The following is a 468,255-nucleotide window of genomic DNA, read 5'->3' as shown; positions in this document are numbered from 1 at the left end:
TTAGGTTTAATATTTAGATTTAACATTTAACATTTAGGTGCCACATTTAATATTTAGATTTAACTATTTAATATATTTCAAAGTTAACAAATATTGCTGTAAATGTGGTAAAAGGTGACGTTAAAAAATTCACAACACTTTATTAAACATTGTTTGAAGCTAAATGTGGCAAAATGTTGATGTTATATTCAGCATGAGCCACTTTACAAATGGCACCCCATAGGAGGGTACCTAGTGCATCATATTTTGACGTTCAGGACCACTGACAAAGTGGTGTTATTTGACAAGTTGGGATGAGAACGCATTGGTATACATTGAACTAATATGACACTGCAGCAGCACCTCCCCTGCATTTCTCTCTTTTGCTTTTTTGCTATAAAATAATAAAGGCAAGGTTTCTTAAAAATGACGAAAGATAAATGGATCTCCGATGCAATGACTTCATTATCCCAAAGGCAAAATCAAAATCTGTCTCCTGACACATGCATTGATATGTAGTGGTAACAGCCAAAGGTGTAAATTCAATCATGTTGCAATATGCTTTATGAGCTTCTCCCTGATTATGTATCCCCCTTTACCAGTGCAGAGAGCAGAGGGAGGTCTCCTTAATACGAGAGTTTAGGCTTTAATTTAACTAAAGTGGTCAGATTTATGCATTTTGAATAATTAACATCAGTTTGCATTACCTCTGCTCGGAATTCCTCACGCATGCACTCACACACTTTTTTAACCTGCTGACGCACATTCAAGCTGGTGCACACAGAGTCACACATATACACATAAGCATGATAGCAGACTAATGTAGAGCTAATGCTAATTTTAAAAGTGCTGTATCATCCTTTGATAAATGTTTCTTTTACAAAAGCACAAAAAATAGAGTATTTCATATAAAGCAAATGATAAAGGGAAAATGAGAAAGTTGAGTTGTTTGATAATGCATGATTGAAAGGGGAAGGATATTAATGTACAATAGAGTTTGGAAATATGCTTCAAACAGTTCGTGTATTAATATCCCTCTACAGTTACAGAAAGGCTACTCTGCTCTTTCAACAAAGATGGTTTCAGGACTTACACAGACACACACATACTTCCTTTTATCCCCTAGCTACACAATCTGGCCAAACACCCCCCCTGTCATTATCAAGAATTTGTCCTCTCCGGATCAAATGGCCTCACACTGCTACACCATAACAAACACACACACCCTTTATTTCCAGTGTCCTGAAAACATTCATGACCCCAGCCACTCACCCCAGAGTACCCACTTATCTTCCATATTACCCGGAGTCACCCCTCAAGTCCCTCTGCCTAAGGCCATGTAGCCCCCTCCTTTGTCCCAGATCCCTCTCAGCAGGATGCAGCATTCTCCCTAACAACCATGGGGTCCATTTGGGCTTGCTCCAGTTACCACCAAAAATCTGTGATGCAAACACTTCCTGGACACAGACGCAAATACACTTGAACGTACTTGTTTTATACAGACATTCACACATGCATGCAGGTACATTGGCATAGAGACAAATATACTGTTTGCCCTGGTCGACCTGCCTGCCACATGACCAGTAAGTAGCACTGTGCCTATATTGTCCTGTTGGTATTTTCACTAAACTAAAAGGCCTGCTAATGCTTTCTGCTCTGTCTACCATTTATTTAATGCTCCAAGGCACAGGGACACTGCGTAAAGAAATGCCCCCCCTAGTACAATGCAGTACACACACAGTCACACACATGCACAGAAATTGTGCAGTAAGACATGCAATCATATATGTCTCCTCATTCAGGCATACTGACCTAAACACTAAAAAATGAGTAATCATTCAACACACACAAGCATTTCAAGCTGTAAAGAGGCACAGTGGTGTGACCTCAGAGAAAGCCATGGCTATGTCCCGTTATTTGTGCATGGCCACACACACACAATAATGAGAAATAAACACATAGAGGAGTCCCCCCTTGGGCAAAACATACGGCAAAATGAAAAAAAAAAGTTCAAAGACTTCCTGTATTTATGTCCCCTTTTTCCTCAGCCTCTCTATTTGTCATCTGTTAAATTCTGCTCTTCATGTCATTTCTATCGATCTGCCATCATAGGTGAAAGTGTCAGAAATGAAAGCTGCATAGGGGCAATGGCAGTGCAAGCACACACAGCATTCAGCTGTCTAATTCAAAGCGATAAATGCGCTTTTGTGTTAGGAATGTCACAAAGGGATAGGCGTCTGCGTGTGAGCACACACTCACACTCACACTCACACACACACACACACACACACACACACACACACACACACACACACACTCACACACACACACACACAGTAGGCTGCTGCAGCTTTCCAAGGTTGTGATGGCTGCTATACAGAGCAGAGACCCTCTTGGTGGTGCTGTCCAAGGTCCTGACCAGCTGATGTAGCACAGGAGCTGTCCAGAGTTCTGAAATATGCGTTGGCTTCTTCATGCTGTGTAGAGGAAAGCAGCAGGCTTGTTTCAGTCTAAAATTAGCACTACTAATGAATTGAAGGCACTCTGTAAAACAGTGTTTGTGGCTTTTTAATAGCCAGAATTTTACAAATTCCCATATTTTCCCCAATGCATTTTTATCATCTATACCTTACTGTGCACAGGAAGTTTAGCTGCTATATCAGTTGTTTAAAATGTAGTTTTTGCCACTGCAAGAAGCAAAGTTAAAGTATATATAGTGTATATATATATATATGAAGGGCAAGAAGATGCTGTACAGCTGGGTCAGGGACAGAATTTCCATGGTGCAGCCTGAGTCATGACGCTGGTGGCAGACCCACCGTTTAATGTGATTTCTCCGACTTCTCCGTACTTAGCAATGTGGGACACAGTTCAAACGAAGAGCTCAGACAGAATATATCGGGGGTGCTGTGAGTGTGTGTATATGTGTGTGTGAGACTGTGTGTATGAGAGAGTGCAGGCTGGCTGATGAAGTTTGTGTGCACGGAGGCGGTGTGTTTATACGCGCCTGTGCGCGCGAGTGTGCACACGCTCACACTAAGTTGGGCGTAACGATGGATTCAAAGGGAGCCTTTGAAGTATTTTGATGTTCCCTGGCTGCTCTCTTGCCAGTTTCCTAAATAGGTCAGAGACTCTGCTCCCTGCCTTCTGCACTGTGCTAGCTGTGCTGCAGCCTGCTAGAAAGAGTCAGAAAGGGCAAGCAAAGGAAAACAATCTGCTTAACTTTACATCGCCTTATTTCAACTAAAAGTTTAGCGCTCTTAGATTTTGTTGTTTGATAGAGTTTTTGGTTTGTGCCAACATTTGTTTTGATGCTCGACAGGTGACCGGCAGGGGTACGTAATGATTTAGTTAGAGAAAGAGTGTGGAAAGACAGGCAGAAAGTAAGACAGATGGACAGAGCAGAGTGAACCAGAGCCACACAGAAAGAGACAGAGTGAGTAAGAGTAAAAGACAGACAGACGGATTGAGATAGAATGAGGTGGTGATGGGAGGGAAGGCACAGACAGAGCAGGAGAGACATAGAATGAGAGAGAGGTATGTGAGCACTGGTGTGGTCCTGCAGGCCATCTGTCCATGGTGCTGTGTGAGTTCTGGCTGCGTGCTGCTGGTTCCATGTAGGCCAGTCATTTGCATCTTCCAGCCTGCTGATTAATTTGGTATCTGGAGGAAGCCTTTTCTCAGACACATCAACTCAGTCATGCCCATTTTTGGTGCATGTGTGTGTTCCTATGTGTGTATAAGCACGTGCATTCACGCCTGCATGTGTGGCTCTTAATTTTGTATTTGGAGGAGGTCTTGTTCCAGCCTCTACAGGTGCCAGGGTGAGTCCAGTGCAGCCAGACTCAGACTTGTATGCCAACGCTACGTAACAGCAAAAAAATATCAGGGTGGTCTAAACTTAGAATAACAGAGCTGTCCGTTTGTCCTCTTTTTCTCTCCCATGCACAATTGGCATACATGAGGACACACACATGCAAGCACCTTCTACTCACCATTCCCTGGGACCCTGTTAGCACCTCCTCTCCTCCTCCTTGCAATGGGAGGAATAAATCAGAGTGAGTGAAGTGCTTGTTTTAGTTGCCAGTGGTGGCATGTCCAAACCTTCCGGGGGGGTGGCATGATTTATTGTCGAGTGGCACAAAGCGAACAAATTCTGCCATGGGAACAGGACAGACACCCCCACAGAATGCGATTTGCCTTCTGTTGGGCTGGACCGTGTTAGCAAATAAGGCAGAACCCATCCCCTCCCCGCTCCAACACACACTTTTCTCTCGGCTGAAATACTACTGGGGACAAGCCAGGGGAGATCAGAGCGGGAGGCTAGTGTACGAGGGAGGGAAGTATTTCTGTGTTACGAAAAGCCAGATCCCTGTTTCCCTCTGCTCCACCCTGCTCATCGGTGGCCCACAGCCCTAAAAAAAGAGCCCCCGAGTGGAACTTCTCTCTGATCCTCCCCCCTCTCCTTCATTGGTGCCCCCAGCAGGAGGTCTGGACTCAACCAGAAACCCTCGGCCTCCCTCTGGGCCTCTGTGATCCCCTCCATGTCCCCGCCGTGGATAAAAGTCGTCTTACATCCTCACAGATGTTAGGCCAATTTTCCAACACTCAAGGCCCCACACAGATGCACAGGTTTGTGTCACAGTCAAAGGCACCATCGCCCACACATACACACCCATAGACACATGCAGATACGCATACACAGAACGTATGTGTGTCACTGCTGCATATCAAAGTCTTTATGCATCCCCACAGACTCCTAACTTATCATTACAAAGACCCACTCTCACATGCACCCACATGCACTCTGCCTCTCTTTCACACACACACACACACACACACACACACATACTTGATGCACTTTTTTTTTAGCATACACTGTTCTCTGATAATACCTTTTTTTTGTTATGCACCAAGTTTCTGCAAAATAACCATGAGATTAAATGGAACCAACTCAAAACCAGACAGATGCCCTATCATATTTGAAGTATCGCCACCTGCTGTGTTTTGAAAAATGAGCGGCTATATTTGAAGCATGAGCGTCGGGTCTGCTTTTCTCCGCTGTTTATCTTAGTTGACTTCCCATGGGGGATTGTAATGCCTGTGTCAGTGGACACACTAATAGAGATGTGTGAGGTTAAGACTATTGTATACATCAACGCCAGGGATCTGTGCTCCACTATTATAGGCCTGTCACCTTCCTCTGGGGATTATACAGGTTTTAAATGGAAGAACGGCTTCTTACAATACAATGTTGAGGGGTTTTAATCTAGACAAACAACACCTTCATATGAGGTATTATGGCAGACTGTCATCCGCGGATCTCGCTTCTCGTAGAACAGGATGTAGGGGCGTTCACTGAAGGCCTGCCACAGACCACATGAAGAGGATTAGTCAGAGTCAATCTACCTGGAAAATGTTAATGTGCTAAACCAGATGAAACTGTCTGAGCCTGAAATAAGAATTATGTATCGGCAGGGTTTAGAAGGTTACTTTTAAAATGTCATCTGTATCAGAATAGAGATTCCCTACTGCAGATCGCATTGGTAATAGCACATTTTAGACTTTTAAAGTGATGCTCCAATCCCTACTATATACCAGCTATAAGTCTTAGTCATGCTTGCGGCATGGCTCTAGGGGTGGTGATGTCGGTCGGTCGGTTGGTGCGCCACTTTGATCAAGACTGAAATTAACCACTGGATGGATTGCTGTGAAGGTTACCCATTGTGCCCAGAGGATAAATCTTAAAGACTTTAATGATTCACTGACTTTTCATCCAGGCAGCCAACGTTTTAGCGTATCCAGTGAAAGATCTCCATGTCTACTAGATGGATAGGCACACAATTTGGTACAGATGTTCATGATTCCCAGAGGATGTATCCTAATGACCAGTGTTGGGGGTAACTGTATTAGTACATTTGTCTGTCTAAATTCAGTATTACATGCAGTTACTAATAAAACAACTAAAACAATAGCATTAAAAAATCATCATACTTGTTGACAATAGCAAGAGACTCTTCAGCCTGGGCAGTCTTGTGCTGATTCCAAGGTCAAACTCGTTGTCTGAACAATGATTTGAGAGGTTTGCCCTCAAGAGAGGGGAGTTCGGTGAATGAGTGAGTTTGTTTAAGTTTGGTCCATTAAATGCAGTTCATATGCCATTAAAAAGAAGTGGGGTTTTTTTTAAGTCTAGGAAGGTCTGTTATTTTATTGCGGCCTACTGATATATTATTTTTAGGCAATTTATATTTGTACTCGGCGGTGTTAGGATTGCCAACCTCTTAAACATACTAATTTAGTTATATGAGGCAGTTATAGCCTACTGCCAGTGCTGTCTTGATTCTACTGAGCCTTGTTTTGTGTTAATATATGTGCATATGTATTGTTAACTGGCAAAGAGCTACGTGACAATGTATTTAAAGCAATGTTGCAAAGTAACACAAAATTAATGTAATGAATTATTTTCTATAGGTAGTAATGATGTAACATAATTCATTACTTTTTAGAAAGTAATTCGTAATACATACTTTTTAAAGTAACAAGCTCAATATTGCCAAGGAATGTCTTGACTGCAGTTGAATGGATGTACTGACTTTAGCGCCATCATCAGGTCAAAATTTGTTGTTGATTTATGATCAAGTACCTGCAGAACTAATGGCATTCCCACTGGCCTCAGCTCTACTTTATATTTAGTGCAAATTAGCAAATGTTAGCATGCTAACACACAAAGCTAAGATAGCAAACATGGTAAACATCATGCACAATGACAGTGTTAACATTCAACATGTTAGGAATGTACAACACAAAGCTTTAAGCATTGCTGTAGATTCTTAAGCTGTTTTCTCATATGAATGCAAGACAATGTCCGGAGTTTACCTTTCACACATGTAGCTCTCACCTACCTGAGTAGAGCATTCAGGCAGAATAAGGCATAACGCAGATTACACCATGGTCCTGTAGTTGGCTCATAATTTGATCATAAACAATAGAATCTCTTGCTGTTCCTTAAATGACCCTTCTTTCTCACCATTGGATGTTTGTTTTCTTTCAGTTTGGCGCAAGCCCCATGATAGAAACGTCGAAACAGGCCCACTTGCGTGGTGTAAATTCTCTGGGCACTTTGCTGCTCTATTCACACATGGGCTCAATCGGACATTTCTTGGACTTTGTACCAGGAAGCCGGCAGGATAGAGTCCATTTTATGTGCAATCCAATGATTCAGACATTTGCTTTCTCAGATACAGCTCCTCAGGATAATATCTAGATAATTTCAGGTTTGCAGTGCATGTGTGAAAGGGCCTTTAGTCATAGTTGTTGTGCCAAAACCTCCAGCAGTTCTACCAGGACATGTAATAGAACATCAGTTCCCATAGGCAAAAACAGTAGACCTTGGTTTTATTTCTTCCAGAAAAATCCAAAATAAATTGCTCTTTGTTTGGAATATGTGTAATTTAATGACATTAAATTGGGTGTGTCCCTTTTAGAGAACCTGGGAGCACAGAAAAGACATGAAGAGTAGGTGTAAAATACCATTTGACTTTATTTCACTGATAAAAAAAAACAAAAAAAACATCATCACTCCTGGCCTAGAACTTAGACCTATTTTTGTCATATTAGAAATGAACTGAAAATAAACCATTGACTTATTCAGTCAGTTGCATTAGAATCTTCAGCCATTTCAGAGTTTATTTGGATCAGACATTAACCTCCTTGATACAAAAAAAAACTTCCTTGGATTTGAAGTTTTCACTCTTGGCCCAGAGCCATTTCTGACAACTTGAGTGGCTGTACGGAGCTGAAGTACAGTTTCCTTTAACCCTGAGGAAAGGTGATTGTATTTGTTTGCCTCTGTGTCTCTGTGTGTGTATGCCTTGAACTCGTGTGTGTGCCTTTGCAAGTTTGTGTGGCAGACGCATGCTTTTTTGTCAGTTTCTGAAATAGCTTTCTGACCTTTCCGCAAAGTTTTTCTCCTCTTTTGTGCTGTCAGCCATATCCTCCTCCTCTCCTAAATGGATGGCTGTTACTTCTGCTCTCCTCCTAACAGTAGCACATGGCTGATGTTATGCATTAATAATGTTTAATAATGATTACAATCTCAATCTAACCATCCTGCCCCCCTACCTTCATTTCCCCCCCTGTGTGTGTCTGTCTTTTTGCGTCTGAATTTATTCATGGAGTGAAATAGCAAATTAACCAAATTCCAAATGGCTATGGCAAAGGCCTCAGAGCAGAGTAACAAGTTGAGGGAGAAAACACACCAAACACAGCAGTCTTCATTTACATTTTCATTTAATTTTCCTTTGGCCTGTAGCGCTGTGTACAGAATCAATCTTTCTAACTCCATTTCCAATATATTACTGAGAGACAGCAGGAAGAAAAGGGAAGTATTGATTGGAGTGTTCATTGTGTCTTCTTACAGATTGCACACTTCATAAGAACAGCGATGAAATTGCTGTTTGTTTCCTTTTTCGGTGTCTTTATTTTATCTGAAAGAGTAATGATGGTTGTTTGATGTGGCTGAGGTGTGACAGTCAATACGCATCCATCTCTCCCTCTGCGCAACACATCTTGTCTTGTTTTGTCTTGACCCAATAACCACAGATTCTTAAGAGAGGCACCACTCTTGTGTTGTGATAAAGTCAAGTACTTTACTCCAAGGAGAAATTAACAAAAAATCTGTTGCCTGTCCTAGCATGTTTTTTTATAGTAAGCCTCAAAACCATCCAAGGATTATGTTAGAGTAAATAACATTTTAATTACATTTTTATTTTTAATACAGTACTGTAATACCAGGGCTGTGCTGAGCATGTGTACTGCTCCTTATCATCAGCCACTGCTAACTCTCTGCCTGAGACATGTAGCTTTAGTTTTTGTCTTTGGCATTATCATGTATGTAAAGCCATCATGTGCATATTTGCGACTTCCTGATTTTTTTTTTACAGGATTCTCATTTAAGAACAGGCATGTTCAAAGTCTGGCCCAGGGGCCAAATGTGGCCTGCGGACCAATTTTAAATGGCCCGTGGCTTGTCTTTCAAAATATACTGTATGTCACCCCAGAATAATGTTTATATAGCAAACTAGCTTTACATGTTTTTCATTCATGTCACGATGGCAGGACTATCACACAATTTGTAGACAAACACCAAGTAGGAACTTCGCAGGCGGAACTAATGTTATTAATAACAGACGGTAAACAAGCAAATGAACGGTTACCTAGCAACAGACATTTCCAGCTAGGTAGTAGCCATGACCATGGCAAAGAGGCATAAAGTCAACAGCAAGGGCTCTAGCTTTCAGGAGCAGTAGAAAGTTGAATACTTTTTCACTGGAAGATGAAACAGTTGCATTTGTCTCATTTTTTTGCTTTATTTTTCCCAATAAAACTTATGATGAAGGAGAAGCTGCCCCTCAGGTATTTTCACATTTTCCAGCCCGGCCCCCGTTCAAACAAGTTTGGACACCACTGTTTTCGAACAAACCAGCTGGAAGTCAGCTGGAGGTGGAGTTTCCAACCAACTCCTGAATTGTTGGCATCAATTTTTGATAGCTAACTACAGCTGATGAAAATTGGCACTATCAGTCATAGTTTCAATCAGTAAAAGAGGTCTGCTTTTGTTTACCTCCTTGCCCTTCCCAAATGACTCTTTGTATATCAGTTACTCACCCTGTGTTGCGTTGAATTTGTGGGGGAAAAAAGCTGCTTTTCTCACATATCATTGGTGAACAAAGACTACAAAAAATTCTTGATGATTGAGGTCATAGGCGACCGCATTTGCCAACAGCAAAACTATATCAAAACATCGTCTGAATACAAATCTCACACAACTTATGAAGTATAATCCTAGTTTCATTTAACCAGTCTTATGCTTAGTACTTCCCAAACACACAGCCTTTTCCCACAGAGAACAGGATAGCTCTTTTCAAAGCCAGACTCCATTGACAGAACAATAATTTTATCTTACTGAACATGGGAGTTGCTGATCTACTGCTGCCCCCATTGGTTAGTTTGTTTGGGTTATTGTGTGACTTTGGAATTTTTAAGGGTTGGTTAGTATTCACTAAAGTCACACATTAATAGAAACAAACTAACTGGTCGGGGCAATGATAGACCAGCAGCTCCCATTTTCAGCAAGGTAAAAATAATGTTTTCGTCAGTGAAGTTTGGCTTTGAAGAGAGCATAGATAATTTGAACTTTCCGTAAATTTCCCATCAGAAAGGGCTGTCTGTTTGTACTGAGCATATGGCTGGAGATATGAGACTTGGATTATACTGCATGAGTTTTGTGAGAGTCTGTAAACATATGCTTTGATATAGTTTAGCTGTTTTTAAATGTGGACCGCTTTTACTTTAGTTCATTAAAAAGAAAATTCCGTTTTTAGATTCTTTGTTCACCAGAAGCATGCAAAAAAACAAAATGTTCTTCACAAATTCCACGTTAACACAGGGTGAATAACTAATATACACATGGTGATTTGGGAGGTGGAGTACTCATCTCAGGCACTAGTGGACATGTTCTGGTTGCTAAAACTGAAGATGTGTTACTACCTGGGTTAAGGTTATAGAGGCAGAAAAGGAGGTCACATATGATAACAGATTAAATGCAATAACCAAAATACAAGCGTGAAGGAGGTGCACATATCAGTTTTTTTGTTTGATGTTTTTTGAAATAAAATCATGGTGAATGTTGCATGTTGTGGCAAGAATAAATTCATAGAGGATGTAGACTCAAGAGACTGTTGAGGAGGAAGTAGAAAGACTTTTACTGCCATGGAAAGACAGCTCCTTTTGAGCTCCAGCACTACAGTATATCCTACAGGTTTGAGCATTAACTTTGCCTTCTAGCAAACCTGCAAGGCAAACACAGCAAAGCACGCGCTCAAATGTAGTCAGTGGGGGTCATCAAAGAAACTCGTTAAAGAAGAAAATGTAATAGCACTGAAATAGGAGGATATACTGTATATGAAATATTTACTGTTGCATTAAATAATTTAAACGACTTGCCCTACTTTTGTTTATGTAACTAATAATTTATAAAAAGTTTTGACTCAAAGTCTGATATTAAAATAAAAAATCTATTTTCCAGCTGTCGAGTTAATTTGTCTTCAGCCATCACTGGCAGCGATGTAATTTACCGCTCCCTGTGTTTAAGGTCGAAAAGCTGTTAACTGAAATCCTGACACTCATTCACACCTTTAGCTGGGAGCGGTAGGCAAATCTGCCTCAGGACAAGTCCTCCATATACTTGGAGTATCTATCGAGATTCCAATGATTTTCGGTGAGGAGCACAGACTCCTAATGGAGGTGTATATTAGGCAGCCAGCTGTCTGTTAGTGCAGCTCTGTGATTGATGGGAGGAGACATGCACCATTTACTGGCCAAGCTGGAACTAGAGGGAATCTCCATCTTCTCTTTCAAAGCAGTCACAAGACGCCTCACAGAGAAAATTGGTCTATTTCCATGGGGGGAAGAGCCGCTAAATTCAACGCCACTCACACAGACATACAAACAAGCACACAGTGTGCTTGTTTACACATGCGTACAAATATACCTGTGCACACGTGGACAGTAAATAAGAACACACAAAGGGTCACACAAACACTTAAGTACACTGCACTTGCAATACAGTTTGCAGTCACTAGTTGTAGGATTCATACATGGCTGCAGGTACACTCACACATACAGGAATATGAGCACAAACACCTTTTTGTTATTCCATCTGTCTCAGTTTGCAGCTCCTCAAATAAATGTGTTGGAGATGCCTGTCAGTCAAAAGTTGCTAAAAATCCACCCACATTATCATTCTGACTTGAATTTTTATGGTTTCTTTCTACACAAAGTCAGTTTAAAGTCAGGATCATGTTTTGCCATTTCACATTGACATGACTGATGTCTAAGTCATACCAATATATGTGCACTGTGTGCACTTACCCTTGTGTTACCCCTGGACATTTTTGTCCATTTCCAAAATTCAAAAATTTCCTCACAGACAAATGAAAGGTCACAGGGGGATGATTTTTTGCATGGGGGTGTCATTCTGGATGAAATTTCAAAATCTCAACTTTCACCACAAACATCCATTATTTGACCCTGTAATGCATTTTTACCCTATCCATGACCCTTCAAGTGGACAAAAATGTCAATTTTCTAGAAAGTGTCCAACAAAAGGTCACAGGGGGGTGATTTTTGTCCTGGGGGGGGGGATTTTGGCTTAAATTTGAAAATCCTAACTTTCAGCATGAAAATCCATTATTTGACCCTGTAATGCATTCTTATCCCATTCATGATAAATGGATGGGATAGCAACAATAACAAATGGCTAAATGACAGGTGGACATTTTTGTCCACTTGAAGCGTAAGGGTAAACATGCATTACAGGTTCAAATAATGGATTTTCATGAAACATGCATTACAGGTTCAAATAATGGATTTTCATGCTGAATGTTGGGATTTTCAAATTTAACCCAAAATTACCCCCCCTTGCCAAAAATCACCCCCCCTGTGACCATTTGTTGGACACTACCAAAGTTTCTAGAAAATGGACATTTTTGTCCACTTGAAGGGTCATGGATGTAACTTTTTTGAAGGGTAACACAAAGAGACAGTTCACCCCCAAATCAAAAATACATATTTTTCCTCCTAGCTGTGATGCTATTTATCAATCTAGATTGTTTTGGTGAGAGTTGCCAAGTGTTGGAGATATCTGTCTTCTCTCCAATATAATGAAACTAGGTGGCGCTCATCTTGAGTTGCTGAAAGTGCAGAATAAATACATTTCAGTCAGAAACACTTTAGTCACAGAAAACTTTATTTCCATTTGCAGTATTATATTTGGTGGTATGACTCCTTTCTGGGGCCTCTCTGCCTTTTCTTGGGCCTACACAGAAAGACTCCTCCACGCACCTATGTGGAAAGCGAGAGAGCACACCTCTCTGCCCTTCCATGTGCAAACGCGGAAAACCTGAGGCAGAGAGCACACCTCCCTGTCCTTCCATGCGCCTACATGGAAAGCCTAAGGTAGGGAGAGCAGCAGCAAAGACCATCTGGGAGCAGAACAGAGCCAGCATTAATGGCAAACAGAAATTACATTGATAAGTCAGACACAGCTTGAAAAGGAGGAGCTGGGGTGGAGGAGTGTTGCAAAGCGGCTTGCAGAGGAAGCAGCAACAGTAGGCAGGCCAGAGCAGTTAAACAGGGCACCCCGAATGAGATTCTCCAATTGGTTGCATAGAAAGGAATCATGTGATCTATCAGCTGACTCCCCTCCATCAATCAGCTGCTCCATCACTTGATTGGCTGTTTGAGATCAGCTGATGTAACTGGGATGTGAGCTGAGCTTGACATTGTGTCCCGCCTGAACTAACGCTATGTTCAGTTTGAAAAACTCAACAGTAATGTCTCTTTTCAGAAAAAATGACCCAGTTACTCAAGATAATCCACAGACCTCGTTGCGAGCAGTTTCATGTAGGAACTACTTTCTCTCTACGGAACTTAAACCGCCAACCGTGTCACCACACAGAAGGAAACATGCATCTACTGCTGGCGCACCTAGCACCTCTGAGTTAGCCAACATTACAGCTCAGCCAAAGTGGACCCCATTAATGTTTACATCTCCTGCTATCACAAGCACAAGCCTCTTGTCCATGAGTAGATGCACAGTTCCTTCTGAAAAATGATACGGTCAGCGGGTGTAATTCTGTAGAAAGAAAATTCAGTTCAATTGAGTTTGGTTCAATTCAATTTTATTGTCATTCTCTTTACACAGCATATTACAGTGAGCAAAATGTCATTACTTACGAATCAAGGTGCAGTAAAGAACACATAGCAAACAAGACATTCAGCTACTCACATACAGTAACTGGCGGTGTGGCAGTTAATTGAATCACCATCTTGTATATGTCTGCTGTTCTATGTTCAACCAGAGTAAGTTTGTCTCTGTGACTGACATACAGCATTCTGTCATCCACCCATTCATCAAGCTCTTGTGAAAACAATGGGCTGTTTGGAGCCAGCCCTGCCAGCCCTGCCAGTCCAGGGGGACATGGGAGCCAAAGACAGATGCCGTCTCATCTCTGCTAATTTGATTTCTGGTGTGTGCCTGTTGCTACGACATGGACTGCACATTAATTGAGATCATGCAAATAAGACGGGGCTTAATTTACTTAATTATAGATTTTTTTTTCCTTACAGTATTTTTTCCATCCCTCTCTCTGTTTCCCAGTTCAGTCAGATGAATGTGTCATCTTTACTTTCCATTAATAAGCATTCCCTTTGAGTATGTTTTTAGTCATTGCAGAAAGTGTTTGATATTGGTTTTTATTTTGCTGTAGTTGCTACATGAAACTGACTGGGGAAAAAGGCTTTTGGCATGTTTCCCATTTCCATAGCTTTTCCCTGTTTGTAAGGAGCACAGATAAAATAAGAAGAGTGGATGTTAACAGAGAGAGCTACAGTAATTTACCTTTGATAGACATCGTTTACTATCACTGGCTCTCTTGGCTGGACGTTTAACGTGACAGAACAGTATAACATAAGAGCAGAGACAGTGTTTCCCCACAGCCATTTATATAAACGACATATCTGTCCACTTGCGCTGTCATACTGAATATGTTATTAGATTAATTGCTTCAAACTCACCTGCTTCCTGACCTTGTAAAATGAATACCTTGCCACCTCATCATAATGGGCTTTTACAAAGGATGTATAAGTTGTTAAAAATGTGTTGTTGTTTTTTTACTTGCTAATGACTTAATTAATGGTATAAATACAAATTTTGGGTTGCTATGGTATGAGATAGTGAGGCCTTATCCTCTGCTTATTTAGCTGGTCAATGGTTTTCCGCCTACTTTCAAGAAGGCTGCAGGGCATCCTGGCTGATCTCTTATTGTAAAGTTGAAACCAACACTTTACAACAAGACTGCAATTCTGCAGCTATAAATCCAGATTACTTGCTAAAAAGTTATGTTGGATGAGGACACAGTAAATGTGAGAGTAAAACCTGGCAGCCCAAAAGGTCATTTCATTTATGCATCATAACCAGTCTCTGTGTGCTCAGTTTATGGGCTTGTCTGGTACATGTTAGCCAGGCTCAGGGGCTCCTGGTCATGGATGGATTAATAATTGGGCCTACAGGGCAGCAAGGCCTAAAGTGTCAGGTCCCCTCTGGCTGTCACCTGCAAAATGTCAAATTAACAGAAAGAGACTCAAAATGACCACAAAATACATAAAACAACTACAAAGAGACACAAAATGACTATAAAAAATGCAAATCAGCTGCAAAGAGACACACAAGACTATGACAAGGGACGAAACAACAACAAAGAAACAAAAAATGCCTAAAAAGAGATTCACAAATGACTGAAAATAGACACAAAAACACCACAAAGAAATGCAAAGCAACTTCCACGAGACTCAAAACAACCACAATGAGACAGTAAACAACTACAAAAAGATTTAAAACAACCACAGTGAGACAGTAAACAACTACAAAGAGATTCAATACAACCCCAATGAGACAGTAAACAACTACAAAGAGATTTGATTTAAAACAACCACAATGAGACAGTAAACAACTACAGAGACTCAAAACAACCACAATGAGACAGTAAAGTTGGTGCCCTTAAACAACTACAAAGAGAGGTAAAACCACTACAAAAGGGGCAAAACAACCAAAAACAAAACTACAAAGAGACACAATATTACTACAAGGAGACACAAAACCACAGAGGGATGATTGATGACTACACAGAGACACAAAACAATAAAAAAAGGGGCTAAACAACTATGAAGTCTGTGCTTCTTGTGTCTTTGTAGGAAAGTCAGGGCCTTCTGCATGTCTATGCCCAGGGGCCCATTGTCTCATAATCCACCAATGCTCTTGGTGACTCCAGATCAGCTGGTTTTGTTCAGCGTGCCAATGAACCAATACCTACCAGACTGCCAAAATGAGACAGTCATCTAGTTGCAAATAGTTGACACCTGTCCTTGCAATCTTTAAACCATCATTAATCAACTTTGATTTCTTTAAGCTAAGTTCTATAAAATAAGACAATACAGGCAGCATATGCCCCTGGAGTTAGTGCTGTTGTTTTGAAATCTCACCCAAACAGAGTGAGAATAGTGTTTTACCCCGTTTGTTACAGTATATGCCAGGAAATGGTAATACTGCTGACAAAAGTGTCAAAATAAATTATACATTTCTCCAGGAAATACATATCATACCTGAATACATTATCACAAAGCAATCCGGCTATGAGTCAGTGTGTATTTTTATGCTGATGTACAGATTTAGGAGCCGCACAGTATCTGTGTCGAAGAGGCACCTGTGGATGACTGCTATCTATTCCAAACATAATAACATGAAATAGCAGAGGCTGAACTCTGATCCAGGGGTAAGTTGAGGAATATCAAAAGCAATATCTCACAGATGGCCACAGCTTCCACTCAGAAACATCTGTTTATGGGTCCCCCCCTACTCTTGCATAGTCACTTGAGCGTACCTCAACAAGACCTCACTATCTCAGGCAAACATCAGCTCCTCTCAAGGGGTTCAAAGACGCTGCCTCTGTGTGTCACACACATCTGTACTTTTATTGGAAAATGACAGCAGGCTAAGTTGTCTGCAGCTGGTGGTACAGTAAGTAATATCGGCCACATCAACAATATTGTCATACATTAATGATTTTTACTCAAAAGCAGGTTAGCCATTGTCACTTGGCAGCAATTACGCAGCCTGTCATCTGGCCAAGTATGTAGAATAAACACATCATTTCCCTCCTATAGAGCCAGTGTGTGGCGGCTGCCCCCTCCCTCTGCCTCTTCCATTTCTTTCCCCTCGAGTGCATCTGATAAAATTAATTGAAAAGAAAAGCAAGTAGCATCCTAAGGCAGTGTTATTGTTATTATTATAATTAGCAATCGTGGCATGGCCCACTGTCTCTGTGGCCTGTTAGCTCACGGGCTAAAGCCTCTAATGAGGTAGCAGTCATGTGGTGTCAGCTCCACTGTGAAAGAGCAGTGTAGTCGACGAAGCGGAATGGGCTCATCATATCTGCGTGGGTCCACGTGTGTGTGTGTGTGAGAGTGTGTGTGCGTATATGCTTTTGTGTGCATGCACGGAAATTGGCATATCATGGGCAAAGCTCAAAAGGGGCTCCTGACAGCATTCAGATGCGGTCAAGAAGTAGGACACCACGGACCAAGAGCATATTAGTGAGTTAATGCACCAACTGGGTTCTTAGCACTGTTACCACGTTCCTCCATACGCTGTTTATGGCATTGTATGCATTACTTCACCATGACACTTATAAACAAAGAAAAAACATAACAGTGGAGTTATTTTTACAGTTAGCAACAATTACTGTGTGCACCCACATGTAAAAAAAAGAACTGTGTAGTTACTGGAAGCAAAGATAATTGTCGAGATCATCACATCATTACATCATCAGGGTGTAAAAATCCAAACACAAATAAGCTCTAAACATCCAGTAAGTTGCTGAGGATTTATATCATTCAGCTTATTTTATGTTTTAGGCATTGGAACAGGAAATGTGTTAGCACTGTCTTGATACAATCTAGGAAAAGCAGCATCCTAGTTAGTGCTCCAATCCCTCTGCACATCCTTTTCAAAATGTACATCACATATTTTCCCACAACTCATTAAAACAAAGAAACGTTCTAGTTGTTTGTTTGCCTGTTTGTTCTTGCGTTGCATCATAGAAATAAGCGCTCGAGCTGTTTGCACTGAGAACAGAAAAGTCTTTTACTTTTACTGCAATTTTCGGACTCTTTTCACAGTTTCTATAGTAGCTGTGCCGTGGATCTGAACCGTGGACCTCATGTTATCACACTGCGATGCATTTACATTACCAACTGCTCTGCACAGTGTGTGTCCTAACAACATATTTACTCGTAAAATACAGAGCTATAATGGTGGCGGAATAACTACTGTTATGTCTTGCTAATTAAGTGTTAAATGTGCAATCTGTTCATGTAAACATAAAAGTATTCCCACAGTCAAAAATCTAAACAACGGACTGCAACTTGCTATCACTTCCATATGGATTGATGGGTCTTTTTTATCACATGGGCCAACACTATACAACAACTTAATCTAAGCTGTTAATGTTTGCTGATGCATTTACACTCAAGGCTGATTTACATCAGTAACGGTGGGAGACAAAGTTGGAAAATAGGCCTGTATCTGAGGTTCTGATAACTTGATATACAAAATGCTGTTTTCTTTTCTTTTTTTTTTATCATACAGTATGGGCACTCCCTAGAAACTTGGATGAGTGTCGTTTTGCAGGACATCGCAGTGCACATTTCAGCCACTCTGTGATCGTCTTAGCCCATGCTCTAAAGGCAGGTTCATGAGTTTTCCACTTTATATGATAACCTGTATTTGTAAGAAGACAGAACAAAAGTCCTGGATTATTCTGGAAGTTGGACTGGCAGAGTATGGACTAGTTTTGTTTCTAAAGCTTGGGAAATTAGGCAAACAAGACTGAATAATACACGTACAATATGAGATCAGTTTATCTGATGCATACCAATACAGAAACTATACTGTTGCTGTTATCCTACAACTTATGTATTTGGTCTCTGACCTGTGTTCATGGAAACTGGTAGGCTGTCAGCAAGCCCATCTGGGCTGAGCATCTACTGATGCAAGATACTGCAATGCATTGATATCAGAATACAGACAACCACGTTAGGATTTTTTTAATACATAATTTAGTCCATGTTTAGCTGTACATATATTTTTTTAATTTATCTGCAGTCAAGTAAAGTCAATTGAAAGGTACGAGGTCTTCTGTAGATTTAATCTTGGGATTAAGGCAAAGATTAGGTGAATAAACAATTCTTTCAGTACAGTTTTGTTTACTTATCCAAAAGTGCAGAGATGACCCAATGCATGTCGATGGGACCGTGCATCAGGCGCACAGCACTCTGTGTGATGCAGGGTGTGAGGCATCGCCTCTGGCTGAAATAACAAGCTTTTAGTGAGCCCTGCAAATTTAATTTTCATTGTTTACAAATTTACAATCCATAGTTCATAGGGATTTAATGTTTCTAGGTTTCACCATGTCTCTTTCTTTCCATCTAATGCTAACATCTATATTGAAATACATACATTTTCAGTGATGTCAACATATAACATACATTTTATAGATACAAATGTGAATTAAAGGAACCAAAGTAAAAAGCTGAGATGGTAGGTACTGCTACACTGCTAAGCTAGTCACCTTTAGCAGGAGTCAAGCTACTTTATTTTTCTTTCATCAAGGCTGGATTAAGCCACTGTCTCATTTAGTTACGTGGACTGAAAAGCTAAATTACCAACTTCATGAAAATAGATATTCTTCAATCAACAGCCGGGGAAATATCAGTAAATAAATTTAGCTTTAACTCAAGCTAGCTGTGGCTATCTCACCAGCTGGCACTGACTTATTTTAGCTTTCTTGTTTTAGCTGTCTAGTAGGTTGTTAATCTGTGAGACGGTGAAAAAAGGTTTGACGGAAGCTTCTAGGGCTTACCAACACATTCTCACTCCAACCTCGTCACATATCGACATTTGGTCATGTCTAGATACGACGTGAAAGGGACCCGTTGGTTGTTGATGTTCTGGGTCACTGGGTCAAGTTCTACTTGTTACATAAATCGTCTTCTTTCAAAATACACTTCCGTTTTCAAAGGATATTTACAGTTTATATGCAGTCTCTTTCAAAATAAACATACTATGTAAGTACAACATCGCAATTTGCCAGTTTTTTTTCCCTTCAACAACAAACACACATGGTTAGGTTTAGGAGAAAAGAACAGGGTGTGGCTTTATAATCTTACAGGACGTGAACAATGGTCTCCCAGGTGAAAGTTGATGTTTGTTGGACCCATCCACCTTCTGGCCTGCCCAGCTCCGACTTTTGCCGCCTTAACTTTTCATTTTTGTCCCACCACATTTCCCTAAGATGCCCACGGCTGCTGTTAAACTGTAACAGCGACCGGCCGCATTTCGCGCCAGCATTAAAGGAAGGCTTTTTTCGTCAGCAATTCACTGCCCAAGCACGGGATTTTGACGACTTCAAAGAGAGACTGGGATGGGCTCGACAGATAACCAAACCAGAGGCCAGTTCTTGCAGTTTGTCTGGTTTTAAGCTCTGCTGTGTAGTTAATGCAAAGTTTAAAGGCTCTTTTCTTTGAAATTTACATTTCTATGGCATAAAAAATGTGTTATTTTAACCAAATGTAAAGTTAATGTGTTTTGGCTTTGGAATGCAGCGTAGCTCAAATGTATTTGGTCTGAATATTACAAATGACTATATTAGCCTTATTTTTTGGTTGAGTGGTGTTGGGGTAAAGATTAAGCTCTGACTGTGGACTGCATGAAAAATTAGAATAATGTTAAATCACTTTTGGTGACAAAAAATACTAAAGTAAATGACCATGTAATTGCCTGAGAAGAAATAAAAAGAATATATCACAAACTTCTTGTAAAAAGAATTCTCAAATGATGTATTATGCTGAGCCATATCTCATAACTAGCCATAAAAATCAGGGGAAAAAAGAGAAAGTTTGAATTTCGTGTGTGACTGGTCCTCCCAGCTGAGATCACAAGCTGAGGTAAAGCAGGAGGCAGTCTGTTTCGGCTCGTGTTGAGACTGAGCGCTAAGATTCATGGGAGCATGCAGCTGTCAGGGGCCTTGATTGGTGGAGGGCTTTATCAGTCACACCACCAAAACGGAGCCCGTGTGGAGGGTTTCGTATGAAGGCTGCTGCCATACCGAAGTGTTTAGTTCCTCTGAGCCATCAGCTGGGAAATTGCTGAGTAAAAATAAGAGTGTGTGTGTTTGTGTGCACACACACACATGCTGTGTAGTAGGGGGGGAGACTCAATTAAAAACCAGCTGTGCCCTATTCCTCTGTAAGCCCTCCAGCGTTCCTCACCCCCCTCCACTCACGTCTTACCCCTGTCCCCTCCCTCTCCACTACCCCCTGCCACAAACCCCCCGCTGCTCTGTAAGCTGTCTGTAAGCTTCTAGACATGCCGATGGATCTAATGCTTCCCCCGAAAACACACACGTGAACGCGCACGCACACGTACACATATCGCCTACCTCTCACATATACTGTAAATGCTCATTTGCCCCCCGCTGCTTGATGTAATTTCGGCAGACTTGCGTGCCAAGCCAAACCAGCTCGCCTTCCACTTCCACCACTCTCTCCTACTCCCCGATGTACCTGTTACTGCCTCACATCAGCCAGCTCCCACTACAGCGGGGGCACTTACAGCTCCGAGGGAGAGATGAGAGAAACGAGGAATGAGGGGAGCAGGAATACAAAGTCAATGCTTTATTTACTAAAGAGACAAACATGCAGACAGACAGAGAAAAAGCGAGTGAAAGAAACGCCTGAAAGCCGCCTGTTAATATGGTTTTAAATAACCAGCTTCGTTTTTTTAGGAAGCAAAGGTTAGTGTGAGCACAAATTGGCTAAAGATACTGTCTGCCTGGTTCTCTGAATGCTACTGCTGCTTTTTGCTCATCTTGGTTGACTGAAAGCAGCCTAATATTAGGTTTTCTTTTGCTCTTTTTATACTATTTTGAATAGCTATAATTCATGTATTATATTGGTGCAATAGTGAAAAAGGTAGTGTTAATATAGCTTAATAAGGGTGTATCCAGGGGGCAGCTGTAGTGCTTAGGCAGCTAATCAGTGGTAATTCTATAAGTTCAGGTCCTTTAATTAGCTAATTTGCATTTTGAGAATTAATGGAATTGATTATATAATCAACAGCACAATGCATCTTCTTCCTCAGTGTTAGCAAGGCACACATATACACCCACAACACCTACAGATACACTCTGGAGGGAGGGTTAACCTCCGGATATGATATGGTGATAGATGTATGGGCGAGAGAACTCATTGCACAAGGTTAACCCGAGCCCCTGACACTGTGCAGCCTGTAATGGTGGAGATAAGGCCGGGAACGCAATTCTCAACCCGAGTGCTGCGAGGCTCCAGGACCCCTGAGCATTGGCTATAAGCATTAGGCTTTGATAGGTTATAATGGCTTGTGCTAATATTGGCTCGTGATAGAGAAAGGTCAGCTAACTCATCTACACGTATACCATCTGACAACTCGCCTCAGGATGATTTTTTCCTCATTTGAGCAAGTCTTGAGCAACACATTCATCCAAGGGGTCAGATTTTATGATGATCCATCACTTTTTAACATGGCAGTTTCTAATTATGGCACAAGGCAAAGGGACAGGATGGAAAGGCCGGGTATATAAGAAATGGAACCTAGCTGCCAACTAATTGGCAAAAGATTGTCAAAGTTTGATTTAAAGGAAGACAAACAATTTGATTGACAAGTAGAAGAAAAACGTGGATTTCCAGATGCCACTGGAGGCCCTTTATGTGCCCTAATGTGTTAAAAGAGAGGGTGGAGGATTGCCATCACTGATCCTACATTATGGCAGGAGGAGGAACACGGGCAGCCTGTAGGCAGAAGCTGGCGGCTGTCTACTCGGAGGTCGATTTTAAACCGATGAGCAATGTGCTGGTCAGCCACCCGTAGCTGCAGCTTCTGGGCGATCTAATCTGGGTTTGTTCACTGGCCAGTCTCCACATCTATGCTCGTGGGCTAAGTGTTGGCCTGTTATAGGACATATTAGGGCTAATCTCTAGGTGTGTGCCCATATGCAAGGACTTAAGTGCAGACGGATGGAAAGGACAGATTTAATTCTGCTGACATCATTACCCCCAAATCCCCACTAACACCCTGGGAAATGTCAACACTGTATATTTTTATTATTGTTATTCTCGTAGAGGAACACTTTATATGAGTGGGGAAACTAATGACTGCAAGCAATGATACATTTTTTGACAACAAGCTTATGTTGTCCCTTAAAGCAGCTATGCTCAGCTCATTATCTTAAAGAAAACAAAACTCAACAATGGACAGTGTAGGGGGAACTTTAAAGCTCCGGACAAGCTGCACCTGCATGATTAAGAATGGGGAACCGTGGGCCCAAGTCAAAGCTGTTTTTTTAGGTTATCACTGGGGGACTTAAAAATGGTTCAGTACGCCATCCTCCCCTCATCTGCATTTTTCATCTCGTACTGCACCTGTGTTACCCACAAGAGATCCGATGATTCCCTCCTCTTCCCCTTCACCCTTCGCTCTGGGTTTAACTGTGCCATCTGCGGATTCCAATCACGTCGAGGTTTCCTCCCATAATCCGACTCCCTTATTCGTCTTAATCAATATATCCGTGGTGGACATTAAAGAGTTAATAAATAAATAAATAAATAAAGCCAGAAGTGGGAGTTTTATGTCCCCTGCCAATCCCCAGTTATGCATAAAAATGCCTCTGAAATGAAATCTTTATCAAAAGAGCCACAAGGTTCTCCTTACAAGGTGTTTTCAAATAAGCGGGCGTTATTATCATACCTCCATTGGGAAATATGCATTTACAGCTTGGAGAATGAGAGGCAGTAGGGTAACTGTTAACAATGTTTTCCCTAGTTATGGTGCATAATTGCATGCTTCTGTTATTGCACCTTTCTATTGCTGCTAATACAGAGAAAGCCCATTAGGCAGTGTGCTAATGTGAACAGTAGCCTGCAGTGCAGTGGGTGCACTGTTTAAAAAGAGATGCATGAGGACCACTGTAATGAGCGCCAGGCCGCAGAAGGAGGGTACTAACACCCAAAGCAGGCACGTTCAAGCTCTGGAAAATACAGCCAGAGTCAAGTTTGCCGGTTCGGCTGTAAATATATGTGGCAACGCTGCTGTGGCCCATTTGGCATAATGGAAGTGACCTTTTATTCCTTTAATACAGTACATGTAAATGATCATAGAATAATATTCAGTGGTGTATCACAGCATGATGAAATAGCAGGCAATATATCTTTATAGAATAATGATACAATGCTCTTTTTTTGCATTTGAATCTGCAGTGATTTCCAGTTAAGCATGACCTATAATAGCATATATTCCAGTTTTGAATTCTAATTGTTTAATTGCAGCTGATCCCCGCATGTCATCCCCTCGGGATGCAGCTGCAGCCAGTCCACAGTGGATTACCCTCCACATGCACTGATAATGACCATTGACTTGGCTTTGGCCGTGAACGCGCGCTCCGCGAGCCTCGGTCATTCCTCTATACTGTGTGTGGATGGTCGCTCCCTGGATGCTGCCGCGCGCAGCCTTAACCGATCGGCCGTCGCTCACGTTCAGAGCATGCCCGCCTGCCTGCCCGCCGCTTCTCAGGTCTGACGAGAGAATCAACTGAAGACGTGCAGTTTGCGCACAGCTGCCTTCGTCCGGTTTGGAGTCCGTGTCTTCTTTTTTCCCAGTCAGCACTGCTCCCTATAACGACCATCACCGCGAAATGGATTGCACCGTTTGATCCCACCGGTTTGGTGAAGATGTTGTACTGGAGGCTTATAGCCTTTCCTCTCCATCAGCTCACCCCCCGTGCTCTCATCTCGCGCTGTGTGCAGTAGCTGCTTGTCAGGACAGACAGGGCAAAGAAAAGTATGCAATAAACAAGTGTCAAGTAGCTCCGGGCTGTTCGATTGGAGGGAAGGAAAAAAGTTCAAGTTGAAGAAGGAGGATTATGCAGTGAGTGCCGCGCATAGCTGGACAGAAAAAAGGTGGGTGATATTTCAAATATATTCATATGGAAACGATGCTTACGCGCTCCTGTTGTTTACACAGCAGCCTGTGCGACCACAAACGCCACATATGTGTGTGTGTGTGTGTGTGTGTGTGTGCACCATCAGTTGTTGTGGCAAGTAGGACGGGGAGGGCAGCGCGGAGCGGTGACATTGAGGTGCCTTTTATCGGAATAACATTTGTGGTCCTCGAGTGAGCGTGCACTTGACATGGCATTGGTCACACTGACACAGGGCTCCCTTCGCGTGTCCGCAGTGCCATTTGTGTGTGTCATAATGTCCATCTGCCTTGTTAATAGTTCCCTGGGCAGGGATGACCTTACATGGATCGCTATGGAGTTTGTGGTGTGTGAGGTTTGCACACATCTGCGCGGCATGCCAACACATTATGATATCTGTGGGAAAAAAACACACGTGTCCTGGCTGTGCAGAGCTTTCTTGCTTTATAGGGTCAAGATGGCATGTCATGAGCCGTCGTGATGAGGGGCAGCAGCTCGGCTAACCTTTTAGATCCCGTCCGACGTGTTTATGGCTACCGCAGCGCAGCATCCTCATCTCATCTCTCGCCGTACATGCGTAATAAAGTGAGTTTGCCCTTCAAAAAAAAAAAAAAAAAAAAGCTTTTTCGTCATCATGACAAAGATGGAGTTACTGGTGGGCTTTAATTGGCTGCTTGACCTGTCATTACCGCACAACCTCCTCTCCTCGGGACGGCCACAGCTCTGCGTCGCATCCAGCGCGGCCGCGGCTGTTGCCCGCGCGCTCCTGCCTCTCCACATTTCACGAGTTAATCTGCTCAAACGCACCAATTTCTACACTGCAATTTATATTTTCTGCCGTCTTTGTATTCATGAATATTTCACCAACTTGCTCACATGCTGCCATGTATTGGATTAGAAATAATGCACGGTATTGTGCTTTGCTGGAGGACTAAATCAAAGGTCCAGGCAGTGTAGGTGCGCGCGTGTCGTCCTGAATTCTAATAATCTTTCCTCTGCTGCCATGCTCTGTGTTTTTTAGTGACACAGAGAGGCTGAAAGCCACAGCCCAGCTGGCTTCCCTCGAGCTGCAGAGAGGACCATAACACTACAGGAAGTCATTCACTCAGGAAGGAATATTCATCGGGCACGAGTGTGACTCTTAGTTAAGGGTTTGGCGCCATATGCTTGCAATAAGTTTCAGGGCGCATTGGAAAAACTTTTGGAGTCGGTTGTGTATCAAGTAAGGTGTCAAGGGAGAAGGCCCACACACCAGCTGTAGATCCCACAGCCTGGCAGTCGTCAGCACCTTATGACATGAAAACACACAGAGACACACAGATGCCATGCAGATCTTGATGATGAGACACCCTGCTGAGATTCACACTTCAATCTAACTGGTACAGTTTCTCTCTGTGGCCCTTCTATCTCCTCCTCCACCTTTAGCTCTCTTCAAGCCTGCCTGCGTCTGTGTGATCTCTCGCGCTCTTTGATCTCTCTCCCACTTTCCATCCCTCCGTCTTGAGCTCTTGACAGGGGCACATAAATCAAAAAAAAAAAAAAAGAAAGCAAAGCCCGCAGTTTGGCGTGCAATCATTACTGACACACATTTAAATACATGCATATGGAAGCAAGTGCACACAGCGTACTTTAGCCATGACTGTTTTATTCACGCGGACCGACTCCACCGTCAGTCTTTAACCTGCCAAGCATAATTATGACCACCAGTGTGTTTGTGTGTGTGCATATGTGTAGCGAGCAACGGTCTTAAGTGCTAATAGGAGCTCACACTGGACAGCAGCAGGCCGTGTCAACCACAATCTTCAGACAAGCCCTCAGGGTGTCCCATTTGGCATAGCAACACACACACACACACTTACAAACAGGCCTGAGAGGTTTAGACTTGACTCAAGGGTCTGAGCACTATACGGATTCTCTGAGTCCATGTCCTTGTTGGACCTTCGCAACTATTCAATAAGATTAACTCTGTGCTGTTACCATGGAAATGTTGCGTAGATTGACTTTTAGACACGCACACTTTTTATGTGCATTATGGATATTTCGTTAATTCACATGTGAATATGATGAGAGAGTGAAGCTCTGCCTTAATCCATCTCCTTCCTCTTTCTCTCTGCCTCTATGTGGGTTATACATACATTTTACTGCAACACCTGTGAGGCCTGGAAAGAGCAGCATCAATCTTCATTAGACTGAAATGAGGCTGGCCCTGTTGAATAAATGACCATCATTGAGTGTGTGTGTTTGTTTGTGTGCATACGTGTGCTTGTGTTGAACCCAGCAGCCCGCTCTGACCCAGCTGACAGATGACTGCAGTGATTTCCAGGGTTCAGCAGATTAGGGGATTAAAGACTGAAGGCTTCACACAATAACCCTAATGCATACGCACACGCATACGGACACACACACACACACACACACACGCACGCGCATCAAATAAACACATGCCGCCAGGGCTGCGGGGCTGTTCAGAGGTCAGTGGTACCCTGTGTTGTCCTGCATTGTGCAGATAGGACCGTCCACATTCACACATGCAAACAGATGGAAAACAGCATTAGAAAGCCTCAAGGGTCCAATTTTACTAATGCCATTTTCACACTACAGGCGTGACCCATATTGGTACTGAGCACCCAGTTAATACATTTTGTCCTTCCCAACCAATTCAGAACCCACTCAGTGTTAGATAATGAACCAGCATAGTGGGCTGAATGTTTGTGACTAGGCCGCTGCAATTTTGTCACCGATTTAGAGCCAAAAGTCCCTTTCAACCACAAAATGGGCACCATTGTGGTCATTGTTTCAAATTCTGTCAATGATAACTACATTGCAGCATGTTATCTGATGTCATAACAAAAAAGCTGCTTATATATCTCTCAGGTATAATTACCTGAGAGGCTGTAAAGTGCCTGTTATTTTTTTGGGCTTTTTACTATTTAGTGTGTTGACTGGTTTTTGGAAACACCTACTTGCTGCACGGTGTTAACATTATTTCTTTTACCTGGGCAATTTAACAAGGTGTGAAACACTCAGCGCTGTTGCCACTGACAGTGCAACCATAGCAACATTGGCCAGTTTTAAAACACCTTAAATCCATCAAATTTAGTCTTGGGGGCTAAGTTTAGATTTTTTATTTTTCCATGAAGATGCTAGTTAGGATAAAGCAGGCAATTATCCCCAGCAGATTTATACACCTGCAGCTTAAAATCTCCATTGTTTTTTTGTTTTTAAGCCATTTTCACACGCAGGTCTTAAATGATGCAGGGCTAAATAGAGTCGAAGGCGTGATTGTTATTTTATCAGGTAAAATCATTTTTGAAATATAGCAAAAGACTGCTGTTGTAGGGTACATTAATATCTTATCACTTCGGACAGAACAGGATAGGTGGTAATGGAAGCAGAAACAACCTCTTGTCACTACTGATTAACTAAGAACACTGACCTTTACAGAGAGGAGAGGTGGGTGAAAATGATGGTCTTTGTGACCGAATACGGAGAGGGGGTGCCATTGTTTATACTGTTGCTGTAATTGTCAGTGCGTGCTGGTAAATAGAAAATAGCAGCTTAGCTCTATTATAGGCTGCTGTGTCTATCCTACTACCCCTCTCATCCGTTTCACAAGCTCATGGCTTTTTTGAGCCAGGAACACAATCAACACAGTGTCATAAATCCAGATCCAGAAAAGAAAACTGCTGCAGGAATGGTTTCATTCCTATTATGCTGCCCTGGTTTGGACTCCTGTGGAGCAGCTTTTGGGTGGCGTGACATACACCAGTGTCAGAAGGGCTTTGATGAGAGAGGACCATCTCAGCCCCCCCCCCCCCCCCCCCCCCCCTCCCTCCATCTACTGTGTCTAACCAATTGTGCACTTCATACTGTCCCTCTCCACATTTTCGTGCTCAGGCTGTCTAGTCATCAGTTTGATCCATTCATGCTCCATTGTCCTCTCTGTTTCAACATTTCAACTTTTAACATTAATTGTACTCCTCCGGGGAGCTTGCCCAGACATATGGAATAGCATGCTGTGGTTTTCTGAGAGGCTGAAATTACAAAGACTTGCTGATGAAGGAGCAAATTACATTAATTGCAGTAATTGATTAATTGGTGGGTAGATGGTAGAAAACCACAGAGTGTAAGAAAAAACCAAAATGGTTGATGACATTTCCCATTGTTTCCTGAAGAATTGTGGCTTGGGTTTTGATAAAAAAAGAATTCAGTAAGTTTTTGTGGAAATGTGACATATCACTTCCTCTGCTTTTTAAATGGAAATGGGTTTGTGTAATCCTTTTTTTTAAATGATTGCATCAGTCGACTCACCCTATCAAATCAAACCGACGCAATAAGAGTCATAATTTACTGTATCATATAGGGATGTCAGTGGTTAACTGTTAACTGGTTAACCATCAAGAATATGTTTGACCAGTAACACATGTCGGCCTATAGATTAATTTTAATACTCTTCTGTTCGGCGTTCACCACTAGTAATGCCATCCCGACCCAACAGCATTGCTGTGGAAACACTGGGCCCACCCTCTGGTCTCCCCTCAGGTCGCCCCTGGTGAGTAAGCAGCCCAACTTTAAGTCGCAAACACCCTTTCTATGTTATCACTGTTAGCTCTGTCAAAACCATTAGCCGTGTCAGCATGGCTCTCAGTGCTATCATAGTTAGAAATACTAAAGGGGTTTTGCGTCACAAAATCAAGCCACTTACTCACCGGAGGGTGGGCATCATGTTTTTGCAGCAATGCTGTCCCATCACCAGAGCGCCATTACCAATGGTAACCATGAATAAGTGGTGCTGCTAGTGAGATAGCTCCCACCCAATGGGTGGTGCACAGTGCGAAGTGACCAATGCTAACGTTAGCTTACCAGTAGAGACCCAAGTGAGGGCAGTGGGCACTATGTTTCGAGCCACCTGTCTGTCAGCAAAGCAACACATAACATTACAACACCATCTCTTAATGGATAACAATTAGCGCCTTGAAATGCGGTGTGAAACCTCACTGAGTCAGTGGAGTGCTGGACTCAAAGAGGGTTCCCACAGATCCTTAAAACGTCTTTAAAGGTATTGAATCCATCATTCTAAAGTTACAGCCTTAATTGGCATTAAAATGTCTCAAACCAATCTTTCAAAGTCTTAAAAATGCTAAGACATGGAAAGTAGGATTTTTGTGAATAGTTTTTTTCTGATTTTGAATTGTAAAAGCTCAAAATAATGGGCAACTTTGAAAAAAAAATTTTTTTACCAAATGCCTCTTACATTAAAATCACCTAAAAGTAATTTTTTTATGTTGCAAAATATATTTGGACAAAATTCTTCATAACTTTAAGTAGGCGATGTCGGTTCATGTCTATTTTTTTCCAGTTTTGACTACTGTAAAATTGGTCTTATACTGTATTTCATTCTGAGAGGCATTAAAAAAGTCTTAAAAAGTCTTATATCCCTCGTCTGCAGCTAGGAACCCTGTAACAGAAAATGCCTCTTGTATTTTACACCTTTTTTCTCTTAAAAATGAACCACAGTTAAAGGCGCTGTATGTAAGAATGTGGCCAAAACGGTTACTGCACTCAAATTCAAAATACTGCCGCGAGTCGTGTCCGCCCCCCCTCCCCTACAGATTCGAGGTCGCTGGACAGCAGCACGCTGGAGACTGATTTGTTTGCCCACGGGCGGCTGCCGTGGCAGGGTCGTGTCGCCGCGTCCGTGATCGTCGGCTTTCCAGCGGACCGTTCGAGCAAGTCTGGCTTCTTTGCTGCTAATGCTGCTGCCGGGATACAGCNTCAGTATGTTATATGAACATTATTCCTTAGTCTCTGTGACATATTAGGAGGATTTTACGACTATTTGCTTTAGATTTCTTACATATAGCTCCTTTAATGGGTGTCAGGATATGGAAAGTAAAATTAATCAAAAATGACATCTCTAGTATCATATCTTATCACAATTATAACATATCAAGATATAAAAGTCAAATTAAATTTTTGCCAAACAGTTTAGAAAGATGGCTACATCTCTGAAATCTTGTGTTTTTGAATGAGAAGAGAAAGAGTGAAGAGGAGTAGATGTGGTTACTTTGTGGCAGCCGGTTGGTTACGCATGATTTAATCAAGGTAAACACAGTGGATCATAGCATGTAATGCACTGCCGCTAAAATAGAGCCCTGGATATCTCTTTATTGAAACAACAATTCTCAAAATTGCCGCCAAGACACATATTAGACGTAGAATTAGCCAGTGAGACTCTAACTTAATGTGAAAACAATTTTGAATACATAATAGTCTGGCATTTCTTTGGAGCCAGCATTTAGCAGACATTACTGGTGTCTTTATACATTCCTGTGTTGGCTCCAGCCTTCAGTCATTACATTAGAGTATTGTTGACTGCAATTTTTCTCAGACTAACATGGAATCTGAGGCTCATTCTTTCCATCTGTCCATTATGTACTCTTTGTGACCTCAGTGACCTATCGTTCTTTTTCAAGGGGCTGAAGCTCAAGAGACACTGCTCAGTGCAGTGTGATGTGTGTGTTCGCATGTGTGTGGTGTGTGACACCCGGCATTCGCTGTGCTTTAGAGAAAGTGACGCTTGTAGAGAGCAGCCTTCATCTTGGATTACCATGCTCATGGATCCTGTGGGTTTTTTGTGTTGGAAGAGATGGCAGAGTGGGATGATATTTACTACATCTGTCTGACAGCTGACCGACTGGTTTTAACTCATCCTCGTCACATGCTCATGGCGCTTTGTTGTGAGCCTCCTAGTCACATTTAAGTTGAGTAAAAATAAAGTCTCTAATACTTCTGCCTACTTGCACATTGGACCATGACTAGTACCAAGTCTTTTAGACTTATCGACCATATTGTATAAGGCTGTCAAACCTTTCCTGGTTTCAGCTTCTCAAAGGAGCAGATTTAACAATTATCTATCTATCTATCTAGACAATCTATCTATCTATCTATCTATCTAGACAATCTAAAGACAACAGATTAAACTTTTTTCATACAATTCACAATTTTCTGACAAGTTTGAATCAAGAAAATAGACAATAATGAAAAATATCGGTATAGCCTAATGAGTGACATGTTTGCCAGTTAGCTGGTTATCATCTGTCAGTTGATATGGCATCTGCTGGAGGGCTGACTGGGTAAGGCCTGATCCCACTGTAAATCCCATTGCTCCCCCTGAAGATGCAAAAGCAAACAAAAAGCCTGTTGAGCCTTTCCAGACCACAGTGAATCAAACTGAATATCTGGGCTGACATTGCAGAGCTAGCTTGTATAAAAAGTTCCCACAAAGAGCCTTCATCTGTTGGCCCTGCAGTGCAGAGTTTTCCTTTTAAACTATTTCCCATCAGTGTGGAGAGGCAAGTCTCCCGTACAAATTACAAATTCTCCTGCCTCCTCTTTCTGTCTCTGTTTTTGAGAAATGCAGTGAAAAGTGGACTTGTCCTCTGCTGCCCTTAAGAGGAAGGTGTGGCCGGTTGAGTCATGCTCAAAGAAACTGCCTAGTCATTGCTTCGGCCTATAAACCGAGTCAAGCCCTGACCCCTTCAGACAGGACGTGTAGTTTAGGAATGCTCTGATGATGCTTGAGGATAATTTGTGCTGGTGAACCTGCATAATATCCTTGGCTTTTTGCATCTCTGAGTACACTTCAGCTGAGGTTGTATTAGGGTCTGCTGTAACCCCGAGTCGAGGACATATCAGCTAAGGGGGACATAGACACGCAAGCACACACACTAGCAATACAACTTGTGGTTTCTCCATTTACTGTACTCTAACTCCCCTACCCATGATTTGTGGGATCATTCAATTCCAAGCCTTTCACAGCCAATGGAATGACCACAAACTCTCTGCGGCAGCCAATGAATTCAGGAAATTTAGTGTACGTTCCACCCCTCTATTGCTTATCCCCACTCTCTTTCTTTCTGTCTCTCGTTCTAAGCAGACATGCCTAGTTACAGTCTAAAATGGCCTTGTGAAGGAGGACGGGAGTTAAGATGGCATCCCCAGAGACTTTTCAGAGAAGTAATTTAATAAACTGTGATATTTTCCCACTCCACAAGGGAAAGGGAATAGGCTCAGAAAAGTAATGAAACCCAGCTGTTGAATTTTTAATATTACAAAATCAATTTCATGTACTTGAACATAACCAAGGAAGGCTCTTTTCTTCTACCTGGGTTGCAAAATGCACACTGTAGCGTTGACTTCCGGCTAGCTTCCTGTTCCCACTGCAATCAGAGTTGTGGAGGGGGGGTCTGAAGGTTTGAGGAAAACAACTGCTCAACAGCTTCTCTTGGCTCCCACCTGTCCTTGCACATTTGATTAGCAGCTGGAAAATAGGTTGTCCTTAACATAGCCACTGCTTAGAAAGCGGAATAGTAGCTACTTCACAAGAATAGATGCATGCACTTATTCATTAATAGCATTCTGTTCGGACAAAAAGTACAGTGATAAATTTAGATTCAATGCACACTTCAAAATGTGCTCTCACGGCTCTCTCCAGCTGTTTTGGCATATTCAGATCATATATACATATATATATATATATATATATATATATATATATATGGATTCCTATTATCAGTTAGGTTCATACTGGATGATTGTGTCACGTGGTTTACGTTCATTACGTCATTAATGTAGCAGGTTGGAATGTGAGTGTGAGTGTGGTGGTGCTGGATGGACATGAAGCTCACCTAACTTTACACAGTTTGCATCCTTAACAGATAAAGCTTTTAGTTGATTAATCAATTAGTTGTCAAATTATATTAATTACCAACTAATTTGACAATCAATTAATCAGTCTGAGAATTTTTTAAGAAAAAAAAAGTCAAGATTCTCTCGTTACAGCCTCTTAAATGTGAATATGTACTGGTTTCTTTACTTCTCCATCATAGTAAACTGAACATCTTTGGGGTGGGACAAAACAAGAAATTAAACGTTAGTTGCAGCCCTAGCAAAAGCCTTGGGATCTTACCATCCTGCAGTTGCCACGTGCTAAAATTGTAGAAATGAATAATTTCAAAAATGTTTACACTGAAGGTAAAAAATGTTATTTAATGTTAGCCAGGGCTTTGCAAAATAATCCGGTACAATATTAATGTTCTGTCTGGTAATGTGGTTGGATTTTACAGTATTCTCAGATTCAGTTCACATGCCAGGAGTACAACTTCTAGAGCTGACATTATATTTTATGCTAAAATCTTATGAGAGAATTATATAGTTTTGGTTTCCTCTTTATTTACAGAACTACTCCCATTTTTTTTTAATTCTTGTGATCGTCAGGCTTCCGTACATTTGACTGATAATTCAATCAGACTCTGGTATTTGATAATTAGCTCTGTTTCCTACCTTTCACACTTCTGTCAAGGCTGTTGGCTGTTTGTTTACTGCAGATATGCAATGACACTCCTTTTACCCTGACTCCACTGCTACGTGTGGCAGGGAGAGCGAGAGAGAGAGAGAGGGGTCAGGTGATGATTTATGACCGCGATGCTGCATTCCAGCACAGGATGATTAATCTCTTCTGGGAACACTTCACGAGTACAAGTTTAACCTACCTCGGCCTTGCACACGCATGCACGCACACACGCCAGTGCGCACGCAGAAACACAAACACGCGTGCGTAAGCGCTCGCACGCTCTGCATGCCTGACAAGCAGGACATAAATGCAGGGGGCAGAGTGCATGTGGTGCTTTTGTATGCAATTCATGTGCAACTACCCCCCACACCCCCAACACACACATTTGCACCACCCAACCCCGTCGTACACCCATCCTCTCTTTTCGTCTCTGCCTCCCTTGTTCATTCTCTCTTCTTTCTCTCTCCTCACTGACCTCAGTGGTGCAATGTCTCACATTCACCCCTCTCCTCTTTCGCCTTGTCCATTCATCACAAACAGTCACAGATGCTCACACTCACACACAGAGGAAGAGGGTGAGAAAGGGAGGGAGAGGAGGAGTGAGAGAGCCTCTGTATAAGGCCATTTGGCTCCAGTACCAGTGAGCATAAGGCTATAGGATTAGTGCTGCTAGGTGCTAAAAGCTTCAATGTCTTAATAAGCACAGAGAAAGGCAGAGACTGGCCGTATCAGTGGGATACAGCTGTGTGTCTCTGTGTGTGCGCATAAGTGCATATTCAGGTGCTCTGCGCAGGTACAAATACTCTTTGGCAGTCCTGAGCCGGCACATTGAGAGGATAAGTGTAAATACCACAGGCTGCATCTGAAGCTCTATTACTTGAGCACACTTCAACGAATCGTTGCACAGTCATACTCATTGAAACACAGAGGGTGGTTGAACACATCTTTATTGTAATGAAGTCATTTATTGTAATGGAGAGCATTTACAGTCAACTGTAGCTTAGATTCCTACGCTTTTGTCATTACGGCTTCTCTGTCTGTTTATCAAGCCCGCGCTCTCTCTTTTTCTATCTCTCTAGTGACCAGCTTTTAGTCTGTGAACACACTGACCTTTTCTCTCATGGGAGTGGGTTTTTTTTTAAAGGAATTTGCACTGACTTTTTTAGGAAGATATTGTGGTTGTGCAATTAAAGGTTTTTAGTGAGGGCTCATGTCTTTTGGGAAATAAAGTATGATTTATCAGTGAGGGGAAAAAAGAGAAATGTAGTAACCACTTAATGACAACGTGCTTGATAACATACAATTAAGACCAATTATAATGCATTTAAAAGACGGTGAGTAAGTTAAGTTGTTGTGAAATATATCCGTGAGTCAATCAACTCAATTTGAGGGACGTGCTTATTATAAGCTGTGCTACTGCAAAGCGTATAATAAACACATTAAAACACCTACATCTCTAGAATGTATAATGTTTATATGCAGCCTTATGTAGGCTGACTCTGCTGTGATGAAAGATCTTGCCCTATAGTCTCTTGCATTGTAAATACCCATTAAGACAAATGTGTGTATATTTTTATACTATAAAGTTTGGATTTGTGAGCTGCCAGTGGTTGACTTGGCGACACTTGTGCTTAGTGGTGGAAACACTCCTTGAGCCACCACTTTGTCAGCAGTACAAAGAAGAGCAACTGGTCTGTTTACAATGCAGCAAAACAAACACATTTTAATAAGTCAGTCAGTCAAAAATAATGGCCACTGCAATCTGATTTTAGCGCATGATGCAAGTAGTTCCCTGAACAACAGCAGGGCACAGCAGAGGGAGTTGGTTACCTTCACCTGCAACTCTTAAACTAAATATTACTCCCAGCAGGTCCCCCACCAACTGTATCACCGCATAGAAGGAAGCATGTATCTACTCATGGACAAGAGGCCTGTGCTCGTGACAGCGTGAGATATAAACATTAATAGCATCCTCGTCAGCTGAGCTCTGACGTTAGCTAGCTCAGTTGTGCTAGGTGAGCTAGCAGAGGTTGGTTGTAGTTCAATAGAAAGAAAATAGTTCTTACATGAAGCTGCTCACAACAAGGTCTGTGGATTATCTGGAGCAACTGGGTCATGATTCTCTGAAAAGAGACATTGCTGTTGAGGTTTTTGAGTGTATTTTTTTATTTTTTTTTGGCACTTTGAGCACCACAAGCTGAGTGCCATCTAGTTCCATTATACTGGAGAGAAGGCAGACATCTCTTGGCCAATATCTCCAGCACTCTAACACCAAACTTGTGCCAAAAGAATCTAGATCAATAGTCTAAATAGCACTACAGGTAAGAGGAAAAATATGTATTTTTTACTTTGGGGTGAACCTTCCCTTTAATACAGCTCTAATAAGGTTGTGGGAGAGTGCACAGTAAACATGCTGATTTTACTGAGATTAGTTTAAAAATAGCAATACTGGTTTACATACATTGTTTCCCATAAATCCCTTGTGCATGTGAAGGCAATTTGAATCAAATGCGGAAATGGCGGACCCCACCATTAACAATGAAAACAACTATATATAGAGGTAACTACAGAATTGAAATACATTAAATTATTGCTCAAATAATGCCATAGATAAATAGTATGAAAAAGGGGTTGCATTTTTTGTTTGTTTTTTATTATTCAAGGACCTTATTCACAATTAATCCCTGATGCTAAATCACATGAAGTCATTAGCGCACTAAAAGCCAAACATAACATTTACATTCACATGAAGTAACAGAGGAAACTCCTACTCCATACATCTATCCCTGCTGTTGCTAACTGCAATTAAATGGGCAGCAGCTTGGACTAGATTGTAACCTATTTCATTAACTAATGGTTATCCTTATCATAGCCTGGCATTTAAACATACATTTAATCATCCTTTCTGTAATGGCACCAATAGTACTGACAACGTCGTGCCTTGGCTATAAACATGCTCTTCCTACTGGGGACTTTTGCTTTTGCCCTGCTCAATACATGTGTGAGATGACTTTCTGGTTAGATAGACCAAACTGCATAATTAGCCTGTAATATGTATTTTCTCACATAGCTCATGGCACAGTGAAAACAGCGGCGGATGAATACCGATTCACAAAAGAAAGCAAATCATATCTAACTTAAACATACACCCACAAAAGCTTGTGCGCACGTATAGCTCCATTTCTTTGGGTCTTAATCCTTTATCTAGCAGCAGCTCAATTCACAACATAGGCATTGTCCATCATAAAATGTGAGGATTGGGCGAGAGCAAAAGAGTACTGTATGACGCAGAGAGAATGGGAGACGGAGTAATGTAATCCTTTGTGAAAGTGCTATCATATCACCCAACCCCACTCAATCTCCTCACCAGCTACAGACTAGATGAATGTCCTGGATGATTCTAATCTCATCACACACATGTAGACACACTCGCACAAGCGCACACAGAGAATGACTTGTCTCCTCCATTCATATTTGATCTTTACAAAGAGATGGTGAATGGTAATAACGTGAGTGGATGTTGTGATGTGATTGCGCTTGAACATGCCCTCTGAGGCTTGTGTGCGCCAACACTTCTTTTTACAACTATGCCATGTGTGTGAATGTGTAGTAGTTATATTTATAACGTGTGGTCAGGAGGACATCGGTACTTAAGGTTAAATCCTTAGCTTTTAATTTGCAACCGGGTGTCGTCTCGCCTTAAGATTTTCTATTTGTTTGTGCAAGTGTCGAGTCCTGATAGGCACCCGGTGTGAAGTGACGTCAGGGATAATAAGGGCATGTCACGTCACTGTGTGTGTGTGTGTGTGTGGATCTAGCCAGAGTGGTCTAGACACCAGACGTCTTCGAGTCCACTCCACTGTCTTCTTCTTTACACTGCTATCACTCCACATTGATTTAAGAATATGTCTGTAATTGAGGAGGGAGGTCTGATAAGGACTGAGGATGGGTTCTGGGAACGATGTGTTTGATTCATACTGTGAAGTTATCTGGGCCTTTCAAGTTTGAATTGTTCCTTTTTGAAGCATGCCGTATTTGATGTTCACATTGAGAGATTTACCTCTGCTTGATTAAAGGGTTTATTCCTATTTTTTCATAGCTACATCAGACACCATGCTGATTTAATTAATGTGTGTTTACGGTGACTGAACTGATCGAGGATCCTTGGACACAGACTAGATTAAAATATACTGATTTACCTGTGTACTCATTTTAAATTGATGCAGGAGGTCACATGTCCCGCTGTGTTTTAAATATCAAAAGTCACACACAGAATGCTATTATTTAGCAATTCATTTAAGTGAAACAGTTTTGTAAATATACCAATATTTTGCTTGGTCAAAAAGTGACTGATTAGGCAATCTGACACAGCAGTCGGAATAATTAACTTGTAACAGTATCAATAGATTGTTATTTGACTTGAGAGTCAGCTATGTTGCAGCCAAATTAGGTGTTTAATAAACAATTATTAGTCCTGCTGCTACCTACGAGAACTGAAAGCTTTTCTTTTCCTCAAGTAATTTAGAGTCTGGAGAAGTGGAAACTGGCTGATGTGACAATCTCTAATGAAATAAAATCCTCCATGTTTTTTGTAAACACATTTGAATGCATGAAGTCACATGTGACGGTTAACTAAATTTAAAGTCTTTGCGGCAATAAACAGCAAAATTGATTAAACCACAAATGATTGGTTTCAAACTTGCCTTTGCATGGTTTTCAACCCAACAGTGTTTCAAAAATTCAGTTCCATGCGTTTATACCAGTGTAACCACCTCTGAACCTTATCATGTTTAACTTGTTTTGACTACAGGTTTGCTGAATTTAGGCAAAAACAACTCATGTATTTTTACAATGGAGTGTACATGGAATGTAAAATTGTTAAAATTGTTATTGGTCATTGTGCATCTTTTCAGCAAAACAAACCCCCACTTTAATATCAAACATGCTCGAATGTGTTAGAATGTCAAAATGAGAAAAAGACTGACTGGGCATTAGCGCCCCCAAAGGGGCGGGGGGGGGCATCACCTGATACACCGCTGCTGTACCAGCTACCAGCAAATAAGCCATGCTAGCTTGACGGGGAGGGGGCTAAATAACAACACAGTAGTAGACGTCATACTGTTACTCACGGCAACAACAAGAAGAATGGCTGAAAGCAAAATATTACCAACTCTGCTGCGGTTCTAAAAAGAAGAGCAGCTTCAGTAGTGTGGAATAAACTGTGGCGTCGTTAGGCCTGGGCGTCCTGAATGGTTTATGAACAGTGCGGACTTCTCAGACCCTTTTAGCAAGTTACCGCTCAGAGGGAACTCATTCAGCGGCTCCTCCGACAGCAGCACAGCGTCTCTACCTATCCTCTCTTGCAGTGTGTGCGCGAGAGTAGTTAACCTATGTGACCTTTCACCTCAAGACATCTCAATAAAAATGGGTTCTATGGGTACCCATGTGCCTCCCCTGAACTTCCTTCATTCAGTCATTATCTGCAACCACTTATCCTGGTGCAGGGTCATGGGGCGCTTGAGCTTATCTCAGCTGACATTGAGCAAGAGGTGGGGTTCATCCTGGACAGATTGCCAGACTATCACAGGCTGACACTTAGAGCCAGACAACCATTCACACTGATATTCACACCTTCAGGGAATTAGAGTCACCAATTAACCTAGCTTGCATGTTTTGGACTGTGTGAGGAAGCCATAGAACTTCACACTATCCCGCAAATTCAAACCTGGAACCCTCTTGCTAACCACTGCACCACTGTGCCGCCCTATCCCCTAAATTTAAGAGGGATTATTTGCAGTAAATGTTGTGTTCCTTACAATAAATGTACTCCTTCTAATTGAGGCTGTATATTTGTCTTTCTAAGCAAAAGGACAATCAGGCTATTCGAAGAACAATGAATCACCTAACACATACAGATATATGGCACATTAACGCAGGATTGTTGTGGAACTCACTGCACACATCAGATAATTAGTAACATTAACTGTGAAATGAGACACCAAATTATATCAGTATGCAATTGCTTAACTCACATATTGACATAGGTTTCAAGTAGCCTATACTTAAACAGCATAATAGAGGGCCTAACATTCAGTTATTGCCTTTGGTGTTGGTGTGCCACCCCAGGATTTTCAGTGGCCCCATCTGCCTACCACTATGAAAAAATTCTGCGCTGTTGTATCTTTCATATGCTTTGCCAGCAGAGCACAACTCTGTGATTAGATTCTAAATTTGAAAATTTCCTGAAAATTGAAATCACTTCAAATTTCATCTGGCGTAAGGTCAGCATAAGATATGTGAAAAGGCTTAAGTGCAATTTTGGTATTGAAATTAGGACCTTGCCTCTAACTACCCAGAGTAAGTCTTAGAGCAAACATGCGCACCCCGTGCTATTTTTCTGGATTTAGTTTCATGGATTTTCATGGATTTAGTTTATAAAGGCACGCTGACATAATCAGTTAAACTGCCTTCGTGTTTATTATGTGTGCCAGTATTTCATTTTCCTCAACATGGATTTTATAACCCGAAAAAGAGCTAAATCCAGTGAGAGTTTGAATCAGACTGGGGAATCCAATGATTGAGCATGAATGGTGGGATCCTGTGGAGTCACTGGACAAAGGAGATCATGCAGTCCATCAAAGAGTTCAAGGACGTTGTTTGTCTGTCGCTGAAATTATTGAAAGTGGCACGACAGAGGGCATTAATATTTGTATTGCTGCCCACTAATTGTGTTTGCTTGTGATGAACAACAATTCCTAAATACGTGTCAAATTTGTACCAATATGATACTGCCTTTCACAGTGCGCACACATTCTGATATGATCTCTATAGCACACCCAGGTGCTGTCAGTTAAATGATGTCAAAAGCCGTTAACTTCAACCTCACTCACCACTTGATTCCTTGATCAGGTCTGACAAAATGTTTTATTTCCTGTCATGTACAAATCTGTGAAGTTTTGAGGGTAAAGCTATGGAATCCGCTATAGTAATATACTTATCTGTCCATTTTCATTGTTATGAACAACATTACATTTGTCTCCTGAGTTTTCATTATTGAATCTGCCTCTATACTGCCATGACCAGATGCTTCAATATTTTTGGTGCAATAGCAGCCTGCTGAAAATAGTCTATTTGAGCCATATATGGGAATGGAATATAAAATTAAACAAAACATATGAACATAGAGAATAAGGTGCTGTCAGTGTTGTTTCTGATGACTTTAACTCTGGCTTATGACCTGAGTTGTATCTGTAAATTCCATCTCTAATAAAAACACGCACAATAAAATATGAATACTAAACAATAACCATAAAAATGAAGACGGAATCAGCAAAAAAAAATAATTTGACTGCATTCAAGACGTGTTTTTGTTCCACAGCGAGGATTACGGTGGGGCTTTTAAACTGTTAGATTCCCGCTGCTTTTTAATATCTTGTGTGATCTATTTGTGTCCTAAGCTGCTAATAGCTAGAGGGAATCAGGGGAACACAGCAGGGGTGGTGCTCGCATAATGGATTGGTTATTTTATGTTTCTCCCCCAAAAAAGAGATAGGATTGGGAATTTGTCTTTCCCTCCTTTCCTTTTTGTCTCCGTTTCGCTCGCAAACGGAGGCTTGTTTGGAGTAGCAGCACTATAAAAGCTCAGCCTGGCAGTTATTTAGAGGCATGTGTTGTGCTGGTGTTACCCAGCTGGAGCTAAGAAACAACATAAAATATATGGTAAGGACTGAAATCCAGTGTGGGATGGAATTTCAGGACCCAGCGCTCACCATTGGCAAGAGGATATCACACCGGGTGAGCTGAACTTGAGGGACGCTAGCCCAGTGGGCGAGAGTGATTTTTGAGAGCAGTGAAACCGCACTCTCCATTTCACAGTCATAGCACTGGCGCGGCTGTGATAACAATGTGCCCTAAACCCGACTTATGTTCTTATTTACTCGGTGTGCCCCACAGTTGCCTGACGATTATTCTCAGGAAAAGTAATTGCTAACAACGTACGTGCACATATTCCCCTTTCCCTATCCCCTCTTCTCTGGCTCGTCTTCCGGTGCAGCAAAGCAGAGCTGCGGCTGATATGCATAATCACACGTTTAGAGACGAGTGAGAGAGAGCTATTTTCAAAAGCCTCTCCCTGACAACTCAGAACAATTTTGGAAGTTTTCAGGACAATCAGCCTGCTAATTCTGCATTAATTAGTGATAAACTATGAAAAGCCCAAACAAGTTAATGGCTGTTTTCAGGAGGGGTGCAAAATGGGTTTTCCTCATGCAGTTCCACATGACAAGAGAAGGAAAAGAGTAACTGTGCTGTGCAATTACAGCGTTCTTGATCATCTATAGGGACCATATAATTCCCCATAACAAATACTGAAAGCTGTAATGTTGGGCGATGTTGCATAAATGTTTTAGAATCGCGGGTGCTTGTTATGGGCTAGATCAAGCCTCAGTGGACCAATTTACCCAGGCCTTATAATGGCATCTCTAATGCTCCAGTCTACATGAAAATAAACAAGTCTGTAAAAAGGAATATTAAATGCACTGTATTATTGCTTATTCCCAAAGAAACAAATTGATCTTTTTATGACATTCAATCTATAAAGCAAGGCGGTAGCTGTTTTACGGCAGTTACCATAGACAAACTAGCGAGCTGGCTTTTATTACCTAACATTTCAAGATTGCGGATGGAATTTTTAAACTGATCCGATTGGCTACACCTGCTCTGAATGTGAGTGAGTGCAGGTAGAGATTTATCTGCATGTGTGTGTTTGTGTGTGATCTCTGCCGTAGCTGTGAAGTGTGGCTGATTCCCTGGCCCAGCAGGTTAAGGAGGGCTTTGGCGCAGTGCCGCTGACCCATCTGGACTGTTTGCCTGGGTTTCAGCCTCATACCCAGACTACCGTTGGAGGCTTGTCTCCTCTGTCTTGACTCAATTCAGACCTTCGGCATTACAGCTGTCATCAACTTTTAATGGTCGTTGACCCATTACACCTCTTAAGATTTTGTGTGACTCAATCTGTGTGCGTCTGTAACCCTGCGGCACATGTGAGTCTCACCTCGGTCATATCAACACAAAAACAGAGATATAAAGAGCACAGGCGGATAACTCAAGTTATTTTTCCATATTTTTCTATACTACTATAACGCTGATCCTTTTTCAATCAGTTGCTGGTGACTTTAGCTCCCGTCCAAATATCATATCTGCTCTGTTTTTTTATCCCAGAGCTCAAGCTTGATGTGACCTCCTACAAACACTATGAGAGCCGAAGAGGATCAGCGCTCAGATCCACTCAGATTACCACCTTCTCTCTCTCTCTCTCTGTCTCTCTCTGTCTCTCCTGTCCACCTTGCGACAAATGGCTACTCCATCCAGGAGTTGCATTTGGACAAGGACAAATAGTACAACAGACACACACACAGATAGACAGACAGCGCTGCAGGGCTGGGTAACATTTGAGGGGCAGGATAATGTCAGCTGACCAAGGTGGCTCCCAGTCATCCCTAGCTGCCAACTTCAGTAACATCAGCTCCCCTCCACAGTAATGGGACAAAGGCCGCCTGCTTTTTTCTGCAGCTTTTAATGGGGCAGCTCGTCTGTGTGTGTGTGTGTGTGTGTGTGTGTGTGTGAGTGAATCAGACAGACACAGAGAGAGAAGAGGAGGAGCATAGTGGGCATCAATGGGACTTTGTGTCTTTTTTGTGACTTGAAGGGAAACACCAGCACGTAGGAGGACAGTAAGGGCTTTAAAGATGACAGCAACCCAGGGCTGTCCTGGTTTTAGGGATGGGCAACAAACTGCACTATGTACACTCACACACACACACACACACACACACATATATATACACACCTTAAGGCTAGCAGCTCAAGGCTACATTACATGCTACCAGCATAACACCCAAATCTCTAACCAAACTGTTTGTGATTGAGTTGCCTTGTGGGTAATGTAGGCACCGGGTGTTGATGACAAAGCATAATGCATGAAATAGAAAAGAATATCTCTCTTTCTGCTTCTAACTTACTTCTTCTAAACTGTTCATCAGTACTCGAACAGCAGAAGTGCAATGCTACGTCAGTGCAGTGCTCTTTTAATTTTAAAATGTCTTCATATAATATTCAGACCCTAAAAAAAAGGCCAATAACTGCGTAAGCTGCAAACGGAATATCTATTTAAAGTCCCCATGAAATGATCTCTTGTTATATGCCATATGTCTCAAAAAATCAGTATCAGAGTATTTTTAATTAAAATCCCTCTCCTTTCTCTTTCTGTACAACCAGGTAAAACACTTTCAAATGTTTGATGACTCATCCAGCGCTCAGGGAAGTTTAGAAAAGTTCATCCAATCAAAAGAGAATTTAGCCGACTAGCTGGCCACCCCAGTCATAAAGAACCACACTTCACAGTTTGTGGGTTTTTATAGCTAACAGAGCCATATGGAGGGAGATAGGAAGATGATGGTGGTCTAATTCATTCATCTCTCCCTCATCGTTCTCCTGATGGTGAGGGAGGTGTGGGTGGAGCCAACAGCCCACTGTAGCTCCATATATATCACACTAAACTCTAAGCCCACCCACTTGTTAGCAGTCCAATCGATTTTAAAGGATGTGATTTAAATCCCTTTTGTTAGTGTACACAACTAAATTTTCCATTTTACTGGGAAATTCATCACAGAACAGAAGCTGAAGACACTTTGACTCCTGTTTGACTGGGACTTTAAATAAATAAATATAGATAAATCTAGGAGATCTAGGTGTATTGTGTTGAAATGTTTAATGTGGGAGCTATCTAGTGTCAGCTATGCTCAGCATTAAAAATGACTAATTATCAACAATAGCTGTCTAACTATCTCAGTTCTGATACCAGAATAACAGCATATTGTGTTTTTAGCTTACTCAACCAACCCCACTTTACCTGTTTTGGGTATGGGGCTATCCATTTCTAAAAGTCCTCTTCATAATTGGTTAGAAACAGCCACCTTTTATTAAATTATCAGCCCATTGAAAGGCCATTATCGGTTGTTATCGCTACTATTATAATGCTTCAGACGGGCAAACTGCACCTACCAGAAGGCCATATTCAACACATCCTCACACACTTCAAACATGTTGTTAATGTTGTGAAACCGTGGCAGTTTGTTTTTAGGTTTAGACACCAAAATTACTTGGGTGTAGGAAAGATCATGGTTGAGGTTAAATTAAGTATGCTTGTTATGTAACCAAAGTATGTCACGTAAGTCTTGTAAATTCAGTACATTATAGTTAACTTATGTGTGTAACTTAAAATAAGTCAACACTCACTTTTGGTTTCACGTGTGACACAAACAGCAGTTTTCTGTGCAAAAGTCCTTTGTTTTTTTTACCTAGTCATCCACCCCAATTTTCTCACTATGCATACTCTTTTCGCTCTTTATACTACATCACCTGACGTCCTCCTTTGCTCTAGTCATAATTACTCAGTCACAAGAGGTCACTGCAGAATGGTGAACATAAATTCAGCAGGCAGAGTAAAGCCATATTACCTCAAATCTATCCTCCCAATGACAACTGATAACAGCCATTTAATGGGCTGATAATATTCAAAGCGAGTGAAACAGCCTAATCACCATGTTTTGATTGATTTATTAGTGTGTTGCCAAGCAGTAGTGTCTTGACTGTTCATGTGTTTTATATACATCTTGTTCTTGATGTCGTTCCTACAGTGTGCTTCTGTTACTGGGTCTCAGGCGAAAAGCTGCAAATATGTTTGTCTCTTTTTTCTCTTTCCTACCCTCCAGGTATTCCAGCTGCAGACCTCTCTCCTTTAACATCATACCCCCGCCATCCCACACACAAATGCATATATACATTCACACTTATCTCAAAACAGCACGCTTTAACTGACCAAAAATACACCGCGATTTGTGTCGCAACCCAAACAGTTAAGCAGTATGTGGGAATTGGACATTTCGGTTGAACTGTGACGCCAAGACGTTGCATTTGAAAATACCTGTGAAAGACGCATGTGCAGATGCACACACACTAAAATTCGCACTGCGTTCAACTGGCTATTGTTACTTAACTCCCAGTCATCCTCCCACACACACACACACATACACATACACACAGAGCAGGGCAGCCAGCCTCTTGACACCGTTCCATTTAGCCCACACTCCTGCCGGAGGATTCAGCTAATAACTCACATAGCCTGAATACAGCCATAGCGTGAAACAATTACTTTCAAGAAGAAACACAGGAATCAGGGGAAATGAGAGAAAGCGTAACCTTGAGAGAGGATAACATTTTTTAACATCAGCCAAAACCCCTGCGCTGAGAGCGATGTAGGGGAAAAAAAATAAATCATCAGAGTTTGTTAATGAGTCTCTCAACTGAACTGAAGTTGCATTACAGCACACACTCATTACTATTCACGGCCTTTCTCTCGCTCTCTGCAGGCCGGAGGAACAAGCTGGAAAAGAAAACAGAAAAAAAACACTCCCAGTGTGTCAGAAATCGAACTACTCTCCCAATAGAGCTAAATTACCTGAAGTGACTGGGGACATTTAAGAAACTCACACAGCCCGTCTTTATTTCCCATCAAACACGTAATTTGCTTATAGTGGTTATACACCATAACAAGACAGTGGCTATTGATCGAAAATTAGCACTACAGCAAAGAGCGGGCTGCCGCTTAAATGATATTAGACTGATAGAACAGATGTTTGGCGTTGGATGATGGGGAAACAGAAAAGAGATTACATCATACATTGGTGGGGTTCTATGTAGGTTTCTGTACTGTCCACTATTTTTCTTCTGCTTTCCAAAGATTTTCCAACTGGTAAAGGGGATTCTCCAAAGTCATTGACTACTTTGACGTGCACAAAATTTTCCTGTTTTTGCCCTTATTCTGACAATATTGCTACAGATGGCTAATGAAAATTAATATTTCACAAAATTTTCTTATCTACATGCAGCCGTGCATACTCTGATTAATGTGGCCCAACATTCAAAATACTTAGAATTTAAATGGCTGTTGTATGTGCCAGAGTTTTTGCCACCGGTGGCAGACTTGTTGGACTGTGTAAACACATCCTCCCTCTGCCATTCATTCAACCACCCTCTTGAAGAGGTTGACTTTATGATACTTACAAATATCCAAAAACCTGCTGATATCCAAGTCTTTCTTAATGTTTAAGGGAGGTCTGTTTTAGGCGTGCATCTCTGTTGGCGAGTTGGTTTGTGTGCAACGTATCCCTAGCAACGCACAGAGCTGACTTTAAACAGACAAGAGGTTGCGTGTTGGAAACTGCGATAAAAACCCTGACTGAATGAACTGTATACATGTCCAAAGAATGCTATTAAAACCCAAATAATATTGGCATATCCCACATCTTAATCAGAAAGAGCTTCATTCGAAAAAAGGCCTGATTTGGAATATCCGAGCGGATTTACATGACCTGTGTTGAATTAGGAATATTGTAAAATTCGGAATAATAGTGAAATACTAGTGTGCATGTAAACATACCCATGAATTTGATCTGAAATGTTCTGTCTATAGAAGGTCTGCAATTGACAATAAAACAGACAGTCATCCTTTGTTCCCAGTGTATGATGGGATATAAGTCCTGATCTCTTGTGACTTTCCAAAATGGGTAAATGGGGTATTTACGGACTAATATATTTGTTTTCTGTCATGTGTGGTTTCTATTCCTTTTAGATAACAAAGATGAAGACATTGTGACTTCACATAGATGTGTTTGTGCAATTAGCTTTATATTTAATCAGAAAAAACATCTAAAATATCAATATCACACCCTTAGAACCCAAGGATTTTTCTTTCCAGAATAAAAATTTCATGCCAGTATAGTAGTTCATATAGAGAGTCCACATTGCATTGCAGCTACAGTACAATGGGAATAAAGGCTGTAAAGATTTATTTCTCTTGACTGAAAATTGGCTTTCTTGCTCATATAAGGCTAATGTTATCAATACTGCTATTGGCGTTAGCTTTCTCTGGCTTCACATATAATCCAGTTGCATATAATCAACAGGCACATTTTCTGGAGTATGTCGAAAGGCTCCCTGGGAAATATAGGAAATCATTAACTGGTGTAGAAGAGATTGAGGATATATGAGAGGATACAACAGAAAGACAGATTTCCACATTTAATCACAAAATAGCTTGTTGAATGCTGAACATCACAGGTTGATGAGAGTAGCTGAGGATAACATTCATGCCTTTTTTAATTTAGTCTTTTTTAGTGATTCTGTCTGTTTCAGTTACTCATTCTGTTTACTGCTGCGCTTCCCCCACTTAGCGGTATTGCAGTATTCAATTCAGCTTGCCCTGCTACCCCAATTAAAGCTGTTGCTTTTGTCTCATGACATTGCTATGCATGGTTTTATAAATGTAAATGCAATATGTGTGGTTCACAATGTAACAGAGTACAAACAAAGTTCATGTCTAATACTATGTCTATTAAAAGACACATGTATTCATGGTTGCTCTGTTTTTAATAACTCCATAATAGAGTACAAAGAATAAATTCAACAAACTGTCGTTAAGTGTTACTACTGAAAGACCTGTTAATCAGTCGGGGAATAACACCAACTTAAATGATGTATTATGAACGTTGGTGGTGGGCCCATTCCTTTGCTCGCATTTGAATCACAGATAGTGCTTTTAGTACTAGTGAGTGAGTCAGTTTAAATGTCTTGTGATTCTCCAGTGTGGGAGGCATTAGCAAATATTTGTTCCCCAAAAATTATGACACATTCACAGAAAGATACACATGGGGAAAAAGTGTTTGTGTTCTCATCAGTATAATGAAACTTAAAGAGCCTGGAAAGTTGTGGTATTTCTCTACAACATTAAATATGAATGACATAATAAGCAACAATCAAAGTTTAATTTGGTGTAGAACTAGAGATCATCATGTGATGGGATCACACCAGCCAAGATACAGTGTTCCGCGACTTTTCCGGCCCTTCTGTACTTCCTGCGCCACCACTTCTGGCACCCTTGCTTGGACCACACCCATCTTCCAACTCAGCCTGTATTTTGATCTCAACCACACACCTGAAAAATTTGGGACTGCATCCTGCACGATTGTGATGCTCTCATGGTGACAAAATCTGTTCACGGACAGACATATAAACATCTGGCAAAGGCTTTAAAACCACTTCTGTAGTAGTTCCGGCTATAGTCTGTGTCTCCAGAACCACATTTTTCCATGATAACACACTCAGATTCAAGCTAAAAACAACCTCAACCCAGCTGTCGTGACTGGTAAAAACCATATTGTTAGGTATTTTTATATTCATTAATAGTCCAACAGCTAACCTCAGCTATTCTGCTTCTGCAACTGTCATCAGATTCAGGTGACAATATTGTTACATTCTGACTGACGCATGGAAATACGTGTCACCACATTTGTCCAGTTGAGCCCGGCCCACTTGAAACCAAAGAGAGGAGCTAATACAAAACCAAAAATGCAGAAAATGCTTAATTAAAAGAAGCCAAACCGTTCCAACTGGCAGAAATGTTGTGCTCATGTGGGACCGCATTACTGATAGCAAAAAATCTGATTGAGGAAATAGGTTTTCGGGGCCTTTAACATAATGGAAATGGAACAAAAGTCCTTGTAACAGTAGATCTTAGGCGTCTGATTTGTGAGAGATATTATCTGAAGATTAGTTTCATTTCAGATTTTTAATAAGGCGGTGGATAGAACTAAAGATGTTAGAGGTGGTACAGAAATACCAAGGTAATCATGTCAGAGGCTTTGTGTGGAAGTGACATTTCATTCAGTGACTCAGAAATTTAAGGGCATTGATTCGTAGGCAAAATCTACCTCTCAGCTCAGCTGCGTGGCTGTGACGGTGTTATGTGTAAAGACTACTTTATGTGTGTGTGAGTGTGAGTGTGTGTGTATGTATGTATGTATGTGTCTTGGGGGCGAGTTTCCTCTGCGGTCGACTGTGGTTGAGTGGAGAGAGCTCATTTGAGAAGACGCGATTTGAGGAGCGATCAGGGAATTCCTCCAACATCATGCTCCTATAAATCATCTCTTTAATCAGCCTGAAACTCCCTCTCAGCGCACAGCTGACAAACACACATACACAGGCACACAACGTTACAATGCAAAAAAAAAAAAAAAGAAAAAAAAGAGGAGCCTGCTGCAGGCTGACAGAGCGTGACGGCGTCACATAGCGGGGTAAACGAAGAGCCTACCAAAGATAAAGGTAGAGCGACTGAATGAAGGGAATGTAAGGGAGACAGAGTAGAAGAGACATGGTTCACTCAGGTTGGCAGAGTCGGTGCTGAGCCGAGCAGTGCCAGGCTGGTAATTGGATCGGAGAGTCTTTGGGGAGGAAGATAGACACTGGGGGGGGAGAGGAGGGGGAGATGAGGAGACTAGATTGCTAAAATCCCTGTCTCCTGAGCCTATCAGCCAAGAGCAGCTATCTATGGACTATATTACACACTTATTTAGTTGATAGAATTCAACATAGAGGCTAAACAAGACCCAAACCTAATCATCATCCAAGCACTAACCTAGATCCTCTTGCCGCTTTTCAATTTAAATATATAAGGTCTTTGCTGTAAGGCGTTTTAATCTGATATACATAGAAATGAAATGTCTGTACACTATTGCGGAATCTATATTAATAACATCACTCTCACTGATGTTCAGCCTGAATGAGAGAGACAGAGGGAGACAGAAAGAGATAGAGTTGTCCGATAGTTGTATTACAGTAATACCTTGGTTTAATGGATGTCTGGTTTGGAATAAGGCTGTGCTCAGTCCAATTGAGATTGTGTTGCGTTGGAAGGATGAGGTGCGCCCCCTCATAAATCCTCTCCTAGATGAGATTGGGGTTCAGAACGAGGGAATGAGCGGACAGTAAGAAAGACAGAATGATGCACACAAATCCAGCTGAGGATTTTGCTGTTGTGGCTGTGTGTGTTGTGTGTGTTTTGTGTGTGTGTGGGGATGGTGAATCCCACATATGGGCTCCGTTAATCCTCCAGTCAGGCCTGGTGTTGTCTATGTGACACACACACTTACCCACACATACACAGAGGAAGAGCTAATGTTTCTCAGACGCAGCTCTTTGGAGGACGATGTTATTTGTTCTCTCTCGCTTGTCCCTCTAGCTGTATTACTCACACTTTTTTTGGCAAACACACACACACACGGTGCAGTACAGTGGCACTCTGTGGCCCTATTTTCTGGATGTAGATGGACAGAAAGAATGCAAGGGAGAGAATGGGAGGAGGGTAGCCATAGGGAGGAGGAAACAGCTGGAGGTGGGAAAAGGTCAGTCAGCCAGTGGTTCTGCTATAAATTAAAAAAGCTGCTGCTAGATTCTTAGAATCAGCTGGAATAAACAAGGGAGACATCATGAGGAAAGGATTAAATGTGGTAAGGATAGGAGACTAAGCAGAAGGGAGACAAGAGAGCAGAGAGGAGATGACAGGGAAGAGAGCAGTGTGGAAAAGAGAAGCTCCGAAATGCTGCAGGAGGTGAAGGCAGTCATCTTGAGCAGAGGCTGATGATTTTATTGGGTTCTTCGGGGGCCTGCGGGAGAGGGGAAGGGTCAGGTTGCCCATGTGTAAACAGCAGATGTGAAAAGCCGCCTGCACACGCCACCACCCCAGGCTCCAGCTAGCTGCACAGTCAAGGACTCGTCATGTGTTGCCGCTCCCGAAACCCTCTCCCATCTGCTGTTGCTTTAGCCCCATAAGCTGCAGTCCTGTAAAGACATTGACAGTGACAGCCACCCGGAGCCTTTAGGATTCAGGTGCGATTAAAACAAGTGTTGCTTCCATTAGGTTTTACACACTAGTCAGCAGTACGGCGAGCAGGCCCGAGCACGCTCCCGCTCATTAGTACTGTGGACTCTGCACTGGCAGGATCTTAATTGTTTTTCTCTTTAACTGAACAACTTCATCAATAATCATTAAAAGGTGCTCAAGCAGGTGGGGCACTTCTTAACTTCGTCACAGGCAACACATACACACACACACACACAGCTGGTACAAGCCATGCATGAGTCATACAAGGCTTGCTTTTGAATATTCTTTAATTTTCTGTGAAATTAGACTCAATTAGGCTGCTAATTTTATTAAAGAAGTGTTACACTGCTGGAAAGATGGTCTTTTCATAAAACGGGGCTGTCTATGCAGCAAAAGGATGCAAATTCTTTTGAAACTGGTGCTGCGTTCTGTGGCATTTGCGTTTGCTTAGGAGGCTGAAAACCTTCAACAACCAGAATGCGGTGAATCGCACCGGACCAATTGACACTCTTGCTAGTAGATAACGTACTGCGAGCTTGGCCGTTTTGACACAGGAAACAATTTGGCAGCGAGCTGGTAACAAACAATCTCAAATTTTAGTTAAACAGAAAGCTAAAATATGTTTCCGTAAAGGTTTTAGGCGAGAAATAGGCAACACAGTGACAGAATATGGTTCATATTTGATCAGCTAGTTTTACAATATGGCGCCCACTTCCTGTTCACAAATACTTGTGTTATGGCCGAACAGTTCCATAAAATACAATGCAGTAGCAGAATCTTGGTTTATATTTGATCAGCACCAGCTAGTTTTATTGTTTGATCTGAGTTTGGTCTCAGTTTGAGAGACAGGAGGCGGGTCTCTCTCTTGATCCGCTTCCATGCTTTTTATGTCTGTGCTGGTTGGGCATACGAAATTTTGGAAGTACAATCTGTAGTTTGAACAACATCCGGCTGGCACTGGGTGTCAATGTATCCGCAGAAAGACATTGGAGTCTTACATCAGATAGTATTGGTTGGAATGAAACTTGGGTTGACGATATTTTAAATGTCTAACGACGTTAGAATTTCACGCTGTGTGGTCATTACCATTATGAGGTTAGCATGAGACATTTGGAAGACGTTGAACTTTGGTTACTTGGCAAAACAACTGAAAAATTAACAAAATATCAACTTCAGCTGTTGTTGGTATCCTACATCAAATTTTTGGTTGGCATTAGAAAAGGTTGTCCTGTCACTGACTGATGTCACAATCTAAATTCAACCAAACATCAAAACTAATCGACGTTGGTGGCCAGCTGGGTAGAGCCAGCGAATATCTGCCGGATGACGCATTTCTCGATGATTCAAAGCCAGTTGAAAATCGGCAAAGTATCCCTTTGAGCGTTTTTCAAGTGTTTTAGAGACGTCTGATGCTAATCCTGCTTAGAAATTACACAGTACTGGTGTTAAATAAGACCCAGTGTAGCTCATTACTCAGCAGCTATATTGAAAGAGAATGATTCAAATAGAGGAGGCTGGAAGAGAAAAGAACAAATTAAAGGCTTTTTAGACAAAACAGAGGATGAAATGTCCTCACATTGTGGATGCGGAGGTTATTGTGCCACAGGATTGACCACGTTCAGTCATCTCGCTGTGCTTAAAAGACGATTTGGCTTTGTCAGCTGCATTGCCTGTGTGGTGCAGATATGTCTGTGCGTGTGCGTGTGCGTGTGCGTGTGCGTGTGCGTGTGCGTGTGTGTGTGTGTGTGGTACATTCTCTTGCTTACTGTCAGTGACATTTCAGCTGTACATTTGGGAGCATGCTGAGTTCTGTAAAGGTTGTCATAGCAATGTCTCCAGCACTGTCCCCCCACCCTTCCCTCAGTCTCCCTCTGTCTCTCTCTCTTTCCATCTCTTCCTTCCTTTATCTTTCTTTCCATCTCGTTCTGTCAATCATTTTGTTTGTATCTCTTTTTCCTCCCTTTCTGCCGGTGTTTTCGCTCTGTGTTAGTCGCTCCGTCTGAGGCTTTCTGTATCTCATAACGTATCATTATTAAATACACCCACACTGCTCTTCTCATCAACCTATAATGCAGACTCATTACATGTGACCTCTCACGGTAAACACGCAGCGCTGCCTCTCCATTCCTTGCGTGTATATGTACATATCCAGCTTCTTTTACTTTAACACTCACATTCTTCTAATCCTTTTTGCTTCTCTCCTACTTGTGTCATTTATTCCAACGTATTTGCAAACTTTTTCACTGCACGTCTGTCTGCCAGTCCTTCTGAGTCGTACTCTCTCTACCCCCAGCCAGCCTTCTGTTTCTCTTTGTTAGGGGTGATCTAGCTTTTGCTCCCTTCTCCGTGTCACCCCACCCTCCCCGGTCTGTCATCTGTTGCTGATAGTTGTGCCGTATTAGAGGAAGCGGGGCCCCGGGGCAGCCTATTTGTATGGGCCGTGTGCTCTCAGAGCCTTCGGAGCTGACAGAAAAGCTTTACGGCAAAACACATTGTGTGTTCAGTTCCACGCTTACACACAAATCACTCTTGTTCATTTACTTTTCCTGTCCTGGGGAGATGTCGCCGCGCTGGGGGAAAGTTTGCCTGCCTCCAAGGCCCGAGTTCCCTGTGTGTGCATGTGTGTGTATGTGTGTTTGTGTACTAAAGCCAGCAAGTGAGCATGTTAAGAATAGCTGTGGGGAATGAATGCTTTTGGTCCCTGTAGGCATGCGTGAGTTGCAAACAGAGAGGAGAGCAGAGCTGATTCAGTAAGTAAACTGAGTGAGAACTTCAATGGTAAACATAGAAATTAGAGAAATATAACGTGTTAGCAAACAGAAAATTAATGTGAAAAAACAAGATATTATTAGTACCCTATTTGTACCCAGTGTTAATTTGTACTATATGAAAGAAATCACTTTAATAAAAAAGCAGCAGGGGCGAAATAACCTGGGATTCGAGGATAATTCAGTGACACATTTAATTATTAGATTCTTGGCGAATTTTGCATAATTATACATGGAGTTATTTTTTGCAATCTCATGTCATCATGTCATCTTTTCATGAAAAATTAATTTTCCACAGACCGGTCTGGTATTCTGTAATTGTGAAAAAAAAGACAAAGAAGTTGGCATTTCCAACACCCCACCCCCAACTCCCCGCCAATCAGACTTCCCCTGCCTCTTTGGCATTTGTGTTATGGTGTGTGAGTGACAGTGGATAGATGTGGATCTAGGGTAGTAATTAAATCAAGGTCTGCTGCTGTTAAACATGGGGCGTCCAGGGGTGACAATGCTTATTGACAAAAATCTACGCAAATGTCAACTGCCCCTTTCCATTCCAATTTCATGTAATTTGCCAATGTTGTCAAGCTATTCAGCCCATCTGGGGCTGGGAAAGTCAGGAAGGGAAAAACTGAGAAACACAGGCATTTTGGCAGAGATAAAGAAAGAAGTGAGCACACCTTGCTTCTTTCAGAAAGATCTGATGTCTCTTTTCCTGTCTGCCATCACTCCTTCCCAGTGGCAATCTCCGTTCTCTCCTTCTCCCTCTTTTTTGGAGAGAGGGGAAGAGAGAGAGAGAGAGAGAAATAACCACAGGAGGCTTGCAAGGCCTGGAGACAGATAACACATCAAAATGTTCAGTGATTTTTGTATCTTTGTGATTACAGATTTGAATGACCAAAGCTAGGTAGAGGTGTATGCGGAGATTAAGAACCAACATAAGTTGGCAACATCCCCAGCAACACATGACAAGAGGGGATGCAGCAATAACAACGCCGTCTACTGATCAAAGTCGAGTGCTGAGGCAACACTTCTGTTGCTCCCAAAGTTGCCCTGTGAGACTTGCAAAGAGTTCATGGGGAGTTGTGTTTGCTTAATATCCCCTGAAACACACATGAACATTCAGGACACAGGCATGTTGGCACGTACGCTTGCAGGCACTCAAACAAGCACACACAGCACATTTACACACACACACACACACAGGTACAATACACACACACAAACGCAGCCACAGTCACGCATGTATATTTGCACAAAAAAAGCAAATTGGTTCTTAGCTATGCAGGGTAAAATTAACATTTAATTTGCTATGAAATCAGCTTTTAACACCATTCAACGTGAACAGTACATCAGTGGCAGCAGGGTTAAAACTGTGTTTTTATGCTCCTAACTCTGAGCCATCGTGATTAAATGAGTAGAGGAAAGCAGAGGGGAAGAGGAGCTGGAGAGAAGAAAATAGAGAAAAGAGCACTTATTGGTGTGATCCTTATGAGTTGGTCTTAATTAGCATAATGAGGAAAAGAAAGGATTAAAAGAGAACAGAGTACATACTGCCAGTTGCCATGGAAATGAAAAATGAGTTGAAGAGATAGCAGTCAAAGTTGGGCTACAGGTTGTCATTCAGTCGTACAGTATATTAGGTTTAAGAAAGAGGAGTGGGGAGAGTGCAAACAATAATAATTAAAAACTGAAAAAAGATACTTTTAAGCTCACAAAATTTAGTAACCACCTGCGCAAGGCTAAATTGCTCATGGCAGCTCACATAATGGCAAATTTATAACAGTATAATACACATAAAAATAGGGAAATAAACTCAAGACCCTGGAGCTCTGGTGGTATTCAAGTGAGCGCCAAAACAAGGGCATCTCATTTTCATCTAATCTCAGCAGGTAGGATGATGATGATAAAATACATCTAAGAAATGTTACTGATAATCAGTAGCCAGGGGTCCTTACTCAAAGTCGGACTACAAAACATCAAACGTAATGAGACAGAGAGCTTGGCAGCTGGTTCAACATATCTATTATCATTTTAATAGAACCAAATAATCTTAAGAAACTTGAACTGTTTTTCTTACTTATTTCAAATACAGGAGCTTAGTGTTGTCATTATATTGTCTGATTCAGTAATGATATCATGTTGCTCTCCAACTATGCCAATAAAACAAATTTGAACTTCAAAGATTTAAACAAGACAAACGGTGTTGCTTATCAGAAATGAACATGGCCAACAATCTGCAAAAACAGCTCAGTCATTAACATACAGTTTAGCAACATGAAGCTAACGAATCACTGACTTAGTGGTTCCCGATGATTTTGCTTGATACTAGCAGTGTCTATCTGCAAGCTCCCAACACAGGTCAATGTCTTTGAGGTTTGAGCAGGAGAATATTTTGCATTTTTGTGTTGCTTATCTTCATTGTCGTTGTTTATTCGGCCCTCCAGGGTCAAAATTAAAGCCCCCTTTCCACCAAGCAGTACAGTATGGTTCAGATCAGTACGCTTTTTTTTCTGTTTCCACTGTGAAAAGTTGTGGATGGTACCAATGGAACTGTTCCGTATTGTCCTCATTTTTGGTTACTCCTCTGTTCGGGTACAGCACAAAGATCTTTTTCTAAAAGGTGGAGCTGTGAACACTGCAGTCTGTTGATTGGTCAGTAGCAGAAGGTCACTCTGCTCAGGGCCAAGTTGTGGCTGGTTTTGAGGCTCATGTAACCACTGTTTATACTATGGAGGGGAGCGTGCCTATGTTCCCACAGCTCTATGTTCCCACAGCCCTATGTTCCCACATTTCCTTTTTCATAAATTTGTATCAGATTTTATCCCCCTTTCTCCCAACTTGGTAACCAATTACACCCAACCTATTATCCAGTAGCCCTGGACTACAGATGGAATGTAGCTTTTAGCTAAATCTGGTGCGACCATCTCTTTGTTTATTGCAAACATTTAAAGTAAGTGCACATTGTCCTTTTAAATAAACAAACTAAACTAAGTAGCACAGAGGCCTTGCATTGACTAGCTTCCGGTCAGATCAGTCGAATGAAGCACAGCAACTGGACGCCACCATAGTTTGCAGTGCATCAATACCTCTGGGAAGCCGGGTTGGCATAGAGAAGGGTTGCTCCTGGGATGCTTGGAGTCACTTTCCAGCCCTCTGGAGGCGTCATAGGCTCATGGAGGAAACGTTAAGGAAGGAGGATGCCTATTTGAAACATAGGGCTGTGGGAACATAGGGCTGACCCCCCCATGGAGAGTTTTATTAGTAGACTGTAACTATAAAATGAAAGGATGTTTTGCTGCCTCTTGCAGCAGCTGGAGTTGGAGAAGAAAAGTAACTTAATTCACTGGGCGGACTGCCAGCGACTTTAAAGGTGGAACGTTTACTTGTAACGTTACTAAATGCATGAGTTGACAACGTGAATCCATCAGGATCCATTCTTAAATTTCACTGTGACAACTTTGACCATTACTTCAGTTTTTATTGTCTCTCTTGGATGACGTACACTTTTAGTAATGAGTGGATCTTCAGAGACCGAAGATGCTTTGAGTTAAATGCTAACAACAGTCTACTAACGTGCTGACAGTAACAATGATGAGATTCTCGTGTTTAGCAGGTATGATGTTTGTCATCTTCACAAGAGCATGTGGTTGCTAATTAGCACTAAACACAGCGTATAACTGAGCCTGTGATGCCATTTGTTGTCCTGCCCCACTGATCATCTTGAGACACCGTGGATTCATCTTGTGTCTCCCTGTGGGGTCTCAACTCCCAGGTTGAAAACAACTGCTTAACACCACTAAAAGGCATGGTTTGTTGTCCAGCTGCATCTGAGCCAGTGCTGCACAAGAAGTCAGTACTTTGTGTATGTCGCCATCAAAAATGCTACAGTGCATGTTTACCAAAGAGTCAAAGTAAACTCTGTGCCTTTTAAAACTAGACTAACTTTTCATCTCTCTGTTTTTGCCGCAAGTCAGAATACGCACAGTGAGAATCAAAGGCACCAAACAAGCAATGATCAATCACAATGCATGCTGGTCAGTCCCATTAAATACTGCCAAATGCCACGTGGGATGAGAGAAACTTTGCATCTCTTCCAAAGAAAATGGAAAAAAAATGAAAAAGGTAACTAGAGAAAAGACACCCACTCATATCACACAGAAGTCAAAGACTGGAAAAAAATGGGGGTTGAATGAAAATGAGCTGTTTGTCACAAAGAACTGTTGCATTACAAAAGAGCCTGTCCTTGGAAGAAAGAGACAAAGTCGTATGGCAGGTTCTCTTTCCAAGCGCCTGTATGTTGCCAGAACTATTGAAGAGCAGGGATGAATGAGAGGCACAATGAGTGAAAGTTATCTCATCTCCTTTCTCTCACAGTATGTAAACTCTCGGTAAACCGGAGGCTCGGCACAGATGCTGGTATAAATGGTGTTTTTTTCTGTTCCGTCTGCCCTTGTTGCTTTATCTCGGGCTTCCTCACTGCTACCGTTTATCATTCCATTACCAAAAAAGTGAGGTATGGAGAGGGGAGGTTTATGAAAAAGGTGAGATACAGAGGAGGGAAGTCAGGGTTTATTAGGATAGAGCACATGCACCCGGCGACTGGCGGATGAGATTGTGCGCCTGATTTGAGACTCCATGTGTGCAGCTAAATATGCATTCCCACACTTGGATTTACTTGCACAAGTTTGTTAGAGGTGCAACTTGTTTGCAGGCCCCAACATGAACCTTCGGCAACTTCTAATGTTTTGAACTCGGAGCCACACAAGCGCGGAGACACACACTCACTGCTGCGGCCACTCATTTGCATGACAAAGGCTTGGTTAATTATTTAAGGAGCCTTATTTGATCAATACAGGAGAGCTGTATCCGACTGCAGGGACAATCTGAGCCACTGGATTTCTATGGGCCTTCATTATTCATGAGAACCACAGAGAGGGACCAGGCGAGAGGGAGGAAGGGAGAAAAGAGAGGGAGCAAGAGATAGGGAGCAACAACAAAGGCAGCAGGGTCTTGTTTCATGTGTATTAAAAGTTTTCCCTTTTTGGTGCTGATGAATATTTTACAGGGTTTGAAACTTAGATGGGACCTCTCTATCTGTAGAGGTGAGAGCGGAGGGGAAGGGTTAGGTGGCGACACTGCTGCTGTGGCAACTGCGGTTTGTCTCGGGGTGAGGGGGTCACAGGCCTGTGTGTGCGTGTGACGTCTCACCTTATGTGCTACATTTGAACACGCTTCTTTGATTATTATTCCTTGTAGTCGCTTTCCTGTGACACGTGCCATACTAAAAACATGTGTCGAGTGTTATGCTTGTCATTAGCATGCATGGGCGAACCCCTGTGCATGCATTCATGCAGAGTTTGTGCCTGTGCGGTGCTTGTTTGCATGCATGTGTTATGGATTAGTCACAGGTACATGTCTGCACTCCAGCACAGCCAGGGGGCGCTTATCTAAAAATAGTAATAATCCCAGAGGAGTGTGTGTTCTGTCTTCCATCCTCTCTCCCCCTCTGGCCACGCCTGGAGGGGTTGGAGGTGCAGGGCTGCTGGGCGGAGGCTGTGAACGCTTCAAGAATTTGTCTCACCTACATGTTTGCACACTCATAAGCATGCAGGACCACGATGTGCTGCCACACCATGCTGTTGCTGATTATAGAGCTACACCTTTGTCGATAAAACCATATTGGTATCTATACGAAAAGATACTCATACAAACTGTACAGAATACTGAGGTAAACATCATCCCACTACAAAAACACATAATTGTTCCCTGGTTGAAAATCCATCCACTTTTATTGACTTCTTCTCCACTGCAACACGCAGCTCATTTGGTTCTTGCTTCATCAGGGAATTTTTTATGCGGCCCTGATGCGGCTCAGCCTTTTGAAGAGTAGGCGAGTTATGTCTCTGTATAGTGTAAAGAAAGCAGAAAGAGAACAGTGAAGCCAGGGGCCCCACAAGCAACTTCTGCTGGAAACTACTGAAGATTTAAGTGAACTAAAAGTAGCCCAAGTTTTCGTTTCTATCTTTTTTTTCCCATCCTTTTTTTGTTGGAGGCAGCAACCTTCATTTCACTGAGACAGCTTTTTGCATTTATTAGAGAAGGAAAAAAAACGCATAAATACACTGATGGAAAACTTTTTAGCAGAGGTCAATGCCAGGTAAGGGTGCTTCTACGGGTCATTTTCGGTATGGAGCGCCAGATGGTGGTCGTCAGGTGAGATGCATTGTGGGACTGGGAGGGATGCTTAGGGCGTACCTGTGAGATTTTAAAAAGAGGGGTTATTTTGGGAGAGACACATCTTTTGCTCACCTTTATGACTTCATGCATCTGCGCGGAATGTTATGTGCATGTCAGGTCTGTGTGTGTGTGTGTTTGTGTGTGTGTGTGCACATATGTGGGTGTGTGCTTACATGCACATTTGACCAAACATTCATAATTGGGCCCAGTAGCTCTTTAGACTTTGGCTCGGCGCTGTCGTCATGCCAACCGACCACTTTACTTTTGTGCCGTTCCCATTTTGTGTCGAGATGGCAACTGCATGCAGATGCCTCACACAACACGGCAGAATGCACCAATCATTAGTCCACAGGCTGCATCCTTACCTTGTGTCCTTTTAGGGCTGGTTCTTTTGTGTCCTTTGGTAAACGCTGTTTCTTTGTTACAGTAGCCTGGCACCCGTCTACCGAACCCTGATAATTGTGTCGGTGGCACGTGTTGTGCTTCACGTGTGTATGTGTCTGTGTGGCACCTTTTTTAAGTGTGTGCATGGTACAAGTATGTCAGTGTGCTAGTCTCATTAAGGGATTATTGCCGTTCCTGGACACCTCTCCAAGCGTCTGATTTGACTGAGACAAGCTGATCCCTCCAATCACAGCACCTGCTGTGGTGTCATCTGGAGAGCAGGAATAACCATAGATCAGCCCTGGAATGAAAAAAAAAGAAGGAAGAAGGAAAAAAGGAGAAGAAGATGATAGGAAGGAGGAAAGAGGCAACTGAGATTGAGTTGGGGAAGCAGTTGGCTTATGAATTATATATAAAAACTATTAGACATAAAGAGAATGACAGAGGAAAGGCTGGGATGAGGAGAACTTCTTCAGTCACACTCGATGCGTCAAAGAGATATTTTCTCTCTTGAAACCGACCGTTAGGCAGCCCATTTCTGAGTCAGACCCTCTCTGTTCTTAAATAACTTCTTCCTTGTCTGCCTGTCTCCCTCCGACTCTCTCCTTCTGACTACACTCGTGCCAATTAAACAAACCACCAAAGAATTATATAATTTGATCAAAGCATTATATTTAAATGAATTCACAAGTAGTGTATACGTGTTGGTTCTTAGAGCCAGCATATGAGCACCTAATTGGATAAAACTGCTTTTCTTAATCAAATCAGCATGTCACACTTAATCGAACATTGTATACCGTTTCACTGTAGATCACAATAATACATTAAAATATCACCCCAAATTTTTAATTAGAGCGATACAATCAGGCCTTTGAAAGTTCAGTGCCGATGTATGTTATTCTCTTTATAGCTGAGAATCTTTTTTATACATGAAATTAATGCATCTGATCTGTCTGATGCAATCGACAATTACTTGGAGCTATTACACTAGCGTTCATCCAATGAACAGATTTTCAGTGGGCTTAAGCAGGCGGGCCAGCGCCCAATCAGGATCCGAGCTCGACTTGAGGCTGATCAGGTTACTCCAGCTGAAGTGTTGCGTTCTGAGTGCGGCTCAATCAGTCCCATTAATGGATTAACAGGCAGCATGTAAATGTTGCTCCGGTGGCTCGGTCCCTCTCTCGTGCTCTCGTAATTGTTAACTATGAAGTTCACATCAAAACTAATAGCCGGTCTGATGCCATTACCCCCACGCTTTTGTTGCCATTGGCAACCGATAGAGTCCCCTGCTCTGTGTAGAGAGTCTGTCGCCGTGTTTGAATGTGGAGCGAGAGAAGAGATAGACACAGACTCAGCAAAAGAGCGAGAGTAAAAGAGCATAATAAAGAGGGGAATCAAAAGAGATATACTGGATTCTGATCATTCAGGGGGAAGAAAAGGACACACGTTTGGTCTTGACAGATGTAAATGTCAGCTGGATAGTTGGGTCTGAATGGTAGTGAATGGAGAATACCTATGCCTATGTGTTTCCCTTTTTTCTTCCAATGTGTGTGTGTGCGTCTAACAGAGGCTGCGGGGGCTGAGACACACAGCAGAGCCACAGCAGACATGAGCAGCCCTGAGGAAAGCCTCGTCCTTCACTGGCCAATTTTTTTTTTTTTTTAACACTACACCATATGTGTCTTCCTCTGCTATGCATTTTACCTGAACTTGTTTGCTCATTCCTGTGAGCACGCAGTTTTTTTTTTTTCCTTTTCAGGAAGGTGAAGTAAAGGAGAGTAGGCTCTTGATGCAACTCATCACCGAGCTCACTGCTACTGTCTCCTGCCTTGTCTGCTCAAAGAGCTCTGGCACCCCGCTGGGAAAGATGAGAGGCTTGATTACAGTCAAATTAGCAAATGAGCAGGTTAATTACAGAACCAAATTCCTGTATAAGAACTGTCATTTCTCTGAGAGATGCTCCCGCTCCCTGCTCAAAGAGCCTAAAGAAAAGGGGGAGAAGGAGGGGCGGAGGAGGAGAAAAGGCAGAGGACGAATGCCTTTTTCCTCCTTTTCTTTTTCAAGAAAAACTCCCTGCTTTCTGCCCCTTTTAGCTCAGAAGCTTGCCGTTTGAGGTTAAGGGGAAATGGTTGCATCAATGAGCTATTATTTTTTTCAGAGGACACTTTTTCCCCTTGCATTTTCTCTCCCTCTCTCTCTTTCTCTCTCCCCCTTCCCCTCACTCAGGAGACTGCATCAAACCCCTCACTCCAGCTTTCTACCCACTCTCCCGCTCACTGGCTTTCATCCTTCACTTCACAGGAGCCTTTGGGAGGCTTCAGATTTTTTATTTGCTACAACCACGTAGAAAAGGAATTTCTGAGACATCGCCTAAAGTTTGCAAGGACGTTCCATTTCACACACAGAGAGAATGTGGAGTGAGCTCGCTGGAGAAAAGGTAAAAGTAATTAGGGAGAAAAGGTAGTTGGTTTTTTTCCGCCGACCTTGGTTAGCGCGGGCCACTGTTGTTCAGTTTGCTGATGTCACAAGCCAGTGATAAGTGTTTAGGAGCTACGTGACGCAGCACGCTGAACGCACTGCTTTGGTTTGGCCAGTGGTTTATGTGGAGTTTTATGACTGCAGGGATGGTGTGTGTGTGTGTGTGTGTGTGTGTGTGTGTGTGTGTGTGTGTGTGTGTGTGTGTGTGTGTGAGTGAGAGAGTGAGAGAGTGAGAGAGAGAGAGAGAGAGATGGATGGATTTTGTGGGCAGATGTGTATGAAGTCTGGAGCAAATGGAGTGAGAAGCTGAGCAGCTGGCAGAGGACAAGGAGTAGGCTAGTGAAGAGGATAGGAGATTCACACACACACACACACACACACCAGCAACAATGATTCAGGCTAGTGGCACACATACACACACGTAGTGACATGACTCACACCAGTTCACTTACCAGACGCCGTCATTTGTGTGTCATCTCTGAGACAACCTACTGCAACACCGCTAACTTAATTTCTCCTGCGTTGTCACCGGGGTGTCATCGTCTGTCATCAGTTCAGTAAATTAGAGTTTCACTCCGGCAAGTGTTCCCAGGGAATTTGTCTCGGATGTAGTCATATCTCTTAATGGAACTGAAGTTGTGAGAGTTGGCAGTTGGCTCTTTATGGATTTTATGGGTGCTGTTGTAGCCAGAGGGATACACAGAGATGTGTCGGAGGTCTGCACGGATACACTCAGAGATGTGTGGGGGGGGGGGGGGGGGGGCAGCTTGAAGAGGGCTGTTCAGTGACCAAGAGCAGTGGGAAGGCATCTATATTTTATCTGCCATTCATATTTGAGTGAGGGAGAAGATGGGAGAAACTGAACATGCTCTTTGTGTATCTTTCAGCGGACGGCGTTCTGTTCAGACACACATCAGCGCAGGTTATCCTTTTTAAATTACAGCATCAGCAACACACGCCCTTTGCTCTTTCTTCCCCCATTTCCCTACATCCATGGTTCTCTCCTCCTCTCCGTTTTCCTCCTCCCACTTAGACAACTCTATTGGATTTTTAGTCCATTCCAAATGAATTGAGCTGCGGCGCTCATGTCGAAACGAGCCCAGTCGATTGCCTAAATGTAACTATGCATAGTTATCGGGACTGCAGCGCAAGCCATTTGCGGGAAGCCTAAACATTATAAACAAATAAAGCAGCCGTATTGCCTCCAGGCCCTTGGTTAGGAATGCGCTGCAGTGTCTGGTGAATGGGCAGCCAGCGTGAAATCCAATATAGGCCTGTGTGTGGAGGAGGAGGGAGAGCACTCCACTCCAATCTTCATCAATATAGCACTATACAAGACTGGTGCGGCTGCTGCCACCAAAATACAACCACTATTATTTTGACCACTCCATGCCACATCTGATACAACAACTACCACTACTACTACTGCTGCTGTTTCTTAAAGGAATTGGACTGTTCTGCAAGGGTTCTGTGGTTACACGAGTCCCCTACGGAGCTGTAATCAATCTCTACAGCTAATCAGAGCAAGGAACTCATGGTGGTTCTTAAAAGTGTCTTCAGATCTCAGGTGGATCTTAAAACTGTCCTCTGATACTGTTGATTTCAAACATTTCATCCACTCCTACAGGGTTATATTTTATAGCATCGTTTTGGCCTTGCTTTAGTGGCAGCCTACAGAACATTTTTCATAAACAGGGCTCTCTAAAGTGCCAGTGTAGGCGTAGGACAAAAAAGGCAACTTTACCCACTGCCTTTGCATATTTTAACGTCTATTGCAATCACAATGGCCGCCACAAAATCGGTGAATGCAAGTGTGGTTTCACTGGAAGAGGAAGCTTTTATTAACAGCTCAAAATTATGATGTTGGACGCTGCAGTCAAGCCATTCTGACAAAACAAAAAAAGAATCACCTCCCGGCATGATTTCACATGGCCCTGAGCGGGCTGTGTTTTCTCCTATCTCCCCCAACAATTCTGTTCTCGACCATGTTTATCTCTTATCACTGTGTCCTAATGGTTTAGTGTGGTACAGGAGCTGTGAGGGATAAATCACCGAGGGTCTGGGTGCTGTGAGACATGCACACCTAGAGGACTCCTTTCTCCTTCTCTGATTTGCTGAAAACATCTCCCGGTTACCATGGAAACCCCTTTATCACCGGCAGTTATTGTGACATTGACCCAGAGCAAGACCAGGGCTAAGTGTGATGACCTCACACCATTTGTTGCAGGGTGCCTTTCAATGACCTGCCTGGTGTGCTTCAGTTGCTGGAGGATATATGTGCTCCATGAGACCGCACACTGAGGCACACACACACACACACATCTCTAGGCTTGTTGCATTTGCATGCTTCACTCAAGCACTCTGTGTGTGTGACTTTGTCTTTGTGAGTGCAGTTGGGTGTGTGTTTAAAGCATGCACACAGATCAGGCACAATGTTAAAGGGTAACATGTGCCTTTACTGGTGTATGACCTTGGGGTAGCCTCAGATTGCCAGACATTAACCCAGCCACAGGCCTTATCCTCGACAACCTCTCAAATAACCACAACCCTGTCTCATCACTGCAAACAGAATCCATCTTGACAAGTCATTTATTCTTATTTCCAATTTTACCGACTTACTTTTCATAACACAAAGTGAAACAAATCTGCCAATTGGATGTGATAGCTCATTTGTTTCTGTCATGCCAAAGTGGGACATTTCTCGAATTAAGACGCAGTTGTAAAGGATCACCCGCCGCAACACTTGTTGCATGAGAGATTGTGTAATACATCTAAATATATCTCACCCCACAGGGGAGATTGCTGGTGTCCTTATTTTTGGTGACAGTTTTTTTTTTTTTTCCTTTTTGGAAGACTGGATATGAAATTAGAGATAATTATTTTGGCATGAATAGTTTTTAAAGTCTTCATAATTGGTTTTCAGGAAATGCATTTTCACGCATGTTATTTTGCAACCTTATGACTCACTCTACCCCAAAGATAGCGCATGGAAACCTATGTAAAGCCTCTTGCTGGTAGCTCCGTGTGTCACATTCTAACCCAGTGTGTAACTCCAACTGCTGCATTAATCCATTTCTCTCTATTGGGCAGCCATTATGGATATGGCTGGTTTATGAAGTATTTTTATGAGATGGCTTTGGCTTTTTGTCCAGCTCTACAGCAAAGTGGCCCCCGCAAAAGCCTAGCTGTCGTTCTCTCGTCTCCCCCTCTTACCCCTCATTTCTTTTCTTCTGTGTGCCTTCCCAGCCACATCCTCTCTAATGAAGCTAAATCTAGCATGCTAAATGGGACCAGTCAGCTATGTCATTGGTGCTGGAGCGGCCATAGCTGTCTTCTATTGGCCCCCGAAGGCACAAACACCACTCCAAGACGACGAGTCGATGGCATTAGAAGCGTTCACAGTACAGCGGGCACAGACAATGTAGACCCAAGCAGGCAAGCACTTATCTTGTGGTAGCTCTGAAATATGGGTACCATGCATGCATCCAAAGACAGAGGCGCCCACGTGTGGGCTGGAGAGAACAGATAAAGTAACAGAGTCAAAATGTGTATGTGAAAGTGCAACTGTAGCCGCAGTCGAGATTGGTACTGTACCAGAGATCAAGAGTAGAGAGACGCGCTCTGCAGGATACCAGCCTGTCAATTGCGCCGCTCTCAGCTTCAAAGTTCTCAGCTTCAGGATTTCATATAGAATCTAATGGCTTTGGAGTGTGAGTGCACACAGTAACACAAGTGGGAAAGCGCCGTAATACAGGACCCTACATGACAATCCAAAAAGCGCACACACACACATACGCGCACACGGTGTGTCAAATCTCCTACTGAAGTCCGATATATCCCTCACAAACCCATTAAAGGTGCTTCATACAACAGCCTCTCACAGGATACTGAGAGAGGGAAGTGAGAGCAGCACAGACTGAGAGAGAAACACAGAGAGTGGGAGAGCCAGGTATTTGTTAGGTGCTCAAAGTTAAAAACACATTCTGGCAGGTAAAAGTGTACGTTTTATACCCAGGTGTATTTTCTATGTTATCTCAGATATTAAAACATACAGTGATAACGCTTTTTTGCTTATTAAGTTGTAATGTACAAATTGGAGGGTGGATGAAATATTATGAAGAGTGCCTCTGTACCCTTTTGTAGAGGATTACAGTATAAAAATGTTCTATCACTACTAAGCTCATCTTCTCTAGCTGAAAAATGAAGTAGTGCCCTGACTGCCTTGTACAGCAGCAGCCAGCCCACATGTTCGAGGGTATGCTATACTAAATGTGAGCTTGCTTAAATATGGTTTGAAGCACAGGTATCGATGTAATTGTGAAATGATAGTGAATGCAGATATACCAGAATCATTGATAGTGATACAAAACTATCAAAGTTAACACATAAATAGGTTCACAATCGTTGATTGCTAATGAAATGCAGTGCATCAGTCACTTTATCAAACTTGCATGCTTTGCAATGCTGGAGCCGAGTTAGCGAAATGCAGTAACAGGGCATGAATGTTAGCAAAGGAGAGAGAGAGAAGGAGAGAAGGTGCTCGGTGTATTATAGGAGGTCCCCCGGCAGACTAGGCCTATGTCAGCCTAACTAGGGGCTGGTCCAAGGCAAGCCTTAGCCAGCCCTAACTATAAGCTTTATAGTTAGGGCTAACTATAAAGGGGCTAACACATAGAGACAGACAACCATTCACACTCACATTCACACCTACAGCCAGTTTAGAGTCACCAGTTAACCTGCATGTCTTTGGACTGTGGGAGGAAGCCGGAGTACCCAAGAAAGCCCATGCTGACACGGAGAGAACATGCAAACTCCACTCCGATACACTGGAATAACTTTGGTCATCCCCCAACTTTTCATCTGGCGCCAACATCAGGTCAAAAACTCAATTCATTCATTCATTATGCATAACCGCTTATCCTGTTAAGGGTCCCTGAGGGGGGTGGAGCCTATCCCAGCTTCAATTAGGGCAAGAGGCCGGGTACACCTTGAGCAGGTCGCCAGACTAAAAATTCAGTTCGTCTAGTCTCGCTCACCAGACCTTTCTCAAGAAAAGAAAGGTCTGGCTGCGCCAACTCTCACTTTGAGATTGGAGAAAAAAACGCCCGGCTGCTTGTACTTCTTTCAACCAATCACAATCGCTCTGGGCGGTGCCACAGCAACGGTGCGCTTGCAAAAATATTGCCGGGGGGAAACAGGTTTTGGTGTAACACGCCCACAAATATCACCTACAGGACGCGAACCATGGCAGAAAAATGGCTATATCCCCGCAAGATCAAACACCGCAAAAGTTAGTAAAGGACGTGTTGAAAACGGTTGAAAACTGCTACACAACCGGAGGTGGTAGGGCGGGACTTAAGCGGGTGGCTCGTTCCGCCCAATGAGAGGCTGATCTCTGCAGCAAACTTCCGCCCACTCAGACTACAATTCGTCCAATTTGATAAAAATGTATGATTTACAAAAAAAATAAATGCCAAAGTAAGACAATAAACTTGCATGTATTAGCTTTTAAACATCAGCATGACAACATGAGTGCATTGTGAGCATGTTAGCTTGCTAATATTAGCATTTAGCTCAAAGCATGGGTCTAGTCTCTTTTTGATGTCTTGTTGCTTGTGCCATTAATGTTTGTTACTTGCATGTTCTTGCCTTCCTGCTAAACAGGATTTTTTTCTTCATATCCAAAGCTCATACACGCAGACACAAAAGCACTTCATCCCGGAGACATCCCTTTTTACTACATGTTGCCATGGTGTTTAAATACCTAGGTTTATCCTTTTACTACACAAACTTTTAAGTGCTTTGGGCCTGCTATTTTTATACTTTGCTCACACATAAATCCCATGCAGGCTTCATGGTTAAATGCTATCTTTAAGGTCGGGCTCTGTATCTTTGAAAAAAAAAAAGAAGAAGCCACAAATAGAGGACACGTTTAGTTATTCAGTCAGCTTATATGTTTCAGGCCTGCTTACTTAAAATCCACTCAGCTTTCAATCAGCTTAACATGTCATCATGTGCAAGTTTACACTCTCCATCTCTGGAGGTCGTCGCTCCACATGGAGGAATAAAAGCATCCTGCACTAGTTCTGGCAAAGTAACGGAATGACTCACTGCAGCTTGTTTTTGATCTACATGTATCTACCTGGGTTGATGTGAGACGCCCGTGCATGGCTGGCAATCTGGTCTCCTCCCCGCTTTCCCCCTATTTGACATTTCAGCCTGCGGAAATGACTCTTCTCTGGCATTTATTCACTGCTCCAGGCTTGCACAGCCCTATAGCTGCTGTCATTTACACTTTTTAATGTGTGTGTTAGTGCTACTCTTTTCTGTTTAGTTAAACAACAGCTGACTTTCCTTTAAAGAGACAGAATGGTAGTGAAAACTGCTACAGTGTCCCACAGCATTTTACCCCTGCATGGAGTTATGGCGTGCACATGCACAGACAGGCGCACACAGGCGATGCATGTTGTACAGTAAAAGCCAGCCAAAGCCCTCAGTGTGTCACCTCTGTCATAGTGTTAATTAGACAGTGTCACCGTCTGTCCCCAGTGACATTTATTGCACATTTGAATATTTTACCCAGACAGATGGTAAGAATGTCAAGGCGTGACACTGAGTTATTAAGCCCTAGCCCTCTCCCTCGGCGACAGAATGCAGGGCTTGTCAGCACTCGATTGTTTTAATAACTCACTGGCAGTACCGCGGCAAAGTTTGCCCTGACTCTATGTGCTGCAGCTAGTTCCTAGGGCATAGGTGAAAGAGCCCACACACTCTCACGCGCACATCGTAGCACACGCACACACCAGCATGAGGAAGAGCAGGAATTCCCTCACTGAATAAAAGAACAGGTAGTATGGCTCTGTGACCCCTCTCCTGACATTATCCATCTGTATACTGCCATGCGTTTCTATATCGCACATGACCTTCACCTGCGCTAACACTCTTGTCAGATGCGCAGCTCTGCATGGATGTACTCCGCAACCTTAGAATATGATACCACGCTGTCACACTATCGTCGTGTTCTTCTCGCTCCCCTCTCACATACAATGAGTTCATTCACTGCATTTTGAACATCTAGCTTTCTTATATTGTTGCAGACAAAGTGAAGAGAAAATACTTCTCCTTTTGAATAAAATATCATCTTCATGTACACTATTTTCCCCAGTAAAGGTGTGTCATGATGCTAGCTTTCAAACCCCGGTATCTGGTAGGATTTCACCTTGACAAGCTGCTGAGAAGCTCGACTCGACATTTGTATTCCATTAAAAGAAAAATGATCGAAGTTGACTTGAGCTATGCTACAAATTTGTTGAGGTCACCAAACTGCATGAACTCAACTACAATCATAAAATAGGCGTACGCTGCTTCTCCTCAATCGTCGAAATAACACGGGTGAATCAAAGAGATTTCAGAGGATGTGTTTGGCCTCGTGGGCATGCTGCATACTCGTAGCAATAAGGGCAGGGAAACCTGCTTAAATTAAGTTCTGCTGGCAGGTGTTTGGTTGGATCCTTATCAGCTGATGATCAAACAATGGCAGATTGTGGAGCAGAAGCTGTGGCAACGATCCCTGCTGCAGAAGATTTATACTAACGTGCACTAGAATGAGATAAATATCTGTGTGGCCATTTTTAAGTGTCTATCAGGCTATAAGTAGATGTCACACAGGCTACAACGTGCAAAAGTGCCGGCAAATATGATTCAACATGTTTCCATCAATTTTAAAAAGCCCACACTGGCACTGTTTTTACTTGTTCTACATTTTTTGTATCAGACAAAAAAGAGAGCACAAAGCTTTCTCGTGAAGTGACAACCCAGTAAACCTAGTAAGTGTGTGAAAGGAGCCAGAAAATAAACTGAGCCCACTTGTCAACATTATTGCATGCTACATTTGCTAAACAGACTCACTGTTACTTAAAGATTGCAGTGTAAAATTAGCATTAACAACTGAGCGAAGGCAATCTTGGCGATGATTTTTTTTTCTTGCATTATTCATTTTCCTTATTGAGAAGAAGCAGAATGAAATTGTGATTCAAATTGTGTGAAGAACACAGAGGGAGAAAGTGAAAAGAAGTTTCTAGTATGCCCCTCACAGCTGTGGCATCTGTCTAAAATGAGCCCAGGGTGTTGTGGAGAGACTCAACTGAGCTGTAAATTTGGAGCATATTCTCATGTTGTTACGGAGTGGATGTGAATGCCCTTTAATGCAGATAAATACTGGGCAAATATTGATTTGTTTGTGCTTTATTTTGTGTTTATACTGTAGCAGGCCTGTAGCCCCAAAAGTGGACTCCTGGCATCCCTTGCTACTGCGTAAAAAAAACTCCATTCCTCTGTTGTTTTTTTACAACAGTGTGAGTTTATAATATAAGCCAGAATTGTTTAGTTATTCTAGCTATATCCTCCCCGCTGTCGCCATGTCTCATTCCCACAGCTCATTCTCATCTTGTCCGTCATTTCTCCCTTGAGTTTTTGAGCTATGTGTAATTACCCAGTTTGTTTGCACCTTGGCTCTAACTGCCTCGTCTTGTCACAGCCAGCTCGCGTTCACAGGAAGCATGTGTGCGCATGCGATGGGTCTGCATGCACCCAGTCGGTCTTTAGCAAATATGGGTGTGACGGCTAAGAACATGCAACAGTGCTAGTGTGTTTCTGTGCACATGTGTGCGTCACCCCGAGCCCACTCTGGCAGACATGGAGAGACAGAGAGAGGGACCTTGTCGTCTCTAATCCCTTTGTTTTGAGTCAGATTAGAGCTTTGCGAGGCGTTTGCGAGGCCTGCAGAATGTGGATTTAAGGATTAGTCTAATAAACAGAGGCTCTGTGGCACTCTGCAGCCCAGTGTGGAGATTACACAGGCACCGAGAGCAAGGAAGAGAGAGGGGTGGATTGCCCCCCCCCCCTCCCCACACACACACACACACTCTTCCCTTCATTTCCATCCTGACAAATGACGGGATGAGAGGAGAAGAAATGTAGAGGGGGAAAGGGAAGGTGGGTGAGGTCTCTCTTCACAGTTCCTGATCAGTGTGGCAACTTTCATCTCATTCCCTGCAGGGACCACAACTCTGAGTCACATATGCAGACCTTGGGATATGAAACTTTTATCCGGCACTCTTGTACGACCTCAACAATACTTCATAATTACTGCATTCAGGCTGGCTGATCACAGGGGACGTCCCCTCGTTCTCATTCATGCTCAGCAAAGAATGCACAGAACAAGTATTCAGTATTAACTCAGAAGAGGAAAACTATTAATCCACTAAGAAAAAAAATCACATCTGCTCAACAGTTCCAGCACATTCAGTAATACCGTCTGCTAAATATGTTGGTCGTTTCTGTCCTATTTCAGCACGGTATGAAAATCAACTTGCAGAGGCTTGAAATCTGATAGAACTAGGTTCAATTACAGAGAATATATCTTGTTTTATTTTTGTAAGTGACCTTATTGTTGTGTGGCGGTGCGGATGAAAGGTGGCCTAATTTGTAAAGTCTACCACTGACTTATTGTGTGCTCGCTTGCTAATGAGGGGCTCCAAAATCGGAGATACGAGCACTTGCTGCACGACATCGCAGGGTTCCAAGCCGTGGGACATTTAAATGCAGAAGACGCACAATAATCACACACTGACATCATGAAAATTATAATGTGAATTGGACAGCAGCGGGCAACTTTACTTGTGTATTCTTGTGGCGACGGGTTATTATGAAAGCCGAACGTACAAAAATGGCCTCAGTGCATCAATATCATGGCAATGTCAATGACAGAGAAACATGGCAACGGATACTCATGCAAATACAAATAGTGACACAGCAAGTGAATACCACGACCGATCACACTTAATAAGCAAGTGATTTTTTCCTATTTGGCTAAAAGAGGTGTTTGAGGTAATGAGGCGAGGTGTGTGGGAGAGAGAGTGATGAAATGTTTCCTGTCCTGCACGCCCCTCAGCTGTTGGCTCACAGATCATCTTGGATCCAAAACGGACCGCAGTTTCCAGTTGAACCTGAGCCATGCAAGCAGCCCCAGCCATCCCTTTTGCCTTGTGTGTGTGTGTGTGTGTGTATGTGTGCGTTTAATTTTTTGTGTGTCTTTGCGTGCGTGCACTTTCAATGCCACCCGAGATCGAAGACATGATTAATGACTCTGCGTGGTGAGGAGCCTCTCAGTCAGGGCCCGGTCCAAAGCTCATACAAGGCAGGCTTGTGTGTGTGTGTGTGTGTGTGTGTGTGTGTTAGAAAAAGAATGATAGAGGTCATGGTGTGTTTATAAATGTGGATACATACAGGAATATTTATATATGCCAATACGTGTGAGTACAACACACATACACACTTCGATCTCCACACAGGAAGTAATCAGGATGCTGAGCCACTCCCTTGACAGTTTTCTCTACACACACATCTTTACAGCTGAAATGTGTTATCCATACAGTGAAATTGTACATAATGGGATATTTGTCCAAAAAGCTATTAATGACTATACAGTGTTAAAAGTAATTACATAGATTCAGTATGCACAGCAAGAGAAGATTTTACTGGTGAAAAGAACTAATTAATCGTAAGGATAATAAGGATTTACACTCAAAGATATGATGTCAAATATAAGCTGCTCTTAAGGGAAATCTAAACATGTAATTGGATGCTTTGATGAACTGTACGTATAATATTTGGACCTTGAGTAGGACGCTCTTCCTGAAATCAAGATACAAGCAGGGTGGGGTTTTTTTGGGGGGGGGGGGGGGGGTGCGGCGTGTAATTGAGCACAAGTTTCATACGACGATTTGTTTTTCCTCTTTATTCTCACGCAACCTCTCTGTACTCGGCTCTCTCCCCGTCTCCTCTTTTTGTTTCTCTCAGTCACTCCGAGTCTTCCTCCCTTTGTCTTTGTGAACAAACTGTGTAAACAACTTAATTTGAGCAGCAGCACAAAAACAGCAGAAAATTGAGAGCAAAATGCTTTATAGCCACAATTTTGTCTTTTGTGATAACGTGGCCTTGTGTTTTCAATAGGCCGTCTTTTGCTATTCAAATTCCCTTTCAAATTTAAAAAAAAAAAAAAGAAAAGAGAGAGAGAGAGAGGAAAGAAAAAGACACCAAATGAAGAACTTCGTCTCCTGTTGACAGAGTGTTGGAAAGAGTGGATGAATTTTCTGATGGAAAGGCTCCATGCTGTGTTTTATCAGGCTTTTAGCCACCAGTCTCGTTGGCTGATTGTTGCTTTTGGTTTGGTTACAATTGAATTAAATGAGCCAGATAATGACTGCTTTACAGGCTCTTCTAATCCAACCATAAGATAAGATCAGATAGAAATGGCTGTATCTATATCTATGTGCTAAATGTAGTTGTGTTCACATTCATCAAGTTCCCAAGGAGTCGCATGTTGCACATATGGGTTTAGATTTATACAGTGAGTCATGCTATGAACATAGATAAAACAATCAATTAGTCGAATGAAAGAAAGATACTTGGCAACTATTTTTTTATTGATTAGTCCTTTGTGTATTGTGTTTTTTTCTTTTTTTTTTCCTCAGCTAAAACAGTTCCAGCTTCTCGATTTTGAAGATTCACTGCTTTTCTTTGTCTTACTTGATCAAAAGCTGAAAGTTTTTGGGGTTTGGACTGCCAGTCGGGCAAAACAAGACATTTGAAGATGTCAGCTTTAAGAAACAGGACATACATATTTTGGTTTGGAGGTCCTCCACCAGAAAATGTTGAGCATCAGACACTTAAAGTCTTGCATTATGCTGATTTATTTGCACCAAATTGTGTCTTTTCTGCATCAAATTATGGTGTAAAGTCTTTAACTGTGTCAAAATAAAAGCCTTCTGCTACTATCATGGGGTGACAAATACTCCTATCCCCTGCTGCTCCCCCCTGAAATCTCTACCTATGTTTAATTAAATGTTTTATGATGTTTTATTATTTATTAAAGGATTATTTGAGTAGATAACCTGCAGATTATTGAGTAATGATTGTTAGTTCCTGAGGAAAAATAAGCAAGAAACTGTGCAAGCTCTGATGTATAGTTTTGTCCAGAGTGTAAGAATATACTATGTATGTTAATAAATGTCAATAAATGTCAGGATAGTTTGTAGCTTATACAGAGTAAACATGCCCTTGTTGAGCCTCCTCCTAGTTAGCTGCAGTAGGAGTCATCTGGACAGGAAGCCTCCCACAGTGTGATGGCCCTAAACTGCATCTATACCAGCACTCACACACCGCCTCCGTGCTTATTTGTTTGATAAATGAGATGGCTGGATGGAATCTTTGCAGCTAATTGTCTTTGGGTAGCCAGCCAATGTACATGTAACCATTACAAATGCAGTGAAATAATACGCGCAGCCGAGCCGGGTCGATTGCGATCAGCATGTTCCCAGAGCTGCCTGTCTCTGCAGTGCTTTCTTCGGGCACATTTGAGGCATGATGCAACAAAACACATAATACCTGAGGCAATTTCAAGCCATAAATGCACTAATGCACCTACTGCTGAAACATTGCTGACCCACTGCTGGCCCTTTTTTTCACAGAGGGGCCTGTTGGTTTGACAATGTGTTTTCTACTTTCAAGTTTTTTTTTGTTAAATTGAGGACTGAATTAGGCACCTCAAATAGAATTTGACAAGCATTTTTTAGGCAAAAAGCAGCATACAATTTTCTGTATAAAACTTGTTGTGACAGAGTGTGTCAAATATGTTTTGTTTTTGACAGGTTAAGAAAACAAGATGCTCATTTTCCATGTGTAAGAAACACTCTTGAAGCATGTGGTAACACATTAGATGAGTTTTAAAAAAAAACAGTTTCTTAAAATAGCTGCATCTGTATTTAAAAAACCATGTTAACACAGTTCATATTGCTGCCTTCTTTTCTTTGATATTGGGACTCTATTCTTTCAGAGGTTGACCGGGTTCAGTGGGAATCCATCTTGTTTGATGCTCACTAATCCATTGATGTCATTAGCTTCTTATTAACTGGGTTTGATTTCTAGTTACAGTGGATTTACATTGTGTCATTTTCCATATTTTTCCTCCGGAGCTCTTATTTGCAGAGAAAAGGCCATTATCTGTACCAAACTTCACCTCTGTAATTTCGAAAATGAATTCTCCACCCTCCCTGTCGTCTTCCAATTACATTTCTCATTCTGGCTGGATTTCATGGTCACTTCACGGTCGCACACATGTCTCTTTTCTCCTTCGTCTAACCACCCTTTGTCGACTGTCAAAGGGGCACAGCGACTTGCAGGCTCATGAGGGTGTTTGCAAAGTTTTGCCTGTCTGAGTGTTTGTATATGAATATGCATGTATCTGTGTGCCTGATCTCGTGATTTCATGGTATGAGACCAGTCAGAACTCCATTAAGCCATTTTACTTCTGATAAATGAGATAATCTGTCTCAGTGTGATAATCAGGGGGGGTTAGACTGCTGTCACTGGAGTAATTAACAAAAAAAAGTTTGCTGTGAGTGTGTATGACGGTGTGTGCTTCGGCAACCTTGAGGAAAATACCCGCGTGGGTGGAATGTGATTGATATGCGTTCCAGATCTTGTGATTGACCCCCTCGGCTTTCTCCACTTTCTCCATCTATCTCTCATTCTGTGTCCTTTCTCCTGCTACTCAACTAAAACTTCACCTATAAACTATTTTTCAAGTCCTTTTACTGTGGTGCCACGCACACACCTGGTTATTGTGAATCATTTTACTACACATGAGGGACATTATATTGACACTTTTATTCCTAAATCTGTAACCCCGCCCATATAGTCTGTCTCGCAAAGTTCGGCACTGCTTTAAAGCAATAGTTTTTGGGAATTTGCTTTTTCCCTTTCACTAGGGTTAGATGAGAAGATCGATACCACTCTCCCGTCTGTGCATTAAATGCAGAGCTGGGGCCGGGAGGCAATTAGCCTAGCTTAGCATAAAGACTAGAGGGTTTCAGGGTTAAGCACTGTAACTATTTTTTAGCAAATAGAGAGCCAGAGTCCTGACATCACCTTCAAGCTCGTTGTTGTTCCACTGGCTTCTGTACCACAGTGCAACCTCTCATTTAGCATTTCTTTTTTGTCTTCCTGAAAAGTTTTCCTGGGGTTTAGCAAACTTGGAATCCATCCTCTGTTGGTCTGACTATGATAAACCTCTCGGGACACCGACCAATATTTCAGGGCTTCCGGTGAAGCCAGCAGATATTGGGGCCAAGACTTCCTTTGCCGTTCGCTGTTCATTTCAGATAATCTTCATAAACAGGTCAGAAAGTCAGAAAAAGCTAATAAAAAGACTAATTGTCGTTACAGGATAGACAGTGGGTCCAAGATTGCATTTCTACTAGTGCGTTCCACTTCTTTTGCTCTCTACATGGACTTTTCACTTGCAGCTCAAACGCGATTGGTCAATACTGCTCACACTACAAACTGACCAGAAACCAGAATGCTTCCGATGCCAAAATCTTGTACCGTTGCCTAAAGATACTGCATACATATATAGATATCTGTTTACTAGGATTAGGGCAGGGATACTCAATTTGCTTTGCCTGGGGGCCACTTTTGCAAAATGACAGGAGGCCAGGGGCCAGTCAATAAACAAACATTAATATTTGACTTATAAATAATTAGCCTGGAACTCTGTTGGAGGGTCTGGGAGATCCTCCCCTGGTACTTTTTTTTAACAAGCTCTATTTTTTATGTTTTTTATGCACTCTGGCACCTTATTTACATTCAAAGTGTAAAAAAAAAATCCAGTGTGAATTCATTTGCTTTCAGTGTGAACTAGAAAATGTCCTGTGGGCTACTCGGCACCCTATCGTGGGCCAGATTTGGCCTGCTGGCTATAAGGTGATTATCGTTGAATAAGGGATTACTATCTGCATTCGAAGGTGAATGACCGTCTACTACAGCAGTTGCCATTTGAAGTTATTAGTTATTAGAAACAATCATGACCTTTACAAATTGTCTGTCAGAATAGTTATATTGTTAGCATTTACTTTTAGGCTGTCAGCTCAGCTGTGAACTCGGTTTGTCCCTTCATTGCTCTCCTTATGAGAAATTGTGTTTGTTGAAGGTCACTAAAAACAGACATCAAATAAACAACTATATTTCACTGCTTTGAAAATGTATAATCCTTAACTAAGTGAGGTGGGGCCCACAGCATACTTTTAAGTAAGTAAGTAATCTCGATAGCTTAATAGCCAGACATTTTCACGTCTTGGATTTTTGTAACATAGATGCTGTCGGTCAGTCAGTGCTACAGGTGGAGACACTGCACTTAAGTAGGCGTATGAATAAAGTGTTGTTTGTAAAGAAAAAGTTACAGCACTTACCTTCCCTGGAAACCAATTTTTAAAAAAATGTATATATATATTTTTTAGTTTGCACAGGGATTAATCAAACAAGATGTAATATATTAATTTGGGATTTTTTTAAGGTCTCAGTAGACTCTTTTTCTTTTATCTTTGAAAGGAGCAACACAAATCAGTTGATTTGACTGTTATCAAGCCATTAAATGGCCATTGTCAGTGGCGATTATGGATATGGGTTCTCAACCTACTGATGAGCTGAGAAGGCCATTATCAAGCTGTGAAATGGAAATTTCTGCTGCAAAGGACTGTCCTGAGACTTTCTTCCATGTACATGAAAGTAGGTAGCTGTGAGAGAGTTGATTAATCAACCACAGGGCTTTCACTTACGAGATCAGGATCAAGTCCCATGTGAAACCAATATTTACACACAACCATGATCTTTTTCTAAACCTAACCGCATTGTTTTGGTGCCTACACCTAAGTGAAGCAAAATTGAAACCTAACAAACAGGTAACGCCTATTAAAAGGGCTGATAATGGCATTCTGAACCTACCAGTAGGTGTAGCAGGCCCCTGCTGACCCATATCTATGAGGCTTCTGACCACAGATAACCCGATCAGGTTGGCAGCCTAGCTGTTTCCCCGTGCTTTGGGTCTTTATGCTAAGATAAAGTGATAGCCTCCTCCACTCTCTGTTTAATAAAGAGTGGTATCAAACTTCTCATCTAACTTTTACAAGAAAAGGAATAAGAGTATTTCCCCAAAACTGTGAACTATTCCTTAACATAATCATCACCATAACTTCTATCATATGCACTCAGCAGACGTACAGTGCAGACACTCAGTCGCGCACACTGACAAAGACCCATCATTTGCATAATGCCAGTCAGAATGTCCCCAAATTTCCCGAGCCAGTAGCCCTCTCCATTTCCTCGCCCTCCATTCAAGGTACAAACACATTAAGGTTGAACTCCTAATAGCCTGTGTGATGGATGCCGGAGCATAATGAGCTCTTTATGAGACTTAATACCTACTGTTAATCAATGGACATAGCAGGGCACTTTTCAATACTACCTTCTAAGCATTTTAAAATGAGCCCTCGTTGAATAGATTGACTCACATTTTGGTTCCTTCGCTCTCTTTTTTCTCCCGTCTCATTCTTCCTCCGTCCCAGCATGCAATTAGTTACATCACATATTCTGAATCAAATGATGCCTATTCTTTAGAAACGCCCGCTCTGGTATCAATACGTATAGTCCAGATAGGAGAGATATTTTGATGAAAATGCAATGCTACGGTGTAATGCAGTGGGTGGACCAGACTTCCCTCGGCCCGAAGCAATAGAAACATAGATGACCTATTTATTACCATAAATATCCCATACAAGCAGCTGCTGGAAGCGTTCCTGTCAATTACTGCTGGTTGTTGTATTGTTGTACTTTGATCTTTAGCTGCTAATGTAATGCATTGCTCAAGGCCGCTGCACTAGTATCATGCTGTATTAGCATCATAATCATGTATAATCTGCATCCACAAGTATAAGATTTGAAAGGATTAAATGTGGGCTCATTGTGATGCTATAGCAATGGACAGATGAGGTGCAAGCACAGTGAGGGTGATGTCTTCATGCACATGTTTAGTTGTGTTACAAGTAGTGTTACAAGCTGAGTCAGTGCTGGCTAACACTGTTATCTCAGCGCATGTACCTCCATACTGTATATGTGCATTTGAGTGTGTTTTGTTTCTGGGTGTTTGTGATGTTGTGTGTGTATGTGTGTGTGTATCTGCGTCTGGCTGTGTTTGATTATCCCTTACAGCCTCTAAGGGAGCGGGATTCATTCTCACTCTGATAATGAGGGAGAGACTAGCAATGCCCTCAAGTCATTTCTCCTCTTCTTCTATCCTTCCTGTTGCATCCGGCTGCTTTTCTTTCTTCCTCACCCTTTACCTTTTTTCCAGCCAAGATAATCTGCGCCTCTCTTCCCATCAATCTGTCCATCTTTCCAGTGTCTCCATTCTCTGCTTTTTTTGCCATCATTGTCTCCCCTCCTTGTGTCGCTGACATCGGTTTAAGATGACTGGACCATGTTTGAGTCACTCTCTCTTTTTATGTCATAGATTTAAATGCTGGCTGACCATTTTACATCAGCCCCGGTCGATGGCTGACTATCTCTGTGGACTCCGGCGCTGGCAGCTCTGTTTCTCCCCACAATAGCCTTACTTATCCCGCATCAATACTCCAATGTGTTGTATATTTGCCTGGTTGCTCAAATGTCCATTCGCAGCGCTCCCTCTTACCTAACTTTCCCTGTAGATTCTCCGGGGAGTGCAAAGCAAGAGTGAGTCACAGCAGTGCATCCATTAATTTTATACCAACCTTTCGCTTTCTTTTCCACTCTCTCCATCTTTCCCTCTCTCTGTCTCTGTTTTCCAGGTGACTGAAGTGGAGATTGACATTACGGAGGCCCGCTAGGAGGCCCCTCCATCTTCCCCCCCACCACCTTCTCCTCTTCCTCCTCCTCCTGTTCCTTCACATCCATCTCTTCTCCCTGCATCCCTACCTGTCCTCCCCAACCTCAGCATGGATCTGAAGGACCGTAGACACCGCTCCCTGACCAGGGGTCGCTGCCCCAAAGACCCTCAGTACAACACCTCCTCCCTGGATGCCGATGAGTGCCGTGTGCCTACCCAGAAGTCCTACAGCTCCAGCGAGACGCTCAAGGCCTTCGACCACGAGCAGAGGCTGCACTATGGGGGCTGTGTGACTGACCTGGTTCACCACGAGGCTGATGAGTACTCCAGGCAAGGTGAGTTTGTGGAGCAAAGCATTCCCTTCAAATACCTTATTTCACTGTAGTTTTGGGGCTTGATCCATACGGTGCTGGACTCGAGACACAACACGGACAATCAAGTCAGTTTCATGACTTTAAAGGAGTAGTATAACATTTTGGGAAATACCTTTATTTCTCTTCTTTCTTTCTTGTTAAGAGTGAGATTAGAATATTGATACCACTCTCGTGTCTGCATGCCAACTATGTCAGTACAGCCAGCAACAAGTTAGCTTAGCTTAGCATTAAAAAGCTATTCTTGTTCTTGCCAAGAATAGCTAGAATACAAGAAAACCCAATGTTTTAAAATAAAGTTGTGGTTTTTGGGGGTACTTTGTGCAGAATTCGTGTTTTTATACTTTCTGTATTCTGTATTAAACAAACGCAACATAATACGTTGATTAAAGAGCAAAAGAGGTGCTCATATGTGCATTGTTTTGTAATCTTTGGACTGAGCCAGGCTAGTTGCTTCCCCTTGCTTCCTGTTTTTGTGCTAAGCTAGCAGCTATCATTAGCTTACCTTACTGACATGAGAGTGGTATCAGTCTTTCCATCCCACTCTGAGCAAGACAGCTAATAAACACATTTACCAAAAAGTTTATTTGCTCAAAACGTCATATTGTTATTATTACGCATAGAAGACATGCATTTGCAGGCTTCACCAAAAGTGGAGTTATGAGACATCATACGGCTCCAGGGTATTAAATCTCCCTCCAGATACAGCACACAATATAGGATGCTAAATGCAGCTAAATAGCAAAACTACAAACCCAAGCATATAGCAGTGTCCTTTGCCAGTTTACCAATTATCTCTGTTATCTCCAGTAGGCGAGTCATTTTCCTGTCCAGCACGTATGGTTGAGCCAAGTGTAGCTAAACAATTTTAGAGCCCTTCCAGTCCTGTGGAGTGATTCTTGCACGAGCACTTAAACATCACATTCAACAGTCTCATGGTTGCGCATGTAAAGGTATACAAGCTGTACACTACTTTTAGCCACTTTGTGTTTCTTGTGAGGCCTCTGTGGCAAGCTGTTAATGTAATCACGGCGGTGTAAATGCTGCACTTTGCAGCACAGGACCAAAACAGACCTTTAGCACTGGGAAGCCTGTCATAATGAACTTCTGTATCCCCTGGTGAGCAAGTTAGCCGATAGGCCGATAGGTCATCTCTAAAGGGGTGGGCCTGCTCTCATAGGCATGTCTTTAAACTATGTGTGTGTGCGTCTGTGCATACGTGTGTTTGTGTGCACGTGTGTATATTGCACAGGGACATGAAACAGGCAGTATTGATCCCTGGCTAGTGAAAGGAGTCAGACTCAATGGGATTGATCTGTGCTAAGCTCTGTTTTCTCTGCATGGACACAGACAGGAGAGGAAGAGAGCCCAGGGCAATACGACACATTAATGCCGAAGAGATAAGGATAACAGTAAAAATAAACACATGTATATGTCAGAGGGTATTATATATATCAATATAGCTTGAAAGGTAAGACTTCTGTTAAGGTTTTATGACTGACTGTGCATCGATAATAAGTAAATGAAATTGATCAGTCTGACAGAAGAAAATGTTGAATACATTTTCCCAAAAAGAAGAAGGAAGAAATGCAACAGAAGAGAGTATTTCATACTGCGAAGTCAAAGGTAACCATAGAAGACGGAGGATTGATTGGCGGGACGCACGAAAGACTGGAAGTCAGTGGTGTGTGCCGTCCGGACACACTCCACTGCTGCACCGAGCTGACCTCACACCAGGCAATAGCTGGTCGATACCACAGTCCTCTCAGCCTATCAGCTCCCTCGAAAATCCCAGAGCCACAGATGCATCGTGGGAAGTGTGGCCACAGGAGACCAACAGTGTTGCAGCACCATATGGACTGTGACACCGCGGGAGGAGGAGGAGGAGGAGGAGGAGGAGGGAGAAAGAAAAGGAGTTAGAGTGAGAACGACGGAGGGAGAGAAGCAGCAGATGAATAGAGTTTTCTTCATCTTTCACCCAGATATTTTTGTAACTAGTACTCGAGAGAGAGTGAGGGATTGCAACAATGTGTTCTTCTTTTGAACAGCTTGTAGTTTACAGGCAAGATGGTGAGGGGAGACAGAAACTTTCTTTTCTTCAACAGTAACTCCAAAAAATTGGACATAGGGGAGACCGAGTTCTGATAATGTCCTTGTTGTTTTATTGAATATCCAACAAATTGTTTGAAGGGGAGGTTTGATATCTGAACTGACCTGCGATATTAGTAATTCATGTGCGGATGGGGCCACACCAGAAAATATGATTAACTTTGATTAAATTATAATGATGTTGTTTCTTTGGTTGGGTGAGCCATCGTGGCGTTTCTGCTTCTCGTCGAGAAGTTTTGAGGTCATCTGGAGCTATTCTCAGAATGTAATTTTTGCTTTAGTGGTTACGTGCAGCTCAAACAATTTACAGGTCTGTGATGTGTTAATGCACATTGACTCTCCCTCACGGCTGTCATTAGATTCATGTGAGAGACAAAGAGGAGTGAGTCATGCACAGGTGGGATTGGGGCACCCAGTGAGCATGTGTACTCACACAGGCACATAAACTCACACCAACTGTTGCTGAGTTTAATATTGAGTAGCTTATTGACTCGCCTACAGAAAAGTTCATACGCCAGTGACATTTATCTTTATGATTTTCACTGTTTTTGTTGCCAAGGCTTCATTATCTCGCACATGCAAACACATCTTAGGCACAAATACAGGCGCAATGCACAGTTTTGCAAGTCAGTGTTTTTGGGCTGGTTTGGTAATTCCAAAAGATGATTTACATTGAGTTATGCAGCGCAAATTATTAGGAGTATACCAGATGTCCTCACAATGTGTCCTGAGTCAATTCAACAATTTTAGGATGTGAGTCTTGGACAACACTCTAACATGAACACTTTCCTTCAGTAATCCAAAAAGTCTATAGGAACATTATATTTCCCTTTTTCAAACGTGTCTTAAAGAAATTATTGTTTTTCTCACTATATTTCTGAATATGCACAGTAGTTCTGCTGCAGCGTACTGTAGTTGTACTCCCAAAGATATCATTGCCTTCTAAAATAACTTACTTACTGCACATCATTATGCACGAAAAGCTTCAGTGGAATTTCAGTGTTTCCTGAAGCGTAAATTCAACTTAAAAAGGAACATCATCTCCCTTTGGAACCACATTTGGAGTGTGTTTGGAGTCTTTTTGGGATGCGGTATATTTGTGTTTTGCTAGTCTTTGCCTACCGGGCCAGAAATATATTCTGTGGACTTACCTTTCAGTCCATTAGGAAATGGTCTTTAGCTTTAAAAGGAAGTGAGGCAGAGCTGATGTTAATGACCCCTTATTTAGGTCTGCCTCAAGTCTACATGCTGATAATGTAGTCCTCCTACATCCAACCTTTTCCACCCTTTCCAACAGTTTTGACTTTGAGGGCCAAATTGTATCCATGGTTTGCCTTTGCATGTCCAGTTTCAGGAAAATAGAGTTAAATCCTTTTATGTCTTCTGTGCTTTATTTTCTTAATGAGACAAGAGACAGACCTAGCACTACAAAATTTTACCTCAGATTTATGTACAGTTGAGGGTTAAAGTTCTCAAGTTGGTCAACTGAGTTAAATGTGTCCAACAACCCTGAATCACCATCCATAACTCAGATCTTTTCAGAGATTCAAATAATTCTGGTGGTGTGCCCACTAGGGATAGGCAAACGATCAAAATTCATTATTCGATCATCAAAAAAATTAACGATCAATTATCGATTAATTGATAAGCGAGTATTTCAAAAGAGAGAAAACAAAAGGGTGCAGACTGTCGGCGCAAGAGAGCGCAGCTGCCCCAGTTTTGAGCTTCATAGGTCTGGCATAGGTCCGGCGGGGGGTCTCGAAGGCACGGCGGCTCGGCGACTATCGAGCAAAATTATTTGTGATCGATCAAAATCCTTAACAATCAATCATCGATAATCGCAAATTGATGCCCATCCCTAGTTCCCAACTGACCGCGATTTCCCTCATTTACAGTAACAACTGACCAATCACAGCTCAGAAGGCGGGGTTAAGGAAGGGGGCATCATCTTCCCATATATATCCACATTGAGTCAAAAAAAATAAAAAATGGTGGCAAATTTAGATGACATTGACACAGTTTTCAATTGTCACATGTAATGTGACAAACCTTAAAATCCGCCTCCAGACACATTACTAATACTAATCACTTGTTTAACACAATTTCCCACATAATGGTTAAAAAGGGGCTGGTAGCACATCTACTCTTTCTCCCTCTCTGAGAAATATACTTGTGATAAGTTTTGCTTTCTGTTTTCTCCAGCACTGCTCATGTTTGGTTTATAAAAGAGCAGTGCACATCAATATGGCTAGTCTTAGCATTAAAAGAAATATCGGAGAGATTCAGCCATACATGTTAAAGCCTCAGTCAGACCCAGACTCAGATGAGGAATCTGAGAGATATCCCCCCTCTTAGTAAAAGACAGATACAAGACAATATAGTCGAGGTCAGAGATTTTAGGGGACATAAACATAAAAGCATACTCACAAAGAGACTTTAAGCAAACTGGCCCTAGCAACCACTACCGGAGCTTCTGCGCCAACTGAAAATGAAGTCGGCAAAATGAACACATAGCTTACTACTGATTGGTCAGGGAAAACAAAGCAAACTGACCTCTACCTCGCAACATGTAATTGGCTAATATTAATATAATTTTAAGCTGACTGAATCAAGTGAAATTTAATCGCAATTTGGTCTAATGATACACTGTAAAATATAAAACCCTTATTTGAAATTATCCAACTGCAGGCTTTATTTCACATTTCTGAACATAACACGCACATTTCGAGCAAATCCTTTATCTTTTCAGTTTATTCTCAGTGTTTGAACACTAGCTGTCCCAAACGGCTCCTTGCAGATTTTGATAAAGCGGGCTTGCTTGTGTATTCCAACAGACCCCCCACTTTCATTGGATCTCAACTGCACTGTTTCCCCATTACACACTTATTACCTAGTCTGCTTGGATAAGCACAGCCAAATAACACATTCTTTCCTCACCATAACATGCAGCAGCCTGGAAAGCTCATTACAAGTGTTCACTATTTAACACCACAAAGCAACATATTTGAAAAACATCAGTGATCCCAAATAATGGCACAAGCCTTGTTCACATACAAACAGAAATATCAGAGGAAGATTTGCCTGCATGTTTTGCTTCATTTTACATCTGAAAGTCTCAGATTCATGTCTTTTTTTTTCAGCGGGTTCATTTGGGCTGAATATGTATCACTGCTAAACAGATAACCCTGTGACTCAAATACACATTGGTGTACTCTAATATGCCACTCTGAGAACACTGCACCTGTCTTTATCAGTCTCTCTTTGTTTGTCTAGTCTTTCACTCTGATCTCTCAACCCATACTGTGCATCTCCTTGCCTTTCTCCTAGTCCTTCTCTGCAGCTCCTATTCAGCACATCCCAGGGGTGTGTCGTCCCTGCAGGTCCACCTCTAGACAGCAGGCATTTTCACAGCCACTGCAGTCTCTAGAAGCTTTGGCCTTTGCTTTTAGAAGGATCTAAATGAGCCCCTCTACATTCTCCTCTGCTGCTTTCCCCCCAGGGATGGATACCACACAGAGAATCCACCACCCACCTGCCTGCCTTACTGCCTGGACAACACTCAACATCATCTACTGTCCCTACTCATTCTGTCTCTCACTCTATCTTTAAGGATCTGTCTTCCCATCTGTCACTTTTTTCCCTACTTTCTTTTATGTTCTCTTTTACTCTTCTGTCACACCTTTCATACCTGTTTTCTATGTCCTATTCTTTTTTCCCCCACCCTTGCTGTTCCTGTATTGTCACGTTAGTGATCACATCACACATTTGTTATGTTGAGTTCCTCTCTGTGGCCCTGAGAATGAGCCCACTGTGTGCGCCTTTGTGTTTGCTTCTACACAGGGCTTTGCCTTCTATCCGCGCTGTATAGGCTTGGCCTCTTATCTTCACAGATGCACTGAAATGTGCACGCACTGTATGTGCTAGTACGATCAGAATGAGCTCATTCAAACTCATGAAAGCCGGTGGCATGCATACAGTGTAATGGCAATGTGAACCTCATTCTGCATTCCCTTTTTTTCCATTGACTTTGATGTGACAAATGACGACAGTAGCCAATGATTGCTTTGTCCAAAAACTCTGCCAAACTCTGCCACTTGCATCCTGGCATGACTGCCTCCACTGCCTCTATTCAAGACCGAATGGCAAGGAAAATGCACTATGGACTGGTCGGGAGGATGCTGTATGGTAGAGAGGCAGCCTTTGCTTCCTCTTTCCTCTCCATTCTTTAAGAAGAGCAGACTTCTAAGTATCTGCAGGAACAGCAGCAGTGGCCTCTCCAGCAAGATTCAGGGACTGACCCAAACCCTCCAGAGAGAGCAGCTTCCTATGCGACATGTTTGCAGAATGGCTGGATGAGAGGAACCTGCATGACAAGGATATAAGTGTGATTTATCAAACCCTTGACCACTTCAAATCACTTCTTAGCAATAAGTGTGTTTGCAGTCTGCAAATTTGCAGACTTAATTCCTTAAGGTCAAATGTGTGCTGGTACACAGGTGGTACAGGAGTAAAGTTCTCTCCCACAACTGCAGAGATCCGGGGTTTGATTCCTGTTTGTGGACCCTCTGGACGGCTTCCAATGAGCACAACTGTCTGTGTTCTCCGGTGGGAAGCCAGTGAGGGTGTTTGTCCTTGTCGCTTCACTAGCCACTTCCTCTGCTTAGTCAGGGCTCCTGCACAGTGGTGAGTGGTTGAATTAGGGGGATATTGTGTACCTACCACGTGTGAGGCCTCCCAATGAAGCTCATTGCTTGCAGCGGCTGGTGACACCGTGTGTCACAGGAGTAGCACGACTGTTTGCAGCTCTCCATGGACAGTGACAAGATCTGCTAGTGCACAGGGGTTTGGACATTATTAGGAGCAAAGATCAGCAAAACTCTACATAAATAAGATAAAATAAAATACAGAATGTGTTTGCAGGCTTCTCTTTGTGTGTGTATGCATGCACACATGCTTGTGTGTCCATTCAGTCCATTGGGTTACAGTCAACCTGGACTGCTGATGATCAAAGAGAGAACAAAGCAGCTGCATGCTATTAAAAATAAATGGTGAGATTAAATGCAATCCCTCTCCTCTTCCTTCGATCCCTCTTTATCTTTGTCTTCTCCCTGGCATTCTGCGCCTCTGCCAGCTGCTGACACTCAAAAGCATCCCGTAGCTGCAGCAACAGAGCAGAGGAGTCGCTGAAGAATGTCCTGGGGCCGACTCCACTCTGCTCCTCCAATCCTCAACGCACTCCCACTCACCCCATGCCCGTATTCTTTTATAGACAGGAAACTGCTCTTGTGGGTTTGTATGTGCGGCCCCTGCACATGCAAGAAGGTCTTTAACTCTCAGTAACATCTGGTCCAGCATTTGGCACTCGTAGACACACACACTCAGGCTAGTGTACATGTCAAAAGGGCCCAGTTTATAGACTTGCATTAGCTCTTTTGCCTGCTTCACGGATGAGTCTGTAAAAACAGTATGTGCTTGTGAACGAGCAAGAGTGATTAATAGTTGTTTTGGGATTAAATAGTGGCACTAAGTACAGGTCTGTCAGAACCTTATGAACCCTTGGGATTCACTCCATAACATTATTCACACAAACCAGAGAACACCTCAGCTTAGTTTGTCAAATCCTGTCTGTCCTATGAAAGGGAAAGTGCTAGCTATTAGCACTGACGCTGGCACAGGTGCATGCACACACACATGCAAACACTGGGTAACAAATGAGACAAATAATAGGAAGAGGCCGGGGAAATGCATGCTGAAGGTGCCAGCTATTTAGCACCGATGCTGGCTCTCATTTGCACATGTGCGTGCCCCACACACACACACAGACGCACACAAATATTGGGTAACAAACAAGACAATTAATTGACAGAGTCCAGGGAAACGCGTGCTGACATCTACAATTTCCTTAGAATAAAAATAATTTATCAGACAATATTGTGTGGGTTTTGTGAGAGTTGAGTTAATCTATGTTTACTATGTAATGACCCTCTTTGACTCTGCTTGGCAGCTTTTGATAAATGAGGCAGATTGTAAATGTCAGTGTTATCAAGTGCTTTTTTTTTTTTTTTTCCTCTCTTTCTCAGCCGAGTCACTTGCTTCCTAGGCTGTAATTAAACACGTTCCCCAGCCACATAATTTAAACGTGTGCGTACGTGTTTGTGTGAGCGGATGTATGACACATTTCTTACACACGTGTATGTTTTCATGCTGGTTCTGTCCTTGCTTTAGTGACAGGAAACGATACCAATGCAAATGATTTGCTTTCCAACTGATGTTGCTGCATGTGTAAATAAACCTCAATCACTATAGGATTACCATGCAGATGAAGACACATGGCGAACGCTGCTATAGATTCAGGGCAAAATGGTAAACATGAGAAGAATTCCATAAATATGTAAGTGAAAATAGACGATGTAAGATAACATTGTAGAGAAATAACAAAGAAAACCACAGTGAGTGACTTTGATATAATGTATCATGCCTACACCTAGCCCTGGTTGTGACCTCAGCACTCTGAGTATTTTATTTCGTGATTTAACCACAAACATGTTTTAACAAAACATGATTTCACATTTCTACAGACTGCGAAGCACCACTTTGCTCTTCTTCTTCACTGTGCCAGCAAAGAGGAATCAGACAGTCCCTGCAGGATCTTGCGGCAAGAAAAACTTGAATTTGCAGCCAATTTTGTCAGAAATTGCGATAAAAATTGTGGGACATTTGAAAAATTGCGAGCCCCCGCAAATATTGTGGACTTTCGTTGAATTTGAGTTAATTATTGCGATCACAAGATCGCGATTTTCTGGAGGGACTGATTAGATAGCTCGTCAGGTACATTTTAATCTTAAGCCTCTTTCTCACTGCACAAAAAATGCACCAACACCTGCTAAAATCTGGCTTTTGTATGTAATCAGAAAGGTTAAATAAGCATTCATACCCGGGGTCAACTGACTCTGTAGTAGTCACAGATATTTTCCGGCTCCCGCTCCAATCGACAGTGGTAAAAAGGCAACACCCAGGTGAACGCTCTAGTAGCACTCAAACATTGTTCCAAAATAGTCTGAACCGAGTTTGAAAGAGAGACTGAATAAGTAAGATATATACTTTTGAAAAAGTAGCCACTGTACCATTTCTACTGGCCTCCATGCTGCTTTCTGCTGTTTACTAACCTGTTTTCAGGCATGCCTGTGATACTGAATGTGACACACTAGTAAAAAGAGTACAGTGGGGTATGCTTATCTGCTGCAGAGCCCTGTCCACAAATCTAGTCTTCCAGCAATGGGAAAGGACTCTATAGCCTATCTTTAGCAGGTTTTTCCTGTCTTTAAAAAAAAAAAACTGTGCACACACTTATTGTAGTGGAAATGGGGCATTTGTTTCACCTCAGTCAACAGTCATTATGGACAGACCCCTTGTGGAAATCCTCTAAAATGTATGTGTGCTGAGGTTACAATTATGCTTATTTTATAAGTACTTACTCACATAAAGATTAAAAAGAAAATCCTGCTTTTTTACAAATATTTTTGGCATTAATGTTTTATTTGATAGGGATAGAGAGACAGAAAGAGAAGGGGAAATGAGGGAGATGACATGCAACAAATGGCCCGGGCTGGACTTGAACCTAGGCCACTGTGGTAAGGGCTCAGCCTTAAAGGTTCATGATTTTCAATTCAATTCAATTCAATTCAATTCAATTCAATTCAATTCAATTCAACTCTATTCTTTTCTGTTCAGTTGTCACATGAAATCATATGAAAACAATTTCAATGAAATTATCCTTTTGGATCCTTGTGGCCTGAAGTTAGAAGCTCTTCCTGAATGTCTCAGTGCTGGCCTGGTGTAAGGATGGATTTATTGGCAGAAATGGAGTATTATATCTTTAACTTTGTTGTCATTAGTGTATAATAATCTTATACTAAGAATCCTTGTGTTTTTGTTAGCTCAGATTGAGCCAAATACCGGCTCTTTCGTGTTTTTAAGTTACCTGAAGGCCACCTTATTTAGCCATAAGCAAGGAGTGAGCCAGGGGGTGTTCAGGGTTTTTTTGGGTTGCATCTGCAACCTCACAGCTAGATGCCGCCAAATCCTTAACACTGCTCCTTAAATTATATGCGCCCTACCCGCACCCCAAGTCCTGATTTCTTTAAAAACTTAGAATTTCTAAACCCACTTTCCTAGTGAAGATAAAGTAGCATGAAGCAAAATTGCTGTTGCCGTGGTAACCTGCCGTTTCATATACCTTGCACACTGAGTTAGATTGGTGGGTAGAGTGTTGACCAGAATCTTGGTGTGTCCTGTGCAACCTGCCTGCCACTTAGCGAGTATCATCCGTGTCCATGCTTTCAAGCCCCTTTTTGAACATGTGTTATGTAGCACAGCATAGCTTTTAAAAAAAAAATCTGTGTAAACTGTTGCAATCTATGTGTTGCTTTAGGCCCAGGTATATTGTTGTCCCCAGGTCAGATCCATGGGTGCAGCAGCGTGGAACATCACTTGTAAGAGCGTCCTTTGTGATACAACTATAGGAGTCACCACAGTTGAATATTTTCTTGTCCCAAAGCAGGCTTTTAATCGGCTAAAAAAAAAAAGCAACGAGAGAGATTAACATGAAAAAGGAGCACATAGGAAAACGTACAAAAAGAGAAACAATGTGTGCGTAAATGCCTTTGACGTCATGTTTTGATAACCTCTTAACATACATACAGAAAAAGAGAACTCTTTGTAAATCCCAGAATAAACCTCTGATGTCCCATTCCCCTTGGTGTTAAAGAGCATAATAGGAATATATATCCAGAACATTCAATATTAACTCATTACTTACTAAAACATATACGTATTCATTTGTGAAATGCATCAGTATATATGGATAAATATTTCAAAAGATTCATACATAGTGCAGCATTTCGCAGTCCCTATTGATCTTACCTCATTATATAGGGTCTACTGCATGGTTATTCTAGCCCATTGGCACTAGTACAGTGTTTGCATCTATCATAAGGTGGGGTCTCTACCTCTCAGCAGTGAACATTAACTGCTCTCTCATCCTCCTGTCACAATCTCCACACTAATTACGGATCATCAAAGATTCCCCTTTTGAAGTGTGTCTTGTTTAGTACATGCCATCTTAAGTTTCCAGCATTCCTGAGAAGCCTCTGATTTCAAAATGGATCCCATAGTTGGTTTAAGTGGAATATTCCAGCGTTATAAGCAACGGTGAGACATGTCTTCCCAGACCGGTCAACTTTGGCCTCCTATTCATGGATGAGAGGTGTTTCACTGCTTAGCGCTACACCTCTCAGTGACAAGACCTCCTCCAGAGTGCATGGTGTTGTGTCATGTCCTGTCATGTCCTGTCCAACCCAGACTGCTGTCCTCTGGGCAGGAGTAGAACTAGCCCAGGGATGGATGACATTTGTCACACCTATTTTGGGCTCCTCATTAGGAGGTGCAAGGGCCCCTGTGGCTCAGGCGGGAGCCAAAAGAACGGATGTCATCTGGGAGGTGTGGGAAGTGTTTGACCATGACTCTCCTCTTTGGGCATATCTGTTAGGTTGTTACTGCGCTGCTAATGGTGGCGTTAATGACATACCACATGCAAGGGGATTTGTGTGTGTGTTTGCACGTGTGTGGAATGGATTTTTGATAATCAACACCGAGCCCTACGAGGCTGACTGTCAGTGTGCCCTGTCATCCTGTCAAGCCATGTCAGTCACACAGGGAAGGTAATGTTGTAACATATCTCTGCTGCTGCCACTCACTCAATGTGAACAGCGAGGAGCACTTTGGGAGACAACAAAACTTAAAAAGACATAACAGCACCGTTTAATGAAACACTAAATAAATTAACATCCACATTCAAATTTGATCACACAATTCCTTCGTTGTTTCCCCGTGCAACATGACTTTTTTTTTCATTTCAAACATACCTCACCTTGATTCCTGACATGCCCATTGAGATGAACGAATGTGCCAGTGTTTGAAGTGATGGTATGTGTGCTAAGGCTTTGTTTACTTATTAAAGCAAAATGCACATGTTTAGTTTCCAGATGTCAAGATAAAACATTTTAATCTTGACAGCATCATCCGCTACAAACTACTTGTTTTTAATCCGGCCAAATAAGACTCAAAGAATAATCTCCTTTTTTGAGGGATGAGGCAGTTTATCTGATGGTCATGAGAGTGATGACTGAGATAAGATGTTTAGCCAAAGAGAAAAGAAAGTCTTCTACAGTAATACTCTAAAACCCTTTAACACTCCGTAAAAGGGGTTACAGGTTGATTCGAGAGCAGATCTGGCTTTCACAAAATAAACACAAAATAATCTTCTTATCGTTATTATTACTACGCTTATCATGTTGTTGTTGTTTTCTAAATAGCTGAGGGGCTCAATCAATTTTTGACCATGGGAATTACAGGCATTGGTATCATCAAAAACACTGAGGATTCTGCAAAAGTATGCTCAATGAAAACCCTTTTTTAAACAGCAAATTCCAAAATATTTAAAATACTTTTTCTCGCCAGCGTCTGCACATGACAAATACATTGGTGTTGAAGTCATCGCATAGGATTTAAAGAGCATTAATGTAGCTGCAAGCCACTACTTGGTATGTAAAGGTATAGAGGAGTAATGGCGACCTGAGCAGAGAATGAAGTCGCTTTCTGTGTGTTGTTATCTGAGCTTCTCTGTTTTTTGTTGTGGGAGCAGGCTTGGTTTTGTGTGCATGTTCATGCATATGAGTCTATGTGTGTGCATGTGTTCCACTGGCTAGCTAAGCACGGCCATTCTGCACTGTGCTCATACAGCGGTGACTGCTGCTAACACTGTCCCGACCCTCAGGGGAAGAGTGGCTTTGTCGCAGAAGTGTAACGCCCACCCTTACGCCCCCCCGCGGTTAACAATGTTACCTCTAATTGCACTATTGTCGTTTTTAACGCTGTTTATAGTTATTACCGTTTGCTGCAAGCTGTCGAGAGCCATGTGCAGACAACCTCACTCCAGACTCTAAATTATAGATATGATCTGAATGTCACGTACAGCTCCTTTAAGTTTAGAGAAATATCCGGTTGTATCAAATAACTATGGTTAAGCTTAGGAAGGTAAAGCAAAGTTAAAGCTACAGCCACTTCCGAGCAGCGAGACAAGCTGTAAAAAGCAACACTGACATATTATCACCTTATTAAGTTGTTGAGATGAATGTGTTAGCAAACAATTTATCCAGCAAACACGGATCTACATGAGCATTCATTTGGAGTCATGTTCTCGCCACCTTTAGCTATGTTTAGGTCTCTACTAGCTCCTGAGTGAAATATGTGGCTGCTAAGTGCTCCACTATATTCATCAGCCAGTCCCTAATTTTGTCTTTGTGGTGTTCGGCGCTGGTCGGCGAGTGTACAGCAGGTTTATTACAGCTTTTCACTGAAAACAGCTGCCTGCTGTGTCATGAAATTTGGTTGATGAGAGCAGTAAGAGTGGACCAAAATGGTAAAGTTGCAGCCGTTAAAGAAAAAAAAATGTCTGAAAGACAATAAAAGCTCCATAGCACAGAGGGGAACTGCATGGTTGGGTGATAAGAAGAAAATAAAAAACTCATCATCAATTGTAGTCCAATGATATGACGCCTCCACACCAGTCTTTTCTGCCTCACACGTTATCTCCTGCACTAAACATTAGCACTGGATGTAAATTGTGAGCTGCAGAATTTTCCGATACGAACATCGGCATACTGGCAGGTATTTTCATGTGCAATTGAAAAAAATCCTACTGTATAGATGTGAAATTATAATTTTGTATGTAAGAAGAAAAAGAAAAGTCACACCAAAAAAAGGTGATCTCATTATCAACATTTGTAGGTTTGGTTCATTAACATCTTCACTTCTGACGTGTGTGCACCCGTGCAACAGCCGCTTTATTTTACACACTACTTCACCTCATCACCATGGCAACCCTGATTTGTGAAGATGTTTATTAGCATTCTCCACTGCTGCACTGTTTGTGTGTGTGTGTGTGTGTGTGTGTGTGTGTGTGTGTGTGTGTTATAATTACAGCTGCACAACAATCCCCAAAAACCTCCAGTTTCACTCTTGCAGAAAGTGACCTTGAACCTTGACCTTAACACAACATGTATTCAAGCCAAAGCCAAGCGACTCTTTGTTGCTCTCCGTCTCTCTCTGCTTTGGTGCTTTCATGATTTCCACGATGTCGGCTTATCATTCAGGTATACGCTGTACTCCTCCGTCTGTCTGTCTGCGCTCTGTCTCCGTCTCCGTCTCTCTCTCTCCGCCTCTCTCCCCCTGCAGAAACTATTTACCATGACTGAGGATTTCATCATCCTTCATACCTCATCTTATGATCCCCTTTTTCGTCATCGGCTCCTCTGACTCTCTCTATTTCACTCCCTGTTTTTTCCCCCTCATCAACTTAAGAGGAAGTCTTCACACAGCAGCAGCCTGTGTGAACTATACTGTGGATCATTTTTCATCGCTTTGACACCGAATGAATTCAGTGACCACTGTCTTTCAAAAATTCATGAATTCATGAATTTTCTCAGTCAAAACTGCAGCAATTGTCTCCGAGCTGTATCCGCAGCCCATTTTTGCATATGTTTACAAACTCATTTTCTATTTTTTAATTTCATTACTATCTACACAAAGAGGGGAACACTTTGAAGGACGTGATTTACATGAACATCGGCAGAGATAGACAAGTGTCTGATAGAGGATGAATAGTGTCCCTGAGAGTGAGAGGAGGACGTGTGTGTGGTGTGTATGTGTGTGTGTGTGTGTGTGTGTGTGTGTGTGTGTGTGTGTGTGTGTGTGTGGTGGGAGACAAGATGACAGAGAGGAAGACCATCTGTACTGTGGTCTCCGATGAGCTTCGAGCTTGCTATTATTCGTCTTTATCGGCATCGTCAGTGGATGTCCTGAACACGTGGTATGTAATTTAGTTTTTGTATTTCAGCAAGATAAGATAAGACTTTATTGTTCCTCAAGGGGAAATTCACATGTCACAGCAGCACCGAAGTAAGGAGAAAACAAATAAAGAACTATTTAAATCAAATACATAAAAAAAACAAAATAATTAAATCAAAAAGAGGTACAAATTCAAAGTATTTTGGTAGATTTATGGCATTTTGGAAATGAGATTCTGCTCAGTTTTGCCTGTGTGTGAAGACAGCTGTGCAAAGGGTTTTGAAATAGTGAGGGCGACACAGAGTAATGTGTCTAACTAATTTTAAAAAAGGGTACTATTCCCCATCATGTCTTCAGTTTTACAATCCAGCACTCCTCTGCTGTCCTTTATTTTTTAATAGCGCACTGAGCAGCTCAAGGATTTTTTTAAAATGCATTTTGTCTTGTGCTGAGCGACTCGGAGGAGAGACAGCGTGACAGATTATGGGAGACACAGGAGAGCAACTTCAGTTGGGATTTGATCCCAGGAGAGCAGAAACATGCAACCCCTGAAAGTTAGGTCCTAACTACTATATTGTCTCTACTTTGTCATTTCCCTGACACACTCCTGTCTTTCTCTTCCTCCTGTCTGTGGAAACATTTCTTCACTTAGACTCTCTGTTATTAGGAAGGAATATATATGTATATTTTATTGCTTCATAATTCACAGAAAAGAAAACACAAAAGAGAAATTCATTTTTTCAGGGATACTAAAGTGCAGCGCAGATGAATTTTGAATTGGATGCAAATGAAAATGGAAAAACATTAAGAAATGACACATTTTGGCTGCTATTAGCCCCAAATTTTAGCATGTTCTTAGCTGTGTCAAAGAAAATAAGGCTTTTACTGTTATTAACAGTAATTTCAGCCATTCCAGGGGATTGCTGGCGAACCTGCCGTGCACAGTTGCATTTGCTTCCTGATTTTGATGCATCCTCGACCCAGGAGCAAATCAGTTCACTAGTTCAGCACTTCAGGGCAAATCAGAAATTGTTCGGAACTGCCGCTCGCTCAAAAGCTCAAAATGGCATGTCCAAGGGTGGCTTGCTGTGTAAGCTATTGGCTCTGGAAAAAGCAACATAATTGCAGGCATTGAAGCCCACACGTTCTGCCTGTTTTATATCCTATACAGAATTACACGGTGGGGTGAGGGAAAGTCAACCAGCATAATGCAGAGTCCTGCTGCCTATACTTTGCCTGTCAAACTGCTAACAAGCACAAATGATTTTTTAATGATAGGCCCCTCTATCCCACAAAGCTGTCTACTCACAAACACTCATACGCATACACACACACACACGCACCGCAACATTGCACACATTCGCTCCCACACACATTCATAATGAGTTTTATCAAGGGAAGTACATGTGGTTTAATGGATCACTGCAAATGCCATTCCCACTCACACTATTGTATTTGAGTTCCAACAAGATGCTTCTTTTTCCCCTGTGTCACTTTTTTTTTTCTTTTTTTTTTTTTTGAGACAACGTGTGGTGCATGAATTCTCTAAATGATGATGTATGTCAGATGCAGGGAACTTAAGTCCCTGCTGAGCTAAGAAACGAGTTGAACTGCAGATTTAAATATATAATGCTTCAAACAAACGATGGGTCTTTGTAATTCCGTGTCAATATCTAAGAGTCAGTGTGTGGCCTCTGGTTTGTTCTGTAGAAAATAAAGTCCTCTGTGCTTGCACCTCCTCTGCATCACCAGATGAGAATGTCCTCCCAAAAGGAACAACATTCAGGTCATTTTATTTCAGCAAGTCCCCAAAAATGACATATGTTTACATTCACGTGGCAAAGCCCTCTAGCAGTCATAGTAATCATGATGGGGGCGAAGGAGGAAGTCAGGTGACATTGATATAGGGCAGTGAAAGAAGGGGTGAACAATATTTCTTCCTGTTTCTTCCATATAGTCAACACATGTTTCTTTTAACATGAACAGTTCCCATTCCTGAACACAGATTTAATGCCTCCATACTGGGGATAGCAGTGGCCAGAGGCATTATGTTTTTGGGTTGTCCATCCATCTGTGCTTTCCATTCTCGTGAACAAGCCTCAAGAGTGCCTCGAGGGAATGTCTTCAGATTTGGTTTAAAAGTCCGCTTGGACTCAAGGATGAACTGAAAAGAATTTGCTGGTCAAAGGTCAAGGTGACTGTGACCTCACCAAACATGTTTTTGGCCATAACTCAATAATTTGTGAGCTAACCAATTTCACACAAATGTCTAACAGCGTAAGAGCGATGACATAATGACATTTAATATCCACAAGGTCAAAGATCAACTTCAATGTGACATCATGATATTCCACAAAAACACTACTGGACATTATTTAACGTCAGAACTTGTAAAAAGAACAAGTGGGAGGACATTTGATTAGATACTGAACTGATGACACTAATCTGGTGGGTGTTCACCTTGAAACTGTGCTGATTGTATGGATCATCTGTTCTGCTGGGCGGAAAATGTGTGAATCATCCATGTTGAAGCATTGTTTATTGTCATGGTTACATAGGAGTCTAGACAGACTTGGACTGATTTGCCGAGCCATACAACTGCAAGGCGGTAATTCCATTTTTTTCTAGGATGGCGAAGGCTTGACCCGCTCTACTCGGCCTTATTCTGCCTCTGATTGGCTTACCCTGATATTTTTACCCTAACCCTAGCCAACCTCAGTCCCCATGCCTAAACTTAACCGATCCAGCCAACGAAGGCAATGAGTATCAGCCTTTCAGAGGGAGTGTATAGGGCAGGTCATGCCTTCACCATCCTAGGAAAAAGAATTAGCTTCCTGAACCTGAAGTGTTTATTATAATAATCATGATGACAAGCTCCCCTAACCTTAGAGAACTTAAACTAAGGTGTTTCCCTAAACCCAACCAAGCCTTAACAATAGCATTGACATTACAGAATGTATATATTTTCAAAATGGATTTAAAAGGTGTTAGAAGGTAGAGACAAATCATTTTGTCCTGCTGTTATGGGGGTCTGATTAGAAAACGCTTATATGTGTCGCTCCAGAGGGCACAGATAGAAGACATATGTTGCCAGACTGGTCTTATTCAAATGAATACGGTGGCTGGGTTTTTCCACGCAGGAGTAAAGTCGGTTTAATGCAGCTTTAAGTAACTTGTTAGTTCTACTTCCTTTCAATTTAGCATTATTTCACTTAATACAGCCCCATTTCATTTGAGTCCCATCTTGTACATCTCATATTCTGTCTCCATACAGGCTTGAAAACAGGCTTGCATTCTGTAATGTAGACTGTATTACTGTTTACCCCCGTACCAGTGTTAGCCAACACAGTGCCCACGAATGCCTGGTCGCCTACAGGGAGCCAATGAATCACCCACAGGGCACGTTCTAAAAACAACTTCTGTCAAGTCAGCCATAACTTGCATCACCATGGTCAAACCGGCCAACGCTACAACTGTAATGCACCCATACACTTACATATATGGTAAATGCATTCACACGGCCCAGATTGGGCTCACCGGGAGAGCTAGCGACAGACTTGGCGAAGTTAGTGGAAGGATACATGTGTGACTACATACAGTTTTCAAATAAGTTGTTAACAAAGGGTTAATACACAATACATATAAGAAATAAGATTAATTGTATTATAAGTAAGGTATGTAGATAATACAAAGAGATAACAAGGCCTATTCTCTTTCCTCTCTATTCTTTTTCTCCCATCCTTTACACATTTCATACTGTTTTACTGCCTTTGTTTCCGTTCTTTCTGCTCTGCCCTTCACTGTAGTAATGTAAATACTTCAGGGAAGCATTCTAGATCATGCCGCTTTCTCTCTATCGCAGTGTAATGTCTACCCACACATACATACACACTGCTAATCCATTTTTTATATCTGCAAGGTCAAGCTGTGTATGTTTTCTTGTTATTTCTGTTACACTCAAAATAGCCCGACTTTAATGTAATTTAATTCAGCACACTGACTGAGGTCTTTCTTGTTCATTTTGTTTTCACATGTGCTGAAACTCTGTTCTGCGCTCCGACATGTGTTTCTTTCCTGTTTTGTTTCCCTCCCTTTCTCACACTCTGTCCTTCGCTATATTAATGAAAAGCAATCAGGGAAGCATTCTACATCACGCTGCTTCCACCCCTATAGCACAGTCTAATTCAGATGTGCAGCACAGTTGTGTTGAATGCACAGATGAACTGACAAACATACATGTCAGCATGTACACAATGATTATACACAGATGTGCGCAGTCCAAGGCAGCTGCGGAAGCTGCGGAAGCTGCTTAAGGCTATACACATTAATGCGCATTATAAGCTCAAGAATGGCAGCCGCATTCTATCAAGAGAAAGGCATTGATCAGATTAGAATGCAGCGCCACATTCGCCCTCACATCTGTCTTAGTATCATGTAACAAACATGCGATTGGTTTTCTATTTGTGGAATAACTGAGATAGATTTTCATGTCTGCTTCAACCCGTCGCACCAATCCATCTTTCTTTGAGTACATGTAGATTGCTACGGCATCGGGCTGCGTCGACCGCTGATGGTGATAAGGAGTGATTGGATTTTGCATATGTAATCACTGGTTATGGCATGTTAATTGTACAGAGTGGTGGCCTGTGGGATGTAACATTAGATATGTGTGGCAAGCACACACACACACACACACACACACACACACACACACACACACACATGCACGCAAACACACTTTGATGTTGTGTAACTGCCTCCACGTAGTGTTTGTTTAGACTAGAAGATGTGTTGTGTGTGGCCCAATTATTGTCATTGTAGTTGGATGGGGTGATTTGCATAAGGCATATTCTAAACTGTGATTGTGGAGTAGAGTCTTTTCTAGCGAGCAGTTCAGTTTCGGGATGATTTGCTCACTGATGTTAAAGAACGCATGTGCTCTACTCTCTCAGGCCTCCTGGAGTTCTCGCCCGTCCTCCTACGATACTTCATCTCAGGTATGAGTTCATTACTAGAGTTAGATCCTGTGCATATACAGTAGTGCTGTAGTGTGAAACATTCTAAAAGTCCTTAGTGTCACGTATAGTAATGGAGGTTCCTTTTGTCAACCTTTATGATAAGTGGGAGGAAAGGACAAAGAAGCACAGAAGACAAGGATTGGTAATATTCCCTGTTGCTTGGGTGCCTTTGTAGCTAGCTGGATGCTTGGCAAGCTGTAGCCTGGAAGCTGAATCCACCTGTGGAGTTATTCGCTCGCCTCGTGCTCTCCAGTCCAGTCCATCTGTTTGTCTGAGTAGAAGTATAGTGCCTGTCACCACTTCCCCCGGCTGAGTTTCCTTTTAGGCCCTCCCTCTCCTCATTACTTTCAGCACAACTCTCGAGTTTCGGCGAGCCTGTGAAGAGGAGCCATGAAGATCCAGCAGACGATTTTCATCTGTTTAATTCCTCTCTCTCTGATTGCGTCCGTACGCCTGATGAGTCACAGTTAACCCAGTCACACAGCTGTGTGATTCCCAGCGCATTGATTCATACAGCGTGCCGCCACAATGCCGTCCGCTCTTCACTCGCCTCTTCCTTTCCCCCTCCCTCACAAACTGCTAATGAAGTGAATCACAACTGTTTTTCCCCCGATCCCTTTACCCCAACAGCTGATGGTGAGCGATTGCATCCACAATACTCTTTTAATTAGTATAGAGAATAAATTGGTTGAGCATGCCTTTTTCCTTAATTGCTTTTTCCTCAGCTTGGATTTAATTGGGCTGCAGCACTGTTTATTGATCTCCTTTGATGTGCTTTAATTTGGATAATTTTATATATTTATTTTGGAAGTGACGAGTCGGTTTGTCTTGAGGGGGAGAGTGTTAGGCAGCGGGGCCGGTACTGCAGCAGACTGCAGTATATTCAGTGAGCCTGGGGTCCAGCGTGTGATGGCAACTAGGTGGGGAGATGATCAAACCCAGAAGGCAGCAAAGCAGCTCCACTACAGTCTGAGAGGCCTCAAGTGAACAGCTCTTTGATCTCACATCAACACCTCATGAATGCCAATGCGGAGCAGTAAAGCGAGGGAGGCAGGCCTTCTAAGCCAGCTTTAACAGGCCTGCAGGCCAGTACATATTCCTTCCAGCAGCTAGTTTGTAGTTTGTGCCTGATTCATGCTGCGTCATCTCTCCCCCTCCTGCCTGCCACAACAAAGACCAATTTTCAGCCTCCGCCTCCGTAGTTTCATAATTAGTGTGCTTCTCTGCGTGTGATTGTGGGTTTGTTTGCTAGATGTGCGTGTGTGTTTCTTGTTGGAGCATTTGATTGTGTGAATGTCTCCATTTATTGCTTTTACTTATATCACTCCCCTACAGTCTACCAACGTAACTCCGCTTTGTCTCTCGCAGGGGGTAACTTCACCCTGGCCGAGCTGGGAGTATGCGAGCCAACTCCCCCTCCGCACCCTGCTGCCGTTCCCTACTGTCCCGACCTGGGCCTCCTCCAGAGGGGGTACTCCCTCAGTGCTGGCTCTGATGCTGACTCGGACCCCGAGGGGCCGCTGTCTCCAGAGCGGGCCATTCAGCTGTGGGCCGGACGAGGGAGGGTAAAGTCTCGGCGCAGCTCAGGAGTGTCCAGTCGCGAGAATTCGGCCCTCACCCTCACCGACTCGGAGAATGACAACAAGTCTGACGATGAGTCAGGTAGGACTCTTGAAAGTGTAGTTGAGATGTATATATTAAAATACAGGCCCACTGATTTGAGGAAAAGTGGGGAAGAGTGTGAGGAAGTGATAACAAATCAGATAGGACCGATGCAGTCAATGTTTAAAGAGATCGTAAGTGAGAATGTATATCTTACAAGTTTGTCGATATTGTTGAAATCTTCAGACAACCTCTCAAACAGACAGCCATTGTATGAATTGGGAGTGAGTCAGATTTATTGATTGAGTCTGTTTCTGATCTGAAGAACAGTGTTGGACCCCCCCCACCCCCACCCCAAGAGACTCATCCTTATTTTCATCAATAGCACTTAGCCAAAGCCCTCTAACTCTTTCCTCCCATACCACTTATCTGCTGACATCTCACAACTGGTCTGTCAGTCCGAATCTTTAGGATTTTTTAGAGCTGGAGCATTTGAATTCCTGTGATCCAACGCTAAGATGGAGTCAGAAAGAAGATGTCTTTGAAATTCCACGCAAGTGCGAGAGTGCAGTGTTCCCAGAGGGAATCTCCATCCTCTGGCAACTTTGTTTATTGCCAACTTCCCATTTCCTTGTTAATCCTGACGCCGTCGTAAAACCTGCACCGGAGCTCCGCCGAGGTGTCAATGGAGGTTAATGAAAAGTGGATGGAAGGAAAAGCAACAGTCTAATTAATTGAATTCTCGGCAGAAACACGTATCAGCTGTGGATCAACCTCTGTTGGACTGCGGGCCTCCGAATCAGAAACAACTTCTGTCGACTGATCAAACTACTCAACACCTATTAAACACATCAAGAAACACCTTCCCTGAGACGCGCCTCTCATCCCACCACCCGATAATTGCTTTGTGGTTAATTACCAAGCTAATCTCACTGCCGCAGATATCAGCCGCAGACGCCGCTCTCGCTCTCTCTGTCTCAGGGCCAGGAGAACGCCATTGAGCGCTCTGTCGCCGGCATTTCCGGGCCTTGTAAAATTAGCTTCTTAATCCTGCACTATATTGTGATAATCATTTGCCTGCAGTATGATGTCACTGAGTGTTGATTGTTGAGAAGATGAAAAGTTGTTCCTTTTTTTTCAGTTTCCAAAAAGAAACTTAGCCAAAGAGTGGCATTCATGCGTATTTTTGTGCTCCTACAGGGTCTAAACATCCACTTGTCCCTCATTCATATTGATGATTATGCAGAACAACTCTCGAAATCAAAGTCAATTCAATTAAATGCAAGACTTCAAAAGTTCGCCTTCTATATTGAAGCATTTGGGGGAAACCACCGGCTCGCAACTTTAGGCTCGTCTCATGGTTTCACAGACCAGAGATTTAGATCAGGCGTCTGCATTGCTGTCTCTGCCAGCATGAAGAGATCAGAGGCAGCGCGGCAGCCTGATAAAAGGACCAGGTGTGTGCGTGTGTCTGATCAAGTCAATTCGTTAGTTATTTAGTCGCTCTGAATGAGGAAATCTCACCCCTTCGCTCCTCCAAACAGAACATCTGATACCGAAGGCACGTCACACCTCAAAGCACCCGGAGGAAAGATTTCACTCCCACCAGACCTAACCAGCGTGTGTGCCCCGAGCACTGCGGCTGCTGGATTTGCAACTGTGTGTGTATGTGTATGTTACTGAGTGTGTCATTGTATTTCTATATGCTATTCTGTGTGAGCGTGTGTATGAGCCCAAACCCTGCATGTGCGTGCGAAAAGTGTGAAACAGGAGCAACGGGAGTGTCAAAACAGCAGGAAGAGGATCTGAGGGTCTAATAATAGAGATTGACAGAGGCAGACAGAGAAACAACATCATAAACACATGCTAACAAATCAAAAAGACTGTGACGTGCTAAAACACCAAACAGCACCCTGCACCACTCTCATCTCGCCGCGTCTCTAACAAGCTTCAGAAGTCTCACCTCCACTTGCTTCTCCTCCTCCTCTTCATCTCCCTCCTCTCCCGCCTTTTCGTCTTTATCTTTCAAGCTTCTTCTTCTGTCTTCTCTCCGCTCACGCTGCGCCTCTCACCATCTCTCGTTATGCTCCTGTCAGAACAGCTTTCCAGCGTGACTGACAGGTGTCAGTTTAAGGGTCTAGGGTTCCCCTTCAGGGCAGGAGCGTACATGTGGATGAATGTGCGCGTGTGCCCTATTGCAGATTTCACTACCAAAATAGAAAGACTGGAGAAATGGTGACAGATATCACAAACCTCAGGGAAAGCACTATTTGTCTGTGTGTGTACGTGTGTACGTGTGTGTGTGTGTGTGTGTGTGTGTGTGTGTGTGTGTGTGTGTGTGCGCGCGCGCGCCAGTTTTTGTGTCAGCAGGGCAACTGGCTGCAGAGTAATTGCCAGATAAATTCACAACTCATTTGTTTTAACTTCATTACTAAATTTTTGTTAAGCATAATAATTAATGACTACAAATGAGCACCAAAAATAAGTAACAAATTAGGAAGACTTTCTTCCCATTTTCCAAGTTGCCTAACTACATGTACTATTTTTAACTGTTTTATTCTGGAGGAGATGAAAAGTCTGAAAAAAAATACAAACAACCTGAGTCGATAACAAATTAAAGAGTGTGATCCTTTGGATAGATAGCAGTTGTCAGTCACGGTGTCTGGTGCCTTTGCTAGTCTCAACACAATTAGCACCACATATACACCAAATGTAAACAACTCTGAAAACTGAACTGGTTTACAGAGAAGAACTCCTGCATGGAGATACATATGGATCTGTACTACTGTATGCATATGTGTGACTGTGTGTATGTAAGTGTGTGTGCATGCACTGGACATAGGGAGAGAAATATAGAACATATTCTAAATACAGTAAGTATATTAAAATATTGACTGACATTTAAACAAGCAAAGTGCTCAAACATAGTGTTCAAATGTTGGCCATTGTCCCTCTGAGGGACATTATACATTTCCTACTGGATTAGGGGGAAAAAATTATATAATACTTTTTCAATATCAGTTTTTAGATATAGCGATAAAACTGACCATTTTTTGTTTTGTTTTATTTTCGTCAATTTTAGAATTAACACACAGCTCAAATCAAGCAATCTGATTGGTTGTTAGCCGTGTTATAATAGCCACATACGACCAGGCCCCTTGCCAGAGAGACTCCAGGGTAGCCACTGCTACTGAAGTTAAGCAGAATTTAGAGGAAAAGACACCACGTCGTCGACGTATAACGCACATTGATGAAATGTTAAAACGTTTTTTAATTCAATGTATGGGCTACACATTTTTACAGTTGTACAATGCCAAAATCACTTTAGGCCTACAACAATGACAAATGAAAATCTGAATGTTAAAAAAACAAACAACCGTTAATCATTGCCATATAATTTAACATCAAAGCCACAGGGAGCTAATGGAGAAGGTCTAAAGAGCCATTTGCAGCTCTGGAGCCACAGGTTGCCTTCCCCTTGCCTAGTTCTGCCTAAGAACAATGCTTCATGAACATGTTAATAAAAGGGTTTAAATTGAATTGTGTCTAAAACTGTCACATTGCCATTGTAAATTGTTTTAGCAAAGCAGTAGCTCACTCTAGGCTGTGACATGTGTGACACTTCGTGTTAGGCCCAACAACACTTGTGATACTTGTGATACAGTCACAGCTTACCTCAGGCTGTTGTGACATATTGCTTAATTAGAGTATAGTGATACCTCGATAATTCACCATCTTCTTCAATGAACGGAGTTGGTGCTATTGCCATGGGTTTAACTGTCATCACATGACACAATGTTAGAACTTTGGTCATGCTATTTTGATGGTTTCACTAGCAAGCTACTTTGAATCCTTAGTATGGATGAGAGAGTCTTGTAAATGAATGATGATACAATATGATAATATATTATAATCACAACAAGCCTGTTTACACCACATTTTGTTCACACGTGTCTATGATGCATCTCCAGCTTTAATTACTTGTAAAATAGTTAACTTATAGACTGTTAGCAAACTGTCACCAAAACAACTACCACGTCCCGTGTTGATTCTGCCTTGTCAGATGACGCATTAGGACGCATTAGCATTTACACTACAAAGATATGTGATCAAATGCATCCCAGACCGCCTCAACAAGTGGCTTGAGTGATCGAAACACAATGCATCTTGGTGGTCATTTACACTTGTATTTAGTGCTGTCTGCTTCATATCAGATCACTCGAAATGCACATTAGTTCCAACAGGCTCAATATAAATCCACTTAAAGCTGAAAGTGGATCATCCAACGTTAATATGCACACAGACATTCATGCAAACACACAAATTGACTTTGAAAGACTGTAAAGACTTAAAACAAAACACTCACAGGGCAACAAAAATATAGTAGCACCTGATTAGTTTGCATGCAAGTTACTGATTCAGAAATGTGTTTGACCTGTGTAGGAGTCCCCCCTGCAGACCTCTGGCAACTGTTAAATCAGTTTCTAAACTCAAACTCTCAGTGATTATTTTTTCATTTGTTTGTTTTTTTCATTTACTGCTAAATTCCAATTACCGACAAGTATGTAAAGCCTGTTAAATTAGTTTCCTAAATGCAACTCAGGGATTTCAAAGTTTCCCTACATCCAGCTTTATTGTCAAGTATTGAATAAAGACACTTGGCTTTTATTGCCCCTTCCAGACACTATTAAAATAAAGAGACTAGAACGTTGACTTGGCAGAGCCAATACAAGTTTCGTTTGCACAAGCAACACAGTGAGACAAACAAATATGGGCATAGAGAGCGGCACTGGGAGATTTCATTTTGGCAAAGTGGAGGAAGAGATTTACTGTCGCACTGTGCACTGCCTCGTAAAACGTCCGTCTGGAAACACAGGCAGGAGAATAGGAGTGCTTGTAAATTCCCCACAGCAGTGCCTGATGACTGCATCCAAACTGCATTGATCAGGAGGGAGAATGATTAAAACATGCATTAGATGAAATAAGATCAGGCTTTGACATTGATTTAAACCTGAGGCCTGGGGCAGACTTTATGGCCACAATCCATAGTCCAGTGTTCTACACATGCTGGTGTGTGTGGGTGTGTGTGGGTCCATATGCCTCTGTGTTTCCCTCTCATTAAAGAGCAGCCTGTTAAGGAAACAGGCAGGATCTAATTCAACTTCAACATTGTTTTCCGTCAGTAAATCTTGGCTTCCCTCATACGGCTGACTTCATAAACACAGACACGGCACCGGCCACTCACTTCACAGCAAAGGCCCCGCCCAATCACACATGCATGCTGATTAGCTGCTTTCAGGCTATCTCCCTCTCCTCCTTCCTTCTCTGGCTCAATCTCTCCATCTGGTCGGCTGGATAATAAATCATAGGGTAGTATTGTGACGTATGTGACAGGATGTATTAATCTCATAATTAGAGAATGAAAAGGTGGCGCTAAATTTAGTCTGGCCTTTCTGCCTAACCCTGCCCCCCGTCTGGGCATGCTCAATTGCTTGGTTTCCCTCGCTGGCTCCTTCGTTATTGGAGGGGGGGTTTTTTTAGCCTTGGAAGCTGGTCTGTGTTATGTTGCTTAAACTTTATGTTAATTCTCTTTTTTTCCTGAAAAGCAGAAAAACTTTCCCCTTAAAACATCTGCAGTCAAAAGTTTTCATTTTTTTTGGTAGCTAGAGCTATAATTATGCTTTATAAAAGCCGCGTTGGGCAAAGTGATTCCTGATTAACTAATCAAATCTGCTAGCACAGGTGGCAGAGTGCCTGCACCCGCGCTGTCCTCTTTATTCTTTTTTTAATGTACCACACGAATCCCACCATAAATCAAACCAAATCAACCACGTTGAAGTCAGCTGATGTGTTGTTACTTCAGAGAATATTTCCAAGTGGAGCGCTCAAAGGATTGTCTTGCAATCAAGGTAAATTAAGATAATGTTTAATCATGATCATTTTGAATTTTGAATAAAAACGTGCTCTATACTTTTGGAATACATATTATAATTTTATGTCACGCGGTGATTGTGAGAGCCTTTTCTTTCCACCGCAGCCGCTCTCAGCACCAGTAGCTCGGTCCATGCAGCTCCTGTCTATCAAATACAAGCAACACTTATAGAGTTGGACTGCTGGGGTCCCCCAAGACCACTGCTGTCCCCTCAGGGTCTCTGTGAGTGTGTGTGAGTACAAAACTGAAAGTGAGAGCTTGTGTGTGCGTGTGTGTTAGCAGGGTTGGGGGCATTAGCCTCTGATTGAGTTTTCAGAGAGCAACGTGGGGTGCGAAAGGCTCGACAATGGTCTAACAGAATTAGTAGCTTGTGATGAATGGTGTGTGAGAGCAGCACTGACAGCTCGCTTTCACAAACACACGCCGCTGTGAGTGCGCGTGCGTGCGTGTGCATGCGTGCACGTACGCCTCCATACTTCACCCACTGGTTCAAGGACTTTTTGTCCATGCAGCGATAGCTAAGCATGCCGGAATGAGCAAAGTAGCGATGGACACACACGCTTAAACGCACACATGCAGCGTGTATCTGTAAGTGTCTGTCTTTGGGTTAAGCCTAGGGTTTGAAAAATGCCCCGAAGTCAAGATCAATAAAGATTGGTCTATTCAACATACCGGACGCAGCGCATATACATGTTCACACACTCGATGAATCAAACCATAAACATTCACAACCCTCATTGTGTGTCTCTGACTCAATGAAGACATTGTTGGACCAGATATTGTAGTGAAGACACACACAGAGACAGACACACACTGGAAAGCAGGTGCGCACACACACACACACACACACGCGCGCGCGTGCAGATAGATGCACAAGAGCAGTGTTTAATAAAAGCCCTGGGATATTGATCACAGTAGATGGATGCTAACTCACATTAAAGGGAGGGAGCCTGGAGTGATAGAGAGAAGAGAAGAAGAAGAGGAAAACATAAATGATGAATAAATGGAAAGCGAGAGATGAGGGAGGGATTTTCACATAAAGCCGAACAATGATGGCAATGAAAGAAATCTGTTGTTGTGTGCTCTCGGTGTAAGCAGGCAGCGCATCTGCAGTAAGGGCCCACCCATGCTAACACTATTATTATCAGGTAAAAGAGAGTCACAGGAGCGGTGGAATATCATTGGCGTCGGATTTGTAACTTGCTGACGACTATGCTGCCGCCCCTAATAGGGAATTTAGTTAGCTGTAATGGCCTCGCATGCCATCTTCAGACCTGCCAGGGAAAGAGAGGGGAAAAAGAGAGAGAGAGAGGGAGAGAAGGAGCACTGAGAGCAAATTGAGAATTCTCCAGCCAATTATGAGTGATCATATTTTCCTCTGCATGCAGCTGAAACTACTTTTGTAGTTTAATGGTCAGCGCTTTGCTTCCTAATGAAGGCTGGAGGTATCAGATTGAGAGTAAGAATGAGGGGAAAATAGGTGGATGATGGGAGGGCGGGAGGCTGCATTCACTCTATTTTTGTTTGTTTTGTTTTTAACCATATCTCACATCCACTTTGTATAAGTTTTGCTTTTCTTTGTGCTTTTCTTGTCCAGTTTTGTTTTTTTTCCTTCTTGATTTGTCATAACCCCTTTTTTCCTTTTCTCCTGCTTTTTCTTTCTTTTCTCAATTCCCTCTCCTCCAGCTTACCTAGATGATGAGGAGGATGAGGATCCATTTGGGGACTATGTAATCAGTAAGTCACGTCTGACTGTAGCCTCTCGTAGATTGCTCAGCCCACCTTAGGCCCGTCTGCTTGTGTGTGATTGTGTTTGATGTGCTTTTGTGCCCTTTGTTGTATTTGTCTGTGCGTAATTTACTGTTTTGTCTATAAGTTGATGGGTTTTTTTTATGATAGAGGCTGTTGCACACAATGTAATATCTTCTAACTGGGCTCCAGCTGAGAGCACAACATTATCCCTGAGTCAGTTCAGAGGCTAGCTCTTTTAGAAAGTGTGATTGCACATATTACTGTAATTGTTGTAATGAAACAGTATATTTTCTTCAGTCCATTGTCAAAAGTTGTCAGGATGCTGGCATAAGGTGGGGGGAAGACAGTAAAATAATTACTTTCCGTACAGTACTCTTGTGTTTCACCTGATACAAGCCAGCCGTTGTTCTTTTTCACATGCCTCATCTACATTTACGAGCTCCTTTCATTATGATCTCCTGTTCATTAGCACACGTCCAACTGGTTAATCTCTTTGCACTTGATCAGAGAAAATTTCCCAGAGGGTGTGTTTTTTTTTTTGTTTTTTTTTCCTTTCTCCCTCTCCTCCACTACCGGAACCTCAGCCGTATTTACTCATGTCTCGGAGATTGTTTGTCTCTATGAGCGTGAATTAGTGTTAATGTTTGTGTTATTGGGCTGTGGAGTTTTCATCTGTTTTCATTAGTAGAATGAGAGTGGTAGGAGTGAGAGAGAGTAGAGTGTGTAGTGGAGAAGAGGGAAAATAAACTTGTGTTTGCTTGGGGGTGAAGGTTATTTTTTTCATGCCATATTGGTCACATTATGAACATGGTAGATGCAATGCTTAAGGTCACAACCTTGAAGTGAAAAGAAACGTACGAAAGTAATACATTCTTGCAGCAAAGAGCTGGGGAGATAAAGCAGCACCGGTTCTCTGCTTTGGATTGTGTAAAGGTTAATCTTTTCAAAATACCTTTGAGTAGAATGAGGTGAATTCAGGTCTTACAGTATAATATATATATACATATACACTGAATGAGAATGTACAACAGGTTTTATTGCCACACAGGATGAGGATATGGTACTAGTTGTGAGAAATATGAGTGTGGGGGTTCGCAGGGAGGAATGGAGACGGCTGTGATGACAACAAGGGGAAGCGTAGAGAGCAGTCGTAGCAGGCAGACAGGTGAATGCTGATCCCGAGGCACAGGAGCACATGGGTTTCTAACAAGAAAACACAAGGAAGCAAAACACTAGGCATAAACTGAGTTGACGTGTCGCTATCACAGAGGTTGAACAACAACCTGGCGATGAGCGGTTGGAGAGGGGAGTAGATATACTGCATGTGGATGAACTGATTAGAGGCAGGTGCGCTTGATGAGCTGATAGCAGACAGGTGAGTGTGGCGAGCAGAGCCGGGAGTCAGCAGAATGAAGGAGGGAGACCACGACCACGCCCACGCACACCAATTAAACAAAACACACACAGAGAAAGTAGATAAACAGGGGAGCAGAGAACCAAAAAAATGTTATGTTTTGGGTTAAAACAGGTTTGTTACAAAACGTGATGAGACGTGACACGAATGCGTCATGTTAGTAAGGTCGGTTTCTGATTTTAGCAGTCCGATTCAGTCCTATCTGTTGTACAAACTTAAATGGGTTTGATTTAAAGCGAACCGACTTAACTGGCATTTGTCATTGTGACGCGTTTTAACAAATTAAAAAGCAATACAAAATCCAACTTATGACTTATGACAAACCACATGACAATGCAATTAAGATATTATTATGTTAACAACATGTAAATTGAGTAACAGAGCCACTGGTGTTTGACAGGATGTAAGCTGAGCACCAGCAACATGAAGGAAATCAAAGTTTAGTAGAGGTAGGAGGGGGAAAGTGGAGCACATTTTGTTTGTTTACTAGAGTTTATGTGTTTGGGTGAAGATCTAAAACTGAGCTAATATGGCGACATTTTGGATTTGATGCCAATGAAAGGGGTGTCCTAATTGAGCAAAGGCGATGCAGAGCTGTCCTTTATAGCTGAAATTTGCCGGATGCCCTGTTTCTATTTATTCCTGATGCTCGATTGCCTCATTTCACTATAAAAACAAGCAGCTGGATGGAGGGAGATCGCCAGGAAGCTGAAGGGTCCTAGTATTAGATAAAAGACAATCACGAATAACAAGCTAGGCAACTTGCTGTTGGCTATATTTTGAGTCATTTCCAATAAAAAGCACAACATAAAATGTGTTGCTTTCTGTTTTAAAAGTACAATCACAGAAAGATAGCCAGCACTTACCCATCTTGTAAGTGGTTACATCTCCAGTCTGATCTCGAGCGCACAACCGATGTTTATGTGATTTGTTAACATGACATTAACAGAAGTGCATACGTAATGGATTAGCTGAAAGCCTGGTGCATCTCATAAAGACACGCCTTTGGCGCGTTGACAAAGTGGCAATATTTGACGCCCTGGGAATGAGACCGGACTGAGAACACAGAGAAGGCGAAACACAAGGGAAAATACATAAGCTACAGTCTGTAACAAGAAACTGCTCCATTCGTCCTGACCTACACATGAGAAGCATATGAATAATGGAACTTCGTGACACTGCCACTTTTGAGTGAAATTGCTATTAATATGAACTCTGTCTTTGCTCCTCTGGTTAAATTAGAATACTTGTATGAGGCAAAGTTATCACAGCTGATATTTACTGTTATCACAGCTGATATTTACTGATGTTAATTTCCCTCTCTGCCTTATTTTATTACTTTCTGTCTGTGGAAACGAGTCAGAAATACTGTATACTATTTGCTGTCTCCTTGGTTTCAGTTGAGTAAATATTCATAATTTCCTTGGAAACGAAAGTCTGGAAATATATTTTATTTGCCATGAAGCATATATATATATATAAGGTATACAATAACAGAGGGATAACATCACAACACGTATGTTCTGATGCATGTCCTTCAATATAAAGTCGCTTTAGTGAAAGCTTTTAGATCAAAGGTGTACGCTTGATTCAGAAAAAAAGTATTTCTAAGCTGTGTCACAGATAACCAAACTGACAGTTCATCACTGATAGTGAAACAGAAGATACAGTACTATCAATAGCCAAAGCCTGACAACTGTACAAATCAAAAACTCTCATTCGCCTCCTGTACCAACACTGCTGCAATTATTAAAGCAGTATTTCATTTTTGGGTACATTTGAACTTTTTAGCTCTTCAGCAGCATTCAATTTCCAACAAGCGCTACCCTGGCTGACACCACAGGCTTTCTAAATTCATTTCTACATTTTATTCTCACATTGAAATAAGGAAAGTTCTTGCAAAAAAGAAAGGTCCAGTATACACAATGAAATATTATTGGCATGTGTTTTTCTTGTTTAAATAATCTGAAGTTACGAACTAACCTTAATCATATTTCTCAAACATGACAACATTTATCAAAGATGCAACAATTACTGAGCTATCAACCAGGTCATACGTCCAAATAGAAGTCCAAGTCACATGTCACCTGTCCAAAGATGATTTACAGCCCACCGGTGACTGTAGAGGACATCAGGCTGCACCATCATTAATCTTCTCATCTGGCAGATAGGCAATAGAGTTGGTGCTTGGTATACAATAGGTGCAAAGAACAGTAATTACTGGTACATCAATGGACCATTGACTACTCATACGCTGGTTCCACCATCAAAAATATAAATGTTTTTGACTATGTGAATCCTATCCCACAGCTCTGTTACTTATGCATTTGCTTTGGGTTTGTCTGGGCAGGGTTTTTATTTGTTAGACTCATTAAGGGGTCTTCAAAATTTTCTCTAAAATCCTTCTAACTTCAAATGTTGTAGTTAAAGAGATAGTAACCTTGATTTAGCCACACTGGCTGGAATGGTGGCAAGGTTTGTCTGTTGGTTGGTTCACCACAATGACTGTGTGTAAACAGCACTTCTCTACTACCTCCCACTGGATAAAAATGCAGGTACAATATCCTGGATACTGGCGCTCCTATCTTGCACTGATGACATTATATGAAGCTAGAGTCTGCGCAATAGTGCTCTTTGTGGTATCAGGTTCCTGCCCATATAGCCGTCTGACCAATCGGGAGCAGTTCCATTGATTGCAAGCACACTGATTGGCTCCCACAGCTGTCAATCATGACATTGAACCTTTTCATAGCATCGTGTAACTAGTTGTAACGAAACTTACCAGAAAGACAAACACTTGCGTGATAAGAACTACCTAAAATGACAGAAACCATTTTTGGGCAATATGTATTTAATGTCTATCCATCCATCCATCCATCCATCCATCCATCCATCCACCATTTTCAACTGCTTATCCGAAGCAGGCTGAGCAAAGCATTTCAGACGTCCCTCTCAAGAGTATTGCTTTCCAGCTCCTCCTGGGGGACCCCGAGGCGTTCCCAGACCAGATGAGATATATAATCCCTCCAGCATGTTCTGGGTCTGCCCCGGGTCCTCCTACCACGGGGACCTGCCCATGCCATGGATGCCGTTATGTGACGTTGATTTTTTTAGTTTGGCCCATCCACTAACATGAAGGGGGTGGGGTTTGTGACATGTACTGCAGCCATCCGCGAGGGTCGATCGAGATGTTTTGGCTTTACTTTTGGGGAGCTGTCATGTCATCCAACTTTATTTCACAGTCTATGGTTCATCATTTTGTCCAGACTGAAATATGTCAACGGCTAGTGAATGATTTGCGCTGACCTTTGGAACAGATATCCACGGTGCCCAGACAGTGACTTCAGTGATCCTCCGACCTTTCCTCCAGTGCCGCTATCACTCTATGGAAGTTTTGTGAAATGAAAAACAGTTACTGAAGTGATCACAGTGAGAGTTTTGTTCTCCTCAGGATGATTTTTTAAAAACATCAATGATCCCTTAACTTTACCTTCCTGACATTCCCAACAGAACCAGCTCTATTTTCTGCCTAGTCCTAAATACCAGATGTTAGCATGCTAAACTAAGATGGTGGCCATGGTAACAATTACCCGCTGAGCATCTGAACTGTTATTGTGAGCATGTTAGCATGCTGATCTTAGCAATTTGCCCCAAGCACTGTGCCTACATACAACACTTGCAGACTCTTAGTCTTATCTAAACATGAAGTGGTAACATATACATTCCGATACAAACTAGATGCAAGAATATTTTCTCAGTCTTCAGGTCCTTTGGTTTTAACTATTCCAGAAAGCCAGCAGCTTTTCAGACATGGAATGGACAGCAACAAAACATCTTAAACCACCACAAAGCTTTACTTTCTGTTGTTCTATATTGCTTTCTTGAATAGTTTCATAATACCTATAGCTCTGAGAGGAGAATCAATCAGCAGCGATACAGAATAGATGTTGAAGAACTGATGAATAGCACCATTTGTTAAAGTGTTGTCAGAATAATTAAGTTTTATGAATGTAAAGAGCAGTGTGTGGGTATGTTTGTTTTCCAACACATTAGCTACTATCTGATATTCCAAAAATATAATCAAGTATACATGACAGAGGGCTCCTTGAGCTGTAAAAGACAACCTTACTGATCTTAACAAATATCGTCTGGAGAGGAGGATCTTGGTTTTTTAATGCTTTATGGCTTTTGTTTACAATTCTTGCATTTATTGTAATGAGCTTGTATGAAGTGTTTAATTGTGTGTAAAGGCAGGGAGCAGAGAATTATACTGTAAGTGTGAGTCGATTAAATATATTCACATTAATTAATCAGTGAGTGTTAACCTCGTCACCCCTGCAGATTCTTTACTCGTTACTAACTCGAACGGTCCTGTCCAAAAAAGTTTCCAATTCATTCTATGAAGCAGCCATAAATCATGGCATCTTGGATTTGAATATTTCACTGACTTTGTGTGCCAAAATGAACTGCTGGGATGAGCAGATATCAAATACTATGGCATCAAACAGTGCAGAAAAAAAGTGATATGTCCAACTTTTAAACAATTTAATGGTAAATTTAAGGAGAAATATCTAGTTTAAGGGGTTAATGTAAGGTCGAAATGCATCGCAGCAAACATTTCCACTGGAGATTTATTGGATCTGCCAGATCGCCCGTGGTGGAAAGATGCTGAGGTATGTGAAGACATAAAGTTCGCAATCCATGTTTTGCATGACAACAAAGCACAGTACGACAGGGGTAACAGTCCAGGGACTGCTGACTGATCACAAACTGAATTTATTGTTTGGAAGTTAGCAGTCATAGTGTCTCGAAGTAAAATCCTGCAGGACAAGTAGTTGATAAAAAAAAAGTACGAGCAGTAGAGGGCAATTTTTATGAGAGTGAATCAGAGTGAATAGCGGAGAGAAGCTGTGGGAGACCAGATATCATTCAGAGGTTGTTTTGTGTAATTTTTAGAAGGAACGGCTCCAGCAGCTGTCACTTTATTGTTCCAGCATACAAATAAAAAAAGAAATGAGAATCAGTATCATCATTAACAGAATGGAATCAACAGTGAAGTTAATAAACCTTCATGGTCCTGTTTTTTTACATATTTTAAAAATAGAACCCTTTCAGCAAACGTTCATCCAAAAAAAAACCCAGCTACCCTTTGCTGCCCTGTTAGCTCTTCCACTGTCTCTACATCAACATGTAGCAGCTGTGCCTGGCATTCGGCGCTTCCTCCTCCAGCAGAGTGATTATGACAGGCTGATTGGTGTTTTGTTTTCTTGGGGATGAGAAGATCAATGCGGGGCTGATAGCGTGGGCTGGGCCCGGGAGCGGAGAGGAAGGATAAGAGAGAATGGGGATGAGGCCTTGTCGCTTTCGAGTAGGAAAAACGGGGATCAAGAGATTTTAGGGGAGGAGAGGATGGGGTTAAAAGGCAGATGATAGAAAGAGGATGGAGCTGGGAATTTGGGGGGAGATTTTAGCGGATTGCAGGAGAGGATGGAGAGTGACGGACAAAGAAAGAGGGGAGCTAAGGAGGAGGAGCGATTGAGAGGAAGATCCAGATTTAACAGTACAGTAGAAGAGATGGCTGAGGATTAACATTCTGTGACTGTCTGCGAGCGCTGGGATAATCTGTGGTGTCCTGCAGAGCGCTGTGGGGAGCCCACCACTGCCATGGGGGTTAAGGCCTACTGCCACGCCTGTCACTGTACACTGTATGTGTATGAGTGTGTGCATGCGCGTGTGCGCTCATGTGTGACTCAGTCTAGGTGTGGCAGGTGGAGTGAGGTGCTGATTCTAGCCCCCCCCCACTACGCAGCGCTCTAAGCAGCTTGATGGATATGCCCCACAGGTGACGAGAGGCGGGGCGTGGCATAGGCATTTTTCTTCAGTGTCACAATGGCTCTTAGTCCAGAGCAAGTTTATCTCTCACTCTTCACTTTCCCTCCATGATTTAAAAGCTGGAAAAAAAAAATCTGCAATCCAGCATAATAAATGCACACGTTCCCCTTCTGTACACAGCAAGGAGGAGTCAGTGGATAGCCCCTTATACAGAGTTTTAATCCATATCGATTTGTGCTTCATGCTGTGTCATCGAATGGAGCGCAGCGCCACGGGGCACTGCACAGCACAGCGAGGCATGGCGTGGCGTTACCTTGCAAGTCTCTGCTGGCCAGTGTTTGTTTATGTGTAAAACAAAAAGAGAGATACAGTACCAGAAACAAAGATACAGTTTAATAGGAAAGTGCACAGTTTTCACTAAGAGCCAGGTCTGAATAAGCACATGTAGCACACGTGCACCCACCTTTAAAATGCCATTGTTAGGTTGTGATTAAAAGGGTACTTCTGCATACACTCTTAAAGTAGCAGTCTCTCTCTTGCCTCTCATGAGCCTGAAGCTTGGGTTAAGCATTAAGTAGCTAATGTATATAATTAGCTCTGATTGGATAGGTATTTTCTCCCTTTTACACTATAGTGAAGCACAACAAAGTAGTCATTAAGTGTTACTGCACTGTACTGTGTTTCTTCTCCAAGTTCTGGTAACTTGTGAAAATTAAAGGGATAAATCGGAGGGAGAAAGAAAATGTAATCACTGTTAGGCATGAAAGGATTTGAAATTTTCATGTCATAATTCTCCTGGCCAAAAATAATTATGATTCCCGATATTATCCTGATAATCATTAAAGAATGCCTAAAACTCTTAAAATGGCACTGAAATATATTGGCAGATCTTCTTGTAGGCGACAGAGGCAGCGGCAAAAAAATTTATTCCACATTTTAAAAAGAATGAACATAAGGGAAACGATGGAGTGAATTGGAGTGATGTGTATGTGGAGTGGATTAGAGTAAGAGAAAATGAAAAGGTAAGGGGAAGCTTGCCTAGGGCGACAAATGTGCCAGGTCCGGCACTGCTGGAATCACTTTACCTTACAATTTTGAGTGCGTCACATACAGGACTCACAACTTTTTTAGTGAATATCCTTTTTAGTGAAAAACAAACAAGCAGCCAGGCTATTTAATGTTTTGAAAGGCATCATATCTTTTAGTTGCAGAGTCTCTTTCACTGTTGGTTCCCCAGCAGTCTCTCTGGGTGCTGCTACAATTATCCTGATAATGAAAAATCACCTTGATCAACTTATTCAGAACATTTATTGCGATGCGTGATAACATCATATATCGTCCCATCCCTAATCACTTCATATCATTTCTTCATTTTCAATTTCCCACCAGCACTGATCTATCAAACCTCCCAAGCTGTCACTGTCTGGTTTTCATGCACAGTGTGTAAGAGATATAGACCACCTCATGTTATGTTTTAATTGCATTGCAACTGTGTGCATTCATGAGCCTAACCCCTTTACTCAGTCACTATAGATACCAAGTAAAAGACACAGACCCTGATTAAAACCACACTGTTCAGCAGAAAAAAAAGCGGCAGCACGGATGTCAATATTTCTGTTAAAACCGTTTCTTCTCCACTCAATACTCACTTTAATAGGTTGGCTTTGTTTTGCGGCGAGTCAAATGGGAGGAAAGAGAATAGATGAATAAATCTATATTAGAGTCTCTAACCTCTGATTGTGCAAGGCCTCTTGTTTTGCCACTTAATACTCGGAGCTGGCTAATCATCAGACAAGTATCTGACTTTATCTTCCATATCCATAACCGAGCATGGAGACAGCCTGGCATCTCAGCTGGTCCCAAATCTCCCTTTCTGAACCCTTTCCACGGCTAAGCCAAGTATCAGTAGTACAGGCAGTGGAGCTCAAGCCCAGGGAACAAAGAAGTACCACTTACTTTGGATGTTTATCAGCTGTTTTGGTGGTGCCATTTTCCTGCTGTCTTGACTTTGCAAATTGTTGCATGAGGAGTGTTTTAGTCTGTCCTCACTTATCTTTCTCTCTCCAGGTTGTTGCACTGAATGCATAGTCCACTTTATGCAATGGCGTACCTGTCCCACCTGTTACAATCAATAGTACACCCCGGTCACTTTTACACCTAATCAATGGGTCAGCCTAGACCACCCCGGCCTCTGTCCCCAGTGGTCCCTTTGCAAAGTCATAACTATCTATTTTAGAGCAGACAGCAGCAAGTCACTGTAATCAATAACAATGCATACAGTCCTAAGCTGATCTTTGAGATCAGTTGCAGGGCCACTTGAGGCATTTCAATAGATATGTACGAACCGTATACTGACAAATTGGTGGCCGCGAGGCAAAAATGCACCATTACTGTCTGTTGAAACATTAGACTCTGCCGTGCCCTTGTGCACAGAGTGTAAACAATCACATAAATAGCAGCCAGTTTCAAGTAAAAGTAACCTGAAGACCAGAGTTGCTTTAAAATATTAAAAACAGTGTCTTTCTATCTATTTCAGCAACACTTTGCAGGATTAACACACCACTAAAGAGCTGGTGATGATTGAACTCCTATACTGGGGATTCAGAAAGGCTGCCTAAATCCTGTTAAGATCTTTCCTGCTACAAGATTTCCACACTGACAGTACTCCTTTCAGCGATATTATATAAAATACTTAAGGATATAATGCAAAATGTAAGGCCAGGTTTGGGCCAAGACTCTCTCTTACTTGGTAGAATATACCTGACAGGGAAGTGCTTCTCCAGTGCTAGATTCAGGACTGCACGTCCAATATGACTGCTGTTTAACAGGGTTTTACTAAGATGGGGTTTTTGCCATAATTTTCAACTTATTTTACAGTCTGGACTCACCCTTAGATCGTCAAAATACGCTGCTTGGACAGTGTCCCTGGCATCACAATAATGATGCAGGGGCACGGTTTAGCGTCTGTGTGAGACACACTGGCTTTCCACGGACTCCCCTGTAAACCCACTGTCATTATTAGACGCTTAGAGCAACAGATGTAGTTTAAAGGGCATGGAAGTCCACTAAGCATAAGTGGAGGTGGATTGGTCAAACAAACATTGGACTTTAACCCAGGAGAGCAATGTCGAGAACAATAAATAACGTCTGTTGCTGCATTTATGCCACTGACATCCGGTGTTTTTTAGTGACATGCCTCTGCTTCCAGTCAGCTTTATGGCACTCAAAGACAGGCGTTTCTCAACGTCATGCTGCTGCCATTCGAGCTGTGTTTTTTAGCACTCAAATCCAGGTAATTTTTGGCATCTGCAATCTTTTCCTTATCATAACTAAGTAGTTTTGTTTCAAAAACCTAACAGCCAACCCCCTCTGCATCAAGATACATCACAATACCCTGCCCTCGGGGTCATTTCAGTAACGCCCAGAGCTTTTGGCCAAGTGGCAAAATATGACGAGTAGGACCACTATCTTTAAAGGTAAACTATGCGGGAATTGTCAGTTACTGTTTGTAAAGACACCATTAAAACTTGGCCCGTCCTTCCTACACTGTTTGTACATATAGCCGCTGTCCTATTGTAGGAATGTTACATTTGTTGTAATGGAAAAGTTGATACTACAGCAAGCTAACTAAGCTAACCGCCAACGTAGAAAACAGGCCAAGTCCATGTGGCTCTTTATCTACCTCTTCTCCTTGAATGCTCACCAACAAAAGTAAAAGTGAAAGCCAAGCCAGATTCACTCTCATTTTGGAGCAAGCTTTGTCTGCTTGGCATTTTGCCTCATTGTATTTGCGTTTTTTTTTAGCACTTTGTCCACAATTCTTGTACATTCCTCTTGGAGGCATGCTGCCATTACCTGGTCGCTATCTTTTTATAAAGTCCCTACCTTATGTGACTGCTGTTGTTGGCTGGGGACTACACTCACATAAATGTCTTGGATGGAGACGTGGATCATAAGTGGTGATTAAGAGGGATTACTTTTGTCTATACTTTTTTTTTTTTTTTTTTTTCAGGAAAATCCTGCACAGTATACCTTTAAATGTTACTTTAGCCAAGGGAACAAATGAATAAAATGCTCATTAACAATAACCTTGTGGTCCAGCTCATCACTTACAGTCAAGGTGGGAAAAGCCTTTATATCCTCATCTAATATGGCTGCTAGTCAACAGGGTTTGACCGAGTTACGGCTTTGCCATTACTTTTTAACTGATATTAATTATCTTTAAATGTAACTGTATTCGATCCAACAAATTAATAATTGCCAATTAACATTACAATCACATTGCTCAGCACAGCAGCTATTGTCAAGGTGGGAAAAGCTTTTATATCCTCATGTACTTTTACAACGTGCTGCTCTAGAAACAAATCACATATTTTATGAGCTGGACATTGAACATATCATTCTAATCACACCGGTCAGTTTTGATGATATTGACACTTTGAGTCACTCTGCCACAGTCATCAAGTAACTTTTCACTGCACACCTCAGCAATGGACTGAATCAGAACGATCCACCCAGATCGATATTAGTATGCTCCAGTCTCCTCTGGGCGTAATTAATGCAACCCAGCCCTCTGAACCTATTAAAAATGAATTGACCAATCGCAGATCAGTAGACTGCTATGGCCTTTGTGTTTCTATCCAAAGACAGAGGAGACATGACATTGCTAAGTATGACAATGAGGATAAAAACACACTGTGAAATTCTCACGGCGTGTCTTTATCTTTTCAGTGTAATCCAATTTTCAGTCTCAAGTCCTTTTTGTTTCTTGTCACAAGTCTACATATTGATTTTGCTTACTTTTGATGCTAGGCCTCCTCTCTTTCTTCCTCCATCTCTCAAGCCTTTCGGGGGCGAACAGCATTGTGAATTTCCTCATCAATGAAGCCAACCTGAGGTGCTCAGATCACTCCAGCAGCACTTATTTGTCTGCTGCCACAGGACATTTACAGCGCCTGGCTACTGTTTGCTTTTTAACCATATTCTATTCTTTTTTTCTCCTCCAAAATAACTCCCTCCCCCTCGGTCTTCAACTATTCATTCTCACAGTGCGTGTGTGTTCTTGTGAGCCATGAGGAGGCAGAAAAGCTATATCTGGCCCTATCAGAGTGGAAAATGTCAAGAAGCGTTGCAAAAGAAAGATCTCTGTGTCTTTGCTCCGTAGGTTCACCTGATCTTTCAGCCTTTTACGCTGCCAATATCTCAGTATGTTTTTTTTTTGTTTTTTGTTTTATTGTGCGTGCACATGCTAGTAGCTCAATCACTGTTTTTTTGTTTTGTTTGTTCGTGCCTAAGTTTGCGTAGGCATGCATGTCTGCGAGTTTGAGTCAAAGACAAGTGTTTGACTTTTTGAACACATTTCATTTCTGCCTTTATTCTCCATTCTCTCTTTCATTGCTTTTGTTCCCCCGTCTTTTAGTTCTTCACACATCTGCTGGATCTGTTCACTGTTTTTTCCACCTAACTAAAATTCATCATGAAAGCATCCCATGGCCCTCTGAGGCCAAATATAGAAGGCAGCGTCTTTTATCTGTTTTTGTTTTGTTTTCAGTTCATTTTCTCTTTTCCGTTTTTTTATTATTTTTCTCATATATATATATTCTGTGATTATTTCACTTGGACAAAGTTGCAGTTATAGATTAAATTAGATTAAAACAGGAGTAGCGTGTCTGTAACATCAGTCATGCTGGCACAAGCTTTTGAAGTACTCTGGCACACACAGTGTTGCACACAATCTATACACACATATAAATTCTCACACACACACACACACACACACACACACAGATGTCCACATACATACGCACAGAACCACACATACATCAGTTAACAATTAGCCATAAGAGTGCTTGACTCTGTATGTTAAGGACCCATCCAAAGATTGGTGGTGTGGGATGAGAGGTATGAAAAGTGAGAGATTACTCACCCTTTCCAATACGCCCACGCACACACACACACACTCTCACACACACACTCACCTCTTTCCCTCGTCTCTCGCCCTGTCTCTGTCATGTGATTAAAAACAAAATCCTATTTTGCGTTCTAAGGCCCACACATTTACACTGTGACACAGTGAGGTGCACATTATGAGTCTAACTAGCTCTGTAGCAGTGTCACATAGCCAAGTCCCTGCCTAATCAGGCCACTTACACACACACAAACACACATGCACGCACTTTGCAGAGGCCATGTGTTGGGATGGTGATAGAGGGTTGGCAGTTGGCAGACAGACAGCAGACGCTGTTCTTCGACATCAAACGTCTCAGAGCAGAATCTCACTTTCATGCCTACTCTCTCTCTCCCTCTCTCTCTCCCTGTCACACACATACACACATACCGTCACGCACGCACACACAAACACAACAACGCACATTTCCTCTGATCTTGCTGCCAGAACTCAAAGACTTGGAAGGGCCAACACACACATACACGAGCAAGCACATACACACAGACATATACCCGAGCTGTAAAAAGTGAATTAAATTGCGTCAGCCATTGTTTAAAGCTACTCTGTGAGACATAAGTACAAGTTTCATGTGTGGCTTGAAAATGATTCAAACTAGTTTTTCACCCTTAAGACTGAATCTTCCCAGGCATCACGATCTTATCTGTCATGATGCTACAGACAGACACACACACACACACAAGCACAAATAGGCTAACATGCGGTAAGCATACATTGCGTAAGTAAAACATACATGACAGGACATTAAATCAAAGGGCTAACAGATAGCTTCTTTGCATATGACATCACACATCAGTGCGCTGTCTAGACGGAGGATGGGTCCCTGGAGTCAAAGACTACTAACAATGCACAAATGCTTATGATTTGCTCACTTTATGGCTTTTTCAATCTATAAAATTGGGGAAAAATAAAGGCCACGTTAAGTTCCGAAAATAGTAGGACATAAAGGAGAAGAGCGGAAAAAAATTGCAGAGAGGCAGTAGCAGATGTGGATAAAAAACGTCCATCTTCTGTCTGGGGGAGTGGAATTGACTTATTTCAAACGTAAATGACAAAGCGTTTTGTAAAACATGCCTCAAGTTGGATGCTGTTAAAGCTGTCAATGTTTTTAGCCACAACCCAGATTTCGAACAGCATTTCACCAGACCTCTTAGAATGGTTGACCTAGCAGGTAGAAAATAATAGCTAAAGTTAGCATACGTTACCTAGTAACATTAGCCTAACAGCGGCACATTCATGTACAGGGTTAAAATATAAAAGACAGTTTCATTAAAGCATATTTACTTACCCGCCCCAAAACAAGATGGCATTCAGTTGTGGACCCAACCACGCACAATATAGCGATAGTCCAGTCATATCAGTAAATTTTCTGGTTTTTTTTCCTGTGTGTTTGTCTCCCTTTGTAATCGTTCTATGCCCCCTCTCTAAATTTGGAAAAACTTTTTTGCTAATCCATGAACACAGTGCAATTGTAATACTTAGTGTGATATGTTTTTTGCTGCTGAGTTTGTTGACTTTTGCAGGGGTTGAGAATTGATTAACTGATCTGTTTGTGATCAGATCGACAGATTAAATCAGAGGAGCCGCTGCTCCAGACATGAGTGAAAGCAAACTTTAAGATGCAGTGCTGAACCGCAGGGTGTGCGATTTCCACAAGAGCGCAGCCGGTTTCATCTAAAGTAGGTTGAAAAAACAACAGACAACACCAAAATGAGAGCCCTGTTTTTCTAAGAAATAGAGTGTTCTATTTCTATATGAATGAATGAACATTTACTACAGTCACTTCTATTTTCACTGTGTCTGGCCTTCAGCGGCTCCATCTGTGCCCAGAGTACACTCTGCACTCTACACAGTGTGGTGCTCTGAATAACGAAACAGTATATATATTCCAACAGCACTCCTGAACAGTCAAGCTCCAAAAACAGGAAATCAATATGTGATGGCAATTATTGATATTATGTCACAAATAAATGAATATTTGGGAAACCCTGAAAAACCTGAATAAATATGTAGGGCAACATAACCAATTCAGATGCATCTCAACAGGGCACCAGGGGTCACTGGGTGATTTAATAAATATTGAAGTGATATATTAAAAATGCTGTGGCCTTCACTCTCTAGATCTCAACCCAAGTCAAGTGTCCATTATCCAAATCCCAAGTGAGGAAACATCTTTTGTAAGGATAGAGTTCATCCTTCCAGTAGAAATCCAGAGACTTTAAGAAATTGTGTCAAACACTGAAGCTTCTCTGTTGGTTTATGGAAGCCAGAAACAAAGGGTGCGTACAAAGGGTGCGTTCACACCCAACCTGTTCGGTACAGTGAAAACAAACTCTGGTGTATTTGCCCGTTTGGTGCGGTTCTTTTGGGCTGGCACGAAAGCTGTTAGTCGAGCTCAAACCAAACAAACCCGACAAACTAGACAAGCCAACCAAAATGATCTGAAAAAGTTGGCTTTGGCACGAATCTAATTGGACTCTTTTCATCTGTGATGTGAAAGCAAAGCAAAGCAACCAAAGGATTGTTTGACTTTAGAATAAAAGTTAAACTATTATTAAATCCATTAGCTGATCATGTGAGGGAATCAATTTGAATAGGCAATCTATATAATTATCCCCTTGAAATATTACAGAGCATCTTGTTGCCATCCTGTCCCCACGTGTCTATCATTAGTCACGACATGAGGTACGTTGCAGTCTTGACTAATAATCTTCATAATCAGTTATTTCTTCATGTTCTCTTTGTGACACCAGTGGAGATAAATATACACACAAAGTGCAGTTAATATCTATGACCGGACTTTGATTTCCTCTCATTGCTCCATATAGTTATGATGCATGATGCAGGGTGACAGTCTCCAAAACTGTCCAATCAATGAGTTACCTGTCTGTCCTTATGACCATGCTAACAGGATCATTGCTGCTGTAAAGAGCAACAATGTTATTCAGAAGTGAGACAGCAAACTGAGACACTTCCTGTTGTTTTTTTCTTTAATTAATGTGGCTATTTCAATGAAGATCGACTAGTTTAGAAATGTAAAGTTTTCTTGGTTAATCAAATTAGACTTTGGTATCGACTCCATTAGGGAGAAAACAGCAGAAAAGAATTGAGAGTGATGTAAACGTCTTTATTAAACATCGGCTTGCCTCTGGCTGAATAATGTAAAGGTCTCTCTTATCGGTGATGGATGAATGGTAACAGACAGTGATAGAGAGTGGACTCAGACAACAGACAAGATGGAGAGATATCACATAGATATGATTGATAAGATGAAAAGTGATTCATCGACTCATCTTGACCCTGCGAGTGCTGCAAATCGAGCCATGGGGTGGCAAGCCGGCGAAGGTGAAATTGACTCCTCGCGTCTTTAGAAAGTTTAGAGGAGGACTTGATTTTCTCGTGAAGTAAATCTGAGCCAGAGAAAGTGAGCAAACCTGCGCACAATGCATTTCTGTTTATTGAGCGTCATGGCATCCGTGTCATCGCATGGGAGTGAGCTTTAGCCACTTGTACACACACACATACACACATACAGTACTTCCGCGTGTGCATCATGTGTGCGCAACCACCCACAGATCCACTTTATACACACAACTGCCTTCACCTTGACAGTAGGCTGACTTGAGATGCAGTATTGATTCAAAGAGCAGCTGCACTTTGTGCGTGTGTGTGTGTCTATGTGTGGGTCGAGGATCGGGCCATATTTATTCGATGCTGTTTGCGTGCTTGTTTTCACGCACGTGTTGTGTTTGTAACCGGCCTCTCCTCTGGAGAAAGTTGGTCGGCCCCTCTGCCCTTCAAAGTCATTTGGAATTCATCTGCAAGCCTGACCCTGACAGCTGTTTGTTTTTCCTCTCCGGAGAGAGGAAGAGGAATGGAGGGATGGCGAAGGGGGAGGAGGGTGGGCGGTTAATGAGTGAGAAAGTGATAGATATCGGAGGGGACAGAAGAAGAATGGAAGTGGGAACTTGGGTGGAAAAACTTGGGCGAAACACTGGAGGACTGTTTCTATTCCCGCCTTAGTGGTCTCAGTGCTGTTTGGCTTGTTGAGCATTTGAGACACACAGGACAATAAGTGGTGCTCTGAACGACTTCCATTAGTATCCCTCATAGACCACTAGCTTGAATGTGTTGAATCTGTGCAGCGGCATGAATGCAAAGCAGGGCGAGACAGCTCAGATAAGAGGACACAAGGCTCTGTGAGCAATCCCCGGGTGTAAATATAGGTTTTTGATAAAAAAAAAAAAAAAAGTCAAAGTTTACAGTATAAGTGTGTCATCTGGGATCAGCGCAGTAAAAAAAAAAAAAAAAATTAAAGCCTCTACAGCGGAGTGTGGTGAAGAGGAAAACCCAGTGGGATGGAGAGGTTTTGTCTTTTGTCTGTGCTGGGTGTAGGTGTAAGCGGATGAGTAAATGGACACAGAGGAGGAAGGAGGGAGGAAGGATGCTGGGAGATGATGCCTGGCAAACGGCGGAGAACAACAGCTCCGAGAGGAGAAGAGGAAGAGCAGGGGAGTCGTAGGTGAAAGGAGAGTGGGAGGAGCGGATGAGAGGGGAGAGGAGACTCGTGATTGGATAAATGGGCAGAGAGGAGAGGTGTCAAGGGAGAGGTGCTATCCTATTTTTACACCTCTCCTTCTGGGAGCTCCTATTCTCTCTATCTATCCATCATAATGACAGAAACCCCCCAAACTCACCTGTTTTCCCCTTTTCCCTCCCCCTCTCCTACTTTTCTCTCTCTGCACATTCTACTCTCCTCTTCGAGATTTCTTCTTTCTATTAGGAAATTTCAAGGGTGTAAATGAATTAATTGACTGTAGATTCTGCAGGCCTCTCACACTGAAATTGCTTATTGACTAACAACTATTTTAAGCATGCACAATTCACTCAGACAGTGAGCTCACACACACACACGGGCACACTCAACATTTAACATGGCTCCCTCCATCCAAGGCTGATTCCTCCTCTTACAAGTTCTGTGGTCTTCCTTTGCCTTTGTCACAAGCAATTAATTTGGCCATAGCTTGTGCATATTGATCTGTGTGGCATAGGCATTGTAATCTATTCAGTCTGGTAAAGAGGCAGCATTCATGCCCAGTAAAGAGCCAGCAAAGGACAACACGTTTTCTTGCTGGAAATCAATCCCTCGTTCCCTGGGAAATACATGCATGCTTTCTTACAGGATCTTAGCCAACGACTGTGTGTGCATAATTTTCCTTTTTGTCCTCAAAAATAAAGCGAAATTATTGACTATTATGTTTGTTTATGAATGGACACAAAAACTTTTCCTTGAGCCCAGAATTAGAGAATGTATGTGTGTGCTTTGGTGTCACACACAAGCTTTTCTATTTGTTTGTACTGTGCTGTTTACTTACCCATGACAGGTTTGTTGCAGCCCCGCTTGTGTGTATGCTCTTTGTTGGAGTCTGATTAAATTCCCCATAGAGGGATTCATCATCTTTAGCAGGCAGAAAAGAGAAAATTACAAGCCCATCAATCCTCGTGTTTGATCTGGCTCTCCCTCTTCTCCCTCTGTGTCTTTTGCCTTCTCTATTCTATGTATCCAGGCTTTTATTTACCCGCTTCTCCTCGGGCCCACCATGTCTGTGATGTTGGGAGGTCATTTGTCTCTATGTTAGAGCTGTCCTGTCCCCTGCTTTTCTTATCCGGCTCCTCCGAACCTCTCGGCATCCTCATCATCATCCAGATATGTGAACATGCTGAGATTTGGTCGGCCGGTGTCTCTTTTATTCATGTTTCTTGTATTTCTTTTCTCTTTTTATTAGGGGCATTCATGTGTGGCTCAGTTGGTTATTTTGTCAATACCATTCAGTGTTTAGCATCTAGAAAAAAAAGTGCCATGTTGAGCCCACGAGTAAAGTTATACGCTTTCACCTCCAGGAAACCAGAAAGGTGCTATTCATCAGAAAAGCCAACATTTTGTAACAATCATTAGAGCTGCGAAATTAATGTTGTGTCACACACAACTGCTCGACTGTGGTCAGGAGTTCAAGGCACTTTGTTTTTGAGCCAACTACTCCCAAGTTGTGGCAGTTCTACCCGTTTGCCAATCAAAATGACAAAGGCAGGATTTATACTCAGTCCAGTCCCCATGAATCTCAGCCACTCACTTGCTGGAGTTAATTATCTGTTACGTGATTGCGCATAGATGATTTCAATTAGCAACAATAAGGATGTCATTGGGTGTGTTCCCATTCACCTGCATACACATTTTTGATTTGTGCCTAAAAAAACCTCAGAGGGAACACCAAAACTTTGAAAGAATCTTGATATATTGCAAAATAGTTCTTACGCTAGGGGGAGTTGGAAATGTTGGTGCATCGATAAAAGATAAATGTGACTTAGTGCAATGAATACAGATCAATCCATCCGTCTATTTTCTGTAACCACTTATCCTCTTAGGGGTCATGGGGACGCTAAACTCAATCCCAGCTGATTTTGGGAGGGCGAGAGGCGGGGTACACCCTGGACAGATCGCCAGAATAGCCGGACATACACAGACGGACAACAACATGCTCACATTCACACCCACGAGCAATTTAGAGTCACCAGTTAACTCAACCTGCCTGTCTTTGGACTGTGGGAGGAAGCTGGAGAACCCAGAGAACATGCAAGCGCCATGCAGCCAGCCAGTGGGTTTGAAACCTTCCATCTGTGAGATGACAGTGCTAACCACGTCTCCACCATGCTGCCCAATGGAAACAAATTCATTGTATAAATAATGACACACACAGGACTGTTCCCAGAGCTCTAAGAGCTCATAGCTGTTATATTAATTGTTTAAAACTCTCTATTTCCATTGTTCAGTGTTCTCTCTGTTAGTATACATCCATTGTTTTCCTTTGTATAAGGTTTGACAGGCGCTCTTTATTATGTCATCTTGTTGTGCCCTCTTCTGCTGTGGCACCTTACTGGAAAATTAGGACCACCTACTACTTATCTCCATGAACCTACTCCCAATATTTGCATAACAATGGTGGATGGAAATGCACATATATTTTACATTTTCTTTTGCCAATTTGTTGAGCATTTGGTTAGAATTTGGATGGGAACCAAACTAGTGTGTGTACTCTTGTTGCTGGGATTTGGTTTTGAGTTTGTTTACAATGCTCCATGCTGATTACTGAGATTTAGAAACCATATCATGTTATTATGGCAAATGTTAGATATCAGTAGGGCTGTAAAGATCCATCAATCTGGATTAATATATATATTCGATGTTCAACGATCCTATATCATCTGTGCAAAGTGAAAACATCGATCTACATCGTCATGCTTTTATTTTGAAGGTCTGTGTCACCGTCAAACAGCGGCAGGCAGATGGCATTCAGCTGAGAGAAAGAGGATAACGGTATTCAATCGGGAATAATTAAATTATTTTGTATTTCAGAGAACATACAGGTCAACAGACAGAGCACATGGAGTGTGTAAACAATGCCGTTACAAGATAAAACATGACATAACGTAACCCGCCTGGACGGGCATCTCACTCTGCTAACTTCTCACTACAGCAATATTAGCATTAGCATTAGCATTAGCATTGTTTCAACGATGTTCGGCTGAAAAACCGTGCATGCAGGCTGAAATTCAACCAAGCTGTTCTGTCAGGGAAGGAGTGACTAACACCAACGGTGAGTAAGAAAATTATAACCTTACATGTAATTTGTTAAGCTATGAGAAGCGGACTAAAGTTCGCTAGCCGCTAGGCTAAATTATAGAATGTTAACTTCCTTAAGCTAGCAGTGGTGACAGCAAAAATCAGTTGTCTTGTCTCTGAACCTTGGCAGTTATTACTGAGCTGAATATTATTATTCTTTTGTTGAACAATGTTGTTGTTAGTCCATGTTTTATGGCTGTTGGGAGAACTTGGGGCTTGAAGACAGATAGCTGTGAAGTTTTAGGAGAAGATGATGGTTTGGGTTAAAATGAAAAGATTTCCTCCACAAAGGTCTTCCTGGCAGAAAGCCCTGAAGGTTAACTTATTCAGTGGACTGTTTTATGTGTGTGTGAGTCAGTTTAAAGTATATTTTACGGCGCTTGAGCGGTAATAATTACTTACATTAGTTATGTTGCAGAAAAGAAAGGTGTGGCAGCTTCTTCTGTAACAGACTGTGTTATATGGGCAGGTAGTATCGTCTCATAACGATCACAGGCCCATGAATCGCATCGAATTGAAATCATATTGTGACAGACTTTGTAATATTAGCAAGTATCATATCATTGTCTAAAGAATCGACATAATATCGTATATTGTAATTTACACCCCTTGATTTCAGTGGTGGCAAGCAACTAGGTACATTTGCTCAAGTGCTGTACTTAAGTACAATTTTGAGCTACTTTACTTTAGTATTTACATTTAATGCTACTTCATACTTGTACTTCATTACATTTTCGGGGCACATATTGTATTTTCACTCCACTACATTCATTTGACAGCTTTAGTCACTAATTACTCTGCAGATACGACAACTAATAAATTATGATATATTAGTATAGGTTAAGGTACCCAGCATTATAAAGCAATTAAGATTAGCTCCACATTTACCAGCTGCAACATCACAGTAATGAACTCATTAATGCATCAGTAATTGTAATTCAGTATTATAATACATATTTTGTGAAATGAGCCACTCTGGACAATGAGTACTTTTATATTTGGTACTTACAGAATATTTTGAGGCCAATACTTTTGTACTTACATATGTAAGGTTTTGAATTCAGGACTTAACTGCAGTAAAAGGTCTGACTACTTCTTCCACTACTGTTGGACTTCATAACCTTTGTGTTTTGTTGAGATTGTCTTTACTTCCCCATCGTTTTGGATACCACACTGCTGTGTATGTGAAATATATAGGCTACAACTTATTTAAATGACCAGTAAGCATTGTTTTTACACCAAGGAAGGACATATTTTTAAATTATATGTTCTAAGATTTGCCAAAAAGTCATTCCTTAGGGAGGTCGGACTCCCCATTAGACCAAACTGTCATAAAACTCCAATAAAATAAATCCCAAGAGTCCATTGAAACTTGCTGTGCAAAAAGTACCGTCAGCAATATAGAGCATTATGAAAATCCATTATGTTTAACCATGCTGTAAAACTGAAGTATTGGAGACACCAAACAGAACTTCTCAAAATCATATTTATAAGCAAATCCAATAAAATTCTGAAAAGCTCATGAAGTTTTAAGCTGCTAAAATTATGTTTAGTAAATGTATTGACCTTGAGGAGAGGGCCCAGAGCCTCAAGGAGCCCAAACAGAATTAGACATTCATCTACATAGCAATCAAAGGAATCTATTTATTTTAGTCGCCATGATGAATTCCTTTTAAACCAAGCAGTTGGTCTATCTTGGTTGTTTGACAATTATTTCTTAAGCCATCTTCAACACATAACAGTTATTTATTTATCCTAGTTAAGTCAAAACAGCCATATTCAATTACTTGTTTATTTTTAATATTAGCTCAAATATATTTCAAGATTTGATTTTTTATGTTTATTTATAGCTCTGGTAACCAAACAGCTATTATTCGTGGGTCAGTAAACCTGTCAGTCAATCGATGGGCTGCTTTGTGTGTGCACATGTGTGTGTGACCTACTCTTGACAATGTGCTTTTGTCAAAAAAGGACATTTGAGTAATCTCGGAGATGTAAAAGGTCAAGACGTGAGGTTCCCCGCTGAGGAGAACACTGTGGAACCAGGACGGCTCTTACGCACTTACACACTGCAAGGCGATAACCTTCTCTCACTTGTCTTGTATTTCACCAAATCCCTTCTTTTGGCATCTCATGAAACACAACCCATCTGTGTGTGTGTCTGGGCTGTTTGCTCAAGTCAAACAGTCAAAAATGAGCGTGGAGATGAAGACAATTTAGTTGTGCTTGGATGTGTGTCCATGGTGCGGGGTTCAGAAAGCTTATTTGAATTTGTGAGCTCCACGAAAAATTAGAGAAAGCACTCAACCTCCATACATCCCAGAAATCCAGCCTCAATCCCCTTTTTTGCTTTTTAAATCAGGTTTTAAAAACACCCTCCACTGCTTGGAACGTGTACCAATATGAAGCGTACTCTTTAACATATCAGTACAAACACTATCTTTTCAAACACCAGTGTTGTTTTTTGCCATACTGAGCAAAGGATTTCTCTCTCTTGTTGTCACATCAGCTACAGTATAATGCATGTGTGCCTAGCTTTGTTTTCCATTGTAGTTAAATTCAACAGTGTGAAAAGCCTCCAAAGTCACTTTTGGGAAGAAAAACATCTGCTAAATGGTCACATCTCGCTCTCAGAACCATAGCTGAACCAGCCTTTACCTGGTGTGTGCCTCAGCGTGTGCTTTGTGTGCCTGCGCCTCCGTGTGTGTGTGTGTGCGCGTTTGGCAGTGCAGAAACCCTGGCTAACCCCCTCTGTGCTTTCCCAATGTCCCGTCTCTGAAGAGCTATGACCATTAAGCAGCTGTTCACTTCTAAAGCCACAAAAAAAAATAAAAAAAATGAGGGAGCTGCGAGAATGCAAATGAGTCTCGGTATGCGCCAAAACTTCTCCGGAGGGACACACTGTTAGGTCAGAGAGACACAGGAGCACATACAGTACAGTGCATGTGCTGGCACTCACAGTTGCACATATACACACACACGTGCAGCTGGGTTAGACTCCCTATTATGTAGTGCAAGGATTCTCCTGAGTATCAAATGATCTTCCTGTAACTACATTTCTCTTGGAATTGGAAAGCAGAGGCTTTAGAGTCCAATACATCTGATTAAACAGACTCCAGGTACAGACTTCTACTGTAACTACCTGTCTCAAGCAACACTTTCCTATTTGTGTTACAGTTTGATGTAGTGCCTCTCTTTTACACTGTAATTGTTTGGTACACAGTCTATTAGGATGTGAGTGTTATTACAAAGAAGGAGAGTATCACGCTGTGCACCAAAACAAGGACATTGTTCTGAGGACACTTCAAATTTGCTCATAAAGTAGCTCCTTTGTGTAGCTGTCCGTGGTGCTGAAACCAGTCTTGAAGGTGAGGCGAGGACAGAGAGTTGGGGTGGTGAGAGGGGGGTGCTCTGTGGTTTTTTTTTTTTTTGTTTTTTTTTTGTGTCACGAACAGCGAGCAAAGCACACTCTCTGTTGATCTCCACGGGGTGTCACGAACAGCGAGCAAAGCACACTCTCTGTTGATCTCCACGGGCTTGAGTGAGTCGTCCGCTGGATGACTATAAAAATGTAGACAAACGACTGAGAATTTCCACAAAAAAAACCAACAACAAAGGGACTTGTAGCTTTTGTTAAAAGCACGTTTTCAGCTCTGTTGTAGTGATGTGCAGTCCTCCGATGCTTTCCTCTTTTTCCCCGAGATGTGATTAGTGTATAGCGCAGTCAGCCTCTGGGTAATGAGAATATATGGTGAAAGGTATAAAGCATTTGATGTTATTTTTTTCTGCGCCTTAGTTTTATTTATACTCAGACTTCCAGAAGGCCGACACAAGTCATTCTTTGCCCTGTGGATAAAAAGAAATATGGGTTTTTTTTTTTTGTATTCGTGCTTATGGAAGTTGGCCTCTTTGTGTTCAGGTGTGTGCATGCGTACTCCTTGTGCTCCCACCCTAATAAGAGCTTAACCTTATTAATCACATTAGTGTGCTGGGGGTGGCTCTGGCGACACTCAAACATGCTTGCGCCGACACACAGACACACACTCAGACATGCGCACACAGGCAGAGGCATGTCAATCTGTCATTAGTTAATAGCTCATTAGCACAAGGTGATTAATTACTCTGGCAGGGTGTGGGTGTGGGCAAGGATGGGGGGGTTGCAGGAGGAAGGAAAAGGACCATAGAGACTAGAAGGCTTTTCACTGAGGGAAGGGAGCGCGAGATGGGGAGGGGGAGAGAAAATGGCAACCTCTCCTAGCTTTCCATAGAGCGGTTTTACCGTTATCGATTGCGAATGTTGAAGGCTACTGCAAGGGGCCACTCATGCATGCGTGTGCGCATGTGTGTGCGTATGTCTTCTCCTGGCAGTGTTTTGCTGGGCTGTGTTTTTTCTCCGTGTCTCACGGGGATCAGCTGTAAAGGTTAACTAGTCTTTTCTTAAGCTTTCAGCCTCATGACAAATGACCATGTTCAACCCATGGGGGCACCTTATAGCACACCTTCTCTCTCCATCTATTCCCCTCCCTCTCCCTCCCTCTCCCATTCACCAGCTCTACCTTGGTGTTTCACTTCAGGAGGCAGGTAGAAGGAGGAGAAACACGGGGAGGTAGGTGGATGGGAACAGGCGAGAGTATGAGGGGAAAAAAGAACAAAAACTGTCACTGAGGGAAGAAAGGAACACCGAAAATTTGAAGAAATATAAAATAACATGCCAGGAGCGTATGAATCGACAGCTGGCAATTCAAACTGCCTTGTCTGAGTTTGAGAAACCCAACATTAACCTAAGAGTGTAATAGCAAGATAAAAAAGAGATGGAGAGTAAATCTGCATAATAGGCCTAATAGGCGGAGGGTTTAACTTCATCTCATACTGTTAAGTGATACTTGTTCACCTTAGTCTCTGTGACCTTTCCATATGCTCGCTTTTATGTTCCTTTACCATGTCCTTCCCTTTCTTCTTCTTCTTCATATCTTTTCCATACAACCACACGCCCTCCATACTGAAGTACGGCAGGCTGAGTGGCCTCTCCAGAGAATCACGTGGAGTGGAAGCTTCTGTGTAGCCCACATGTACACCGAATATATATACGGTTATACAGATGTGCCAGGTATAATGATGCTGAATGGCATTGATAAATAACCTGCATGAGAAAATGTATCACTTTGCTTTCACATGCGTGTGCGTGCGTACATGTGTATATGCGCGGATGCTCATGTGAGTGTGTGTACGTGCGCATGATGGAGTATTACAAGGTGTTGTCAAGAAAGCAATTTGTTTCTGTCTCAGATGGGGTTTTTTTTTTTTTTATCATGACAAATCGACATGAACCTCATCTAGAAATTCCAGCGTCTCCTCCTGCGCTCCCGCTGATTCTACCTACGCTGCACTCTCAACTTTAATATGATGAAGTCATAGCCGCAAAGCAACCCCCCGCGGTTTTGATCTGCGCATACATATGCGTGAGCAATACCAGTGTGCGTGCTCGCATATGTGTGTGCGTGGCGGGGTGCCACGGACGCACTGTGTGCATCTGAGACTCGTTGAGGATGATAGATGGCGTCTGAGAATGTCACATGAAGAGGTAGAAAATGAGGCTGACAGCGGTCCTCTGGAGTGGTGGCTCAGGGGTTGGCCTTTACCGCTCATCTCCTCCTCCCTCTTCTCAACAGTACACACTGCACTACACACACCTGCTTTGTGTCAGCCGTAGCCTTTCCTCTGCACAGCAGCTCTGTGAGTGTGTGTATTGTTCTCTCTCGCTCTTAGATCACTGTCTGCTTTTATTTGTATGCCATCATTCTCCTAGTAACCTTGATCATCCACACTTGTTTCACAACGAGCAAGAACGGAAAAAAAATCTTACAATTAACCAGCTTGAATATATTCTTAGTTATGTTGAATTATGTCTAAACGCACGCTAAATGATGAACAGCTTTAGGGATGCGAGGCTGTCTGAATGCATAACGTCTAACGAGTGGCTTAATTGATGTGTCAAATGTATACTGAATGTTGATTTATGTGTTCAGTAATGTAGGATTATGTTGATGAGCTGCAGATGACCTCAGCCCCTGTTGGCTGATATGTGACAAAGATGTCTGCCCTCTGCTGGGCACTGCGAGGGCCTTCACTCACCTGGTAACCTGACACCTGAGCTGGTGGCAGTAGTCTCTGAGGGGATAGAGAGAGAGAGAGAGGGAGAGAGAGGAAGACAACTTTATATTACAGCAGCTTAATTTCGCTAGCTTGATAGCTCCAGTTTATCCTTGTCGTTATGTCAGAGGACAAAATAATTTATCATTTATCTGGAATGGAAGATGATTTATCCTTTGCTTTATGGCATTTGATGTTTTGTTCCAGGGCAGAGTTTTGTCAAAGAGGCTGCTCCTGTGGCTGCCATCCTCCTGCATTGTTTGACATTGTTCTTTTCCTGTTTAGGGACATTATGTGAGCGTAAGCGCGCCCATGTGAGATCTGACATATTACTGGCTTCATCGCTGCAGTGTCCTCTGCCCTTCCTCCCTCCCTCCCCCTCCTCCCCGTCTCTGCTTCGCCGCCCTGTCTTTTCTCCTTTTACCCTCAACCCCGTCGTCCCTCTCCTTCCCACCTTGCCTCATCCCTTCCTCTCCTCTCCTCTCTCTCGCCACCCACTCCCTCACGCCTCCTATATCTCATTTTATCCCTTCTCCTCTCCCTTTCCCCTTCGCCTTTGATGTGCATGCTTTGTCACATTCCCATGATTCTGTCACTCTTTCACTCTCCAGCGCTTGTGGGCTCCGTCGCGTTCTCCCGCCCTCATTGCAACCTCCTCCTCCTCCTCCTCCTTCTCCTTCTGTCTACCACTACGCTCTCCCTCTTTCACTGTCTCACCCCTACCCCTTTTCCTCTTTCCCTTTGGCTCATTCGTTAGCTCCCGCCGTCATCCTTCCTCCCCCTCCATCTCGGTGGTGCGGCGCTGCTGGGAGAGAGAAAGCAAGAGAGAGAGGAGAGAGAGAGAGAGAGAGAGAGAGGAGAAGAGAGAGAGAAAGCGCGTGTGTGTGTGTGTGTGTGTTGAGTCTGCTCTCAGTCTCAGCTGTGGGCAGATGGAGGATGGAGCCGCAGCCACATCTCTCCTTCTCTTCTGCTCTGCCTGCCACAGGCTGAAAGGCACTCTCTTTTTCACTCTCAATGTCTCCTCATCCATCCGTTCCCCCATGCCTGAGCCGGCCTTGATCTGTGACGGATTGCGCAGAAAGAAGGACTGAGGACTAGAAACAGGAGGGAGACAAAAAGACCTGCAGTCTCAAGGAAAAAAAGGGGGGAAAGCAGTGCAGGGCATTGCGCTCATTGTTTTTTTTCTTCCCCCCACTGGTGTTTTGGTGTGTGGCGTTCGTCTCTGCAGTGCAACAGCTACACGTGTGCAAGTGTGTCGATCCACACTGCGCGAGTTTGTGTGTGTGTGTGTGTGTTTGTCTCTCGGGCTCCTGCTCTATCCCTCTCTCTCCCTCGCTCTCCTCCTGCACGGTGCTCCGGCACTCAGCTAGCGGATTGTGCTTCACAGAGCTCACTGCAAACAGACGGGAGAGGGGAAGGGAAGAACAAGGGAAACAAGGGTGAAGAAGAGAAAGAGCGAGGGAGAGGCGACAGGCAGTGAGGACTTTGACGAAAGGGAGGAAACAGGGCACAAAAAAAATTGAGAATCAAGAAAAGAGGACTCTTAAGGGAGCGGAGAGGAGTGGAGTGTGGAGGAGAGGAGATAAGGGTAGAGGGTTAATCAGAAACAGAGACAAGTACGGAGCGATGCATCACTCGGGCAACACAGGAAGAACCAAGACCCTCTCTCACGAGACAGGTAAGACCCTCGGATACTTCTTTGTCACGAGTCAGATGGCGTTGTGCTATGTCCTCCCCAGACACCAGTGTAAGGACAATGGAGCGTCGCTGTAACTTGGCTATAGCCAATCCTCTGCTGTGGATGGATACACGCTCTAACAGAAAAAACATCTTGAATTATTTCTCTGTTTCTTCCAACATATATATCTTGGATTTTCAATGCCTTGCTGTTATGTAGGTTATATACACATATGGTGGAGCGTGTGTGTGCGAGAATGTGTGTACATGTTGGAGGCGGTGGTGGTGATCAAACGGCATACATCTGAATAGAACTTGGCTTTGATGTGCGCTTGAAGTTATGATTGGCATCTGTGAATGCCAGTATGTGCTGTTCGATTCTGCATGTCCTCGTGTGTGATTTTTTTTTTTTTTTTTTTTTTGGTCATTGATTTGAAGTTGGTGCGTACGTAAGTGTGCCCTTGTGTGTCGCCCCCCCCTCCTGAGCTTTCTGTTGAGCACGTTTCAGTTGATGGTAATTACAGTGATTGACAGGTAGCTGATAGGCAAGAAATGGACGGGACACGGGATGCCCCTGTTCCACTTCAATCCATAATTTATTCATGCGTGTGGTCCTCAATATTTACAAGGTTATTTCGAGGTATTTGCCTTTCTAATTCAATGCTGATTAATTGATTGAATATTTAGATGTGATTTGATTTCAGAATCAGAATGGTCTGATTTGTTGTGAACTTCCATGTGTGAACGTGCAGGTTATTTGAGAACAGCGGGGGTGGTATTGTGCGCGGTTGTGTTTGACAGAACCGTTTGACCTCAGAGAAAAGGTTAGGTGTGTCTACAGTACGTCTCTGCGTCTAAAACTGTGTGTGTGTGTGCTCGTGTTTGTGTGTGTGTCATATAATAGTTGTTTGATTGCTTTGTGGGTGTGAGGGGATTGCTAGCACTCGTCAAGCTAATCAAACAGTTCCCACAGACAATCACAACATGGCACACACCCCTCTCAGCAGCTCTGACACATCTGCCTCCTATCCGAACAAACAGTATGAATTTACAAGCTAGACAGGCGTAATACGGTGGTGTTTTTTTGCTAAAATATAAAGGCAACATTGTCTAAGGAAATACAGGCCTTTCACAAGCTCACACACACAAACTGCCTGAACCGCCCACACGCATACACACACACACACACACACACACACACAAAGACACCCACGAATACACACGCACACATCTGTTACACGGATCCGGCCCAGCGGTGGATAAATGTGCCTTTCTGATTGCTGCCACAGACAGGACGTGATTGGCATGGCAGACCAGGGAATTAGCCATGGTTTCCATGGTGACTAATTAGGAGGGTCCTGACTGGTGGGTTTATGAAGACAGATGACAGATCTGTGGTTCACTTCCTGCTTTACAGAGCGGGTGGTCCCATTGGCTAGCGGGACCCCCTGCCATCTGAGACAGACAGACCCTCTGCAGGCCACCTCACACGTGTTCAGCTGTCACCAAACATGCAAATATGGGATGAAATTAAATGTTATCCTGAGCCAGCAGACACTTTTTGAATCCTAGGATTCGTTCGCATGCTGTGCTCAGAAACATCAGTGTGTGTTTTAGGGAACGTTTGTGCGCGTCCCGCTGAACACACACATTTACCGTAACTTGTACTTTAGCTTAAGCGGACTGGTCGATTGATAGAAGTCTAGTATTTCCATATCGTAGTAGCCACCGCTTCAGACAGTAAACACCACATGTGCTCTGCTGTAGGCTAAAAACACTCCAGACGTATGCATATTTAGAGACTCATTCAGAAGACACCCCTTTTTATGTGACAATAAACAAGTCAGACGTGCACACACTCACGCTGATTATCTAGCTATAGGGCATGTGAGAGAGAAATAGGTGTGATTGGGTCCATCTGTGGCGGAGAAAGGGAGAGAGTGAGGGAGAGAGACACAGAGAGAGCTCCATCTGTGGACACCTGCCCTTCCTCCAGGCTACCGTCCCTTTTTCTCTGAACTGCCAACAAGATCTGTGGTTGCACAGGTGCGCATGTGTCTGTGTGTTTTCACAAATCCGGGGATGGTCTGTGCGGATATTTGGAAATGTCTGGATCTTATTGTGAGGAATTTCACGCTGATGATTGGAGGCCCTGTTTGGTTTTAGCATTAGGCTAAGATCTGGTACCTTCAGTTTTTTCCACTGCAAACTCCAGAGCAAAGATGTAATTAATAACATCAAAGATGGCTGCATTCCATTAAGGTGTTACAGATTTGGGAGTTTGGTAATGTGCATGGTTCTTTGCTGGGACATTGTTAATGTCATTAGCTGCACTTGTGCTTTCCCTGCTATGACTAATTAATGTACGGCATGAAAATGGTCAATTATGTCGTATGTTCTGTGGCTCTAAAAGCGTCACGCTCAACGGTGCATAAATGGGATTTTTTTCCCCATTCTTTTCTCTTTTTTTTACTTACAACTAAAAACATACTACTACTACCAAGGGATACTCACTGTTCCATTAATAATTGATGCTCCTAGACACAAGCAAACCAGCCTATTGGACACCTTAGAAACACACTGCCAGAAACATGGGTGATATCAGGTAGAAGTGGGTGAGCCCTCCTTTTCTTTTCATTCAACTATCTGTCCTTTCTCTCTCTCTCTCTCTCCCTCTCAGTCAGTCACCAGCTCCACCTAATGGCCTCTACAGGTACTGAGGCACACACTCACATTGACACAGACTGACACACACACGCACGCTTTGATTAAAATGGCTGGAGCGCGATTCCATTTCACCATGACGAGCGTAGTAGTTAGAGAGCCACTGAGATAATGACCATGATTTTTTTTTTCTTTGGTCGGACACTATTTATTGGAATATGACCCCCTCCACGAGGGGAGCAAGGCGGAGAGGAGGAGAGGACACAAAAGGAGAGGTGATTGGAAGAGGCACAGAGTGGGAGAGAGAAAAAATAGCAAAGCGATTGAAGAAGACGTGCGTGTCACGGCTAAACAAATAAGCATGTGTGGGAACAGATGGTAATAAAGTTCTCTGTTACAAGACTAGTGGCTCGTACGCACACACGCACGCACAGACCCACACATGCACAGCTTGATTATGCGGAGTATTGGGCCGTGAGTCATTAAGACTTTGCCTCAGTGAAGCTGACTCGAAAGTGAGCAACGACAGTCATCTACAAAGGCCGGTCACTAGCAGTCATCTCTCTTTCTCCCTTCCCTCTCTTTACTCCGTCCATCTGTCTCTGTCTGCTTCGCTCCCTCTCCCTCTTTGTTTCCACCTATTTTGGCCTCTTTACCGACTCCTCTATTCTGCGCACCCACGGCTTTTCTCCTTCTTTCTTTGCATCACTTTCTCCATTCCTCTCTCTGTCCCCCCCCCCCCCGCTTTAGGAAAATGAGTTTTCTCTGCTTTCAGTTTTCCATCGGTGCTCTTTAAGCCAAAATGTGTGTGTATATAGGTATGTGTGCGTGTCGATGTGTGAGGGCGATGTGTCCTCAATCACAGTGAAAGCATTTGTTTCCCTCTGCCAGTGGAGATAGATTATGTATTTCACTTCTTTTCCTCGCATTGGGTTTTTTTTTTTTTTCTCCCTCCATCACACGTTTTGTCCTCCCCACTCAAGGTCAGTTGGAAGATTGCTTTCAGCCCCCTGTGTCCTCCCCGACGCACCATGCTTTATTGTGTGTATGGCCGTCATGGTTGTGTTTGTGTGTGTGTCACTCTGATGGAAAAGCAGTCAGCCGGCAGTCAATCTCAGTTTTCGAGTCCATTTTGAAGAAAAAGGAAATGGCAAAGGAAAGGAAATCGTTAAGATTAACACGGCCGATATTAAAACGTTCGGATCTGAGACTGTTTTTTTATTGAGCTGACTTTAAAAGTAAAATGTTTCAAAAAGGTTTCCTCGCAAATTTTATGGATGCATTTTCCTATGTAAATATTTAATGCATTTATTGATTTCTAGAGTGTGTGTGTGTGTGTGTGTGTGTGTGTGTGTGTGCGTGTGTGTGTTTGTGTGTGTGTGTGTGTGTGTGTGTCTTTTATGGAGTGTGTGGCTGGTTTTTGTATGGACGGTTGGAGGTATTAATTTTCACAGTGGTGATTTGGGTGAGTAAAGGGCTGGCAAGCTAACTGGTGTTCTCAGCATGCTTTTGAGTGTGTGTGTGTGTGTGTGTGTGTGTCTGATCAGTGAGCTGGCTGGTTTTATGCTTCACTACCCTGGCTGCTCATCCATGTGTACCATCTGCATGTGGTGCTGCCATGTGTGTCACCTATACCCCAACACATCCCACTCCTCTCATATCTCTAACAATCCCTCCATCCACACCTGACGCTGTCGAGTCATTGTCCTCTTATCTGTGGCTTTTTCTGCTTCCATTTTAAAAGCCAATTTATAAAAAGAAAAAGAAAACAAAAGCTGACATCACAGTTAATGTAAATCCTTTCACTTATTTTACGCTGCATATTAATAAGGAAGACGAATATTTTTACATAGTTATTCATCATCTTCATTCACCTTTTAATTTTCCTCTAAGCAAGAAAGCATCGTATCCTCAATCAAAGCAACTGTGTCGAATGCAGTGTTATCCCATTTGTTAGCTATGCAACGCTAACGCTCTAAGTGATCGATCCGTGCCAGAGCTAACTATGTGACAGATGAAAGTGTCACAATTACAGTCATGCTGAAGTGACAAATTGATCCCAGCGTTTCTGCTGGAAAGGGGTTTTTGTCTTAGAGGTGCCATTGTTCATCTACACAGCCTCATTATACCCTCTGGGGTAGTGGCAACAGCGCTGACTCAATGACTCATCACACCGTTGTTTGTAAACTCGAAACCCGACTAACCATTCTCTATTCCATTCTTCATCTTATCTAATGTCCCCCATTTCTCTGCTATCTCTGCCTCTCTGCTGCTGCTACTACCACCCGTCCACGTTTCCTCCTCAGCACCTCCCTTCATCTTTAATATCCTTCTCCCCAAAGCACTGACTCCAGCTTCCTGAACTCTTCACCCCTTCTTTTGTTCTCTCTTCTGCATCTCTTTCTCCCCTCTCCCGAACACTCTCCTCAGGTCTGTGTTATTAACATAAAAAAGGAGGAGAGACTATACCTTTCCTCCAGCCCAGACTGTGAGTCAGTCCGCCCCGCCAGCCACAGGCTGCCTCCCTGGCTGTCACGTCGCGACAGATGTGAAACCAATTTTAAGGGACGGGGTGAGGACAATGGCTCACGCGTTCGAGAGTCGCATCCGGCAGTTTCAAAGAGCGGTGCTTCTGCCTAAGACAGTCAGGTAGTTTGCCGCGCCGCGTCTGAAGCAAAAATGGGTCAAATATAGGATTCTTTCACAAGCACAGAAAGGGAGGTGTTTTTGCTAAGCATCTGTGGAAATGAGGCTACTCTCGTCAGTGAAGGAGCTGCCCCTGTGCATTTCTGTCACTGCCTTTATTGTGTCAGGGTATACCTTATTGCAGTGATTCCCAGCCAGGGATACATGTACCCCCTGGGGTTACTTCTGCAGTCGCCACGTGATACATGAATAGATATTGGTGTAGCTATTAATTTGACAAAAGGAAAAGATATGTTTTAAAATGAAATGTCCAAGCGATTGAGTCAGCTGTAACACTGGAGCACAAGCTTGTTTGTTGCAGTTGAAAAGGCATGAGAACTAGTTAGCAAGCATGCAGAAAGAGCTCAACAGTTATAAAAGTGATGAATAAACCGTTAAAACAGTTGCCTTAAAGTAATAGATAAATGGTTGTTATAGATACATGTATCAGGTAAATAGTTGAAAACCTTTGCTTGAGGTATTAAGTTGGATGTGAGCAAAAAAAAAAGGGCCAAAATGTGCCAAGAAATCACAGAATGCCCCTAAAAACCACAATCAAGGGGCAAAACTTGGCCCCAAGTTTTCTAAAATATATACATTTATTTACCAGTTTAGGCCCGTACCCTAGTAAGTTATTTTATTTATATTAAATTCATATGATTTCCATTTGCGTCTCTAACACACACACAAACAGCACTGTTGTTCATACTTGTACACACATGCTGCTGTTACAATACCTGGCAGAGACCAGGCATCCTGCATCTGCATTGAAGTACAAAAAAAAAACTCCAACTGTTACTGAAGAAAGCAATCCAAATCCCGGGCCATCACCAACAACATGCCCAGTAAATAAGACGGCAAAAAGAACTGTTGCTTCTCCCATTGAAAAAACAGGAAATAGATTCACTTGGTGTCTTCTGAAAAGCATGCATGGCTCCCGTACCAAAACATAGCCTTGGGCAGTTTAAAGCGAATCACTATCTTATTAATGGAAGTGAAAAAGTAAAAAAATAAACAAACAGGCAAGCATCATAGATTTGCCTATAGTAAGTAACATTAACACCAATGCAAGAGACTTTAAAATGTCTTTGGTCTGGCGCCTTAGCTCAGTTGTTCCCAGCTGGTGGGTTGCGGGGTGGAAAAGTGGCTTTTTTCTTAAAAGTGCAGTGAATTTCCAGCACAGAGCTTTTATTCTGAAGTGCCGTTTCCTGTTGTAGAGTCAGTGAATAATGGACAGCTACTTAACAGAGACAGCAAACTAGCTTGACGACATGGTCAAACGCAAGTATGACCCTGAATATATTCAATTGTGGGGACCTTGAACTAATGACTAAGGAGAAATCTGGAAGCCATGACTATACTAGTTGGGAACCACTGCCTGAGCTAACAGTATCAGGAAGTTTGCTGTAAATATTTGCTTAATGCTAAATTGGCGCAATCGTGTTGGCGATATGGAGAAAAAGAAATACCACCCTATTTTGATCAAATATATCGATACTGACAATGTTGTGGGGTTGACTATTGGTGCTTTCAGAAAATGTTTCCATGATGACATTTTTGATAAATAATCATCAGTAATGTGAATATAATGACAGAACAGCTCGAACAGTCTGGTAGGTTCAGAAAATTACATCACTTTCATCACTTAAAATATTAAGATATCCAAAATCTAAGACGTGATTTAGTCTCATGTCACAATATCAATACAATATCAATATACTGACCAGCCCTATGCTAAATGCTAACTAAAGTCAATGTTACAGCCGAAATGTGGGGCTTGCCGACTATTGGCTGGATGGACGATCAATGGGGTGATCAGTGGGGTTGAATAACATTACTGAGCTCAGTGCACCAAGTTAAGTAAGCTTGTCTTAAATCAACTGACAAATGATGCAGAGCTGCATAGTTAAGTCTCTAACTATATTTTACCCATGCTTAAAAAAAAAGACAGCAGGGCAAAATTGAACCACTTCCTTTGATTTTCCTAAATATTTTTAATAGACCCTCCACAGTTTCTAAAGAGGATGTTTAAAAAAAGACTGTAAACCAGCTCATTTGAAGGACTGTGATGAAGTTTTCAATTATCTATAAACGGATGCATTATACAGAGGCTATTAAGAGCTAAATAAAAGCTAGTTAAAACTGTCTCCTGCTTTCTCCCTCACACATACAAATGGTATTCTATACTCAGACAGACGATCGCACACTTCTCCTTGGAACAGCAATAGTATTGTTTTTATTTACTCACGTTGGCACGAGGTGGTGTTTACTGTATGCATTTTAATCTGGGCTCATTTCACATTAAAAATGGCAACCTTATGCACCAATTACTACTTTAAAAGTGGCCCCCAAATTTTGTAAATGCCTCCATTTTTAGACATTGTGGGGACAAGTTGCCCCTCAAGCCAACCTAAACACTAGCAGTTCACTTGTATGAAAACATTTATTTTGGCCTGTGTAATAAATAGTGTGAAACCACATCAATGTTAAAATCGATTCATACGAACGTATTTCATGGTGTCGATGAAGGGGTACTGGAGGTCATCTGACAGGGCTTAGAGGGGTGAGTCAGACAAAAGAAGGTTGAGAACAACTGCCTTATATCATATTCATCTCCTGCTGTCACATCCATTTTAAGAAAGATGTTATCGATTACATGTGTCCTTTAAATCACAGCAAGGACTTCAAGCCTGTCTTCGTAGAGACAGTAATGCATTAAAGAGTTAGTTTTATGACTTCTGAATTACTTTGATGAACACACGGAAATGTCTTTTCCGAAAAAAAAGGGTACATTAGCCGTCCATCAATTTTGCGAGGTGGGTGACACATTAGACTAAAATGTTTTTTTCACTTTTCCCTCAATTAACTCGACATAATGTGCTCGCTTCCACAAGGAGGTGATTAAACGGAGAAACATCATGGCTTCCTTTTTTTTTCTTCCTCCCTCCATATCGGTATTCAGTCACAGCGTAGGCCTATTTACAGCTCAGGAGGGATTTACTGAGCAGACAGTACCGTAAAGTATATTCAGTTTGAACTGTAGACTCAGACTCTAAAGGACTTGTAAAGGTCACTGTAGTTGTGATACACGAATAAGTCATCATAGGACTTTGTAACTCAATATATAAACTATAGTTACATAACCTTTTTCCCGTCCATTTCCAGCCTTAATCTCTCTCTCATCCTAATTTACAGGCTCGGATACATAAACACACACACACGCGCACACGCACACACTAGCTCTCCAGACAGTGGCTCCAGCTGCTGCACTACACAGAAGGTGTGTTTTGAGGAGACGGGGCACTGTGACCTTGCCTTAGGGATGATGACAAAGTGAAACTCAGTCTTTGCATGTGTGTTATTTATGTGTGTGTGTGTGTGTGTGTGTGTGTGTTCCTAATGACCAACCAAACCAAGGGGGAGATGAGGGGAGATGGGCCATGCAGCGGGGCAGAGGGGGCAGTGAAATGATTCCATCGATCATCCTCGATCACCTAAACAATGTCGCGCAGCACATTCATCTCTCCGTATGCGTGCCTCCGCCTCTCTCTGTCTCCGTCTCTCTCTTTGTCTCTCATATTGACACACATTGTGACTCTCACCCCTTGTCTTTCGAACCTTTTTTCGGTGTGTGTGTGCACGTTTGTGTGCTTTCAGACTGATGCTGCAGTGATGGCACTGGCCAAATGCCAGCTCTTGCACAGTTCCATTAGCATTGCGAAGGCTGGCCGTAGATTGCTATTGATTGACTATGGCCTCTATTCATAGGCTATTTAGCCAGAAGCGCACATACACACGGACACACAAGTGCACTAGAATGAGTCTGGAGTATTTGAAACCAGACACACACTTAAGTGTTTGAGGAGTTCAGATTTTCATCTGGGTTCATGGGAGAAATTAGAAGCATTTTGTTGTTTTGACTTTGACCATTTGACTTTTAATGTGATTGTTAAAGGGTATTTTTCCAACCTGGACACTGTTTTCCCATGATTTGGTGTTTAAGTGACTAATTGGGACAGCAATTTTTGAAATTGGTCCAGTATTGAGCGAGAGGTCTGCAGGCGTCAGCCGACACGGGCTGCAACGTAACAACTCAGGGTAATCTGCACCCTCAATGTACGTCCACTAAAAGTGTTTGCCAGACTGTTTTTCCTCAGATTGTTATTCTAAGTGTCTTTCAACATTATGGACAGGATCCCTACAGTGATAGACCTTTTTGTTAAAGACTAAAATCCTTTTTGTTTAATCAGGAAAAGCCACAAAATTGCTATCACCAAAGCCAACAGACTCCGTTCAAATAAGCAGTAATTTTATCATTGTCACACCGACAGAAACAAATAAAATTCACAAATGCTGACCAACTCTGGTTGAAATGAACCCTTTCTTCACCCAGTTAGATGTGAAATTGTCAGGAGCACAGCGAGAAGGAGGTCAGACAAAAGAGAAGCAGCAGGGGAACTCAGCGTGTACAACCAGCATATTTTAACTAGACGAATTTAGAGTTGATTTTTGAAATGGTGGAAAGATGAACCAAGACAGCTTTTGTGAGTTTTATTTTGTATCTTTCAACTTCGAATTAAGTGTGTTTTATGAAGTGAAATGTCTTATCTGAGTGTGGTGGGTTTGGCGATTTCAAGGCTGTTTCTGGTTAACAAAAAGGATCTTACTATTGGATAAAAAGGTCTGTCCATTCCATAATGATTTCAGATGCTTAGAATAACAATCTGAGCCTGTCAGTGGCAAAAACAAGCACTTTAATTGGATGGAAACAAATGGTGCGAACATGCCCCGAGAGGTTACATTGCAGCCTGTGTCAGGGTCGCAGCGCTCTTGCTCAAAACTGAACCAATTTCAAAAAACGATGTTCCTATTAGTCACTTAGAAACAAAAATACGGGAAAATGGGTACCAAGTTGAAAAATATTGAGTTAACCTTTGAGTATTTTCCATTTTAAAAATGTTATGTGTGGAGGTTCTAAGATGACTCACTGACTTCAGTGCTAATTCTCAGTTTTGGAGAAATAAAAAAAGAAGTATCAGTGATCTGACTCGTGATGGGTCGTTGGACTGGCCTGTGCGTTCTGTGTGCACTTGTTGGCTTTGACAGGGACTTGAGGACGCCAAGCTTGTCGATGGCTGAGCTGTGGATTTTAAACAAATCAATGCCAAGTGACTGGACCCCGGAGCCACTTCTTAATGAGAACCACTGCTCAGAGATCTCCATACTCCCTCCGTCTCCACTCATCCTCTCTGCCTGTTTCTCGCCCGCTGCTCTGCCTCTATCTCTCACACTGTTTTTATTTTCTACCACTCTCGTTTCTCTCACCTTTCGCCTCTCGCCCACTACAGAACACGCACATATGCACACACACATATACACCTTGAACTCATTTTCCATAGGCCTCTGTTTTGTTTTGTTTGGTTTTTTGTCCTTAAGATATTCTTAGACAGCCCAATGTCAGACCCCGTGATGGCAGTCCACCATGTGCAGAGGCTTTGCTTGTCCAGTCTGTTCGTGTCATGCGGGGAAAACTGTGCTTCGATATAGGCTTCAGCAGTGTGTCCATGTAAAAAGTGTCACTTCATAATACACATTTACTATTTGTAGAAAAATGTGCTGTATGTGCAGGTGTGTGCAGTCCCTCCAACACCTGCATCTATTGTTTAGCATTGTGTGTGTGCATGTGTGAATAGGTATGTGTGTGCTCGTGTGTGTGTGTGTGTGTGTGTGTGTGTGTGTGTGTGTGTGTGTGTGAACANTGTGTGTGTGTGTGTGTGTGTGTGTGTGTGTGTGTGTGTGTGAACACATTGAGGGGATTAAGGATGTAATGCAGGATTATCCAGCAGGTAGACTTCCCACTTCTTCTGCTGAGGAGGAGATGGAGAGGCAGAGAGGATGGGGAGGAAGAGGTGGATGGATGGAGGGATCGAGGGAGATTGATGGAGGCAAGAGTTAGAGGAGGAGGAGGCAAGTTTATTTATACAGCATAATTCATACACTTGAAGGATTTAACATGCAAAATTTGTTTAAAAAGAATTAAAACCGAAAAATTAAAGACATATTTACATAAGGGAGAGTGGGGAACGGTATTTAAAGAGCCCCTTTCAAAGTCAATCCCGTAATAAGAAGGAGAAGATTATTATACATGTATACATGCATAGAAATTTACACCTCAACTCCTTTTTCCACAAATGCATAATAACTTCCTATACATGAGGACTGGCTAATCTTTGGTCTTACTCTGGGAACAGCAAACAAGCCAACTCCAGATGATCTACAAGCTCTAGTAGCTTCACATTGTACAAGCAAATCAGCAATGTGTCTTGGGCCTAGGTCATTTAATGATTTATAGACATGACGTAAGAGAAAGGAAGAGGAAAAGAGACTGAGAGAGGGTTACAGAGTAGGAGGATAATGGTTTGTAGCCTAATTTCCAAGTAAAGCAAAAAAAAATGGACTTTTCAGATCCAGTAATGGGAGCAAATCATTTCTCTACCTTGTGTATTTTTTTTATATATATGTATTTGCGTCAGCAAATCTGCTTTTGCTCTTTTTTTTTTTTTTGTCAGAGCTCTTAACATTGTTAACTGCACACATCACTGTTTGAGCATAACGACACATATTCAAATATAATGAGACTTGAGTCGTTGCCATTGCACAGTTCAAAGTGGTTTTTATTTAGTGCTGCATACTGCTTCAAGGTCCCTGCTGCATTTGCTCACCAACAATTGCCAAGTATTAAATAAAACATAAGACGTAAGAGCAATGTGAGCAAAGGAACCCGTGTTCCCAGTTTAATGCCCACATGAGGTGACAGAGGCGATCTCATGCACGCATACCCACACACACACACACTTAAAGCACCATTTGGAGGGGAGAGGGGGGTACATGGTCTATCTGTAGCATTTTGTAATTGTTTTGGGCTAATCCTGGTTTTAATATGTCTCTCGCAGCAGGGAGGCCTTCACGCTTAATAGACACCGTGGATTTGTTTAATTACGTCTGTCTGTGTGTGTGTTTCTGTGCCACTGTCATGTGTGTTTAGGAAAGAGGGAGAGAAAGTCAGGGCGTTTGAGTGTTCGAGTGCCACTTTGATGACAGTTTGTTTTGGAATCTGTGCATATGAAATGTAATGAATTTGAAGAAAAGGCTATAAGAGTAGATGAGAGAGTGAAAGAACATGGAGGCATAGAGAGCATCTGCGTGTATAGACACAATGCGCACACATAGCTGATGTATGAACACACGCACACACACACAAATCCAGCGAGTGAACCCTTGGCAGTACTTCTCCAGTCTGTTTGAAGTAGTGTCTCACGGGAGGCTATAGGACTGTGGCAGTGTTTCACCCACTCAAACACACACTGGCTCGCAGGGAAAGAGGGATTGCAGAGAGAGAAAAGGGAAAAGATAGACAGAGGGAGACAGTGGGAGGAGTGCTTCTCCTCAAACACACTCCAGCTAGTCTCATCCCTATCTCTCGGTCTCTCGCCGCTCCCCGTGCAGACATAGACAGGGAGCGCTCAGAGAACAGGTTGAGGTTGTTTACAGCCACACTTCTTTTTTCTTCCCTTTCCTCCGGTGCTCATGCGCTCATATCTCGCTCTATCATACTCACACCGACCGGGTGAGATTGAAACAGCGCTCTGGGGACACAGCAAGGATATTACCCAGGCTGCATTGGCATCAGAAAGGGGACTTGTCGTTTCATTTTGTCGCGGTCTCAATTAAAATAGCCGGGCGACCACTTCGACCGCCGGAGCCGAACACAGACACCAAAGCCTCCTGATAAAAGCCACCCCTCAAGAATATTTTAAAGCACAGCTCCGGCTCTCTCTAACTGAGCATCACTCCTCTCTTGTCTCTTTTTCGGCTGCGTGACCTGATCAAGGCCACACAAATTTAAAGCACCACTTGCCAATTTCAGGCCCTGTAAACTCATCTTTGAGAACAAACAAACAATACAAGCAAATAAGCTGCCGAATAAATAAAGTGGGGAATCAAAACACGTGAGAGTGACGGGCGAGTGAAACGTATCAAAGGTGGCTTTTTTTCATGGTGACTTAAAAAGCAGCTTATTTGAATGCGTCTGTTTTTTCCAGCCTCAGCCAGCAGCAAGCCCAAAAATGCTTCATGTTTTCCTAAAACAATGGCTACACACACACACACACACACACACACACACACACACACACACACGCATGCATGCGTGAAGAATTACAGATGCACAAAACAATCCAACTTAAAGACAGTGCTGCGATGCTGCCAATCTACAAATTGTGTTATTTTGTACCTGGTCTTGCTGTGTGTTTGGCTCTTGTTTTCCATACAATCCCTCCTAAACCCAATTTCCTAGCGCCTCTCGTATGAGTGCAGGTACATGGACAAGGTGCTGCATTCAGCCACGTCTATTATTTTTTGTCAACCTTCTCTCTTACTCATTTCTCCAGACCTTCTCCCCCGGTGTCCCCTGGTACAAAAGCAGCTAATGGAGAAGGAATGTACCTACACACAGGCACGGACGGAGAGGAAGAGTGTGAGGGAGAGGGTGGGGGTGAGGGACGTACTGTAGAGGCGCACAGGCATAAAAGAGAGGTAGAGAGCCATGCAGAAGAAGAGGGATAGGAACAGGAGGGGAGGCACAATGTCGTATGGTGAAGCGGAGAAGAAAGTAAAAAGCTCTCAGTCATGTTGCCAGTGTAACACCCTTGTTCCTTGTGTTTATCCAGGGCTTCTGCTCCGAGTTGTAAAAGTACTTAGCAAGTCAGTATAAGTCTGTGCGCGCTAGTTGTACTATCTACGAACATAAGTTTTAGGGCTGCAAGTTATCGATTAGTATTTTTACTTAATGTAGAAGTCCATGATAAATGTTGGCAGTCTGAAAAAGCATCCAAGGCACAAGTAAAAAGTCTTTATCAGTGTATAAGAACATTTGTCGAGCCTGATGAAGACTGTTTAAGTTGAAATGCGATGGTTATCCATTTATTCTTAAAGGATATTTAATTAAAATCAGAGTACTTCAGATGCTTTTCAGTCGGCTGACCTGTAGCATGGACCTCCACATTAACTAAGCTTAAAGGTCAGAGTTTTAAATTCTTATTCAACAGTCGTTTTTTATTCTTAATCAACTACTTGGCCTGTCCTTGAGGAGCACTTTATTTTTTTACTATCATCAACACTTTGTCTCTTGACCCAGCACAGCACTCCATATTTTTTTGTCATAATCTATGAATCATTTAGTCTTTTAAATTATAAAATGGCGAAAAATGCCAATCACGGTTTCCCGGAGCCCAAGGTGACATCTTCAGATTGCTTGCGCTGGCTAATCAACAATCCTTAACACGTTTTATTGACTGAAGCTAAATAATGTAACATAAACATATAACACACATATAATGGAGTTCTTGCAGTGATGCTTATCTACGGGAATCTCACCTTGGTGTGCGCATCTCCTTTCCTAGTCCACTAGCTTTTAGACTTACTACACATATTTTCAGTTAAAAATAATCATTGGGTTTGGTCAACCAAAAAACCTTCTGTTTTCATTCCTAAAGGATCATTATGTCTGATAATATTATAAGAACTGTGTCATACCCTATACGTACAGTGAAACAATGATTTTGAGACAGTAATCATGCCATGGAAATCTTACACCGTTGCAACCCTACTAACAACATAAGGAGAGACAGCTGTTAGAAAACAGAAGAGAACATAAAGGCAGCAATGATTATAATAAATGTGTTCGTGCTTTTATACATCTGCATGCTCACATGCACACACCTACATGAAGACATGGTGCAACTCAAGATAACATTAAAACAGAAAAAGCAGCAGATAACATTTGAGAAGCTATAACCAGGTGACACTTGACATTTTTTGCTTGATTATTGACTTTACAGTTATTTGAATATTAAAATTGTTGTCAATTTCCAGTCAGTCAACCAATAATTTCACCACTTGTGACGTATAAAACTGAACGTCACATCGCAGCTGTTTTCTAGAATATTCACACCACAGTCTGTCAGTGTGCAGAATTAATTTATCTTTTGCCTGTTTTAAATATAACCAGTTTAGATATTATTACATTGGATAATTATCATATATTGTATGGATAATTGTCATGTATGGATAGTTACTGTCTGACAACACGTTGCCATGGATCTTCCTTGTCACTAGGCTCTGTTTGTACCTGCATATTTTTACTGCTTCTATCCTTGATTGTATTTCAGTGCTGTTATTCTTAATGTTTGTGCTTTTAACTATTGCCTGCCTGGGGAATACAGATGAAAATTAACCTTTCTGGCTAACTGGCATGTTTTCACCAATGTTATTAATATGCACTGTGCCTGTCAAAATTGATTAATTTCTGAATCTCAGGATAAAGTTTTATTGTCCTTGAAAGTAAACTATGTTACCACGCTCTCTATATTTTCTGCCACTTTCTTTTCCGTCTTTGATTTTGTTTCCATTCTCCTGCCCTTCACCTTCTCTCCTCCTTCTCCTTCATCCTCTCACTCTCTCCTCCACTTCTAGAGGCTATTTTTTTCATCTCCACTTAGCTTTTAGTGCTCTTCTGTGCCCCACTCAAGGGGAATCCACCTCTTTCCAGACACAGCCTTATTTTAGCAACACAAGCTGGTCCTTGGAGAGCACTGTCAGACCTCATACACTGCACCGTCTGCTCCACTGTGTTTGTGTGTGTTGCTGCACTTGCATGTATGTTCACATTTTACAGTGTTTCAGAGCTGACTGAATGCAGTGTCATCAAGAAAACATCCCCCACAAGATCTTTCCTTTTCCTTTCTTTCCGCCTGTCTTTCTTTCTTTAGTTCTTTCTTTCTTTGTTTACGTTCTCTCTGTCTGTTTTGGAGTGGTCAGAGCTACAGGTGAATTATTAACGAGATAGGGAATTGTCGCTCGACCTCGGATCTCCCGCTGCCTCTTACATGAAAGGGGTGAGGAAGAGCAAGAGAAGTCTCTGAAGGAAGGCGAGCATGAAATACCAAACATTTTCAGTTTCCTCTGAAATTCAGAGGCCATCAAGGAATGTTGTGTCTTTTGTAACTTGCAACCACTTCTGTCTGTGCTTGCGTGTGGAGAGACTCCTCTTCCCATTTAAATATTCTTCATTTTTCTCCCGTCTCCCTCCCCGGGCGAAAAACTAATCAGCCGTCCTCCCTCCATTCATCCTCCCTCGCTCCGTTTTGACTCCTCAAATCAGCAGGTAGAGTAGCATTCGGCTAGCTGTGCAATGGTGCAACGAAAATGAGCAGGAAAGACAGAGCGTCTTCAGAAGCGTCACTGCAGGCCAAATGCCTTATTATGTCAGATTTACAAATTCCCCACTCCCGAGTCGGAGGAAAAAGTGACCTACATAACTACAGACCAGGAAAAAAAGGAAAAAAAACCCCACCAATGGCCCAATTCTCCTCCTCTTCTCCACTCCACTCCCTCGTTCTCTCTATCTCTGCCGCTCCCTCTCTAGCTGCTCTCTTTCTCTCTCATTTTGTCACCCCTCGTTTATCTCTATCCTTTCCCCGACAGCGGCTTGGTGAGTTATCACCCCTCATTCAGATGAGAGGAGTGGCGTGCATGAGGGTCTTTTTTTTTTCTTTTTGCACCAGTGTGTGCTTGCCTGTCCGTGTGCTCACATCCCGTGTGTGTGTGTGTGTGTGTGTGTGTGTGTGTGTGTGTGTGTGTGAGAGAGTGTTTGTTATATGGATTGCTAAAATGGTATGGTCGGCAGAGGGGGGGTGGTAAGGTGATCCAACCAACCTGCTACTAGGTAAACACCATCTGTTCACACAAAATCTCCCCCCTCCGACACCATGACTAGAATAGAGTGATCCAATCGCACCTCTCCTCACACACTTCTACCATGCCAGGTTCACACCAAGGTGTGTGTGTGTGTGTGTGTGTGTGTGTGTGTGTGTGTGTGTGTGGCTGTGATGATAATAGACAATGACAGAATTGTTGGCTCGTGATTCATATTTTCAGGTGTTGCTCTTTTAGATTTTTACAGCATGTAACGCACACGGGAAACATATTTTTCTCCTCCCTACTTTCTCCAAACCTCTCATCCCTCGCTCCTTTCTCGACCTTATCTCTCTCTCTCCATATATCTGCGCTGTCAGTCCGTCCTTCTGTCTTCTTTCTCCCACTCTCTCCGTCTCACTCTCAGCCTGCGGTGGAATCGAGTCAAATCAATCAATTCAGGTTTCTTGGGCAGACCAGTGGTGTGGCAAGAAATTGACCTTTTCGTTTCTGTGTGTGTGTGTGTGTGTGTGTGTGTTTGTACACCAAGCAGAGGGAAGCAGTTAGAGCTAAGTCGCTATCTGCCTCGGAGCTGATGGTGCCATCCAGTGTGGCTGTGCCCCCAGCTAGCCACTAAGGATCGTACACACACAGAAATGCACACACAAACACACACAGCTTTAGCAGATATGACAAGTACACGGACTGTGGACACAGCATTAGTGAGGCTCTGTGTCTTTTTATAGCTTTTATGCTAAGCAGCATGCCGTTGCAGGCTTTCCATTTTTGCCCGACTGGGTATTGAGTGTATTGAGTGAGTGAGTTAGCCTGGGTTAAGTGGCTGTGCTTAAGGGCACAACAGCAACCGCTGCGATCACTGGCTGCTCCCGTAGCAGCTTTTTTCGAAAGGAGCCCTGCGAAACAAGATAAAGGGCTCATGAAAACACATGCGCACGCCCAGCTGAAGAGTGGACGGACGGCGTGTGTATGTGTGCGCGGGGGGGGGGTTGTTTGATTTTCTGTCATCCCTTTGTTTTTGCTGGATTGTCAATTTGTATTTCTCTCATTTCCTCTCCTTTTCTTCTACATTCTCATTTATAGATTTCTAAACGCCTCACACACACACCTACACACACACAATCTCTCATAGAGTGCCAGATGTGGGCTGACACTCCCCATCTATCCAGAAGGTGGGGGTTTAATAGAGATTTATAATGATTATCAAGAGACTTAGGAAGAATATATCGTCACTGCTTAAAAATCTACTGATAGAGGGCATGGACAGATGGAAGAAAGAAGAAATCAGTAGAGGAAACGTTTAAGTATTGACAGAGCGCTATAAATGCAAGGATTCTTGGTGTGTGTGTGCTGCAGGCTGGGTCACATAAACAAAGCCGAAAAATCTGAGGGGCCAAAGCTGCTGGGGCTATAACCTGAGGGCTCCGTATTGGAAAGACATCCAGTGTGTACGTGTGTTGCTCAGTGTGTGTGTGTCTTGATGCTTCACCGAGACAACCCACTACTTCCCTGCTCCGTGTAGCCTCCATAATATCATGATAATGCACTGTGATTCCTCCACTCCCGGACCCTGCGCACTCTCCAGAGATTTGTCCGTGGAGAATTTCTTGGCCGACTCAACTCTTCCACTCCTCCGCCGTTGTCTGTCTGTCCTCATCCCGCTGTTCCGCACTAAAACAGCTCATAATTATTGTCTCAGCATCCTTCATGTATAATTTATCAGCCATTTAAAAGCTGAGGTGCATGCAATTAAATCTAGAGGGAGCTTCTGTCTTTCCAAATCTCCCCTTCCTCTCTCACTTTCATAATTCCCCCCCCCCCCCCCCCCCCCACATCCACAAGAGCTTTCAGTCACGTCCTTTTACGCTGTGTTATTCCTCTATGCTGCGCCGTTGTGCATCCCCGCTTCTTCCTGTCTCTTTCACTCACTTTTTGAGTCCATTCTGCCTTCCCTTTCCTGCTCCCTCTCCTTAATATCTAAATATGTGTTGGAAATTGGATAAATCATGCAGAGGTGTTCTTGTTCTCTCTTTCTGTATCCATTTTCTTTTCATCCTTCACTCTTTTGCTCCCTTATTTCCTCCCTCCCAGAGAGAAGGGAGAGGAGAGGAGAGGCGCAGAGTAATTGGATTCCCCCTAATAGCGAGGGTAATGTTGACAGTACATAAATCCTGCCACTGAAATAGCGCCTCGTTTATCTTCTGATTTTGCCTCATTGTTTTTCGGCGCCTGTTTCCCACCCTCATCTTCCTCCCCCTCCAACTCCTGTATGTGCTCTTCCCCTCCACCCTTCCTTCCTCACCCCTCCCCTCCCTTCATCTCCCCCAGGGTCTCATCAGGTAGCCTTGATTGTCTAGATGGGCTCCGTATGGGACAATGTGCCTCCGCATAAATTGGTCGACACGGGTTGGTTGCAGCCAAGCAGATATTGGAAGGAACAAGGCGCGGAGGAACATAAAGTCGAGACGCAGATAAAAGGGAACATGCATCGGATGTGTGGCGCAACATAAGGCTCACAGGAAACAATGAAGGATGCACTTAACTCCGCACTGTGCAAATAAAATCTGTTCCTCCTCTCACCCGACATATTTTGCCTCTGTGCCTTCATCTGGTTCTGAGGATGGTGATACATCAGGAGGACCTTAAATTACATTCAGTGTCAAATCTGTAGGTGCCTGTAATCTGTGAAACAACCACTCACACAGTAGCATGTATAAATGAGATCAGAATATTCATGCAAATTTGAAAGGGGCACTCCGACAATTTAGTATTGCATGTCTGCGAGTGTGATACTAAACCAAGGCCGCGGGATCCTACATTCCCCATAATGCAACTTGAAATTGCATTTTGTTTGCCTCGTTTTTGACTGGTAAACGCCTACTTCTTTTGAGCTCCACATTCGTAGTTTGTCACAAAACAAAGTTTTCTTCACGAATTCAACACAACACAGGGTAAGCAATTGATATACAAATTGTCATTTTGTCGTTGAAGTATACCTTTAAATGCCACTTATACATTCTGCAGTACGAGTACTTTTGCTTTTGATACTTTGAGTACATTTTACTGGTCAAACTCTAAATGCAAGTCATGCTGTCATTCGTTTCATTATTTTAACATTAATGTACTTTTTACTTAAGTAAAACATCTTTCTCTACTAGTACTGACCATGATGAATAATGTACAACAAGTGGAGTGCCCCTGTCAGGATGTCTACAAGACAGCATCCACAAAAAGGCCTCCAGATTGTTTTAGAACACCGCTTCACTTCCCAAAATTCAGCTCAAATTGTGTTTAACCATGACGAACAAAATAAGCAGCAGCAAATTGTCTGTAGATGCAAAAAAAAAGAAAAGAAAAAAAAAAAAAGATTTGAACAAGTGCGTGTGGAAAGACAGATTAGGAAATATAACAAAGATATTGTAGAGATAAAGAAAGTAAAGTTTGTGTCACTCCTCCCCTCACCTCGCCTCTCCTCTAAATATCAAACAGCCTCATCAATAATTGACCGAGAGCCTGGCAGTTGATCAGCTATGAGCGGCCCTTTATAGCAGCATTAGGAACCTGACACATGCACACACCCACACACACACACACACACACACACACACACACCCTTAAACGCCCTCCCTTTGATGCTCTTTCATGATCCATCTCATTGACGCAGAAGTCCAGGTCAGGTCAGCTAATCAATCACCTGTGTGGCATTTGAAGTGTTTGGTCTGTCTATAGGCTTCCTGTGTACTTACTCCTCTGATCTCCTATCCTGCAAACATAGAAACACTGACAAGGTGGGCCGTGAGACAGGGAGCTCGTTACAGAGGAGTGGATACTATAGGTTGAATAGTCCACAGTGTGCAGGCTGGATGGTTTACTTTTATCGGCAGGAGTCGAGCAACAGCGTCAAGGTCAAGTCATACTCTTTCATCCTCCTTGCCTTGCTCGCGGGGTCCACTCACTGCTTTCATATATGATAGCCTGAAGGCACAAAGATGGAGAAGACGATATAAGCTGTGTGTAAGTGTGTGTTTGCAGTGTAGTGTAATTTTTTTTTTCTTCACAACTGGCTGCACAGACAGACCCTTTAAATTCAAGCGTGTATGTAGGCCAGAAATGTATTATTTGTTGTTTCCCTGGGTGGTCTCTGTAGCCGCTTTTAACACACCACACATTCGTTTAATTGGATTGTCAATCTGGGGAAGCCCACTTCCTCTTCTGTTTAACACTCTCACATGATAACGCGCGCAGCCCTCGAGCGCCGTTACCTTAACCACACATCATAATCATATAATAAGCAGATTTTATCTGTCGCTGAGCCAAGACTCGGGATAGATGCTTAAAGATGTGTTGGCAAGTGGATATATCTGAGGAGAGGTAAATTAAGATTGAATAAACACACAGAGGATAAGGAGAAGGAAGCCATTTTGTCTTGTGATGTTGTCCTCATGCCACCACTGCCGCCTCCACCCCACCCACCCCCCTGCTCGCTGAGCTCTGACATCTTTCTACAGCCAATCAATAGGTCACATTTCTTGTTACACTCTGCCACTCACCTACACCAGTTTCTGCTCATACACACACGCAACACAAACAGACACACACACCTTAAAGTTGCTATTAAATCTTCTCTTTTCACTGTTTTTCTCACCACTCCACCCGTCCTCCATCCATCCTTTGATGCCAGAGTCTCCTCACCACCTCTCTGTCACCACACAAGCACAATCACAGCCACTCTTTTTTCCCGTCTCTTGTTTTCATTCAACCTTCTCAAATCCTCTCGTCCACTTTGCCCTCCTTCCATTCTGCTCCTCTTTCACACCTCCTCCTCTTCTTCCTCTTCCTGCTCTTTTCCGCTCATTTTCCACTTTGCTGCTCTTCCCCTCATCCGTCAGCCAGCCTGCGGTCTGACAGAGATGCAGGGTTCTGATGGAGGCTGCCAGACTGTCAGGACATATCTGTTCACCAACATACACACATGCATACGCTTAACATGCCGCAAAGAGCAGGAAAGGCAAACACAGCGCAGCCGTATTACTGAAGTCCATTTGAATTTCCATGCATTTATTTCTTCTAAGTATGTCTTGCAGGCCTGTCGTCAAAAAAGGAAAATTGTTTGTTGATTCACAGGCGCTATTCTCTTGACATTATAATTGGAAAGGTGTGTGGGGAAGATAAACAAACTTTAAAGCCATTGTTTGTGTTTCAAGCCCCAGTGTATGTGATAGGCTATTGTAGATGTTGTCTAGCAAATATCATAGCGGTGGACTGTTTTTCCAAGGGCCACCATTATAACTGTTATTGTCAGCCGCCCCTCTAAACACACTAAAGCTGTGAGGATGCTCGCCGTAAAAGCTGTCTCACAGTGTTTCCACATTGTGTGTATAGAATCAAAAATCTCTCAATTATTGAATTTGACTATGACCGTTTCTGGTGCCTTTTACTATATTTGACCGCTGTGTTTTACGAGACAGTGTTTGGTTGATATTTGTCAAGCGGGCGTCTCGCTCCTCGAAGGTGTTGGAACAAGACTTAGGCGCTCGATGAGGCAGCTTTGATAGCGAATTTTGCCTTCACACAGTGGTATCAAAGGAGATATAATTTCTCTTTACTGAAATGAGTTTGATTCAGTCTCGTCTCTTGTAGCGCAGAGTAAACAGACGCAGCAGGCCTTTGGTTTGGCATACTGATGTCCTGTGGGAGTTGGTCTATGAGCAAAGATGAAAATATGCACAGTTTGATTCCGAGGAAAGATGTCCTCCACCCTGCCACTTTTTTCCTCCAGCGCTGCATTTCTTCCAGATCTCTGTTTTCATCCCCTGTTCCCTTGTTAGCCTCAGTTCTGCGTCTCTAGGGTTTTGAAAGGAACGAGTGGGTGATCGGTATGGGGACCTTCGGCGTGCGGGTGTGGGTTTGAGCAACTGCATGTGTGCGAATATGTGCATGCTGGGAGCGAGATAATGTGATGGAAAAAGGCGAAGGATGTGCAGTAGTTACAATGGCATCTGGTAGATTCACCAGCAAGGGAGTAGGGTGCAAAGCCAAATTCGGTCCCAGAGGCTTCCAAGTGCAGCTGGAGCTACAGTAGATTCCTTCCTGGGAGTGTTAGAATTTGGAGTGTTATAGAAATGGGATGGAGGAAAAGAGGAACAGACAGTGCTGGCCCTATAGGAGTCAATCTGTCCCCCTCTCTATTGTTGGTTAAAAAAAAATCCCTCACAGAAAGAGGGCCCGGCTTTAGCCTCTTCTCTCCAGCTACCACTTTCTGTTAGGGATGTAACAGTTAATCCACTACTACAAGTGCCATCAAGCCCCTTCTGCTGCTCTCACTAACACTCTTCCATACATGCATGCTGGCTTTTTTGCTCCATCTCCCATTTTCTGGGGGGTTTGGAGGTGGGGGGATTGCACACAACAATCCACAAGTTAAACCCCCTGCCACTCCCTTTGTTTTTTTCACATGCCATCATATGCTCGAGTTTCTGAGTCAAACTGGCAGGAAAGGGGAGCTTGTCATTGCACACCACAAAAGCAGATAGCATGTGTCAGAGAGACACGGAAATTCACCCAGATTTTTCTGTGCAGCGCTCTCGACAAATACATTCAAAAACTCCACATTTTCAGCCCAAAGAAACTTTTAGAAAAGCATTTGTTAAATGGATCATCAGTAAATGAGGCGCTGCCTGTTAAATGAAGAATCGAATAATGTGCAGTTAACGATAAACAGAACCTCATCATCAGCCCGGTCTAATGATAGTCTAATTGAATTTTTTCATGGCAAAGAATTAGAACGATCATTTTGACAGTGTGAGCCACAGGCTATGATGCAGCTCTGAATCGTCGATAAAAATAGCGAGCCATTTGAATATGTCATTTCCTGGGTGGTTTTCTTTTTCTTTTTTTTTTGCAAGCTTTAATATTTAGTATTTGTTGTTTTAAGATCCACTGTAAGCCACACTGCTGCGTCAGACCTACAGTATAGCATTTTCTATTTTCCGCTCCAGTAAAGAACTGATTAAATTGTTATACTCTCTAACAAATTTTAACCCAGGGACAGATTAAATTTTCACTGCAGAGAATGTATATGAAGCACTTTGATAAAGTGCATTTCCCCTGTTTTATTAACGTTATCGTAACCATACTGCGCTCTGGAGCCTGCCACCGAGAGCGCCTCCAGATGTGACCCAACTGAGGCTGCCTCTTTCTTGGGGCGAGACGTGCCAGATGGGGGTTTGTGGAGCAGTTAGATAGATGGAAGCTGGGGGGCCTCAGGGCAAAGAGGAGCCCTGTGACATTGAGGGGCACAAGTGGCCGCAGAGCTGACAAGATGAGAAGTGATATGCCCTCACCATTCCTGTCAGTCACGCCACCTCATTAGAGACAGAGAAGAAGGGAGAGTATTCAGAGAAAGATGGTGAGAGAGGGATTCTAGCAGTATTTATGTTAGGGAGAAATCAATTTTTTAGCAGAATTACAATCATAGGGAGGCTCCACAGCTGTCAAGGAGCCTGGTTCAAAGATTGTTAAATTAGCATACCGTGTGTTTGGCACACTAGCATAGCAATGAAGTGATGCTGCAGAGGCAACTTGCATGGATTTGATGCAATGGCTTGAAGTCGGGGTGGGTGGAGGGTGGTTGTAAGGGTGGAAGTGGGGAGTGGAGGGAATAAGCCATGAAATATTAACCCCTGGCTAAACAACCGAGCTTAGCCGTCTGTGAAATCCCACTGTGGACAATGCTAATACATGCATTCGCAAGGGAGATGATAGGGCCTTGTTGCACCGCCAGATGGGAAGTGTGCATTAAGAAGCTCTCTCATGTATTCATACACCCATAATAGGATCTATAAGACGAAAATCCCAACAGTCATTTCAGTAACGCAGATGGAACAATACTGCAGAATTCAGAAACACGTGCACGCACGTACACACACACACACACACACACTCTCTCTCTCTCTCTCTCTCTCTCTCTCTTGCAAACACACATGCACACACACACAGACGCACAACATCCTTTGCCTCTGAAGCTAAATAGTTGATTGATGGTCTAAGCTGTGAAGAAATGCTCTCCTTTATGTCTCTAAAGGTTTGTAATTGCTGCAGTGAAAGGATGCTCACTCGCCTGGAATATTGATCCTAATGGGATTACTACCCTCCACCAGAGAGAGGGTGATGGAGAGAAAGAGATGGAGGGAGGATGAGAGAGAGATGACGAGGGGGTCCGGACAGAGAGAGGTGAGCAGATAGACAGAGGGAGAAATTTAGTTTGTCCTTGCCTTATTTCATTGATTTTTTTTTTTTTCACTGCAACTTCTGTACGGGAACCATAAAGCATCGCTTCAGAAACCACAGACGGAGAAAATACTGGGAATAGGAATGAAGGCAGGGGGAAGAGTTAGACTCTCAAGGGAGAGATTGTGGAGGGGCGATGCAGCCCTCCTCCCTCCCGGTCCTTTGGGACGGTTGTTGTTGTGTTGTCGGTGTTGCCGCAGCAGTATGGGTGCAGCTTAAGTCCCGGCAGCTTCAAACAAAAGCAGGGTTCACGCAGAATGCGGATGAGATGAGGTGAAAGATTGTTTTCAAAGAGAGGAGCGAGACTTATGTAACTGTTGAGCCGGAGGTGTTATGCTAACAGAAACTCAAATCGAGAACAACCATATGCTCTCAGTGACCATATTGTAATTCTGGGAAAAGTACAGCTCACTGCCTCTACTGATTATTCCCATCACTGTGCTCTGATTTCACCCCGCCTTCGTCATCTCACAGAATTAATCAGCGTGGAGGGCCATCAGATTGTCTGTCATTGTGTCCGTCCATCCGCCCGCCTGTTTGACTGCAGTAACCCCAGATGGGAGGCATGGCCGTCAGTGTGTGGCCAGACTGTCCTCTGCAGCTAATTGAAACGTTATGATGAGGCAGAGTCACGGAATCTGCATATGTGTGTGCCTCAGCTGATAGCCCATGTGTGTGTGTGCAAGTACAGGGGGTGCGTGTGTGTGTGTGTGTGTGTGTGTCAATCTGTTTCAGCCGGACCATAATGTTGGTCATCTGCCTATGTTGTGACTAACTCCAGGCTTCTTCCATGCTGCTGAGCTCGAGCACTTAGTGGCACTCACACAAAAGTCACCTTTATGAATAATTATCAGAAAGCCATTATGTCCGTTCTGTGCCTCTTGATGTTCCTCTGCGGGAGTGTGTCTTTTCATAGAGGAATGTGTGTACGTGTGACTCATTGTTTGGCTCGCTTTGAAAGTTTGTTTTTCCCCAGTGGGGGGTCTCAGGGAAAAAAAATGACTTTGCTTAGAGTTCGAAGGGAAGAAAGAGGTAAGGATTATCCAGATGAAGACGTGGTGGGTGGGTGGGTGGTAGGGCTGAGAAACGACAACAAGCTCAGCAACAAACCGTAGCCAAGACAATAACAATCAACCACGAACTGTCTAAAAGAACAGAGAATATTGCCTATCCCACCTGGTGGAAACTGTCTAACTACACACACTCACACAGATGTCTCTCTACCTGCCTGTGGGGTGATTGTAAAAATGAGTTTCCAATACCTTCAAAGGCTTGTAATGCAGCCAGCAATTTCATTTTGACAGACACACTTCTGAAGGTGCAGGGTTTTTTTCTGCAGCACAAAGGAAACTCACTCTGTGTGTGTGTGTGTGTGTGTGTGTGTGTGTGTGTGTGTGTGTGTGTGTGTGTGTGGACTCAGTTGTGATCAGACTCCCACGGTGCCGTCTCAGCCTTTAAGAACTGCAGGAGACTTGTAGAGGACAAAAAACAGCATGAAAGGAGAGAGAAAAAAGGAGGAAGGACAGGAAGGGCAGTGTCGGGTTCACTTTCCAACCGCGTGTTTGCATTACTTTGTGAAACTACACTTTCTGACAAGGAGGTCTTTGCAGGATGATTATCAGAGCTCTGACACAAATCCTGCTGATTTTTTTTAATACCGCTATTCAGTGTGATAAGCAAACAGAATTTGAATTACTGCAGGTTAGGGACCAAGTTTTAAATAGACACATAACGTTGTTTACACAAATCAGCATCAATCATATTCAGCCGTCAGATGAACGGTTTATTAACTGTGTGACAACTCCGCGCTCCTGTTTAGAGAACATTTAAATCACTGCTGACATGGCCAGATGTCCTCTTAGTCCACACAAACATACGCAGATGTTGATGATGTATGCTCAGACGTACATGTGCGGCAACACAAAAATAACCCACGAGTCATCCTGATGGTGTGGCTGTAATGGCGTTGAGTGCAGATGGTTTCATATATAAAGACAAAAACATGTACATACACCATTAGAGGCATCACCACTAGTGATCCTGCAGGTGGTTGAACCCCATGGCAGCCCGTATGTCAGACCAATGGCCTGATGATGATCGTTTGTGACATGGGTTGGCCACAAGGAGCCCTTGGGGCTTCTGAAGGGCCACGCAGTCTCATTTTTGGCATGACATCACTGGTTTTGACCTCAGAGGCAGGGCGACGCTTAAGGCGGGAAGTGTCTCGTCTGAATGAGCAGTTTAGAGAGACAGAGATAATGATTTAGTACTGTGAAGTATTTACTGTATTTGTGCTGTTATGGAAGTCAACAGCTTGTTTAGAGCAAACACAAGGGATAAGCATCTTCATTTGAAAGCATGCCATCTCTGTCCTGAGACAAAAGAAGGCTCCATTGCTGGGGCTCATCAATCCAAATCCTGCACCATGAATACAAAACTGGCTGTATGCTAAACTTAAAGGGGCATTTCACACCAAAATCAAAAGCATATTTTTTCTCTTACCTTCAGTGCTTTTTTTTTCCAATCTAAATTGTTTTTGTGTAAGTAAGTTGCCGAGTGTTGGAGATATCAGCTGCAGAGATGTCTGCCTTCACTCCATTATAATGTAACTAGAGGGAGCTCACCTTGTGGTGCTCAAAGCACCCAAAAAAATGCATTTAAAAAATTCCCAGAAATCATGACCTGGTTATTCAAGATTATCCACAGACCTTGTTGTGAGCAATTTCAGGTAGGAACTATTTTCTTTTTACTGAACTCCAACCACCAACCGTATCATTGAGGGAAACGTCTCCTGCTAGCTCACCTAGCGCCACTGAGCTAGCTAATGTTACAGCTCAGTCATCGAGGATGCCATTAATGTTAACATCTCGCACTGTCATGAGCATGCCTCATCCATGAGTAGATGCGTGATTCCTCTGCGTGGTGATACAGTTGGTGAGTTTAGAAAGAAAAACAGTTCCTACATGAAACTGCTCACAACAAGGTCTGTGGATTATCTTGAGTAACCAGGTCATGATTTCTGGAAAGAAACATTGCTGTTGAGTTTTTCAAATGCATTTTTCCAGCACTTTGAGCACCACAAGCAGAGTGCCATCTAGTTTCATTATATTCAGGAGAGGGTGGACATCCCTACGGCCGATAACTCCTACAATTGGCAACTCACACCAGAACAACATAGACTGGTCCCTTTTTGAAAAGCACTTCTTGATATTTTCACATGAACAATGTGTTGAATGACTTTGTGTAATGTTAAAAAGATAGCTCACAGTGATGAACCCATAGAGAATTATCACACAATTCTGCAGTTCCCCTCAGGTCTGCTGAGCGTTTTAGCATCTTTCAGCTCATTCTTTTGAATTACGGCCCTATGACTTGAATGTTTTGGTTCAGTCTTCCTGATCTCATCAAGCATGTTTCTAGCCACAAAAGCTTAAAAAAACAACAACAGTACATTACTTGCCAATTACTACATGGCTGACGAGCAAAGTAACTGAGTAGCTGGCAAACATAGTGGAGCATTTACCAGCTAAAGAGCCAGAAATTTCTTTCAGGACCAAAACAGAGCAAAACAAAGATTGAATATTGGAGTAACCTTTGTCAGGTTGCCAGAAAAATGACTCCAAATAAGCGATGATGTTGCTCCATATCTGCTGGATGCAATAATACGTGAAAAGCATGTGTGATGCTTATTGTGGCCTTGTGCCTCCAAGTGGTCAAAGAAGCTGCTGCTTTAAAACCAATGGTCATAACTGTAAACATGTCTGAAAGTGGTAAAGTTGCAATGATTTTCAAAATGATTGCCTGTACGAGAAAAATGACAGCGTTGGTTTGCTCAGACATTTGTAATATCCTGTGTTTACATTTTTATGACAAGCAACCTCTTGTGATGCAAATAAGAGTTTTCTCATGGAATCCAAAGGGGCGTGATGTTGTCATCACTCTGGGCCAACAAGGTTCGCATCTCTTCTGCTTTCTTCAGTCAGCATTGGTTTCTTTTAACCATCTCCACAGTCTTTCCCTCAGAAAACAACCATATGATTTATTTTTGTTGTATTCGTATGGGTCATTTTGGAAGACAAACAATGTATTTTGCCATTAAGGTACGAGCACATGTTGTTATTCAGTCGTGACTTGAGCAGAGAGTCAAAGTCAAATCCTTCACATCTATAATCTTGCAGCAGCATTATCACCGTCTTATATGAAGGGTTGGTAGTTTTTCCTGGAAAGTTTTGCCCAAAGTGACCCCTTCTGGATGTGCTGCGAGTAGAGGGGGGAAATCCAAAGACGTAGATTATCTGTGATTGATGATATCTGGAGGACAGGGTAGATTATTCCTCTCCAGATTTATGGTGTCTGAAGAAGAGCCCCATTTCTAACTCGGTGATTATGGCTGGAGGGCTCAGCAGGTTGTTCACACGTGTGTTTGTGTGCGCACGTGTGCCTATTTTTCGGGACACAGAACCCTGAGACTGATGTTCCTTGTGTGTAATAAAGAAGCCGTATAATGAGATGCCTAACTTTCCCTCTTTGAATGATATTTTACATTAAAAATGTAAATTAAAAAGTCCCCCCTCACCACACCCCAGACCCCCTCTCTCCTCATCACCATGTCCAAAACAATTTTCTGCATGGCTCCCTTGCCGTAGTGGAATGGAGTGTATGTTTGTGTGCGTGTGTACTTGTGTGTGTGTGTGTGTGTCCTTCCTCGTCTGGACCCTAACTGATTGTGATTGCATTTCCATCGGATTTTCTCCCAGCGAGAAGGAGAGCAGGGCCCAGACGGAGAAATGGGATCAGAGGGGGAAACTCATCTCCCCTTTCCCAGACACAGTTCCTTTCCAGAGTGTGTGGTCACTCAGACACACACACACATATACGCTGTGAATGGTGTCCTCCATTACTTGGGATATTAGCATCACTAATGAGGTGTGAGAGAGGGACAGAGATGGAGCAAGTGCAAGACGAAAAGGAGGTGGATCAGAGAAACAGAGCAAAGGAGGAAGAGGGGTAACCATCAATCTCCTCGTGGGGTAATCGGTTAGAAAGGTAGAGCTGGAGAGGAATTTATTGGAAAAGAAAGGAGAGGGAGTAGGCGAAAGAGGCAGAAGTGAGGGAGAGAAAAAGGATCGGAGGAATGCAAGCGAGAAGTGGCATTTTTCCATTTAAACCCATCTGCACAGTGGTCAGGTGCTGAGTATGAGACCGTGTGTGTGTGAGTGTGTGCTATTCGTGTATTATCACACACATATGTAAGATGCTTCTTATCTGGTAATCCAGAAAGATTTCACGATTCATTGAGGGGGATGAGAGGATACCCTGACTCGCTAACAATGGTTTTAAGTGATGCTTTCACCCTTCCTACTCATATATATATATATATATATATATATATATGTATATATATATTGTGTGTGTGTGTGTGTGTGTGTGTGTGTGAGCTGCTGTGCCCACTGGACACCTGTCCTGATAACTCAACATTGACAATCTTATTGTTCCAAGTGCTGCCTACACTATAATTCCACATACATTCTGTGCACACATAATGAAATATTCTACAGCCTGTACGTGTGTATGTGTGTGTGAGGTTGTGTAATGTGTGTCTGTTTTTTACCGCAGATGGCATCTTGCTCTAGATAAACCTATTGTTATTGCCTCTAACCACCATTATCCTGTTGTAGGGGCAAACCATTCCACAGCTTCAATACAAAACTCAGTGAATCGAACTGTGCTTACTTGATTTCCCCAAAGTCCCTATTTAGCATGATGAAAATATTACTTCATCAATTCAAATATTTGAAGGCCTGTGTAAACAAACTAAGCAATGGTTAGTTTACCTAATTTTTTCATAGCTCTAGAACCTCCTAGAAAGGGGGGTCCCCACAAATGATGATTAAAATGATGGTCCCCATTCTGCATGAAAACCAGTATGTGTGTGTGCTGTGCCCACGGGACACCTGTTCTGATAACTCAACATTGACAATCTTTTTGTTCTAAGTACTGCCTACACTATAATTCCATATACACTCTGTGATGCACACATAATAAAACACTGTATGTGTGTGTATGTGAGGTTGTGTGATGCGTATGTCTGTGTTTTACCCGAGATAGCATCTTTGCTCTAGATAAACCTATTGTTCTTGCCTCTAACCACCATTATACCGTTGTAGGGGCAAAGCATTTCACAGCTTCAGTACAAAACCCAGTGAATTGCTCCTTATCCATCTTCTCAGTCTTCTCCCTTTATCCATCCCCCCTTTTTTTTATTTCATCCTTTATTCATCTGTTTTCCTCCTCTCCATCTGGCACTCCTCTAACTTTTTTTGTTCTCCCCGCACCTCATTTGTGCAATCACTCTTTTCTTTTTATTCTTTCACCCCCTTCCTCCTCTTCCTGCCCTCTTTCTTTCGTCTGTCATAGCTGGATACAGCGCAGTCATTTGCTGCCATAGTCTGTAGCTAGGAGCCCTCTCGCTGAGATAGATGCCTGCCTATGAAAGGCATTTGTTTCCTTTACTGTCACTGTGCAATAATCAGCCACTCTAACGTAATCAACATATTGCCCTTGCGGTAAATACAGCTGAGCAAGTGGGTCCGCGCACATTTTTGTGTGGGCATGTGAGCTCGTGTGTGTGTATGTGTGTAGATGGGAGGGGAGAGAGGGTATGTTTGTTGTGTGCATGTGTACCTGCAGTTGTGTGAATGTGTATGTGTCTATGCATCTTTTGGCTATTTGGCATGCAAATGCAGTTTCTCATGCATGTGTGTGCCATGTGACAGAGAGAGATGATTCTTGGTGAAAAAGCAGTTTGTTAGCGAATTAGAGTTAATTAGCCAACTTTCAGTTCCCAATGCTGTAATTGGGCCCATTTCTCTCTGTTTCCTCCAGCTGGCGTCTCTCATCCACTGCGGAGAAAGAAGGGGAGAGAGAAAGAGAGAGTGAGAGGAGGGCTAAGTCAGAGGAGTAGGAGGGGGGAGAGAAGGGAGATGGGGGGGCACAGGGTGCATTACATGTCTGTAGGGGTCTGTGGAGTGCTAGCAAACCTACCCCCTGGGGGTACGAACCACTTGCGCTGGGGATTGAGACAGTGAGAAGTATTAACTGAGAGATAATGACGAAAGGAAGGCTGATGGGAATGAAAATGCAAAAGAACGCCGCAGATGAGGGCGGGGAGGAAGTGGAGAGGGGTGAAGCTGGGGCGGGGGGGGTAAAGTGACAGAAATGTTGAAGGATGAGAGGGGAGGCAGTGAAATCATAAGCCATTACAAATCGAGGGAGCGGGATACACCGTGGAGCAGCAGTTTAGGGGCGAGCACGGGGGAGTGCCTGTGTTCAAGTCCAAGCTAGTCCAGAACTTTCTCATACTGTACATTCCTCCCTGCTCTTTCCAATCTTTTCCTTCCTGTCTGCAGCGGCCTAATAAACCCAGAAACACCATGAAGATAACATTTAAAGAAAACGACACTGCGGGGTCTGGTTGAGAAATAACGCCACGCATAAAAAACGGTGCAGCGGTGGCAGAATGAGAGAGAGGCAAGGGAGTAGTGAAGCAGAGAAGAAGTGATGAAAGAGAGGAACAGGGCCTCTCTTGGTGCTGCCGCGTGATGATCAGTAGAGTCTAATGAAGGTGCAGATGCCCATAGGAGTCCTACGCTCTCTTGACGACCACTGGGAATGGCAATTAATGCGCTGTGTACTGGAGGAAGATGCGTACACACACGCTGGCTGGCGCACACAGATGATTTGCATAAAATGTACCAAAAGCCCCCATTGCCATTGTCTAAATTCACACAGTACAAACAGTATATGGTGCATTCAGCCATGTTACACTTACCATCAGATTATATAATGTAAATGACTACCAGAGTGTAGCATTATGCCCCATTATTCCATACCAGCCCCAGCACACTCCTCAAGTGATTGCCTCTATTGTGCGTGTAGCCACCCAAAACTCTCAACAATGTGGCCCACGTTCTTTCTTTGGATTCACTGCACAAAGGAGCCCTCTGCTGTGTTGCCCTGTATTTCATATATAAGTGTGTATCTGTGCAATAGATTACTATCGCTCTGGCCCTGTGCTCATTATCTTATTGATATTTTTATTCCAGTCAGTGCATTGACATCAGTAGAGATATGATACAGAGTTGGAGTGGGATACAAGGCTCAGGTGGATGGGGTCCCTGCACTGCGGATTAGCTGTGTTCGCGTGTGTATACCGTGGAACAACTAGTTTTAGAGCAGGTCGCCAAGGGACCGCACAGTTACGTAAAGATGAAAGGATAAACTGCTGAGACAGGAGAGTGGAGAGAAATGGACAGAGTAAGAGATAAGGAAGAGTGTGTGTGCATAAGTGTATCTTTACACAGGCATCTGTGCGTGAATGAGTTTGCGAGTGTGTGTATGTGTGCTTAGTTACAAGCCAAATACGGCTGGTCCCCCCTCTTCTGAGATAAAAGCATCTCCTTCTATACCACTGAGACTGCGGCCTAATGGCACTACAACACCAACGCGGACACACAAGGCTGAAGAAGAGGATTGGGGGGGTGGTGTAAGAGAAACGATGGGTGGATGACGTCAACATCGTCCCTGGCATTTACACTGCAGGAGGTGGTAAATGGGCCCTCCACTGCCCCACCTCAACCTCTTGTAGTGGGAGAGAGACAGGGAAAAACTTTCTCCCTTTTTTTCCTGTTTGTCCTCTTCTTTATCCATTGAAATTACCTTGACCTTTGCATATGTCAACTAAAATGGTTCTTTCCTTCTCCTCATCTTTCATTCTGCGGCGCGCTGTACCTACTTGCTGCCCATTGAAAATGATTTTTTTGTCCGCATAAAAAGACCAGATGAGCATATTTTCTTGCACAGTGCCTGCCCCTGCCATCTTCATCTTGGAATAAATCTGGCAACAAATGGGCGCAAAAACATTAAAGTTACAAGCCAAGGTTCTGTATTCAGCACTGGGCGTTTTTGACCCACGGTTCAAGCTTTCAAGCTGTAAGAAGAGATTGACTCCAGTTATTTACTTTTACCAAGGACATGCAATTTTTTTTTTACAAAGGATGGAACAAGCCACCTTAAAACGATACAGGCACATTGACGCGCTGATGGTTTAGTGTCAGACAGCAGAGGTGCTATCAGTTGTAGTTAAGGAGGAGGGGTCTTAGTTACCTCTAGGTTAATGATCCTCATTAATATGCGCTAATATACCCCAGGTCATGCAGTAATTAAAAATCTCATTCGACGCTCTCAGCTTAAACTGACTGACTTGGCTTCGTCCTACAAAGATTAGCATTTATTATTTGTCTCTGAGGTCTGTGCTTCATAGTGAGGGGGTGAGACTAATAGCCCAATGTTGAACATTCGACTGGGCTGTCTGTCTCCTCCTGTGCCTAGTAAAGTCTTTTTTCTGCATCTGCTTGGCTGGGCACAACTGTTTATGAGCTGAATGGGTTTGCAAGGTTGTGCCTTGGAGAGTTGCATCACGTTTGCGAGAGAGTGTTTGTGCAAAATGGGCACACAAACAAGCGCTCCGAAATACACACTCAGGCATACACATAGATGCAAGGCTGTATGTGAAGTCCATCATCATGGGGACTTCCCTATTCCTCTGAGTCAGCTGATGTCAGCTGATGCAAGCTGTGCTAATTGTAAGGCTGTGTGACGATTGCGTGTCCTTGCGATAGATAGATAGATAGATAGATAGATAGATAGATAGATAGATAGTCTCATATGTGCAGTATATAGATCCAGGGTTTTTGTTCTCATTTTTTGTCAACACATAAACTGCTTCCGACAACTATTCTGCTGAAGTGGGCCTTAGAGGTTTGTGACTCAATCCTCGTCACACACACACACACACACACACACACACACACACACACACACACACACACATCCAGTCAGCCATCCATGACCAATGCAGCAGCTACTTCAAAGAGCCCAGACATGCATGGTAATCTCCAATCGCTTCTCTCCGCTCTCCTCTCTGCACACTCACAAACACAAACACACCCTCACGGGGGAGGGGAGGCTGGGAGATAGTTGGCCGGATTTATGTTGCAGCCCATGAAAGTGCGCTGCGGAAGTTCGCACCGCACCTTTCATTCCATCTGAGCTCGCAATCTGCCAGTAATTAACATCTGATTTACTGAGGCAGCAGCTAATAATGCAATCAGTGTTTGGGACAGCCTCCTGTAAGCGTGATGAAGAGCTCAAAAGGTGTAGTTCAGCAGCGAGGATTTGTCTGAGATCCAAAAACTAAAAATGTGTAATATCCAAAATGTCAATTCCATTAACTAAGCCCACAATTAAACTCTAACCGGGAAAATAAATTGGGTGTCTGTTATGATAAAATTGTAATAATGACCTATTTATAGACAGGTTTGTAAAAGTGAGGCAGTTGAAGTAATTAACGCAGTGTCAGAGGAAAATAACAGATTGTATTAAAAAATTTGCTTAGAAAAACAAGCCATAGTGTGGATGCCTCGACAAAAGAGAGCAGTCGTCAGAAATCTTTATAGTTCATCTTTTAATGATCAAATTCTGCCCCATCTTTTGCCGTTAAAGTCACATGTCATGCTCGTTTACTTTTAACTTCTTTGTCTCCTTGAGATAACATTGTTTTTTGCCCCTTAACAAACTCGCTGCAGCTCCCCTTCACACTTTGTCTGCTGTCATTGAAACTTCTATATAATACAGGTTGATTAACTTTTTTTTCCCTTTGCCACAACCAGTTTATTTTCAAGGCGAGAATCATCCCTGCAACAATGGCCCTCACAGATTGAAAGAACCTTTGTAAAATCCAGTGGAATCAACCAGAGCTATTGTATTGCCTCCTATTATGTTTATTATTTGTGCAAGCCTCCTTCAAATCCATGTGCGCAAAAGCGAGAGAGGCACACAAGTTGTGACAGCAAAACTGTGGCCTCACGCTGCCGTGTCTCTTTGATGAATGACACACACATCTCTAAGGCACAGAATGCGTCCAAACCGAGCCGCATAAAGCTCAGTAAATTTGGCCCAGAGTGTGGAGGCTTCCAGCCTGTTCACCTTGAGAGAGAGAGCGATGCTCAACAGTAAGCTAGTTAGAGGGAATACAATGTGGCTTACTGTGTTTTTCAGCCTCTCCATCCTTTTTTTCTGCTGTTGCTATAAATAGCGGCTGCAGAACATCAAAGAGAGGAGAGGTTTCTCTCAGCAACAGGCCACAGTACAGTCATTATCCGCTGGCTCTAAATACACCGTGTGTGTGTGTGTGTGTGTGTGTTTGCTAATCGTCAAAGGAGACACTGCTGACTCAGCTTCAGGAGCTCACTGTCTCACTCACTCACACACACACACACACACACACACGTTTCACATAATGTAACATCACACAGAGAAAAAAAAAGACTTCATTGAAATCAACTTTATTCATGAGATTACAATTCAACATGCTATCTCTGACTGCACAAGGTCGCAAAGATCCACGCGCCAAACAAATCCGGATCGCTTACCATCTCCTCTTTTCTCCCGGGGCTCTTCCTCCCTCTTTTCTCTCTTTCAAAAATTCTTTTCTTTATATTTTTTTTTCTCTCTTTGTCTTTCAGATGTTTTCTGTTCTTTTTTGTGCTTTTTACGGAACTAGATTGTCATAGCAACCGCAGCAATTACCGGTCGGTTCAGTGGAGCCCCTGCTATGCTGAATAGGTATCTGTGTACAAGCACCTGTGCGTGTGCGAAAAGTGTGTGCCTCGGTGTAAGATGTGTATTTCTGTATTTCCTCGTGCTCTTGTGTGGCTGCATGTGTTTTCCGTGCCTCTTTTTCGTAATTCCGTATGCATTGGATTCTTGATGACAGCCGTTTTTTGAGATGTCGGGTGATTGTGGGTAATGTAGTTTTGTTTTTTGGACGAGCCTCGTCTCCCAAAAATTTCAGGAAATGAGCACTATCTTAAAATGCAAATACAGTTTTGTCAAATACAGTCTTTTTTGCAACTGGAAATAAAAGGCTTGCTCCATCCCTCATGAAAAAGAAGATGTGCAGGAGACATGAGTATAACCAGGCAGTAGCTGGAGCCATCAGAGTGGAGATATAAGGTGTTGTGAATAGGCGCTAACATTTAACTTGAGCTTTGATGACTCAGATTTAAGTGGTAATTAGAGATGTTTTCAAGCTTCTTTTTTTCCAAATCTTTACCTTGATCTGTGTCAGAATAGTTAGTCTGCCTCTTCTTAGCCTCTTAGTAAACATTAATTACAGCTTACATAGAAGCTGGCTTTTAACTATAATTCAACTGTAACTCACTTTTACATGACAAGTAGGCGAAAATGTGGAGTCTAATTTGCTTCCTCATCCTCTTCAAGCAATCCTCTCCCAATTCATGTCCGCAACATGTTATCTGTAGTTCACAATTTGTTCTCATGTCACTAAACTTTCTGCGAATGATTCAGCGGCACGGCAGATTGGAGGGAAAGCTCTTCCCAGCATTTCACCCTGCTGATTTTTCGCAGTGCAACATCTAAAAGCTTTCTCCAGTCGAGATAACAAACACACAGATATTGCTCCTCCAGATACAGTATAAATCTAAGAGGGTCTTTCCAAAGCTGCAAGCAGGTTTTCTGTTGTTTTGTTAGTGTCTTCACTAAGAGCCAAGACCCAAGTGCTATCTCCAGTCATCACAGAACTTGTCCATATTTCGCTCCCAACCCGTCTCTCAAGTGAGAAAATATGAATGCAGTCTCACTGGTATCGTAAAATCGACTTCCAACAATGTGAAACACTAAGATTTAATGTGGAAAATTGCTTTTTGCCTGGCCCTTGAATTTATTAAGAGATTGTTCGGCATTGTGCAGTCGCCGTCACTTTATTTTATAATTTGAATAACAAATTTGGAAATAATTGGGTGCCATTTTTTGTAAGCTCCAGCCTCTATTCTGTGGCATGAAATGACTTCATTTTGTATGGTCCCTTTTGCTCCGTTATTATATTTTCTTCTACTTATATGTTATTATTTTTGGCACTGATTTATAGTTTATTGTGTTTTCTGCCCTCAAGTTTAAAATGACATTTCTTTTTCTTCTGCCATCAATTGATTTAGAAATAGACAATAGACATGGGGCAGTTTATTGAGCACAGCAGGAGCAAAAAGACAGAGATGTATTGTTACAGATTTTGCTCACTATATTTCCAACTTTGCAGATCTGCTTTAACAAAGCATGTTCAAAGGTAATGGAAGGCTGAGGGGATGGGTGTCTATCTCTTTGCGTCTGGGGTTAAGGGTCTGTTCATGTTTGTGTGTGTTCTCACATGCTTGTATGTGTGCAGTTATATGAGTAAGTGTCCTTGTATGTGCCTCCGTGTGTGTGTGTGTGTGTGTGTGTGCATTCATGTGGTAGGTGGAGGCTATTTATTTTGATTGTTTTCAATGAGGGTCCAATGCGTAGAATCCATAACAATACCATCAATCCACAGCAGCAGCAGCAACATGGATGTAATTTATATGGTAATGCAGCCTCCATGGTTGCCCCAAGTTACGCAGTGGACATCTCTGACAATGGACAGCATGGGTGTGCAGCAGCATCCTAATGCTATGTATAGCCACAGACATACACACACACAAACACACACACTTGCACTTCCCAGCAACAGGGAGGCATGTTTCAATTAGCAGATGCAGATAGGTGCCGGGCTGTGTTTGTGCGGTTGGGTCACAAGGTCGAGTGTATTTCTCGGTGTCAGCTCATGCCTGTCCTCATCTCTCCTCTTCTCAAAATAAAAATAACAGCCACTTGAGTCAGGCGAGGATGCAGGAATGACCTTCTGAACCAGATGTTGGAATTACTCAGAGACGATCTGTGAGAGTTCATGCCACAGGTTTCTTTAAATGCAGCACCCTGTGTCACCATCTTATTCTCGAAGGGACTTGTCGTGTACAGTGTACAATACCATGTCAGAGGAGTTTTGAGGTTCTGCACAACCATCGTGTCCTTGTCCTTGTTACAGATGACGCCGAGATGAGACTGTCGATCAATTCATCATCGTCTTGCCTTTCTTTACAAAGTTCTGTTGATGTTGCCATACATGGGTCTCCATTATTCCTATGCACTCCATGTCATATGAGGTTCAAAGGATATTGCTAAGAGGTGATTAATCATCAGAGCCTTTTGCTTCTGAATGGCCTCGCCGTCATTGATTGCCATCTTCAGTAGAGGTGGGGTTTAATTCACAATTGAAAAGATGGAACAAGGCGAAGGTCTTTTGAGGTGTTCTGCCTTCATCTTTTCATCGCTTCACTTTGCACATGTATTCCTTTGTCCTTTTCAATGAATTCTGTTGCAGAGATTTTTTTCTGCACATTCTGTTAAGCTGGCTGTAATTTTCCCAGTTTGATCATGAGAGGGCTCGTTATTATACAGCTGGCTTTAAAGAAATGTGTTGGTGAATTCAGTGGTCAAAATACAATTTTTAAAAAAAATATATTTTCACTTATTTGGCCTAATACTGAGTTATGAAAATAAAAATAAAAATAAAAGTTACTAGTACAAACACTTTCAGTTTTGCACTACAGGGATGTGGGGGAATGTCAGACAAAAAAAGAAAACACTGGTGTAAACAAGGGCTGAGCAATATATCGATATTTAGATACCGTGACATAAGACTAGATATCGTCTTAGACCTACACTGTTTTCTTTTCCTGATTTTAAATGCGGCGTTACAGTAATGTGTTGTGATTTTCTGAACTTAGCAGTTCTACCTGTTCTGTTATTTGCCTTAACCACTTAGTCATTATATTCACCGGTGTTGTAGCTAGGACCATCTAAACCGAAACCAAGTCATGACCATGACCAGACCAGTGCGAGTCCCACACAGCATGACACACTTAGGGTAAAATGTGGAACATGTAAGCCAGAGGCTCTCCTCAAACTTACCTAAAAATTCCACATTTTCATAAAGACACCCACAGAAAACAAATAAAGATTCCTCTTCATTCACCTCTTTTACTGCTATATTGAATGTAGCTATGTGTTTATGCATATGTGTACCATGAGACATGTCTCGATAAACTAGTCAAAAAAGCATTGTAGAGGTGAAGAGTGGAAATTTTTCTGTTTTCTATGAGCAAACAAACACTAATAAGTCAAAGTGACTGTCATAATTCAATACTCCTTTTTGGCACAGTTGTGGTCTTGGCCAGTCTTGAAATGAAATCCTTAGTCATCTTTGTCTAAGACGATCAACGCCAAGTATAAATGAGTGCGAGAGGAGACCAAGTCCTTAAAAAGTGTTCTTGAGACTCGTCTTAACACCAAGACAGATCTCAAGTACGATAACACTGATATTTTTAGTGAAAGCACCAATAATAAACCCGTCAGTATCATAGCAACAGTGATATTAAGGTATTTGGTAAAAACATGGTGACATTTGATTTTCTTCATATCAACCAGCCCTAGTTTAAACTATGTTGAACTGGGTCTTCTTGCATCAGACAACACAGCTTTTGGGTGCATGGCAACAGAAAATTAAGGTGAAAGTCATTTTTTAACAGATCTGCCACATCAAAAAATCTCTAAGTGCGTCAAATGATGAGCCGTAGCTCTAATCCTGGAAGGAATCTAAAAACTGAAATGCTCTAAAGTAGAGTAAAATCATGTGACACTGTAGTGGCACCTTCTTCCCAGCCGGAAGGCGTCTTCAGCCTCAGCTGCAGGCTGTTTATGTGTGTGTTTGGAAAGAGGGCCCCCATAGATGTGGAGTGATGGAGTGATGCAGGCGTGATGAAAGAGAGGAGCGGAGCGCGAGCAGAGGAGAGCTGTAGGCCAGAGAAGAACCCAGACACCCTGTTACACATCAAAGAAAGAGCCAATGATACAATCATCTCTTTAGGCTGTGAAAGCCCAACTTTATTAATTAAAACACGTCTGTTGAGTCATCCTCTCATCTCTCCTTTCCCTCTTTATTCATTTTATCACTCATATTCTGCAGTGCAGCGGTTGTGGGAGAACGCATTCAAGGTATAAAGCGGATGAACTTAGACCGTTCCTGGATAGGCTGCGACATCCATTTGTTGCTCACATATGCAGACAACAACAGGTGTGCGTCTTGCCTCAGTCGAGCGAAATGCGAGATATGAGAAAGGAAAGAATACGAGGAAAGAGGAGGCGAGGATTTGACAAAAAACAAGGAGGGAGGGGGGAACAGGAAGAGAGATGAGATGGAGGAGACAGACTGCACTGTATAGATAAATAGAGAAAAGGGCCCATTGTGTCAGCAGCTGTCATCACTAAATAGCCCTCAGATCACTGTCAGACACTATCACACATACACACACACACACACTCATATACGCGCATACTACAACATACTCATACACACACACACACACACTGACTGACAGCTCCCCCTCAGTCCAACATCTGTGCTGACAGCAGCCATGGTAATGAGTCTCTGCATGTGCCAGCATGGGTGTGTCGTTTCTTTTTCCTCCCTCTTTCCCCGCGCACCGCTCATTCAATCATTTCACGTCTCCCTTATCTCGTTGCCCCCCCCCCCCNCCCCCCCCCCCCCCCCCCCCTTCCCTTCGTTATTTTCCGTCGTCCTAATAGAAGAGCGTGCTGATTGACTTAGCAGCATGAGCCACATGAGTAGCGACTAAATGAGAACAACATAAATTTGTGTGGTAGATCGACATGTTTTTTTTTGTTGTTTTTTTTGGCTATCCAGGTGCGCTGTATTTCACGTAGAGGTGTGGAGGAAGAGAGGGATGAAAGAAGGGAGAGATGAAGAGATGATGAATGGCTCTCGTTAGAGGGGTAATTTGTCTCTCCTTGTCTGACTGGGCTCCAGCTGTCGCTCCATCCCTCGCTCCACTCCACTCTCCTCGGCCTACCACTCCTCACCTCAGCCAGATGGGTGGACGGATGGACAGAGCGAGGCAGGAGGCAGGGAGGGAGGGCGTGAGGGACAGAAATAGAGACAAGGACGAGACGGGAAGAGAATGGAAGTCATTGAACAGTCAACAAGAAGAATAACATCTAATGTATAATGGCGTTGCACAGTAAAGAACGCCTTTGCGGAGAAACAATAGATACAAAGCTCATACTGAGATGATTCAATAGAGATGTACAGTAGCGCAGCAACAGGCAAAGCTCATACATGTATATGACTCATACAAGCAAGTCAAAGCCTGGTGCTCACACAACAAGCTAATGATGATCGTGTCCCTTTTTACATTGTAATAAAATCACCAAGAGACTCCACTAATGCCTTTAATACCGTGCCACAGTCTTTAGATGCCCAGTTTTTCCCCCATGATGCACTTTATTTTTTCACACTAATCAACACTTGCAAGAGAACGGAGTTAGAGACAGGCTTGGAGAGATGGATTGAGAGATGTATACAGATGGCCGGGGAGGCGGCTGAAGGATGGCAATGAACAAATCGTCAAGAGGAACCACGTGAGCTCATTGCTAAGTCTTTGTTCTAATAACACAAAGCAATTTCCACTGACCTTTGTGGAAATGTAGCGGGCAGAAATGACTGAGTTAAGGATGCCCCACAGCATAATTGCTAAGGAGATTAAAGTTCCCTTAATTGCTTTTGGCCAACTAGTGCAATTTTTCCTTTTTTTGTAATTAAAGTGATTTAAAATATTAATAACCACACTGGCACACACGTAACCTTACGAGCGAGCGCGCACGGAGTTGTGTACAGTAAAATCATGCGACAAAACAATCCTAAAGGTGTGCACCTACACACACACACACACACACACAGATATTTTTCATTGCCTGTTGTCGCCAATAGCTTCATTATAGGGCTTGTGAAATATGCAAATAGCTAGATCCCTCCTCACAATCAATTGCAGTGAGTGATTGATTCATTCAGATCAGTCGCTCTTTTCTTTGCATGTGTGTCCACGGCTTATTCCCTTTTTACCTCTTCATTACTTTTGTTCCTGTCTTCCATCTTCCGTCGCTCAGTCCCCTCTTATTGCCTCCTCCCCTCCTAATTACCCTCCTCTATTGCTTTCTTCCCCCGTTTTTTTATTGCCAATAAGTTTTGTCAGCTCATAGCTTCTGGACTGTCCTGTTTCCTCCGTCCTCTACTCCCTCCATTCATTTCTTTCTCTTTCACTCTCCATTCCCCTGGTTACCTTCGTGACCTCGTCGTCCCTCCCTGCCACCATCCTCTCCCTCCATCCGTCTCTCGCCGTCCCTCCCTGCCTCTCTCCTTTCCCCTCCTGACTGCCACAGTGTTTGCTTTGCCATTGTTTATCCATTTTTCTCTGTTTGCGCTGATGAGATTGACTGGACACACAGGCACACACACACATACCTAAACAGAAGACAAGGCTGGCATCTCTCTGGGGTGTAGTTAACGTGGGGCTGTGGATCGATCGTAGCTCTGGTTTCCGTGACGCAAAGCTCTAAGCTGGAGCAGTTTGGACAGCAGGACAGAAGCATCACTCTGCCTCCATTTCTATCAAATATATCTCTATAAAGCTGGACTGGCACCCAGGCTCATACGTGTGTTTTTCCATGATTAATGCACTTCATTTAGAGGCAGCATAGATGGGCAAGCTAGCCAACAACTATGTCCAACCACTTTGTTTCTTAAACGTTGTCTAATCCTCCGCCCCCCTCCTCCCTCGCCCAGGTACTGTTCCCTGATGCGAGCAATATTGCACCGTCGCCTAAAAAAAGCTCCCCATCTATCATGGCCTTTACACATTTTGATTTCTATCAATACTCTGTGATGGGAAGGTGAATGCTGTCAAATTACAATCACAGCACATCTGTATTCTGTGGAACTGTCAGTAAGAAAAGGCGAGGTGAAGAAAAATAAAAAGTATGATGAGGAATGTTCTGCTATCTTTTTCTTCAAGGTCTCACGGCTTTTCTTCTCTTTCTCTCATCCTCCTGTGTTCCTGCTTGTTTTTTATCCTTTATAAAAAGAAAATAGCGCGATGAAAGAAGAAGTGACTTTACAGTCCTGGGGAGCCGGGCATTATAAAGTCTTCATTTTCCTGCTGAAGTTTTCAGCGGTGAAAGAAAGACTGGATGGAGTTTTTAAAACCAGCTTATTCTTACATTGCCCGTTCACATTTAAACTTTGGTTGGTGAAGGTAAAGGCATCAATAGGAAAAAGAAAAAGAGGGTTATTTGTAAAGCTGTTTGAAAAAAAACCCATTGCTGCTGCCCGAGGCTGCCATTTGAAATGCGTAACCAGGAGAAAATAAGTGATTATCACTGTGTCAAAACGTCTTTGGTCGACTGTCTAATTAGTAGTTGTAATAACCCAAGTCCTTCGGTGGATTGGCTGGACTCGGTGGCCTCATTCTTACCGTATTGTTGATTGATTGAGCTGCAAATACGGCAGACATAATTATTCTATATTTTGAGCAGTCTCTAAATAGAATTTATTAGATTTGTCTTTGTCCTTGATTCCAAACCTTTGGAGAGTAGAGTGAATTCTCTCCATCCCTCTTTTCTCTCTCTGGTGTATGGGACAGCCTGATTGTGTCCACACGTCCCATGGCTCCCACTATTTAAAGACTTGGCTGTTAACTTTCTCTTGTCTCCCCCCATGTAGAGGACAATCATACAATGGATTTAGGTCCTCACGAAAAATCTCATCCTACCGTTTGAATGAAAGCAAGACTATGTCAATTTTTTAAAAACAATTTGCACATTCCTCCTCTTGCAAATGAAAAGCTCTTGGTTTGGTCTGGTTTTACCAGAAGCTTTTGGTGGCTATTTTTATGGCTTTATCTACTTCTGCTAATGTTACACTATATTTTAGACTTCTATATTATAGTTTACAGGGGCTCAATTTGATTTATACAGTGGGAAGATAGACGGAGGTGTCCCCTGAATCTTTCATAGCAGTGGCGAGATGGGGCCACCGATAATCTTGGGGTGGCACACCAACACCGAAGCTATAACTGAGTTTCAGGAATTCTGTTATGCTGTTGAAGTATAGGCTTGTTGAAAGCTATGTCAATATGGAAAGTTAAGGACAAATATATAGCTTTAATTTGAAGGAGTGATTGTAAGGGACAAAAACTTCACAGGGAACTGGCCTACTCAAGTTTAAAAACATCACACAGAGGCCTCCAATTATTTGTGATTATTTCCGCGAGGGGGATACCTGTGATTGTATTAGGGTGGCCGTGGACCTCCTGGCAGCTCCCTGGAGGCACCACTGAAGATTGATGCAGAATATCTCAGTGGTGCAAATAATTTGTTCTTGGCAGTTTTATGGATAAAATAAAACATGTAAAATGAACGTTCCGAAACCAATTAGATGTGCGAGGTCATGTGGAAAATTTGTTCAAACTAAGCTAAAATTAGTGCAACTTCTTTGTCTCACAATACAGTATTTAAGACATCTGTGGATTGTTTGTGTGAATCTATCTCCAGTGTCAACAAGCTTCTGTGTTTGCTATACATTGCTATAACAAGGGGCCTGTTCCGAGAAGCACGTTTACTTGTTTACTTATGTCCAGAATTTCATGGGTTGATTCACTAAAATAAAATAAAAAAATTTAAAAAAAAATAGATTAAATGAAATTAAAAAAAAGAAACATCTTCTCATTTACATCCTACCATGCAGATAGTTTTGGTTTGGTCTCAAATCTATGTTTTTAGTCACAGCAGTAAAAGCTTACATCTAAAAACGCAACAGCTTTTTGCCCAGAAACAATGTCCCAGTTAATCTAAATACTCTGCAGGACACACTGTCAACAGATTTCACAAGTGCTATTTACACAAAAACTATTTATTTAAGAGAAAACTGTTTGAATGAATCTTGTTGACATTGAAGGTCCAGTTATCCCAATTCGCCTCTATTTTATTGGAATAGAGACAAAATAAAAACCCAAATTATCTGCATGGCTACAGATATCAAAGGTATTAAAACATGTTTTTTTGTTTGTTTTTGAAAAAATGTTTAATTTGAGTGAATCGACCCGGTAAGGTATTCCAGGTTCCGCTAAGCAGGATGCTCTCTGAGTCAACCTGCCTCGGAGCAGAGCCCCGTATCACTTTCAGTCATTGCCATCTGTTTTGTCTAACGCCCGCTCCTCCCTCCTTCTCCCCCCCCCTCTTTCTCTCCCACCATCCTCCAGGTCGCCCACTCCCTCCAACCTCTTCCTCCTCCCTGCTCCCTCCGTCCCTCCCGTCCTCCTCGTCCGCCCCCCACCACCCCTCCCCCGGCCCGTCTCCACCGATCAGGGAATGCCAGGTGCCCCTGCTGGAGAAAAACTCCACCCACTCTCACCTGGAGCCCCACCCGGATGACTCATACTTGCTCCGTGCCCAGCCCTCCTCTACGGGTAAGAGAGCTCGCCATCCACCCCACCCTTTTATCCTCCCATTCATTTATATATATACATCAACATGTCATCCATCACCGGGGTCATCGCATTACCTCATCATGTGTCCATTTCCTGATCTGATTTAGTCGTTGCTGAGTAAAATGCCAAGCAATCCTTTAGCTTTAATCCAATGTCACATCTTGTTCTTTAAGCCATTTTGTTTCTGCTTTTTTGCATTCCTCTGAAGTCAGCATTTGTTTGCAGGGCTGGGAATCAAACCAAAGGGACTGAAGCAATTATGTTTACATTTGGAGAGATCATAAAATATGCAGTGGGAGATTTAAGATAGAAATTGATTGTAATCACGGTCAATTGTGGATATTACGGTTTTATCAGAGGGGAAATAAATCCTTTGATAAATCATTTACAGATAACTGTAAAGCCTATTTATATATTTGTTACAGTAAAAGATCACCCAGTGTGTGTCAGAGTGCTCTGTAAATGGATGCTTAAATGTGCATCCATTTTTGAGGAAGCATTATCAAGAAAGTAACAGAAAACACACTCTGTTCCCAAACTTGACTTCTTTAGCGGCTCACATAACAAAAAGCACATTCCGAGCTGACAATTGGTAATCTCTTAATGGATTACATTTTAAATGTAACCCTCCCACCTTTGTCAACTATTGCCAGAAAACAATGATGCAAATGAAAGCAACCCCTACACTCTGCAGAGCGCACATTGGTTGCCAGTGAGTAGGTGTGTTTGTACTTATTTTCCATATGACATTAATAATCCAGCGGAAAGTGAAAGGTAAGGGGATGATGAATTTTAAGTGCCGGCAGGAGGATCAGTGCGGCAAAGACAAACTAGTTAGTTTCCCTGGCTGTAAGCTTTCTCTTTCATCATTGGACACTCTCTTGTTGGCTGTTACAGGCCCTGTGTGCTTATATCAGCACCTCGCAACTATTTTTCTCCACCTTACACACACACTCACATCTGCAGTGATGAGTTTGTTCATCAGCATACACATTTATTCTCAACAATTAGCTACTGTGGGCCAACTCTGTCTGCCTCTTTGTCCCTCTCTGCCTCCCTTTCCCGCTCTTCCCCTGTTTCTCTACTCCTCTGTGCATCTGCACTTGTAATCAGCAGATATATTTAGCAGAGGCCTGATGGGAGGGAAGAGGGGGGTGGGCAGAGAAGTCCTAATGTGATTTTTGGTGGAATACAATCTATTGTTAATGGCGTTAGGCTCTCCTTTGATCCAGTATAAATCTTCATTAGGGAAGGCCCGGGTCCCAGGTTCAAGAGCAACGTGATTAGGAGGCTTTTAAAATGACGTTACATCAGCCTTCTAATTGGTTTACTGTTTGCTGGGGCAACATCAATCATTAGCCCAGTAACCGCACAGCAAATAAATTCACTCTGCCACTGACACCCTAATGGCAGACACTGGCAAAGAGGGAGAGTGAGGCTCGCAGGCACACTCTCATTCTTGTTCACATACACCCACACTTTCTGTTCTGGGGCTTCTTTTCAGTCTCTGCTGAGCATGTACACACAGAGACGGCGAGCAAGAGAGACAAAGAAAGAAAGGGGGAAAAAAACGACAGAGGAGCAGGAAAAAAGAGGCGCAAAGAGGCAAATGGGAGCAGAGATAGAGAAAGCCAAACTTTGACTTTTGAAGTTGTTTAATGAGACATCTTGCATGAAAAAATCAAAAAGGAAAGAGAGAGAGAGAGAGAGAGAGAGAGAGAAAAAAACCATCCAAAAAGCACCAGTAAAAATAGATGGAGAGCGCGACTGAAAGGGAGACAGAAACCAAGAGACATGGGGAGTCAAAGAGACAAAGAGAAAAAAAGGGGGAATGCGAGTAAAAAAGGGGAAAGCTGATGAGAGCTTAGAGGGTGAAAGAGAGATATTTGGATGGAAGGAGAACAACATTGAGATGAAATTGCAAATTGCCACGTTTCCCAGCCAGGACTGCTGATCTAATGGGTGCAGAGAGAGTCCTTGGCTTTGGGCGTCCATTAAAATCGACCTAAATGAGTTTAGAGTGGCAGTCTGGCACTGCATAAACACACCCTGGCATGTAGGAAGTCACAGGAACGGCTGCGAGGAAATAAAACACCTATAACCGGCGACTGTTTATGCATGTGCTTGTGTGAGTGTACGCCTTCCTGTGTGTGTTTCTGTGTGGTCCTGTAGAGAGTGGACGCTGGGCAGGAAATGAGCCTTACCAAGCCAGGCAGAAACTGACCACAGCGAGATAATCCTCAGGAAGCTGCATGCTGTTTGTATGTGTGTGTGTGTTTGTGTTTGCGTGCTTGTGTGGGTGTGTGTTCCCTGTAAAGTAGTCCACCATTACCTAAGCTAACAGGTGGACAGACATGACTTGTGTTCCTAGTGAAGCATGACAGGTGAATGGGAACGGAACGGTGTTGCCGAGGATTGGCTGGGAATTGGGTCTGCGAGTGTTTATATGGGAATACTGTCTGGCTCGGAGCACCTGTCTGGGAACGCTCCCCCGGAACGCCAGGAGAGCTGAGACGGCCAAACGGAGCGTAGCAGATCGCTCCTGGAAAGAGCTAGCGTTAGCGCTGTCTCTGGCCATTCATTATGCATGGGGAATGCTAAGCTATTTTTAGCCCGAGCCTCTTCTAAAGTGGCTAGCTATCTGCTGCCAGGGAAGCCACCTCAAGTCACTGCCGAGGCAATGAATGTTTAATGGCTTTGTTGAAACAAATCTAGAGAAACAAAGGCACAGCAAAGACGCGTTGCCTTCTCCTGCACTAATGTTATTCTTCCTAATGGTGCTTATGTAAGGGTGACATTTGCGTAACAGTGGGATGTGTGTGTGTATGTATGTGTGTGTGTGTGTGTGTGTATGTGTATTCAGTTCTATGCATCTGTGTGGGTGAAATGCACACGTGCATTTCTGCTCATGGAGACTGTTTGTTTTTGGCTGAATTTGATGACTCTTCTCTAGCGGATTATTGCCTCCTAATTAGACAGAGATGACTAGCCAAGGCAGAGGCGGTTTGTGTGTGTGTATTAGTGTGTATGTGTGCCCGCGTGTGTAAATTTATGCCTTTAACTTTATCTCTTTTTTCGTGCCCGTATGTGTTTGTGTGTATGCCTGTGTGTAATAAAGCCTGTGTGCAAAATTAACCCCCTTTTGTCAGCGTGTGTGCGTTTAGCATGTGTGCCTGTTAGTTTCACCTCGAGCTCCCCTTCCATTGTGCTCAGCCTCTGAGCTCTGAGAAGAATGACAAACGAAGAGCATGTGACATTCGGAGATAGAGGACGTATGAAGCGCCCGCACATGGGAATATACCTCCTTAAAACACAGGCAGCATAGCAATTAGCTCGGAGAGAAGGTGCATGAAAAACAATGGAGGGTGGCATAGTTTTTTTTTAATAGAAGGATAGAAGCAGTGGAGATATGGGGCATGAAATAAAGAGATGGAGAGACAGAGGGAGTGGGAAGGGCAGAGGGAGGGTAGGGAGCTGAGCCCTGCAATGATCCCCTTTTAACTGCTGAATGGGCATTTCTATCCCACACACACATACACACATAGATGCACATCCTGCCCTGCGACTTTTCTCTGTTAACCACAGAAAATGTCAATAAACAGTTTGCCCATCCAGGGCTGCAAAACAAACTGCCTTGGTTGGTTCCTGCTGCCAGCTGGCCACACACACGCACACACACACATAGACACACACTGTGAGATTAATATGGTGTGGCGAGCCCCTGCCTCTCGCTGATGTGTGTGTGCGCAGTGTGCTTTACAGGGGGAGGCAGGTTAGCAGACAGGCTAATGCTCCTCTGCTGAATGAGGCTCCTTTGAATTGGCGAGCATAATGAACTTCCAGGGATTAGCCCGAGCCAAACCCACCAGCTTACAGCTATAGTCCCCCTTCTCCAGTCGCAGGGGACCTTGGACAGAATAAAGTGGGTCAGCCTTCAACAGCAGTCAGAGAGGGCTCTGAGCTTCTCCACAAAAAGTGGCTGCGAAAACAAAACAGAGAGCTGTTGAGAGAATCTTTTCACAATCGCTGTTTACTCACACGGGTGGGTGAAAGAGAGAAGAAAGAAAGGAGGAAAAGATAAAGTGGAATAAAATGTGATCTGCTTGGCTGCTCCCTAATTGCTCTATTTCCTCACCACATGTTTTGTCTTTTATCAGACTGGGTTCCTGGTAAAACGGTTGTTCCTATTAGCCTACCTGCGGGTTGTACTTTAGCAACCGGACAATTCATCTGACTAAGTCCCCTATCTTAATTTATTAGACCCATTTACCTGCAGTCTACTTGTTAGTGCACACTGCCTCCGTTCCAGTGGTTGGTCAGACTTGTGTTTCTGTGGCCAAAGTAAGGAGTCCTCCGAAGGTATACATACACAAAACAAGGCCTTGCACGTCGGCCTCACTCAGGCAGGCCTCCCTTCTCAATGTGTTTGTATTTTCTCTGGCAAGCTCTAAGGATAAATTTTATGGATTTGAAGTCTACATGAAAATGAATTTCTTTGACATCACTCTCCTGTGCTGTGGCAGAAAAAAAGAAAGCAATTTGTCTCTGATCATAAATATTTTGCAGCAGAACCTTTTTTTAACTCCCACTAAAGGCTGTGAGGAAGAATAAATTATTTTATTTTTTTCCTGTGCAGCTGTATGTTTGTACAATAACAACAGTAAACATTTGTAATGAGTCATTTATGCACTTTATTCTGCAGATATTGATTCAGTGAAGAATAAAAGAAACAATTGCTCTCTATCAAGTCGCAACTCACTTCAGTTAACCTGACAGTACGTGACGATTCTGCCGGCCCCAGGAGGCTATAAAGAGAGTCAATGCATAGAATTACAAGTGGTACTTTTCTCAGCATTTACATTTTTCTGACATTATCTGGAGACATGTAATAGAATTTGCAGCTGTATGATAGATAATAGCATTTTCATCTCTGTCTTTGAAGGGAAATGTTAAAATCGTTATTACAAAATGTGAGTCTGTGAAACAGCGCAGGATATGACTCAGTCCTTGTGTAACTATGTAGTGGCTGGACTGTTGAACAGTACAGTCTCCCAGCAGTGCAGGGTGCCCACAAGTGCACACGCACACATATGCACACAGAAATACCCCGGCACTTGAGGATACTTCTTGCACACACTGCGAGGTTCATAGAAAACTAAGGCTAAAAACCCATGTATTCCTCTCCCATACAAGGTGTGCCATATATTATTCATCCGAATTGGAATAAAAAAAAACGTTCAATATTTATAGCAGAAAAGTGAACAAAGGCGAAACGCGTGCATTTTTTGTACGCGGATTTAAACATGGGAGACCGCAGGGTGGTGTGTGAGCACGGGAGTGCCTACTTTTATTTTAGTATTCCTCGGACTGTGTGTCCATGCCTGCGTGCATGCATGCAAGCTTATTTTATATCCCCCCAGTATATGACTCTGTGTTGTGTGCATTGTTGCTAGATAAAAGTACTTATGCAGATAGGGTGTAGTAGCAGCTATTTCACATTTATAGGGGCTTTGCAGAGAGGAGAAGTCGAGTCAAATTTATTTATAAAGTGCTTTTAACAAACAAGATTTATCTCAAAGTGCTTTATATCTCAGCAAAGGACACAAACAAAATGCAAATAAAAGCAAGATGAAAGAGAGGGAAACTCTAGAAGGAACAAGGCTGTATAGAGAGGAGGAGGGGGAGGAGAGTACGAGAAGTAAAACTCTCTGCATATCTTAATATCAATTTACACTCTGCATGTATGATGCAAGAGTTTGAATTTTCCGGCAGGTGTGTAACTGCGTGTATGTTTGCATATGCGAGTGCACGCACCCATGTATGTGTGTCTGCTTCTCCCAAGAGCATCTTTTGCATGTGCAAACAGATGTTTTGTGTCGCTCCCGTGCAGCAGAGGTCAGGCCCCTCCATCTTTCTCTCGTCTCCTTCCCCTCTTCTGCTCTTCTCTCCTTTCACAAGCATCTGTTCGTCAGGGCCATGTGGGTGACACCTGCGTCCCAGTGGCGGCGCGGAGGAATCAGGTCACCTTACAAACTGGTGGCCATTACAGCTGCAGTTGCAAAGGAGCTCACTGTCCCCTATATGCTCCCGTTTAGGAGGAAGGAAATGAGGAAGAAATAGAAAGAGGGAAAGTTGGCATGCAAGGAGACACAGCGCTATGAATACACGTAATGCCTAGATTCATTTGTGTAAGGTCGTGGTTGTGTGCATCTACTGTATGTTCTGTTCTGTGTTCTCATTTACTGTACATCTCTCGCAAATCTCTTGACCAACAAATATCAAAGCAGAAAAGCGGACAGGAGAGGCAAACACATCCACCCGTCTTTTTTCCTCTTACACATTGTTTCTTGTCTCTTCTAATTCAAGAGGAGATGACAAATAGAGGAGGGCAAGTGCAATCGCGCAGCTTGACAAAGCAGTTGCTTTTGTTGTTGTTGTTTTTCATCCCACATGTACTGTATGTGTGCATATGTGTGCTTACTCCGTCCTTTGATCAGCACGAAGAAGGCAACGTGCAAACAAACACAATCATTATAATGTATTCCACGCTGAGACGTGTAAAATAATGATGAAAGTGCGGCCCGTAGTATTGATGAAAGAGAAAGCAAACTGTGCTGTAAAGCCAGAATTCAAAGTCAAATGTAACATCAGTGACTCTGTGTGTTCTGCAATAATTCCAACAGTTCTATTCAGACGGCACTACAGCAGAGGTGCGGACAGTTTATTATGACATGTGAAGTGATTTTTGACCTCCTTTTGATCAGCTGTCCTTCGAGTACATGCACCTGTCAATGTGTGAACAAACAGTATGCTAATGTGCAAGAAGTGATGCAACCGTGTCAAGCTCCTACACTGTATAGTATGTGGTTTATTGATTTCTGCTGTACCAACCCACACACAGACACACACACACACATGCTCTAGACAGGCTCAACCCCCCCCTATGATTCACAGTCAGAGAGGGAGACAGACGGAGATAGAAAGGTGATGTGTGAATGGGTGTTCTTGTCTGAGTCATCCGGGTTTGTTTTTCAGCTCTCTCACTAAACAGTCCATTAGCTCAGAGTTGGAAGGGCTGGTATTGGATTCTAGCTGACATGTTCCCCCAAGTCTGAGAGCAAGAGATGAGGGCACACGCTGTGCGAAGTGCTCCACTGCTCACACACATTCTTCTTTCTCTTAGTTGTGAAAAAGGAAACAAGAATGAAAGGGTGAAAGTGAGAGAGCGGAGGAATTGGCTAACAATAGGACGGCCAAAACGTATAAAAATGTGCAAGCAAAATGCGAAAACATGATTATCAAATTTCATGTATCTATTTAGCTGGAATTTCCTGCTAAAATAAGTTATCGACCATTTGGAAAATATGACAACTACTCTGGCAAAATGATTGTCGACACAAAAGTAGCACATAATGGAATGTTAATGAAGTTATTTCCTTGCTGAAAAGGTTTACTTTTTTGGCATACTGAGAAATAAACACTAAATATCAAATAACATAGCTGTCCTACATTTGTAGCATCTTGGAATGAAACCCTGCCCTCCCTTCGCCTGAAACTGTCTTTGATTTCCTTCACAAAGAAGTGTGGCATTTAAATTCCTCTCTGTTCTTGTCTACTTCCAGGGGCTGCCAACCACCACAGTCAGTCCACACTACGGCCTCCACTGCCCCCTCCGCACAACCACCACACCTTATCCCACCAGTCTGCCAACAGCCTGAACAGAAACACCCTGAGAGGGGGACGCAACCCTATTCACGTCCCCGCTCCGGGCACTGGAGACGGGCCGACCACCCCGGAGTCGGTCCAGCTGCAAGACAGCTGGGTGCTCAACAGTAACGTCCCACTGGAGACCAGGTTAGAGAAAAATATCTTGCCTTTATTCTTTTTTTGCTTTGTTTTTGTGGTTGACATGTTTACCCGATGCTAATATCTCGAGCCTCTTACAGTAGGCACAGCAGTGGAATAAGCCTTGAGTAATCAATAGAGAGGAATGAAAGGTCAGAGCCATGCTGCTTCAACAACATTCCTGTAAGCAAAGAATGAAGGTGTCAGGGAGAAATGCTACGAGAGAAGAAAGAGCTGAGGATGTAACCCTGATCCCTCAACCCTGTTTACTCAGTTCTTTTTTACAGTTAGAATGTCCAGAAACTCACCAAAGGGAAGGCAATATTCTTACTTACCAGGCCACTGTAAACAATCATAAACACAACTTAGTGCCTGCTGACACCAGAAACATACTAATGTAATAAATTCACATGTCACTGTGAAATAGATGATGCTGGCAGCTTGGTTACTATGTGCCTGTTCACACTTAGCATGGGTTTCAGTGGACAGCTGAGACACATCGCCATTTACACCTTGTCTCCAGCTGACCATTTCTGTTTAGATTTTGTTACTCTCTACGTCACTTACACTAGAACGTCAAAGGGCCATGCGCACATTTATTACGGCCACACTCTTGCTAGCTGCTCGCTAACATGCTCGCTAGTCACGTTATTAGTTGTGTCAGGACAGCTAGAGATACCGCTGTTAGCTGAATTCAACACGTCTCTTCCCATAGGGCAAAAAAGACAGTCATGCAACACTTCTTCCAACTCATCTAAAAATAGGCAAGTTGTAGTGTTAGCACGCTTTCACCAAGACAACCACCACACCATGCGTTGATGAAGCAGTCCTTGTTGGGGACACATGAGGATGCGTTAGTGTTCACACTTCAAAAGATATATGGTCAAATGCGTCCCAGACGCCTCTGGTTTGGGTGATCCGATCACAATGCGTCTTGGTGGTCGTTTACACTCAGGATCGGATCACCCAAGACACATGTTACTAGATATAAACAGGCTCATAGTGATTACTGATTATTTCGCAGGCTGCTGTGGCTGGCAAGCTAACTGTTAACATGCTGGCTTAATATTACTGCTAGCGCTAGCCAGCCACAATAGCATGCCAAGATTGTTAGGTTGCTAAACTTGAGCTAGTTTTGTAGCAATCGTAGTTAAAGCTGCAGTAGGTAACTCTGTTTTAGCAAATGTGACAAAAAGTATTTCTTATAACTGTCACTGTATTCTGACAGCTAGTACAAACAAAAAAAAAAAGTTTGGTCTGGCCAGTAGGTGATGCTTCGTTTTGGCTCGACTGTTTTCAACATGGTGACCACTTTACAGCTGAACAGTAAAATATGTTTCTGAAAACATTTGAGGCAAGAAATTGGCATTGCAGTAACAGAATCTTGATTCGTATTCGATCAGCGCTGCCTAGTTTGACAGTTTGACTGCAGTTCACATGCAGTAATTGACATAATTGACAGCTGCTCTCTCTAAAAATGGCCTGTGATTGGCCAAAGTCTCCCATCACAGGCTAGATTTCCTAAAGCCTGAAATCAGAGCCAAGCAGAGGTGCAGAGGTCTAGTGTTCTTTCAGACCACTTAAATTACAATATGCTTAAAGATTATTATGGGATTTTGCCCCATGATGCCAAAATTAAATTGCTTATCTGAGCTTTAACTGTGACTTTATAACAGTATAAAATTTTACTCAAGTATATTCAAGATGTAGGCTGTTTTTATTATTGACTCCTGTCGATAAAGCAGGGTTATATTAATTTGGTGCGACACAGCTAAAATGAAAGCTCCAATTTGGGCTCCAAGGCTCCATTACTGTAAAGGTCAGCTGTCAAGATGGTTTTCAATTGATAAACAAGTAACAGTGAGAATGTTCACACGGCGAGTTGCGGGTCAGTGTGAGCTTGAATGCAAGTCCATTAGAATTAAAACATCTTGCACAACTCTGCCATGCTTTAATTACTCATCAAACACAAATAAAGAATCAGGAAGGATAGACGGAAAAAGTTTAAATGGACTTGTAGTCGCTCAGTGGCGAGTGAAAAGTCTACCATAGTTGAACTCCACAGTGCTTCAAGTCTCTTAAACAAGCAAATCCACTAGTCATGTAGACTCTATTGGAGTTACGACACATTGTATTTTGAAACTTTACTTTTCTAAATTGAGGTGTGGCAGAGCTCCTAACACCCACCTCACAGAATTTTTTCCCACTGATTGTCTTCTTTGCAGTGAGTTTGTATTTTCAACATTCTTCCCACAATAAATTTTAATGAATGCCTGAGGCAGTGCAATGTTCTGATTTCTTCTCATACCATAGTAATGCACGGAAGTGATAAGTAGCATGACGGTCCAAAGTTCAGGACTAAGGGCAAAGGTAGATATGACCTTTGAACTTGATTCGTGTCAGAGACCAGCATATTTTTAGCACAGAGTATCATTTGTTACCAGTTCATCCAGTGGATGAAGGCTACATTTTCTAGTTCAGTGAACAAACACCGCACAACAGAATATCATGCACAGTGTGTCACCACTCCCCTCCATCACGCTAAACCAATATATGAACCACCTAAACAAAATGGAAATGGCTCTTGGCCTCTGATTTAAAGTGTGCTACTCAAACGTTTTTTCTACCTCTTCTCCGAGTGCAACACACACAAAAATCTGCCATGTGTCAAAGCTATTATGCATGGCATGCAACCTGAAGTGAGGGAGCAGAAAATACAAACCATTTCACACACCCTACACATGCGCTTTTGCCAGTACACAAAGAACACTTACCAGGCAAACAGAGCATTCATGCAGGGTATTACTATTCATGAGGCATGCAGTGAGAGGGACACTGCCTACATGCTTGCTAGCATACGCACGCTCACTCTCTGAGCATTTACTCTGCAAGCTGTAGTTGTGTTTCTCCTGCTGGGCGCTGGGGCTTCCAGCTCTGATGGTCCCAGATAAGCTCCCCTGAGTGCCGGCCCTGTGCAGTATTTATGAGGCCTGGCCATGTTTAATTCAGCCCCACTGGTCTCAGGTCTATGCTCAACCTGTGCTGATGCATCACGTCGGTATGCATGATGGGTAAGAAGGAGTGTGGTGCTGAACAAGAATACCTGCTTGAAATAGAAGCTATTTCCAGTTGCAATTGTTTATCTAGTCTTGTGTTGCCATGGTGATTCCATAACATAGTTTGAGGAGAGAGGACATTTTCGTTATTTCTATTGTTGCAAATGATGCAGTGATCTTTGGTGAGGTCCGGATTACAAGAATAAAGTTATAAATCCTCTTTTCACAGAAGCTATGTTGTGATTGCCATCTTTGCAGATTTAAACCAAGTGACGCACACACACACACACACACACACACACACACACACGCTGTTGAGCCCTCTGCAGTGCCAGTATTTGGTCATGTTCAGGTGGTGGGGTTGGGCATGGCTCAGAGCCTGTCGCAGTGAATGGAGCCCAGAGCGGCCGACAGAGTTTCCAGCTCCACCCTACAGCCCAGATTGGGCCCTCCTCTCTGGGTCTGGCGATGGCGGAGGCTGGGTGGGCTGGCTGGAGCTGCTGGAGCTTGTGACTGGGTCAGAGCCAGCCGGGCAGAGCCAGAGAGTCACACCATCCCCGGGCTGGCAGAGCCCGTCTTCCATCTCATTATAACCAGAAGCTAGGAGATGATGAGCACATGTGAGGGAGGGAGCGTGTGATTGTGTGCATTTGTGTGTATGTTTGCATCCAAGCATGTGTGTTCTCTGTGACTGCGACTCCTCCCCACTGTAATCATATGTAAATTTTGGCATTTGTTGTCCACTCGTTATAGTATAGTGTGTGTGCGCACGTGTGTGTGTTTTGGCCTGACCCGATAGTGTGACAGCGCTGAGAGGATGAAGATTGATCACCTAAGAACACCCCAGGGCCTGGATGACTGGCAGAGAAAGAAAGAGATAGGAATAGACGAGGGATGGGGCGGCGGTGGGGGGGTGTTGATATAGCAGAGAAATATAAGTCGGGAGAGGGGGGAAATGGAAAGGAATGGTTTACGGTAGTGGAGGGAGAGATAAAGAGGGAGAGAGAGGGAGAGAAATGGAGAGAGGTGGTGATTGAAGGAGATTGTTTTGGGGAGTGTGTGTGAGAGAAGATAGAAAGGCAGAGGAAGGAGATTGGGGCCCGTAGAACATGGATACATTTACCGGTGTGAGATAAATGACTATAGATGGCTGGTGCCACTGTGTATGTGCGTGAGTATATGAAGGTGTGTCTGTGTGTGTGTGTGAGCAAGAAACAGACAGAAATCATGCATTTCTGTGTGTGCATGAGAGCGCACATGTGTGTACATGTGTTGCAGCGTTTTGCGAGAAAGCACCTGATTTCCAATCGGTCCCTTGGAGCCTCTTGGCAAGCTGATGCCAGTTTCAATCTCTCTCTGTGATCTCAGGACATTCCCCTGCACCCCCTGCTCCCTCCGCTGTGGGCCACAGCTCTAGGGGAGAAATAAGATCACTGAGAAGGTTGCAGCATCTCAATTTATCTGGAAGGAGCAGCAGAGGGTGGGGTGGGGTGTGGGGACACTATAGGTTACTTTCAAATGCATTGCTGTGGGGACAGATTCAAAGATGCTACCTGTGGGAGCCACAGGGGCTGGAGGAGAAGAAGAAGGAGTTAGCTACAGAGAAAAGATTCATGCCCAGCCCTGTAACCACGACTGTAATATGCATATGAGAACCACATAATATCATTCATGGTTTATTAATGATATGATCTTGCATACATACAGTATATACTGTAAACATGGTATCTAGTATTATCATGCAGAGCCACTACCCTAACAAACTAAGCTGTATTTTTAACTGCGCTTTCACTTGTTTCAGGTATAGATTTTAAAGTGTAATGCAACACAAAATTTATTTGAGTTGGTAGCACATTCATATTGTATATGGAGAATGCTACAATTAGCATAAATATTGTTAGCAATGCAAATAAAACCTCTTAAAACTGTAACTTTTATAGTAATAACATTGAAACCGTCGTTATAATCACACAGGAGCACATGGAACAGATGATCTGTGGGGAAAAAAAATCATTGTTCTCAGTCCTCGCAAATTGCCTCTGATGGTATTGCCACATGTGAACATCAACAACCGATTAGAGCTGAGAAGTCTCTAATGCAGCTGTCAATCATTTCAATTGCTGCTTTCTACATTGCCTATTTCTCGCATCAAAAGTTTTCAGAAACATATTTTAGTGTATTGTTTAGCTGTAAAATGAGAATGTTTGCTCTGGCCATGTCACAAACTTTGTCATTTTACAGCTAAACAGTACACTAAAGTATGTTTCCAAAAAGATTTGAGGTGAGAAATAGGCAGTGCAGTAGCAGAATCTTTATATTTCATCAGCCTTGCCTAGTTTGACAGTTGATATGATTGGCAACTGCATTAGAGATTGACTCCGATAGAGACTCTGATTGGTTTGTGAGCTGCAGTAGATTCTAGCAAATGCCACTAGATGCAACAGAGGAGGAGGGACATGATTTTTTTCACACACTATCTGTCTGGTGTAATACTGTGTGTATGTAGTGACAGTTTCAGCAAATACGACGTAAAGTTATTCTCAGAAGGAAACCAGTTGTAGCTTTATTGCCCGAGATTCAAAGTTATTGTTGACCTTGGAAACAGCAGCTGAGAAAACAATCATGGTGAGATTGTTTTCTCAACTAAATATCATTCTGGGGGGTTTAAACTGGAGTTAGACACCTTTTCCTGCTTTGCAAATGTAACCACTGCTGCAGTACTGACTTTGTTCCTTTTGATGAAGTCATACCAGACACTTTAGGGAAGGTCAAGCCTGAGCGGGTAGAGGTAGTATATGATAGAGCCACACTCCTTGAAAACTCCACATAACTTTGGTTGATTTGCAAGTGTGCACAGGTGGTTCAGCAGTCAAAAAATGTATTTAACACACACACAAAAAAACATGGGGCTTCCTTAAACCCACTTCCTATAAAGATACAAGTGCAGCTGGATAATATGAACTAAAAACTAACTTCAGCTTAATGCAGACTCTATTGGTTCCAATTGGTGATTATCAAACTAACTTCAGCTGACATTACAACATTCCGCTCTGATTAATTTCAGTAAAGCGAATGTGCAATGTGATCAATTGATCAATCACTTGCTGAGTTTAATCAGACAGATCCTCCTGACACATCTCATCTACTTGATGATGAGCAATAGCCTCATTAAATATGTGGCCCTTTGCCATGTAATGTAGCGCCCCTGCTAATTTTCCCTGAAGCTTAATAAACCTAATATAATATTTCATTAAAAACAGGTAGATCCCCTTGATGTTAGCAGAGATATTGTTTATTTCAGGTGATGTGGTGCCTTCAAAAAGAAAACACTATGGAAATAACAAGGTGTCATTTAGGTCAGAGGGGCCAGCTGTTGTCAGGCCATGAAATGGCTGTTATCAGTGGTTATAAGTGTCATAAATATGGGTTAGATGGGGCCTGCTACAGCTACTAATAGGTTCAGAAGGCAATTATCGGGCCATGAAATGACAGTTTATGTTTATTACAGCCTGTCGTGGCAGTAATAATTAGGCTATGACAGGAGCAAAGGACGAAGTCAGGTGAAGTCGTTTGAAAAGCAAGGAAGTCAGCGACAGGTGGGATGGAGGCTGTGGGACTTTTAGCCAGGAGAACAGGGTTTGTGTCATGTTTAAAATCAAAAGACATCTTTGACTTATTTTAACCAGAACCGGTTGTTTTAACTAGCGTACCATGATATGTTTTCCTAAACCTAACTATGCATTTTTTGCCTCTAAATAAACAAAACAAAATTGACCCAACGGCCATTCAATGACCTTATCACGGCGACAGTTTCTTAACATTTTAATATGCAAACAACTTCTCAAAGGGCAGATAACGACCTTTGAGCCTAATAGTGGGTGTGGCAGGCCTCTTCTAGCCATTTAATAAGATGATAACATCTGAATTGGGTGTTTTGGTGCACTGTTCCTTTGATGCAAAGAAATTCGTAACAGCATCTCTGGATAGTTGAACACTAAACGATGCTTTGTATATTTTTGCTTTCTACACATATCACTCAGCCTCAGAATTGTTCCATGTCCTCCTTCAAAGCAACACTCAGCAAATGAATGCCCATTATACTGCGTCCATCTGCCGATTGTTGTTTTCTACAATTGTAGCAGGGAACAATTCTCATGACGCCACCCTTGAGCATCCTGTGCTCCCCGAGCCTTTTGTTTCATTCTCAGATCTGACCGTTTTTCAGTCACCCCCATACCAAGTCGACCTCCGCTAATTGTTCTCTACCTCTGATGATTATTCTCAGAGTGCTATCCTGAGCAACCACATGTTTGTGAGAGCCGAGAAGATGAAGAGTGTGTGCGCGCGTGCCCGCCAAAAGCGTGTGTGTCCATTCGCTCAAGGGGAATGCGAGCTTTGACTTCCTGCTAATTACCCAGCATGCTCTCTGTTCTGTGGTTAATTGTCCAGGTCCTCTTTTCTCTCAATGGGGAACAGGGTTGGAATGGAGTGAAAACACATCCTCCCTTTCTATCTGTCTGTCTTCTAATCTATAGCCTCCCTCACCATCCCCCATCCTTCTCTTATGTCACTTTGTGCTCCGCAAGGATGCAAATTAAATGTTTAGTGGCACGTACAGGGAGATCTCGTGAAAGAAAACCCACATGAATTTTTATTGTTTGTGCGTGGGCGCCTATGTCTGAGTCTGTGCAAATGTGTGTCAGTGTGTGAGTTAGTGCTTGCTTGTTCTGCATGTATGTGTGTGTGTGCGTTTCATGTGCAATGCATGACAGCAAGGTAGCAATGGTTAGAGTTGGGCAGGGGGTGGGAGGGTGTGGTTGCTACTGGCAGCTCACGAGAAGACGAGGGGGGAAGAAGGGGGGGGGGGTCTCTGTCAGCTCTCTCTAATTATGTGTGACGTTTCCATGCTGGACCACTGTCAAAAATCCCACAACATTCACACGTAAGTACACAGACACACATACAAGCAAACACACACCCCAGCCTAATGATACAGAATTGTGATTGCCGGCTGCCTGCTATGATAGAACCCCTCCATAGTCCTCCGCAACATAAATCAATGTCAATTACCTCCCCAGAGCACATTAGACACTTTCCATTCCTACTCGTAATTAGTATGGCCCATAGACATATTCCCATCCCACACCAAGCTCACAGTGGAGCTTCTGCACACAAACAACAAAGCCAGGAAATGAAATGAATTCAGTGCCCGCGCTCAAATACATACCAGCACATTAAATCCTATACATTGTGTCACGCGGAATGCGAGTAATTGACCAACTCACCCCCTCCCTGCGTTCTCACACACATTAGGGGTATTGTAATTAATTACCGCTGGCCTTGCCATCACAGAGTGGCTGTGAAAATGAGTCGAAGCAAAGACACATGCTGGTTGACCTTGGCGTGTGTGTGTGTTTGTGCATATACACAAGCGTGTCATGCACGTTCTTGCATTTGGGAGCGTGTAGATTTATGCCTGCATATTAAAATTGATGGCTGTGACACTGAGAGGCTGGTATTTTTAGACAATAACCTCATATTTCTTTTGCGTGCCATCTTCTCGCACTCACTCAGCCTCTGTCTGTCGAGAGGGTTTTTTTCCCCCCTTTCTTCTCTTTCCCCTGTTTTCCTTGGTGTCACACAGCGTACCTGACAGGTAAAAGGGGGAGGGAGGAGAAGAGAAGAGATGGAGGAGGAAGAAAGAAAAAAGTCCAGCAGGATACCAATCCAACAATCAGTGGCATGAGATGATGAGAGAGTAAAAGAGAGACAGAACACAGGCTGGCTGAATAATTGATAGAGAGTGCAGCGGTGTTCCCAAACCAAATCTTCATGCTCTGAGCACATCACCTGTTTTCACCAACTGTTTTTAAAGAGGGAAGACACATGTACAGACACGGTGTTATGAAACAGCAGTTATTAAAGACATCAAAAGGAGAGGAGACCACACAGCAAAGCGCAGTTTAGCATTATTCTAAATAGCATCATTATTACTGGTCCTACTAGCCTAGTGTGAATAAAAGAGACAGTGAGCTACAGAAGAAAGAACAGAACACTGACACACATTTTCTCTCACACACACACTCACACACCTGTTTTTATTACTACTTCTAAGGACTCTATATTTGAATCAAACATTGAGCCACTTGACTCCATTTGTAGGGGTGTAAATCACAGGTTTCATCGCAATACAATATTATATCAATTCTTTAGATGATACAATATGTGCTAATATCACAAAGTCTGCCTCGATACAGTTTCGATTTGATTCAATTCAGCGGCCTGCAACATTTAACGTTTGTGGACTATCATTTTGAAGCCTTGAGTTATGAAGCCATCATTATCTTGTTTTTTGAAGCCAGAGGAGACCATATTCGGACACAAGGGTCGAGCCGTGGAGGAGCAAGGGGTGGATCCAAGTCCAAGGAAACTGCTGTGGTAGTAACTTGTTGCTATGCACTAAATCATACCCTGCTCCTTCATCTATTTTACTCTAAATGGGACCAAAATCTAAAAAATGAAGATTATGCAATACTGACAAAGACTTGAAACTAGTGATTGAGATCATAAACTCTATAGGAAAATGTTTACTCAGGTAATAAATCAAATGAGAAGTAGCGTTGTTTGCTGAGGGCTAGCATTGATTAACTTTGCAAGCATGAACTCATTGAGCCCTCGGCAATGACAGGTAACAAAATCTTTGCATCCAAGATTTGTCAGCCTAAATGATGCCTTTTGAAATCATTAAAACGTTGGCAATGTCTAACATTAGCATTAGCTCTCTGATATTGATGGCTGGCCAGCAGTAAAGTTAGCCTAACAATGTCACTGTTCCTGATGCCATAATGACTTGTCTGGGACTCGAAACACAAAGATTAGGACTTGGTTTTGAATCAGGACTTTTGGACGTGACTTTAAACACATCCATCTTGATTTTGTATTTTACAAAGGACTTCATAACCAAGACTGACTTCCTAGTTCAACCCTGGCATACTGTTGTTCTATGCAATGTATTATTAATCTTACCATTGTTATGGGCGAGCATTTCTTGCACCTTCAGACTATGTTGTAGCAATGTTGATGTGTCTCCAGTTCTTAGGGGGTTGCTGTGGTGAATATAATGTTGTAATAACCAAGGAAATTATGTACAAAACTGCAACAATGAGACAGTTTTTTTTTTTTTTTTGAGAAGTAAAGACGAGAGAAAATGTCCTCTCTCTGCAGGAATGTCCTTACTTCAAAGATCAGAAACTCACAAAGAGCAAAGCACTGGAGCATGTGCACCCACACACACATTCTCACAAACACACAAACAAGCAAATTCCACAAAGACTTGCAGACAAAAACTCCCTCTCCCCAGTCATCTTTGAGGCAGTAGAGTGACCTCGCCTCCTCTGATCTGTCACACTCACCTGAGGGCTTTCTTCTGTCGTACCACCTGGAGTGTGAGTAGGGGCAGCTCCTTGCTCCCTGTGCTAGGAGTGTGTGTCGCAAATGATGTCATAAAGGTGTTACAGAAGTTTTTCTTATTATGTCCTTGAAAAGTTTCTGAAGTGCTGTGTTTCATTTTCTTGCCATGACAATAACGTTCCCTCGAGGTCAGATCAGAAAAGGAGTCCGAAAGCAAGGAGGGAGGGGAGAGGAGTTTAGAGGAGAGAAAGGAGATGCTGAGGAACAGGGAGATGTATAAATATATGTGAGAAAGAGTGAAGTAGCGGTAGGTTGAAGAAAAATTATAGCACGGGAAATGGGAAGAGGAGGGGAGGGAGAGTAGCAAAGGCGAAGGGTTGGGTGAGCAGGTGCAGCGATATCAGAGGATAATGGGTAATATGAGCAAAGGGATGATGGTTCAAATCCCTCTTTTATCCTCTCTCTGAGCTCTGACCTCACTGGGGCAACGAGGACAGGAAAGGGGGACGGCAGTGATCCTCTGAAACCATTGAGGGCAGAAACGAGGAACATCGTAAGTGGAGTGAGGCGAAGCGAGGGAATGGAAGGAGAAAAAAAGAGCAGAGCAGGTGGAGGTTAAAAAGAGACCTCGGACTGGAACGGGCTGAATTGGAGACACAATCAGTTCAAGGATGTTCAAACCCATATGGCAGGAAGGGTTCATCGGAAAGAGAAATTGGACAGAAGCTTGCACATATGTGACCCTGTCATCTGGCCTCTGATTGGGTATCTACTCCGTGTTTACTTCGCTACCAGAGCGATTTTTTTTTTTAAACCACTTGTTTCGGCAACTAATAACATGAACATTTGATTTGTCTTTCCCTACCTGTGGAATGACCTTCTAACTCCCTTTTCAGGCACTTCTTGTTCAAGACGTCATCAGGGACCACCCCTCTCTTCAGTAGCTCCTCCCCCGGTTACCCTCTGACCTCGGGAACGGTGTACTCTCCGCCACCTCGCCTGCTACCCAGAAACACCTTCTCCCGCTCAGCCTTCAAGCTAAAGAAGCCGTCCAAGTACTGCAGCTGGAAATGTGCCGCGGTGACCGCCATCGCAGCTGCTGCCCTGTTGGCCATACTACTGTCCTACTTCATCGGTAAGTGATCACGCATTATTGTCCTTTGATTAGGATTTAAAGGAAAAACTTTGACATTTTTCAACCTGGACCCCCTTTTTTCCGTGTTTGAAACTGGTCCAGAACTTAGAGAGAGCACTGCAGCCACAGCAGCAAAACAGGCTGCAATGTAATTCATAAGAGCAATAGTGCACTGTCAATTTACGTCACTTAAAAGTGCTCGTTTTTGCCACTGACAGGCTCAGACTGTTATAATAAGTGTCTGACAACATTATGGAATGGATCCTACAGAGAAATGAAATGTTTTTCCTTACCTTTCGCTAGCCTGTTTGTTATTGTGACCAAGTCTCGCTCAAAGAGGAGTCTCATTCCGAAATATCCCGAGAGGTAACTTGTTGCAGGAAAAACAACAGCGGAAACGTTAGTGAGAGTTGAAGAGAGGAGGGCTGCCAAGAGTGTGTTGTGTTTGGTATCAGAAAGCCTAGCTAGTATTATCTAAAAGATTTAAAGTGACATGGCTGAATATTTAGCTGATTTCAACATGTAGAAAAGTTCCCGAGATTTCAGAACAAGAGCACTTCTTGAGCAAGACTTGATAACACACACTAACAAACAGACCGGATCAGGAAAAAGTAAAGGAAAATGTTTAATTTCTCTGTAGGCTCTTTTCCATAATGTTGTCTGACTCCTATCATAACCATCTGACCCTGTCAGTGGTAAAAAACAGTCCTCTTAGTGAACGTAAATTGATGGTAACAATTGTCCATGGGGATTACTCTGCTGGCTGGAGTGGTCTCTCTCAATACTGGACCAGATCCAGAAATTGTTGCCTCCATTAGTCACTTAGACGCAGGAACATGGGATAACATATTGAAGACCAAGAAAGACCAAGAAATCAGATCTCCCTCTGAAAGCCCCCATGCTTAGTCTCACACAAACATCTCTTTTAGTTCAGCGTGGTTAGCCCTGTTTGTTTCGCCGTGACCCATAATACATGAACTTTGCTCTTATTTGTATTCATCCCAGACCACAGCGAAAAAAAAGAAGTGTCAAGCTAACGGCCCGTTGTAAACACAAAGCAGATTCTCGAGGTGTGAGCTTTGTCACTGCAGCCTCGTGCTGCACTGTCAAAATCAGACTCAGCAGGAGCCCTGGCCTCCACTCGGCATCAGTAAACAGCCGGTCAGACAGACAGGAAGATACATACACCACAGCATACTGGGGCTGTTTCCGCACGCAGGTATCAGTTAAGATAGGAATCCCTAACAGACCCAGCAGAGAAGTGGATGTTTTTCACTGATCTGAAGCCAATGCGCGATAGTCATACTTAAAGGAATGGCAGATACTCAGAGGAGAGCACTTACCGAGCACCTCAGGAGGAGATTCTGATGGCTGTCTACTGGGGGATCTGTCAGGAAGGGAGAGAGAGCATTTCTTTGAGTGTGTAGGAGTGTGTGTGTGGGCGTGGATTTTTATCCCCTCTTGACCTCGTTCACCGGACAAGAGATTGCAAACCCCTGAGTTTGTGTGTGTGTGATAGACAGTAGAAAGTGGAGGCAGAGAAAATGTATGTTTGATTGTGTGTCTCTGTTAGTGTGTGTATGTGTGTGTGCGTGAGGAGGCAGATGTGTCACTGAGCCCTTGATTGGCCCCTTACCCCAGAGACCAGAGTCAACAGATGGGGGATCTGAGGGAACAGTGGCATCAGCAGAAAGAACAACCCCCTTATCTCCTCTACATACATTATTAATATAATTTTACATTATTTATAAATATATATATATTTATATATACATCACCATCCATCTACCCATCTATAGTGAGTGTGTGTGTGTGTGTGTGTGTGTGTGTGTGTGTATCTGAAGGCTTTATGCACCTCAGCGTGCTCGCCGGGATGTGTCCAAATTGCATATGTGCACTCAAGTCTGTGCCCGCGTGTTCATACCCGTGTGTGTGTGTGTGTGTGTGCTTTGTGTACTCCCTCGGAGTGCCCTTGAGAATGGTGTGTGTGTCCTCCAGAGCAGATCAAGGCCCCTTGCCTGGGGCACACAGACAGATCCATCGTCTCCTGAGCTTTCACACTGCGCCGGACAGCCACATATGGAGCTCCGAAACAGGAGCGGGGAGAGGGAGGAAGACCTCCCCGCTGATACTTGAGGGCAGTGATGTGGTGGAGCGCAGAAACTTACCGAAACCTTCCATCTTATTTTATTAGCAGCGCCGGGGCTCACTCGGGGCTGTTATGACAGAAATATTTGTTTTCATCAGAGGACTTGTAATTGTTAATAATATTAAGCTGATAAGGAACTAATGAGGAAAATAATTCAAAAATGTGTCTATTCCTGAGAACATAATTGCTTGCCTTATCCACATTTTTTTTTATACCCACTACATCAATGTTACTGCACCATCTGGGTACTTGCCAGATACATACAACTTGTTAACAGCATCGCCTGTCTGTCTTAATAATTGTTAGCATTAGCTTGTTAGCTGTACTAAGAAATGACTTTATTTGTGGGAGCATTTATTTAAAAGAGACTGCCAGAGATGCTCTCCTCTTACAGTGTGAATATAATGCGCTGTGTAATGGTGGATTTTTTTGAATGGGATTCAGTGAGCGAGGAGCTTGAGTTGCTAATAAGTTTTCCTTTAAGCTCCACTTTCTGTGTTTTATTATATGCCAAACGTCAGTGCTTTACCACCAAACTTAATTGTGCAAGTGGCTATAATTCGGTAAGCTGAACAAGGCTGAAATGATATTTTATTGTTATTACAGTATTACTTTTGCTAACTGTGGGGCCCCTTTTTCAGCTGTTGTAAGGAAATGTTTTGCTCTGGTGTTTTTGTCTGTGCTGAACAGAGCTGTAGCAGTGCTGCCAAGCCTGAAACCCTAGTGTTTACCTAGCTTTTTGTAGCGTTAATCGTGCAGCGAGTTTCAGTCGGAAGAGTTCACAGCTCATAAGGGGGATTTTGTAGTAACTTGTTTGTGTGTGTGTATGTGTGTATGTGTGTGTGTGTGTGTGTGTGTGAGAGAGAGAGAGCCCGGCACTCACTGGGGGAATTGTGCAGAGCACCCAGAGCCATGCAGCGTGAAGAGGACCCCTCTGAGGCGTCCGCCCAGGAGCCCGCTCATAAATTACACCAGGACACATGTGCCTGAGCAGCACTTTTCTTTTTGTGCGTGTGTGTGCGTGTGCACGAGCACTCCTTCCCTCAGAAGTACCTATAAGATGTGTGTGCGACAATGTGTGTGTCTGATTTCAAAGCTTTGAGGGTGTGCAGGCCTCAAACTATTTTTTTTTTTTCTTCAGTGCTTCTCAAGGCCATAAATAAAGCTTCAGAAATTGCTCGACAATCTTGCAGAAACACACACACGTATGTGCGCACACTGAGAACCTTTTAGAAAGGCTGGACTCAGCATGCTTCAGGGGCACAGTAGATGATATCTCTTTGAAGCTTATTCACTGTGTCCCACTGTTAAAAAGGAGTCATGGGGACGAGATAGCATGGAATAAACATGTGCAGCTGTGTGCATTTCTGTACGGGAATGTGTGTCTCTGTGAGTTAGAGAGAGTTTATTTTTATAAGAGGACAGGCAGTGAAATTTTCAGTTAAAGCATTTGGCCCCCAACTCCAGCGGAGTATGGCCTCATCTTTACGTGTGAAGGAATGACTGAACGGATGGAGGGAGGAGGATAAACGGGAGTGCTTGTTCTTCATTCCCCCGGCGTCTTGTTTGCTTGCTCCGCATGGAGCACCAGAGCCAAAGGAGAGGTGGTTGCTAGGATACAGGTGAACGGTTGGCATACAGGAGGGAAGACAGGTCCGTCATTGTGAACGGCAACCTGGAGAGAGCGAGATAGAGGAAGGCGAAGGGAGAGGAAAAAAGAGAGGGGTGGAATAGAGTTGGAGCAGAGAGGGCAGAGGGGAAGAAGGGAGATGCGTCACTGTCAGCATGCAGCCAGAACATAAAGGGGAGAGGAAAAGGAGGATAGATGACTAGAGAGACGGAGGAGAGGAGGGCTGAGGCTGATATGTCACTGTTGGCGCCGTAAGGGATGAGAGAGCGAGATTGAGGAGAGGGGAATAGGAGAGGCGCGAGGTCTGTTGTTTGCACTGCCGGGGAGAGAAGGGGAGCTGACGGGGAGGAGGAGCGGGAGTGACAAGACAGCCTGGTGTGGAGAGGAGAAACTGAGGGGAGGCAGAAGGAGGAGAGATGAAGGAGAGCGTGGCCTCCTGAGGTTCTGTCACCTGGAATAACTGTGGGACTAATGTCTCCTAATTGATCACAGCAAGCGGAGAACAGAGGGAGTGTGACAGAGAGAGGACAGGACAGAGGGAGACTGTGGAGGACAAGAACAGGGGGATAACGGGAAAAGAAGTTAGAGCAGATAAAAAGAGAAGAAGTCTCAAAGGATGTAAAATGTACAGAAAGGGAAAAAGGGAGACAGAAAAAGAGATGGATTGTGGTTAGTAAGGAGAGGAAAGGCTGGTTTGATACATAGATGAAAGATCGAGGACATGTCAGAGTCCAGGTGGACTGTTTTCACACACGCACCGCCCGTACACACACACACACACACACACACACACACACTGACACATACACACAGGTGTGCCCTTGACTGCAACGACTAAACTTGCTCACGGGCGCTGGTGTCACCTTTGCAGGGGTGCTCCGTGTGAATGTGTGCGTGTGTGTGATGGCTGAATTTGTCGGGCACAGTGGCATACTCCACATGGTATTGTCACCACTGATGAATGAGAGCACGCACACACACACATGCACACATGCACGCGCACACACAGACACAATGTATTTTTAGTCTTACTTCCAAGCTCCCCTGTCTATTGATTAAACAGTCTCACACATGCCACACACACACACACGGAGACACACATGCACACACACTGTCATCGAGTGTGACCTTCATGCCTCCACGCCGACCACTTTCCATCCATCATTGCTGTCTCGCTGTACCAGACTGATCACAATCGCTTACTGCCCATTCTTCCCGGTTATAAGTGTCTCACTTCAGTGCATTCATATCACTGCTCCCTTACATAATAACATGTTAATGATTTTTACTGTGCAAAGATATATAGCCCTGCCAAAATACACAAAGTATTATTCTAATCAAATCTAATCATTTTCCTAAAAACTTTGCATCTTTTTGTCATCCATCAGAATGTAGGGAGACGCATGCACTGCCAAAGTAATCATTTAAAAGCTGGCTTAAAAAACGGTGGCATTTCGGGAGAGTGTTACTCCATTTTGAACCAGATTACTTTCAGACTGAGTGTTACCTAATACACACCTGGTACACAGGTGCATAGGAAAATGAAATAATACGAAAGAAAGGGTTGAATTCCTTCACATCGTCGGCGAGAGTTTATTAGAGACACGGCGTTTCAGTCAGGGGCCTTTGTCAGGCATCAAATTCACAATGTGAAACAACACATCTTTATATTAAAGCCCCGGGCTGTAACAACCAATCAAAGAGGAGAGCCAATTTTCAAAACACCTGAGACAGTTATCACATCGCACTGATTAAAAAAAGGATCAGATCACTTTAAAACAATTTCCCCTTAGACTTAAATGTTTCCTGCCACAAAATATCACTGATTATCACATTTTACAATAAATAATCTCTTCCTGCAGCACTGATTAATAACGAGGCTCCCAGTTTATTTTGCTTGTGACCCTTTAAAGCCAAGCAATGCCTCCGCTGTGGGTTGAAAGCATTCAACCAAAGAGTAATGTTCTCTTCTTGAATTTCAATAGATTTTAGAAATAATGGAGGTGAAATTATTCATGTCACAATAAAGAAAGCAGAGCACAGAAAAAGTAATTAGTAGTTTTTGCAGCAGAAATATGATTTTTACTCCTCGTTCCTATCTTATTAATCATATCACAACTCAGCTTTATCTTGCGACCTCTTGGGGGGTCCCAACATAGAATTTGGGAGCCGCTGTCTGAGTACATGCTTCAAGTAATAAAACATGAAGAGAAAAATTGGGAGGAAATGCAAATACATTGCAGACTGAGTTTAAGATTTTTTTAGTTTTGGCGCCCCATTTTTGGTTTAACACCATCTACCAGTGATCCATTATTGCAAGCTGTTCAGCCAAAGTTTGACGTCCCCCTCTTGGGTTGCTTTATTTGAATAGTTTTTAGAGGCTCGAGGAGTTCTGCTGTTCTTTATTCTGCAATAAAATAGGCAACGTTTTGACAAAGATCTGAAAATGCATGTTTTGAAGGCAGGTATATGACTCTTTTCCCACGTCTTTCCTACCTTTTTAATCATGTCGCAGCCTGTCACATTTTTCTTTGCGACCCCTTGGGGAGTCTCAAACCACTGCCTTAGTAAAATGAAGAGAAAATTCAGATATGCTGCTGATTATGTGTCAGAGTTGTTAACACTTTTATATTATTATTATTTTAAAGAGATTTTCTCATTTTTAAGGTGAACTGATGTCTACTAGTGACCACTTATCACAGTTCTAGCAATGTTTCTTTCTTTTCCTTGAAGATACTATTCATTATTTCACATTTTCAAAAATAAAGATTAAATAAAAATCAGAAAATTATATGCTTTTGGAGCAGGATTGTGCTTCTTTTTATTGTTATTATTAATCATCTCTGGAAGAAAAAAACAGGGAGAAAATGCAAATTTTTACTTTTTAATCCAGTGAAAAAGTTTAAAAGAATTTTCATAATATTAATGATTTTTTTTTTTTTATCTCACCTTTTTAAATAAGAAACAAAAACAGTGAGACCCGGAGTACGTGTATGGACTGTCTGCTCAAGTTGTATCAGACCTGCAGGTCTCACAATGTGGCTGCTTTCCAAACCACAGCTCCTTGACCCCAAAGTCCCCTCTCACTCTGCATGTGGCTTCCCTTCTGCTGATCCAAGGTGGAACAGCGAGAGGTCAGGATGTGTCGCTCATGCCAGTGTGGGTGTGTGTCCATATACATTTGGAGTGTGTGTGTGAGTGTGAATGTGTGCTGAGGTGAGGGCATATGGTGAATGCAGGAACCTGGGCATAAGGATCAGACATGGAGCGTGTGTCCGTAGCAGCAGGGCCTGTCGTACTGATAAAGGTTAGGATCTTACCACACGCTGCCAGTCCAGGAAAAGGCCAGGGCATGGCCAGGACCAGGGACAAGTTGCTATACCATCTGCACCAGAGGGATAAATGGGTCATCTGCACTGGCCAGGTGATACAAAGCAGGGTGCACACTTGTTCAGACGGCACATGGTGGAAACATCAATGTTAATCCCTTGACTTTCTGTTTGTATACATAGAGTTTCTGCACGTGCTTTGGAGGATATATTGTATGCTTTGATGTGTGCATAAATGCAGAATTTGCACGTTTACGGACATCATTGCTGAGTGCCTGCATTGGCGTGCATGGGCTCATTTCATTCATTTATTTCCTCATTCATTTATTCATTAGTGCGGGTCTTATCTGGGCCCAATCGTTAGTCCAATTAGGCCCATGGTGCTTCACTAGTCCTGTATTCGAAACAGGAGATGGATGAAGGCAAAGTGAAAGAAATCACTGTCCTCTCTTCTCCTCTCTCTGTCTCTCATTTTCTTTCAGTGTCTCCGTCTCTTGGCCTCCAGAGCATACTCTTCCTTCGTCTTTCTTCCTCACTCGTTCTCTCTCGCTCTCTGATCTGTGATAAGATAGCATAGTTCCTCATATCCTGTTTCTAATACAGATCGATGAGAGGGAAAGGGCCGAGGTAGGGAGGGATGAGACGAGGCAGAGTGGGTTGATGTGGAGAAGAGAAGGCGCGGGGAGGGGAGGGGAGTGGAGGGGAGGGGGTCAGGGTAGAGATATCTGAAGAGGAAATGAGGATTCAGAAAGGAGGACATCACTCAGATTCACATCTCTTTTCATTTAGCCCATCACACACATGCATGCACACGCACGCACGCACACACACATGGCTACATCTGCGTCGGGCCGTCTCAATATTTCAGTGCCAATAAGGAAGCCATTTCTGCTGTGTGATTGAGTGAGCTGCCGTTTCTCTGCGCTATAGACACTGTTTTGCAGGTGGGAGCTGCGAGGAAAAACTCACATAACCTTTTGTGTTGCAGTCAATTACAGTTCAGTTGCATCAGCTGGGTGAGGAGGTCCCGTCGGGGGTTGCAGTGTGTGTGTGTGTGTGTGTGTGTGTGTGTGTGTGTGTGTGCCCGCGTGCGCGCATGCACTTGTTGTTAATACCGTGCAATTTATAAGCATGCATACGCAGATACACACACAGACACACACACTCAGAAGCAGACAAATTGTCTCTCTCAGTGTCTATGACCCCCAAGGGCAGCAGCCAACCGCCGCCCCCGTCCCTCTGTCTGAGACTCTAAATGATCTCAGCAAGCAGCGCCTTCAAAACTTAGCTGAGAGAGAAGGCTGCTTTATTTATAGACTACATAAGTGGATATTGTGTGGTAAATTCTAAGAAATATCCCAAATGGCCTGAATATTGAGAACCTGAGGCAGCACACTGCTTTTTCCTCAGCCTCTCCCTCCATATTAACACTGCACCCCTTTGCCGCAGAGATGGAGAAGAAGGTGGTACAGCAAGATACAGGGCGTTTTCTCGGGTGGCTGCTTTTTGTGCATGTGTTTGTTTTGGACAACAAAATGTCTACCAACTCGCTAAATGAGGGCCGTGGAGATGGGGGGGTTGGGAGGGAGAGGAGGCAGGGAAAAGGCTTCCTAAACCAATTAGCAGCCAGGCCGAGGATGGGGGGCTGGTCTCAGCTACAATTACCGCCCTAATTGAGGTCAGAGTTGTTAATTTAGTGGTGAATTAGAACAGTTAATATGCATTTATCAGGACGGCCAGGGGAGATGGCAAAGAAAAAGTGTGTTGCCCATGTGTGTGTGCGTGCATACACTTGTGCTCTCTGTGTAATCTCAGTCGCATTGCAAGAGATTACGCACAAAACACGCAAGAGGCCATTCTCTGCCTTTGGTGCAATTAGGAGCAGTGCAATTGGTTCAATGGGAGATGCTGCCTTTTAAATAGGCAATGATATGGTTGAGTTGAGGCAGAGAAGGGTGAAAGACACAAGCACACAGCGGAGGAAAGCAAGTGAGAGAGGGAGAGAGTTTGCACAGTTGGAACATGTTCCAGAGAACAGAATGATGATGATACAATATTTTCCAGTCAGGGGACAGTCAGTGCACAGTCTGCCTACAAAGTCACCTTTCTCCATCTCTGCCGCTCTCCTTTTTTCCCCTCTCATGCAGAAATCCATTTGCACCCTTTAACTCGGAGACGTATAAATATTTCCCAAAACACACGTAGCCTACACATGGGCATTGTATTTCTGTCTGATTGCCTGCGTCGAGAACCACTTACTGTCAGAGGATGAATCACGACCATCTTTTTCTTACCCAACCAGTCAACGAATACAGGGCCACTCATCCCTTAAATCTTTCCTCTCCACTTGCCATCTTCTTCTCCCTTTCTCACTACATCTGTACAGGCCCTTATTCATCTCTTCCTCTCTTCTCTGCAACATCATCTGGTGCCTGTTTTCCTGCTCTTTTTTTTATCCTCAGGGGATTTTATGTGTTCTTTAATATTCTCTCAGTTCTCGCTGTCCTCCAGTATTCTCTCTGTTCCTCTCCCTTCTTCGCTCTCCTCCTCTCTGCCGAGGTTCGGCGGCACAGTTTCTTCAAGAGCTCCTGACCCCCGTCTCCGAGCCCGGCCACCACCTCCTCCTTTTCATCTGCCTTGTCCCTCTGTCCAATCAGTCCGTCCTTTTTTTGTTTTGTTTTCCGTCACAGGATCACGTGTGCTGCCGCTGTTTCAGATGCTGTCTTTTGCAGATGATACTGGCAAGCACTTTGCCTCTCTGAATTATGCATCGAGATTACATAAAAACCTCTTGAAGCAACAGATCTATTTTTAATCCAACTCGTTTGCTTGTTAAACCTGCTTCTCTGTGATCTTTCCATGTGTGTACATGTGTGTTTGTGTATGTGTGCGTGTGTTAAAATGAACATGACTAAGAAGACAGAGATTAAAACGGAGGAGCACAGCCCAAGTCAGACTATCTCTCTTGTTCTCCTCGCGTCTGTCAGTCGAATTCAATTCAGATAGGCATTATTGGCATGGCATTTAATAAAGCCTTCCAATGCAGCTTGAAAACAGTAATTACGGCAATTATGATCCAAAAAGAAAATGCTTAAAATTATGGCAACACAAAGCTAAATACATCAATTTCAGCAGTTTCATTTTGGCTAAAATTACACCCTAACAAAGTTACAAGTGTTGTTAAAATGAGGGATGGTGCTTGTAAAGAGAATGATAACAAGTGTCTCTCTTTGTCTCTGTCTTTCCTTCTCCCGCTCTCTCTGTCTCTCCTCCTGCTCTTTGTGTTGCTGCAAAGAAACCTGTTGACAAAGCACTGGCTTTTGTGCTCTTGTCGCCGAGGAGTAAGAGTGCCATCTATTGGTCAACTTCTCACAGCCAGCCGTAGAAACACAAAAAAAGAGGACAGGAAAAAGCTCATTCGGGGAAACCGCACATGTGCACCGACCCTCAAACGCATACACACACACACACAATGAACAGCCATACACAATAAGCTCGCTATAGGGCTGTCTGATGTGTTCTTGGGGATGACCTAGATTGAGAGCACCGTCACAATAGACTCACTATTGCTTACTGTCTCCTGCTGATTCAATAGGTAATCTTTCCATCGACTGCTTCCCATGATACCATCTCTTTGCGTGCGCATGGGGCTGAATGTGTGCGCGGATGCATGTCGGCGTTATCTACAAGGAAGGACAGGCAAAGATAAGAAGAAAAGACTAAGAAAAAAAGGGGGGAATTAAAAGAAAAAAAGGGAGAGGGATGAAGGTCAGCGTGATGAGAGAGGAGAGGGCAAGAGGTGGATATAAGAGAGAAGAGACAGAGGGGGGAGGAAGGACACTGTAGTTTCTCTGCTCCTCTCCCCTCTCGCTCCGTCTCTCTTGTTCTCCACACCAGCCCCCCCATGAAAAATAAAAAAGAGCTGACAGTGGAGGCCGGGCAGCAGCCGAGGTGTCAGCGCTTTCCTTTGACCAGGAGCGAGGGAGGGGAGAAAGAGGGAAAGAGAGGAAACATAAAAAGGAAGAAACAAAGAAACAGATAGAGGGGTGGGGGGTGGGGGGAGAGGGAGATGGGACATTGGGGGGGTGAGAATGAGTCTGCCCTGGCAGCAATTCCTAAAGCCGCATCTTCTTTTCTTGCAACTTTTACACTCATCCCTGTATGTGTGCAAAAACTGGGCAAGTGGAGATAGAATTTGACAAGAGGGAAATTGATTCCCAGGCTTCAGATGCAGGTGTTATAAGGCTCATGTGGTGGGGATAAGGCCATCGCTGAGAGGCATGCAATAACACCTACATAATGCATTGTACACAATCATGCATCCACGCCATGTGCACCCTCTAAGCTCCCATCACACTCTTCATGTATATATACAACCCTGCAGGTGCATTGTGCCCTTTTTATAACATATTTTAATAAATATTCAGACGTGAACAAATGATGCATCTTGAGTTTTTCTACTCAGGAGATTGTTCAAAAGCATTAGAGAGATTAAAACAATCATTTACAACACTCAGACACAAACCAGTCACAAAAGAAAAATAAAAGAATCACAGAATTTACACTTTTGTGTACAGTAAGGCGACTGTTTCCGTATGTGTAGTTTTTTTCCTGCTGTTTCCTCTCTCCTGTATTTTTTGGGGGGGGGGAGGCGTCGCTTGGCAGCAGGCTAAGGAGGGAAGAGACACGAGGAGAGTAAAGAGCTGACAAAGTGAAGAGCGAACACACTCGAGCAGTCTTATACCACCAGCACACAATAACACAACAGAGGACAAAAGAAGAGGAGAAGGGAAAGGAGAGTCATAGAGCGATCTCTTCAGAGAGCAATCTGTCACTTGCTCTCCGTGAGATGGTGTAAAGGCTTCCAAATAAAAGCAGGAGACGCTGTCAGGTTGAAAGAAGATTGCGGGAGGTTAGGGGTAAAGAAAGCGCAAGAAAGAGAGATCTTTAGGGTTTTTTAATTGTCTGTTTTGTACGACAGTTTCTGTGCTGTAGGTTGCCACTTTGTTAACAGTGTTTTTGATTGATACGCAAAAGCAGCATTCCATAAAAGCTGCACCGGTTGCCGTATAAATGACAGATCAGACTTAGAGGTTTGGCCTTCCTGTGTTTCTGTGGCTTGATGAGCTTTCAAGTGTGGCTTTTTTTATACCCGGCTTGTAGACAATCCGCCGTTCAAGTCATATGTCCTTACGCTGTCTCCCTCCCTTCTCTTTCTCTCTCCCTCTCCGCCCCTTTGTGTGCAGCGATCAACTTGCTAGGTTTGACATGGCAGCTGAAGCCATCCGACGGCCCTGTGTTAAACAACGGATTGGGAGTCAACAGTGACGTGGCCACGCTGCCCTCTGGAGGCAGAGGTATGAACTACAGCACACACAGACACACACACACCCCCTCATATAAGAATTGACACGCTGCATGCAGAGTTACAAGGCAAAACTCAGGTCTGGAAGGCATACAGCCTGCTCTCGAAAAGATAATGCTGGGGATATTCATATTTTCTTATTGTCAACGCATTCCATGAAAAGATCCAAAACAACAATGGATTAACCTACTTAGATGTATTGTGTGTGTATCCAAAATGTGATATAGCTTTCCCTTCTGTGCCACAAAGCTCCTTTGTCGTCCAAAACACATCAGGTCACTTCATTCTTTCATTACGATGAGTATCAGCACTGTACTTTGTTCTGACTCAATGCCACATACAGAGTCCTGGTACTGTAAATATTTACCAGCATGCCAAATGTGTGTTAATCCACTGCTGAAAATAGTCCCCAACAAATGCAGTATTTACTCCTAAAATAAAGCCATATATTTTTGATGGATGGATGGTGGAACAAATTGTCCACAGCCAGGGTAGGAAAGTCAGAAAGTATTAAAGGACATGCTAGCACATTGTTGGATTTGTTGAAAACAGGAAAAATACAGAATAACGCCAGGCCTGTCTTCTAAGGCTTTTAAATGCAGCGTCTGCTGTGAGTAACATACTAAAACAGTCCAATAGATTTTTTTCCCCCCACCAGAACAGGCTCAAACCAACTATAATATTTTCATAATTCATGACACAGTACTGGCTGTGCTATCAGTATGTGCTGTTTAACCACTCCGCTGAGTTGTGTCGAGCTAGGTTTATCGTCTCAGTGAGAAGCGAGGTAAAACACCAACTGCCTCACCCCCCTCCCTCCCTCCTCTCTTTTAAGGCCCCCATGCGGCTCTCTATCTATTCTTCTTTCACTCGCTCGATCTCGCTCTGTAACACACACAGCATGTACTATAGGTACGTGTGGGCTGCTGCTCTGTGTCTGTATTCTGTATTAATGAGAGGACTGTTGTGTTGTGTTCCCCAGCCGTCTAGGCCAGATGCTGCTGTTGTTCTTCTCATTGTTACTTTTATTTCTTCGCTATTCTGCACACAAATCCACACACACACAAGCACGCTCAGTCTTTTTCTGTCTGGGCCCCAGAACTCTGCTGTTAGATGACTGACCTGATTGCAGGATGCTGTGTGTTTCGGCGTGCACGCCTGTCTGCTTGGAAAGCTCTGCCCTGCAGTTCCATCAGCCCGCTCTCATTTGAGCCCAGATAACAAAGTCCACAGCCTTGCGGGCTTTGACACAAAGGCATCATTTTGCACCCCAGCGTCACATGCAACAACACTCGTTTTAACGTAAACTTTGGGCGCACAGTTTGCAGAGCTAATGGTGCTCGTCCTCTGCTATTCAATGGCCATGAATTTTTATAGCAGCTCATTTCCAGTAAACTGTGATGATTAACTATTGACTCTCTCAATCGATGCTTTTAATCACAGATTATGCAGTTTCTTTTCCCCTTGCTCCAGGTCCGTGGGCAGGCCGGAACAGCAGCATAGACACTGGCAGCATCGAGGTCGGGAGGCGGGTGACCCAAGAAGTCCCTCCAGGAGTGTTTTGGAGGTCCCTGCTCCACCTCAGCCAACCCCAATTCCTCAAGTTCAACATCTCCCTTGGCAAGGACGCTCTGTTCGGAGTGTACATCCGCAAGGGTCTGCCTCCCTCACATGCACAGGTAAAAACCTGGCACCGAGTGCAAACAAGATTCTACATCTTCTACACCTGTAGGGTAAAAGGCTAATCACACAGAATTATAATTTTATTCATTAGGAACACATTATCTTCATATTGATCAGCTAAAATGGAGAATGCATTAAAAAACTTGCTTGCGTCATGGGACATTTTAAAATTAATTTGTGATTCATTATATTAGTTGTTTGAAAAAACTCATTTAGTCTAAGATTTACACTTAATTAAATTTCACAGTAATGTAACTTTTACTGCCTCTTATTAATTAGAAACTACTCAATTAACAGCAGATTTGATTTGTAGAATGGGATAATTGCATCCGGATAAGCGTTTCACTGCCTGACCTGACTTAAGCTGGTAAAGACCATGAAGTTGTGGCTTCTGTGCAGCAGTAAAAAAAAAAAAACACTCTCTGAGGTCTTTCCAGAAGCCCAAAGAGAATGACAGCCCTCAAGGATCTCCCTGTTGCATGTTTCATGCTTCCCTGGCAATTTCCAGCCACGCTTACTCCACCCATCTTTTAATCTTCCTGCATATACAACTATTGGTCATTTTTCAAAGTCTAAAAAGTGCCACTGCAGCACTTCATAGTTGAATCATAGGATTCATACTCGCGTTCTCACCTCCGTTCAACCCTGCACTTTCTCTCTCCTGCAGTATGACTATATGGAGCGCCTGGACGGGAAGGAGAAGTGGAGCGTGGTCGAGTCTCCACGGGAGAGGAGGAGCATCCAAACTGTGGTCCTCAATGAGGCGGTGTTTGTCCAGTACCTGGACGCCGGTGCCTGGCACCTGGCCTTCTACAACGACGGTCGGGAGAGAGAGACGGTTTCCTTCAGCACAAACGTCATGGGTGAGAGGGAATCAGCATGTGTGGTGTGGGTGGAGGGAGGGAGTAAGGTGGAGGAGGGAGAGGCAGGTTGGGAGGTAAAATGAGATTAAGCACCAGCATTTAGGAGATGGAAGGAGTACGGAGACAAGGCTATTCGTTAGCAGTGACACTGATTTAAAAGAGTACTCCACCAATTTAGCATTGCACTCTTACAGCATAACACTGTCGAACTCACAATGGATTTTTTTTTTTTTTGTACGACTAAGAATTATCTTTTTTATTCCACCCATTCTTCTTTGTCATCAAACTCTGGTCCCTACATTACCCACAGTGCAACTTGACTGCTGACATTTTGCTTATAGATTCAGGCACGCTAAGCTAATAGTGACTGTAGCCTCAAGCAGAGATGAGGAGCAGACTAGAGCCCTGCGTGGGACTGTTCTCCTAATACTGCTCCTGCCTGCTCCCACAGAGTGTGTTATCTATTCCCGCCCATTCCTGCAGGGTGTGTGTCAGCTCTTGCCCGCACCCGCAAACATTATGACCATACATCCCCACACAGTAGACTGATTATCAGTAGACTGAGTCTTTTCCCGTCTCTCAGGGAAAACATGTTGTTTTATAGTGGCATTAAGAAAAATGAGGAAAGGCACACCTGTCGGTAATAAGTAGCAAAATTGATACAAAATTACATTCATAATTGCAGTTATGCTGGTTTCTCTGGGATTCAGGTTATTATTATTATCTGTAATATCCCTCCAAATGTCCAACTTGCCTTGTTTTTCTTTTGTATCGTAATGTCCTACTTTTATCTTCTTTTCCACTTCACTTGTTGACTTATCCATCCATCATGTTAATTGATCTCTGGGACACCAACTTTTTTTTTTTTTTTTTTTTTTTTAAATTTGATCACTCACTCCCACCTGCGAGATTTGTGTTCCATGGGATCCAATGCAGTCCACTACAGCAGACTACAAATGTCTGGCAAACTCTCTTCTCTTTAACTCCACAGCCCCAACCTTAAACTTGTAGTCTTCAGCCCCAATGTATGCTGACTCAAGTGACATCACTTGAGGTACTTTATCAGACTTTGAAATGCTCCCCCTGGAGCCACTACAGGCTTCTCAGCCAGCACTGGATATTAATACAACGTCAGAAAGACAGTAGACTCTTATGTCTGACAGACGTTAAATTTTGTTTAAGAGAAAATTGGGTTGACAATATTTTAAATGTATAACAGCATCAGAATTTCATGTTGTGTGGACATTAACATTGTGACATTTTGCAGACGTTGGGTTTTGGTTTCCATACTTAATGACAAAATGTCATTATTCTACATTAAGATGACATTGGCACAAGACGTTTGGAAGACACTGGGTTTTGGTTACTTAACAACACTACCTAGATGTTGTCCTGACATTTTATTTTGGCCACCCAACATCACAACTTAAATTCAACCAAATATCTAATGGTGTTGTTGGCTAGCGAGTTCCAAGACCTGTAAAGACCTGATGTGTTAAATTGGTGGAGTTCCCCTTTAAGAAGGACATGGAGGCATTTTAGTCTGATTTATTCCCCAATTTGTCAAAGACTTTACACATTCACAGGGTGCAAAAACACTCACAGCAGCATGTGCACAATGTTGCCACTAGCAACACGACCATAGCAACATTTTCAAGTAGGCAGGACCACTTAGTGAGTTGAAAGATTTTGTGTTTGCCAAATCGTAGTAGGACAAATTGACAGTATGCATTCAAAAACAAAACACAACTTATTATATCAGAAGGTGTAGTATCACTTCCATGGTGTTTGTGCATGTGTGAAAAGGATAAAGACGCATCCAAATAAAATACTTCCCTGTATATCGGATGTTTTCGGGACCTGAAACAGCGCCCCAAATCATTTCAATTGTGTTGGAGGCATGAGTGTGAGAACAAGGGGGAAGGATAGAAAGAGTCAAGCCGAGTGAAAGAATCCTTCACTGTCAATATCTGGCGGTAGTGCTTTCAGCAGTAGGAGTGGTGGAGAGAGGGAGAGGGAGAGGGAGAGGCAGAGGCGGCGAGGGCAGAATTAGAGTGAGTAGTGAGAGGGGGAGCTGGAGGAGAGACATAATGGTGGGGGCAAAACCAGAATGGAGTGAAGTGGAGTGAAGGATGGGAGAAGGAGGAGCTGAAGAGGGGGAGTAAAAGAGAGGGTGGCATTAGGGTAAGAGGGAGACACGGGGCTTAGATTTGGGGGGGAAATGGTTGAGGACAGAAAAAGAGGGAGGAAGTGTTAGAGAGGAAGGCAGTGCAGATGGGCTGAGTCATGCTTTGTGTAAGAAGAGTAGAAGCTGGAAGAAGCCCGAGCGAAGGAGGAAGGGACGGATAAAAGTCCAAAATGCCTCCTTGTCATTAGCATCGACCCTGTTTCTTCCCACCAAACTGCTCTCTTCTTGTAAGTGGGTTAAGAGGCACTAAAAGGTGGATAGAGCACTGAAGTCATGTGCGCCGACAGCCAGACACACACACAACTAAAATCTGCCTAGTTGCACCAAACAACCACACCTGAATGAAGTATTTATGACCTCGGTGGGGCTGGAGTGAGGAGTAAACAACCAAAACCAGTGCCAGAATACAGGGAAGAGGAGGGGTGAAAGAGTAGCAGAAGGGTTCAAGGCTGTTTGTGCAATGCAGGGGGGCACTCTTCTTTTCTCATACAGTTTGTAGAGAAATGATAGATGGGTTAACGATGTCTCCAGGAATGTTTTAAAATGCATTCTCCCCACAATAAGAAAAATGCAATGAAAAGGAATGCAAGGAATCTTGGAGGAGGGCACTTGCTTTTTGATGTCTGTGAGACTCCGAGCGCCTTGACTCCATTTGTAGTATCTTAAAGAACGAAAAGTGCCAATGATTTAATCGAATGCTTTGATGCTTGCCATCTCTCACCCCCCCTCTCCCTCCCCTCTTTCCCCTCTCTCTGTCTCACTTTGTCTTCTTCACAGATTCAGTGCAAGAGTGCCCGCGCAATTGCCATGGTAACGGAGAGTGTAATTCTGGTGTGTGCCATTGCTTCCCAGGATTCCACGGCATGGACTGCTCCAAAGGTATTAGCTGCTTTACAAATATGTTACTTCTGTCGTTAAAAAATTGTTGTCGTTCCCGCCGTCTAATTAGACGAGCGGGCACATTTCGGCTCCGTGCAGCGAGCGGCGAGGATTAGGGAGCAGTAAGATGGCTGCATGGCCTTAGGTGGAGCCAAGACAAGATGACTGATGATGAATGGCAGCTCCCCCAGCTAACGTCTCCCTGGCTCTGTGCTCACCTGGGATAGACAGCTTTGATGAATAGTTTAGTTACCTCTGCCTGTAATTACTCTTCATGTCATTGCCACTCTCCAGCCCCTTAACCACTCTATTCGCCTTCTGCACGCTCAAGTGTTGGTGGGGTTAGGCGGGTGTGGGTGTGTGTGAGTGGATGTCGTGACTTTTCACTGCTTTGAGAATCTCTAAAAATCTTGCTAATTGTTTTGCTTTTTTCATGCGCATGGTTTGATCTCTCCCCTTTCCCCCCTTTCTCCGTTCCCCCAGCGGCGTGCCCGGTGCTGTGCAGCGGCAACGGCCAATACGACAAGGGCTCCTGTGTGTGCTACAGCGGCTGGAAGGGACCCGAGTGTGATGTCCCCGTCACACAGTGCATCGACCCTCTTTGCAGCGGCCACGGCACCTGCACCGACGGCAACTGTGTGTGCTCTATCGGCTACAAAGGGCAGAGCTGTGCAGAGGGTGAGAGGAGTTAACAGCACGGTGTTCCTCAAGGATGTATGATGGTTTAATGTGTGTCAGCCGTTTATGACTGCCTGCACTTGTGGGTTCCGACAAGTCCGAGCGGTTATTTTGAGAGAAACATGAATGTTTGCACCACAACAAACACACCTCACACACCCACAGACTCACACACGTCTAACTCCAGTTAGACAGCTCATCATGGCATAATCTTACTCTGACTGAGTGTCCGTTCTCTCCATATATACAGATGAAGTATGATACCGCAGCCAAACACATCAGAGATTTTATTAAGGGATGAAATTGCTTCTATTGATCCTTGTTAAGAAGGATCAAGCCGCCACATTCTCGGTCGTCAGAAAGATAGAAAGTGAGAGAGAGAGAAAAAAAAGAGAGGTATAAGGGATGGAGGGGGAGTCAGGGCAGCAGTGAGAGGTGAATATGTATGGAAAAAGAGCAAATTGGAAAAGGAGGGAGAATAGAGAGCGCGGTGTGCCGAGGGTGAAGATGAGGAGAGGGGAAGAAAGACAAAGGGAAGAAAGGAGAAGAGTGACAGACAGACCAAAGTCAAGACACAGGGCCGGAGAACAAGGTCAGCATTTTCTCCACTCCTTTTTTTTTCTCTCCATCTCCCTCTCATCTAATTTTTTCCCTTCTCCTCTGGTCTCAAATCTGATATTCATCACAGCAGAGTCCCTCAAACAATTTACCTGGAGTGCCAGCGACATGAAAATCGATAACTGTGATCCGCCGTTTCTGCCAGGCAAACAGAAACAGAGGGCCGAGGTTATGTGCGAGCGCGTTCTTTTATGAATGTGTGTGTGCATAGGGGTGCGATGGGGTCAATCATGCCTGAGGAGAGGGAGGAGGAGGAGGGATGAGAGAGGTGTCAGACAAAGAGGACGAGGGGAGAGAGTGAGAGAAAAGTGGGAGCAACCGGGACGGAGAGGGGTGGGTGGGCTTTTTGCCGGGAGGAGGTAATTTGTCAAATTGGTTTTCACTCACTGCTTGGACTCAGAGCTGCCTGTCAACCTGGCAGACTGACAGTGTCAGATTCTCCCCTATGTATTAGTGCGTTGGCACATACACATTAATGCATACGCACGCTCATGCGCACAGGCGAGCGCTCACACCAAATAATGTGTCAGTGAGACTCGCTGCTCTTTCAGAGAGGAACACATTTGCTGCTATGCCCCAATTATAGACTCAGCTATTCATTATTGTGTGCTTTAATTGCCTTAGTAATATGTCTGGTAATATTTTCTTTTGTTTCATTATCATTTTGTATACACAAAGAAGAAAAAAATGTCACGTCTCTTTAAAAAAAAAAAAAAAAAGTCACAGTATTTAATTTGTGTCCAACATCTGCTCTGATGTGACATTTTCTAGCTTGTGCTGGTTTTTATTCATTTAGTTTTTCCCTGTTTTTTTTTCTCACATCGGTGTATCTCTGGCTTAATGCAGTGGATTGCCTGGATCCGACATGTTCCAATAATGGCATCTGTGTGAATGGGGAGTGCCACTGTAAGCCAGGCTGGGGAGGGCTCCACTGCGAGCTGCCCAGGGCCCAGTGCCCAGACCAGTGCCATGGCCATGGGGCCTTCATACCAGACACCGGGCTGTGCAGCTGTGACCCCAACTGGATGGGACCTGACTGCTCTATGGGTAAGTACGACTGCAGAGCTGCTCCTGCTGCAGTAAAGCAGAGTACAAATGGAGCTCAGGGTGCCATAGTCAGAAGACAAGGGCTACTGACTACCCATTGTCCAGACATATTTTGTGGTCTCCTAGGATACATGGCTAATTAGTTTAGCATTTTATTTAATACAGCTTTGGTTTTCAAACTGTGTTTGGCTGAAATCTGCAAAACCACAAACAATACAACTCGCTCAGAAATAGGAAACAGCAACTGTTGTATTATCGAAGCCAAATTGGAATAAACAGGAACAAAATGTGACAAGTTTTTACTGTCAAGGCTATATAAAATCATCTCTCTCAGTGACAGTATGGTTATGACAGCTTTTTGCGATTATCAGGGTGGTGCTCAAATTCCAAAATTGGCCAAGCAAGGAACTTTTATTTGTATAAATGTGCTTTACATAAAAGTAACAACATGTAACATGTTTAAAATAATGTTATAAACAATTCACAAGGTACAACAAAAGAAAAAAAAATGAAGAAGAAAAGAAGAATAACCGCCCACAAACAACACCAACAAACACAAAACAAACCCCCCGCAACCAGCCCACAACTACATGAATGTTGGGGGTGTGTTTGCATTGTGGATAGTGACACATACAGTTAACAAAGTGTGTGTGGGGGGACAAGAGGAAAAAGGAGAAAGCCTAGAGTCACTTCCTGTGCATCATAATTCCCAGCTACACCCCTGGATGAAGAAGAAAAACAAGATAGATATTGCTTGTAAAAGTAGCTGAACTCCTGTTTAAATGCCTTTTATAATAAAATACTCAACTTCCACGATTCTTTATCTCAATAAAATAAAGCTGTTAAGCCACCGCTGTAAGAGAGACAGCAGCCTCCGCTATGTCAGGCTCGCAACGTCCCCCCCCCACAATCTCTGGATCACAAGCTGAGCTCCAGCATTTGTTATGAGAGAAGCAATGCTTAACTTTAATAAAGACAACATTGTTCCACACTGCAGGATCCCTCAGCAAGTGTGTATCAAAACATCTGTACATACTGCATTCCCCGCACATCGGGGGTCCTGAACACATGAGCAGGATTGTCACATCTCACCACATGCACCGTCGCTGCCTGCGCCATCGGAGCCTCCCAAACAGTGACTGTAATGGAAGCTGAGGAAATAAACCCTGTCTTCACAGAACTATAATCACTGATTTTAATTGAGGGTGTAAGATGGATAATTGTATTTAGTGTAATGCAGGTTTGATTGTTTTTGATTGTTTTGCTGCTTTGGGCACTTGCCTTTATGGCACTGGGGTAATTTGACATTGTTACTGACTGTCACAGGGGATGCAGTCAAACAGCACAGACTTTTTTTTATTTGCAGGTTAAACTTGGTTTTACAAGTAAAAGTTTTTAAGCACGCTGGTTATATGTCACCATCGCTTCGATCGTGCCAACACGTTCTTACTGCCAACTTGTCAAATATGGCAGCTTGCTCTCTTACAGACACTAAAGGGTGCCTCGTGCATCAGAGTCAGACGCCAGCGGCCACTGATCAAGCTGCCATATTTGATGCCCTCGGAATGAAAAAGAGCCTTTAGTGCAGTGCCCAATAAAAACGTGCCTGTTCGGAACCTGCAGATTGCTCGGATTGTCTAACATCTCCAGGCTCTCTTTCTTCATCTGTTGTTGAATGTACTGTATCGAGCAACAGAGAGTGGCCTGTACCCAGCATGCCGTTCAGCAGTAACAGTTCATAGGGGTCCACTCTCAATACACTACACAGCGTTTACATCACGTACTACTAATAAATATGTCCCATAGATCCCAGGAGCTCACACTCTCACACTGCACTTCTTTGGATCCTCAGCAATGACTATATAAAGATGGACGATGCATCTCCACCTACTCCCATTGTGCAACACTGAAGCTAAATATCCCAGATACACGTGCTGCCATTTTCGCCATTTGGAGCCAGAGTCTGCGCAGTAGTGATCAATCGTGAGCAGCACCATTAATCGCGAGCTCACTGATTGACGCACACAGCTGTCAGTCATGATGTCAACCCCGCTTTTATTGCATTAAATAACTAATTAAAACCAAATTTAGCAGGAAAACCTGTAACATGCATCAGCGTGATCAGAGCTTCCTAGAAGGACAGAAACCATCTTTGGGAAAAAATTATTTGACATGTACTTGGTTTCGCCCATGTCCCATCTGCGAAGGGGGTGGGGCTATTGCAGCCAGGCACCAGGGGCTGATAGAGATGTTTTTGCTTTACTTTTAGGGAGCTGTCATACCGTCCATCTTTATATACAGTCAGCGGTCCTCAGCAATACACCTGCCGAGCATAAAGTCGATCAGTTGTCGAGAAAATCTAAGGACAGACAGACAGAGACTCCTTCCATTTTAGCTAGATATTTCAACATGTAGTGAGGAAATGCTTTATGCTGAAATATATCCATTTTGATGCTATTGAAATAACAGCTATATGTATCCCAGACATCTACAAAAACGAATGTAGACATCCTTTTACCTGCAAGTCACCAAATCAGTGCTAACTGGGTAGTATCTGCACACAGGGCATATAATGAAATACAAGCCTGCAAAAAAACATCAACTTTTGAGTCCTGAACTAATGTTCGTGACCCAAATCTTTCTCTCTTCCTTCAGAGGTGTGCTCAGTTGACTGTGGGACTCACGGAGTGTGTATGGGTGGAGCTTGTCGCTGTGAGGAGGGCTGGACTGGCGCAGGCTGTGACCAGCGTGTGTGCAACCCGCTCTGCATCAAACACGGAACCTGCAAGGACGGCAAGTGCCAGTGTCACCAGGGCTGGAACGGAGAGCACTGCACCATTGGTAAGCACCTCTGTGTATTTGCGTGTGTGTTTGGGGGTGTGTGTTTGATGTGTGTCTGCGTGTCAACATGTGGGTGTGCACAGAAACACCCAGTCAGGCTAAGCTGGCAGCTCCCTTCACTTAGTTAAAGGAATCTAGAAATGAGAAGTGGAAGCAAAAGAGAGACTTTGGGGAATTTGAAGGGGAGGGGGGGATTGACGTAGGAGGTGGGCGAACAGAGAGGAGAGGAGCAAACTTCTTAGAAGTGAGGGTGGTAGGATTACAAAAGAGCACGCTTTAGCCGTTTTTGGGTTGCCTCTCAACTGCAGACCCCAGGAGTGTTAGTTTCTTTGGCCTTTGAACACCAAAGTTACGTGATGAAAGGTAAAATTCTTCACTTCAGTGTGATCAAAAAATATCTCTCTCACATTGTTTGTATGTGTGTGTGTGTGAGTGTGTGTGGGTGTGCATGCACAGAGTTGTGCTAGTGCGTGTGTGAGCGTGCCTTTTTTATGTCAGTCAATCACTGTCTCATATTGACATCACTGTCACTTTGGATGGATGAGTGCCAGATTCCTTTGATTCACCCACAGTGCTTTGAGACACAAAGTCTCATTTCCCTGTCACCACAAGCACTGTGATTGCAATCTGATACACACACAAACAAACACCAAAACACACACAAAGCAACACATATATATGCACGCATGCACGCCAACACATATATACGCACAGGGGAATAACAGTTTATGATCTCCCCGTTTCCCCCATCAGAAAGTAGGGCAGCTTTGACTGCAGCATCAGCCCAAGATGAAAGAGTTGTCAGGCCTCAGCTTGGCGCAAAGCACACTTCACTAGCACCAGACACTGTCAGTGTTAGCTTATCTCAGCTTGCCTGTTGTTCATTTCAGCTCTGCATGATGTTGCTTGCATTTATTTAAAAAAAAAAAATACTCTCCCCATCTCTTACCTTTTGCACGTTTTCTCCCACTGCAGACCATGGGAGCATGGTTGACAAAGCAGGTACCGTATCTGACTCTGGTGTTTTGTTTCTTAGCCTGTGGTGGTAGAAGCTAGCTGCTGCATTTGTGGGTTTTGGCCTGGCTTGGCTCTGTAGACTCTGTGGTGCTATCTGTCCGTAGATTAGGGTGCCGGCCTCAATGATAACGCCCTCCATGTAGCGCACACCCCATTTCTAGCAGTGCGCTACAGCAGGGGCTAGCTGTCATTGAGCCTAGATGTGTTGTGGGGTACCGTAGAGCCTAGTGTGGTATCAGCAGTGTTGAGGGGCTGTGCTGTGAATGTGTGGATGTGCATGCGTGTGAGCGTGTTCCCCCCTTTCCATATTCTCCTGACGTGGAAACACAAACACATAACTCTGCTCAGGTATTCTAGTCATGTATTGCGTAAACACAGCTGCTTCACACGAGGAGAAAATGATGAAAGCCGTAAAGAACTTTTGAGGTAATTGGTGAATTTCATAGGCCACTGATGCGAGGCCTTAATGTGGTGTCAAAAAATACAGAGCTGTTGAGTGTGTGTGTGTTTACATTTGGGTATTTGTGGCAACAGTCGCGGCCATGGTAGAGCGGCTAATACATTTATTGTGTGTGTGTGTGTGTGTGTGTGTGTGTGTGTTTGATTGTGCGTGGGTGTGTGTGTATGTGTTTGTGTGTTCGATTGTGCGTGGGTGACTCAGCAAGCATACAGTATTAATTCCAGATTTTCTATCTTTTCATCAAACCCATCCCCTCCAACGTAAGCCTAGAGAAAAAAACAGTTTAGTCAGATCACATAAAGATAAACAGAATCATGGCTAAGGTTAAGACATTGCTGAAAACAGAGAAGGGTGCAGGTCTAGGGTGAGTTGTCTCACACGCACAGCAAGAATGCTTAATAGATAGCCCCGCAGCTGAACCTCTGTCGGGTTACACAGAGCGGCACAGATTGCCTGACAGTACGGGTCCCTGGAGCACCGTTGAGAGTGTCCTCTCACCCTCTACGCTTAATGGAATAGCTCTCATTGTTTTATGAAGAGCCAGCCCAGAGAAAAAGGTAAATCGCAGGGTTAAAGAGGGAGCAAGACAGAGAGGGAGAGTAAAGAAGACACAGACGAAGCCAAAGGGAAGCAGGGAGACAGGTCAGAGAACATGTGGGGTAAAGTAATCAATATAATTTCCAAGCTGGCTTAATAAGAACAGGAGGCGTAGGTGAGTGGAGGTTTATCTGAGGGTGTGCAGAGAGTTATCTGGTCCATCTATAAGCAGTGGTCTCGGATTTATAGCTGTGACCTTTACATTATGACCTTTAGAGGAGAGAGCTGAAAATAGGGAGAATGGTGGAACTTTTCAGCACAAAGTCTCGACTTCTTTTATGCGCTAAGTTCACATTCTTTGTTGTCTCTCACTCTCTCTTTCTCACTAATATCTCTGAGTCTTACACACTATCTGTTTCTATTCAGTCACATACCCTGACACCCTCACACACACACACACACACACACCGCACCACAAGAGTGTGTGTGCTGACCCATAACCCAAGGCAATTTCTTCTCCTTTTTAAGGGGATTTCATCAGAGTCCAACTACATTAGTGGGGAGGGTGGACTTAATAGTTTCTGAAATCCCACTTTATTCTAGTTAGTATGAGGGGGTATCGACTGGGCCCTGGCATTAAAGAGAGAGGAGTCTCGTGTCGGCCTGCCCAGGCAAGCCGATCAATGCCCGCTATGGATTGTCCTGTCCGGGTGCTTCATAAGTATTTGGCTGCTTTAAATGGCAACTCCATTTAACAGGCAATCACTGCTAACTGCCTTTGTTCCCTGAGCTCAATACTTGGGGACAATCTATTCCAGCCTGACTGTTAATACAGCATCATGAGCAGTCCCCTGATGCAGAAAATGGTAATAATTAAAGATAAAAACCTTTGATTTGATTCCTCTTGTTGAGCTGAAAAACGTGGTTAAGCTTCTCCCTCCCACCCATTCCCCGCCCCCCCTTCTTAGGAGTTCAAACAAGATGGCGCACTGTCTTTCTCAAAGTCCTCTGTTGACTTTCCCTCATCGCCTGGTGGTTGAGACATATGATAAAATGCCAATCGGGGTGAAATGCCTGTTAATTTAGCTGCTGCCACGGTTTAGATTGCACTATTTGTATTCATAATGCATGGCTTTATTGATGCGGCGATTTGTTAGAGGGCAAAATCCTACAGTGCAACTTGAGTGAAAATATGTTCATTAATCTACAGCGCAGGACTCAATGAAAAGCATTTCATATTCATAATCTCTTACTGGCTTATTTTGTCCTTCTTCACTCGGTGTCGGCGCACTACTACTGAGTGGGAAATGTCAGGTCATATCTCCAGGGGTGCGTCGTGCTGGGTGTGTGTCTGAGTGTGTGTGTTTTTGAGTAAGTGCCTTTGCGTGCATGCACGTATTGTTTTATCAGTCAACCCTGTCTTTGCCTCCATATCCCGTGGGTAGAATTAAGAGTGCCGCATCCCGCTCTCTCATTTATTGAAGAGGAAATCACTGTGACAAGTTTGTTTGAGGCTCTTTGTGCTGCTGGAGAAAACATTGTCATTGTGTGTCATCATGCCCCCCCCACCCTCCCTGATAGATTATAATGTGGCAAACACTCAGACTTGTGTTAGAGCTAGAAAAGGTGTGATTTCCAGCAATATGGGAAAATGGTAAAACATGCCAGGAGTTAAAGGACTGCTTGGATAAGACGTTGATGGGCAATGTTGTCATAGTGTGGATGCAAAGTATCAAACAGAATATAACAATCTCATAGTGTTTGAGCTTTAAGGAACAAAAGTATTTGTCTCTTGGCATTTAGGGGACACTTGGACCCATTTTAGCAGGATTATTTGAACATAGAAGTCATTTTAAGGGGACAGTAACTTGGGGAATACACTTCTGTGCTTTCTTGTCAAGAGTTACATGGGGATATTGATACCACTCTCATATCTGTCTGTTTGGTATGAAGCTGCAGCTGTTAGTTTAGATTCACAGACACACCAAACAAACATCAAAGAACCATTGGCGATGAAGGCCGACTGTTGCGCAGCCTCACGGCACCTCTGTCTTGGCCAGAAAGTTGCACTTGAACAGGCAACGGCCAATTAGCACGTATGTTCTACATCTTTTTGAGAGGAAATAATTCTCCACGCTAGCAGGTGGCGGTCGTCTGTATTCATCATTTGAAAAGGGAAGTCGAAAGACCAACAAGATGGTTTCAATACGCTAGTCAACCTGTTAGCACATTAACAACATGCCCCTAAGCTGAAAGAACAAATGATATTTACCATAAGCTAGCAAACAAAAACACAGACAATTACAAACTGTTCCTGCCAAAATGCCCAATAGCTAAAAAAAAAAAATCTCAACTAATATAACAAGTTTGTTTCGATCTCACACCCTCTTAACTTAAGTCGTTTGTCTGTTTTCCTAAGTTACATTTCTTTTCTCGTGCCCTTAACTGAACTTCCAATCAGGGTGATTTTATTCACAGACAGGCCGATTCAACATGCTGAGTCATCCGAAAAAAGTCAAAAAGGGCCGACTCGTGCCAACGGTACTGGACACACTGCAGAAACTAGGGCGACAGACACTCAGCCCAACGGCCCATCATCATATTGGTGTATCAGGGTCCTTTCAGGGAGGTTATGGGTGGGACTTTTTCCCAGCTGGACACAATAACTTCTGAAAGTCTATTCTGGCTGCCTAGCAACCAAGCAGTGACAACAAGACTCACAAAGGAAGTCACTGCTCCCAGTGAAGAAATAGCCCCTGACACACACACCCCAATAAAACCACAAAATGGAACTTTTCACATACGTTTTTGTAGAGATTAAACAAACAAGATATAACATGTAAATCAGAGAGCTTCATAGGTGCTGGTAGGTGGATTTTTTTGCCTTCAGACAGAGCCAGACTAGCTTTTTCCAGTCTTTATTCTAAGATGAGCTAACTAACTTGTTCCAGCTTCATATTAAATAGATAAATATGAGAGTTTTATCAGTTTTATTATCGAAAAAGGAATTAGCATATTTTCTAGAATGTCAAACTATTCCTTTAAATGTTCTCCTGCCATTACAACCAACCTAAAAGTTGCCAGATATTACTTTGACAAGATGGAACTGCCCTCTATAATTGCAAATTTCCTTATCCAGACGCCCTTAAAATGTCTGCTTTTCCTCGCCTTAAAGTCGCTCTTGAGTTGAGGGTGGCCTTGCTATGCTAGTTACAGAACTTTTTTGGCTCCAGGGCCTCGGATTCTGGTAGAGCGTTTTGCATAAACTAAAGTGAAGGTTTATTAGTTCATAGACTGCCACCGCACAGACACACACACACACATACACACACACACAGGCACGCACACACTCCATCGAACATAATCCCATTCTCTCATGAGAAAGCATTACTCTCAGGCCATCAGAATCCCATTACCTACACTGAATCATAAGTAAGAGAGAGAGGGAGACTGTGTGAGAGAGAGAGTGATGATCGGATGGGGCTCTATCAAGTAAGTGAATCAAGAGATCCGTCCACACATACACACACGCTAGCAGCCATCCCAAAGGTGCAGAGACACATGGATGGGAGGGTGTGCATGAAAATTGACCTGCTGAATTAAATTGATTCTTCAACAATCAATACTTACAGTATGCTACCACGTGCTTATTAAATTGAGTGCGACTCATTGGTCTATCATGACCATATGAGCACGTGTGTGCGTAAGAATGTGTGTGTTCATCTGTGTATCATCAATGACGAAACCAACAAGCATCACCCTGCTTCTCTCCCGTCATCCCTCCCTCCCCCTTTTCCTTCCTTCTCACCTCCCTCCCCCTCTCTCCTCCTGTCCTCTCCTCGCAGACGGCTGTCCCAACTTGTGTAACGGGAACGGCCAGTGCACCATGGGACAGCAGAGTTGGCACTGCGAATGCCAGACGGGCTGGAGAGGCCCCGGCTGCAGTGTTGCCATGGAGACCTCCTGTGCCGACAACAAGGACAACGAAGGAGGTGAATTGAGGGGAGCGGGAGAAAATTTGGGGTTGAACCATTTTAAGTGCGGCCTTCCCTTAAGAATGCCCCTTGTAAGAAAAAAATAGCACGTGAAAGGAATAAAGCACGATAGAGGAAAATAATGAATTAAAACAAGAAATAGAATTAAGATAGAGGTCTCATGAGAGCAGCCCTCACTTCCAATGCCAAAATTAAACTTCCTTGTGTGAAAGCATCAAAGACTATCAAGATATTAAATCAAGAATGGAAGAAGTAGAGGTTTTGCCGTCCTTCCGTCATCATCGCTCTTTCTCTGTCTCTCAGATGGACTAACAGACTGCATGGACCCAGACTGCTGCATCCAGAGCCCCTGTCAGAACAGCCCACTGTGTCGGGGCTCCCGGGACCCTCTCTTAGTCATCCAGCAGAGCCCTATGTCCCAGCCTCGCGTCCGCTCCTTCTACGACCGCGTCAAGATGCTGGTGGGACGGGACAGCACCCATATCCTCCCCGGGGAGAACCCATTCAACTCGAGGTATGGCTGGAAAACGCAGAAACACAGGCTACAATCACACATTATTAGCATTCATAGCACCAGCGGTATCCAGGGGTAGAGTGCACGTGTTGTTTATGCGTTATGTTTGACAATCATGTTAAATAAATGGCCGTGAGATAGCATGTTAGAGAATATTACGCCTTTGATGCTCTGAGAAGGTTTGACATTTCGTGAATAAATGTGTGCGGAGAAAAATACCCTAACTTTAGATTCAACGGCACAAATATCAAATAGACTTGAGAGTGGTTCACAGAGCCAGCCAAGACCTTAACAAATCCCAGAGCTGAAGCACACCGAGCCAAGATTCCCTGTAGATTTAGCAGAGCTGTGAAGCGCTGTCCACGGTGCTGATTCTTGTCTCCATACATTCACACATACCGACATCAGAGGTTTCAAAGGAAATAGCTCATCAAAGTGTTGTTATATGTTTAAATGTTAGTCTATCTCTATGTACCAGTTCTCTGAGGTGCAGCCGCTCACCCACACATGCGGCCATACACAACCATACGCACATATCCATCTACATTGTCATGGTTTGTTTACATGATTGACGTGAGCTAATCTAGATGGCGGGGCTTGCTGATTGTTTCTAATTAATGAGTGGTGGAAGACCAGAGCATTAAATGAATGGGCAAATTAGATGATTGAAAGATGGGGAGATTAATCAAACCAGATGATTGATGGTTAGGAAGATTGGGTTGATAGATTGACTATCGCTCTCTCACTCTGTCTCTTCTGTCTTCTTCCAGTTTGGCATCTCTAATCCGGGGTCAGGTGTTGACTACAGATGGAACCCCTCTGGTGGGGGTGAACGTGTCTTTTGTCAACTACCCCCACTACGGATACACGCTGACGCGGCAGGATGGAATGTATGTACAACAGCTCCCCAGCACTCCTTGCTGAAACTACCTCACCACATAGGCTGCATTATTAGATTAGATCAAATTAGATTAGATTGGATTAGATTAGATTAGATTAGAAAACTATAATGATCCCATGAGGCTGTTGCAGCCACAGATAATTAGATACAGCAAAGAAAGGGGATTTTGAATAAGAGTAGAGGAAATGTATTTACAAGAACAACACAACTGAGAGTCAAAACTCAATCTCCTTAGTGAGAATATATTAATAAAAATGATAACTGAAAGGAAAGCAGTGGAAAAAATGGCAAGAACATGTGAACACAATATGGTGTACTGGTCAAATGCTTGAGAACAAAATTAGTTTTTATGATTGTTAAAGGGGGCCTATTATGCTTTGTACTTATTTTCTGTCATATATATTATTTTACTATGTTAGTTGTTCATATTAAACGTGACCAAAGTTTTAAATAATGAGGTAAAAGTAATCCTTGTCAGCATAAATCTCATTAGATCGTTTCTTGGGGCTGGGGGGAATCTACATGTACAAGCCAAGCTACATGTAGCTACATGCTAACGTCAGGGAAACATGTAATCATGGTTGCTGATGTTGTTCATTTTGTAAACAACATGAGCAGATTTCTTGATATGGTCATCTGCTCCAGGAACGCTATTGCAAGTATTTACATTACATAGCCTATACTGCTACATGTAGCTACATGCTAACGTCAGGAAAACATGTGTCTTTGTTGCTAATGTTGTTCATTTCTCGACGGTTTTGGATGATATTCCTGTTGAGACATATCCTGTTGTAAAAATTTTGGACGCTTTTATTGGGGATTTTTCACCAGAAAGTTTTGCTTTACTACAGTCATTCCCTAGCACAATGATGGTACAGAAATGCCTAGATAGAAGGCCTGGAAATGTTGACCAATCAGAGTAGACTGGGCATTTCATGGGGAGGCTTAAATAAACAGGCGTTAAAATGGACCATTTCAGACAGAGGGTAAATACAGGTGTTCCAGCACAGATAGTATGAAGACAATGAAGTGTTTTTTGACCTTTAAAGCATGTAAACATGTTCTAGTAGCAACCAAAAATAAAAATATGAACCCGAAAATGAGCATAATAAGTCCCCTTTAAGGTTTTACGTCAGGTTGTAGAATTATAGAACAGTACGAGTTTCACTTAAAATAAGCAATATGTGAAATCAAATGACAGGGCCATCAAAGAAACTTTTAAACCAACATTGAAGTTGGATTTTTAAGTACCACAACTCTTTGCTGCAATAGCCACCTTTCGAACACTTTACGCTAACTCACCTGACATGTCTTTCCATTTCTCCTGCAGGAATTCCAGTTTCGAGGGCATTTTAGGCTGCTTTAATTTGACTTTTCTGTCCAATTTCCCCCCCTACAAGTTATTTTGAATTTAAGTCTGGCTGACATCCGTAACATGTTATTTCAAATTTTTGATTCATTGGTTCTTTAGACTGACCTCCACTCATTAAATGTGCGGTTTCTGTGTTTCCTGTCTCAGGTTCTTTAAGCGCCCGTCTCCTCCTCTTATCAATGCTTTTCTTTACAGCGTTTTCCTCCAGTTAGGCCAAGCTGACGCTGAAACATCTGAACTTCTCGTAACATTTAATTAACCTTGTATTTCAGGGGCAGTCACTAGCCAGTTTCACGGACTTGTGACTTGAATGAACATGTTCTGATGTCCCCGTCTGACCTTGTTTCGTTTTGATGAGGGCTTTTTTCCTCCAGTTGTTAGAGGCTCTTGGCCGCAGCACTTCCAGACACTTACAAAGCTTTGGCCATTTGCCATAGCAAATATGTGTGTACGACCTTTTTCTATATTAATCATTACCCCACAGCTGTTAATCAGACTTTGGAGACAAGGGGTTAAAGAGCGTCTAATAAAATCACTTCTACACTGACACCAGTGTTCTAACATTGTGTTATTTATATTTCAGACCTTAAACACTTGTCTAGACAGCCTGTCTAGATGTGCATGTTGTAAAAGTGTGTCGTACCACTATGAAATAATTTTTTTAAGATCTATTCCAGGTGTTTTTTGGGGATGAATTAAAGCAGTGGAGTAAATGTTGTATTCGAAGAAACAAAGGCTGACAGTGTATGAGTCCAAATAATGGTCCATCACAGCACGTCCCCATCTGTACCTCATTCCCATCCTCTTCTTGCAAACCTCTCCAGGTTTGACCTGATAGCTAACGGTGGGGCATCACTGACTCTGCGGTTCGAACGTGCCCCCTTCCTGAGCCAGGAGCGCACCGTGTGGCTGCCCTGGAGCCAGTTTTATGCTATGGACACTCTGGTGCTTAAGACAGAAGAGAACACGATCCCGGGCTGTGACCTGAGCGGCTTCGTCAGGCCTGACCCTCTTGTGATTGCATCCCCTCTCTCCTCCTTCTTCAGCTCCAAGCCAGGGGAGAAACCCATCATACCGGAGACACAGGTGCAGTACCACTGACCTCTGGCAGCCGGCTAATCTCCCTTCTGGTTCCCTCGCTCTCCTCCCACTCTCCTGTATGCCTGTCTCTTGTAGCTTTCTTTCTCCTTTCGCTTCCATAGCTTTTCCCCCCATTTGTTCCCTCTTTCTCTATTTCTTTATTTCTACCATTGTTTTTTCCCTTTTTTTGTCCTTCAGCCGTCAGTGGAAGCGTGACCCCCATTACTGCCTCCCTCTCTAATCCCCCCTAATCCCTCTCTCCTGTCATCTTCTCTCTTTGTCTTCCAGGTGCTGCATGAGCAGATCGAGGTGCCTGGTTCGAGTCTGAAGCTGTGCTACCTAAGCTCCAGGACGCAGGGTTACCGCTCCCTGCTCAAGGTGACCATGACTCCAGCTGTGGTGTCCATGGGCCTGCTGAAGGTTCACCTGATGGTAGCAGTGGAGGGTCATCTCTTCCAGAAGTGGTTCCACGCCTCACCCAACCTGGCCTACACCTACATTTGGGATAAGACCGATGCATATGGGCAGAGGGTCTACGGGCTTTCTGAAGCAGTTGGTGAGTGGAAGGGACTGATGGAAGCTGTGTTTGGGGGTTGGGGGCTTTTTTCCCAGTGGAGTAGAAACTTTACCAGTAAGGCAGCACTGGCTATGACAGAGGGAGAGAGTGCTAATTAGGAAGCCTGAAGGAGAGATAATACACCAGAAACCAGGCCTCCATCCACTACGCAGTATAGCCACAGTTAAGTGCTTTTTTTTTTTTCATACGTCTATTTTTCATTGAAGCTGCGTGTGGTTCAGTCAGCCAGCCGTAACTGTGGTGAAGGGTTATTAGCCATCAGGGTGAGTTAGCAGTTAGCTACTGGAGCAGCAAGCATGAGTCCAGGGGAGCCTCAGTGCTATTACATTCTGCTGTCACAGTCGCTCACAGATGCTGTCAGCCAAGCACTGCTGTCAGGCCACAGATGCAGTGGACATCTGGGGCTTCAGTGTGGACTAAAATCATGAGGGGCATACTGTTTGGGAAATTACATTCGCTCAGAGACCCCATAGTTCCCCAGAATGACTGTAATTTGACATTTCTCAAACATAATAAAGCATATACATGGTTTATGATTAGGTTATGTTTTGCTAAGCGTGGATACAGACTCAGGTACACTGCATTATTGTTTGCCGCGAAGCTGAAAAGGTGCTGGCAACAGCACTCTCACTGTGACACAAGTGGGAGTTGATGTGTTAACACACTTTTCCTTTCAACAAGTTGGAACAGAGCAACACACACATGCATGCACAGCATTGCTCTATGGTACCAGAGACTTTAAACAATCCGATTGTGAGGAAAATAATTGTACACGAGTCATAACCAAGAGAATAAATAGGCGTAAATGTCTAATTTTACCCATCTACCCACATCGTCCAATAAATGTCCCATTGGCGTGACAGCCCGTTATACAAAAAACAAACGCCCATTGCTCTGATGTCTCATGTTACTGAAAACACACAGTTAGGTAACTGAAACACCAGAAAAATGTTTGTATTGTTTGTCTTTTTAAACCACAGATATGTTACACTTGCACATTATTTGATAGCAGATATATTTAAATCTTATGTGTCTTAATGCTAAGGTAATGTACATGATTAGGTTTAGGCACCAAAACCATGAGGTTATAGTTAGGAACAGCTCAAACTTTGGTTTAAAACACCTACGTCTGGTGGCACAAAAGCTGCTGGAAAAGTCGGGACAGGTTGGTGAAAAGCATCCGTGTTTGGTGACTCAAATGCCACCATGAAGGGTCGTTCACCTGGAATCAGTGGCTCAAACCATGCTGAGAAGCTAAGGATCGGTAAAACCACTTGAGTTCGATAGCTCAACGTTGCGGGGAGCTACCTGCAGGGAGTGTGTATTTTCAGAGAAACAGGACCTCAGAGCAGTGTGCATTTGTTTTTGGGATAACAGGCTTTTGCGCCAATGGGACAATTTTCTGACTAATGGGGCTTCGAAATTCTGGAAAGTCAGAACAATAGCGTAGTAATTTCAAGTGTCACAGAATGGTCAAAGTCGGAACATTACATTATGGCATTTTTTGACATTATTGATTGTACATCGCACAGGGGGAAAACCTGTTGTACAAATACACTAATTATTGTATGTCTGACATTGCTGACAGTACATACAGTACGTACATATGCAGAGTAGTCTTAATATATCTACTTCATCTCAGCTCATTTTCCTTCTAAGCACCAATCAGCACATGTGCATGATCAGGGCAGCAGCAGAGCTTTCACAGTGGCAGCCAGTGTGACCTGCAGGTTTAAAGGCCCACTGGGCAATCTGTCCAATTAACAAGGTTTTTAATTGATTTAGCAGCATGTGAGGGTGTTAGTTAGGTGTGAGTGCAGGTTTTGGTACAGGTGCTAACTAGCTTCTCTGTGTATCACACATTTCACAACTTAAATGAAGTTGGGAGGTTATGCTCTAATTAAGTTTTACGTCACTTCTCTTCCTCCGTTAGCTCTATCGTGTTTATGTATCCTGCTTATGTCTTTTTTCATCCCCTCTTTTTATCTTGACACCTATTTTTTCCTCCACTTCTCTCGCCTCTACCCTCTTCTATATGTAGTGTCAGTGGGCTATGAATATGAGTCCTGTGCCAGTCTCATCCTCTGGGAGAAGAGGACGGCCATTCTGCAAGGCTACGAGCTGGATCCCACAAATCTTGGCGGCTGGTCACTCAACAAGCATCATATACTGAACACAAGAAGTGGTACGTACACGCACGCCTTAATGTTCCCTCACAAATGAGCACACACTTTTCCACTTTTTCCTTCTGGTTTATATTTATCCAGTCCCCCGTGTGTAGCGCGTTTACAGTACTGTGTATCTCACAAAACTTGCTATTGTCTTGGGGAGGGGGTAGGCTACACTGCGCTTCCTGTGGTTCATGTGGAGTTGCCAGGCGCCGCTTTTTACCTGTTTCACAGGAAGAGCTCACCTAGTTTGACTCCCTCATCCACAAATGCCAGCCCTACTGAGTAAATATGTGCGCCGACCAATCAGCAGCAGCTAGCACAATAGAGGCAGGGGGTCGGGAGTGGCGGGGGGGCAGAGATACATTTTCCACCAACTGATTCGGGATGTGTGCGGCGCTTGGGCGAAGGGGAGTCATTTTTGTTGCATCATCTACTGTACCATTATCTACACTCTGTGCAGTAATGCTGGAAAACATGGAAATATAAATGGGCTGATGCAGCAACGCTCACCTGCTGTGACAATCAGTGTACTAATGGAATGGACGCAACTGGAGAACCAGTGGTGTGCAGAGGCATTTTTAGATGCGGGGGGAATGCATCCAGCCTCCCTCGTCCTCCTCACCTGATATAAGCCGGCTGTACAGTAGAGTAATGTTTTCCTGGGAATGATGCAATACGACTATGTTTTACTTTGGCCGTCAAAAAGACTTATGTCAAAATAATAAAATGCCGCGCTGCAGTGATGAATGGAACACACAAGTGAACAAAACACCACTGCAGCACTGTTAAAAAATTTGGAATCAGCTAGAACAAAAGCTCGACTGGGTACAAAGGCTGAGAGGACGATGCTATATATTTGAATGGTCTTTGATGCTTTTAGGCTGTAGAAAGTCCTCTTTACAAATAGATTTTCATTCATTTTTTGTGAAGGTTTTGCAGAAGAGGAGTGTTTTGTACACGGAGAACAAAATGCCAATCAATGGTTCAACCAGACTGACGATTAAAAGGGCAGAAAGAGACAAAGAAACATCTGAGCAACAGTTAAATGAGAATAAAATAAATCTCTAGTCGCTGGAAAAAGAAACTGGAAACTTCAGCATCAAAGTGTGTGCAGATTTAAAAAGGAGCAGGTGTCTGTTACAGTGTCAAGTGTGCAATAATACCTATAACAAGCTGGAATTAACAGGCAATGTGTTGCTTTAGCAAAGCTATTCTTAAATCTTCACAACAGAAGTAGGAGGGCACCCAAGGGTTAGCGCAGAGAATATCAGCTGAGCATACTATGCACTTACAAATCACAGTTTAAACTTATTAAATCTAATCACTGAGTAGACTGCAGCGGGCTCAAAGAAAAATGGGTTCCCAAAATATTTAGAGCCCACTTGCACATTGATGGTTCATTGTGGTCACTTGTGCTTTTCAGGACTGGGGAACAAATTCAAAATCAAAGGGTGTTTGGTTACAACAATATTATCCTCTGTCATGCAGCACTGTGAGGACATCACGTAAAATTAAGTTTTGATGATATAATTACTGGGGCCAAAACTATTTCACATGAAAATATTTCAGTGTTCAATGTTACAACAATAAGGCAGAATTTGTGAGGTCTTAACTAATTTAAACATCCATTTTTAATTTCTTTTTGTAAATTTGAGTGAAGCCTTTCTATGTAAAAGTCCACATTTCTAATGTCACAATATTCTTTTTAAAAACTATAATACTGTCATTTTCATACTTTTTGCATTTACCTATTAGCAAAATATAGATTGACTTAACTCACTCTAATAACCAACAAAATAATATATTATTATATATAATATTCCTACATAACACTCATCTCTGCACAAGACCACATATATACTACTTATAAATGTCTGATACCTGAAGACACCCTGTACATTTGGTGTCGTAATTATGCTGTTTAATCAGTTGAAATAGCCATTATTGAAGGAAAGAAGGAAAACGTGAATATAACATTTAATCCAAAACTTTTGAAGGGAGATTAATTTATTACAAGCCTAAGAGCCTACAGCCACACTAGCAGCTGCACTCTAACATCAGCATGCTAACGTGCTAAGAGTAGCCCTTTTTAAATAGCAATTGTGCAAATTTGCAGGTTAATGGCCTCTTCATTTGCGAGGACAAGGAGGGCGCGCAAGTCTTTGTCTCCCCAGTTGCACATCTTTACAGTGTCTGTCAGGTTTGCGTTTCCCTCTTGCTACTAGCTGCTCATTCCTGCTATCAGCTGTTTCTTGTTTATCCACCACTAGTGGGTCGCACGTGCGGCGTCATCAACAGCTCCTCCCACAAGTCATCAACAGCCCCTCCCATTGCAGAAGGACGCCTCGTTCTTTTTAAACCAAAAAGGTTCCGCCAATATGACTATCCTACGAAGCGGAAAATTGGGCACCTCGGATCAACTCGCCAATCCGACTATCTAAACGCTCGCAGCTTGCCGGCAAAACGGCCCAACATTCGCCGAAAATCTGGCAGTGTAAAAGGGGCTACTGACAATGCTAACATGTTATGTCAAGCAAGTTAAATGCTTATCATCTTAGTTTAGCATGTTAGCACTTGCTTAGTAGCAGCTAACACAAAGTACAGAGGGTGTTCTCACATAATCTCCTTACTTGAGTATTAGACATATACACATTTTGATCTGACGATAGCAGTACTTAAAGAGTTAAGGAATTAGCAAAGGTATCACAATTTGTCATGGGAAGCCATCCAATAATTGTTAAGACATTTTACTTGCTCATGCAAATGTCCACCTTATGGTGGTGCAAGATGACTCTTGACAAAAGTGGTGGACCAACCAAACGAAAGACATCGCCTTCCCTATTCCCACGCAGCAAAGGTGTCTAAAATATACTTGTATAAGCTTCTAAGCTCAGCTTCTAATGTTACCAAAGATCCTCTAACCAAAATACTGATCCCGGATCTATTTTATGTTTCTCTTCACCCTCACTCTTGTCCAGGCATTCTACACAAGGGTAGTGGCGAGAACATCTTTGTAACCGAGCAGCCCCCAGTAATCACCAGCGTCATGGGAAACGGACGGAGGCGCAGTATCTCCTGCCCCAGCTGTAATGGCCTGGCAGACGGCAACAAGCTGCTGGCACCGGTCGCCTTGGCAATGGGCATTGATGGCAGCCTCTACGTTGGGGATCTCAACTTTGTGCGCAGGGTCTACCCATCTATGAACACAACTGGCATCCTGGAATTAAGGTAAGAGAATAATCAATCAGAGAGCAGATTGGGATTTTGAGGGTTTTTTGATGTTGCAGGAGACATACTGATAGATACAAAAAGGGCTGCATATAATAAAGTAAGATGGCAGGAGAAGCAGAGGGGGAAGACGAGATGTTTTTAGTACATTAAACATGTAGGATCGCACCGTCCCTTGAAACAGTAAAGGTGAGACACTGGGGATGGCAGGACTGAAGTAGAATTATTCACTGTACTAGATACCATTTCTCCAAGGTGTTTAAATTTTGCTCTTCACACCACAGCCAGCTTTGTGTTGCTTTCCCCAGACTGTGTGAATTAACATTTGTCTTGTTGTGCTTTTGTCTCACTCTCTCCCTTGAAGGAACAAAGACTTTAGACACAGGTAAGATTCTTTGTTACGATAAATTAAAAGATATTTTTTTCCTGAACATTTCAGCGAAAATAGCAATAGTACTACTTCAAATTAAATCAAGCTGTCCTTTGACGTTTAAAATAATCATGTCTTCCTTTCTATCACCACAGTAACAATCCAACCCATAAGTACTTCCTGGCAGTGGATCCAGTAACTGGGGCTTTGTTCATCTCAGACACCAACTCCCGCCGAATTTACCGCGTTCGCTCATTAACGGGAGGTCGCCTGCTGTCAGATAATGCAGAGGTGGTGGCTGGGACAGGGGAGCAGTGCCTGCCCTTTGATGAGCGCTGCGGTGACGGCGGCAAAGCCACTGAAGCTACACTTATGAGCCCCAAAGGTGAGCCACTGGCGAAGAGTCACTTCACTTAATCACTAATTATGTTGATGACTGAATAATCGTTTTAGTCAATTATCAAGCAAAAATGTTGGCTCTCACTGAGTCCTGTTTGTGGAATGTGAGGGTGTGCTGCTTTTTTAAGCCTCCGTGCTGGCGACAGCTGCGGCCAGGGGCATTATGTTTTCAGCTTGTCCGTCCTTCCCATTTTTGTGAAGGAATATCTCAAGAGCACCTTGAAGGAGGTTGCTCAAATTCGGCACAAATGTCCTCCTGGACTCAAGGATGACCTGATTAGATTTTGGTCAAAGGTCACTATGACCTCGGGTTGAAGATGTGTATGAAGCATCCGTGTTTTTGAATTTGTAGCTTCTTTGCAGCAACATTCATATTTGAAGTGCCTACTGTCACGCCTACACATGAGGCTGGACAGACCTGATTGTAAACTGCAACTTAATCTAATTGGTGGAGGCATATAACCGTAAGATGGTAATCGTAGCTCTGTTTTATATCTTTATAAACTGAATATCTTTCAGATTTGTATAGTTGTTTGGACTCAACAAGACATTTAAGATGTCACCTCGGGCTATGGGAAATTGTGACAGGCATTTTTCACTGTTTTCTGACATTTTATTGACTTTGCTCGTAATGAAACTAATCGTTAGTTGCAGCCCTAGGGAGGTACAGTCAAGCCAGTGCGGCCAATAACCTCTATATTTAGTCTTGATGATTATAGTTTTATAATTTGTTGAATTTCAGGAAATTCTTTAGATTGTTTTGGTCAAATGTCACATGTAGATTGAGGCGCATTAAATTTCCCTTGATCGGAATATAATTTGTTACTCGTGACTCAACTAAAGCAGGACAGACACAGAAGGAGGTTATAAACCAGGTTAATGTTAAACTTATTAATGGAATTATTTTTGTGGATCATCGGATCTTAGAACATTGTGACACCAAACTGTCAAGGATGTCACGCTGTCACATTTCCTGTCTGTGACACAAGTGTGTGCACATGTGCAGATGTTGGTTTATATACAGTATGTGTGTGTGTTTGTGAGAGAAGATGGGAGAGATAGAGAAGACAATGAGCCACTGATTCCCTCTTACCTGTCACAGGCAAAGTCAGCCGGCACACATCAGCTTGCCCTCTCCCTGCCTGTTCCTTCTCCGTCTTTCTCTTCCTTCCTCTTCCTCTCTCTCATTTACTGTGTGCCCTTCGCTGTATCCTCCATCTGTTGTTGTGCATCTCGGTGCGTCTAGAAGTTATTTTGGGGCACAGTTGCCTCGAACAAACACACCTGTCTGAATGCCTGCTGCCTGTTAGACCGACGAGGCTGACACAGCACCACTGGTAAACGCTAAAATAGAGAAAGGCAGGAACAAATGAAAAGAAGAAAGGTGGGGGCGCCAAAAAAAAAGAGGCAGCAGCAAGGGGAAACAGAGGAAGGAAGTAGAGTGCAACAGATCACTTGGCTTTCTAAAGAATCTGCTTGCAGTCTACAATTGCCCTCTGGGAGGAGCATGAGCTCAGCTCTGCATCCCGATGACTCATCCCAAAACTAACACTTCTCTAACAGTTCGATGCCCCTTCCATCACTTTGTTCCCTCTCATTCGATGAAGCATTGAGCAATTCGGCTGTCAGGGCTGCTATCCGTTCTCAGCCGGTGGAAGGAGTGAAGTTTAATTGACTTAAAATGTCTATGGGTTGCCCGCGGCGTTTGAGTTATAAGTCGTCACTCACGGTGTTCATCTCTGCTTTGACAGGTATCGCAGTGGATAAAAATGGGCTGATGTACTTTGTGGACGCCACCATGATCCGTAAGGTGGACCAGAACGGCATCATCTCCACTCTGCTGGGGGCCAATGATCTGACTGCCGTACGGCCGCTGAGCTGTGACTCCAGCATGGACGTCAGCCAGGTATGGCGGTTAAAGAGGAAGTGCGGGAGAGACAAGAGATGGCGGTGTGATAGATGACGATCTAACAGCCCTGTGAGTGCTGAGCTATGACGATTGTGTGGACACGCGCCAGCCAGGAGGTCAGGGAGGGACTGATTTAGGGGGGGATTAAAGAGTCCATGGATAAATGAATGGATCAAAAGAGAGTGAGGACTGCAGTCACTTAAAAAAAAATGAAGAAGAGACTTGTCTGAGCCTTGGCATCCTTTCAAAACGCCTCCCTCAGCATAGATATTATCTCATGTATAACTTTTGTTTCTGCCTACTAGGTGCGTCTCGAGTGGCCCACTGACTTAGCAGTGAACCCCATGGACAACTCTCTCTATGTCCTGGAAAACAATGTCATCCTACGCATCACTGAGAACCACCAGGTCTGTACCACAAGGCTGGATCATCACTGCAAAACCCTTAGGGTGGTTTTGACAGGATTTAGTCCCAATTAGGCTTTCTCTGGCCAATTTAGAAGTAAAAGTTCATATTCAAACATAGTTTTCTAAGTTTTGCAGTGGTGGTTGCATTACTAATTAATTAGCTCTTGGAAAATTCTACCTTCTGGAATCTTGCTTCATTATGGAAAGTTTCATCTGCAGTGTGTGAAGAGCAAAGCACTGCTAACATCTATGCATGTTTGTGGAAGTATTGCCATCATTTGATCATTGATGTGACACTACATTCATTCATTACAGGTGAGCATCATAGCAGGTCGGCCCATGCACTGTCAAGTGCCAGGTATCGACTACAGCCTCAGTAAGCTGGCCATACATGCAGCCCTGGAGAGCGCCACAGCCATCGCTCTGTCCCACACCGGCATCCTCTATATCGCTGAGACGGACGAGAAAAAGATCAACAGAGTTCGGCAGGTATGAGATGGAGGAGTGCTACACACACAACCTTATCTTTAAATACCCCCGCACCCGTATCAGATAAACTCAAGTACCCCTTTATCACCACCACCCACCAGGTTCCAAATGTGTTCATAAATGGGATATTATTAAACACCATTAGGGCGCCCAGGAGCTCAGTAGGTGGGGCATGCGCACCATGTACAAAGGCAGTGTCCGTGCTGCAGTGGCTGAGGCTTCGATTTCAACCCGCGGCCCTTTGCTGCATGTCTCTTTGCCCCTCAACCAGCTTTGTATCATCACAATGTGATTCATATGTGTAAATGAACTATGTTAAACTTCTCTCAACCTTACCAACACCCAGATCTCCCTACTCATTTGCCAGCGAGAACTGTTGGCTCTTGTGCCATTGCTCAAACTACAGATTGTACTTTCTCATTTTTGTAGACAAGTATATTATTGTATCCAGAAAGAGCCTCATCTCCATCTCTTTCTGTTGTTCTCTGAAACTCAGATTAGACTGTGAAACTACACAGTGTTGATCAAATATAAACCAAGAATCTGTTACTGTATTGCCTATTTGTTGCCTAAAATGTCTTCAGAAACATATTTTAGCTCACCCTTTAGCTGTAATTCGAGATCTTTCTTTACCAGCCAGTGGCCATATTGTTTTCAAATTAGTTTTCCACCACAGTTTTTCCATGTACCCTCTGGTAACAACAGAAGTACTCCCCAGGGTACAAGTACCCCTGATTGGGAATCACTGCTGCACACAGTTGTTCAGCTGCGTGGTTGTTTTAGAAGGAATTTGTTAGTTTAAACTTATTTTTGTTGGCTAGCAGAACTGACAGCACAGCTGGTCAGGCTGTGTGGGTGCTTTTTAAGATATTCTGAGATTGTTTCAGATCTCCAGACACTACATTCAGTTCAGGCACTTTAATGTTTTCTTCCATTCCTCTGTTTTGATAACTCAAAACGAATTGCGCTTTTGGTGATCCATTTTCTTTCATTGTGTGGTGAGAGGGTTGTTTTTTCCCCCATTCTCATCATTAACCGGCTCTCCTCTTCCATTTTCTGTCTGTGCGTTTTTCTTAGGTGAGCACTAATGGAGAAATCTCTCTCCTGGCCGGTGCCGCCTCCGACTGCGACTGCAAGAATGACGTCAACTGCAACTGCTTCTACGGCGATGATGGCTATGCCCCCGATGCCGGCTTGAACTCCCCCACTTCCTTGGCTGTGTCCCCCGATGGGACGCTCTTTATCGCAGACCTCAACAATATACGCATCAGAGCTGTGCGGGCCAACCGGCCCGGCCCTGCCGTGTCCAGCGTGGGGTACGGAGGATCTGCGCAGTACGAGGTTGCATCGCCAAGAGAACAGGAGCTGTATGTCTTCAACGGGGAGGGTCTACACATCCAGACAATTAGCCTGGTAACTGGGGAGCCACTTTACAACTTCACCTATGGTCCTGATGGAGAGCTGGCCATGCTGGTGGATAACTGCAACAACACAGTGAAGGTGAGAAGGGACGGCCAGGGCCAGGGAGGAGGAGCCGGACTGCTCAGACTGGTGCTGCTGCCAGAGAATCAAGTGGTGACCCTGGGACTGGACCCCACCGGAGGGCTGCGCAGTGTGTCAGCCCTGGGCCAGGAGGTGGCTCTGATGGGTTACAGTGGCAACACGGGCCTCCTGGCTACCAAAGCTGATGAGACTGGATGGACCACATTTTACCAGTGAGTGTTTGTGATAGTGTGTGAATGTGTGTGTTTGAATATTTCCATCACTTATCTACATGTCTGAAATACAAAATGAATGAGTTTCACAGGTTTTATGTTCATCATGTTCTATTGAATTCCCAATGATTCATCTGACACCTCACACAGTGCGCTGCTGCCCCCCAGTGTTGGCTTTAATAACTACAGCCAACTCCTGTACAATGACTTGCTATGTCCCTCTCAGGCAGTGTGTGTGTGTGTGTGTGTGTGTGTGTGTGTGCTTGCACAACACACATGCAGTTCAAATATGACACTTTCTTTGCCTTTGCCAATCACCCTCCCTGCAATCTCCCAGGTACGACAGTGAGGGTCGCCTGACCAACGTCACATACCCCACGGGCATGGTGACAAGCCTCCACCGGGAGATCGAGCGCTCCATCAATATCGACATTGAGAGCTCCAGCAGAGACGACGATGTCACCGTCATCACCAACCTGTCCTCCGTGGAAGCCTCGTACACTGTGGTGCAAGGTAGAGACACACTCAGCACATATACGGAGGAAAATGAGCTGGTCATGAATTTTTAAATACTTGCAGAGGATGTGGCACGGAGGGCTCAAGTCGTCAATGTAGGGCCATATAAATCAAAATGCAATATCAATTATGTTACAAATTAATTATTGAGTGGTAGATAAAATTAAAGTGGGTTTTTATATGTTATTGATGCTTGGGCAAGACACTAAAACTATTTAATCTTGGTATTCAAAAATATAGCCGCCCTCTGTGATGGTGGATATGCGCCGGCCTGCCGACTCTAATTGAAAGTCTTGTAATTTTCACTCAGTTATGTGCATGCACCAGGAGATTATTTCCCTTCCCTACCCACATCCAGCCTTTCTCTCGCTCCCTCTCATGGAGTAAAATTACCAATATATAGTTGTTAATCCCAGCTGGGATCATCCTGCTTTTGAATATCATCACAGCAAAATTCATTAACTCATGCAGAGTGAATCCTCCTTATCCCTCAAGCTTTCTCCTCACACACATACACACAGACGCACCGACATACAAATACAGCTCTCAACCATTTCCCATGATCCCTGAGCTTATTTGGTCTGTTTAGAGAGGAAGGAGAAGAAGGAGAATAATTTTCTCCCTTTTCTTGACCAGTGGCGTGACAGAAGTATGAATGCAGACTGTGGGCTATATAAATCTGAAGGTCTCCTAGAAAATAAGTTGTAGATGTATTCAGTGATCCACCTGCGTTGCGGGAGGAAAAGGGGAGAGTTGTTCACGGAGCTGTAAGTCATTTAAGGTTTCCACCGCACTGTGTGGGTTTCAGCACGGCTCTCTGCTGACATACTCACTTAACCATCTCCCTCTCTTTCCGCTCTTTCTCGCTCTCTTCATTAACTCCTGCACAGTGAATTCTCGTTGGCCCTCAAGCTCTCATTTCTCTCTCTGTCTCCCTCTCCTTCCCTCTCCCTCGCTTCTGTTTTATTACGAGGTCGTTCAGACAGAGAGAGCAGAGAAGATTTATCTAAAGGCTGTTGCTGCCAAGTCAATGGAAAAAGCTTCACTTGTCTGTTTGAGGCATTGTTAAAATGTGCCTGGAGCTTTATTACAAATTGGCCTTATGGATTACTGTCATTTATGGCGGGGCTTCAAAGGGAGACACCATCTGATCCCCTAACCTTTTGTAAATGAAAGAAGGAAAAAAAGAAAAAAGAAAAGCTCCCTCCCTCTGCATCTGCCAGATATTTCTGAGCCGAAAACAATTTTATCTTACTTTCAATCACATCATTGTGATCAGGACGCCTGTTTTCAGACATCTGAGGGAAAATTTTGCCTCAGCATTAGGCACGGGCTTATCTGTTTCCATTCTTGTGTTTGAGAGTGAGTCATTAAACTGTAGAGATAGGGAGATTGTAGAGAGAGTCAGTTTAGCCTGACTATTTTCATTCAGAATATTTTAGAGTTTGCGCGAAGGTCTATAAATATTTTATGGACATGATCTTGTTCTTACTGACGTGAGCCTGTCGGCTTAAGATTAGACTTTTCCTTGTCTTTTATGTATCAATAATTGCTTTTCTTACAACATGGATATCTTGTCAAATGCTGCTAGACAAAGGCTAAAAGTCATCTGGTCCCTTCAGTGGCTACTATCCTTGCCTGACTCATACCTATGTGTCTCCCCCTACAGACCAGGTGAGGAACAGCTACCAGCTGTGCAATAATGGGACCCTGAGAGTGATGTACGCCAATGGTATGGGTATCAGCTTTCACACAGAGCCCCACATCCTGGCAGGCTCTGTCAGCCCTACGATTGGTCGCAGGAACATCACCCTGCCCACTGACAATGGCCTCAACTCCATTGAATGGCGTCTGCGTAAGGAGCAGACCAAGGGCAAGATCACCGTGTTCGGGAGGAAGCTTAGAGTGAGTTGACCTTTTTATATGGAAGTGATGGCCTTGTTTATAAAACAATGTTAACATTTCCTGAAATGAACTCTTCTTTTCCTCTTCTCTTTAGGCTCATGGTCGCAATCTGCTCTCCATTGACTTTGACCGCAACACACGCACAGAGAAGATTTACGATGACCACCGCAAGTTCACGCTACGCATCATGTACGATGCTCAGGGCCGGCCAGCTATGTGGTTGCCCAGCAGCAGCCTGGCAGTTGTCAACGTGTCGTATTCTACCACCGGACAGCTAGTTGGGCTGCAGAGGGGAAGCATGAGTGAGAGGACTGAATTCGACCCACAGGGACGCATCCTGTCTCGCTCTTTCGTGGACGGGAAGGTGTGGAGCTACAGCTACCTCGACAAAGTAAGCACGTTTATCTTTAATATTGTCATCTAGGTATCAAATCTTAGCAAGGCAAGGCAATTGCAAGAACAAAAAGCAATTTGGATTGCAGAATTGAGTGAAGTAATACATCATTTTCATGGTTATGAAGATTCAAATTTGTCAGCTGAGAGCAAATTACTGCTGGTGCTATTTCACAGGAGGCAAGTCATCCATTGATAATGCTATTATATTAATCCGGATTTCGCCTCCCTCTCTGCTTCCAGTCCATGGTGCTGCTGCTGCAGAGCCAGAGACAGTACGTCTTTGAGTTTGACGCCTCAGGTCGGGTCACAGCTGTCACCATGCCCAGTGTGGCCCGCCACACCATGTTCACACACGTGTCAGTCGGATACATCCGCAACACCTACAACCCCCCAGAGAGCAACGCCTCAATCATCCACGACTTCAGCGAAGACGGCAGACCTCAGGCCACGCATTACCTGGGCACCGGCCGCCGTGTCCTCTACAAGTACGGCAAGCTGGCAAAGCTGTCAGAGATCGTGTACGACAGCACCGCCGTCACTTTTGGCTACGACGAGACAGCTGGTGTGCTGAAGATGGTCAACCTGCAGAGCGGGGGCTTCTCGTGCACCATTCGCTATCGCAAAATGGGCCCGCTCATCGACAAGCAGATCTACCGCTTCAGTGAGGAGGGAATGGTCAACGCGAGGTTTGATTACACCTACCATGACAACAGCTTCCGTATCGCCAGCATGAAGCCAGTCATCAGCGAGACGCCACTGCCTGTTGACCTCTACCGATACGATGAGATCTCTGGAAAGGTGCATAAACTTTGTTCCAGTCTATGTTGTCTCTTCATCCCCTGTTGAGCAATGATGTACAAAAGAATGTAACTTACAAAATGAACTTCACCTGTGTGTACCTTCTTTGGTCGGCTGCCAGAGGACTCACCTTTTCTCTAAACCTTTCTACCTACAGGTGGAGCACTTTGGAAAATTCGGGGTCATTTACTACGACATTAATCAGATCATCACCACCGCCGTTATGACGCTGAGCAAGCATTTCGACACCCACGGTCGCATCAAGGAGGTCCAGTACGAGATTTTCCGTTCTCTTATGTACTGGATGACAGTCCAGTACGACAGCATGGGACGGGTGGTGAAGAGAGAGCTCAAAATTGGGCCCTACGCCAACACCACTCAATACCGCTATGATTATGACGGAGACGGTCAGCTCAGTGGTGTGAAGGTGAGTTGGTGTAATGTGAAGTTTTGTTTTGAAAGCGTAGGTACTCCAATAGACAAAAACTGACAGAATCACATTCACAAACTTCTTTGTTTCATCCAGGTCAACGACTGGTCTACTTGGCGCTACAGCTACGACCTGAACGGTAACCTCCATCTGCTAAATCCCGGGAACAGTGCCCGTATCTTGCCGCTCCGCTATGACCTCAGAGACCGCATCACACGCCTGGGAGATGTCCAGTACCGCCTGGATGAGGACGGCTACCTCAGCCAGCGTGGTTCAGATGTTTTTGATTATAACTCCAAAGGTCAGCTTCTGAGGGCGTACAATCGAGGCCCCGGCGGCTGGAGCGTTGTGTATCACTACGACGGGCTGGGCCGCAGGGTGTCCACGAGGAACAGCCTGGGACAGCACCTTCAGTTCTTTTATGCTGACCTCAACCATCCGACCAGGGTCACACACATCTTCAACCACTCCAGCTCGGACATCTCGTCGCTCTACTATGACCTGCAGGTAGGCATGGGAGGACGTTTCTACCAATATGCTTACTTTATATTGAATAATATTTTCTAAGAAATCTGAATGCTTATAAATATTATCTTTAGAGCAACACAACCTTGTTTAAAGCACGTACTGAATCTCTGACTGTCTCGTGATCAGGGACATTTGTTCGCCATGGAGGTGAGCAGTGGAGAGGAATACTACATAGCGTCTGACAACACCGGCACACCACTGGCTGTCTTCAGCAGCAATGGACAAATGATCAAGCAGGTAATTCACAAAGTTTGCATCTCACATTATTTGCCTCCAATTACTGCTACAAATTTAAATTAAATGATGTTAAAAACAACAAGAATTCTGCATGAGGGAAAGGCTTCTGCAAAAACTGACTCTGCTTGTGTCCCCCAGGTGCAGTACACAGCTTACGGAGAAGTGTACTTGGACTCTAACCCAGAGTTCCAGCTGGTGGTCGGTTTCCACGGTGGTCTCTACGACCCCTTGACTAAGCTGGTCCACTTTACCCAGCGGGACTATGACGTCTTGGCCGGGCGCTGGACCTCGCCCGACTACAGCATCTGGCCCAAGATAGGGAAGGATCCCTCGCCGTTTAATTTGTATATGTTCAAGAACAACAACCCCCTCAGTGACATGCTTGATGTCAAAAATTATGTCACAGGTAAGGGATTAATAAGTATTAATGTGGTGCACGTGTTGAGTTCTGTTGTATGAATATTTCTACATAATTAGGCCTTTTTTTTTTCTCTTTTTTTTTACTTCATCTCAAGTCACTAGAGTTTTATTCAAACCTGTCTATTCCCCCTCAGAATTTACACAGTAGACACAGTGGATGTTTCACACAAAACATTTTACTAAGTCAGCATATGTTTTTTCAAGAATGTAATGTTGATGCAGCAGAATAGTCACATAAAACCAGTGCTGTAATGGTCAGACAGTAGATGAGGTAACATCAGTTCAGACTCCAGGACAAGCTAAACCTACCTTATTTCCTGACACTGTCTTAGATATATCTTCAGCGTGTGGAAGAAACAAATTGTTATGTTATGGAAAACATTGTTTATGCAAGTAACAACGTACTGCAGATGGCACAGTAGCTGATAGCTTAGCATAACACCACATGAGACACAGGCAAACACACTTTCACGTTTTTATGCTTTAAAAGAAAAAAGATTCATTTGCTACCGTGTTTAACTTTGTCATTCAGCTAATTAATTTCCCTCATGTCTGCTGTAGATGTGAAGAGCTGGCTGGTGATGTTTGGCTTCCAGCTCAGTAACATAATCCCAGGGTTCCCTCGACACTCGCTCTACTTTGTGGAGCCGCCATATGAGCTGCAGGCCACCCAGCACTGTGAGAACGGACAGGTACGGACCGCTGTGCTGAAAATATTACAATATTCAGGAGAATCAAAGCCAAAATTAACCCCATGGTGGTGATTCAGCTGTTCATGTTAATACAGACACCAGTCATCTGTCACAGCAATATTTGCACATTGCAGTCAGTTGTGTGTTAAAAGTGTGTAAGATTTAGGGGGACATACTGTATTAGCTGCAATGGAATATAATATAATAAGTATGTTTTCTTAATTGTATAATCACCTGAAGATAAAAATAGTTGTGTTTTCCTTTCTTACCTTATGAGTAGCATTCGAAAAACAATGATTTTTTGCTTTATTCAGATTTTACTCTTTTAAATCATCCGGTTTGTTTGATTTGGAGAAAATGAGACCACTGCAAATAATTCAGCTCATGGTAAAATCGGCCTGAATGTCTGGATCTCTAAAGTTATCAGGAAAAAAAAGTAGCACATTAGCAGGTGCTAAGCTAGTAGCCCTTCTCCAGTGAGCAAAACAAGGTAGGAGAAACACTGATTTTTAAGATGAAACTGTTTTATTCAGAGTTTTGACCAGTTTTAGTCACCTGGTCTGTTTATTTTGGAGAGGATGAGACCTCTGTGGATAAATCGGCTCCCACTTAAAACCTTTCAAACAATGAACACTGAGGGAATCTTAACTGGGAAAAGTTTCAGCTGGGTGCAATTTGCAGTCCTCACCACTAGATGTCACTAAATCCCCCTAAATGTTACATACTGCTCTTCTATCTGTAAACAAAGTGACAAAGCTCTATTTTCTCGTGTAGCTCATCACTGGCGTGCAGCAGGCAGCAGAGCGTCACAACCAGGCCTTCATGGCACTGGAGGGTCGTCTCCTCAACAAGGAACGCCGCAGACGCAAGGACAAGCCTGGTCACTGGTTCGGCACCAGCACCCCCATAATAGGCCGAGGAGTAATGCTGGCTCTAAAGGAAGGCCGAGTGGTAGCTGGCGTTTCAGCTTTGGCCAGTGACGACAGCCGTAAAGTGGCTCTGGTGCTCAATGGCGCCCAGTACCTCGAAGGCACCCATTACACCCAGGACGGGAAGGACTGTCACTACTTTGTGAAAGTCGGCTCTGCTGACAGTGACCTGCTGGCCCTGGGGCTTACCAATGGGCGTAAGTCACTAGAGAGCGGTATCAATGTGACCGTGAGTGGCCGCTCTAGGAGAGGAGTGACTGTAGAGTTCGCAGTTCCATCGTTAGTACTGAGCGTGCGGTATGGGCTCGCTGTGGACGTGGTGGATGAAGAGAAGGTAAGACTGTTGGAGCTGGCCAGGCAGAGAGCCTTGGCTGGGGCCTGGGCCAAGGAGCAGCAGAGGGCCAGGGACGGGAAGGGAGGCAGTCGCCTCTGGACGGAGGGGGAGCGACAGCAGCTCCTAACGACAGGTAGAGTACAAGGCTACGATGGCTACTATGTACTGCCTGTGGAGCAGTATCCAGAACTGGCTGACAGCAGCAACAACATCCAGTTCCTCAGACAGAACGAGATGGGCAAGAGGTAACAGCCCACCTGAACTCTCCCCACTCTCACTTCTCTAGATCCTGCTCCTTTTTCCTACCCAGCCTCCTCAACCCTACTCCTCTTAAAACCCATGGAGAATTAACCAACAAATGGGGTTACTCACGGAACGCTGCAGGGACTTTTGAAAAGAATGACTTATCAGAAAACATATTATTGTTAATTTTACTGCCACAGGCAAAAAATTTAGTCAAACAGTTCGTTTTTTTGTTTTTGAAAAAAACTTTGAACAACTGAAAAAGCACTGAAGAACTCTTGAGAACTGTTGCTTAATGAATAAGAAGATTCCCCTTTTTAAAAAAGATAGTGATATTTTCGCCCATATTTTTTGGGTCACACTGAGAGCGGCCATGACAGCTACTGAACACACAGTGGAGTTGTACTGCGCTGGCCTCTGCGGTGCTTCTGTCTCTAATAGACACTGAAGGCACAGGGACCAAAGTGGAGACAAAGCCACTCCAGAGTGCAGCCATTGCAACCAACACATCACACGGAGGACGTCATAAACAGCGACAGACAAGGCAATGTTAAAGGTCGTCCAATACTATGAGTCGTCTCCCTGTCTCAGGCCTCCCATCGTCCACCACGGACCAGTCCTCTGCTGCTGAGGCGGCGCACATCCAACCGAGCAACACACAAGCTAACGGCATCCTTGAACAAATCCAAGCTGTTAACGGACTGGAGAATAAACTTTTTAAAAAAAAAAACAAATAAAAAAAAGTGATGGCTATATTTGTGGACAGTGGTATCACACAGCATTGTTTATTTTAAAATGGGGTGAAGAATCATATTACTACATATGTGTCCGACTACACTAAATTTCAGGATGTTGCGTATATTGTAGATGCCGTAGTTTTGTACGTTTCAGTCGCGGTAGAATTGTGAGACTTTCACCAAGGCACTTCTGTACAGAACGATCAAACACACCACTCACAGAGTCCGGAAAAACATGCTAAGTTAGTATTTATTTTATTCTTTTTTAATTTATTTATTCTTAGTACTATATGACAATCATGAATGAGTCACCAGTTCTATTCCAAATGAACATTAATGGATGAGTTTATTTTCTTTTGTAAAATATGTAAGAAATGTTCATTTTGTTTTTGTATTAATTTCCGTTTGCTGCCAGAGCAAATAATAGTCACTCTCAAAAAGAATAATTTATGTAATAAAGTGTTTTAAAAAAAAAAAAAACGGTTTATACTTTAAATAAAGTCTTTAAAACTGTGAAATCTGTTTTTTCGAACTATATTTCGATGTACAGTGTATAGACCTACCTTTATGCAGCACAGTAGAATATTGTCCAGAATATCAAGTTTTATATTTCTAAGAGGAAGTGGCTTGTAATGTGCAAAATCTTTAGCTGGTCTTACTACTCTAGAGTTTTGTGGCACTCTAATATTCCATATCTACAATATCAACCCCCCCAGTTTGTTGTTTTTGACTGTTTTTTGTTCGGAAGCAGAGATATTTCTGTCCTAGATCCCAACAGCAGTAGCAGTAATGGATCCCTCTCACTGTGAAGAGACTCGTGCTGGATGTCATAATGTACCAAATCAGTATTATCAAAGGATGATTCTTATACATTCACTGAAACGAGACTCTTCTGAGAACCTTATCAATAAAACATAATTGTTTACTTCAACTGAGAGACGTGTAGTTCACTTTCATCTCTTTTTTTTTGTGTGTTTGAAGATGATTGATGTTCTCTCTACAGCGGCAACTTCCACCACACTTGAATGGCATACATTAACATTGGTTGCATTTCAAAGCAATCTTTGGAGTGTTGTTGGTATACCGCGAGAAGAAGAAAAAAAGCTCTATTGATTGAAACAAGCCATTTTTTTTCTTTCTTTATTAATAGTGCTGCGGCTTCAGATGCCTCGGATATTCTGAACTGAAAGAAATGAATACGTAAGTGACATTGATGTCTTGATGGCATGCCAGTAACACCCACACACAACTACTGTACCACCTCTCTTCAAACATGTTGCTTAGTTTTCTGAACACACACACACACGTACATGTAGGGGCTAATATTTTCGACACTGACTGGTCATCGATTCTGATGTGCTTTTAAGTAGCCATTACAATTACGCCTGTTAACTCCAAGTGCTTACAGATAAGCCTTCATTTTCTATTGAATCAGAGATGCCTCATCCCCTTTCAGCCGTGTAAGAAGTGGTATTTTTATAATAACTATGAATTACATGGCTGCAGTGCATTCAAAAAGTATTCAGACCACTCCGCTTTTTTCTTCTTTTTTTTTTCTCAGTAAAATGCTGAAATCATTCAAATTCATTTTCACTCAAACTCCCATTTTTCACAGCTTTAAGTTAAAGATCTAAGGCGTTTGTGCAAGGAACTGGGATGTTTTCAGCTCCCAGGAATTGTGTAAACATTCTTGCAACGTAACGGTGGTGCATTGTCATGCTGCTAAATGAGGTCACGGTAGCAGACAAATGGGTCTCAAGATGTTGTAAAGGGTGAGTGGTTTCAGACAATCTTACAGGTGAAGACCCTGGACGTGGACATCCTGAGCTGGTGTGGTTACATATGGTCTGCAGTTGTGAGGCTGGTTGGATGTACTGCCAAATTCACAGAAAACGACAGAACAGAGGCTGATGGTGGTGAAATGAATATTCTGTTCTCAGGCAACAGCTCTAGTAGATATTCCTGCAGTCAGCATGCCAATGGCAAACTTCCTCATAACTTGCGACATCCGTGGCATTGTGTTGTGCAATCAAACTGCACACTGTAGAGTGGCATTTTATTGTGACCATGCCAAGGCAAACCTGTGTAGTAGTAATGCTGTTTAATCAGCATCTTGATATGCCACGCCCGTCAGATGGATGGATTATCTTGGAAAAAGCAACTTGCTAACACAGATTTAAACACATTTGCGACCAACATTCGAGAGAAATGTCTTTTGTGTGCATAAAAAAGTCTTAGATCTTTAACTTAAAACTGTGAAAAACAGGATTTTAGAGTTAAAAAGGGGAAAACGAACATAATATATTACACTGACACACGTATTCAGACCCTTTGCTATGACAGCTGAAATTTAGCTCAGGACCTTCAGTTTCTCTTGCTCATCTCTGAGATGTTTCTACACCAAGTCTGGAGTCCGCCTTCAGTCACTTCAATTGACTGGACATGATTTGGGAAGGCACACGCCTGTCCATATAAAAGGCCTCACAGCTGACAATCAACATTGGAGCCAAGCCGTGAGCTTGAAGGAACTGCCTGCACAGCTCAGGGACACGACAGGTTTTTCTCACAGCAGACATTTTGGCTTGTTGATGGAGGAAAAGCACAGGTGTTACAGATAACACCGACGATGGCTCTGTTCTATTCAAGTGTCCCAGTGAGACAGACAGTGAGACTGAAATCAAAGCAGCTAAATGCAATAACAATAATTTTATTTTTATTAATATTATCTATACCTGTGCTTTTCCTACTGTGATGAGTCAAAATGTCTGCTGTGAGGCCTCCAGGGGAAGGAGGGAGGATGGGAAGGTCATGGGAGGAGAGGCTGGGAAGGATGTGAAGAGGGGTAAAAATTTGTATGTATATTATGATAATATTCATATATATATTCACGAAAAAAAAAAGTCTAACATGAAAAAGGCCTAGTGTGTCAGCACACATCCGGGGAAGGCTACAAAAAATATTAGCCTTGACAGTTTTGGTCTCACAGCTTAGCTTTTGGCTGCAGCAGGAAGCTTTTTTTCAGGATAACAGCTCTAAAACCAACTGCACACTGCATACCAGGGAAAACCAAAATGTGGTGCTGTCCTGTATACAGAGTTTTACTTACATAAAACTAAGTATCAGCAACAAAAAGTACTTCAGAAATGAAAAGTATTCATTATGCAGAATGACCCCTGTTCATGTTCACATCTAAGCAGTAAATTTAATTTTTCATGTTGGTAGATAAATTTATAGCAATGCATCATATTTTATAAAACGATCCTTTTGTTTTGTTTGTAAAATGTAATCTGAAAAGTATCAGTCTAAAAAATGATTCCCTCATTCAACTTAAAAAAAAATTAAGGTAACAATTTGCATGCATCTTTTTAAGTAGTTCCAACTCTGACATTATTGAGTCAATCCTATGAGTCTTTAATATTCAGATAAACTCAAGTTAAATTAGTACAACCCACATGATTTGCTTTCACCATGGAAAAACTATTAATTAGGTTGAACCAATTTAATATTTATCTAAAACTTGTGGTGATATTTAGTGGTAGAATTATTTTATTTAATATATTCTAATTTATTAATTTTGATTCCATCCAACTTAAAAATGCAAAAAAAAAAAAAAACCTGACTAAAATATGTTAATGTAACAAATGTATTTTTTTTTTTATGCTGGAAAAACTTAATTATTTTAAGTGTTATCCACTAACCTCATAAACCATTTTTTTTAGTTTAACTAGTAATTCTACCTGTAGGATAAATGTAGTATAGTAAAAAGTATAACATTCCCCATCTTAATTGTAGTAAATAGCATAATATTAAATCACTCAAGTGAAGTACAAGTAAATGTACTTAGTTAGTTTTCACCACTGCCTTTGTGCAGTAGAAATCCATCCACATCCTGTACTTTATTCTCTTGTCAGTTTTAAAACTGTACCTGGTTTTAAGTTTTACTTGGCTTGGCTTTAGTGAAACATATTGCTAACACATCAGGCAGGCAGCCATGTTGCAACCAACATCCTGCACTAGCAGCTGTGTTATAAATAGTTGAATGGATCGGGCCAGGCCCCGGCGGCTACAGTATACTGATCTATACTCCCCTCTCTTTTTTACCCTCCCTCACACACACAGACTGCAATCCCCCCCAAAATATACACAAACGACAAAGTCTTCCATTTCATGGGAATAAGTTATTTTAATGCAAGTTTCTCATCCAAAGCAAAAAAAGGCATCTGACAGGTCATTTGGTTTCTTGTGTAATCAATCACAACTTTTTTTTTCAGATTTTCAGTTTTATCTCCAAGGTATGTAATAAAAATAACATTGGAATATTTTTTCTCATATCAAGATTACCATGAAAAAAAAATTGTGGCCATCGACTGTAACAGTAATCAAACATAAATCAGTGTCATCTTTAAAAATGCATTCCACTTATTGATTCCACCTGAAGACATTAACGTCGGCAAAAACAGCTTCTGTGCAAATGAAAGGGATACATTTCAAGCATCAGCTTTTTAAGAGCGCCCTGTGGCTCATTAACAGCCGGGGTCTGGGTGGCCTTTGGGTTATAGGGGAGGGTCTGGGGTAAGGGGGTTGCCTTTGGCGATGGGAAGTAGCACAGCTGAAGAGGAGGGTTAGGGAAGGTTGGAGATGGTTAACAGGGCAGGCAGGAGTACTATCTTACAGAGGTAATCGTCATAAAGTGCCAAAGAGCCTCACACTAGATGAGCCTGAGATCCAAGTATACTGTTTGTGTGTGTGTATTTACCGTGGTGTGTGTGTGTGTGCGTCTGTGCCTGTGGTGTATTGGTGTAAGATTACAACGAAGAGCCTGAAATTCAGGTTATGTTTAGAAGCTCAGTTACAAGCTGCTACAGAGTAGCCCCTGGACAGAGTCAGTCAGTCAGCGCTGAGGACTTCTTGTCAAGGTAGAGTAAATGGCTCCAGACAGAGACTTCCATATGGGATCGAGGCTTTTATTTATAGACGAGGGAAAAGACTTGTAGAGGAAATGGAGGAGGTGGTTTTAAGGGAGTGCACGGTTTAAGGCAGATTTGGGGTAGGGGAGGAGGGTGGTTGGGGCCTGAGGCACAGAAATAGGGGGCAAGGGGGGTAATGGGGGTGAACAGTTGGGGAGTAGTTATGTCAGCATGTCCCAGAGACAGCAGCAACACAGAGCTGTCCAGCAGGCTGTCAGGCATGTGTCTCCTGTGTCGTCTCTTCTCCTGTCCTCCACCACGTACACTGGAGTGTAAAAAAAAAGAGGGACAGAGAAGCGCAGGAGGAAAGAAAAGGGTCGAGAAGGTGGTATAGGAGAGAAGGGAAAAGAATGGCAGACAATTTAAAGAAAGCAATTAGTGATTCCTTTTCTGGAATTGCATGAAAACCAGAGATAATTCACCGTCAAGTCTTCAGCGGTGAGCTCAAGTGTAACCATGCCCGCTCTGATTTTCCTCTAATTACGTTCATCATGGGAGGCACGTCACCATGGTAATACCATAGCAGCCCAGAGCCATGATCAGACAGCGTTACAGTTGAGTAACATTAGCACTGCTTTGAGGTATCATTAAACCAATGAAATGAGAGCTTTCAGAACTCCACACCTCCGTGCTCCCAACGAGGCATTTCCCTTTAACTTCACATGTACAGCAGTGGCTTTACTCCGCCTTCAGTCAATACATCTGAATAAGTCGTGAAAGGATTGTTACCCATATGTGAAGTTTACCATCTGTTCCACACACACGATGAAAAACCAAGTCAAACAAAGGGCCTGAATGAATACATCTCCCCTTCTGTGTTTGTGATTAATCATTCATGTGGAAGGAAACAGTCATCCAGCTTTTAACAACCAGGTGCAGTGACTCATGACATAGGTGAGTGTGTTACCACGGTGACCGGCTCCTGGTCAAACGATTAAGTGAAGCTAGCTGATCACTTATCACACTGAACTCTGATAATGATATGACTGGTTAATAATTGGCCACTACTAAATAATGAATGTCTCCAGTGAGATAAGTCGAAGCAGGGATCTCGATAGCAGAACACTCTCCTTTGATCAGCCAGAAAAGGCTTATCTTAAATCAGTTACACGAGCAGTAACACCTCGCTGTGCGCTTTAATACATAAAGGTGTTAACTGTGTTCTCTGGAAGCTCCGCTGTTCTCTTTGCATATTCATTTTGAATATTTTACCACACCATGTGTGCTTTTTGTTTCACAGCTTGTGCTACACTCCGTTCTGGATGCTCAGTTGGGAGGTGCTACTGCACTGACACACCTTTTATCTTAAACCTGGCTTGACTTCACACTTTTTTATCCTTAATTTGCCTACTCTACATGCTGACAGGTGCTGCGTTTTTGCAGTACTAGTTGCTGAAACAATTCATTCATCAATCAATTAGTCAACAGACAGAAAATGAATGGGCAACTTTTTTGATAATTGATTTAACATTTAAGTTGTTGGGGTTTTTTGTGCAGAAACATTTGGTGGTTCCAGCACCTCAGCTGTGAGGATTTTCTTCTTGTCCTTGTTTCACAGTACAGTGAAGTGAATATCTTTGTGTGTCTGCAATTTCAACACATTTTGGGCATTTATCACAAATTTTAGATGTTTTATTAACCAAATGAATCATAAATTAGCCTCACCTAGAAAAATAAATGGCAGATTAACTGATAGTGGAAATACTAGGATTTTTTTTTACCAATAGGGATTTTCACTTGTTGTAGTTAAATAACATTATTGTGTCTCTGTTTTATTAAAGTATTAAAAGACCCTGAAACCAAAGCAGCTAGATGATATTCAACCATCATTAATTTTATTATTTATACCTGTGCTTTTCCTACTATGTCTTCTATAAAAAAGGCTTTATAGGGACAATATAGACAGACTGTGACAACCTGCAAGGCATGGGTCATGAGACCAACAGACAGACATAGGTGTGGATAGGCTAATTTAAGGTTTTGAGAAATTGTTGATTTAAACAATGCAAAAATGTTATAAATATCCAATATTCATTATACTGTATCATTGTGAATATTCATACAAACATAATGACTTGTTCAGATTTTTATAACAAGTAAGGGTCCCTCCGATATAGATTACTTTTCTATTTCTTTTGCAGAGCAAAAGACTTCCACCTCCGCTGCTCAGACTGTCTTGCTGATAAAATATCAGATACACAGCAAGACAGCAAATGTTAGTCATCAATAACTATTAAATGTTGACTGCAATTTACTCAGTAATATCTCACATAACAACACGATCGAACCCAAACTCAGTTTGGTCTAGTCTCTATTAGATCAGTGGTTCTCATATGATGTGCCGTGATGCCAGTGCAGGTGAGCCGCAGGATTTTGTGATAACCACACATTATTATTGCAATATTCAACTGGGCCTATACAAATAGTTATGAATGAATTTTAATTGACTCTATCAGCATGTTGTGTGCACCCATTTCCTGACAAAGAAGCAAACTAGCTAAAAAACTGTAATTTCATTGAATTTAATTTAAAAACCTTTGCAGGGAACCTCACTGTGTGTGCGTGGGAATTATAAGTGTGTGACACATCAAAAGCCCTGATTGGCAGCCAGTGTGAGGGATGATAACATTTAAAAGGAGAAAGCAGTGAGTGGGACAATGGATCTCTTTATTGTACGGAGTAAATTACAACAAAGCACCAGGGAAGACGACCTACCACCGAAAGAAAAGAAAAAACTGTCAGTAGACAGTATCACAAAAGCTACCTGTCTTATTTTTATTGTCTTATGTCATGATAAGAGTGATAACACGCATGTTGAAGCTATTGTGCACAGATATAATTACAGGTGTGCCTTGAGATTTCGGCTCCCGTTTGGTGTGTCTTGGGCACAAAAAGTTCAATAACACGGTAATAGCTCAAACAGCTATAAGTGAGCACCTGCTGGTAAACGTGCTAGCACATTAGCTTGCCTCTCCTTGCTAGTTGTAGCGGCCTGTTGAGACTCTTCTGATGCAGCTCTACTCTTAGTCAAAAAAATAAATAAAATTTTAAGTGAACTGTTTATCTGAGATGAAAAGGTGACACTGTAAAAAATGTGACAAAAATGTTTGAGCAATTTTTGCTCAAAAATAAAGTATCTGGTCAAATGAAGAGCCTCTTTCTATTTGTGATTTTTGGCTACCTGACACTATATTTTGAAAAGCCTGCATTCACTATGGCAAACCCTTTCACAGTTCTATGACTTAACTATTCCCTGTCAGCACATTGTCCTTTAGGATAGCACTGCTCATATCACCAGTGGTCCTCCAACCATTCTGTTCTGTCACTGTTGTGAATACCGTACATATGTACATCAATCTCTGACATGTGTTATTGCTCACCTGTGTTTTTGGGAGCTTCCCCGTACATGGGTCCAGGAGGGGGTCCCCCCTGCCAGCCGAACTGTGGTTGTGGTTGTCCAGCGTACCCATAGGGAGGCTGTCCTGGGCCAGGATAAGGACCTCCGGGGCCCATTGGTCCAGCAGGGTAGTTAGGGTAAGATGAATTAGGCTGCTCCATGTTCACAGGGTATCCCTGTGGAGGATAACCCTGGGGTGGGTAGCCTTGGGGAGGTGGGCCCTGGGCTGGGTAGCCTGGAGCAGTGGGGCCACTGCCTGGGTATGGAGGGGGCTGCTCAAAATTCATCTTTGGGTCGAACAATCACCTGAATAACAAGAAAATATGAGTGATGGTGTTAAATAGTGACACTTTACTCATTTTAATAAGTCTGCTGAGTAAACACTACGGTAAAGACACGTGGAGGATGAATTTTGTATTTAACAATGACAGTACTGATGTGCAATGAGGAGAATACAAGTCGAGTGCCCAAGTCGCGTACTAGAAATTAGTGTTACTGGTTTTCCTCTATTTATGCAGATATGGACTGTACAATTTAAAAAAATACATACTTTAAATACTCTCATACATAAGTATTCACATGTACAGTTTATCTGTCTGATTCTTTATTGATTCCCGATCAATTTTCTGTGCAGAAAAATGTGTTTTTAGCCTCAGTGCAACTGTTTTATCATCTTTGAGTCTGAACACAGTGTAGATGAAATGAGAGAATGTTTGGATAAAATTTATTTTCATTTAGATTTTCTTAGTCATAGAAAAAATCTGCTATGCCTGCCTGCATGGTTCTAATGTTATTACAACACAGGATATTTACCCGTTGTTACTGACACGCTGCTCAGTTGGGAAGCAGTGGTAACCGTCAGAAAGCATGCTGGCACTGATAAAAAGGAAATGATAAACTCTGAGGCATATGATTCCAATGGATCAAACAATTTGGAACCGGTTTTTGATTCCCATCCCTGATATATAACACCGTAAAGCTCAAACAACAATCTATCATCACGGTTTGCAGTTATCATTATATTTATGTGAATGCACCTTAAGTCTATTTCAAGATCAGAGAAATGTGTGGTATTGTATGGACCACAGAGAAATGTAAATGAGTGTCTGTGCATGTGTGTGTGTGTGTGTGTGTGTGTGTGTGTGTGTGTGTGTGTGTGTGTGTGTGTGTGTGTAATTCAGCCTCTAGAGTCACATTAGACAATGAATTCCTCTGAGTCCTGATATAAGAACAGAACATTTTCAGGCAGGCACAGAAATGATGCAACTGTCTCCCAGAACAGAAAGCACACAGCATATAGCTGATCCTTAATCCCTCAACTCATCTCCTGCAGGTTCCTGTCTTTGCAGTCTCATATAGCAAACAACCATGGTCTCCACAGCCACACAGGAAAGACAAGCACTGCATATTATTTTTCTTGCTTGCTGAGGTTGTCTTATGAGTCAATAGTCAATCACAACCCACATCAGCCCTACCAGAGATAAGCACCATTTTCTTCCTGTTCACACACAGACTTAACAAATGGAGGAGTCAGCTTCACAGTGTACAGGGTAAGGCTAATCAAACGAACTGTGGGAGAGAGAAAGACAGTGTAGTGACCAGACAGGCCTGTACTGGTTGTACTTCACACTTTCTCTTTACTCAGAAACACAGACACACAAACATGAAAGGTGACATGTCGAACGATCAACATCACACATTCGTAGTTTCCGTGTGATGTGTGAGATGAACAGAACACTAGGGGATTAAAGATTTTCATTCTGTCGCCTGTTCAGGAACCGTCTTAATTTCTAGGCTGTTTAGAATAAATGCTTGTGATCAGCTTGGAGTCTTAAGGTTATTTGTTCCGCTCTAGACCTCGTGAGAAGGAAATGCATTTCCCAACCTCTCACTAATAGCTTCGGATAAGGCAGATCCGGGTCCATCACAACCCTCATGCTTGCCTTCATCACTGGATTTGCTCATGTAGAACAGCCATAACAAAGGAGGGTGGGCCAGATGGAAAACTGCATCTTTGCTAGGCCTCCCAGGATTCCTCTGTCAAGTTGTATATGTACACTATAAACATCTAAATAGCACTCCAACTCCTCTCTGCTCAGCTTCTTCAGCCACATGCAATCTACTGCCTATAATAAAGCAATGCAGTAGCTGTAAACTGAAATGCGTCAAGAGGCACGTCTCGAATTGGTAGACACCAATGCCTTTATCTGTACAGGAAGAAACAACACTATATTTATTAGGTCCAAAGTATAACAACTGATTTTAATCTTTTTGATTACCTAATTTGGTAATAATTTAACAACCAGGTTCAAGGATGACTCCTAGTTAGAGTTAGAGTATACCTAATAATAAGAGTGCATTTCTCAACACCATGACAGTGTAACATTAAATAGACCCAAGGGGAAATAGAAGAAATACAACTGTTAATGTTGTATTAAGTCACAATTACTACATCATCAGCAGTAAGCTTCTCTGTGCAGTGCTTTTCGAAAGATGGCTGGACATTTCACTACCTGAATGTGTTCTTAAAGCTACTGACAGATGGCAAGGCCTCTGTAACTATGGTTACCATGCTCCAGGAGGAACAGAATGATCCCTGATGGTTTGTTTTTGTTGTACCTTAAGGCAGCAAGGACTAGTAAAATAACACAATTATCAGATCGCTCTCTCTCTCTCTTTCCCTGTTAACAGTGAAGCTTCTTTGATGGCTGTTGCATCTTTGTTCCAACGTATAAATCATTCACATAAATCACAAGAGTGTTACATTACTGGCTAAAGGCTGAGAAAGGGCTTCTTTCAAAGGGACCTTACCGATAATCAGTAATCTGACACCACTAAGAATGTCTACAGCATCAAAGTTCACCTTGTAGGACACGTTGGCCTTTATTGTACCCATATAAATCTGCACCAGTCCTTGGTATCAGATTAAGTAACGATGACAAGTGATTCACAGGTCTGTCATATGTAGGCTTGCACAGTTTGCATGTGTGTTTACTGTATGACTAAGTGCATGTTCATTTGCATGTTTGTCATTTGTTTTTCCTGTTGGACTGCAAGAATAAAAGAGTGAGCTCACATAATGTTTCCACAACAGCATCATGGTGATATTATCAGGTAAAGACACACAGACAGTGCACCTGAGATATCTCTGAATCCATTAATCCCCCCGACAATGGCACTGTATATATTATCAAAGGAGTAAACAGGCGAAGCCAGTTCACTAACATATGTTACTTTAATGGCAGCCTTCAACAATGTACAATGGGTGGAAATTGTTAACCTCCATCAAAACAATACCTCTGTAGAGCAGGACAAAGGAGGCAATTGATCGAACAAATCTAAACTCTGTAAACCAGGTCAGAGCTGCCAGCATTAGTGGCTGTAGTTAAACTGATATATAGTAAATGCCAAGTGTAATGATCTGACAGGATACTGTGAGAATGTGCTTTTATTAAAATGGTTCCCTTTTTTATGCAGAAGTTCACAAAGAAAACGTATAGTACTAATGAAATTGACCATGTGATGCCATCTTCAACTTCATTTCAGTTACTTATTGTCATTACACAACACAGGGTTGCACAACTAAAATGCAGCTGTATTCCCTTTATCCTACACAAGAAAAAAAGTGTGTTGACACAAAAATATGGCCTAAACAGGCAACGCTGAGGCACAAGACTGTGCTGGCCTGTTACACAAAAAGAGCTTCATTTTCCTGAGACTGTGCCTCTTACACAGGCCGTGTTACATAGCAGCTCTGTAGCCTGGCAGCCTGTGTTTACCTTCTCTCCATCTAGAGACACCACTGGACTGAAGGGTGTATGTAAGACACCCCATTGGACCTAATTAGGAAGAATCAGAACCACAGCTTTCTCACACAAACACACACGAAGGAAAACATATGGACCGAGCTAAGTCACGACAGACTGACAGAACAACGAATATTTCCGTAACAATAACCAAAGTCTTTGTTGCTATACACTAAGGTGACATTTAGCCGCGTTACATTAATTTAAGTTCGGCTATTAAGCTAGTTTATTAGCTAAATATTACCATACTAGCTTAATGTAGCCTAGCTAACGGTCCACTCATATCAGTGGTATTGTGCATTATGGAAGTCTTAGTATATTTTACCGTACATTTTAGTTAGGTTATCAATATGTTGTTTAAGAAATATTATAAATTACTAACATAGGTCGAATAGAAGTTGCACCTGCAGGCCACAACCCACAGTTTCAGTTCTCCAGCCCCCTAAGTTCATGATGACTACGCTCCTAACAACACAATAACCGTTAGGGTACCGGTTGGACCACCTACCTGTGAATAAATAGTATCCTCCTATGTTGTTTAAAGCAGCACTGTCGGTGTAGAAAAGAAACTCCCTCTGTCTTTAGTGTTTACTATGTTTATTTTTTTTTACCGCAATGAGCGACCCTCTTCTGTCCAGAGACCCAGTGAGTGCGTATCGCGTTTGCGGGACGTGACGTCATTTGAAGGGTATGGCACGGGGAGTGCTCGTGGGCAACAAAGGACGCGATTGGTCGCTGCGGCAGTCGCTGCTGGTGGCGTCCAATCACAGGGCAGAGCGATGACCAGAGGGACGTCAGGGGAAAAAGCAGTGACTCCTGGTCATCTGACTAGATAAAAGATTAAATGGGCCTACATCACCGAGTCGGTGACGACATAAATGCGAGAGGGGAGAAGACAGCCAAGGTGGGTGACTAATAAAAATTAATCATTGATTCGTAACCTAGTTGGCTTGGAATTTGATTGTAATAAGCTTATGGAAACTTACAGCTCTTAGATGTTTTAAAAAAACATGAGGTATTATGTTATATTAATTAATAGAATTATGTATATATAAATGAACAAACATTTTGAAGCTCTTTTATTTAAATACATCATTGTGTTTAATGCACCTGTTTGGCTAAGGTGCATTACTGCTTTTCCTCCAGCAGATGTCAGACTACTACCAGTCTATTCTTCTCTGAGGCGCAGGTTGTTGTTTCTTGCACTATAATGAACAGGCTGTTGACTCTTCTTATGTGGGCTAATATATGTGCCAATGTCTTTGCTTTATTTTTCTTTTGGTAAATGTAATTATTAGCATCACATGCCACTCAGATTAAGGCCCTCCAGCATAAAATCAGCATATGGGGGAGCACTTACATTACTTGGTTTAAACGAAATATACATTTCATCTGTTTTGCTGCAAAACAAATATTATCATCTTAAAATTCAAAGCTTCCATTTAAAGACAAGCTTACAACAAAGGGACTGAATGCCTTTAAATCAACAAAATGCTTGAGAAGAATCTGTGTTACAGTGTCCCAATACTATGTCTGTGTAGCTGTAATATGTTGTGTTAGAAGAGCAGGCGATATCTGAGTGAGTCTGCTCCATTTCTGTTATGACAAGAAAGAGTTATGGCTCCTGGGCCTCTCTGCACATGTCCAGCTTTAACTCAGTGTCAGTGTCACTGCTCTTTTCAGGTTGGCTGTGACAAGACAGAGTGAGGCATGCGTGCGCACATGTGCAAACACATGCATTTGCAGTATTTGCTTTATTGTGAGTGCACATAGTGTATACAGCACATAAAAGCCAGTGGTGGAAGAGATGTCGGGGGCAGTGTGAGGCGGATGGGTGTTAGGTCCAGCACTGTACAGCTGTCCATTGAAGGCACACATGCACACGTACTGCACACACATACAAGGGGCATTAGGTGAGACAGGGTTGTGAAACATCATCTCAGTTCCTTTATCTGACATGACACTACATGAGTCCAGTGTGAACATAGTGGCATACCAGCAGCCAGCCGGCTTTACAGCTGCCCATGACAGAGCTTAAAAGGAATCGGTCTTTCTGTTCTGCAAGGTGATACCAGACCGTGTAGCAACATGTGATACCAGCTTGCACAGTATGTTTGTACAATAGCTGGCCTAAAACAATAGACAGAGTTGTAGGCCAGGGGTGCTCCCGAGAAAGAAGGACCTGACCTTTGACATATACACACACTAAGCTATATTTACAGCTGGTACAAACTAAGTCATGCATGGAAAACATGTTGGTGAAAGGTACTGTTACTGGTGACACATTAGGCAATAGCCTTGCAGCAGCTGTCAAAAGACTGATCTGAGACCGTTCTGTGAGACATATCAGAGATTCTGCAAGGAGCAGCAAAGGAATGTGTAGCTCTATCATAAGATTGAACCAAATACATGGTCACAAAAAATATTCTGCAGTGTCACTCTACGCAATCTGTTTTATTGTGAGCATGGCCAAGGTTTGCTCTCAATGTGGGTTTAGTTCTCTAAGGACAATTTAAAAGTTTTGTGAAAGTGTTTCCTGTAATTTTCTACACGTTAAGACCTTTATATAGTCCTATGTTGCAAACCTTGTCCACAGGAGCTAGAATGATTAAACCAGTGATGACATACACTGTATTTGTCTGTGAATCTGGTGTAATCCAACACAGTGAAATCAAATCTGAGACACAAGCTGCTAATAAAGTGCAGCACATCTAGGAATACAATATCATCTACTCAACAAAAGTCACTCTTAAAAACTTCATTCTTGCAATGTGTCTGCGTGACTGTAGTGTACATTTGAAATTGAGTACGTGGGTCCATGCATACACAAACATGCAGTCCGGCTCAGTCCTCATCCCCACCCTGACATGATAGATGTGACCGAGCAGGCCGCGTGTGTGAGTGTCTGTTTACATCGTCACCCGGGCAATTCAGCCCAAGCTTGTACCCACGGCTTCAGCAGGAGCAGCTGACAAAAATAGAGTCTCGTCCGCCTGCCGACTCTACCCACCCCTCTTAGGGGGAAAGTGGAGGGGGAGCGGAGGGCTGAGGGAGGGGGATGGAGATGAAAAGGGGGAATAGTTTGTCTATGGTAAAGGCCAATAGAGCAAGAGTTCATTGAAACTCAGAGGGAAGGCATGGGGTGGTCAGGAGCGAAGTTGTTTACAGTGGTGCAAGGCAGAAATGATCCAAAACAACATTTTGTGGATGTATGGCAGTCAAACCATTGACTGGTTCTCTACAAGCCAAGATTAAGCATTTCAAATCATGAGCAAGCAGAACCTTTTGTCACAATTATACACTTTTGGTCACTATTTGGCTTCAATGTAGTGCGATGCCGTTAAATAGCACTAAATACTTTATTTTTTGTGTGAAATTATGACAAATATAACCTCAGAAATATATGGAATTACTTTGTCATGCTCACAGTATAACAATATGGGGGTTTGCACAACACAGCACATTTCTAGACAATAAAATAAACCTTGTCAAATGCCAGTTTGCACACACTTTTGGCCCTAGCTCTGTAATGTCTAACATACCTTGTCTAGCAAGTTACTGGCAAGCTTATGTGTCACTGTCACATGCCCAGTGAAAAACGTGCCAGCAAGGATCTCCCACTTTGAGCATTGGAACTTCTGCAACCACTGCTGCAGAGGGACATAATCCCATGTATGTTTGGAATTATTGACAATGACCAATGGCAAATTACCGTATGTGGCATGTGTGTTTTTGCTGCTGCTGTTTACATTCCTCCTGACGTGAATTCATACAAGAATGTTACTGTTTTTGTTTCTTGTAATAAAGAGACTACAACTGCATTTTGTTGTACCCTGTGTACAATGACAATAAATGACACAGTAGCTACGACACAGAGAGAGTGGCTTTCATACTACTGTGCAGATGTGTGAGGGATTTTGCATACGTTTGAGAGTTTTTGACCCAAGTGAACACACTTTAAACCTGTAATCACAATGATACGTGTGCATTTGTGCCCTTTACATCTAGCCAGTCAAAAGTCCCTTAAGCTTATGATTTACCCCATGTTGATTTAGTTTTTAATCATTTGGTTTTATTCGGTCAGAAGGCAAATTGTTGAGGATGAGGGAATTTGTTGTTAGTTCTAATCATGCTACTGGAGGTGTAGTAGAAATCAAATCAAATGTCTATGTATAAATCTATATACACCTGTGGCATATAACAGCTCTCACCCCTTTTAATCTGCACATAAAAACTGTGTTTGTACACTGGTGCCCATCCCAGAATGACACGGGATGACTATATCAGGTGTACCAGTTAATGTGCATTTAGATAAAATAACCCACTCCTCACCATGTGTCACCAAAAACATTTGAGTATCGTTTTCAGTTTCATACCTCCCCCTCTGCCAGATAGGAAATCCCTCAAAACTACACAACAAGAGCATGTGGCATTTTTCACAGTCACCCGTCCTTGTTCTCACGTGCAACCTAGTGCAAACACACACAGACTTGTTCAAACAGTGCATGCAGGTCAATCAGCACATTTTAAAAAACAGCCCAGTGATTGAATATTACCCTGACATTGGCAAAAAAAAAAAAAGTTATCTTATCAATATGCACTGCAGTGCGTCTGGCTCCAGTATTTGTTGTAGGGTGCACTAACACGACGGCGCATAGCAAGTTTACTTTGCATGCTCTTCGAGGAACTGTGATGGGCCAAATACTGAGCATGTTTAAACCGGTTATGAGTCTAATCATAAATAAAACCATGTAAATCACAGCCTTTAGGCCAAAAGTCGGATAAGTTTGACAGTCACACTTGCACAGCCATGGGACGAGACCAGTTGAGCAGACTGACCCACATCACTAACTTAGTCATGTCGCCACACAGGGTCCTGTTGCACTGTTGTCACTGGAAGATGCACCTTGACATCAGCAATACTGTAGCTTTAAAACCCAAGTTTTGAGGCCATATCTGCCTCAGCATAACTCACAGATATACAGTAAATCCACAATGACATATTTGAAATAACTGCCTGGTCAAATACCAGCAGTTGTCACCCCACCCCAGCATTGCAGATGGGTTTCAATATGCCTGGCCTTTGAGCTGCAGCTGACCTCATTCCTTAAGACCAGACCCACTCTTACAGTCAGCCTCCCTAATCTACAGATCAGTGTCTGGAACAAGCAGGCATACCTAGCTCCAACCCTGGTGAGTGTGAGAGGCTGAAAACAGTGTGCAGGGGTCTGTGCAGCCCTGTGTAGCCACAATGTGCTTGTTAAAAAATATTACAAAATTAGCATTAAAAGCTTTTGTTTTAGCAGACTTGGTCACGAATGATCAGATGCACATCTCCTAAGACATATCTGACTGCTTAATACTCCATCTTGGTAACATTAAGTATGCAGATGTTTGACCTCAATGCTAATAACTTAGCCTAAAGCTTAGCTGCTTAATCAGTTCAACCCAGATGGGCCAACTCTGTCTGCCTCAGTGAGGGAAGTACGCTCTACTGGTGCATAACAACATACCACTCCATACATGACACAGTTACGCAACTCCTTAACATTTAGGTTTCTGTGGCCACGTGTTCCTGTTATACAAGGTGCTACACAGGTTCTTAAGGAGGAATAGCTCCTCCTAGTTAAAGTGTACATTAGGTACACATTAACAGACTACAGATTTGCCCTGTATGTTCTTAGAAAATACAAGCAGTGAGCTTCAAGGGCCAAAGTTTCATGTCATGAAACACTTAATTAAAAAAAGCAAAACTTAAAATTTGGTTAAGAAGACTAGAAATTGTGAAAACAGTAGGTTAATGACTACATGAGGCATTTTCCCCACTAAATACTACATGTATTAATGGTGTCACATACACTGGATGTTGATGGTGAACCTCATCACATCAGTATGGCACTCTTCAATGCAAAAAGATTGCATAATTCAGTGTTTTTATTACACTTTACATCATAGATATGAAGAATAACCCCATCCTAAACATTACTCATACATTTAACAAAAAAAAAATACATACACACCATTGTTGACAGTTTGAATAGCCTTTATTTGAAATTATTCACATTTCAGCTCTCCCTCCATAGAAAACAAGAGTAGGTGCTGATTTTCAGTAGGCCCTGACCCCCAATATCTGGAGACACTTGTTAGCCATCCGTTTCTGGGAGGAAATACAACAAAACAACTGATGCCTGCAGTGAAAAACTCTACATGTCTTAATGTAATCATTTTATATTCCCCAACTTAAAAAATAGGCTACATTGTACAATGTTATTTACAAAAGATTAAAAAAAAGTGAAATCAAGACGGATTTTTTCAATCCTGCTGCAGCTCTGAAGTGAGTGAGCAACCAATCAGCCCTTTAAATACCATTGCTTGGCTTAGCACACTTTTTTAGGGTCAAAAACACCCTACAGTTTTTCTACCTTTTCTCCATTCTTTTTGGTTCCTCACAAAAGCTTTTATTTAAAAAAAAAAAAGGTGGAAAAAAAGCCTTATATGCAATACATTACAGTCATTAATGACCTTGGAGGTGTTTTAACTAATAACTCTCCACAGGAGGTAATACTGGAGCTCAGATGTCCATCTCAAACTGGTTTTCATCTGTTGAAAAACAAGAGAAGACACAGTTAAGATTAAAATGGGAAGGTAGTTGACAATCAGCCAACAGTTAACATTCGTGTTCGCATCCAGAGCACAACCACGCCTTAACGGACGTCAGAGAAGAGGACACAGTACAGACCTTATCAATGCATTCGTAACTGGCAAGAAAGACAAAAACAGTTGACTTAATGGGTGTAGGTTGTAAATCCAGACCGCATGACATGTCCTGTGTGTTTACCAACCCAGACAAGGGAGGCAGAGGAGAAAAGGGGTCAACACTTATCCTCACAGTGTTTAGTTTGACAGGAGGAATGGAAAGGGACATGTTGATGGTTTGATGTATTTCGCCAGACAATAAATAGCTGGCTCAACTTGCCCATGAGCCCATTTAGGTCTTTCATTTCCAACAATTTACTGTATCCTCTTGAGAGGGCTATGAGAACATAGAAAATTCAGTAAACCCAAATGACTGTTGATATCTTTCTTAACCACTCAGCAAGAAATTAACAGCTGACACCATCAGCGTTAAATATAAAGCCTGTCTATACAGTATGACATGTGTAGTGAATGGTCAAGTAATAAGCCACTGGCCTAGTTTTAAAAGTGTACCCATGGAAGCACAGCCCCTGAAAGACTAAACTAACACATGCCGATAATGACTGAGCACTCCTGTCCCAGCCCTCAACACGGCACAAATGCTGTGCTGCAAAAATGTACGCATGGCACTGCAGGAACACATCCTGCGCCTATCTGCTGCATTAGCACACGCCGAGTGCTCATGTCAACGTGAAATGACGACTCATGGTGGAAACAAAAGGGTTGCAAGTGCATGAAGAAAAAAAACATTGAGCTGGAAAAGCATTCTTTGTATAATGAAACTGATGTGTTTAGGCTCCAAAAATGTGCAATTTCATAAAACCACAAAAAGCATGAGTGTATGGAAGTAGGCGTATGTTTGAGTATGTGTGTTTACCACTTCAGTCAACTCTAGAAAACTAATCAAGCTCAGAGTAAACAAGAACTCAATAGTTGTGTATGTTTACCAATGTCCTTCTCGTCCTCCTCTGCCTCCTCTTTTAGATCCTGCAGTTTCCCCATGGGGTGTGTGGCGGGTACCGTCACCCCTGGGATCTGGGGCAGACAGCATGGGGGGGTCCGGGCAAGAGGGGAGTTTCGGCAATCCAACAGAAACTTCCTGTCATAGATGATGCGGGTGCCTGTGTTTGGCAGAAAAAAGAAAATCTGCTGTTTGACCTGCAGTAAACACACATCAAATCTCACTTCCTGATAGAAGGGGAAGTGACTGGTCTGAACACAACAGAGCAAATGCTGGAATATCTAATAATATATGATAGCCTTGTTATTACAAGAGCATCTTGGCAAGGTGCACATCGGGGGAGTTAAGTATCACTATCCTCTACCGGAGGGGATTTGAGTTGGGAAAGCAGGGTTCTGTGCGCGCGCAGAGGAGGGGGGCTGAAGGCTGCCACTGCAATGAGTTCTAGGAAATCAGAGCACAAAACATTCTCTCTTTGAACCAAGAGGCTTCGAGATTAAAGCCACATGTTCGCTCCTCGACTGGAAATCTTTAACACTGACTGCAGAAGTGACCTGCTTAGCTGTGTATCCAAAAACGACTTTGCTCAAGGTTTTCTGACAACGGTGACATGGCTGAAGCACAAAGATCCACAAAACCCTGCAGCTTGTCACATCTGAAATCTACTTGGCACGTCTCATGTCTATCTCCCACTGGACTTAGGTAATCTCCGAGCGAAAAACAGCGTCATAAATGGCATGTTGTGATAAGTTTGACCAGGACGTGTCTAAGTCAAGGAGTGTCCTACTGCCTATTTATTGGAGTTTGAGCTGCTCTGTACAGTATCTGCTCAGCCTCGCTACAAGGAAAAACACGTTATGTAATGACTGAATGGTGAGCAGTTCATCCTGGACAAAGGGGAGCGTAGCAGAGGGGGAAGAGAGAGAGAGAGAGAACTGGGGCGAGGAAAGGGGGCTGGAATGCAAGCTATAGCGCAAGCAATACATCGCAAGGCAGCACTGGAGCAGTTATGTAAAAAAGGGGCCAGCCCAGCAACACATGGTGTGACCCCTGTAGTGTGAAATGTGTTGCACACAAAGTGGAGCACAAGTCAAAACTCTGTATTGCAACTTTCTACGCTGTGTTTACCAGTGCTGTCTATTCTGGATACACACACTTTTTTTTTTTTTTTTTTAAATAAATACTTCTCACTGTGCCTGTGCATTAGACATTTCCTTTCCCTCCTCCTCCTCCTCCTCTTAACTTGTACAGAATGTTCCCTACTGTTCCTGAAATGCAAAGCAAAGAGTAGCGGGGATAGGACGGCCTACAACTCCTCCACCAGGCAGAGGCCAATCACTGTTCTGGCAGATGGACGCATACACCCTTTAAATCACAAGTCACGGGTTGGACAGCTCTTGTTGTCTTTAGGCGTCAGTGTTTTCGATGCAGCAACAAGTGACTCTGTGTTCAGACCTCAGTGTGTTTGTGTTCTGCTGTTATTTGTCACGTTTATACCAATATTCATGTCTAATGCAAGTCTAATATCAGCAGAAAAGAGATATACATGTCTGTTACTATGTGGAGTTTATTTCAATGGCATTTGTAATATTGTAAAGGAAAAAAAAATCGTTTTTTAAAATGATTATTTTGCACTACTTGTGTGTGAGTGTAAAGTACATATTCATTCCACTGTTTGGTTCACTTTGCCAAAATCCACAAACGAGAGCAAACTTGGGAGACAGCGCGTGCGATCACCAAACTTGTTGACAACATGAGAGCTGCAGCCAACTGTCAGTGTGCAGAGTGGGAACAAGGCATTTATCCAGCTTTATCCTATTTTTGGTTAAATTGTTTACACTTTAAAATGGTAATTTTACAAGGTTGAGGCAAGCTAACCATTTTTTAACCACTAATAATGAAAACTAATACATATAATGGCAGGTTTAAGCACGTTTGTATTGTTTGCAGCCTCTCGCGAGAGCTCATGGTTGAGCTAAGAGCTTCTGCACGTATACACACACCGTTGAGGTTAAGCTATTGAAATATGCTAACTTTTTCTGGCAAGTTCCGTAAGGTGACGCTTTTCAGAAAACAATTTAAACCAAATATAAAGCCTCGAGAAATGTACAGAGAAAGCGTAGCACTCCTCAGGTCTTACCTCCAGGCGTGGTGGAGAAGAGGGTCCCACCGGGTGTCTGGCTGTAACAGTCTGGTAGCTGGGACCAGTCCTTCAGGGTGAGCACCCTGGTAGGGATGGGGCAACTCTTAACTTCCTTTGTGCCAGTCGACATGCTAGCTTCTGCGTGGCTGCTGCAGGCGGAGTGGGGCAAGTGTTTGGTTTTTTTTTTTATTTAAAAGTCCTCAAACTCGCCGTGTAACGCTCGCGCACAACTCTGCACGAGGACAAACAACTTGACAAAAAGTTGTTGGAGTTTAAAAACTAACAGTTGCCGAAGTAAAAGTTGTTCAGCTTTAACGTGTAAACTGAGAGCTGAAACGGGCTCAGAGTTTGGGGCCCGGTGGTGTCCGTCGCTACAAGCAGCTACCAAACGCTACCATGTGCTGTATTTGTAGCTCCCACAGCTGCAACAGCCACTCGTGATGTTTTTGTGCATCAGCCATGAGCCACGTGGGGCAGCGGATATGTGGGGCGAATGTTTTATTGTAAAAGACAGCCCGGGGGGGTGGTGCTATAGTCGAATAGGAGAAAAAGCTGATGATTGATTATAAAATATAATCAGAACACAATCATATTGACGCGACTGAATGTGTAGCTGTGTTATTTTACACTTCAGGAGAAAATACACTGTTAAAAAGTGGAGATGTAACGTTACCGCCATCTTGTTGCGATACACTCATCATGTATGTGTATATGCAGTATACCGCAACACACATTTCTTAGTTTGGTGAATGGACTAAAATGAATGGCCAACACGATGACATGTCTAGGGGACGGGTAGACACGATAGGATTTTCAGAGTGGGGTCAACATTAAGAAATTATCCAGGGTTACTCTGGTGTACAAAACAAGCGCATCCCCACCTCGTCTGTGTTACTCACTCGACGACACTGCCCCCTACAGGCGACATAACGTAGGTAACAGTGTGCACGTTTCTCACGGAGACCCTACAGCTGTCGACCTCAAGTCAGTCATCAATCTGTCAATCAATAAGGGCTTTATAGGCATTTATCTGTATCTGCTCTATTTTATGAATCAATTTATCTACCACATATTCGTACCACTAGTATTTATTTATTATCTGTGCCATGTTTGCAGAAGTACTTTGATTGTATTTATTGTAGACCTCTTACCATACTTTGAACCTTGTTCTGATGTTATTACTGTTACCCCGTCTCTTAGGTGATGTCTCATCGTTGTTTAAGAAAAAAAGGAAATGAAAATAAGAATAAAAGAGGAAGCAAGAATACATGATCCAAAGCTATAATTGCCTTTGGAGTTTTTCTATTTCGTAGGCTTAATATAAGTTTCTACACAGTAAACAGAAAATGGGGACAACAAAATGAGGTAAGACAACTTGTTAACTCCTCATGAAGTCTCTGTTTCCACTGCAAGTATAATCCTATAATCCTCTGCATTTATTTTCAATGATAAAATCTTAAGTACTTTGTAATTTCTGCTTCCACTTTCAGTTAAGTTCCGGTTTCCTCTGAGGAAGTAACTACTATTTCCCAACCACTTGAGGGCGACATCGTCATGAATACATTAGAGCCACTCTTTTTGTGTGTGTATAGTGTGTATAGTGTGTGTGCAAATTTAACTAACTTACTGCAACAGAGGTGTAAATGCAAATGTCAGTGTCACTCACAAATTACAGACCATGCACCCTTATTCTACACTGCTCATATCTCAGATTTTATACCGTGTTGCCTTATTGGCAGCTTACTTTTTTTTGCATTACTAATATTTTCACTGTTCCAACTTTGTATTGCAGCTGCTGCAGGGCAATTTCCCTCAGGATACATACATTTTGAACTTATCAGAAGACAACAGGTTCTTCTGACCAGCATCTTCCTTAAAAATTGTACTATGATTGAAAAGAGATCTGATTTTGTTTTGTTGTCTGTTCCTGGTGCACGGACTGAACTGAGGAAAAAAACAAGCAGATACACCTTTTGAGACCTTTGAACCCTGAGCAAATTGATAAGATTTTTCTCAGAAACATGGAAAAAAATGCAATGACCAACTTGCACAAAAAAAACAAAGAAAAAAAGAGAGATTTAGATTTTTTTTTTTTTTTTTTTAAAGGGGGAAAAGAATACAGGTAGGAAAAAACTATATAATTGTTATCATTCCATTTAAAAATTACATTACAGAATTATTTCCAGATAATTTCCTTGTTCTTTTGGTTTTTGTATTTTTTTATTTATTTTTTTTACAAATCTTCTTGTGTTTATTTTATTTTATTTAATTTCACTCAAAATCTTTCATTGCTCATTGCCTCATGTTTTTTAAAGAAATAAAGCCAATTTGCTCAGGTTTCAAAGGGTTAAACTTACAAAACATTCAGATTCTTTAAACTGTCCACAGGTGAAGATAAGATTATCCCCACATCTGTTCTGTTATCTAAAATAAACTTTAATAGATAAACGACGTTTTGGTCTTCAGAAAAGTAGCAGTTACAAACATGGAGCATCAAGTACACAAACATTTGTGTCAATTACATCTGAAAAAGGCTATGTTTATTTCCTGTAAAATGTTTTCCTCTAGTGGACGTAAGGGGTACATATCTGTATTAAGAGCGGAGGAAAAAAACGGAGGGCAAAGCCACTCCGGCTGCTCATTGGTGGAGAAATATGGAATCAGATGACGTAGAAGTTCCGGGTTTCTATGTCCTCAGGAAAGGTAACTTTCGGTCATTTCTGGGTAGAGACACAACTGACTGTGTTTTCCTCCGCTGAAGGTAAGAACGCCTCAAGCCTGCCAGATAAGCAGGGTATCATTCTCCAGCCGGCCACCGTAATCTCATTACCGCCTTTATCCGTTTGTAGATTTATGTTAGGGTTAATTTGTGTGGCCAGTGTTGAACAGGTTTTAGCTACATCCTTAGTAGCTAACGTTAATCACACTTTGCGCCGTTGCCCAATGATACGAGCTGTACCACTCAACGTGTGGCGGCTTTTGTCATCCTTCCGTTTGCCGCCGGGTTCTTCACCCATTGTCGGGTTACCGCTAAATAACGCAGGTGTATTTAGGTTGTATTAGCCTCACGGGTTATCATGATTTGAAGCTAGCTAACTCCGATAAATTCTTATATTGTGGGTTTAATTTGAACATAGTTATGTTATTGAATGGAGGGGGGTTTCAACTTAAGGTTTAGTAGGTAGAAACACCCTTCCCGCACTGATTTTGGGCATTTCCCAGCATGTAATGTAATTATTAACAATATCCGTCCAAAATGGCTACGTTGCGTTGCCATGGAAATAACTCATTCACGTGTGATGAGAGACTGGAAATTTTGTCTCATCAGTTCAAGTCTGATGCACCAGGTTGAGTCAGTTACACCACGTCATCTTCATTGACAGACTCATGTGCCTGACACGTTATGCCCGGAACATATTAATATTCATATATAAGGCTAATATTAATGCAAATGGTATTTATTTTTATTTCTTTTTTTTTCACTTTTACACATAAATTACTTTTGTGAGTAATCCTCAAACTTGGTCTTACAAACTGATCTGACTATGTATGATGCTTTTGCTGCTTTGTTTGATTTTCTTTGCTTTTAATGCTGTCTGAATTTATGTTTGCAGGTCCTGGCTTGCTTTGCATTTATGGTGTCATGAAAGCCAAGGCCTGCTGGGCATAACCGCTTGCGTGACACCATAATATAATGTATTCATTTATTAACATTTGTCTAATATTTGCTAAGGCTAATCCGTCCTCCAGGAATAACGTTACTGATGTTTTGTGTTTTTGCAAATTAAGTACTTTGCATGTGTAATTCCTATATACATCAAAAAGTGGGAAAACCAATTTCCGAAATCACTCAGCAATATTTGACAGCTGTTTTACATCAACGGGAGTGTCTGCCATAAAGCTGTCATTACGCAGGAATGTAATGTGGTCTACTACAGTCTGACCCGAAATGCTCTCTGCTGCAAATGTTCTGGTGTTCAAATGTAGCAATCTTTATTTATATTCTTGAGCATAGCCAGATTTTTTTCTATAGATATGCAAGACTTGTGTGACGCAGGATGGAGCTGTGATTCACCGAAATGTGAATCACACCATGTTTGAAGTGAGGCCTTTAAGATAAGAGGGGGCTGGTTACATCAGCACACTAGTGACTTGTTATTTATCATGAATTAGATAAGGTATAGCTAAGTAGAGAGATGGCCATGTTCGCACATATAAGAAGCTTTTTGTTGTAAAATATAAGAAGCCTTTTGTTGTATAATACTGAAGAAGTCACGTCTTTCTGTGTCGGTTGTGGTGACATGAAAGGAGTTCCACATGACAGCTGTAAGCTACAATTCCCTCATTTAACAGTGGACAGTTTCATCCCTTTACTTGTTTGCAGCTGGTTCTGTTTACTCTGATGCTGAAAAACAGATACAAGCTCAACATTTATTTGCATCACTTTTAATTCCTACACCTCTCTGATATTGAAAACAAGTTATAAAAGTGCAACATTATGTTTGGTCAGTTTTAACTTCTTCACCTTCCCTGCATTGTAAGGTCATTATGGAGCTTAGCTTGTCCTTGAATGGCCTCTCACTGACTACTGAGTGGGGTGAGCTTCAAGAGTGTTGTCATTGGTTGTCGCGCAGCTCAGTGCTCTTCAGCATACTACCCTTTATATTGAGGGACAAACACTATAAGGGAGGCAACTTGGATTGCTGAAACACACCCTCAGAGGAGGTCTGACATATAATTAGGCATTGAAAGCTGACAGACATACAGAGGCTTTTTGGTACAGAGCAAGAAGGAGGTGAGTCTAACAAGTGCTGAGTGTGTGTGTATGTCTTAGTCAGCGTAGTGCAGTCATAGCGGATGTAAGAGGAGGTTGTCAAGGGATTGGGTTAAGTAAGTTTAAGATGGTAGATGAACTTTAGTAAATTGCTGACTTCTTTAATTCTCAAACCACTGCTTGTTAGGGTTCTGTTTTTTTGTGAGATGTGTGCCACTAGACCAACTTAGTGAAATATCAAACTTCCTCTTCCAGACAGCTGTTGGCACATGACTGAAATTTGGGGTGAAAATTATTGCAGACTTTTGACTTGTAAAACGCTTTGATTAATGGTGGTTATTTCACATGTCCTCGATAAATACACTTTTTTCTGATTGTATTTTCTGTTTTATTCCAACTTTAGGTGTAAAAGCGGACCACGTATTTTCATACAACGGTTGTGGGATTCTTACGTTTGTCTACTGTGGGGGCTTTGCTGTTTTTGAGGCTTCCTGTCTGACTCACATCTGATATCTTTGGAACCAGTACATTTCTAAACAAGTGTGATCACCACTGCTGCTCAGTTCTCTTCCACCCGTACTCTTCCCAGAGAACAGTATGGTTCTCCAGTCAGACTCTGTCCTGCAATCTATTCTTCTATTTCCAATCCACCTTCTGGTATGGCTGTACTCTGTTCTGTCCTTCCTTCCCTGGTACTACATCACTGGTGCTGGGGAAAGAAAAGCTCTGTCCAAGCGGATAAAAGCCCGTTCCACTTCAGGCTGTGCGGAGGGACCGTACCGCTCTGTGGACCACTTTGATTCCCTGGCCAGGGAGGACTTCCCCGGCAAGGACACGCTAGACAAGCTGTTCGAGTATGCTGTGCAGCGTTTTGGACAACAACATTGTCTCGGCACCAGAGATGTACTGAGCGAAGAGAACGAGATTCAACCCAGCGGTAAAGTATTTAAAAAGGTAAGGATTCCCATTATTATATATATGTTTTGGGAGGGTGCTGCTCGTGTGGAGAAAGATTTCTGATGTCGCAAAACTGTCACTCTCCCCTGCCAGCTGATCCTGGGGGACTATAGATGGCTCTGCTACAATGAAGTGGACTCCGCAGTCAGTCAGTTTGGCAGTGGACTAGCAGCCCTGGGGCAACAGCCCAAAAGCATGATTGCAATCTTCTGTGAAACAAGAGCAGAGTGGATGATCGCAGCCCAGGCATGCTTCAAGCACAACTTCCCTTGTAAGTACACTGCAGTATGTATAGTCCAGTACAAGCTGTTGTGTAAGCTGTGATAAATTAGCTGTTGTCCGAATGATTTCACCCACCGAGTGTTGTGTGTTTACTATAGTGGTGACATTCTACGCTACACTGGGGGAGGAGGCGATTGCATACGGACTGAACGAGACTGGAGTTACCCATTTGATCACCAGTGTGGAACTGCTCGAGCATAAACTGAAAGTGAGTTAATCCATTACAGTGCAACATTAGAACAGCTCCCTCTGATTTCAAGAGACGCAGTGTTCAAGCTATGGTCATGAAACAAGTTGTCCGTCCATATAAGTAGCCGTGATAATCATAATCAGATGATTCACACTAATTACATAATTTCATCAACAGCAAAGTTGGTGTGGGGAATCCAGAAAAATGTAGCATATTGCCTGCAGTCACACAGATGGATGAATGCATGTGTTACAGTAGGAAGCATTATAGTCTATTATGTGATCAGCTTTGCCGCATTGTTATATGTTGAAGCTGGTGTAGCTTTCTATGTAAAGAAAGGTCAAATTTATATGGAATTTTCAACACAGTCTTTTTAAATAAAGAACAACAGAATCTGGACTGTGTCAGGACAGGTAAGTGTGATAAAGGTCAGGAAAACACAGTTTGGGAAAACAGAGAATTTATTTATATTTACTTTATTTAGGCTCTGTGTATATATTTGTTTAAAATCTTTGCATATCTTTGCAGATTGTACACTCAGGATAAGATCAAAGGGAAAATAAATAAATGATGTTTTTTATTGTAAAATAATTTCTATGAACATAACATGTCAAACAACATTTTTACTTTAAGTACCTCCTGCAGATGATTATTTTATTAAGTTGGTCAAGTTGCTGCCACTTAAAAGAATATGTCAGCAAATATGGAGCTAGATACCGTTCTTATTTATAAAAGGAAATCGTGTGATTGGGCGTCCTGTTTTGATAGCAGCTTTGTCCCGTCCCTCTGTCCAGAGAGTGCTTCCAGATATCCCGAAACTGAAGCACGTGATCTACGTGGACCAGAAGAAAGTGAGCACAGAAGGCTACCCAGCAGGACTGTCCACCCACAGCATGCAGGCCGTACGAGAGCTGGGCGCGCTGCCTGAGAATAGTGCGTATTTGTCTGACCCACCTTGCTTGTGCTTCTTTGTCAAATTCTGGGGTGAAAAGCCTCACACATACTGTATAAGACAATAAGTTGTTTGTTTGTCTTGCAGTGGAGCAGGCCATTGTGAAGCCCCAGCCCTCTGATCTGGCCGTGGTGATGTACACCAGTGGCTCCACAGGCAGACCCAAAGGCGTCATGATCGTCCACAGTAACTTAATCGCGGGAATGACAGGCCAGTGTGAACGCATCCCTGGACTCGGGTGAGTTTTAGCGTTGTGTATGTATGACTTAGTATAACAGAGTTTGCACAGCAGGTTTTCTTTCACCATTTTTGAAGCCAGGGTTCACATTACCCCAGCCTCACAGCTCTTACTGAAGAACACATCTTTCCAGTGGTCCTCTGCATATTCCAACTAAAAACATTGAATTATCAAATAACATAATAACTGCAAAATTTTCCACATAAATTTGAGCAAGGACAGGTTCCCGGCAGCAGAATAACCACCACGTGTCAGCTATCTAGAGGTGTGCGGAGATGGATTTGACATGTTTTAGACTGTGCTATTTATATTCACAAGCTGTAAATCACACTCAAAAATGCTTGGTGTGGCAACTGGATAGAGAAACGGAAAACATGTAGTGGCTGCTGGCTCTAACCTTTACTTTCTCTCCATGTGTTTTGGCAGGCCTAATGATACTTACATCGCCTATCTGCCCCTGGCTCATGTTCTGGAAATGACAGCTGAAATCTCCTGTGTCACATATGGCTGTCGGATCGGCTACTCGTCCCCACAGACGCTTTCAGACCAGGTAATACCCAGCATCAACACCAGGCTGTCTTGTATTTGTCATGCTATATTTCCTAATAGCATACCTGGGTGTGGTTGTGTGTCCACATTATTGCCATTAGCTTAATCGTTGCTGCTGTTTGATGCAATCGTGCTCTCTGTTTTTTATCCTGCTCCCTTTAGTCCACTAAGATAAAGAAAGGAAGTAAAGGAGACTCCTCTGTACTCAAACCCACCCTGATGGCAGCTGTGCCAGTAAGAATTCTGCTTTAAATTCTTCCCTTTGTCCATCACTCACTACTCTGTTCTCCCTCTTCCTCATTTTCCACCTCTCTCTGTTTGCTCAGTTTTACTCACATTTTTAAACCTTTACACTTTAAACCACTCATCATCAAACGTATACATTAACGCTTCTTTTTTCCTCCTGCCTTAAAAGGAAATTATGGATCGCATCAACAGGAATGTGATGAGCAAAGTGCAGGAAATGAATTTCATTCAGAAGACGCTGTTTACACTGGGCTACAAATATAAACTGGAGCAGATTAAGAGGGGCTATGACGCACCACTTTGCAATGCGTAAGAAACCACCATGTCTCCTATCAGTGTCCTTTCGAAATGCATTTGTGGTGTTCCAGTTGAATATTAAACGCACAACAATCTGTCTTTGTAGCCTGTTGTTCCAGAAAGTGAAGAAACTGTTGGGAGGACGTGTGAGGATGATGTTGTGTGGAGGAGCCCCCCTGTCCCCCGTTACTCAGAGATTCATGAATGTATGTTTCTGCTGTCCAGTGGGTCAGGGCTACGGCCTCACTGAAACCTGCGGAGCTGGCACCATCACAGAGGGTAAGATTAGGTTTAAAATATTAGAGTGTAACGATGAGAATGAATAATTATGTTATTAAGATATTGTGTCTTACTATGCAGTTGTGGACATCAGCACTGGTCGTGTTGGAGCTCCTCTTATTTGCTGTGAGGTCAGACTCAGAGACTGGGCTGAAGGTACAGTAGAAAAACCTGCTGGTACATGCTGTAATTACAGTGCGGTGTGAGAAGTATTTTTTAATTGCAGTATAATTATACAGTGGCTGTGAGAGTTCAACTCAGTGCAAGTAGACTCAACACGAGCAAATGACGAAAACATCTTCACCAACTTCACGACACAAAACATTAATTTGACGACACGTGCTGCATATAGAAAAAAGAGAAGTGATGCACATGGCTTGTTGTTGCCATGTTTTTCTGCTTTTGAAGCTCTTGGAGTTGGCTTTATATCAATGGTGTTGGAAAATCATCTAAAATGTAAAGATAGTGATCAAGAGTTAGATATTACTGCAGATTGTAGGTCTGCTGTTAACCTAGCGTTAGCCTGTTGTTTATTATTAGACTGCCAATTCAGACAAATTTATAGCTCCACAGGCCAAGTTATCTGACTAGTGTCAGTATCCTCCAACAGGAGATTAGTCATTGTATTCACACTAAATGCACTAAATGAGACTGATAATCTGTGAAAAAAATCATAGTCCTCAAACTACGCTTTTGCCTTTTAGCGCTTCTATACCTCAAGTTAATGAAAAACACCAATCGGAGCAGAGGAGACTTCAGTCAAACTTTCAAACTAGTCAGCGCTGATCAAATGTGAAGATTCTGTTATTGCACTGCTTATTTCTCACCTCAAATGTTTTCATATCGTATTTGAGTGTACTGCCGAGAGAGTTGGAGAAAGTTTTCCCTTCTAAAAAATATTCAGTTTGATCTATTGTGACCCAATACATTGGGTCAGTACATTGTCAGAAAACCTACCAGTAGTTAAACTTGCCTATCGCCATCACAGGTTCCAAAAGTAAGTAACGTTATAGCCCGCTAACTTAACATTAGCCTGCTTCATAATTAATCGCGTGTTATTTGTCAGATTATTTGAATTGGCAATCTAATAATAAGCAACAGGCTAATGCAAGGCTAACAGCAGATATCTGCAATAATATGTGAATCATGTATTTTAACAGTGTTGAAATAAGACAAAAAATGTACAACGATAGCCGAATTCAATAATGTGAAAGCCGAAAACCATGGAAACAACAAGCATGTCCCAGCTGTGTGCATCACTTTTTGTGTCTCCAGGAAACAGTTTCTGTTGTGTTGTGAGCTTCCTGCAGTGCTTTTTCTATATGCTTGGCATGCACGGTCGAGCTGATGTTTTTGTGTTTCATCAAGTCTGTGAATATTTTCTAAATGCTGCACGTGTCATCAGGTTGGTGAAGATGTTTCTTCATTTGCTTGTGTTCTTTCACTGTGTTGTAGTGCGTTGAGCTCTCTGGGCCACTGTTTAATTCTATATTATTCAACTATTTTATTTTTCACTCTCTCACAGGTGGTTACACCAGCAAGGACAAGCCACACCCAAGAGGGGAGATCCTTATCGGCGGTCCCAATGTAACCATGGGTTATTACAGGCATGAAAGCAAGGATCAGGACTTTTTTGTGGATGAAAAAGGTCAGAGATGGTTCTGCACTGGAGACGTAGGAGAGATCTACGCAGATGGCTGTCTACAAATAGTGGGTGTGTATGTTTTTTCTGTGACTTGTTGCACTTATCTTGGGCCCATGGTTGTCATCTGATAGTGTCTGTAAAAGGAGCACCATTCATACATGATTTCATAGTGCTAATCTGCTGTCAGTGTGGTCGCAACTTCTGACAGGCAAACTGTTGGGTGCTTGATAACAGAGCAGGGTTGTGAACTGATTTAATCTTTTCTCATTTAGACCGCAAGAAAGACTTGGTCAAACTGCAGGCCGGAGAGTACGTGTCTCTTGGTAAAGTCGAGTCTGCTCTGAAAAACTGCTCTCTCATAGACAACATATGTGCTTACGCAAACAGGTGAGTAAACTGCCTTCATTTGTTTAGGAAAAACTAAAGTTGCCCGTTGCCTCTTTTTCATATCCATATTTAGGAATACTTGGACAAGCACGCAAACTAATATTTGTTCACTCTTACAAATAGTCTCTTAGTTCTTGTATTCAAATCTAGTTAAAATATCAATATTTGTATTTGTATTTCATAGTTACAGCCACCACTGCCCTCCCCTCCCTAAACCCCCACACATGCTGTTGGCTGACATTGACAGTGTGAACATTGGAGAGTGAGGAAAGTAGTAGCCTGGAAAATTTGAGCTGAGAGGTAAAGGTTCTGTTTCTGTCAGGAGTCTGGTTGCTGTGGACGGGGGCAGCAGCAAAATGTATTTAGGCTGCCTACAAAAGGACAACCTAAAAAAAATCGATAACAGTTGAAGTGTACGCTATATTTAGATTATTATTACTGCTTCACCTTGCCGTCTGACAGTCCTGTCCAACTGGAAACTGAAGCTGCTCTTTCCCGCTTTTCAAGTCCACCAGACTCCGCTGACAATAACGGCAATTTAATCTCGCAGAACATGGGAACTGGTCTGCCACTGCCTTGATCGTTCAGTTTGTGTGCGTTATTGTGTGACATTGGAACCAAACTAATGTGGTGTTCTCAGCGGTACACTGCTTAACATCAGTGCCCTATGCTCCTGTTTGCTTCTCCAAACTCACAGTGTAAGATCAAGAAAACTTGTTTATATGTGTCAACGTCATCGTTTTTAGAAGTGCTGGGGAAAATAGCATTTTGATGTGAAATCATGTATTAGGAACAGTAATGGAAAGCTAAAGAATCATATGAAAACCTCAAAAATAAATAAATAATGAAGCCGCCCTCAAATATTGTATAATCACCCCAGGCATTGCTCAAGATATCCCAGCAATATCAGCTGTGTGCTTCTCAACTTTTCCAGCTCATATATTGTCCTTAAAGCTTTCAGCTGCATTCATCGTTCTCTTCAGCTGACACTTGAGTTGCTATCCCTACACTTGCACCAACATTTCAAACCCCTTCAGGTCAACTTCTACAGCTTCAGATGGGAGACGGGAGGATGGTCTTACACACTTTTCAGACTTTGGAAAGTGTTTAAGCCCAACCTCTCAAACACTTTTCAGACTTTGGAAAGTGTTCAAGCCCAACTTATGGGCGGCAGTAGCTCAGTCCATAGGGACTTGGGTTAGGAACCGGAGGGTCACCTGTTCGAGTCCCCGTCCAGACCAAAAATATGGAGCGTGGACTGGTGGCTGAGGCCGAGGTGCCCTTGAGCAAGGCACCGAACCCCCCAACCGCTTGGGGCGCCTGACCAAGGGCAGCCCCCTCACTCTGACATCTCTCCACTTTGTGCATGTATAGGTCCTGTTTGTGCATGTGTGTGTCTTTCGGACCTGTGTGTAATTGACAGGCAAGAGTGAAAACATTGAATTTCCCCTCAGGGGGATTAATAAAGTAAATAAACTTCAACTTAAATAAACTTCTACTATTCATACACAGTTTACTCCAGCTGTCTTTAGTCCTAAGCTGAAACGTCAACAGACTTCTTTCAGTAGATACACACAGTTAGATCACCACATGCTGCTCACCACTCCCTCAGGGGATGGGTCAAATGCGAAGAACAAATTTCACACACTCAGGTGTGTGACAATCAGTGGGACTTTAACTTTAACCTCCCTAACTCCGCTCGGACGCCGGCATCCGCGCTCCCTCCCTCCTCTGTTAAATCGTATCTCACGGGCGCGCTTCATATGGCTTTATTTGGTGATATTTTATGGTGTTTCTGTGTCATAAACAACATCAGCTATCATAATCACACCTGATTTCAATAAGGTACAATGTTTGAAGCTGGCTGAGTGTTGTTTGATCACTGATAGTACTGTTTTGAAGCCGAGTGAGCACTCTTGTCATTTGGAGCTCCGCCTGGATCTTTGCATGGAAAAAACACTGTAGAATGGTCATACTTTGAGCAGTCTTCTTAAAATTTGAAACAAATGTTCATTGATAGTGTGCCTACAGCACCACAGTGTTATTTAACTGCTCAGATGAAACCACAAACAGTTAATAATCCTGAAAAACATTTTTTTAATTATTTTTTTTTAAGCAAAATCTTCAACTTTTTACTGACTTCAGAGGCCCATTACTCTGTGTCTGTATCACCTAGAGTGTTTCTGACAGGGGAGTTTTCTTTCTGGCAAGACCTCATGCATGCATGTAGTCAGAGTGGTTCAGAGGCTACAGTCATTTTAATTTGGGTATGTCATTTTAGGCATTTTCGCTACAAAATGGGGGTGGAGTGCTTAACTTGAACTGTCACGACATTCTTCCACGACTTCCACTTCAACTGACTTGACGAAGCTTTGACTGACATTTCAGCTCCTTTCAGTTCTTGAACTTCAAGTGGTACTTAAATTTTTGTCAGCGCTTACAGTTAAATTAACACTTCCTTTGGTATTATCAGTTAAATTAAAATTGCTTTCCTGTCTAACTATTACAACTTTCAGTTTTGTATTTTGAATGCCACTTCAACTATGACCTCAGCTGATTATTTCAACTGTTCTAAATGTTTCAACTGCAAATTTTCAGCAGTGACTGCCCACATTTTTCTCTGTCGCCTTTTATCAACCTTGTTTGTATTCATCTTTCCAGTGATCAGAACTACGTGATCAGCTTTGTGGTCCCCAACCAGAGAAGGATGACAGCACTGGCCAAGCAGAGAGGCATAGAGGGGGCATGGGAGGAGATCTGCACTCACCCCGACATGGAAAGAGAAGTTCTGAAGGAGATCAAGGAGGTTGCTGCTAACAGTAAGAAATGCCCATGTGTTTTCATGATATTGTGTTATGGCTGCATTAATCATCATTACTTGTATGCATACTTCTTCTATCCTTATCTCTGCCAATACATGTTCTTGATGCTGTGAACCAATATTTTAGAAGAAAAGAGCGTTGGGCCTCGGTCATCAGTGTCTTCCTAAGTTGTTTTTTTTTTTTAAATAAGTTCTTGAGAAAGGTCCTAAGAGAAGTCTATGTCAGATTCATGACGTGTTCTTAAATGGCAGAGTTGTTTGCACATGTGTTTTTGATAACGAATCCCATTGTCCTGGTAAACTGAAAGCGTATGGCAGCTGTACCTAATCATCAGAGCCCTGCCAGTTAACACCAAACGAGCTCAGTAGTGGATACAAAATAACACAAAAGATTCATGTAATGCTCGTTCAGTGAAAGCTGTATCTGGTGAGTGGTGCATAATTGATAGAGGAAAAAAAAGGTTAAATCAGGAGACACCCACTAAGGGACAGGCTTACCCTTGTTACTCTCTGCAAAAAGATCTACGTGGTCCTGGAAGATATGATCTCTCCTCAGGGCACAATTTGCAATATCTTGATGCATCAATAAATATGCGATTGTGCGAGTAGACCGAGGGTGCAGGAATAGGCCTATTAGGACCTATAAATAGCGAGGGGTATTTCTAACAAGTAATTTCCCTGATGTTTTCATGGAAGTTTAAACTTGGACCAGTCAACTAGTCTTAAAGTAAGAAAACACAGGAGATAGAAAAATTAGGCGCATATTTTTCTATACGGATAAACACCATCTCAGTTTTTTTTTTTTTTTTTTTAATACATCATAAGAGCTATTTCTAATCTTAATCACATTTTTAGAGACAAATCATATTGTAAGTGAAGCTGATATGTGTGGCACTTTGCACCATGCGTTACGAACTTTTTCCAACAACTCACAAGAAAAAATTAAAATTCTGCCAAACTTGTTTTACAAGATTTCATCTTTGTCCCACTTCCCATCTCGTTACTTGTGGGGTGGGGCAAAAGAAATATTTTACTAGGAATGCATGACATTTCAGTGCAAATTATGTCAATATGTAATTCAAATGTGTACATGAATAAAATAATAATTTCAATAATTGGTTTAACTGACCAGTATTTCTGGTGCCGACTAGATATGGTAGCATCGTTTAGTTGACTAATTGTGTACATCCCGATGAATATCGTGATCAATCACAAATTGATGGCATGGTTCCCAAATAACGTAATTGATGTGATTTGAAGTGTTCAAACGACGAGTGACACAGCAACAGCTTGATCAGCTACAACATCGCCAAGTCCCTGGTGAAGTGCTGCTTAAACCCTTGTTGACATAGTTGTGTTGTGACGGGCTACTGCTACTTGCCACAAAGCAACTCGACTAAACGTCATCCAAAGTTTGTATGTGGTTGAAAAACATCTATACTTTTAATCAATATCTGAGCTCCATTTTAACATCACATTTCACCGCCTCTTTGCACCCCCATGTGCACTGCAATCCACATAAAGCTAGCATAACATCAGCTAACTAAGCTAACAGTGCCACAAGTTGAGACAAAAATGTATGATTAATTGACGTCATACAAACGCTGAATTAAGTTGAGGCCAGCTCAGCTTTTACATGTAGCACGTCATGCCTGTCAGCAGCAACACGTGTCGGGCGTCACCAGCTTCCATTGAAAATAACTTGCAGCCTGTTGCCGTGTCGCTCCTAGTGTGAGCACAGCTTTAGGGTTGTGTTTTATTTATTTTAAAAGAACATAATGCTTAGTAAAAGACTCGAAACAATTATTAGAAATATTATAAATGATTTAATTAAAATCCTATAATAGTATACAAGTATAGAATTTAAATAAAACACAAGCTCTTGAAGGTGCATAGATTCTGTTCTTACCTGAGAACACAAACAAGTCAATATAAAAAAAAAAAAAATTCAATGTCAGAATCTTCATGAAAACTTTGTAAGTGTGTTAAACAGTGGGTGAATGAGGCACATTGTTCATTGTACTATACTGTGAGCATCACCGTTCTCTTCCTCTTCACTTTTAATCCCTACAGTTAAACTCCAGCGATTTGAGATTCCAATGAAGGTACATTTGAGTCCAGACCCGTGGACCCCTGAGACAGGCCTTGTCACAGATGCGTTCAAGCTGAAGAGGAAAGAGCTGAAGAACCACTATCTCTACCACATAGAGAGAATGTACGGGGGCAAATAAGTTTGCCAAATTTCACCCAAAAGTCTCCCCATTGTCACCATAACCACTGTTTTGATCTGTAAATAATCTTCCTGGTACACCAATGGATTTTGATGCTGTTTGTGTACCACAGGCGTCCAGATGAAAATGTCTTGAAGAGAAAAGCTGAAGCTGTAGATATTTGTAGCTGTTTATCCATATGTGCTGCTTTCTATTTTTGTGTGTAGAGGTTTTGATTGTCAAAGAAATGCACTCAAGTGGCAACTCTTAATCCATGAGAAGGGTCTGCGGCCATTATAGCAATTAACTGCCATCCACCTAAATCTCCTGGCTCTTAGTTGTAGTTGATTAAAAAGCACCACTGTCCTCCATATGTCGCTGATGCGTTGTTGTTACTCCCATTGAAAATATTAACAACTGTAATCACCGTGGAGGCTTGTATTGCTCTTTTGTAAAGTTGGAGTACTGATGTTACTGTGCCTTCAGTCTGCAGTACTTGTGTAATCAAGCAGAGGTGGCATCTAGATAAAGCAAGTAGTGTACGCTTTTGTTCCAAAACTGGTTAAACTGCCATTGTTATGTTTACTTGAGGAAGTGTCCCCAACCCAGAGATACACTGACATGCATCATATATACAGACAGGTGACAAATTAAAGGAAAAACCAACACAATGTGTCATAGAACGTCATTCTAAAATCTCCTCAAGGTGTTCCACTAGGTGGAGATGTGATGACTGTGAAGGCCACAGCATATGATTCAGATCATTTTCTTACTCATCAAATCACTCAGTGACCTATGGATGGGGGTGTTGTCATCCTGGAAGAGACCACTCCTATCAGGGGAGGAATGTTTCGACATAGGAATAAAGTAGTCACTCAGAACTTTGTGCTGATTTGCAGTGACTCTTCCCTCTGAGGGGACAAGTGGACCAAACCCATGCCAGCAAAATGCCTCCCACAGCAAAAAAAGAGCCACTGAATCTCCCACTGTAAGGGTCACACACTCAGGCCTGTGCCGTACTCTTGGTGCACTCACCCATAATGACTCATCTGACATCCCTGTAGACGAGTGCCTCTGTTTTTTCACCACTGAACTCCTAAATGTGCATTTATTTTTGTAAAAAGGGGTACATGCACCGCAACCCTACTGATATCCGTCTCTGTATAATTGTTGCTGCTCTTGCTGACGGTCTGATCACGTCCTGCGTCAACATTCACAATCACCTAAAGATGAGTTGGTCCTGTTTTTCTTTGCATATTGCACCAATGCACAAACAACACGGTCATCAAATGGTCGCTATCGACCACAGTTTTGACCGTATTTTCTTTTCTTTCCCATAGATCTGAATGCAGATATTCCTTCAGTGACGGTTCTGACTGAAACACTAGCTAGTTAAGCAGTCGTTGAACCTGCTTTCAAAGTCACTTGGATCTTTTCCTCTTTCATACAATAGGATGTTAATTGCCATTCATTGATTCAGGTTTTTCCTGTGTCACCTGTCTGTAGAATAAAACATACTCGTGATCATGTCTGCTTATCCACCTATATTTTTTTTTGTTGTTACCAGTGTTTTATTTATGCTGTAATTGTGTCCATTTTTTTCAGAAAGTAAGACCAAAATGTATAAACATAAATGACTCAGGAAGATAAGCAAATGTTTTAATATATGAAATTGTCAATAGTTGGTTTGTAAAGAAAGCCCCTTTTGTTAAAAATTCTTGTGGGCACCTCATTTATTTAAGAGCAAGCATGCTTAACTATTAATCAACTGCTCCGATGCTTTGGATAGTCATACTGTGCATATTTTACCTCAGTTAACAGGTTAATGTACAATTTGCTATCATCGGGTTATCTAAGGTGGAGTCATTGTAATATTACAGGAGTGTTTTCTATGTATTTTTCAAAGTGTTTTCGTGCTGATGGATTGTCATCGTTAAAACTTTAAGGAAGCAGACACTGACAGTCACTTTACAGTTGGTTTTTTGGTGATCGTATTTGTATTTATTACTCCATCATTATGGTCACATGCCTTGTTCAACATTTAAAAAAATAAACTTTTTTTTCATAACATGTATAAGACTTTTATTTTGTTACAAAACAGAAATAAACAAAGAGCATCTAGATTATCACTGCTGAGTGTTTGTACATTTTAGAGGGGAAAGCGGAGACGAAGAGAGCCTCAGCTATTCCAGTCTTGAAATCGGAAACAGTCACTAGCAATCTTCCAAACAGGCTGGTCATTGTTGGGTGACGCCTGAGCTGTCAAAAGAAAGTTCTGGTTGAAGAAACGCTGTTTGTTCCCTTCGAACTTGACCGTCCCACCAGTCACCACAAGCAGTGTAGTCTGACCTTGAGTTGCTTGCTCTGGGAATGGAAAAAAAGGGTAGAGTGATGCTGGATTAGCACTACTTCACTGAAATAGCATCGCATTTAAATTATAACCTAGATATTTTCCCACTTTAATTTATTGGCATTTTAATGCTCTGCTTCACATTCGCACAGTTCTCCTACTTTAAGATGTGAGAATCACCAATAGCACTTAAATATATTTTGGGTTTGAGATTTCCCCACTAACCATGAACTGGCTGACAATCCAGGGTTTGAACTTGGAACTCGCTCGAAGGCAGTGACTCAAAAAACTCGCCCAGAGCATCCTGTCCTGACACTGCATTCCCGTTCCACACCAGGGTCGCCTTGTCCAGGTAGAGCCGGGTCAAATTCTGTGACAAAGGAGCCAATAAATAATGAGTGAATGATTGAACAAACATAACAACCAAAAGCAGAAAATAGTGTGCTCTATAGCCAGGATTTTTCCAAACTTGACAACATAAACATTCTAAATGGATCCCCTTGTATTTATAATGTTAAAATGTATGAGGGAGATATAAACCTAGACATAATACACTTTATTTGTTTTTATTACATGTAATTTTCCAGATTATTTGAGAGGTCTTAATGGCTTTTCTCTTTGTTGTTTTCTTAGAAACAGAATCAAAGAGATATTGTAGCTCAGTACAAAACAGTCAGATATTAGGTGTAATATGATGCACGCTCTTCTTGTGGATGTTATATTTACCAACAAGACATATAAGCTTGACTGCACTGTCAATAGATTGTGAGCCTGTGTGACAATGAAGAAACAGGACCATGTCTTCCGATACTGGTGTCAAATCTAATAAAACTCAGATAAATCAACAGAGAAACGTCAAACCAGAATTCGTGAGTTATGCACATTGATAGAATAAGTGAGAAATGGATTCAATTTCTTTTTTACATGAAGACCATATTGGAGAAATAGCTGCTTTAAATTTTTATAGTAATGTATTACTGGGTAGTATGTAATATCATAAAGTGAACTTCTTATATATTACTTTGAATGTGGAATTTATTTGGGTCTGACCAAACTTTCTTCTTTCTGAGAAATATCTATACTCTTATCCTGAACAAAGTTTTATATCTGAAGAAGTTGCCTCTATAAGTAAGTACATCTAAGACAATGATTACACCCTTATCAATCCATTTTAATGCACCTGGACTTATTTCTAGACATTACAAACTGATTGTTCCACATTAAAATTATGTTTGTAAGCAATTTTCCAAGCTTCAAGAGCTTATTTTTGAAAATCAAATACAGCATCTAACAAGGAAGCTATTATTTCCTTAGTAGCTGACAGGAAGTAAACGCACCAAAGCTGTTGCCCTATAAATTGAATAGCATTGAAATCTATATGGGAAGGGGAAATCAAATATTTCAGCTGTTTTTTCCCCTTTGGATAGGGATGACCTGATGTGTTCAGGGGGACATTTTACAGTTGAAAAGCAAAGTTGTTACTGCTCTCTGGTGACCAAACGATGTAATGGCGTCAGTGCAAGTCACCTCTTTGTCAATTTTGGACTGTAATTTCCAAACATTGATACACCAATACCGATATATGTAAATCTGAAATCTGCCTGCTATATTGGCCATGTCGATATATCGTCAAGCTCTCGCTCATAACATACATTATGATTTAAAATAACGTATCTAAGTAACGTTACTGAGGTTTTTTGATTCAGAGAACAAAACAAGACCACCACTCACCCTTCTTTTCTTATCCATACAGTCGTAATAAATGTTGACAAATTCTTCTGAATATCTGCATGACTGGTCGACATGGGTCCTGAAATCCTAGTGTGACAATCACGTATTAGTTAAATGCTGATCACGATTAATCAAATTCAACAAAGTAGTGGTCGGCGACTGGTTAATATAACGTTAAAAGGCGCACGTTGGAAACTAACGCTGGCTAGCAAAACAACGCCCTAATGTTAGTTGACTGATTTTAGCATAAAAGTGTGGCGAAAGTTTAAAACTTACAATCAAGGCTGCCATTAGTACATATATATTGATTGAAAGAGCACTGAAATATTGACTGCTATCAGACGGGATGCAGAAAAATAGAGAGTATTGGTTAAATGGGATTTTCTTATTCTCGTTCGGTTAGCATACTTTAGCTAGCGCCGCCATTTTACCGCTTGAATTACTTCCTCCGGGCACCTGCTATTCCTACCAAAGTAAAATGTTTGTATGTTCCTTCAATTGCAGTGAAGGCCTCAGACCTCTCACTTTTCAAATTTTGTATTTTTTCGTGATTTAAATGAAATAATAACTTAAATGTAAATAAAATGACGTGGCAAATCAGTCTCACTGTCAGGTGATGCCACTGATAGTATTTTATTTTTGAAGAGGAAACACAGCCGGGCGGAAGTGGAGTCCATAATTTCCTGAGTCATTGCTCCCCTGTTTCAAACAGTCTATGGTTCAAACTTGAAACGAATAAACTCCTGAGCACCCCAGCTTGGCTAGCTAATGTAACATTTGTTTGACATTTACATTATATTTAACAATGGAGGGATCTGTATCAAACGTGGAGGTCTGTAATTTTGCTTACACGGGACAGTTTGAGGAATTAAAACAGTGCATTCTGTCAGATAAAACGCTTGCATGCAAAACGGACCAGGTAAGAAAGCTTGTAATAATGACAGCTTGAAATAATGACACATTGAAGTAATGACAAATGCTAAGTGAAGGTTTCCACTTTTTCCAGCAATGTCTCTGTAATTTCAGGACCGTAGGACCGCCCTGCACTGGGCTTGTTCTGCTGGACACACCAACATTGTGGAGTTTCTGCTTGACCTGGGAGTTGACGTGAATCTGCAAGATGACGTAGGCCTAATTATTCTGAATTTTGTTAAATGTTTTATGCAGTGTTTGAGTCCTCTAAGGTGGTAGAGGGGAGACAGGAGCAGACAGGTGCACCCTACAATATAATGTAGTCCTAATACTGCAGCTACCTCTGCAGCTACCTCTTTCACTCCTTGCACCAAAGAATTTTGCACATACAAAAGCCATTAAAATAAAGGTTTTTATGTAAATGTGGAAAATGTACTGACATTTGATTTGATGTAATAGGGCTATTGCAGTTTTATAATGATGCCACATGATGGATGGATGGATAGATAGACATCAGTTTGATCTAGCATATGAACAGACAGCAATTAATTTGTTTTGTGATGACCCCATGTGATGTGTTACTTCGCAGGCTTCATGGACCCCTCTTCACATTGCAGCATCTGCAGGCAGAGAAGCCATAGTACGATCTCTGATATCTAAAGGAGCTCAGCTGAATTCAGTTAATCAAAATGGATGTACCCCTTTGCACTATGCTGCCTCTAAAGACAGATATGAGGTAAGGTTGTCAGGTTGCAGTAAGTCTGGCTGATAGTTTGATGTAGCCTACATGTACATGCCACACAACTGTGCTACATGTTTATAATCTCAAATTTGTCTTTCAAGTAGCTTTATACATATAGTTGGAATTAAATGTTATTAATAATTACATTTAGTAGTGTTATATTTTCAATATCTAGATCTATTATTTATAAATATATTGAGTCATATTTTTTTTTTTTAGAATACAATGGATAGTTGATTAAGTGATTATTCAAACAACTGAAATGTAGTTGGAAATTAATTTCACAATCAATTGATTATTTAAGTCATATTTTAAGAAACATTTTGCAGTTTTAGCTTCTTAAAAATGCAAATTGGAAGCCTTTCCTTGTTTTATCATCATATTTAATTAAATATATGGATTTTGGACAGTAAATCAAACAATCAAGACACTTGATGACATTACTGTGGGCTAAAGGAAACCGTGATGGACTTTTTAACAGTTTTCTGTTGTTGTTATATCAACCATACAATTAATCAAATAAACAATCAGCAGAGATAAATTCCAAAAGTAATTGTTGGTATGGATGGATGGATGGATGGATGATTTTGAATTTATTTATTCATTTTGATTTCGATTTTTGAGAGAGCAACAGCACTATCTCAGAATTGGTTGCATTATTCTGTCATAGCAGTAGTATTATTGGTTCTGAATCTGAACCTGAGGCTACTTTGTTGGGGAAGTCCATAAAACTCACAGGGGTTCTCCCTACCATTTACTCTGTAACCCCACATTAGTCAGAAGTTTTTAATTAAGACATTTCCCCAACCCTGCATTAGCAAACTGTGGACCAGCTTATCACCACACTGAAGTGAGCATATCATTACTTTCTTGTACTGAGGTAAAAGGAGTTAAAATGTGTGTATTTGATATTATCAGTTGTTAAGGAAGTATGTGTTTAGGCACACATTAAGAAAGTGAAGAAGTTTATCTTTACAGTTTTATTCCAGAGAACAATATAATCTGCGACATATGGTTTAATAACTTTGGACTAACATTAATATTATCTTGTCCAAATGCCAACCAGTTTAGTCTTGTATTTGTTTTGCTGTTCAACTGCATATGTATTTCATACTTACAGGCAGAGGGCAGAGTTTCTGCAGATAAATGCGCTGCCACAGACTTCCAGTGGCTTTGTATAAGTCTAAACATTTTTTGGTTGTTGCTGTTTTAAGGAAAATTCTACATGGTACACTTTTTAAATAATTTTCTCTTTGTGAAGTTTAATGGGCACATTGACTGGTGTTTGTCAGGGCGTGTATTGAAACATTTCCCACTAGTACACAACAGTACAGTACATATATTTCTTGTACACTAACTACACAGTATATACTATATTGTTACAGTTGTTAGTATTTAATATAGGATTGGATTGGAAAACAGAAAATTGCTGTACATTCTTCACCACTGCAGAGGGTGAGAACATACGTACATATAAGGACATCTAAATTAGAAATGCATTTACTGGAAAAAAATACGTCATTTCCACGGACTTTCACTCATGAACTGTGGCATGCCACACCGGAACCAACAGGACAGGATCTGAAAACGTGAATGTCTCGCGAATGGGAAGTTGGTGAGAAGTTGGTTACGCTCCAGTGACTTGTGATTAACATGGCTTTCCCTCTTTATAGATTGCCCTGCTGTTGTTGGAAAACGGAGCAGACCCCAATGTCACTGATAAGTATCAGTCCACTCCCCTGCACAGAGCGTCTTCCAAGGGAAACTACCGGCTCATCCAGCTGCTTCTCAAACAGAGTGCCTCAACTAACATCCAGGACTCACAGGGCAACACAGCACTGTATGTGTGAATAAGTATTTGTCTTATACACCATTGTGGCTGCTGGTACAAACATACATGTGCAGCTGAATACTGTCGGCTGAAATGAATAAACACAAACCCTTAAAATTTGATTCACCCAAATTTAAAACATGTTTTCTTACTTCCTTTAGTAGTATTCAGTCATCCAGATGGGTTTGGTTTATTCGCTTTAAATTTGAGATATCAGTCTTGGAGATTTGTACATCTGCCCTAATGTAATGGAGGTAAATGGGTTTTAATTTGTGGTGCTTTAAACACTGAAAAAATTAAAATGCAAAAGGCATTTTTACATTGACAATTCCCCATGCATTTTTTTTTTGTTACCAGCCACCTGGCGTGCGATGAGGAGCGAGTGGAAGCAGCCAAGATGCTGGTGGAACATGGGGCCAGCATTTACATTGAGAACAAGGAGGAGAAGACCCCCCTCCAGCTAGCCAAGGGCGGTCTGGGCAATCTACTTCGTAGGATTGTGGAGGGATGATTTATTTACGGACCTACAGGTCATGCTCCAGCTCGAATCCCCACCATTGCAAGTTACATAATGAGAATTCTCATCCCAGTCAGTCCTCCCCGAGCGACCTGGTGTGACACATTCAGATGTGTAACAGGTGGAAGATGAGATGGTGTCATGGAGAAAAGTTGGACTGCATTGCATCGTTGTCAGCTCCTCAGATGGGGCAGTGAACCTGCTCGGACCTTAGATGTCTGATCAAAAACACTCGTACACTAAGTGCAGTCTATCCAACACTGCCGCCTATTTTCTTATGAGCTTTTTCTTTTTAAGTTTGAATCGTTGCAAAATTGACCAAATAAAAAGTGTTCAGCCTGTTAATAAAGTCGATTTAGGGTGTATCATTTTACATGTAAGCATTGGATCCAGGAAATGTTAATAATTTCTGGCCATGTGCTGCGGGATATATTTGGCTCTTTAGCTGTTAATGCTCCACTATGTTTACCAGCCAGTCACTAACTTTGTCTGTCTGCTGTCTGGTGCTAAGCAGGTTGTGTACAGCAGTTTTTTGGAGCTCATTTGCTGAGAGCCTTGTGCGGCTGAAAACGGTGGGGGAATGACCCAAAAACCATCTTGGGCCAGCTCAGTGGATTTCAATCTTGCTATTAAGCTCTGTAAAGCCAAGAGGACCAAGAGTGAATCCTTTACACTGTTTTCATGTTGCCATTTGAAACAGTGTTATTGTTAAAAAAAATGCTTTCGCAGTTTTAAGCTTAAGTAATCTGTGTCTCATAGACCGTGACCTTTGATTTAATGGTTAACAAGGTCAATCCTGTTTCAAAACACTTAAAATCTTCGATGAAGTCATTTCTTATCAACTAGCCTATATGTAAACATCCACATCATCTCATCCACACTGACCTTTTCTCATGTGTAACTCGTGTATCTCTGCTGAATTATATTACATACTAATGGCTAGTGTTGTCACGATACCAAAATCTTTGTTTCGGTACCGATACCAATATGAATTTCGATACTTTTCGGTACTTTTCCTAAGGAAAAGTCCTTTTGGATACAAACCTTTAGAACAATAAATAGTAGAGGTGTAACGGTACCAAAAAATCATGGTTCGGTAAGTATCTCGATATGGACGTCACTGGTTGCTCAAATGTTTCACCAAGTTTGTGTTGTCTCGTGTTGTCTCCCTTTGCGAGGCAGACTTTGTCTTGTCTTTTTTCACGTGCACCAGCTGCGAATGTTGATACAGGTGTTGTCATACACACCACTTGCGCAATATGTACTCCAATAGGAACAAGGAAGGCGTTTGTGTGCATAAATGAATTAAATAAATTAATGAATTGAATCAATTTAAAAAGTACTGGTATTTTCCAAATGCAGTATAGTACCGTTTGGAATACTCTATAGTACCGCGGTACTATTTTAGTACCGGTATACCGTGCAACACTACTAATGGCTCAAATTATTACTCAGGCTTTAGTTCTAGTTCTAGTTATGCAACACCACTCAGGCATTAACATCAAGAATGCTAAGTAAGCAGGAGTTTCAGTGTTTTAATGTTTAGGTGGAAGTGATTCTAGCCAACTTATGTTGGGTAATTTAATTGCTGCATATGCATATCTCATTAGCTTTATAGTTTTTTTTTGTCTTCAAGCTGTCATATGGAGGCACATTGATTAAAAGGTATGTTTCTCCTGGAAGCTAAATATAGTGGAGTAGAAACTATAAAGTCGTTCACAGAGTACTGAGAAGAAACAAAATGGTGGCTACTGCTACTCAAGCATGCACCTGAGCAACTGTACCTAAGTTTTTTGGGGTTTTTTGCATTCTGAGAATAAAGATGAGCAAAACTGCCACATAAGAACCACATCCCCTATTCTGCAACAGTCTGTGTTAATGATAAATAGTAAAATAAAAAGAGGGACTTTCTCATAAACTGTTTAACCTTTAAATTCGGGGTTTCGTTGGGAATCTCCCACTGAACGGTTTTTACCCCGCGAAACCCCTAACTCCCCTGACGTCACAATAGTGGTCAGCTGGGATGCGCACGAGCGAGAGCGCATTGATCAGCCCCCGTGGTTTTCACTTCCTGGAAGCGAGGTCACGTCAAATAAATAGTTCCCTTTAATCATTGCAATCTCCCTGAGGCGGAGTTCACACCACAGACTGACTGAAATTAAGTAACCGAAGAGCCGACCGCATTAAAAGGTAATTATTGAAGTTTTGCAATGATAGTTTATCAAGTAACTTTTTGACCTAACGTTATGTACAGTAGCCAAGCTAACGTAGCTAGCTAACGTTTGTAGCGATAGGTTAGATTAACGTTACATCTTCGCAATCCCGTTTAGTAATTTAACAAAACAACTCGAAGGCACGGGTCAAAGTCCAAACCGACTGCTTGTATAACTGTATGATTAACGTACTTTAAGTTCGTTTTAAAGCTTTATTTGTCAGACTACTGGGCTAACATTAGTGCAGTGCGTGTAGCTAGTTAGCTGGGTGGCAGCTGTCAGATGCAAGCAGCAGTTTGCTTTATTCGGTGTTTACATACCAGGCACTATGGGGCTGTTGTGTCGCTATTGTTGAAAGTAAAGCTGCCAGACTTTTCTGGAGTTTGCGGGGCCAGTCGTTACAGTCCAACCACCTATTTAAATGAAGATAGCAACGCTACGTGTTTATAGCGATGTTATGACTTGCTATCACATGGGTAAACACCTCTGACGCCATGATTTTCCAACTTTGTGCGAAACAGTTTTGACCGAGCTCAGATACTCAGAAATACCCCAGATGTTGCCTTCTGTGTTTGCACATGAAACACAAAGTTATAATTTGAGTTTGCTGTTTATCTGGTGATTGTTTTCTAAAGATTGTCGACGGGTAATGTAGTTCAAAGATCAGGAGCTGCTCCCTTCCATAAAGCAAGTATATACTATGCCAAAGGTAGCAGTAGAGCAATAGTTGCTTAATCAATAATGTAACTGATCCACTGTGGTTACATGGTAAATTTAGCTGAATCATTCAGTTGTGACATTGCTTTCTTACGTGGGATTAAAGTGTTGAGATATATGAGTTTAATGAAGTTGTTTTTTTAAAGATATGTGTCACCTATTCTGGGCTTGAATCTGCGTATGATACACCTTCAGTACAGCACACAGTTATGAGTGCCACACATGCACCCTCCAAGGAAGTGCAGCACAGTGCCAAAAAACCCTCAAGTTTCACCCTCTGGGAAAATATGCACAGGTGGGGGTGTGGTCTGCCTCCCACGATGTGTTGCAACATCATTGAACTTGTTCATAGCACACACTGTGCACCTTTGCTCACTAAAATCCTGCGCCACACCTCTGCAATGCTGATCCTTTACGTTCAATGTCTTACATGTTTTAATAGCCCCGTTTGATTATTACTTTATGCTTGGCTGGAGGAGTGTTGTTGTCCTTTTAGCCTAGTGTGTGTTGTCAGGCTGCAGGGGGATACACCCTTCGCAGTACAGTGTGTTGCAGTGCACTGAGCCGTCGTCACTGGTGCCCATCCCTCACATGGAATATTCAATACCTCCATGTGATTTGTCTGGCTGCTTCTCTTAAAGGCACAGTCACCCTCTAAGAGTCTAAAAGTGCTGATCTGCTCTTTGGTGTGAGACACAGAAAGCCACTCAACCATTGAATTGTCTGACTTTTGCGTAGTTTTCAACCCTGTGAGGTAAAGTGTAATGCAAGGCTGTTAGCTACTTCTTCCTGTGTTGAATGCTCAGAGTAGCAAGAAGTGATTTCGCTGATATTATTTGACCCTGTGTAGACATTTACGTAACTTCAAAATGTTAATACCTGCAGCATTTTTTCTGCTCCTCTTTATCTGCAGACATTCTGTACATCAAGTTTGTCCGCTCAGCAGCTTCCTGCCCAGTTCTATCATGTGTGATCCCGGACAAGACAGCGATTTGGAGACAGATCACATGGCGGATTTTTCCCTGATGAACAGTCGCCTGGACTCATTCCGTGGCTCCAACCTGGCCCAACAGATATCAGCAGAAAGACTAGCCCGAGCCGGCTTCTACTTCACTGGCCAGGCCGATCGTGTCCGCTGTTTCAGCTGCCGCAAGACTGTGGAAAACTGGTGCAGGGGAGACACACCTGTAGAGAGGCATAAGGAGGTAGTTAGAGTAGTAATGAAAAACAAACATGATCAACTTTTTTTCATCTTTATCTAAATAGCTAAATCACACTTTACTCCATTATTACAGGTTTCACCATCATGCAGGTTTCTCAGCTGCACCCACCGCACCAATTTTAATCCAAGCTGTGACACCAGACTGACTAACGGCTCCACCTACAATGAAGATGCAGAAGACATGGAATATCGTTTGAGAACAGGAGAGGTGGTCGATGAGTCCACCTACCCAATGGCCCCTCACATGAGGAGCGAGGAGGCTCGGCTTCAGACCTTCTCTTCTTGGCCCTCTACTGCTCCTGTGAGTCCCCGAGATCTGGCCCAAGCCGGCCTCTACTACTTAGGAGAGAGCGACCGTGTGCAGTGTTTCTGCTGTGGTGGCATGCTGGGTGGCTGGGAAGCAGGGGACACCGCCTGGGGAGAACACACCAAGCATTTTCCCTACTGTTTCTTCATCCTCGGACATGATGTAGGCAACATCCCATTCCAGGGGGGTACGGAGGAGGAGAGCGGCAGCAGACAACATGCAAACACTCGTGGCTCTATGGGGAGTCTTGATGAGAGGCTTGGTAGCTTTGCAGGTGTCCAGCACCCCATTGACCCTGAGAGGCTTGCCAGAGCTGGCTTCTACAGTGAAGGTAGAGCACAAATGCCGGACCAAGGGGGGCACAATTTTGGGACTCAATAATCATTGAGAAGCTGTAATTAATTGACTGCTCAGGCATTTTATTAAAACCAGTTTAAATTGTGTGTGCCCTTGCAGGGACGGGAGATAGGGTCGTATGTTTCCGCTGTGGTGGAGGTTTGAAAGGCTGGCAGCCTGATGAAGACCCTTGGGAAGAACATGCCAAACACTACCCTGGGTAAGAGCAACCATGCACAGTATATCCATACTTATATACACAGTTTTTGATTTTGTTTTTGCTGTGGCATATGATTTTGTTTCAGTATAGTTATTTTTGTTTTTCAGATGCAGCTTCTTGTTAGCAGAAAAAGGACAGGAATTTATCAACAGCATCCAGCTACAAGACCCACGGCGAAATGGAGCTGTAAGCATTCCTTGCTTTTACATGCACGTAGAGGGATAGTATTGATTTTTTTTTTTTTAAGTGGGGCTGTATGAGGTACTTATCCATGGCCAGTCTATTACCTACAGTAGACAGTGGTCAGTGTGCTCACTGTTTGGAGAAGCAGGCAGGAGTAGCGTCACGGAAGCCATAGCGATGTACAAAACATATTTTAGCCACCTAAAAAAACAATATCAGTTTAAGTGTACGCTATATCTCTAATATTTTCACCACTTTACCTTGATGTCAGACAGCCCTTTCTGATGGGAAACTGAAGCCGTTATATCCATCAATGCTCTCCTCAAGTACCCAGACTCCATTGACGAAAACAGTGATTTTACCTCACAGAACATGGGAGTCGCTAGTCTACCACTGTCTCTGTGACTTTGGTGAATCCAAATTAACCCTTTAAAACAACGAAGTCACACAGTAACACAAACTAACCGATCGGGGCAGCAGTAGACTAGTAGCTCCTGTGTTCAGTGAGGTAAAATTAATGTTTTTGTCAAAGGACTCTGGTGGCTATGAAGAGAGCCTAGATGGATATAACCGCTTCATTTCCCCATCAGGAAGGGCTGTTTAACAGCAAGATCAGCTTACACTTAAACTGTTATTGATTTTTTTTAGGTGGCTAAAATATATTTTGATGCTGCCCCCATCCACAGCAGTATATCGCTATACCTTCTGTGGCGCTACTCCTGCCTGCTTCTCCATGCTGGAGGCTTGCCAACTGCCACCTCCTGTTGGTAATATATTGATGGATCAGAACCTCATACAAGCCGACTTCAAAAAGTCCAGACATCACTTTGAGTAATCAGCTTTTGTTGACTTTGTCTGATTTTGTAACGTCTGATTCCTGGCCAACGATGAGCTTAACCTAGTTTCTAACCTTGTGTTCTCCAGTGGCACATGTGCACGATAAAGTCCCAGGACAGCTAAAGCATTGCTGTGACAGCAGTGTGTCAGAATAAAAGGAAATATTACTTATAGCACTTACAGTGGTGTGACTTTCTTTCTGAAATATTAAAATGCAAAATATGGCTAAAACTGAACTAAATATTTTCCAGCCATTTAAAGGTGACAGTTCTGTCCTTTAACAAAGCTCACATGCCTTTACTTTTAAAGTATTACTGGAAAGTGTTTTCAGTCCAAAATCCACAACCCTGGTTCTGTATTATAACGACTTCAGTGAGACTTCATCAAACCGAATTGCACAAATCAAGTTCGGTAGATACCTTCCGAAATTATAGTTTTTTTTAGTACCACATTCCATCTATGTGTTACTGTCCCTCTGCCGTGGCTCAGCAAGCAGTGTCCTTTGCTAGAGGAGGGAATTTTGTCTTGAAAAAGTTTGTGGCTTCTGTTGAACTTTTTAATACATTTTTACACATAACAAGGACTGATGCCGTTCCAAAACAATGGACAGGAGGAACAGTTGCAGCAACCAATAGCTCCATACACATATGAGCATTTATTCCTGTTTGAAGACACAGCTGAAAGATGTCAACCTATCAGCGAACTGCAGAAATGCACACGGTCCTGTGGCACAAATGGGAAATTTGTTTGTGGGTGGACAAATTGAAAAAGAATACATGCTTACGATATTTAAATAGTAGTACTTAGTACTGTAATGTTTGTTGTTTTCTGGACAGATACACATCCTTGGGCTATGTGGGGAAAAGTAGTAATCAAAGATGTTGTTGCCTGGCTTTTGTTTCACTTGTATTCTGAAAATAACAATGACCATGTCTTTTTTCCAGGCTTCAAGTCATCAGAATGGATTTTCAGGACATGGGAATGGTAAGCATCAGCGTTTTTTAATTTCACTCCAATTTTAAAGGATTTAAGAGTAACTCATAACATCTCCTGTGCTCACAAATGATGCATAAATACAGTATACCGGTAACTGTTTAGAGTAACGTGCCTCAATATAACAAATAGTTTTGTACACTGATGTTTCCTCTCTGTCTTCAGAGGTGCTGCAGTCCGCCATGGCTCAGAAGGCCATAGAGATGGGTTTAGAGCCCAGTGCTGTGGAAAGGACCATCTTGGAGAAAATGAGTAGGACGGGCTCAAGCTACTCTACCCTGAAAGCACTTATCGAGGATTGTCTTAACAACACACCAGACAGTGATGCTGCCAAGACACAAGGTAATGTACCCTCTTGTGTGCTGAACAAGGTTCATAAAATAAGCATACAGTTGTTTAGTACATAAAACAAAGCCTGAGCAGCAGTGATTTAAAGGGACAGGTCACAAAATCAAAAATACATCTTTTTCCTCTTACGTGTAGTGCTATTTATCAATCTAGATTGTTTTGGTGTGAGATATTGGCTGTAGAAATGTCTGCCTTCTCTCCAATATAATGGAACTAGATGGCACTCAGCTTGTGGTGCTCAAAGTGCCAAAAAACTACATTTGAAAATACTTAACAGCAATGTCTCTTTCCAGAAATCATGACCCAGTTACTCAAGATAATCCACAGACCCTATTGTGAACAGTTTTGTGTAGGAACCATTTTCTTACTACCAAACTATACCCACCAACCATATCACCACAAAGAAAGAAGCGTGCATCTACTGCTAGTTCACCCAGCACCATTGAGCTAGCTAATGCTATAATTTAGCTGATGAGGACGCCATTAATGTTTACATCTTGCGCTGTCATGAGCCTCTCGTGCATGAGTAGATGCACCTTTCCATCTGCATGGTGATACAGTTGGCGAGTAGTTCAGTAGACAGAAAGTAGTTCCTACATGAAACGACTCACAACAAAGTCAGTGGATTATCTTGAGTAACACGGTCATGGAAAGAGGCATTGCTGTTGAATTTTAGATGTACTCAGATGTACCTTTTTGGCACTTGGAACACCACAAGCCGAATGCCACCTAGTTCCATTATATTGAAGAGAAGGCAGACATCTCGACGGCCGATTTCACCAACACACAGCAACTCACGAAAACAATCTAGACTAATTTAAAAAGCACCACAAGAAAGAGGACAAATGTGTATTGTTGATTTTAGGCTGAAAGGTCCCTTTTTAAATATGAGCAAACACATTTTAATGTTTTTGCCCCCCTCTGTCTTCCAGATGAGGACCCACTGGAGAAACTACGGAAGCTGCAGAGGGAGAAACAGTGCAAAATATGTATGGACAGAGATATCTGTATGGTCTTTATTCCATGTGGACATCTGGTCACTTGTAACGAGTGTTCAGAGTCGCTCATCAAGTGTCCGATCTGCTGTGGAGCCATTTCACAGAAGATCAAGACATATATTGCCTGAGGGAATCACAGATTCTTGCCAAATGTCAATGCTGCTTTCTCACTATCTTTATTGTATTTTAATATTAAATGTAGATAGCTTGTGATATATTTAAGGACCATGTTGTTTGTATAAGAATCACAGAATGAGGAAATGTCATCAGAAAACAACATTTTCACAATCACTAAGATGGAAAACAGCTGTTAATATTGAGATGGTACTATATTATTAATAGCTGATGTTGATTTCACAGGCATTTAATCAGTACTGACACTTGTAAATACACACTAAAGGATAATTACAATTTTGCAACACTTTTTCTTGCCAGAGGTGCCTTTCTTTAGTTTCATGTATATGTCTTATTTTGTTGTGTTATTTTGGACATTTCTGACAGGGAAGCAAAACACATCACGGGATGTGATATCATGTCGGTTTCATACACTTACGTGTCCCACTCATCTCATCTATTTTGTCTGGCATACTTCTGTCAATGTGAGCTGCTCTGTATGATATGTATAAAGATAAATCGGTAAATCTTTTGAAACTTTATAACTGACAAAACTGTCTAACTTAGGGCCTGCAAGTGTGGTGTGAAATTATTTTACCATTCCATCATGTAAGAAGAGTGAATAAATTTGAATGTTTGGGCTTGAAATTTGTTTTTCTTTAATCAGTATAACACTTTGCATTGTTGAACTACAACTGGTATGATTTACAGTTAAGACAACCCCATCTTGTCACCCACTTAGAAAAGGTTAGTTTTAGGCTATCATATCGGAAAATCAGTATCCCAAATTTTCCTTTGGAGTTATTCCACTTTTACACACTGGATAAATTTGAATGAGCTAGGAGCACTCTTTGTCAGTTAAGGTTTGATGTCACTTTTGCAAAGGATCCTGTAGATATTAATCTTTAAAATGAAAAATGAACAGCATTTAAGTTTAGTATTTACAAGAATATTAGGTCATGGAGGCAACATGCGGGCAATATTTGAAATGAATTCTCTGCATATTCCACTCTAAATAGATAGATAGGGTGTAAGGAGGCCAAATCGAAATATTTAAGGGACTGATCATTATTTATGAGGGGAAAGGGTGGTGCAATTTTTTTTAGGCTGTGGGGAGGAACTTATGTATTTTATTTTCGATTAGAGGAGAGGCATACAACTTTAAATGGCTGTATTTTGTAATTATTTTACCATGGATTTTTAAAGAAAATGTGGCATGTTTTCCTTTAAAATGGCCATAATTACACCATTTATCATAGCCAGAACCTGGTTTGAATCTTGCTGGGGTTGATGTCAGCAAAGGCATGCGGTCGCAAGAGGTTCCCACTGCCTAATCAAACGGGATCAGATTAATCTGAGTCAAGTCCTCAACCAGGGCGCGTCTGAAGGCCATTGTAGATGGGAGGTTCCAGACGTAAAAGCGGATTCAACCTATAAAAACAGAAATTATTGTTGGATTTTCAAATTTCCAACAGTCCTTGAACAAAATAATAGGATGAATACATCAGTCAGGGAAATAAACATTACCAAATCACTGTGTTATTCAATTAAAATCACTTTATTCTACATTTAAATTTTGCCCAAAAAACAAACAAAACAAAACTGCATGAATTAACCATCATGCATGACATGAGTAAAAAACAAAGCTTTTTTCCAACTCTTGTACTTTGTCTTCAACTTTTTTAAATCCCCAAACATCAAACAGTATGTTTTAAAAAAATCTAACAACTCAATGCTGGAGGGAGGGTCATGCAATTTCCCTCAGTCAGTGAAGGAGGCTTCAGTCAAAACATTTGCAGCTTCGGAAGTCACACCCCAGACATACCCTTCCTCTGATAACTAAAGAACAGTCCCTAAAGATTAATTGAACTCCCCGTGTCACAGCTGGGGTTCAAATAAGCTCATTTTGGCGACAAGTTATATCTCTGATACTGGAAGGTAGCTGAACTGTGGTGGTCATGTGCGCAAATGCTGGAGGGAAGTTGAACTGTGGTGGTCAGGAGCGTTGTGTGAAGATTAGACTTTCTTCTCCCCTTATTCAAAAGGAATAGGAGTAAGATACATTTAAGTCACTATTTTACCGATATATAGTGACAGATTTTCTTTACTTAATTGTGTTTCTCCAGGCGTTTCCCACGGCAGCTTGGAGGAGAAGTCAGAACACACAGTACAGAACATCAGTCTTCAGATGTAGTATCTATCAGTGACCGCTAGATGTCAGCTCAGTGTAGTGTATCTAATGCGGGTATTGTGGCCGCTAGGTGGTAGCTCTGCACCAGGATTTCCTCCTCCCAGGTCGTCGAAACAACAAACCGAACTACGGAGCAAGCGGGGTGAGAGAACGTCCGAAACCGCCTCTGACCGCGACTTTTAAACTCTTTTTACAGAATTGTAGCGGGATTCAGACGGAGGGCGCACACGAATAGTAAAAGTTACGGTTCTGCCGGGACTACATTTCACAACAAGGTAAGTTAGCTGTAAAATGGCGGAGAGCTATCTGGAAGTTAGTTGATTTGTATTTTGCTAGCCGTCTCGCTAGCCATGCTAGCTCTAGATGAGCCCAGAGCGCGGATGTCTGCCTGAACCAAGTCGCTCCGCTAGCTCGCGGTATATGGCTACTTCGGTTGTTAGCAAGCTAACGAACTGGATTTCGGGCTCACTTACGCGGAATATTTAGTTCGTAGCCAAAAGAAGCGTTTTGTTGTTTCAAGCAACTTAGTTGCACTTTATATATTTGTAAACAAAGTGATTGTTGCTTATGCAATACGGTACTGGAACTCCCGAGGCAAGATGGAGGACGCAAGGACGTGATGTTTTTTTAGGTAACGTTAGCACTAGCTGTTAGCATAGCTCACCAGTGGTAGTTAATATCAGCTCCTTAATCGCAACGTATCTGCTCATTGCCATTTGCTTTATCTTAGAGTCAACACTGAACACAACTGGTGTGTAGACAGAAGGCAGTTATTGTCCTCGGAAACACCAGGGACAAGCGTTATTGTGTACTAGCCAATATTAGCATGCGCTAGTACAGTAGGGCTTGCGTTGTTTTGTTATTATGGTCCAACAACGATAGCGCTAATAAACGCGGGTATGTCCTCGATATCTACCGAAAATGCACGGTGCAAGTCTGTCGCCATTCCTGCTCGGCAAATCACAGTTTGTTCGCACGGAGTAGTGCATGCTTACTGGATCAAATTTCAACTAGCTGACGCTGGGGAAAAGACGCCAAAAAACCCTCGCTTACTCGCGTTAGCTTGTGGCGCTAGCACTAGCAGCGCACCGGTGTCAATTTTGACAGGAGCCGACGAAGAGCGTGGCCGCGTCGGCGTTGTTGGAGGGAACTGAGTCGGTAGCTTCTGGCGTGGTTGACTTGGAACAATCCACACTGTTGGGATTCACAATTTCGTTTCATGTAGGATCGTCTTGTCTCGACTTGCAGCGCTGAGTTTATGAGGTACACTGACCGATTTGGCGCCACTTTTTCAGTCTACACCCATAGAATCCCGTCGTCTTGTTATGCAGTAACGTTATCCCCTTACTATCAAGGAAATAGATGCGTTAACACGTTTTTAATTCAGTAAATACTTCAGTTAAGTTAAAACTCACAAAGTTGTAACCACCTTATACACGGTGCTGAGGTTGCACGGCTCTACGTTGACTGTGTTTTGACGGTGTGGGGAATTTTACGTCGATCATTGTATATTCATAACATTTATGCTGGGTAAGATCCCCCAGTGTGACATATGTGGGCCATCATGTGCAGCATACTGTGAAAGAATACCGTGAATAATGTTAAGATCCGAGAGCAAATTAAAATTTCATTGGAAGTTTACTCACTACTCATAAATGCTATTGTAATTCAAGAGTAAGAATGACACACTTCCATGTCATTACTGTGTGTACTGGGGCAGAGAGACGCACATATTGCAGCCAGAGTGGGTTTATGATGGGTGGAGTTGAAGTTTACCTTTTCATGACTGATCAGTTGTCCCTGGAGTGCTTTTATTGCTTTCCCTGACTCCTAAAGAGGTATTTACATTTGTTTCCGAAATATAAAATGCACAAAAATCCTCCTCTAGAAAGTTACCTCTGCTCTCCCCTTTGATGTATGTGCCTCTAATTTACACTTCTCAGCCATGCAATAGTTTTCTGTGGCCTGCAGTATCTTGTTGATGTTGATACTGTGTTTTGATTGGTTGAGATATGTATGGGGCGGATAGGGCAGTGCCATATTTGGCCATTGAGGAAGACACTCCAGTGTTCCTTACATGACGTCGGTAAACCGAGGGGAGCAGAGAAAGAGAGGGAGCCAATGGCTAGACAGCTGAGCGTGACAGGAGCATTAGTGTCCGCCTACTGTTACCATGTGAAACCGTTTTTTTTTTACCTCTGAACAGCATCAAAGAAACATTTGCTCACTACTGAGGATGTGATTTCTGTGAACATACACCTGCTTGATTTTTGCCTTTGTGGCATTTATTGCCTGTGCTGTGTTGAAATGGGAAACAAGTGTGCATGTACCTCTCTAAATTACTCTTGTGTCACATTCTAGGTCGAATGCAACCTCTCCTATCTGGTATTTTCTGAGGATCTCAAGCCAGTCATAAGTTGAAGTTATCCAGAAGATGTTACAGAAATGATAGCAGCACCAGAAATACCATCAGAGTACTCCTATACTCAGTAAGTGCTTGCCTCCACCGTTAATTTGCTTTTAAAGTTAAGGTTGATATGAGTTTTCAATCTAATATTTTCTTGTGTCTAACAGGGATACAGACACCCGATTCTCTTCAGACACAGACTTCTCTGAGGATCTCGATGGAAGGAGTGCAGCCTCAGCTAAAGGAAAGGTATAGAAAGCACAAATGGCTCTCTGCCCTTGGCCTAGATCAGGACACCCTGGTCAAATAACACAGTATTGCATCAATTTGTCATGGATATTTGTGACAAGTGGGTAAAATTAGCTTTATCTTCTCGTAATCTCTGCAATTGTTCTCACCCTTTCTTAATTCCTTATGGTTTTGTGTTCTTTTCCAGGGTGGAAAGAAGGGGAAGAAGGCAGCAGGGGAGAAAGGCAAAGGAGGGAAGGGAGCAGGCCGGATAAATGGCCACCATCAGGAAAATGGCATGGAAAACATGATGCTGTTTGAGGTGGTGAAGCTGGGCAGGAGTGCAATGCAGGTATGAATGGAAAGATATTTGAGATCGCCACACTGTATAAATCTTTTTCTTCGGTCACATGAAGAAACTAATGTTTTTTGATTGATTTCTGATTTTTAATTTTTGTCTATCCCTGTTTTCCTGCAGTCTGTCGTTGATGACTGGATTGAGTCTTACAAACATGATAGAGATGTTGCGCTACTAGATCTCATCAATTTCTTCATTCAGTGCTCAGGATGTAAAGGTATGTGTGTGTCTGTTCCAAGTTGTCCTATTTCATGTTCAGCCCTTTTCGGACATTGAGGAAAACATTTTAAACTTTATGTTTTATACAACCACTCAGACACATCTGGTACTGTCATCTCGCTGAGTTGGTTTACCTGACTGTTCAGTAAATTGTCTTCTGTCTAACCTCTTGTGTTTTATCAGGTGTGGTCAGTGGAGAAATGTTCCGCAACATGCAGAACTCTGAGATCATCCGACGAATGACGGAGGAATTTGATGAGGTAACTTCACTTATTCCAGTATAATCCTTACCATATTTACCACAAACACAAAGATTAAATATCAAATGTATAAATTATTTTATTTGCAGTGGACAATAAATTAAATAAATTTGCTGCCTTTTTGCAGGATAGAGATTTCAAACTTGTGTTTTGTCACTGCATTTATTGACGTTCATCCCTCTGTGGCCTTTGTAGGACAGTGGTGACTACCCTCTAACCATAGCAGGGCCCCAGTGGAAAAAGTTCAAATCAAGCTTTTGTGAATTCATTGCGGTGCTAGTGCGCCAGTGTCAATACAGTATCATCTATGATGAGTACATGATGGACACAGTCATCTCCCTTCTCACCGGACTATCGGACTCTCAAGTCCGAGCCTTCAGACACACCTCAACACTGGCAGGTAAAGTGAACTCTGTGTGTGTGTGTGTGTGTGTGTGTGTGTGTGTGTGTGTGTGTACGCGCGCGCGCGTGCACGCGTGCAAGGATAGAATGAATATAACTACTGATACAGCCACTAAACACTCATGGCCCACACAAACACACACAGGTGTTTTCCCTTATTTTGTCTAACTAGACCTACACCTTTATCATTTGCTGTACGTGTGTACAAAACACAATCTGCGTAGGTGGATTTATCTGCTGAAATGTAGCGCCAGATGCACCCAGTGGGAGCTATACATGTGCTCTACAGCAGCCAGAGGCATGCTGAACATATGGACAATATCATTTTTTGCAGACACATTATACATTTTGTTAGAATAATTGAGCTGGTGGCTGTTACAAACACAAGATATTCATGTATTCTGTCCAAGAAACCATCTTCGTCCTTACCTGTCAGTGTACAACTGTAACATGCTTTTGTTGTGTTTATGTTCTGGTGTTGGCATCCAGGTTGGAGTAGGTCAGTTGCTGCAGAGGTATTTTAGATTGTCCACTCTGTAATGATGATTTCTTACTGTGCTTGAGGCAGTGTAAAGTGTACACTGGATGCAGCTAAAAGCAGAACAGTTTGTATTGTTATGTTTATGGTGTTTGTTTACCTTGTATTATTTACAACTCAGTCCCATCAAAGGTTGTAATAGTTGAAGGAGGATAACAAAGAAAGAAACATATTTTAGATAGTAGTCATTTCTTATTTCCTAGATTTCCTGCGCCTTTAAAGACAGCTTGGTTACCTACAGATAACATTTTGTCCAGGGGTTAGTTCATTCAAATCCGTGTCACTATAGACAAACACAAAGTGTCAGGTCAGGTAAACTCACACACTAGGTGTAGTAAGCCAAATATTTGGTACTACATGAAAGAATTTAGCATGGATTCTTCTGATTTCTTGGTCACTTGTGTGTTTGGCAGCCATGAAGCTGATGACAGCCCTGGTGAATGTAGCTCTGAACTTGAGCATCAACATGGACAACACCCAGCGCCAGTATGAGGCAGAGAGGAATAAGATGGTGGCCAAAAGGGCTAACGACAGGCTGGAGCTGCTTCTGCAGAAACGCAAAGAGGTAAGGGTGGCCACATGACAATGTGTTTTAAAATACCCTTTTCCTAAGCACATACCTTATGTATTTAGACATACACACTGAGATGATTCACATTCTAACTGGATCAGCATATGCTGGCCAGGTGCAGTGGTTTAGTGGTAACTTTGGCAGAAAGTCACAACAGCAGACTCCGTATGGCGTGTGCAGTCACTGTGATATGTATGCACTGCTCTTTGTTTACGTAATATAAATGCCAGTACAAAGTTGTGGGAAACGATGGATCTCACTGTTACTAGTTTTACAGCTGAGAGGTTTTTCCTCCACTGCTGGATACAGAGCGTCAGAAATAACCCTTCTAAATGCACCCTCCCTCCCCCTTTTTCTGTCAGACAAAGTGACCTGCAAGCAGGACAGTGTTCATTGACTGCAGGTCTATAATTGTGGGCAGAATTAAATGTCAGCAGTCATTGTCAATTTACAAAAACCTTAAAAATGTTATGCACAATATAAATCTCTGTCATAGATCATTGAGTGATAATCCAATCAAAATATCACTCACCCCCATGGCAGCTTTTCATTTTGAACTCTATTCATAAAAATAATTTGAGCCAGAATTCAGTGAGAACTACAACTGACATCAAAACTGGTAAAAATTTAAACATGGCCCAGCGTGCAGGTTACATCTTCCCACGGCATTTTATTAGACAAATCAGAAAAGACACCTTCACGCAGCCCCCGTGCAACCACGCTAACCAGTCAGGGTAATTTTTTGAAGAACAAAGAATTGTGAATTAGTCTAGCCCATGAACATAAATCAGTTCCATTTTTAGAACTGCAACACTTCTCTAGGTGATGGCCCCACAGTGACTGCGTTAGTGCTGAGTGTTATTCAGCTAGAAATGTCCATTTATTAGGTTATATAACAGCAGGTCCCACTGGGCATCCATCTGTTAGTTCACTGTGCAGCCACACCACAGCATGACAGCACGGTTGGCTGTCACATATGTCTTATGTTAACAATGCCTTCTGGTCACCTTACTGTAGCATTCTAGTCAGTAAGGCTTTATGTTCGACCAAATGAATTTGCTCACATGCTCTGTTCTGCTCTTACTTTCAGCTTCAAGAAAATCAGGACGAGATTGAAAATATGATGAATGCAATATTCAAAGGAGTGTTTGTCCACCGATATCGGTATGGCTTTACATGATGCAAATTATTATGACAAGATTTTGACTTTGATTCTGGTTGTTCATGCTGTGTTAGAAAACTTCTGTACTCTGTTTAACAAATAATTACGTAATGTTTTCACAGTGATTCGATAGCAGAAATCAGGGCAATCTGTATAGAAGAGATTGGAGTGTGGATGAAACTCTATAGCGATGCCTTCCTCAACGACAGCTATCTGAAGTATGTGGGATGGACAATGCATGACAAGGTGGGTAACAGCAAGAATTCTGAAATGAAAGTTGGGATCTTGCAGTGTACTGCTCTGGAAGGGTCAGCAACAAAACGTCTTTTAGCCACCTAAAAAAGTCCCACCTATAAACAGAAGTTACACATTAACACAAACTAACTAACTGATCAAGGCAGCTGTAGACCAGCAGCTCCTGTATTTAGCGAGCTAAAATTACAGTTTTGTTAATGGAATTTGGTGGCTTTGATGAGAGCATAGATGGGGAGCTAAAGCCGTTAACTTCTCTGTCAGAGAGGGCTGTCTGGTGGCAACGTAAAGCGTTGAAAAAATTCTAAATACAGTGCACACTTCAACTGATATAAGTTTTTAAGGTGGGGTTTGTTTAAGGTGACAAAAATAGGTTGTGCAGCTACCCCTGTCCAAATCTGTACATTGCTTAGCTTCCCAGACAGTGCTCCTGCCTGCTTCTCCAAATAGGGGCCATACAAACTGCCATCTACTGGTGTTAATACACTCATTATGGACCTTATGCAATAAGTGAAAACACCTGTGTGGGTTTGCAGGTCTGTTCAAGGTACAGTCAGTGACTTAATTGTGAACTAAGCATAGCCACACAAATTCAGAACACAGGATTGAAACAACCTGCTGTTACTTCAGCATAGATGTACAGGTCTAAAAGGCAATCAAAAATAGAAATAAGCGTGTGTTAATTATTCAGGTTTTCCAGTGTTTAAGGTTGATTTTATTTCAGCTGTTTTTTGTAAACACAGGAGAGAACACGCAAAATGCACCACATGAATGACTGTTGTCTGATTCTCTATTCCAGCAAGGAGAGGTACGTCTGAAGTGTCTGACAGCTCTGCAGGGTCTCTACTACAACAGAGAACTCAATGCAAGACTGGAACTCTTCACCAGTCGCTTCAAGGTCAGCACCACCTGCTGGACAATTTCAGCACAACAGCTCCAACTTTATTGTACATACAGCAACAGATACTGGCCTGTGCTCTGTGGAGTTTTGCGATTGAACTGACAGACTTTCAAATGAAGCCAAATAACTAATAAATCTGTCTTTTTGCATAGGACCGTATTGTCTCCATGACTCTTGACAAAGAGTACGATGTTGCAGTACAAGCAATTAAGCTTCTCACTCTAGTCTTGAAGTAAGTGCCTGTGTGATTGACTGTGTTTCATTAGTAATGTTGTGTTCTCAACTTCCACGTTTTGTCTATTAATGGGGGGTGGTCTGCTTGTGAACTGCATGCTCTTGCACACACTATGTTTCATACATGTGTGCTACTGACAACTACTTTAGAACTTAAGTTGACTGTCTTTTTGTGTGTGTCTCTGCAGTAGTACGGATGAGGTGTTGACCCCTGAGGACTGTGAGAGTGTCTATCACTTGGTCTACTCAGCACACAGGCCCGTCGCCATTGCAGCTGGAGAATTCCTCTTTAAGAAGTATGTCAGACATAATTCAAACTTATCAATGAACAGGATTCAAATCCCTGTTTGTCACTGAATATAGAATGAGTTCAGGAAACCTAATGTAGAGGCAGATTTACCACATTTCAGTGGGAATTTAAGGAGTAACTTCACTTCTGAAAATCTAGTCTTTGCTGACCTCCAGTGGTTGAACTTTTCACCTTGCTGCAGTGAAATAGAGGTGGACTCCAGGACCTAGTGACATCCCTGTTGGGTGTAGTTACAGGTTCAGTGGAGCACACATACTTGTCAGTGATGCAGGTTGTGGTCAGAGGTAAAACTTTGAACCCGCAAGGGCTTCAGGCTTCTCCAAAAACAAAATAAAAACACTCCATAGATATACAAAATGAATCCCCCTCAATCATAACTTCTTACACACGAGATGTGTGACAGTGTATGCATCTGCAGAGACTTTGCCCTCAGCCTGTATTTTCTTACTTTCTTTTTTATTTTGCTGTGTCTGTGACGTTCCTGGGCACAGCGCGCAGGTGAGGTCAGAACTTTATTAAAAGGTAGTGACCAGGTGCCAGACCTTAAGCAGCATGCATCCAAGAAGAGGCTACATGAGGCGAAACATGTTGATGCTGTGTACAAATAGCTGACAATCCTGAACCGTGTACCTTGAAGATACTCCGTAAATTCCAATTGTCAACATTGTTTGGTTGCTCATTGATCGCTTTTATTTTACAAGTCAGTCACCAGCTTAGTTTAGGAGTTTTAATATCGGCCCCCTGCTGCTTCTAAGAAATGCAGTTGGTGGATTATGTGGGTGTTGCTTTTGTGTAATACCCAACTAATGATTCATATTTTCAAAGATTGTTCAGCCAGCGAGAACCAGAGGAGGAGGGTGCCCCCAAGAGGAGAGGCAGACAAAGCCCTAACGCCAACCTCATTAAGACCACTGTCTTCTTCTTCCTGGAGAGTGAGGTAAATCATCAGGCTATTTTCCTTTACTGTCACACGTAGGCTATAGTTGGTCTTGTTGACTGTATATTAGTAATTGATCAAAGTGTCCCTAAATTATGCGAACATTTCTCTCTTTAGCTCCATGAGCATGCAGCCTACCTAGTGGACTCTCTCTGGGAATGTGGTGCAGAGCTACTGAAGGACTGGGAGTGTATGATCAGCTTACTGCTAGATGACCCATTGCCAGGAGAGGAATGTATGGCACTTTTTTCTTTTTCTTCTTTTTTTTTGCAATCCTGCATTGCTGTATGGTTCAGAGCACAAATACAATACAGATCATGCTGATTCCTTTGTGTTTTATGCAGCTCTCACAGACAGACAAGAGACAGCCTTGATTGAAATCATGCTGTGCACTGTACGCCAGGCTTCTGAATGCCACCCACCTGTTGGAAGAGGCACAGGGAAGAGGGTAAGAGCGGCTAACACATTTTAAAAGATCATTCAGTTTTTTTCTAAGGCAGGCCTGGCTGTCCTGGGATTGCCATGATGACAATTGTGTTGCACATTGATCAGTTACTTAACTTTAGAGCTGGGTCAGTGCACACTGAGCCCAAAGACACTTCAAACATGTCCTTTTTAACTCCACTTGCTGTGTTCACGTCTTGAAATAACTGTGATCCATCCATTATAAATGCTAGTAGTGTATTTGATAGTTTGTCAACCTTTGCTTTCTTCTTTGCTTTGTCTGACAGCTGTGTTTAAGACATTGTGAAGATAAAGGGATTGTTTTCTACGCATGGCTGGTTGTATTTGTGGGAGTGTATTAGAGTTTGATGTTTGGATTTGGTTGATATTGGTGAATGGACTGCAATGTTTTGTGCTTGTATTGAAACACTTGGGGAATTTACGATGTCAGGTTTGAGATAGCAGAACCTGCAAAACATTTCCACATAGTTTGCTGGTTATTACCAATAGAAGGTTGACGTGTAGCTATTTCCCGTCTGGATTGTTGCATTCATCAAATCTGACATTTAAGTGTAGTAGTGCAGAATAGACACTTTATCTTACTGGATTGAACTGCGGGAACTTGCTTTACTCCGTAAATGTGTATTTGAAATCAGGTTTTCTTTTAAATAACAGGGCAAGTTTGAAGTTTGGTGGCATGGCAGTGCTGTGGTTAGTATTGTTGTCTCACAGCAAGAGGCTTCCTGGTTCGAATCAGGGGTTGGGGAGCCCTTATGTTTGGAGTTTGTATGTTCTCTCCGTGTCAGTGTGGGTTTTCTCCAGTGCTCCGGCTTCCTTCTATGTATGCTAGGTTAATTGGTGACTCTAAATGGGCCGTAGGTGTGAATGTGAGCATGAATAGTTGTCTGTCTCTATGTGCCAGCCCACCTGCGGCGCCTAACAGGATAAGCAGTCACAGAAAATGAATGAATTAAGTTTGAATGATGCTCAAAGACTGGTTCTTGGTTTTACACAGTAAAGCTAGTGGATGGGTAAGCATAACAGAGTAAAATGTAGACCTTTTGCATACATGAATGTTAAATAGTTGTGAAGATAAGTATCTAACTTGCTTCTTCTGTGACCAGGTGATGACTGCTAAAGAGAAGAAGACTCAGCTGGATGACAGGACCAGAATGACAGAGCTGTTTGCTGTGGCTTTGCCCCCTCTACTGGCCAAGGTTTGTTATATCCATTCTATGTTCTCAACAAGCACTCCTCTGAGTGGCTGCTAACTTCATGTGTATTTATCACTACGAACATACCCTTATGTTGAATGTTTTTTGCTCTACAGTACGCCGTGGATTCAGAGAAGGTGACTAACTTGTTGCAGCTGCCTCAGTTCTTTGACCTGGAAATTTATACCACAGGACGTCTAGAGAAGGTAAGAAACTTGTGGTACACAACACAAGTCAAATAAGGAAATATTGATTAGTTTTAATTTTAACAGAATGATAAAGTAGTTTGTCTTCCTTATTGACTGCTCTCAAACTTGATGTGTCACTCTCTCTCTCTCTCTCTCTCTCTCTATCCCAGCACCTGGAATCCCTGCTGCGTCAAATCAGGGAAATTGTGGAGAAGCACACAGACACTGAAGTTTTGGAGGCCTGCTCCAAAACTTATCACGCCCTCTGCAATGAGGAATTCACAATCTTTAACAGGGTGGACATTGCCCGCTCCCAGCTGCTGGATGAGCTGGTGGACAAGTTCAACAGGCTACTGGAGGATTTTCTACAAGAGGTAGGAGTGACAGGATGCGCTTATCGACACTCTTAAACATGCATGTTGTTTATATGTATTGATGTTTTGGTAAAGTGTGCCTAATCCTATTACACTCTAATACTCTACCACTTAATATTATCACTGCCATGTTTCTAAGGCCTTTTTTGTGGCTTGTATAAGCACTCAAATTGTCACTTTAAATTCAAACTTCAGTTCACCTGCAAATATGACTTCTAGTTTCAAACTGTGATGAATTAATATAATTTCCAAAGTTGATCATCAGTTGATGCATTGTCTCTTAAGTGTCTGTATTTGGCTATATTTTTCTGAGTGAGCAGAACATTCATTGTCAGGGATGACATACTGTAAATGTGAAACAGTTTGAGTAAACCTTTCCAAATTGTCTGTGAAGAAGCTCATCAGATTTATTTCAATTTTATCTGAGAATCTGAAACTTGCATTTGAATCCGTTCGAGATGGCTGAGTGTTTATCAGATGAATAAACGTCTCGTCTCCATAAAATTTAATACCGTTGCAAAATGTCTCTTTCCAGGGTGAAGATGCAGATGAAGATGATGCTTATCAGGTTTTGTCAACTCTAAAGAGGATCACAGCTTTTCACAAGTATGAAATTTATTCTTTCTGGAGTACCCGTTTCCTCATACATGTCCCCCTTTCACGTTTCCTGTGCCCTCTACAGTTAGAACAATAGTTTACCTGTCATTCTGTGTTGATGTGTCTGATACTGACTGAGACTCTCAAATCTGTTGCAGTGCACATGACCTGTCGGGGTGGGACCTGTTTACCAGCAACTTCAAGCTTCTCAACACAGGCATCGAGAATGGAGACATGCCAGAGCAGGTTATTAAATACACACAAGTGAAATTATATGATACAACAAATTGTCAACTTTTGTGAGTAGTAATGAATGTTTACCCATCTTCTTCTGGTGAGCAGATCGTCATCCACTCGCTGCAGTGTACCCACTACGTGATCCTGTGGCACCTTGCCAAGATATCTGAGGGCAGCTCCAGGAAGGTGAGGTCTCCTGAAGTCAAATTCGTTGTCCATGTCTTGTTTTTTTTTTTTTTAAGAAAATTGGATAGTTCTTAGTGTAATGTTTAAAAAAAAACACCTGTTTTGTTTTTTCTAAACAGGATGACATGGTGACACTGAGGAAGCAGATGAGGGCATTCTGTATGATGTGTCAGCGCTACCTCACCAATGTCAACACAGCCGTCAAAGAACAGGTGACAGACACATGCACAATAAATCGACATGAGTGGCACCAGTAGTTTTAAATAACTTGCTTGAAGGCCCAGACACACCAAATTGGCATGAAAAGGCTATGCAACGGTAAAGGCTTACTGTTGCATAGCCTCACATTGCCTTTGTCTGGGCAAGAAAGTTGTACTTGAATACACCGCATAGACGACAGCCAACTAGCACGTTCGTTCTGCACCTGTGTGAGAGGAAATAACTCTCCATGCCAGTGAGTTGCGGTAGTCTGTATTTGTCATTCAAAAAAGGAAACCAGAAGACCTAGGACTGCAGATATAAAAGAACGTAATGATACATTTTTACGCCACTCTTGCTCAGCACAGTTGTTCTTTTGTTGTGAAAGTATTAGTGTTTTGGAACGATCAGATAAGATGAAAGTGAAAAATGAGAAAAACCCTCTTATGTGCCCTTTTGCCTTTGGTTGTTTGCATTCTTTCCGCTCTACCGTTTCTCTTGTCGTGCACTGATTAGCTTAAGCAGAACAGCCAATCTGAGTGATTTCTCTCACACGTTGGCTCCACCGCCAATTCTTCATGCCCAATCGGCCAAAAAGCTGCTGACTAGTGCCGACAGTTTGGGACACATTGCAAAAACTAGGGCCACAGATGCTCATCAACGACCCAATGGCGGATAATTGACCGTCGGGCTGGTGTATCAGGGCTTTAAAGCAAAGCAAGAGAAGGACATTTAGTATAAAATGGAGATCATCAACAATTGGGCAAGGTGATAAAATCTTTTTACTCGTCAGAGGTGGTTTAGCTGCCATTCATTGTATCTACAGTGGATGTTTTGACCACGCAGTGCTAGTAGGAAGGGTAGCATTGCATGAACAAGTGACTTCAATACATACCCTCAATGCCTTGTTCACATCTGATGAAAAGGTCTTTGATTAAACTCGTCACAAAGCCATCTGTGCCTCACAGCTGATGAAAGAAGTAAGATTTTCACAATTCGATAATGTGCCTTGCAGAATTATATTCCGAAACCTTGTTTAAAACCTCATTATCAAGGAGTCCTTTTGTGTTGGACTTATGCACACTGAGTTTGAACTTTTTGTCCTTTCGTCCCCTCTCTCTTTCTTTCCACAGGCATTCACCATCCTGTGTGATCTCCTGCTCATCTTCAGCCACCAGATGGTGTCCGGAGGCAGGGAACACCTGGAGCCTCTGGTCTATTCCCCAGAGGACTCGCTGCAGTCTGAACTGCTCTCCTTCATCTTGAACCATGTCTTCATAGACCAGGACGATGACACAAATAGCACAGGTACAAATGCAAATGTTCTGTTCTAGCAGCTCATTTACTTTCTGCTCTGCTCCAATAGGCAAGGAGAGCAGAAAGTAAAGGGACATTTTTTTCAAATTGGCCAATGTGCAGCTTTTGGAACTGCTTCCTTTTCCCCCCAATTATCTCAGATGGGCAACAGGACGATGAGGCAGTAAAGATTGAAGCTCTGCACAAGAGGAGAAACCTCCTTGCTGCCTACTGTAAGCTGATCATCTACTGTGTGGTAGAAATGAGGACTGGAGCCGACATCTTTAAACAGTACATGAGGGTAAGTTCAACCTTCATCATTTGAACAGTGCTGTTGTACAGTATAGCCATCAAGTGAGCATCTTTGGACATTACTGCTGTTGCAGGAATTTATGCATTTTGTCTTACGAGTGTTTAAATCAGTAGTTAAATCATAATATGATGGATTTTTTTTTGTACAACAATATGACATTTGTGGATATCACAAAGTTATGTTATATGAGATGGTATATGCCCATTTAGCACAATCAGTTAGAGAAGAAGCTGCCACCCCCTTCTTTTTTGCTTGCCGTAAAATGGGGAAAAAAACATAAATAATTGTAATTAATTGCAAACGGTTAAGTGTACTTTAAATTGACTCCACTCATACACATAAAACACAGCTAACCAACAACAACATTTAAGAATAGTATAAAATTCGGCTCAAGTATAATTGTCGAGTTCATAAACAAAACAATAGTTTTTTGCATCATTAGTAGTTTAAGCATTTTTACGCTGCATAAATTAGCCCAGCTAACAGACTTTTCCTCCAATCACAGCCTAACAAATCACATGTATTATTTATACTTTCTCTCACTGGAAAGTCACTGCATCATCTGACAGAGCAGCACAGTTAGATTTCAGCAGTCATGGATGTTTTTTCATTCTGACATTGTTGAAACAGAGCCGCTAATATTGCCGTAGGGAGAGACTAGAGTGAGATGCCCAGTCAGGTTTGTTGTGTTTCCTGAGTATTTTATCTTGTACCAGCATTGGTTGCGTGTAGTACGTGTTTAACTGTTGGCCCGTCTTTTCTACAAAATCCAAAACATTTCCACACTGCTGGTTTATTCCTGAAAGGGAGAGTAAATATCCTCATCATCTGTTTCTTGGCTGCTTGGGAATAGCCCCGTCTCCACCAAACACTTGTAGTATGGTACCTTTGGACCCACACGTAAACCTTCTGACATGGTACCTAGACCCTAGGTCTGTTTGGCATTTCCCCACAAACATTTCTCTTAAATTTGGGTGGGGTTTATGTCACTCACAGCTCCATCCAGCACTCGCTGTATTTCCTCCCCAGCAATGACACAAAGGGAAGTCTGCACCTTTATCGCCCACAGAACGGGGTTGCACGCCGACATTTTCAAAACAAAAAAGAACAGGCTGGAGTGACAGTCTGTCTTGATTGGATATTTGAAAATAGTGGGGTTGTGCATTTGGTCCCTCTCAGGCAAGTGCAGGGGTTTAGTCGGGCCCACAGGAACAACACTGCGCAATGTTTTTTTTTTTCTCCAAGTGAGGATTAAAATATATGCAGTTTACATAATCTTGTTGAAATAATATATATTTTTAAACCCTTGAAGGTCCACTCATTACTAAACGTTTATGTAATCCATGCTGGAAAGATACTCAATCGTTGATCGTTGAGTCAGTATTGTGATCCAGAAATGGGTTGTTACAACCCTACTTACCACTAAGCAGTCAGCTCATGTATACAGAGATTATTCTTCATGTGCCAATATGTTTTGTCCTTTACAGTATTACAATGATTATGGTGACATCATCAAGGAGACTATGAGTAAGACTCGGCAAATCGACAAGATTCAATGTGCCAAGACACTCATCCTCAGTCTGCAGCAGGTTAGTTTACACACTTTTGCTTACTCATTAATTCAGTCAGTAATGCTTATTGTAAAAATGAGCTTTTGTTCATTTGTCCCATTTTTAGAAGAGATTATTCACCTAATGTTTCACAAATCTCTTCACTCTAGCTGTTCAATGAAATGCTGTCTGAACTGGGTCATGGGTTCGATCGCTCCTCCTCTTCATTCTGTGGGATCAAAGAGCTGGCCCGTCGTTTTTCTCTAACCTTCGGCCTTGACCAAGTCAAAACCAGGGATGCTATCGCTATGCTGCACAAGTAAGGCTTCATTCTGCTCTTGTTACATTGCATGCCTCTCCTTACATTTTTGGCATTGCATCCAGGAACTGTCATATATGACAAATGACTCCTTGAATACTGTGTTTCCTCTAGCTGTGTTATTGTTTTTCTCTGGATTTTTGAGAGGCTTAAGTAATAAAATGTTGCAGTTTTGCCTATTCCCATGCACTTACTTGTTTTTCTAAGTATAAAAACATCAGGCCGCTCAGACACACATTAGAGAATCAGTGCTGTAAAAACATAACTGGTTTGCTGCTTACTCCCATGTAAGAGACCCACGCATTAATCCAAACAGCTGCACAAGGTGTCTCTGGTGCTCTTAGGCAGCAAAATGTGTGCTCCTAAATTTGTAACAACATTAATTCCTGTTGCTACATCCTCATGTATTTCCCAACAGCAGCACGTATAAACATTAACTGGTGCACTGATAAATTAAGAAACTTTTTTAAATGAAGCATGTGCACACAATCCCCCAACTGTGCAAATATCCCACTCCCATCACAATGGTTTTGCTTCTCTCATGTGGATTATTATATTATAATCTCAGTCAGGTTCCAGGAAATCCGATGTATGCACATTTGCTATGCTTGCTTGAGTGTCCCCTACACTTGTGCAACATATGGGTGCACTATGTAATGGGATATGCCAGATGTGCGACAGGCGTTTAAGTAATGACAGACGGGCTAAAGATTCAGCTTTGTTTTCCGTCTAGTATTTAGAATGTTATTAACTTACTTCAAATAACTTTCAAAGGGATGTAGCACAACATTAAATTACAGGACAGTGTTACATGACTACTGGGAGTGGTCAAGTGGACAGTGGAACAGACAGTGATGCAGGGTATGCACATGGATGCAACAGAATTTTAGAGGTCAATGCCAAATGCTTAAAATCAGTAGGATTTATTCAGAATGAAGTGAGAATTGAATATATTGACGTGTGTAGTAGTGCACTCAGATTTTGAACACCCTTGGTTTTGGAGACTTGGGGTTTCATTGTAAGAGTTAACATGCTTTCCTGCCCTGCTTAAAAACACATGCTAAGGGAGTCTGTTTGACAAATAGTCAAATTAAAAGTCCTCTAGTATTTGTGCAAAGCCATACCCGAGAGAAGTTTCCATTAAATGAAACAGTTATAAGTGGTTAAGCCAGGCATGCTGGTGTCTAGTGGTTTAAAACAGACTACATTACCGGTGTCTCTGGTTTGAATGAATAAATACATGTCTTTCCTCATCAAATTTTACATTGGTTAAACCTTAGTTTTTGTGAATTTAACTACACAGCTTGCAGCAAGTCGCTCTCCTTTCTCTGCTCACAGTGTGTTATTCTTCTTCTCTGTCTCTGCGCATTTCTTAGGGATGGTATCGAGTTTGCATTTAAGGATCCTAGTCCCCAGGGAGAAGGAGGCCCTCCCCTTAACCTGGCTTTCTTGGACATCCTCAGCGAGTTTTCCTCCAAGCTTATGAGACAAGACAAGAGGACTGTGTAAGTTTTTTTTTTTTTTCTTTCTTTCTTTCTACGGAGCTGATGGGTGGGAGACTTGAGTGTAACAGGTGTTTCTGACAACTGGTGCAACTGGTGTCTCTGATGCGTGGTTGATGTGAGGCTTTTTTTTTTTACCCTCCAGTTGGAATGCGCACCTGGTTGTGTGTAAAAAATGCACAAGTTTGTTCATCTTGTCTATGTGACCTCCTGCTTCTCCTCAGCCACATGTACCTGGAGCGCTTCATGACGTTCCAGATGGCACTGCAGCGAGAGGACTGCTGGCTCCCCCTCATCTCCTACAGGAACTCCCTGCAGGCTGGCGGTGATGACGATACCATGTCGGTGATGAGTGGCTACTCCAGCAGAGGCTCCTCCATCCGCTCCAAGAAGACCAAGCCTCCTGCTGCTACAGCGGGAACTTCGGCAGCCAAGAGGAAGCTGCCGGAAGGTATTGCACACTAAGGAATCGACAAACTCATTAAAATGGGGTCAATTTGTTTTGCTCACTTCAGAGAAAAACAGGCATCCACTTAAGTTTAGTACGGTGAAGTTCAGTCAGCGCAGACAGCTGCATAGCTTTGTAGCTTTGTAACAGAACACCTGCATTTTTCTATTATTGACTATGAATCAATCAATTACAGTAATAGAGAGTACAGTTTAGAGGTCAGCTGATATAATATTTTGGAACAGGAAAAAGACGACTAATCGACTGATATCACCACCCCGTGGAAAATGTCAAACACTGTGGAAATGAACAGTCTTTGACTTTATTAGAGACTGGATAACTGTTGAACTGAATATAGAAATTAAATTAATAAATTCCTAAATAAATATATAATCTGGAAGTAAACATTTAACTGATTTAAAAAAAATCCAGGTTGGATTGATTTTTATTTCTTGAGTTATTACTTTACCACTTTTCCTCAAATCAACCTGACATCCTCAGGTACGCAGTTACATCATCTTGACTTCCTGTGTGCAGCCGCAGTGCAACGGTGATCAGAGATGGGCAGTATTTCAGTTACTTCTATTTGAAATATATATTTCAGTTACTTTTGAGTATTTTATCTCTGGCATTTGACAGGGCTGAAAAAATGTAATTTAAAACAAGATACTTCAGAGTGGAGTCCTTTTGTATTTTCAAAATACTCAAAATACTTTCTTAATGATTCATAAAGCATAAGAAAAAAAGATTAGGTGAAAACCTACTATATGGCTGGATGGAGGGCTTAAATTTGAAACAGGAAGTGGCAGCATTTACTTAGTCATGTACTCACCAGGCCCCCCAGGAGGTGCATCAGGCTTTGAAGCCAATTATTGTTGTGGACTAACGGTGGAATTATGACTCACAGGTCCATTACACGGTGCCGTGGAGCCTAAAAAGACTTTTTCCCATAGACTTACATTGGGAAGGAGATGTCTGTAAATCATTGGGTTCATTTTTTTGTGTGTCACAAACACAGCAAAATGAATCGTCCCATTATCAGGATTTAAACCATTCAGTCAGATAACATTTGGAAAGTCTAGAAGAACCAAAAGATTAAATAATTTTATCCCCATTCAGTTTGACAGAGCGCTAAGCCGGAAGTAGCCGGCTCGGCCAGCTGAAGTCTCTAGTGCGCTTGCCCAATGATGCAGAAGGAGCGCCGATCATCCAGGTTATTTCATACAGCGGAAATAGAGCTTTTTTGGCTTCATGCCCTGTGTGTATCCAGGTCACTGGATACAGTCGCTATAGCGCTGGACCCACTGTTGCTGTCCAGCCACAAAATCCATGTAAATCCATGTCAAAATGAGGAGCAATACGCTTAGACACAGTCACACAGCAGAAGGGACCTGCCTTTTCCGTAGCTGTACCCACTGATCAGCTCCTTTTTGCTTAACCCTCCCCTCTTCAGCTTCAGGTGGTAATGTGAGTCCCCGTGTAATTAGTGAAGGCTGTGAATCCATCGGCCACTATTGGAGTCAAGTTCCACCGATAATGATAGTTTGTAAACGTCCTTAACAGAAAATATTGGCCACACTGAAAATAGGTCTTCATGAGAGCCACATACATTATAGCCCAGCACAGCAATGGTGTTACAAAAGCAGAGTTGGAGCTCAGATTAACCCAAATGTGTTCCTACTGGCCTGGCTCAGCCAGCCGAGTTGATGGGCGAGGAGATTAAACAGCAGATGGTGGGAGAGAGTCAGAAGAGTCAAAGTGCTGCTTACCAATCACACACACGTCTCTGTGTTTGCTGAAGACCTGCTCATGACTAAGAATGTGTCTTGAATATTAACTGTAAAAGATGATTCTGTTTACAAGGTATCAAAATGCAGTACCGCATTAGGACAACAGCTGTTTATTAGTTGGCTCACCTCAGACTGAGATTATAATAGGGTCAAAGTCAAATTGGTGTTCTCATGAGTTACCTGTTATTTCCTTGCATCCTGACTTTAGTAGGGTTGTGACCCCTTTTCTTAGTTGCCTTAGTTTTGGATTTCACTGTCAGGATTATTTCTTGCACGCTCCTCATAACTGTGAATCCTAATCTCCACCCTCTGTGTAAGGGCAGACCTGTGGGTACAGTGAGTGCATGCTCATGTACACCAAGTACTGTACTCCACTTGCTTGTGAATTTCCAAATTTTGAATGTATAAAAACTATGGAAACCTTTTGTGTTAGTGTAAAAATATTCTTTGGTTTTGTGAAAGTACCGAGTCACAGTCCAACATTTTCTCACACTTGGTTTTGAAACACAGCATTGTTTATAGTTACGGGACGTGGCAGGAAATTTGATAACTTGGATGAAATGCTGCACTCTCAAAACCAGTGTAATAATAAAACAAGCATGAGCATGTCTGTTGGAAGAGTGTCTAACGCTTCGGACTTTCCGTTACAGAGGAGAGCAGCAGCAGCGAGGTGTGGCAGCAGAGCATGCAGACCCCAGTCATGTTGCCGTCCCCCCACCTCACCTCCACTGCCATGCGAGACCCTAAGAGGGGCCGTGATGACAGCTTCATGGGGGTCTACCCCCTCCCCCACGACCAGCAGCAGCCCCACCAACACCCACAGCACCATCAACAGACGCCTCAGCACCACCAGACACCCATGGATTACAAGTATGTGTGCCTCACTGTTGCATTCCTGAGGTATAAGGATGCAGCCAGCTCACAGTTAGTTTCAGTGAATACAAGATACTTTTTACAGAGTTTAAATGAAAACAGCTTCACTCTAGAAGATCGAAGTCCTTTTTTTAAGTTTCACTATTTCTTTATGTGATGTGTGAAACAAAGAAACACCTTAGTTGTCCTCCAGACTGCAAAAAACAAATCTCTTCAGATAAACGTTTCACATAAAAGTTGTTGGAACCATCAACAGCTGAGATTTACGTCACCAGTGTTCACTCTTGCTTTTAATTTACGTAGCCTTTAATATGAATAAATCAGTCAGTCTTTCAGCTCCACAGTGCACACCATCAAACTTTTTATTGAATACTGTGCCATGGCATATTGTCACACTTGTAAATTCCACAGTGCAGCATTAACTTGCCTCCTCCTTATTTGCTCTGTTGCCCCAGCATTTCAGAAACTGTTTGATGGTCATTTTCTTTTAGTTAATTATCTGTTATTTCCTTATATCCTAATGCATGCCGCCGTAATATTTTATAAATGTGTCTAGGCCCATATCCAGGCCCATCATTCAGTTCAGTGGATCACTTATTCTCTGAGAATGGGATCAGAGGACCGAAGCATGAGCCAAAATACATTAGGACAGGGTTCAATGAAATTTCCCATTTGCGTGCTATTAATTTTGAGGGTAAATGGTTGCAAAATGCATGTACTTAACAGCCTGCCAAGTGTTGGCCTCACTGGGACAGTGACTGATTTGTTTATTTATCCAACCCGACTATTCATAGGCGCCAGGCCAGTGGGCCATCCATATAGTTGTATCTGATATTCTTGTGGTATATCTCGTTAAATCACAGAAGACATGTGAATTAAAAACATTGCTAATTAGTGTGCCCTTGTGCATTCAGCTCCCAAGTGACGTGGATGCTGGCTCAGAGACAGCAAGAGGAGGCACGCCAGCAGCAGGAAAGAGCCATGAACTACGCCAAGCTCAGGACCAATCTGCAGCATGCTATGTAAGACACACATACACACAGTTACACGTGGAGTCGTCAGTGAAAATCTCATTAGAAGTATGTTTCCATAATTGTGTAATGGTTTGTTTTTGCAGTCGTCGCGGCACTGGGCTTATGGAGGAGGACGAAGAGCCGATTGTGGAGGATGTGATGATGTCATCTGAGGGTCGCATGGATGACCTCAATGAAGGCATGGACTTTGACACCATGGACATTGATCTGGTAAGATGCACATTTAACTGAATGAAGTGTGTATCAGTTTGTACTTATGTTTTGATTTTTAAATTGGATTTTGCATATAGTTCACATACAAAATAAAGGGCTATCCTAGGGCTTCTCAGATCTCGCACCAATCATCATGTGGTTTTCATTCTTGAATGTTGTGACACAAAGGTCCCATATAACAGACCCAGTAAAACCCTCAAAATTTACCTCATGACTAATGGCATTTATAATTTCGTCTATACTAATTGTGATCATTTAACAAGTTTTATGTGCTGTAATTGATTGATTACATCTTCTTGTATTTTGTTGCTCCTTCCAGACTTGTCACTGAGTAATCAGTCTGTCTCAGAAGATTAAATTACACAACAAACAGGCATTTTTACATCTTTTTATGCACCTAGTAAAATTGCCATTAGGAGGCAACATTAGTCGCTGTTGTTTCTACAAATATAACATCTGGTCTCAGGACATTGAGGCCAGATGTTACATCTGGAGACTCACGGTGGTCTGATTATTTTACAGTGGCAATACTGGATTACAATATCAAGCAGCAAGAAACGGTTGCTTAAAATCTAATTTAATACTGAGATATTTAGAGGACAGCAATTTAAAAACCTCAAAACTCTGATTCATCCACAAAGCTCTCAAAAAAGCCCTGAAATTCTCAGTAAGCCTCGTTAGTTCATGACATGCTATCCCCGGCGCCAGCTAAGAACAAGCTGCCCAGAGATTCTGCCTGCGTGTCAGGCGGTCAGCAGCACAATCTTGAGTTCATGTGAAAGCACACAAAAACCTTTACTGCCTTAGAAACCAGCGTGGTGGAGATTTGACTGTGAAAACACATTTAATGTGATGTTTTGTTTGTATCATCTATTTTTTTTATCCTTTCTTATTTGACTTGGATTTAAAGACCACCAACCAAGTCATTTGTTATCAATGTTAGTGTAAGCAGATCAAAACTAATCAATTTGAGCATCCCTAGCAAAATACAGCCCTTCTTTTTCCTTTTTTATGGCCAAATACTTCCCAGAATTTGTAAACCCAGTCACAGTTTTTCCATTCACTTTGATTTTTATTAGAGCTTAACTCAACAAGTTAGCTTTTTCATGACTAAGACCACAAAAATGTCCTGATTTCATTACATTCTGGTTACTGGTTTCGCATGCATACTCTGCCTGCATGAGGAATAACCAGCCAGTTATTCTAAGAAAAGACTGATTTGTTAAGCATGCAAAAATCAATAACAGCCACTCGAGTTGCATGTAACATCAAAATGAGCAAAGACAAAAGAGATGATCAAAAAGGATTGTTTGCTGTGGGGAAGGATACATCTGGTTTTTGGTTTTTAAAAAGATGATGAAAGCCTCTGTCGACAGTGCCTCGCAACTGTCTGTACAGCACAAGGCAACATGACTAATTTATTTGACCATTTACCCCAGCACCACAGAACCATGTATGATGAGTGTAAAGCCAGAACTAAATTCTATCCCAGACAAATGTCTATTTTGGATGCTTACGCTAGTGCTGCATTCTATGAGAAAGGCTTCAAATGTCAAGTTGAATCAACCAGAAAATTGAACAACTGCCCTAGTTTCTCTAAATTCACTCCATTCGTTGTGTGCGTGATAAATTCTTTCCAAATTGAGCTGTAGGAGTTGCTGCAAATACCTGCTCAAATTATATCCCCTCTTTTTTGATATTGGACATAACATCACTGTGTTGTTGTTTTTTCCCCAGTATCATTCAGCCCTCGTTTTTAGTACAGGCAAAGATGGTTCAAATATACATTGGTTATCTGCCAGAGCAGCTGTTAGAGCAGGAGAAGTTGGTTAAGTATCTGCTCTAAACACGTCTTTCTCTTCCAGCCACCCTCTAAGAACCGTCGTGAAAGGTCTGAGCTCAAGCCAGACTACTTTGATCCTGCTTCTATCATGGATGAATCGGTAAGGAGCATCTACACTCTATCACTTATAGTCACCTTGTTTGCCAACTACATTTAGGCTGATGGCGCACAACACATTTATTCTTAGACTGCTGTAATATGCAGTATATATTGCTGTAAACACAGCGTACCCCCCGGGGACTGCAGGTGTGTTTACGTAATGGGCAGCTGGAGAAGCTTTTGAGGCACAGCGAAAGCTGACACAACTTGTGATTTCCTCAAAGTAAACTGAGTTGCACTAAAATTAGCATAACTCTATGGAAGTAAATCAAGAATAGACAGCTTGCAACCAGTCACATTACATGGACCACTTGCAAGCATGCTGTATTTGGGGCGCTGAATGAGTCTGTGCGAAACATTCAGACAAGTCCAGCTGACCAGCCTGCATACTCTGCAGCCAAATACAACATTTCTTATTGGTTCTAAAGCCACCATTTTTTTCCTCCTCTGTAAACACGCCAAAATGTATTTATTTTAGTATGGACTGTCAGCCTTAAATTCTTGTTTGAACGTGTCCCAACCTTAAGAAACCCTGGGGATTTGCTTTAGGGCTTGTTCTTACACTGGGCTTTGAAATGTAGGGCTCCTCAAACGCTGCCTCAGTATAGAGCACTGGAAAATGTGTGGGTGTTTCATGTCAACTTTGAATAATTTCATTGTCACAAAAAAAATATCACAGCAAAAAACTGTTTTCGCCATACACGTAGCGTCTTGTTCTATTAATCTTTTCCTAAGCGAAGAAACAACACGCAGCACACTTTGCTGCTCAGCTTTTTGGCACTCGACACAACCTGCTCAAAACAAGTCTGCCTCAGATCCATTTTTTCCGCTCTGAATTATTTCCACACAAAATAAGAAATGATGTGGCTGTAGAGGAGATTCTATTGTAACAGCAGACAGAAAGTCAAATGCACTCAATGCAGTGTGATATCAAAAAATGCTGAAAACACCCAGCAATTGTTACACCACCTTTTTACTGTGAGCTGGCAATGGTCAAAGCGTTGTCACATTTTATTTGATGTCTGACTTTAGACGATGAGGAAAAAGGATTTGTTGGACTGCGTTTTAATTTTTAATTGTACTGTTTTTGAACTGCTGTAATGATGGAACATTTCAGGTGACTTAAACTGCCTGAAAAACGCGAGGTTGGGCACTAGGTGCTACACTTACACCTGTTCTGTGCCAACTTTCAAGGGTGCGTTGGAAGCTCCTAAGCGCTATGTCATAGCCTGCTTACCAGAAATCATGAGTTTGGAGCTGATCTTCTTCCAGCTGTTAAAGTCGGTATTTCACCTAAAATGTCCGTGGGACAGGTGTAAAGCTCTCGGAAGCCCTGCGCTTAAGTAATTAACTTCTCCTCTTTGAATATCATGAACTGATACTTACAGAAGAAAGGGAAGATATCTATCAGCTGTGATTAGTTGCTCCGCTTCGCATGACATGCGGTGCTGCATTCCAAAAGTTGAATTTTGTGTATCTCAGGGCGCAGCTGTCCAGCCATGACAAACACTTTGGAAAGCTTGCGTGCCATGATGGCGTCGCTCATGTCCTTGAGCCCACCTTCCACATGGCTAAAAGACACAGCATGTGTACGAGCCCTAAGAAGAGCTCCAACTGTTTGCTTTAGTATTAATCTGACTATGGTGCACCCTTTTAACATCAAAGATGACTTCAGTAACTTTTATCTCAATAATTTGCAGTAGCAAATAGTTGGCAATGTAATAAATTGTTATATACTTAGATCATTATTCATGTAGTTTTCATACTATACATAGTCTGAGGCAAGGGAGGGTAATTATATGTTGTCATTATAATATCAACTTGTCATATGCCCACCATTTTCTTCCATGAGTTTTTTTTTTTAACTTATTTTTTTATTAATGCTCAATTTTCTTTTTTTGTTTTCCTCCAGGTCCTTGGGGTGTCCATGTTTTAAGCTAATATCCAGATGATTTTGACGCTGGGACAACAGAAGAGGCGCTTTGTATTTAAAGAGAATTTTAGATGCGGAAACAGAAGTGTTTTCTGTAAGAAAAAGCAAAAAAACAAAACAAAAAAAATCTGGCTTGTACTCCACGTGGACCAATGACAACCCACACTCAGTGTTGCTTGCTCAGAGAGGACATTGTTTCAAATATTTACTTTTATAATCTTGGGTAAGCTCTTCCTGTTCCGAAATAGTGTAACAGGCCACTTCCAAACCTATTAGAGATGAGACATGTCTGAAGAAAAATCCATAATAGCTTTTTCCTCTTTCCTTTTTTTTTTTGTTTCTCAGTTTTTTTTTTGTTTTTTTTTTAAACGGGGATGAATTGGTGTGTTTAACTTAAGATACTTTTTTTTTGTTTATGTCTAACCCTTTTTACAATTGTAGTAAGTTACCAGGTGTGAAGTAGTAATTTATAAACAGACTGTAGTAGCTTGCTTGTACTGTGTTAGCCAAGTGGATGGAGGTCTTTATGTTTCTGTGCTCTTTTTTTTTTTTCTCCTCCCTCTCTCTTAAGTTTCTTTTCCCTGTTGTTGGGCCTGATTGGAGGTCCTGATAACCACTGGTGGTTAAGATGGTGAGGTGTCACGTAGAATCAGTCATGATCCCTTTATGCTGTGAAGATTTCCAGAGTCCACTGAACGCTCCACACGTTAAGCAGTAAGTCCTAGAGCTTACCCCAAGATTTGGACCACTCCTTAACTTCCATCTACTAGAGAAATGTGTCCCCCACCCCACCCCACCCCACCCCACCACCCAGCGTGAGCAGATATTTTCTCCCAGTAGTGCCACTGTGTGGGCTCTGGCAGACAGCAGCTCGGTCAAAGAATTACACATCGTTTTCTCTTAAAATCCAGCAGCATAATGTTGAAATGGGTATCTCTACATTTTAAATAAAAGTTATATATGAATCGGTGCTGATTTTATATATGTGCTTTTGGTTTTCTTATTTTCAACCTTCAGTCACAAAGTTTGAGAAATGTAAGTAAAACTAAAAAAATGAAAGCATGTGAAGCCATGCATCAAGGAAGATTTTTAAATTTGTATTTTTATGTTTTTTTGTTTTTTTTTTTCTTTTTGTCTTGATAATGTCTTCGGGTTTCTACCTTTTTTCCTACATGTAAATTAGTTTGGATAAAACTAATGAAAGACTTGTGAAATTCAGCTTTAAGGTTTTCTCAACATAAAAAGTCCTGTCACAAAATACTTAAAGATTTCAAATGTTCAAAGTGAAAGGTAGTCATTCAGACAATACTGAAGATGAAAGTTATTCAGCAGCGCTGTGGCAGCTAGACAAAGCTTAGATTTTGACATATATTTGTCACACACAAGTTTTAATGAAATGTTTTGTCTACTGAGGTTTTTATTTTGTAGTCATTCCATGCTTAAGCCTTAAACATGCTTGTGAAGGTCACCTTCTCTCACAGTAATCTTCCATGTCAGAGGATCAGTCATGTTTAAAGGTGGATAATTGGCTTCTTAGAACATGAAACATGAGGTGGTCAGATGTAATGTGATAAAGTAGATGAACAGCCTATATGTGTTTTGCCTAATTATTTTATGTAAGTAAAAAAAGAAAATTCTTTTAAGGAAGAAGTACTGTTTATTGTTTGTTACTTACCACTACATTGGTATAAATTCTTATTAGATCATGTGTATATATACAAAATTTAATTTTTTTTCCCTTCCTTTTGGCCATCTCTGTGTGTTTTTTTTTTCTGCACTCTTGCCTACACTCTAAGTTGTTGTCTATTATCCCATCCTCTTTCAGTCACTCTGTTTTCTGATTTGTACTTGTCTGGAGACAGTAACTTTTGAATAAAAATCAACACATTTCATCTGTGGCACTTTTTACTTTTGACCACAATGAACTTACCACCACAAACACTTGGGTTTATCAGATCCAGGCTGCACAGTACACCTCTTGTCTTGGCTTTTCTTTTTGCACATTTATACAATTTGGGGTAAAATCTAGCTAGCCTGTCACTTCACTTTAAAGTTATTCACTTTATTAGCACAAGGGGGCAGTGTAGTCCAAGATGGGCATCTGATCTCCCCACAATGGCAGTGGTATAACTGGGGAGCATATCTATGTTCCCAGGGTCCTACGTTCCCCAGCTCAGTATCCTCCTTATACAAAACGAAGAAGACCTTTCAAATGGTTTTATGTTCTCAGTGATGTTTTTGCCTTTAGGTCAAATGTTCAGTGTATGTTTCCCCAGTAGAAGTCAGCATGTTGAAATCACCCACCTACAGCTGACAGCCTACTGAGGTTACACACCTTAAACCCTACACCCTCAAATTTGTTGGCAAGACAGTTTTCTTGACTTAAGACATTGATATCCAGAGGTGTGGACTCAAGTCACGTGACTTGGACCTGAGTCAAATTCCAGTCACAAATTCGATGACTTTGGACTCAAATCGATGAAATCAAAAAAAGGCTTGCAACTTAAACACCAATGACTTGTGACTTCACTCTGACTTGAGCCTTTTGACTTAATACTTGATACCTAAGACGACCTTGAGTGTCATGAAAGGTGCCCAGAAATAAAATGTATTACTATTATTACCTTCCCACAAGCACAAAAAGAAGTGTGCCATCATTTCCAGATCTACTCATGTTAACGCTATTCATTCCAAGCTAGTCGACGCCGAATTCCCCAGATCTACTTTGTTTGAACCAGCCCAACAGCATCCAATCAAGTTGTAGGAGAAAACCATGAAGAACTAGCGTTTTGTTACTGAGCACCAGTTGGAAAACTGGTACCAAAGATATTTTCGTTTGCTTACAAAAACTAAGCAGTCGGCAACAATAAACAATTTGCAATATGCAAAAGGTTTCGGTCAAATATTACAGATGGAGACGCAAGAACGTCCAACTTTGTTCATGATTTGAAACTGCACAAAAAACAAAGAGGAAGGCGAGGCTAATATTGACATGGTTAACAAGCTAATGCTTAGCAAACATTATTACACTGTCATTAAAATTGCATTATATTTGGAGAGAAGAGCATTATGACTTGTATGGGGTTCAAAATTCAAAGTTTAAGACTTTGGTCTTGACATGGGACTTTTCAGATTTGGCTTGGGACATGATTAAAGACTTGCCTATCTTGGCTTGGTCCTTGACTCAGGGGTTGAGTGCCAAGACTTGAGGCTTACTTGTGACTTGCAAAGCAGTGACTTGGCCCCACCTCTGTTGACATCTCCACAGTGATTTACCATTCAAACTCCATTTGAAACAATCATATCCCTTTGGTTATTTTGTAATTTGATCTGCAAGGCTTCCAGATTCTTACAATGTTATTTTTACATCAAGAGACACAGGACCCTTGGAACACAGGGATGACCCCCAATGATTTTACACGATATCACCCTTTAATATATATTTTTTCACTTTGCTGAAAAGCCTATGAATATGTATTCTCAGGCACTCTGCGCCTCCAATGCACACATCTCACTGTATGTGACAGCTTTTACATTTGTGTTGACTATCAAAAGGGCTCATGACAGTAATGTCTTGTTCTGCTGAGACAAAGAGCGCCATAGTTGCTGAAATGATAAAAGTGGGGACATGAGGTAGCAGAAGAAAGGATGAAAGCAACAGAGACTTCTGTGCTAAGTGCGCGATTAATAAAGAGGAGCTCAGATCAATGCTGGCGTATTAGAATGGGACCTGGCAGAGAGCTCCCCTTCATGTCCGGCCTGTGATACATGAAGAGGCCCATCTATCACTACGTCAGTGTGCTCGTCACATGTCAGCCATCAGAATAATGTGCAGGAAAGCACTTACCTCGGCAGCCCTGCCCGATTGTCTTCTGAGCTGTCAGCCCTTTTGGAAACACGCTGTTAGTGGTGTTCATGCAGAAAGAGACGTTTTAGATTAGTGTATAGCTGTTGTCAGAGCAGTTTTATGAGGAAGTGCTTTATGTCCACATCTCACGCTTCTGTGCCAAAACGATTATTTTTCCGTCTACTTTTCTTTCCATGATTTCTTCCCAGTTGTCCGTCTGCTTGAGTTAGGTGAAGTTGTGTTTCTGAGGTCAGGGTTGCTCGGTTTAAATCAGTGCCACAGAGCTTCTAGCTTGTATTTACTCCTGATAACCCAGAGGCCCCCACGGACCCTATCAGTTTAGCTGGTGTTGAGACCTCATAGAGGGTCAAGGAGGACTGGGAGACATGTTTCACACATGCATGTGCAGATTTTACTGGAGAAACTAATCTAACAGCATCTAAAAAGCTATTTCATGGCAACTTAAATGCTTGTTCCATATTTAACGCAACACTCAAAGGAGCTCTTGTACAGGGAGGGTGAGACTTTTCCAGGATTCTGCAAGGAGATAAACTCACACAACTTTAATTCCGTGGATTAATCATCAATGAGAGCATTGGTTGTAATCTCCTCGGCTTGTAAGGGCAGAGGAAAGCAGCTGACCCTGGAAAATCTTTTACCAGGACCTGCCTCAGATTAGGACACACGCACACAGACAGACCAACTTCCAGGCCACTGGCGCTCAAATGTCCAGACTCATCTTCCACAGCGCCTCACGGTGCACTGCAGTACACCCTATCCTTGACATTTCTGTGCCATCCCCAACAATGCGCTGTGTACCCAATAAAATATCTGGTAACCAAATAAAGGGAAAGAATCTCTGCTGGATTAAGAGGAGACGCTCCGTGGGCCGTAACAGAGATGTCAAGGTGAATGTGAAATGAGAAAAGGATCAATGCCCTTCATTATGAGGAGCAGGTTTCATGAGACAGGCCAGAACAGGTCAGAGATTCCAGTGGAAAGCTATGAATAGAGTGCGTGGGAACCTACTGTGTCTGCCTCCTGTCGGTTTTCTTCGTATTGACACATGGGCAGAGCGGCTAAAGGTATGCTGAATGAGTGAACGAGTGACAGGGCCATTGTACGCGGAGGACAGAAGCAGGAGGATTAGTCTCCCTTTGACACTGAGGGCTGAGATGGTCCAGTGTGTGGAGGGAATCTGTCATCAGCTGAGCTGCAGGTGGTCCAGAGGTCTGAGCGGGGCATTTGACCCTGTGAGACGAGAAAACAAGGCCAGTTTTCAGCCCGGAGCAGGATGATATTTACCCTGGGTTACCCTGGAATCTGATTCTCTACACCTTCTCTCCTCACCTCGCAACATTGTTGTGGAGCCACTTTCGCTCGTCCCGGCGGGCCTGAGCTCTGCAACGGAGATAATAATGGTCCCCCCCAACCCCTGCAGGAAGAGGAAACAAGATTATGGCTTTTCAATTAGAGAGAAACTCAGAAAACATGCGTGTCTGTGAGGTAGCAATGCACCACAAAAGGCCCACATTTCTTCCATTTTCAAATCCCTTGAAGCTCATTCAAAGGTGACCCGCAGATGACTGAATGTATTTCTGGGCCAAGCCAGCTCTGCTAAATCATGAGTCTCAGTAAAGTTTGGATGAGTGTCTTATAAGGGCGTGATGAGACAGGTCTAATAAAGATGACGGAGAGCTCTGCATGTCACCAGCCCCTGCCAGGAAACCCCAGTGATTAACGAGGGCCAGGACACCTCTGCTAATAAGACTCATCTCTTTAATTGGCTCTATGATATGGCTGTGCAAATGGCCCAAGGTGTGTGCGCGCGTGCGTGAAATGTGTGTGCTGTGTCTGTGCTATGTCCATTTGCCCACACATGCAGGGGGTGTACAGGGTGTGTCTGCATGTGTATGTGTGGGAGGTTGGCCCATGCATGTGCCTGTGATTAGCTTTTGCACTTCCTCTCAGCACGGATACACGCCAGAGATGAGGTAGGGGAGCCTCATTAGAAAGAGAGCACTTCTATAGCCGGCCAAGATTTAACACCTCACCCAATAATAATTTATTCAATCTATTCTTAAGTATTGCATGCGCTGGTAGATAGGGGTTAGGTTATGTAAGAGTGCGACAGTGCCTAGTTTGAATGTGATATGATGATAATTATAAATCCAAGGGAGACGACAGATGGTGGGGTACTTTAAAGGTTCAGCAGGTATAACTATTACTACTCTTCTGCTGCCAGATCAGTCCCCAGGAGAGCGTGAGGGGGAAAAGGGAAAAAAAGTAGACGTCAAAGACAAGAAGAGAGAGTGCAGACACAGTAAGAGAGAGCTGGTCCTCGTTAGCACACTATTCGTCAGTCATGTGAGGTCAGAGAACCCTGAGGGGTGGTGTGTGACCCCTCACCTCTCACCCCTAACCCTCTGCCAGCACCTGGAGCTGAGGTATTTCCTCATAACATTTACTTGTTACATTTTGCCTCTGATTTTACGGCTCAGCTCAGCTCACGTTTTGAACCGAATACCCTCCAACGGTTGTAAATTTGAGCAGTATCTATAGAAAAAATATATATGCAGAAAAAATGTACCAGCCGGCTCCCCTGTCCGCACACTGACCGTATTTGCAGAGTGGGGAGTGGTTGACCCAGGGCGAATGGGAGTGGACGGCACAGAGAGGAAGGAGGAAATGCAGAGAGGACAGGGAGGTACAGGAGACAGAATGGGAGGTGGAGGAGGGAGGTCAGGGTCACAGCTGTGATAAAGAGGTCAGGATGAAAGATTGTTGCTTCGGTGCGGCCACGAGGAAAATAAACATCCTCCTAAAAATAGTTGGGCGACCTGTTCATCTGTCATCGCTGTTGCTTCATCCAGGTGTGAGCAACTTTAGCTCTCGACAACAGGTCTGGAATCTGCTGACTGTCTCCGCTCAAACTGGGTTAATAATGTAAAAAATGTGTCCAAGGAGGCCTTAATCCGAACTTCTCTGGAGTTCATAGGCCCCTCGACAAACAGAGTCAGTGATTATCTTAACCCCTCCAATAAATATGACATGCCGGTCTTAACTTCATATCTGCCCCTGACCACTAAACCTTCACCTCTGACCTTTTTACCCCAACCTGAGCCGGTGACCTCCCTTCACTCCATATGTCTTAATTTCCCGTGAAGAATTTCTCCTGAGCTGAGCAGAGCTGCTTTGAGGAAAGTTTTTTTTTTTTTTTTGACTGGCTGATTGACGGATTGCAGTGTGAGCGAGCCCAAATGCTCAAGGCAAATAAGACAAGCCGGAACACAAATCCTCTCGCCTCCGTCTGCCTATCTTTCATTCTCTGTTTCTCTCTGTGCCCCCTCGCTTCTTCCGGTGCCCCTCCTTCCTTTATTTATGCCTGCAGAGCCACTTTGTTGTGCTTTTAGTGGCTGGGTTTGTAGATGGAGCAGATGCTGGAGCTGATATTCCCTGATCCTGCAGCGAGCCGAGATAAGAGCAGATTTATGCCAGAGTGAGGGAGCATGGGAGTAATTGCTGAGGCTTTGATGATGCGGCTGAGAGCACTCGTGTACCCTCGGCTTCTTACTAACAAGGACATCCTCAGATTTAGGAGTTTGTCTCCCTGGGTTTAAAATGTGTTTTTTTTGGTGTATATCTTTGGTTGCCAAAGGTGTGTTTGTGCAACAGTGCGCGTTTGGGTGCAATGCTGCTCCCCCTTTGTTCTGCATGCACAAGTGTGTACATTAGCCGTGATTATTCTTTGTTTAAAAGGCGTGTCACAATTACAGCATTGTGTTGTGTGCGTATGTGTGTGTGTGGGCATTACACACTACAGACTTCCTCCAGGATTTTTATGGCCTCTTTATTTATAGCTGCACAGACTCACGCTCAGCTGAAAACATATGACATAATCAGGATGACAGATAACATTCTATCGGCAGATAAGGTTATCTCAATGTGATTTTCTATGGTTCAAATATAGGCGTATTTTCCCAGGAACAGATGACAGCGTGTGCTGGATTTGAAATAAAGGCAAATTCAAATGATGTTTCTCTACAGTCATTATAAGGACCAGAGCGCCTGTACTACCTCTTAAAATATAAATACATGATCAAAGCTGCAGCGGCCTACGCCATTACACTGCACCTGCCAGGGGAAAAGAGGCAACGCTGATGAGGTTGTTGGGGGCTACTTTATTCTGTACCCTGATTAGAGGTGGACTCTAAATGGCTCTTCAGCCGAGCATTGAAAAGAGATGAATCATCTGTTCAGTGTCCCTGAGTGATGATGTCACTGAGGGCATGTCAGCGACACCCAGCAGCAACAATGACACGCTGATCCCAGGGGCTTTGGAGCCTGACCCGACACTTGACTGATGCAAGTGGGCTCAGACAGGACAGATACCTTCGTGAGGCATACACACACGCGATCGCACACATGCCAAAGCACACAATGCACACACAAATCTTATCTTTCTGCCTGCCCCGACCGTCAACCTGGGCCTTCCTGTTTTTCTCAGGGGCCCTAGAAAGATTCCAACCCAGTGGAGTCGTGTGAGGCTATTAGCTGTGCTGGGAGAGCCACTTTGAGGAGTATCTACTGTGGAGAGAGGGGTGATAAGTGGAAGATCATTAGAAGCCCTGAGCCTGAGCCAAATAGAATTAGATGACGCAAGCCACAAGATCATAACATGGGCCAAAATCAGTAAGGACATTGGGATCAAATTAGACGCTAAATCCCTCTGTATCATTTAGCAACAATAATTTCTTCAACACGTCAGCTCTGTGGGCTACTTGTTTCAGTTCCAATCCCGCCGAAGAGCGCCAGCGCTCAGTTCAGAGGGGGAGAGCAATGAGTCAGATCCTCTGCTCCAATTATATCTGCATCCTGCAGTCTGCTCTTTTAAAGCAAACACACACACACATCCTAACACTAGACAAAACATGCACACACACACACATACACACGGCCAGAAAGACACACTTTGAAATCCACACTGCACGCACAGCTGCCAAGAAATGCATGTAGCAGTCAGAAAATAACAGACTGGAAAACAGAATCACACATGCCGTGCAAGCGCACACACACACACATATACACACCACTTGAACAGGAGCTTGTTGACCATCACACAGCCAAGGGACTGTGAAGAAGAGAGAGGGGGGGTGAGCTCACAGAGGTCGCTTTGAAGTTTCTATTCAGGTCTTTGTCCCATTCAGGCTCCTGGCAGTAGACATCTCTACTAGAGGCCCGGCCCCTCCCATCGTCACACCGTCCCCTCACACACACACTCACACTCTCAAAAAGAAAAGAAGGCACGTCCGCAGGTCCTGTCCATCACACAGGCCTTAATTAGAGTGGATTCGAATGCACCCTTTTGTACCCTTCTCACTCTCTCCTCTTTCTTTAACCCCCACCCTCACTCATTTCACTCTCTTTCACCGGCTCCCACCCTCTCTTTTTCTCTCATTCCTCCCTCTCTCCCCTAACCCTTTTTCACTTTTGTTGCCCTCATTTTCTTGGCAGGGAGTGAGGCACCTCTCCAGACGTTTTCTTCTCTATGCCTTGAGCCCCCTTCTATCCCCCCTCTTCTCGCACTGCTCTCTCCCCCCAAGTCTGGAAGCTGAGTGTGACCTAATGTTTGACAGACAAGTAGCCTTGGAGAAAAGACTCATCTATCAGAGGCTTGTAATTCTATTAGAATGGACAGAACATCCCCCCCAGGCCAGCATTTGGCATATTCTCTCCATCAATTTAGCTCTTCCCTAAACCCTCCGGGGCCACCGGCCTACAAAATGCAGTTTACGCTAACAAATAATCACAGCCAGTTAATAATGTGTGTGTGTCTGTCTGGGTGCCTGCATGTCCTAACTTTCTACCGATTTTTTCATGGGGAATTGTCGAGCGCCGAGTTCTTTGATATTAAGCATCAAAGAACAATTTCTCTTTTCAAATTCTAATCTCATCTGAGAGACTAAAAAAGGTATAATGCAGGCAACTGTGGCGAGTTAAGATAGGAGGATCACAACCAGCTACTAATCAGGATTGTTATCGAGATCCCCAGATGTTTATATGTAGACAAAGATGGTTACACGAAACATCTATTGCCGTGGCTTGTTATCAGACCTAATTACTGATATGAGAGGAGAGAGGAGAGTCGAGAAGAGAAGAGAAGAGATGAGGTTTTGCTTACATCTCCTGCTGGGATGTTAAATTGAGGAGGACATGTTTAGCGCACATTGTTATTTGTCTGTAATCAGTGCTTTCCTGTCAGTCTTGATGGCTGAGATGAGAGGAGGAGAGGAGGTGGAGTGAAGCAAGAGAAGGAGAAGTGAGAGGAGGAAGACGTCTGGACAGCAATCAAGCGTACCGCAAACAGGAAATGTAAGTCTGCGGATGCCCCAGCTGTTGTGTTTGGCCTCGCTGCTGTTACAGTTAAATCAAAGCAGCAGGAATAGCTCATACGACAACTTTTCAAGTGTCTGGCTCTCAAAATAGTTCGTTTACATTAACAGAGTTTTCCCACTGTTTCAAGCGGCCCAGTGTTTGGAGTGAATCCATGTTGTTTGCGTTCTTGCCCTTGTGTTTCCTTTAGTGAACACTTTACTGTGTGTGAGGCGGACGGGAAACATGCTGCTGAGTGCTTGTGTGTACGTGTGTGTCTGTCTTTGTGAGGGTGTGTTGTCTCAGTGGTTAATGGCTGTTCGATATTGATTACAGCTGGAACGTCCGAGTCACATGTTCCTCGTCCTCTCCAGATAACGAGGGTTAACCACTTGACCCCGTGCATGCCAAAGGGGCTCCGCTCATACCTGGATCCATGGCCGCGGCTGAAGCCACATGTCCCACAGCTCCACAGAGGCCGCAGCCCTCTGGTCTCCAGCCTGGCCTGTAGATCACGGCCATGTCATGGAGCCACACCAGAGGGAAATGCGCCAGACTTCATTAAGGGCAGATTAAAAGCAAGAGGAGGCCACTTTAACTGTGATTTATTTTCACTGTGAGGTTGCTGGGTTGACTGCAGGACCGCAGCGGCTTCATCCTGGAATGATGATGTCATGGTTTCAGTGTTTGCGAAGTGTAAATAGCAGATTGGGAAGGAACTATGTCCTCGGCAGCAGAGTTCATCTTGGAGTTTCAGAGAGAGGAAAGCTACAGAGGATGACTAACTATTCTCCATTTCAGAGCTGAAAGAAATCAGTAGACGGTGAAGAGGATATTAATCTGCAACCATTTTGCTAATTGATAATCGTTTAAGTCATTAATCAAGTAAAAACTCTAAATATTCTCTCTTAATGAGAGGATTTCCTGCTTCTCTCTCTTTTATATCATTAGAAACTAAATAGCCATGCTAATGGTTTTTCTGTCTGTTGGTCCACCACTTTGGTCCAGACTAAAATGTCACAAGTATTTTATAGACTGCGATGAAATTTGGTACAGGCTTTTGTGATGTCCAGAGGATGAAGCAGCCTGACTTGGTGATCCCCTAATCTTTTCTCTAGTGCCCCACTTGGGCTGACATATCTGCTTTTTAGTGAATAACCTGACAACTCTTGGATAGATTACCATAAGATTTGGTACACATATTTACGGTTCCTAGAGGATGAATCCTCCTGACTTTGGTGATTCACTGACATTTCCTGGTGTGGCATTGGCGAGTCAAAGTTTTTACTTATTTTGTGAAATGGCTTAACATGGACTACAGTAGCTAGATTGGCACAGAATTTAATATAGATATTTACGTTCCCAGAGGATAAATCAGTATGACTATGCTGACCTTTTTTCCTAGTGCCACAATTAAAATAACATTTGTGTTTAAATGTCAAGGGAAATGTCTCACCAACTATTGGACAGGTCGCCATGACATTTGATATACAAATTCATGCTTTCCAGAGGATGATCCCCCCTGACTTTTCCTTGCTTGCCCATGGCAGGCTAAAGTTTTCACTTATTTTAAGAAATATCTAAATCTAAAACATCTAGAACAGTAGATGTGTATGCACAAATCTTTTATTGTAATAGATATGCATGGTTCCCAGAGCATATATCTTTATGGCTATAGTGACTTTTGCTCTAGTGCCACCTTGAAGTTGACGTTTGTTTTCAAATGTCAAGTGAAATGTATCAACAACTTTTGGATGGATTGCCATGAAATTTTGTATAGATATTCATGGTTCCCACAGGATAATTTCCTGACATTTCCTGGCATGCCACTGGCAGGTCAAGTTTTCACATCTTTGTAAAATATCTCAACATCTGCTGAGATGATTGATTGGCCTAAACTTTTTTTTTTCCACAGACAGTCATGTTCCTAGATGATATATCTTTATGACTATAGGGACTCTTGCTCTAGTGCCACCATGAAGTTGACATTTGCCTTCAATTGTCAAGTGAAATATATCAACAACTATTTAACTTTGAATTAGCCTTGAAAGTTGGTATAGATATTCATAGTTCCCACAGGATGAATCCCTATCTTCAGAGATTCCCTGATATTTCCTGGTGTGCCACTGGCAGGTCAAATCTTTTACTTATTTTGTAAAATAGCTTAACATTAACTTCAGTAGATGGATTGGCACAGAATCTAATACCAAAATTTATTGTCCCAGAGGATAAATCTGTTTGACTATGCTGACTGTTTCTCCACTGCCACAGTTAAAATGATATTTGTGTTCAAATGTCAAGGGAAATGTCTCAGCAACCCTTGCATGGGTTGCCATGAAATTTAGTATATTCATGGTTTCCGGAGAATGATTCCCCCTGACTTTGGTATTTCCCTTACATTTCCTGATGTGCTGCTGGCAGGTCGGTGTTTTCACTTATTTTGTGAAGTATCTCAACATCTACTGCAGAGGATGGATTGGCCCAAACTTTTCTTTTTTACACAGACATTCATGTTCTCAGAGGATATATCTGTATGACTGTAGGGACTTTTGCTCTAGAGCCACCATGAAACTGACATTTGTCTTCAAATGTCAAGTCAAATGTATTAACTTATAGGATGGGTTGCCATGACATTTGGTATACAAATTCATGCTTTCCAGAGGATGATCCCCCCTGACTTTTCCTGGCATGCCCATGGCTGGTCAAAGTTTCACTTATTTTGGGAAATATCTCAACATGTAGAACAGTAGATGTGTGGGAACAAACCCTTTTTAACAGATATGCATGGTTCCCAGAGGATACATCTTAATTACTATGCTGACTTTTACTCTAGTGCCCTCATAACATTGACATTTATGTTAAAAAGTCAAATGAAATGTCTCAACAACTATTACAGACTGCGCTAAAATTTCACAGACATATTCATGTCCCCCTCAGGATGAACTGTAATAACTGGTGATTAACAGCAATAAATATAATCTTAAATTGCAGCCTGACTCCATTTCGAAGGGTCTGAAAAGTGTCTGTGTAGGACCTTCTGTGGTATCAAAGTACATTCAGGCTATTTATAGAAGCACTAATCACAGCCACCTATACACATTAACATGATGACCTCATTCCTTGAGAATGCCACTATTTCATAGGTGGCTGTCTGAGGGGGGAAGAAAAATCAAATTGCTTTCCATATGTGTGACTGAACATGAAGCTGCTCTCAATACACTCCTTTGTCCTTACATATACTGCACTGTGTGTCACGTGGCACAGAGCTTTTATGTTTATGTAGCAAAATGTGGGCAGTCCATTATCTGTAACATATCCTCCATAATCCTCTTGTACTGTATATGATGATGTGTTGTTCTTTTGCCACGTGTACTGTCATAAAAGATTAGTTCTGATTGCTTCTCGAGGCAAATGTCTGTATTGTGTTGTACTTGGCTAATAATGTGTTTTTTATTCTGCTGCTTTCAGGCTTTGGTTTGATCATACTCTTACAACAACAGCATTGCATGTCCACCATCATCGTCCCTAAGCCATATTCCTATTGGCTATTCAGCTTAGGCCTGCAGCTGTGCCACTTGTCAAAGTTGTACACAGGAGGCGTCTCATTGGCTCGCAGCAGATCAGGTATCTTTACATGACCATCTGATTGGACTTTGAGGTATCAGGTATCCCAGACGTCCTGGTCATCAGACGGGACATGCCAGCTCTGTGGCAACTGGCCTGTGTTTGCTGTTACTATGACAACACAGTCTTTAGCGGGGCTCTTGAGGATGCAGCCATGGCAAAATTCCAACAGCACTTGTAGTATAAAGAACAACTTTAAGACCTCGGCAGCCTTTTTTGCTTTTCCATGCCCCTTGTTGAAGTTGCAGCCAATGAAGCCGTGACACTCCAACTTCTGTGGCCCCTGCTGTCACCAGCTCACACACACATGAAACACAAATCTAAATACTCTCAGATAATTATAGTGCACAATCATTTGTGTTTAAAGCTGACGTTGAGCTCATTGTTTCATGAAGATTTATGGTCCGTCAAGGCAGAACAGGATGCAATAAAATATAATTTCAGGAACCATAAGACATGTCTTTAAACGTTTCTTATCTTTCATTCCAATTATATTAAATCCACCTCCTGTATACCATGAATCGATTTCATCACAACCATTAGGGGGCGGCATTGATTGAATAAATGCACCAAAATTAAGAGAAACTCTCCTCCGTTTCTCTCTCTCTCACACACACACATACGCACACAAAGGGGGCACAGACATGGACATGATCAATTATGTGTCAAGCATTTCTTCCTCAATGAATGAATGGCCCAATGACTATAGCCTACCGACCGTCTATTGTCTATTGACACTGGAGACTAAGTTCTCATGCAGTTCATTATCCCACAAGGGGACAACTAGAAAGAGATCCAAAGAGACCATTAATCATCATTCCTTTCAAAGAGGAGAAAGGAAAGGACCAAAATAACGGATACTGTAATGCTATACAGTAAATTCTAAAGATTCTTGTAGAATTGAACTGTAGGCTACATAAATCTGGAGAGGTTTTACACTGAAATATGAGCCCAGCTATAGAGAGAAACTATCACAAATTCACTTATCCTACCTACCACAGACATAATAAGAATTCCCTATTGCAAGAGTTTGATAGGCCTATATTGTAGGAATGTTATGGCATAAATGTTAAATCCTGGGTCCCGAGGGATAAGCGGGTCCTGGGCTTAACGGGGCCAAAGTTTTTTCTCCTGTAGCCACTTTTACGCACGCTCCAACAGCCTATCACGCTCATTTTCCTCACCAAAGCTTTCAGTATGACGAATAACTCCAAAGTCCATTTCAATTCGGGTCGATGGCTCGGGCCGAGGTGGTGGGGGAGTGGAGATGTGGGGTCAACCCAATAACAGACTCCTTCCCCTCCCTCCTCCCACCCCTCCACGTCCCCATAAATTGCCTTCGCTTCCTGCTTCCAAGTTCGGACAGAGCGCTGTGATTGGCCGCGGCTCGCACTGTGGGCTGTCCCCCCTGCGCTCCTCTCCGGCTCGGGTTACAGTTGAGCTCGAGCTGCTGCACTTACCGGAGCGCAGAGAGTGTTTTTGCACGGTTTAAAAAAAATACCGGCATGGAAATGTTGGCGAGCGGATTTAGAGGCAGGGTGCGGGCTGGTGAGCAGGTCTAATCTTCCCTCGGCACTTTTTGTGTCCGAGCAGCAGCAAACAAGGAGGAGACGTACAGTTTATTTACGCACCGGCCACGCAGCATGTCCCAGTCGGACTAGAAGCGACCCTGCTGGAGCGCAACACGCACGCGGAACGGCGCTGAGAGCCCGGGAGGAATATTTACAATAGAAACTCAATTCCTTTTGTGAGGAAGAATAGCTGGGGGAGGAGGAGTGAAAGATAACACTGGAATGAAGTGGACCTCGGGATTCCCAGCGTGCTGCGGAGTTGTGACTGATGGATGAATGTGGTCATCTGTAGGCTATATCCAGCGACAGGTACAGACACCAGCAGGGGAGCTTTGACAAAGACACGGCGCAGCGCTTCATCGGCAGCCGCATCGCCAGATTGTGTCTCCCCCAAAAAAACTGTGCGATCGGTTAGATCTGTTTCATCACACATCAGATCGCATCGCTGACTTGTCTCTACAGAGTAAGAAGGTCACGGAGGGCTGTTTTTGTCTCAGCCACAGGTCAACCAGGACACTCGGGGCTGCTTTCATACCAGAGCTAGAACTGGGGGCTTCTTCGCAAGTCCTGCGGACAGTTCAGTCAAGGACACGGGGGTCTGGAGCAGATTTTTAAAAGGTCGGACAGAAGGACATGTATCTGATATCGACCTCACATGCTCCCGACTGATCGTTGCTCACCTTCCCACAGATAAAGGCTGCCAGGCGCACCGTCCGACGCTCTGAGTTATCGGCTCACTGTCTGCACATTTATCAGAATGGCGGGACTCGCTTGTTGGAAGTATTACCTCTGGATCTTTATTTTAATGTGCAGGTCGGCGTTACCTTCGGCGAAATCGCTGGAGACTATAATTTGGAGCTCGCAGAATCCCAAGTAAGTCTCGTATTTCATTTGCACAAGCATGCCAAACTCGCTGGGTGTGTGCGTAATGGAGGACTGACATTACTGGAAAAGTTGCCATTGTGTGCACGCTGGGTTAAATGTTCTGTTAAATGTAGCAATTATCAGAGAAAGAACATAATGTGTTTTAATTGTCATTCCTGCGCCACACAGTGTTGTGTTGATTTATTTCTCAGTGGGGGATTTCCCAACACCAAAGAAGCACAGTAGGTGCAGGCGTATACAATATACAGTAGGCCTCACTTAAAACACAATAATGGATGGTTAATTATAGTAATTTATGACAATATTACATGTCACTTTTTATTACCAGGCAGAGGCCAAAGTCTGCTTGGACACCCAAGTTATGACTACTTCAGAGTTGTGAGAGTTTGTCCACTTCCTTCCCTGCACTTTCTTGTAATTGAGGTAATTAGCTAAACAGAGAATGGATTACAAAAGCCAAGGAAAGCATGCCAAGTGTGTCAAGGTGTAGTTTCAGGTAATTGGATCAAGGATATCTCTCCTCTCAGGAGCCCTGACCATGGGCGATACTCGCCTTCTTGTGAGGGCCACACTGCGTCCCAACTCTCCCAAGTTTGCCCACAGAAAACTGTGTGGTGAGATGGTTTCAGATATCAGAGAGGGAGAAATGCTTGGAACGAATTAAATTTTTCTTAATTATCCTGGCACGGATCCAGCCTAATTTCTCCACATCAAATCAAGGGGCAAGTTTCTCAAAAGCAAGCAGCTGAAGCCAGCCATTTTTCTAAAGATTCATATTATTCCCATCAAAACAAGCAGAGTGAGCCCAGACTGCTGATAATAAAATACGCTCTGGTAACAATTATCACCCACTTAGACTTGACTCCCACATTTGCATGATGTTGGAAAGCATACATAAGGGGAAAATAAACTAGAAGGGGGAGAAAAAAATCCTCTCCCTCTCTCCTGTATTTCTGTATTGAGCTGACCTTCATTTGAGCTCAGTGCACCGAGGGGAAATGGAGAGTAGCTCGACCAGCTTATAACTAGAACTTACTCATTCAAGTGAATCCATGATTTATCCCCCAAATGTCAGATGTCATAGGAGCTCGTTGTGCAGTCAGTGGGTATGAATATTGCTGCCATGTTCACTGGAGTGTGTGTAGATATGTGTGCGTGTGTGTGTGGCCTGGTCCTAATGGTGAGACTACGGCCCATCAGCTTTTATTTGACTATAGCTGCAGAGGTAGTGGAACAATGAGCGTCATCAGACAGAGATATGACACACACACATACTGCACATGTACAAAAAAAACCCACACCTCGTGTCAGTCATGGGGTAGACAAATGAAAAAAAAAGAGTGGGAGACATTTATTGATTGATGATGTCACCTGCAGGGAATGTCTTAGAAGGTTACCACGCTGGTTTAGGGATTGGAAGATCATTTCTCCATCTGTTCCTCCACTCGGCTCCTTGTAAAATCCCTCACGCCGGCCGAATATTTCATAAAGTTCACAGTGGAACAATAATGCACTCCGCAAAGTGTTCTCTCAACCTAATTATCCTGCTGCTCTGCGCTTAGAAAACAATAGACAATTATCTTGCTGTGTGCAGGCTTTGCAATAACAAAAGACAAACCTGTTTTTCTTCTGAAATGTATCTGTCAGCAGCGGTGTCTGATAGGCAATAAAAAAAGGAAGACTTGTACAGCAATCAGCATCTGTCTTCAGTGTTTGTTGTTTTAAACTCCATCTCCCTGTCTTGGCCTATATTACTCCATAGTGATAACACAGAAAGAGAGAGAGCGAGAGAGGCCTATAGAAATGTACAGTACACTATCTGGTGACTTATCTAGATTTACGATGTCTTACTTCCTGTTCCCACTTTGGGGAGCACTGCTGCCTCAGCTAATAAATTAATCTGGCCCTCTGCTTGCACACTGTACCACATACACACCAAATATAACAATACCAGTGCCTCCCTACAGGCCATGAGTTATGAGACAAAGTATAGGAAACCAGCAGGTTTGGGCCACTATGGTGTGTGTGTTTTTCCTTTATGTGTGTGTGCAGGCTTATGTGCGAGTCCCTCAGAGCGTCCCTGCTGTTATGGATTTCCATGTGAGGATGCTATCACTCCGCGCTCCTGCATTATCAATAACTGGGGTTTGCTTAATTGATTTCCTCCCAGCGTGCTTGAACAGGCAACATACATCATCGCCGTAGCGGCGTCTGGAAAGAAGAGGCAGAAGAAGAAACATCCCCGAGTTTTGCTGCTGGATGTATCAGACTTTTTTTTTGATATTTAATTTGAAGGCGGATGAGTGAAATAGCAAGGGGGTAAAGGGGGTGGGGGTTCGGGGGGAGGAAGAAGGCTGGATGTGTCGACGTCCTCGGTCGGTAAAGAAGCGTCTAACATTTGATCAGAGCAAATCGGATTAGTTCTCATTTAGCTGAGTGGGATTACGCCTGAAAATGTCACTTTGTTATGACTGATCACGTCCCATCGGTTTGGCTGAAGCTAGCACAGCAATGTACAGGCATACTACACACACACTACACACACACACACACACTCACACTCACAGTGTGCTCAGGAATTCTGCAGTGATGCCAATTTAATGATAATCTGACAAGGTTGCTATGAGTGGTTCCTGCACGTCCTCTAACCCTCCTTAGCTAATATTTACCTCATGACCTGTAGCTACCACAGCCCTGTTTGCAGCAGCTCAGGAGACAAACAAAAATGATGGGCAAGAGGTGGAAAACACACACACACACACACACACACACACACACCTCTGAAAACATACAGCGGGGAAACTGCCACGGGCTGGCCAGGAGTCTGCTGCACTGATTTTGAACTCCTCGCATTTCGGTGAGGCTTGGAAACAGTTTGCAGACATTTTTTGGCCCCCGTGTCGGGTTCGAAGCCCACAAAAGTGCACAAAATAACATAACAGGGGGAGAGGCGTTTGAGTTGATAAAAGTCAGCTAAAGCCTCTGTTGCTGTGGGTCTTTGCTTACTCATCTTATTTTGCTGCCCGTTGACCTCAGCCGCCTGGCTCACACTTTAACAGTTGACTGGTTTGGTCTATTACTTGCATGCTTTATTGGTTCAGGGAGTTTGATGATTAAACTCGGTTTGATTGCCACCGTGATATTTAGCAACTGTTAATTTTCCTAAAAGAGAAAAACAAGTTTGTGTTCCAGATTTTGTTGGAGGAAAAAAAGCTTTGAAATGATGAGGTGGCAGGTTTACTGTTAAATACATTTTCAAGACGACGTCATTTTAATTTAATGTGGCTGCTATTAACACAATAAGTGCAAAGAAGGTCTGATTAGAGTTCAGGTTTTGTTTTCATAATTTGCCCTTCCGTTGAGATAATTGGGGGAAAATCGTTTTTCCTGTGAGGTAATTAGGAAAAAACAAATGGCCGCCTTATCTTTGTTTTTAGAGCCAGATGTTATCAAAGTACATTTTTTAAGGGTTTGTTCTCAAAGCGCCGAGTCGACACTTTGACTCCTGCGAAATGGCACACTGAAACGCTCCTCTGAGCTGACATTTAAATATAACGAGGATTTCAGCAGGAGCTTAAAAAAACAAACTGCAACTGCAAAAACTCGAAACTGCCGCAACCTGTTGAGCAAGAGTTGGGTGAAACTTTGGGGCTAGAACCGAAACAGGATTTGGTCCCTTGCAAAGATTTCGGCGAACGCTTTCCTCTGCCGCTTGCCGCAGTGTGGGTCACTGCTGAGAGGGTCAGAGGCCTGTTTTTTTTTCTCCCCTGCCCCGCGCCCTGCTGCCTGCCCCCTTTACCCCTTGCGATACACCTTCTCTCTCCCTGCTTTCCCCGAGTCCCCCCCTTTCTCCCCCTTTAGACTCTGATCGTGTTTCCCTCTGATAAAGATCTCATTACACACAGAGAGGATTCAGAGCCTGAGCCCCACTCAGAGAGAAAGAGAGAGGGCTGACCAATAAGAAATACTTCTGGAAAGCAACTGGCCCATGGTGCTGTAAAGGCACCCTGTGTCTCACTCTGAGGACAGCTGCGTTTGCTTTTATGTGCGTGCACTTCTGTGTCGACATGTCTGTTGTTTCAGCGGTGTGTAACGACAGATTCTTCATTTGGTTATCTACATGAGGCACCTGGGCTCAGAAAAGGGGTTGCAGCGCTTTAGGTTTTTTTTTTTTTCCTCAGGAAAAAAAATGCACTTTTTCCATCATGGTTTCGCTCCAGATGGACTCACTTTATCCGCTGGTGGTTTGGCTGCCACATCACTGAAAGCTGATCATTCTGCTTTTTGTGTGTTATTGATGCGTTCATTTCTTTATATTCGAGCAGTCGTGCACATTAAACCCGGTTTCGTTCCCCGGCTCTGGGAGCATTTGCAACTAATTTTTGGCAATTTTTTTTCACGTATGCGATCCCAACTGGTCCTCATGACCCAGAGTTACAGTTGGTTTTCTTTCAAGACATATTACAGGGACTGATCCAGAGCTGAGACAGCAGCTGAATGCAATGAGTCAGTTGGAAGAAGACTTGAAAAGATTATTAATCAGTTAGCCGATCAAAAACAATCAACTTTGATAATCGTTCAGGGGTGGGCAAAATTGATAAAATGTTGTGTACTATCATAGGCGTAGATTTTGTGAGGGATGCAGAGGACACCTCAACATTGATAACGTGCGTTTGACCCCACCACCTCCCCAGATGAAAACATGAAAGTAGCAGTGGACTTTTATGTTAACAAAATAAAGACATTTAAAATAAAAAAAGACACAAATTTGTGTATAAAAACTCACCCAATTGCACGACCCCTAAACCCCCTCTTTCATATGTATCTGCTCTCATAGCTGAACTGAAACATACGCGTATGTACACTACAACATATCACAATGTCACATTGTTATATTACATTTTCTAGAAACTCAGTTGTGAAACTGTTTATGACTAAATAAGCCAGACAGGAATGTCTGAGGACTTCTTAGGTTTATCCAGGGACTTAAACACCTGACAGATTCATCACACTGATGCAACAATCCAGTTAATACAACCTAATGCAACCAGATCTCACAATATAAAGATAGAAAAATCTCTGACAACTGACGAACTTCTATTCTCTCATCATATATATGTAGTTATATATATCGCCCACATAATGTGAGAATTTCCCACGTTTCTGTTTTATACGCTTTTGAAATAATAACTCCAAGAAATTGTCACGGGTAATCAGATAACCAATAAAGTAATTGTCAAATAAATCGATAATTAAAATAATTGTTAGTTACAGCCCGAGAGCAGACAATTAATCTTGGGAACCAGAGTTTGGAGCCCTAACATAGGCGTGACAGACAAGGGCTTTGGTTGTCTGCTGTGAGTCACAGAAAACTATTAACAACCTTGTTGAAACTTTGTGCTCCTCGACATAATTGTTTCAGTAATGAAACCACATGAACTGAAGTGTGCCAAAACAAACACAAAGTGTGGGATATGCTGTGCTGTAATTTAAAAATCCAATTATTTTGTACAATAAATTGCAAATCAATACAAGTTTTGTTTATTTTTACTCAATTTATGTGTTCATGCTACAATTAAAGGACACTAAATCTCATATGAAAGGGACAAGTATAAGCTTATGGAAGTGAATGAGTGCTTGAGAGTGCATGTCGGTGTGCTATTGTTCTTTGTCCAGCCACAGAGGAGCATTAAGGAAGTGTTAGAAGCGTGCCAGTGTGCCCCTGTGAAAGTGTCGAGGGCTGAGCGGTGGACGAGTGTGGAGTGGCTGAACAGTGGCTGCCTTACAGGCTGTTAGCGACCCGGCTTCATTAGACGGAGGCCTGGCTGGCAGCGACCGGGAAGTTCCCATCAGCTCCAGCTCTGCCAAGCAGAGGCACAGGCGCTGGAAAGCTTCCCTTAAGATTTCTTCTCGTTGCCTCGCCTGCGCTTCAGCTGAATCGAGCGAAAATGTAGGGATGCAGAGTTACAGGAAGTGGGGGGGAAAAAAAGTTGGGCAAAAGCGGGGAAAAGTCTGCCTTTTGTTTGCCATCTTAGTTCTTTTACATAAGAGCAGTTGAAAATAAGGGGATTAAACAGGAGAGGAAAGGAAGCTAATGTAGAGCGTTGAAATGCAGCCCTGGGCTCAACCGCACATCCTTTCAGTCCAGCGTAGAGCTCCCAGATTACTTCCATGTGTCAGTGCGAGGGGGAAAGCGAGGGAGAAAAGAAGAAAGGGGGACAGGGAGAGAAAGTTGAGCGATTGAAAAGCAAGCGGACTTGGATTGGTGGAGATCAGCGGCGGTGTTGGACAGTGGAACGGATCTGTGTGACAGCCATCTCTAAAACCATTACCCCTGCGGCTCCGACTCGGGAACTCGTAACCTCCTCCTCTGGACTGACCTCATAGACTTAACTCTTTCTCAGAGAACCCCTCTGTGCTGTGGAGGCAGACCTCATCAGACGCCAGGCCCAAACAGCGGGCAGGCAACCTTAACAGCCAGCTGCACTACAAGTTCTTTAAGACGTCATGAGTTGTCACCGCCATACAGGCAGCAAGGGATCTGTTTCCCCCAGTTTGTGGCACTCCAAAGACTTTTGTGGGGAGGTTTGAATTTAGTGTGCCAGGACTTTGGGGAAGGGGCTGAGGGATCCCAACAAACACAGGGTGGAATAGGGCAAGGCGTGCATGCTTATTAATAAGTAAAAAATGTCCTCGTTTTAATAAAAAATTCAGGTTATTAAATTATAATGCAAGTGTAGACAACTTTTTCTTCATGTCTTTAGTGCAGTGGAGCAAAATTACAAAAACAACTCAAAATCTACCTGCAAACTTTACAAATAATTTAACTAGTAGTTTTTTAACTTTTTCCAGGGCTTTTAATCACATCTACAAAATTACAAAAAAAATATGTGACAAAAAATAGTTTTAAGTCGTGGTCCATTTACGAACTTCAGTAGTAACTATTCAAGCTTTTTCTGATGCTTTCAACTCCAAAACAAAACAAAAAAACAAACTCAAAGTTAACTTACAAGCTTTTCTAGTGATTTTATGAACTTTTTCTGGAGCACAGTCCACTTACTAGTTAATTTTGGAGCTTTCAACCCACAAAAGTTAGATCAGACCCAATTAGACCAAAAATTCCAACTAAAGGTCCACTTACTAGATTTAATAGTGTGTTTACTAGCTTTTTGGCTTTCAATGTGTCTACAAAACTACAAAAAGTAGGACAAAAAAATGTAACTACACATGCGACTATACATTACTAGTTATAGTAGTAGCTTTTAACTGTATGCATAAAATTACAACAATATAGTACACCACAAAACAAAAAAAATAACTCAAGGTAACTTACTTGCTTTACTAATCATTTTTTTTAACCTTTTCCGGAGCTTTCATTAGCATCTCAACATTAACTCTCAGTCTACTTACTGGTTTTAGTAGTAACTTCGCAAGGTGCTTTTAGAGCTTTCAACCTACAAAAGTTAGATCAGACCAAATTAGACCAAAAATCTTCACTGAAAGTCCACTTACTAGATTTAATAGTGTGTTGACAAGCATTTTGGCTTTCAACATGTCTACAAAACTACAAAAAGTATGTCTGACAAAAAAAAAAAAGTACTACATACCACTTACTAGTTTTAGTTGTAGCTTTCAACTGTATATACACAATTACAATGATATAAACCCCAAAACAAAACAAAAAACTATTTCAAGATTAACTTACTAGCTTTCCTAATACTTTCAGTTGCACCACAACATTAACTCTCAATCCACTTACTGGCTTTAGTGGTAACGTTTCAAGCTGTTTTGGAGCTTTCAACCTACAAAAGTTAGATCAGACCAAATTAGACCAGAAATCTTAACTAAAAGTCCACTTACTATCCGCTACTAAGTGTTTTGGCTTTTAACGTGTCTACGAAACCAGAAAAAGTAGGTCTAACAAAAAAAACGTACTACTTACCACTTACCGTTAACTTTCAGTTCACCTACTGGCTTTAGTAGAAACATAGCAAGCTTTTTCTGGCACTTTTAACCTACAAAGATATATTAGACAAAATAATCTCAACATAAGGTCAACTAATTAGTTTTACTAGTATTTTAATTCACCTTTTCTAGAGCTTTCAACTGCATCCACAAAATTGCAAAAAAGTATATTAGAGAAAAAAATCTTAACTCAAGTCCACTTACTAGCGTTTCTAGTGATTTTTTTCAGCTTTTTCAGCACTTTTAATGATTTACAAACACTACAAGAAGTAGATTAGACAAAAAAATAGTACTACATACCACTTACTAGATTGGTAGTAACTTTTAACTCTGAATTCAAAATTACGTTAATAAAATAGACTCCAAAACAAAAGCAAACAAAAAAAAAACAAACTCAATGTTAACTTACTAGCTTTACTACTAATTTTTGCTGCTTTCCTGGAGCTTTCAACTGCATCTAAAAAACTACAAAAAGCACTGTGGACCCAAAAAACAGAACAAATCCTAACTCGAGATTCATTTACTAACTGTAACAGTAATTTTACCAACTTTCTTTGGTCTTCTCATGAAGCAAAGTCCATCTGCGGAGAAAGACCATGACGTGGTTGAAAGCTCTGAAAAAAGCAAGCAAGTGGACCTTTTTGCCAAACTTGTGTCAAACTTTCCATAGTCAAAAATGAGGTTTTATGTTCTACAAAAAATATTATTTTCTCTTCCAGAAAGAATTTAGTGTCACTCAAGATAAATATAATATAATATAATATAATGTAATATAATTAAAATTTCCCATGGGAACTGTTGAATCACTTGCCCGTGGCTTCTTAAGTGGAACTAAAGTGAGCTTTACTTTTGTAACAGATAATATTTTACAAGTAGAGACGGGATGAGGCATGACTATACCCAACCAGCTCTGAACATATCATTAATGATCATCATGGAGTGCTTTGTTCACTGTTATGAGTACACTAATGGAGTGACAGTGTAATTGAATGGAGTGGTAGGATAATAGAATGATAGAATGATAAAGTAATGGAATAGTGTGGTAGCGGCCCCCTTTTTCCCAAGGGATACCCCCTGTAAGTGTGTCAGTGTGGCAGATGGGCGGTCTGAAACATCCCCCCCTCCCCCATGTTAATTATAAAGCATCATAATCCATCTATGGCATACAGAGGCAGGACATGGAGACTATTAGGGCAAGCATGGAAATGGCACAGAGTATAATCCTCGGGACTTTACCACTATTAGGCTCCCCAGGCATCAAGCAAAAACCACTCGTTTCTCCAGTAATCTTGTTTGAGAAGTCCCATTCTTACTTTATGTGTGTGTGTGTGTGTGTGTGTGTGTGTGTGTGTGTGTGTGTGTGTGTGTGTGTGTGTGTGTGTCTCTGTAAATGTGTGTCCTGAATTTTTTTAGATGTTAACTGGAAGTTTGATTTATCTCAGATTTTTTTTCCCCTCTACTTCATCTTTTTCCCACCATGCCCACAGGCAAGACAGACAGCCCAAAAAGCGTTCGAGTTAGTGTGTATTAGTGAGTGTGCGTGCATGCCTCCGTTAACCCATTCTGCCAAGTCTTGGCTCAGCCTTTTCTAAGCAAACTCCCAGCGTGATCCCAGTCCCCCTTGTGCTGGTGAGAGGAGTTGGAAGAAAAGGCCTATGGGACTCCTGCTGCTCCCAAGCCCGGCCCCGGCCCCTCCGCCCACGAGGGCCGGGCCTGGGATTTGCTGCGCGCCGGGGCTCTGTGTGGCAGCTGTGACTGACGCTTCAATCGCCTCTCCCTGGGACACCCCAGTGCAACCCTGCATTCCCTTTCACACCTCGGAAACGGGGGGAAAAAGACAATTACACACATATTCAGCAAACCTCCCTCTCCCAGTCTCTCCACAATCCTGCATCTCTGATGCACGGCCATTTAGCAGATCTATAAAAAAACATTTCTAAAGTTTCTGTGTTTTGCAAATGGGTCCCTCTAAACAACTTGCAAATTAGTTTAGTTGTCTGGACAGCCTGTCTGCAATTTTATTATGTATTCAGAGTTGCTCTTGTTTATTTAATTTTTTTCCGAGTAGTCCTCTCTCTAAGTAAACAGTATAACTCAGCTATTTCCTTTGCATTTCCCTTGATATTTAGAAAATGTAAGTAATGGAAAAAGATTTGAGCCTTAAAGTGGAGTTAATGCTATCATGTATGGATTGTCAGTAAATTGAGTTTGTCTCTGGGCTATTGGAGCAGGGACTCGTAAGCCAGCGGGATTTAAGTCTCTTAATTGAATTATTTTGATTGCTGACTTGATTGATGGAGTCAGATGTGGAGCGTTTTCCATGCGTTTTTGTCTGACTAATTCCTCTTCCAATAGAGCCATACCAGACAGATACAATAGGAACCTGCAATCAATCACAACTGAGCATTTTGTTTGGAGGGGAAATGTGCCTGCCATCAGGTCCGAGTTCCACAAGCCAACCAGACAACGTAAAACCAACAATGACATCAGATAGTAGAGCACTCTAAAGTCTAATCTTCCCATAATGCCATGCTAAACCCCACAGAGACCCACGGCAGGGAGAAAGGCTTTTTTATGCCCCGGCGCTGCTCCTCCTCCCATGGCCTCTGGCTCTCTGTGAGTGTGTGTGTGTGTCCATGCATGTTGGGAAGAGAAAAAGAATTCGAGAGTGAATGGAGATGTCACTGTCAGACTCTGGCCTCCACATGAATCCGCTCCAGAATGGCCATATTGGCAGCTTGTCTGTGTGTGTGTGTGTGTGTGTGTGTGTGTGTTGAGTGAGAGAGTCTGTCGGGGGTCTGCCGTTTCCCCTCCACGCCGAGTTCTTACGGCCGTGATTGGAGCTCAGCAGGACACAGGTCTATATTTCATCCTCATTCATATGAGGGAGGCCGTTTCATCTCCCACACACATGTTTCCCATCAGATGTGTGTTTATTCTCCCCCATGATGTGCTTGGCCATGGAAGCCTCTCATCTCCCCGATATTGGAAATAGGAGCGAAGGTCTGCTAAAGCAAACACAATATCCTAAACCTCTCCCTGCTCGCTTTATGAACTATGCAGAGAATAAGACCGAAGGCGTTGCGTTGACTCGATTTAATGAGTAACCGTGGTAGCTTGTCCTCTAAAGGCTCTGTAATATAATACTTCACACTGTGATTTTAACTTGCTAATCTTAATGTGTGGCGCTCTCTCCGTGCTCTCATCTCCCATTTTTCCCCCTGCAACTGAAAACTTTGACTACTTTTAGCTATTCTCCTCATCTGTCTCTCAAGTCCCCCACTGTGAAACATGACAGCCCGAACCTCCACCACATCACTCCTCTCTTCTCCTCTCCTGTCTCCGAGATGAAAGCTTTTCTTTGCAGACAAACCTCTGCGAGTCCTTTCTGCCGCGCCGGGCCCAGGCCTGTGTTGCTGCTTTTAGTAGCTCTGTTTGCTGCATTTTCTGATTTATTTATACACTTCTGATTGTAGCACCTCGTGCATGTCAAGAATCTGAAAGTCGGGGAACCTTGCATGTGCATTATGCGGGCTGAGTCAAATTCTTATTTGAAATATACATGAATGCATGAATATATTTATTGTCGAGAAGCCCCTGTGCATCCGGGAGAGTCTCATTTCCTGTAGTGGCCCTGCTCTGGAATGGAGTGGCGTGATCCTTGAAGGCGCCCCACATGCGGCCACCAAATAGAGCCGCCTGGTGCACCTCTCACACAATGGAATGGTAGAGGAAGGGAAATGATTTGGCTCCTATTGGAGGGGCTGGAGCAGTCGCTTCAAAGCAGTGAGCCTGGCTGAGGCTTTAACCGGCCTTCTCTCTGCATTAGATGTGCGTCCTGTGATGAGGCTTTGAAGGGTGCGGGCAGTTCTGGCTGGAAAGATTGCGATTGCATTGCACGGGTGTTGGGGTTCGGCCTCGCAAAGAGACTTGCAAGTCGGCTGCTTCAACGGGATTGTGCAGCTCAACTCAGTGTTGCTTAAGTAGGCTGGACCAAAAATGTGTTGTGACCTAAAAGCCGCAATGTGATGGGGGAACAGCCGCTGTGTCACGTTTGGATGCACACACACACACACACGCACATATATATCACAGCGGAAGGTAGTGTGGATGTCTGTGTGTGTGTGTGTGCAGCTGTGGCTGGCAGACTAAGGTTTGAGTGTGCTTTACAGATGGCGGTAATAATGATCAGATAGCCCTTGTAATGGAGACGGCCCAGTTTGTAATGGCTTCCTAAAACAACACATGGAGCGTCTTTACGAGGCCACAATCCGCCCGGTTATCACAGAGCAAACTGTGCGAATGAGAATAGCATCATGTCAAACAAGCTATTTATTAGCACGCATATCACACACACACACGCACACACACATTTCATTTTAATACCGACAGCCTGCATCTTGCCCGCGCTCTGCTTGTTAAAAGCGAGTGTTATCAGAGGAGACACAGACTCCCGCTACACCAGTTAGGCCGTCCTCCCCTTTTACATTCACTGTTAATGAGCCTAATGATGTGTGTCTCCACGATTGCATCAGTCAATATGCTGTTCAATATGGGTTTTAGAAACCCACTGACAACTTAAGCATGTCCGCCTGGATAAGATCTCCCATCCAAGGGAGGAAAGAAAGAGCAACTAATTTGTCTTGGATTGGATGGGACATGTGTAGCTGTCTTTTACAATCATGAGCCGAGATTGTAAGCAGAGAATAGACTTGTCACTCAAATTCTCTGATAAGAAGCCGCTTTTAAGACTCAGAAGGCAGCTGCTGTATTAAAAAAAACACGGTGTCCTAGTTAGAACAGCGCCCGGCGCTCTCTTATATGGAGATGTATTGTTTGTTTAGTGTCAATAGTTTTTGGCTTTTTTTCCCTTTGTCTGTGTGTTGTGTTCTTTTTTGATTTCAGTGCGGTTTCAGTTAAGTTTTTATGTTTCAGAGGGGGTTTAGTCGGAGTTTCATTTCAGTTTATGTCAGGAGGTGTTTACTACGTTAGAGACCAGGGACATTTAGCTTTATGCTTTGTCGGAGAGTTAGGAGTTTAATAGTCTCTGTATAGTGATTACAGATGTTCCCTTTTCGTTTCTGCTGCGCTTTTTTTCCTCACTCAATTTGGCTTATTGTTTTTTAGTCACGTTAGTTAGTGGAGCTTTAAACACATGTACCTAAGATGCATTCTCTGTTTTTTACATTAAGTTTACCGTGCTAATGTTTGTTTCTTCCCCCAGTGGAAAAAAGCGGAGGCAGAGACCCCTGTGACACTGATAAAAGCTGTTTCTTTTATAAACCACACAGCATTTGATTGATCTGTCTCGTGGTCTTGATCCCTGGGCTCGGCTGATTAAACCTATCCATCAGCTTCTCTTATCAGCGCCCTAACAGATCGACTGCAGGACACTGAACTAAAACCCTCTGCATTGTTGTTACACAGAAAAAGTCAAAGGCTAAGGACAGGGAGGGGAGAGGTTTGTAAAAACTCCTCTCTCCAAGGCCTTTTGAACAAAGAAAAAAATCCCCACTATGTTGTTTTAAAGAAATAGCTGTGGTAAAAAAAGGTTTGGAGATAAGTATCTTTCATGCTATTGTCATGAGTGTGCTTCACTCAGACATACTTTTTTTTTGTCGCGCATATTGCAGTAACCTCCAAAGGAGGTCAAACAGTGGCATTGCAGATTGTGACAAGAGTGTTTCCCCTCTAGTGGGAAATCAGAAAGTAATGTTTCCTGTCCGCAGAGTGTCGGCTCCCCGCTAGCGATGTGACCCTGCCCCCGGTCACAACTCATACAGACATCAGCCAGATAATGACATCTCTTTCACTGACAGGCTGTCATTCACATGCCTCTACAAGCGCCGACACACACACTTGGACTTACAGGCGTGATCTCGTGCTCGCTTGGAAAACGAAAGCAGGCGAGCATGGTCGCTGTTTATGAATCATCTGAATAATTTGCAAGTCAAATAGCGAGTTTCATAAGATGTGCCTGTTATTTTTCTGAAATAAATGTGAGTTTCTCATCTTCCGGGAGACTTTTAAAGCAAATACATCAAGGCCACTAAAACGTGGATGATTGCATGTCACTTTGCTCTCATTTATCTGCAAGCATCTATTACCATCATGTTGTCAAGTCAATGAAAACAGCACCGGAACAGCCAACAGATGGGCTTTCATTATTCACAGATGTATGATTTTGGGACAGTTTGTTAAAGATAAAGCTTTATCTTTCAGTTTATCTTACATGTCTTAAATTACATTGATTTATGATTGTTAACATCCAGCAAACAAACTGTTTCACATTGTCCAGCATGTACAGGCTTTTGGTGGATAACGATCATATCACGACTTGCATGCTGGTAACTTTACTGCATGTCACAATCAGATAGTGGAATTTTGCAGCTTGCTGCCTTATCAAGAAACAATCAACCTAAGTTTACATAGGCGGAATTTCACACTGAAAGAAGATGGTTTATTGAAATCCTGTTGCAGCACGCCCTGCAGAAGCAGGTGTGGACCTGCTAGCTCGCCTGCTTGCCGCTAGTGATTTTGGGGGGGAGGGAGGTGCGAACACTCCCCAAATGCTAGACAGGAAAAGTTGCCTGCGTGGCACATTCATTAACCTGGTATCTAGCTAATCTCCTGGCTAATTCATTTAGTCCTCCGAGCACTCCTGTGTATTAATATCCTCCCCGTGCTGCCGCTCATGGGATGCAGTAGGAGCGTAGCCATGGCGATGATTGTGTCATTATTTTGCAGTCAGATGAGTGATATCCCAGAGGGCTGTAGCTGGGTTGTCCAGGCCAGTTGAGAGGGACTGATTAGAATTGCAAATGGCCGCCAAGTGTTGTGTTTATTGTGTGTCTCAATATTGGAGACAATCAGGCGAATCAAAGCCCTCAGCTGGAGAGATGGGACTGAGGCACGGTGGGCCTCTCTGGTTGGCACCATGTCCTCAGTGCTTGCACAGTTCCTCCCCCTGCCCTCCCTCTCTCCTTCTCCCTGTTGCCCTCTCTCTCGGCCAACTCGGTCGTGTGTATAGGTCCTGAAGTACGTGGACACAGCTGGAGAAAGAGAAGGGGAGACAGAGAGAGCCACTAAATCTAGTGCACTCAATCATCTGTAGTGTGGCGGTCCTCTCACACAGCTGAGAAATATTAAACACGCTTTATGATAATGAAAGCGCGGGCGACAGACATAAATATCTGAGGCAAAGTGCTGAAGGATTAAAATGTCTTGTACGTTTGCTCATAACACAAATTTGTCATTGATTTCATGGCTCCCTGAATCGTTAGAGACAGAATTATCAGCTTTTCATCAGTGGGAATTCTTTTTTTTTTTTAGACACCTGTCTGCGATGAGGNCAAAGTGCTGAAGGATTAAAATGTCTTGTACGTTTGCTCATAACACAAATTTGTCATTGATTTCATGGCTTCCTGAATCGTTAGAGACAGAATTATCAGCTTTTCATCAGTGGGAATTCTTCTTTTTTTTTTAGACACCTGTCTGCGATGAGGTATAAGGAGTCGCACATTAGGGGCTCAGAAATATTCAGATACGTGCACGCAGATCTGCTGTCAGACCCCACAAATGGAACCTATTGGCAGTGCGCCCTTGTTATGGCTGGGTGACAGACTGTGGTGCAAAGTGCCCTAAACACACATTTTCGCCGCAAATCACTCGTGAATTGTTCTTCCTCAGTGATTGGCCATTACCCCATTATTGACTCACTGTTTGTACAAGATTCGGCGAAATCCATCTGAAAGCCATCCAGTGCTGTTGTGTGAGACAGGAAGCCAGTGTTTTAGCTCACCGTGTAATTCACTCTGTCAGTCGCACACAGAGAGGCCTATCTTCTCTTGTTTCGCTACTGTTGGCTTTTAAAGAATGTGTGTGTATAACGTACATGCACATGCAAGAATGCGCATGTGTGTGCGCTCATGCATGCATATGTCCCTGTTGGAACACAGGATAATTCCTCAGGTCATACACGCGCCCCTTATAGCACCGCGTGACCAGTCACAACAGGCTTGTGTGAGGCCCAGGTACGGACATGCACAGCGAGCAGGTATCGCTACAGGGAAAATAACTGTAAAAGCTCAAATTTATTGTACCACACACGTTCTCTCAAACTCTCACCGCTGTAGGCTAAATGAAAAAGTTAAAAGGAATGTGTTCACACTTGACGGAAATCCCTCAGATTTACTGTGAGTTTTTCACCGTGACTCGTGAACGAAGGGAAGGCCAGAAGCCATCACAAGACTCACATGTCTGAAGTGATACGATCAAATGTCACCAGCCTTGAAAGGCAACAGTCAGATGCATGTGAGAAGCTGCGGCTCTACGGCCTGTTTAGACAGCGCTGTGTGCCGTTGAGCTTGACAAGCAGTTGATGAGAGATCCTTAGAATTGTGTGTGTGTGTGTGTGGAGAAAAAAGAGAATGCTTGAGAGGGAGAGTGTGTGTCAGATCGCCGACGTGGCTGTTTGTGAGTGTGTGAAACTGAGGAGAGAGTTCATGAGGTGACATCTCGTCAGCTGTTTGACTTTCCCAGTTTCCCAGGGAAGCAGTTTCAAGAACAATGCAGAAGAAAAACCACCAGCCACCGACAATTGAAATGCCACAAAAAAAAACCTGGGCCCTGTTTGTTGGTGACTGAATTATTGCCGTAGCTTGAGATTGGAGACAGGGGAAATGTGTGAGTGACTGCACTGTGCTTGTAGCAGACACATATCACCTACCGGACTCCTCTACCCATCCATCTCCCAGTACTCCTCACAATAGCAGGAATACATTAAAAAAGAGTGAGTCAGGAGGGAAGGGGGACGCAAGATAAATATTGTGTTAGTATTTTCCCTCCCTCTCCGTTGCAATTGTCTCTCACACTGACAGATGAACAATGGAAGTATTTTGAACTTTGCTGCGCGCTATCTTTTACTCCTGGGTTCAGAACCGTGCTGTCAAAGCCAGACGTGTTCTGGCAGAGATTGATTGATTTGCTTTCAGTGCGCCATGTCTTCCCTTTGTTCTTCCAGGAAGGCTTTGGTTTCTCTCCAGTATCCCAGACTCTCTGTAGCTGTGTCATATTAACACCTGTTAACAACATACAGACTCGTAAAATATCGATTCAGCTCCCCTTTGATCATAAAGTGTTGCTATAAATTTTAAACTGGAAGCTGTTCATTCTATATTCTGAAGGAGACAAACCCAAAATCTTTCTGTAGCACAACCTGTGCTTATGACAGGTGGGGGAAGGCATAAGGTAAATATCCTTTCAAGCATCTATATCATGTTATTTCTATCAGAAATGGTTTTCTGGGTGCGAGATGAGATACCACTCTCCTATCTGTATGCTAAATTTGAAACTACATCCTGTAGTCAATTAGCTTAGCTTAACTTAAGGGAATACTTCACCTTCCAAATGACTGTTTGTATATAGATTACTCACCTATGTTACATTGAATTTGTTTCTCGCATGCCCTCTTTGTGAACGAAGAATCCAAAAACAGAAGATTCTTTATACGTTGGTGTAAAGGGGGACTGGCTGCATTTATCAACAGCAAATCTATGTCAAAACATCTGTTTACAAACTGTCACACAATTCGTGCAGTGTAACCCAAGTCTAATTTGTCCAGTCATATGTTCAGTACTTCCCAAACACACAGCCCTTTCCGACGGGGAACTGAGCTGAGAGTTAAACTTATCTATGCTCTCTTCAAAGCCAGACTCCATTGACAAAAACAGTAATTTTACCTCACTGAACATGTGAGCTGCTGGTCTACTGCTGCCTTGATCCGTAATTTGTTTGTGTTATTGTGTGACTTTACTGAATCCAGCAGTAGACCAGCAGCTCCCATGTTCAGTGAGGTAAAATTACTGTTTTTGTCAATGTCAATGAGTCTAGCTTTGAGGAGAGCATTGCTAAGTTTATTTTTCAGTCGGAACGGGCTGTCTGTTTGGGGAGTACTGAGCAGATAACTGGACAAATTAGACTTGGATTACACTGCATGAGTTGTGTGACAGTTTGTAAATGGATGTTTTGATATAGATTTGCTGTTCATAAATGCAGCTGGTCCCCCTTTACATCAACTTCAAGAATTTTCTGTTTTTGGATTCTTCATTCACCAAGGTTGCATGCGAGAAAAAGAAAGTTTTTGTTTGGGAAGTACTGAGCATGCGACTGGATACATAGGACTTGGATTATACTATACGAGTGTTTTGAGAGTTTAAATGTGAAACCCTTTCATTTAGATTTTAAAGAATTCTCTGTGTTTTTTGATTTTTCGTTCATCAAAAGTGTGCAAGAAAAACAAAGTTTCCTTCACAAATTCACACAGGGTGAGTTATTTTTTAGTGAAATGGTCATTTGGAGGATGAAGTATTCCTTTAAAAGGTGGAAATGGGAATGGTAGCTGTCCAAAGGTGGCAAATTCTGCCAATCAGCACCTCTAAAGCTTACTTAATGAGCATGTTATATCTTGTTTGTTTAATCCGTACAAAAACCAAAGTGTAAAAATGACACATATCAGTGTTACTGGGTGGTGCTGGTTAGATTTTGTTACCTTCCGGCTGAACCAGGCGGGCTGTTTCCTCTTGTTTTTTTCTTCTTCTGCTCTTTAAGCTAAGCTAACCGGCTGCTGGCTCCAGCTTCATATTTACCGAACAGATATGACAGCAGTATCAATCCTCTCATCTAACTCTAGGCAAGAAAGCGAATAAGTGCATTACCCAAAATGTCGAAGTAGAAAAACCTCATTAGTAATGGGTGTCAGGTTTGTTTGGGAGATGTCTTGTGGCTGATCACTCCCTGATTTGATTCCCAGATGTGTCGGTGCCAAAATACTGCTGAGCACGGCAACTCAACCTACTCCCCGACCAGTGTGTCTGAGAGCTGACTCATTCCGAGCACGAGTTTTAAAAAATTAGCTAACTTTAGCCACGAACCGTAGCCTGTCTCTCATCCTCAATGAGCTTTTCACTTTGCTTCATTATTCAGTCTAAAACTGTGGTCCCTCGAGTAATTTCTAACCATGCTGAGATAGGAGGGCAATTGTTGAAAATTGAATTTAACCATGACTGGCTCTATCGAAGCCAAGCAGAATTTAAATAACTAGTGTATAATATGGAGCAGTGTGTATGTGCTTGTGTGTGTTTATTAGTACATGTGATGTGCTGATTGAATAGCAACATTAAAGGGCGGGTTTTTCTGAGAAATGCTCTCTGAGGGCTTATTGATGAGGTTGGAGATACAGAGCAGAAAATGGCTGCTGGGTAACAACCCGGGCAAGCTGCGTGGGTTTGATAATGGTTAGGATTCTGTTTCTCTCTAGTTTCTTCTTCGCTTCCCCAAGTGGGAGCGGAACACAATCGGGTGAGTGTGAGAGATGCTATTGTTCGTCTGGGAGGTTCTCCTGCTTTTTCCCCTTCTGCTCTGCTCGCCGCTGATTACAACCTTGCATCCTGGTCCAGCTCTTGACTCTCTGCTCTGCAGCTCGCAGTCCTGGGGGATTCCTCTCTCTACGACTGTCCAGCCCCCCCACCACACACACACACTCACACACACACACCATCTCTGGCACATTCGGGGTGTCTGGCACACCAACACACACCCTCACCCACTCAGGCATGTATGGACACACGTATATCTGCACACACAGTCACACAAGCACGCTCACGCATACAGTGGGTTTCGGGCCAGGCGGGTTTGGCAGGGACTGTAGACTGGGCCTGTGGAGAGATCTTTACGGAGCATGCAGAGCCCATCTGTGGCTGCTCCTCAGTGATGGGAGGCAGCTGGCTGTGTGTGTGTGTGTTTGCGTTTGTGCATGTGTTGTGTCGTGGCCAGGAAGGAACTAGGGAAAGAGGAGTGATATTTGTGTGTGTTTGGGTCACAGAGCACCCCCGAGAACGAGGGCTAAACTCGGGCTGAAACTGACCCAAACTCTCTCGTCTAGCCGAGCCAAATCTTCCCCTTCTCTCCTCTTTTTTCTCGTCTTTTCTCCTCTCTTCTCCTCACCCCTCAGCTCTCCAGCTGGAAGAGCTCAGTCCCTGGGATCCGGGATGAATAAGTGGAGAGGCAGAGAGCAACAGTCTGGGCCTTCTCTCGCTGTCAGTGATACCGTGGATGACGTTCAATCACAACCGCATACACCCATGCTCGCTTAACTCCCCTGCTCTTAGAGAGGGATGGGCTCAGCATTGACGGAAACCACAGAGGCCATAAGAAGAAACAGATTATGCTCTTTCTCCTCCCTAATGACTTCTGACACTCCTCTCACTCGACAGTCCTCTTCAGCCTGTTTGTCTAGTAACAACGTCCACTTCTGTCCTCCTCGTGGCAAGGCCATCTGGGCGTCATCTTGTTAGCTCATTATGGGCGCCGATGGTGTGATGCTAGCCCCTCATGTGACAGTGATCGAGGGCAAGCATACTGAGCTTGTTTGGTGAGCATGAGAGGTGTGTGTCAGCCGTGCTCATCAGTGTGTGTGTTGCAACTCGCCTGTGTGCAACTGTTATGAGTCACGCTGAATCTGATTTGCTCTGCATGCCAGCCTGTTGACTGAGCTAACTGAAGCTAGTGTGTGTTTGTCTGCGTCTGTGTGAGAGATAGAGGGTGTCTGTGTTCACACGTACAAAAGCAGTTCTCTGCAGGGTGGAATTCAGGATATTCTGTCTCTCTTTTTTGCTGCTGACATCTTCATTTATGTCCCTCTAATGGGGACAGCACAGAGGGAAAATACTGAGCTTTCTGCTTTTCAGCAAGTCACCGTTGCCAAGTCTGGCCCACTGGAGTTTAAATGCAACTTGGATCGAGTTTATAGTTTATCCAATACCACTACCCGTTGGCGAGTTGGTCCTGCTTTTCTATAATAAGGGTCAAATCCTTCCTGCTTTGCTAAACAATCCTGGAGCCAGATGGACCTTGTTTTGCTTAATTTCAGGATCCTTGTGTTTGTTCGTGTGGCTCCCTATGTGTGTGTGGCCCGCACCAGCATTGAGGCGACTTGTTTACCGTGTTTGACATGTGAGGAAATCGGTGTGTGTACACTGCGGGGCGTGTGTTTATGTGTGTGTGTTTATAGACAGACCTCCCCAAGAACATCTGCCCCTGCGACAGCCTGACAGAAGCCAGCTATGTATACAAGCACTCTGGTCGAGCCGCGGGCACAGACCTATGACCAGCTCACCTTCCCGCGGCGCCGCCTAAAACCTAGAGGGAGACGCTTCAAACCGTTTTCAGATCTGATTGCCATACAGCCAACAGCTCACGTGACTCGACAGTACCATAGATGTGGCGAATTTCTCTGGAGCCGTGCAAACACACTGACAGTTTGATGATACGTGCCTTTCTCCCGAGTATGAAATGATCACACTGTGTCAACAGCGCTCAGTGGATCTTAACCACACATCAAGAGCGAAGCCATTTCACAAGCTGCCGTTTGAATGTTTCCATTGTGAGGCCCAGCGAGCTTGCGGCTCTATCTTGATGGATCTGAAAGCGGTTTAAGGCTGAAACAGTCCCTGCTAGCAGACAATTATTTAATATTGATTGACTTGGAGGAGAACGGGATGTGTTTGTACCCTACGATTGCACAAACCGTAGACCGCCTCTGGCAAGTGAATCAGCTTCAAATCCCTGCCGCTATATGTGTTACACAAGAGCTCAGCTACAATACTCTTTGCATAACGCGGCTTTGTGTTCTTTACGGACTTAAGCGTGACCCTGTCGTGGGTGAATTACTGTAATGTTTCATGAGAAACCATAAAATCTGTCAAGCCTATGGAACATTGATTGAAACGGCTGTAAATATGGCTGCCGTATGGAAAGTGTCATTTGTAATATTGGGTAGGGGGGGGGGCAGCAACACAGATTTTTGCGAAAAATGTAAGAGAGAAATGATAATTGGTGAGGGAACACTTTTCCTGGCGTGATAATTACTACGCTGATAGCAAAGGGAATAGAGTACCTGTTGTGGTGATGATTGTGTGTGGAGTGTGTGTGTATGTGTTTGTTTTTACATGACGCACTTGTGTGCTCTCAAGGCCAGAGGGAAAGAGAGAAAGATTGAACGCTGGGCTGCAGAAACAAGACAGAGGCACTACCTGCATCCAGGCTGTTGGCACGCTCCCCTGGTGGAGATGAATCGGCCCTGTATACGTGGTAGTGGATAACTGATTTTAATTGATATGTATAGCATGTTCATGCTGCTGCTCAGGAGGAACAAATCAATTTGACACCATTCTGTTGATATGAGCCGTTTCTGCCTCTTTCTCTCACAGTTCCTGTGTCTCGGGTCCTTTCATTCAGTGGGCCGAGGCTGCCTGCCAGTGCAATGCTCGGGGCAGAGGCCTGAGTTGACTGGACGGGGGTGGAGAACATGGGGGGAAGGGCTGGTTTGAGGCTCTGTAAGGGGCTTTGAGTGGGCCTTAGTGTAGGCGGCGTTTTATATGAAAGTCGGTGAGGGCAGGGCGCTTGAATAGGGGTGGCTGGGAAGTTGGGCTGGGAAGGTCCAGGATGCACCCCACAGTGCTTTTGTGAGCTCTCACATCCGTGTGTGTGTGTATGTGTATGGGGAGGTGGGGGGGGGGGTTGGTGAAGCATATGTGAGATCATGTGCTCATATTCACCAGTGGAATGTAAAAAGAGAGAGGAGGGGGTTCTCTTCTCTTCTCTCTTTCCCTCTGCTTAGTTGTTTTCTGTTCTCTCTCCGCTGTGCTGTAGCGTAGGCCTGTTTGTATAAGCTCTTTACAGGATTGAGCACACTGTGGAGCCATCCAGATGAAACAAAACCAACCTCATTTGGTTGTTTTGAAAATGATTCTCTTTATTGTGTTTGGTTCAGGCAGATCCACCTCGTTTGACATGAGGGGAATAAAGGTTCTCTCGCGTTCAGGGTCATTTCCCAGAAACATCGTTTGTATCTGCACGGCTCTTCCTCTGTGCACTCAAACCTCTTTCATCAACAGGTTTTAAAAAGTCTCCAGACAACATGAATGAAAGATGCAATTCAACCTCCCTTTTCCCCCCTTCTTTCCCTTTCGACCTCCTCAAAAGTACAATAATCTTCAGTCACTCGTCTCCTCCTCTCCATTGCGTGGCTGTGTGTAGCACCGGAGTGGCGCTGATTAAGCCAACAGAGAGACAAACGGGAGACAAAGTCCCAGCCCACCAGTTTAGTTTCACATCCTGGACTGGAGCTGGGCCGCAGCTTGCCAAGTGGAGGGCTTTTAAACTGGGCTAAACACTAATTGCTGCCCTATTTCTTTTATGTTGCTTCTTTCCCATCTGCGATGGCGCTTCCAGACCTCCACAGCAGCCAGAGCCTCATTATAGCAGACAGTTAACAAAGGCTGGGAAACAGAAGCGGAGAATTCACTTAGGATAGCTATCTAACCGCCAACTCGGAGGCCTGCTCGGAAAATTGAATCAATGACAGGGGCCAGCTTGTGATTAAATCCTTCAGGGATATTAAGATATTAAGATTTTGGAAATCTTAATTATTCATCTAAATTGTTGCGGCTCGCTTTGATAATGGAATAAATGGCTTGTAAAACTGAGTAGTGGGGTGTGAGGCTCATTGTTTTATTTGAGAGCTGGGCTTTTAAGCAATTTTAATTCTTTTGAAATGAAACATTTGGAGAAAAAGAAGAAGTTGCCAACAATTTCCCTACAAAGAAACAGAAAATAGAAAACACCTACTTGTTGAGTGAAACAAATCAAGGTCTAATTGTGATGTTTGCCTGGTGTTTCTTTTTTCCCTCTGGTTTCTCGCTTGTTTTTCTGTAGGTGTTTTTGTGAGTGTAGAGAGAGAGAGGGGGAGGATGATGGAGAGGGGGATGAGAGAAAACAGAATGAGGGAAATGTTGAGGAGGTGAATGAGAGGGAAGGATAAAGCGAGAGGGAATGAGATTGGGGAGCAGAAATAGAGGGGGCTGAGATTGGGGAAGGGGGGGTGTAGAGGGAAGGTGGGGAGGAGAGAGGGTGGTCAGCAACAAAGCCTAATGTTGCCATGGAAACTTGTTTATGCCTCACTGATGCATCTTGTAGATCCAATTAGAGGCTGATTGTGTCCGTGTCTTCATAGACACACGCACGTGTACCCGGGCATGGCACACACACACACCCACACATGCATGAAAACATATGTACGCTGATAATCACATGCACACACACGCACACACACACACTCACACACAAGCACATGCAGAGTGTTGCTCCTGAAAACCAGCAAATTGTTAGGAGAGGTAGGACAAAGCATACCCCGCGTTCTCTCTCTTATCGGCTCTTGAATTAGTGCAACCCCTCCCCTCCCCTCACCCCCACGAGCATCAGACAATAGCGTGGAAATAACGTCTCACCCGCTCCCAAGCCTCGTACGTGAGGTCCAATCCGCGCATGCTTTCATGACATCACACGCAGCCTGGAAAAAAAAAGTGGGGGTTGATGGACAGGATTTTGACCGTTTTGCAAATTTCATGTTGCATTTATCTNAGCGTGGAAATAACGTCTCACCCGCTCCCAATCCTCGTACGTGAGGTCCAATCCGCGCATGCTTTCATGACATCACACGCAGCCTGGAAAAAAAAAAGTGGGGGTTGATGGACAGGATTTTGACCGTTTTGCAAATTTCATGTTGCATTTATCTCTTTTGTGAATGAAGTCATTTATTTGGTAATGCCCCTGTCCGAGAAGAATGGCCATGAATGTTGAAAAGGCCTTAATCCAATCATGTTCATTTTCATGGGGGGTATTTCTTCAGAAAATGGGACTTTTTAAATGATCGTTTCTTACAATGGCTGGCCGTTTGCCAGTGTTTAACATCAGAGGAGGAGGTATGGTGATCATAAGCCCCCCCCCCTACACTTACACACTCCTCTATCAGTCTCTTTCAGGAGGCATCACAGTCCTCCCTTCCCTGGGCCTGTCTGAAGAGTCAGTTATTTAGTGGTGAAATGATGTGTGTGATGATGAAATGAGGGGCTGTAGATAAGGTGAGATTACACTCTGAGAGAAAAAGAAGGGAGAGCCAGAGAGAGACAGAGAGAGGCCCAGCCCCTGATGTCTTGTTAAAACGTGAGGGATCAGAAAGAACAACAAATGCATTGCGCGCTGCTAAATCCTGCTTAAATCCGCTGGCATGGGCAGATCTAGCAGATAGCCCCGCTGCTGTGCTCGCTGTCTGCGACCACAACACACACACACATACACACACACACACACACTCGTACATAAACACACCCGTGGTCAGTCCGGCTGTCTGGGTTAATGCTTGGCTAACTGGGACAGCAGAGCTGAACCATGTTGACATTTTAAGCCTCAAACAAGTCCAGAACAATGATTCAGCCCGTCTGCCCCCCCATCAGACCGCAACCTCAGCCCATTTTGCTGACCGACTCGCACACATACACACACATGCAGACGTGCATAAACACACACACCACTGCCCAAACACACTGCAAGTACTCAGTGTACCCCTCCGCCCCCTCTCTTCACACACACTTACACACACACACTGGGTCTCCTCCTGTTCCCCACCTTTAGTGAATAAAAGAGAACAAGAGCTGATCTGATTGAGTTGGCAGCAGAGAGCGAGGTGGAGAGGTACAGTAAGGCCAGATGGATTATCTTAATCCTTCAGTAGATGATCATGGCAGAGGGAAGATGAACCAGGAAGCCTTAACCTTCCGCCTGACCCCCGCGGGCTGTTTTCCTCCAGAAACTCGGACTTCTGAAGCAGAGGCAGTGTAGATATTATGTGGAAGCACTGGTCTTATATGGAAGTCCAGAAATATGAAAAAAAAGAATCAGTGGCATTCTTTGGATGTAATCCTATCTGTAGCCGTTTCTGCGGCAGCCATTTTGTGTCTGGCCATCTTGTTTCCCTCCTTGCAAACTTTTGGTATGCTTTGATTTGGATCCAAGTATGAGAAGTAACTTCAGAGGATTTGTGTGAAACGCGCCGTTCTCTGAACAATGTCAAGCTGCTACATGTAGCGTTTTTGTGGGGGTAAATTAACTACGCTTAAAAGCCCATGCCAGACAAATATAAACCCATAACTCCTATAGCTCAAAGTATTAAGACTGTATAAACTGTTGTTGAATTATGTGGCTGCTTCTCCAGACTTCCTTTATTATGTGTTAGTAACAGTTCGTCTTTTTTTTTGTCTCTTCCCTCAGGTTTGTGGCTGGAAAAGGCCTGGTGATTTACCCAGACATCGGGGACAAGCTGGACATCATCTGTCCCAAAGCAGACCAAGGCAGAGACTATGAGTTCTACAAGCTGTACCTGGTGAAGAGGGAGCAGGCGGAGAGCTGCAGTACGATCCTCGATCCGAATGTCCTGGTCAACTGTAACAAGCCTGAGAAGGACATCAAGTTCACTATCAAATTCCAGGAGTTCAGCCCCAACTACATGGGCCTGGAGTTCAAGAGGAACTTCAACTACTACATCACCTGTAAGTTTGTCCTCAAAGATGATTTATTGTTGATATTTAGCTTCTTAACCTTCATTTAAGCAGAGAAGTGAAGAGTAATAATCTGCTTCACACTCAGTTACACACAGTCACACCTGGGAGTTTCCTGCTAAAACTGTATTTTAATGGCCGCCTGCAGCAGCTCCATAGCAACAACTGAGCGTGAGGTGTCTTGCTTATGGCACAGAGGAAGTTGGCGTTTAGGGAGGAAGAGTTGTCTGTCAGTTAAGGATACAAACCTACAATCTTGACTGACATTTGCGAAAGTACTACTCCACTTAAATATAATTTTAATGTGCTTGTCTTTCAGTCTTTATTTGCACTTCTACAAACGTACCATTCTGTATTATCATAAGATTATGTAACACTTTGTTTTACAGGACTTTAATTTCAGAATAATACTTTCCAGTGAGTTTCTTGAGAAAACTTATTTGCAAAACAGAGAGAGTGCTCAGCTGGTACGCCTCCATTTAATTATTTCCAATTAATTGCTACTGTAACTTAGAGAGTCTTGTAGTCAGTGCACAGCAGGTCAGCTGGATATGCATAAATGTGAAATTAGTCTACAGGCAAGCAAACAGTTCAGCTTTAATGGAAACTTAAGTTTCACATAATAAATAAATAGTGAATGAATATGTATTTGGATTTAAATGCAGCTCTTTATTCTTCGAAATTCCCATTTTTGCTCAGTACAGTATCAAATTATGTGGCTATTTCCTAGAAAATTCATAGATTTTTATAAGTAAATTGCAGACCTGTAAAAAAAAAAAAAAAAAAGGCAAAAGATTTTGAATGCAGCATCTTTACTTGTAAGTATTTTTGCTTTGTGGTATTATTATATTTCATGTCGTAAAGTCTCTAAATACATCCTCTTACAAATAAATATGCAGTCACTGTGCACACTTCCCTTTTTGTACTTTTTAGAGACAGCCTGATTCTGGATAATTTAATAATGCTAACTTATTATATGTAGTATTATTGGAAATGATTGAATCATAGTTTTGCAGTTTAAGTTGTATCCTGTAACAGTATCTGTGGACTAAGCAGATGGCGTTCAAGAAGAGAAACACTGACAACAAAGAAGCCCTGGGACTTTATGTAAAATGTTTAATTTACACAGCATTAAATTGTAACTTAAACAAATATTCCAAATTATAACTGTGTTCATACCTTCCAACGCTAGAGCATTTAAACAATTTGACACGTGACCATAATTATTTCATTTTTAAATTTGAATTATTTATTATATTTAATACAGATGCATTTATATATGAGGCAGTTACTCAGTTTCTGTGTGGCTGGCTACACAGCAGCAGCACACAGACTAAAAGGGCCTGCAGAAGAAGCCCTGCTCTCTCCGCTCTCTGACCTCTGGGTTCGCTGAAACAATAACCACAAGTTCAGGAGGAGTGGCCAGAGGAGCTGATGAAACTGAAGGAGCAGAGGCTGGTTCTCTGGTGGGTTTTTGGCCCTCCTCCAGGTTTGGCCTTTCGTTTATGCCCCCCCTGTCCTGGACATCCGTAATGTGAGGTTCAGTAGGAGATGTCTGAGGAGCTGGTGGAGGTGACACCTCAGCAGAGCTTGTCACTGGACTGGAGGTCGGCTGCTTTGTTTCAGCCGGGCTGGTGGTCGAGCCGCCCTTCACTGTAGTGATAATTACAGGTTCAGCAGGATGGGTCAGTGGAGCTGGGAGAGCAGGAGACACAACAGAGGCTGGTTCTCTGGAGAGCTTTGGGTCCTTCTCCAGGCAGGGTTCTTCAGTTTCAGCCACCCTGGCCTCAACATCAGTAACAAACGGAGCAGGGTGTGCCTTAGTAGGTGGAACCACAGCAGGGTGTGGGTCTCTGGTGGGTTCGTCATTCTCATTCTCCCTAGCCTCGACATCAGTTATAGATGGAGGTTCAGCAGGAGGTGTTGGAAAAGGTGGTGGAGTTGACACCACCACAGAGTTAATCTCTGGACTGGTTGTTAGCAGCCCCTCAGTTACAGCCAGGTTTAAATCCTCCTGGATTGGAGTGGTGGCAGCAGGTTCGACAGTGGGTGTCAGATGAGCCGTTGCTTTTGGGCTCTGGGGCTGAAACATCCCACTAATCTGTCCCACTGCAACTTCAACAATCTCACTCAGCAGCACTGGTGCAAAACGCTTGATCTTGTTCACCAAGACGTCATGAGAGAACGTCTGTCTGATCTTGTTCATGATAGACTGGACCATTTCATCCCTGATGGAGCGAGAGAAGATGACCTGATGTTCCACAGTGGTTAAAGCATTGGAGACTTGGTCCAGAACAGCCTTTGTAACCCCAACAGACATTTTGCTAAGTCTCTGGGAAGGCATGTTTAACAGGGGGAGAGGAGGAAGCACCCAGAAGCCCTGCAGGACTCTGGGAACGACCTCGAGGACTACCTCTTTTGGACTGAGCAGTTTGAAGCTGGGAGCCTTCCTCTGCTTCTTTCTCAGGATCCTGGCGAACTTTTTGGCCATGCTGAGGACTTTAGGTTGTCTGTAGGTTACAGTCATTAAAATGAAAATTTTAAAACCCTTCAGAGTATCACAGAGATATTAAAACCACTGCAGTGTAACTGGTAATAAATGTGTGAAATGTAACTTACTGAAAAGTAGCAGGTACGGCCTCTGGAGAGTTGAGGAGCATCTGGGCTTCAAACTCAATGTCCCTCTTTTTGTTGCTGACATTTACTGCCCACACCTGAAACAGGGAATTAGGCCTAAAGTGCAGTTTTGACATTGACATGCAGCTTTAGAGGATGAAATTAGCATATTGTAACAAACTACTGTAAGTCTTCTCAGGACTCGTGTCTTACCAGCGTCAGCAGAGATTTGGCATCGTCCTCATCAAAATCTTCCAGTTCAAACGCCCAGAGGCTTCAAACAGAAACACAGACGTTTTATTTTTCTTGTTGCTCTTTAAAGTATTAGTTATATTAGTGTGACATGAGGAGAGTTCAAGGTGTCGTGGTGGACTGTCTGTATGTGTCTCAGTAACTCACCGTTCCCTCATAGTATTTTTGCTTTCCTTCAAAAGCAAACCGATCATGTCTTCAGCCGTCACCTGAGATGGGATCTTCTGTTTCTGCTGAAGCCTCAGGAGTTCTCTCATCAGTGCAATCTAAACAACATAAAGGAAATAAGTCACCTTTAAATGTAGTAAGATAGTTTTTAAAAATTGATCTAGCATTTTGTATTAGTGTGCGCTTTGAAGGATAGTAGATCTTACCTGAGACTTGTAACTGGATATATTCCAGCACAGCTGCAGAGCCCGATCATATATAGGTGTGTCAAACAACACCTTTAAAGGAAATAATATGTTACTTTCAGTTTTCGTCACTTATTTAAAATACATCTCAAAAAAATATATAAAATCTAACCCCAGTAAAGACAAACACTGTCTCTCTTACCCTGATAGGTCTGTAGATTCCACCTTCGAGAAACTCCATTGAAATATTGTTGCTGTGTATCACAACACAGAACAAATGAAACAGGCGAAGCGACAATGTAAATCTCACAAGTGTAGAGTCGAGAAACTCGAGAGTGCTTGAACACGATCGATCTTTCTGGCACAAATGAGCAGAGAGTTCAGAGTGAAGTGCTTTTTTTGAGTTTAAATTAGTGTCAAACATTCTGTCACCAAGGAAACGCAATTTTCTGAGTATCCTGTTATCAAATAAAGTCCATAATCACCCACAGGACACTGATGTGAAATGATGCATACATTATTAATCAAGAAATGTGGTCAACACAACCTCAGTTGATGGTGCTATGAGGCACCATTGAATACATGCTGATATATTGTTAACCAGTGAAACTTTCAATGCGGAAGTTAGTGTCGCCCTGGTTTTTGATTATTGGAGAAAATAAGCTCTGTGACAAACAATGATACTTACATGTTTTGTTTAGGGAAATAATCTTCAAGACACCACTTTCATGATTTTTGAAGTGTAAATGCAATCGCAAGAAGTAAAAAGCTAACGTAAGGCTATAAATTAACTTCACTGTAATCGCACGACTTAACGTTGCCACAACAACAAGGCTGTACAGCTGTGTTCAGGGTGATTACGTTAGTCTCATTTAGTCGCTTGGTAGCAACCACCTTTCACAACACACCTAAACGCTTCAAAATCCACAAGTGGGGTGTTCACTGACCTATTTTATGTCGTAGACATAAACGTGAAAATATCTTATGTTAACCACAGACCTTATTTCACGCATCTGACCAAAAACCCATTCAAAAAACTAAATGCAGAAACTCATTCCCACACTTCAGGACTCATTCCTGCATCTGTAGAAAACACTTAAGTGAGTCACGCTATTGCACAGAGTGACATGTTCCTAATTACCATGAACCTGGGCACTGTGGCTCATTCTTAGTCAATCCCACAAACAGTAAACTGTTGCTGTAAACTCACTCAAGCACCAAATGTGTGTGAAAAGAGTCTCCTCAGACTGCACCTTCTCCTGTTTATTTAGTTAGTTGGGAAATTAACTAATTTTTTTATTCATCTATTTTTAAGTGAAGTAATGTAGTATATTGTGTTCCAGTTTTTAAAGATTTATGTGCTGCCTTAGACTGTGTAGGGAAGTCATTTCTGGGCTTTTAATGGTATTTGTTGACAATAAGAAATGACTTAATAATGGGTGAAAGGGCAGGTACAAAGCTACAGGTCATTTGAGGGGTATGAGGTATCAAACAGCAACACTCTGTCTCCACCTTGTTAGCTCAGTAGCTGCAGAAGCTAACATACTGTAGCTGAGTTCATAATGCAAAAGACAGTGTTATTCTAGACGTTACTTAGGCCTTATCTAATTCAGTTAGTAATTTCCTACATTTCCTGGAATGACTTGAACAGTTTCCTAAAATCATAACATGTGTTGGGGTTTGAGGATACAGTCAGCTGGGGGTTTCTGCAACATCTGTAACTGATTCCTCTTTGAATCAATGAAATGATCAGAGAAGATTGTGACATAAGAGATTCAGTGTCTAAACTAACATGCAACAAGCTGCGTATGCCAAAAAACTGCCAGTGAGAAGGCAGATGCTCCGCAGGCAGAGAAATAAACTGATCCACCATTCATCCACTCTTATGAAGCATAATATATAATATTTTCATATCTACAATGACATAAAAAAAAACCTTTAAGCATTTTTAAATATCCATAAAACTCTAAAAAGTACTCACATTGCTTCCTTGGATGATTTAACATTATGACTTTGACAATTTTTAAAAAAGTCCAAAAGCTATTAAGTGAAATTCTCCTATTTTAAGAAAATGAAAAAAGCTACTTTATGTTTTGTTTTTAAGAAACCTTCCCTATAGCATCTCCCTTTAAAGGAAAAATCCACGCTAAAACAAATCTCACATATGTTTCTCCTTTGATCTGGAGCAGTTTAATCCATATTTGTGAGCTCTCCCTCAAAGCCAGAACGCGGGGAAGCATGAAGCTTGTGATGTTATCATGCGACAATTTTTGGGGGCCGCTCCTGTGGCAACATATCATGTGGACTTTAAGAAATATTTCTTTGAGCTTTATTACACCCACATGTCTTTAGAAAACACCTTGGGCACTTTCGGCGTCTGCTCAAAGTTTTCCTAGCCGGCTGTTAGCGGGGCTGCTCCACATATTGTCTCCTGATTACATCATAAATATTTTAACTAACTCTATTAGTGACATGTGCGTGGGCATGCATCTTGACTACAGTAGGATCTGACATCAAAGAGAAAACATTAACTTTACTTTAGGTCGAATTTGCTTTTGTACAACGCTCTCTTGTGTCTCTGTTGTATAACGCCAGTCTTGCTGATGTGTGTATTATGCAAGTGTTGAGAATACTTAACACTCGCTCCATAGTGTTTCAGACTGTGAACTCATAACTACAGCCAGTTTTAAATCCTTCACAAGGGAGGCTGGCCCGTGCAGGATCCAGCCTGATGGTGGATCATCATTAGGCTCGTATACTGTAACGTTCTCGCGTCAGCAGTAATCGGGTGTTGTATTTGTCTTGGTATTATGTTAATGTTGTTGTCCTTTGCAACAGGAGGAGCTTGCTTTATTTATTCTTCTACAGCCTGCGCATACACCACGACACACTTCATCTATCATACAGACAATGGCCATGCGCGGTCGCCATATATGTGTGTAATATGTGTGTGTGTGTTTTCTTGAGGGAGCAAGAGAGGGACAGCAAGCACCTGCTGTGAACACACTTTTCCTGCTTTTCCTGTACAGTCCTGTGTTTGTGTGTGTGTATTAAGGCCCCTTTAGGCCAGCTTATCCCCACCAAGAGGATGTGAGTGCGTTATCCTACCGTCTCTGCTGGGAATGCAGTCCAGCCGGCCAGCAGAGCGGTGTAAATCTGCTCGGCCTATAAAGACCCGGCTTATCTGGCCTGATTAACGGTCAAACGTGGCAGACAACGTTTGAGACAAGAAGAAGATGCATAGGGAGTGGACATTCCACTGAATCTTCCAACAGCCTTTTTCTTGTCCACCCCCGGTCTGTACTTTGACTCCACGGCTCCGTTTGTCTTTTCCTCGATCATCCCCCTCCCCACCCCCACCCTTTCCTCTGCTCCTTCCATGGGGTCGAAAAAGCAACAAAAGGTGTGGGGTAAAGTAAGCAACAAATGGTGTGTGTGCGTATATATTTTTCTGAGTGTGTGTCCCGTGGCTCGGCGTCACCGCAGGGGATCCCGTCCACTCGGTCCCGTCTATCCCATCCCAGCTCTGACAGGAGTCACGGGGGGGTTAAAGGTCAAACCTCACGGACAAGGGGTCGCGGAAACACAGCAGGGGGGCAGTAATGATAACCCTGCACTGATCTAAACCCCAGACCAGCACCAGCCTGTGCTGTCCATCAGCACCCCCAACCCCCTATGTACACACACACATACATACACTTTCCTGCCCCCTTGGTGTATGAGCGAACGAACTGGTTGTATTTCACTGCGTTGTCTAAACACAGGATATGGAATGAGCTGTTTGTGAGTAAAATGGCTGTGCTGTGTTTAGGGGTTAGATTCAGGAGAGAAGTGATTTTAGACAGGAGGCTTTTAAGGCGGAGGAAATATAATGGAGGAAAATGAGCAACAGAGCGGGAAAGAGAAAGAAGGGACAAGCATACGAACCCGCACACATATATATATACAGACAGTCTTTATACTTCCACGGTGGAGCCCCCAAAAAAAAGTCCCTCCATTTTCTCTCCCATTCGCTCCTCATTGAAATAATGTACCATGACTGCTTGGTGATACGTTTTTAGTGGTTAGCTGGGCCGGTGAGTCTCTGTTCTATATAAGGGTAAGGCCATGAGGCAGTAAACAGAGGCAGCCTGTCGTCGTGCACTCCTCTTCTCCCTTGATTTCCAGTGCAGCAGGCAGGGTAAGCCTGATCCCTCCTGACAGCTGTCACTCTCCATCTCAGTGTACCATCGTGGACTCCGACACACACCGACTTCCCCACCAGAATACTGCCGCAGTGGAGCACATGCTATCTCACCTCGAGAAGATTGCCTCACCGAAATAAATAATGCCCCGCTTGCAGCGAGCAGCAAAGTTGTTTTCATTGTTGTCACTTCGCTTCTTTGACTTTGCAGAAAATCCAACTTCCTCCATTTTATTTTCAGTCTGGATATACAAAGCGACTGATAAGCACTTTATTATTTGTGGATAAATTGGTAATGGAAAAACTAATTATTTCCTGACTCGTTTAAACACGAGTGCTGACCCAGACTTGGAAAAACAATACTGAAGAAAATATCTGACAAACTGCATTTGACGCTGTGGGATGATCTGTCTGTGGTGCTCACACCTGACAGGATTAAGGTTAGGAGCCATGTTGCATATCACTAATGTTCACACTTTTTTGCGTGGGCTCTCTTCTGTATCGCTGTTATTTTTTGCTCGACAACCTACACATAATGCACCCTTGCAACCAAATGTCCCCCAAGGAATCCTCCTCCACCGGGCACTATGCATGAACTATGTTCTCTCGCTTCATGTCCTCTTATTTGCCCTTGGGAGAGTTGAAGGTCAAGGTTGAAATCCCTGGCCAGGCTGCAAGAGATCACAAGATTTGTGAGGATGTAAACACTGCAACATATGTGCACATGCGCGCTCCCACGCAGGTACTCGCAGTAATAGTGCAACGGAGCTCAGGGACATGCACACACACAAAATCACATATACAAATGGAGGCTCACACACAGTGAAATAAATATAAACACTGGCAGGCTTATAGCTTGATTTGTTGCCGTGCAATAACAGTAATCTGATTAGAAAAAAAAGTGTTAAATGTCATCTTTTAGAGTTAACATAAAATTACCATAATCAAATCACAGCCGCTTAAAAAACGGCAGTTGCATTTGTCAGCGGCGCGTTTGATAAAGACAAAGGCATTTTGATTGTCAGATTATAGAGATGCAAATATCTCACACGTTTCTAACGCGCAATTAAATGAATTTTTGTCGAGGAGCGATAACTGTTAACATCTGGTAACCTCCCTCAGTAAAATCCCACTGAAACATTTTAATTACAAGCAAGAGACAGTTTGCAGGGTTTTCCTTTTGCACTGAGTGTGGACTCAGAACAAAAGAGTGCATTGTCCTATCACATATTTAGCAGAAAAATCACCCTCGGAACCTGAAACTATGATTAGTGTTGTTGGCAAACATTTCTGTCAGACCAATCTTAAATGCAGTGGCACATATCCTGGGAAACTGAACCATTAAAGCTCAAAAAGAGGTTGAAAAGAATCAGTCTTATCCTTTTATATCCCCTGATTCTGGAGGAAACTGCTAAAAAATCTCATTCATGCTGTGTTCCCAATCATCTTGCTCCAGTATGTGTCATGTTTTTCAATTAGTGAAAGATCACGACTGGCAAAATGCTTCAAAAATGGGAGAATCGGGAGTGCATTGACTTGGAGGAGCTGTCATCGATGTTACCGATTAGAGATTTAAGCAGCTAATCAGTAAGCCTTAACGGATTTCATTTTTAAACTAAACCCTGCTAACAGGTCAGGTTAGCACCGGTGAAGCAGCATGGCCTGGGATAAGGAGATTTAACCCCCCCATGTGAGCGAACATAGCCCAGTGTTTATTAGAGTGCCAGTGTAATATATGACTTTCTGCTTGCTTTGCAAATCTATCCAGGCTGCCTCTGCTACTTCTCCTTTGGATATTTCATTCAGAGAGGGTTAGCAGGCACAGCGTTATTGTCGCTGGTTATTGCCTTTCGTTTATTACAGAGGAGTTTGTTTAGAGAGGGGGTGGGGGGGGTGTTGGGAGGTGGAGGGTGTGTTGGGGGGACACGAGTACTTTCTTTTCGAGGGAGGGCTGCTCACGTGGCTGTACAAGTGAATGGTAACCATTGGTTACGCCTGAACCCGTCGCTGCTAGATGAAGCTGATATATTCATGTATTCATCTCAATTAGTCCGCTCCGTGCATCTTCAAATGCAGACACTCATCCCTCCTCGGCTGTGCTCCATGCTTATCTTATTAGAATATTTTATCCTGCGTGCAAGTTCTCCCTCTCTCTCCCCCTCACACACACACTGTGTCATACCTCGCTCTATCCTTTTCTCTTTCCATTATTCTGCTCTAACGTCTGGAATTTCTGTGTGTGTGTGTGTGTGTGTGTAGGTGCTGTGGGAAGTCTGTGTTCAAGTCATTTTTGTTAACTGATAGCTTAGATCTCCTCTCAACGCGCAGACCACAAGAGACCGCAGAGCTAACTCTGCGAAACAACAACACTGTTGATTTTTTTTGTTGTTGTTTTTTTTTTTTTATCCTCTCAACTAACACAAACTCATTTACCGATCGACTCTTTTCTCCATGAGCTCCTTTCAGTCGTTGAAAGTAGCGTCCTTGTTTTCTTTAATTCCGTCCGCTATGCAGAAACCATCTCTGTGGTTTTGCAACCCTAAAATAGCTTCAGGCAAAAGGAGAGGAGACATCTTAAGACTGCTGGAAAGATGCATGTTTGGACTCCGTGGTGATTAGGAAAAGTAAATGTAGGACACGAGAACATGAGCATCATTGTCCATAAGGCAAATTGCATCAGACAATGGTGTATCGCTGTTTTAAAAAAAAACATAAGCGCAGGATAAAACAATGGCAGGCCATAATCTAAAACACTCTGGAAATGCATATTTCCCTTTCCATCGGAGATGTCTGAGGTTGTTTGCCCTCTGCTTTGCCAACAACACATATTCTCAGTGTCTTTCTTCTCTGGCCAATAGCTAAGCTCAAATCACAGCTCTCTTGTCTTTCAGATGGAGCTCGCTCTCCCTCTCCACCATCCCCAGAACAGTGGTTTCTCTTTTCCAAGGCACACTCTGAAATGGCTTTGTTTTCCGACAGCCATTCAGTGGCACCCTCAGCCAGGGCCTGCCAAGAAGTCCGCCTCCCCGAGCTGGAGCCCGGCCTTGTTTACACAAACTCATCGGAGAAATATGGATGTATAATTATAGAGGCTGTTAGTTTTAATGTCGCATCTTGCTATGGAAACCACTGCATGCTTGGTCAGCTACGATGAGGGGTGGCTGATGAAACTCTGACCGGGGATGGCGTGAACAATTTCTGCGGAAAGCGTTTTTTGGGGGGGGGGGAGCGAAAGAGAGCGAGAGAGAGAAAAGGAGCTTCTTGATGGAATCGAATCAGTGCCGAGCAAAGCAAACAAACATGAATCACAAGGCGGTGATAGAGATTGCTGTGGTTGTCCAACACATAAATACAGAGTCTAAATACTGCTCTGCAGGCCAGGACCAAGCCCGTTTCTGTGAATTCAGCTCGGTGGCAAAATGTCCATGTTCCATTCCAGCACGACCACAGGCACACAAACACAGTAACGGCAGCAGACAAACACACAAGAGGCGTGTGTTCGTGCACAAACACACAGGCATAAATAAGCACAAAGCCACATAAGCAAATTCAAATATATATATACTCATAAGCTCGCACCAGCATGCAAATAGACGCTCACAAAAAACACAATGCGCTCTCACACGTCCATCCTCCTTCTCTCTGCACAGATTTGCTTGTGTAATAGGAACTGCTGTATGCATTGTGCATTTGTTAATGCACATTCAAGAGAACTGTAGCTTAGCCAAGCCCAAGATATTTTCAGGCGGCAGTCCCATGGGTGTGAAACGTGTGTGTTGTCAGAGTTTGTGCATGCGTACCATAATGGATGGATGGATGGATGAGATGCTGAAAAAGAAAAGCTTCATGTCTTCAAATAAATACGTGTTGTGTTTGCGTTCGGGCTGTGCCGCCTCTTGCAGCGAGTTGATGATTTCGTAGACGACGATGGAACAATTTTACCTCCCGTTCCAAACCCGCAGGTTCAATTTCTTCCTCTCTTTCCGTTCCTCTCTCCCGTTTTACTTCTGCAACTTAATCTGTCTCTCCCTCCGCCTTGCCATTCCACCTATTTTCTCTCCTCCTTAGATCTTACACCCCCCACCCCCCCTCCTCCTCTCCCCATCTCTCTTGCACAGTGACAGATCCTTCAGGAAATTGTTTCGAGTCTGCCAGACATTTTTGTGTTGTAGCTGTTTATTTGTGCTGGGGGCACGGAGGGGTCCGGAGCCCCAGTTTCTCCTCCGCTCTCAGACTAGAGGTTAAGCTCCCCAACTCTTTCGCCGCCCTGCGCCAAAAAACACTGATCCTCGATCAGCGTGGCTTTACCGTGTAACCGATACCGGGGATGAGGAGAGAGGAGCACCAGAGAGGATGTAATCAGTGTGTGTGTGTGTGTGTGTGTGTGTGTGTGTGTGTGTGCGCGTGTGTGTGTGTGTGTGTGCGCGCGTGTTTGTATATGTGCGTCAGCTGCTGGCTTTGTGTGTATTAGGATGTAATCAGCAGCATTTTCTCTGTGGTCTGCTGTGCTCGCTCTGATTGGGGTTTTGGCGAATAACAGGGAAAGGGAGGAAAAGTGCATTTCTTTTCCTGCTTCTTGTGTTGCAGCCCGGCCTCGGAGCCTGAGAAGCCTCGCTGTGGTTTGGAGCCGTGTCCGGGGCTCTGGCTCTTTACACATCAGCTACATCGGGCCCTCTATCTATTATATATGTCTGTCTCTCTGCCACCTCGTGCATCCCAATGTCTAAGCGTATGTGCGTGTCGTTGTGCATTAGAGCTGCTCTGACTCGAGTCCCATGTTGGCTGCAGTCAGCTCTGTTTAGTCGCCTCCATGTTCGCAGGTACAGGAGATTCCCCCCAGGGTTTAGGCTCACACATACACTCACACAAACACATGTGCACGGTCACAGGGACACATGCACGCCCACACACACATGTGCACTGTCCTCTCTCTTTCGCTCTCTATCTCCGTCTTTGTTCTGCCGCTTGCAGATTTTGTTTTTGCGGACAACAGATGGGCTGACATCGACTCTCCTAAATAACAAGTACACTCTCTGCCTCTGACATCTTTCTCTCTCCCTCCCTTTCTCCTTGTCACCGTCTTTACTGTCTCCCTGCAATCTCTGTAATCATTAACATTAGCTCGTTCCAGCCTCTCAAATGTAATGATTTTCTGCTCTTCTCTGTTTTATACGATTGTAAATTGAAAATCTTTTGGTTTCGGACTGTTGGTCGGGCAAACAAGACATTTGGAAGCATCACCTCGTGATAGCTATTTTTCACTGTGGCGTGTTGTGGACTATAAATCTATGAATAAACCATAAATTGGAAAAAATATAATCTACATGGCAAAAATCATTAGCCGCAGCCCTAAATCTTTCCCTTTTTGTGTTTCCCTGGCCTGCTCATCACCCAGGCGGCTTCATTACCCCGAGGCCAGTTTTCTCACCTGAGCCATAGCACTCTTGTCTCTCCTCGCACATTGCATCTCTGTGGCGTTCCATCTTACTTAGAATACCTCATTTGGTTTGTTTTGCATCGCCTATTTGCGACTGAAAGCGCCTGAGCCTGCGGTAAGAGTTATTGTTTGTTTGTTTGTTTGTTTGTTTGCGTTCCATCTTTGATGAGTGTTTTTGTGCCATGGAACACAAGGCTGGCTCAGTTGTCATAACTCTCTTCTGGAGGCCAGATTGAAAAGGTCAGTGAAATGAAGCTCCTCTCTCTTCACACAGGATGAATGGACACAGTGTGGGAGCTCCGCACACACACACACACACACAGACACAGACGAGCCTCACACACATGTACACGCTCAGACATCTCGACACATTTGCATAAGTGCACACGGAAACACACGGCCCCTCTGAGCACATTTTATTAACATGCACCAGCACGAGCGGCGAGTTCTCTGAGGATATTTCGTCCTCCGCCGTCGGTGTTCGTTAACTTGTTTCAGGGCTTCAGATCTGGTTTTCCTCAGGGGGGGGTTTGCTCACAGATTAGCTCTTTAGTCAGTCTAGATTTTTGGAGTTTCATGGCCTTTGACATGCCACTACTATCACCCGACGCATTCCGATCCATCCCAGCGCTTCTTTTATCAGGCAGCGCAGGCTGATTTGTGGCTCGTGGACCTTTTAGATCGAGGAGGGCGACTCCTCTCTGGAGTCCAGAGTCCCATATTACCTTTGTAGACGACCACAAAGGCCAGAGAAAAGCCAGAGAGGATCAGTTTTATCATCTGTTGGGATTTAGCGAGTGAACCATGGTTCACCTCGTGTGATTATCAGTGCAAATGAAGCAAGACGAAAACTTCAATGAGCCTCCTGCTGAGGAACAAGCTCACGGAGAGACCTTGTGTGTGCATCTGTCAGCTGATTACACACGTGTAACCTGACAATACCAATACCACCCACTAATGTGGATGTTGCTGGATGTTTTGAGAAAATACCTGCTGGGAGCTATAATAAGCTGTAAGATTAATACAAGGGCATTTTAACGGACATTTAATGGACAGCATTTTAATGCGAACCTTAAAAAGATATTTCTGCTTACTGTGAAGTTTCACCACCTCTTGTTTTATATGTTTTCCATCCCGAACATTGAATGTACTCATTATTTCTCTCTGTATTGACATTTATGGGCATTTTTTTAGGCAGACACTTCTTAGTAGTTAATTTCAGGGCAGTTAGTCTTAATGTTGTCAACACATACTTGTCTGTTTGGTCCACCATTTCTCTTCTCCCCCACCCTCCCCAGTATAAATTATGGTTAATGGAGAGTGAAAATTGAATAATATGCTCCATTTCTTTGTGTATAACTTCCCAGAATGTTTTTAACCTCAGGCATGACCAAAGGATATGGTTGAGGTGTGCAGCCTTTTAATTTGAAATAGCAGCAGGAAGTGATCAGTCTGCTTAACAGAGGCTCCAAAAACATGGCAAATCATCAGCAATCAGAGACTAGTAGTGGCACGGCTGTTTGTTAGGTTAAATTAAAGCTAAAGTTCACCCCAAAATCAAAAATACATATTTTCCCTCTTACCTGCAGTGCTATTTATTAGTCTAGATTCTTTCGGTGTGAGTTGCCGAGTGTTCTGCAGCCGAGATATCGACTGTAGAGATGTCTGCCTTCTCTTCAAAATAATGAAACTGGATTGCACTTGGCTTGTGGTGCTCAAAGTGCCACAACAATACACTTGAAAACCTCGACAGCAGTGCCTCTTTCCAGAAGTCATCACCTGGCTCCTCAAGATAACCCACAGACTTTGTTGTGAGCATTTTTATGTGGGAACTATTTTCTTTCTGCCGAACTACACCCACTGCACAAATGGAAGCATGCATCTACTCATAGACAAGAGGCTCGTGCTTGTGACAGGCTGAACTGCAATGTTAGCTAACTCAGTGGTGCTATGTGAGCGAGCAGTAGATGCATGGCTCCTTTTGTGCAGTGACGCGGTTGGTGGGTGTAGTTTGGTAGAGAGAAAATAGTTCCTACGTGAAACTGCTCACAACCAAGTCTGTGTAACTGGGTCATGATTCATGGACAGAGACACTGACCTTGAGTTTTTTTGCATTTATATTTTGGCACATTGAGCGCCACAGGCTGAGTACCATGTTGTTCTCTTATACTGGAGAGAAGGCAGACGTCTCTACGGCCAGCTGTTATCTCCAACACTCAGCAACTCACACCAGAATATTCTAATAGATAAAAAACACTACACGCAATAGGAAAAATATTTTGGATTTTAGAGTGAACTGTCCCTTTAAGAACAGCAGTATGGGAGAAGGGGCCCACTAATTTCTGTGGTGAGGGAAACACTGGGCTCATGATGGGATTAATGAAACACTTATGTGGAACTTCCCTCTGTCTTTAACAGGGAATAAACTCTGTGTACTCAATGTACACACACACGAGTGCACAAACAAGCCTTATGCACACACACACACACACACACACACACACACACACACACACACACACACACACACACACATTGGTTAAGCACGAGATAAACAGTAACTCAGCAACTCCCTCATGAACAATATTAACCTTTAGCTTTTGAGCGTTGGTGTGTGAGAGAGCGCGTGTGTATGTGTGCCTCGCTATGTGTTGCTTTTCTTCTAACCTTTAGCTCTGACCAATAGGAAGGTGAAATGCCAGTTTTTTTCTCCCTGACCCAGTTTCCTCTCTGCTTATTTCTCTGAACACGCAACATTTCAGCTGCTATTAGTAAAATGATGCACTGTCTGAGACGCTAGTTCAGAGGCAAGTGTGCGTGTGTGTGGTGGGTGTTTGTGTGTAGCTCTAAGGGTGTGTTTGCTCACCTGTTAGTTTTGTGTATTCAAGGGTGTTAATGTGTGTGTGCCCACTAGGGCTGTGCTAGTTTTAAAAAATAATCATCTAATTGATGGGGAGCGACGGCCACAGCAAACAAAGAAAAATAACAGTCCCAACTGCCGGAAATGCTTTTTTTCTTTTATGGCCGAGCCTGTGCTTTTGGATGTATGCAACTGCTATTCTTCTGAAGCAAAGTGAGCTACTGCAGGCCGCTTCTTCAGGCTGTTTTTTCCCCCAGTTTTTACACAGCACATGATTTGTGTAAAAACTGCTGAGGTTTTCTGCGGCTGCAGCTCGATGATATCGGTGAAAAGAGCCATTACAGCCAATTAGCTACTCTGTCATTAGGGAGGGTTGTGTGGGCTACTGGCAACTTCTCTACACAACAGAATACATTACAGCTGAAATAGCTGGTAAAGTTGAAATAGCTAATATCTAAAAATGTTCCATATTAGCAACAGCAGAGTTGTGGTAGGCTCGAATTTTATAGTCAGTGTGGTTATGAAATTAATATTGGATGCTCTGGCTGCTGTCGCTGCTTCTCATAACTTTAATACTATATGCAACAGCTTATAGTATTATACGCTGTAGGTCCCCCTCCCTTAGGTTACACTGTTTTATTGTGCCAATCGACCGCATTCAAAATTCTATGATCTGAAGTCCCCCGGTGCACACCTGTCAGATTATGTGGGTTTTCGGCTTAGAAGCGCGTGTGCACATTCTGAGCAGGCCTCCTTCATTTTGTGTGTGTGAGGGGAGGCAGAGGGGCAGGAGAGAGGTTCAGGATGCGATGTACTCTAAGATGAGTCTGTCTACATCTGTCATGTTGGAGTGTGCTCAGTCTGTTCGTGTTTGAGACAGATGACTTGCTCTGCTCCCCAAGGTCCTCCTGTTATTCTGCGTCCTTTATCTCCTACTGATCCGACAGACGGCCTGCACCGTGTGTGTACCTTTGCTTGTTTGTGCGTAGGCGTGGGTGTGTGTATGTGAAAATTCCGCATGTGCGCGCCCCACCTTATGTGTTTCCTTGTGCTCGCGTGCACAGGACAATGTCATCCTCTGTCTTTGTGCGTACATGATGGAAGTTATGTGCGGCGTTACAGGAGCGCGGGGTTTTTTGCAGCATGCTGAGTTGGGAAATGGAGAGTGGAAAGTGCAGCGGTGTAAAAGCTCTGCCCCGCTGGATTCACTGGAGAGGTGACACACAGACACCCGCAGCTAAATGATGCAGAAGCTCTCTGTGTCTGCAGGCTGTGAGTCTTGTACAGACACACACCCTCAGATACATGCACACACAGACACTTTTGGAGCTGCTGACAGGTCCTCTGTAGAGGTTAAAAGCTGTCATAAGTAGTCTTGAAGCACTAGCCCAGTGGTGCTGGCCATGGAAGTCCATAATGCCCGACCTTTGGCTCTGTAATCTGGGACTGATGTCCAGGGACCACACACACAATAAAAAAAAATCACTGAGGAAAATTCATGTATTCCCAAATATCTGTGCACATACATGCAGAAATACAAATTCACATCTGTCCCAGCATGCACACACACTGGAATACACAAAAATGTACACACACATACATACTCAGATGCACACAGTTGCACAGAGGCCAAAACACACACAACTAGACTCAGGAGAGAGTGTAAGAGAAATGGTGAATGTGAGTAAGAGAGAAGCAGGCTGGCAGATACACACACACACACACACACACACACACACACACACACACACACACACATGCTTCCTCTGCTTCAGATCACCTCCCACTTCTTCTTCTTTCCANCCCCCCCTCCCACCCCACCCACCCCCCCACCCCCCCACCCCACGCTATCCCATAGTGCTCTCTGCTGGAAGGATTTAGAGGTACCCTGTAATTTTGGTGCCGGAGGAGCTCTTAAGTCCTGCCTGATCTTCTGGCTACACAGGCAGCCAATGTGTGTGTATGTATGTAATTGTGTGTGTGCATGCACATGACAGTGTGTGCTTCAGTGTGTGTTCCTGTCTTTGGGGCCAAGTGCTTACATGTCTGTATATTTTTTGCAACCATTTCAAGTGTGGTTGTATTTGTGTGTGCAGCCGTGCATGCTTTGCTTTTCGCTTGTGTGTGTGTGTGTGTGTGTGTGTGTGTGTGTGCGCGTGTGTATGAGTGAGCGAGCAGTCTAATCAGGACGCAGGAGAGGAGCTCCCCCTCTGGCTGTATGCTGAAGCAGTGAGCTGAGCAACAGTTGTGTGCACTGGGCCGCTAACCACCTTAAACCTTGACAGTAATGCTGCTACCTGCCTCCCGTTCGTGCAGCAGAGCAGCTCCTGGGAACAGGCAGCACGCGGCGATATTAGAGCTGCTACATGGCGATGCTTTGCAAAACCTAAACCGGGGGAAAAAAAGCAGTGTTGTCGAACATGTAGATGAGAAAATCAGCTGTGTCCACGCACATTACTCAAAACCACATTTATTCTAACCTAAATTCAATATTGGATTTGCAAAATAGCATGAAAAATGTGCAGCACTAACGTCAAAGATATGACTATTTTATATTGTCTGCCAGGTTTTATTATTGAAAAGAAACACGAGAAGAAACCATTGGCTGAGCCGAGCGCGCCTAATTCATCTGAGATGATGTGAAAAGTCTGAATGAATTTTCTTTGCCGATGCCAAACCTGCGCAGGAGGCTACGTGGGAGAGACGGCGAGTGAGAGGTTGGAGGTTGATTACTGATTTCCATTTCTATTTCTAGGACAAAGAAATGGAGGGCTGATGGGTTTGGACATCTATTTAGATCCATTTCATTCTGCCATAATCAGGCTTTAGCCATGGCCTAATACTCAGGATTAGAAAAGGTTCAAAGTGCAAACATCTAGATCCCCCAGTATTATTCCAGTCTGCCAACCTCACTCTGTATGTGTTTGTGTGGGTGTATGTGTGTGTGTGTGTGTGTGTGTGTGTGTGTGTGTGTGTATGCACGTGTGTGCACGTGTGTGCTTGCATGCATGCCAGATCTGCTGGGGAGGGTTATCTCTGGAATCAGGCCCATAAACCTAATCTAACCCTCTCTGTGCTCATTCAGGAGTGAAATATTTTGTGCAAATAGGCTCTCCTTTCCTTCTCCCCACTTCGGCTCTGGTGTGCTAATGTAAACAAAAACCGAGATAGGAATATCGCAGGTATGAGAAATAGCCATTTCTGTTGTGACACTCTGTTTGATACAGGCACTCATGCCTGACACGGCTGTGTTTAGCTCCCTGCTTTGCCACAAATGGATGAAACAGCTCTGTGTGCTGGTGTTTTTCCTTGATGCTAAGTGTGAGTGATCAGATCGTGGTCGCCTGTTTATGTATTTAGCTTTTTTTTTTTTTTTTGGAAAATGTAGACATTATTACTGGTGGTTACTGTGACTACCCGGTCCCTGCTCGGCTCGTCTAAGTGGAAGTCTGAATGCGGTGGAGAATGGGGGGGCGGTGTGTGAAAGGTAGCCAATGAATGTCACCTCTCATCCACTTTCTCATTAAACAACCTGCTCTCTGTCTGTCACATGGGCTGTATCTATCCCCTCATTCGGTGCTTTGGGCAGATGTTGCGCACGAGAGCAAGCGCGTGCACACATAGACACAGGAGCACATGCACACACACGTACACACACAGCCCATTGCGGTGTATGAAAGCAAGCCCCCCTGGGCTGGACAGGAATAATAAGCAGCAGATGATTCATGATGGAGATGGGGGAATGTATTCAGCAGGACCACCTGAGTGACCTCATTTAGCAGACCTGAGAATAAATATAGACCACCGCATCGCACTTTAGCCTTAGCTTGTGTCGTCTCGGCCAGTCAGCGCCGCGTCTCTCACACATCTCCCACTCCTCTCCTCGGGAGCACCTCAGGGAGCAGTCCTTCCGCTCTACCCCGAATGTCCTTGTGAAATCAGTGTGCATTTGTGTATATGCACAGCGTATGCATTCACACATGCATGTTAATGTGCTAGCGGTAGTGGTGTATGTGTAGTGTTGGAACGGGAGCCTTTGTTGCAGGCCAGCTCTTTCCCCTGTAAGGCTTTCTCTTGGCTGATACATTTGTACTGTAGATATTTCCCAACATCAACATTTGGCACCTGGTTTCTCTTATGACTTCAGCAGCTGTAGATCTTTTGTTCTCCCACTAGTCACTCTGCGGCCAATGATCCACACCCACAAAGAGGGCCTTAAATCATACAAAAAACCAGCTTTGGAGCCTGACCGCTTTATTAAAAAAAGCAACATTCCTTCATGCAATGACCAGTTCTTTCGGTATTCTGGACTCCCAGCGCTGAACCGGTTTGTTCCACTAAATCATTAGCAGCAGAATGGGAGTCTCTTTGTTCTGCGCCCTGTCGTTGCTTTATCCCCTTGTGTTTTTATCTCCACCGAGACACACAGGAAGACCCAATTCCCCAGTTTCCTCTTTCCAAAACACGACATGACCGTCGGCCTTTTAATATCTGGAAATCCAGATTTGGATTAGCGTCAGCGTACGGGGATGAAACGAGAGAGAGAGAGAGACAGAGTGAGACAGGAGAAATTGAGTGAGAGAAAGAGGAGATAGAGTGAGTGAGAGGCTTTCAGATTAAAAAAAAAATCTGTCAGTGTGTCCTTGTTGTGGAGAGGGGTTAAGGAGTTTGAGAAACGTGGCAGGCAGTTTTTTGAGTACACTGGCATGATAGATGTAGATACAGTTCTTTCACATAAGGGTCAGAATGACAAACACAGGAGTGTGTGGTACTTAAACGTCTCCACTTTTTTTTTTTTTAAAGATTCACCGCTCATTTTTTAATGGACTCAACAGTTGTTTCTGGAGTGGATTTCCATCTTGAATAGTACTCAAAAGATGGATTCACATGAGGAAATGTGGTTAAAACAGGACACGGTTAATCGGATTATGAATTTCCATCGGTACAGTAAAAGCCTTGAATTATGTGACATTTTAAATGGCCTGAATACAAACAACATATAAAGTGATCATCTCTTTATAAGTCCGGCTGTCTTTTCAGTTGTTTGCCTAAACAGAAGCCCCGAAGGGCTGACTTATCATCACGCCACATCAGTAACACAGGAGCCTGTTCAGCCAGCCTGAAGGAATAGTTAATTTAGATGACAGAAGTAAGTTAACACTGAGAAGATTTGCTCTCCCTGAGTGGATATAAAATTCATAGCATGACGCTCACTCTTAGTCAGATTATTCAAGCGCCTTTGAGCCCGATCTTCAAAGAGCTCATTTTTGTATAACCTTGCCCTGGAAATTTAAAAATTGAAAGAAGAGGAGAAATTGGGTGGAAAATGGCAGGATGAGGTTAGCAAATCGCGGCAGCGTCTGGGCCGCGAGACGGTGCGCCTTTAAGACTGGAAACAGGCCTGTTCACCTCACTGTCTTTGAATGTTCCCTTTAGAAGAGACATGCTCCCTGCATAGACTTTACATAAATCATAAGACTCACTTAGCCTTGAGTGTTCATTCACATTAATGTCCCACGTAAATTTAAAATCTTTTTGTTCCTGCGCTGCACTCGACTCAGCTTAACCCCCCTCGTATATATTTCACCGTCCGGTTCGCTCAGTCGTGTATGTTGAGTCTGCAGCTGGGGGAATTTGCCAAAGAGCTCCTGTCACAATGTTATCACAATCATTCTCGCAAATTATCACGTACTCCGGCCACACTAACAAAATGTTGTGGTTCTCTTTGTAATTTAGGGCCAGAGTATGATCTGATAATGTAACATAATATTAGTGCAATTCATTATTTAGTTTTCTTCAATTTCGGCGGAGCACAAAGCTGAAATCCCAGAGGGCAACAAAATGTCAACATTAATAATACTTAGGAATGACAAGGCATGAATCAAACAGATGAGCTTTTCCATAGCGCCAGAGCCAGACTCCAGCACTGCTTGATACAACATCAGTTTATAGCAGGGAAATGCATGCATAAACATTGATGCATCATGCCAGGGAGGGTAAGTATTTCGATGTTTGCATTGTTTGGACCAACTCCCGTCTGTAGCTGAGTCTGCCGCTCTTTGTGTCATCATTAGATAAGCACCCTCTCCAAGACTATCTCATCATAATGAGGGTGCCATCTGAAGCAATCACCCAGGGAGATGGTCATTGAGTTAAGAGGGAGGGAAGAGGAGGGGTAGAGTCAGATAGCGCAGATAAAAAAACTAAATGAAGTGAGCGAAAAAACAGAGAGGGAGAGGGAGAGAGGGAAAGAGAGACCAAGGTGGCTAATGCGGGGAAGAGAAACAAAAGCATTTCAGAGGAAGGGAGTAAGTTGAAACAGCAGACTAAGCGGAGATGGAGATCATTTGGGGAATTCCAAAATTAGAGCTGCCATCGCATGCGCCCACACAGGCGCACGGCCACACACACACATACACCTACACACACACACACACACACACACACACACACAACTGCCTTGTGCTGTAGCCGCTCAGTGTTAAGGTCAGAGTCACACTCTGTCTCCCTAGGTCATTATCATGCGCCCTAAAATAGACAGCCAATTGTGTCACAGTGTCTGAAGTGAATGTGACATTGAATAAACAACCCTCGACCCTGAGCTCCTCGCTCAAGTCCGAGCAGAACGCACACTTTAAAACAAATGGAGGGAGACCGACACACACACACACACATGCCCTAATATATAAATGGACACACACACATGCACGCACAAACATTAAGGGAGGCATTTAGCTCTCAGCACTACTAGCAAGTAATGACACATGTGGCTCAGGGGGAGTAAGCTGCTCGAGGACTTGGCAAGCAGCTGGAACTCTCGCTGGCATGTCTCACTGCTAAAGTATGCACAGACAGAAAACACACACATACTTACACACACACACAGGTCTGACCATGTTCCTCCTCTCCACCTCAGCGCCCACCCTCCCTCAGTAGACTCTAATGTTGTTCCATTCATTTGACTTCACTTTATTGTGTTAATGAGAGATACCGTTGAGAGGAGCTGGCGGTTGATTGAGGGTGAGAACGGCTAATCACTGGAACAGCTAATCAGTGCTTGTCGTAAATATTGATTAGTTCTGTGCGTTATGGACGTGCTCATTAACCAGTGTGTCATCTTCTCTCCTCTTTCTCCTGCTTTTCTTCTCTTTACCCTCCATCACTTCCTCCCTCTCCTTGTCCTTCACCCCCCTCTCCTCATCTCCTTCTTTCCCCTCCTCCTCCTCCTCCTCCTCCAGCAACCTCCAACGGTACAGTCGAGGGCCTGGAGAACCGGGAGGGAGGCGTGTGCAAGAGCCGAGCCATGAAAGTCATCATGAAAGTCGGGCAAGGTAAATGTGCGCTCACCTCACATGTAGAACACAATGCAGTGCTGCTGCCTTAAAGCCATGTTTCACTTTGGTGTGACATTTTCATTTATCGCTATGTGTGCCCAGCGTGACTTTGTCTGCCACCGGCCTCCGACAGGACCCGCTCTCTAGAACTGTAAAGTTGCGTTATGAGATGAATTGGCCACAAGTGGTGTTTCTTTGTGTAATATATATTTGATATGACTTCTTTAGCAGCATTACGCAGGACTTGGTGATACTTCAGTATGACTTTTAGTGGTGTTGTATCTTTGTGATGTGATCATATTCATTTTTCATTTTACAAAATTCTGGTTTCCAGATTAATGATCCCGAGCAAAATGTTATTAAAAATAGATTTCTACGTTTGAAGAGTTTTGTTAGATGAAAGGCATAACAGTGGAACACAATTTATTTTATTTAACATCAGTTTTATTATTTTATATGCAATTTAGCATAATTATCATTTGATATACAGTGTGTTGAAATAGAAAAATATTCTTATTAATATTGTGGTAAAAATTCCAGTCATATCACCCAAGGCTACCATTAGCAACCATTTAAAAAATACAGTAGTAGAAACTGTAGTAAATGCACACTGTTAGATTGTTATGTTTCATTTTATTGGTTATAACTCGATAAAATCAGAAAAAAAATAGCTCTATCTTTTGCTTCTTTATCCAAAAGACAAAATAAATGGTAACACTTAACTCTTTTGTATTGACAAGCAGCATAAAACACTTACTGTAATAGTTGAACACACTGGAATGAAGTTGTAAGGAGGCATAAGGACGTTTAAAGTGCTTATTAATGCGTTCCATAAATAGTTTCTGAACAACTAATGAATGATTAAGAATACGGGACAACAAAGCTGCAATTATATTTAATTATATATGATTACACACATAAATACATCCCTACGTCTCGTTGGCCTCGTTGCTCTGTTGTTAGAGTCAAGAAGAAGAATTTATGACGTAAATGAATACAATGAATATTGTATATTGTATTTAAATATGAATTCATTGAAGAAAACTATATAAACAATGAATATAATAAACAAATATCAAATATTTCACATTCATCTAAAACATAAGAACATATATATATATATATTTTTTTTTAAAATACATTCAGTTTCTGAGTTTTTAACACGGACATAAGAAATACAGGAATAAAAAAAGAAGATGACGAAAACAGACAAAAAAAATGATAGTTGTAATAATGATTATGATGATAGGAAATCACAAGATGAACGATAACACACTGCCAGCTAGAGGAAAAACTGCACAATTATACGCCAGTTTATACTGTGTCAACAGGAAGGTTGAGTCAGAGAGATAACATCCATGGGGTAAAGACCGTGGGTGCTCAGGGAAGGTCCAGTGGTGACATAGTTTCCTGGCAGATCAAAGCACAGTGTACAGTCCAGTGCAAGGAAAGAGTCCAGTGTGGTTAGTCAACTAGACTCCTCACCCTTTTGAGATGTTCGATAAATGGCCCCCAGACGTTAGAAAACTTGATGAGGGAGTTTGACAGAACTCTTGGCCACATCTTTCTTTAAGATGTAGACAAGAAACCATGTCATGTAGCCTGTAAGAGCATATTTTATACAGATGAAACTGCAAAGTGTCGATCATTTAATAGCTGTCTAAACACCTCATAGAGATGCTTCACAGGAAGTGTTATAGTTGCTCACAAATACATTAATACATACTTAAAAATGCCCTTACTATAAGTTCCGCATACAACATCCCTCTGTCCCCTCACAGCAGATAAGGAAAAACTCCCCCAAAAAACCTTTAACGGGGACTACAGCTCTGATTTTTGCCTTTTGGCTTCTCTTCCACTGCTACAGTGACCGAGGCTCGTCTACCAACTGATTAAAAAACAAAGTTAAACATGATAAAAGCTGATGGCCGCAATTTAAACCTATGGTATCTTTATATTAGCCGGGAAATTCATGTGTTTTCATGTGAGGGCTAATATAAAAAGTAAACTTTAAAATGGGAATTATTATACTTCTTTTACCAGTGTATTCCTCCACTTTACAACTCGTTTAGATTCTGATGAGCCACTTCAGTCGAGGCTTTCCCAAGACTGACAATTTGTTTCTGATCTAAAAAGGGTTGTTGTCATCAAACTCTTTTTCAGGTAATTTTATATCCTCTCAGGTCTAGTCCAAATTTTGACCCAAGACCCAGAGAAATTCTTTTAACGGTTGTTAATAAATGCTAAATTGTAAGTTTAAAATTCTTGTCAGAAAAACATTGTCTAAAATGTAGCTCTCAGATAAGAATTCAGGGTAGCCACCAAAAAGGATAACATTCCAGTTTCAAGAATCGCTTTCAATCCAGCAGTTATTTAGTTCATCTTTAATTTTGGGTCAACTGTCAAAGATATTGCTTTATACTGAGGTAACTATTGCTTTAATAGGTCAGGTTGTGTTAGGCCATCACAGGCAACGTTACAAATCAGTGGGGAGGACTGCTTTCTGGACTGCAGTATTGGATTTACAGGATTTTTACTTCAACGTGATGAAGTACCCTGATTAGTTAGGTATTTATTTAGACATAAGTCTGCCACAAAAGAACATCTGGTTACTCTATAATCAGTTTCTCAGCTGAATTTCCAGAAAATGGCATGATATATATCGATATCACGCTTTACAATTACACGTACTGTGATGCATGATTTTATCCACCTTGCCCGCCCCTATTAACTGCAGTTCTGAATAAATATTTTCATACGCATAAACAGTTTGTGCAAACAGCGAGATCACGGAGAAATAACAATGCAATAAGAAATGACTGTAAAGACGGACTCCACTTCAAATTGTAAAAAGCCCCCCTGATATTCCTCAGCTGTTCTTCGACCGGATTCGTCTAAAGTAATCACAGAATGAAAATGTGTTTGAAATTGGTACATGAGTGCATGGTCGGGGTAAGTCATCTAAAAATGCTGAAAGTAAACAAGCGAGCTTTGTTTGGATATCCTTGGACACAACATTTGGTTTGCATCATACATTTCACTTTTAGACGCAGTTTTACTCAATATGTGGACGTCTATATCCTGAATTTGACAGGGTACAGTACACAGATGTGTTACTCTGTAAACATTCCCCCCATCCTCAGTGTGGTTGTTTTGACCGAAACAGACACTAACCACCATCTGAGAGGAACATCTGCCCGCCATGATGATCTGATTCCAGCTTAAAAGCTGGTTCTCAACATGTCAAAAATAAACTGAGACTTGCTGAGAAATCTGCAGAGTGTGTGTGTGTGTCTGCAAATGTGTGTGCAGATATTTGAATGCTGGCTAGCAGGATGACAGCAGTGTATCCTGGCAGTCGGTGGGAGAATAGAAGCTAACAAGCTGCTGATGCTAGCAAGGTCTGAGTCGGAACAAATTCAGCAGATACAGTGAAAAATACCCACAACCATCTCGGTAAACAGACAGCCATTGCATTATCTTTCCATGTAGGTCAATTTGAGCATCCGACAGCCCGGGATTGCAACACCACCGCCAAATGACAACACGGCTGCATGAATGCAGGAGGCCACACAGGCTCGTACACCAAACTATTAACTGTGAGAAAAACAAACCCCTGAACTCATGTTAACGAAAGTTGAAAGGAAATGTCTAATTCGAGGAAAGTTCTAGGAACTCAGCTCAATCCTGTTTCTGTGGCTGCCGGCTGTTCCTCAACTTCGCCAGAGCCGTGCGCTCATTTCCCAAAACGGTCCGAAGCGAGCTGTCACTCACAATCGATGTGCCCTAAAAACCTTGTTAGAAGAGATGCTGTTGGCCCAGCTGCTACTACTTTTAAATCTATTTCTGTGAGCGGAATTTTTGATGCATAATGTACCCGTCCAACCCAGTAACTATTAGAGGAACGGCCGTGAGAAATTAGAGCGTCGACAGAAACTTTGATTTAGCTGCTGTGTACAATTTCTAGGTGACAATTTTCCCTGAAAGCAGAGAGCAGTTACCATAAGGGCTGCAACTAAGGACAGCTTTCAGTATTGATTGATCTGCTTATTATCTTATTGACTAATCAATGAGCTGTGTTGTCTGTAACATGTTAGAAAATACTGAAGAATGCCCAGTGTAGTTTCCCAGAGCCAAAGAAGCTTGTTTTATTTTAAAGTGGTGAAATGTTTGTTTAGTCAAGTACTTATTTTATAGTATTTTCTACATATTTATAAGTCAGCTATAGTAGTTATTTTAAAATTTTAGATCCGACTTACAAAACATATGGTGATCTTATCAATAGTGATGCATCGTTATAGATTAAACCAGTGGTTTTCAAACTTTTTGTGCCCAAGGAACACCAAAGGGCAATCCAAAACCTCAAGGTGCTTTTACTTTTGATACTTAAGTACATTTTGCTAATAATTAGGGCTGACCCTACTGCTTCGAAGCTTCACAGCTTTGATCGTTGCCATGGTAATGACGTCCAAGTCAATATTCGAATGGCTCAGGTTTTTTATGTATCACCCTATAAATCCTAAACAGCTTATAAATAAAAAAAAAGTTTAAACTTAGCGAAAGTTTTGTGACTGACTCACTCTCATTTAACGTCAGTCACTGACAGTCCAGCACTACTGAAAATGGGACAGTTCGACCACACGTGATTCGCTAGCAAGATGTTGAAAAATAGCCAAGGTTACTGCGACCTGCATGCTAAGAAAGTGGCTAATTGTCACATTATTTTAGGTGCGTCGACTGAAAACTCATCTTTCAAAAATATCACACTTATGTGCTCGACTTCCATTACTCCCCCCTCAAAGCTTCATGTAATTGCAGATGTTTCGCACTGAAGCTTCGATTTAAAAAAACTGATATTTGGGACAGCCTTATTACTATACATAGATACTGTTATGTATGTAACTGAGGTATTCTTACAGTGTGGTGTACTTTTGTTCACATAAAACATCTTATTACTTCCTCCATTACTGCTATATGACCATTGATGCAAACAGTCTGGAAGATATTGAATTTGCCATCATAAATAAAAAATAAAAAGCACATTCCAGCTGTAGTTAAGCAATGTAACTGACTGCCTTTGAAAAGTGATATGTTTGACAGACTCTATAAGTGCTGAAAGACATTGTTGATTAATCAGCTAAAGGATTGACAGAAAATTCAACTACAAGAATTTTTAATTTGGTTATATGTTCCATGAAGCCAAAAATCCCAAACATCTGCTAGCTGCAGCTTCTGAAATGTGAAAATTTGCTGCGTTTCTTATTTTATTTTATCGCAAATGAAACATATTTATCTTGTGGACTGTTGTTCGGACAAACCAAGTAACTTAAAGATAAAGAAACAGTCATTGTGTGCAGCCCCGGACTCTACCTCCTGCAGCCACACTCGATGTTGTTTCAATTAACACAAAAAAATCCTGGGCTCAGCTTGGCTCTGACCCCAGATGCTATTGTGTTTAAACCACGTTTCCTCTGCCTCTGCCTCTGCAGCTGAATGCCAACCCTTCCTGTGGCAAAGTCCCCAAGATCTCCCCATATGTCCACCCATACTTTGCTCTTTGCTGTATGGATTATGTTTTCGTGACTCACCCCGATGTGTAATATGCGCACATTCTTTGTAAGATCTTGTGATGACACTCCCATGCTTAATCACATTGAATCATCGGTTTTGTGGGAAATTATGCGCCCTGACACGTCAATATCTAATTGCACTTTAAATGCCTCGTGTTCCGTCTTTTGTCTTTATATAAAATGTGATGTGAAAAGGAAGGAAAATTTAATGCAGGGGAAATAAGGGGGAGCCCATATTTTATACATCCATCGCTGTTCGGCGCTCGCTTTCCCCTCCACCACATCATGTCACCGTGCTCATTAGAAATATGTTGACTCACCGCCTCGCACGCATCTCTCCCCCTCTCGCTTTCTCTCCCTCTATCTCTTCCCAACATATCAGTCTCTCTCTCCTGTCGCTCGATCATTGTCTCCCTCACTCACTCACTCACTCCTCCTCCTCCTTCTCCTCCTCCTCCTCCTCCCCCCCGCCTTCTCCCTCCTTCTGGCGGGTTGGCAGTTCTGAGGTAGTTGCTGTCTGCATAGCTAAGGGAAATGTCAGCAGTACACACAGAAAAAAAATGGGTCAGAACATTAGAACGCTCCCTGCACATGCTCAGTGGTTGACACACAGTGTTGGGGCTATATGAGTGAATCAGATCACTGTGTCCTCTCATATCCTCTGCCATACGTGAATGTTCCCACTTCTCACTCCTGTCTTTTCTCATCAATTATTGACGGAGCACAACAGCTCACGGCTAGGTTCACCACTGCTGCAATCAGTATGGAGCAATGCGGTGGTGTGGACATGGAAAGGATAGAGATGGAGAGGAGATCAATTTGTTAATAGTGAGGTTATGTTCGCCAGAAAGAAAAGAAAAAAGATATTGCCCATGAATTTATGTCCCCCTTTGTCTCCGCTTTCCACATTTCCTCTCCACATTTTTCTCTCTCTATTCTATGGTTTATATCTTCCAGACATCCCGCACCCAAATCATTTCCCTACCAGAGTCTCGGCTAGACTGAGGTGGGAATAGAAAATAGACTGCTAGACTGTCAGTCCCTTTTCACTCACACACACGGCCACACACATGCCACACAAACTTGCCACAAGGGACTCAAATGTAAATTGCCTCCCCACACGCCCACCTCTCTATTTCTCACACACACCCCTCCAGCAGGCCTTCGGGCAGATGCAGATAAGGCCTGATAGAGGAGAGGCATCTGATAGTGTTCTCTGGAATGATCCATCTGACCGTCTTCGGTAATAGTTTAGAACAGTCCTCCGTCTGCCGGCCCTGCCCTCGTAAAAGCCGCGCCGTGGACCCACCGGTGTTTACCGCACAAAGACTTCAAAGTGCGTGTGCTGAAATCACAATAGACAGACAGATAAACTGTCTGTTTCCTTTGCGTTCCCCTCAGAGCTTATACAACCCCCTCCTCTCCTCTTCTCCATGCCTCCCCTCCTTCTCTTCCCATCCTCCTATTCTCCCCTCTTCAGAAGTGTGCCTCTTTCAGAGTTAAAGCCAGAGCAATAAATAAGACATATTATGGCCTTTTAACGTGATGAATAATGTAAAACAATAAAAAGTTAATATATAACTACTTTACCCTCATTCTGCCATGCCTAAGTGTATTGTAAGTATATTCTAGGTGTGGGCTTATGTGTGTGCACTCATGTATGTGTGTGTGTGTGTTGGTGTGTGTCCTACGCTCTCATGAATGTGTCAGTGTTGGAAATGCCTGTCTGAGTGTTTGCTGAAGGAGCTGCTGATGTAGATGTGAGCTCATTTTTTACGACAGGACAGGGATACTGGCGTGTTTCGCAGACGTTCGCTAACTTGTCCTTCCTCTTTTTGTGCTTTCATCTTAACTTCTGAGACGCTTTCAACACATGCAAAGATAACCTTCTCTGTGTATAAAAGATATATCAAAAGATAATAAGAAATAATCCTTGCCGATGCAGAGGAACAAGTCATTGTAATTCAGCGCATGCAGCTTGCCAAGGCTGAGTTTTTGTGTGTTTTTTGTTTCCCACAGTCCCAAACGCAGCGAACCCCGTGGCGCCGGAGGCTCCAGAAGACAACGCCATACCGGAGTCCAGTCCCAGTCCGCCTGACCAGGGTCACATTGGACCCGAGATGCCAGGAAACCCTGGTGAGCAGATTGACAAGCCAACATTTTACCCATAAAACTGCACTCTTTACAGAATGCTTTCAAGATTCTGGAGTGCAAACATTTTAGTAAAATAAAGGTTTTTGAAGAGTAAAAAAAAAACGAATGTTCACAGCCTCGAGGGTTCCTCTAATAATTAATCACATTTAGCCTGAACAGAGAAAATAAAAATCATAGTTGAGCCTCCCAACGTAAGCACTCTCATATGGCTTTTCCATGCCGCAGGCGTTCCTTTGATATCTCGGGGTCAACATGCAAAAAAAGATGTAAAACCAATGTTAAGCAAAATGAAATAATACTCGCGAAAATGCAGCCAGCAATAAAACAATAAGAAACCACACCCAAAACAAACACAGCTCACCCTGAGTCACTTTCTTATTCATACTACACACAAAGCGTGTGCTGCACCCAAGGAGACTCAAAGACATACCATCTTTATTATATGTCTTTTTAAAACTCATTTGAATTGCAGATAAATGAAGATTAAAAGCAGAGATAATTGAAGGAGTCACTCGAGCCTCCTCGGAGGCTCTGGGCCCTCCTTGTTTCCTGTTTTCACCAGCACCTTTCTTAACTGCTTCCCACAGAAGGGAGCACTTCTTCAACTTTTTGACTTACTCCACAACTTTGTATGCCACAAACTTCCTCGGAGTACAGACTGTTCTGCCTGTCCCAATGTGATAAGCTGCCCTCATTTAATAATTGCTTATTTGACATTAGTTGCTCTATAAAAAGATTTCCTAATGTCACTTTTCCCTATACTCGGGCTTTTACCTGTCTACCATTGTTAGATCAGTGATTATGTCAAGTGGAGAAGAGGAGGGTGGAATGAAGGACGTGTCACTGAGGTTTGAGGGGCTGATATTTCAGGAATGAAATGTCTGACAGGCTCTCTTCAACCCTCTCTCCAGTGCTCAGAATGTACGAAATTCCCCGCGCCTCTGATTTCACCGATAAGGCTGGAATCGGTAGCTTTCAGTGATGTCATTTAGTCGTGATAAGGCGTGAGGCGCGGTTATCCCCTCCTCAATAAATGGTTAAGTGCAGAGTGGTCAGTCGAGTGCAGAGACACAGTCATTAGTGAGGATGGCAGTCTCCGGAGGAATGGGAATTTTTTGTGCCTGTGGGGGGGTCGTGGACAGTAAAGAGGTGGCGGTGGTGGTGGTGGTGGTGGGAGGAGGTGAGTGCTGCTCTTTGGCAGCAGCTGCGTGCATACATGGAAAACAGATTTGGTTCCTCTCAGATTTCAGTCACTAGAGGAGCCAGTCATTCTCTCTCTCATCCAGTAACAGCCCCCCCTACATCCTCCCGCCCAATCCTGAACCCCTTTAGACAAAAGGATAAAATAAAATCAGATGTTCAGATATGCCCCGCTCATATTTTTCTTTCATATCTCACTTGGCCTTTGCCATACAAATGTGGCCTCGACATGTCATACAAGTTGCCAAGGCTCGATCTTATCGGAGCAGGAATCTCTGTCATGTTGAGTGATGTCTACAGATTTCATTAGGAGTCTATTTTGAATGAGCTAATTCAATTAGATTACATCAATGGGGCTGTTAGTCATGTCAGCGCAAACAACAAACAGGGATGTGATCACAGTTGATTTAGGCACAGAACAGAAAGATCTGCACATGACAGGGCTGGCTTACTGTAAATTATATTACTGCTCTGATTGTTCAGAAGTCTCTAAGGGACTGTATGAAAATAATTTGGGTGGAGAGGGGTGCTGGCTCCAAAACCCTGCTCCTCTGTTAGGAAAAAAATCTCAAAATGATGTATTTATTGCAAACCTAGGAATACTTCACCCGCCAAATGACGTTTGTTTATCAATTACTCACCCTGTGTTATGCTGAATTTGTGAAGAAAACAATTTCTCCCATGTAGGGGTGTGCCATATCGTCTTGTTCACGATAATAACGGTATAATTTTTAATATAATATGAAAAATTCATATTGTGATTCTTATATTATATATATGATATTCCAATTTGTTGACATATTGACATCATACTGTTAGCCACTGCAAAAACAGCCACTACTGAAAGCAAAATTATTACAGACTCCACAATGGTTCCTAAAAGAGGAGCAGCTTCAATTGTGTGGAATAAACTGTGGCGTCGTTAGGCCTGGGAGTCCTGAATGTTTTATGAGCAGCCCCAGACTTCTCTTTAAGTGATTTACTGCTCAGAGGGAACTCATTCAGCGGCTCCTCTGGCAGCAGCACAGCGTCTCTCCCGATCCCCTCGCTGTGCACACACGGGAGTCAGTGTCGTCAAATAATTTTGTCATAAACCTCTGGTAATGTAAACCTACGTGACACTCGCGGCTCAACAAAAAAACTACACAAATGTGAATGTGCGATACTTAAGGTAGCATAACAGCCTGTTGCAGGGTACAGTGTGATGATTAGAGGAGAAATGGCAGAGCATAAAGGTCCAGGTGGGAAAAAGTCCAACTCAGTCATTTAGGATTTTGCTAAAAGAGAAGGAAATCACCTGTTGATTTATATGTATAGCTCCCAGGGTGCATTTTTGTGTTTGTGAACTGTTTAAATGTGTAATTTGTGGTAGATTTTATTTTGTTGAACTGTTAATAGTGTATACAGAATCTGAATCTCACTCTGTTGTTTTTAACAAACTAAAGAAATTAGAGATAATTTTTGTTTAGTTTTTACTGAATATGTGAATACAAACTATTAGGTTAACATATAAAACTATAATTTATTTTGTTGCAACTCTATTTTCTTAAATTGATAATATATATATAGTTTTTACTGATTTGTCATATAATACCCTGAAATATTGTTATATTATTTTAGGGCCATATCACCCACCCCTACTTGGTGAACCCGGGGAATGAAGAATCCAAAAACTGGAGAAAAAAAAAAAGTGATTACTTGACGTCATAGGATTGAACTTTCAGTGAATTCAACCCTTTAAAACATCACACAACAACACAAATACACTAACTTATCCTGTGTTAAGGGAGGTAAAATTATTGATTTTTGTCAGTGGAGTCTGGCTTTGAAGAGAGAATAGATAAGTCACTTTGAGCTCAGTTTCCTGTCGAAAACGGCTGCCTATTTGGGAAGCACCAAGCATACGACTGGATAAATGAGACTTGGATTATACTGCGTGAGATGAGTGTGAGTTTGTAAACAGATGTTTTGATATAGTTTCGCTGTCGTTAAACACAGACCTCTTCAACTCCAATTCATCACAAATTTTCTCAGTTTTTGGATTCTTCATACATCGTGGAGGCATGCGAGAAAAACAGTTATCAAGAATTCAGTGTATCATGCAGTAACTGATATACAAATGGTCATTTTGGCGGTGAAGTATTCCTTTCATAGAATGTTGGGAACAAAGCTACTCTCTATTTTTTAAAAGTGAGCTGCTAAATAAACTGTTATTGTAGCCAGCAAATGTGTGAACCAAGAACAGTTCTGTGCTGAGGGCCTTGTGCACTGCAATATTTTCACCCAACCCCTCTGCATATGGCAAAATGCACCTTTATGGCTCACATCAAAGCCGTCTTTTTGATGTGCCTATTTGATCTCTTTTTTCTATACAAGTCACACACATATAAAATAGAAATATGGGGTAAGAAAAAGTTAAGTGTTCTTCAAAAAAAAAAAGGTTGACTGCCCTTCCTCCAGCAAAAAAAAAGACGACAACCCCCCACTCCACCCTCCCTGATAATTTATGTACAGTCCCTAAGCCCTCTCTTTTTATTTCTCCATAGACACCATGAATCAGGACCAGTCTGGTTCCCCAGCAAACTCGGACGGCATCCTCGGCTCCAAAGTGGCCGTGTTCTCCGCCATCGGGGCAGGCTGCATCATCTTCCTCCTGCTCATCCTCCTCCTCATCATCCTGCTTATCAAGATGCGCAAGCGCGCCAGGAAAAACGCCCACTCTCAGCCCCGCCCCTCAGCGCTTTCTCTCAGCACCTTGTCCAATCCCAAGCTGCCCGGGGGCACGGCTGGCACGGAGCCCAGTGACATCATCATTCCGCTGCGGACAGAGAACAACTACTGCCCTCACTATGAGAAGGTGAGCGGCGACTATGGCCACCCCGTCTACATTGTCCAGGAGATGCCCCCGCAAAGCCCCGCTAACATCTACTACAAAGTCTGACATGCTCCGCACAGCCAGCGACACCGCCAGGAGAAGAGGAAGAGAGGAGCGCTTGATTTATGTTCTTAGGAAGAACACTTTCCTTTGCATTTTGGGGACTTGATGCTTCTTCAAGCCCATGTTATTTCTACCACCTGCTGCACAAATCTGGAGAGAGAACGCACTGACCAGTGACCAGCGGGGTTGTGAGCTGACTGATGAGTGAGGTTTATTCTGTTTGTTTGGGTTGTCTGACAATCCCCACCCGCCCCTCCTCCTCCTCCCCTCACCTCCCCACCTTCTACAACTCCCCACTGTGCTCCGACAGGGGGGGTGCGGGGCTGGAGCGAACCAACAGATGGAACTCTAGCATCCTGGTTTGCTGTCCCCTTTAACGGGCAGGATATAACTTATCTCAGTTCCCTGAAGTACAGTCTGTGCTACACCCAATTAAACACACCATCCCAGCACACTAGCCAGGAACAGGCAGACACAGGCCCCGGACGCCACTCAGCCTGCAGTTTGTGTGCGAGCATAAAACGTGTGTGTGTGTGTGTGTGTGTGTGTGTGTCTGTGTGCGCGTGTGTTAGTCAGGGCTCCGTGCTGGGCCAAGAAACTCTCCAGATAGCTCAGGTATCAGACACAGTGTGTGGAATAATGTGTTCCTCTCCCTTCGCACCTCTGATGTTTGCCTTACTTACTATTTTTGATGGAGGATTTCCTCGAACCCTGATTCAGTTCACAAAGCAGTTGTATTTTGTTAGACTTTTCCTACAAGTGCACAATGTATAGAGTTGAATAGATCATCATTATTACTCCATTGTATCACCACCCATGTCATCCATCGCGTTCATTCTTTTCCAGAGAAAGTACCTTGACCTGGACTGTTGACGTCGATGTGTGTGTTTGTGTGTGTTCCCAGGAATACTCCCCTCTCTACTGGTCTGATATGAGCTTTACCATTACTCTGGTATTTATGACCTACTTGTGTGTATTTGAAGGGTGCGTCCTCTGTGAGTGTGTATGTGTGTGTGTGTGTGTGTGTGTTCGGGCATGTCCGGACCAGTCTTGTATCTGGGCAGACTTAACTGGCTTAGGGATAGAACACCAAGATACTGTATCGCAGAGTTCAAAAACAAGACAGACTGAGTGACGCGCCGACAGACAGACAAGCCCAAGATCTTACAAAACCTTTCTAGTGCTCCAGTTGGCACATATTGAAGGTTTTATTGTCTCTGATGAGCTTTCGGGGAGATGGTTTTTAAGACAGCAGGCAGGTTGATATTTGTTTGTTCTGGCTTCTGGTGCTACGGTGTAAGCATCAAACACTTAGTTTGGTGCCTGCTGCCTGGGCGAGGCGGGCGTAGGTTGTGTAGTCGGCACTGATTGGCTGGCCTACATAGGTAGGATGCCCTATATATAAGTTGGATGGCGAGCCACGGCTGAACATTGGGATACAGTATTGTTAGGTGCCAATTGGCTGCCATCTGTGGATGAGTCAGTGGAGTGCACAGTCAGTGGTGTCGCCAGCGTGTGACTAATCTATGTGCCATCTCCGTGCCCACACTCACCAGCCGGGGAGAAGAGAGAGCGAGAGTGGCGGATAAAGGAGAAAATGTTCCTGTGACTTGGCTTTAACCTGAGAGGAAGATGGCGGTGTGGATGGGGATGAGAGGGGGGGGGTTGATGGAGGGTAGTTTAGCATTCATTTTTCCATCCTCTCACCAGTTGTGCTGTGAATAAAAATGCTGTGCAGAATATTCCTCAGTCAAGGTGTTCAGCCAGCGAGGACACTGCAGCTCAGCTATCACACAGCCCAGGGCAGCGGCACCGAGACAGGATTTACTGCAGCTGGATGTGTGCACGTGTGCACGGCGAAGCTCGCTTTTTAGGTGGTGGGGTGGGCGTTCGAATCTGTGTGCACATGGAGGTGCTTCTGTGTGAGTGCTTATTTGTGCTTATATTTGCAGTTTTTTCCGTGTGTGTGTGTGTGTGTGTACGAATGTGGTCTCGTAGCTGAACAGACTTGTTTTGGGACTGGAACTCCAAACAGTGTGGCTGCCAAAGTACGGAGCGCCGCAGTCCCGGTTAATGATGTGTGAGAGGAGAGGGGAGCAGATAAGGACAGTTATTCCTCAGCACGCAGACACGAGCTGACGTTTGACGCACATGTGCACACACACGCACAGACACACCGAGACTGACGGGTCCAGGTTTATCTCCAGTCAAACGGTCAGGCTGCCTGGTGAATGTTTATCCACCGGCAGAGACACCTATCATCTGCTGCCACATACTATTGCCATCCACGGATATACACTGCTGAGTTAAAAGGCAGCCCAGCTTGAAGACTCGGGGAAGACTCCGGTGGCTTTTTGTGTGTCGTTAACCTCAGAGTTAACAACCTAAACAGCTGCTCGTGCTTTTGTGGTCCTGTGTTTTAACTCAGCATGCAGCCCTCAGTGGCCCTCTGTGAAACACATTTAAATCAAATATTTTTGTTTCGGATCGGTGCGCATCCATTCACCTACACCAGCCAAGGGAGTCATTACCAAATTACCACAAACCATATCTCATTTTTATTCATTCTAGTGACCACTTAATGTTATTCAAAGTTTTTTTGGGGCGGGAAAAAAAAAATTAAAAGGAGATAACAGACAAATGTAAATATATGGATAGAGCCCAATTTAAGATGTAATTTCACCTGAACACTGCTCATAAGAAAAATTTAAGATTAGATTTTTGTAATGGAGGATGTTTGTAAATAGCTGTCTTTTTAAAGTGTGTTTTGTATGAATCCTTGCATTTTTTTTTTGTCTCTGTTTGCAATATGTTTTTATTTTATTTTCTTTTAGAGTTCAACTGAATATTGCAACGGACACACGAGCTGTCTTTTTTTGCAGCGTCCAGTATTGTCAAAAAAGTCTTTGTTACCACATGTGTTAGAGGAAAAAAAAAAGAAAAACTGGGGTTCAGAGTTTTTACATCGCCATTCAACAGGATTCTAGTTGCTCAGAAACTGTTCAGGACTGAAGCTTTGTCATCGAGCAGCTTTGAAATGGATAGGTCATTGAAACTATGAATGATAAGGCCCCCTTCCCTGTTGGAGACAGCACTTAACTCTGCGTATGAAGACTGTGTAATTCCACTGCCTTTCAGTTACCCACACCTTCCACTCCATTATTAGATGTAACAAAAACATTTTGGTCCACAAAGATTAATCTTTTCGCAGTTTTAATAAGTCTATCGGGCTAGATGGAGAGAGGCGTAGAGTGAGAGGGGGAGAAGGAGAAAAAGGGGCCACGTATGAGAGTGTGACCGCTCTGCGCTCGCCATAAATCATCCGGTTTACACCACTCATTATCTCCCAGGCGGTCCTTTGTTTTAAAGTTGCTCTCTCCCTCCTTTCCTAATTTAGCACAAGGATGTTGGTCGCTCAGCTCATGGTATGAGCCTCACTGTAGGTTGATTTCTGCTATTGTTCAAAGCCACAGTATTATTTTTTCAATGTGCATGTGTAAGCAAAACCTGTTGAATTTGTTTCCCTTTGTTTGAATCATAACTGTCAAGTTTTGTTATTTTATTTCTTTCTTTTTTTTTTTTTTTTGCCATTCACTTCTTTCGCCGCTTCTCAGCGTAACCTATTGGCACCAGCTACAATGGAAATAATGTTCCACCAGTTTGGAAACTACCGCATATTGATAAATAAAATTTTTCCCATGGAAATTGTTCTGGAGAGATGTTCTTTCTTTCTACATTTTCCCCTTAAAGCTTTATAAATGTGGGTAAAAGATTTCATTTGCCTCCTCACTGACCACCTTGGTTCATGGTGGGAGCATAAAAACCAGCCGCCCACGCTCACTGCACTTCCTTCTCAGCCCCCCCACCCCCACCCCCACCCCCAAACCCTCACCTCGGGGGTCAGTGCTGCACAGATGGGTTTGTTCTGATACATTAGTCAGATTGAAATCACAAGCAGGCTTCATAAATTCATATTCGGAGAGTATGGACACGCCTTTTTGCATAGTAACTAATACCCGTATCAACCCGCTCTGCCCTGGTGTCCTCCAAAATTACATTTCTTCATACATGATTAAATCTGATTGGCCGCACTCGGCATTTCCATTGCGTTTGTCTGAAATTACCGTCTGAGGAACAAACTCCAAGTCCTCGGTGAAAGCAGAGATGGCATGAAATGTTATTAAAGTGATTGGGCATTTTCTTCTGACAAACACATCAGTGTTTGTGGGCATGGCTTTCGTGTGGCTGATGATGTGAGCAGAGACAGAGTGGGCGAGTGAAGAGACTGATGGCAGGAGAGAGAAAAAGTCAGGGCAATGAGAGACATAATGCGCCTGTGGCTTCACTGCCCTCCCCCCTCCACCCCTCACTCACACCCCCATCCTCGCTCGTTTCTCTCAGTGCCCCGGGGCAGGTACGTTCATCTGGTTTCCTGGCTCGGTCCCGAGACGCCCCCATAGATCCACGTTACTGTGGGTTTATTAAAACCTTCCCCCCACTGAGCTACTGTGTGTGACTGCATGTTTTACTGTGTATGTGTGTGTGTGTGTGTGTGTGTGTGTGTGTGTCTGCTTGTGTGTGTCTGTGCATTTGCCAAAGGGCTCGTCTGTTGTTCTACAACAGAGTCAACATCACAAAAATAAGGAAATATTACTGTTGCAGCATGCACTGCAGCATTTTCACTCCTCACTTTTTCTGAAAAGGCATCTAGATCCTTATTAAATTAAATATTAGCTTGATACTCAATTGTCCAGTGGATTCAACACTTGAGTATTGTGTAATGCTAGACATGTTATGTATAAATTAATCTTCATCATCTTCAGCAGCGTACAACTTTTATCAAGAGTTGTCTCTTTAGCTGTCAGTAGTTTAGCATATGCGAGCTCAGACTCCACTTCATTTGCATATTTAAACACCAGTACATTTTAACACTGCAGCGAAAACACCCTTGTGAGTTTTCACTTGATGTGAGCATGTGTAATTCCCCACATTGTTTTGTATTGTTTTGATTGTGTAACATGGCGGCTCACATGTCTTTATAAATGAAACAAGTCACCTGGGAAAGCAACAGCTGCCAGCAGTTTGAGGTGGCTTGGGAACAATTTAACTTACACTCATTTTAATCCATGACCATGAATACCAACTGCGAAAAAGAACTTCCTAGGAAGCTTCTTTTTTTTCTTCTCCAGTTGGGTTTTTCTAACAGTTTCTAATGTGGAAAAGAAGTAAATCACTGGAGATTATCACAGAGTCACCTCTGAGGCATTGAGACCTATGAGTGAAGCAAACTTGCATTTTTATGTGTGAAATGAACTTTCTTCTCAGGCTGACAAAAATTGCATAATATAAATTCATAGCATGTGGCTGCCATAGTAATTACTATCAAACTGATGTAAACTAAATGAGCAAAGGGTCTTCTAAGGCGAGGAAGCATAGATTAATGCTTTTTTGAGCTGAGTAATTCATTTTAGATTGCACCGGTGGTTGTTTGCCTCAGATGATCACCAACCGGTTCTGCATTAGCATAGTTTACTTATCATTTTGTTTGCTACTACATCACTGCCTGCGAGGCAAGTCACTTTTACTTCTGACGAGGCCACGAGGCCGGTAGAGCTTGTAAAGAAGCCATGGATGGAAAATAAAGTTGTCAGCGGGAGATGTAAAGTGATAGCTAACCAGATGAGGGAAAGAATTCAATAACGCTGGTACGACTCCTTTAACAGTGTAAGTTGGCACCGCATCTTAGTTTCCCCTCACGTTATTTCACACACTCCGCTCCCACACAAAATCTGCTGCATGTGCAGACGCTACCCTTGATCTGTTGAAGCGAGCAAGTTCAAACTCTGCAACTTCTCAACTGTGACAATGCATCCGGAGGGAGAGAGTCCGTCGATACAGCTCTTAAGCGATTTGGTGTGCCATCTCCTAATGTTTTTTCATATGGATCGTGCAGGAGGCTCGTAACTCACACCCGAATCAATATGACATGCTATGGGACATGTTCTTTCTCATGTAATGTACGTATACATATTTAATGAGTTAATGCATCACTCGCCAGTGATAAATAATGCAGGCCCACTAATGCCTTTCATCAAATGCTGCTCATCAAATATCAAGCAGATTTTTGGTCAATCTTCAAGTTACGGACGAAACCTGAGACGGCGCAAAGAAACAGAAACTGAGGGAAGAAAAACCATGAAAGGAGAGTTCATTAGTCAAACAGTAACATATGGATCACTCATGAAAGGGCTAATTAATGTGATTCAAATTCTAATCAGTGGGGGGAACTATATCTAAACAGCGTTCCTCTTTAATCCCGCACTGGGGCAGGAAATAGAAATCCCACCAAAACATCTTGGATCTCTTGGGTTATGGTATGCTTCATTTTTATGTTTCATTACACACACACGCACACACACACACACAGCCGTCAGCCACATATTGATGGCATTGTTATGACCAGAACATGCCTGATCAGACCCGGGCTATGGCAAGGATCCAGGTCTGACCGAAACTCATCAATCATACAGAGAGTGAGAGAACCTGAGAGACTTACACACTTGAAAAACGCGCACACACACGTATGCGAGAAATAGCTTATGCGGCTGGCTGCAGGGTCACAGGTGTGGAGACCAAAGAAGAAAGTGGGAATTATTCCCTTTCTTTCTTTCTCTCCTCCCCTTTAAAGAGAAACAGCTCGCTCTCCCTGCCTCTCTGCCTCCCACGTCTTTGAAAACATCCCATTTCCATCCACATTTCCTTCGCCCAATTTAAAACCCACGCTACGTTCGCCCCCTCAGCATCACCACCCCTCTCCTCCTCCATCTCCTACTCTCAATTAGGCCATGCCTCGAATCTCAGGCATTATCTCTGCTGGCCATTTATATAACATGACTCCAAAACGCATTTGCACAATTTTCCAATTACAGTATTATGCCTTGAAGCTTTGGTTCCTTCTGTCTCTCTCATTTCCCCCCTTTCACTCAAACTGCTCTTGATGTTTAACACTACAAAAGAGTCATCCCGGCAAGTACAGACACACGTTTGTACTTTACAGTAATGGCCTCACTTTTCTTCATGCGCTGTTGATGTTTACTGAACTTTATTTTCAACCTTTTTTTAAGCTGTATATCAAGGATTCGTGTCCCGGCCTCGGCTGACTGACAGGTGGGTGAAGGGTGAGAAACTCAGGTAAAGCCCAAAAGGGATATTATAGTCTTAAATTTTCAAAATACAATTAAATGAATTGTTTAAATGACTGGCATACTCCTGAGGAAATATTACATGGCATTACTGAACTGTTTTCTAAATAAAAACCTGAGAATATTTAATGAGAATCCGAGAATATTGAATGAAACCTTGAGAGTATTGATGAAAACTCGAGAATATTGAGCGAAATCCTGAGGCTATTGAGTGAGGGTCCGAGAATAGTGAGTGAAACTTGAGAATATGTAATGAATACCTCGGAGAACATGGGAATATTGAATGAACATCTTAAAATGTTTAACAAACCTAACATTTTAAATATTTATGGAAAAGCTGAGAGTATTGGGTACAAACTTAATGATTGACTGAACAAACACCAGAGACTATTACTAAAACCTGACAGTGTTGTACAAAAACTTTTAAATAAAGTTAAAACATTATATAAAAACTTGACACTATTGACTTAAATATATAGGCTAAAAACTTTGCATGATTATAAATGACATTGCTGCTGCCATCTTTTGATTCTTACACTGTGTGTCAGTGAGTGAGCTCTGAGTGAGTGAAATCAAAACTTATTTTTCTTTTACCTATAGTGCTATTTATCAGTCTAGATTCTTTTGATGCAGCGATATCAGCCATAAAGATGTTTGCCTTCTCTGGAATGTATTTGAACTACATGGCACATGACACAGCAAAAATACTTTTGAAAAGCTCAAAAGGTTCATGTTGGAACTATTTTCTTTCAAACAAACTACACCTGTCAACCGAATCACTGTGCAGAAATAAACTTGCATCTAATGCTAACTCACGCCACATCTCACGCTGTCACAGGCCTCTTGTCCATTAGTAGATGCTAACTTCCTTCTGTGTGGTGATAGCCTACAGTTAGCGGGTGTAGTTTGGTAGAAAGAAAATAGTTCCTACGTGAAACTGTTCACAACAAGATCTGTGGATTATCTTGAGTAACCGGGTCATGATTTCTGGAAAGAGACATTGCTGCTGAGTTTTTCCAAAGTGTTATTTTCTTGCTCTACACACCACAAGCTGAGTGCCATCTAGCTCTATTATGTTTGAGAGAAGGCAGACATCTCTACAACCGAAATCTCCAACACTCAGCAGCTCACACCAAAACAATCTAAATTGACAAATAGCACTGCAGGTGAAAGGAAAAATACGTAATTCTGATTTGGGGGTGAACTGTCCCTTCGAATACTGATCAAATAGCTGATCTGAGCCAGTGCCTGTGTGGCTGAAAGTGCAGTAATGCCAAAATAAAACCACAATGTGCACAAACTTCTTTATAATAATGTCCTCAGTAGTAGTAGTAACATACAGTAAGTAGAGCATAGTCATATGAGGAATCTTATCTCCATGGCTACAGTAGAAACATTCATCAGTGCAGTGGATTTTCACGGCGGTCTTAATCTTGTAGCCACAGTCATTAGTGGGACCTTAATGCTGTTTGGTATCCATAAGCGAACACTGTCCGTTGTGATTATAAAGAGCTTCACTTCCGGCCTCTCCAGGGTGGCCGCTGAGAGCTGACTGGCCTATTGTATCAGTTCCTGGAAACCCAAGCTAATACAAGCGTCGCTGACCACCCATCTGCAAACTAACTGACCTAAATACTAGGCAACATCTGTGGGGGCAGAGATGGTGGATGCTGACGGATAGCAAGTGCGCGTGTGAGCGTGTGTGCATGCCTGTGTATCTGTCTGCAAGACTGTTTGACAGTGACAGTGTCAGAATAATAATATCTCTCATTCAGTGCAGCAGTGAAGGATCTCTCAATGTCAGTGGCTTGAAGAGAGCAAAACAGACCTTTTATATCAGAGCTTTTCAGCTTAACAGACAAATTCGCAGCAAATACCCAGCTGAGAAATTAAAACTGAGAGGAGCAGTCAGGAGGCATCATGAGCGGGCGCAGACATGCCTTTGTGTTCCCTGCGATGCTGTGGCTGCACAGCGGTTGACAGGATGCATTAGAGAATCCCCCAGTGAAGGGTGACTGACCTAAACATGTGACCTAAGTGCTGCCCTAGTTTTAAGGGTGCCACATGAGATCAAGAAGATTGCACTCAGCTGTATTTTATTACTGACTCCAGACCAACACGCCTTGCATTTTGGGACTACAGTACGCATCCCCAATTTCTTTCTGACTTTTTTTTTTTTGCAGCAGTAAGAATAGCTTTGGGGGAGTATTGTTACCGGGGCAACTACTTTTCCCACACGCAAGCTGACATCAGTGAGACATCAGTGGAACGCGGGGGGTAACTGAATATTCATGAAGGGCAGGGACCCATTTCAGCCCAATGAACACTCCCTCCCTCCCTCCCTCCCTCCCTCTCTCTCTCTCTCTCTCTCTCACTCTCTCTCTCTCTCCCTCTCTCTCTCTCACACACACACACACACACACACACGCATAGTCCAGTCACAAAATCATACACACACAAGAAGTGCAAGGACTTGTTCCATACCAGCAGGCACATACTCATCTCACGCCTCACTGCACTCATTCATATCAAAAGCGCATGCTCATTACATACAACAGCAGAGAACACACACACACACACACACACACACACTGACTCACACACACACACACACACACACACACACACACACACACATGCACACATTAGGCCTCATACAACTTATCTAACTAGACTTCTCTCATAAAGATATAATAAACATTTAAGCAATATCTCTTAGCAGCGACTGCTTATGAACCAAGTAGCTCAATAAGTGCATTTCTTGTTTCATTATAAAATAACTGCTTAAAAATGCCTCGAGGCTACATCTGCCATATGCAAGAAAAAAAGCAATGAGAAGAGACAGCTCTGCTTTAAGCAGATGGTTCCTAGCTGCAACTAACAGCTGGATTCATGTTTCCCGTGCATGCAGACATTGTTTGACATCGTGATTATTAAACAGGCCCATTTCAGTGCTGTTCCTCTTCTGTGTTATTCCCATATTGGTATGCAGAGGCGGCGGCAAGAGGAGGAGGAGTGGACGGTGCGATGAGAGGATAGACTTGGATGTGATGAGAGGCTGAGGGCAGTCAGTCAGTCTGGACGTTTGGCACAGAGACAGCAGATTCCATTTCCATGCCAATCTGCCTTGTCTCTTTTTGAATCAGACTTGACCTTCACAGGCTGATGACTCCAGAGGCCTGGGACCGGGAAACGCTTTCTGCCTAAAACCAGATACACACACACTCTAAGATATGTTACAGCAGGAAGCATGCACAATGGGAAAACCATTCCCCTCGGTGCGCTCGCAACTATATTTGCACACATGCACATGCAGCATTAAGTATACACACACACAAAAGCTTAGACCATCGGAAAAAAAAAATCTCTCCCTTGATTTACTGTAAAGGAGTGATACAAAGGATTGAAATGAGACCAGATCGTCTTTAGAGAGCCAGCCCTCAGAGCAGATGGCTCTGTTTTTCATCTTCCCTCTCATGAGATCTAATTTTCTGTGCTCTGTTCAGCAATTTCACTGTTTTTCACCATTTGAGTTTGTTTCCATAAAACACCAACAGAATCCAGTTCAACAAAACAAATAACAAACAAAACAAATGGCTCTCCAGAGGTTCTTTTTCTTCCTCTCACAGGTTTTAAAACCTCCCCCCTACCCACTCCTGCATCTACATCTACCACCACCCGTGGTCCAGGTACCCTGCACCCATCCTGCCTGGCCCCCTTTTGTTTAAAGCCAGACTAAAATAGACCTTTACAAGTCGTCTAATGAAAGTGACTCCGGGCCCTCTGGTTAATTGACCACCTTTAATGAGTGTCAAACTGCGGCGGTCATTAGACTGGGGGTTGCCACGGGTCACCGCTGGGGTGAGGCAGACAGAAAGAAAGAGGGAGAAGGAGGGAAAACAGGTAGGCAGTAAAACAGCACAAATTATTCCCCTTGTCCCGAGCTCTGTTGTGTTTGTGTGCGAACAGTGTGATGAACAGCGTGCATGCATTTGTTAATGCGTATACAGCCTAAGGGCAGCACCTGTCCTGCTAACAATCCCTGACATAACGCGGAAAGGCAGTGGCCATATGGCTGGAAATTTTTCCATATCTACTATTCTACAGATCTGCTGCCTCTCCACCAGCGTTCAGTGTTCTGCCTTAGCAGCAGCTGGCCTCCTCTTGACAAACAAATCTAATAAACATGCAAAGGAAAATAGAAAAATGTCCTGTTTTTTTGCACAAGCCTGCCGGGCTGTCTGTCATTTTCCATTCCTCCCTTATGATTTAGGAACCTGGGGCAGCAAATGACCACGATCATCTAGTCTGTCATCGCTGATAGGGAAGAGATTTCTGTATTCATGTGTTTCAGATGATCATGATGCTTCTTTAAAGGCGTGCATTTACTGCTGATGACCTCATTTCAAAAGCATATTGCAAACAAACACAATGTCCTTGTCCTTTTATTTTGTGTTCTGTGCAAACGCTCCTCAAGGGTACACTCAGACAAGCTCATACATGTGCGGGCACGTGCACACACGCGCACGACTTAAGCCCCAGTGTTATTGGATTGAAATGGAGCCCCACCACACATTTCCTTGGAGTATTGATTTAATCAACTGCGTATCATGTTGAGACCCGTATCATCTGATGCAACACACACCACCGGCAGCAGCAAAAAGAAGCGATCCATCACCATTTAGCCGGACAGGCCCTTGTAGTCTAAACACGGAACCATTACGCATGGTTTAACATGGACACTTTGACCTCTGCGAGGTGACAAGGTCAATGACATCATTAGACAGGAGTCAGTCTGTGTGCCGGAGCGAGACTAATTGCTATCAGACCTCAATCACAACTAATAAGTGCTTAGATTTGTTTCGATACTCATATTATCCACTTCTAATATCCTGACAGAGTTGTTGTCGCTTCCACACCATCACAGGGAGAAGCTGGTTTGCACCTCATTTTGGTTTGTTGCTACGGTAGCTCAGTAGATCCCTTTATCCTAAGGCTCTGTTAGTCTATTCAAAGGTAGCTAAGCTTACAAAATAGCTAGAGGGTGATTTCCCACACACAGATAAAGCCCAGACTTGAAAATCACTTTCAAAGCGGGCTCTCCTCTTAAGATGCTTTGAAGCCCAGGAGAGGAGCTTGGAAAAAAAAAAGCGACACATGGGAACCAGAAATCTCCTGAGTCCAACAGAAATATTGAAACTTTATTATGACTCTTTCATCCCGTAGTCCGGCCCTGATGCTGGCTCAGGTCTGTGGTCCTGGTCTTGTCACACCAACCTGGGCTCGTCCGAGAGGCGCCACACGAAGCCTTGCCCATCATGGCTTTGTCAGCGACCTCACTGGACCATGAACGCAGACAGACCACTCCGGAATGTCGGCAGGGCCGGTATCGACCTCGGTGCTCAAATGGACAGGCGCACGGATGAGCGCATGCAAACACACACACATGGGAGCAGAAGTAACCTGATCCAATGACACAGGAGCTGCCTCAGTGTGCGGCTAACTGCCTTATCTCCCTCTGGCCGCGCTCCTCTTTCCTCTCAACATTCTTTCAGGTATTTGGCCGAGACCTTTTCTCTTTGTCTGCCCTTTTCAAAGACCTGCTTTATGCTGGGAGCCCTCCAGCCGTCGTGCTGCAATCTCCTCGCTGCCTCTCTCTCTCTCTCCCTCTTTCTTTCCCTCTATCTCTTTTTCCCTGCCCACACATCTCCCGAACTTGCTTCCTCGCTTTCTCTTTTCCATCCCCACCCCCCACCCCTCACCCTGTCTCTCACATCCCTTCTCTCCTCCACTCTAATTTCCCTCCCACTATCCCGGCACAGAATTGAAGATGCCACCTGTGCTGCGTCCCAGAGGTGTATGTGTGTGTGAGAGAAAGGGAGGGGGAGAGGGCGTGCAGTTCCCGGTCTGTGACATTCAGGCAGAAGTGGACTAAGGTTAGACTAATGGGACCTGTGATCTGGTCTTTGTAATGGAGCGAGAACGGCCTCCTTTGAAGAGACAGGTGGAGGGTTCCTGGATACATATGGGGGAGGATGGCAATCAGTGTGCATCTGTGAAGGGCCATCCAGCATCTTCAAAAATCCACCAGACTAATCTGTCATGGGATAACTGACTAATGATCACACTTCAGAAAGCAATTGCACCCTGCTACCTACACAGATGCTCTTTCCCGAGGTGATCTATGGAATTTTTTTTCTATATGAATACAATCAACACAATACCTGCGCAGCTTTTGGAGAGCTTTTCGGACTAATCAGCTCTGACAAGTGGAACAAAACAATTTAATACAGGGCTGATTTCACATCTGAGCGGCTCGTCATTTACATAAGCTTTTCACAGTCTGCTCACTGAGCTGCGACAGGCATGTGGTGCGCCCAGAGAGACCGGAAGGCTGCTCCAAATATTCTGCCCTCTCTCTATCTGACCTCACCAAGGAGAAGGCTACACATGTGCTGGTACATGCAAAGACTCATTAGGATACACATGTGTGCAGATCCTAGCCCACAGTCACCCTGTTTCCAATCACACACACACACACACAGACACACACATATGCATGCACATACACACTTTTAGTGTCCTGTGGTTAGCAGAGAGAGGAGGCAGTGGCGCGTCTCTGTGCTGACTTAATGTCTTTTAACAGTTTGGCTCCAGGACCAGGGGTTGGTCAGAGCTGAGCTAAAGCCAAAACTGGGCCTGATCATCTGTGACGGCAAGAAAAACCCGAGGCAAAGTGTGCGTGTGTCTGTGTCCTCCCTATCTTTCTGGCCCCCGCCCCTCTCCCCTCATTTTCTCTGTTTCACTCGCTCTGTATCTGCATGTGTGTGCATGAAGTGTGTGCAGATGTGTGTGAGACGCTTCGCTGGTGAAAGCTACGGGGGACAGAAACACCAGCGGACTGAATTACCCTGGACAAAGCCATTGACAGAGGCATTAAAGTGACAATAGAATATTTACAGCACACAGAGCTGATTCACTCTGCTGCCTAATATGCAGCACATCAATATCCTGGAGAACGCTCGTAGCACACTGCAGTGCATCGTGGTGGAAATTAGCCTAGCGTACAGTCTCGCAGACACACACTTGCACGCACACACACAGAAGGAACTACTAACTGGTGCTGACTTGAAGGCAAACAGGGAGGGATTGGGAGCAGAGCAGAGAGGGGAAATAACTGCTGCTCTGCTTGAGTAAGTTCCTCTCAGCACTGAGGAGAATAGATTGCTGTGTCCCCTTGCGGAGGTCTACCTCTCAGGTGGCCTACAGGACACCAAGTCACCTTGCCATATAATATCAGACACACCGGAACAGCTGTACCTTACGATTGTTTATGCTGGTGGCGATTGGTGGCATAATTACCTATGGCTGTGTGCGTGTGTGTGTGTGTGTGTGTGTGTGCTCATGCATGTTTGGAAATGATTTGCAGTTCATAGCCTGAGGGCCTCGAGTTGTCCAATTCCTCCAGAGTGCCTCAGAAAAATCTGCATCAGATCACACAAACATGTCATTGAGTTTGCTGACTTTTCCTCCCCCCGACCGCTAACCGCTGGTCCAGTTCCCCCGTATTCACAGCCAGTTAGATCATGCTCACATGCACGACAGACCTCTTCTCCTCCTGTCTCAGTTTCACAGTCCAGAGCTGCCGAAATAGCCAACATATGTTTGGAAAATGAATGTGCTGCATAGAGGTCAAACAGTTACGCAGTGCACAGCTCTGGGCTCATTTAGTTAAGTACGGACCACCACGTACTTAGCCTGATTATGAAACTCTCTCTGCTGTTGCTCTATGCTGCTTTTTAAATATTTTATATCATTCATAATTCACCAGCTCTGGAAAATTAAGAGCACTTACAATGGTTGTAATTTGAGAGAAGAAAGAAGTCAGTGGTGTGCTGCGTGGTGACAGTGATGTATTTAAGCAGCACTGATTAGAAATGTACAAATTGCTGTGTTACATGCATTAGGGGAGAAATAGAGACTGATATATGGCACGTTGGCATACAGCACAGTGCACTGGAGTGTTGAAATACATTGAACTGTAATCCAGGAGTGTGGCCTCTATTAAATGAGCCGATTTCTGCAGTGTTTGGCATTAAACATACTCTATTAGAAGATCTCGGGAAAGGATCTGCAGTCTTTCTGCAGAGGTACTTTACTGTTATGTGTTAAACACTGACTTCCTGTAGAAAATCTCCTTCTTCAAGCAAGCTAAGTAGTGCATAATCTACATAACTGCCGGTATCAAAGAGAACAATTTGCACTGGGGCATAAAAAATTACTGGGATCAATGGTTTCCTGAAACTACTTGCGATATTAGACAAAGAGTGGCCATTAAAAAAAAAAACAAAGACTGTCCAGCACCATCAGTTTCTGACTTGTTTTTCCTGGGCTTTTATTTTTAGTATGGCACAATGGCATTGGAGAGTCACTCCATAGGTGTCTTTTACACTGGGGACACTGCGAACATGTGTCCCTACCACTGTTCCCATCACTATTTAAAAGCATAATTTGTTCAAAATCTTCTGAAAATGAGCTTGCACCAAGAAATGTTAACAAACGCTCTGAAAAAGGCTCATTTGCAGTATAAGAAAACACACAATGTAATGTCAGTACAAAGAAACAAATGTGCACTGTGCAAAAAGCATAATGCAAATTTTAAATATGTTAAAAATGCAAAAAAAAAGATCCCCCCCAGCCTACTGATCCTAAAATGCCGTGCATGCGCTGATCAGTAAATTTAACAAATTTTTCAAGACATTTCCTCCATGAATTGGTGCATAAACCAGATTGCAGGAAATGAAGAGTTTGTCATCTAAACTTGCCTGGGTTGGGAAATTTTAGGACATTACACTGCCAAAAATCACTTATGTTAAAGTCTGTTTAAAAATGTTTCCACAGTGACTCCCATGTGTCAGTCCCCAGAGATGGCAGGGTGCTATCCTCTTGGACTTTTCATTTGTTGAGCAAAGGGTAAGAAAACTACCGCATTGGTCATTTGTTAAAAATAAATAAACAAATAAATGAAGTTTACATTTGCCTAACAGGAGACCTCTTGCATGCAAATATTTACTGTTCTTCTCCAAAAGCAAATATAGAACTGTTCTGAATTATGTAATTCCCACTCTCCTAGTAGCAGTTGGTGTTGGTGTCTGTTAACGATGACCATGATCTCTCAAACAGAGCCAAATCGTTGTTATGCCTAAGCTCAACCAAACCTTAACTACAAAGGATACAGCGCTCATATGCATCACAGTCAGTAGTAACTGCTCGAAAAGCACTGACAGATAATGTTGATGGGGGCAAAGATCACAGAACAAAACACTGTCGACACACATTTTTTAATCGTTTAGGTTGCACGACTTGTTGAAAAAAACTCACTTTATTGAAAACAAAACAGTAATGATGGATGAATATGTATATATATATATGTACATGTATGCTCTAAACTTACAGTTGACCTATATAATACATCAAGGTATCTTCATACAACAGTTTTTATGATATCTTACGAATTAGCACTGCTACTAAGGTCCTGTAAAATTCACTTAAACTCACCTAAAATGCCTATTTAAGGCTCACCCAAAGTAAACTGAGGGTTGATCTAGTTCCATTTTTAGTAAATGTACATGCATAATCTCATTTGAAACATGGTGCTTAACCTTTTTTTCCCCAACTGTCAGAATCACTGGAAGTGCTTCTGTCATTGAGTTATATAAGTTTCAACATACTAAAATATGTATTTTTTCATATTTTATTGAAAAAAAAGGTGCTGCAGATGACTGGAACTGGGAGGTGTTCACTGGAGAGCATAATAAGGGCCATATCATAAAGCATCACCTAGTCCAAATTCAAATTAGTTGACAATATCACAGAAAATAAACACTTAAAAAAGCATGTTTTTTTGAAAGGTTTTGTCCAGGCACTTTTCAAAAAAGGAGGGTAAAACAGTGCACTGAAAGAGTGAATATGAGTGAAAAACAAGTCAGCACAGACACAATGTCTATTGAGGAGCATACTGTAAGTATTAAAAATGATAAGAAAGACCTTGAGACAACAAAGGAGCCATTTGTTTATCATTTCTGTACATTTACAACAGTGTGTGGGGCCTGTAAGGAGTTCAAATCTGCGAGAGCTTCAACGTATCATTGACTACAAGACCCTTAAGCCTCGGGAATGTTTGGCCAATTGCTGGTGCTTTAACTAGCTTGGTACAACAGGAAATCACAGTGATGTACATTCCCTCAGGTCAGGCCCTGCTTGGCTATGGAGGCCATAGTGACAGCATTTGAAGCTCCCATTGGCTCAAGTGAGGTATCATTGGAAAGCCCAGAAGCTCTCCTCCATTTTGAGGTCCTGTACGGCCAGTTTGTGTAGATAAAAGAGAGATAAAGAGAAATTATGGGTCATTTATGGAATGTTTGAAATGATGCAGCGGCAGTTTGTGGATATCAACGGATGTAATAATGTGATTGGACTAAAGGTTTCGCTGGATTTAGATTGTCTAGACCTCTGAGAGTGTATGAGCTGTGATTCTGTCTGGAAAATATGATCTCTGGATTATGATGGCATTTCATAGGTTAGTAATAACTGTTTACGTCTGACAGATGTGTTTATCGAACCTGCTGTGGTGGTTGTATCTTGAAATGGTCAGCGTTAATGGAGTGTAGCTTTCCAAGGATAGGTCGTATGAGTAAACCACTTCAACAACAACAAATACAGCAGATGTTTTACATTTCAAAATCTCTGAAATAACCTTAGGCAGACTTGTGGGCAGGGTGTCGGCTTTCTAACAGTTTAGGAAAAGAATCATTGTTGGTTGTTGTGTTGTTAAGTACTTAACATGACATGTTAAGGACATGACATGATGTGACATGACATTTGGTTTCAAATGGGACACAAACACATCTCCTTGGTCAAAGTACTGTGTTTGTTTGACCCGACCACCCCCATACATGAACTCTGTCACTCTTTATACTTCACCACCTCACTTCCTCCTTTGCTCCCATCATATGAGGGAGGACAGTCTGCAGCACATAGGTTGCGTAATCACACCCTTCTGGCTCACAATTATGTAGGCTATACAGGAAGTACAGTGCATTACTGATATACTAGTATTAAGAATATCTACGATATTTAAAAATGAAATGTTGATATCATGTTTATAATATACATATGATAACATTGTGTAAATAATCCAACGCCTCTTGAGTAATTTTCTTTTCGTTCTCACTTTGTCTCCCTCCCCCAATGCCATCTGGTTGCCTTTTCACCATCCATTAAGTGTAACTGCTTTTTTAGTACGCTATTGTAAAGTTATGGTTACAGACTCTCTCTTCACCTTCCTACACTTGTATTTAAGTGTAAGTCATTTGCCATAAGAAGAGAAAAAATGCACAAGAGACAGAGTTGAAGATGAAGGCTGGCATTTCCCCCAGTATTTCCTATATACATATATATATATATATATATATATATATATATCAATATTATCATTATTCTGAACTTTTTTGGCCACGATAATCATGTAGTGAAAATCTAACATTGTGTGTACAAACTGAAAAAGAACAGCCTGTATGAAGGACTTGAAACGGTGTCTTTGATACTGTTATGCTGGGACACTGTACATTCCCACTTCATCAAAACATAAAACACCCTCTTCACAAACTTTTGCATTTAATCTTTCAAGAAATGATACATTTTCCTCCATGAGACTGCCTCAGAAGAATAATTTATATGGGTACATATCTGAGGAAAAAACGTGGATTAAATGGGCCAAATGAGGCAAAGCCATCTAGTTTTCTCTCACAGTAACAGATGTTTGGGATAAGAGTGTGACAACCATGCAATAAACTTTTTTATACTTGTTTCTTGACAGCTCTAGCTGGAAAATAGATTGAATATCTTACTAGGACAAATTAAGACCAGTTGTGTTATGTTAATAATTCACTGGAAATGGTGCTTGACATGATTATTCATCTTTGGTAAGAAAAAAATTAAAGATTTAATCATCCAAAAATACTCCAACTTTCTTGAGTTTCACTTTTTGCAGTATGAAAGTTTATCATTTAGATTCATATCATCCTGTTCCCACAAATGGAAAGTTGGGGTAAAGTTAGTTTTGGGTTGGTTTCCTCTCACTGCATGAGGAATAACACCAGTGGCTCTGTGAGATGTTTCACTTTCTCCTCAGAGCCAAAGTTGGAGCAGAAGCAGAAGCAGAGCAGCTGTCTGGAGGTGTGGAATATTGACCAACAACAGACGACACATGAAAGAGTCCAGCCTTTCTGCTGTCCTTCATTAGGACTTGTCCGGGATGCAGCTGGATGTACTTACCTTTAATAGTGCTGATAATTAGCCCTGCCATTCTACATTCACCCGACGTAAACACACTGCCACTCACACACACACAAAACCACGCACACATCACTGGGTTTATTACTTGGAAGGGAATCATTATCAGGGATAATTTGAAAGCAATTTTGAGGCTCACCTATTACCTCTGTTTTGGTTCCTCCTGGTCATTAGCAGAGCTGTCAGGAAGATTGAATATTACACATTTAGAGGGGGGTCCCTGACTCCAGGTGTCAGGAGAGGTTAGGTAGAGCAAACGCAATGACAGACCATCACACAGAAAGCCACGGCCTGTCCCCTGAACTGCACCTACATTTGTGTGTCTTGTTGAGAAATGAGTTTGGTTAGTAATTTTGCGTATTTATCACCAGGGGGATGATAATGGTCTGGCTGAGATAATTCTGGGCTGGTATTGGCTAAAGCGGTTGTGCCAGTGTTGGAGGAGGAAGTAAAGCACGTCTCACCATTTTTTTTTCTTACTGTGAGAGATTAATCACTGTTTCAGGAGATGCGCTGGAGAGGCTGTGGAATATCAATAAAGGGCCCAATTATGAATTTGAGGTGTGGCCATTGTCTGCGGAAGCCTTCCTCTTTGCCGGATTAATTATGAGGCTGCCTTCTACCTGCTGATTTTATTAAACCTTTTCATGTCTCAACTTCCATCTATTCTTTGGGCATTAATATGCAGATCAAAAAGGAGACAGATTTTCTCTGGCAAACAGCGAGGTCATGCTTCAAATTAGCATATTACTAATCTACATAAAATTGCTCCAAAGACATAGTCTTGTTAGAGTCGCAGCTCTGGGTGCAGTTACCACGTCGGCTAAACCGTGACAAGGTTGAGTGGGCTTGTTATTCTAAATGTAACACTATTAACTTTACACTGGTACATTCCATGGTATGTGCTTGCATATATTTCGTCTAAATGGCGCTGCGTTCATGGTCTGTGAGTTACAACTCTTTGTACTGGATATCAGTCCGTTTTAAACTTCACTCACTCAACTGCTTCGGCTCAAAGTATTAAAGAGTGAAATTGAAAGACAGAGAGAAGTGTCTTTGCCAATGTCTGAGGGCTTATTAACAGACACTAGTGGAACGGGCGAGCCTGGACCCTATGAATAATCTGCCTGAGTGTTGTTGATATTTACAAGCCAAATGCAAATGTCATCGTCTCTATAGATCATCTCTTTCCCCTCGTGCCTGCTGCTCGGGTCTGTTTTGTATTCTCTCAGCACTTTAAGGTAAAGCCGGAGAAAATTAAATCATGAAATCATTACTGAGAAAGGTCAGAACATAAATATTTCATAATCTGATATTTTCTATGTTAGATTGAGTTTATGCATGGTGATGTTAAGGCTGTGAGAATACAGCAATATCAGGCCTCTGTGTCTCTATCTTAGCTAAGCGAGTTCACGCTGCGATGGCAGGAAAATCGCCGGGAAATTTCTGCTGAATGTCCAAACTCAGGCCAAGTCTGGACAATGACGAATGAAAAATGGGGCCGCTGCACTTCTTTGTAGTCTTTGCTCCAGCTGTCTTGCATAAGTTAATCCTTTTTTACCACTTCAGGCAGATCAATAAGGTTCTATACCTGCTGGTCCAACTAATAAAACGGTCGGGTAACCCAAGTCTCTGCAGCGTGTCCTGGGGTGCTGAGGCCCACAAGTCTGTGCACTCCGGCTCCCCACACCCTTCCCTTTCTTAATGATCAGGATTAGAAAGGCTGGGGCCTCTACTGTAGAAGGAAGCAGCTGCTTCCATGCTCATTATAACCTCACAACTCCATAGAGTGGTAACAGCTGGAACACACGTTTCAGAGGGAGAGAGCTGGGATACTACGAAGATCTCATGTGGCAATAAGCATTCCACACTACGCGGTGAGCTGCAGCGCCGTGGCATCGCATGACAAGCAGATGACAAGGAGAACAGAAGCGAGCTGACTGATGCATTAACGGAATCATTTGTTTAGGTGTTTTGTAATTTGATGTTATCAGCTTGTGTCTGCCGATCGAAAATTCTGCTCAACTTTTCATTACTTTTATGTCATCTCGTAATCACCCAAACTCGTGTGTAGATGAAGAGATGGATCTGTGGCAGCATAACAACAGTGTCACTTAATAGAGCACTTTAATCAAGGGCTGTGGTGTGGTTAAATGACAACTGTTATCTCCACCAGACTATATCTGCTGCAGATGATGATAACAAGATGAGGTGGGCTAATGAAAGGGATGGTGAAGTACGCTGATAAGGCCGCCTAGCCACAGTCCAGACTCAAATATTACTTTAATGACTTGATCATCCTTTGCATTCATAATGGAAATGGGGCTTGTCTGCAGCGGATTGATAAAGCGGTTACAGCGTGCAACAGTGACAGGCCATTTGCCAAACATAAAATCTCACGGCTGTACCTGCACCGAAACACAGACGTACTGCAAATACAGCCGCGCGGCGACAGAAGCAGACATCAGCTTGACATGGAGACACTTAGCAATAACGTTTATAAATTGAATGGCTTGAGCTGCCACACTCGATGTCTCCTAAATACCTGAAGAAATTGAGTTTAAGTTCTCTGAGAGCATCCATTTTCTTTCTGCCTGCCAGCGGCATCACAACCCCCCTGCTGTGAGAATGTGAAATATCCCTGCTGGCTGGCAAGGCCAAGGCTAGGGCTGAGGCTGAGGCGAGACGGACTCTGTAAATTACCCAACGCCTCGCCTTCTATAATTCTCCACTAATTGTCTGGAAGGCTCTGTATTCAGGTGTGGAATAATACTGACCTGGGTGGTGTATTGAAATTCCACTGCTTTGCTCCCCGGGGTCACATTTACAATATCCAGCTCTGCAGAGCTGTGAATCTAGAGTTTAGCCTTCTGCATGAGGTAATGAAGAGCCGCACGCATTCAGAAGAATTCCTCCTCTGCCGTGATGAGGCAGTGGCACCTTTGGGCCTATTATCGCAACACTGCTGTGACAGGTACAGACGCTTCACACCCTGAAGACCCTGAACTTTCATTACAGAGCACCTCTGAGGAGGTGCCGGAATCATAACAAGGACTTTTATGTTCCTACATCCATCCTATCATGCCTGGGATAGAGCTCCAATAATAGCATGAGAGAGACAGAGAGGAGGAGGGGGGGGAGCAGCAGTAAAACAAATGAAACTCAAACACAGAAACAGATGATAATGGAGAATAAGCAAGACAATAAGGAAGGGGAGAAAAAAAGAAAAGATTTTGCATGATAAAGTGGTGCATAACAAAAGCTCCACAGCAGGCCTAAAGCAACTCCGTAGCAAGCCTCCTTTCCATTGTAACCCTGCTACTGAATGTATGGGCACCATGTGGGTATGCATACATGCTGTACCACATTCTCCCCCATGATGACTAATGAAGTTGACACAGGGCTTTCAACTATTCATGACTTGAGGCCTGAATTATTTGTTGGGTTGATGTAAGCAGGCGAACTGTGTTTCCAGCGATCAGGCCCTGAAAAAGAAAAAAAAATAGCTGTCCCCCTCTGTGGGAATCTTCTGACTAGGCGTGCCTTTGATTTCAGAAACACTGTCTCTGTTTCCTACATCAGCTCCTCGCAGTTTACAGCAACTCCTTGGGGTGGACGCTCCGTGCAGCTGTGGGCATGTGAGTGAGAGAGATGGAGAGACAGGGAAAAAGAAAAGGAAGAAGCTAAGCTAAAGCTCATTATGCTTCTTGCTTACAGGCGTTGTGTGGATATTCTATTAGCCATATCTAAAGTGTAATTGTACCGTTGGGGGGGGGCACAATGTTGTCGGGGTGCCAAGCTTTCTCTCAGCGACTAGCGAAGTGTGGTAATCTCACACACCATCTCATTACAGTTTAAACCCCCAGCAGCTGCTCGCATTAGACTTTTATTACACGCTGCCGCTCACAGCTGTGCTGGCATAGGCCTGGACAGGATGGTGAGAGACGGGAACAAAGACAGACAGACACAGGGATTCCAGCACAACATTTGGCTCCCATCAAAAAAGTGGAAATATCGAAGCAGAGGGTTGTAATGACCCTAACAGCCTTCTCAGTGTGATAGCTGTGCAGCCCCCTCTACCCCCAGACCCTAAACCGAGGCCAAGGACAGTCGCACAGATGGACCAAGTCAAAGCCAGTCAGATTGGGATTCAATCAAAACTGCCAGAGCAGTGGTCATGCAAAAGCTTCATGCAGGGACAGCTTTCATAAGCATTTGTCTCGTTCTGAAAGCAGTATGGGGCGGTGGTATTCTGTTATCTCAACAGTCACATCTGTTTTAAGCCCCTGTAGATGTGTGTGTGTGTGGTGCATATGTGTGTGTGTGGTGCACATGTGTGTGTCTATATGCATAATGTATACAGGCAATATGCTCAACTTCAACAACTGCACGACATGTAAAATATATTTTATTACGTCTTACAAGCAGAGCTGTTGGCATATATTAAGTGTTGATGTCAAGAGTCAAAGGTCACCCTAAAAAAACACTAATGTCTATGGTGAATTATTTTATTATAGTTTCTTTTTATATGTATTTATTCAGTTAACAGTCCAGTTATATATATATATGTAAATTTGTTTCCCAAGCATTAAAATCTAGATGGGTTTCAAAGCCTGTGCCACACTGGCCCAAAAGTAAATGAATTTAAATATATTAAGTCTAAAAATATTGTAGTATAAATGCTCTAAATTTTATGTGGTAGAAAAATGATTAGACATGAAGGAATGTGTGGTTTGTGCATTGTCCTCGGTCATGGTTCAGTATTTTGAAAGGCATTACACTCCTTCATTTTCGGCATGCAATATGTGAGGAGGCCCTGAGCATCTGGAGGTTAAGGCTACATCCATCCACACTGGCGTCCAAAATACTGCGGTGTATTCAAACCCCTAAATTGGAGACCTTTAAAAATGCTGCTGACCCCATTTTAGTTTGACAACTCCGGGATTGCATTTTAGGCTGTAAGTGCGGATTCGGAGACATTTGAAAATGAAGATGCAGACGCTCGAGGTCACTTCACAATTGGATCTTATCAGTCACTACGTGTCAAGCCAAAATATTATAGCTAGACCAACATAGTTTGTGTGATTTCATCCTTCTTGTGTGGGTACTCTTTTCCCACTGCAATGGCTTCCTCTGGCGATGGATAATGCTCCCAGTCCCGCTCTGATGGCACTTTTTTTGCTGTGCACAGACTTCCAATCTGTTTTCCACCACCTTGACAGCCTGATACTCACGTGTGACTTCAGTAACAGTTCCACCCCACTGCTGGTCCAATAAAGAAATCTCTGTTCTTACTTTTTGCCATTGCTGTTCTTCCTTCATATTATTTTCTGTAACTAAGCAACCAATCGCAGAGTAGACAATCTGCTTCCTGTTTACACGAATGGTTATCGCATATGCGTGTTAGTATGACTTGAATTTTTCTGAAACAGTGCTAAAATGCCTGTGTGTGAGGCAATGTTGGGCTCATTACTCTAAAAATATTTTACATTACTCAGTACTTGCAACTCTTTTCAAAAGTAAAATTATTACTTTACTCATCACTTCCTGCCGACAGTAATTTGTTACACTACTCGTTATATTACTTTTTCCTCACACCCCACAAAATTGAAAATTGTGTCCTTTCTCCTCAAAATTAAGACTTTGAATGTGTTCCCTGTGTCAGGGCGCATTCACACCAGCATAGTCAGGGGGACTCGGTTTGACTGGGCGGGGAATGCCGAAAAATTTCACACCTTCATTTGGTTCGGTTCACTTTCACACTGCACTTTTTAAAGCGGACTAAACTGCCTGGACAACGTCACGCAGTTACAACCGCTGCTCGTTTGGGGGCAGTATTGCCCAAAATGACCACTGACCAGGAAGAAAAAAAAGCATGAGGAAGAAAACCTGGCTCATCGATTGGCCAGGACCAAAAATGGAAATCCATCCCCATCAGCCGGCTTGATCACCACAAAAACACCAAAATGCACTGCACTCTACATCACTTCCTCTCTTTCGTTCACTTCCTCTCTTTGGTTCACTTCCTCTCTTTGGATAGTCTGTTTGCATTTCCCACCGTAAGCGAACCGCACCAGGGTTCACTTGCAAGTGAACCGAGACCCTCAGTTTTCAAGCGGACCAGGTTCGCTTGTTTGGTCCGCACCAGAGTTCGAATGACAATCACATCACTCCAAACGAATCGAACTATCCGCGGAAGTGGACCAGGGTTCGTTTAAAGCGGACCAAATAGCGCCAGTGTGAATGCGTCCTTAGTGTCAGGGTAATCACCAAGAAGTGTCACTAAGGCTAGATAGCTTGCAATTGTTTTTTTTTTTGTTTTTTTGTTTTTTTTTACCTGGGGTCTTCAGTTGCCTGTGATTGCTATTTTCCCAAGGATCTGTTTGAAAGACACAAAGTCACTCTTGGAGCAACATTTCATCCATCACATATCCAGCCACAAGTTTCATTAGTTCTGTGGAGCTTGCTGCCATCCACAATTAAAATCCAGTTTTGGTTGTTTAGCCAGTGCAGGGCCACAGCCATCCTCCGCGGCTGCAGAGGGCTCACCTATGGTTGCTGACATTTCCACAAGCTTCACATTGTTGTGCGGTCGGTCTCAGTAGCCAAGGTGTTTCAGACTGGAGGTTTGAGCACGTGTTTGTTGCAGTGGAAAGAGTTCTACTCCTGCTACCTACAGCAACAATTTACTTGTCATCTTTCCTTCCAAAAAAATCAAAGTAATGTGAGTATTTCCAGCCACATAGGGTAAGTGTTTCTGTCTTTCAAACTACTGCTGCTGATTTGTGACATGCATGATAACAAAAGTAATGTTGTAACAAGTAATTTGTTTTTGGGGTACCTGTAGTATTATTGCTGAAATTTTATTAGTAAATAGTTACACTACTCATCACTAGTAATAATATCACCGTACATGTTACTGCCCAACTGAGATTGTTTTCACTTTAAAATGCTATTTTAAAATGAAACGGTGTTAGTGTGTATAATGAGAACCTTGATGTTCCTGAATTCCATAGTAGGAAGTGTGTACCAAGGGTGACATGACACTGTTTTGCCTCCACTAAGGTCACGCGATTGTACATGATTCCATATGATGTGGGACTTACTGTTAAAAGCTGAGTGAATGTGATGTTAGTTTAAACTTTTGGTACATCTCTGTCCATGCACACGTGCTGTAACCTACCTAGAGCTTAAATAAGAACAACTGGTGCACATGGAGTTTGTTCTATTATTTATCTAAGTGAAGACTGACCTGAGGTACAAGTTTTCTACATCATGTTATAAAATATCTATCAAGGGTTCATTTTTTTATTTTTTGAACTTTTAAAAATTAAACTTCCTGTTGGATGCTAAAACTCACAGAACAACCTGCAGCCCTGCTTATAAGGCTTTTATTGGAAGATTTAAATTGTTTATAGGTTTATAGGTATAATGCAACAGAAATGAATGACACAAAAAGTGGTTTAAAAAATGAAGATATTTTTGGGAAGAGATAATTTACCCTTCTGGCATTCTTCTGGCGTTTCTGGCTGGTGTATATAGACAGAGCTAAAACAAATTTAGGTTTGTCTGAGAAAATGAGTTCCCTGATAAAAAGCAGGATACAAAGACAACATTTAGTGTTGATTGTTCAGTGTGGTACGGAACGGAAAGGTGTCTCAATTAATCTGTACCAGCTGTACATATATACAGCACTCAGGAGGAACAAAATAACATGAACACAATAAAATGCAGTCCAACACAACAGCACCAACATCTAAAGCATAAAAACATAATTAACAGCTTTTTGACAGTCCATGTTAATACGTTTCTGCAGGGTGATTACATTAAACTGCTGTTTTGCACAGGTGTTCCTATTATTGTGTCCACTGCCTGTATTCATATACACACACACATTCTCTCTCTCTCTGTGGGTGCACAGTCAGTAAGTCAGTCTGTGCAGCCACAGTGTGTGTGCACACTTGTCTGTGTGTCTCACCTTGACTTCAGTGTGAATGCGGCGTACTCGCAGAGGACACTGGGACACAGAGCCCAGCTGGGGAGGGAGATGAAACACAGCTGGGGATAATTAAACCCAGCACTGTCTCCATGAAGGGGGCCAGGCTGGTCTGGTGTCCCCCAGACAGAGCAGCTTGGATTGGGGACTGACTACACCACAGTCTCCCTTCACTGTGTTGCCGGATCAGAGGAAAAGGCACAAATCTGACAGCGACTCAGCGGTGGAAATGGGTCTGGATAAAAACCCAAAGACACAGCTTGACTTTGTTGTTATTCCCCTAAATGAACAATACTTTGTGATGCCACTCATCAGCTCTCGTCCCCTCTCATCTGTGCATTGCAGTGATAGACAATGCACAAGTGGAGGCTGGAAAGATAATTGGCCAGAGCACTGATAATATGGAGGTGAACTGTAGCAGACCTGGCCAACTTTATCAGCTCTAAATTTGCCTTGGCTCTGTATGAAGCGTGGACGCTGGCCATATCACAGCCAGGGCTTGCCCGCATCAAGCTGGGGCTGGGGTTTGTCTAATTTGAGGAATGCCTTTTCCTGTTTCTCCTCCACAAGGCTGATTAATTTACAATGGCACCGCTCTCTGTCTCTGCCTGGTTATGTATCATTGGAAAGGAAACGGTTTACTTTGGATGTTGTGTTAGAAAAGTGAAACCCTCTCCAGATCGCCCAAATATCTTTTTAAAAACCTATACAGCATGCCAACTCAAACAGCTTTAGATTGAATGAATTGACCTGTCCTACATTTAAAATGCCTGTACTTGGTTCGATGATAAAACGGCACTTTCCAAGAACCGTCAAACTCCTCGCCGTTGCCAAAGCTGCCGAGGTGAATGACCTAACGCTCAAAAATTGCAATGTGATTAATCAGGAGAGGCTCAGGGAGGAGCGTACTGCTGGCTGTGCCTGTGCTATCACCACTGTTTTCACTTCCCACTGTTTGTTAGAATAAGTTAGACTGCTGAGCAGAAACCATTTGATCACAAAGGCATTGAGTTGGCTCATTAATGATGCCGTTAATGGCATCCTCCATCATTCCGGAATCACTATGTTGTTGCACAAGCAGTCAATACAGCAGGCATTTCACTGCCTTTATTAAGTTACACTTTACTGGTCTGTAAAATTTGACTGCAGACATTTTATTTGCCACTTCTTGATAGCTATGCTTGAAATATGGCCAGTGTGGAGTATGTAGGTGCATCTATCTCGCTCTCCAACATGAGCTTATCTCACACTCCCCCGGTTGTAAATAACGCTTGTCTCCCGTCTCTCCTCACTCACTGTTTTGCTACTTCATCGAAACCTTCACCTGTGTGTAACTTTGTCGCCTTCGCCATAAAAAGAATCGAACAAGGCCAGTGGGAGATCATTAGCCGTGGTTAGGTCAGTTATTTGTCTGATCAGAGCCTTGACGCTTAGTCTGTGCAATATGTCTCCATTACAGAAATCACTATAATGTATTCCTCAGTAGTAGAGAGTCCGATCGCTCCATTTGTAAGTGAACAGCTACAGGATTTTTGATTAAATCCCAAGGTGCAAACTTAGATGAAATGAGCTTCATTGGCAGTGATATTACCATTTATTGCCTGAGCTTTCACAAGAAATTGTAGTCTAACAAAGCTCCCTTTTTCCATCGCTGTCAATTTCCATGACAAGCATGGAGCTCATAGTCAGTAGCTCTGCTGTAAACAACACACACATACAGATGTGCACACGGCATGATCAGTCAGACATGAGTTGCAAAATAGACTCTGGATGCATTATCAAGCGGATTAGGAGCATAACTGATAAACCCTGTAAGCAGAGCAGCTCACAAACAACTCATCTGTTTGTTCATTTGGCCTTCATATTTGCTCCAGTCTCTGTAACCAACAGAGAATGAGAATGACACTCATTTCATATCAGGTAACTATAGAGATTAGCAAACATACCCTCCCGCTTCGGTTGCCATCGCAGCGCTGATAACAGCGCTTCCTGCCTCAGTTCTACACAAACACGGTGCAAACCAAACATTTCAATTTCAGTGCATCTTCATGTCTGTGAGAGGACCATTAAAGCGAGGCCTAATAAACGCAGCTAACCATGATGGATGACTGAACAACTTCATAGTCCTCTTCCTGCCTCGTTGGAGATAAGTTGTTTCCGCAATGCTTCATGCATTGTGACGTCTCCTCCGGGTTCTTGCAGGGGAGGGGCCCACTCCACCCCTTGAATCCATCAGGCTTTAGAGGGGGGCTCTGTGCAGCTTGTTAGAGTAACACGTATGACCGTGTAGGAGCCCTAATGAGCGGGGAGCTAGCCGGGAGAACCGTGTCTGGACGACAGAGAACATAAATCTCCTGTCCTGCTCTGCGCCCTGGGGACTGCACAAACACCAAAATTGTGTGAGTCTGCGTGAATCTACAGAACACGTGTGTGTGTGTGTGTATGTGCGTGGGGTTTGCATGCATGCGAACACACACTTAATGCAGATGACTATAGCAGTATCCTCCTGGGAGTCTCATCTACCATAGTTGAAAGAAGCAGGTTGTTTGAATTATGATCTAACAATAGTGTTCCACTCCCACTCTATAAATGAATCCAATACTGGCATATCTATCATTACCACAGGACCTGCACTCAGCTTGCTTCTTTTTATTTGGAACGAGTTTTGGAAATCAATCCAGGCCTACTCTGCTTTGCACAAACCACCCTGCAGGTTATGATAATTCCTCTCTGTTTCCAGATTCCCTGTACATAAACTGCAGTCTGTGGCATTGATCAGGTTTAGTGCGTCTCCCTCACTTCCTGCCTGCTTCCTTGGAGATCTCTGTCTGCTGTACTTATCTGCTGGGTGATATAGAGTAACATATACGCTGGTAGTCTTTTTCCCGAGACATGCTTTCCTTCACCTTGCAGTGCAACTGACTGCAGTGTGAGGTGTGTAATGAAGGTTTGAAACTCCATTAAAGTATTGATTTGTGGGTGAAGTTTACCTCTTCTACTGTGGGATAAGAGCTTGTGTGCAGCTTTAAATAAAAACTGCGTGTTCATGTCTGGGAGTCTGTATTAGAGAGGCAGAGTGAGTGAGAGAGGTATGGACAGTGTGCATGCGTGTGTGCCACAGGAATGTGCACCAGAGTGTGTGTGCGTGAGAGAGAGAGACAGTGTATGTGTGAGTTATATAGCCCCGGGGAGCTGCTATGGTCATATTTTAATAACTCACAGTATGTTGGATTATGTACTGTGGGCTTGTAATATCACACCGTCAGGGCAAAGCCCTAACAGATTCTCTGTTAGCTGGCCCTTAGCAGAAAAAAAACACATATCAGGGGACTCGCCAAAACATTGTTTTCAGTTCTGCAGCACTTGTGAAAATGTGAGCTCCCACATGATTCCAGTTCAAAGGTATGCCTTCGCCGTTTTGTCTGCCTCAGCACGCAGCGCTCTCTCTCCCGGCCACAATGAACAGAGCTCCAGGTTTAATAGGCCTTAAGTAGCGCACCCCCTTTGCTGCCTTTGAAGAGCAAACACTCTCTCGCTCGCGCACACACTCATATATATACTCACACATTGCTGTGTGAGCAATAAAAAACAGTGGAACAGTGGCTAGTTCTCTCTCTGACACATCAAAAGGAGAGCTAAGGGGAGTAATGTGTGGAATGATGTGTGTGTAGACCAAGGCCGGGATGCCATTCATGGTTGTAGTGTTGTGGTTTTAACTGCTGGAGGAGGCTTTAAGGCTGTGGCTGGCGAGTTCTATACAGTAGTGTTAACACACAGCCTGCTGCAATCTCAAGTGCTGTTAGTGCATTAAAAAAAAGACTTGCTTCAGTGTCTTTTTTTTTTACCTGGACAAAGTACAGAGATATAACTATATGACTGTCATGTGCTTAAGAGAATACCTGCAATATCACTTTACGTATCTCACGCTATAAAGCAATAAAGACCATAAACAGCATTGTGTAGCTAACGTCCTGTTTTTGAGAGAAAGAAAGTGAAACTGAACTAGCTGCGTTGCACACACAGTATGGGTGCATCTGTGTGGGTCTGTGCTTGCATGTAAGCACATATGCATGTTCACGTGTCTGACTGTGAGCTATCGTATAACTCAGGCACTGAAGGAGAAGGAGAAAGTTACAATTAGCCCTCCGCCGAGAGCGTAGCCCCATCCTATAAGGTATGTTTACGCTTTAGTCATGCGGTAATTACATATGTCGTCTTTTGTTTTCTATTCCCCATAAAGTGCGGAACATAATGAGGGAAAAGGCAAATTAGAAGAGAAAAAAAAAGATACTTCACTGTGCTTTTTGTCTTCAAGCTCACTTAGGCCTCGGAGAACGTCTATGGGGTTTGAAATGGGAGAACAGGAGGGGGGGAAGAGTGGACCGTTAAGAGGGACTTTGCTTCTCCAGATGGGAAACTTCTGTTAAGCTGTAATGAGAATGCATAATGACGCAAACAAGCTTGATGGAGCTAGACATGGCAGCGCCTTCATTCAGGAATATGAGACCAAAAAACTAACTTTCTGTTTTTGCTTTCTTTTTTTTTTACCCTCTATGATATCCATTCCGAGCTTTAAGTGGAGGAGAAATGTCTTCATTAAATGTTTAAGGGAACATGTTTCATTTCTTTTTCATTTTCTATTTTTCCCCAAGCCATGCCCAACAGGGAGGGACGATGAAAAGGCAAGTACAAATGATAGAAAAACAAAGAATAGGAGTGACTGCTCCTAATGGGACTGTTTTCAGCAGCTGCATTAACAAGCCTGTTTGATTTCCTTCTCCTAAGTGAAGTTGTCAGCCCATGTGTCCAGCGCTCTATGTTTAGCATGTCTAAAAGAGTTGTGTTTTCTGGCACCGGCCTATAATAAATGCTAAAGGGGTGACCTTACGTGTCTTTCCCTCGTGTTGCTCCACGGTCATTCTCAAAACAGACCGAGAAGTTCTCAGGTCAAGAATCCATCACCGGGGTTTTTTACAATAACACGCATTTCCATAGCAGCTCTGTGAGAAAAAGGCCTCGGGGACTGTAGGAGAGCTGCCTCTGGTAGTGGTGAACTCTCCCTCTTTTAAAACATCATAAGGCAACACATTACATTCAATTGAATCTCTGTTGTGTTAAATAAGGTTAAAATACTTGTACCTCTCGGAGTGTGGTTCTTTACATATGCAAATGCAGGAATACGGAATTGTCTGCTCTCATTTCCATAGCATGAATCATGAATACGCTTTAGATTTGCTCAGTTGATTTCCAGTTACGCTCGGGAACAAAATCCATATTTGGCACTGTAAAAGGGAGCAAAGATTAGAGTTTTGACAGGAATGCCAGATTGCAAACACACACACACACACACACACACATATGCAGTAAAACACACACCTTTCATAGACCAGTGTGTTGTGAAAGAGTCCTATGATTGTGAGTTACTTTACCATGACTGTTTTGATGAAAATGTATTGCCTTGTCCTTGGAAATGTGGCACAGCAGTCGATATGGTTCTACAGACTCGGTAATACTCTCCACTGTGAAGGCTACAGACTAAAGACGCTCTTCGACTGATGAAACAATAGAGGGGGGGGGGGCGTTAGGGGAAGCATTCTTTTGCAGAGTCTGCATTATTGGATTTGGATCGTAACATGGTAGTATCAAGTTAGGAGGAGAAGGGCCTGTGAATATCACGTTGGAATCACAATAGACAAGGGCCGATTGTTATTGCACAGCGCTTCCATTAATAATTCAATCATTTGACCCGTGACATGATTTCCCGTAAAACAATCTGATCCTCTGAGGCCTGATAGAGATATTTGAAATCTATGGATGTGTGTGTGGTATGCGTGTATGTCTGTTTTGACCTTCCCCAGTATGACACAGAGCCGATGCCTGAGGCTACAACTACAATATAATATTTAGAGGAGAGAAGAGGAGAAGGAGAGACAAGATATCAGAAAGTGTGTGTGTACCGCAGCTGAAGTGTGCTGCAGCATTTCCCCGAAACTAAAGATGTGACTGCCCCCAAGGGTGCTCCAATAAGCGCGCCACAGAAATGGAAGGCCTTTACACAAACTGTGCACTTAAAAAACTGAGCAGCACTCTGGAAGTACACGCAGAAAATCAGAGTATGCAGAGTGCATTAAATATAAAAACAGTGAGTGAGAGAGTGGAAACAAAGTCAGTAATATCATAATGCATTGTTTAAGGGATCACTACTGACAGGGTAAATGTTGCTGTTCCAACTCTGGCCTGCTCACACACACACACACACACACACACACACACACACACACAGAGGCATGGATGAATGGAGGGTTGTGAATGAACACACAGTTGCACATACACACTAAATAACAACACGCTCACACGCATGTGCGGGGAGAAAAGCAGGGGTGCCATCTATCAGGCTGCAGACGGGAGCCTTGGAAGGGGAAATCTGTCCTGTGATGGCCGTAAATGAGGGCTGTGGCGGCGCTGTCACATTGCGTTTGGCTGGGACGCAGGAGCTACGAGGGCCCTACGAGGGGCGGAGGGCATGGACACTGTGTACTGATATAATGAACCAGGGAGATGGCTGGAGCATGGGCAGACGCTGGGATTCTGTCACAGCTAGTGGTTGTTCTACTGCTGCTGCTGCAAAAAAGAAGAAGGGAAGAAGGAGGGAAAGAGGAGAGAAACTAAATTGAGTGCAGAGAAGAGGAGTGGGGAAGAGGCGAAGGCAATGATCAAGACTGAAAAACAGAAGGAGAATGAGAGACAGAGAAGGGCCGAGGAATGCATAAGCAGACCCGCAAGAAAAACACTGCACTAATCGCTGTTGGATTGGTGAGGCAATACCAGTGTTATACCAGAAGAATATTTACTCTAATTAGAGCCAGCTAATGTGTCTCCAGGTATAAAGGCTGTCGGCACTTCCCTGAGAATAATTAGAAGCACAGAGCATGTATTGTCCAGGAGAGCGCCGCAGAGCTCCCTTTGTACATCATTAACAGTTCACTGACAACAAAAGCAGAGTTAATAGAATGTAATGTGGTCTCCTCACCCATCCGTTTGTTCAAATGGTCATTAGGGTAATGCAGAATAATTCCTTCCTTCTGTGCTTCAGCCCAAAATGACTCCTCCCACCTCCCATGTGCCCCTTTTTTTGCTAAAGTCCTGCCTCCATTTGCCTCTCTTTCCCCTCGACGGGAGAATATTCTCCAACCCTCTGTCCTCCACATCAAGATGATAAACATGATTTCACGGCGCGTTACAATCATCAGTCTTCGTAAAACACACGAAATCCTCTATAAAAGAATTAATTCTGCTTTGGAGAGACAGAGCCAAATGTATAGATTTACAATTCCACACTCGAGTTCCCCCCACCATGTTTTAATGCATCATAAACACTTGGTGTTTTTTGGTCTCTGTTCCAATAAAAACAGAGCGCGCGGGGGTGTAATATCTGGAGCTGGGGGAAATTAAAGCTGAAGTTCCTCTCCTCCTCAGTGCACTCCCAGCTCACACACACACACACGGACACACACACACACACACACACACACACACACACACACACACACACACACACACACACACACGGTTAATCAGCAGCCCAGAGNACACGGACACACACACACACACACACACACACACACACACACACACACACACACACACACACGGTTAATCAGCAGCCCAGAGAGAAATCTAAGACCACATCTACACCCAGTGGAGGGAACCTGATACAACCACATCTTTCCCCCCTTCCCACATTCCCCTCTTTCTCTTAATCATCAACACACACACACACGTACACGCACACACACATACACACACGCTGCTGCTGATAAATTAGATGCAAGGTTCAGTATGATTAACTAAAGTTAATGAAGACTGAAAGTGATCTCAAACAACGAAACCATAGAAGGGAAGTCTTTGAAACCGTGAAGAGTGCATTAGAAAAGCAGTGGACATTCTTTTTCCATTTCTGCCTCTGCTGCTATTTCCAAAAGTCCTTTCAGTGTGCGGTGACAAACATAACCCTTCTGACTGGTGGAAAAATAAATCATACTTTCAAGTGAAGACAAATGCCTTATCCGCTGGGAGTAGCCTCAGGCTATAGTCATAATGGCCTCCCTCTCTCTCCTTTTTCTGCCTCCCCTTGTCTCGCTCTCTTTCTTTTTGTCTCCAGGCAGGGAGTTTCCCTGAACTAGTCTGAAATGTCCACCCAAAAATCAGCCTTACGCAGCACAAAGCTAGCTCAGGACACATGAGGAGAAAGGTGGATATTCCTGTTTTAAGACTTATTTAAGGGTGAACTCCAAAATGGCGAGAGCTACTTTAAAGTTCCAGAGGCGAAACTGCTGCTCGGCTGCAAGTTTGAGCAAACAAGAGAAAAATTATCAGTCACATCTTTGACTATCAAAACATAATAACACTCAAACGCATGGCACAAGGTCGTTACTCATGTCTGATCTTGTGTGGCGGCTATAAAATCATGGATTTCCTAACCCTGTGTGAGTGTGCTTGGGTCCCGGCTCCAGGCTTGGCTCGGCGCAGGGCAGGCCAGCTGCAGAAGTCTGTCTCCTCTCCTCTCTCTCCCCTCCTCTGCTCTCAGTGCTATCAGGTTGCCTCTCCTCCTCCTTCAGCCCATTACACAGGCCTCTTTATGCTGCGCTAAAAGCTGCTCATGTTCAAACACTCCTGGGAAAAGCTCCTTAAAACACGTCAGGAAGAGAGGCCCTGTCTGGTAAAATATTAATAGGAAGTTAATTGGTTGTTAATGGACTGGTGCTTGGGTTGGAATCGCCCTCCATTAGATAGGCCACAGAAACAACCCATTCAGGGGTGTCATCTTACCACCTCCACAATCTAATTGTTTTCCGGTCACTGTAGCCGTGAGTTGCGGTAACCTGGTGTTAAAGACATTATTGCTGGAGTTTTATGTAAGGTCCTGCAAGAAGTATTGTACCCGGTGCCAACCACATTTCCATGTGAGCTTGGTATTGTGGGTGTTCAGTTACTTACGCGTCAAGTTTTGACTATCTGTGCTTCTCTTCTCTCTTTTGTGTCATCTTCTCACATTCAAAGTCACGTTTAAACTCTCTGCTCCCGTTAATCCCTCTCCACATCAGGAAATAGTTTGAGCTTTTGTTGTTTGTGGCCAGTGTGTTTGTGCTTTCTGCGGTTTGCCGTTACCCAACAGGAAAAATCCCTCTTCTGCTAGAGTAGGCATGTAATATTGATGCAGAGCAGACTCGGAGAAAACATAGAAATCAAATGGAATCCAAACTAAGTTCAAATGTCGACATCAACACATACATTTTTGATCATTGCAAACCTACGAGACGCCATTCCTTTTAAGGGGAAGCCACAGGGGCATGTGCAGCAGGGAATATATTTAGAAATAAGTGATATTTCAGCGTGTCTTTCGATCCCAACTTCGTTCAGCTCCAATTCATTTATGAGAGGGACAAATACTTGTTGAAAGAGGTCGTTCAGGAAATGGGACTTAAAATGGCGGTGGAGGTTTCCCGGGCAGACTGCTTTTTACAGTTTGGGCTTTTCAATGCACCATTTAAAAATAAACCAGCTCTCAAAGATATGTCATTTTCTCTTTAGGCCTACAGACATTTGTAAATATAAGAAAAAGCATTTTTTTCCTCTTCTATGAATAAAAATAAAATATAGATAATTTATTATATTCTAATAATAAAACATTTTCTTGCACATTTTAAATATTTAACCCTTAATTAAACCTCAGATCTAAATGCACTCTTTATTTACTCGTCCCCTTCAATGCTATGACCTCTCCTCTCGTGACTCTGACCACTTAATGGTAACCTTGTTCAAACATTGAGTGAATCCGTGTCCAATTACATTACAAAGCAAATGTCAATGGATCCAACAGATGTTGTCCTACTCCACTTTTGCTGAGTGGATTGTAGATTCAACAGCCGCCACTAGATGGTACTGAAATACAGGCAGCCATTTCTGATGTCAGATCAGCAGACATGGCTGTTTGCTTCCAGGATAAATAGATGAAATAAATCAGCCAGGTTTCCTTGTTTGACTGTGATAAGTTCTGGTCTCCTGCTGGGATCTATTACCTGGCTGGGTGGAGACTGGGATAATCCTGAGGGTGTCTACTGCAAAACTTGTCTGTGTGATGTTTTCTTAAAACTTGTCTGTCCACTTGACTGCATAGCAAAGTGAAATGAATCTATCAGACAGAGAAAAACAGGGAGATTACTGTGTTACCAATAGCATGCACTCTAAAGACTTAAACTAGATTTGTGCTGCGACGCGACCGTGCGCATTTCTTTCAACTCTCATTATGAACAAACAGATACACACTCATGCTTGAATTCTTTATTACATGTTAAGCTGTAAGTGCTGCAACAAATGGGCGGATTCTTGGCTGGACCTTTAACGTTTAGCAAAAATGTCAGAAGCTACAATGAATACATGATGACACACTACAAAGCACTTGCAAAGAACACTTTTTGAGAAACAGTAGAAAAGTTACAACAGTATGAAATGTCCACTCTGGAAAAAATTGTACTGGAATAACATTTTGACATTCAAAAACAAGCAAACTTAAAAAAGAAAAAGAAAAAGTCACCCATAGTTAGTCGACTGAGCATTCTGTCCAGTTATTTTCTCCGGTGTGACCTTTTGATATCACAAATTCATAAATATACATTTGAAATTTGCACTGATGCAGTCGCTCGCGGTTTAAAACTGTATTTGTTTTGTCGACACCTAAAACCATTAGTCGACTATTATTTCTATGGATGAGAACGGCTGTCGGAAATGTTTTTACATTCAGGCGAGACAGCTTTGCTTCTTAGCATGCATGCCACAACCGTTTATTAACTGTCAATCAACTGTGTTCATCTCAGGCGCGCACAATAAGAGTCATTGTTAAAAAAGCCAAATGTCATACCACTGCACACAGACAAGCTATGGTGATGTGAACTCTGCAAACGTGAACTGTCTCACCTCCCGAAAATGAAATATTGCCCGCTGTCGGCTGTAAATATGAAGAAGTCTACATGCCAGGTGGTTAGCTTTTCATGAGTTTGTGTGGAGGAATGCATGCTAAAAAGTGTTTTAAATCAGCTCCAGAAACATTTGTTGTGTGTGATACAGATAACAGGCAGTAAGAAGAACAGAGTAGATGCAATTAGATTGGAAGAATGTGCTGTATGCCCTTCATAACCTCACTCTCACCCTGTAGGTAAAAAGGGGCTTATTTCACCTCATGAAATCATAAACCCAATTTTGCTGCTTCAGCTTTACCAGAAATGGTCTGGGACTGGATGCCCGGAGCTCAAGTGCCTCCTCTCTAGGCTGTATCGTGGAAAAGGATGGGTTTGACCATGCCCGAGAGGATCTTGGGCACATGGACGCTCACAATCTCCGAGATCATCTCTGGGAAGTTGACACGCGTCTGGAGGGACTGAGCTTGGACGAACAGATCATAGGTGAACTGGTGTAACTTCCTCACAATCTGACAATAAAAGAAAGAGGAGACAGGGGTTATTAGTGACAAAGATGTGACGTGTGAAATGTGTACAGCGCTAAAAAAGAACAAAGCCTGCAGATAAAAGAGGAAATAGCAAATGACACTGAAGCCTGACATGAGCTTTAAGAGGTGACTTAAAAAGATGACACTCATTGTGATGCTCTAAGCCCCGAAGGCAGGGTAATGCCAAAGAGGTCTGAACTGCAAAGTCTTGATCAACTCTGGTTTTCTGCCTAAAGGGCCCTGCTGCCAGACAATCCCTGGCTGCCCTCCAGCTCATAAGGCATTAGAAGATCTAAGATGTGAGTGGGACACTGACAAAGCTGAGCCTTTAAGAGTAAATCCACAGTGAAAGACATGAGGCTGAAACTGCTGCAGCTCAGCTCTCTTTGGGAGGAAACTTTCCAGCTCTTCTGGTCACGCCCCCAACCACTGATGTCACAGATTTTTTCTTAGACTGTTCCTACCAATCAGTATTCGAAGTTTTAATGGTAGTGAGGAGGAAAGCAGTTAATCTGCACCCTCTAGTGGGTGCATCCCTACTATCTTGAGTTTCAAGATTTTTTTCAAAACCCATGTAAGCATGGTTTGTGTGTCTCAAGGTAGGCTTTCTTTCAGGTTTTATTCATCTTGGCTACATGTGTGCATAAAGCAGGGGGATGTGCACAATAAAGAAAACATACATAAAAAAATAACACTCACATTCAAATACATTCACTATGACCCTTTAAAGGTCCACTGTGTAGGATTTATGGGGGATATATTGGCAGAAATACAATATAATATATCAAGTTCGACTTCTTTAGTGGATATAATCACCTAAAAGTAAGAACTGTAGTGTTCTCCTTACATTAGAATAAGCTGTTAATATCAGGTCCTTGTCTACAGAGATCGCATGTGTCTACAGCAGCCCAGAATGGACAAACCAAACACAGGCTCTAGACAGGGCCAATTGTGTTTTCTCATCAGCCATTGAAGTTAGAGGCCCCTTTGCTATGAGCAGTGGAGTGTGACTTTTCCACATGAAACTGCATTATTCAGTGTTTTACCACTTAAAATCTCCTTCTGAGGAAGAGACCTCTGCAGATAAATCAGCTTCTGGTAAAAACTTCCTGAATGTCTAGATCTTGGTGAGCACAGATTAGCAGGTGCTAGGCTAGTGGCTTTGAAAAAAACTGATCTGTAAAGTGTAACTGCTTTATTGTGTGTTTCTACTGGTTTAAATCACAGGGTCCGTTTGTTTTTCAGAGGAGGAGACCTCTGTGGGCAATTCGGCTCTCAGTAAAAACCTCCTGACTGTTCATATCAGAAATAAGGTGAGCACACATAGTAGACACCGGGCAAGTGGCCCGTCTGTGACATGCCAAAAAGCATAGAGGACAGTGATCTGTAACTTGAAACTACTTAATTCTGTGTTTCTACTGATGAAAATCACCTGGTCTGAGGAGGAGTCCTGAGGCCTGTACTACTAAGCAGGATTTGAAGTTTGCGAGGTAACTTCAAGGTTTACTCTTATAATGAACAGTTAACCTGCTGCGGAGCAGGTTAACTTCAGAGTATCACATCACAGCCTTTCAACACCCCGACCTCTGAACAATCACATCCCTGAAGAAAAAAGTATCAATGAACAAAGTCCTGAGACTCAGGTTTAAAAGAGCAACCTATATATTGTCATAGGTCAGTAGTAATAGTAGGTCATTGCATTGTTTCGGGGCTCTATTTCCACTGGTGTTAAAACATTATTTTGTTTTTTATTTTAGTCGGCAGTGACAGTGTTGCTATTTTACTCTCTGATTCCATCACTGCAGCTCAAAATAACAACACACCTGTGTTGTTAGAACTGGGAAAAAAGATAATATTTTATTAGCAAATAATCGACACACTGTTAATTGGCTCCTGTTATTATAAATGCAACATTTCAGTCAGACCTCATCAGTCATTAACTACTTTCCCACCCTTTACTGTGGTAGCAGAAACAGTGTGGTGTTACGTTAAAGTGTTTTATGTGACATATTCATCATCATCAACCTAAATAGCAAAAAAAACAAACTTTAGAATGATGTTGAATATAGCCTGGTGATACCTATTCATAATTTAAGTCATGGCCAATAGTATTTTCAATATTTCTGTTATGAGATTACAGATTATCATTTACATCCCACGCTACTGACATTTTACTGTCTGTCAGTCACAGACACTTTCCATACTATTTCATTTCATATGATACGAAGTTGCCTACTTAATTCATGGTTCTGATGATGTCGCTGGTAATTTAACACTCCGGCCTCTTTCCCATGAACTCCCTCATGGCTGTAAACCCAGAGCTGACTAAACTGGTTGATCACCAGCTTTGTAGTACAGGTTATCCAGATGGCCTAGATACATGATGTTTTTTTTTATAGCTAGCAAACAATTCATAAAAATGGAACATCATTTAATTAAGTCATACTGTCTCCTACTCGGGAGTAAGCGCTCAAACAGAAATACAATTCAACATGTGGCTGTAAAACAACAGACTTTATGACCCAGGTTTAACTTTAAGCTTTTTAAGACCCTTCACCATCAGACAGGTGACTCTGTGCCAGTGTTAACTGGCTCTGCAAACAGGCAACTATTCAGACTGAACTAGTGCGCCAGTAAAAGCAGATGTGTAACTTATTTATATTCTCATTCTCGTCTCACAAAACTTGGTCGATCTTCAATTTTCTTTTTATTGCTTTCATTTGCTCTAGATTTTATTTGGACAAATAAAAATCCCTCCCTCCCTCTCCAACCTAACCAGGACAGAGATCACACGTCGGCACTCTGAGCAGTTTCTTTACCACTTAATGCAACTCTTACAATGTGCAGGTTTAAAAAACGTAAAATCAGTTGTCTGCAGGCAGAACAAATATTAAAACAGCTTTAATATCCTTCTAGGTACAGGGTGCACCTCTGCATGTTTGCATCTGCAGATCTAGTCTGCTGTTACTAGTTTCCTGCCGATACAGTCTGTAGGTTAGACTGGAGGTGCAGGATGATTGCCTGGGACCAGATTGGGGAGCTTTGCATCATGGACAATGTGTGTCAGTTCCTTATGGGGCATTACAGTTATTTTTGATGTGGCAATGCTACCACCAGAGGGTGACTCTATCATTTTCCCTCCTGATATGCAACCAGTGTAGAGAAGCTAAAACAGGAGTCATATGACCCTTTGGCATGTGTTTAACCTTAGTGGATGGCTGGGGATTTGTGCACAAACTGGAGGTGTACCCCAGGTTGTCAGTAGAAAAGAAATGAGAGGGGAAGTACGTTTGTCAGGATGATATTACAGTTTGTATAGGTCTATCTGTAAATGAACTGAAATAGACTCTTGCTCAAGTTTAAAATGTAACAACGGATACCTTTGATTAAGTAATCCAGCCATGAAATGATCAACAAATCTTGATGTGGCCTAGTTAGCCTATAATTAATACAGTATTGCTGCAAGCCAAGTACAGTGCCTGCATGGGTCAAAGTACACAATCACTGTATTTGGTGTACACTATTTCCTGCCCAAGCAGTTCAGTGATGCTAACTAAAATTGCATTTATATAATAGTTCACAAAGCCAGCCCGGTGTGTGTTCATATATAAAGTAGAATTGTGTCTATTACCGACTGGAGGTAGTCCAGCAGCTGTGTGAGCTGAAACACTCTCTGTGTACGGGTGGTCTCTCCGTGGTGGCTGGCCAAGCGGTCCAGCTCCTTGATGTAGGAGGTCCGCAGTTCATCAAAACAACGCTGGTTCTTCAGGCCCTCCACTGGCACTGTTACCACAAAGCCAGAACACAACATTAACTCTCACAGACTTTATCCATCCCATCAATTCTCTAAAGTATGGCCGAACTCTATTACAGTCATATTTCACTTGCTGAGTGGACATTTGACTTATTATTTCAGACGTGTTCCCGGCGGACTCACTGATGCTGAAGAGGACCAGGGCCTTCATGCAGAGGAACTCCTCCTGAGTGACCTTCAGCATGCAGAACCTTTGGGAAAGCAGCTTCATCCTCACACAGTGTTCATACATACTGGACACTTGCATCCGTTGGCTGTGAGGGGAAGGGAAAAAAAACAGCATGAGGGGAGAAGAAGGAGCACAAGGTGTGACATAAGGAGGAGTGAGTAGGCAAGAGAGGGTCAGACAGAGAGAAATACAGAAGGAGGGAGACAATTAATGGAGGCAGAAGTGAAAAAGAGGAAAAAGCGGCAGAGGTGAGAAGAAATGAGTGAGGTGGATAATGGAAAAAGGGAACGACAGAGAGGCAGAGAAAAATGAGGGTCACCAACAAGGGCAGGCGTATCCATTACCATGCAGGTCAGAGGCAGCCCAATAGAGTGACAGAGGTCTAATGCAGACGGAATGAATGTTTTGCTAATGTCACGCAAAACACCAGCCAAGTAAAAGCTGCTCTAAGGGCCTGTGGTTGGCTCTCACATTCAGAGCAACACCCTCCTTCAACACTGAAAACAATCTACTGATAAGAGGTGGTGGAATTGTAATTTATGTGTATCAAACGGGCCGATTTGTCTCACAAACTCTGCTTTAAGTTTTTTAAAGTACAAAGAAAAGACAATAGACAGGAGTCAGAGTGTCAGAAACATTTTCGATAGAGGCTGAAGGTTGGCTGCGGTGCGAATAAAACTTGTCAAAGTGGAAAAAAAGAACTCAACGCTGCGGCAGTTCTCGGGGACCGACGAATGTTTTGCACAAGATGAAACGGAATAAATCATCTGAGGTGATCCCTCTGCGGCCACGTATATCAGACGCAAAGGAGACGGAAAGAACAGAACAGACTTGTTTACCGTCTCGCCTGGAAACAGACGGCGTTCGTCGTGTCATTTTTAAAGCTTCCTCTGAAGCTCCTATTCCACTGTGTCTCTCTTCCCAATCACGGTGACAGGTGAAACCTCAAGATAAGATCAACAAACCAAGTGTCACGATGATTACTACGGATGTTCAGGCCCAAACAAACTTTCTTTGTTCGAGATAAAGACTACACCAGGCGTGACAAACTTCTTTTAACTTTAATTCAAACACAGTATTGCAACTCCAGTCTGCAGTGTCAAGTGAGTACAAGTGAGTACTTTTTTTGTGTGACCTACTCATTGAAGACCAGATCTGGAGCAAAGTAGAGCAAGGAGCTGTTAGTGAGTGTGTAGGACCTCCAGCCCAAGGCAAACACCATCACCCCCATCCATGACAACTGGATCACTGACATCTGATCATCCACGTGCAGGTCACGGAAACCTGTTCAATAGGCAAAAATGATGAAACATGATAACATACCACTGCATAGGTCAGGTGAATAAATATAAAGACTAATAACAACAGGGATATTACAGTGTGGGTACATTGTTGGTCTTTTTCAGCCTGTCATTCTCTGTTTAAGTATGAACATATCCCCCTCTAGTGGTTCATATATGAAAAAGCTGTTTTTGTTGGTTGCTCAAACAGGAAGGTTTACCTGGCATACAATTCAAGATGAGGCCTTGCCCAGTTGTAATAGATATTAGATCAGACTTGTTCTCATAGCTCTGGAGCTCATTTAAATTACTGTGAAGTTGGAGTTACATAAGCTACTGATTTGCCTCGAGTGTTATCCGCTCTCTTGCTCAACATGACGAGTGTGACCTTGCAGCATTTCGCTTGGCATGAAACAATACAGATGGTTTGGAGTTAAGCTGAATCTGAAACAACTGAAGTTAGCGCACGCAGCCTTGGTAAAAACACCTACATGTAAGTATGGATTAGTTCGCAGGGTGTTACCTTGGCCCAGACTGACTTACCTGGAATGGCCTTGGCCCAACGCACCACGGTTACCAGCTGTCTTTCCCCGAGCTCATTGAGGCTGGTGAGCAAGGACGCGGGGCTGTCTGGCTGCGCGTGGTCGTGCCCGGCATTGACCACAGCTGGCTCAATGGCCTGCAAGATACTGAGCAGGGAGAGGCAGGAGCGCAGGGGCGTGGGGACGCCGAGAGCCATGGCATAGGATTCTCCTAAAAATATACAGAAAGACCGCAAGAATAACATAAAAAGAAAATAATAGTACATATTATGGCAAACTATGCTTATGTTATGTGACACTAATCTTCACTTTGAGCCCTGGCAGCTGCACTTCCAGGCTCCAAGATTACATCTCTCCTCCCAGGCCTTTCTCCTTGTTCACCGGGCCCCCAGGGACCCAGAGGTTGCTCCTCCTCTCCGTTCCTTGACTGTCCAGCTCCCTTCAGCCTGCGACCTAGAACCCACCACGGAGAGAACAGATGAGTGGAAGACAAGACGGTGAAAAGGAGATAGGAAGTTTCCATTTCAGCTTGTTTTGTCTGTTCCATTACACAATAGATAGCTGGAAATATCAAGAAAACTTGGATGGAATACAATTAATGGGGCTAATATTTAAATAACTATGAGCCAGTGGAGCTGGTCCTTATCATAATTATGTGGCAACGCTCTCCATCATTGGCCACTGGGCAGTAATTCTTATTTAGCCTTTTGCTGAAATGCATTAGTTACACTGTATTTAAGCTGGAACTTTTGATTAGGAACTTCCGATCCAATGCATGTAAGGTATCTAACCACCCCGGCCCAATTTTCCAAACACCCACCACACATACTTTCCTTCCTCAGCCTCTCATCCTGTTCTTATCTTTAGTTCCTGACCTTTAAGGCTCATTCCCGACATGAAGCATCTCTTCAGGCGGCACGAGGCGCAGTTTTTCCTCCTCAGCTTGTCGATGGTGCAGTCGTTACGGCTGGCACACAGGTGGTTCTGCTTACCTGGTGGTACAGAAAAATAGTCCCTGGGGGGTGAGGGTGCGGGCTCAACAATGCCTCAGGCTTCCAACTCATGGCAAAGATATGTGGGTGTTTTCTGATAACAACAAACTCGCCCTCATAATGTCAGGTCACTGTGCCCTGCACTGCCTGAACGAGCGAGTGGGTGTAAGAAATCAAATCAGTGGACGAGTAATTGTGTGTGTGCACTGGCCTGTGTTTGTGTGTTTATACATACCTGCAGCGGCCCTTTTGAAGAATACTTTGCAGCTGCCGCAGGTTACGGCTCCGTAGTGGCAACCCGAGGCATCGTCGCCGCACACCTGACACACTCTCCTGTCAGACAGATACACACCTGGAAACAAATCCTCATGCCTGGACACACACATAGACACAAACACACACATGAAAGTGATGTTTTTAAAGGATTTAAAAGCAGGCACATTATTGAAAATCATCTTAAACAGCTGCAATATGCCTGTAAAAATAGGGGCCAACAGAGGGTGACTGTGTTTGTCCTCAGAGGCTGCCTGCTCTGACATTTAGGGTGCTAATGAACTAAATTTAATCCAATAACAAAAGGAGATTTCCCTTTTAAATGACTGATTATGTAACAACTACTGAAGTCATCCAAAAGACAAGCACATGTGTGATTAAAGAACTGCAGGGCGAGCCTTTCACTAAGGCATCAAGAAGTGGAAACAAGACATTGTCTTCCACGCCAAGCACAGAATCAGCAACAGGTGCTGTATCTCCTGTTTATAGTGACACTGATACATTAAATGGTTATTGTGCGCACAGCTAGTCACAGCACAGATCTGGATCGTCCCTGTAAAGTTGGGGATAGGCTGAACTTTGATTCTGTCCGGCTGCGTGCTGGAACATAACTTGGCCAAGGCCGAGAGGAGCACATGGGGCTATTAGAGCACAAATCATTTATACACAGCTGCCTCTGCAGCCGAACTGGGTGGTGGATCTACAGTATATCAACATGAGGCATCGCAAATAATAATGCAGAATAATCATGTTTGCTTATTTGATTTATTTGTGCTGCTTTGTGGCAAGTCCAATAATCCTCTGCAGCTCTCCATAGATATATCAAGCAATAAAAAGAAGAGGACAGTGCAGCTTTCAAGTGATATAATGGATTTAATAAAACATGAAAATAATAACACTCTTTTCAAAGGACCAATTCCAACAATACAAGACTCATTTAAGTCCAGTTGCAAAGCTTGGCAGACTAGACAGCATGGTCACTACTTCACGCTGCAGTGGTCCTTTTGTCTCAGTTAAAAGGGAGATGAGCGGTAGAACGAATGCACCCTAGACAGGATTGCCATCTTGACATGATGCCAATGAAAACCAAGTCAGAGCAAATCATTAAAATGTGTTTTTTACCTGAACGTGCGATCCGTGCAGTCCACCCAGACTGAAGATTCGGTCTTGATAGCGGACAGAGTGCCGGCCTGCCCTTGAGGAACTGCACTTGGGTAACTTTCCACTTGGCCATACCCCTGTGCCATCGCTGCTCGCATGCCACCTTTCCCACCCTGCTCCCCGTTGCTGTACCACGCACAGTGGCATTCCTGCCTGGATCCATGAGAGGCTTGCCCACAATTACAGTATTTACACAACAAATTATGCCCGCCAGATCCGCCTCTCTCTGGCTCGGATCGGCTGCTGTACGCGCACCACACACCCGACGTATCCCTGTATAGGTTTGGATTGGCAGAGTACGCAGAGTATGGTTTTAAAGGTAAGAGCTCGTCCACCTGAGAGGGCGCGGGCAGCTCTTCCACGGGGCTCACGAACAAGTTTGATTGCTTGCAGACATATCTGGATATCACCGGACCGCGCGTCACGCTTTGCGCGCTGTCCATTTCACCCGATTTGAGCAGATCCATGCAGCTCACCTGCTGGATGTCATGGCACACTTCTCCAAAGTCGTCTTCTCTCGGATTAGTGTCATTAAGTAGGAGGCGGATGCCTCCTGAGCTCACCATATGAGCCCCACTCAACTCCTGCGCTCCTCGGGAACTAATCTGCACAGTGGGGTCGAAGTCTGCAAAGGCGCCGCTGCCGCCGGAGCACTGGTTCATGTTGTTGAGCGGAGAAGACACCGAATCCAAACCCAAGGACACTGACACTGCCTTACTGAGCTCAGCAGTTGTGTCAGGTGCACAGATGTCCGCAGAATCCAAGCGATCCCGCTCGTGCGCTGTTAAACACTTTGACGTTTGTTCTAAATCAGAGAAGCTCGAGCGAAAGGCCATCTTCAGCTCGTGTCGTGGCAGATTAAGCAGTGCACTGGTTACACGAGGAACAAATAAAACAACACTCCAGGCGAGAAAACGCCTACCCTATGAGACTCCGGTCATATGTCTCAGCGGATATGAAATTCAGAGCAGTCGTCGACGTAGCTTGTTGGAGGGAAGGGACGTCCCGTCGACCTGTTGCGGATGAAGCGCTGACGAACTTTTCTTTTTTCCAAAGTAACCGTTCTCGGTGTCGGCGGCGCTCACGTTAAACTCCCTCAATGAGTAACTGTTAAACTTTGTACTTTGTACTTTGGCATGTTGTAAAGAGGTCTCGCGAGAATAGCCGGGATTAAATAGTAAATAAGGTTATATGGCCACAGTACGGGATGACAGCCATGCTCCTCACACACACACACACACACACACACACACACACACACACACACACACACACACACACACACTCAGTGGTAGCTGCTGTGTCCGTTCAGTATAGGATTATTTTTTGGGGTCTTGAACAATAAGTCATTTAAATATGCTCCAAATATGCTCACTGTTGCTAAATGAAATATAAATCGTCCTGCACAATCACTGTTATTTGAAAGACGACACAAGAATGGAAAACAGATGAAATCAATGAAGAAATAAATTTATCAGGATGGTGTAATTATGTATTTTTTGACAGCACGTGATGGATGAGGACATCAGCAACAAGGGTTGCTAAAAAAAGGTGTCATGTTGTAGCCTGATTTTAATAAGGTTATGTCTGTCCAGCTGCAGCTAGAGAAACATAATTTCAACAAAAAATCTTTTATTCCCTTCTGTTATCTAGTAACAATGATATTGCAGAGGTGCAGTGATTGGAGTTGAAGTTAAGGATTTAGGGACTATATGGGGCAGTGGCGCACCCAAGGAGTGGCCGGGTTGGGGGTGCACAGCCACCTTGAAACAATTTCTGTCTTTCAGAGGCTGTGGCGCACTAATTTTTTAAGATAGGTAGTGGTTCACTAGCAAGGACCACGCCACAACAATATGTCTTTCAAATGTTTAATTGTAATTCATGAGGTGTTGAGGGCTGGTGAATGGATGTAAGTGGGGGTGAAGGTGGAAGAGGGATGTCAGGCGCGCCGGATTCATTTCAGAAGTGGGGGGGCCAAAAAGTGCTGTGCGTCTGGGGCTTGTCACCGTGTGGGCGTGGCTACCTGTGTAATGTCCAGTTAATAATAGGGACTAGTTAAAGGTGCATGGTGATCAGGGATTGAAGTACAGCCTGAGTTGAGTGTGAGCTTGTGCAACAGCGGCAACAGTGTGTTTTAGTGAAAGCAGCAGTATCTTGCAGCAAGTTACATGCTCGTCCTCTCTCATTAAAAAGATGGTGAAGGAAAGACAAAGAGTCAGATAATGTATTTAATAACGAACTTTATCTTGGGAGGAAAAAAGCAAACAGTTTATTTCAGTGTTTGCATGAAACCTGAACACTTTGAACCCTTTATGGATAGGGCTGTTGTCAACGTTTGTTTCCCCCGTTTTGTACAATTAATTATTGTTTAAAGTTTCAACAAGTTTCTTTAGGAGTGCGTGACACAAGTGTGTTTTGAAAACAGCCGCGGACTGTCACCTGCTCAACGCATCAGTACCTTCGGATGCCATGACAGTAATAGCCAATAATGTCAAAATATCATTTACAGACCGATTTAACAGACGAACACTGCTGCCCGACCCGCAGGTCCATTTGCGGCTCCCGTGGGTTACGGGTCGACCCGCGCATCACTTCTCAGCTCAGTCTATAAAGGCTGTACACACAACAGTAAGGCTATAGACATTATATTCTATTCAGGCCGGCAGAACCAGCAGCGCATCGGCTCTACAGTGCACGGCACTGCTGATTAACCATTTTATTGCAGCACAGAGTGTCTGCCAGCAACCAATTACTTGCAGAGGCTTCCTACAAC

General features: G+C 42.9%; 11 protein-coding genes across 14 annotated transcripts; 6 read left to right on the top strand and 5 right to left on the bottom strand.

Annotated features, from left to right (window-relative positions):
- The first annotated feature begins 23,830 nt into the window (after positions 1–23,830).
- On the top strand, positions 23,831–259,510 carry tenm2a (teneurin transmembrane protein 2a). The gene is made up of 36 exons (XM_050042757.1): positions 23,831–24,645; positions 81,384–81,756; positions 186,345–186,551; positions 194,195–194,426; positions 205,780–206,018; positions 218,373–218,483; positions 219,965–220,170; positions 220,842–221,037; positions 224,003–224,104; positions 224,588–224,782; positions 226,247–226,447; positions 229,103–229,288; positions 230,264–230,290; positions 235,148–235,294; positions 235,601–235,811; positions 236,582–236,701; positions 238,909–239,170; positions 239,453–239,720; positions 241,783–241,926; positions 244,891–245,140; positions 245,505–245,525; positions 245,666–245,895; positions 247,661–247,815; positions 248,124–248,225; positions 248,541–248,714; positions 249,792–250,429; positions 250,767–250,942; positions 252,615–252,850; positions 252,945–253,241; positions 253,487–254,044; positions 254,202–254,471; positions 254,571–254,981; positions 255,129–255,239; positions 255,378–255,645; positions 256,221–256,351; positions 257,126–259,510. The coding sequence occupies exons 2-36, from the start codon at positions 81,531–81,533 to the stop codon at positions 257,861–257,863; spliced, it is 8,046 nt and encodes a 2,681-aa protein (XP_049898714.1). The 5' UTR covers positions 23,831–24,645; positions 81,384–81,530; the 3' UTR covers positions 257,864–259,510.
- Positions 259,511–262,757: 3,247 nt separating this feature from the next.
- zgc:165573 (cysteine-rich and transmembrane domain-containing protein 1) lies at positions 262,758–271,431 on the bottom strand. Its single transcript, XM_050042918.1, has 3 exons — positions 271,273–271,431; positions 266,942–267,264; positions 262,758–263,826 (listed from the first exon to the last, which is right to left on the bottom strand). Exons 2-3 carry the CDS (start codon positions 267,243–267,245, stop codon positions 263,723–263,725), a joined length of 408 nt encoding a protein of 135 aa, XP_049898875.1. The 5' UTR covers positions 267,246–267,264; positions 271,273–271,431; the 3' UTR covers positions 262,758–263,722.
- A 5,355-nt stretch (positions 271,432–276,786) lies between these two features.
- On the bottom strand, positions 276,787–281,009 carry eif4ebp3l (eukaryotic translation initiation factor 4E binding protein 3, like). Its single transcript, XM_050042920.1, has 3 exons — positions 280,562–281,009; positions 278,408–278,581; positions 276,787–277,364 (listed from the first exon to the last, which is right to left on the bottom strand). Exons 1-3 carry the CDS (start codon positions 280,692–280,694, stop codon positions 277,336–277,338), a joined length of 336 nt encoding a protein of 111 aa, XP_049898877.1. The 5' UTR covers positions 280,695–281,009; the 3' UTR covers positions 276,787–277,335.
- Positions 281,010–283,221: 2,212 nt separating this feature from the next.
- On the top strand, positions 283,222–298,461 carry acsl4a (acyl-CoA synthetase long chain family member 4a). Of its 3 annotated transcripts, none has more exons than XM_050042910.1 (15): positions 283,222–283,325; positions 285,742–286,292; positions 286,389–286,566; positions 286,676–286,785; positions 287,562–287,700; positions 287,807–287,957; positions 288,384–288,507; positions 288,669–288,740; positions 288,922–289,061; positions 289,156–289,328; positions 289,410–289,484; positions 290,854–291,042; positions 291,246–291,360; positions 294,022–294,179; positions 296,255–298,461. In XM_050042910.1, exons 2-15 carry the CDS (start codon positions 285,936–285,938, stop codon positions 296,410–296,412), a joined length of 2,139 nt encoding a protein of 712 aa, XP_049898867.1. In that variant the 5' UTR covers positions 283,222–283,325; positions 285,742–285,935; the 3' UTR covers positions 296,413–298,461. The 3 variants fall into 3 exon arrangements, with proteins under 3 accessions (XP_049898867.1, XP_049898869.1, XP_049898870.1); XM_050042912.1 differs by lacking the exon at positions 283,222–283,325 and adding an exon at positions 284,850–285,359; XM_050042913.1 differs by lacking the exon at positions 283,222–283,325 and adding an exon at positions 285,376–285,454.
- Positions 298,447–300,923, bottom strand: nxt2 (nuclear transport factor 2-like export factor 2). 2 transcript variants are annotated; one of them, XM_050042917.1, is made up of 4 exons: positions 300,749–300,923; positions 300,473–300,559; positions 298,967–299,111; positions 298,447–298,755 (listed from the first exon to the last, which is right to left on the bottom strand). In XM_050042917.1, the coding sequence occupies exons 1-4, from the start codon at positions 300,761–300,763 to the stop codon at positions 298,571–298,573; spliced, it is 432 nt and encodes a 143-aa protein (XP_049898874.1). In that variant the 5' UTR covers positions 300,764–300,923; the 3' UTR covers positions 298,447–298,570. The 2 variants fall into 2 exon arrangements, with proteins under 2 accessions (XP_049898874.1, XP_049898873.1); XM_050042916.1 differs by having other exon boundaries at positions 300,881–300,922.
- A 224-nt stretch (positions 300,924–301,147) lies between these two features.
- psmd10 (proteasome 26S subunit, non-ATPase 10) lies at positions 301,148–304,823 on the top strand. Its single transcript, XM_050042915.1, has 5 exons — positions 301,148–301,391; positions 301,499–301,597; positions 301,974–302,120; positions 303,800–303,966; positions 304,315–304,823. The coding sequence occupies exons 1-5, from the start codon at positions 301,278–301,280 to the stop codon at positions 304,466–304,468; spliced, it is 681 nt and encodes a 226-aa protein (XP_049898872.1). The 5' UTR covers positions 301,148–301,277; the 3' UTR covers positions 304,469–304,823.
- Positions 304,824–306,511: 1,688 nt separating this feature from the next.
- On the top strand, positions 306,512–313,603 carry xiap (X-linked inhibitor of apoptosis). Its single transcript, XM_050042914.1, has 8 exons — positions 306,512–306,664; positions 308,318–308,609; positions 308,700–309,264; positions 309,390–309,489; positions 309,597–309,675; positions 311,454–311,493; positions 311,668–311,844; positions 312,783–313,603. The coding sequence occupies exons 2-8, from the start codon at positions 308,370–308,372 to the stop codon at positions 312,974–312,976; spliced, it is 1,395 nt and encodes a 464-aa protein (XP_049898871.1). The 5' UTR covers positions 306,512–306,664; positions 308,318–308,369; the 3' UTR covers positions 312,977–313,603.
- Positions 313,604–315,246: 1,643 nt separating this feature from the next.
- stag2b (stromal antigen 2b) lies at positions 315,247–342,475 on the top strand. Its single transcript, XM_050041931.1, has 34 exons — positions 315,247–315,428; positions 317,515–317,642; positions 317,728–317,809; positions 317,997–318,140; positions 318,267–318,363; positions 318,549–318,625; positions 318,821–319,025; positions 319,979–320,130; positions 321,227–321,300; positions 321,421–321,544; positions 322,350–322,448; positions 322,604–322,683; positions 322,874–322,981; positions 323,821–323,932; positions 324,050–324,167; positions 324,277–324,380; positions 325,501–325,593; positions 325,707–325,796; positions 325,949–326,152; positions 326,688–326,758; positions 326,908–326,995; positions 327,092–327,172; positions 327,292–327,384; positions 328,504–328,678; positions 328,828–328,967; positions 330,467–330,568; positions 330,700–330,848; positions 332,225–332,353; positions 332,575–332,801; positions 335,239–335,458; positions 336,376–336,483; positions 336,579–336,705; positions 338,574–338,651; positions 340,563–342,475. The coding sequence occupies exons 2-34, from the start codon at positions 317,599–317,601 to the stop codon at positions 340,584–340,586; spliced, it is 3,819 nt and encodes a 1,272-aa protein (XP_049897888.1). The 5' UTR covers positions 315,247–315,428; positions 317,515–317,598; the 3' UTR covers positions 340,587–342,475.
- A 13,339-nt stretch (positions 342,476–355,814) lies between these two features.
- On the top strand, positions 355,815–421,872 carry efnb1 (ephrin-B1). Its single transcript, XM_050041863.1, has 5 exons — positions 355,815–356,870; positions 383,013–383,290; positions 406,239–406,331; positions 413,924–414,040; positions 417,805–421,872. The coding sequence occupies exons 1-5, from the start codon at positions 356,755–356,757 to the stop codon at positions 418,197–418,199; spliced, it is 999 nt and encodes a 332-aa protein (XP_049897820.1). The 5' UTR covers positions 355,815–356,754; the 3' UTR covers positions 418,200–421,872.
- Positions 383,297–387,829, bottom strand: LOC126388643 (proteoglycan 4-like). The gene is made up of 2 exons (XM_050041861.1): positions 385,919–387,829; positions 383,297–385,809 (listed from the first exon to the last, which is right to left on the bottom strand). The coding sequence occupies exons 1-2, from the start codon at positions 386,056–386,058 to the stop codon at positions 384,633–384,635; spliced, it is 1,317 nt and encodes a 438-aa protein (XP_049897818.1). The 5' UTR covers positions 386,059–387,829; the 3' UTR covers positions 383,297–384,632.
- A 34,202-nt stretch (positions 421,873–456,074) lies between the features above and the next one.
- On the bottom strand, positions 456,075–466,576 carry LOC126389416 (androgen receptor-like). Its single transcript, XM_050043102.1, has 9 exons — positions 465,444–466,576; positions 464,284–464,420; positions 463,932–464,048; positions 463,366–463,509; positions 463,058–463,267; positions 462,374–462,518; positions 461,189–461,319; positions 460,883–461,034; positions 456,075–457,233 (listed from the first exon to the last, which is right to left on the bottom strand). Exons 1-9 carry the CDS (start codon positions 466,316–466,318, stop codon positions 457,069–457,071), a joined length of 2,076 nt encoding a protein of 691 aa, XP_049899059.1. The 5' UTR covers positions 466,319–466,576; the 3' UTR covers positions 456,075–457,068.
- Between the last annotated feature and the right edge of the window lie 1,679 nt (positions 466,577–468,255).

This window comes from Epinephelus moara, chromosome 4 (assembly GCF_006386435.1).
Source record: "Epinephelus moara isolate mb chromosome 4, YSFRI_EMoa_1.0, whole genome shotgun sequence".
NCBI classification, from domain to species: Eukaryota; Metazoa; Chordata; class Actinopteri; order Perciformes; family Serranidae; genus Epinephelus; species Epinephelus moara.
The sequence above is the reverse complement of the archived record's forward strand: the minus strand, read 5'-3'. Positions and strand labels throughout refer to the sequence as shown.

Bases quoted from the DNA above. Each gene is read 5' to 3' on its own strand.
- tenm2a (XM_050042757.1), top strand. From the start codon at position 81,531: ATGGATCTGAAGGACCGTAGACACCGCTCCCTGACCAGGGGTCGCTGC. The intron at 206,019-218,372 runs GTAAGTGATCAC...CTTTGTGTGCAG, and splicing joins ACTACTGTCCTACTTCATCG to CGATCAACTTGCTAGGTTTG. The intron at 254,472-254,570 runs GTGAGTTGGTGT...TGTTTCATCCAG, and splicing joins GTCAGCTCAGTGGTGTGAAG to GTCAACGACTGGTCTACTTG.
- zgc:165573 (XM_050042918.1), bottom strand. From the start codon at position 267,245: ATGAATTTTGAGCAGCCCCCTCCATACCCAGGCAGTGGCCCCACTGCT. The intron at 263,827-266,941 runs GTGAGCAATAAC...TTTACACTCCAG, and splicing joins GGAAGCTCCCAAAAACACAG to TGTACGTGGTGGAGGACAGG.
- eif4ebp3l (XM_050042920.1), bottom strand. From the start codon at position 280,694: ATGTCGACTGGCACAAAGGAAGTTAAGAGTTGCCCCATCCCTACCAGG. The intron at 278,582-280,561 runs GTAAGACCTGAG...TGCCAAACACAG, and splicing joins CTTCTCCACCACGCCTGGAG to GCACCCGCATCATCTATGAC. The intron at 277,365-278,407 runs GTAAACATACAC...GTTTTTCAACAG, and splicing joins GGAGGACGAGAAGGACATTG to ATGAAAACCAGTTTGAGATG.
- acsl4a (XM_050042910.1), top strand. From the start codon at position 285,936: ATGGTTCTCCAGTCAGACTCTGTCCTGCAATCTATTCTTCTATTTCCA. The intron at 286,293-286,388 runs GTAAGGATTCCC...CTCCCCTGCCAG, and splicing joins GCGGTAAAGTATTTAAAAAG to CTGATCCTGGGGGACTATAG. The intron at 286,567-286,675 runs GTAAGTACACTG...TGTTTACTATAG, and splicing joins CTTCAAGCACAACTTCCCTT to TGGTGACATTCTACGCTACA.
- nxt2 (XM_050042916.1), bottom strand. The intron at 299,112-300,472 runs GTGAGTGGTGGT...CCTTTGTCACAG, and splicing joins GTATGGATAAGAAAAGAAGG to AATTTGACCCGGCTCTACCT. The intron at 298,756-298,966 runs GTTAGTGGGGAA...TTCCATTCCCAG, and splicing joins GGATTGTCAGCCAGTTCATG to AGCAAGCAACTCAAGGTCAG.
- psmd10 (XM_050042915.1), top strand. From the start codon at position 301,278: ATGGAGGGATCTGTATCAAACGTGGAGGTCTGTAATTTTGCTTACACG. The intron at 301,392-301,498 runs GTAAGAAAGCTT...CTGTAATTTCAG, and splicing joins TTGCATGCAAAACGGACCAG to GACCGTAGGACCGCCCTGCA. The intron at 301,598-301,973 runs GTAGGCCTAATT...GTTACTTCGCAG, and splicing joins ACGTGAATCTGCAAGATGAC to GCTTCATGGACCCCTCTTCA.
- xiap (XM_050042914.1), top strand. From the start codon at position 308,370: ATGTGTGATCCCGGACAAGACAGCGATTTGGAGACAGATCACATGGCG. The intron at 309,265-309,389 runs GTAGAGCACAAA...GTGCCCTTGCAG, and splicing joins AGCTGGCTTCTACAGTGAAG to GGACGGGAGATAGGGTCGTA. The intron at 309,676-311,453 runs GTAAGCATTCCT...TCTTTTTTCCAG, and splicing joins ACCCACGGCGAAATGGAGCT to GCTTCAAGTCATCAGAATGG.
- stag2b (XM_050041931.1), top strand. From the start codon at position 317,599: ATGATAGCAGCACCAGAAATACCATCAGAGTACTCCTATACTCA. The intron at 320,131-321,226 runs GTAAGGGTGGCC...TCTTACTTTCAG, and splicing joins TTCTGCAGAAACGCAAAGAG to CTTCAAGAAAATCAGGACGA. The intron at 338,652-340,562 runs GTAAGGAGCATC...GTTTTCCTCCAG, and splicing joins CTTCTATCATGGATGAATCG to GTCCTTGGGGTGTCCATGTT.
- efnb1 (XM_050041863.1), top strand. From the start codon at position 356,755: ATGGCGGGACTCGCTTGTTGGAAGTATTACCTCTGGATCTTTATTTTA. The intron at 383,291-406,238 runs GTAAGTTTGTCC...CTCCTCCTCCAG, and splicing joins CTTCAACTACTACATCACCT to CAACCTCCAACGGTACAGTC. The intron at 414,041-417,804 runs GTGAGCAGATTG...ATTTCTCCATAG, and splicing joins CGAGATGCCAGGAAACCCTG to ACACCATGAATCAGGACCAG.
- LOC126388643 (XM_050041861.1), bottom strand. From the start codon at position 386,058: ATGTCAATGTCAAAACTGCACTTTAGGCCTAATTCCCTGTTTCAGGTG. The intron at 385,810-385,918 runs GTAAGTTACATT...TGTAACCTACAG, and splicing joins GCCGTACCTGCTACTTTTCA to ACAACCTAAAGTCCTCAGCA.
- LOC126389416 (XM_050043102.1), bottom strand. From the start codon at position 466,318: ATGGCCTTTCGCTCGAGCTTCTCTGATTTAGAACAAACGTCAAAGTGT. The intron at 463,510-463,931 runs GTCAGGAACTAA...GGTGGGTTCTAG, and splicing joins GTCGGGAATGAGCCTTAAAG to GTCGCAGGCTGAAGGGAGCT. The intron at 463,268-463,365 runs GTGAAGATTAGT...GTATATTTTTAG, and splicing joins TGCAGCTGCCAGGGCTCAAA to GAGAATCCTATGCCATGGCT.